The sequence below is a fragment of the Hakea prostrata genome, chromosome 3 (genome assembly GCF_041222555.1).
Source record: "Hakea prostrata isolate BN-2017 chromosome 3, UWA_Hpros_2, whole genome shotgun sequence".
NCBI classification, from domain to species: Eukaryota; Viridiplantae; Streptophyta; class Magnoliopsida; order Proteales; family Proteaceae; genus Hakea; species Hakea prostrata.
This window is the reverse complement of record NC_142602.1, coordinates 2428613-2893854: the sequence shown is the minus strand read 5'-3', so window position 1 is coordinate 2893854 and position 465242 is coordinate 2428613. Positions and strand designations below refer to the sequence as shown.

Here is a 465242-nt window from a genome sequence, read left to right as displayed (position 1 = left end):
TACTAGTTTTTAGTGAAAAAACAAAATGAATGATATTATTGTTACCAAGTAAAATCGAACCAATGACTCAATTGTCGCAAGCTGTATTTCACCAACTAAACAAAGTTGCTTTGATATACTATCATGGTATTAAATAATTTTAGCTAAATTTAACTAATATAGAATTGGGTTGGCCTGAGGGATAAACCCTAATTTGAGTCGACTATGTCAGGCTCATTATTTTATAACCCAATCCCACCTTTTGAGTTGAAAATATTAGGCTAAAATTGGACTAGATCAACAGGATTTTACTGACACCCTTAAACAACCCTAATGTTCCAATGAACAAAACTAGTTAAAAGTGACTTTTGGTTTACAAAACTAACTAAAATAATGATCTTTCACTTCCTTTATACATTTTTACCTTTAAAATTAATTCGACACATCAGGCAACTGAAAGCAAGGAACGCTAGTTCGTTCAGTTCGCCCGGTTCGCTACCCAACTGACCGAGCGAAAGGGCGAAATATCGCCGAGATTTCGGCGATATTTCACCCCAAATAGTAATTAAAAATTTAAAACATATCACATAGGTATGACCGTATGAGTTTTGGTTTTTTTACATTAAATAATAATATGTGAAAAGTGAAAACTGAAAAGTCGATTAGTCAAATCAGATTAATGTTTACGTTGAAGGTTTTTGTTTTTTGTGCCTTTTTAAACAATTTCATGGTCATTGAAGAGCCACGTGACATGAGGCTCAAATGCCAAAAAGGTGAAGACGGTATGATTTACCATGTTTAATACTTTCATAAATGAGTGAGAATGACGGTTGCTTGTAGTCTTGTACATCTTCATTTTCTCATCTTCATCTTCACCATGAACAGTCGGGCGAACTCTTGCCAGCAGTGGCCGGAAGTCACTGCATCTGCATCTGGATGATAAAGCTTGTGGAGGCTTAGGTAGGCACCCTTCGTCGCCTCCATTCTTCTCCTTGAACTGCTTCTCCCACAGCTATCGCTGCTGCTGCTGCCGGTGGTGCCTCTGGGTGCCGGACATACTACCACCACCAACACCAAAGACAACACTGATGAAGACCTAGAGCTCCCTCGGATTGACGGAGAGAAAGAAGAGAAAGACTGAAAGAGGCGAACAGTGTTGATTTTCCGGCGAGATATCACCGGATATTGCTAGTTCGGCAAGATATCGCCGAAAAATCGACAATATCCGGCAAATATCGTTTCGCCCTCTTATTTCGTTTCGCCGGTGAGCGAAACCAGCGAATTCCCCCGAAATTCGCCGAAATTACTTTCCCTGACTGAAAGTATTGAGAGGAAAAAAAAAAAAAAAGTAGAGGTTAGAGTTTTAGGAAGAAAATGATAGTTGTCGGGGGATGAAAATCACTGTTTTGGTTAATTTGATAAAACCAACGCTATTGATGCTATAATTGGGCATGAACTTTCATTGGATTGGGTAGGAGTTAGTCTCTTAGATGTGGTTCTAGAACTCAAGAGAACTTTTAGTTATATTATCTTTAACTTCATTAACAAGTCTGCAAACAGTTTTACATATTTTATTGCTCATGGGGGCTAGACTTTTGTCTCCCTCCAAGGATGTTAATCTGGAGAGCTTACTATAATTAGTTCGTTGGACAAAAAAAAAGAAAAGAGAAAAAAAGAGATAAACTCAAAACTAAATTAACTAATTTTGTCAATTAAAACATTGTGTGGCTATTTTTATAAAATGAAAATTAAGAATAACTAATCATGTGATTTTTCTAAATTTTATTTTATGATAAGAGATAAATTCATTGATTTTACATAAAGTCTTGAGAACTCTATATGTTCTCTAATCTTGTGGACTTATATCATTCTTTGTGAAGTGTGAACCTTAAACTATTCACAAATTTTCATTGGTATTATATGCCACACACATGCATGAACAAAAAAATTATTTATTGTGGATACTTATTTACTCATGGAGCTAAGACTTTGTTTTCCTTATTTAAAAGTGTGGTGGGAAGGCTATGTTAATGCTCCTATGGCTGATATGGGGTGAAGCATAACTATGATTTCGTGTTGCCATACGTCATCTATAGCAAACCCATGTAAAATGTTGAACAACTTACATAACACCCGCTATAAAAGAGATAAAACTCTTGATCACCGGCTATTACCTCTTGAATTATATAGCACCCATACTCAAAATTACAAGTTACTCTTGCTTATACTTAAAAATTATATAACTCCTACACTCACATTTTCACTTAAATAATTGTGTAAAATGATCAAAATACTCTTACTTATATTCAAAGCATTTAAAATGATTCACCAAATCTTTAGGTGGGTGAAAGAACCCTCTCTGTCGAAAAATACTCACCACTCCTCATTCATAGCTTTTTTTGTAAGAATTCTTTTAGGGCTTGTTTGGTTGCTTGAGTCAGAATTTCAAATATCTTGAGATTTCAAATCTATGAAGTCATGATTCACAAAATTAATTGTTTGGTTAACCTGGATATGTGGAATGAAAACTCTAGAGAGCTCTTCGTTCTCGTTTGAAAGCTGAAGTTCGGAGAGTTCCGTTAAAATGTTTAACTCTTTTATAATAAGAATAAAATCTCTGGATTTCACCACATACCTATAAATTTATAGATTCACGTTTTTAGTGTAAAAATATAAGTCTCTATATTTCATGTATAACAGTCAAACATTATAAATCTCGCAGTCATGAATCTAAAAATTTAAAAGCATTGAATTCAAGTAACCAAATAGACCTTCAGTCCTGCATTAGAGCCGAGAATGGAGGTTTTATTCCTTGAGACAAAGTCTTTGTTACAGAGAGACAAGGGCTTTTTTCAGTTCGATCAATGGAATCCACCTTGGCACAAAGCTTCAAAGTCTCACATTCTATGATGATAAAATTTGGTAACTCATAAAAATTCTACATCATTACATTTGTCCTTTATCCACCCTTTTCTCATAAAATGGCATATGACGTCCCAAATTGAACAGAATAAAGATATTTTGGGTAGGATCTTGCTTATATCATGCATATGACTATAAATTAGAATTTTAACATTTTTTTTCTCTCTCAAAGATAGGGTATCAGTTTGTTTTTTTTTTTTAATCAAACACAGAAGAGGAAATTCATTCAGATAAACAAGTCTGGAAAAATTTTATCGCATAAACAGAATTACTCATGACTCATGAGACATATTGCATGATGACTACATTATTTTTATTGCGATTTGTTATACTAGCATGATACATGAATTTTATTAGCATTTAAGATAATTATAACCTACTAAAAATAGTAATAATTATTAAAATTATATAGTTTGAGAATGACTGAAAATTTCACAATATCATGACAAAACCATATGCATGTTTCATTCAGCTCTTCTTGTTTTAACAACGAATTTAGAAGAAAACAATGTTACCGTAATTTTTTTCTTTCTTTCCCATCCTTTAGGCTGCGTTTGTTTGCTGGAATAAAGGTGAGGTGGGAAAAAAGGGGTAGACAAATTCTTGAAAAAAGTGTAGATTTATTATTTTTCCTTTAAATCCCAAAATTGTAGAATGTTTGGATGCTTGTGGTGGGAAAGTAAGAGACAAGCTTTCTTGATTTAAAAGAAACAATGAAGCTTGTCTGGTGAGGTGGCAGTCTAATTTTTTCATACCATTGCTTTTTAAAACCCCACATATTTGATGGGATTTTGTGGGAAAACTTAGAAAAGTAAAAAGTGAGACCCACCACTATTACTTTTTCACAAAACCCTTTCCTTTCATTTCATTTCCTTCTCCTTCACCCCACTACACATGGGGCCCACATGATTTTTTTCTCCACCCCATTTTTTTTACCCCACGTTTGCAAACAAACACAGCCTTATTGGGTAAGACAAATTGGCACAGCAACATCGTTTTAAATTTTGATACAATGCATTTTCCACTTTTTTTGCCACGGTGTCTCTAATTCATGAATGTTAATTTTCACACCACAGAGTCCACGGTGGATGTTGACCACATTATAATTTATTTTTAAAGAAAAAGGTAAAAGGAAAAAAATAAAGAGTAAAAGAAAGAAATGGAGTGGAAAATTAGCTTGGTTTAGTGAATGTTTGGTAAATAAATGGACCACTTGAGTGGTTGGGGGTGGTATTTGGTATTTTTTTTTTCATTGAGATTTGTTCAGGTCAACTTATACACATCTTAATTACACTCCTAGGTTATTTACCAAAAAAAAAAAAAAAAATTACATTCCTAGGTTTTATTCTTGTCCTCCAGGATATTCAAACCCTTGACTTCATAATTATGAGACGTTGAGTTTTTGAGTTTTACCAACTAAAGAACCCCTTGAAATTGAAGAGTAGAAACACATGACATTTCTTTCTTCACTTTTGAAGACTGAAGATTGAGAATACATTTTTCTTGTTTATGATAAAAATTATTTTAGGGTCTGTTTGGTTTCTTAAGTTAGGATATTTAAAATATTTAGAGATTTCAAATCTATGGAGTCATGATTTATAAAATTAACTGTTTGGTTAACCTTAATTTGTGGAATGAAAACCCTAGAGATTTCTTCGTTCTCATTTGAAAGTTGAAATTCGAAGAGTTCCGTTGTAATGTTTAGCCATTTTATAGTAGGAGACTAGGAGTGACGTACCCATAAATCTGTGGATTTACGTTTTTAATGTAAAAAGATAAACTCTAGATTTCATGAATTTTCACAACCAAATAGATATAAATCTTGTATTCATAAATTTTCACAACCATATAGATATAAATCTCGTATTCATTAATCCAGAGATTTCAAATATTTGAATTTATGTAACCAAGCAGGGTTTATGTAACTAATGGTTGCAAGTGAAAATACTAAAAATACTATAGTATATAGAAGTTACAACAACATCATTATTGATGCATTCTCATTTGCAAGCACCATGAAATTAAATGACAATATATCATTCAACATTATATTAAAATGACATTCTAATTAAGTGATTTAGTTGAATATCCTAATATTCCAATCCATTATACAATAATCTGAGAATCACATGCAACATGTGCCAATATGTGCTTGATCATGGGCATAATAACAAAAAATAAGAATAAAAATAAAAATGTGCTTGATCATTTTAAAGAACAATCTATCTGTGTGACACATGGATAAAAAAAGCTTTATTAGTAAGCGTTTTCGAATAATTCTAACATGGATTCTTTATTATTTTTCATGCTTTCTCATCATGAGAGTAATATATGAATAATGCTATTAACCTTCCTTTTTAAAATTTTTCCCCTAATTAAACACGTCGGTTATACGAATCATTGTCTTAAAATCAGTTTTAAAAATATTCAATATTTTTGAATTTTCACTTTATTTCTATTCGTTTAAGATAATTGACCCTTGATGGTTAAGACATGAAACTTGTTTTAATTCAACAGGTTTGGTTATTTAGTCATGATCCGGATCAATATAATGGAGCTAATTAGACTTTAGATTGATTAATTGTTGAATCAACAACATTAGATATCTGGCTTAAATGATAACTCATTTTGAAAGGCCAAAGATCTCCAAGAGTAGCCATTGTCACCAAATTTTTTAAAAGCCATTTTATAGTAGGAGAATTCTAGGATTGACCACACCATAAATTTACAGATTAGAGTAAATGGGTTTAATGTTTAAAAAGATAACACTTATTTTCCCATAATTTGTGATTTTCAAAGCCAAATAGTTAGGAGAAATGATCGTAAGGGTGTCAATTAATCCGAGATTTTAATTTGGTATTTTTTGTAGGACCAATTTAATCAACTAAGCACATAATTTACATAGTACGATACGATTTCGGTATTTGTAAAAACGGTTCGGTATTAAATGTAAGGCAAATGGTTTAAAGTGAAATAGGGTACAATAACCATGCCACTTTAGTTATAGTCATTAAGATCCTAATGAAATTCAACATAAAACATTATTGGTAGCATTCTGATATGTAAGCACCATGAAATTAAATGACAATATATCATTCAACATTATATTAAAATGACATTCTAATTAAGTGATTTAGTTGATTATCCTAATATAAAAATTAATATTAAAAGAGGCAAAGTAAGCAAATATAAGAAGATGAAAAGACGAAACAAAGAACAGTAAAGGTAAAGTGTTTTAATTGTAAAATTATATTTATATCTCTTAATTTAGTATGGTTTTGATACATACTAAATTTAGACAATGTGATTCAATACAATTAAACAGTTTAAGCACGTGCAATTGACACCTTTATTGATCACACACGATAAAATCGATGGAGATGTCTAACAAATTATTATTTTTTGGTAACCATCTAAGAAAATTTCTAGTGTCAAGGATAGCGACTGAATGCGTACTCCGCGACTCGCAAATCTTTAAAAGCTTAACACGTCACCATCACAAAAGTTAGATACCATTGACACAAAGAAGGTCAAGTATGCTGGCCCATTGTTTTTTCTAGAGAAAAAGTATAATTAATTATAAAAATATATATATTCTTTTGTGGTGTTGATGATCCTTTTTATATAGTCTTCTTTATAAAATATAACACATAAAAAAGAAATTTATTGATTGTATTTTATTCATTTTTGTCCTTATCAATTTGGTTATACAAAGAGACACAGTGTAGAAGGAAGGAAGTTCAAATTTAAGACTTCATCTACTACTACTATTTATAAGAAATTACCACTACTGCACCAGTAACGTGTTCAAAACAATTTATAGATTTATCTTGTATCTTCAATTGAGAATAGAATTTTGTCTTCTTTACTTGTCCAAAAAATATGAATTTTCTCCTAATTCAATTATCATTCATTATAAAAATATATTAATCTTAGTTAATATAATAAGAAGATAGTTCATGTCTACAAAAAAAAAAAAAAAAAAAAAAAAAACACCCATTAATTGTGCTTGGAAATAAAATATTTTGATTGGCAAAAGGGTCATTTTAGGGAAGGGACTGGGAAGAAAATTCTTCCCTCCACTCAGTAGTTAAAGACCCAAGTATATATCATCACATATCATAATACATCATTATAAGTTATTGCCACCATTATAGTAGAGTTTTAAGGGTCCGTTTGGCACCATCCAAACTCCCATATCAAATATTTATTCATTTATGTATTTTTTTTTTTCTTTTAGAATGTATAGTTTATATCAGAGGTGAAGATTATTACATATACCACAGGGAGTGTCGAGCTTGTGACCTATTCCCTAAGATACTAGTAGTTGTTGTGTCAGTTGAGTCATCAAATGAACCAAAAATCGACTATATCAGACTTAGAACCATTGATTAAACAACCCTTCAATGTAAATGTGTTTCTAGCATATGATGGTAGTCTATTATACAAGGGTAGTAAATCCAAAGAGGTCATGAGTTCGAACATCTATCTATATCACATCTTTCCTCCTCCCCCAATGAGCCCTACTCGGCATGACTGGTTTGAAAATGACAGAGAAAAAAAAAAAAAAAAAACCACCTTTTCATGGTAACACGCCAAATCTTTTGCCTGGTAACTTATACAAAAAATTGAGACGAAAAAAATAAAAATTATACAAAAAGAAATATAAAATAAATGATAATAATTACTAGATGGTACTTTTCATCCCATTTAAAATTAAAACTTGCCTAACAGAGTTGCCCACTTGATATATATTATACACTGTGGTTGACATCAAAGCATTAGATCCACGCACCATGCCTTGGGTTTGTGTCATTTTTCGGTTATTTATTGAGGGATGTTAACATCTATTCCTTCTCTTTATTAGAGCCATGTGGTAGTTGGTGATCATTTTAAAAGCCTCTTTACCCACTCAACAGTGAAAATCAAGAAAATGGCAAAATCAAGAGAGAGATGGATGATTAAATGAAGTGTTATATAAGATTGATCACAAATTAACATGGAGAAGTTGTCAGTTGTAACTAACCAAAACTATTAATGGTGGATAGAATCCATTTAATGCAAGTAGGAATAAAACCTTATCCGTTTAAAAAGCGACGTTTGACCGTTTGAGTCTCTTCAAAGTTTCCTCTACGAAGCCCAGAACCCCAGACCCAGAAACTGAAACTTTCCAAATTAATGCCAAGCGATTGGAGTTTCCAACTTCTAGGAGTTACGAATTTCACACTAAATTCTTCATTTATCGAATGAGTTTCTGGGTAATGTAGAAGAATAAATTCAAAACCACAGACTCTTAGGATCAAAACCCAATTTAGCTTAATATCATTACTTTTCTTCCAAAGAATACAAAACTGTACCAAGAAACAATTGCAATTGGTCATTCTGACTCATCAACCATTATCAATTGTCATTTCTGAGTAGTTGTTGTCGATAAAGAATAGGGCACAGTAATTAGTATCTCTACTGTTGCTGCAAGACAAGAGATTGAGGGAAGCCCCACAGTACCGACAATCCTTTATTCGAAGAAGATTTTTCGCTGGAAAAGAAAGCTTCCTGTGTGTTTTGTTTTTATTCGAGATCCGTCTCTGAACCGGAAAGCTTACTGTATGGTGTAAAATTCACGATTCTCCAGGTTTATTTCTTCACCTGTCGCTTTGGATCAATTCTAAATTCCATGTAATCGTTCTTGCCAAACTTTGACTAGGAGGAAAAAAAATTATTAGATTTGGTAATTTACAGTGGATACCCAGATGGAGATTCTAGTGGATTTTTCCAGATTTCAGTTTTATTTTTCTTTTTGATTATCAATGCCCACTTGATTTTTCATCGTTTTCAGTCCTCAGAGGAACAGTAGATTAAAACAGGAAAACAAATTTTTTGATTTCATTATCTAATCATCGCCACCTAATTTGAAAAATTTAAAGGTAAAGAGCATATAGATTAACCAAAATAAGGACAAAATCTGGATATTACCTGATAAAGAACTACCCTATATTAAATATTTAAAAAAAATTTCCTCATGGAGCCCACTTCACGGAGTAGCATGGCTTCGTTTTCAAGTCCACTCTTCATAACAAATCCAAAAGGAAAATACTCTCTCCCCTGTTTTTCTTCTGGTCTTACTTCACACTGCGTGTGAGTTCTTCTGTGGAAAGTAACAGAGAGAAGTTTCTGCAGAGAAAGTTTGTGCAGGTCCGATGAGAAAAGGGTATCTATGTTTCAGGATGGGTTCCTGTATTACGATCGAGGAGAAATCAGATTATGACGTGAAACCCAGTTTTCAGATTGCTTCCAAGGCCAATAAGAGACTGATCCCTTTGCCAACCAAGTTCGAAAAATTCGTAAAAGGCGATCGCTGCAACTCTGAACTGGGTTTTAAGGCCATGTCTTCGCCGCAACTCTCCTCTTTGAAGAGTTCTAAGGACTTCGGTATGATTCTGATTATCCTATTCTTCTTTTGTATGGAAGAACTTTGTGTTCTTCGAATTGTTCCTAATGGGTTTCAGTTTGTACTTGTATCATTCTTCATTGATTTTGCTCTGACTTTTCTGAATTCTTATTTTCTTCTGGAGCTTCGATAAGGATCGTATTTTTCTTCCCTGTTAACCTACATATTTATTGGGTTTGTTAATATTTGTTTAGTTTTCACGGATCAAACGTAACTGCAGGGTATTTTTAGCAGTATAATAGTATTGGGGTTTTGACAAGGACGTATGGTTTATCATTAGTAGTTTGTTGTTTGATCTTTGATTAGAGCTTATGGATACATTCTATTGTTGCAGAAAATAATTCACCTTCCTTAGAAATTGATTTTGTTTCCTCTGTTGTTTAGTTTTACTCCTTTTAAGTTAACCTTCCCTTGATTTTTCAAACATTTAGTCTCTTAACCATGATGAATTCCAATCTGTTGAAATTTAACACAACTGTAGAGGTTAATTCCACCAGGGCTACCATGGCAGATAGGTGCCAACCTTGTTTACCTGCTGTTTCTACCACCTCCCTCCCCCCTTCTTCTTTTTCTAATGTTTGTTATCTTTAATATCGAATTAACAAGTGCATCTCAGGGTTCTGATCATATTTCAGGCTCTATCGGTCTCTTCTGATTTTATTATTGAATAGAGTTTTTGATTTCTGCTGCAAAAGCAGGCTTCTTGGATCATTTATTTATTCCTGGGAAAAGGGTATTCTCACTTCTCAGGATTACTTCATTTTAGCTGCATTCCTGCCCATGATATTGGATTTATCTTTGAAAGGTTCTTGGCTGTGTCCATTATCCCAATCAACAACCACAGAACAGGGCTTTCTTTTATCTATTGGAGATTCAATACTTTGTTGGTGATGTCTTAATAGGCAATTGAAGAGCGATTTCCGGGTGAGGTTGAAATGTCTGGTATTCTGTCCTCTGTAAAACACTAAATTTGATCAAGCTCCAATGTCACTGAGGTTTCCTATCATGTAGGCAGTAGCAGTATACAGTTAAATGCCTTGTGGGTATCTACTGCAAAAATGAACGGGGTAACTCTTATCTGTATTTGGTATTGAGACCAATTGACATGCATGCCGGACTTGCAGGCCTCATGTTTGATGGTTCTTGTGTCTTCTGCATGATGAGAGACCAATTTTCCTTACTAGAATTAGAATATCCAGTATCAATCCCTATAGAGTGCTAGCTTAAACTTATATATGTATCTCATATGAATTGATCTATGCCATCAACAACTTGATGTTTTCAGTTTTCTTATTCTTATCTAAGAATACGTGTGTGGTCCCTTCTGTTTGAACTAAACCTTTTTCTGTTGGCAGGTAGTAAAGAGGAGATCTTCTTTGAATCCCAAGCTTGGTTAGATTCAGATTGTGAAGATTTCTATAGTGTAAAGGGTGGTAAGATACTAATGATGATTTGGTTCTTTCTTTTCCTGCATCTCTTGCATGGAGTAATTTTCTTATGGATTTGAGAATTGCTTTCATAGGATCTCTTTTGTTTTTGCAGATTTTACCCCATCTTGTGGCAATACTCCGAAACATCCGAGCTTCTCAGTAGCACCTCAATCTAATAAATCTACTCCTACAGATGGATCTGTTGGCACCAAAACTGAGTCGCCTCCATCTGGCAGGAAAAAGATTTTAGCTGAGCTCTTCCTTGAGAGTTTTAGGCGTGATCAAGATGCTGACAATCAAATATGTGCAGTTTACCAGACTATATCTAAAGAAAAACTAGAGTCTAATAAACCATTCAACCCAAACCTCACTCCTAGTCCTAGATCTTCTTATGAATCCCCCTACATGAATGGGGTGAATTCTATTTGCAGCAAGGATACAGCTTCAAATCAAGATTTTAAACCTGAAAAAGGGAAATTAACCAAGGCTGCACAATGGTGCCTCCCAAGTTTTGTTTGTGGTAGCCCTAGTGATAGGAAGAAGAATTTGGCCCCTGTTCCCATTGAGGGAAGGTTAGCACAAACTTGATTTTCTTTCAAGTATTTACTTCCAAGTCAGGTAACTAGACAAAGTAAATACCTTAGGTCTCCAAATTTGAAATCCGATGTCCTCTTTTCTATCATTTTGGGGGATTTTCATTGTGATCCATGAGAAGCATGGCATTCACTGGAAATCTATCTTGTGCCCTTGAGTATATCTCGAGAGAATTGCAGCATGTATTAACTGAGATAATGGAAAAGGAAATATGGGGTTGAAGAGGGAAGAAGGCTTGCTTTGTGCTGTAATATCCAGAAGTCATTGCCACTTTTTGGTTGAAGTTGTTGTGTATTTTTCCTACAAACATAATTCAGAGGTTATTGTAATGCACACAGATATTATGTACAGCAAGCAAATATATTTGGAAAGTAAATCTAATTATATTAGTCCATGCTTTTCAATATATCATTCTGGATTGAAAATTTTCAATCTTCCCAAAATCTGATTGTTAATAGGATGATCCATGTGGTTCACTATGAGGCCTAAGATCACTATCATGTCTTTGTGATTCTGGTTCCTGAAATCTCTTAATTCAATTCTGGCTTCTTGTATCACCCAGCTTTCACTAGGTTTCTCCCTTCTGCCCCAACAGAATCAGAAATCTGCTCTAGTTAACTAATCTAACCTAAGAGCTCTTCAGGGATTTAAGTTCAGATTCCACTGGGCTGGGTCTAAGGCTTGAAACCAAAGCTAAGTTTATTTTTTTGTCAGTTTAAGAAACCAAATAAATTATACTTTCCTTCCCATTTAGCCTAAGACCAAAGTCTAAACCCTAAATCCTAATTCCAAACCCTAACTCTAAATATAATATCATGTATCATAAATCCAAGCTCTAATTTACCCAAAAAAAGAAAAAAAAAAAAAAAAAAAAAAAAGGAAAAACCAAACTCTAGATCGACACACTAAATTCTATTACCTAAAAAAACATTAAAAAAAGTTAACACTAAATCTTTTACACTTTGACCCACCTACCTAAAAGAATTGGGATCTTCATCTCTTCACCAACCATTAAGAAGGGAATCCACCTTTAAATTCCAATAAGAAAAATCAAAGATGGTCTCTTTAATAGATTTTGTCCTAATGTGTGGTAGAAAAAATGTGCAAAAAACAAAACCTCTCTACCTATTGGATAGAGAATTTGAAGTGTAGGCGAAAATTGTTCTAGGATGCTGGGAATCCGGATCATCTTTCCATCGGAGAGCACAGAGTGCTCCCTGATGGCTTCCTCACCACAAAAACCAGTGGGTCCCACTGGTAGAAAAAAAATTTATTTTAATTTTTTTCAAAAAATGTTTTTTACCATGGGCCCCACTAATCTTTATAGTCAGGAAGCGTCGGGGTCGCTGATCCGGACTCAGATGCTGGTGGGCCTTCATGAAGAACCCGAACTTTTTTTTGGTAAGAGAAGAACCCGAATTATTGCTATTAAATAACGGATAATAAATTAATAATAGCTACCAAAAAAGAAAAGCAGATAATAATAGTAAAGGAATCTAAACAAATAGCTTTAGGTTTCATGTGAACTAATAGGCCAAAATGGGGTATAAAATGCTGTTTTGGTGGGTCCAGCAGCGATGGGAACGAAACATAGAAGTCTGCAAAGCCCATCCGTGCCCAATCCCTCCAAAGCCACAAAAGGCCAACACTCACGGGAGAAAATAAAAAAAAATGAAATTCAGAACTACCAGAGTACTCTGTTCTGCAAGTACTTTATTTGTATGATGCCTCTCAAATGATGATCATGAAGAAGATGTTAAACCCGAATCTGGGAATTCAGTTCCCAAATCAATATTCCATTATTTCTTTCTCTTTCAAAGTGCAGAAGTATTTCCAAGTCAGAAATCAGAAATCAATTACTGTTTGCCAATGGATCTCTATGATTTGCAAGGAGGGTTCTCCATATGGTCCATCGTGGTGACCTTTTTCATGCTTGTCTTCGTGGCCAAGGCCAACGATGCTGTGGGGCTGTGCGGGTCTTCTGTGATCGTACATGGTTACCAATGCGAGGAGTTCTATGTAAGAGAGGCATAGAGAGAGCTTCTTACTTCTTACTCACTTGCAAAACTAGCAGAGTTTCTTCATGTCTACGGTGATGAAATCCAAATTTATTTGTTGATTTGTTGATTCAAGTGTTGTTGATGAGTACGAGATCGTTTCAGGTGAAAACAGAAGATGGGTTTGTTCTTAACATGCAAAGAATCTCAAGAGAACGTTCATCTGGCCATGGAAATGTCAACAGAGAACCAGTCCTGCTGCAGCATGGTGTACTGGTGGTATGTTTATCACAACACGAAAATTAGTTACTCTACAATCTACACTATTGCATCTCTTGCTTCACGATTTTTCCTGGTTTTCATGAAATTTTTAAGATTCATTTAATTTAATATATCCAAAACAAATGAATAATGCCATAAACCCCTGTTCACTCACGGAATTTACAATGAACAGTGAACAGAGACTTGGAACTTGGCTTGCTCTCAACTTTGGATTTTCTCACCATAACTGGTGACAATGATGTGCTTTTCTTTTTTGTTTTCTTGAGTTGATTTGAAGACGATGCTTATACATATAGGATGGGATGTCATGGCTCGTGAATCCTCCTCAAGAATCCCTGCCATTTGTCTTGGTAGATAGTGGGTTTGAAGTATGGATTGCTCACACCAGAGGAACTAGATTTAGCCGTCAACACGCTACTCTTGATGCATACCAACCTGTAAATGTTTATCATTTTCATCACTTCAATCATATTTATAAGTGAAATTTGAGCTCAACATAAAAGCTTTTAAGTACTAATCGTCTAATCAAAACTTAATTAATGTGTACTAACGCAGGAATACTGGAATTGGTCTTGGGACGAGCTAGTTGAGTATGATCTCCCAGCTACTTTCAACCTTGTATACCACCAAACAGGCCAGAAGCTCCATTACGTGGGCCATTCCTTGGTTGTCATCTTTGAATATAATCTTACTTATTATTCTCTAATTTGTGAATCAGTATTATTGTATCTAAACAAATGGAGTTGCTGAATTAAAGCAGGGGACTTTGATTGCTTTGGCATCTTTTTCTGAAGGGAAGTTGGTGGACATGTTGAGATCTGCAGCTTTGCTCAGTCCTGTTGCCTACTTGAGCCATATGACCACTGCTCTCGGTGTCCTCGCTGCCAAAGCTTTCTTAGGAGAGGTAATTAATGATCATTGATCTCGGTGTCTATGCTTTTTTCATATTTCTTCACCACACAATAGAAGTGAGGTTACCGAGGACCCATTGGAGTCCCAACCTTGATTCAAAAAATGAGACCCATGTTTAAGTATCGGCAAATAAATCGAAGGTGGGATTCCTAATGAATCTCACATGGACCCTACCCTTTTTGTGTGGTGAAGAAATGCATACCTCCTCCAGAAGGGAGGTGATCTAACCTTTACCCCTGAAGGGTAATGAATCCTGACTCATATTTGCTCTATATCTTCATAATAATTTCATAGCTTTCCTGTCAAGTGACTAGTTGCTGATGTATGATTACGAATGTCTTTCTGCTTTAGCTGTTTACCTCTCTAGTGGGTGTAGCAGAGTTCAACCCCAAAGCGTAAGATCCCAGTGAAATTGATTAGATGTCATTCTTTTTCTATCTGAAAACATGACAAAAATTTGAAGGTCTGATCATGAGTTTCATGGGTAACTGAGGACAGGGATGGAGTTGCCCAGTTTCTGAACTATCTCTGCAAGAATCCTGGGATCGATTGCTATGATCTGATGACCTCAATCACAGGTTTCTAGCCATACTTGATCTAGATCATCTATTGCCAATATTCCCAATTCATGATTTTTACTTTAATGCAAGCAGGTCAAAATTGCTGTCTGAATGCCTCCACTGTTGATCTCTTCCTGAAGAATGAGCCTCAGTCGACCTCCACCAAGAACTTCATTCATCTTGCTCAGAGTAAGCATTATTAATTAGCACTAATTGTCCTGAGAAGATGAGATTAAGCAAATACATTAATAAACTGTGCAGCTGTGAGAGATGGGGTGTTGTCAAAGTTCGATTATGGGTTCCCAGGGAAGAACAGGGTGCATTACGGTCAAGGAACGCCACCCAGATATAACTTGTCAAACATTCCCAGAAATCTTCCTCTGTTCTTCAGCTATGGAGGAAAGGATGCTCTTTCAGACGTTAAAGATGTGGAGATGTTGCTGCAGGAGCTTAAGTTCCATCAAGGAAAAAATCTTACTACTCTGTTCATCGAGAATTATGCACACCAGGATTTCATCATGGGTGTCAATGTCAAGGAGATGGTCTACAATTCCATTGTCTCCTTCTTCAGAGCTCACTCGTGAATCATGATTCCCACCCGTGATATTTTCACCATCATAATAATTCATTGTCTTCAGTGTCAACAACAGTTCTAAAATAATAATTAATTTTGATTTTTGTTTGTTTTATATTTTTCCTTTTTCGGTACATGAACCGGTTCAGAGACCAAAACAACAAAGCCAACTGCCCATTAAGAACATTAGAAAACTTCTAGGCTGTGTTTATTTGTTGGAATAAAACTGGGGTGGGAAAATTCTTGAAAAAAATGTAGATTTTTTACTTTTTCCTTAAATCTCAAAATGGTAGATTGTTTGGGTGCTTGGGGTGAGAAAGTGAGAGACAAGTTTCCTTAAATCAATAAATGATGTGGCAGCCCAACTTTCCCACCTTAAGTCATTTTAAAACCCCACATATTTGGTGGGATTTGGTAGAAAAGTTGGAAAAAGTAAAAAGTGGAACACTTTTTTACAAAACTCTTTCCTTTCCTTTCCTTCTCCCTCACCCCACTACACATGGGGGGCCCACATGTTTTTTTTTCTTTCTCTTACCCCACCTTTGCAAACAAACGCAGCCCTAGGGAACTAGATTTAACGATCATAGGCTTGATCTCTTTTGTAAGTGAACATTTATTAAAGCACTTTGCAAGAACCCCTTTATAAGCACCTTGTGGTCCCTTAATGGATTTACATCTTATACAATTCGCTCTCCTATTTTCTTGAAGCTCTTTGCCTAATTGACCACTACATCAACATTTATGCACTGTTTGTTTAGTGGAATAAAGGTGAGGTGAGAAAAACTTCAAAAAATTAAAAATTTTTAATGGAAACAATCTTTTACTTAATTAAGAAAGTTTGTCTGCTCAGGTAGCATGATAATTTTTCTATCCTATATATTTCTAAAATCTCATAAAATAAGTAAAATTTTGTAGAAAAATATGAAAAAAAATTAAGTGAAACCTACATTTAACACTTTTCTACAAAATCAAAAAAACAGTTTTGAAGAAAGATATGCTTAGAGCGTGATCAGGATGCCTTGTGTGTTCCTTGTTATTCACTATTTCCTACACGGTGTTGCACATTTATTGACACCGTATTGATTGATTGCATGGTATGGACATGAAGAGAATGACATGCAGAACCAGAACTATTTCACTAAGCTTTTGAATTCCATTGTTGCCCAGCCCGACAGTTTAGGTTAGGTGAGGGAAACATGTTAGAAGCTTTCATCCATTAAGAGTGGACTTCTACCCAAAAAAACATCCATTGAGCGTGAACCAAGTTAATAAAATCCTCCATTTAATACCCTCTTTCTTTTCTCAATGTTTTCTTTATTTTTATATGAACTGTCTATGTTGTTCATATTTTGCCTCGGTTGTCGAAATACCATTAAACTTTGAGATATGAGATATTGGAGAAAACTATGGTCGGTTATTGTTGTTCTCTTTTCTTATGTTTTTTTCAGCAACAGTTTAAATTAAATTCATTCTGTCTTATTGTGTGATTATATATACGATGTTTAATTACAAGAGAATTTTTATTTATTTATTTAATTATGAACAAGTAACTCTAGCTCATTACCTTAAAATCACTCATCATCATGTTGCACAGGTTCCTCATCTTGGTGCTTTGAATCTGACTCATTAATTTGGTGTTTCGGATCTGGCTCATCATCACATTGCATAGACTTCTTATCAAATTGGCACTGGGCTAATCTCAGGCATCTTTGGTTTTGAGTTGAATTCTTTTGCAATTAGGACAAGGACAGGCGTAAGGCCCGCCCGACCGCTTTCATCTGAATATTAGTTATTTCTTTAAAGTTCAGTCACTTAAGTTGTAGATCTATCGGAAATGAAGTGGGATAGTCAGAATTGCTTTAAGATATCAAATTCTGCAAGCTCATATTGTGTGTACAGTTGGGATTCCGTCATCATTAGGTCACACGATTATGCATTGCTACGATATAATGTTATCTCATATGTTGGGATTTCCATTTTTTTCCTTTTTGTTTCAAACATTGGATAACAATTGTTAAAAGTTCAGTTTCCTTGGCTGAAATTTCCTAGTTATTATTAATATTACAAAAATGTTATCCAAGGATTGTATATTACCGGAAATTGAGCTCACACCTGAGAGGATGATTTTAAAGGAGAATGACGATTGATGATTACTTCAGGCTTGACAACTTAGGTTGTAAGCAAAGCTATTGATGGAATGGGAATCAAATGGAGAACCTTACCTTGCATGCTAACCTTTACTTGAAGCTTTGGATGAAGTGGATATGACTCTGAATCCATTGTGGCTTAGCGGACAATGCAGTGCAAGTTTACACTAATTAATGCCTCTCTTTGTAGTTCCATTCGTAAGGGTTCTATGTGGGCAACTTGCAATCTGTAACCTTTATAGAATTGGATCATTATCAGTAGTAATCCTTCCAGTCCAGGGACGCTAGCTAGCGAGCTTCTCTCTGAATAAAATATTTACCTACCCAGATGCCACTATTGTGATGTGATTGTGCCTATTCACCTCCAAGTTTCCTCATAACTTAATGCATTATAAAAGCCCCCAACAAGGAAGTCTCAATCCAGAAACAAGGCAGAGAAAGAGGAAGAAGAAGAATTTGAGAATGGGTAGTGCAGTGAAAGCAGCAGCAGCAGCAGAAGCAGTGTTGGTGGTGATATTAATCCTGTCGGAAGGGATAAGAGAAGGCAATGCTACAAAACATACAGTGGGTGGGAGTCAAGGCTGGGATGTGTCTACAAATCTCAACTCCTGGGCATCATCCCATACTTTCATGGTCGGAGACCAACTCGGTATGTCAAGTCTTCCTCAACTTTTTTTTTCTTTTGTCATTTTATTTTATTTTATTTTGATTCGACACAAATGCACAATCACGAAAAAGAACACAAGCATATATATATATATATATATATATATATATATATATATATATATATATATATATATATATATATATATATATATATATATATATATATATATATATATATATATATATATTGAGTTCTGGATGGATGCACAATATGAAATAAATAAAAAACAAGCAAAAACACATTCATCAAAACCAAGAGATTTACTGTAGTTAGCAAGATTGCCCATACCACCAAAGAGAAAGATTCTAGTACTATATGATCACTTTCGCACCTTAGAAATTACTATCCTTTTTCATTTTTTTAGGTTATCCTCAGAAAATTATTTATAGAAAAGCCTGAAATCTTTTTATCCGTATGATTAAAATTCTACCTTGAACTAATATTGATCTATAATCTGCTCCAATTACAAATACAGCAAAACTTTAGTTATATGTGCAACCAAAAATACAAGACATATACCCAAACCCAACACTTCTTCTTCTTTTTTAAATCTTTTTTCAACTTCTTAACATTTATTTTTGCTCGGCAGAGTTCAAGTACACAGCAGGGCTACATAGTGTGGTGGAACTGGGAAGCGAGAGTGAATACAAAAGTTGCAACATAGGGAATGCAGTGAACACCATGAGTGATGGGAAGGACGTAGTGAAGCTAAGCAAAGTTGGGACTAGGTTTTTCGTTTGTGGGACTTCAGGCCACTGTGCTCAGGGCATGAAGCTCAAGGTCAACATCCTCGCAGCTTCTGCAGCTGCCAATAATACCAGTTCCTCTCCTTCTTCTGCTTCTGCATCTTCCGCTTCTACCCTGCAATCCAATAATGTATACTTGGTTCCAATAACTCTACTGGTATCCATCACCGTCGTTACTCTTCAGATTGCAGCTAAGAAGTAGTCAAAATGTGTGATTCTTGATGAAATGGTCTCTTGAGTTGTGTGTTCGGATTTGAGAAGTGAGAGAGAGCTGTTTTTACATTTATAATTTTAATGCCTAAATTATTATTGTAATTGTGACTCTTGAGAGGAATTGAGTAATTAGAGTTTTTAAATTAACATATTATATGTGTAATTATTGGGTTTTTTTTGAGTGATTCACATTTATCACCCTACATAAGATGTAATTTCACTTTCACCTCAATTTTCGCTACATAGGGATGTTCTCTCCTTTACTTTCAAAACAAAATAGAGTCGGGATCACTTTTCCGTACCCGAAATCTCTGCACCATACAATAGGTGATGAGTTTACAATTGAGAATTGATAAAATAGTTAAGAGGTGAGACGTACACAGGATCTCACATAGGTCCCACATGAGCCCCGCCCTTCTATTGTATGATGAATAAGCATTAGTAGAGCTGTATGAGTAATCTAAGAACAAATATCCTCTCCATCCAGGCTCTTTGTGTGTTCAACCTCTGAATAGATGACATGTGGATGGCTTTAATTGCAACTATTGGATTTATTAAGTAATGATTCAAATTTGATAGTTACGATTAAATTCGTCCATATTTCATCCATCTAATGTTAGATGCACTGGACGCACGAAGGGGCTGGACGGAAAGAATCTGAATCAATGATCAGATTCGAAATAAGCTAGTAGTAGTGAAGAGGTCTTGAGGTTGATTCTGATTAATGGTTTATGTAAATATGTAATATCCCCATCTTTAATATATCAAAAGTTCTCTCCCAAAAAAAATTAATAAAAGAAATTAGAAAGAAAAAAAAAGGAGAAAAAAAACCCTCACTTTGAAAACCCAGAAAGCCCTTTAGATGCTGAAAATACGGAAATTGTAATGGATTACTTCCTCAAAATCATTGCGAACAACGTTCACGTTCTGCGCTCTACCTCTTAAGCTTTGCCTCGGTAGAAGCAAAGAAAATGACGAACCAGCGAGAGTCGAGCTCTCTCTGTTAGAACCAAATTCTGTAGTTGCAGGTTTTCGAGAATAAGATAAAGCTTCTACGAAGAGACTGAGAAGGCAAATGGAATTGGAAAAAAAAAATAGTCGCATAGCAGTGCACCATTAAATTGTGACATTAAATTGTGACATGTGTAAAATACAAATTTAATGGTTGAGATCAAAATAGTAATTTTTAAGTGTAAAATCCCTAAGAAAAACACATTTAACCTATACCTGCTATGAGAAAACCTGAGAAAACCTGATTGATTAACAAATTTGAAAACCCCAACTTCCCCTCTGTTTCTTAGTGATTGTCTTCTTCCTCCTCAATTCTTGGATTGCAAGAACTCCCTTTCGTTCAACCAACTACTTCTACTCACTTTATCCTTTTACCCATTTTGTGCTTGTTTAACCAACTTCCCCTCTGTTAAGCATAACCCCAACAGCGAAAGCCAGAAGTTTAGCAACCATAACACGGTTGGCATATCCTACAGCAAGAATTAACTATTTCCAGATGAGAAAACCAGAGTGACCGTCACATTCCCAGTTCCTGTTATAAGTACAAAATTGACCAAGTAGGGGCACATAATCTTCCCCCCACCTGAATTCTGAAAGGCAATCACTTGCTTATTCATTCATATCACTGGGAAGCACCTCGGTTTGGATCTGACTGTCATCATCGCCACTGTCACCACCGTCTTCCATGGTTGATTCACTCTTTGAATAATCCACCTTGAAATCGTAATCAGCATCCATATCATTACCAGATGACTTAGCTTTCTTCCTTTTCTTCCTCTCTGCTCTCCGCAGCTTTGTATTAAGAATGCCTTCCGCCACATATAGCTGCTCATTCTGCCGACTACTGACAGTCTTGGCCACGGTCTTTTCTGCATTCTCCTCATCATTTCCCATTGGCTGGTCTCCATTATCCTCATTCATTTCCTTCGGTGCTTCATTGTCTTGAGCTATTACTTTGGACTGTACATCAATCAGGGGAAAAAACACACTTTAATTGTTAGACCTCCTGAAAGCAATTTAAAACGAAAGGATTCTTTTTTCCTTTTACTGTTGGCATGTTAGGATGGTTAGTGCCAAACATTAGAGACTTGATGCACAAACCAGTAAGACAGAAAGATGAATTTAGAAGGCACAAACCTCCAGCATCTTCTCATCAAAAGTTAGAGGGCAGCTTGGCGGAACTTCAATATGACTGAAATCCTCAACAGACATTAAGCTACCAATAAATGAAGATTCACCATTGTAAACTTCTTCAACACAGAACTCTTTCCCAAGCTCTGAGACAATTGCTGCCTCCTGCAAGTGCTCATCTTGCTTCCTTGATGGAGGCATTGTGTAATATGGGATCTTACCTAAGATGCATCAATAAGAAAAGACTATCAGCCAAGAACTTTCTAGTTACAAATCCAACAATTTTTAACACCATGAATAAAACATATCAAAAGCCAATTCTGTCTAGCATACATACCCTCATTCCAGTCGTGCAGAATTATTCTTGCTGTGGCTTCAACATCCACAACACCACCCTTTTTGAGCTTACCCCTCACAGTAGCCACCTTATATAGGAAGTCATCAACTGAATCGAAGGCTGGGAGCTTGTACAATGTTATCAATATTTGAGGAGGGCATAGCCTAAGAATCTCTTTCACTGCAACATCCATAAACAAGGGAAGTCAAAAACCAAGAAAAAAATATCAAAAAAATAAAGTTTTTTCTTCCTACCCAGGAACGAAGTTTTTTTTTTTCGGGGGGGGGGGGGGGGGGGAACACATGCTCAAGAATTGAGAAGTGCATATTACAGGCTTACAGCCATACAGCTGTAATGGCACTCCTCCAAATCTTATCGAATAGCTGATAATAAAATATCCTGTCCCTTGTGTATCCAAATTAATGATCAGCTTAACAGGCAAATTCTACAACTTAAGTTGTGAAAATCAGAACAGTGAGGTGGCCCAGCTTGTAAATTTGGATTTTCTGAGAAGAGTTGAAAAGTTTTACAAATTCCTTTAACCATGGAACTCACAGACCCTCCACTGTAGGCCAAGGCACCAACCCAAAATTATTTCACTACCATCATATTTTCATTATTCCATATTTTAATACAACTCTAACCATTACTTGAGGTGTCCTGTAACTAATTCATTAACTCAAAATGGAACTGGATACCATAGGCATTCAAACAGTCAGAATGCAAAATCACGAGCACAAGTAGCAGAAAAAGAATCAATGTTGCAAATGTTTCCCAGTTGGTGCTTTGTCTTTGCCCAAATAGAAAAGGCGGTATGTGAACATTGTTAATAAAAAATAATAATAATAATAATAAAAAAAGGAAAGAAACTGTAACAAGTTTGGCAATAATTGAACAATTCAAGCACACCACTATGTCCACTGTTTCTATTTTTAATAAGATGATGACTTGTAGAAGAGAAAAATGCAAGAATCATGCTATGCCAGAAAGGATGGAAAAGATTGCTTTACCTGGACTAATGGGGTCATCTAGCTTCTCAATTCTTTTGCAATTGCGAAGAGCTATGGATGCATCATTTTCCCCAGACTTTAGCATTACAACTCCAGGACAGTCCAATAGCTTCACATTCTTATCTAGCTGAATTTCTTGCATCGATCTTGTTAATCCTGGAGTAGCCCCAACATTGACGACATGGCATCTCTTCAAACTATTAATCAGACTACTCTTACCAACATTAGGAAGCCCGATGACACCAACTGTTATTGACTTTTTAATCTACAGGATCAAAGAAAACAAATACATGAATCATACAAGCACCAAAGCTCAAGAATTGAGTAGAACACTTGTGTTTTCCTGGTTTACTAAATGCTACAATAACAGACTCTGCAGGCTGAAAGTGAAAATCTACATATGACAATTCCCCCCCCCCCCCAAAAAAAAAATACAGTAAGGCCCCTAGACCACCATATTAGAAACTTTTGTTTTAGGTGGAATTTTTTTTAGAAAGAATAGATACTAGAAATCACAAAATAGAATCTAATAAATTCTACAAAGGACAAGACTGAACAAACTAATTCCTTAAAGACTATTATAACCCCCCCCCCTAATACTGGTTTGGGATACCCACCAAATACATCCTAAATAGACCCTTCCAGCCCAAGTTGGTAGGCCCTGTGGCCCCAATTAAGGGTTTGGTTAACTAGTTGATGAAGTGCATCAGCCCTGGTTTTACAAGCTCTTAACTCATACTTGTAGCAGAGCTTCCTAAAAGTTATTTTGTTTGAGTCAACTATGTAGTCAGCTAGGAATGCTGCTGGCAGCTGCAAGCCTAGGGATTTCACCTGGGCTTCTAGGGAAGGCAACAAGTCTGAGGCTCTAATTAGGGGCTGGATCTGCATTATAAGCCTATAAACAGATGTGAGGTTGCCTCAAAACAGCAATTAGCTCTGAGAATTGGAATCCGACTTAAGGATTTGAAAGAGCTACAGTCGGTTAGATTGTGAAGGAATGCAATTCATAGTTTGGACTTGGTGCCAAATACGACCTCAAATAGAGCCTATTCGAGAACAACTGATCGCCCAAGATTTAAAGTGATCAACTAGGGGGCCAGTTAACAAAGAAAAGTGAAAAAAATGAAAAACTTAAACTAGTTCTCATTACCATGTCACAAATAAATGAACAACAATACTACCTCATGGCTTCTTGAGTAGTTCTTCAGCAACTTTATGAGAGTCTCAGCCCCTAAACAGTCACTAGTTTCCAAACGATTGCTTGGTTTTGCAGATTTCTTCTCAGATTTCCACCCTAAGTTTGCCCTTTGTTGCTGGGTGCTGCATTTGAATGCAATTGCTGGTAGTTCCTCCCTCAGATACTTAAGCCACTTCTCAACAGACTCTCGTGGTACAAGATCTGAGACATAGGTTCCAACCGAAAAAGGAGGAAGGAAGCACACAAAAAAAATAAGAAAATTAAGATTACAATAATTGAAATTAACATGTAATGGCTTACAGAAATAAAAGAATTAAATATAACACCCAAAAAAAAAAGCTGCGTATTCTATCGTAACTCGTTCCTGCCAAGAAAAAAAGCGCAGCACCAATAAATCCATGAGAAATTATTTGTAAAACAGCTCCGTTGAGTCCTGTATTACTTATGGAAGCAATTCCTATAATTGGAAAACCCATATGAGATACAGAGGAATAGGCTATTCTCTTTTTTAAGTTACGTTGACCGAGAGATGTTGAAGCTGCATAAATTATTTGCATTGTGCCTACTATCATCAACCAGGGAGAAAATATAGAATGAGCATGGGGTAATAATTCTAAATACAAGAACCAACCCAAGTCCCCATCATACAATCTTACAAAGAAGACAGGACAAATAAAAAAGCCAAGCATAATCACCTAAAAAATTATAAAGCCATGCAGTTTCCAATATATTATTAAGGGTCTCAAATATGGGGCTAACCAAGTACCAAAATTAGGAACAAGGATTTACATCTTCAAAGGATAAACAAATCAATTAAAGTTATAGTGATGTTAGGTTTCTGAGATTGAAGAGCGCCTACTGGTGCATCTTTATAAGACAGGATGTCATATTGAATGAGCCATTACCAATCTTATTCAGAAGTAAAACAAGACGCTTATTGGGGCCTGACTTCAAAACCATCTTTTCCATATCAACACATCTGGTACCAAGAGGATCCCGAGCATCAAGAACTTCCACGATAACATCTGACGCTTCTATGACTTTGGCTAATTCCTTGTAGAATGCCCTATCTGAGTTATCTGCAAGAAGTTAAGAAGGTAAATCAGGCATGATGGGATAGAGGGGAATATTAAGTCAAGATATTCTCCTATGGAAAAACCTTCCACTCAACTTACCCTGGCTTTTAACCATTCCTGACGAAACTACACCATCAATCTTCTCTCCAAGATTTTGTTCTTCAGAAGCTCCACCATCCTCCAATAATCCTAACTTTCTTTTTTGGGCCTAGAAATACGGGAAGTCCCATTCAATCATGACCATATATGACAAAATGCATATGCTAAGTATGAGCAGAATAGATTAAAGCAACCAAGTCCATAAGTAAGGAACATATGTCTCCACAGGAATTTGAAGTATTAGAATGGCAACATTACAATAGAATGACAAGCAATGTACGACATCATACACCAGTATCTGTTCTCAAACCCTGAAATATTACACATAGCCAAGTCGAAAAGAAAAAGCATTGTGACTTGGTAGGAATCCTAGAGTTCAACAATAGCCAGCAGTCCAGGATGCAAATATTGGATAATTACTTGAAGTGAATTGCAGAATATCCCATGTTTAAACAACAACCACCACCCCCCCCCCCCCCCCCCCCCAAAAAAAAAAAAAATCCCAAAAGAAAGAATGGAAACGGAGTTGGTGAGTAAAGTAATGACAAATGAGCAATACCCTCTCCTTCCGAGCGGCCTTTTTCTGCTCCAACTCTTCAATAGCCCGGGCCCTGCGAGTTTCCAGTGCCTTAAGTTCCTGTTCCTTGAAGGGCCAATCATTAGGGATACCTGGATCCTTCTCAACCTTCCGCTTATTGTTTATGCCAAGCTTCTTCGCTTCTTTGGCCTTCTTCTTGTGGTGCTCTTTCACCTTCTTTATGATCTTGTACTTCTTTTTCAGGGGGACTCTCTTACTCTTACTTTCTACAAAATAAAATTAGGATACAACATTCAGAATCAAATCGATACAAACACTCAATGGACAATAGAAAACTATCGTTTTGCTTACTCTTGCTCCTCTTCACCATCTCTAGTTATTGGTGCAATACAAGCGTCAGTTCAGGTTTGAATTTAGCGTACTTGCTGGGAGAAAAGGAAGGAAAAAAAAAAGTTGCATCAACACAAATTCAGTCCGAAAATAAAATAAAATAAAAAATTCACAACCAAATGAACTTCTGGTCTTGAAAAGGGCAAACAAAAAGCATAGTACAAGAACCATTCAAACCTAAAAGCATAAACCCTAACCAGAGCTAAGCTTAGAGGATAAAACTCCATAGGAGAAGAGATAAGAGGAGACAAGGAAATTGAAAAATCTTACAATGAAAGGAGGTATGGAGGCCGTAATCGAAACACAGAACAAGAGAAATCAGTATCCAAGAGAACCTTTGCAAGGGTTTCATGTATTAAGCAGTAGTGATTACCGCTGGTTGCTGCTACTAGCCGCCGGTTGAATAGCTAGAGTTTGGGCGGTAGGGGTGTCAACGGGGTGTCAACAGTGGGGTTGGGAGGGGTTTTGGGCTGGGCTTGGGCTTAGAAACACCCAACCCAAACACAGCCCATTTGAAAAATAACTGCTTCGATTTGATTTTGATTTGGAATCTTGGATCGCGGTTTGAACTACATTAAATGTCAAACATTCAAATTTACCTTTCTTGTTCTACAACTCTAAATCGTGGTTTCTCAAATACTACAAATATTGGAAGAAAATATACTCTTCAGTCTTCAACGTCTCTTCCTCTCCCAACACCACCCACACCACATGAAACCTTCCTTGATCGCTAAGAGTTCAGTTTCAAGAACTGAACAACCATTAAAGCACTTCGCAAAACCCCCTTTTATAAGCGTCAACTGGTATCTAAAGACCCCTCCAATTTGAGAGAAACTCTTTGCCTTGTTAGGAAGACATGAACCTGAATATATAACATCATGAAACTGCTGCATCAACATTTAAGGAAGATATGAACCTCATATAACCAAAAATTAATATTATGGGCCTAGTAGCCCATTACAGAATATAAAAAAGATGGCCAATTAGCATAATTGTGGACCCAACAATATAGCTTTTTGGCCCAATCGGCCCAAATAAGAATCGAACCACTAGCACCATTTAGACATGTTTTATTTGAAGTATCAGTATCGGTATCGTATATTTGTATTATCCTTTCGTATCATCCGTTACTGGATACGGTGCTGCACATTAATGACACGATACTATTAATTGCATGATACGGATAAGGGAGGGAAAATTGCTTGAGTGCTGCACAATAAGTGCGCAGCGGCTGCAGCAAATGTTCGAGATTGAGATTTCAACCATCCATTTTTAAAAGTGTAAATTATATTTTTGAGAAACGGCCGGTGGACCTGTGTAGCGGAAATGTGTGAAGGTAGTAGGAGAATGACGATTGATGATTACTTCAGGCTTGACAACTTAGGTTGTAAGCGAAGCTATTGATGGAATGGGAATGAAATGGAGAACCTTACCTTGCATGCTAACCTTAATTTGAAGCTTTGGATGAAGTGGATTATATGACTCTGAATCCATTGTGGCTTAGCGGACAATTAATGCAGTGCAAGTTTATGCTAACTTAATGCCTCTCTTTGTAGATCCATTCGTAAGCAGGGTTCATAATGTGGGCAACTTGCAATCTGTAACCTTTACTAGAATTGGATCATTATCAGTAGTAATCCTTCCAGTCCAGGGACGCTAGCTAGGTAGCTTCTCTCTGAATAAAATATTATCCGACCCAGATGCCACTATTGTGATGTGATTGTGCCTATTCACCTCCAAGTTTCCTCATAACTTAATGCATTATAAAAACCCCAACAAGGAAGTCTCAATTCAGAAACAAGGCAGAGAAAGAGGAAGAAGAAGAATTTGAGAATGGGTAGTGAGAGATTTACTGCACTTCAGCAAGATTGTTATAGCACCAAAGAGATTTATTTTTTTTTGGGATTATGGACCGATGTAAAATTACGAAGAAAAACACAAGCAAAACACATTCACCAACACGAATAGATTTACCTTGGTTCAGCAAGATTGCCTATACCACCAAAGAAAAAGATTCCACTATATTCTACGACTGGACAACTCGCACATCTTAGAAAGTACTACCCTTTACTTATCCTTTTTATTTTCCTAGGTTATCCTCACAAAATTATTTATAGGAAAGCCTGAAATCTTATTCCCCCTATGTTAAAAATTCTATCTTGTACTAATAATTAATTTATAATATGCTCTAATTACAAATACGACAAAACTTTAATTATATGAACCTGCAAAATACAAGACATACCAAATCCAACATTTTCTTCTTCTTTTTTATTTTTATCAATTGCTTAACATTTATTTTTGCTTGGCAGAGTTCAAGTACACAGCAGGGTTACACAGTGTAGTGGAACTGGGAAGTGAGAGTGAATATAAAAGTTGCAACATAGGGAATGCAGTGAACACCATGAGTGATGGGAAGGACGTAGTGAAGCTAAGCAAAGTTGGGACTAGGTTTTTCGTTTGTGGGACTTCAGGCCACTGTGCTCAAGGCATGAAGCTCAAGGTCAACATCCTCGCAGTTTCTGCAGCTGCCAATAATACTAGTTCCTCTCCTTCTCCTTCTGCTTCTGCATCTGTATCTTCCGCTTTTGCCCTGCAATCCAATAATGTATACTTGGTTCCCATAACTCTATTGGTATCCATCCCTGTGGTTACTCTTTAGATTGCAGCTAAGAAGTAGTCAAAATGTGTGATTCTCAATGAATTGGTCTCCTGAGTTGTGTGTTCGGATTTGAGAAGTGAGAGAGCTGTTTTTACATTTATAATTTTAATGTCTCCATTATTATTGTAATTGTGACTCATGAGAGGAAATGAGTAATTGAGTTTTTAAATTAATATATTATATGTGTAATTGCAGGTTTTCTGGAATAAGAAGAAGCTTCTACGAGGAGAGTGAGAAAGCACATGGAATTGGGCAAGAAAGAGAATAAACTGGTTTTAAGTCATTTTTCCTGTGTGATGAAGATGTGTCTGAGAGAGGTTGGAAGCTTTCATCCATTAAGAGTGAAGTTCTACCCCAGGGGAAAGAGAAAAAAAAAAGAAAAAGAAAGAAGAATAACATACATAAAGAGTGAACCGTTAATGAACTCCATAAATACCCTTGTTTCACTTTTGAGTTTTCCGTATTGTCATTGTTGGTTCATATCTTACCAACGTTCTCTAACAACCCACCAACTTGAAATATTGTAGAAAACTAAGTTAGTTATTATTTTTTCTATTTTTTAATAATAATGAACTCCTATTTGACTCATTTTTGAGACTCTGAAAAATCACCGTGGATTTCCTGTGAGAATCCCTTAATGATAAGTTGTGAAACTCACTCGCTTGCTGTCATTCAAAAGCCACAAAATTTAAAGATCGATGGACAAGGAGAGGTGTTATTTTATTCAAATGGTCCCATGAAACTAGAAATATCCATTATTTTGAACTACTAGATCGGCTCAAAGTTGGGAAATGGAAGCCGTGGCAACCCGGGATAAAAAAAATAAAAAGCCAATAGTTTCAACTTTCAACTCAAGTTTAGGACACCATTGTCCCGTTTTCACTCCTTTAACGTTATTTTGGTCATACAATGGCCCAAAGAACATCACCATTAGCAACTAATGGAGATAAGTAGTGGATTTACTAACAGTTCAGAGAGTAGGGTAAATAATGAAGTTGATGGATGAAACTGAAATTAGAATTTAGGGAATTTCACAGTGCGATAATGTACTAAATCTTACTATTACGACACCCATAACTCTTTACCCCAGAAAAAAAGAAAAAAAGACACCCATATAACTTCAAAAGGAGAGATGGGTAAGATAAAAAGGTCACATTTGAAACTCCAAAATTGTGCCTACCAATTGGTTGTTGCGGCTTGATGAGTTGGTTTCTCATCTCATCCAACAAGATCCAAGACCATTTCACTTCTGCTATGAGGTATTTGTTATCTGTGCTCAAGGAGTGATATTGTATAATTCCTCAAGCTTGGAGTGGCTCTTAGCTGGTCGGGTTGCCGAGATCTTATGAAACTGATAGACTTAGATCTTCACTATATGCCTCCCCCATAATCAGAACAATAAGTGAGGTCCACCCCGTAAATGGGTGTGCACCTTTCCCCTTTCCGTTCTTCTGGTCATACTGTTCCCATAAGAACCCAGTCTGGAAATAGTTTTTCACAATATTCCTACCAGAAAAGGAGAAGCAAGAAGATTATTAGTTAATTTGATGAGAAAGATTTAAGTACAGCTTCAAATAAGCAGACCTCAGGCTGGCAGTATAAGCTTACCCGATCAAATTTTCCCTTAACTCTTTGTAGACTGTACTGGCTCTAACTCTGTAGGGTCCATCCTCTGCAGTGCATACAAAATAAATATTATCAGACAAGTAATAATTCTAGCTTCCCCAGAAAAGTTACAATATATACCTGAGGAGTAGCGGTGGAGTGCTGAAAGAATCATATAATTCATGTTCATCCAAATGGGCCCTCTCCAATAAGGAGGATCATGCTCTGTGTTACGCTTCATGTACAAGAAACTGCAACACAAAATGGATAAAACACAAGATCAAACATTTTTATTACAAATTTATAAGCATTGGACTAAAACCAGAATGAGCACAATCGTTTGGACATATTTGGTCAGATCTTTGAATATGTAGACCATTTACTCGGGTCAATTCAAAATACATCTTAAAGCTGAATAACAGATAAGCATCACCTAAATGAATAATCATAGCCTATCATACAGAAATGCAAAGATGTAAGATGACCTTGTCTTGGCTAGTGAACGGAGTCCATAATCTGTCCATAAAGTGCTCTGATTGGAAATCAGGTTGAGTTGTTTTTCCAAGATCCATGATTCCTGAATAATTCAAATATCCATGTTGTGACCCCACCACCAAAATAAATAAATAAGGGAAGCTAGAAGCACATACAAAACTAAAAAAATGTATTAACATTCTAAATTATCCAACAAAATAAGAGAGTCCATTATGAAACTTACCGGCGGAATGATCCTCATCATAAATGGGAATAGGCTGACATAACCAATATGAGGAACAAGCCTCAACTGTGGCCTTTCTAAAACCTGACGAACAAGCTCTCGACTTCCATAACTGCCACCTGATGGGTTGGTTTCTTGCCACCTCAAGCGAACCTAAGAATTATTTTAGGCATCAGTATTTTTCATATCCCAAAGGAGATTTTTGGAATATATTATGTCTAATCTATCTCCCATAAATTAGCCTGACAATAAAACAAAAGATGGACTGAAATGACTTAAATCTTAATCAGCAACTGGCAAAGAACTGGAATTTTTTTTATGGGAAATAGAAAATCTATGCAAAATGCATCCAGATATGGAGAAAAGAGAATATAAATACATACACACAGAAGTAAAAATATTCTGTACGGAATACATAAATTCAGTTAATCATACCTTCTCTGTGTGATTGCCAAAATCAAAATATGCCCCATGAACGTCATCAAAGTGCATCTGTGAAAACAGTCTAAGATTTAACCGAATAGAAAACAAAAATAAAGCAGAAACTATAAGGATATCGCCTGCTTCATGTTTTACCTACAAGAATTTTTAACTTATACTACATTTTGAAGAAAGTAGTATGTGAACAAATATTTCTACAACAGTGATATTGAAAACAACTTAACACTAATGTAAAGATGACAAAATTGAATATACCCGATTCAGAATGCCAAAGTCTGAGAGCAGTTGAGCCATTGAATGGTAGCCCTGCATCAAGTGCAATGCTTATTTTCCAACAGATCAATCTTGCAACTTAAAAGATGTGTTGATAATATACCTTCCCAAAATCTTGGTTCTTTTCAAGCAATTCTGTGATGGAACTCATGCAATCAGCTGCTAGAAGCATCCAACATCTTAGATCCAAGTGCCGTTCGTCTTCACTTGGGTGTGATGCACGAGGATAATCATCCAGACCAGATGATAGAGTCTGGAAATGCAATTGTGAAGCAAATATCATAACACGCTTCATATATGTGACATCACATAGGAATTCACTGATTAAATAAATTATGAAAAGAATGGCAGGATGGTCAAATTGCATGCCCCATTAGGTGTTTAATGCTTGCACCAGATGGGTGGTGCTCAGAATACCCAATGGTTCCTTTCCATCCATATACACCACAGGCCATGATCATCCATCATCAGACACACCACAATACAGCAGCAGGGATCATGCATCCAAGCCTTCGGCCTCAGATAGATTAAAACCAATCCACAAAGAACTAGATCTTTAATATAAGGGCACATTAAAAAGTGGGTGACACGCGGGACAGGGCAGATGGAAGGGCTTCAGAAGGCTGCAGTAATAAGAGATCAAAGGAAGAAGAGGGGGAATTAAATACAGCTTATCGAGTGAAAGAAGCCAACAATTCAGGTAAGTTGATTTTATGATAAATATCGTAGCAAACACAATCCAGAGACAATTAGAGCAAGCAATTCCATGAGTTACAATTTTGTCGGCGTCATAGTAGAGGTAAATCTCTGCTCAATATTTCGAATTTAATTTCTTCCATATCCTTATTTCCTAATGAGATTCTGGAATCTAGACTGTAGTCTACCAACAAAAACCAAGATACTTTTTAAGGAACTACATTATACCATACCAAGTGAACCATAAGTTGTTTAATGATTTCAACCAATTTTAGTGAACACGACTAGCCAATTTGTAAAAACCTGAATGACTATAGTGAACAAACCACAAAAAAAAGAAAGAAAGAGAAGAAAGCAAGCGTGGAGGGAAGAGAAGGGAAATCAGTTGACAGTTTCTGGGTATTGAGAAGGTTTCAAGACAGAACCTTTGCATTTAGTTCACGGGTTGTTTGTTTATCTCTTCCATGCCAATAAAAGCTTCCGGTATCCTTTCCTAGCAATTAAAACATTCAGAATGTAAGGGTAAACAATCTTCAGATATCATACTCAATCAACCAGATGACCAGAACTTCAATAGATGGGAAAGAGAATGTCATCAGAGATTCAGAGAACTTGAGACCATAAAGAAGACTCAAAACTAATATTTAATTTTAATTCAATATTAACATACATTCTCTGTCACAAGGATATTCTAATTTCTGCTTTTGTCCATTGCAGATATTCATCGCCAAACTAGGTTCTGGAGAATTGAATAATTTTACTTCACATATTGGATCAGTCTTGGGGGCAACAGTCTCAGGTTCCCTCTCAAATTTCAGAACTCCACCCATCTTGCAGCCACTCAAGAACTGGATTTCTTGTTGCAAGGCCAACAGAGCATGACAGGACCATGGCTCTGGGTCTATATTAGAGGAGGACATATATTCAGAGAAAGGGAGACGGAGCTCACAAGGAGTTGCAGAAGGGTTGATGCAGCAGCAGTGTATTACTGGGTGATGCAGCAATGTTGAATCAGACGAATGAGATGCTTTTCTTCCAATGAGATGGTCAATAATGTGTTTTGAGTATAAGATTCCAATATCCACTACTATTGTGCACATCATCTCCCTTTATTTGGGCCAGCAGATTACGTAGTTCTTTTGGTAGTTTCTTGTTTAAGACAATGCCCAGTTTATGTTACTTTATAGGTTGTTTAGTTTCCATTTTTAGTTGGGAAACTATTGTTATCTCAGAGGTTTTTCTTTATATTCATGTAATACTTTGAAGAACGGAGAATGAAATTTGCCAAGTTTGAGATTAGCAGAGTTGCTGGCAACATGTGAGTTTCCATTGACATGCATCCTTTCTCCCTCTCTATTCCATTCTCTCCCCCCCCCCCCCCCCCCAACAAAAAACCTTCCCTGCAAGACCTTGTCCTTTCTTCTCTTCCTCTTCTCCTACTCTCTTCCAACACCTAATTTTTTTCCCCCTAGAGTTGCCTCACCATTATATCCATGGTACCCTGTTCCAGCAGTACTGTGATACTCCGGTAAATCAATTCTAATCGCTTCTGTTAATTCTCAAGCTAAACCATTTTACTTTAGAGAAACCAGGGAAGAGTTCAACCCCAGGAGGTCATATCGATTCCTGACACTCCTTTATGGAAACCAGATCTGGTTATCCATTGGTATCATTTTACTGTTAGTCCTTCATATCAGAGAAGTGTATCAATCACAACAGATTTTTCGACTTAATTTCTGGCTGAATTCGATAGACTAATGTATTGTGATCTTGTAACAGAAATTCCAGGCTGACCAAACCCTTGGAAGATGATTTCTCTTGCATGCAATGAGGTAGGTTGCCTTAAGTGTGCAGTTATGAACTAGATAAAAAGAAGCATACTGTTCATCATAATGACAAGTACACCCCTGTCCACTCAGAGTGGTCCCATTTAACTGTCACTGAACTCGATTCGCAAAATTGCTCTCTAGTCCTATGTTACTTTATGCCCCCATCCTTGCAATTATTATACTTTAAAAAAAAAACCGTCCTGTAGTCTAGATGTTTTTCCAAGTACTGCCTCAGGATAAAGCCTGTTGGAGAGAAAAAAGCCAAGTACCAGACCCCATTTAGCTGTTTCTCCTGATTCCTAGGCGGTGCCTTGTTCCTCTTCCTTGTGCCTGCCAACTTTCATGTTTAAAGACCCCAGTGTTTCCTACTTTGTTCGTTTGGGTCCATGTAGCCAACCTCATTAAGTTGGGATAAAGCTAAGTTTTTTTTTGTTTTTTTTTATTTTTTATTTTTTATTTTTTTTTTTTTTTTTGTTTATTTTTTTTTTTTTTTGGTACAGAGCCATTTACCTGTTAGTTGGGTTATGCAGTACCCAGGAGGACCCACAATGAATCGACTACAGTTATTTGACCAGGGGTTCCATAGCAATCTTAAGAACCTTCTCAGACCAAAAACTTGTTGATGTCTTTAAAAGCAAACTGACATGCTATATAACTTCTATATAAAGAAAAACAATATCCAACATACCTGATTGCGTGGTATTGAACCACTGGAACCAAGCTTCAAGGCGAACAAAAGCCCTCTCTAAGAAAGAAGAGATTTCATTACTTTCAGCAGAACTGAACTTGTTTCCTTTCATGCCACTAACAAGATCTGCATGGAATAAACTTTAAGTGAGATATTTCTGCATCGTTTTCCAAGGCTGCTGTGCTCCTTTCTTTTTATTATTATTTTTTATATATTGTCACTACAAGAGTACATGTAGCTGAACCCCTTCTGTTGGGATGAGACTGAGTAGTCAATGCTGCTGTAAGGTAGTTTACAAGGCCAAGGAGAAGCCTAGTTTTAACGCTTCAATCTGTACATGAGATTAGGAGCTGGTTTCTTACCAATTTTCTCATGTTTTCCCTGGTTTGCTGTATCACCCGCGTTAAGTATTAACATCTTTTTTTGGTGAAATAGTATCAGCACATATCAAGTGTATTGGAAATTTAGAGCTACCAAAAGGTCCAAAACAATAAAAATACAGTATTGCGGGTGTATACTCACAAGCATAGGAGGGGGAGCAGGGAATCAAATGTATATAAGAAGAAACCCTGGGTCATACCAATCCAATTACTTCTTTTAAATCTGAATAAAAATAAAAACATAAACGGAAAAGAAAAAAGGGATCTTAATATGTCATATAAAAAAAAATCTCTTGAATTGGAGAATCAAAATAAAAAAGAACTGCTGGGACAAGTAGATTTCTGCCAAGGCAAGAAAAAGATCTTGAAGAAGATAATGCGAGATTAGACATTCAAATGGTAGAATGACAAAGCAATTCAAGACAGAAGCGTACTTAGACTCTTTCCTGAAAAGATATTTTCTTTTTCAATTCAGATGGAATGATCCTTTGAGTCAAAGAATTCTAAATAATGTCAAGGCATATTGTTTCCTGCTTAGACCCTTCGACTGACAAACCCAAAAGAAATTATTATATCCTCCATTCAAAGCAGAGAACTGATTTCACTTGCATGAGCATCCTAGCCAGTAACCTAAGGTGACAGGTGGCACTTGTTGATAATGGACAGCCACACCCATGTAATGGAGGGTAGACCAGAATCGAGGCAGAGAATGTTAGAACAGCTGGACCACTAGGAGTGGAGAGGAGAGACTTTGTTAGAGGTGGCATTGTAACATTGGGGAGGGGAAGAAAGAGAAATAGGAAAGAAGAATTTTGTAAATGGCTGTTGCAAGGAAGACATGCAGGGGGAGAGCAAAGTGCTCTCAGGCAGGCCATAGGTGACGTGGTCACCACTGGATAAAATGGAGCTTGAATGGAATATTCTTCCTGAACTTAAGTTGTAATGGTTACTCTGTTTCACTGAAGATTAATGAAGCTTCTCTCTATAAGTTTCCTATCTGTTATTGCTCTGCTGTGTGTTAGTGAAATCTGAACTGAGTAAGTGTGTGCTACTCTGACAGTGCACCATAGTTAGGAACCAGATACCTAACAATGGTAGAATAACTTTTTGTTTCCAGATTATTTAAACTTTTGTGAATTAATTGTCAAAGAGGTATCTTATTACTTCGTGAGTATTTGCTCACAAACCTATGAATCCCCCTCCATTGCTAAAAATAAAAAAAAATATGAGTAAAGAAAAGAGGATTTTTTTTTTCCGGTGGGGGGTGGGGGGTATCTCTAAATGGTTAGAGAGTTAAACAGTTAATAAATATGTTATATGAATCCTGAATCAACATGTTTTAGCGGTTGTCATATGTATCACTGTTTATTGCTTATTATGGGATGTTGTGTAAAACAAAACGTTTTGCATGCATCCATGGATTCTCTAAGGTATCCAGTGTCTCTCTAACACATCTCCTAAAATCAACTTTGCAATATGCAACCTGATACCAATAATCAAACCCTAATATAGCTTGGCTCTTGTATGGCCTTGGATCTATTCAACTCTTTTTGCTTCACGTAAGTCAAGTTTCTACGGCAAATGGAAACAGGCTGCACTTTATGTGCCTTCATTATTACAGAGTCCTCTAACTTTCAGTAGGGTTCCCACCCTCTTCAATCCAGGAGAGGAGAAACTTACGTGGAGGTAATAGGTATAAATCATTTCAAGCGCATGGGAATACAATCTTTGTATAATCAATAGAAAGCAGGAGATCTCCTCAATCCAATAAAGATTTCGTCTTGGTCCGAGCTGCAATCTGGAATCAATAGTGAGTGCATTCCAAGATTTTAAAAATAAGACATAATCTGAGTTCCCCCCCCCCCCCCCTTCTTTTGGGGTCAAGATATAACCTGAGTTTGTAAGAAGATCATCACAAGGACAACAAAATCATTGCTCACTAAATGTGGCTAACTAATAAAACCCCAAATCTTAAACATAAATGCAATAGGAAAGGGGAAAATTTTACCTTGCAAAACCAGAAATAAAGTTGGTGGATTTCCATTTGTCGGGTGTTGAGGAACGAATTCCTTTGGAACTTTACTGTATATAACAGAAGATCAAATAAGTTATTTCATATATAGGAAGTGAAAGTTTTATCCATATGAAACAAACTTATTGAATGAATATTTATTTAGATCACCTTAGAGCTTCAGCGCCCAAAATTTGTTCACGGGGGATCCACCCATCAATATTCATCAGGTCTAGCCAGTGACCGACAATGTCCAAGCAAATTCGAATATCCCAGCGCCTATTGAAGGTTAAAAAAAATTTTAAAAAAATTCACAAAGCACATAAAGTACTTAAACAGATTTACAAGTGACGACATTATCAGTGAACTTCAAAACATCAAGAACCTATATAAATCTGTTCATGAAGTGAAATGCACAATCAAAGCAGTTAAGCCAGAGGTTGCATATGGCAGACAAGACAACTTACCAGATTAGAAGTTGATGAAAACCTTCATCCCACAAAAATCCTCTAGGGAAGAAGGGTCGACTAGGAACAGCAGAGTAAAGCTCCGCGGGCCAATATGGAACAAAATTATCAACATTTTTAAGCTGCAAGAAAGAAACTCTACACATGGTTTTATGGTGCCAAATTCCATTGAAGGTTGATGAATAATTATCACATCAGTTATTTTAGGCACAAGTAGAAATTATATAGACAATTGCTAAAAGGAAAGTAATGGAGCATTCTTAACGATCAAAAGAAAGTCAAAGCTCCAGACTCTTAAACAAATAATACTATGCCAAATTCCATTGAAGGTTGATGAATAATTATCACATCAGGTATTTTAGGCACAAGGAGAAATTATATAGACAATTGCTAAAAGGTGAAGTAATGGAGCATTCTTAACAATCAAAAGAAAGTCAAAGCTACAGACTCTTAAACAAATAACTGCTACTATGTACATATAAACTGACATCTGGGGAGTAATCTGTCCACAACACCAAACCTTCCTTCCCCCCCCCCCCAAAAAAAAAAAAAGAAAAAAAGAGAGTCAAAAGAAAACTCCTACTAAAATAAAAAGACAAATAAAATTTTACTGGGGAGATCTCTTTTTTGGACTCTTGAGTGTTATGTAAGTCTCGTGCTTCTACCTTGGGAGCTCTAGGGCTATGGCTGTTTTTGGTTAATAAAATTTTATTCACCCAAAGAAAAAAATTCTCAATAATGCACGTAGCATTTTATGCATGAAATTTGTTGGATGGATGCCTCTGATACAGTGATATGCAACTTCAAGTTAAACTCAAAATCAAACAGATAAAGTGACCTCATTACTTACACTTAAATCACCTGGAAGAGCAATTATTGACTGACCATAAAAGTAGCCAATGCCACCCAAAAGATTTCCAATAGCAGCCATACCAACAATTACCGATTCAGAATCAACCTGTACATAAAATTTAAAAAAAAAAAACATTTAGAATAATCTCAGAACTATTCACAAATAATAAATACGCAAACAATAGGATATACTGTGTGGTACTCATCTGCGTTTATTTAAGGCATCATAAGTGTAACTCAACCTAGAGGAGGGGGAATAGGTTGAACTAGTAGATAGCCTTTCGAAATTATTCCTAGAATCACCTTTACAAAGGATATTATTATGAGAAACTGATAGACAAAATCAAATCAGTAGGCCATGAAACAAGATTATAACTTTGGCTTCAATAAAAAAGCTTTTTGGGATTATATTTAGCAGATTTCTGAAAATCAAATCCTACTAAAGTTAATGATTTTAATTTTTGCAATACATAGAGATAAGATGCTTGCTGCTGCAAAAATTTATATCAGTCTTTATAAGATTTCACAAAGTGCTAACCAAAAATAACTTACAAGACCCTATAGGTGTAACTAACTCAAATCTTGAGAGTACGCATTAAGTATTCCCACTATTTAGTTGTAGTGATAACCAACTTCCAACTGAAGTAAAGACACCATCTGCAGGAAAATATGTGGCTTCACCAACCAATATGGGCAGATGACCATTACTTGCTGTTGCCAGCAAAACATGAGAGATAGAGCACACGCAAAAACTAGTATGATAAGATCTAAAAATTAAACAAAGCATAGATCATGTTGAAACGTTGCAACAGATGGGTACCTTTTCCGTTATATTAAAGCATCTTCTGTATTTTTCTTCAAAATCTTTTTGTTTTTCTTTGAGTTGACTGCTAAGAAGGGATCCTGAAATTAAGAAGCAGCCATAAGAATCCTAATTTTGAAAATAATAAAAATTGAGGCCATAGTGGTCAAAAGCCATTGGTAATATCCTAAAATGATTAGAACTCAGATGATGAATGGTAAGTAGGTAATAAATAATCAGGAAAGGTATACATATTCTGAATGATCCTCCAAAGCAAAGAAGATTAGAATAATGCATCAGCTGCAGGGATTTATCTTCAAAGATTCACAGTTATATATCTTTTCTTCTTTTTTTCCCTTTTTTGGGGGGGGGGGGGGTGGATCTGGGATAAAGCAAAATATGTTCCACACGTTTTTTTTCTTCCTGTTTTCCCTCTTCAAAACAATAACTTCTTTGGAAAATAAAATATCCAAAGACCAGACCTGTGAAGTTTCTGACACGTTCGTCAACCCTTGAATTATCCAAATCAGTTCCAGATACAAAAGCAATATCTGCTTGAAAAGGAATTTTCCCAGAAATCTGTAATTACAAAGAAAGAGAAATTCCAACTGTAAGAAAAGAGATGATGGAGAAAGACAGAAATTAGTAACACAAGTTTGAGAGGTAGCATAAGGCCGCATGCCTGAAAAACTAAAATGTTAGGAGAATCATCAGATGCATCAGGTAGCTGCAGAAGACCAACCCTTCTTGCCTGGGGTAATTATGAATAGGTAGACCATCATTAGCAACCGAGAGAAACAAATTCTAATTAAAATAAGATTAGAGATCAGTTGTGGAAGCAATGAAAATAAGACACAAGTACTTATTAACCTAGTAAAGGAGTAATCACAATTGTTAAATACATACATGGGCTCCCAGAGATCCCTGCACAAGTTCAGTCAAATTGTGCATGTGAGGAGTCTGGAAACCAGAATAATGGACTTCCGAGTTGCCCTGCGCAAAGAAGAGAAGATCTAATCAGTCTGTCCAAAACTTTGCATTTCGAAAAAAACACAAGTAAACATGTGAATGAGGATGATTACACAGTGGTGCTATGCAGATGTCTTAGTATCACAGAAGGAAGCTGGAGCAAGCCCAGACTAAAATCTGGAACAAGAATCATGGACTATTACAGGAAGCACATAACTACTGCATAGTGCAACTCTAACTCAACCATAACCAGGCTGGTTAGGGGAGCAAGCAAATTCAGTTTTCACTGTTTTATCCAAGACATGGTTCAAACTCTTGGCCATTTCGACCTTTACTAGACAAATCATGGTCCAAAACGAGATTCACTCAGTTGACTTAATCTTGATGAAATCTCGCTGAGATCTTGCCAAAACCACAGAAATTTTGAAATTTTCAAGGGTTTTTATGATATAAATTGTAATTTGTAATTTTTAAATTATAATTAAGATGTGACTACTCAGTATTTATTCTTGCATTTTAATGAAAGTTTTGAATGTTTTCTTGTAAATCCATGCTTAGATTTGTGATGATACATGATCCAATTTCGTCTGTGTACAACTAGGCATGTGTGAATCAACAAGGCCAATTTGTGCTAGGTTTTAGCCAAAAATAACATTGCCTTGTATTTATTGGCCTCAAATTAGGTTGTATACAAAATCAGACAAAGAAACCACTTAAAACCCATCGAAACACTCATTGTACCACGTTTCGCCAAGATTTTGGAAAAATCTCAGTATCTCGATTGTCTCAACCATGTCAAGACACTGAGACGAGACACGATTTTGAACATTGACCCAAGATGGTCCTCAAACCGAGGGTAAAAAAGGATTTTGAGTATGGGAATAAAGTAAAGCAGCGGCCTTCCCCTTTCCACGCAGTGTAAGGACAAGGCATCCTTTAACCAGCAAGTAAAGTTTCCCAAGAATTATCTTCCAACAGTATGGATTGGAGACTTAGAATGGGTTCTATAGGGAATGGGCTTCATACTAAAGAGTATTTGGATAACTTTATTTATACATGTATTTTGAATTTCTCTCATATATCATAATCCACCCATTCAATTGGCTGAAACTTCGAAGAGTTAGTCCTCGAGGTCCTGCATTCCACTGGAAGGATTTCAACATCTGAGGTGGATAATTGCTATTTTGTTGTACTTGTACCATGATAACATCCTATTTTCTGGTTTATGAGTCTCTTCTGTTCTGTGCACAGAAGTGACTAAACTTGATGCGGTTAACTTCTCGTGACAGTACTTCACATACAACCTAGGATACCTAAGGGTCAAGAGACCAAATTCATTAGCCACCCTACTATAGGTCTTTTACATGCCTTTCTGTTATTATGAGTCCAAGTTTAGTCTGTAGCTTGTCAGCATTAGGGATCCTCTAATAGGATAGGTCATTTGTTGGCTGCCAGTGACCTAGACCTACATTACACCCCATGCATATACCCGTACCTCTGAGACTAAATGAAGCTCCCAGCCTCCTACATCCTCGCGTGATCCAAATGTCAGACGGGATCCGTCACGAATGTCCAATCTCTCCCTGTCAATGCTTAGAGCTTTACCTTCTTCATCAGCCAAATAGAAGAACAGATGAGCATCTTTCAACATTTCCTCTTCCTGTTGAGATCTGTAAGGTGCAAAAGGAAAGAATTTGGATAGAACCTTAATACTTACAAAACAATAATCTAAAATACATGACCTAAATCAATATGGATTGCCAATGTGAAGTCGAAGTTAGTTATTAACAAACAACCTGATAAAATTAAATAATGGTAGCCAAAAAAAATGATAACATTGAGAAACCATGACCACAGAATACTGAATGGTGTCTATGGCTTCAACATATCATGTTTTGCTGAAGTAAAGATTTCTAAAGCAAACTTCCTATGCTTTCCCCAACCCCATAAGAAACGAAAAAGGCAAACACATGAATTTCCCAATAAATTTGGTACTCCCACATGATAATTGATATCAGATACAATGGCCAAAAGATTGACCAGTGAACTTTAACTAAAAGTGCCACAAAAACTATACCAGTACGACACCTTAGAGATGCATACTTTTCCCATTGGATTCATGCACCAACTTCTTGATACTGTACATAGATTTGAAACTGTTCAATTTTTGAATTCCACAAAAAATAGTGGTCAACAATCTGGAAATACTCAATAAAATAACACACCGATGGCAGATAGAGGTTTTACTTCTCATTTTCCACATTGATACGAACTGCCCAATCTCCTCCATAGCCACTTCTGCTCCCCTTGGTTTTCAAGAAGCTCGTTGTCAAGGTCATGCCATGGTCAACCAAAACCTGATGTCCATAATCTCGCCCATTATGATGAGTCCATCCATACGTGCTAAGCTCATCAGAATCTTGGCAGACATGCCGCATAACATAGCTTCCATCTTTCACACCAATCCACATCAAACCAGCGATTAATGAATGTGGAGTTCTGCAATTAGCAACTGTGCGTTATCCCAGAGAGTAGATGACAGGGGAAGAGAAATCATCTATCACGACAACTTGAATACAGACTATTATAACGGTTCACTTTAGAATAATCATATTTGAAATTTGAATGGCTAATTGAACAGAAGAAAAAATGTGTAACACATCTTCCATACCTAGCAAAGCTAATTAAAGAAACAGGGGAAGAAGTTGGCAAATTGCAAAAGAATCAAAGATAAAAAGAACTTCACAACATAGTTTTACTATACGATACCATAGAGAGATATAATCCATCAATAAGAAGAAAAAAAGTTGAAGCAAGCAAATATTACTAAATTCAAAAACAACAAAAACCCAGAAGACATTCTAGAACAGTAGAAGATCGTTACCTCGCTCGGATACCTAGATAAACTTGTGGACGGTAAGTTCCCCAGTACAAACTTTCCTTGTGCTCACCTTGGAACTGCATAATTGCATCGTCTTAAAAATTTTGAAATACAGATGAGAACTTGGAAGAGTCAAAGCTTACGAATCTCCTGACCTGTGGAAGATCCATAACCTTGGGAGCTGGAAAAGGTGTAATAACCCGCAGTTTCTGAACTTCCTTGACGGGCTTCATGGAGAAATATATCACGGAAATCACGATCAAGAACCCAAATGAACCAAACAACAATAAGATTTTAGGATTAACATCCATAACACGGATTGCATCATGGCCTCTTCTCCTATCCTTCCGGCTTGTTTGAACCGATTTCCGATCACTAGGAGTGGGATGGTCATCATTGCCAGTGTCAGCCGTAGGTTTGTTCCTGCTCCGAGCAGGTCTTCTGCTACTTCCAGTCATTACTGATGCTGCTGCTTCAGATTTCCATAGAAGAAAATTCACAGCTTAGATCCCAGATTAAAGTTTTAAACCAGCTTCGGAGAATTCTTACGGAAAAAACCCCCTCAGGTTAGTCCATCGAGTACAAAATGAAGGGGGTCAGTTGAAAAAAGCGAGGGGTTTAGAAAGGAATATCTTTTGCCGGAGGCCTGGGATTAAACATTTTTTGATAAATACCACTTTTGTTTTTTTTAGTTGATTAAATAGCATTTGAACCTGAATAACCAAAAAAAAAAAACATTTAAACCCTTACCCTTCTTGGTTGAATAATATCACTTACCTCCCTTCTTATCTAATAAATATATAAAACACTTTTCCTCTATTAATTTGTTTGGTTAAATTTCACTTTTACTATTAAATGTTTTCTAAGACCCCAAACTATAATGTATAATTTAAACCTTCTATTACTCTCAATTAAAACCAAAATCACCTTCAACTAATTTTATTATTAAAATCCTACAATACCTCTATATTATTTGATTTAATAATCATGAATTAATTTCATGTGAACTAAGCTATTCATTTTCTCCATCTTCTCTCCCTTTCTTCTTCCTCTGGTATAATTTATGAAATAAAAATCAACAAACAGAGCTAACAAAGACACATTAAAGACAACATCAAAGCACCAACCCCAAGTCCCATAACGCCCAAACCCATTATAATGTAACCATAGCATCACCAATGAAACTCCAAAACTGAAAACAAGTTGAAGGTGATTTTGGTTTTAATTGAGGGTAATAGGGTTTAAACTAAAACATGTTTTCAGCCAAGGGTAGTTTGGGTTTTTAGAAAAATATTTAACTATAAAAGTGAATTTAATTGAAAAAAAAAATTAATAGAGGAGAAATATTTTAGTACATTTGTCAAGTAAGAGGGGAGTAAGTGATTTCATTCAATTAAAAAGGGGTCCAAGTGCTATTTGGTCAACAAAGAGAGGAGTTAATGATATACATTCACCACATTTTAAAAATTTTCAGTGCCACCCTAAGTTACCCCCTTAAAACTAATCCCATCCCCCAAGTTATCCAGTTAATTAGTAGGGTGAAACCATTAGGAAATTACAGTTGAATGTTGATGTAAGTAAGTTAAATTTGAAAGAGATAAAAATAACCTTGAACGGGAAACCTTACCCTTGTCTCGTGGTTTCTTCGTCTTCCTTTATCGTCTTTAACTTCTTTCTTTTTCAATCTTAAATTCTCACAAATTTAATTTGGTTTTTAAAAAAAAAAATTTTCTCACAACATTTAGGAAATATAATTTATGAGTTGTGAGGACAATATTGAAAATTGATAAATAAAAACTAACTGAAGTTATCAGGGTAAGCAATGGAAGGGCGGACTAATAAATTCAATAATTCAAGGGGTGACACTAGTATTAAGGTGTAGCTGAAGGGGTGGGACTGGAAATTTCATCAACCTTGGATTATGGGAGCTTGAGTGCCTAGAAGCCTATAATTTTGAGTGCCAGGAACTCAGGAAGCCCAAACCACAATACCGAAGGGTGTCCCCTTGAGCTTCTCTGGTTTCTGGGTAAGTAGCAGACTAGAATTTCAAGTTCTACTTTTTCAACACCAGAGATACGACTATGGCAGCACATTGAAATAGAAGAATCCAAAAATGGATTAGCAGATGTTTTGAACTGTTTTCCAGGAAAAATTCTGGCAACGTTCTCTAAGTGGTAACATTTCATTAGATTTCGATTATTCAAATAAAAAAGTAGTTTTTTTTTCTTTTCTTTTCTTTTCGGGATGAATAAATAAATAAATAAAAAGTAGTTATTTCACCTTACTATTAAGATTAGGTATCTTAGGTACCCAAAAGGATCATAGAAATGTTCTCCATTCTGACAATTCTGTTACCAGATGCATTCTATTAAATTATGATGAATTACAATCAAACTTTGTCCATGCTACATTGCCGTGAAAGTCGATGCAATCATCAGCAAAGGAAGCCACTGTTTTAGGATCAATTGGAGATAATAATTTACTTAACTAACTAAAGGAAGGTAAGAGGAACATGGTGAGCAGTGCCAAATCTGGTTGTTTCAGAAAACAGAAACCAGTTGTGGTTAGTCACGCCACGCTATCATGTGGTATATTGAAATCAACCAGGTTCTGAAGCCAATATGAGCAGCAATCGTTTTCAGCATCCAACGTCATCATAAAATCACGCATCAAAATCGTCTACTTTCTCAGTAAAAGGGTGTTTTTATTTGCCAAGTTTGTGCTTTGCTACATCTGGAAATCTTTCTTGCTTCCCTCTTCAGCCATTCCCAAGTCTTCAGCCATGATGATCTCCATGTCTCTGACATCACGCTTCAACACAGTACCAAGCCTTGCAATTGCTTCTGTTTGTTGCTGTAAGACCTGCCACAACCCCAAAAAGGAAAATAAGATGCCAAGGAATTAAACTCATAATGATCTAAAAGAATATTATGTTGCCAGACACTCACCTCCTGCATATCAGCAAGGCTCTGTTCATCTATTTTGGTTGAACCAGGAAGGTAAACAGAACCACCACCATTTGCATTCGCACGGACACGAGATATAGAAAGCAGATTGTGAACCCTCCTAGACAGTTCTGCTCCCGGTCCTTTTAACTGGAAAATTTTCCAGCAAGTTCTTAATATCATCTCTACATTTACTAGTGGTTCAGAAGCAAAAAGTAAAGGAAAACCAACCTGTCTAGCAAGAAGAGCCAACTTCTCAGCTAATTCAGCTTCAGACTTCATTAAAGGCACCCGACAGCCCTTACCCTCCAAGGCCTCCACTATTCTCATAATCTAGCAACACATATATTTTAGCATAAAAAAGTCAAAACAACTAAATCTAGGCAAAGAATGCATATGATTTAAAGGGGAGTGATACGTGCTGCCTGACCATCATCTGATAGGGGACCAGACAGTGTGATCCAGCAGTGAGCTAGAGCATTTACATGACAATATTCTTTTTCTCACCCCCAGTTTCAAACCACAGAGCTGCACCTCACTGCTTGGTCCCCAGCTGATCTTGAGGAGATGGCAGCCAGGTCACAATACGAAGAAGAACTGGATAAATCATCTCTATTTTCCAGTTCCTCGAATACAAAGCAGTAGAAACCCTCCCACCCTTAATAGTCGCCTTTGAAGATCCTGCTCTTTCTGTCTCATTCTCTGTATCCATGGAATAGTATCTGCTTGAAAATGCCGTTGAAGCTACACCAGAAAACAAACATATAAACTAAAAGCATCAAAAAGAGAGAATACACAAAGCATAATGCCTAAATAACATAATGATTGCGAGGACAAACCATCTTCACATTGCTTTGAGTCATCCGCAATCTCTCAGCATCAGAAACCATGACTTCATCCTGGAGCTACATTGAAATAAAATTACAACGTCAGTCAATTCAATGAAATCATACAATGACCTGATAAGAACAGAAGTAACAAATATATTGACAGAAACTTTAAACATTGGAAAGACATAAAAACCTGACAACCAAGTAAAGAATGGTGGGAGGAGAAAGCTGAGAAAACACCCCCCCCCCCAAAAAAAAAAAAAAAAAAAAAGAAGGAAAGGAAAAGAACAGAAAACCTATTCAGGACATTTGAAGGGTTTAATGTACACATATTCAACAGCATCAAATAAAACCTTTTATATCCCCAGCTGATAGTATGACATCTGGCATTCTAGGTGTACACTAATACCTAAGCCTGCAATAACTGGAGTACTGACAGCTTAATTGCAGAACTGGCATACGACTGGGGATGGACTCAAAGCTTGATGTGCCTGACACTCTACCATCTTAGGCACATGAAAGCAAAGAGGCAGTCTGCAACATGGAATCCCAAATTCTCAATTCATAACTTATGTACCTTCAAACATAGAACAGCATAGCGAGCTGAAGAAAGATGAAAAGGGGTCTTTTTATATTCTCTTCTTTTTCTCCCTTTTTTTTTTTGAGGGGCCACACTAAAAGATGGCATTTCATCACAGTCAAGCCGTTTGAAGCTTGAAATAGACTGATGCAGATCTAACAAGAAGCCTACTTTCCCTAAAATAAGCCTACTTCTGGGTTCTATAGGTTAAGGGCATTGGATGCCATGAGATTGAGTTCTTGATTTTTTATTTTTTTTTGCTCAGTGAAATTGAGGCTGCTGCCTCTTCTCCACCATAAAATCTTGTCCAGTGAGTAATATCTACATAAAAGCTTGGTGAGTCATATCCAAACTGCATGCTTGTGCTTCAAACAAAGCCACTGTTTAGAGTTGGCAAGTAATATCCAGCCCTAAATCTGGCTGTGGAAGTGGCCTTTGAATGCAATCTGCCACATAAATTTGCTGCATCAGAAGACAGCCACTTGGTAAAGAGATCCATCTATTCCCATCCCCCATCTGCATGATCCTTAAGAACCTGCATCAAGCCGCAGCTGCAACTCTGCAAAACTTTGAGTTTACCCATTAGATTCTGCCAAGGAATTCAACCAAACCCCCCCCCTCGTGACCCCCACACCCACCGTACTTGCAACCCCATCATCCATTTAAAAAAATCCTGAAAATACCGTTTCCTGAAACCAACTTATTCAAGAATCTAGACCTTTCAACATAGATCTTGCCATGTTGGTAAATCCAACCATAAGATGTTCAAGATTTGGGACACCCTCCTCATACATCATTACCTAAACTTGATCCGAGTGGATCTTTGGTTTTTTTTATAACACAATGCACCAACCTTAAAACCCTAACTTTTCCAAAAAATTAGTTTCCAACCTTCAAAGTTGTTTCAAACTTGAAACCATCCATTGTTACCCTATTCCCCAACACCTATCATTCTTCTCCAAAACTTCCATCCCAAAATCCTTTTTGCTTGACCCTGGCAAAACCCTATTTCCCAAAAATTGACCATTCAAGAGTCAGGACTACCCTAATTTCCAATTTCATGTTGGTTCATTCTGAAGATCTTGGCACTGACCCTCAATCCTGTTGAGGCTACTTCATAACCAGGCTCCCACAGGACCAGATAAACCGCCGCATCATAAGCAAGGTCCCAAAGGACCAGATCGACCATCTCCAAGAAAAAAGGATACTTGGGTCATCTAACTCTTCATCTGCATTGAACCCAAAGCTAAAAAATACATGCTTTAATATACTGCCAACTTTAGACCAAGTACAAGCAGCATATTGCTCATTTAAACATCTCCATACGATTTCAAACCATGACTCAGAATCAGTCTTTGCAATAAACAGCTCTAATTCAAATCCATGTTTTGAAGGATCGGCAATGTATAATTCAGACCTGATGAACGCAGGTACTGGGCAGCAATGTGCTTAAGAGTACATGGCTTGTACTAAAGTGAAGGTCCCATAGAAGGCTTTGGGCATTTACTATGTTTTTAGAGGGTGATTAGCACTATTACAATAGTTTTGAGTGTTTGTGAGACGATTTTAAGTGTTTTGGGTGAAGCGAAGACTCCTTAGAATGGTGGATTTCACAGGTCATTGCACAAACAATTCAAAGAAAGCCTAGAGAACCCTTTTTTTTTGGGTGAATAAATAATATATTAAAGACAGCAAGAAGATACAAAGGAGGAAAGAGAGGGGGGGGGGAACCGATCAAGAAGAAGATCGGAAGGCAAAGGAGAGTCCTCAGGATCTAACAATAAGCCTAGTCCTTGGGGAATCTGCCACAAGGGGGTGGGGAAGAGAAACAATGAAATAGATGGCCTTCCAACTCAAGTCTAAGAGGCAAGATTCGGATGTCCATCTCATGCGGTTGCGCTTCCACCATAAGTGGTGGATAGTGGCTCCAAAGACTAGCTTACCAACTTGGTCGCAAATAGAGCCCGAAAAGATTCTCAAGATCCAATTCCAATCACTAGCAAAACCACGAGGTCGCCTCGACCAAGGCCAAATAGAGGAGATTGCTAAAGACCAAAGCGAGTAGGGGATAGGGCAAGAGAAAAAAAAGATGATCTAAGTTCTCTGAATCTTTCCCACAAAAAATGCAAGTAAGGTCAACCAAATAGAGAACCTATTATTGTATCAGATAAAGCAATTTGGGTTGAGAAAGGACAAAAAAAAAAAAAGACAAATTGCTTGGTAGTTCAAACAGTTTTCAAGGCTCATAGTAGTGAGACACCTTGGATTCTTGACAGTAGGTGTTCCACACATGACAGGTGACAAGAATAAGTTCTCGAGCTTGGATGCAGTTAAAGGTGGTTCGGTGAGATATGACAACAATCATGGGGCCAAGATTGAAGGTAGAGGCTTAATTAAACTGGATGAAGGAAAGTTGAAATCCAATAATGTTTTATATGTGAGTGGACTCAAACACAATCTTCTCAGTGTAAGCCAAATATATGATGGTGGGTATAAAGCTCTTTTCACTAAAGAAGGATGTGAAATCAAGAAGTCAAAGAATGGCAAAACAGTGGTTCAAGGAACTAGGACTACAAGAAACTTATATGTCTTATCAAATGTAGTGAAGACAAGTGTATGGTGAATCAAGAGGATGAAAACTTGTTATGGCACAAGAGGTTGGGGCATATAAATTTCAAGAATCTTGCCAAGCTCAGGAAGAGGGAAGTTGTGAGCGATCTTCCAAAGATTAAGAGGCCTACAAATCATGTATGTGGTCCATGTCAAAAGGGGAAGCAAACTAGAGCCACTTACAAGCCCAAGGAGTATCACATATGTAGCCCTCTTGATTTAATCCACACAGACTTAGGTGGTCCTATGAGAACAGAAGCTATTGGAGGAGAAATGTACTTCATGCTTTTCATTGATGAATGCATAAGAATGACTTGGGTATCCTTTCTAAAAGAGAAGACACAAGCACTAGATAGCTTTCAAATCAAGGTAAGGAACATACATGGAGAAAATTTTGTAGTGAGCAAGGCATAAAGATCCAACATTCATCTGCTAGAACTCCACAACAAAATGTAGTGGTGGAAAGAAAAAATCAATAAAAAACAATGTTCTCTAAAAGAAATGTATCAAAAAGGTTTTGGAGAGGAGTCTACAGTTCAATCCACATCTTAAATAGATGCATGATGAGACCAAATGAATCAAAAACTCCATATGAAATGTGGTATAGAAGGAAGCCAACCGTGAAGTATTTTAGAGTGTTTGGATCCAAATGTTTCATCAAGAGAAAGGAAGAAAATTTGATGACAGGGCTGATGAAACAAGACACCAAATTTAAGTGGTTCAGCCAGATTGCCTACATCCACAGAGTAATGCCCTAAATAAAGCTTCGTATTTACTCAATACTTTCCAACTAAAATCTTGATCAATACAATGATTAGAGAGCACCCACTCTCAATGCATTTAAAACACAAAGCACCCACTCTCAATGCATTTAAAACACAAAGCACCCACTCTCAATGCATTTAAAACACAAAGCACCCACTCCAGTATGAACTCTTACACCCACAAAAGTATAAGGCCACAACCTCAACCAACTCAACCCTAACAAGCAACTACTTGAAAGGTAAAACTTTTCAAATGGGGGAGATTACAATAGTTTACTCACCTTCTTCTTCAACGTTTTCACCAAAATACGCATCCGAGCTTGTTCTTTGTACGAATCTTGCTTCTTGATTTCGCCTCCTTATTTTTCTTAGTCCCTACAAGCCAAAAACCTACTTCTGTTTCACTCGAATTTGGGCTTTTAAAGAGGATGAATGTTGATGTACATGAACTTGGATCTCATATTTTGGATGAGTCCCAAAGAAAATCTAATCACACAACCATTGGATCCACTTTAAAATGGTGGGTGAGATCTGGGCCGTTAGATGTCTTAAGTTATATGAAGACCTCACAAGATTATTTCAAATATAATTTTTTTATTCTATCTTAAAAATGCAACACATTGAATCATTTTAACCACTATACTTCACAATGTACCATATATGCATACTTCCGGCCAACCAAATACCTCGCGATGGAATCTTTTCTGTTATGGACACTTGAAAACCAAGTGCATCGATCTCGTCCCTTAAAATCGGATCTTCATCCATGTCCTTCTAATAACCATTAGATTCACATCATTCAAAATTACATACTCCTTCCTGAGATATAAAACTTCTTTGATAAGGACCCCCAAACTCTTTAAAAATTATTTTCGAACCCCTGAATGTAGATTACATCACAAAGAGCAAATCATCTTATTTTTACAATTCTACACTACCCAGATTTGTTTTTATATCGCACACTCTCATGAGAAACCTCATAACTTCTTTGTTTGATATCGGAATCACAATCCTAAAAGTGCGTTAGAAAGAAGACTTCATGAAGTACGTTTTTGCACTTGAAGTTGAACCCATAAAACAATTGGATGACTACCCAAATATTCATCCGAGATAACCCTTGTGCAGTGACCTGTGAAATCCACCATTCAAAGGAATCTTCACTTCACCCAAAACACTTAAATCTTCTCATGAACACTCAAAACTATTGTAATAGTGTTACTCACACTCTAAAAACATAGAAAATGCCCAAAACCTTCTATGGAACCTTCACTTCAGTATAAGCCATGTACTCTTAAAACACACTGTAGTTTGGTTGCCAACTATGACAACACATGCAATCTTAGCCAATGGAACAATAATCTTCTCCTTTGAAATTGTTGGCAACTCAACTTTCTATTCTCTTTTCTCTCCCCCTTTGACAACAAGTACAAAGGGTGTCTTTGCTCCCCCTTACATAGACTCTACCATAGGAGTGCCCACCGCATCTTCCTATCCTATGGAGAGATGATGTTTTATGTGCTCTCTCACTTGCTTCCCCTTAGAGCCACCACTCCAGGCTTTAATCTTAACCTCTCAAAGTTGTCTTTGGATAGTGGTTTTGTGAAGATATCAGCCGCTTGATCTTTTGAATGAACAAATTCCTAAGATCACTTCACCTTTCATCACCTTTTCTTTCAAGAAATGATATCTTATGTCAATATGCTTGGTCCTAGAATGTTGCACAAGATTCTTGAAGATATTGATAGCACTCTTGTTATCACATTTGATAGCCACAGGTCCATCACATTGGATGCCAAAATAAAAAATGTGTCTCTTCATCCAAATCACTTGAGTACAACTAGTTGCAAATGCTATATATTCAGCTTCAGTTGCAGACAAAGATATAAAATCTTGTTTTTTGCTATGCCAAGCAACCAAACTCTTTCCCAATTAGAATGCACCTCCACTAGTGCTCTTTCAATCATCAATGCTTCCAGCCCAATCTACATCTAAGAAGGCTAAAAGTGTGAAGTATTTAAATTTAAGATACCATAACCCATACAGTAACCTCCAAAGATGATATCATCCATGTACACAACAACTACAAATTTGCTACAATCCTCAGCAATGACATACAAGTTGTTGTCCACAATTCCTTTCCTTATCCCAATTGTAGCAAGTGTCATGTCTTGAGTAATGAGTACCAAGCTCTTGGAGTTTGTTTCAAACCATATAATGTTTTCTTAAGCTTGCATATCATATTTGAATCTTCACCTATTTCAAATCCATCCAACTGCTCTATGTAGACTTCTTCAAAATCAGAAGTGCTGATTTAGCATCCATTTGATAAACTTTAAAACCCTTAAAAGGCTACCAAAAAGCTAGGAACATCTTAATGGATTCCAACCTTGCAACTAGAGCAAAAGTTTCATCAGCCTTGAGCATATCTCTTACAAACTAATCTAGCCTCGTTTCTAAGAGTACAGGTATTGGCAACCAAAATACAGTGTGTTCTAAGAGTACATAGCTTTTATGAAGCGAAGGTCCCATAGAAGGCTTTGGGCATTTGCCATGTTTTAAGAGGGTGATTAACACTACTACAATAGTTGAGTGTTTGTGAGAAGATTTAAGTGTTTAGGGTGAAGCGAAGATTCCTTAGAATGGTGGATTTCACAGGTCACTGCACAAGGGTCATCTCGGATGAATTTCTAGGTAGTCATCCAAATATGGTGGACTCGAGCAAGATCTCACCACTCCAAAATAGCGAGATCTGGTCGAGATCTTCCAAAATTTTGGCGTAATCTCGATGGCCCATCTCGGTGGGTTTTAGGGCCCTGGTTGGGCTGAAATTTGGTATTTAGCCTATTTAAGGCCTTTTGAACACATTGGTGGCCTTAAATTTGTGAGAAAATAACCCTAAGTATGTCTTCTAAGTCAACCCTATGTGTAAAATCAAAGTGCTATGAAATGCAAGGTTAAACAACATGTAATGTAGAGATATCAAGTAATTCATGTTATCAACTATAAAGTATCAAATACATTACACATCAAACTATCAAAGAACTTAAATGTCTTCAAAATTTTTTTACAACCATAAGAAGTTTTAAACTTCTAGTAAGTCATAAATCATAATCCATAAGTTCACAATCACAAGAGTATGTGAGTAATAAGATTACAAGACTACAAGACAGTAAGAGTATCACTCAGCATTCTGCATCAACTGATTCTGAACGATGGCCATATATGACTCCCAAGTCAACTCATCACTGTAGTATGTCACAGATCGGTTTAAATGTCACATTAAATTGGTTTCCATGAAAGTGTAGATCAAAGCTTGTGGATCAACATATATTTACATTAGACTTACACACCCATTGTAGAACATTCTATTTGAAAAAAAATTCAAATTTGGGAAAAATCTTACCATTGTTGAAAATCTAGTTGAAATAAGCTTGAATAATGATAATTTGATGTTGTAGATGTCTTAAAGATGTTTAGAAGTTGAATCCCCAACAAATTCCGGCCAAAAATCAAGTTTCTGGCGAGTTTTTATGGTTGCAGCAAAAGAGAGGCGAGATGTGGCGAGATCTCCCATCTTGCAGACCTCGCCTCTCCTCTCGTCTCGCTATCTTAAAATAGCGAGATATCTCGCGAGATCTCCCACCATGCATCCAATTGCTTTGTGGGTTCAACTTCAACTGCAAAAACGTAGTTCATGAAGTCTTCTTTTTTAACGCACTTTTCAGATTGTGATTCCGACATCAAACAAGGAAGTCATAAGGTTTCTCATGAGAGTGTGCAATATATAAGCAAATCTGGGCAGCGAAGAAATAAGATGAAATTTGCTCTCTGTGATGTAATCTACATTCAGGGGTTCGAAAATAATTTTTAAAGAGTTTGGGGTCTTTGTGAAAGAAGTTTTACATCTCAGGGAGAAGCATGTAATTTTAAAAGATTGGATGGTGCGAATCTAATGGTTATTAGAAGGACATGGATGAAGATCCGATTTTAAGGGATGAGATTGATGCACTTGGTTTTCAAGTGTCCATGACATAAAAGATTCCATTGCGAGGTGTTGGGTTGGCCGGAAGTATGCATATATGGTACATTGCGAAGTATAGTGATTAAAATGATCCAATGTAAATCATGTTTAGGATAGAATAAAAAAGATTATATTCAAAATAATCTAGTGAAATCTTAAATAACTTAAGACATCCAATGGCCCATATCTCACCCGCCATTTTAAAGTGGATATTCAACGGTTACTATACATTAACGTTCATCCACTTTAAAATCCCGAATTTGAGCGAAACAAAAGTAGGTTTTTGGCTTATAGAGACTAAGAAAAATAAGAAGGAGAAATCAAGAAGCAAGATTGGTATGGAGAACAAGCTTGGATGCATATTTTGGTAAATTTAAAGAAGAAGGTGAGTAAACTATTGTAATCTCCCCCATTTGAAAAGTTTCACCTTTCAAATAGTTGCTTGTTAGGGTTGAGTTGTTTGAGGTTGTGGCTTTATACTTTTGTGGGTGCAAGAGTTCATAATGGAGTGGGTGCTCTATGATCATTGTATTGATCAAGATTTTAGTTGGAAAGTATTAAGTAAATACGAAGCTCTATTTAAGTAATCTAGCCGAACCACATAAACTTGGTGTTTTGAGTTTCTAGTTTATTTTTTCAAAATCGCATATATTGGAGTGCTTTGATTGTAGAGTGATGATGCATTATCTAATAGACTTAGCCACATTGTGGTGTGTGGTAGAAGTGCCCTTGTGTAATTGATAACTACATGATTATCTTGACCAACCTTATCTTGAGCTTAAAGAAGCGTCACATCAAAGAGAATTTTAGAATATACTGATTCACCCCCCTCTCAGTGTCAACCTGGAATAACATCATTGCCCCAAATTCAAAGAGGTGGCAAAGGTAATCGTTATATCTGAATGCGACAAGAAAGACATACGTGCAATCTAGAGGAGCTAAAAGAATAAGGAACCAGGCTAAAATGGCGTTGGGCTGTTGGCTACCGTGAGACGAATGCACTCTGTTAGAATTATCAGCAATGATAACCCTAAATACAGTTGAATGAAAAACTAGGGTGTAGCCAAACCCTCTACTTAGCATAAGGCTTAGTTAATACTAAAACATCTGATGCATAAGAGATACAAGCATCCAGTCAAATGAATGGCAATAATGAAATTTTAATGATTCCGGTGTTATGAACACAAATTTTCAAAATAGCAGGTGATAAGTGATGAAATACATCCAAGTATGCAAACACAAATAACCCAACCTCCCTTTGCCTAATGGAATACTAAAATAAAATCTACTCAAAACCTTATATTAGCTAAAAAGTCACAAGAAAAATTCATTTTGGAGTATGGCTCTTTTGTGTGCTTCAATCAACATAAAAGTTTTGCCCGTTTAGAAGTGGGTGGACTCATTGAACTAGTTGTCATCAGCAGTTCACGAAACCAGAATGAGAACGGTCAAATTGTTGAGTGGCAATTCCAGCAGATTTATACCATATTTCTCAGGCCAATTCCATCTGAATTTCCACGCTTGGTTGAGATGTTTTAGCTAGTCTTCTGGTTCCTTAACTATTCTCATGTAGTATTCTGTTAAAGCAACCTGTTCTCTTTCGCAAGCTAGAAACATATCTGTCATTTATTAAAGAGATTCGGGTCATCTCACTCAATCTTATACAAGATTTGGCATCCCAATCGGCTGAGAGTTCAATTCCTCAAACCGCAGTTATCATTTTTTGTTGGAAAGCCACGGAACACTGAACAGGTTAGATGCCTGGTGATAATGTACCATCACTAGTGAGAACTGACATACCAATCACCATGCCATGAAGCTCAGGATAAGATGACTACAGGAAGTATCAAATAATAGATAGGTTGTACACAAAAAACCAAAAAACTGTGAAAGAAATTATCCAGTAAACCAAAGCAATCTCTATGACGCAAAGCTGACACAGAATAGTATAATATTCTCTCCTCAAACCAAAGAGAGCAACTACCTTAAGCCTCTGGGATAGATCTTTGAAGCCCTGAACAAGTTGAGGCCAAAGTTTTTCTCGATCTACACTTTCCATACCTTCCAGCTTCCTCATAGCCTCCGCCCACATGATCTGGCAAACAAATCTATCCACCAAAATCAACAGACTGACCAACATATAGGGTTTTCCATGAAGCTACCTGAATCTGGCGCAGTAATTTGAAGAAGAAAACTCACGTCTGATACGCCAGCGGGTTTGGTTCTGACAGACGGATCAGTGACACTAAACAACAAATGCTGGAGAAAACCAAACAAATTTCTCGTAAGAACCCAACGAATGGAAGGAAGCGGGAAACCTTATTTTCAAAATTGACCACACAGAATATCCACAACGAACCTTGAAAGCGTACTTAGGGTTTCCAGGATCCTCTTTGTAAGCATCAACGATCGCCTAGTTGACAAAGAATTAAGTAAACGCGAGGGTTTTCGTTACATTGCTTCTAGAGAAGAAGTGTTAGAAGTTAGAAACTAAAACCCTACCTGTATATCACGATCCGCAAGGGAAAAAGGGAGAGGGGCGACAGGCGCCATTTGAGTAGTCAATTGAGCATTGGAGAGTGAGAATGGAGTTGATTGTTGAACTGGAGTGGTTTGAGGTGTTGCGAAAGGAGATTGAAACCCAAAACCGGTGTTTGGTTGCTGAAACAATGGCAATTGTTGCTGCTGCTGCGTCTGCGGCTGCTGGGAAAAAGGACTAGGGAACAGAGGGGAGGAGGAGGAAGAGCCAAAAGCGGGAGTAAACGAAGGCGTCGAGGGAGTGCCGAACGCCGGCGATGACGCCGGAGTTGCGAACATGATTGTGAAAAACGAAAGTCGCAGCGTTTAAGCGATGGCCGCCATTACCAATAATCTCTCCAGTGAAGTTGAGTGTTTCGTCTGTAACCGCGCTCTTCACTTTTGTTTCTTTCACGCAAGCTCGCCCGAAACTGGAGAGCTGGACACTCCAGTTCGCTACATTCGCGATTTGACCTTCAGGCTTCAGGGCCGTGTTTGTCCTTTTATCTTTTCCTGGGTATAAAATTAAAAGCAAGCTCTGTGCTCAAGTTCCGCGAATCAGCGATTCCGTTGTGTTCAACTCGGACGCTTCTTATACCTTTTTTTTATTTTTATTTTTTCAATATACGGCCGGACGGGCGGGGCAAGGGAAGGAGACCGGTGGAAGGAGACCGGTGGGAGTAGAGGTTCAAACCCATGACCTCCTTAGACTTATTATCTCTACAATAGAAGCTACTACCATTGCTTATACCGGTTTAGCTCGTAGCTAAATGTCAGTGGAGTAGATGTGTAAATCTCAAATGACGTGAGGCCAATTCTATTGTGTCAGCAAGCTATTGGCATATTTCCTTCCCTTGTAAGTCTAATTCTTCGGCTTTGACTCCTTAATGAAGTGGTTTGTAATAAAAATTACGCAAGATTGCCCTAGGTAGAGGTCCATACTTTTCTAGTTGTCTCGCACCTCCCCACCGCATATAAGGAGGGATTTCATTTGTCATAATTCGAAGGTGAGACCTAGTAAACCCTTTCCCCTCCTAATGTGTGATAAAAAGTACAAAATGAGACAATTAGAGGATACCAATCACACCCTAAGCACCCATGCCTTATTTCATTGCCCATGACCTTTAGAAATCCCTGTCTTCCCATTGATGGAAAAGCCACATTAATTTTTTTAAATTTCATTTAGATTAGAGACTTGGACTATATATTAGCTGGATATGATGAGTCCGGATGATCTCCTTGTATTATAGGGAGGCCCATAGAATTAGGGTGATGAGATTTTTTTTTAAAAATATTTTATTATTTTTACTTGTAGGTCCTACATATTTTGTGGTTATAAAGCTGTAGAGTGTTCTTCTGACGGGGAGATGATCCAAACTTCAGATATAACACCCATAGAATGAAATGGTAAAACTGTCATTACCCACAAAGAGAAATGATAAGACTGTCTTACATGCTACTAGGGACAGCCCCTTTTAAGATAAGGAATGGTTGACGCCAACGATCCTACAAATATTACTACAACACATGGCAAAAACACAATTAGTGAAACGAAACAACTTTCATCTCAGACATTTCATCGAACACTTTTACACTCTCCATAAAACAATATTACTTTCAATCATTTCATTGAACACCCTCTTTCCTAGTTTTTATATAACCAAATTTTTGTTGGGAAGTGTTGGCGATGCTGAATCAAAAGTAGATATAACAATTTGATGAAGCAAGACTAGTCCGAGTTAGGTAAGATGCATTCTTGTTCTAATCAGCTGCACACTTTGAACACATACTTCAGACTGTCAAGGATCAAGAGATGGTAGTGAGTAAAGGGACAAAGCCATTGAGAAACCTCCCCCTACAAAAAAGTACACTCAACTTAGGAACCCTAGATTCACACGATGTTTGGATAAACTTAGACCAAAATTAATCATCTCACAATCCTTTTTTTAACTTTTGTCTCTACTCTGGATGAAAAATATCACTTCTTTCTGATTGTAGAAATGTCTTCCAAACCCCACTTGTTCTCTAGAGAATTGACCTCCCTCCATCCTTCACTCCCTCTTAATCAGAGATAAGCAAAGGATAAACCCCACCTTGCACAGGGTAGTCAGCCAGGTCGGGGTGGCTATATTGGTTTTACTTGAGTTTAGTAGGAGGGAGGTCAAGCCATCAATGAGGATTCACCGTTGGAGAAGAAAGGAAAACATAATCCAAGCGGAAGGAGAACGAAAAAGTTATGGTGGCAAAAAATTGCTACCAAAGAAGTGAAGAAAAGAACTCAACAGAACTCCTGAAAAGAAAACCATCAATGAACATAAAACTCTTCTCTTGTTCACAAAACATCACAGCAACTAAACTTGGCTCTGTAGGGCATTGTATTAAACATTTGCAAGATTAGTTAGAGCTTCAGTTTCACAGACAAGAAACAAAATTCTGTTGATACGGTAGGTTGGAGGATGGGAGCATACAGAGACCAAGACCCCAGGGCACCCTCCAAGCCAACAGCAAGGAATATAAGGGCTAAAGCTCGGTTACAACTAGCATCACTGTATTGGTGAAGAATAATCAAAACAAAGGAGAAAAAAATAATCAATTAAAAACCGCAGGGATATTCACAATGGAAGCTACAAGATATTGTGAAAGGAAAATATGTAAGAAAATTTTTAGCTATTGCGATGGTGTGTTGCCTGAACTCCACATTAGACCTCGACTGCCACTTCTCTCTGAAGGGGCAACTTAACCACAATGGTGTGTGTTGCCTGAATCCCATATTAGAATTTAATTGTCGTTTGTCGGTCCAAAGGGGCAACACACTGCCACAAGGAACGGTATGCTGGAATATCAGCAGCAGCAACACCAATAGCAGCAAGGTTCCGTCCGTATTCCTGTTAAAAATATGATCATAGTTACGAAATAAGAACACACCTTAGCATAAAAAAGACCCATCACATGAACACACAATACAATGCATACCTGAACATCAAGGAATAACTGCATACAGATTTTGTCTGTGTCAGAGACATTCTGATCTGAGACATCAGAGCTTGCTCCTGCTCGTCTCTGGGCACCTTGTCGTATTCTCTGCAGTGACGTTTCCGTTTTCCTCGCCTAATAACAATCCAATGTCATCAGCACAGAAAGCATTCCGAGACACAGATCAATCGAAATATACTTGGAAGAAAAACAGGTGTTGAATACTAACCACATTGACAAGATCAGCAGCCATCTCATGGTATCGACCAGTAATTTCAGTAGCAGCACCTTGAAGCAGATTATTCCTTGCTTCTTTTGTCAAATATGTGGAGGCTCTCTCTCCTTCAAGGAAAGACTGCAGAGAAGAGTTTGATGAAAAATTGATATCATTACCACAATAAACCAGTGTGCATATAGCAGCATTAAATTACAGTAAGATATCAGAATAACATATGGAGGATTTGACATGATAAATCCCAAGCATATCCAATGACATGGATTTATTCAGAAATGTATAACTAAATGGTACCTGGTTTAACTGAGAAATTCAACCCATAATAACATATTGATTAATGGTCACAAGGATACAACTCCCAAAAATAAACAACAAAGACAGCAAAGCAGAACAATGGCTTTCGAAGAGGGATAAGAAAACCAAATACCTTCAAAGGACGCAAGACCCCAGATACATAAGGTGAATGCCTTACAGGAAGAGGTTTATTTGTCATCCTATACGTTGCAGTTATTCCCTTCAGCTGCCTCAAGTCCTATATTTGTCTCCCAAAAGAGAGATGCATTAAGATACAAGCACCAGAAATACAGTACCTATCTAGGAAGAATTTTAATGTGATCCTTGCATGAGTGTAGATTCATTAGCAAAAACAAAGCTTACCTCAACTGATTTCTCGACAAGTGCCTCAATCATGGTATTCATTATTAAGGGTAATAAATCTTTCAAAGACTTCCCACACTGTAAAATGCTTCGCTTTACCAGATCAATTACTTCAGTGGGACATGAAGATAAAAGCTGAAGTACATGATCAAGAAAATCATTACTGAACTGATTCACTAGACAATCAATATCATGCATTACCTGCAAATCAAACAATCACCATTAATATCCAGCAGCATCAATAAGATATAATAACATAACATCCCCCCCCCCCCCCCTTTTTCCTGGGGGTGGATAATCAGAAGATGCATGACAAGGAGATAGAATGACGTTGCAAAAGCTTTGAACTCTTTTACATATTAATTTGTATATGATTGTTGACCACAATCATTTTATATCCCTGTAAGGTCGTCACAACCGAATACACCCCTAGCTGAATCATTGACCTGAAGAATAGGTCCGTGGACACAGGAAATGATACCATAAAGTCATCTCAACAGTTCCAGGGAAAGTTGTCTTCTAGATTCCATTTTAAAGGAATTCAGAGGATTCAGTTGTTTATGGATCCAATGTGCAATGGATAACTTTCCGCCTGACTAGCAATTTTATACCTATTCTGTAGAAGGATCTTTTTTTTTTCCCCTTGTTTTAAACAATAAGCAAAAAGGTACCAATTTTTATATAAACACATCAAGTAGAAGGCCAGAGTATAGTGTCTTAACAAAAATAAAAATTTATTTTAAAAACAAATATCATGCTTCAAACATATTGTGAAGATCATAAATAAGAGAGGTAAAGGACTATGAAAAAAAATATCATGAAGAAGGGCAAATTAATATTAACCCCATCAAGCCTCAAAATAAAACAAAATTCCTGGCAGCAGTCTCCTTAGAGTGGCTATTACGACTTATAGGACCTAAGCAAGAGATAAAACTATAGTTCAAATTATTTAATTACATGAAAGTATAAAGCAACAAGTCCACCTCAGGTGTTGGTGGTCACTTTACTTGGAAACAAACTTCTAAAAGTTATATCCTCAACACCAACTCAAAGGCAGTGCTTACTTATTTCTCTGTCTGAAACACTAGATGTCTGCCTACAAGTAATAAATAGAAAACCTTTTGACACAAACCAGTCAAGTGCAGCTTAAACTCAAGTGCCAGTATATGTAATGAAAATTTACCAAAACAGAAGGGGGGAAAAAAAAAAAAAAAAAAAAAAAAGAAGAAGGAAGACAAAGAAACAAAGAAACAAAGAAACAAAGAAACAAAGAAACAAAGAAAGAAAGACAACACAAATTTGTACATATGTGAAGTCACTTATCTAAAGATTCTAAACAACTAAGGTCATGAAACATGCCCTTCAGTGTTTTTCTGGAATGTAGGCTCGGCAAGAGGCAAGAACAGATCACAAGTAAGTTCCTTTTTTTTTCCTAGTTGGGGGGGGGGGGGGGGGGGGGGAAGAGAGAGAAAGGAGGGGAGCCAGGAGGAAAGCAAGGAAATGGTGCATACAAAAATAAAGTCTTCAGGGATTGCAGAAATAGCCCATTCGGAACCAGGATTGGAGCCTGCATTCCCCGCTTTTCGAGCAGCCAATCCCAAAGACAACCATGTTGAATACCTATTGCACATTCAGAAAAATGCATTAGGAGATAATGTTCTAGAATAATGGTACAGCATACATAAAAAACAAACTAATTGTCCAAATTAAGGCAAACTGACCTTGATAGGAGCTGCAAAGATAAACGAAGAAACTTATCAGAACAGGAAAGAACAAGAACATCTTCTCTCCAGCAAGCTCTCAAGCTCTCCAAGAGGGTAACACTTTGCTTCAATGTTAACTCCTGAGGATTCCCTTCATTAGAGATGGGGATAAGAGAAGTCACCATAAGTGCCGAATCCAAAGCCCCAGCTATCTCCTGAAACCTGACGTAATTGAATTGATGTTTGTTGTCCAAATCATAATACTTCAAAAAGTAAACTCTGATTACAATGATACCCCTGAATTTTATTAGATACCTCAAGGAGAAGTAAACCCCAATATTCCACTGTTTCATGAACTCAATGTAGATGGCCTCTGTTCGAAATTTTGCAATTGCAGATCTGGAGGGACAGGAACCTTGCATGACAATTTGAAGTTACAACCACAATAAATAACATAAAACTCTGGATTCTAATATCTTGATATAAGCCATCTCATTTTTTCATGAAAATGGCTAGTCACAAACACAATAAATAACACAGGATCCTGGATGTCATTTCCTCATATAAACCAACTCATCACTCATAAATGTGTAACCTTGCATTAAGAAAATAGGGACAGTCGGTTGGAAGTGTCCCATAGAATATAAGATTTATCTACACAAAATAAATAAGCCTAACCACACTCCTTGGTCCTTCATGTCCTGATTTCTGTATAAGTATATTTGCTTAAAAATGACAAATGTCACCCGGTTATCCTTACAACAACCCCTCGACAAACTGAGAGAGGGGAAGGGAGGGGACCAGGTCTTTGTCATCCCTATCAGCTATGCATATTTTAGACAAACTCACAATAAAAGCGACTGTTTTTTACCTTCAAGATAAGCTAGAAAGCCAAGGCTCGATTTGTAATTTCTCAGGAACTCTGTTGGTCTTCCAGGTGAGAAAGCCCCAGGTTTTCCCTTCTGAATAGATAAAAGTACCTCTTTAAGTATTGAATTTGCCAAGAAGTCAAAAACATGAAGCCCTGAATTTGCTGAACATCAAACAACAGACAATCACATCAGAACCATTATAACACTAGAAAGCATGGCTAACATATTGAAAGGTCAGAGTCATATAGCTATACCTGAGGATGAAATCTCCAACAAAAATCTGCAATCCTTGTCAATAAATTGTATGATTTGTCGATAATCTTCCTCAAGTTCACTGCCAACTGAACCAACTACACCCTCTGAAGAGCTATGGGGAATTACTTTCTGAACCAGTGGAGAAACAATTGTGGTACGAAAAATTTCTTCTGCACCATTGATGTTATCAATTGCTGCATATGCACGCAAGCAATTGTAAATTGAATTTGAATCTCGATTTTCCAGTGCATCTACAAAACAACGCCCCAAGCTGGCATCTAATAATGAGTTAGCACTTTGAATCCTCTTCTCCATATTCTCAATGAACGGGAGGTTCTGTACTGCCACAAAAATAAAAGAGAAATAAGAATAAAACTCATTAGTTTCAAGAAGGCATATAAAAATTATTAGCTTCAAGAAGGCATCACAGAAATTATTCTATTGACAGGTGACAGCTACAAAATAGATGCCTCTTCGTAATGAACAAGAAAATGGATAAAGAACACCAATCCGAAAGCATGCCAGAAGTAAGAAAAACTAAATGGGTAAAGTACACAAGCCTGAGTATGTAAGTTATTACCCTGTAGGTATTATTGTATTAATATTTCCATTCATCCTATGTTACTGAGGCCAGGAAATTGATCCCACCATATGCCGGAGACCACAGCCTCATGCTACGCCCTCTTGGAATAATCTTTTCAGAATCTATAAATCATCCATTTCCCAATTTTACCACCTGGTGACTTGACATGTGTTGACCAAAAAAAAGAAAAGAGTTGACATGTGGATAATTTTAACTTAAAACTCATATACTACGAAAAAGATGAAAAGAACCATCAAAAAGTGTTACCCAATGAATTGGATGAGCAGATCTTGACTGCTTCCTTCAGGCAGTCATGCTGGGTTGATTTACAATACCCTCAACAAATTTTCTAACCAATGCTTAAATTGTTTACCCACTCTAAATAATTCCACCTAGGGTCAGATCTATCTTTTCATTTAGGATTATTATCAAAACCACAGAAACCTTCATAAGAACTGTTCCTTGGAACAGTATCAGAAATAAATGAGTTTGAGTCGCCAAGCAAAATCATCACTAAGATCTAAACAATATTCAAGAGAAGACGCTGCTCAATTCAAGGGTAAGGTTGGTAAATCCTACAGTCCATCTAAACTCTTGTTTTCCAATTCTTGAAAAAGGCATTTCACTACGGGATGCTGGCGATTCATGAATGCGTCATCCAATACCAAATATAGCCTACTTTAACAAGAGTTCACTCAACCAATAGAACAAAGTTCCTCTTGAACTGATTCATATATTGTTCAAGCACCTTAAGCCCCAAATAATGGCATCCTTCTTCAGGATATCCAGGTTAAACTGAATGGATGTCCAAACAGTGGCGTCCATCTTCATGACATCCATGCTCAACTGAATAAATGTCTGCACTCAACTGAATGGATGTCCAAACGGTGGCATCCATTCTTCATGATATCCATGTTCAACTGCATCAATGTCATGCATTAGTGCATTTAAGTCCAGGAAAAGAAAGAAAAAAAAAAAACTTTCTTTTCGAATTATATCCATTTCTCGGTAGGACCATTTTCAAAAGATCAAAAAACCATGAACTTTTTTTTTGGATGAATAAATAATTAAATTCACGAACAAAGAAAGCACAAGGAAAGGAAAAAGAAAAGAAAAAGGGAGGCAAGGGGGAACATCAAGAGGGTGACCGGAAGGAAGGGTTGAGGCCCCAAGAGCTAACAATTAACCTATTCATAGGGGAATCCTCAACTAGGGGTGGGGAATTGTGAGAAATCTGGAAGAAACATCAAAACAGATGGCATTCCAAATCAAGTCCAATGACCGGGAGCTATTAAGTTAGTTGTCCTAACTAAGAGCAACAATGCGACATACTGCAATAACACACTGTTTTTTGGAAAATTGTGGGGGTTCCTCCTAAGAACTTAAGCTCGAGTTTAGTCTAGTTACAACTTACAATCTAAAAGTTATCTTTACTGGAAAGCATTCACACAAGTCACTAAAATTGAAATCTGAAAAATAAAAAAAATTTGTGATCCATTAATCCCCCCCCCCAAAAAAAAATAATTTATTCTCTAGTTCTTTTTAACTCATCAAATGTGTTGACATCGTAAGCAGTAAATTACTAAATCCCACAGAATTAGACCTTTGTAGAGAATTGATAGAGGGAAATAAGTAAATGATATATTGAGATGATGTTATTTGGTTTCCTTCTGAAACAAACAACGTTTAAGGACATAAACATAATTAGAACTTTCTCATAAAAGTTTAAGGAGCATGTAGCGGACTTTGTTGCTGTTATGATAGGCACAAGATGATGCCATCCTATGCATTGTTGATATAAGGAAGTTTTTGTTTCTCCATTTAATCAAGCAATAAAGATGATGTTGAATGAAGGATAGGTTTGTGGAGGAATTTGTTTCTAGTGAAAGGTAAATGAAGATTATGATCTTAATATTTTTCTAAAAGCAGCAACAAATAATTTTCTGTAGCATTTATGCATCAGGTTCTAACTATGGTCAAAGCACAGCATATGCCTTAAGTCATCGTTATGACTCAAATTCTACATGTTAGAGCCCCATTAATAATTGTTGCCAACTTTACTGCTCAAGTAAGTCCCAAGAATTTTAGACATCTCACAGTGGAAAACTACAGTAATCTAGTGCTGCTCACGCTAACTCTAAAACAGTGTAGCCTATGTAAAGGTTCTTACAACTGATGTCCATTAGTTATCCTGCAAGTTGGTGCTTCCTGATTTTTGAGCTGGGATGATGAAAAGAGTCATTGGTCTCTAGCAGTGAAGTTATGGATATGAGTTTTTAGCATTTCCTCCAGAAATAAACGGAATCCTTTTAGGATTATTACTTGTGGCACATTTCCTCACAATCAAACATTAGGTACTCATTTTTCAGTCAACTATTGCCTTACAAATATGGACAATGTTTCATTCAGAATAAATAGTTCTGAAAGCTCTTAATCTATTTTTATGCAAAGCAGAGAAAATTAATAAAACGTTTAAAGAATTCTATGTAGATTTAGATCCAACAGTCCTGCCAACCAGCTTTATGAATCAAATAACAACATATTCGAGTATCCACTTATCACATGTGGAGCTCCAGCATTGCTAACGGTGGGGCAAAGGCTACTGGCTACCACAAGAGAGTGGCACTTGATTCATCTGTTCAACAGTTTAAGTTCACAGCAGGGTTTGAGGATCTATTAAGCCAATGTCTTTCCATTGGAGCTTGAAGGCTGTATATAAGCAAAGCCTCCGTGAAAATGATTACATACATTTCCATGAATCAGTTCGTTTAATACGGTCTTTGTCAAATTTGGCTGTAATTGAAATTAGATTCGAGTGCTACAATGTGACGAATGAATAGATTAAGTGTCGGAGAGAAAAAGCGACCTGGGCATGAGCCATGTAGAACTTTAGTCGGTTCATCTCACTGGCGATCCTCTCCAGAAGTATGCTTTGAGTCTCCCTTAGATTTGTTCCATTCACGGCATATCCATTGGAGAGAGAACCTTTGTCCGTGGACGTTAAGTCTCCATTTGACAAATCAGTAGGCAGTTCCTTTATAAGTTTCTCAACCTGCAAAGAAACTCCGTATCGTTTAACCCCAATAAAAAACTGAAGCCGGTAAGAGCATCACTTTTCAAATTCTCGAGCTCGGTCAGAGACTCCAAATCAAAGCACGGAGTAACAGAATTTGATGGAATTCCCGACAGGAATTTCAACTTCTTAGTGTGGAGAATGGGAGAAAAAATCGTCACCTTTGACACGACATGGAATGTATCAAGCAGAAGCTCCAGCATCTCTCTAGCAGCCGATGCCTCCGCTCTCTGACGCAAACCATTCTGCAAGGAAGCAAGGGAAGACTCAACACTCGTCCGAAATTGCGAGATCTTCTCACGGAGCTCTGTCAGAGGAGCTCTCATCCGCAAGATTGCGGCATCGACATCGACGAGCTTGGTGCTCAGATTCACGAAATCTCCGTAGTCACGATTGATGAGCTCTACGAGCTCGTGTTTGAGAGATGATAGGTGTGATTGGAGCTCCGATCGAAGATTATCAAAGGGAACGAATGTCCTTAGATCTGCTATGTAATTCTCTGAATCGAAATTCTCCTGCAGAAATGCGTCTTTCTTGAACCAAAGAGGTTGAGAATCGATTGGATCACCGAAGATATCAGTTGGAGATCTCGGAGGGAATGGATCCGCCATCTCCAATCTCGTTCCTGTTACTTCGTCGTTTACAGTCCAATTTTTCTTCAACCGTTGATTCAGAGACGAAAATGGAGTCTCGACAGTTCACCGCTGAGTGCCGTTACGAACAACCAAGCTCATGTCATCGACTTCGTGGGCATATGGAGACGCCTCACGGATTGTAATCCAAATCACAAAAACAAGCAATTCTGCGCTAAGTACAGTTCCATCGAAAACTGAAAATAAAAGAAAGCTGCAGACAAAATGACTGCAAGAATTCCACAGTGAATCGGCCTAAATTGATTTACAAGTTTCTACCCCCCCAAAATAAATGATTTACTATGTGTTGCGGATCGGGTCTGAGCTAGTCCAATTCGACTCGACAAACCCAAATCCATCCAGCTCAACCGGCCCAAAAGGGTTTCGGTTCTATAGCAGGCCCAGTTACGTAGGCCTTTTGCAAGAACCCGAAGTTACGTTACATGGGCTGCCTTGGATCTTTGGGCTTCGATTATCGTGCCCTAATAACTTACAAGGGGAAAATTGGCCCAAGTGAAAGGGGAATTTCAGTGATACCCGCGATAATTGAAAAAAGACATAACCAATTCAGAAATATAAAAACATTAGCAGAGACACCTAACTATTTCTTGAAATTGTATACCGGTACATTCCATTAGCAAATTCCAGTAAGTCATAATTGGATAATTTTATAATTCTCATATTTGCCCTGCCTCTAGAAAAATAGAATCATAAATTTCATTTCTTTCTTCTTCTATCATTCCTCATAAAATATTAATATCATAGGATATATAACAGAAATTTATTAGCATCACTTGCTAAATTATTCAATTTATCAATCAGACCCTTTATTCACTAACATCAATATTATTAAAAAGTTTTTATTTTTTTCACTTTTAATATTAACCCACATTCTAAATAAATAAAATGGGAAATGTGAGGGAGAAAAAAGAGTTTCATGCAATAAAAATCACAAGTATGCAATAATGAGATAAGATGATTGGTTGCGGATAGTGATACGGGAAGGATGTACCAGATCAGATCCCGACCTAACTCGAATATTGGGCCAGCTATCCGGTTGAGACATGAGCCAATCATGCATCACATATGGAAGGCTCCATCCACGCTAAGGTCAATAAGGCAACGCTGTCATAAACGAAAGGTCGACTCCAAAGACAATTAGGCGGGGCAACTGCAAAGGGATCTTGTTGGTTCACAAAAAGGTAATCCGCACACTATTTAACAAAAACTCACCAATTTGGTAAGGCACAAACACTTTATTGGTGAATTATTGTGTAGCACTTCCACGAGATCTTAATATGATCATCAATTAACTTAGTCATCAAAGGCAGTTGACCGGCATCCTAGCCGACCCGCGTCTAACCTCTTTTGCAGATTTCATCATTTTCATATTCAGGAACGCAATAGAGAGTCGGCCGGTTGAGTTGGAACCTTGGTTGAATCTAAAACAGACGGTGTAGGAAGATAAAGATGATCGCATAGGGTAGGGAGTGTCACTGATATATTTTTCTCCTATGGACTCTAGGGGGTTTCATTGATAAATTTGGTAACTTAGGTGGTGACATTAATTTATAGAGCTAACGCGTAAGGAGGTGTTAGAAAATTTCCAATATATATTGTTATATAGGGGTCTAATCGTTAAATGGGAAAACTCAGTGGGCGGCATTAATTTTAAGTGGAAGTCAGGGGGTCATGCTGCAAAATTCCCAAAAAGAAAATAAAAAATGCTGATTGCATTTTACAGTTCAGGATAGCATATCTGCTGCCGCCATGGGCGTGTTCCGATGAACTGAGAAAACCTCGGCTTCGGAATGTCTCTCACGTTATTCTCTGGCGTCTCAACTCGAGCTCAGCTACCTTCACCTTCCTTTGTCATCACATCTCACCTCGGCCGGAGCGCAGTACCTACGGCAGCCACACCTTCAACAAACCACGCTGTTCAGCTTCCTCTTCCTTCCGCTCCTACTTCAGTTTCAGTTGCGACGTCAACACCGCAACCTTCGTTATCTTGCGCTCTTCAATGTCCTCACTTCGAATCGTACACACCACCTCCTCGTTCTGCACTCGCAAAACCATTCCTCATTCAGAGTGTGTAAGTAACTTTCTATTTATTTGAATATGCAGGTGCTCAGGTTGTACTCACGAGTGGGACCTTCACCGTCCGCCTATTCTTGTTGAAGCCACGGATTTCTTTAAGAAACTCGGCGTTTCCGACTTCAACTTCGACAGTTGCAGACTGGTATAGACATCGCTTTGCCGATTTTTTTTCTTCTTCAAGAAACTGGGTTCATTTCTCTTTACTAAGTGAATTTTGATGCTTTCGTACTCATAAGTGGGGTTGGAGATGTCGCGCAAAACTAGCCGTTCGGGGTTCTTCCGTTAGTCCTTTAATTGGACTTTATCAAGAGGGTTCACACAATGTCGTTGATATTCCTCTTTGCAAAGGTCAGAAATATCATCTTTTTACATGAAGATTTTGTGTAATGTTTTGATAAGATTTTGAATGATTGCAAAATTCGAGTTTCTGGCTACGGAATTTACAATCTGGATGCTGTGTACTCTGGGAATACAAGTAATAATCGTGCGGGTTCCGTGTATTCTAGGACCTGTTTTGAAATTTTGAAATGCTAATTTTGCATTTCTTTATTGCTACAGCTCATCATCCTAACATTAACATCGCTGTTGAACTTCTAAGGCAAGGCATGTTCACTACTTTCCTGCCAAAATATTGTTTTTTGTTTGAAAAATTCTTTAATATATCTGTATTGTCGGTTGTTATGCTTATAACCTTCATTATCGGGTTTTTTATTATAAGGTATTAGGACGTTGGGTGTTAATCCATATAATGAGGATGAAGGGACAGGTGAATTGCGATATGTGCAGGTCAGCAATGTGACTTCATTACATTAAGTTAACAAAACAACATGCCACTATAATCTCGAAGCACAATGATAGTAGTATTCATTTCACTAGTATGATTTTGATGGTTGTGTGCAGATGGCTGTGACAACTCACAATACATCACTTCCCATTGGTGAAAGATACCGAAATGGTTTAAATCTGCACCTAAATTCATTTTATATGATAGTTACACTTGAATTTAGTTATTCCATGGAAAGATAATAGGAACATATAAACATTGTTGAACTTTCTTGTTCCTTAGGTAAAGTTCAGGTTAGTTTGGTCTGGAATTCAAGGGATGAGAAGTCACCTGCCGCAGAAAAATTAAATGCATTGGTTAATGTAAGTATATCATTTCATTTACTGTGCCATCTTATATATTGTCTTTGGAATTATAAATGTTCTTGTTCCAATTGTGGCGTGCAGTTTTTATGGAAAAATGGTGGCCCAAGGAGCAATCTTCATCTGATTCACTCTGTTTGGGTTAACTTTCAGACATCAACTAATAATGTAAGATGGCTAAACATTTGTATTTTGCATATATTACTGGCTTCTCTATTTTCCCATCTTAATGCAATGATTTTTTCTTTCTTGCATTTTTTTCCCCCGGGGTGTGTGGGGGTGGGGCGGTCGACTTGAAGCAGGGAAACCTGCAGGAGATTGCTTGCAGACAGGATCAACATAATAAAGAACAAACTGGAAACTTTGTAGGCTCTATTTCCCCCATGTCTACATATGAAAGGACATGAAAAAGAAAAAAAGTGAAGAACAAGGAATATAGATGAAATGGGAATGAGCATAGTAGTCTATCTTAGCCACTGAAACAAACCTTTCAATGCCAAACACTTGCAAGCAAGCAATAGAAATTGCATAGATCATGTCTTGAGTTTTAGTACATCTGATGGAACCTATTTGTAGCTTGGCCTCGGCTTTACAAAATAGAAGTTTTCAGAAATAGAATCCAAACGAAAATAGAAACTAGATCTAACTAAGAGGAAACAAAGAAATAAAATAAAAACTTAAGAAAATAGAACCTTCTAGATAAATGCTACGAGTATTTTTTTTGGGGGGGAATCTAAAATTAGAAATTTGTAACTTGCTAAAAATGAATTATATACTAAACTAATAGCAACTTCTAATAGAATATTCCATCAATGTCCAGAAGCTAATGTTCACACTGGCGGTCCATATCAGCACCCAAATCACTGTTCAAGTGAACATTGACTGATGTGAATAGTAACTCCTCTTGTTCTTTAACTGTTAAATTTCTGCATTGGTCCCATCTCTCGTCACAATGGGGTTGCCTTACGGGATGCTCCATCAAGGCAACAGGAACTCGCCACAACATCAGACCAGGCTGCCACTACAGCAGTTGCAACCCACAACCTTGCTGGGCTGGTTCCAGGGCATGTTTCTGCAGCTACACTTAGACCTTTGATCTACATCAGAGGGAAGGGGATGGGTTGGAGTAGATAGTTGAGGGGTTAATACTTGCTTGGTTAATTTTGTTTTCCACGTCTTATGACTCTTATCTCTTTCAAGTAATAAATTGGGATATCAGAACCAAATAAATAAAAAAACGAAGTGAGTTTAAATGGTTAAGAGCTGCAAGAAGTAACAAAGGAGCTAAAAAGGAACGCAAGCAAGATTGTTTTCCCTTGATAAACAAAATAAAAATTGATCAAATTCCTATCTTAGTGGAGGAGTCATAACTTTAGAGTGACAGTTCAGTTATACAATCATTATATACACTTTTACCAGTAGAAGAATAGGGAAACCATGAATTGCATTACTCCTATAAAAAATCTATATAACAATTGCAGATCTCAATGTACCATTCAAAGTCAGCAAGGCCATATTTGAAGAGAGACATCAATACAATGCATTCATACTTCATAAGAGAAGAAATTGTTCTTTTGATTGCATCATACAGATAAAAAATATATAGAACAATTGTGAATCACATCATACCTTTCAAAATCAGCCAAGCTATACTTCAATACAATGCTTTCTTGCTTCTTCATCTCAGGCTTGTTATTTGATTGAAAGTGGTCTCCAGCCTCCTCAAGGATATGATGGTTGAATGTTCTCAAACTATTCTGCATAAAAACAGAAGCAGATCATTCCACAAAACTGAAACTTGAAGATTTTAATGGCCAGATGCTGGTTAGGTTAGACAGGGTGTTGCATACCCCAAATGACCTAAAACTTCTCTATGAGGAAGTAATGGTAGCACTATACGAAAGAAGAATGCTTCAAGCAGTGACTTGATGATTCAACAAGCACCCTTTTTGTCCACCTACAGGATAATGGGGACTCTTTATATCCAATGAAACGATAACACATGAGCTACTATGGCATTCCTTTGTGTTTTATGTTGTTTTATTTTATTAATTAAGGATGTGCTCACCCTACTGATATTAAAGACAAGTGCACCCATAGACTAACCTTTTTAAATGATGTGAAACCACTTCCTATTCTTGATATTATTGTGTTTAATTTTTTGCTCCTCTCCCCCACTTTCTTCCTTTTTTTTGGGTTAATTTTGTTGGATAATTGAGTTGGCATTCTGTCGAAAGATCTTCTGTTTCCTGCACCACTTCCTTCTGGTTTTGTAGGCATTTAGTGGGAGTAGCTTCTGGGAAATTTGGGTTTTTAGGTCTTCTTTCATGTGATTTGTAGGTTATGGTTAAAAGTTTTTATCATCATGCAGATAATTTTTGGAAATAGGTGGAGACATCTAATAGGAGAGAGAGATTTTTGGGAACAGGTTGGAGGAATTGATATTTCTCTGGATCCCTCAAGCTTTGGCCAGGCAAATACACGGGTATGCCTTAATCTGTCAAACTCTTGGGATTTTCATGTTTGAATTGGAGGTTAGTATTTGCATATTTCTTATATTTGCTATTTTCAAGGTTTAAAATGAAGAAAGTTATTGAGTAAAAAAATGTAGATTTTGAAAATGAATAATGTTTCTGTGACAATTGTGTTATTAAAATTCAATTAATTGAAAACGTTGATTAACAAAATATGCTGCCGTGTTTATGTACATCTTTAACTTAAAGAGCAAATTTCTGTGCACAAGGCTTCCTCTACTGTAGGGTCCGGGAGGGGCAAATGCACACAACCTTGACCCCGCTTCCTGGAGACCTTTTCCATATTTCAAATCTGCAACCTGATGGTTGTAATAGCACAAGTTAACCATTGTCCCAAGGTTCACACACTGTACATTTTTTATGGGTAACCAAAAAATAGTGATATGTGAAATAAAGATACAGTCCTAAGTTGACAGGGTACTGACTGTTATAACAACAGTAGTTTGGGATCTGTAGTGTCCTGTGCTCCTACCTTATGATGGGGTTGTGAGTGCTGCTGAAAGCTTAAAACCACTGATACAAGCTAAAGATATGGCAAACCATGCAAAAAGCTACATTATTAACTTAGATACAATGATTTGACAATGGAAAAATTATTGCTGAGAGATATTTTCCACCTAGAAGCAAACTTTGTGTATCTTTGTTTTTCATTTATTTTCCTTTATATTTTGGTGGACCCTCTTCATACTTATTATAGTCTTTCACTTGATAATTGAAGGTCACATACTAAGTTTATCTTGATTAGATTACAGATTCAGCCTTTGTATTACTTGATTTATCCTTGCAGGCTTTTGATTTGCTACTTAGGAAGTTGCAAAAATATGTACCCTATGGAGCATCTGTTGCTGATTTATATGGAGGAGCAGGTGCAATTGGGTTGTCATTAGCTGTTGCTAGAAAATGCAGGCAAGCAAGTGCCGTAATGGCTTTATTGTGTTCTCTGAATGCTCAAAGGCTTGGCTTCCTTAATTATATACCCCTCATGATAACTATTTTATTTTTGCAGATCTGTGAAATGCATAGAGATCAACAAAGAGTCAAAGGTTTCTTTTGAGAAAACTGTTAGCCGCTTACCAAGTTCTGTAGATAGCAGCATCAGCTGGCACCATGCAGATGCTTCAACCGTTGGTGTTCAACTCTTATTGATCATAGATCTCTTAGATGTGATCTTCTTTAGAGCTTGATGCTTACGTTCATGATTCATTGACAACTGTATCAGGAACCTTTTTCATGGCTTGAAGGATCTGATGTGGTAGTAGTTGATCCTCCTAGAAAAGGGTTGGACCCTTCTGTAGCAAATGCACTGCAGCGTATTGCATCTTCGACACATCAAGCTATGAGATCTGAAAGGTATATTGGTTTCATTAGTCCTTTTGTGCTTTGCTAGAAACAATCTGTGAATCTCTTAGGGCACTGTAAACCTTGTAAGCATGCCTGACAATGTAAAAATGCACCTCCCCCAACCCGCAAAAGTAAAGGAGGAAAGAAAAGAAAAAGATAGTGTATTAAGTAACATTACTTGGTTACTCAGTTCTTCCTTAAAGCCAAAAGATGAGAAGAGGCCTTGGATTTTACGTGCAATGGAAGCTTCTGTCAAGATAGAAAGCAAAACAATCCAGGAGAAAAGTGCAGCATTGCCTCAAACTCTTATTTATATAAGCTGTGGATGGGAAAGCTTTAAGGAGGTATTTCATCTTTTTGGAGTAGCTTAGTACTAATTTAGAACTGATTTTGGTTGAAGTAGCTGATTATCTGTTTCTAAGCTGCTAATGCAGATATCATTGAACAGGACTGCAGAACTTTGATGTCTGGTAAAGCATGGCATTTGGAAAAGGCACATGCGTTCAATTTCTTTCCAGGCACCAATAGGTAATGCTTTCCTTTCTTTGTCTCCACTCATAATGATTTGAACCTTTTTTTTTTTTTTGTGGTATTCTTAACTGTATCACCAAAATGCTGCAGACAGTGTAGGTTAGCTTGATTTGTATGCACTGAAACGAATTACCGGGGCCATTATGTACATGGATTCATTTGGATGTTAAAAAATGAAGAAGGTTATAATCTAAAGAAGTTTGGTATGCCATACTTTTGAACATATGATATTCATTAAGAAAGGTCTAACATGTTGCCCCATTTCGCTATTCTGGATACCCAAGGAACAGCCCAATTTTTGTTATCCGGGGGTCTTAGTCCCACTATTTGCTTACCCCCCCCCCTCTCAACCACCAGAAAGAAAAAGAGAGAACTCCTGTTCCTTTTTGGCCTTTTCGGCTGCCCCCTTCCCCATGTCCGTCTCTCTTGGTCAAGAGGTTAGTATTATTAGTCCATTTTTTTCATCAGTATGCTGCCCAGCTCTTTTTTTTTCAATAATTCATAGACGATAAGAATCTATTTTCGCAGTCACTGAGGAGATGATCTCATGTACTATTTTCTTTTTCTAGTATAATCTTTTGATCTGAGTGGTAATTTGGAAGTCCTCAAAGAATGTGCTCTTGGGACACACATCAACAACAGCAGCAGCAACAACAACAACAACAACAAGAAGCCTTGTCCCAACTAAATGGCGTCGGCTTCAAGGGACACACATCATATGACATTTTCTTTGTTTCATCGAGTTATAGGATAACTGAAGCAGTACATTTTTGCAGCTTTATTCTGAGACAGAGGATGCAAAATATGCCATTTTCTTTGTTTCCTTTTGAGTATTGATTACTTTAATTAACTCTGGATGCAGCATTGAAGTCTTGGCAGTATTCAAACAGGGAGCAACCAGCTTCAAGAAAAAGAAAGCAGGAAAGATGAAGAAGAAGAAGAAATGACTTAAATATATCTGAAATATGAACTTGAAAGACCATGGAAGCTGTCCCTACAGATGAAAATGTAATCCACTTATTCTTGACTTGTGATGTACCGGGAAAAAAAAACCGAAGCAAAAACTGTGGAGAAAGAGGAGGTTGTTTCTTATTGCTTTGGATGGATGATATAATTTATGGAATTGAATATCCAAGTTATAAGAACGAGATAGAGTATGTTGCTTAAAGCTGGTTTATGTCTTTCTTCCTAGTTCTTTGCTTTTTGCAAGGTGAGGAAAGGCACTCAAAATGTTGTGGCTCTTCAAGTCTTGTCTGGTCAAGATCCCCACCACAGGAGACACCTACACACAATTTGACACACAAAAATATTAATCAGCTCTAGTTCTTAAAAATAAATGTTTTTCTTGATTTTGATTTCTCACATGCCAAGCTAAATGTTTGATCTGTGGGATGAATAAAAATTTGTTAAATGGTTATGAAGATTTGGTACTTGAAAGGAGTATGGCTTACCTAAACTCCTATCCTGTACCCTCAAACCATAGGAAATGAAATACTTGCAAAATCATTGTTCAAGTTACGAATTCCAAAAAAATAATTGAAAGAAAATATTTAGTTCTATTTTTCCTCCCATGTGGGGTGGGGAAGTGAACTGTCTGATTTACTCACCCCAGTTACTTGATACTTTGGCACAATTAGCAAATGGCGGAGCCCAACCAGTCGGAAGAGCACCATAGCCTTGGCAACTGACATGTTCTCTACAACCGTGTATGGGGTGGTGTTGGTGAAAGGATGCAAATCTACGTACATCTCCATCTCTTCCTCTGTTATAGTCACCTCAATCTTTGTACTCATCTCTGCCAAGTCAAGTGAGGTAAATTTCTTCCTTGCTTCCCACTCCTCTGTTCTCCTTCTTCCTGTCAGGAACCATTTCTTATTTAGCACTGCAATGAGGTGCCTTCTCAGGGTCAGTCCATGCAGTTCTATTGCTCCATGGAGCAGTCTTTCTGGTGCTTCCGCTACTCCATCAACAACAGGAAAGCCATTGTGTGTTGTGTTTTGCAGGACTTCAATTATGCGGCCCACCTTTTCCACACCATGAAGAGTGACCAGAGGTAGCTTTGCATTAGCTAACTCAGCTACAGTAAGGTTTCTCATCCATGGTTCAGCATGGGCTGGCAAGAAGGCCATACCTTTCATGTCCAGCATGATCTCATAGATGCTTGGGTTGAAGGTGTCTGCAACGGTTTTGGCAATGAGTAGGACAAGCATGGTTATAGGCAACAGGAGGAGATTGTTGGTGAGCTCAAGGAAGATGACGCAAACTGAGACAGTCATCCTCATGGAGCCAGCCATGAAAGCAGCACCACCAAGAACAGCACAGAGCCCCTGGTCTATGCCGGCATAGGGTTCCATGACAAGACCCAACAGACGGCCATAGGCTGAGCCTGTTAGAATGATTGGTAGGAAAAGCCCGGATGGGACAGCAATGCCCAAGGTGATTGTGCCCAAGATGCAGTAAATAGCAAAGAATATGAGGAGGGAGTAGGCATTGAATTCAGTAGGGGTGGATGTGGAGAATATGTTCCTAACAGCATCATCATTAGTAGAATGGAGGAGAGTGGCCAGGTCATTGTAATAGCCAGGAGGGCAGTTGAATTGCTTGAAATTGCCAACTCGGCCAGTGGTTGGGCATACGGCATTAGGAAGGGAAGGATCACAGGGCTTGCAAGTGGCAAGGAAAGGAAGGCAGTAAAGACACACAGAAGTAAAGACTGAGACAGAGAGAGTGAGGAGGAGACTGTGAAATCTACCTTTCCTGCATGAAACCAGAGGATTAACCATATTAACTATCAGTCATGTAAGAAAAGCTTAGAAGAGTAGTTGAGATAGGGGAGAAGGAAGTAGCAGTCTTACCTTTTAATGCAGCCATAGAGCCTGAGGACCTTGTGCAGAAGATAATTATATAGGCTTCCCAATACTCCACCAATAACACCAATTATAGCAACAGGGACCAGGTCTGCTGCTTTGTACCCAACAGTAACAGAGCTAACATCAAACATGATCAGGCCTCCTTCCCCAAACAACCCACATTGCCCTGAGTGGCAGTACTGTATGAATGATCTAAGCACAACCACCACCACAGCTGTGCTAAAGAAAGTTCTCCAGAGTAGGGCACTTCTCCACCATGATGTGATCTCTTCAAGTGCAAACAGGACCCCACCTATGGGGGCCCGAAAAGCAGCAGAGACACCTGAAGCAGTTCCACAGGTGATGAGATCTCTGCGGTCTCTGTCATTGTTGAAGTAGCGCAGCCAGCGGAAGTTGACGTGGCGATTGTTAGGCTTACCTTGGCCAAACAAGTAAGCTATGCAGGAACCAATGTGCACTAGTGGTCCTTCCCTCCCTAGATCCAATCCAGAAGAAACAGCACCAATGGTTCCAATGATCTGAAAAAAAGAAAGGTATCTCTTCAGAACTTCCCAGAGATGAATCCAGTTTTATTAGAAAATTGTCACTTCCATGTTTCTAACTGTCAGTTTATACCATGATTTGAAGGTGTGGATGTGTTCAAGCTTTTCAAATTACAGCATAGTGAACATAATCAAGTAATGCTGACTACAGAAACACTGTGGTACCCAGATTTGGTACAGTTCACTGAGTTAGAGCTATTGAGTAGTTTATGTTTTGGATTCATGGTAGCTTAAAAACGGAATCTGTGTGGTTTATTTGGTTTAGTTAGTTATCCAAATTGGATTGAGAACATAAAGAAGCTTTTATGGTCAAACCCAGAAGACTTTAATTATTTTCCTTTTCAAGACTTGATTCACTGATTGAAAGAGCCAGCCACCTTGACGACCAATGTGGAAGCACCAAACATGTCTGGAGTATCAATTCCATTGAGATAAGCTTTGATCTCAGGTACACCTGGTCCAGCTGCTGTAGGTGCAAACACCAGACACAGAACAGCGGCAACCATGGTGAGAGCCAGATTGGCTCCTGTGAAATAGATGAAACCTGTTATGTATCTGTACAAGAAAAATACAAACTCAAATTGGAGGACCTGAAAGAAAGCTTAAACAGCGATGAACCTCAAATTGTTTATATTGAAATGGGAGTAAGAGAACAGAAAGATTGGCCAACCTCTTTTGCCTAATCAAGTTATCCACCAAAAGAATCTTGAACCCAGCAATGTTCTCGATTGAAACATTGATAAGGGCGGCAAGAATACCAGTCAGAAGTCCAATAAGCAAGGCCAGCATCCATTTCATAAAAGTATACTGCAAGATCTGCACTGTGGATCTGCTTCTCCAGTCATGCTTAAAGAGATCACTCTCATTGATTCTGTATCAGAAAATAAATACCCAGTTAAATTTCCATGCACCAGTGTGTCCACAAACCATAAGAAGAGATAGAGATGCAGTGAGTAGTTCAATTCTTACTCGTAATCCAAGCTCTCCAACTCAATGATCTTGGAGGGGGGTGTTGGGTTTGTTTGGAGTAGTGGTTGTTGGAGAGAATTACTTTCAGTGTCGCGTTCCTGTTGTTCTCCTCCTTCCATTTAGTGAGTAATTGTTGTCTCTTTGTCAGTTATGAGCAGAGAGAAGTTGCAGAATCAAGATTAACAGGAATAAATGGAGCTCTTGCTGGTTCTGGTTGGTCTTTTCTGGACGTGGAATATGGGAAGACGCATCTGTTGTTGAATTATATATACATTATCAATTTGCTGTCCTGGGTCTCACCTTATGAAGGAAATCTTTCAGCTCATCAATAATGGAGAAGTCACATTGTCAGGAGAGAGAATGTTAACACGTCAGCTTTGAAAAAACATTATTAAATGGAATTATCTCCTCTCCAACCCCATCCCCTGTTTTTTGGATACTATTTTATTGGAATCACTTCCACTCTGTAGGTTAACATTTCTCCTTATGAATGCAGCAATTGGAGTATTAGTTTTCACTACATTAAAACTTGACTTCTTTTAATGGCGTTTTGTCTCATCTTCATATGTTCTTTAATGGATAATAAAGTAGAGTTTTTTTTTTCTCTTTTTTAATTGAGATTTAAATCATCTATCAATATGGATATGCTAGTCATGCATTCTTCACCTGAACAAGGGTAACATGTGAAGAAGTAGTGGTTAGATAATTACACACCGTTAGATAATTGACAAGGCAATGATGCTGGTCTTTTCGGATGATTAGCCACACTGAGACTAAGACACGGATGACCGAAAACCCGATCCAATAATATCGCGTGAGTGAAGAAGGGCAATGCCACAAGGAAGCTTCCACATCATTATGATTATTGATGATGTGAATCCTTCTTATTCACGGCTCTTATTTTATAAAAAACTGATAGATTAGATATACTCTTTAATTCTTTCAAAAAAACAATCTTATCATCTCAAATGAGTATTAGAAACATCAAATAATGAAACTGCCTTTTTTTTTTAAGTCATCTTTTCACGTCTTCATAGACACATAAGAACCTCATGACCAGATAGGTTTGTCTATTTTTTTCCTAAAATAAAAAAATTGGAAACAAAACAGACAAAATGCCGTTTATGTAGTTGTCTTAAACATGAATTTATAGGATGAAACAAACGAATGATCGATCGAGTCCATTATTAAATGTGTTCAGCTGAATGATTCAAACCCATTGATTTAAGACAAAAATTGCGATAAGCATATGCTTGATTCTATTTTGCTTTTGATAAACAAAAAGACAAAAATGTCTGTTTTGAAATTGATGATAATTTTATTGTCATAATGTATGTAGGTAGACTATTCAATGATGTTGTGACATGAAGAAAAAAGGCACCACAAGTTGATCTTCTTTTATTTTTTTACACTAAGGATTTTTATTTTATTTTATATAAAAATAAATATTATCTTTTCTCCAAAGGTCATTTGTATGAAAGCTTAAAAAAAGATTAGTGTACAATGAAGCCAAAAAAGATACACCCCTTCCCTATCTTTAGTAGCTACCAATAGTGAAGAGGAATAAAAAAATTCCATTAGTTGCCTAAGAGAGGCTACCTCCTTAGCTGGAGGATCAAATCATCTTCAAGATTGAAAAAATAATGGAAAAATAATCAAAAGGCTTTGTCCGAAGTTTTATGTTTGAATTAATGCCGTTATCCAGAGAAATTTCTAAATCAACGTGACTGTCTTTTGATGCAAGGTTTGCATATAAATTAAATTAAGAAAAAACTGTCTGGTGTTTCTCTCCAAACGTGGATATTTTTCAAAGTACTTATCTCAATCTCTTCTAAATACAATAAGAGACTTCTTTCCGTGGTACTTGCCCTAGTATAGTGTCGCGAGATACAAGAGATATCCTTCCGTGGTCCTTGCCCTAATACAGTGTCGCTAGATACAAGAGATATCCTTCTGTGGTCCTTGCCCTAGTACAGTGTCATACAAGAGATTTCCTTCTGTGGTACTTGCCCAAGTATAGTGTCGCGAGAAACAAGAGATATCATTCTGTGGTCCTTGCCCTAGTACAGTCGAGCTACCTCACCACACAATAGAAGTAGGACCACATAAAATTTAGTAAAAATCTTCTTTTTTTTTTAAATTTATTTTATCAATATTCAGTCACCTCTATTATGTGATAAGAGAAGCATGAAGGAAACACAAACCTCTTCCCTAATAGATTATCCAAATTCTTCATGCTCAAACTTTTGTCGATTCGTAACTGGGGTTATTAATTCCTATTACGGAGATGTCATTTTCTTTATAACGGCAAGAGCTATTCACCCTCTTACCTTATGGTCTTGGCATGTTGTTCTAAGGGTAATGTTCTAAAAAACTCTTTCAATAGCTCTCGAACACTCTCTGCTCCTATATTATTCCCTCCTCTTTTGTAAATGGGTTTTGATTTTGCATATTTGACTATTAACTAGGATGAGTGACAAAAGTCAGCTTTGCACGATTTTGCAGCAAAGGGTGGCTAGCTCTCTCGGTTCATTGCAAAAAAAGGAAAACAAGAAATGAAAAATTCCAGAACCACCAAATATTGGCAATAACAAAACAGGAAATGAAAAAAAATCCAGAACAAGTTGCCAGAGTATTAATATCAAAGTTTGAAACCCAGGATCAGGATACTTAACCAAAAAAGTGGAATGAAATCCAGGCATCTATAGATTCTCTGTACAGAGGATTCGGATCAGAAGGAGTCTGCCAATTCAATTGGCTTCCAAACACCCCAATAATGATACACAAGGATATATAACAAAATTCAAGCGTCCAATAACCCCACTGCAAGCTGCATAGAACAAATTTTGCCAGTAAAAGAACAAGTTATATTAAAGTTTGACAGGACAAATGAAATAGAAAGCATACAGATTATGAATCGAAGATATTATGCTCTTTGATTAAAATCTCATGCAGGCCAATGCCGTGTTTACAGAAACTCTCTCTTTCAACACCGCATGATCAACACAGCAAAACTGCAGTAACCTATACAAATTTCATCAGATTATTGGTAAGAACTAACCAAATGCTTTTATATTACTTACACAACAAAAATTACACGAGCACCTTCCAGTGTTTCTGCCAAGAGTTCGCCTGCAGAGGAAGTAACCCCCCAGGGGCAGTGTAAAAACTAAAGATCTCCAATGAGCCATGCCAAAACTTCAGAAGACACATCCTCTCCATCTCGAAATCACCCGGAACTATTCACAGATATGATAGATAACTAAAACTGAGACTATCTATGCGTTATTGTGTGTATCTACTTGGTTATAATCTTGCATTATACAAACCATTCCCCCCAAGCTTGGACCAGCCAGTCATGCCCACCACAAAACCATCAATCTGCCTGGGTCAGCAGCAGGCTTTTGACAGAGAAGATCAACTGCTTTGTGCTTGATCATCCTTTTGACAGAGAAAACCACCTGACTTTGTGCTTGACGGTATGAACCCAAGATGAAAAACTAATCAGCCTTTGTACATTTGTTAGGCATTCAAATGAAGTAGCTGAGAGCCCTTTTCCTTCTTGAAACCCCTTCGCCAAAGAGTTCTTTCCATTGTAGCAGCGCACTGATGTTCACAGACTCAGATGATACACTTGCACACACCTGTTTTCAACAATGTGACATTTTCTTAATCATCCAATGGCAATGAATTCCCCTCATCTCACTTTGCTGGAATTTACTTCATACTTAAGCTTCATACCTGTTCATGCGCATATTTGAAATCCTCGTAATTTAAAGGCCGAATATCGGCACCCCCACTCAAAGCTGGACGGGATCTGCCTTCTGCCAGAGCCGCAGCCTGCTCCTGTAAGCAACTCGACCAGAGTAAAGAGGGTAGATTTGAGTCATTATTTGAAAACTATTTAAGTGACTGGGGCTGTGAGTTACAGTACACAGAAGGATTAATAGAAGCCCAAAACAATTCGACAGCAACTTGGGGAAGAAAACACAAACTATATCTTAAGGTATATTATAAATATCACCCAAGCCGTATGTCTCAAAGTTAAAAATAATTAGAAATTCTTGCATGTGAGAGAGACACGTCCAATAAAAGTTGAAATCATTATGAAACACAAAGCAAAAATTATCATTAAATAGATTATGAGGACAATGTCAAAGTCGTAAATGGAATATGCCCTTACAAACATTATAATAGTATCATATCATAGAAACATAGAACATGTCTGATATAACCTAACAAGCAACTGAGAACTGCCTCATCTGGTCCCTTGGGATAAGGCATTTTAGCGTCCCTGAACCCACAGTCTAAAGACAACCCCCCCCCCCCCCCAAAAAAAAAAAAAAAAAAAAGAAGAGGGAAAGGAGAGGAAAGCCCACCGCCCACAGGCCCCTCACTCACTAAGTCACAACCTTAAATTAATAAGATAACAAAACCATGTAAGTGACTTTTTTTCCTCCCTCCCTCCTGAATGGAGAGGGAAAGAAAAAAGTTTACGCAGCTAAAAGCTGGTTCATCAAGATAAATTCTCTTTTGTCCTAGCAACTTACTATATTTTACCAATAAATAAAGAAGGTTAAATTGACCTTCAGCAGAATCTTATCATTATGTGTATAGAAGTGACAGTAGAGGTGGCATGAGAACTGAGAATACATCATGTTTCTACTTCCACCCACGAGGTGGGTAATTGGTTATTTGTTCTGAGGATTCAGCAAGGAACGACCACCAAATCTGGTTTGGGAGTAGCTCCCATACGTCATAAGCCACAAAAATTCATTTGAGGGGTCATGGGCATGTGGAACACAGGCCTTTGGATGCTTCAGTTCGCAGTAGTGATTACTTCAGCTTGAAGGAAATAAAAGAGCCAAAGTGGAGCTAAAATGTTCTCAAGAGATGTGTCAAGGAAATACATGCATGGTTAAGTTGTATCAGATAGAACTGATTGAAGGGAAATGATCCATGTCACCGACCCCATTTAGTTGGAATCAGACAGATGAGTTGTTTGAGTAACTGAGGACTCTTTCACCACCCATACTCTATGTCATGGATCATGTATGAGGTAATAGAATCCTAAATAATAAATAGAATTCCCATACATATACATTCAGTTCATCTTCTAAAGAAACTAACCTTCTTTTCTTTCTTTAATATCTCTCTAATTGTACAGTATGCAGCAGTTACACACAGATTCTGCAACAGAAAAGAAAATGAAAAGAATTCTAGATAATAGATATTCCAGAAAGCGATCAGGTCAGAGAATTCCAAAATTATTCCAAAAGAAGAGCAAAGATTTCAGACAACCTTTAGGTCACTTCCAGAATAGCCATCTGTCATATTTGCAATTGCATCCAGATCAACATCTTGAGACAAGTCTTCCTTTGTCAGTATCACTTTTAGGATCTTTGCCCTATTTGGAGCATCAGGCAGATCTACCATCAATCTGCAGAGAAGCAGTTATTGCTAGAGCAACATGATGGTTCTACACAGGGACACAAAACCATGGGAAAATGCAGGGCTAGCATGGAAGGACAATTATGTCCTTGTTACTTAATGTGCTTTTACCTGCGAGGGAGCCTTCTAATAACAGCTTCATCAAGGTCAAAAGGCCTATTTGTGGCAGCAAGCACCAAAACCCGTTCCTTGTCTTTCGTGCGTAATCCATCCCAATTCACCATAAACTCATTCTTCATTTTACGCATGACTTCATGCTCTCCGGGGGTTTCTCTGCTGCCCAGCATGCTATCAACCTAAACAAAGGATCAGAAGAGAGTGGTTAATATATCCCAATATCCATATACCTACCTGCAGCAAGACAGAGGCAAGATATTCACCTCATCAACAAATACAACACAAGGAGCAATTTTACTTGCTAGTGAGAAGACAGCTTTGACATACTTCTCACCCTCACCAAACCACTGCCATATGACGGTTAACATTAGAGTTTATTATTAGAAGTTCCATAAAAGAACAAAAACGCCATCAGTAGCTTCATAGCATTATCAACCTTAGATGTGATGCTAGACATTGAGATATTGATAAAGTTGGCACCAGCTTCTGTGGCCACAGCTTTTGCAAGCATTGTCTTTCCTGTTCCAGGGGGTCCAAATAAAAGAATGCCCTTACAAGGCTACAAATAGACAAAATAACATCAGGAAACCCTTGAGGGAACAAAACCACAAGCAAGAGAGAGAAAAAAAAACATTTGCTAGAATAATTACCTTCTATAAAGCATAGTAGGGTTAGATCTTCATCCAAGTCCCAAGTGATCATAAATATAATAAAACTAGTTTACAAATTCATTCTGGCTTACAAGCACCCTATTACTACTGACCAACTGTTCATATGCATATATATAATTACTCACTGGAGAGAATAACACAACTAGAAGATTGTAAATTCCTGAACCATGGTATACCCCCCCCCCCCGGGTAACCCACTCCCCACCCCCAAAACCCAAAACCCAAAACCCAAAACCCAAAAAAAAATCCAAATCCAAATCCAACTGGAACTCGAACCTGATAAATATCAGACCTGAAAGATTCAGATTTAATATTGAGATAACTTTAATTTGACAACCCTTGGTGATCAATATTCAAAGGTGATCTAGTAACGTAAGAATTACCATCTAGATGTAGGTAGCCGACAAACCATTAAGGTATAATAAAAGGAAAAAAATAAAATGTATGCATGTTTAGAAGTTAATGATAGAGAGCAAAACCTTTGTCAATTGTCCCTTGCAGAATAACTCAGGCCTCTGCAAAGGAAGCATAACCAGCTCCTTCAGAGTGTCCTTTACATTTTCAAGAGCGCCAATGTCATCAAATGTAACGCCAATATCACCAGGTGGAATAACATCAGCCAGGAGCCTTTTCTCAAATTCATTCTCAATTACAACATCCTGAGGATTGCCATGAGATGTATCTGAGGAATTATGGGATGGAGTTCCAAACACGAAAATTTTATCCAAGCAATTCTAGGAACATTCATAAATTGAGTTGTTCCTTGGCTAGACATACATAATTTTCAGGAAAGTATTAAGCAAAATACCTTTAAAGATCTTTTCAAGCTTTTAGATTCATTCTGAATAACTTGAAGGACATTGACCCCGTGCTGCAAACTGCCATAATTGCAGCATCAAAATGTCAATTACATTAGACTACAAGTTTGTAAGGATGGTAACAGCTCACAAAGACAATAATACCTTTCACAGGACAAAACAAGCCTATCTTCCAGATCAGCTTCAGTAGTATGCTGCATTAGATGATCACTTAGAGCCCATCCAACAACTTTCTCTGCCGCTGGAAAAGAAATAGCAATACATGACTATTGACCATTACCCAATCCTAACTCCGAAAGAAATCATCATATAGGGAAAGACGAAAAATTCAATTGTGGAAAAATATTAATATAAGGACATACTCTCAAATGTAAGTTTGTGATCTTTGATGCATAATGTCTCAAGTCCATCACACTCTAACTTACTGCGATTAAGAACCTGTATATAATTAAAAAAAAAAAAAAAAGTGAATGAGATTCTCTCATCACCATGAAAAAGAATTTCTAAGGACAAACGAACAAAAAGATCAGACAATCAAAAACCACAAATAGAGGGGGATGTTTTTTTTTTTCAGGGGCGGGGGTGGGGGGAAAAGAGCATCAACTGACCCAAATTCATCAGCAAATTGGGCTTCTTTCTTGGGAATAAATCCAGGTTTGGGTCCTATACGTGCAGGCATTTGATAATACAGGTTTTCTGCCACTTTTATGGGCCTGTAAAATGGGCCATTATGTAGCTTCTTTACATAGTTTATCTTAAGTTTTTTTGGTTTAATTCAATTGGACTGCCCCAGCAAGGAAGTGTGACCAAATTCAGTTTGATGGTACTAACAGAGGTAGGGGCAGGCCTAAAATGACTATTTAAGAAGTAAGAAAGCACATGCATGCGGTGGGATGATCCTAGTATGACTGCAAATCAAACTGTTTGGAGGACAAAGAGCCAAGTCCCCATGCTCCTAGGATGCCTCTTGACCATTTCTTTGACCCCCTCCCCCTTATTTAACGTCCCTTTACTTGCTTTCTTCTATTCCACTTTATTAATTTACTACTTTCATTTATACTATTGTTTCAGCCCCTTCGGATCAATGCAGCTGATAATTTGTAGTGGTTGTTGTTGAAGTGTTTTAGTGGGCACAGGAATTAGGACTTTATGAATTCAGTCTATTTTGAGCAGCTTGTAGTTTCCTAGACAATTGAGGTCAACTAATAGTTTAAGCATCAGGTTAGTCCTTTCCTATTTAATATAGGAGTTTCTTTTAGCATTTTATAGAAGTCAATGATGTAGCCCTAGATTGAATAGGATCAACTAGGGGCCAGTTATCTAGGATTTCAATTATAAAAGTTAGGATATTAGGGTATTAGGATTTTGGGATAGTTTACTAGGGATAATGGGATATACAAGAACAGAGGTTGTGGCGGTTGAATGGGAATGAAAAGAGAAGTTAGGTAATGATATATGGGGATGAACCCTAAAATTTGGACGGTTCTAATTATTAGATTGATATAGACTGAAGTTTGGGTTTCTTTTTCTTTTCAGGAAGCACGAAGATTAAAGAATGTTAATCCTTCGATCTTGGGTAGTAATTTGAAGTGTCCTCTTGACTGGATGCAAGGAGATGATATGTATAGGCTGTGGGATAGATTTCCAATGGATCCTAATGGTTAAGTGGGCTGGAGATAAGTTATAATGGCTAGGGAATAGAGAAAAAGAGAAAATTATTAGTTTGAGTATTGTGTAGCCTTGTGAGAGCTTTCAGCCTCCGCTTCCCCTCCGATGGATTTGTCATCCATCCCAACTCTACCCAAGTCCTCAAGTTTTCCTTCAACACCAAGATTCAAGCTCCATCAACCAACTGAGCTGCTGCCCAAGAGAACCCATATCAAAAAGTGGGTCGATGATCAAGATTCAAGATTTATTCAAGATCCCCCAGTCAACTGAGCTACTCACCAGGAGGACCCAAATCAACAAGTGAGTCTTTTATATCCCAATCACCTCCACTCAAGAGAACTCAAATCAATAAGTAAGTCTTATACATCCTGTACCAAAACAATCTTTTCCAAAATCTCGAAACACCCAACAATATTCATCCCAAACATCTCATGGCATATCCTCAAACCTCCAAAACCTTAACAGATTCGTCCAACCCTCAAAACCTAAATTCCCAATTATCATCGAGAAACCTTCCCAAGAACTCATCTCCCATATAGCATCAATCAGCCATCGAAACATCAAGACACCTTCACTGATAGCCTTCCCTACACTCATTTGACCAATCCCCACTGTCAAACCAAGGTCTTACCAACTGTCACTCTAGTATTGGTCTAAAATCCCTAATTTGACCTACCAGAGTTTGCCAATTCATCCCAAATCCTAGATATGGGCTCCTAGTGAATCTCCTGTCAATCTGGGGTTATGTCAGATGTTATCTGGTAGAAACAATATGAAGGAATCCAATCTATAAGAAGTCTCTTCTATTTGACATACGCTTCTGATATCAGCAGGAGATGTCTTTTACTAGCATAAAATAAGCATCCAAAAGAATGGTTTCATTTTTCCTTTTCTCGGGTTCATTTACTTACAAGTAATTTTGATCAACAATATCCAAGTTCAAAAAGTTCCATATGCTAGAACAAGGGATGGCAATAAAGTGGGTTACACTAGTCTTCTGGTCAACTACTCAATGGTTTGATCATTCTTGAGTCAGGTCAGATATGGTACTTCAAGAAACTTGGTACATTGTCCATCCTGTTTAATATTATACAAGCAGTAATCCCCATCCAATTTGTTATGTTTGAAATATTTTAAATGGGTTAGCACTAATGCTATTAATGAAACCTTTTCCATTGCAAATCCTAACAGGAGCTAGAATGCCACAAGGAAAACTGGACAGTTGAGGACCTTTTATATCTCAAACAATCTTAAAGAAGTTCAACTGAAGTTGTGAGAACAAAAGTTGGCAATGTTAATGAATAAAGATACGGAGGAAGAAACCGCTTACAGTGCGAATGTGATTCAAATTCCCCTTTCTTTTAAGGGTTTCAGCATCTTGGACTAATTGATTTTGCCAGTCCACAAGTAGGCTCTCATCCTATATTAGATTAAACAGTCGTGAAATGCAACATAGAGTAATCAAAGTGAGAGTAGATGTAAACTAGGAATCTACATTACAAACCTGGGGCATGCTTATTGTGACTTTGTTGGGGAAAAGCTTTATCAACGGCGTTGGTGATTTTGGAGCTAATTTGAGTCTATGACTCCCAAAAAACTCCTAGAAGACCAGCGAATGATATCAGATGTCCAACGATGAAATATAATCAGCTTAGCCACAGTAAAGTTCGATACTTTCTTCATTATAGTAACCATAAAAGACAGGACAGATTCTTAAAATAACATAGGCATAAAGAAACAATAAATTAAGAACATATCAAGAAGACAGGAACAGATGAGACCAATTTTGAACTTCATATTGATGACTGTTCAAATGCTGTGGTAGTTAACCACAGATGAGACCCACGTTTTGTGACAGAGGCATCCTGAGAAAAGAGCAGAGGCCTTTGGTGTCCATCTAAACAAGCTTTCCTATCTTTCACCTTTCTTACTTAAATGAACCTTTCTAAGAAACAGTTGACATGAAAATGGCAAATGAACCTTAATATGGGGTTTGGTCTAGATGCCTCATATGCACAATGGAAAAAAAATATACAGATTCCCTGATGTGTTTTGGATTCTAGAATCTAGTAAAGTACAGCACTGAAGCCCTACTACTTGACTATGATCAAAATTGCAGATCTAGATCTAAAATTAATGTAATTACAGAAACCAAATTAATCATGTACTTACCAAACACTACCATGTAGCTGGATTTATGAGTAAATACTTTCTAAACCGTAGAAAACAACACAAACTGAGGGTAAACTAGAAGAGTGAAACACAGATGGAACTTTGCACAATATTTGTAAAAATGACACAATAGCTTGAATAATAATTTGCCTAACCCTGGCAACCACCTTCAACCCTAAAAATAGCAATTATTAGACTTCAGTTAGTGTAATAGCTCTGCAACTGAGTATTTTCAGGAAACAGAGCAAGGACTTGCAACAGATGGAAGATTATTCTAAAGTTGACGAAAAGAAATCAATAGATAATTGTTGTATTCTGTGCTTTAGGGCTATGTCGGGTATATCTGAAATTTTGTATAGTTCTGGAGGTCTACTTGTAATTAAATCACTGTCATAGTCTGAATAGAACATGGCTGTGCTCTCTTTAGGCATTTTCCCAACTCTTTCTCTTTTATCATGGTATCAGAGCAAACCAACTCCACATTCTTGCCTAAACCTAGAACCTAACCACCTCCACTTCTCTCTCCTCTTGGCATTACCTTTTATGATCTTACCTTTCTTCTTTCTTCAACTCTGATCTTTCTCCTCTAGACGACCAGGGTCGCTCCTCTTCTCACTGGACTCTCAGATCTCCTCAAATAAAAATTAATTTTTTATCAAGGTTTGAGATAGATTTTCTCCAGGGTTTAGGGATAGATTGGCTTTTTCAAGGCTTTGTTTCCTCTTTCAACCTTTTAGTGTCCTCCGTATCGTTTCATTGACCTTCTTAAACCTCCTTCCTAGATCTATACCATTTAACCTGAAACCATGACTTGCAGAAGTAGAACCATCTTGCATCTACCAAGCGGATGAGTCACAAGCTCACAATCAGCAAGGCTATCATTATGTATCATAGCATATCGGCCAAATACATATCGGTAATGGTCAGTAGGTCTGTACTGGTAGATACATCCCAATACATTTCTTTTTACTAATGTGCCATATTAGATATCAATACCATCACTACATTCAATAAAAGGTTCTGTGGAGTATGGGTGCAATAAACTGAATTGACTGATATCGTTTGTTACATCTTGACATATACCTATAAAGTTCATTTTAGAGATAGAGACGAAAGAAGAGAAAGAAAAAAAAAACCCTTATCACTCACAGACTCAGATCAGCTCCTATTTTAACATAAAAATGAAGGAAAACTCTCAACCAACAGATCAAAATCTTGGTTTTACACACCTTTTGAACTAAAAAACAAATCAAGGAAAAGAAATGCTTTTTATGAGTAATGGTGATGGGGGTTTTCCAGATGAAGATGAGAATGATGTACCCTGCCCCACCCAACGCATGGAAAAGAGAAAATTTCCACCACTTCTAGCCACTACTATTACAGAGAACAGCAAGATCAAGACAATCAAAATAAGTAAGAGAAGGTCATAGAAGCACCAGCTTCTTTTGACTAGAATCTGTACTCTGTTGGTCATAAAGGAAAGAGAAACTTGCTGACTAGATCAACAATCAAGGCCTCCACGATTGAACAATCAACAAAAACACAGTTACTGCAAAACCTCCCAGATAGGTACCAAAGAGAGGAACTGCATTGCATATTCTTTCTTTCTTTTCTTTTTTCTTTTTTTGAAAAAAAGAATTCACTGAATACATAGCTTGGAAAGGAAGCTATAACAGGAAGAATTAAAAAGCCAAATTCTAGAAGTCCACTGTGAATTGATGAGACTGAATCAGTCTCTGCAATGCCCTTACTCTTTAGGTTTTGCAAAGTATTCACAATCCAATGGACACAACTTTTTTTTCTTTCTTTTTGATTAATCAATTACCACTAATTTTGGGTGATGTGACCAAAAAGAAGGGATTTATAACATCATGGAACATCTATTCCTTGAATCCCACAGGACAGAAACAAGGCCAACTAATTTCAACCAAAGTTTTTTTGTAGTCTTCAGAGTGAAAGAAACAACAAAACATTTTAGAAATGTATCTCTGCTAGCTTAAATAATAGTGTATAAGGACAAAATGAAGCCACAAACACCCAAGATCTCAGTGAGCTTGTGCACTATTTATTTCTTATTTTTAGTCTTCAGAGTGAAAGAAACAACAAAACATTTTAGAAATGTATCTCTGCTAGCTTACATAATGGTGTATAAGGACAAAATGAAGCCACAAATACCCAAGATCTCAGTGAGCTTGTGCATTTTTCTTTCTTTTCTATTTCTTTTCTATTTTTGGACTCTGGCATTATGTTTCAGCAGAGAAATGGCCCAATTGGTTTAAAATTTCAACGGAAGCTTGTTTCAGACTTGATGAATATACTTGAAACTGGCCTGTTAATATGAACTATGATGTGCTCAACCTGTGTCTGTAGTACGATTTGGCAAAACCCCCAAGTAAATATTGGGTGATGATGCGGCAAAAAGTAAGAACCATGGTTATTCCCCCTTCTCTGACAAGTATGTGTAGACTTCAAGCGAAGACTGGGTTAAGAACCAAGATTCCCCCCCCCTTCTCTGTTCCATTGATTAGAAGACTCAGAGTTAGCTGAATTGGTGCTCTTTATAATGTGGAATGTAGCAGTTTCCCAAAATTCTAGCCAGACAGCACAAAGTACCAAAATCTCGCTGAATTTCACTCAAGATTTCGAGTTTGTGCATATTTAATGTTTTGTACATAAACTTGACTGAAGGAGCTCAGGATATAGGCAAGATTTTGGTGAGTTTTTGAAGAATGAAAAAGGACATCAAACCATGTAAAAGGTCCATCTCAAAATAACAACAATAGTAGTAAGAGTAATATGATAAAACAGTAATAATAGTAAGAGTGACAGTAGCAGTGGTAATAGCAGTAACAGTCTTCCAATTTCAACACTGTTGCCACATTTGTGACTGCTAAAGGAAGAGTGCACTTTAAAAATAATCATGACTCTTGACTCTCATGACTAAAAGTCCCAAAAGCTTTCATGGGGGATTTCGTTACCAGGAATGCAAAATCAGCAAGCATAGTCTGATTGCTTCCAAACTCTGTAAAAGAGAGACCTCCAGGATGTGACTGCATCAGAAACAGCAGACAATCAAAGGAAATAAAATTTCAAATAGCAATTACCCAAACACACCATCAAACAAACAATGGATAGCAACAAGAAGAATTAACTGAATGAATCCAATGCAAGGAAAATATATTTTACCATTTCCTGACGATTATCAGTTTGGGTGTGAGAGCCAATGATGACAACATTATCAGGAAGCTTTTCCAGATGGCTCATAAATTCTGAATATGATTCATAAATTCCTATGATAGACTTCTCAACATCTTTCATAAACAAAATGAAAGGAAAATTCCTGCTTTCACTGGTTACTACCTGGTAAATTGCAAATAATTTTTGTAGTGAAAGTTTTACATAGCAAAAAGAAGCAGCTAGTTCATAAGTAGCTACCTCAAACAATGTATTGATGAGTAACTTGTTCAAATCCTCTGAACCTGCAGTCTTCAGACAAAGATCATTGACTACAACAGAAATAGATATTCAACCAGTCAGTTTATTATATTTGATGCAACATAAGTTGAAAAATGAGTTTGAAATTCATAATCTTCTAAGCTGGTGAAAAAATATGAAGTGACTCAGACATTACCATTGCAAAAAAATCCATGATTTCCCTCACATAAGCCTCCAAGATCAACACCTTGAGAAATAGGTTTGTCGAACCTTACACCAATTTTGGATGACATATTTCCTTCAGAAGGTAACAGAACTGTGCCACAACATCCATATTGAAGACCTCTATACACAATTACGAAGAGCTTAACACATCAAGACTACGAATAACTAATAATTCATGATTAATGAAAAAGAATAATCACCAAGAGATCCAGAGAACCTATGCAAGGCGGAGTCCATTATGTAAAAGATAAAGAGTTTTTCACGTGTACACCCCCAAGTTGGTCATGAAACTCATGACCCCCCCCCCCCAGTGTGCCAAAAACTACTACAGGAGGGGTCCACTCCGGATAACATTGTTTCAAGGGTGTTAATGTCTGAGGCGAAATATGACCATAAGACCCTCAAGTTAAAATAGTAATAATAAGGGGTAATTATTGTTGCCCGCTTATATTATAGCTTAATTACTAAAACAATCCTACTTTTTATGAAATTACTGTTGCCCCCCTCAATTCTAACAATGTTAAGCGACAGTTACGGTTGAATGTTTAATGTTTATTTTGCCCTTATAGAATTATGAACGCCAAAGATAATATTATCCTCATTTATAAAAAAATCATATGAAGTAATTTTACATGTGTATTTTTATCATTTTGAATTATTTAAAAAAAAAGAAGAAGCACCCAGTAGGAACTTCCTGAAATTGTTAACATCAAATTAAATAATAAATAAATAAAAATATATTGGAAGTAAAAACTTCTTAAAATCAATAACATTAAACTTGAAAGTAAATAACAAAAACTAAAAATAACACCAAAAATTAGGAATTACTATGTTTTTTATTACCAAATTGAAAAGTACATATATAAAATTGAAAATGAGTTTCCTTTTCTTTTCTCATTTTATTTTGACTAGAAAAGAAGATTGTTTAATTGGGTTTAAGTTTTCCCTAATTACTTAGGATCGTAATGTAATTCAATATAAAATTTAAATAAGTAACATAAAACTGTAGGGTTAATTTGAGATTTTTAAATAAATAAAATATGTCATGTCATCATTTAACTAACGGAATTTAACAGTAGGGGGCAACAATAATTACATGCAAAGTTGGAGGTCGAATTAGTAATTTCAAAAAGTATAGGAAATAAAGTAGTAATTAAGCTATAGTACAGGGAGGCAATAGTAATTATCCCAAATAATAATAATAAATAAATAAAGACAAATGAAATTACAAGCGTACAGTCACCCATACCATTGAAAATTACAATTATAGCCCACATACCCTATACTCAAAGAACCATACAGGCAGGGGACCCTGCCAGAAACTACCGCCCGCTGCTGGAAACCACCCAGCACAAAATTAAAAAAAAAATAAAAAACCAGCCCAGTCCTCTTTCACCCCCACCCTCTGCAACCACTTTCCCAGTGGCATTTACTGCTGACAGATTCACCCTTGCCGCCTTCATTGGATCTCGTTTCATGGACTGGTTTGGTGTCTGCTTTCTCTTCAAATGGCCATCCAAAAGAGCATTTTATGCATTCCCACGGATGATCATAAGTGCTCCAAGGCGATGAGCTAAGCACCTATGCACTTCTAACAGCCTGCACTGTCGCCTATGGTTTGGATTACTTGCACAATGTATGCATTGGAAATATTTGAAGGAATTCAAATCCATCATTGAGATTTTTCGAGGACGAGTGGAACCGCAACCCTTCTCCAGCAGGATTTCGAGATTGCAAAGAAAGAGAGAAAAGGGAACTTTGAATCCTAACATTTTGTATCAACCCCCCCAAGATTTTAGAACTTCGAATGAGAATCATATCCAATTGGAGATGAGCTCAGCAGTGTGGTGGTTTGTGGTGGTGGTGGTGGTCGGTGTAGTTTCCTTAATATAATTGAGGGTAAAATGGTCATTTTGCCTAAGCCAAAAGTTACAATAATACCCTTATTAACCAATGAAGAAGATGGGTGCTCTATGTGTGACAGTGTGAGGTTCAATTCTGAAAATAGGGTTCAACATGCAAGGGGTAATTTAGCCATATTTTAAATTTGATTTGAATTTCACTAATGGTTTTCAATGCTCATTAACAGAGTGGACCCCCCCTGTAGTTTTTGGCACACCAGGGGGTTTCACGAGTTTAGTTACCAACTCGGGGTTGTGCACATAAGAAACTCAAAAAAATAAAAAGATACTTATGCTTTTAACAGCTACTAAGAAAAAGAAAGCTATGAATAACATCAGGAGAAAATGCATTGCATGCATGCGTGATATGTGTATGAGAGAGAGAGAGAGAGAGAGAGAGAGGGGGGGGGGGGGGGGAGGGAGGGAGGGAGGCATCACTTAAGGTACCTAACATACAGTCAACAGCAAACTTTCTTAGGAATATATATTACAGGTATTTCATCCAAGACAGCAGATACTTTTATATATCCAGCAGTACAGTGCGTTGAACATAGCTCATGTATGTACTGTGATTATGGCAGTTCTGAGAAGCAAATGATTCTAACAAAGCTAGAAGTAAACTAGGTTCTAGAATAGCTTGAAAAATAAGGGACAGTTCTTAGCCATAAAAGCGATCTTAACCAACCATTAGAAATGAAATGTACAGCTGAAACATGAACTGCAGTACCAGTGGAAACATATGTAAATGCATACAGTTCATACCTGGAAGGAATTGAAGCTTTTGGGAACAAAACACTGGGAACTATACCCACAAATCTCACTCGGTCACCTGAATGTCTCATAATCAGAATACATAGCTAAAGGTCAGACCTGGATAAAGTAAGAGCTACAGATATGAAAGGATAGGATCTTCTCCAAAGGGCATCAAAATGGCATCATACCCAACTTGAAAATACGGGATTTTTCTGCTTGTAGTCCATCTCTCAGAAGCTCCACTTCCTTTGAAAATAGAACCCACAACAAGTTGATAATTTGTAACTCTATAACCAGTTAATTGTTAAACTACTAAACACTATAACAACAATAGTAGCATTATCTGACAACAATAACAATGACAAGTACAGAATGATTACAAAATGTAGGCCATGACAAATTACTGAGTTTTAGATCCCAAATTCCCAACAAAAGTACATACGAAATAACTGTTTTCATTATCATAGAATTAGTGAATGGTGGTACATCTTACACTGAGAAAGGATTGTCTATCAAACATAAGCAATTTAGCCCCAAAGTGATTAGCAAGTGCCTTTGACAAAGTCTCCTGGTATATCTCAGAACCTTCAACAATAATAGGAAGAAAAAAAAAAAAAACACAATTTAAGGAGGAAACCAAATGAAATACAACATTTAAGGAGAACGTGAAGGCTATATCAACTCACCTGCAGGACCACATAGCAAAATTCTCGGGCTCACAGTAGGAAGTTTAGAGGTATATTTGGCATACTGTTTTCGTTTCAAGTGTATAAATGCTGCACTAATCAGGACACTTTTGGTGTTCTCACTGTTGAAGTTACAGAACATTGATTACACACATGTAATGAAGCATTAGCAGTAAGGTAATGAAATAAAGACTACAAATTTGAGTGAATATGAATCTTTGATAGTATACTGATGTCATTTTGAGAGGAACAGAGTATTACAATGAATAAAGTGCGTCAACACATAGCAGGCCAATGGCTGCAAGCACATGGTAATATTGCATAAATCAGAGGTTGAAGATATCGCAGTGCTGAATGATTTTCACAAAGTACAACCAAAAAAGTGCCTTAACATAGTAAATATGCAAAAAAATTAAAACTAGAAGGGAAAAAATGGACAGACGAATATCTTAAGGTTGCCTAAAGAAAAATATCTCTTTATTAAGACCTAAACAATTTACTAGTTACGAAGCAAATTTGTAAAGCAGTAGAAACTCTTTGGGGGGGTGGGGGGGGGGGGGGGGGGAGGATGGAGATATGAATATCTTAAGGTTGTGTAACAAAATACATACTCTACCATAAAGAAATATGCACTACCTTCCATTTTCTTCTGAAGCATATTCTGACAAAAATTCCCTTTAAAAATTAAAAAATTATGAGTTATGAAACCTCACATATATCCTTCTCAACCCTCAGTAGTATTCCTCCCAAGATGATCTCTGTAGTAAAATGGTGAAGAATAATGCGGAATGGTTTATTGTACTTGTGACTGAGAGAAAGGGAAAAGAGAGACCAGCTGCGAACAGAATGTATGCTATCAGGCCACACAGGATAGCTCAAACAAAACCCAACCTCATTTGATTCTATCGCTCCAACAAAATCCAAACAAATGTAGAAGGAAATAAAGAGACCTAAAAACATAAAAAACTAAAACTAATATTTTTAAAATAAGAAACTAATGAACCCCTGTGGATCTCCTATTTAGCTACCTGAGCTTCTGTAATCATAGAATGCAATAAAAGATTACACGGAAATAAATCTCTACCACAAGAAACTACAGCTACAAAGACACCCTCAATTATCTAATTAACTGCTACTAGCTGTTCTTAGACCAAAAAGCCAAGCTGGGCCGGTTGCAATCCAGAAGTTGGACATTCCAGTCTAACCAGGCTAAAACAATTTGTCCCACTAACTTCCCTTGCATCTAATGCTTTTTTCTTTTGTTACACTGAGCCCAAAATTCTATCTCCTGTGGTATTAAGTTCCAATATACTAGACTGAATCCAACATCTACTCATTGAAGAAAGGGATATGATGTGAACAAAAAAGCACTGTCTCCTCCTCCCCCCTTCCTCCAGCCAAAAAAGATGGGAGGACCTTATTTCAATTGAGCTCTCTACCACCTCTTTATCTCTCTCTATAACCAAGGTTCCAAGTTGGCTCTATGCATTCCACACAAGGTGGTTAACCGTCCAAATGACAGAAGAGTGACCACATATTACCCAAAATAATAGCGTAATATTTCTCTTAGCATAATTACATTTAACTGATGCTTGCAAAGGAGGTATCTCGTACTGTTTTAACTGAGAGGTGAAGATTTTATTGTAGAAAAGTTCAACATTCATTCACAGAGCAAATTGTTGGTGCAACAAAGGAGAGGGATTGCAGCAAGAAACAATCCAGCGGAGATTCATACCTCAAATAGTAGGGGAAACTGTCAAACGAAACTTGTAAGTTTTTTCCATCAAGAATGGCAAGTTGAATATCTTCTTTGAATGCTGCACATTTGGAAGAAACACCTGATGTTGAGGTTTGCTGAGAATCCAACTCTTCCCTTTCTTCCATTCCCTGTTTAAAGATATTCTTGCTCAATTCAATGACACAACTACATGATCCAGACAACATCTCGAAGAAAAGCCTTATTGAATCCCTCACCCCTGAAAGTCGTAGAATAAATGATTTTACACCAGATAGTTGATTGTTGTCCAGATGGTGGCTTTGACTGGTAGTTCGAACTTCAACAACTTTATCACTCACCACACTTGGATCAGAATTTCCCTTCTTCTCCGGGCCATCAATGTCCATTTCTTGGCCATCTGGAGCAAGAGAACAAACAGGAATCTCAGAACCTTGTCAGCTTCCGTCAGTAATTTTTGCTGGAGGCACTAAATTTTGGTTCGATAAAGATGCCAACATAGAAGCTCCAGCCATAGCAGAAGCCTCCCTGGACCTTCTTTCAAGGTACAATACTTTACCTACAAATTTTACATCCTCTGCAACCGCAGCCATAGAGCTCAACTGAACTACAGCCTCAGATCTGAGTTGCTGGAAAATCTACGGAACTATTAAGGAAGCCATCCGGCAGAGAGAACGGCACAAATAAAAAGATAGACCATTTAAGAAATAACTCTAACCAGAAACAGTCAAAAGGAAGGATACATATGCATGAATTCCTGTTGAACCAAATATCACTTCATCACCAGACATGAGATCAATGCTCCTGTCCTTGGAGATAACCTTCCCATTTATTTGCACAGACCCCTTACTTCCTGTGGTTTCAAGAACGGCTATGACACTGCCCTCACGCTGACCATGTCAGACAAATAATGAGTAATTATACTGCATGCACACATTGAACCAAAGGCACCCACATAGACCACTCTGAGATCTATCTCCCACCCAAGAGAGAGTGACAACCGTAAACTTAAATTACAATAATTTAACTTACAAAGAATACCTGTGTACAATTGATCTTGCACAGAACTGCGCTAATGTTTTGGTCCTTTAAAAGCAAAGTGCAATGTTTGTTTGAACCGATACTGAACACAGGTACACCAATGGAAATATGTGGATTCTGCAGCAGAAAGTATTAGTTCCGCCAAGAAAGGAGAGAACTGACAGAATACATAGCAAATTACAAAAACAAAAACGCATCTGAATCAGCAGATAGGACCACATCCGAACAGAAAAAGATGATTTGAAGTTCTGATCAAATACAGCAAATCATTTTTGGTCCAAAGATTTTGGAAACAACTCGGGAGATTTCGAATGAAGTACAGGGGAAAATGAAAGTCGACTAACTATGATATATGAGCATGCATTACCTGAGAATTCCGTGATAGAAGCTTGCACCAAGGAGTGGAAGTTTTAATAGCCGTATGCTGCTTGTGGATAAAGCTCAATGTCGATAAAGAACTCCGTGCTTTGTCCATCAAATCCGGCAGAGAACCTTCCAATGAAAAACAAAACAAGAAGTTGCTCAAAGAATCCGATTTCCCCAAACAATACACTATAGCAAGCAAAGAAGTGATCTCATCAAGGAAGGAAAATTAAAGATTTCACCTTCTGCGATAGGCGATAACTCAGGAACTGCCGGAGTAGTCCCGTCGTCCCCTTTCTGTCCCCTTTCAGCGTCACCGACACCGCTTCCAGGTTCCGACCACGGCTCCCTTGAATAAGCAGAAGATCCTGACGTCTGCGAAGAATTCTCAGCTGCCGCAACGTTTTCGCCCGAAACATTCCAAGAAATCTAAGATAAAGAACACGAATAGCATTTCAGAATTCAAAACTTCAGAGCTTCACAAACATCAAAATAAAGATAAAAATTATCGTTTGGCGCTTCGCTTCCCTGTTCTCTTCTTTTTCTTCTTCTCCACCGACCGATAATTTTCTTTCGTTCTTTACTTTTTCTTTTTCCTTTTATTTTAAATTTAAATTTTAAGTACAATTATACATATATACATACAATTTATATTTTTGTTTGAATAATAAATGATAACTTTCTTTATCTGGTTGGTCTGAATTTCCAGTTAAGCTCATCAAGTTGTCTACACTTTTATGCTAAATCATTGGCTGAGATTTAAAGCTTGATTTTAAATTTACAATGTTTTTATTTTTACAAAAACACTTTTATATATAAAAAAATTAAGATGACATATGCCTCAAACAAGAGTTGAACTCATGACCTCTCTACTCATCCACTCAAAAATCAAATTTCTAACCATCTTACTAACCGCCATTGACTCAAATTTAGAAAGTTCGAAAAAATATCATATTTCTTTCTTTCTTTCTTTCTTTCTTTCTCAACCTGAGATGATGTTTTGCGATGATGTTTTCCTTCTGTTCTAAACTTTAACGCCCAACGAATCAAACCTGTTTTGTAGTTAGATGGGCTTGGGCTTAACCAAATGCCTTGTGCACAAGCCCATCCACATAGATTGAGTTTTTCATTTTTTTTTCTTCAATAAACAACAATCTTATTCCAAGCAGGAAGGGGGACCATAATTCCACCAACCACACAGTGGAAGACGGCCATTCTTTCAAGCCCGAAACAGAAAGGGCCTTCCAGGTTAAAAAATCTGCTATAACATTAGAACTCCTAGCCTATATGAAGTTATCTATTAAATAATTAATATATGGGATAATTACTGTTGCCCCCCTGTACTTTGATTTTATTACTAATAAAACCCCTGTTTTACAAAATTAATGTGCCCCCTTCCATAACGGGTTAAGTAGCCGTTAAGTTTGAATACGTAATGTCCACTTTGGCCTTCATTAAAATTAAGAAATCAAAAGACGATACTACCCCATTTATAAAAACCAGATTAAATGTCAATTTTACCCTAACTTCATTTATTTTGAATTAAAAAAATATTGGCTTTCCACCTTCACTAAACTTATTTATTTTGAATTAAAGAAATTGGAAAAATTCAAATTCGATTTGGTTTCCCACCTTCTCCTCTACCATACGTAGGGAAGGAAACCACAATTTTTTTTTTTTGGGGGGGGGGACTGGTGCTTTTAATATTGGAAACGAACGAACACCTCCCCATGGGAGTTTAGACTTAACCGCACAACCCACCATTGACGAAACCACAAAATCTGCCGAGAAGGAATTAACGAAGTAGGGATATTCGTCCAAATTTGAGTTGAATTCTATCTCCCTCCTCTTCGGTTTCTATTTTAATTTTATTCAATTATTATTTCTTTATTTTGGTTTTTTTTTTAGAGTAAAACAGATTATGATTATTTTTTTCTCTACAATTAATTAAGGGTATTACTGTAACTTGACAAAAGGGTAAATAAGTAAAGAGATAAGTAAAAGGGTATTTTGGGATTTTTAAAAAATATGGAGATGCCACATCATCAGTGAACTAACGGAACTTAACAGTAGGGGGGCATTAGTAATTATAGACAAAGTTAAAGGTTGGATTAGTAATTTTGCAAAATACAGGGGATACATTAGTAATAAAATCAAAGTACAGGGGGGCAATAGTAATTATCCCTTAATATATTGAATCAGAGGCTCTACTACCATTGGGGGGGTAAATTTCACCTGAAAAAACCTACCTAATTATCTGCTTGCAATCGGACTCAATTAGAATTAACTCGTATCCACATGCAAGCGCCTCCAATAATCCTGCTCTGAAAGCAAGAATTTCTCCTTCTTCAATAAAGTTATAGTTCCCAAGTAAGGATGAAGCACTCAGAGCTTTCCTTCGGTGTCGTGAATAGCAATGCCTGCTCCACTCTTCTTTGTCCTTGCAATCCATGATGCATTTGTATTTACTTTCACAAAACCTCTTGGAGGAGGTTCCCACATCAATCGAACATTTTCCACATTTTCCACACCCTTTCCTTTTGAACTGGTAACTTTATATTAAGGGACTTCATATTATGGGGGTGAGGAACTATGACATACCCGTGACTGTGAGACGTCATTTGCCAACTAAGCACCTTTTGATGGAGAAACAGATCGTGTACATCCAAGAATATGGTGCGTCCAAAGATATGCTAAGTAATGACGCCACAGGGGTTTTCATTAGCCGAGCTGTCAATTTAAGCAAATGTTCTTGTAACAGTCAATTGAAAAAAATCCAAATTTAGATCTTCTGGCGACTGAACAAAATAGACCAACAAAACCACATGAGGCTGAGCAAACACCCCCACGAAAAGGTAAGGGGTTAATGAGATTAGCTATACCATGACGAATGCCACTCAACATTGGATTTCAGTTTTTACTGCCCCAAAAGAATTGCAATCAATTCACGCTTCCATTGCTTGCTGGGATCCCAGTTCAGTACTGGTAATAGAACCAGAATCCTGAATACAGTAGTAGGGAGGTAAGAAGACAACTACATCGATTGATTTTCTTAGTAGGCAGGAGAAAGAGGGGTGAGCAAGGAGAAGGATATGACAAAGGGTTCTCATGAAAGCCCGGGTTAGCACTACACCAACCAAAGACAAGGCATCTCAATAGGCTCCATAGCATTTCGTAGCCGTTTAAATAAAACCCAAGATTTCATCAAAACCTTTCACCTTCCCTCAAAATGCTTGCAGACAGCTCCTTCATAGGAGTCCACGACCCTGACAGCTCAAAGTGCTCCGTGCTCCCCAGACGCTTCCTGACCATGAAACGAATATAAACAGGCCACAGGGTACCACTATGAATCATATCCCATCTGATTTTGTGGTTAAAAGTATAAGGGAAGCACATCCCCCATCAGGGATCCTGAATTCCTCTCATAGTGTAGGAAGGGGGGTCTACACTCCAATAAGGATTTTCTTCTAGGCCATGAGACCATTTGATGAATTGAAGTTTTAATGGACTCATAAAACCATCAAAAGACTGGAGTTCCATTTTTCAAGGACTCTCACAGCCAAGAACGGTCTAGCTTACATTCACAAGGACTAGCACAACCACCAATGAATCAACCTACTAGCTGAAACAATTTAAACACGTCGATTTCTCAACAAGTTTAATTACTTTTAAACCTTCTACTAAAAAGATGGTGATTCTCAAATTCTGCAAACATGCATTAATTAGTTCAGATTCTTCTTTGGCTGGGACTGCGACTGGAACTGGCCCTACTGGGTGAACCAGAGACCTGGGTGGTCTGGCCAAAACTGCCTGCACCTGGTACAGTGGAGCCATATCAGGATCATTATAAAACAGCAAGCCTGGTTCTTCCTCGTGATGCTACTGCACGGAGTATCACACACCATCCATCTAGTTGTTGAAACAAAGATCAAAATACAATGAATAATGACCTTATGACTCACAATAAAACAAAAATCTTGATCTTTAGCCCCCCCCCCCCTCCAAAAAAAAAAAAATGAAGAAAAGTGGTCATGAGTCTAAAGTAATGGGAATCAATCTCATGACAATACTGTGGTTGTGGATTCAAAAAACAATTTAAGCCTTGGTCACCAATTAGAATGAGTAGGCTAATTCAATCTCTTCAACTATGTTTTACTAATGAAATCACATTGCCAGATTACAACTGGACTCTCATGGACACAACTTCAGATAATACTCGGTACATAACCATTTAGAATCATCAACAGCTAACTCACTGTTAAACAAATGGTTAGGCAGCATTTCTTATTCCAAAATTGTATAGCTAGAAGCAGACCCAAGAGGAAATGAGGAAAGGTGGACTCATGGGTAAGAAGATCCAGTATCGTACTAAACACAGAATATGCCTACCACATCAGCTCCATGCATTAGCAGCAACTGTCATGCAAAGCAGTCATGTGAATTAGAGAACTTCAGAAAAGAGAACAGACCTGAACAACATAATTTCCATATTGGTCCTGTGTCAACATGCAAACAGACTGCAAGATCTCAACCATCATGATATGCTGTGTTTTTGGGTCACTGCAATGCTCCAGTACTCTCTGTAACACGAAAGGCATGTGCCATTAAAAAACTTAAAGTTGCAATATAGAGAATAAATAGTTAAGATTTTTTTTTTTTTTTTTTTGATAAAAGCCTCAACCTGTATGAAATGACATCCTTAAGGATGGGTGAAAAGTGTAACAACTTCATCATAGAATGAAGAAATGATGAACTGAATAGCATCCTGAGTACACACTCAATACACTTCTGGATGACACGATTCCCATTCTGGTCACATACACAACACATGATATTACCATCAAGCTCTGCGACCATTTTAGTATGTTGATCCCAATCTACAACTTCTATTGCCTGAAACAGTGGATTAAAATAAATTATAGTATTTCACAATGGTCATGGCAAAAATATGAGAAAGATCTACTCACATCATAATATGTTTGAAGCTGGAACTATCAGCTTTTCGAATTTATCTAAAACATTTTAGTGAGGAGGGGAAAAAGTAAAGAAAGTAATTTTCAAAATTGACTAGAAGATCACTTGCAGAACCCTTCATTTACAAACACAAAATTAAACGTTTGTGTGATTTTTACTTGAGAAGATCAGCACCATATATCTGTGTGGAGAGACCTTTGGCTGTTTAGGGTAAAAAAATTGTGCTTAGGCAGTTGATCTGATACAATTAAATAACCTAACAAGGCTTATTTGGGTTATATATGTTGGACCTTTAATTCAATGTTTTTCTCTGTACCAGCAACTTTATTGGGCCTATAATATATGTTACATGATTACTTGGTTAGGAGTTGTTTGTTCTTTTTTTTAATTGTTATTAATTGATTTAATAGATTGGATTAGGATTCTATAAGCCCAGCATTGTTTCACATCAGTTTCTTTTACCGATTTAGTTTCCTAGTCACTAGTTTTGACTACCTAATTAGTTAAGGATTGACTTGTGCTTTTTTCTTTTTAGTGGTCGAATCTATTTTTGAATTCTCAGTGACGTTGAAAAAGGAAGGGGGGGAGCAAACATTGTATACCCAAAAATAGGCTAAGGAAAAGATTTTGCCACTCTTATATTCAAATCCCATCCTGTGAAGAAATTTCAAGTTAGATCAAGAAAACCCTTAAGTGTGTGAACGAGGTACATTGGTGTTTGATCCAATAGAAGTCCTTGTGGTGTGAAGCCCGGGTGGGTTTCTCTATTACTTCTGTCCTAGTGCTACTGTTCCTATAATTATTGAATCTACCTTCTAAATTCCTGCCATTATTAAGTTGAGACAAAGAAATTTTCCACAAATTCCTGTTCAAAGTAGAATATACAATTTACATGTTTTATAAGACTAAGCTATCCAGCCATTAGATACCTCAAAGATTTTGACCATATTTCATATCCTAAAAGTGAACTCGATGCGTATTGACCATTTGATCTTTGAGAAAATTGTGTTTATAACGTTCGGCCCCTACTCTCCAGTATAGCTACTTTTCTTTTTTTTTCTTTTTAACTTTCCCATGTTAACCATATTCTGAGTTCTAAGCTACTGCTTATGTCATATCCTGTTGTATTGATTGACCATTACAAATCCTAATTTCTGAATTTTGACTTCCTTAGTAAATTAAGGTACCCTACTTCGGTTTATGTTTGTTTTCGCACCAGTGCACTAAGTGTCAAATTTGATCTAAACACTAGTCCATAAAAGATGTCAGTGTGAATTGATTACCTTGCTCCTATTCTTGGTTGCAGATTTATTACCTACAAATACCCTACTTCAAGATCTACCACGATCATCCCACACAGTGTGACATACTGTTTGATTTAATATATTAGGGATCCAATGCATGTTCTCAGGTTAACCATGACGAACATTTTGTAACTTAAAATTAGGGATCAATAGTTCGATCACCAGGTTTGGTTTTAGAAGTAACATTCAACTATCTGGAACTTTGAACTTTATTCACCAAGTCTATGAACTATCATCCAAAAGAATATGATTATTTCGTTCTTGCAACACTAATATTTACCAAACCATATGCAGGATATTGGAAAACAGCCAAAGTAGGCAACTACAAAATGGCTCCAGCTCCAAACCAAGCTGCATAAAAAATAAAATAAAAATGGCATTATTGGTAAGAAGCAAACATGGGGCAGGGCCACCCAAAAAATTACACTCACTGTACTATCATAGAAATGAATATGATTATTTCATTCTTGCAACACTAATATTTATCCAAAAAATATATATTTACCAAATTGCATGCAGAGGCAGCTGGAAGACAGAGAAAGTAGGAACCTATGAAATGGCTCCAGCTCCAACCAAGCTGAATATGAAAAAACATCGCATTATTGGTAAGAAGCAAACATGGGGCAGGGCCTCACACACAAAAAATTACACTAACAAGAACAAGACAAGGTGCAATTCAAATCCCAAGCACATTAAGAATTTCAACTACAATACCTACTGTCTGTCAGATGAGTTCATATGAACTCTGCTACAAAGTGATATCAACCAAGCACTGTGAAAAATTGTCTGCCACAAATTAAAAAAGAAGGCCTAAGTACTGAGTTTTTAAATTAAAAGGCAAGGCAAGACAAGACATACCATCCTATGTTACAAGAAAGTGATGGATTAAATTACCTATCCCCTCCGCTAATGCGTCCAATAGATACCCTGTTCTGGTCATCTCCTTCATCAGTTGCTTATCCAGAAAAGAGTGGATAACAAAGCATAAATCGCAAACAGTAATATGGATACGTTGCTTTACCAGCATATGCTTCACAATCATGTGCTGATGCTAGGAATCAAGGAGCCTTCTCTCCAGGTCTTCAATAATTGTGGTGCACATCATGGTTCTCAAAGCATCCGCCAAGGTGGCGGCCCATTTTTGGGTCAAGGCAACGTGGTGTTGCTTTGTCGCCTGGTTTTCGTTGTCCACTATCGCCACGCCTCGTCGCCTTGACAACAATGGTGCATATTACCCCTCCCAAGTAGATCCTTAACAGATATCCAAGCATGTGATGGATTTTCCTTACAGCATGCCCTAACAAATGACTCCTGGGTAGTAACATTAGGAACTAGTCCCTGCTCTAGCATTCTAACCAGCAGCTGCAGCCCCTCATCAAGCAAATTATTCTTTAGACACCCATCAATTAAAGCGGAATATGCAACAAGATCTAGCAAGAAACCCCTGGTTTCAGCCTCCCCAAAGATATCAATAGCCTCCTTAATTTTTCCAATTTTACATAAAATCCCAATCAGAAGTGTGTATGTGAAAATATCGAGATCAATCTTTTCGATGACTATCATTCTATGATACAATTTATTTACTTTAGATATATTTCCCATCTTCCAATACCCATTCAATAATGTGTTATAAGTCACAGCATCAGCAGCAAATACTTTGCAATTCACCAAATATTCAGCTTTCATAAGCTTTTTAGCTTCACAAAGGCTATGAACCACAATATTATATGTCCTAGTATTTGGACAAAGTCCCTTCTTCAACATGTCAAGTAATAGCATCATAACTCTCTGCCACAGACCTATCTTACATAATGTATTCATCACAATGTTGTAACCTACCACACTGACTTCCTGACCCAAGTGAAAACCAAGGTCCAAAACTTTCTTCGATTCAAAAACCTTTGAAGCAAGGCAGAGAGAATAAATTAGTATGTTCACAGTCACAGCAGTGGGATATAGTCCATTGCCCATCATAAGTTCGAATGCCCTGTAAGCTCCGTCAGCCTTGCCTGCTTTACAAAGTGCATTTATGTAGGCGTTATAACTGATAGCACTAGGTTTCCAACCCTGTGATGTGCCTTCCTTAAACATCAACTCAGCCTCATCAAAACGCCCACTTTTGCAAAGTGCATCAACCCAGACGTTGTTGACTAGAGAATTCTGAAGACAATTGCTGCTAGCCTGCATCATTTCAATCACTGTTTCTGCAGTTTTGAGATCTCCCCTATCACAGTGAAATTTCAAAATAGGAACAGATGTATAGAAATTTGGATCACAATTCCTAACTTGCATCATGGATATCACAGTTTTTATATCTTCAACCCTTCCTGCCCTAGAAAGACCAGTAATCAAGGTCGAATAAGTTATCACATCAGGATCACAACCCCTAGAGGACATCATATCCAGGACTGCAAAAGCTAAATTGAACTGGTGGGAATGACAAGAATACGCCTTGACCAAAATGTTGTAAGTTGATACATTAGGAATTACACCAGACGAGCACATCTCCTCCCAGACCTCGCGAAACTCATGAAAGCGTTTTCCAATAGCTAGGCAATTAAGAACTGTGTTGTAACAGAGAACGTTCGGAGGACATAGACCTTGTTTCATCTGATGAAAGAGTCTAAGAACCTCATCTACCTTGCCAACCCGACTAAAAGACTTCATCAAGCCGTTATAAGCAGCTGGATGAGGAGTCGTAGGGTTAGCACCATCTTTTGGTTCCCTAACAGGTGAGACATGGCAAAATTTCAAAGCTTTCACCGCAAGTTCGCTAATGGTGTCAGTACTAGAATTGTTCGGTTTTTGGAAATCCACCGGAGGTTTAGCCTCATAAACCCTAGCTTCAGGGTCACCAAATTGTTCAATCTCCTTTCGTTGTTCAGCATCTGAATCATCCCAAAAGGGATGAATAACATCGGTTGCCACATTAACTAGTGACCTTCGAAGAGGAGAAGCACCGGCTGTGCCACCATGGCCAAACGAGCTACGCAAGGACATGCGTAGAAATCGATTGAAGGTCGCCAATAGAGATGAATTATAGTTCTAGGGTTAACTAAATGAAAGGGAAGGACGGTGGCGAGGATAAGAGAAGAGATTACCTTCGAGAACATCAGCTTAGGGATGAAGCTTTCAACTTCGAACTTGGAATGACTATAGATCACTACTTTCTGCTAACTCAACGAAAGCATCTTCGTATCTAGATTAACCTAGCCGCCATTGTGCTCAACATCTTCTTCACAGACAAGGCTACTCACGGCCCTCGCTCCATATTTAGTATTTTTGGAAACGTTTCTATTTTTTTCTTCTTTTGGTGAAAGGAACGTTTTTATTTCATTTTACTGTTTCCGGATAAGAAACAGATTTTCATTTCTTTCTATATAATATTTTGAGTTTTTTACGTGTGCTCCACTAAAAAGGGACCACAAAAATTACTATTGGGTCTCTTAAATGCAAGATATTATGTATGGGTTCTAACCAGACTAGCATAGTTAGCGTTATATTCAAATTTCAAATATGAATGACCAAAATGCCCCTCAAGTTATTTAATATGTTGCGTTATATATTTTTTCCTTTTAACACAATGTATTAAATAATCAAATTTCAAATATGAATGACCAAAATGCCCCTCAAGTTATTTAATATGTTGCGTTATATATATATAAAAAATATATATATATATATATATATATATATATATATATATATATATATATATATATATATATATATATATATATATATATATATAAAAATATTTTCCTTTTAACACAATGTATTAAATAATCAAATTTCAAATATGAATGAACAAAATGCCCCTCAAGTTATTTAATATATTGCGTTGTATATTTTTTTTTTCTTTTCCTTTTAACACAATGTATTAAATAACCTGAGGGATATTTTGCTCCTCACGTTTAAAATTTGAATATACTTAACTGTGGCTAACGGTGTTAATCTACTTGGGATCCACATGTAATATATTATATTAAAGGGAACCAACATTAGTTTATGGTATACTAAAGGGACCTATACTTAAACAATTGTTTTAATTGTTTTTATTATAAATACAATTATTATATTATATATATATATTTTTTAATATAAATAACTTCTTTATCTAGTTAGTGTGTTTTTACACTTTAAGAAATAGACGGTCGAGATCGATTAATTGTGCGGCACTGAAGTCAAACTCATTGGTGCATTTGAATTAAAGTCACCTTGTCCACCAACTTCTAAGGTCTCACCTGTTCAGCGGTTAAAATATAAATGGGGATGGGCTTGGGCTTGACCAAATGCCTTGAACACAAGCCCATCCATAGATTGAGGTTACTCTGTCTCAAAAAAACTTGTATAGGATCAAGGATGGAGAGCTTTTTGTTTCTTTCGGTAAAGGAACCGGTTTGTACATGATGTGCTACAACGGCTTTACAGAAAAAAAAAAAAGGAAAAAAGAAATTGCAATATAACGGTTTTCTAATAGTGAAATTTTATGTGGTACCCCCAAAGATGCATCCAAAAATTAATGCCACCTTTTGAGTTATCTAATTTATCAATCAAACCCGGGTAAAAATATATAAAAGACACCCCTGCCATTAAGAAATCACAGTTAAATGTTTTTTGTTTTTTGAAGTAAAGTAGTTTAATGCTTGTATGCCAGTTAATTATTTCAAAAAGACAAGAATAACCTTAACCGAAAAATTTTCCACTCTGACTCATTTCTTCATCTCCCACCATTAACTTATTCATCTCCTAATCATAAATTCTCACAAAGTGTGGGTGATGTGGTTCATATATAGTATTTTTAAACTTAGAATGTGAGGATAGTATTGAAAATGGATAAATAAAAATAAACTAAGACTAAAGAAGGTGTTAATAATAGGGATTTGACTGATAAATTTGGTAACTACAGGCTGACATTAAGATTAGGGTAACTCATGGGATTGCACTGAAATTTTTCAGTTCTAATAATATAGTATATCAAAACACTGCATTTTACATAATTTTCATATATGACTTGTGATAACCAGTTCATGAATACAAAAAATAGAACTTTTACCAAAGAGAGAGCCTTGGTAAAGAGAAGAGAACCAAGACATTGCACAAACTACTCGATGGGCTTTGAAGATAGCAAGGACAGTGTAAATGCAGAAAATCTTCATGCCTTGATTGTAACAGTGAACAGGCATATACCAGTTGGCTTTATTGCAGAGGTCTGCCATTCAGAGCCTGATGATGCTGCTTCTGGATCATACAGCAGTGTTTGGTAACCTTCCTCCTCCTCTAAGGAGAACAGTAGGAGCTTCCCATCTAGTATCCCAAACCGAAACTCGATACTTGAGCTTCCTGTCAATGGAACATGGACCATCTTCCATGAATTGTCAACAGGGTTGAATATGGCTAGCTTACGCTGGTTCTTCCACTCCATGCAGAAAAGTCTCTTGCCTAATACAGAATGTGCTGTGACCATGGCACATCCATTTCTCTTCTCGGACCAAGTGTGGAGATGAGGATCGTAAACATCCACAACTCTTGAGTTGCCAATAGCAAAGCTTGACCGACCACTCATGACATAGAGCTTGCCCTCCAAGCCACAGGCAAAACAACCCCACCTAGGACAACGAAGACTCTCTATTAGGGTCCACTTGTTTTTGTCAGGATCATACACCTCAACACTTGAGAGGACTCTCCATCAGCCCCATAGCCCCCTACCGCATACACCTTGCCATCAACTTCAGCATAAGCAAAGTCATAGCGAGCCACATTCATCTCTGCCAATGTACTCCACCTGTATTTGGGGAGAAACAATTACAACACCTTGGGAAGCTGATAGAAACATAAGTCACTGAATCTTTTTCCTTCTTTCAATATTAAAATTAGGGAGAAAAAATCTATGGTGCAAACTGCATATCATTCCACACTTTTTCTCCTGTGGCTCCTTTTGGTTTCAAGTAAAGGGGAGTGAAATTACTCCTGTAGAAGGGGAGTTCTGTAATCATGATTGTGTGACTTACCCAAACGGCTAGAGCTCTTACAAAATTTTACTTATCAATGGAAAATAATTTTTTACCTTTTATATCGAAGGACTTGATTGCAAAGTGAAACTTTATAACTAAATCTGGTCTGTTTTGGAGTCAATTACACCAAATGAGGAAATGATGTCTTTCCTTTCTGTTTCTGCTGCAACCAAACAGAGCCTACCAGCATATAGAATCATGATAAGCTCAGTTAGACAACTCTCTTACAACGCATGCTGAAGTTCTGCTATTATCCTATTCAAGGCTCTCCACCAAGAATGGGTTGGTGTTATGGCCAATTTAAGTGACAAAATCTCTCTCTAGCTGGCTGTCTGCTCTTCCCATGAATTACTACAGTGAAGTGGGTTGTCACCAGAAACTAAGCTTGACCCCACCCCCCTTCCCTCCAAAAAGGAAAAAGGTAAAACACAAAAGATTATTTTTGGTGGATGAATGATTGAATCACTTGTTTGGACCCTTGGCCGGGGGCTTGCTACACAATCTATAAAAGTACTAGATTCTGTAGAATGGCACAGCAAGAGAACATTTGAACCCCAAAAAAGAAGACACAGCAAGAGAACATTTGTAATGTATATCCTCCAAAAGAAAGATTTTCCAGTCATGATATAAAAACAAAACAATCAAGCATACGGACTATTCTCCATATAAAGGACTCATCAGTCATAAGCCTCTGGATCCTAGCACAAGGAAACAGGAATAGTATAAATCAGAAAACAATGTTATCCGTCTACATTTGGCAAGAACAATGTTTTTTATCACTAGCACCATTCTATTAGGGGAGAATGTCATATATCAACAGTATGAGTTTAGCTAACAGATATCATGCAGAAAACAAACAAAAGAAACAGTGAATCTTCTGCTTCTTGAATCTAAATGAATGCCCTGATCAACTGAGTAAAGGCTAATTGAGCTTTCTCCACCAAACCCCTTTTAACAGGGCAACCCTTTCTTCTCTTCTTCTTCTTCTTCTTCTTCTTTTTGTTTGGTGAGGGGTGGGGGAGGTTGGGGAATAATGGTTTAACTGATCAATTTAGGCCTAGTCAAGGCATGTTCTAGTTATTATTTTAAATACTATGTGCTTATGTACATCAAAAAAGTTATTAATTAATTAAATCACGTGGTAATGAAATCATATAAATTTAATTAGCGAATAATCAAATCAACTAATAAAAATGGAGGAGAGGAATTTCCATTTAGTTGGGACAAGGCTTCTTGTTGTTGTTGTTGTTGTAGTATTGTACAAAATCCCATATGTCCTTGTGACAGGTTGCATATTTATATTTTCCCTCTCCAAAAACTGTGAACTTTGATTGTATATGCGTCATCAGTTGCAAATAACAGGTTAGATCCAATTCATCAAAACAAGTTTCTGTCTAAATTCTTCATCAACAGAGTACTTGTTACAAAATGCAACACAAGTCAACAGCTCAACTCACTAAACCTTAAACCAACCTCAAAGCATGAAACCTGTTCAACCATGTCCCCTATTTAATTCATAAAACATCAAGTTCAATAGAAAGTGGTTTCACAAACGTATATAGAAAATGCAAAGAGATGGAAGCAGCATACCTGTTGAAACGAGAATCATATTGGTAAACATCTGCAGAGACAACTCCAGTCCCTTCGAAAACCAAATAGCCAGCCATAATGAGAAGCTTTCCACCAATGACAACCACTCCAAAACCAGCTTTTGCTGGACCAGGCATAGGAGGAAGATGGTATTGTTCATTTCCAAAGCAACTCAGCACCTCCCAGTGGCTCCCCTTTCCATCTGCATCACCAGTTAAGACATAAAGCCATTCCTGAACCCTCCCAGCCTGTTTCCTCAAAGTACCAAATTCCCTGCTTAGGATAAATGATCTCCACTGCTTGCACACAGCACTCACTGCTGGAAAATTAGTAGGGGGAACAAAAGCAAGGCAGTACTTTGCCACATCATCAGGGAGGCCAGGTAAGATAGGGCTGTAAACCTCTTTAGGTGCTTGAAAAGTGAATTGACGATCTATTTTTGAACGACCTGGCATACCTTCTTGGACTGTGGTGGAAAAACACACCTCCAAATCTGTGAATGGCCTCTTGCTGTTCACAAAACTAGGAATTCTCTAGATTGAGCAGTTGGATTAATTGAAAAACAGTATAAGAACAGGGGTCCGTTATCACTGATCAGCAGAAATATGATTAAAGAAATTCATGGTTAGCATCACGTATGGGGATTTTAAGAGGCCAATGCATGAAATATATCAGAGAGTAGAGAATCTGAATCATAAATGACAAGGATTTTGTGGGCTTTTCCCCTATTTCATGTTCCATGCCAGGGCACCTCTTGCTTGTGGATCTGCTGAAACTAAGACCGATTATGTTGAATGAACTGCACAATGCTCTCCACACTGCCCAAATATCTACAAAATAAAGAACACCACCAAGAAATTAGTAACATATAAGACACGAAAGGAACAGCAAGCAAACAGCATCACTCAATTCTACAAAACTTTAGAATGTTTAGTCCCCTGTAACTTCCATTTTACCAAAATTTACAACCTCCTGAAACAAATCTAATCATATTAGCCATCTCCTTCACCAACCTCTCCATGGAGCTGCAGCTCAAAAGCCTTGACACTATTCATATCCTTCAGCCAATTAAAGTTTCAGGGGAGAAAAATGAGAAGATATCTCTGTAAAGAGATGATTCTAAAATCATACACAATTCATATCAATCATATTATTAAATTGAAAACCGCAACAGACTAACCTTTAGCAGGAGAAAATATTTAACGAAGAATAAATACACTATTGCTTTATCAAGGTACTTTGTAAGGTCTCTAATTGATTGATAGTTTTAACATTTTGATGATACCATAACTAGAGAGATACTGGAAGAACCCTCGAAGACCGAAAGAGAGGTAGAGGGAGGAGGAGAAAAGGTGAGAATTGTGAACCATGATAGTGAAATTCTAAGAAAAATAAAAATCTCGCTGACAACACCTGGTAGCGGAACTATATCAAGGAAGAAACAAAATTCAGATCCACTTTAATTTAACAATAATAAATGATGAATTAAGAGATTTGTGAGGCAGACTAAAACTAGGACACAACCAAACCAGGAAGAGAATAAAAACTAACTGCGGAAAAGATAAACCATCAAAAGTATTTCAAAAGCGCAAACAAACAAACAATATAACTGCAGCAAGAACATGTTAACAACCATTACTAAGTGAAAAGACAACAACTGAAGCTAAAAGCCAAAAGTACCTGAAGGAATCAAGAATGTCTTTGGAGCTTCAGTTACCTTACAGTTCGATAAGGAAATCTTGATTCAAAGTGGAAGGAAACGAATAGATTTAAAGGCCAAGTACTCACCAACAGTGTCAGGAAATCTACACGTCATGGATATTACAGGCAAGACGTCAATAAGAATTCTGGATTTTATGTTCTTAGAAGTTTATCTTTTAAATAAATTTTCTGATTTTTTTTAAAAGGGTAAAAATAGAAGTTCCTGGAGATTTCAAATATTTAGAGATTCCAAATTTATAGAAGTCACAATTTATAAAATTAATTGTTTGGTTAACTAAATATGTGAAATGAAATCAGTGGTTTCATCAGTGATTTTTGTGAAATGTACAAATGTTTAGCATTTTTATAGTAATAATGAAATCTCTAGATTCACCATTGCCTATGAGTCTCTAGATTTCATGAATCTATAAATTTTCACAACCAATCGGGTATAAATATCGTATTTATGAATTCCAAAGATTTCAAAGATTCATCAACCAAACAAGCCCTTATTAACAAATGAAAAATATCTACCACATGTTAATTTTCTTTTCTATTTTTGAGGGCCAAGCATGAATTTTTTGTACACAAAGAGAGAAATGAAACATGCTAAAACATCAAACAAATACATGAATATCACTTTTGAAAATTTAATCTTGACAAGAAATATTATTATTCATTAAGAAACAAAAAATCACAAAAAGACAGGACTCGACATAAAGACAATCTAAATTCTAAAGTCTTCAAATTATTGAATATTATTGAACAAAGTACTCTATAACCTATTTTATACAAAGTTATTTTTTCTTTTGACCCTGAAGGACAAAATATTGTTGCAGGTGTCAGCATTTTTTTATTTAAATTAAACGACGTTAATAGATGTAAAGAGTTTTCTTTTCACCTTAAATTAGGTGCTAAACACTTTTTTGTGATTAATTAAAAATTTATGAGTTATAGTATAATGACTTTTCCTAATAATAATGGTAAAAGATACTTTTGGAACTCATGCCTCATGACATTTGAAGTGTTGACTTTGATTATTATCATTAGGTTAGAATCTTTAATAACATCATATTGTTAATAACATCATATTGTCGGGAGATTCGTATTAACAAGATATTATCATTTAAGAGTTGAACTTTCTTTTAAACTTATCTACAACTATTGAAATATTTTCTTATAAGATTGGGGAATGAAGGTAATACATTTGTCTATGAATTTTCTTATTCTAAATGGTAATAAATTAAAATATTCAATGTACCCAAAAATTAGAATATTCATTGAACATAAGAAAGTGCAATGAAAACTAAGATTTTTTTAAAGTCTTGGGTATTTAATAAATAAATTGCTCACATTCATACAGAAAGGCAGAATCTTCTTAAAAATGGATGATATTTTGGTATGTTTGGTTATTATTTTAAGACCAGAAGATTTTTGACATTAAACAACAATCAACAGATTCATGATCTTTCACAAATAATTAATATTTTCAAATATTGGTGATATTTTGATATGTTTATTTAATGTTTATGTGATTGCTTTGGTATACTTCTTTCATGACATTTTTATATTGGATTCATGGTATACTTCTTTCATGGCATTTTTTATTGGCTACATGTTATGCATTGTTATACTATTTTCTTCTCTATTATGTATCATATTTCTTAGTTTTTATACACCGTTTTCTTCTTTATTTCATATCATTATTAATACATTTTTTTCTTAAGCTTTTATTATTATTATCATAATTATTTTAATTTTGGGTCCACTTCAGATAGAGATTCTCTTATCCAAAAGAGAAAAAAATCCAAGCTAAATATAAGAAAATTAAAAATATATTTTCCATAATTGGAGAAAAAGATAATATCATTTACTTCTGAGTTCGCGACTCTAACGGGGGAGCACTTCTTGACCACAAAATACAAAGAGGGCCACACGATACTATTGTAGGTCCGGCCTCTCTTAAAAAAAAAAAAAATAAAAAAAAAAAAAATAAAAAATAAAAAACTAAAAAACTTGTGAACCCCACTCGATTTTGTGGGTGAGAAATGTAAGGAAAGTTGATCTAAACTCCGTTTACTAGGTGTTATTTCCTTCACGGTCAAGGATTTAGGGTGATCTCACATGAGCTAGGTTTCTACGTCATCCTAAGGTGAGACGGGTTAGTTAGGATCGGCAAAAACGAGAATGACGATGATCCCGAGTCAACTCGGCCATTACTTGCATAACTGAACCAGACTCATATTGGCGAGTTACAGTTTTTTTGTTATAACAAAGGTGCTTTACATATATGAAAATTGGGGATGGGGATATCACAAATGCTGCCGCAAAGGTTGAACCCACAACTTCTCCACTGAGAGGTGAGGTTCTCAACCACTCCACTAACCCTCCATTGGCTGAGTTACAGTTGGTTCTTTGGTAGGTCCAACAAACCAATGAGAAGAAGACACATGGCCGATGAAAATGACAATTTGCCATTAAACTAGATTTCGATGTAAAATCATGAACAGCTCACTTTTTGGACATTACCAACCTGTATCAACATGAAGGGCGTCACTATTTTCTTGCAAGGAGAGAGGAGAAGAATCCTGGAAAATCCCTATATACAATGTGAGATTGATCATAGATGCTACAGAGGGCTTCCTAACTGTTTTCATGTCCAGTGGCTCCTAGAACAGTACCATCCCTAACATTTACCAAGTTGTCGTCATCATCCTCATCTATATCATCCAGTTCCTCAAGTATGGACTGGTTGATCCGCTTCCGAGATTGTCTCCTGTGCTTCTTCATTTCCAGCCTAGGCTCTGCTTGTTGGATGCCCATGTCGCCCACCTTGTACCTGGAAAATGGAAACAATTTCATAATTTCTGATTTCAGCTACTTACAGTAATGCTGAATTGAGTCGGTGCAAACTCTATAATTTCTTTTGAGCACCAATGATGGACAATCTTTCAGGCAATAGGAAAATTTTCAAACAGTGGAACAGAATGATCAAGGCTTGCGCTATTCTCCAAGTTGGACAGCTTAAATGACTTGCATATGACAAGAACCATGGTCTGGGGTTGCTACAGGTTTTTCTCAGATGTAAATGCCATATTATTGAATAAATGCATAAATTGAAGGAATTCATGATTTGGATTATGAGTTTGATTTTCTAAGGGATTACAGGAATCGAATAGCAGTGTATTCAGGAGAATGGTAAGGATTGTGCACAATGCAACCAAGATTTTCTAATTCTTGTGAATAAGATTGGTCTGATCAAGTTCCTTCAGTTTTATTGCAGCTGTAGACTGTCCTAACATAACTTAGATTATATATCTGTTGTTTATTTTCTTTCTATTAGCAGAGACTGATTCATTATGTATCTGTTAGGAACAACTGGTAGAATCCCCATTATCAAAAGAAATAACTGGTGGAATTCCCTACAATGAGACCCTATCCTATGGTTGATTCACCTCTGGTTCACACACGCACATACACTGCATTCAAATGGCACAAACGAGATCTCAAAAAGAAATGAGAATGGCCAATACTACAAACCCAGCAATAGAACTCCATTACAGAATCTCCTAGACCTGAAAACACCATTCAACATGCCCCAACTGAGGGTCCCCTCCCCCCAAGCGAGTTTGCCCTACACAAAACACAAATTCAATCCCCCCCTTGCCTATTCCCTCTTGACTCTAACATAGCCCCAACAAATCCCCACAAATATAACAACTTTCCACATAGGCCAACATAAGAGTGGCTGCTCTTGTCCCACCCCCCAAAAAAAAAAAGGTTATTTTGATACCCTACAACTCCCCTATCCCAACACCCTCAACTTTAGTGTCTTGACAATATCTAATAGAAAATAGGTCATCTTAATATCAGAAAGAAGATAAAACATGATGAAATGGCTTTCTTTTCAAACAATAGCTACACAATTATGTCCAGAGATACTTTAATCTGTCAAACAAGTTTATCTAATTAGAAAACAGTATCCATTATGGAAGATTGAGGACCAAGTACACTTCCATTTTGACAAGGATCCTAGGTATAGTTTCTAGTTCGAGAATTATTTTTCTAATTTGAAGTTTTAACCCTGAACCCTAATCTCTAATTTAACTCTAGTGTGTCCATTTCTTATATTACTCTTTCAAGTCCACTCATCCATTTCAACATTCTCAAATCACATAAAAACATAAGCATAAAAGGTTAACGCAATTTCTACCTATCAAAGCGAGAATTGGCAGAACTCACAGTCCAAACCAACAGCAAACATAAAACCGGGGGGGGGGGGGAGAAAAAAAAGTAACCGAAAGTTAAATTTACCACTTCCATTCACAATGGACATACCTCACGTCACCTTCCCTTTTTGTTCCCAGTGTCCTCAACTGGAATTCTTCTCTGATTTTGATCTCATCAAGCAGTTGAAGATAGTATGGATATCTTTCCCAGTCCCCATTCACCACACAACCACGCTCACCAAGATGTAGGCAATCACTGAATGAACATTTCTCAGGCTCACTGGCACCGAGCCGCCTTCTGATCTGGAGACGTAAAGGAGGGCATTACGGTACCACATAAAGATCACAAACCCTTTGATCAGGAACTCAAATTGGATAAACTATGGGTAGCCTATCATATTCACAGCACCAACCTCTGGGAAAGCTTGTGCTAGCGATTTCTTTGTTACTTTCAGCAGACTAGGCTGATTAAACCCAGGAGTATCGGCAAGATATCCTCCTCCAGAGAGAGGAAGCAAAGAAACATGGCGAGTGGTATGCTTGCCCCTGCCACTTTTTGCGGAAACTTCACCAACTCGCTGATCTGCACACCACTTGCTGCCTTCAATCTGATAAGATGGTGTAAGAATTAGAAGAATATTATAATTCACGATGACTACAGGATGATGGGACCTACACAAACAGATATGACAAACTCACAGTTTCAAACCAGTTATCTGCTTCTGCAGCATAAGGAAATCGCTGGTTGCTTCTCAAAGCATTAATCAGACTGGATTTGCCAACACCACTTGGACCCACAATGACAGTTGTTTGTTCTCTCAAGATGAATTCAAGGGAATCCAAGCCCCTTGTGGACTCTACACTACAAAAGAGAGGTTCATATCCCCATTCTCTCAGCCTTGCTTTCCATGCGAACTGTACCTGCAGCATCAATAAAAGAAACTCAAAGAAATGTATAGAATAAAATTAAGATCCTATGGTATTTTCTTGTTTGATGAAAATCAGAATGGTATAGGTGGACCAGATGAGGTCTCCCAAGAAAATCAGACCAAGAATTTGAGTAACTTGAGTAGGATTTAGTAGAAACGTTACAACTGTTTGAGTCAACTTAGTTGATTTCAGTTCCAGATATTAACAACCAACCAAGCCAAACATCCATTGGAGGAGTAGTTTAGTGGAAACACCATTACTGTGTGACACCTCAGTGGCTTAGTCATCTTATTATTACAACCCAACACCTCCAACATATAAATTTAGTCAGCAAAGTAGCCACAGTTCAGAGATTTTAAGTATCATCTTGGAACTAATAAGCGTAATAAAGCAATGATCAGTGACAGACGTTCTAGTTTTTAGTTCATATTTCTCCTGGTAGTATGCACTATGTGCATGTGAATTCATAATAATCAATTGAAACTAACAGAAGCAGAAAGCAACGCATTCGAAAGAAAGAAAAATTAACAAGAACGACTCCTCAAACGAATGAGAAACAATTATTAACCAAAGCAAGGAACGCAATCCAGCATTCGAACCTCTTCATCGACAAGATCAATCTTGTTCAGAGCGAGCGTAAGAGGAACCCCGACAGATTCAGCCTCAACCAAGAACCTGGTGAGAGAGAAAGGCTCAAGCTTCGGTTGCTCCATTGAGAAAAGCACCAGCAAATGATCCACATTGGCAACGGGAGGATCGAGGATTACCGTACTCCTCTGAAAAACATTCTCGATCATCCCTCTGCGGTCCACCCAATCGATGGACCCTACCAACACCTTATCTCCAACCAAAACCCTCCTCTTGATCTTCTTCAACAGAGCCCTAACCACGCACAGCAACTCAACACCAACTACTGATTCCTCGGGTTTGTCAGGGCTTTCAGGAGTCGTCGACGAACCAGCCGACTCAACTATGACTCTCATGAAATTGGCCTGTGCTGCGGCGACCATTCCGATAGCCTGGTTCGGCATGAGAACAGGTAGGTTCTCTGGAGAGAGAAGGGGAGCGAGAGATGGTAGTTCCCTAACGTTATCCTTTGCTCTGAGGAGGTACTTGTGCGGTGGTTGTTTCCTGTAGCTAGGGTTTTGTCGAGCTGCAATTGACATGAAACCGAAACGGGAGGTGCAAGAAGAGACATGGTTGAAGATTTTTCTGCAATTAGGAAGAACCGTGCGATTGCGAAGGATGGAAAAGGCAGTTACAGACATGTGTGGATGCCTAGATCAGAAGTGAGAATTAGTAGCAGTAGCAGGTAGCAATCCTCTCAAATTCGAGGGATTTGTCCTGAATGAACAAGATTTACGGTATTTTAGGGTTTTACGTTTGAATTGCAGAAAGAAAGACTGGATTCATTTGTTGAATCGATACAACGAAAGCCATAACAATCAGCTTTGAGTTTTCGGTCATGGCGGTTACAGGGCTGGACTGTAGTAGAGCTTTCGAACTTAAATTTCTTGCACCTTCTTCTGACTTCTATGTTCCGCTTTCTCACTCCGGAGTCCGAAAACCCAATTTTAGCCACGTGGCATGATAAAATTTTATCAGCGCCCCCAGGGACCCATCCAAAAAAAAGACACGATAAATTATTTTGCCACGTCAGTTTTATAATTTTTCTGCGTCATTAAACAATTAGATAAGTAGATTTAAATTTCAAAAAAATTAAGTGAAAGAGGGAAAAAGTGGGAATAATGTACCGGTATCGGATCGATTGGATCGTATTAGTATCAGTGAAAGCCGGTACTGATATCTGGATGCTCATAAATGGGATAGAGCTTCAATGCTACGCATGAAACTATGTAAGGTGAGGATGGAATGAGTGGTTAAAGTTGAAATCTCAATCACTCATTTCGTGTGCTTTTTTTTTTTTTTATAATTACTTTTTCAACCATACCTACCTATGATAAAAAATAAAAATAAAAAACAAAAAATGAGTGGTCGAGATTTCTACATCAAGATGGGAATGACATACTAAGGGCTAATGGGGGATGGAATGTGGCTGCTTCCACCGTTCAAACTGGGGATCTTTCACCTCGACTCTCCCCAAGTGATCAAGGTCAAAATCTCGATCACTCATTTTGCATTTTTTTTAATTACAGGCAGATATGGTTAATACAAAATAAAAAAAGCAAATTACATTGTTGAGGTTCATCCCAGACGGAGCGAACGCAGCTTAATTGCAATTAATGCACGGCAGTAAAACTCCATCCCATAAATGATATGGTAACGGATCAAGAGAAAATCCCAAAAATACTTAGGTCAAACCCAGGGGTGAAGCCAGTATTGAACATTGGGGGCTGAATAATAAGTTTAAATCACCTATTTATAGGATGAGCCCTAATGTCTTTTCACCATATATATATTATAGAGGTGGGACCCAAAATTATTATATTCGAATGTGGGGTCCACATTAAGATTTTTGGTAAATGAATATGATGATTAAAATATAGATAACACAATTATATGTAAATTATAAAAAATATATTAAAACAAAGCATCGGGGTTAAAATTGTGGGAGAAAAACTTTTAAAAATCATATTAAGCTGAAATTCTAAACATCCAACTATAAAACTTAAAATTTAAATTGCTATTAGTAGGAATTGAAAGCTTAGAGATTCAAAAATAAAATTAAATGATTACGATTAAATATCATAATTTGATGACTGAAATTTTAAATGAGATCTAAATTTCTATTAATTGGAATAAAATTTTTAGGAGAAAGTTTGGGGATTAAAAAAATCAATGGCTAAATTTTAATGAGATTTAAATTGCTATTAGTAGAATTGAAATTATAGGAGGAAAAAAGAACAACGAAATAAAAGAATACTAGAAAAAATCATGAGTAAGAAAGAGATGAATAATTTGAAAAAAATAGATGATAATTGTGGAGAAGATTTAGGAAGACTCGGTGTCTACTAACTATTCTAATGTTTTGTGAGACGTGTGAGATAAAAAAGAAAGAAAAAAAAATAGGAAATAATAAGAGGAGATTATGAGAGATTAAATAGGAATGAAAATATGAGAGAATACAGGTATTTAAATTCATTCGGGGAGACGGCCCCTCCGTTACTATGTGTTGGTAGGGACAAACTGACACCTAATGAACAACTTGGCTTCCATTTAATTTTATTCAACTGATTAAGAATGACATCTATATCCATCATCTTTATCTTAAACTTTTATTTTTAATTTTTAGAGACCAAATAGAGGTATTTAAATCCAAATTTAAAAAATTTGGGGGGACATCTATATCCATTATCTTTATCTTAAAATTTTTATTTTTAATTTTTAGAGACCAAATAGAGGTATTTAAATCCAAATTAAAAAAAAATTCGGGGGACGGGGGCATGGCCCCTCCGTTACTATCTATTGGCAGGGACAAGCTGACACCTAATGAACAACCTAGCTTCCATTTAATTTTATTCAACTTTTGCCATTTTGCAGTAACCAACATGGCTCCAGCTCATGTCAGCATTTTGTGTCTGTACCAGAGTAGAGATTTGTACTTTCCTCATACTTTTCCACCGTGTGTTAAAGATGGACCGTCAACAAAATCTAATAAAGGATCCTAGTGGGGCCCATGTGAATCCCTCAAAGAGGTGTGAGAGAAGCTCAGACCTCTACCCTCACCAATAGAGGATCTGGACTTGAAAGGAAGGAAGGAAGGAAGAGGATCTCTTGGGATTTGATATTCACTGATTCATGCACGGTCTGTCCTTTTAAGATATCTGGACGAATAAGCGAACTTATTACCATATGCGTTATCAAAGTCTCCAACATCATTGTTCATACAAGGAAGGAGAATAAGAAGAGCTCATAAAGAGATTGAGATTCATAACAAGATAAAGAGAGAGAGAGATGAGACACGAGAAGCGGCTTAGGCCTCTTATGATTCTTCTTCTGTTGTTTGTAGCAAGCTTGCTATTCTATCTATGGGGGAACCCAGCTGGAAGGACATTCAAATCATTGGAAACTCAATCTGTAAGCCCCCTTCTTTCCTTTCTCTAATTTTCTATCATCTGTTTCTTTCAACTCAAAGGGTGGGAAATGGGAACCTCAGTGCTTCTTTGTTGTTCTGTACTTGCCTCTTAAGGATTGTAATGCCATGCGACTAGCTTTCTTGGAGATACTGGCTGTTTCCAATGGAAGTGGTGGATTAAGAGAGAAATAGATAAATACCTAACCCACTGCAATTAGGGTGTTAAATCTCATGAGTCCCTCTTTTTTGGGTTCCAAGTGGGGGAAGGTGAATGACCAATTCTGAAATCCTATTATCTTTTCGAGATTGAAACAGATTTCATCTTAAAATGAATATAACCAGTCCTGCAGAGTTGTTGATTGCTGTTTTCCTCTGTTCCCTGCATCATTTTAGATAATCTTTTCTACAACTCATGGGGGCATGGTTATCCAAGGAAAAGTATACAACCCCATGTTGGCATTGGTGTCCTATATATTGATGGTGGTTGAATTGTTGATCAAAATATCATCTTTAAAACAACATCCATGGAAAATATAATTTGAAGTAGCATAGATTTATAGCCTGATCATTAGCTAATCTCAGGAATGAATGTAATGCAATTTTATGCTATGTTAGATTGTTTCTATTTAGTATCTAACAGGCACTAAAGATATGTCACTATCAACGTCTCCTTTTTCGTGTTATCTACAGATTAGTGAACAAGTAAAGCTGACAAATGTGTTAAGAAGAGCTTCCATGGAAGACAGGACTGTAATTGTGACCATTGTTAACCAAACATATGCAGCTCCTGGTTCTATCCTAGACCTCTTCCTCGAAAGCTTCCAGATTGGTGAAGAGACCAATGGCTTTTTGAATCACTTGCTAATCATAGCCTCAGATCATGAGGCATTTGATAGGTGCAAAGTCATACATCCTTACTGTTACCTCCTTACTACAAACAAAGCTGATTCTAGTGCTGATAAACAGTCAATTTCAATTGATCACCTCAAGCTCGCGTGGAAGAAGATTGAGATCTTGCAAACCATCCTAGAACTGGGTTACAGTTTCATCTTCACGGTCCAAATCTTGCCACAGAATGTTTCCAGTTTTGATCATAGCATCTAGTCTCCATTTTTTCACCACCCAGGAATGACTCACTGTGAACTAATTGCAGGATGCAGATGTGATGTGGTTCAGAGATCCGATGCAACATTTCAGGCGCGACATTGAAATTCACATTGATTCTGACTATTACAGAGGCAATCCGACAGAGGGAAGGAGCAACACTAATGGAGGATTCAGCTATGTAAAATCAAACGCCATAGCAATTGAGTTCTTCAAATACTGGCAAATGTCAAGGGTTTTGTATCCAGGGTACAGTGATCAGTCTGTCTTCCAGATTATAAAAGATGATGTGGTCAGTCAAATGATAGGTTTGCGCATGTTGTATCTAGACACAAGCTACTTTGGAGGATTTTGCGAGCCAAGTGAAGATATGAACGAAGTGTGCACAATGCATGCAAACTGCTGTGTAGGTACTGAAAGGAAGCTCCATGACCTCAAGCTTGTTCTTGAAGACTGGAGGAACTTCACTAAGTTGTCAACTGAGGGGGTGAAATTGAGGGCATCTTCTTCTTTAACTTCTCCCTGGAGAGCTCCCAGTTCATGCAAGAGTTAACAATTTCTCTTCTCAAGTTACACTAATAATTGGTTTGATTAGACCAAGAATAGCTGTGAGCCAGTTGCCATGATCATCCAACAAGACTATTTTGATGGGTTATAATAGGATTCTTCAGCATATAATAGCACCGATGGTTTTAAGCAAGTACCTTTATTCTGTGCTGTAGCAAGGCAACTCTAATCAAGGTCTAAATTGAGATAAAACTACTTAATTACCTTTGGCGATGATGTTTAACAGGAAGATAGGATAGAAAGTTCACAAGGATTGAGATTGATTATCTCAAGATTTTGGATAGAACCATCAAACAATTCATGCTTTCAAATTTAAGAGAAAAATACAGAGCCAACTAAATTGCTTCTTGAAGCAATAGTCTACTGCATCTTTTTTGAAGAAAATTGTTGAATATCATCACTACTAGATCACTTCCTGAAGTAATCGTCTACAGCATCATGTTTGAAGAAAATAGTTTGATCATCATAACAACTAAATTGCTTTTTTATGCAATTATTGCAGCATTTTTTTTTCTAGGTATGCCCTACAGTAGAAGCATCCCAACAAGAAAAATATTCCCCTAATATTGATAAATTCTTCCCATCATTGACAGAAAATGGAAACTAGTTCTTGTCATTTTCCCTATGCTTTCAATAGCTAATTGTATTAGTGCTCAGTGACCATTCTCCTCCTCCCCCCACATTGTGAATTGGAAAGTATTAGCCATAGCGGAAGTTCCACAGCAGTACAGGCAACTTAAAGATCTTGATTTGAGCAGAAATCCAATGAATGGTTTTCTTTGTTTTCTGAATTTTGTTTCTCAACCGATGCTCCCACGACGCAAAAGAAAAAAACCACCGAAGCCCAGAAAGGTTAGTTGTTGAACTGCTAGGAGTTAGTAGTTTCTCATATCTCCCAGAGCATAAAATTCCAGGGAATTAGTTTGATGCAGGAACAGGGTTTTCTTTCCAATCTATTGAGGATACTCTGAAAGGCAGAACCCACTGATATGACTGCATTCACGTACATCGAACAACAATGGGAAATCAAACACTATAATGGAAAAAGATGAGGATATTCTAATGGAAAATCAAACACTAATGTAATCAGGATACTCTGAGGTAAGGAGCAACACTAATGGAGGATTCAACTATGTAAAATCAAACACCATAGCTATCATTTTCTTCAAATACTGGCAAATGTCAAGGGTTTGTATCCGGGGTACAATAATCTGTCCGTTTTCCAAATCATAAAAGATGATATGGCCAGTAAAATGATAGGCTTGCAGATGGCGTATCTAGACAATAGCTACTGTGGGGGATTTTGTGAGCCAAGTGCAGATATGAACAAAGTGTGCACAATGCATGCAAACTGCTGTGTAGGCATTGAAAGGAAGCTCCATGACCTAAAGCTTGTTTGTGGAGACTGGAGGAACTTCCTAAACTTCTCCTTGTAGAGCTCCAAGTTTATGCAAGCGTTAGCAATTCCTCTTCCTAGCATGTCTACATTAAGGAGTTACACTAATAGTTGGTTTAATTAGAACAAAAATAACTCTGAACTGGTTGCCAGGATCCTCCAACCAGAATATTTCCATGGGTTATAATACAAATCTTCTGCATAGAATAGCACTGATGGTTTTTATCAACTACCTTTATTCTTTGCTGTAGCAAGGCAAATTAATCAAGGTCTAAATTTAAATAAAACTTGTTAATTACCTTCAGCGATGATGTTTAACAGGAACATAGGAAAAAGTTCACAAGGATTGAGATTGGTTATCTCAAGATTTTAGATAGAACCCTCAAACAATTCGTTGCTTTCAAATTCAGGAGAAAAACATAGAACCAACTAAATTGCTTCTTGGAGCAATAGTCTACTGCATCTTGTTTGAAGAAAATTGTTGAATATCATCACTACCAGATTGCTTCCTGAAGTGATAGTCTACAGCATCTTGTTTGAAGAAAATAGTTTAAGCATCATAACAACAAATTGCTCTTTGATGCAATACTCGTGGCATTTTTTCTAGGTGTTACCCTACAGCAGAAGCATAACAAGAAAAACATGCCCCTAATATTGATAATTTCTTCCCATCATTTACAGAAAATGGAAACTACCTCTTGTCATTTGCCGTCTGCTTCCCATAACTAATTGTATTGGTCCTTACTGACCACTCTTCTCCCCCATACTGTGAATTGCAAGGTACTAGCCATAAAGGAAGTTCCGCAGCAGCTGAGGCAACTTAAAGATCTTGATTTGGGCAGAAATCCAATGAATGGCTTTCTCTGTTTTTTTATTTTGTTTCTCAACTGATGATACCATCACCCCAAAAAAACACTGAAGTCCAGAAACCTTAGTTGTTGATTTACTAGGAGTTAGTATCTCCCAGAGCATAAAATTCTAGGAATTATTTTCATGTGTGAACTGGGTTTTCTTACAATGTATTGAGGATACTCAGGAAGGCATAACCCAAACTGATATGACTGCATTGACGCATATCTATATTCATATGCAGTTTGAAATCTAGAAAAAAAAAGAAAAACAAGCTCACACAGACTATAATGTTAATCAAATCTCCAACTAATCATTTTTTTAGGTAGAAGTATCACGTAAAGAGTAAGCATCCATTGTTTTAGTATAAGAGACTAACAAAACAAGGTTCCGAACTAAAGCGAAGTAACAGATGAAGAAGTCTCTAGTAGATGCCAATATTTTCTCGCAAAAACCTACTTCTGGTGCTGTTTGGTAGGCTTCTTCTTTGAAATCGCAGGCTGTGGCTTTGGATGGAGCTCAGCTTCGATTGGATCCAACCACTTGAGAGGATGGCGGTTGAAGAAAGGCCAGTTCGGGACAGTGATCAGTGTAGTCAGAACAACACCAGCAGCATAAATGATCAACATCATCTGGAATGAACCCATGGCATAGCCAGTAATGAAAGCTCCAACAGCAAAAACAACGAGCAAAATCTGCATGAGCTGCTCCGCAAGTTTCTGCCCTTGCCAATCCATCTACAGAAAAACGAAAAATTATATAAATTCAAAGAAACCTCGAGAACCAAACACACCAGATCGCAGGTGGAAATGTCCAATCACATTTTCCTTTTTTTTAATGGTATGTTTGATGGGTTCCGAAGAAAAATCAGTTTAAAAAAATTCATCCTGGGAATATTGGATTCGCAACGAACGATCAGATATCTTGATTCAATCTTGAATCCTGTTTTCAGAATGATAATTGAACCTGACGATATTAATCGAAACGGAAGACTAACAGTAATTTGCTTAAAGTACAGAAATTTTGTATATGAGGAATTGAAGTAAAAACCACATCAGACGTTGTATGGTCAGAATCGAAGTGAAATCAAAGAATGGACGAGAGAATCAAAGAGCATAACAACCGATCACGGACAAAATTGCAAATCTAGGTCGCAAGGATATATACATAAATTCCTGCTCTTCCTTTCGTTTGATTCCACGTTTTCTCAATGGAAAATCGAGGTTCAGAGATAGAGAAATTGGTCAGGAAAAGTACCTGAACAGTCACCGGAGAATGTCGCCAACAGAGATGATCACCTTGGAATGACGCGGTTGATGCCCCAGCAGTAGCGGATACCAAAGTGAAAGGGATCTTCGACACCCTAAAATTGATTTTGTGTAATAAATAGAGAAAAATACTATTTTGCCCTTCGCAGAAGTATGTGCTACCGAATGAATTAATGGACAAAAATGCTTGGTTTGGAGCTTTTAATGGAATTCGGTCTCGCTGAAGCTTTTGGGAATTGGACGGTGACGCAGTGAGGACTGGGAGCTACTGAGAAGAAAAAGCATGCCGAAGAGAACGACGCACACGTATTCGAGCGAAGACGCAGCCCCCGATGGCCCAGAATCTGATCTGTTCGTCTATTACTGCAAGCACTGTGGTTCTCATGTTCTCATCACAGGTTCTCTCTCTCGCTTCCCCTTTTGGATGTTCTGACGAGGTTACCAGTTTTTTCCTGGAAAAATATTTGTTTAGGTAGAAAACGAATCAACTGGACAAAGTATGAAGTATCTCTGGCTTAGGGCTTAATTACGAATACAGTTTTGTAAATTCAAGTCCTTCTTTTCTGTCTTTATCAGCTAATGGAATGCTTGTAGCTCTACGTGCCACAGTTGAATCTTTGAACAAGGGGAACAATCTATTATTTGAAATGATATTCCCCTTTGTATTATCTATAACTTCTGGATGTTGGCCGCGAATCTGATCTTGTTTGTTTTGCCATTATAAGGTTGTTGATGGCTCCTCTACAAGGTTTATACTTGTGTTTAGTATTCAGAATCCCCGAAATTATCCTTTTGCTTTTGTGTTTCTTAATGTGTCCACTGTTTTGTTATCGTTATGGCATTATCTAATGATGCAGAGCATATTTTTCTTACTAAAGGTTCACTTTTTGAAGATACCCAGTTGCAGAAAATGCCAAAGCGAAAAACTGACAGAGCATATGTGCTGGACAAGAAGAAACATCTTGCTAGGCTGAATATCAGTGAGGGAGGAAAAGTTCTTTTGAAACGGTATATTTTTCTTTAGTAGTATGTTAATATAATGGAAAATGTTTAAGCTCCTGGGATGGGTTACAGTAACACCTCCCATGTCTATGTCTCTGCACTCATGACTCTGCTGCCCTCCTATGTATAATCATTTCGTCTCACCTCATTGATTCACTTCTGCAAGCCGTACTTCTACTTGTGATGTTCTTCTGATGCTAATCTGAGGATTTTGGAACCAAGGATTGCACCACACTTAGTCCTACAGGTTTCTCTAGATTGTACTAAAAGTTCCTAGTTGAAGCACTTATGCCCATTGTTGTGCATTCACTTGCAGTGGTTTGCTGTTTCTAGGTGATTGTTTTGAATTTTAGAAACAACAACAACGGGCCTTTTTCCAACTAAATGGGGTGGCATGCATGGATCCTTGCCTTCCAATCAGCTCTATTTGAGGTCATTCTAGATATAAGGCCTAAGTTATGCATATCCTTTCACACCACTGCTCTTAAGATTATCGTAGGTCTGCCCCAAAGTTCTTCTAATTCCCTCAATCTGGATTAAAGTGCTTCTTCATACGGGGCCATTTAAAGGCCTCCCTTGAAGGTTGATTGTTTTGAATTTTATGTGTTTTTTTCTTTATTTCCTTATATTAGAGAATGTATTTTCGGAATCTATGCATGTCATTCTTATTATGGATAGCTTGGTTCAGTCAGCACGGAATCCATTTCATTACCTCACTTCCAAAAAACAATGAGAAAGTGTCATTCCACTCTTTTTAACCCCTTCAGGATGAATTGTGTTCCTGTTGCTTATTTAGTTCATGCTAGCTTTCAACCTAAGCACCTATTTGCATTTGGTAACCAGGGTCTCAAGATGTAAGTAAATTATCTTTGCGTTTGGAGCTCATATGTACAAACTTGGATCTTTCTTATCCAGTGGCGAAGGGAAATTGGAAAAACAATTTCGTATGATGTGTTTGGGATGTGGGCTTTTTGTTTGTTACCGCACTGAAGAGGATTCAGAAGGTGCCCCTTTCATTTATGTCGTTGATGGTGCTCTTAGTTCTGTTGCAGCTGAAACAAACCCTCAGGTATAAATATATTGCCTTCCATAATGCATTTCCTGCTGTTGGCAGGTACCGTTGTTTTTGTGTAATTTCAGTCCCCCAGTCTTTCAATCCCCCCCCCCCCTTTCTCTCTCTCTTTCCACACACAAGAATAATAAAAGAAATTATCCACAATCAAAGCATAAATCAGGTATCCTGGAATGACTACAAAAACTGGGTAATGGAACCAATGGTTGATCAGTTGATAGATATGCCATAGAATAGCTATGAAACCTTGGGACTGGACTATTCCACTATGCTGGAGACACTAAAATATGTTTGGGATTGTGCCAAGGATTTTGTTCAAAGCACAATAGCATTTATACCTAAACAACTATCCTATGGAACAGAGCAGAGTCATTCCAGTGGGAAGGGACAAGTCACTCATCCTCTATGTTGACACATTTTAGATGAAGGCAGTCAAGGAGAATAAAAGGAGGGAGGGATGGGGAGTTACACTCTCTTTCTCACATAAGTCCCTTATTTTCATTTGTTCTCTGTCTTGTGCCTTATTCCCCTTCTCTTTCTATCTATTTATGGCATCTATGTCCCTTTAACTTATGGCTCTCTCTGACTCTCAAATTGGATTGCAGAGTTTCTCTTTTTTTATGTGTTAGTCAGACCTAGTGAAGCCCAAGTTTTTATTGACTTCTGTACCATGTTCACTGAATAAGTCTCTCCTCAGCTGAGTTATTTTCCCCCCTTATGGCAAGTGGAAGTCAACGTAATTGTTGCACCTCCACTTAGATCACTGATTTCTGGGGAACAGTTGAAAATGTTGTATATGTTATAAGTGACAGGTAGTGTAAATTTTGTCAGCTGTTGTAACTTGTAACCTTGAATGATCATTTATAAGTATGGGTTGTTGGGGACTTTGATGGCCTATCAGATTTTCAAAACTTCCCTTCTCATTTATGCCTTTGTGATGGTGTGGAGGTATTTTAGATTGAATGTACAAGTAAGATAAATGCTATTTGAAACCTTTTGGTATTAAGATCCACCAAAATTATTATCCAAACCTGTTCCTACTATTTCTGTTTAGGTAACTATTATATAGAAGATTGTTGAAACTGCAAGAGCTAGTACATATTCCTGGAAACTGCAAAAAAGCATATTCCTTAATGACTGTATTTGTTGCCAGGGAAAAGAATGATGCAAACTTGATAGAGTTGATACGACCATATTTCTATAACATTTTCCATGCTTTTGTGGAAGCCAGATTTACTATATTTGATCTGCTTGCTTGCTATTCTATTTCGTGGGTGCGGTCAACAGACATCACCAGATTTTGTGTCATAATCTAATGATATTCTGTATTCATTAGCAAATCTAGCTGTTGTTGATTGAATCCAAGTGCCAATTTATTTTTTAATGATTTGCATCACGATTCTGCAGGATGCTCCTGTCCCGCCTTGCATCTCACAGTTAGAAGGTGGTCTTGTTCAAGTGGCAATAGAAGTAGAAGACCGTGCACAACGGTCTGCAATTACAAGTAAATGTACTACCTTGATTCTTAATTTATTGCTTAAATGTGTAAAATAAAATATATACTTTCATAGCAGTCAAGTCCTTCCCAATATATCAACCCTCTTCCCAACTTTTGCCATTGTCACTACACTAGGGTAGATGGAACATGTGCTTGACAGCAAAGCAGATTCCTTTGCCGATTTGAAACAATCAATCAGTTCTCATTGTAAATTTGTCAAAATCTCTGTATAGTCATTATTTCTGACTTGGCATTTTTTGGTTTAGGGCACTGATGTAGATTCATGGATTGTTACGAAATATGCTTATTCTTAGGAATGAGTCTCGTGTTGGGTTATATACATGTTGAGTTTTTTATATCATGGGGTTTTCAATTTAAAAGGCCACCTTTGCGGGGCCTAAACTATAGATAATAAGGTTGCATAGAGGATCCGGGCCAAGCCCCATACCTCAATCTTATTTTTAATTGGGTGGAAATTTCCACCCAGGATCCTCTGTTAGCAGATTCTTTGGCATTTTCTTTTGTTGTTTCTTTCTAGATGAGTCCTTAGGCCGGACAGAACAGAGATCCGCAGCGGCCCGGGGAAAGCGACAGAGGAAAAGGGCGGGGGGGGCCGGTCAAAAGCCAGCCCAAAACGCGAAATTGGGAACGTTTCCAACCCCAATTGCCAGTGCAGTTTGCGGTGTCCGCTCATGAACCAACGCCCTTAAAGCATAAAGCATTTGGATTGAATCTAGCAACACCCTTCCCCCTCCCCCTCTCTCCAAACCTTGTCCATTTGGTTACTACTCCCTAAAAAAACTCATGGAGTTGTTCTCTGGAGTTGATTGGGGAATTTAGTAAATATGACAAGATGGATGGGATAAGGGATTGAGGTGCATTGGAGGTTCTCTCATGACGTCTAAACCATCAGATCGCTAGCGGCTTGTATGCAAGTTCAATTTCAATTGAAGATTTTTTTGTTGGTGACTACGATAACAACAATCAGTTATGCATTTTCAGTTTGTTATGATTTGGGGATGATGTTCTGATGTAATTATGATTCATATATTTCTTGGGTGGCTCAAGCCTTTTTTTGGAATGATAAAATGACTCTTTATGTTGTTCTATGATACTGTATTTTCATCTTCTGCATCATCAATAGTTAATTTTCCCAAAAATTATTTATAAACTCAGCTGAATTTTTACCTCTTATGGTGGTCCTGATCCAGTACGAAGGAGCAGGAATATGTTAGGTTGCTGTTGATTGAAATAACATGTATCAATGCCATGCAGGAACATTGAATTTTTCTATCAAACTCAGCTAGGAATGATTGTATTGCATTATAATGTGATTCCTGTGACACTGAGGGCTAGTACCTAGGTTTTTTCCTGTAGCAGTTTTTGCTTAAAAGCACACTGTGAGCCATGTCCCCCTAAAATAATAGAATAGCAAGCAAGGATTTTGGTGAATAGTCAGGAATGGAAATAAGGATTGAATTCTTCTCCACAGTATCATAAAATAATCTTTATTTTGTCCAAATTGAATGGATGGGGAAAGTCTTGGTTTTGCAGACTTCAGCCACTGTTGTAATTAAAGGATCATTGTTTTTCTAACTTGATTTCGTGTATGTTCAATTGGAGCATGAAATTACTGTCAACGCCGTCTGCTAAGGAAATGTTTGGACTGTCCATCCCTTTTGTGTGTTTTGTGATCATTTTTGGGCTTGGAGTCCTTGGATTGAGAATTTAATGGCTTTGGAAAGTGATTGTATGAGCCAAGTATCATTTTCTTCAGCTTTTGATTCTTGGAGAAGTGGAAACTCCAAGGTTCACTCTCTCCCTCCCTCCCCCAATAAAGATGCTTATTTCATGGTCTTTAGATTAATTATAATCTTGATATACTAATTATCACTGTCCATGGACCCTTGGAATAATCGTCAACACTACTCTGTTGTTTAGTCACTGAATAATCAATTAAAGCTGCTCCTGTTCTTCATACCTATACTTTAACGAACTTTTTTTATATTCTCAATACAGATTTGGTGTTTGGATTCTTCTTCTGTTTCATTTTAGGCATTTTTAAGGGATTCCCGAAGATTCACTGTTCATTTGTATCAGGAGTAAATGCAGATGATGTTCGTGTGACTGTAGCTGCACCAGCAGCACGAGGGGAAGCTAACAATGAGCTATTGGAATTCATGGGCAAGGTATTTTTTAATGCAATAAGACAATTTGAGGTGTTTTATTCATTATGTTCAATCTATCAAATTTTAGGGTTGCATGTGTGCACATTTGTTTGATGTTCATGGCACAGGTGCTGGGTCTACGGCTGAGCCAGATGACTCTTCAGAGGGGTTGGAATAACAAGTCAAAGCTCCTTGTGGTGAGTATATAAACATGTATAAAAATTTATTTGGTGTTATTAGAAGCTAAGAACTGCAAGCTACAATTTTGTGCGATATTGCTGACCATGAGTAGTCTATCATGTAAGGAAAGGTTCTACATGCACTTTATGCCAATTTCAGGCCACATGAGTTCAGCAGTTTGATATTTAAATCATTCCATCATTTCACACGAAATCATATTGCCACCCGATAACTCGCATTCGGATGGCTTCATGTGATTAACATGTTAGATTATGATTTCCAGGGTTTTCTGTGGTGGCCCAGTGCCAGGGAAATGTCAAACCTTACTTCCTAAATGGTTACAATAAATGAATTCACTTACCTAAGGGCCATTGCCCCAAGGTTAACGCCCTGGTTCGAGTCTTCAGGGTGGCTCACTTCTGCAAAACAAGGCCAAGGCTGGGACCAACTCCCCAACCTTACCCCCAAAAAAAAAAGGCACTGGGACCCGTCCTTGATTCCATCCAGCACGACCTAATTCTTTTCCTGCTGCATTGTAAGCTTTGATCCATTTCTGTGTAAAAGATTTTTATGTTTCTTGAACCAGGTGGAGGACTTATCTGCCAGACAAGTTTATGAGAAACTTCTTGAGGCTGCACAACCTTGATGCTTTATGTATCCAGCGTCACATCCTTCCTCTGGTACATGTGCCGGTCCCAGTGTATATTGCATTCCAGTGCTGGGTATGTTTCATTTGAGGGCTATACGGCAATTAACTTTGGGCTTCATGATCCAGCTTCACATCCCTTTGTATTAACATTACAAGATGAATCCCTCCCTTGTTTTTTCAGGGAGAAAAAAAAATCCTCCTTGGGAGTCTGTTAGTTTCTGTTTTTTGCATGGAATAAAAATTATGTTTTGTTATTGTGCACTTGTGGGATATTTTTTGAAGCATGACACTTAAAGCTTGTGTGTGATATCTTTCTGGTTATTATTGTTCAGTGAATTAAATTTGTGCTTGGGTTGGGTTTGTGTTTGGGGGTTTAGGTCTAGGTTGCTATCGAGTTTAGGCTAGCCCGACAAAACCAGCCCATTGACACCCCAGCTGAGAATGCAACGAGAACCTATCATTCTCCACCAACGCTCTGGTCTCTGTGCCTTTAAGTGCTGCCTTTCTCTCCTTTCTCTATCTCTTCGTATCTGCTTCCTCTCTTATCCTCCAACCCATGGTTCCTTCAACCTTTGAAAAACCTAGCTCCTGAATGTTCATAGCAAAGATTATCGAACTGCTGTGGCTTCTTCAGTATATTTGCACTCTTCCTTCATAGCTTCACCTTTCCATGACTGTGTTGTGGCTTCCTTTGGTACATTTCTGTTTTCTAACTTGGTTGCTGATCTGGGTTCTTCCTTAATGTAAATAGATAGGTTTTGTGGGTTAGGAGACTCAGGAGTCTTCTTTTGATTTTCTACCAAGGACATAGCAGAGGATTTCCATGGCTGTGACGGGGATACTGGTTACAAGACCCTGGGTGGGTTGGATATAAGATTCCTTCAAAATATGTGGTGATGATGGTCCTTCAGACGGAGCCCGGCATGCAGGTTATTTTTGTGTTTCATCGCTAAATAATGAGTCAGCACTCAGCACTTCGTATCTTACCAAGGATAACAATATCTGAACTTGGGAAGTTCTGCTCTGTGAACAAGCATCTAGCTCTGTAGTGAGGATTTCTGCAAGATTAGGAAAGCCTATACAGTCAAGAAGCGTTCGGTTTTCATGTTTGCTTGTGGAGAACCACAGTGGTCTATCTGGAAATTCGGTTCCTGCAGGAAGCTCCCTGATTTGCCAATCGGACGCAATGCTTTGCCTCAGGTGATGAGGAGTTTGGAGTAAAACAGTTCACAATCCAAGATGGCTCTTTTCTTAACGGTGACATGGCGTGTGTTGTGTGTTGTGGGTGGATTTTGCGGTGAGACTTGAGAGCCAGGGGAACAGAGATTTAACACTACTGAGAAATATAACCCTTATGGGTGTCTCCTTCACGGATGCTATCAACTAAGAGAGCTCTGTTCAGATTGCTTTGAGGAGAAGACCGATGAGCTTGGTGGGCAAAATGAAACAGGCGCTGGGTAATCTCACTAGCGGTGAATTCCATGGCGTGGAGATCATTTAGAAATTGGTTCCACACGTGCTGGAGAATGCTCCACCTTTGAATCCTTTTTGAGTTCCAAGAGCGCTATTGTTCAGAACCCTTCTCAAAACATTTGAAGGTGAATTTTGTAAATCTCCGGTTGATTCCCTTCTAAATAATTGGTAAGACAACCAATATGGAGGCAGTGCAATGACCATAATTGACCCCTACTCCCAAAGAATTTGAAATGGAGATTTCTTGGAAAACAATCATAACAGCATTCGTCGCTTCCATTTCAATTGCTCAGCGATGATAGCTTAATGTTTTATTTTCCATGGTGTCTCAAGAGGAATAAAAGCCAGGTTGGCGAGCTCTACACAATGAAAGGATCTCACGATTTTTTCGGGTCAACAATTAAGTTAAGGGTCTTTATAACTGCTTCGTCTAAAATACCTTGTGAGGTATGTCATAATGATACATCCTGTCGACTAAATCAGTAACTGGAAAAAAAACAAGCACTTAACCATTATAATCGTTATAAAGTATCTAAGAACCTCGTCAACAGCGTTTTATCTAATTATGCGTAAGAATGACAAGACACTTGATGTCAAACGCAACAAAAATGTTACTAACGGAGAAAAACTTCAAGAAGAACAAAACAAAACTTGGCCACCATCTCAAAATGGCCACTCAAGAAGATGCACCACTTCTCAATGGAGTCTTGGATTTCCTAGGCGCCAACTGGGTCTCCGCCTGCAGATAAAAAGTCTAGCTCAGAAGACGCAAAAAGCAAAACAAAAACCAAGAAACAATTTGTGGGATAGATCTTTAATGTTAGGCAGCACTGAACTGTGTATTATGAGGATGGAATGGGTGATCAAGGTCGAAATCTCAACCCCTTCAACCACTCGTTTCGTTTTTTTTTTTTTTTTTTTTCAACTTTTTCAACCATACCTACATGTAACAAAAAAAAATGCAAAAAAAGTGGTCGAGATTTCAACCTCGACCACTCATTCGATCATGGCAATACCCAACTCAGTGCTGCGCAATAACTAAAGGTTGAACCCCAATTTGTGACCAAGAGTTTTACCTCTTTCTTCACTGGCTCCTCTTTTTCGGACAAGATCAGCTCGATGTGACATGGGGATGACATATAGGCTGCAAAGAGGTGAAAGTCAATCAGAAAAGCACTACAGCAAATTATGAGAAGGGCAACATATTTGAGGATCAACAATGAGCTTACGGTTAATTCTCCCATGAGCACGGTATGTGCGCCTCCTCTGCTTTTGTGCTTGGTTCACTTGAACGTGGGATATGTATAGTGAGTCCACATCCAAACCTTTCACCTGTACCACAAATTCAGGTAAACATATATAGAATACATAAAAACTGAATATGGATAAAAACTAGAGAAGAACTCACATCAGCATTGCTTTCAGCATTCTTGAGCAAATCCAAAATGAACTTTGCTGATTTCACTGGCCAGCGTCCTTGACCGTTTGGTTGACGGCTCTTGGCCTGTGCTGTTCGACCCACACCACGACAAAATCTCCTGAACGGAATGGCCTGTTTATGGGCCAGAACATCCTCCAAGTATCTTTTTGCCTTGGTCAACGGCAACTTTCTAATGGCATGCGCTGTCTCCCGAGTGTTCTGAAGATAATCACAAATTTTGATGGACAAAGGTAAAATTCATTGAGAAGTCAAAATTCAACAACAACAGGATAACCCATGCTATGAAATCCATTTAAACACCTTCAACAAATTCAGAATGTATATGGCAATGTTTGGTCACAAGAGAAATTAAAGGAGAGGAAGTTAAGTTATTCAAACCAATAAAATTTTCTAGCGATCAAACCTCATGTGGTATAAACTACTAGAATTTCTTATCACACTTGGTAATAATGTGTTTTAGATGTAACAACTAACAACGAAGATCAACCTTGGTACTTTAGTCAAGTTTTCATTTGCTGAATGCCTGATGACGGATCCTAGTCTCAGAGAGATGCTACCTATATGATCACATCAAGACTACAAAAGACTCTTTTCCGAGCATGCAATTTCACTAACTTTACCTTAAAGAAACTCCCGGATGGAAGTCTATGTCAAAAAGCTAAACAACTCATGAGTAGTAATCACTAAGGATCAAAGAAAAGATGCCAATGAATTTCTTATGAGAACGGTTCCTTAGTGAAGACAAATCAACAATGAGAAACACTAATCCTAGGCAACCAACAAGAGTACACCTACTATTAAATTTACATCAGCATTCCTGATCTTGTTTTACCTCAACAAGGACACCAAAGAACACTAAGATGATAAGATAAAACTATCAAGGACACCCACTGAAATGGCAAAATTGTAAAAATATTCTACCATTCACTCAACATTCTGTTCCAAAAAATACCCACGGTTCACCACAATAAAGATGCAAATGATACCCCTCGAGTTTATGGGAGACCCGCTTACAAATGCAACATAGGCATGCCTCATTTATACCATCTGGTTCAACAAACCAGCATGAAACAGATAAGAGACAAAATTTCCCAGCAGCGTTCAATTGAATATATTCACTATCAAAGACAATTAGAAGTTGTAAACAATATCTAACCAATCAAAACAAATAAATAAAGGCTGACCAGCATGTTACACCAATCTTCCTACACATATAACCATTAACAAATTATTAACTACAACCGCGCAAAAAATTGACTGACCACCATATGACAAAAATCTAACCACGAAGACATTGTCAATAAGTAAACAAAAGATATTAACCACAACTTTTAGGCTAAACAAGGAGCTCAACTGAACTAATGTAACACTCCTTTGTGCATTTCCCTTTTGTAATCATCACTTTCTCGTGAGAAGTGAATTCTTCCCTGTATTCATCTTGAACAGGCTATTTAAGTCTTTCCAAATCATCGCTAACCATCAAATTTTATACTCTAGATGCACCTCAAATGCCTATCCAACTACTAATCCACAGTCCCCACAAATACAGCATAGAGACAATTTCTATATTAACTCATCATCACATGAGACTTCGATCAGCATGACTGTCAGCCTCAAAAATGCAACTTGGTTGTGTTTGGACTTTAACTAACGAAATAACCTTTATTTAGTCAAAGTCTTTCCAGTTAATTGCTACTTTGAGATGTCAACCACAATTAAACCACTAGTCCCGACTAAAACCTAAACGGGTTCACCCAGTACTGATGCTAGACTGACCTCAGAAATCTTACAAAGCTTCCTTAAGAAACAAACTCTCTAATTTTCTGAGTCAGGGTAAGAGCCACAAAAAGCACTAAGATGTCCACGAAATCACCATACCCACTTTGCACCACCATAAAAGCATGCATGCAACATATCACTGAAATAACAGAATGGCCGACATGAACCAACACTAACTGGACTTTTCTTTAACCAATGTAACACAGGTTCACTCAATTACAACATAAACAATTTCCACGTAGTTTAAGAATGTCCAGCTGCCAAATACAAGAAGTCCCTGCCTTGTACCATCACATTAAAAAAATCATCATAGATAAAACATGCAGATGAGGGGATCTCCACTAAATGTTTCACTCTGAATAATAATATCACATGAAGAAAATGCTTCAATGGAATGCATTGCAAGCAAAAATTATTTGCTACCTCGAAAAATTCGTGCGCGGAGTTTGCCATTTCTAATGGCAGTAGATAGTTTGTCATAGTTTTTAAACATATACGTCATTTTTTGTAAATATGGGACCATCTCCTTGTGAAAAAATACAGGCACAGCTAGACTTAAGCAAAAACCGTAAAAACGAGCCACCAATGAGAAACAAGAGGCTTCTTCATACAACCATGAAAGACAACAGAACGGTAGAATGCCCTCCCAAGAAAAAATGAATAAACTTCTGAGTTCGGCCGTAACGAACCTTGAAGTGAACCCTCAGATCCGATCCCCTGGCCTTGCAGGCTGCAAAAGATTTCATTATGTGAAACCGATCAAATCATGAAAAATAAAGCATTAATAGTATAAACACGGGCAGATTTTCAACATTAATATACAGGATAATCGAATCGTAGTACTCACACTTTGTGGGGTTTTCAGGCTCCCTTGAATACTTCACCTGAAGCAAGCAAAGAGTAGAACAAGTACCGGCGTAAGCAAGATACAGATGGTTTAAGCAATACTAGAGAAATTAAATGAAGAACTCGTTTAGCTACCATTGGTGCTACTGCTGTCCTGCCGCTGAATCTGCGTTTCTCTCTGGCACAGAGAGGCGAGGAGAGACGATGAAGACGCGCAAGTCACCCTTTTAAATGACCGCAAACCCTAGTGTCTGCTAGGGTTCTCTTTCCAGATTTCTGGATTTTGGTGATAAACTGGACCGCGGGTTTATAAGCCCGCCAGAGTGTGGGCTTCGTAAGTCCATTAATTATTTTAATCAGTAAAAGCCCATTGGCTTAAAAGCCTTTTAGAGTTGGGCTTACGAATCCCATTAATTATTTTAAACCGATGAGACATCCCAGACTTTTTATGTTATTTTAATTTTGTTTTTTTTTTTTTTTTTAGGGGCAACTTGGTAACGCAATGACTTTTTCAGGAATAGTAAATGTAATTAATTACAAAGGATATGTAATTTATACTTTTTTTAATAAATATTTTATCTAATTGGAATCCCGTCACTTTAGCTCTGTGAGTCTCCTATAGTTTATGGTCAACAACTGTCAGGGGAGACAACTCATACTAATTTCATAATATTGAAAAACTAATAAATAATTCTCTTTTTTTGTGTGTAGCAAATGTTAATAAATAACCTGAAGAAGAACAATTGGATAACAATTTCCAACAATCTGAATGAGAACAATTGGATCCCCTAATTAACCTAGTTTTCAAGTTTGACTCGATCCTAGGAAGTCCAATTTTGCTTCAATCCTACGCATAATGGCACGAGACGGTCTTGCCGACTGTCGAATTGGGATTTGGTCAAAATTTCAACCGAAATTTAAACAATAAAAATTGAATCCCTAACTCCTACAACATCGTCAACTTATATGGCATCTCTAGTGGCTATTCCATTAGAAATCCGTTTGTTCAACGCCCTGCATTCCACCCACCTCCACCACTGTATTCACAACCACCACCACTGGAATAGCCATCACAGCCATTGTTTCCCTGTTTGGACTTGAATGACAATAATATTATCACCATTGAGTTGTTTGTTGCTCATCCCTTCTCTAGCATCCCTCATCGACTACTCATTACGACAAAATGTAACAAATCCAAAACCTCTAGATCTCCCAATCGCTAAGTACCACTATATTGACTGAAAGCCCTGTCCAAGGGTTGACCATTATTCGCCCAAGGAAGACCTCCAATGAAGCATCGAACCTCAACACATGCATAAGCCATTGTTGAGGAAAATGAAGATCAATAAACAAAACCCAATTGAAACCAAGAGGATAAAAGAGGATGATCAATCACGAAATACATTGAAGAGATTAAATAATAGTATATATTTTTTGAAAGAAAATTAATAATATTTTGCCAATAAAGGGTTGGTTGAGTGGTAAAATCCATACTTTTCATTTCAAGTATTAAAAAAAAAAACACCCGTAAAAAAAAAAAAAAATTTTTTTTTGTTTTTGTAATAAATAAATCACATGTTTTGATGGGGAAAAAAATAATATAAAATATATATTGGTATTTTAGATACAGTATGTAGAATAACATAAAATCATAATTTTAATTTTGAGTACAAAAATACCATTAAAGATACATTTGTCTTTTCCTTTAATTCAACTTATTATTACAAAAAAAAAAATAAAAAAAAAAAAAAAAAAAAAAAAAAAAAAAAAAAAAAAAAAAAAAAAAAAAAAAAAAAAAAAAAAAAAAAAAAAAAAAAAAAATGGGGTGAATGTAAATTTAAGAGACATATACAAGGGAGTCTCTACCAAATAAATATATTTTTGGATGTATGTTTTTTACTATGTCAATTTTTTTTTGTTTGTCCGAAATCTTGAAACATCCTCCTTTCAATAACAAGGAAAATTTCAGTTCTCACGAGGGTGTCCATTTCGTTGATATTTTGGGCAAAATATTGGCGGTTTCAGTCTGATTTTGACCCTCAATTTCAGGGGGTATTTTAAGTCATTTTGGGCCAAAATTGGTAGATAACATAATTTGATGTAAATGAACACATTGGAATCGTAGCTTTGCCTAAAACCTCACATAAATTGGTGTTCATAAGAAAAAAACTCCACAAAACTTGAAGATCCAAGTGAAATCTTGATTGATCATCGCAAACAATGTTATGTCTGTCGATAATGAAGTTAGATTACTATATACCGAAGATCGAATGAAAATATGACTTTAATGCATAAGTGTAAGAGAGAAGCTATGGAGAAGAGAAGTAAATGCATGAAAAATAGGTTGGAAATTTGTCCAAAATTCGGTATTTTTTGGTTTATATAGCCAAAATTCTCAAAAAATTCGACGATATTTCGCAAATTTGGCAATTTTATGGGTTTCAGTTTAGACAAAATTTTGCTAGTTGCCCAAGCAAAATTTTGGGATATGCATGACCATGGTTCCCACTCCCTGGGTTATGTTGGTAGTCAAAACGCTTTATTACTAACATCATCTCGGTCAGTTTTTATTTGCCTATTTTTAATATTACCAAACATCATCAGTTTAAAAAATATTAACCATGAACCATCCCATATTTTTGAGGATTCAGGGTTCGGAGAAGAAGTAGTAGAGGTTAGAGGGAAATGAATAAGGGCCTGTTTGGTTACATGAATCTAGAGATTTCAAATCTCTGGATTCATGAATCTGAGAATTATACCCGTTTGGTTGTAAAAATCTCTAGATTCATGAAATCTACAGATTCACGTTTTTAGTGTAAAAAGGTGAAATCTAGAGATTTCAAAAAAGCTATACAATTGTACATTCACAAAAATCATGTCGATCAAATAAATTTTTAGGATGAATTCACAGATTTCATTCTACAACCAAACACTTAATTTTATAAATTATAACTCCATAGATTTGAAGTCTATAGATTTGAAATCTCTAGATATTTGAAATCTCCAGACTCGTGTAACCAAACAGGCCCTAAATGAACCCAGTGTAGGGGCTTTTCATTGAAGGTCACTATCATAATTTTGACACATTTAAATTGCTCACATCAACAATTAATTATAGTTTCCTAACATTCGTGCACGACTTTGATTAATTTTTCATCATATAGGAGTCTAATTGATAAATTAGATAATTCAGGAGATTCATGGCTTCTCACTAAAATGGTTTTGCTATTTTTCCTATCTGAGCAAGATTCAGGAGGAAATACTAGATTGTTTAAGGATAAGACCTTTGAGATCTGGTCACTCTTCTAGTGTTGGAATTGCTTGCCTCGCCTAGGATGGAGCCTTGACTTGAGAAGAGAAGCTAAAAAAACCAGCTATATCCGATCTTGATTGGCCTTTTCAAGGTCCTCCGACGCTCAGTCGGATCGATAGAAAGTTAAGATTTTGCCCCCTTAGTTTATTTCATTGAGTCATTAAATATTAGGGGATATTCAAGGAGTAGTATTGAAAACTTCATTCTAAAAGTAAGTTTGCACAATTGAACCATGGCATGTTTCTGCATGTGCATTGGGGAGACGATATTGTCTTGAAATTCCTTGCTTCACCCCACTTGACCGAGAGTTCGGATCACCTCCTTTAATAGGGAACACGATGCTTTATGACTACAAAAATCTAAGAGGCACAGAGAACACTATGGGTCCTATTTCTAGAATTTATTTCTAGATTTTTCAATAGTTTTCTCTTATTTGTGATTATAAAGTGTCAAATAGCACATTGTGGTGGTGCTCTCCTTCAAGGGAGGTCCTGGAGGACTCTTTAACCAAAGGTCGTTGATCTCCAAATGGACCAAATGAGTCTGGTTGGATTAAACCAATCGTGGACCAAAAGGGTTTGAGGGAATATGGATTGAACCAACCGGTTTGGATTGTTCTGTATTATTGACATCGCACTCCCCAAAACTGCAACCCAAGTTACAGAGCCCTACCGTGGGAGAAGCAAAATATTCCGAAACACTCGTACAGTGTGAGCTTCATATTAGGATTTGGTCTCCATCCCTGATCGAGAGTACTCCTTATCTTATTTACGGTAAAGCTCTCCATAGTTGTTTCTCAATCTTCTCCTATTCTCCTGGAGTTATGGATACAGAATTATCTCCCAGCTTCGTTTTATTTCGGTTTTCATATCGACGTTGGGCCTTTTGTGTGCAGTTCCTTTAGCGGTTGGTAAACATCTAAGTTGTGTTGTATTTCTGGATTTTCTAATTGCTTCAGATGGATTTAATTTTTCGATTCGTGTGTTCATCTTGTTGCTATTTACATTTCGATCGGTTTAGGGTTTTGAATGGTTGATTTCTCGCGTGATTCTTTTTAGAAAATTCAGGGCTTCGTTCAGTTTATCAGAATCAGAGACTACGCAGGCCTAATTGTTTTAGGGTTTTGGGTCTTTGCAGGAATTCATGTTGCGCTGCTAGGTAAGAATGTCGTCGAACAATAACATAACGAAGAATGTCGGGAGTGCTTCTTCTCCTTTTGGTAATGCTGGGATGGTTTCGCAGTCCATGCCGATGAACCATACAGCTCAAATTCACTCTCAACCGCAATCTCAAACGCAAGGGGGTTCACATTTTCATGGACAGTTCCAGTCTCCACTCCAGTCCCAAGCCCAAGTCTTGGCGCAAGCTCAAGTACAAGCTTTTGCTCAGGTACAGTCCCAAGCACAAGCACAAGCACAGGCTCATGCAGCTCAAGTTCAAGCAGCTCATGCCCAATTCCAAGCTCAGTTACAAGCTCAAGCACAGTCCCTTGCGCAGAACCAAACCACTGGAATTGGGCATATGGGTACGTCGTCTCCCTCCCTCTCAACACCAGGCATAGCAACTGCGAAGCGGGTTTTGCAAAAGCCTCCAGTGCGTCCTCCTGGACCTGCTACAACTAATACTGTTTCTCCATTTAGAACTATGGAGCTAACCCCTGCGGCTCGCAGGAAAAAGCGAAAGCTACCTGAGAAGCAGATTCCAGATCGAGTTGCAGCCCTCCTGCCCGAGTCTGCTCTATATACCCAATTACTCGAGTTTGAGGCAAGGGTCGATGCTGCTCTCACAAGAAAGAAGGTTGATATTCAGGAATCCCTTAGAAACCCTCCCTGTATTCAGAAGACTCTTCGGATTTATGTTTTCAACTCTTTTGCCAATCAGACCCGCACAATCCCGGAGAAGCAAAACGCTGAGCCGCCATCTTGGTCGCTTAAAATAATTGGGAGGATATTGGAAGACGGGGTTGATCCAGATCCTCCCGGTGCGATACAGAAACCAAACTCGTCGTATCCCAAGTTATCCTCATTTTTCAAGAAAATCACCATCAACTTGGACCCAAGTCTCTATCCCGATAATCCCACTATTATATGGGAAAGTGCTCGATCGCCTGCACCACATGAGGGCTTTGAGGTGAGAAGGAAAGGCGATAAGGAATTTACTGTGAACATACGCCTGGAAATGAATTACATGCCTGAAAAATTTAAACTTTCACCTCCTCTGATGGAACTTCTGGGCATTGAAGTCGAGACACGCCCAAGAATTATAGCTTCAATTTGGCACTATGTCAAGGCTAGAAAACTGCAGAACCCAAACGACCCTTCTATATTTGCTTGTGATCCACCTCTTCGGAAAGTATTTGGTGAGGAGAAGATGAAATTTGCTATGGTTTCACAAAGAATATCCCAGCATCTTTCCCCACCGCAGCCTATTCATCTTGAGCATAAGATCAGGTTATCTGGTCCCAATCCAGCTGGGAATGCTTGCTATGATGTATTAGTTGATGTTCCATTTCCATTACAGAAGGAAATGTCTGCCTTCTTGGCCAACGTAGATAAGCACAAGGAGATTGATGGCTGTGATGAAGCTATTTGTGCTGCTATTAAGAAGATCCATGAGCATCGTAGGAGACGAGCATTCTTTCTAGGGTTCAGTCAATCTCCAGTTGAGTTTATTAATACTTTAATTGCTTCACAAAGCAGAGATTTGAAACTTGTTGCGGGGGAAGCTAATCGCAATGCAGAGAAGGAGCGTCGATCGGACTTCTACAACCAATCATGGTAAGCTTCTTTCCCAATTCTATCATATTACTGTCTATTCTATTCTTAATTGAGAGTTCACACACGTTTAACTGACATTTGGTGCTCTTTGGAAAGTTAAATGCTCTTGAATCAAACTTATTTTGTTGGATAAGTATTTTCTATATACTATAGCCATTCCTAAAACAATCACTTTACATGTCTTCTTGACCATGAGTGTACCTCTTGCATATTGCATTGCAGCTGTGGAGTGACAACCAAATATGTTGTCATATTACTTATCTAACATTGTGGTCAAACAAGCCACAGTTAATTCAATTAGCATAGAGGCCAAGAAACAGTTCAATGTTATTGTGACTGATGGTCTGATGCTATTCTGATGTCGGGTTTTTTTTTTTAATGGACTTTACAGGGTTGAAGATGCTGTTATTCGTTATTTGAACCGCAAGCCAGCTGCTGGAAGTGATGCTCCTGGAAGCACATGAGATGGTAGTGTTTAAATGCTTATTAGTTCTTGCTTGTGCTAGATTTTTGTACATTGATCCTTTTCCGACCATTGTGGCAATAGTTTACTACTTCACCATGTTTGTGTAGGAATTTTGTACATCTGTTGGAAAGGTAGATTTTGTCATCTTTGAGCTTCACTTTCCCCTCTGCATGGTTTATTATTCTAGTTTAACTTAACACTTGAAACATGAGGCGATAAGGTTGTTTGAGCTTCTAAATAAGGTAAAAAGTTTATTTTGTAACAGCGTAGGATTTGAGATCAGTTCCTGTTGTTGAAGAAAGAGATAAGGGAAACTAAGCCAAGAACAGAAATGGCACTAATGAAAGAATAATGGGTCAAGAGCAAAGCACTGTTTAGGGATTCAAAGCAGTCTCTAACAGGACTCTGCCCACACCTTTTGACTTCAAGTTCTTCCACTCCATTCCAATCTCACAAGGGAAAGAACCTTTGCCAAGAATAGCCTGGAAGAAACCATAGAGATCTTTAGCCACGGCTGTCAAGGGTTCAATCTGAGAACAAAGAGACTGGGGCAGAGTAACCACTGGTTGCTGTTGGTTGAAGAGTCAGAGTAGCTAAGTTTTGGGTTTGGCTAAGCTTGAAGAACGACTTTGTTTTGGTAATTCGATTGAGGATTTGTGTGAGTTTTAAGTGTTTGACATAACTAGGGTTTAGGGTGAGTTCAACCTATTAACTAGGGTTAACCGGTTCAGCCTTTAGTGCTTACCCCCAAAAAAAAAAAACTGGTTCAGCCATTAGGCACGTCAAAATGTCACTTGGTGAACCATTTAAAATTTAAATGTACTATATTTTTTCTTAGACCAAAAAAAATCCATTTTACTCATAACCAGATGTTATCCAATCCGATAAGCAATCATTTGAATCCAAATTCAGTTGCATATTGTACAGATATGAATATTTTTCACAATGAAAAATTCCGGATTCAGACACCCTTAAAGGTCTACATACAAGAGTGAAACCAATCATTAAAGAGAAAGAAACTTTGTGAAGTCACAGTTAGGAACAACAATTAATTGGTATAATCAAAAGGCAATCTCTTTAAATTTCTTAAGAATTGAAAATCAACAAACATAAAATTTGGAGAGAACCAAGCTGATTAAATTCTTAATACTGTATCATCAATAATATCTGCTGTTTCACATGTAAGACCAGGTACTAAACTCATAGGAAGGTTCTGTTTGATTCAACATGAAACTTTCTGGAAATTTTTTTGCTTCAATTCAAAAAAGTTAACATGTACTATATTACTTGTTGAAAAATGTTCTTGTGTTTGTTTTACTATGGGAAGAAACACTAAAAAAATTTACATTTACAAAGTGAAATTTACCACAAAAATCTCCAAGTAATATTTATGTTGAAACAAACAGGGCTCTAGGTTCATGCCACAGATATTCTTTAAACAGAACGCTTTTTTCTTTTCTCCCTGAAAATGCATCCCTCTATCTATTTCTTTATCCCTTTTTAGCGCCTCTCCTGTTTCTTTTCTCCTTCCTACTTTTTTTGGGGGAGGGGGTGTGGTTGGGGTGGTTGTTGTTGTTGTTGAAGGTTTTAGTTTGTAATCATTTACCAATCCTGTGAGCATTGTTGTGAAGTGGTTTTTTACAAAATGAGAAAGAAAATTGTTGTGAAGGTCACACTCTTGCAATGCATAACAACTATGCAACGAATGCATGCCCAGGCTAGCTTTACCCTAGTGGTATTGGGCTAAGGATGAGCCAACCTGCACAACCACATGTGCTTGGGCTTTATCTTTGGCTAGGTAAACCACCAGTAGGGAATAATGAATAGAACTGTTAAAGAAAGAATTAGAGCTGAAAACGTCATGAGGATTGAGGACTACTAGTTTATTTTTTTGGACACATATTGCTTCTATGCATTGTGTTCTTTGTATACTCTGGACTGCTTGTATGGGGCATATGAAGTTTTTGATAGAAGTTTTCTTTTGGATGGATTATTGAAAAGAGTGGTGCAGTTAAAATCTCCTATATGAACTAATTTATTAAAAATAAACCTTGTGTTTGGTATTTGATCAAAAGTGTTTTCATTGTAATGGGCATATGATATGGGCACAGGTTAAGATACAATTATGAAGTGTCAGTGTAATTGGCTTTATTTATTTATCTTAATTATTAATCTGTTATTCAATTTCTTAGTTAGGTTGGATTAGGATTCTGTAAGTTTAGTATTGTTTTAAGTTAGTTTACTTCATAATTTTTATTTCCTAGACAGTCTAAATGCCCCTATAGCACGCACCAGATAGCATCAGATCCAGTCTGAGAACCATGGAAGCAATGGGCTGGCTTCAAGGGGGCAAGGGAAGTTTAACTCATGATTTTTTTCTATTGAGGCAGATTTTTGGGTTTATCCTTTTCTTTATTCTGTAAGATTCAGATTTGCTACAAGATGCAGTGCTATGAGGTGGGTTTCTATCAGTGGCTGGTGGGACGCTTAGACATTTCTTCTCCATTCTTCTCCATTCTTCTCCATCAATACTCCGTGAGTAATTCACAAAATCTTAGTCTAACCGTTTGATTCACTTGATGTTTTGATATCTTGTTAGAAAGCCTAAAAACTGCTGTTTACTAGGATCTTATCTCTATCAGTCACTTGTTTGCTTAGTTATTTGAGTTCGTGGTTTTTAAGGTCTTAAATTACTAATTCTGTAACAGTGCTAATTTTTAGATATAACTATTGGATAAAACCCATTTTTGAATAGTTGTCTTGCTCTTTAATCAACTTCATATCAAAATACCACATCTGAGTTTCTGATTTACTGTTGTTGAACATTCTTGAATTTTGATCATTAGCTATAATTTTAAAGCTTAGGCTTGAAGGAAACCATCAAAGAGACGAGAATTTAAAATCGAGATCTATTTAATGATATATTTTGTGGATTTGAATTGTGATGTGAGACTGGATGATTTATTTATTTATTATTATTTTTTAATTTATTTCCCCTAGGGGGAGGATGGGTGGTGTGGTGAGGGTTACTTAGGTTTGGGGTAGAGAGTAGACACAGATTTCTCTTTTGCTCTGTAGGACTTTAACCCACAATCCATATCATGTGGTACGCAAGCCACATGCTCTACCAAACAATTCTTTCATGTAGACTGTTTGTGTCTCTGGTAGGTGTTGATGTGCCATATTTTGATGTTAACAGAAGCAATGAAGATAAATGGACCTAAGCTCGGCCTGTTTAGTCCTGACTTGCTCTGTAGGACTTGAACCCATAACCCATATTAGTGGGGCACAAGTTACATGCTCTGCCAAACATGTTCTTTCTTGTAGACTGTTTCAGTCTCTGGTAGGTATCATGTGCCATGTTTTTATGTAAATGGAAGCAATGAAGATTAATAGGCCAAAGCTTGGCCTGTTTGGTCCTGACAACGAGGATGTTTATCAGCTCATCTTGCTGAGGTGATGTGTAGGATCCCAAGCAGAGGCCTGGTCGAAACCTTTTTGAATGGCACAGTAGCACTCAGTTCGTTAATAAGTGCTTTCCCCATGTTTTGATGAAAGCTTCAAGACCAGCCCATGAGCAAGCTGCAACCTCTGACCCTCCCTGTTTTCTCTTAGCAGATCAAGTTTCCTAAGGCCATCAGACATGCCCTTTGGCCTTTCGATGCTGTAGGGTGCAAAATTTTTTTGAACCATGTTCACTGTCTTCTCGATGGCTTATCTTGCATTGCCTGGAATGAGTGGATTTGTTGCGGAATTGATAGTGTTTTTGGTATACCTATCTAAGTGTCTTTTAATATTAAATACTTGTTACTTCAGCGACGGCAATTGGAATGATCTTAATCCTATTTATTCATTATCTCCACCATGCCAGGTGTTTGATGGATACAAGCAATTAAAAGCTAGCGATAAGGTTGTTTATTGCCTCTGCAAGTGAAGAGTCATCTGCCAGATTCCTGCTTGAAAGCAGCTTGCCTTGCATTACAGACAATTCCTAGGATGTTGCCTTAGAATTTTTATGAAACTATCAGACTAACCAAATGAATATATATAGCCTGCTGGACAGAAATAGGACCAAGTTCGACCTTATTCTCATGATTGGCCCAATTGTCCTCCATTGGTGTTTCCTGAGCAAGTTGGTTTGACAGAAATGCATGCTTCAAAGGTTTTGTTGAATTTGTTTTCTAAACGTAGAGGGTTTCTTGTTGCGTCGCTTGGTTGGAAATTTTCTACGCGTCACTGGCTGCCATGCTTATTTTATCTTCTGTTTGTGTCTGAGTACTGGGTTTTCATCGCGTAGTTTCTTTGCATGGGTTAGTAATGGTGGATGATAGATATGAGAATCTAATTCCCCCCCCACGATATCTGATATTGATAATCAATGTGCTCAAATAACCCTTCAAGTTGGTTCAATTGGTAATAATCAACACTTACATTTGAGTGAAGAAATCAAGATTTGATTCTTTGTAATGGTGTATGTAAGAAGTCTTCTTTTTCAGTAAGTTAATATATAAAGGTGTAAACACCTTTATTTTTTAAAGGCAATGTGCTCGAATTTTTTATGTTTTTGTCTCACAAATTTGCAAACAATTTTCAAATATCAGAACTACCCTTAAAAGATAGTGAACTGTTGAAAAGAAAAATTCCATTAATTAGGTAAAACAGGTACATATGGGTCACATATGGTTACATTGGTCTACAAGGAAAGAATAAACTGCCATATTTTGATTCAACGAGGCCTAAAGCATTTTCAAGTGCCAAAAAGTGTTCTTGTTATTTATTTTTTTTTGGAATGGGGTATTGGACATAATCAAATTGACAAGTTCTTCCCTAACAGGTGTCCGAACAACCTTGCGATGCTAAAAGGAGTTTATTTGTCGTTTGTAAAATATTAACCAAATGATTCTTTAACCCTACTTGCCAAGCTTATGTCCCCAGTTTAGGTAGAAGGTCAAGTACTTTTTGCTTGTTATATCAGATTTTTTTTAATATGATTTGAGAGAAGTTGAGTTTAGTGTGATGTATCAATCTTTCACCATTTGAATAGTGAATTGATGTTATCATTTTTAAAACTAATTAAAAATGCATTGTTGGAGCATCAACACACCAATTTAAGCTTCAACTCCAATTTAAAGAGGGAGTGGAACACATTCGGAGCTGAAGGATGCTTATTTGGGCAAATGTGATGTGGCCTTGTGCCAAATTAATGGCGGTGTTGAAAGGGGTCTTGCATGCAGGAAAAGGAATATAAGAGTGGAGTTTCAATGAAACTCAATTTTCTTTTTACAATAACACATGAGAAATTACATGCGATTGAGTGCCGGGTTTGAGGGTTTGCTATGTTCTTGATCCTTGGACGGAACTCCTGTGTTTTTTCACTTTTCTTAATTCATGTTTTACTGACAAGGAAATAAACCATTTACTTCTTTGTAGATGTGTGACATGTGTCCCAACATCATATTAAGAGGTTGAGATCCATTTATAAATTATATTATTTTTTTATTTTTTTTATAGTTTATTCACAATCTTTAATATGATTTATAAATAAATTTTAATCATTTGATGTGATGTTAGGACGCATGTCATATATCTTATGTAAATTGACCTGATAAATTTCCACTTTGGACCATGCTCATTATCACCTATAAGCCTCATCTATAGAGAAGGTGAAATTACTGGCATAACCTTACTAATGGTGAAGCGTTCGCTTCTCATTGTCCGACCCGTCAATCAGTCTCTGATTGGTCCATTCGGTCCGGCTCACATTACTTTCGGTTTGTGAATTAATGCCACCCGTTCCTTACCTTCGATGCGAGATTGTGAGGTATGAATTTGGACAGCCGTCTTCTCCGGCACTTCAAATCTTAAAAATTCTTCACAATACGCTTGGTTACTCAGGGGAATAAAAGGTGGCATGGAGAAGTAAAGTTGCAGAGGTGATCTCAGAGAGAGAGAGAGAGAGAAGAGAAGGTGTAAAAGGATGGGAAGGGAGAGGAGATAGATAAGCTATTACCATAGCCGAATTCAAAATGCTGGGGAAAGCTTCCTTATCTATCTTCTTCTTTCTCGTCCTTCTCGTTTCCTTCTCTATATATACCGGAAACCTTGATCTGAGATCACAGTTCTCCTCTTTTTCTCAATTGCCTCAACAGCGTCAGTTGTATCCTTGTCGCACCCGTTCACCTCTTCGAGTCTTCATGTACGATCTTCCACGTCGATTCAATGTGGGCATGATCGATCGTCACAACTCCGATCAGACTCCTGTCACTGCTAGCGATTTTCCTCCCTGGCCTTCTCATTCCGGTCTCAAGACGCAACACAGTGTGGAGTACTGGATGATGGTGTCGCTTTTCTATCAAGGAAGAGGAGGAGATGCAGAGGATACGAGAGAGGCGGTTAGGGTTACGGATCCGGAGATGGCCGATGTTTTTTTCGTTCCCTTCTTCTCGTCTTTGAGTTTCAATACCCATGGTCATACCATGACGGATCCGGATACAGAGATTGATCGCCAATTACAGGTAATCTGTTATACTGACATAGCTTCTTAGTTCTGTGATTTGTATCGGTATGATATACATTCCTGTTGAGCTGCTCCCGATTTTTTTATTTTTTTTTTTAAAATTTTTTTATGGATTTGAATTATGCTGAAAATTGAATATTAAAGTTAGTAATTGTGTACGGACGACCTCCCTTAACCGGCCATGATGCTTCCAATACCGTATTTAGCATGACTGGTGGAATTAGTAAAAATGCCACTACCTTGTTCAATCAGTCTTTAAATTTTGATGACTTATGGGGTTAGTAGCATACTAGCATTAAGGTTCTATAGTGGAATCTCGTTCTGTATTGCTGATAAACATCAGTACTTGCTTCCTGTGAGTTACTCATTCATCCTTTGAGTCTAGATTGGCATGTTGCAGAAGCCAATCTGTTGTCTATAACGCTTCTCTTCCCCCTGTGAAGTGGGATCTCTTATCATTTCCCTATTCTTCCTATTGATCACTGTCCTTTAACGGTTAACTGTCCTTTAACGGTTAATCACATCACTCTGAGTGCCTGGCCAAGAGCCCTCTATCTCTCTCACTCAATTGTTGATTGTAGAATCCAGCGATGACATCAATGCAGGGCTCTTCCTTATTCTTTTCATCTATGGGACTGAGTTTTTTTTTTCTTTTTTCGGGGGTGGGGGGCTAAATATGATCATATCTGATTGTCCATCTAGATTAATTGAGGTTTAAATATGATCATATCTGATTGTCCATCTATATTAAGTGAGTTTTAAATATGATCATATCTGATTGTTCATGTATCCTGAATTGTAAACCGGTTTAGCAGATTGTACTCCAAATTAGGTGGCAATGATAACTTTCTGATTGGATAGAAACTGGTCAAAGTTTTGGTGATGTTGCATATGTTAACATAATTAGTGTTTGTCGCTCTTAGAGTTTCTTTTTCCCTTTTTTATTTAATATCTGGACTATTGTGGTTATCTCAACTGAGGAGGTTCGGAAATTAGCCACCATTGAATAGAATTTCTGAAACAACATTCCTCTATCATGGCTTACAAAACCTTCTCTTGCTCTCAATTTGTAATTTGTAAATTACTTGGTTCTTCTTCCAGGTTGACGTGCTGGAGTTTCTTAGGAAATCCAAGCAGTGGCAGAGGTCTGGAGGCCGTGACCATGTAATTCCCATGCATCACCCGAATGCTTTCAGATTTCTTCGAGATCAAGTGAATGCCTCTATACTCATTGTTGCAGATTTTGGACGCTACCCAAAAAGCATGTCTTATCTGAGGAAAGATGTAGTGGCTCCCTATGTTCATGTTGTGGATTCCTTTATGGATGATGATCCTTCTGATCCTTTTGAATCTCGGACCACACTCCTCTTCTTCCGTGGGAGGACAGTTAGAAAAGATGTATGTTAATTTCATTTTATGTGTTTCTAGTTATTCAGTTTATTATATGAAAATTTTGGGAAAATCAGAAATAATTACTGGAGGCCATTGTCATATTGCAGGAAGGAATCATCCGTGCTAAACTGGCCAATATTTTAGCTGGTTATGATGATGTCCACTATGAACAAAGCTTTGCTACTGGAGAAAGCATAAAGGCGGTGAGTGTTGAACTGGGGAATTGGTTTTAGTATATATTTTTTTTGGTAGTGGGGGGGGGTAGGTAATTCATGTGTGGTGGCCATGCTATTCAGTTCCTGCCTGTAGCATACTCCGACCTAATTCATAACTGATATTATGAATTGTTTTATAATTCACTAGTCAACTGATTGTAGAATGTTGCTTGGGAATTCTAGAATAAACAAACTTTGAAATATTATCAGGGTTGGACCCTTCCCCAAAATTTCAGGACAGGTGCCTAGTGTAAAAAATTGGCAACATTAATGATTGGTGGGCCAAAAGAGATGTTGTTATTACACTGAGGTGGGTTCTAGTATACTGAAGACATTGGATGCATTTGTGATCCCTGGAATCCTATAAACATTTGTATCTTCAAAATCTTTCTGTTTTTTCATTATTCAGTATCCTTCAAATAGTTCTGGAATTTGTAATGTCAGATTGAATATCCTTTTCATAAAAGGCTGGTTAGAGAAGGGGAGAAATCTAAGAAGAAATTCGTAGTAGTACAGTTCTAGATTGGTAGGAGACTGACTAGAAGCCTATAACCAGGATCTGCTGTTAGCTGGGTCAGAATAGGAACATTTCCAGCATCTTCCAACCCCTCCCTCCAGGGGCGGTTTCACCCTTTTTGTTTCCCTGTTTTCCTCTCCCTTTTGGAGGCTGTTTTTAATTTAATTTTATTCATCCAACAAAAAGCAAAAGCGATCTTTGGTGAAATTAGGTTAGGTTTTAGTCAGCTCTAGGATTTGATGCTTGGGTTTTGGGAGGTTGATTTAGGGAGGTCTAGTGAGGGTCACATTAAGTTCTGATGATGGGAAGAGGGCTGAAATGAATCAGCAGCGAAGATTAGGGTTGGTGTTTGGGTTTTGGAAGGAGAAGATGGAGTTGTAGGGTTTAGGATGATCAGCAGCAAAGGTAGGAACATTTCCAGCATCTTTCACCTCCTTCCCCCTCCTCCCCTTCTCTTCTTGGGGGGTGATTTCTCCCTTTTTTGTTCACAGTGTTCCTCTCCCTTGGAGATTTATTCATCCAACAAAAAGAAAAAACAATCTTTGGTGAAATTAGGTTAGGGTTTAGTTAGCTCTAGGATTTGATGCTAGGGTTTTGGTAGGTTGATTTAGGGAGGCCTAGTGAAGGTTACATTAAGTCCTGATGATGGGAAGAAGGCTGAAATGAATCAGCAGCAAAAATGAGGGGTAGTGTTTGGGTTTTGGAGGGAGAAGATGGCATTCTAGGGTTTAGGATGATCAGATGGGGACAAAACTTGGATCGAGTTTGTTGTTTAGGCAGGGGTATATATATATAAGGTATTCATGTACATCAAATAAGGTAAATGAGAACACAACTCATTTAAAGCAGATTTAAGCAATTTTGGATTTATTGGAGAGCTGTTTTTTTTTTTTTTTTGATGAATGAATAATTATATTAAAAACAGGGAAAAGGAAATACAAGGTCTTTAAGAGGAAGATTGAAAGGAGGAGCTAAGACCCCAGAAGACAACAATGAATCTATTCCTTGGGGAATCATCAACAGCGGGTGGGGATAAGCTAACAATCTAGAGGAAACATCAAAGTAGATGGCATTTCAAATCATATCTATAGAGCGAGATTTGGAAATCCATTTTCGGAGATTGCGCTCCCACCAAAGATGATGAATGGAGGCACAAAAAACTAGCTTACCAATTCGATCACAAATGGAAGCTCCTGAAAAGTTTTGCACAATCCAAGACCAATCATGAGCAAACCCAAAAGAACTCCTTGAATGGGGCCAAATGGAAGCTAGGGCTTTTCTCCAGATAGTTCCGGAGAAAGGGCAGGAGAAGAAAAGGTGCTCAAGGTTTTCCGTGCCGTTCCAACAAAGGGCGCAGTTGGGGTTCACTGGGATATTGACAGCTAATGAGGAAGGATTGGGTGGGAAGGGCATGGTTGAGGGCTCTCCAAAGGGTAAGGGAATGGCGTGGGATGAAACCTTTGAACTAGGCCAAGGGGATCCAGGGGGTTTAGGGTTGTGGGTACGGAGGAGATTCCAGGCTGAGAGGGTGGAGAAGGAAGCCAAATTATTAGATCATTAGAGGAACTAGCGAGAGGGGGGAGGGAATTCCAGACCTGAGTGAGAAGGGGGAGTGGGGGGGGGGCAGGGTTCCAGGAACCATTGGATATGAAGGCTGACAAGGGGGTGTTTTTGCAGATATGGGAGGAATAAACAGTTCTGGGGGCCAAAATAGGTCTCATGTTTTAATAAAATCATTGTAATAGTCAAAACTTCTCTGAGGAAAACAAATTAAGTTGAGAGCAGTTTCATTAGTTATACATGTTGTACAAAAAAATTAAAATACTTAAAGATCATGTGTGCTCAGAATGCTTAGATTAGATGTGAGACCAGATGTACCAGGACAATGATCAATTCCAAGAACAATATAAACTAAATGGATGTGTCCGTTGTTTTAAACTTCCAATAGCTTGCTTCCTGAGTTGTGCTGTCTTACAATTCTATGCTAATTTTTTATTACTTTATGTAGCTTAATGTGGGCTTTTGATTCTTGACATGGCTTAATCTTGATTTTGATGATATAAGGTATATATTGTAACATACCAATAATTTTAGGAAAGCGGGAAAATAAAAGATAATACCTGGTGCCTTGGTCACCTAAGCACTCAGGCACTGCTCTGCTGCCTTGCTGACTTTACAACTATGTTTGGCAGTACCATAATAATGGAAATTTATTTAGAAGACACTAGATGACAGTAACGTATGGGAGGGGAGGAGCAACTTGGCACAAAAAAGAAAGAAATTAATGGCAAAAGGTAATTAGATGAAGTGGGGTGGCACTTCAGGAATGGGGAGAATTACTTAAATGAAGTGGGGAGGGCATATTTTAGAGAAATGAATAAAATGAGAAGTCTTATTGGCCATTGAGAGGGGAGGAGGAAGGCATTTACAAATTGAGATGGGTTGACCTTTGTCAAAGGGCTTTCGATTCTAGGAAGACAACCACTCTGAAGGGTAGGGAATCAAATTGCGGCGAGGATCTTTCTGGAACCATTTACAGAATGCTGCTCTCTCTCATTTTTCTTTGCTGCTGGAACCCCTAGAGAAGGAAAGGGGCTCAATCAATGGCACTGCTATTTTTTTTTAAGGGGAGGAGGGGTAAAGAGGAAGGGGCAAGGGGCATTATTGCAGTGCTGGAGATGAGATGGGTTGCTGTGGGAAGGGATAATGATCAGCTGATAAAGGAAGTAGAGAGAATGACCGGGAGGAAGAAGAATACATTTCAGCTATGATACCAAATTGGCTGAAGGCCAGTTTGAGAAAGAGAGAAACCAGCAAACTCAGAGTTGCAGAAAGGGAAGAGGAAACACACAATCATGCGGTCATACATAACTCTTTTGAGCAAAACCAGTGCTTATCCTATTCAGTTGTGTGCCCTAACCGTGTGACACTAAGTTTAAATAAATAAAATTCACGGAACCTAAATTGGAATATAAATCTGAAATGGACTTCCTATTTCTTAACCCAATTAAAAACTAATCTAGCATTCTATGTATTAACTTTCAACATGGTAAAAGAGAAAGTCTAACTAAACTATTTCCAACCCTTGTTGAACTGGTTCTGTCTGGGTTTTACAAACCCGGTTATGCTGGGTCAACCAGTTAGGTGCCTACTACATCTTCTTTCTCTCATGCACACACCAACCCTTACTACAAGTCTACATTAGGTGTATATGGATGCAGACTTGCTGTTATCTGCTTTATCTCTAAGGTTTTATGTGTGGTTCTTCAAAAGCTTACACTGATTTTGCGGTTTGTCTCATTTCTGTGCTTTTGTATCAGTCATCACAAGGGATGCGTGCATCAAAATTTTGTCTGAATCCTGCGGGAGATACACCTTCCTCATGCCGCCTTTTTGATGCCATTGTCAGCCATTGTGTCCCTGTGATCGTGAGTGACCGGATTGAGCTTCCATATGAGGATGACATTGACTACACTGAGTTCTCTGTCTTTTTCTCTACTCAAGAGGCACTAAAACCTGGTTACATGGTCCAGCAGCTCCGCCAAATCCCAAAAGAGAGATGGATGAAGATGTGGGAGAGGCTGAAGATCATCTCCCATCACTATGAGTTCCAGTATCCCCCTAAGAAGGAAGATGCTGTCAATATGTTATGGAGACAGGTCAGACACAAACTTCCTGGGGCAAGACTTGCAGAGCACAGGAGCAGGAGGTTGAAAGTACCTGATTGGTGGGATCGAAGGAGGAGATGATCACAGGGCCTGATTTTTCAGTCTGTACATCATATTCTTGTCATTAATTAACTATCCCTTTGAATGGGGATAATCCCTTGGAGGGGAGTTTCACCAAGCTTCGCTGTCAACTTTTGCAGGAAAACTGGCGGTTTCTTCATTATTCATTATTGTTTTCTTTAGGAAGTGATCAGTTAATTGTAGACCTGGTCATCTATAGAGTGATGTATAGTTGTTTGGCGTTCAAATTTTCTGAATTTTGTGTACTAGAATCTAATCTTGTGTTGATACTTCGATTCCAATGTGACATAATTAGTACAGAGATCTTTAATCTTGAGTTCATTTTCGATTCAATTCAAAATCGCCATATGCTACATTGAGACCTCAGAAATTCACTGAAGAATTCAATGTCCATTGTTCTGACACAGTTCGCTAATGTTCAGTGAGAGAGCCTCGTCTCTCGACAAACAAGAATGCATGTTTGCTAATGTTTAGTGGGACCTATGCTTGCGTAGAAGCTGATATCTGTATGAGCCATTGAGCTCCTCAAGGACGGAGCCAGGTTTTAACCACGGGAGATTGAATAATGAAACCGTATGAAACGTGGGTAAGTGCTGGTAATTTCATACACGAAATGGGGTGGGAAGGGTCTTCCAATAAAATTTTATAAAAAAATGTTAGTCACTAATTTGGGTAGTTTGAGGGCCTGTTTAGTTATTTTAGTCTGGAGATTTCAAAAATCTAAAAATTTCAAATCTATATATTTCAAATTTATAGAGTCATGGTTCATAAAATTAACTGCTTGATTAGCCTGAATTTTTTGAATGAAATCTGTAAATGCAGCTTAAAAAAAATCTATAAAGTCATGGTTCAAATATTTAGCATTTTTATAGTATTCACGTTTTTAATGTAAAAAGGTGAATGAAATATAGGGATTCACAAATCCAAATGGATATAAATCTCTTCAGCGATATTGGGGGTGTCAAATTTTCTCATATAAAAAATACCCGGATAATTTGACTTAGAATCCGAACCAATGCATGACTGATACCGATTCCCGATACTTAAAAGGGTTTCGAAAGGGTATTGGCGATTCTGACCTTCTAGGGTTTTAAGACCGATTTTACTCCGATTTGGCGTTTGAACTTCGAAATGATTTATCCCAATTCAAAATAAGGAAACGGAATATTGGGTTCTTGTTTCCCTCCAAATTCCGAAGTGCTCCTATATATAGTTGTGGACCACTTGGCCTGGCCCTTAAGGCCAAACTGGTTAGAAGACCAAAATCCGAATGGCGGGAACAAAGGAATCAGAGATTTCCAGTATGAGAGTAGCGTCGCCATCTTCCTCGCTGGTCTGGGAGAAACGAATGGGGAAGAACGCTTCAGCTTGCTGGAGGGAAGAAGTAGATCAGAACTTGAAGAGGCTTCACTCGCTTCTGTTCGGTATCGATATCGCTCTGGAAAAAGGAGATTTCTCCTCCGCTCAAATACTCGGTCTACGCCTTCTTGGCTTCCTCGATTCACAAACTCGCACCGAAATTGACGAGGCCTTTATCCATCCCATTCGAAGTGAAGTTTCCTCGAAGATCGATACCGCTCGCCGCTCTCTTGCGCTAGAATCCGATCGGTAGGTTTCTCTTCACTTCCACATAAATTTCATCCTTGAATTTGTTAGACTGGTTTTCATATCGCGCTTTCTAGCTGGATGTCCATTTGATGTTTTCCGCAGATTTGTACTTCCATTTTTAGGTTACAAATTGATTCGAAGATATGTCGTTTTTGCACGTTTCTTTTGTCTTTCTGTCTTGCTGATCGTCCATAGATGGTTTTGCTTACGCGAATTTAGAAGAATTGTCTTTCTGTCTAGCTGATCGTCCATAGGTGGTTTTGCGTACTCGAATTTAGAAGAATTGTCTTTCTGTCTAGCTGATCGTCCATAGGTGGTTTTGCTTACGCGAATTTAGAAGAAGACGCAGTTCAGTTCCTATTAGATTGAGGAAACCATGCATCTGATCATGCTAAAACATTTCCTGACTCGTACATATTATGATGTAAATGGTGAATGGTTGGTATTTGAATTAATCCAGTCAGGCATTTGAACAAGCGAAGAGAGGTCCAGGCTGTGTGTTTGTGCAGAAGGGGGATATTGACATGGAGAAGGTCAAGAATTCAAAGTATTTCCGTGCTTTCCTTCAAAAATCTAAAGCGAGAACTGCTGGTCCAGGGGTATGGAGTTTTCTCTCCCTTTGTGTTGTCTATGCTGTTATGGTCCCATTATATCTGTAAAAACTGAGACATTATGACGCTGTTCCACTGTCCGAACTGAAATCTCTGTGACTTTCTGGTGTAATTATGTGTGAATTAAAAGCAAATTGCTTCTTTAATTTCAGGTTCACCGCTCAGGAGTAAGCATCAATTCAGACACTCTTCAAAGTTGCAGCTCTGGGAAAGGTCATTCATTTCAAGCAGATCAACTGAATAGGCAAATCAGGGAGTTAAATTGCAAGCCTCCAAAAACAATGACACAGGCAAAGTTAACGTCTATATATGGCAACAAGGTGAAGGAAAATAATGGTTTATACAAATGTCTGTCAAACTCCAACAGTAACAGCTCAGAGGAATGTACTATAATAGAAAAAGCTCAGTCAGTTAATCAGAGCCATCATAAAGGCCATGGGTTCACCTCATTTCTGCAAGCTGAAGAGGAAACGAAACTTCATGTTGGCTATGGAATAAAACGTACACATATGGAAACTGGTAGCCCCAGGTATGAAAGTATTAAATCCCCTTCAAGCACCGACGAAGCTAATGCTGATGTTTCTGGCAATGGATTTGTCACAGCGAGAACAAAATTGGTACTCACTCTTCTTTTTAACTGTGGTATCTTGTTGAAGTTGCTACTCCAGGTCTTGAAGCCTGATTTTTTTTATTTTTTATTTTATACTATTTTTGCAATAAGATACACTTCTACATATGATTTATGCAATCCGCTGTGAAGAAGATTCAAACAAAAGAATCTGCATTTAATTTGGCATGTGGTTAACAATTATTAACATAATAGACTAAACTTAAAAGAAAACACACAAGTTATAAATGCAAGTGAACAAGTAGTGATATAGTGAGGATTGAGGAAGACCTAAAACTGGCACACATTTTCATACATTTGCGCTTATAGATGTGTAGGTTCATTATGTTATATGTTTTGTTTCTACTTTTTGTTTGTCTATGGACGTGCACATGTTTGTCTTCCGGAGGTTCAGACTTCGTATGTGCTTATATTTTTATTTTTGTGCCCTTGTTGTCTCGTACTTTACTTGAAGCATTGAATTGAATAATGAGGAAATCATTCATCCATATAAACAACTAACAGAAAAATCTGGGAATAAAACCTGTCATCTGTTCACAAGATAGAATCCCCTGTGACTTGCTACTTAAACCACCAACCCCCCCCCCCCGGGGGCGGGGAAAAAAATAAAAATAGAAAACCTTAACAAAACTAACTATGTGCGGACTTGCTGATAGTGCCAAAAATATGGTCTTTGTTTGGTTAATTAAAAACAAGCTTCTTAAATCTTAGACAGCATAAATTAATCAGTTCATGTGTAAAAGCCATGGCTGAACTGCAGATTTAGTTACAAACTTTCATTTAGCATGTTTATATCCTTATCAAAGGATGAAAACGGGAAACAAACTTAGAAAACAAACTGAGGACAGGAGGAATTCTTTGAATGGTCATAATTTGACACAAGAAAGTGATATGGTGTTTAAATCCGAAGTAAGCGGAATTTTATGCTTCCTCAAGAGCTTATTGGCATAGGGATCAAATGTCTTGAAGGATAGGCAGAGATGAAGCATCAGGTGTGCCACTAACTTTTGAGTAGACAGTTGTGAGAATTGAATTTTTTTTTTGGGAGAAAATGTAATGGAATATGTAAGAACTGATGTAGCATTTCCTTCTCATTCTTTTCCCTTTGAACATTATAAGAACTGAGGCAGAAAATCTGGGGCGGCTGGGGTGAATTGCTGAAATGGGTCGTGGTAATTGGATAGGGTCATTTTGCTTGATTCTTAAATACTTCTTTTGTTTTTGTCCACAAATCTCACAGATTAGGTGCTGCAAGTCTCGACATGCATGAGCCTTCCTGCTGCATATTATATTCATTCCCTTCCTCATTTAAAATTTGAACATATAAGGTTCTTAATAATAACCTAATTCTGTTTTGGCAGGAAATGGATGCGAGACAGAAGCGAGGTTTGGCAGGATCACCAAGCACTTCCGTCTCCCCACAAAGTGATAACAGCTCAGTTAGTAGAGGTTATGGTGGTAGATCAGTTGGTTTTCCTCGACGTGGTATTCGACATAATTTTGTTCCTCCTATTAGATCCAATGGAGCCAATAATGGCAATACAACTTCACGAAATTCAGCAAAAGGCGATGATGTGTTAGATGACTCAACCAAGAGATGGTCAGTCAATTTCAAGTTTTTTTTTTTAATATTGTTCTAAAGCTAGAGCTGTTACCCCCTTACCTTTTGCACCTTCTTCTGAACTTCTCTGTTGTTGCCTTTTCATCTCCCTGTAGTTTTGGATAGTTCTGGTCATAAAATTGCATCTTCACCGAGATGAATATCTAACACTCCACCTTGTCGTTCAAATGATTTTAACTTTGGTAGTACAGGATTTCAGATCATGCTCGACCTATCAATATAGGTTGTCCAAGACAGCCTGATCCTGGTTGATATGGGGGCAATGCTTATCAGGGTGGTATCAACTGACCAGTTTCAGGCCATCAGTAGTGATTCAGATGAGCTGATCTAAATATTTTTACTTGAAACTTTGCCTTTCTGCTTCTCATGCCAAAGATAAATCCACAATTATTTGTTTTTTTAGGTCTTGAGGTTTTAAGTGTGTGCAAAGCAATTTTTCTTATTCTTTTTTGTAGGAAAGTTGGTTGTCACCTGTTAGTATTAGGAATGGTTCATTTTAACATTTGTATGTATGTTTGGTTTTAGTTTGGAAATGTTGTGCGGGCCTGACGGTGAGCTTCCTGAGAAGTTAAGGAACTTGGAACCTCGTCTTATTGAACATGTTAGCAATGAGATAATGGATCGCGATCCCAATGTCCGTTGGGAGGATATTGGTAAATCTAACATTTGCTGGCTTCATTATCATCTATATTCAGATTGTGCAGTGTGAGAATTTAGCCAAAATGGCTTTCCCCTCTTAACTTACATTTTTTATTTGTCAATCTTGTAGCTGGCTTGGTTCATGCTAAAAAGTGTGTGACTGAGATGGTTATATGGCCTTTAATGCGACCTGATTTATTTAAAGGTTGCAGGTCTCCTGGAAAGGGCCTTCTTCTTTTTGGTCCTCCAGTAAGTGTTTTGTCCTAACTCTCAAAATAGAAGCTAAATATCTTATTTTCTTTGGTTTGACTTTTGTGATTCCTCACATCTCCCAGGGAACCGGAAAAACAATGATCGGCAAAGCTATTGCTGGAGAGGCTAAAGCTACCTTTTTCTACATATCTGCAAGTTCATTAACAAGCAAGTGGGTATGATTTTGTTAACTTACATTTGTTCTATGGCTATGTTCTAGAGAATTTTTGTGAAGGGTTTTGTCCAAGGAAAGTATACAAGTCTCTAGATTCAGTTTGACGGTAATTAGGACAGAAAAAAATCCATATTCCTTTATTGCTACATATGTTTTTAACATTGTTCAAGGTCTTGAGCTGGGTATAGTTGTGTATGAATATGTATATGGGAACAAGTCCTTTGCATCTATTTGAAGAGGAAGAGGACTTTGGCCCTTACAACATACCAAGTATTTGATGCTCGTGAAGTTTGCCAGGAAAATTGCCTTTACAGCATCTAGTTGAAAATTTTGATGTCTCAGTTTCTCTGTAAACTACCGATTTGATATTTGCCGTGATTGTATCTTTAGCCTTTTACCGTGTGCATTAAACCATTATTGCCAATGATTATTGTCTGTAGTTTGTATCTGATATGTCAGAATATCTAACTTGTTTGGTGATGAAAACAGATTGGTGAGGGTGAAAAGCTAGTGAGGGCACTTTTTGGTGTTGCCTGTTGTCGCCAGCCTGCTGTAATATTTGTGGATGAGATTGATTCACTATTGTCTCAGGTATGTATTGACCAATTCACTGAGAGGTAATCGAAGGTGCTGATAGTTAGACCCTGAGCATATTTGGTAAACATGCACGGAGTAGGACCGTTTGATGGGGACCTCCTGTGAGTTCCACTTTTGAAGTTTATTGGATTAGATGATCAAATGATCAAATCTATTTTTTTTATTCTGGTATAGAGCTGATGCTTGATGGTTATCAAAAAACTTGTAACGTAAAGCTAATTTATGGATGACCAGCCCCAAGTAAATCTATTAAGAAACTAGAAACTAAGTTTTCAGACCAGATCGGTCTCTAGAATGGCTCCCAAGAACAGGTGGTAATGTAAAGCTAAATTAGGGATAACTTTTCCCTAGTAAATCTATAACAGAAATCCAAAAATAAGGCTGACATTAGGAAGTTAAGTTTGTAGAGTGGACCACATTTCTCATTGAATGTAGCTTGTATGGGGTAGAAATTTTGCTGAAGTCTCATCAAATTCTGATGGTCCAATTAGAGATATTGCAGCAACTCCCAAACTAGAAACCAACGTTGTGGAGGCTAAACCAACCATAAATTAGAGCTCAAGTTTGTGATCAATTGAAGGTCTTGGTGGTGAAGATCTGCTGTAAGTTTGGTGTAATTCTCATGGATGGAATGCAAGGTGTGGAAGTGGAAAAAAATCAGAAGGTTTTGAATCATGGAAAAGTCCCACCAATAGAATATGGTGGAAGTGGTGATCAAATGGAGGGGTTGAAGATGTTTTGTGCTTCAAAACCAATCAGGGTTTGATACTTTGATGGAAGGATATGGAGATGTCCAACTTTGAAGTTGCTGCAGCGAGTCGATCCACATAAAGAGCAGCATGTTGCATGAATTTTTATAGCAGTAGCAACAGCAGCCTTTGTTTGCAACAGCTACAGGAATTGGTAAAACAATAGAGAGAAACAATGATGCAGTCAGGTTCCATTGCAAGGGAAGGTAGTGGAATAGAGGATGCTAGGTGGATTTTGGCCCCACTATCTGATTTTGAGACCCTGGTTCCTCAATTAGGAAAACCAGCCCCCCCCTTTTTTTCTTTCTTTAAGGCTCCTTTGACATGTTTTTTGGCCAAGCTGCATCAGGTGGTTGTCATTTCTATTTGAATTTCTTGCCCTGAAGATATGGGCCACAACTCCATGCATATATTCATTCTCAGTTGGAGGGCCACCCTTTGTTAATTTCTATCCAGGTAAGACTAACTTGGCAACTAAGTAGAATATACTGATAATCCCATTTGAATTTCAGCGGAAGTCAGAAGGTGAACATGAGTCAAGCCGGAGACTGAAAACCCAGTTTCTGATTGAGATGGAAGGCTTTGATGGTGGAAACGAGCAAATTCTGCTTATTGGTAATTGTTGAACACTTAAGCCATGCCTGGGTTTGATTAATGTGGTTTCCTATTAATTACTGAAATGCCAAACATCAAGTGGCAAATCTATGGCTGTGACTATGTTATATAGATAAATGTTATATATTTCTTGTGATGATGATGAATTGGTGACTGTTAACTTTTGTTTTGTTTCCATCATGAAGCTACTAATTCATACTTTAAATCTCGATTCATGACTTAGCTTGACTCGCCTGAGTAATTCTTTATCTGAGTTACATGGGCTTGCTGCTTGCTACATAAAAATTGTATACAGTGTTAACCTATTTTGTGTCCTCCCCTTCTTCCCACCATACCTGGATGTTATACATCATATATTGTTGTACATAATAATTTGGCTCCTAAATTGAGGATTCTGCATTGTTCACTCTGTCTACTTGCTTAGATAATTTCAATGATTCATTTTTTTGTTTGTGGTTTTTTTAACCTGATCGTTGCTTGTATTCTTTGGTTTTGACTACTGTTTACTCCTGTTATCATGGGAACCATTCCAGCATGTGGCTTAATTCTCTGGAAAACAGCTCACAATTCATGATGTATGAAATGGAAGTATGAGACTATCTGATTTTTGAATTATAGGATTTCTGCAAGAATCCAATTCAACATTGTTTCTTTCTGTTAATTATTGAATGTGGTGTGGCAATGTCACAGTAAGGTACATGATGGTGTGCTATACATTTTGCAGGAGCGACAAATAGACCCCAGGAGCTTGATGAAGCAGCCCGGAGACGACTTACAAAACGACTCTATATTCCTCTTCCATCCCCAGGTCTGGTTCATAACAGTGTTCTTGTTTTCCTAAATGCACTCGGTGCTTACCGTACAAAACCATATGATTGGCTTTGCAGATGCCAGAGCTTGGATTATCCAGAATCTCTTGGAGAAGGATGGGTTGTTCAAGCTCTCAAAGGAAGAAATTGAAGCTATATGCAAGCTCACTGAAGGTGATAAAAAGATTCAATCTGAACCTGTTGTCATTGTTTTGCAAATATGATCAGTGTCATAAGTTTCCCATTCTCCTCCAGTCTGGTGCTGCATCTTGGCTTGTTCTTTAAATTGACGACATGTCCATTTTCAGGGTATTCAGGATCGGACACAAAGAACTTAGTCAAGGACGCATCCATGGGACCGCTGAGAGAGGCTTTAAGACAAGGTGTGGAAATTACAAAGCTGAAAAAGGAGGATATGAGACCTGTCACTCTTCAGGTAACATTTTCTGCATTTATCTCCATTTTGAACGTAGCCAACATGCTTTTGCTTTGATATCAATAGCTGGGTGAACTTTGTTATTGTTTTATAGGACTTTGAAAATGCACTACAGGAGGTCAGACCTTCCGTTTCCTTGAATGAACTCGGGATATATGAGGAATGGAACAGGCAATTTGGAAGCTTGTCTCTGTGAGTATCAATTTAATAAATGCAAGGAAAAACCATTTCAAAAAATAAAAAAATAAAGTAGAAGATAGAAATCAATAGAGCACGCATTGATTTCTAGTAGCTTTTTATTCGATTGATTACTCAATATTCTCCTACCTCCATGTGTTAGTGTTAGTATTCCCTCTTCCTTTTTTTGGGGGTAAACGTATCCCCTTCTCTATATCCTACTCTATATGAAGTCCTATGTGATGTTTTTCCCTTTTCCAAAACATCAGCTATTGTATATTGTATAGGGTTGTAAAACTCCGCTCTCTGTCGAATCAGATAGACTGATGCTACTGGTGATGGGACTTTGCAGTCACCGTGGGCTAAGGATCATCTAGTGAAGTGACATTTCCCTCCCTCGTTCTAAGTTTTAGCAACGTGCCTAAACAAGCCGATTTTACTTAAATCATGTGCATTTACCGTCAATTGAAATTTTGGTCGAGATTTTTTGATCTTGACCGTTGAATCTCAATGGTCAAGATCAAAATCTTGATCTGACAATCTGAATTGTCTCGCTTGATGGTAAATGCACATGACTGAAGCAAGGTCCTAAACAAGCAGGCTCCGTCAGTTGGTAGTACTTAGGGGTTCCTAATCAGGTGTGCTGGTTTTCTTAGAGTCCAATATTAGCTGTAAGTCTCATAGGTGCATGCTATGCTTTGCTAGATTTCGGACTCAGAAATCCGGAATCTAGTTTGGCCTAAAAAAGAGAAGGGACGAAAAATTTTAGAGTTCCATAAGGACTGGTCTGGTGAGCCATTCAAAAATGGTTTTGGGTGTTTCTTGCTTTGAGAAAAAAAAATTGATCTAAAATTGTTTGATGAAACTAGTTTTATTTTATGTAAATTGTTTAAACATAAATTTTCAAGAAATAATTGACACAAGTTGTTGCATTTTTATCTGTGTGAGTAGGGCTTAAGTGGAAGAGTTTAAAGATGGGCATTCATAGAATTTAATATTTTTGAATATAAAAAACTCTGTTAAAACCTGACAAATAATGTTTTCACTTTTAGAAGTGGGTTTTTTCTTAAAACAATAAAAGTGTTTCTAGTGTTTTTCGTAACAGAAAACTTTGATGTAGTATCAGTTAAGTATAGTCCATGGCCCTAAGAGGCTGTGAAGGGCCAACTCTAACCAAGCCTATAAATAAATTGGAATGGGTTCCTTTGGTTGCCTAGTTGCATCTGTTTTAGGACTCACCCAACTCGATACAAACCGTTCGATACAATTGATGTGATCTTGGTGCAGTTTATAAACGCCATGGGTGGTGGATTCTTGGCGAGGGAGAGAGAGAGAGAGGAAGGGGAGGATGGGAATGGAAACAAAAGGCCAAAATTAGAAAATGCACATTTGTGAATTTTAGGAGTTTCAATTGGAGATCCATGACAGGTATTATTGGACATTTTTTTTTTGGCCAAAACGAAAAAACTTTTATTGGACATTTGGATATAAGGATGGAAGCTAGGGCGTGTAAGTACGGGTATTGAGCAGCACGCTAGTGCGGTTGTGGTTCTCCTCTAAAAATGTGACAAAAGAGAACCTTTCTTTGCTCCTTTCCACCGCATGGTTCTTGAGCAAATAAAACCACTGGCTGAGAGAGAGCCCAAGTCGCAATTATGCTCTGTTGGAAACTCTATTCCGGTACGGCGGATGTCGCTGTTAATTGCTTTATCTTCGCTGCTTTATCCAGCGAGTGAGATAGCATGGTGTATTGACATTGAATTCTGGTGTATTTACCACATGCTTATCGAGCGGAATAGAAGAAAAAAAAAGCGGCGGATGTAGTCGTGCGTGGTTATTCTATCACATGGTATTTGAGCGAAACGAGAGTAGCAAAGTCGGTTGTTACAATTTACAAAAACAGAAAAGAGAGCGGTGGATCTCCTTGTAACCAGAAAGGAAAGAAAGTCCACGGTTTCTGACATAATTCATGACATGCTTGTCGATCGAAAAAGTAAAATGAATAATGATTGACCATGTTTAGAAACTAGGAAAAAAAAACGGTGGATGTGCTAGAGGTTCGCCAGTCGTATATGCCACGCACCTTAGAACTAAAAATTTCAAAAGTATTTGTTACTTTTTTACATTTTATAGGGGTGGAGAATCCTGGAGATGGATCCTCGACTTAATGTAGAGGATTTTTCAATCCACTCATGATTTGGATTTGGACTTTAATTTTAGACTTTTTGTATCATGAATTTAATTATGTGGATCTGAAAGTCTTTTCAGTATGTAAATGATGTAAATGAGGGGCCCATATATGATTTTATAGGTTAGGGTTTTACGGCTTTCTACTAAAAGGAAAAGGTTTCATAACTTCCGGATGAGTTGGGATACCATAAGCCGTTGTCTTTCATAACATGAATTTCGACAATAGGTTTTACTTTGTGGAGCCTCAAGATTTAGTGTGCTTACATGCAAAACCTTGAAATTGAGGTTGTCTTGTGAAGTAAAAAGCCTATTGCTCTGGAGGAGTTTTTCTTTGGGGGAGATTTCTTCAGCTCATTTACTTTTATATTGCATGATTTTGATAATTTGATATATGATATTCTTCAATGGAAAAGTTTAATACATAATATTACTATGTTTTTGAACATGGTATAAGAAATAAGGGCAAATTGCCCTACGGCAGTGAACTGCCAGGTGAGAAAGCACTAGGCTGGAAACTTGTTGATCTTTGTCAAATTAGAACTATGAGGCCTGATTGTACTGAGCAATTACCTAGATGAGGTGGCGAGCTCGGGAAAAATCATTAAGTTGGGTAGACCTCTAACAGTTGTAGAAATAACTAATTGGGCGCCATATCTTCCCTATTTAGATGGAGCATGGCTCTATAGCCCCCAAAAAAGAAAGCCCAAGATCCAATGGTCACTGAGCCAAGGAGATCTTCCATCCGATGGTTTATGCCACACAGCTTATTCTAGGTAAATTTAAGACTTGCTGCGTTGCAAGTATTGGCTAATTTGCAACTTATTCTTCTCAAACTCCGTGGCAAATTAGTTCAGAGTTCTCCATCAATTGTGTTCTTTGATTGACTTGATTGTCGGGAGCAGCTCTTTAACCTTCCAAAATTGGATTGTACTAACAAGTTTATGTGGGCTGATGAACGAAAGAGCTACGAAATGTATTGGCAACACCAGAGATACCATGGTAAAATAGTCAAACAAGATGTCCTCCTTTTCCTCCCTCCTGTGTCGGTGTGGAGGAGCCTGGCGACTCATCAAGAAGGTAAGGCCAAAAACACAAAAGTAGCATTACATTGCAATCCTTTGATCACAACACTTTTTATTTTTGGGTTTAGAATCCTTTTTTCACAACTCACAAAAGAAATTCATGGCGCCTCTTATTTGATACGGTAGCCGGTGGTGGTAGGTTAACAGATATGATTTCGAGCTCAATTATATCGCTTGTCACCATGTCAATAGTAATGAGTCTGACTCTTTCGTACGACACAAAATTAATTGGGCTTTGAAATTCGGATTTGACATCGCCCCTAGGAAACGCTGAGCTTCTCTTATTTGATTTATTCTCCTTTCTCTCCTTTTTCAAATTCCACTTATGACTTATTTTCGTATAATCTACCTTGGGTATCTTCATTTTTCTCATTTCAATTTTATTATCAGTCACACTCACATCCTGGAATCATCACGTGATTATATTTATATTTGTTTCTTTTGGTAAGAAGTGTTTATATTCATATAATTGAAAAAATATCCGCGCTACCACCAATACTCTGTCCGAACTGTCGTATCACATGCCCTTGAAAGTTAATGTCGACGTAAATGATGATATAATGATCCATAAACGCTTCGTTTGTTTAAAAAGTAGGGTGAAAAAAAAAAAACACGTGAAGTCTACATTTAATGGGGGCAGGAAAACAGAAGTAAGACATTGATTTTTTTTTAAGACCCCTCCCCTGTTATCAGGTGTAGACTCTTCAACTGGGAGAAAATAAACTAGGGTCAAAAATAAATTTAAATTTAAATTAAATTGGGTAACCGTTGGATTACTTAAATGCTATATGGCACAATCTTATAAGGGAATTGTAACGAAATGAATTACAGAGGATGTGAATCCCTCAACTAAACATACATTGGCCTAAAAAAAAAAAAATATATTTTATAAAATAGTATTAAATGTGAGTTTCACTTTTTAGTTTTTCATTTTTTTTTTATAAAATTGTATATATATTTTATGAAATTTTAAAAAGGCATAAAGTGAGAAAGTTAACACGTCACTTCATAAGTTTTTTTAAATTAAGGAAAATTGGCTTTAGCTTTTTCTCTCCAAGGAACTAAATAATCCATATTTTTAAGTTTTAGAGAAAAAAATGTTTTTTACTCTTCTTTTACCACCCGATCTTTATCCTAGCAAACAAATGCAGCTTAAATTTTACAAACGCTCATTTCCTAAATATAAATATTCTCTAATTTTTTTTCCATAACTTTTTAATTAAAATATGAGGGATACAGCCAAATGTCAGGGTCATAGCATAAAGGCATGATTTCTAAGCTCTTGTAATGCGGGTTCTTTGATTCGGAAATTTCAACCTCGAGTTTCTTTTATAATATATTTTTTACATAGTATTGTTCTAATATAGATCAACGAAATTACATATGAAAACATTTGATGGTAGTTAGAATTTTTATGTGACAGAGGATGGAATGGAATAATAATGCTTTCATGTCTAGCCATCCAAAAATGATGCCACATTTGTAATGGATGCTCAAATTTAAAAAAATGATTGTAATTGTTAAGGTAAATGTTTGATAACTAAAGTTGTTGACAATTGACATTCTAAAATACTGTAAAGTATTAAGTTCAGTGACTATTCCAATACTAAATGAGTTGGTGATTGGAATTGAGTTTTATTCTAAGATTATTTTAGAATACAAAGTAGAGTGGCCAAATTCCGATATGAACTTTATAAATTTGTCCCCTAAGCATGCTTCAACTACAAATTTATTTATCCCCCCTCAAAAAAAAAAAAATCATAATTTAAATGTGATGTATGGCAAACTATGAAAGTATATAGTAATTTCTTATTTAGAAAAAAAAAAAAAGAAAAGAAAAGAACATAATAATGTGTAAATATTCATGCACTTACATTCACAAATATAAAATATTTGTCAAACAAAATGACATGAGATAGATTTTAAAATCTGATCATGATTATGTAGAGCATGTGCCCTCAATTAAGCAGTCAAAATGATCACTTGAACTTAATAACAAAAATGATTGATTACTCTTTTTCTATGGTGTTTAGGTTGACCAACGATATATTCATGACCCACCCAAAAAAATATAAGTTGACCTACAATATATTCATTACTCACAAAGTTATTATTATTATTATTGCTTTCAAATGTTGCAAGGTTCATTTATTTATTTTCTCTTTTACATTTCCTATGGTGTATTTTTTTTTCCCCGGTAGAATGATGGCTTCTCATAATACAAATGATTTTCATTTTATATTTATATCAATGGTAATAAGTAGAGAAAGTAGCATCCACGAGGAGCATACATGGATAACAGGAGAAAAGATCACTGTTGCCTCAACTCCTCCCCATTACGACCTCCCCCCCCCCCCACCTCAAAAAAATAAAAAACAAAAATCAAAAAACAAAAAGAAATCCGTTGCTTGAGAAAGTGATCTTGTTAGTATTGGTATAAATGATCTTTTCCTCACATTCTACTATAATAGAACCCTCCGAATTTAAAGCCGCATGGTGTTCCAACTCTTTGTTTCACCTAAGCGTCATCTTGGTCATGGATAGATCACTCATGTTCAGGTCCATAAGGAGTCATAGTCGCTCTATAAAGACTTGTTTCCGAAGGAGGCCTTCTTCGCTCTCCACTTAAGTTGCTCAATAAAGGCCCAAAACTAATCCCACGGAACAGTAACACTTCATAGGGTCCTTCTGTCCAAGCGCCATAAACTTTGGGTTTGTGGATGAAATCCCGCAAGAAGAGAGAATGACAATCCCACTCCTTGGGAGGTGCTAAATAAATGACTATTGGACTCGGGGTTTTGAGCATAAAGATTTCATTGACCTATAAAAAGTGGGCCTAATCCCCCATAATTGCAACAACCCAGTTGCAATAGCGACGCTCTACCAACTGAGCTATATCCCCCCAAACCAAGTGGAGCATGCATGAAGGAGTCACATGTTTCTTTTATTATTTTCCGTAGCGCACTTGGGCCATCCTGGACTTGCACAAGAGACCTTGCCCGTGATTGAGGAAAACATTAGAATCCTCCCCCCCCCCCCCCTTTCTCCTTCCTAAAATAAGTAACCAACAAGGGTATGTCCATTCTTTCATACTTATTGAAGAAAAACATTCCCCACCTTCTCATGTCATGTTTGTCATGAAAAATTTCTCATGTTGAAGAAGATGATAATCCCCTAGCCTTTCTTATGTTTATCCGAATTATTTTTAACAAGAAGGTAGATATTTGTACCAGTGAAATGATTCTTTTAATTACCATCTGAATAGAGAATTAACATTAATGAGTTAAATCATGGTAAAAAAATTCAAAGGAAACTCAAATTTCGACCGAGTGAAAATAAAAAACTTAAGTGGAAACTTGAGAAATTTCAAGGAAACTGATTATTTTTTTGCAAGTTTCGACATCAAGTTTTGACAACTTTTAGAGAGTATTTTGGGGTGGGATACTATATTTAAGCTAATTAGAGTATAAAGAATAAATTTGTTAAATACATAGATGCTAGCATAATGATAGAGAAATTTCCCTACCTTTTACTTGTAATTATCTAATCTAACTTCGTCACTTTAAATAAACCAAAAAAAAAACAATAAAATCTCGAATGAAAACATGGGTAGTCAAAGCACAATAATATATTATTTTTGGTAAACAATAATATATTATTCTACTAATTAGCTAGTGTGAACAATTTGTTTACTAGTTCTCGGAATACAAATGGGTCTACTTGTATTAAACTTAACTGTCAACCATTATTATATAGATCAGCATCACCATCCAAGAGAGGACCAATCGATCATAACCATAGAAAGCGAACAATAGTCCAAAGACAGGATCGAAAGTCTATTCAATCGGACGGTTATAATTGAACTCACAATGAGAACACATAATTTTTTATTTTATTGTTTTGAAACAGCAAAACACAGACTTCAATATGACAAACACTTGCATGCAGCTTATTAAAAGAAATAAAAAAGAAAATAATTAAAACAAACTAAAAACTTTCCATGCCCGAATTATAGAATTTCCTTGCTAGCCACTGGTTTTCATTATCTCCCTTTCTTGTCATCATTTATATGGAAAAAGCGAACCCAAAAAGCACAACTCCTCACGGAGACCAGAGAGAGATTCAGGAACACCGACCGACTAGTGAGATACTGATATGATATGTCGTTATTGTGATCTATCTACCAAATAACGGCTATTGGCTATCCAAGTTCTTCAAGAAATAGTTGCAAAGCAGAAGAAGTGGTCGGTGTCCGACAATCACTCTGTAGAATTCCCAATCTACCTGTCCTTCTCAGCAACTATAAAACCCAGTCGCCATTCATCTTCTAACTCACAGCAGCTCATCATCTTCATCATCCTCTCTCTCTCTCTCCTCTCTTTCTCTCTCTCTCTCTGAGATGGATATGGCTTCATCGTTCTTCTTCTTCTTCTTCTTTCCCTACTGGGTTTCCTCTGATGATTTTTCTGTTACTATCAGGATTCATCTTATTTTACCGTTTGTTTTGTCATTATCAGCCTCTAATAAAGTGCTTGATCTCCTTCTCCAAGAACCGAATCCGTCTCTTAGACTGGTTCACTGATCTCCTCACTGATTCTCCCACTCAAACCATCGTGATGCACAGATTTGGAGCTCCACGAACCATTATAACTGCAAACCCAGAAAACGTTGAGTATATTCTTAAGAAAAATTTTGCCAATTTCCCCAAAGGAAAGCCCTTCACTGAAATCCTAGGAGACTTTCTTGGTCATGGCATATTCAACGTCGACGGCGAGCTATGGCAAACCCAACGCAAGCTAGCCAGCCATGAATTCGCAACAAAGTCCTTAAGAGAGTTTCTGTTTTCTACTTTGAAGGAAGAAATGGAGACCAGATTGTTTCCCATTCTCGAATCTGCAATGGAAACTGGTCGAGAAATTGATTTGCAGCATTTGTTAGGAAGGTTTGCTTTCGACACAGTGTGTAAGCTCTCTATGGGTCATGACCCTTGCTTCTTGGGTAAGGAGGAGGAGGAGGAGGAGGCGGTGGCGGTGGCGCCGCCTGTTCTGGCGGAGGCTTTCGATGTTGCGTCTGAGATTAGTGCACGGCGAGGGGCGGAACCGGTGTTCCTCGTGTGGAAAATCAAGCGTGCATTATGCATTGGCTCCGAAAAGAAACTCAGAGAAGCGATTCGAGAGATACACGTGTCGCTCCAAGAGATTATCATGGAGAAGAAGATGAAAGCCCAAGGAGCTGATGATCTCTTGTCACGGTTGATTCAAAGTGGACTTGAAGATGATGTGATCAGAGACATGGCAATTAGCTTCATCATGGCGGGAAAGGACACCACGTCAGCAGCGATGACGTGGCTACTTTGGCTACTCTCCCGCCATCCTGACGTGGAACAAGAGTTGGTCAACGAAATCGATGAGGTGGTCAAAGGCAATGGAGGTTCCTTCCGTTACGAAGGGTTGAAGGAGATGACACTGCTTCATGCGTGTCTGTGCGAGTCCATGAGGCTCTATCCACCCGTGGCGTGGGATTCCAAGCATGCGGCAGTGGAGGATACGCTGCCGGATGGCACGGTAGTTCGCAAGGGCGATCGTGTCACGTACTTCCCTTATGGCATGGGGAGGATGGAAGCTTTATGGGGAAAGGACCGGTTGGAGTTTAGACCAGACCGGTGGTTCGATACGGAAGGTAGTGGTTTAAAGAAAGTGTCTCCTTTCAAATTCCCCGTGTTTCAAGCCGGACCGCGGGTTTGCCTGGGAAAAGAAATGGCATTCATCCAAATGAAATACGTAGTGGCTTCCATATTAAGCCGATACCGGCTAAGAACGGTTCGGTCGGACCAGCCCAAGTTTGTCCCTCTACTGACGGCCCATATGGCCGGTGGTTTCAAGGTTCAGATTTGTAGCAGGGATCCTTCATCACATCCGAGATTCTAAGTCTAATGTTCTGGAGATATACATATATGATATGGTCATTTTATATGTTTTGATGATAAAAATTGTGCCGTATATGTTACTATATAAACTATAATGTAAGATAACTAAGGTTATCATATAAATCAGATCCCACAACTCCAAACAAAAGAGTTGCTACTTGCTACCAACAAAGTCTTTTTCCTTATTTGTCACTTTACAGTATGTTAGGGCACGTTTCGTTATCTGAATCCAGAGATTTCAAATCTTTAGATTCGTGAATTGGAGATTTATACAACTTTTAAGTCGATCCGTTTTTTTATTTATTATTTTAAAGTATAACTAGGGCCTCTTTAATTATCAGAGAATTTAGGGATTTCAAATCCTGGCGGGAGAGGGAGAAAACGAGACAAACAAGACCAAACAGGAGAAAAAAAAAGGGGAGGGAAGAAAGAATCACCAAAAAGAGACAGAGGAAGACAAGAGCAACCGGATTCACCCCCCAAACCGAACCCCAAAACGGAAGATTCGAACGAACACCAACGGGTCGATCAGACCGAGATTTGTCCGTTCAAACAGCCCTAAATTCATGAATCGGAGATTTATACAACCAAAGTCTTTTTCCTTACTTGTCACTTTCAGTGTATTAGGGCTTGTTTGGTTATCTAAATCCAGAGATTTCAAATCCTTAGATTCATGAATCAAACATTTATAGATGTTTGGTAGTCTAACATTCTTGGATTTCATGAATCTAGGGATTTCATTTTTTCTTTCTTAAAAATGTGAATTAAGTCATTCTTGCGTATTGCGTGAAATCCATGAATTCCACCATATGTATAAAATAAATGAAATTTGCAGATTTACGGAAAGTAACCCAACAAAACTTTATGAACTTCGATAGATTTAAGGCTAATCAAACGGTTAACTTTTTGAACCATGAATCCGTATATTTGAAATCCTATTTCATTTCAAATCCCTAGTTTCCTGTAACCCAACAGAGGACTTCATCAATATTAAAATGAAGAAAATTTAGTCAAATCTAAGTAAGGAAATTTGCCCAAATTCAAAGTTCGTGAACTGAGCAAAGTGCCATCAAATGAGATAGGCAATATGTAATAATCTTTTAATTCGTATTATTTTAGTGAAAAAAAAAAAAATGCCCGCAAGAACCCATTAGGGCGGTACAAAAAAGGACCCCGGAAGGAGAGCAGGACATCGACAGGAACGGAAACGGCGCCCACCCCCCCTCTCGACGCGAAATTTCCTAGTTTATCTCATCCAAACCACGGCATTGGGTGGAATATTATCCCTTTCCCGGATGTGGAATCCGGAATCTTGGTGGTGGACGGACGGGATCTGACCCGCGGATCCGTGGGAAACGTCGGTAGGAATCTTTTCCCCCATCAATTAATTGAATTACTTTTGATGTATTACCAACATTTTAATTTCAGTTGAGAGTCATGCGCACTGCATGTCAGTGCCACCTGAACATACCTTTTTACGAATCCAGATCATCACCCCCGATGTGCTTCCCCGACGGTTTTTCCACCACAAAAACGGTGGGGCCCACCTTTGAAAAATATTTTTAAAAAAAAAAAACTCCCATTACCACCCCTCCCCCCCCTTTTTACCATCTAATTACTTTTTATGACTACATCGGTCCGTTAAGGAAGGTTATTATGGCAAGTTTGCTTAAATCCTAAAATTTTCTCCTCCTTTAACAATATCCTAAACCTTAATAGTGAGTATAAATATCTAAGATTAATGTCAAGCAATGGTGTATACTCCAAACTCTAAAAAACTTTTATAAACTTACTACAAGTATATATTTTTCTGGTGATTGCTCAGTGCCTGAATTTACCATCAGAGGCAACCCGCTCTGACTTTTGTTTGTGGATCTTAGCAGGTTCTAGGTCTGATTTCATCTCCATTAATCTGATTCCATTGAAATTCAATTAACTAGACGGTTTGACTGATGATCAAATTGTTCAAGCAATTTCAACAGCAACTGTTGAAATTTTGCCCATAATTTGCTTTCTTAAATCTATGTCATGCAGACTAGGCCATGTATCTTCTGATAGTAAATAACAAAATATTATACTTGTAAACACTATTTTCGAAAAGAGAATCAGTGTTATTGAAAGTTTTCTCTGTTGTTTCTTTTTAAATTTTGGGTGTAAAAAGATGGATGTCAAATATCAAAATCTACCTTTATTGACAAAAAATATATATATAAATTACATACATTTTTAAGGATAATAAAGCATGTCTTAGGTATGTTCTACAAAGACAAAAAGATAATGTAATTTTTATATCACTAATCTTCTCAACATAATGTTTCAATTCTCGAAAGGGAAAAGAAAAATCATATAGATTATTGTATGTCAGCAATGCATTAAACCTTTTTTAACTGTTACCCAGATCCCTTATTTTAGCTGAAATTTGAATATTTGCCTTGTGCTCGGTCATCTAGCACCAAAATCATATTTGTGTTGAAAATTTTATTATGCAAAAAATAAAAATCAAGCCCATTTGATCCATGATTTTCTATAAAGGTGCTATAGGTGCTATACTAGGGGTTCCCCTACATATATTGTAGCTCAAATTAACTAAGAGTCTTCTAATTACTTTACTATTTCATCAATGTTTCCTCAAGTGTGAAATATATGTATATAATATATTATTTATATTTATTTAATTTTGTAGATTCTTCTTCGTCTTATTCTAAACCTACTACTTTGTTTTGTCATCAACTAGTGTGAACAAATTTCAACTTTAAATAATTAATGTGAACAATTTGTTTATTGATACCTATACTAAACATTAAAAATTGGGGAAGGTACTAACTAAGTGTGAACAAAATTTCTTGGTGAATTGGATATAAGAAATGGGATGTGTTTTCATTTTATTGGGTGAAACTTTTGTCTACCTATAACGTTACCATCTTAGGTCATTCTCTGGGAGATCGAGAACCAATCTAGGCTAGCGTAAAAATAGCCTACCTAAGAGTTGCATATTGAGTTTCATAATTAATAAATCCCTCGAAAACAACTAATTCATATGTCATATTTGTTTCACATTACCTGCTATTGTTATCATCCATGATAGGTTAAATGATGTTAAAAGAATCATTTTTATAGACATTATCTGATACATTATGATGAATCATTTGAGATGATATAGACATGTGAAGTGGAGGTATTCAAATGCTCAAATATGAAAAAAATGATTTTATTATAGTATATTTGTTCATATTTGTATGTAACTTATTCATATATCATGCATTTATGATTAAAAAAAAATACATTTGTTCATACTCATATTTGTTTTTATGGAAAAGAAATTTCTTAGACACAACAATATTTTTTTCTCCTTTTTCAAGTCAAGCCACATGGACTATATCAATAATCATTAATAAAAAATAGACATTGTATCAGAAGAAGAAAAAAAAAAAATGTTGAATTAGACACCACGGTCTTACCTGAAGACCATCTTTGCTTCCTGTAGTTGAACTATTTTCATCCATTTACCAAAGAAAATAAAAACAAAGAAAGAAAAGCGACTCTTTAACCTTCATATGGAATTAAAGCTTTTTTCCCCCTTTTTATTGGGTTATGAAGTTCATTTAAGTTTTCATTATTAAGAGGGGAGAAAAAGAAGTTCATCTAGGTCAACTTATTTATGTGCACACATTAGCTACATCTTCAAGATAGTTTTAAGGTATACTTTAAATATACTATTTAGAAGAGGTGAATCCATGACATCTTTATTAAGAGGCATTGTCATTGTTAATTGAGCAACCCATTTGATGGTATGAATCAAAGCCTTTATTATTACAAATGAATCGAACGACAAAAGTTGAAGATATGCAATTTAAAATGAATGCCATAAACATTAAATCCCTCACATTTTGAGAAGTCCTTCACAGTGTGATGATTGATGAAAACTCAAATCGGGTAAGCCGATCGCTGCTGTGACCCACGAAATCATAGAAATAACTTCTCTTGTTTGATTTAAATCAGTTGAAAACCTTCCTTTCTTTCTTTCCTTTTTTTTTTTTTTTTTTATATTTTTATTTACAAAACTTTGTTAAAAGAAGCTTTGTGTCCAGCACCACCTAGAAGCTTTGTGTCCTTAAGAAAATACAGTCACAAACTAAAAAGTTCGAATAATAGAGTAAGAATGTCCTAAAAAAATACTGAGAGTTTCTGCTTAGAGCATTTCCACTTTTGTAACGATATACAGTCTGCAAATGCTTTGTTATTAGATTGAGAAGCTTCAATCAGAAAAGGATTTCTCTATTTCTTAGGCATTACGATATTACCGATACGAAACTGTATGACCGTTTCCATTTCCCTTTCACTTTCATGAGTTCATCCTTAGACCGTTACGAGATGACAGAATCGGAATCTGGATCTCCATCCTGTTTCCTTGTCTCCGATTCGCACATGATTCACGCATCAGCAATCAAGGGAAACGACAGAGTTTCACGGTACCATTTGAGCACATTTTCTACTTCGTCTGATCTGCTGTAATGTGACGCCGAGCAGATAAGCATTTCGCAGCGTAGGTGTTGACTTGCCTTTATGGTCAGAATGTAGGCGTTGACCAGAATTATGGTATAATTAGAATGATGCCAGAGAGTGTAATCGTCTCATTTGTTACTTTTTCAGGGAAGACATTTTAATTCATTTTGCTTGGGTCCTCAGAATCAGATTTTGAACTGTCAAGATTCAAAATTTTGGTCAAAATTAAATCTTGATCGTTGCATTTTCATGGACGAGGTTAAAATTTCGATCCAATGACTCGCTTGACAGTCCAGCGTTGACAAGGACGCAGCAGGGAGTAGGGAACACAGCTATCAAACTAAAATCCCACGTGATGAATTTCATCAAAAAAAATCTGAACGCGCATTTCAAAGACTAAAGATTCGCCCTTTTTCAGTGTCAATAAGGCTCCGGACGTACACAGTACCAGGGACCATGAGGTCCGTTCAAAACAATAAAAGCATCACCAAACTTCTCCATCAGTCACATGGCTCCACTGGTTTCGAGTCTGGATCACCTCTTGTCAGGGAGAATAATGCACTCACTTGAGGCATTTTATGATGCAACAACCCACTTCTAAATACTGAATATTGAAAGAAAAACGAAAAATAAAAATCTAAATAGCTCCACTATATGAACCCTAACATCTACGATTTGGTTCAAAAGTTTCAAGATAACACATTGTTCTCCCCTAACCCTAACCCTAACCCTAACAGGGAACTCGTCCAGACTCACTGGTTTTCTTGCCGCCAAGAACCGTATATCTCTTTTATTCCCTGGTAAGACATTTTGTTGAGAAGAACCACAATGACAATTGACATCCTGTAAGAACAACATGTTGTTGAGAAGAAGCACAATGACAATTGGCATCCTGATAACAAACATCATGAGCCAAGTAGATGAACGCTTGCCCAAGACACGATCTTGCGGGCTAGAGCGATCGAGCGCGTTGAACACGTTCTGTGGAGATTGCAATCGTCGAATGAAGAACTAGGTCGAGATTTCGATTTCAACTACTTGTTTTTTCAACAGTTGAGATAAAAAAATCTCAACTGAGTTCTCAATCGACGACTGCACTTCTCAGGCTGAACAGTCCTACGCAAAATTGTGCAGGACTGAAGCAAAATTCGGGCTAGAACAGCTCCCACATGATTTGGGACTCTACAGATGAACTTGCAAAATTCGGGCTAGAGCACCTCCACCCTGATTTGAGACTCTACAGATGAGCTTTAAAGGGAAAGAATCCGACCCAGAAAAAAGCCTCGATAATGTTGAAAACAAGGATAGGAGATTGTTCTCTTGTGGGTTGAGAAGCAAACAAGTCACAGCCCATTAAAATCCGTCTCAACAGTCACATTAACTGGCCATGAAGAACCGTCAAACTTCACGTACAGGGAGTGTGGGAGCTGATCCCGAACTTGAAGCAATGATCAACCAACTCACTTACGAAGTTACAAACTTAACTACAAGATGAAGATAACCATTTCTAAAACGATGCTTCATTTATTCCTCTGGTTGCTGACATCAAAACAAACTGCCTGGTTTAGCTTTGATACCTATATTATTCATCAAAAAGGAACTACAGTTGCCATGACGGCAACATTAGTTCGTAACCTTCTCAACCATGGGAAGGCATTGCGTGATCTTTGAGCTAAAATTCACTTTGGAGTCTTGATACCATAACAGAAAACATCAGCAGTACAACGCCCTACAGTTCGTATATATATTTCTAGGGCAACAGCAATCTACAACTTGGAGTGACTAACCCGAACCTTGACCCTGTGCCATGATGTATTGAGTATTCCACGTAAGTTCCAGATGACATCCACATCTTCAGGTTGCACATTTGCTGCTACATCAACCTGGCCACCAACACAAGGAAGGGGTTTCACATATACATTCAAAGAGAACAAGAATTGCAGATGCAGAGATTCAAAAGGCTGGTTAGGCCATACCAAGGTAGCTAGGGGATGCCAATGATAGATAATACTGATCGGTTATTTGAATTGAGCATATAGGTCAGCTGGCATCTACTATCTTAATCTATCTTATTACATTTCTAACCAGAAAGACATGACTAGGAAAAGTGGAGCAATAACCATGTATCACATTTGGGGTTCCACGACAAACTAATATTGCAGAATAAATCAGACAGGAAAAACTACAAACCGCTTTGGCAACGATCTCAGCTATCTGTGGGATGTCAACTTCAGCCTTAAAAAATACCCACGCCCATTTCTCTGAGCTTATGTCATCTGGAACATATGGAATATCAGGCTTCTGATACTTGTCCACTTCCACCCAAGTCTTCCCTCCATCAATCGATATATCCACTCTTTCAATTCCACGTCCACCTCCAGATACTGCATAGCCAGCAACTGTTACCTGCATGGGAAAAAAAACAAAAACAAAGAGACCAAAAAATGCAGTCGTCCTGAGTCAAAAGTATGTACAGAAATATGTACACAGAATCTCAAACACCAAAAGCTGTTCGCTGGGTTCAAAGTATAAAAATAAACATACATGCCATATCATGTTAGCACATCAAACATATTGGAAAAACAGAAAATTTTGCAATTGCAGACAGGATAATTTACCTTTCCGGCCTTTACCACATCCACATCCTCCAAGGAACAGATAGCACACTGTGAATCCAGCAAAGTATTAATCAGAAAAGACATTTTCACCCCCACAAGTCATCAGCATCAAGTGGTATTGCACAGATCATAACCTGACTCGCAAGATAACAGTATGAAGTGGCAGCAAGACTACATATAAGAAGATGTGATAGCATCCAACAAGGGAGTACCTGAACAGGAAAATCCATTTGTGGCCTCCGGGTTGCCCAGTTAATGTTGTCCCAGTTGACAGAAGGTGGAAACATCTTGTAGTCCTTTTGCATAAAGAAACCCTGCTTTTGTAGCAATGCAAGATCAAAGTTATGAATTTAAAAAATGTAGAAGAACAGAGATTACCAGAAATAAGTAATTTGCTTGCTTAATTTTTTTTAACCTGGCATACTTCTGCAGATATGTTGATTGAATCCAACCATTTAACAGAACGGGCACCAATAACCCCAGGGACAATTACACGCAGAGGATACCCATGATCCCTGTTGAGAGGCTTAGGCATGGGAAAAAATAGAAATTAAACTTCAAGTAAAACGCCAGGGGCTGCTACATAAAAAGAAAATAGATGTTCAAAAAAGAGAGAAGGGGGGGAGAGAGAGAGAGAGAGAGAGAGAGAGAGAGAGAGAGAGAGAGAGAAGATTACCACTAATAACTTATAGTGGTAAAGGCAAAGAAGCAGCTCAAATGCAAGGGGAAAAGGAAATTATATGTTTTCTGAGAAAATAAAGCTTCAAGTACACTGACCCCCAGAAGAAGAAATAAACATCTCCAATAACAACAAAAAGGTTTCAGAGGAAGCAATAACCAGAAGTTCAAAAAAAAGCAAATACAATAAAAGGAATAAATGTACAATAACATTTAGAACATAACTTTGACTTTTCACACACTAATGATTCGCTCATAGCTTTGCTCTGAAGGAATTAATTTACACTTCACTAAATTTTGACTAAATTTGGAGCACACAACTGTGATGTAAATGGTTTTAACCCTGTGACTCACATTAACCTCTATAAAACCATTCCTTCAGCACACTCTCATCCATGTGTCTTCTGCCTTCACTTTTCATATAGTTCCGTACAATCCACAATTGATCTGAAATGCTCAACTGACAGCCTAACTTTGTTTTGTTGCTTTCATGCCCCTCTTTATCTGCCCATTTATGTAAATGGAGATTTGTCTCCATTTTTCAGATGCAGGACATTCCAGAACAAAACAAAATACAATGGTAAGGTCTGTTAGGAACCCGCGTATTAAAACAGCAGAAATACTAATAAGATTGAGTTACTGGATTAATATCTGAATTACTTGAATATGAATAAAAAAGCAAGAAACTCAAGATAACTCTGGTTTCGATGGTGCCAGTCACCCCTATACACCAAACGGTGCCCTCAGCCAAACCTCAATACAATAACTGATACCCCCTCCTCTCAATTCATCCCCTCTATTTATAACCCACCATGTGTTAGTTATGGTAACTCTCCCCACTCTCTTTCTTCCACTTGTCATTATCCCAGGGCCCTAACAAGATCATACAGCCACAAGAAGTGGGTGCAAAAGTCATTTGACACATACATGGCTACAGATTTATGGGAAGTACAGAACTACAGATCAGAATTAAATATGGATGTTGGAAATATCCCTCTCAGAGAATCCGGTACAGTCACATGCAAGTGTGTGTGTATGTGTGAGAGAGAGGGATTTCTCACATTTTCTTAAGAAAAACTAGAATATGACAGATTGTCTCCTTATATGCACATGCTAGTTAAACACAGACATAATGAAATGATGTCTAGCACAACCCAGGGGCCTTCTTTCTCCATGCAGAATTAGCTCGATCATGCTTTCACCCAACATGGAAAATTCCCTATTGCTACCTACCATAGTGAGTCTCTGCATTGGATCACCATCCTCTTGGACCAGCTAATAATCATCTTCATAAGCTATTGCCTGACCAACTAGCTAATCAGACAACTCATGAGTCCTCTCCTTGAGTGGTAGATAAAAAGTAGGTCTCTACCTATTTATCAAATTTCTACTCTTATTCTTTCCAGAAATAAGAACAGGCCCCAGCAAAACCCACCATTAAATGAAATAGAAATAATTCCAAACCCCCTCCCCTTCAAAAAAATAAAAATAAAAATAAAAATAGTCTTACTTGAGTTGCATTAGTTCCATTAAACAATTGGAAGTGCTTTCACTGAACACCTCTGCAAGCAGCCAAAAGGTATTTCAGGCATTCCATACGGCTAATTTCCAACCATCATGCTTTTAATTTGTGATATTATGATGTGCTACCTCACCTCCATGAAGATGGAGTTGATGTTCGAATTTCAATCATAATTCATTCCAACTTATAGCTGGGAAACCTATCAATACATGATTACGTATACCTTCTGTCACGTGTAATAGGTATTGAAAAATTCATGAAACTAGTAGACACAACTCAACTCGGCCTTATCCCAACTAAATGGGGTCGGCAACATGGATCCAAATCCATTCAAGATTTCAGTCATAAGAGATATTTCTTTCCTGACCACTTCTTCTATCGTTATCTCAGGCCTAACTATAGAGCTTTTTACCTCCTTCAGTTTGAAATAGATCAATTCTGAGCACTGGAGCATTCAAAGGCCTCTATTATACATTGGCCATTCCACCTAAGATGAGTTTCCCAACTTACCATGATTAGGGCCAACACCTAGGTTTTCTATAATTTGCTAATACTGTATTCGAAGGATCGCATGTGGCCATGCCACCTCAGGTGAGTTTCTCGCAACATACATGATTATGCAAACTGTCTTTTCAGGCTTGCAGCTGCAGCTTGATGAGAAAACAAGAAAACCAATTGTAAATGCAGTTTACACACAATTTATACTATGAATAAGAGTGATTAAAAGATAAAGAAGATCCACCCAGCAGATAAAATGTACAGTCCATGTACCTCTCCATTCATCTCATATGCAAGTAAAACATCAGCTTCTGGACTCGTTGCCTGCTTTAAAGGGATGGATGCCTTATATGGACCCCCATTCTCTTCCTACAAATATCCACATTTAAAAAGAAAATTAATAATAGGGGGAACCACTTCTGTGGAAGAAAGTGAAAAACCATGTCATAACAACAATCACCTTACACTTATCGATACTAGTAAATTCAACATGCTTTCCACCAGATGGTGTACTAGCTGTCAGCCTGGGTATTCCAACAAGTTCAAGGACATCCACCAATCTGGCCCCGCCCCAAACCGCTGAAAAGTAAATACACCAAGATAATAAAATTTAGAGTAGAGAGAGAGTAACTAGACAATCCACTTAAAGAACCAAATGTAGAAGTTAGGGACAAGTGGTCATATTGTAAAGCCAATGTTTCATAATATTAATGTGAAAGCCTGTTTTACAAGGGTCCTAAATTCTTGAATGAAAATTTATGTTTGCACTCAAAGTTTCAGTCCCAACACACCCAATAGGTCTTTATACCATTTAGGCACTGTTTGTTTGTTGAATCTGAAGTGGGTGGGACAAAAGGGGTGGGAAAAAGTTTGAAAAAGTAAATTTTTCAATGAAATCCCAAATTGTGGCTTATTTGATTCATCAGAGGGGGAAACTTGCCAGAATTAAGGAAGGTTGTTTGCTGACATGGCATGCTAACTTTCTCACCTCATCCCTTCTCAAAGTTTCACCAAATAGGTGGGATTTTGTGAAAAGTGTGGAAAATAGTAAAAGTGGGACCCACATTTGAAAGTTTTCAACAAAATCATTTTCTTTCATTTCCTGTTCCCCTACTCCATCACATATGGGTCCCACGTGTTTATTTTTCCCATGCCATCTTTGCAAACAAACAGTGCCTTAAGTTCATTGAAGCCCATTAATAGAAAGTGTACAACTCAGGAAATCCTCTTTGTCCATTAGACAAAAACTTATGCTAATATGATGATAGAATGAACCACATGGCCAGCCAGAGGTCCCCTACAGAGAAATAAAAATTGTACAATCAACCAAATCCTAGAACCCAAACCACAAACTATAAAAGAGAAAGCAAAGAGAAAAACCATTATATCACAAGCTATTCAATCAAGCAATTCCAGATGACAGCTTAAAAAACCAACACTGAAACAAACCATTTCCAATTGCAGCAACATCCCAACCAACACCTTTCACTTTTTTTACATTGCTCATTGCGGTCCTCCTGTTGCCTGCACACTGTAATTTGAAATGCATCAAAGGTTAAGGTCTCCTAACATGACTACACTAATCATACCTTGAAGCAGCAGAGTCCACCACCCAACAGAGAATCTCAACCAATAGCATAGGATACCTGTAAAGTAGCAGTAACATTGTATTTTGGTAGTTTCCTGCAATTTACAAAATGAAGAACCTCACTGAAATTTGCTTATACAGGATGAAAAAAAGCAGGAAGATCAAATCTGTATTCTGGACAACTAAAGATCCCATAGTACATCCTACACTCATAGCTCACCTGATATCAGCCATAGATAGGTCCTTGGGACTTTCAATCAAACCAATGAAAGAAACACGATATCTGTTCTGCCCAACAGGTTGTGGTAGTCAATGCAAGCATCCATAGCATCATGACCTTAAAAAATTAAGGGAAAAGTTACAGCATTTCTGTAAAAATGAAAGTATAATGACCTCTCGATGTCATCAACTACAGGGATTGGACCATGGTTTCTCTTGTAGAACAGCTCCACCGGAGTAACAAAGGATGAAATTAAGGCAGAGCGTGGTGGTTCAGCATTGAAAGGCTCCTGCAGCAGGACAAACAGTACAGACAAACTTAAATTAAAATTTCATATAGCTGAACCCTCAAAAATTTCAAGCAGAAAACATGAATATACTTCATATAACAAGGGGTCAAATTTGATAGATTTTCAATCTGAACACGGGAGAACACCCCCCTGAACATCAGAGCTTATAATGCTCCCTGTTAAGACACTAATGTGGAGGGGCACCGTAGGGACAAGGGAGTTGTAGGGGATCCTTTCAGCATGTGGAGGACAGGAGGCAGGGCCCTCTTAGGGAGCACCATTCTCATGCTGACCTACATGGAAAGGTGAGTTAGCTAGGGTCCATTTGGGGTTATATTAGAGGGTAGGAAATAGGATAAAGAGGGGGAGAATCTTAAGTGAGTGGGAGAGCAAAGCTCGTTGGTGAGGGTAAGACTCTCAGATGGGGAAGGTCTTGTGTGGCAGCAGCCATGGTGAAGCTATTGAAAGTCGTTATCATTAATGTTTACATGAGTTGTGTTGAGTCCTCTACTAACAGAGATAGTAATCCATTCCCTTTGTTATTTGCATTCTTGTTATCCTCTGTTTATTTCCCATTGTGGATTGGAAGATTGGTTCGTAGGAGGGGGTAAGCAGTTGCCGGAAAAGCCAGATCCTAATGAGTGTAACCGGAGGTTGCAGGGATTGCCGGGGTCTTATCACTCCCAAATTTTAATCAAGGTGGACATGCTTGCACCAGAAGGATATCCAAATGACCAGATCAAAACTAGAAATCAATAACATGACAGATTTGGATTTTCAACATATTTTTTTTAAAACTATTCTACACTCGTAAGAATTCAATTGGACAGCGGTGCTCTTGTGGGGAAAATAATCAAAATATCAGTCTTCGATTACACAGCAACAAAGACCCACCTTATAGCTCCAGCCTTCACGAGATCATTGACCATCAAATTACTAAATCTGGCTTTCTGATAGAAAGGGATCTCCATGGACCAATCTCACGTTAACAAAACCCAACAAATAACCAACTTCAAGTTTCAGTGGAACTACCCTTGGATCCAATTTGGACCAGACAATCAAGGAGAATAAGTAAAGAATTTTAGTATGTTTTGGTAGATCCTTTACATTGATGCAGTCGAAGGAAACCACTAGCTTAAATTACCTTCATGGTCATAAACCAGGAATGGTGACCAAAGGAGTTCCCGTGGTTTCACAAATGTCAAGCATCATATAGCTCAGCAGAGGAGCAGTGGTGGTAGACGTATAGTTTATAGTCGTTATGTAAAACCTACAGAAAGTTTCTTATTGTGGAAAATTACGATTGTTTTGGTGTCATTTCTGGTTTTCAGACAACTTCCTGCAATAATTCCGTTCAACGCCTCAATCGTTTAAATTACGATTGTTTTGGTGTCATTTTTGGTTTTCAGACATCTTCCTGCAATAATTCCGTTCAACGTCTCAATCGGAAACGATAACAACAGGTAAAATAAAATACCATCATCCATAAATATAATAACAACTAGTATAATTATTATTAAATGGGTTTTCAACGCGAATTCCCGATAACTCCGATCCTCATATCCAAACTCCAAAACACACCCGAACCGGCTCTCACCTTCTCACCTACCCCAAGAGACCCTTCCACAGTCCATTCAAAACTTCAAAATCTCGAGTAATCGAAAATCCAACTTTTCAAAATCAGCCAGGTAAGAACAATAAAAATAACTGGCCTTCAATTACAGAAGACGAGATTTCCGAAACTCGAAAGCAAGAGGATAATAAACTCAATAAAAATATAAGAAGATAATCTTGACACCGTCTACGATCGAACTCATTGATAATCTTATAGCAGGAGGATAAACTCAATATACAAGAGGATAATCTTAACACCATCTAAGATCGAACTCAAGTGATCAAAATGAGATAGATTGAGAGAGAACCCTACCTTGGCATTGATATTCAGGCAAGGGTGACGCGACGGCTCTTGTGAATAGTCACTAGGGCCTCTGACTCCTGGCATTCCTGGATCTTTCCACAAACACAGCAACGAAAAGTTTTTAGCCGCAAATGAAACTTGAAAGAAAGAGCAGTTCGTTCTATGGCAGCTCAGTGAAGAACCCTTTTAATGTATCAAGCAAATGCAAAAAGTGGAGAACGTTGTTGGCACACTGTTTTGGCAGCCAGGATTTTATTTTATTATTATTAGTTTTTTTTTCTTCTTTTAAAATCATAAGACTTTTTATACATAGGCCATCATAGGGGATGAATATGGAGATTTTTTTATTATTTTTTTGAATAAAGTTCATCTGGGTCAACTTACGCGCACCAACGACTACATCCTTAAAGTTATAAACCAAAATAATGACTACATCCTCAAGGCATTTTTTATATAATTAATATAGGCTGCGACTTCCACATTGAGCCACCCCTCATGTTTGAATATAGAGATTTTCGTTCACCGATGACGCGTGGCCAGAGAAAAATCGGGAGGTTTGAATTTTTGGCATATTATTCTTCGTTTTTAAAAGTTTAAGAGTTTTCAAAATTACAATTTACATCCCTATGAAATATTTAATTTACAAAATCAGATCGAGTATTATGAAGAAAAAGAAGAAAAAAAGAAATACGAAATGTCAAAAAAGGTAGAATTTCCAAACCCTGAAAAAAAAGAAAGAAAAAAAACCCAGAAGCCTTAACAAATTTGAATATCTAAGAACACAGCACACATAGTACAAACGGTTTTCCAATTGGCATGGTTTTATTGTTCATTATGTTCTTCAAAGATTTCGAAGTAGTCAGTTAAGCCTTGGTAATTACTTTTTGCATCACTATGTGCTCAGCCATTGAAGTCTTCAACCCTAAATCAGATCGGTGGTGCGATAGTGGTCCTGTTTTGAGTTAGGGTTTACACTCGCAAAATCAAGTTTTTGGCTCCGTTGGGTTTCTTGGGCTCATTAAGTAAATTTGATTAATGTTAGGGATAAGGTTTTGTAGATATGAAAAGTTATTTAACCTAAATCAAACTATCATTATTTCCTGTCGTTGAATAAAAATAATGACATTGACCAAAAAAAATAAATAAATAAATAAATAAAAAGAATGACAATGACAATTTACCAAACGAATATAAAATAAATAAAAAGAATGACATGTGTTTGACTTCCGTGTCTGTGTAGGAGATATACGCACATGTGCAAACAAAAATTGTATAGATTATCTCCCCAAATAGAGAGTGCAAAGACGATATTATTAAAATCACAAATTATATGGGCACTAAAAAGGGATCAAACATTAATAAAAATTATACAAAAATGAATCAAATATATATATATATATATATATATATATATCATCATCCTAACTTGTGGGGCCTGTAATTCATGTCAACAGTCGTCCAGAGAACACACTCTGTGCTCCCCATCGCAGGACGATCCAGACTGGCTGGGAGTATTACATATATTGTTTGCAAATGTCAAACCCATAACCTCAACCCTGCTGTAGGATTCTATGCTTACAAATTTTCCAAACCATATTCTAGAATTCTTGATATTTGACTAATATTTTTTAAGGACATGTGGCCAATCTTACATTGTTGGATTCTTATACTTTACCGATATACGCGGCTGTCTTATACTAAATAATCGTCTTTTAACAATTTATCTCCATGTATTTAGAGGATGGAGACTCACGTTTTCTCTTGACAAAAAAGAGGAGGAAAAAAAAAATCCCCTTTTGGTGCTTATAAACAACAATGAGAACAGTTCACGGCTTCAGGTATATTGAGAAGTTTGCTTGAGATTAAATTGATTTTAGGTGGTTGACTATAGAGTAACAAGTACCTCATTGTATATGTACAATATCCTGATCAATAAAATCTCTCTAGTGTGGATCACCTCTTGCTAGGGGAGGACGAGCGTTTCATTTATTTTTTTCTAGTTACACAATAATGGTAGGGCTCACTTATAGATGTTAATAACATAAATCTTAAGTGGGACTCCAGTAAATCTTACATGAGTCCCACTGCTATTGTGTAGTAGGAAAGTATCTGGGGAATGCATTGTTCACAGTGGCATTACCAGTAGTGATTTCTTATTCTTTCTCCGCATCGCTACTATATACACAGTGACATCTCTTTGAAACAAATACTAAAACTGATAGCAATTGGCACATCTTCACCATTTTTTACTCCTACTCAAAAACATACATATTCCAATGATCAAAATTTGTTATTTTTTCACGAGAGATCCAAAGAGTACTTAACTTGTAGTACATTGATTTTGTAGGACGAAGTTGATGCAGGCAGGAATAGATTCTGATATCTTGAACAGTTGTTGTGTGAAACCGATGGATGAGAACAAAACGTTGGAGAAAGAGGTACAAGAATTTGATTTATTATTATTATTTTTTTAAGGAAACAGAATTACAATAAAACTGAATCCGTCATTAATAATTGAATGATCTAAGTTTCAGCTGGACATAAAGGTATTTCAGATGATATATATTATTAAAAATCCAAAATGGTAATTTAATAAAAAAAATGATAAAACTAATTAAAATTAGTTAGTCGTTAATGTATTATTAATCAAGTAAGTAATTATTTCTTTATATAGCACATAAATATAAAATATCAAAGGTTAACACAGTTGACAACGATTTTTTTTTTTGTAAACAGGTGACAACGATCAACCTTTCAAAATAGAGAGGCCATGTAATTTGATAATAAAAAATGATAAAACTAATTAAATTTAGTTAGTCGTTACTCGTTAATGTATTATTAATTAAGTACTTATTTATTTATATAGCACATAAATATAAAAAAAACCAAGGTTAACACAGTTGACAATGATCAACCTTTCAAAATAGAGGGGCCGAAATTTAATCATCACTGACAGCACATGTAATAATCCCAACATTTACTCCTAATAAATTAATATAAATACTTTAAAAAAACGTAAGATACAATATTTTTCTATTAAAAATGATATGAGTCTCACATTCTCCAAACGAAAATTATAACTTTAACTTTTTTTCAAAAAAAAAAACCAATCTCCTAAATTTACTTTTTATTTATTTATTATTTTATATATCAAATAAAATATCCATAAAATTTATACACTATATAATCAATTTTCCTTTACTAGGGATGCTCTTGGGGTTGGCGAAGTTTACATGATGGTAAAGAAATTCTTAAAAAGGGTCTGATTCGAAGTATAGGTAATGGTCGTCAAACTAAGGTATTTTCTAACCCTTGGATCCCTGATTTACCTTTAAATCGAATTTGGAGAGATTCCCCTTCGGACAGTCCTTTATGGGTTGGTGAATTAATCCACTGGCCTTCACGATCCTGGGACTTTTCTAAACTGCAGTGCTGGTTTTCAGTTTATGAGATAAATACAATTATTAAGATTCCTATTTCATCTGAGGCCTTGCAGGATAGATGGATGTGGAAACATACTCGGACAGGTAATTTTACGGTTAGATCTGCTTATTTTGTGGAGTTAAACAGCTATTTGGGCTCATATTCTCAAGGCACCGCTTCTGCCTCTAAGACTTTTTGGAATACAATTTGGAAAGTAAAGACGTTGCCTAAGATTAAGATGTTTCTTTGGAAAGTAGGACATAATGCTCTTCCTACAAATTTAAATTTGTTTCAAAAAGGTGTTTGCTATACTCCTTTATGTCTTTATTGCAAATGTGCCAATGAATCGATTGTTCATATTTTATTTCATTGTTCTTTTGCAAAACTTTGTTGGAAAGTCTCTCCACTTCGGTTGGATACCGATTTTTTCCATGGCCATCACATTGAGGATTGGTGGAATTTGATTGAATCATTTTTTCGGCCTACTGGTAATTTAGATTGGGTGCATACTATTTGGAGTGTAGTAGCTTGGTTAATTTGGAAAGCAAGGAATGTTTATTTGTTTGAAGGAATTGAGCCTATCTTAAATACTTTTCTTTGGTGCTTCAATGGTTTATTGCAGGATATCAATGGTCTTTATTTTGAAGTTGTTTCTACTTCAGTCACATCTGGAGTGGTTGGTTCTAATATGTTGATTGTTTAATCAGAAGTTGATGATACCTCTTTTTTTCATGTTTTCTCAGATGGGTCATGGGATCCAGCAACTTCTCGTAGTGGTCGTGGAGGGGTTATCAAGACATCCTCTGGGTCTTTTATCGCTGCTCGCATGAAAGCAGGATGGGCTCTATCTGCATCACAGGCGGAGTTGGAAGCGATGTCTGACATCCTTCAAGTTGCACTTACTTTAGGACTAAAGAAGATCAAGCTCTTCTCTGATTGTAAGGCAGTGATTTCTAGTTTACATGGTGATCCCACTGCTATGGATTGGCATTGTTCTAACTTAATTCAGTTTATCAAGAACCTTTTGTTGGGGTTTGATACTTGCATTGTATTTCATATTTCTCGAGCAAACAATGTTTCTGCCGATTTGTTAGCTAGAGGGGCCCGTTGTTTGGGTATGTCTAAAGTTTGGTGGATGCAGCCCCCACGTGGGCTAGTAGATTTGTACAGTGTATCTGTTGGGAGAATATCCCCAGACTTGTTTATTTGAATGAAGTTTAATGTGTTTGGCCAAAAAAAAAAAAATTCCTTTAGCATCAAGAGTCCCAACCTTCTGTGTTCATTATCCAAAATGACAGAAGTGGACACCTTTGTTTTATCGTAAAAATTACATGATTATTATTTCTTAGTTTTTTATTTTTTACAAAAATAGTCACTCAATAGTTTTTCAACAAAATTAACCAAAATTATATTTGGGTTTATAAAACTAACTACAATACTTAATGTTCATTCCCTTTTGATTGGTTTTTTTTTGATTGGTCTGGTAGAAAAAGAGAAATGTAGTAGAAACGATTTTATGCATCCCCCAACACAATGTTTGAACTTTTGAGTTCGATTTATGCAGTAATAGTCCTGCAAATTATCTGTGCAAAGCACTGGCCTCATCAGAGTAGCTTCACAGGAGACTTAGTAAAGTCCACAAAAACCGGTAATGATTTCATGTCTAGATCAAAGAGTACACAATTACTCGATTAGATAAATAAATAATAAAATACAATTTTTTTGGTAGAATAATAGAATAAATTCACACATGTGACATGTACTCCTAAAACTAACACCAACATCACTTTTTTTTGGATTAAAAGCCATACCAATAAGGCAACTACGAAAGCAATGAAGAAAATAAGAATACAGGTTTGAAGAAAAAAATGATGATTGCCTTATTGCCTAGGTTAATTTTAAAGATGAAAATATAGAGTGATGAAAAATTACTGTTATTTAGTTTTATAAATTCAAAATCAGTTTAATAGCTTATTTCGTTTTGGTTGAAAGATTAAATAGCTACTTTTATACCGATCATGCAACTTTCCTTCTTTTCTTCCACTTCCGCGGGCAGATCTGTCTATTCTGATCTGAACTTTGACCAATCCAATTATTGAAGGTGTTACAACGACGATCAATTAATTAACTTTGATGCTAGGTCACTGCAAGCGAGAGAGAGCGAGAGTGAGATCTGGAAATCCGCCATGAAAGAGAGCCCTCGAAGTGGTCTTTCGAGCCCAGAGGCGAAATTGGGACTGAAAGTGGAAGATCTATGGGACATTCAACAACCTCAGCTCAGCCCTTCGGAGAAGCTCAACTCTTGTTTTGAAAGCATCCCTGTGTCTGCGTTTCCTCCAGCCCCTTCCTCACAAGGTCACCTTGAATCTGTATCTCTGTTTTCGTCGAAATAACTCCAGTGTTTTAATTGCTTTTTTTTCGCTATTCTCTTGATATTTACGAGATCCGCTGAAGTAAATTCCAACTCTTACCTTCATGTTTGGATAATCTTTGGAAAGTTTATTATGCAACCCGAGCAGTAAAGACTATATATATAATAAACCTATGGGAGCCATCTTTAGCTATCGACAGATAAATAATCTAGCATAATTTGGTTTCAGTGAATGAACAGTAAAAGTTAACGTGACAATGGAAATCAAGAGAGGTCAATTAACACTGGAAACGGAACAGTAGAACCAGTCAGAATGTGTTGTGAGTGATCAACCGACACTGAAGTAAGCAACTCACAAAATCGAGAACCATGGCTGAAAGCCTTATGAGGGTTCTGGTTTTGGTATTATTTGATGTGATACTACCCTACATATGAATGGACTAGACATTCATCTGGAGAGTTTAGCTGGTTGAAGCTCGCAACTCTGCCAAACGTTTTATATGACGTTTGTTTTTGTTTTGTTTTTTCTATAACCCGGCAAATTTGGCCTCTACAAAAGTTTAATGGTGGCTAGAACCCTGCTGCTGATGCAAAACAGTCGAGAATCAGGCTTGGCTGAGTATTCTTTGACCTTGCCGATGTTGGATTCATTGTCTCTCCATATTCGATCTCCTGTTGGGGTTTGATGTTCGCTTTGCAATATTGATGTGATTTTAGGAATTCTTAAAGGAAAAGCTGGAAAGATGTTAAGATAAAAAGAAAAAACCAAAAAAGGCACTGCATGCATTAGGGTGTTTAGTTATAATAGAGCACTGAAACTTGAAGTGCATTCAGCTGTTTGTGATGGAAAAGGTCTAATCATTATGCAGAACATTCTAGTGATAGTGACAACTTACTACATTAATTATGTTCATGTTGAAGTACTTCTATAGCATTGCTGAAAGGCTTCAGCATTTTGCATAATTTTGGTGTATGTGTTTTGACATCTCCATGTCTTTACATTATTTTGTAAAGAACAAAATACTAAATAATTTTGACATTTGTTCTTATGATTCTGACATCTCTCAGTACTTTTTAAGCCAATTTCTTCCAGAAACAGAGTTGATAATTTTGTTGAATAACAAATTTTGGTTTTGGTGGTGGTTTGGATAAGTATCCAGTGGTCGAGATAAATTCAGATTCCAGTCTGGATGAGGCTGTCCAAATGCTATCCAAACACAAAATTCTGAGTGCACCTGTGCGGAATGTTGAGGCACCAGAAGATGCCAGTTGGATTGATAGATATATTGGCATTGTGGAGTTTGCAGGAATTGCTGTATGGCTGTTGCATCAGGTAGTTACATTTACTTGTGTCAAAGATGTTTGCTTTCTACTTAGAGGGGGGGGGTTGATTTTTGTGGTCTAATGCTTGGTTGGGTGTATATGGAACACCAAGTTGCATGTTATTGTGATTGTTGATGTTTAATTTTCAGCAACTGCAAGTCCAAGGTTGCATAGCTTAATGAGTATTTGTAGAATCTCTTCCTTATGTTTGTGCACATATGCAGTTGAGTCTCTTACCTTATCTGATGATATTTCTAAGTTTCTAACATCAATCAAGAGGGGAATTTTCAAGGAACATTCTCTGAAGCTTATTAAACTGATTCAGTACTTGTCCCTTTCTTCCCTAGTGTGGATGTATTTGTTCCTAAAGCTTTCCACTAACTCATTGAGGTGGCTGCACAAGAAGTCTAGCTAGCTATCTATCTTGAGTGAACTTTCAGCAATAGCCGAGTTCATTGAAGGAGCAGAAGAGGGGAGAGGAGGAATCTGTCGCTACTGTAGTTAGGAAGAGCTGGAAAAGGATGCATCACAACTATCCTCTGAGCCCAAAAGGCGAGAAAGAATCAGGAAAATTTTTAGAACTTCTTTCACAGAAAACAAGGATCGATTTTAATATGTTTTAATTCTTGAGGTCAACTTCCAGGCAAGCTACTTTTTGGAATTAATCTGTTGTTTGCATCGGTTAGGGCTTTACAATGGTTAATAGGAAAAGGAGGTGCTTTAGGATAGAAAGTCCTGTCATCTTTAAACATCTGGTGTGTTTGGTGAAAACAACTTCTGTGCTACATGGTTCAGGCACCTGTGCAAATAGACACAACACATGGCTGTATGGGGTTTTCCCCCAAGGCAGCTCCAATGGTTCTTGCATGAAATCAAAGTCAATTAGACTCTGGAATCATCATGACCTAAAAGTGATGAGGAACCCCATCTTAGGTGTAGTAGTACCTGTAGGAGATGTGGTTAGAATCCAAAAAATGCACTCTCTTCATTAGCTTGCCCCTTTGAGACTTTGAATAGATTCATTAGGACAATACCAAAGCCCAGGTGCCTGAACAACTACTTAGATCCCCCTCATGAACTTAATAATTACTGTTTACAGACTGATGCCTTGAAGATTTGACCACAAAATTTTATCAGAACTTGCTTTTGCACAACTTTCGACCAGAACCAGAAATCATTTTGATGAGGTCCAAGTTTGGATTGAAAAGTTTTCACCTGGGACTTACGGCGTTGGCTAATCCAAACCAAAAAGCCTGACATAGTTCTATAATTCGCTCTGTCATGGTTGCATTAGAGTTCATCCTTGTTGCTCTGGCTTGATGGCTGCTGTAGGGCAACCCTACCAGAATTCAGGTATGATGGCTGAGATGGAATCAACCAGGTGCTAACAAATCATCTAAGAACATTATTTGCACGCTTTTAAGAAGGAGAAAATAAAATTATATTATCTAGTTATATGACTATATCACATAATAACATTCATCTAGTGGAAAAATAAATGGTGATTTCGTTTCTAGAAAAATGAAAAATTGAATCCAGGGGGAGAAACCGTCCTGTCTGTTCAGTGGTCTGGTTTTGGGGGGCATTTTCTCTCTTGAAGGCACAAATCATGTGGTCACTAATAATTTTTTTCCTGCTCCGAATGTATTATTCAACCATCAAAATTTTGTTGTTGTATGCAGAAAACTTGATGTCACTCCAATGCATTAATTACAATATTGTTGTCTTTTCCATTCCACCACTTTGTCTCACTCTAGAGGCTGCTTTATTCTGTCAAAGGTAGCTTTTTGGCTACTACTTAATGAATATCAACAGTCTTGAGGACTTCCAGTGCACACACCAGATCCTAAAAGATAGTGACTTGGTCTTTTCTTCATTAATGAGGGTTCAGGATCGTCTTCTTTCACTTGATCAATTAATTTCTGAACTAGCTTTTATTCCTAATCTCAATATACATACTCCTTTTAGCTGGTTAAGAAGAGAACTGAAGATCCATCACAAAATCCAAGTATCTGAAGTTTTTTTCTAAATCAGTGAGTTTTTCAGTTGCAGAAAACTCAGTCAGCTAGAAGCGAGCCCACAGCAACACCCCCTCCCCATGGCAGAAGAAAATTCGATAGAATTACAATTTCACATCTCAACAAAGACAAGTTTATGAAGTACATATGAACCAGCAAACAAGGATCCTCTTTGTGATATAACTAATGAAATTCGAGAGGAGTTAAAGATAAAACAATAAATGTGGTGGCGATTCCAAAAACAAGCTGCTATCAAATCAGTTAATTCTATGTCAACTGGGAAGCTCTAACTAGGCATCACTCCATTATTATACTTAAAATTTCACTTTGCATATCTTGGTGATCACTTTTTTGAAAAGGAATTAATCTATGTGCTTTATAGGCCGAAACTGCAGCTCTTCAAATGGTGGGTGGATCTGCTAGTTCAGTGACACTGGAAACACCGGCCTATGTAAAAGATGGTACTTCTTTAGCAGAAGCAGCTGGGGCAGGAACAAGTGCTGCTGTTGGACCTGGAAACTTGGACCCTGAAACTGCTGCAACAATGGAGGGGAGCTTTTTTGAGATCCTGACATCTTCTGACTTCTATAAGAAAACAAAGGTTCTAGTTCTTTCTTGCAGGAAATATCAGTTTCCATTTGACTGCTTCATACTCTTCTTCTGTTGATCCTAAGCTAGCTCTTATTTGTTAACTCATAATCTCTCAGGTTGGAGAAATATCAGGGTCATTCCGTTGGGCCCCATTTCTTGCTTTACAGACGTCCGATACCTTTCTGACAATGCTGTTGCTGCTATCAAAGTACAGAATGAAGAGCCTTCCTGTGGTTGACCCTGGTGAAGGAAAGATTGAGAACATAATCACACAATCTTCTGTTGTTCACATGCTAGCTGAATGTGTTGGGCTTCATTGGTTTGAAACATGGGGCACAAAGAAACTCTCTGAACTTGGTCTTCCTGTAATGAAGCCTCATCAATTGTTGAAGGTGCTCCATTGCTCTCATATCATTTTGTTCTTTTGTTGAATTGATGAATAGCTTCACACCTTTAGGTGCCGGGTTTTGGCATTTGTGTTGATTTCTCCTTTCCCAGGAATGCTGCCGAACTGGGCTTCGGTGCCTACAGTACGTATACCCTTGAAGTAACATACAATTTTTGAGCATGCAAGATATGCAATTATGCAAACCTGAGAGGGTAAGCAAGCCAAGATTGAATCTCGAAGAGACTAGGTAGAAATAGAAATAAATAGCCTAGGTTGTAGAGTTGAAGTCCACCTGTTCTAGGAGTCCACCTGGGCCATGCTGTAGGACTCTCACCCTACCACACTTGATATTCTCACATGTAGTTTCACAAGAAAAAAATAAAAATAAAGTTGTAGGTGATGGATATAGCCTCCACAATACTAATTTATCGAGAAAAGGACAAAGTGGCCTCTTGGATTTATGAGCTCAAAATGAAGACTGTTGAAATTCCACTTTGCTAGAAACCAAACCCAAGACAAAATCTATCCCCCAAAAATGGAAAACTATTCCCAAGAGGCCAAGACTGGTTCTACAAGACAAGACTGACTAATGGAAGGCATAAAGCTGCTTAGGAATGTAAAAATGCTACTAAATACCCAAGATACAGAAATCTACCCACAAGAAACGGAAAGTTGTTCCCTAAACTGGGAACTACAAACTAAGATTGAATAATGGAAGCCATTGAGGCTTTTTTGGAATATGGAAAAGCAGCTAACTACCGAGATGCTTAGGAGAAATAGAAATAAGAGACTAAACAAAACAAAAAATTGGGCCATGTGGTGGCCCTTTCAAGAACTCCATGCAGGTTAGGCTTTGCCCAGACGATGCTAGGTCTGCGTTTGGCCTAGTGCTGGTCTTGGGCCAACATGTTGATCAGGTTCTATATGAAACCTTTTGGATCCATCTGTTCATGCAAGCAAGTCAATAAGTGTCTCAATTGAAACAATCTGGAGAGTGAGGCACATCAGAAATGATTTAAATTGGATTTCAGGAGTTCAGAATACTTGCAAAACAGTTTGTATTGAGATTTAACAGTGCTATTGTTTGGCCGTTATCATTTATCTACTGGTGGGAAAAATGCATTTGAGTATTGTCATCAAATGCATTTTTCCACAAGAAACTAGAGATTACATAATCATGTTAATCAAGAGTTGAAGCTAATAATAGCCTTTGTGATAAGAAAGGGAAGGTGTCTGGGGTTTTTGGCAGAGAGATCTTCCTTATCATGGCCATATGATTTCAGTTCTATGATTCGGTGACTCTCAAATATTTTTCTTCTCTTCTGCAGGTGCATGAGAATGAACCAGTTCTTCATGCATTTAAACTAATGAGAGTAAAGCACATTGGAGGAATTCCAGTAGTTGAAGGAGATGGAAGAAAAGTAATTGGTAATATAAGCATCAGAGATGTTCAGTTCCTTCTAACTGCCCCAGAACTATACAAAGATCACAGGTTTGTAGCTGAACCTCTTTAATTTCTCTCCAGAATTTTGCTGATCATAATGTCTTCTTTTTCTTCTTATAATTGATTGGAGTTTCATAGAGCCTGTATGTTCATCCATGGCATTATATTTTGGGTTGCAGTTTCTATCTTTCATCTCCCTTCCATGCCAGATTTTATATTATTAGGGAAGTGGGGGAAAGGAGAGGAGTGAAGGATAGCGTAAATCCAGATTTGTTAGTAACATGCTTTACCATGGTGACTAACGTTTGCACATTACACAGCAGTCCTTCATATATGCTTTTTCTGTTGATATTGCACAGTAGGTGAACGATTTCTCCATTGTGACCAAGTGATTAGTTGATATTGCACAGTAGGTGAACGATTTCTCCATTGTGACTAAGTGATTAGTTGATATTGCACAGTAGGTGAACGATTTCTCCATTGTGACTAAGTGATTAAGGGTTTGAGTCTGGAAAAAGCTTTTTGCAAAAGCAGAGATAAGGATGCATAGATTAGGAATGTTCCCAGAGCCCGCGGTGGTGGGAGCTTCATGCACTGTTTACGCCTTCTTTTTATTAGGACTATCTAGTGTGGCTTATATTTCTGTTGTATAAGTATCTCATATTGATGAAAAGAAAAATAATGGGCAAGGAGAAACATAATAATCTGCATCAAAATTGGAGTTGCTATTACATGAATCTGTGCAGGATGATGGATCTTTTGATCCATTTGGAGATCTAAGTCTATCTTTAGGCTGATGGGGGAAGGTTTTCAGTTTGAGGATATACCTGAGACTTCAATTCGGGATTTAGACCTCTAAATTTTAATGGAAACAGAGAATGAAAATTTTTGAAGTTAGATTGCCGGATAAATGGTTATAGGTATTTATTGCATCCACTTCTTCCCTGGGTATTGTGGCAGTTTACTGCTGGGAACCATAAAAAGGGCAACTTTTTGATGTTATTTGGTGGGGCTTATACATGATGTTACCTGTATGCAGATCTATAACAGCTAAGGACTTCCTGTCAACAGTTAAAAAGTACTTGGAGGAGCACCAAGAGACTTCACCCTTGTTGCGTGGTCCAATTACTTGCAGGAAGGATAACACTCTTGAAGAAGTGATTTTGAGACTTGACAATGAGAAAATACATCGAATTTATGTTGTGGATGAGGATGAGAATCTGGAGGGGGTGATTACACTTAGAGACATCATATCAAAGGTAGTTCATGAGCCTCCTAATTACTTCGGGGACTTCTTTTACGGTGTTGTGCCACTACCTAGGAACAGCAGTGTTTGAGGGAACTCAAAATATTGAACTGCCCATGCTTCCAGCTGTTTGATCACACTGTTGTTTCACTTCAGACCTTAGTTTCTGGCAATTTGTTCTCATGTTGTCTAAATGCACCAGGTAGGCCTGTTCAGTTGTTTCTTCCCCAGCCTTCTCCCATCCCCCCTTCCCTCCAAATTTCCTTTTCCTTTTGCAAGTAATTGTTAGTCTGTTTGATTAAGTTTCAAGAATTCTAGGTGACTTCTCAGCACAGATTTGTACATAGTTGTGTAGAGACAGTCAAATTTCAAAATCCATTTTGTTATCCGTGTTGTAGCGTCAATGTGGAATTGTTTGAATTTTTTACTAACATGACCTGTACAAGCACAACTCTTTTGAGTCTTGGAACGGACAAAGAATGATACCTTATTGGAGTTGTATATAATATAATCCAGTTTAAAAAGCAACATTCCATGCTGAGTTGATACGAGTCTCAGTTACTACATAGTGGTCAGAGGAGGCAGGGGATAACTCACTCACTCTCCTCGTTCACACTGGACCTATATATACGCTATTCATTGCCATTCCTTTCTTTAAGGGTGTTTTTATTACACCAAGTCCAATCCCATTTTGGGGTTCCGAGCAACACAACAACTGATTTTAAGTAGCTTCCCTGTTTTATTACAGTATTACATACAGAGTATAGATAAGAATCCTGAAACCAAGAAAATAAAAAGGCACATCTTTCAGCTAAAATTCACCTTATAAGACTAGAAGGCTCGCTTCCATTACGTCTGGCTACGAACTTGATTTTCTCCTTGGGTTGTGGATTAGCCCAGGAGACCCCTCAAACAGCTCTGAAAGATAGTTCTCTAAGTCTTCTGGAGTGTACTTTATGTATTTTCCAGAATGCCTCCCACTCTCTAGAAGACTTCCATACCTCCCCAGGAATGCTCGGTATGCTGGAATGACTTTCTCTGATAGTGAAAGCCGAAGCTCTTGTCGTAGCTGAGGATCTCGGATCTTCCAAGCTGTTTGTGCCTTATAAATTTCCTCAAAACCCAGGTTGAAAGCCTTGAACCTTTCTCTTAGAGCCACCTTAGATACGTTACTTGAGCTCCCACCACCACCCCCAATCCCTTCATCCTTCAAAGAAGACAACACTTTGGTCCAAGAAGCTCTGAGATAACTAGTCGAATACTGGCGTACCTGGCCACGCCGCCTGCGAACCCATTGATCTCCCAAAAGCTTGCCAAGCTCTGAGTCTCTCACTTTCTGAACTAAATAATGAACATTATTCATCAAGAATACATATTGCAGTGCACTATCCTCGTAGAATTTCGACTTTTCCTCAAGGTTCGATTCTAGAGATGAAATAAGTGAGAGCAACCAATGACCAAGTGGATTTTTCGCATTTTCTCCTTGCTCTCCATTGACACCACATTCTAGAAGTTGATTCAGTGAATCACTATAGTCTACAAGAAATTTGATGTAATTCATCACGTAGCGTGTCAATGGGTGAATCTCACCGCCTTGGACTGGTTGCCGAGAATTCTCACCGTCCACTGCTTTTGCAAACTCCGCAATTGTGCCTTTTGCAGCGTCACCAAGTCTACCCAGTATGTCCTGTGCCTCCCTATAGACAAGATCCCCTGAACCATCAGAAAACAACACTTGCAGTTCTGGCAACACACCAGCTAGAGATTCATACATGTCAAGTATCCGGAACAGTTTCTCAGGCGATCGTCTTCCAATCGCAATTGCCTCTGCAAAATTTAATAGCTGCATCGCACATCCCTTCGAACCCTGCACAAAGCACACCTCACTGATCAACCCCGACTCGCCGAAAACTTCTTCACAGAGTCTCTTCTCTCCAGACAAAAGAACTCCAATCACAATCTTTACAGCTTCAATCCATTTCTTCATTTTCTCATTCAGGGACTTCCACTCGATCTTCAATACTTCTTCAATGCTGAGCTTTTCTATACCAAGAGTAGATAAACAATCTCCCAGAACATCCCTACGGGCGCTACTGTAAACCTGACAACACTCCTTCTCATACCCGGACCTGATCATTCTGTCGGCGATATCCTTGAGATCGGCGATCGCATCTGAATTTACCAAATCAACACACAAATCGTTCCCAAAACTCCAACCCCTACCCTCAGACAAAGTCTCATGTTCATCGTCTACTGAGCTCTCTGTGTCATCGATATCTCCATCGTTTGACGTCAAAGAAAGTGATACCCTACGGATTGAACCATGAAGCCGTTCGGCATCCAGAGGAACTGCCTTCTCTCTAAGGATTTGACTGAAATCGTCTTCCAACCTCGACATCGCCAGTTGCAGAAGGCTCTCAGCGCGGTACAGAATTTCAGTATCAGATGTGATGCTCAGATCTTGAATTAACTGGATAATCTCGTCGACAGCTGATAAGTACTCAACAACCTCATCAGTAGAATCATCCCAAGACGAACTCCGGCGGCGGCACGGAGTACTACAGTTAGAATCCCGACGAATAACGACCTTCTCCGCCGCTTCCAACCGCTTCTCAGTATTGCTCTGGGCCTCGCAGCCACCACCTTTAGAAAGCAATTGGGAGATGGAAGCCAGCCGTTTATCGAAGTTAGAAAGGATCAGTATCATATCCTCAGTAACATTCTCTGAAGTTCCTAAGCTTTTCACAATCTGCTGAGCTGCAGCCATGACTCTCTCATCTCCTTCAATTTTTGCAGCCATGAGAATCCTCTTTCCTTATCGTTCTGAATTTCCTTATCTTTGTACAGTCTAAGCAACTTTAGGATTTCGATTTCATAAATTAGGGTTAGAAGAACAACAGATGCAGAAAAAGAAAATCAAATCAACAAATGAAGCAAGAAATCGACCTACTTTAGCTTTTGTCTCTTCCACTTTTTTTGATTCTTTTTTCAAAACCTAGTTCGCAAATTCCACCATTAAAATAGACTCCCTTACAGAGCTTCTCTAGTAGATTCCATCCTCCTCAAGCTTTTGAAGGCTTCGACAATTAGAACCTCTACTCTAACACCAACCAAATCTTCTTCAATCGAATAATCTGAAAGTAGACATGACGGAAGCCTACAGCCAAGGCGTAGATTTAGGACCTGGTCGATAACTCATCAAATGTTTCTGTTTCGAGAAACACAGAAACAGTTTGATAAAATTTACTTTTGAAAGTAATTTATGAAATTTCTCATTATTATCTACAGTTTAAAATTTGGACTGTCAAATTTTAGAAAACTCGTTCTAGAACTATTTCATTTAAATTCAACTTACATTCAATTTTGCTTTGAAAAAAATAGGCCATTGAAACTTGATAGTGTTTTTTCAAAGAAAATTTCTCTTCAATTTCAATTTATGTAGCAAAAATTGTGCAAAACAAAAAGGTTTTCGACCAATTTTTCTGCTTCTCGAAACAAGAAACACCATAAATTATGTTTTTGACAGTTTACTTTGTAGTTTTTTTCTTTTTTTGAAAAGCTTTCAGTAGTACCATCCATTGAGTTATTCTTAATATTTATTTATCCATTACCTTCAATATTTTCTATATTCTAAATGATGAAGATGACAAGAAGAATAAAATAAAAAACATATAAAAATTATGAAAATACAAGAATATAAAAAGAAGAATAGTTGTACACATTAGAAGAAACCAAACAAGAATCGACATAAGTTTTTTATTGGAGGGTATTTTTATCTTTTTAAAAAGTTTGATTTTATGATGCTATTTGATAAATTTATTAGGCAACTCAAAGGATAACATTAATTTTAGAGGCTACCCAGTAGGTGGTGCCGAAAATTTTCCTTTTACCTTTTTCTTTTTGGGTGAAGATATACTTTCTAGCTTAACTTTGCTTAGGGTTGGGCATAATGCATTCTCCAGACAACCATCTTTTTCTTTACCAGAGAACAGGGCGGGGAAAAGGAAAAAAGGAAAAAAAAGGGGGGGGGGGCAGGCGGGGCCCCCCAGGGGGGGAAGAGGGGCCCCTCAGGGCTTTCCCCCCCCCCCGCACGAGCCTAAGGGACGAGCATTATTTGAGCCGCTAAAACCGGTTTGAGAATTGAATCAAATCTTCAGATTCTCTAACTGTTGTCGTCAAAATGAAAGTCATAACGGTATATATATTTTCCTCTTTAGGTAATACGGTTTACATATATATATATATATAGACGCAATATCCGTTGGTTTATTCCGTACTTACCTAATTAAGGCCTTTGAATACTTTGGTGAGAATTTGTTGGTGGCTAATGAAATCAATAATTTTTTGTGGATTAAATCTCAACCGTTAAATATCTTTTACTTAATTACTCCTAGCTCACTTTACCTTACATACTTTTACGACTACAAGAAAATATTCTTCTAACATCTTCCGCATTTTTTCCTCCAAAATGATTTTAAACTTCAATATGATGTGAAAGGGGGTGGGTGGGTGAACAGTCACAATAAGTGATCGAGTAGTCACTACTTTTACTCGGATGCTATGTAATTAATGCACAATGCCGTGTGGTTTACGGTTGAGATCGAAACAAGAGTCGAGATTTCGATCTCTAGCGCTTGTTTGCACAAGTGTAGAAAATAACTTTTGTATAATAAATGGTCGAGATCAAAATCTAAATCATAGTTTTCATCTCCACCATAACCACTGCCATATGTTTGAAATGAGCAAAACCGGTTTAATGTAGAACTAGACTAAGGTTTAGGATTGCTATTATAAATAGTTATGATGGATCCCTCAAATCTCTCAAGTTTTTTTGTTATCTTCTCTCTCCACAATAAAGAGGTACGGTAGAAAGATCAATGAGATTGGAGAAGGCTTTGTCACTCAGCAGATTTGGCATTCAAGGTTTACATTAATTTTTTTCAATATATGTCTAATATAAGGTATGCCCAATACTTTCTAGATTTAATATCGTATTCTAGTTCTTGCATAGTTTTATTATTTATTAGAGTTTTGAGGAAAACTTAAGAAGGTCAAACACATGATATTGTACATAAAAAGCATAGCACCCAAGCAATTTCCTTCAATATTTCCATCAAGAAGTACGTGTGTGATAAAAGAAGCACACAACCACCAACTATATAAAACAAATATTTATTGGATTTAAAATGAAATAACCAATTGCCCAACTACTATTTATTTATTCTGCTAAAGCCTCTTGAAACATCAATGGCTTCAAAGGAGTTGGGACTTGTCAATCTAGACCTTGGTGGAACTTTATTGTAGCAATATGTTCGACCAATTATGGCATATTTATTGAGACTATAAAACATAGAGGTGACCCAAAACATCTCTTAAAAGACCGAGTTTAAACGAATTCGAAAGTTTTTAGGTTGCTTGCATGCTCGTGACTATTTTAGAGTTACGAGTCTATTACCATTTGTGTTAAAAACACATCATAATATGTTAGAATATTAATTAAATATTTCACATAAGATGGACTTTGCCGATTGTGTTACATATTGATTTGATTTTTTATTGGTCTGATATGGGTAATATATGGTTACTAAAATTCTTATATGGACTGGCTGGTGTGAGCTAATAGGGACCGTTAGATCTTGATGGACAATTTAACGGATTTGCTTATATAAAAAATGTTAGGTCCCTCTTCTAAACCCTAATCATTATCACATTATTCTCTAAGTTAGCTCATAGAGGTTATACCATCAAGCCAGCGAATAGGGAGGAGTCTAGAAGAAAAGATCTAACATCAAATTTGATCATAAAATTGACTTCCACCTCAAATTCGTTCCTAGTGGAGACAAAAAAAGATATTCCTCTGCATTTTATCTCCAATGGATCCTAAAAAAAGTATGTTCATCATCATCATGTGTCATTATCATACTAATTTATTTTTAGTCGATCTATGCGATCTTGGATAGAAATATTCATAAATAATATTCTTGGTAAAATGAGAGAGTTGATTCCATACGTTATCTTGTCTAATATCCTTTTAATAGTAACCAAAATTGTCAAATATTGAGCATGATATGACTAAAACATGTCGTCCTTGGAGATGAACCAAGCATTTATAATAAACGAAAAAAGACCATTCGTTGTTTGTTAAACTAAATTTTAAATTGGCATTGATAGATTTATGTCAAAATATTTTACATAAGGTAGGCATGATTGATTATATACGATTTTAATTTAATTTTTTAATTCAATATGATACGAGAGATAGACAATTACTAAAATTTTAGTATGAATTGTCTAGTACACCAGGATTTATGACTTTTATCTATATAAGGAAATGTTATGTCTACCATCTAACCTTAATTAATCACATATTATTCTCAAATGAGTATTTGTTTGAGCTAGTTGATCTTAAAAAGCTGAAAAAAAGATTTCACGTCTCTAAGAATGTATACTTGTTGATTACCAAAAAAAAAAAAAAAAAAAAAAAACAGAAAAATTAAATTAAATTAAGTATATATATATATACTTGATAACCTACATCACTATTTCGGTATAAATTTTAATCTTCTAAATTAAAGTGGTCCTTGTGGGCCTCAATGCCCTATTGTATGGAGCATTGACACTTGTACTGTGAAGCTCTGCAACTCCTCCACCAGATCGAGAAGCTTGAGGCGGAGAGGTTCCCCTGAGTAGTCTCTCCGCCTCCCCTGTTCCTTTCCGTCTCCGTCACCGTCTCCGGTTTGCTTCTCCTCTTCCGCCGCTCTCTCTCCCATCTCTTCTCTCTGTTTGTTCTCTCACCTCCTCTAGTTCTCTCTCTTTCCCTTCATCTTTGTTCTCTCTCCTGTTTCTCTCTCCCGCCCTTTATGTTCTCTCTCCCGTTTCTCACCTCCTCTGTTTCTTTTGTTTCTCTCTCATGTCCTCTCTATTTCTCTCTCCCGTCGGCCCTGTTATTTCTCACCCCCCTCCCTCCGCCTTCCCTACTCCTCTTTTCCGTCCTCTTTCCCGCCTCCATTTCATTTTCTCCGTTAATAATTAGATCTAGGGTTTCCCCTTAGATCTGCGGTTGCAGTTTTTTTTTTTTCTTTCTTCTTCATAACAGCTCCTTTGCTTGCAGCGTTTCCTTGGTGCACACCACAAAACAACTCTAGTTTTGGGTACAAGTTCTTCTGCGTCGAGCTTGAGAGGTACGCCTATACGGCAGAGTCGGATGGCAGATCCGATCAGCATTTTCGTTGCTACCATCGCTACAATTATAGGAGTTAAGTGTCTGCCCTTGAGGCGTGTTGTTTGTCCCCCCTATGTGGGTGTTGTATGTATGTCCCTCTATATGGGTGTTGGTGCTTTATTGGTGTTTCTGTTCTAAGGGTTTTGTGGACGTGATCCATTTTGGGCGTGACCCAACCCTTACCCTGGTTCGTTTCGAACCTTGTGTTCTCATGCAATTATGTTTGTACTTCTTTTAGTTATACGATTGAAATACTATTTACCAAAAAAAAAATGTAATATGGTAGGTTTGATTAATTTCTAGTTTCTCATTGTAAATTGAACCGGTTTATCAGAACCGATCCGATTTACACCCATATGAACCGAAACTCGGACCGTCTATAAAATCTTTTGCAAGCTCTCTCCTTATTCGTGCCTCGCCTGCCGGTCGACGGCAGTGCTTGGATTAGTTTCATTATTCGAGGTGTTGAAAAAACACGAGATTTGGTTTGGGGAGCGGAAGACTTAGTCAAGCGTGGTGGACGCAGACGAAGATATGAGCGTCATAGGGAGACCACAGTGCGGCTGCGTAACTGTTCGTGCCTTCCCTTCCTCATCTCTCTCCAGATGCGCTCATGGTTCCGCTTCTTCAGGTATTCATTCTCTCTTTTTTCTTCCTTTTCTTTGAATTTTGTTGCTCTTTTGTCTCCGATTTCGACAAGGTTTTTGTTGCGATCTCAATCGAATCTCTTCCGCCGGCGGCTGAAATAATCCATGATCTATCCGTTTTCCCTCGAGTTTGAAACGATGTTAATTTATCCTCGATCACTTACTTCCTGCGTTTCTTATGGTAAGGTCCGTTTTGATTTTTCTCGGATTAACATTGATTTGCGTCGGTTATTGTTCGGAGATGTTTCATTTTATCGACGGGAAACAATGTATGATGTTTATTTTGTTCCCTTGATTTCTGATTCCTGCTTGACGAATGAGATTTGACTCTATTTTTGAGGAATCGCCGGGGATTGGGAGTGGTGTAGTAGATATTTCTGCTTTTCTATTCAACTTCTGGTAAAGTCGAGACATCGTGGCTTCTAATTTCAGGTTCCGTTGGAATTTCTATGAATGTTTCCAAGCTTAACCTATAGATTCGGAAGCTTTCACTATTTCCTGCGTTTTCTCCGAGGATTTGGGATAGTAACCTTTTCAGTCTGCAATCACAAGTCCCCAGTGGATTTTCTTTTTGGTGCTTGGACCAAAATCCTTTTTGTGATCGATTACTCTAAAAGGATAGCAGAAAAGAGTTTGAAGAAGATAATGGCACACATGACTCACTATGTGGGACATTGAAACTACAAAATCCGGCATAACTGTTGGAATCTAGATTAAGGTTCTTCAATAAAGGCAAACACATTGCAATTTTTACCCCTCATTTTTCCTGTGATGTTCGGACTTCGGAGAATCTAGGGTTCTTAATGTTGGGAATTGGGATCTACGAGTATTGACCAGTTGGTCGGACCGTTGATCCGATGACGCCGTGCCGGTCAAATTTGGTTTTTACTTGTATTCTAAGGGGGAATCTCTGCATGATAGCCACGTGGCTAGATATGAAATCGTAAAACATCAGTTCTTTTTGTCTTTAACTGGGTCGTGTCCTTTCGTGTTCGTCAGTGTCGGGGAAACTCCCTCAGGAGACTGAACAGAAAGACCAACTCCATGTTATGATGGTGGCGCTGTGGGGACCGCGTCAGAGCTCAAACCCCATGCTTTAAAATTGCTTTGGTCATGGGAAAAACAAAATTTTAAACCATCGGATCTGAAATTTTTGTCAAGATTTCAATCTCGAGTGTTGAAATTTTGACAAGATCTCGATCTAATGGACTTAGATGTACCGCATGACAGCAAGGTCCCATACCTTGTCTCTCATACTGAAACTTCTAGTCGGATATATCCTAGTGGAGTGGCTTTATTTGTGTCTCACATTAATGCGAGTGTAACAGAATAAGTACGAGGGCTTATTAGGTGGAGAGGATCTGATTTTTGTATTTCTTACCAGAATAAGTAGTCATTTTTGGAGTTTTGCATTTTGAAGTCAATATCTTCTACCCATGTAGAGAGAAAAATTTCAATTGATTGTGTTAAAATTAGAAACAAAATTCTTTCCAAGTAAGGAAGAAAGAAATTTTAGATTCCTATATTTTTGGATTTTTACTAAAAATTAATTTTGTTTTTAGATTGAATATGTGCTATGAATCTAACAATGTGGATTGAACTTTTTTCTTCGCAGATTGAATATCTGAATTTTTTAATTTTCTTTTGGCATTGAACCTAGATTATCGAGTCTGAATCCTTCGTAGGAACATGGGAGAGGACCATGTTCCTTCATTTCTTTCACCATATATTTCTGAGTACGAATGAGGTTAACCGGAGGCAGATCTTTTTTCTTAAACACGTAGTGAAAGGTTATGAGAGGTGTATAATCATCTACTTGCGAGGGTGGAAGATTACAACTCATGCCGAACTATTCGTACATGAAGTTAGCTGTCTTCATTATTATTTTCACAAGTGTCTACATGAACAAATGGATAAAGTCAATCCAAGAAATGTAGGTGAGGCATACACGTACAGGGAGATGTTCTTAAATCTTAACCATTGGTATTTTGGTTGGGCCACGGTCTTAGTAGATTGGTTTGGGTCAACTGGAAAGGACCACTCTTCTGGTTAGATCGTCAAAATCTCAACGTTGGTTCAGCTTGATACTGGATAGAATGACCTATGAGTTGGTGGAGCGAGGAACCGGAATAAAATCACGCTACAGATGCCAGGATAATGTGGTACCCGATATCAATAACATAAAACTGTAAGTGTCGGCCCATTAAAAATCAGGGTACCGGTTTGGGATCAATTCCTTGGGAAACTGATATGATATCGGTACTTTAATTCTGATTTCTTTTCAAGTATTTTCCGTTACACCGATATGTGATCGGCTAGGAATAACTGACGATTCCAAAAGTGGACAAGATTCCTAGGGTCTTTCCACACGGTAACGCTGGAAAGTTGAAGGTTGAAAGTTGAAAGCTTAGGAGTGGTCTGTTGACCCCACGGCCGTCCACTCTTCGTTTCAGTTTTAAGCCAAATTCTGATGATAAGAGTGGCAACGTCAAATTATTTCTCTCTACTAATTCTAATGTCATGTTGAGTTGAAATTCTGTTGATGAGTCAGTTAGAAATCGTTAGTTCCATACTTCCATTTGCCTTTGGTGTCGATTGTTGTTGAATTACTATATGTCAGTTGTCAGAGCCATCTGCTTTGTTTTGACGTTTTCAGCTTCTTGCTATGAAATTATTTGACGTAGTTCTTACGCTAAGGCGAGGTACTTGTACAGTTGTACTTGTGGTGTTCTCCATATACATGCAACTTCTTCCCCTGTAGTAGTGTTTCTTTGGAATGTTTGTTTATATAAGGTCCCATATGTGGCGTAGTGTCAGTCCGTTGAACTATTTTGAAGGTTATTTATGAAACACAAGTTCCTTGTTCTTTGTATGCAGATGACGCAACTTGTGGGACTCCTACATGGATTGGAAGAGGCTTCACCTGCGTTTGCTTCAAGAAAAAAGGAGCTTATGAACGCATTTGCATGAATTTAACTCCCCTGCAGGTACAATGGAAGAGCCATTTTGAAGTTTTGAAATTTCTTTTCCATGTTCATGCCCTGCCTGAACTGTCGAAGTGGGTTCACGTCCAGCCGCTTCTTTTGTTCCTACCTCAATAATTAATGTGCTGATAATTTTCTGGTCGGCAACTAGTGAAATGTTCATTTCCCCAGTCCCCTAAACCTTCACACCTCTCCGCCAAGCACCAACCGTCCCCTCCAACCCCAAATAAGCACACCCAAAACACACACACACAAAAACCCTGAGGAATGTTTCTTCAACAACATCAATAAGAATCGTTCAAGGAGATAACTGTTGGAGTTGGCATCAATTCTATATTCCACAACTTAAAGCATACTTCTTCACATGGTTCTACCTAATTTATGCTCCAAAACGCCTAATGATTTGCTTGAGTTTTTGCACCAATGCCTCCTGACCTCCAGATGGAAAATAAATCATCCTGGAACTAGTTCCCAAAAAATAATCTTCTTCTTAATGCATATGCCTCCTCTCCCCACCCAACACAAACACACACACAAAAGGTGATTAGTTATTCAACTAAGAGGGTGAACCAGTGAGAAATGAAAACGGAAGTGCTGTTCCCTAATTGCAGAGTCTGAACTTTAGTTACATTAGTGCTTCTGGACTGGCAAAGAAGCCTATAACTATATTGAGTCTTTTCCCTAGTAAATATGCACATCACATGAATCCTGTTTTGCATTTCATCTCCAGCAAACCCTAGGCCAAATGGCCCCAAATAAGAAGCTATCTCAGACAGGACTAACAAACAGAAAGTGAACGATAGGGTTCAATGAAGATCAATAGAAGAGTAAGGAAACTCATTCCAGATACACTACTGCAGTATGTATATTGACCTGAAAACTTGTATCTGTGGTGATATGGAGTGAACAATAGAGATTCCATCTTATTTTCATGCCATTCCGTTCAATGTGGCATATTCTACCCCAGTTTCCGGATTTTTTTATTTCAGAAAAAACAAAGAACATCCATAGGTATATCTGTACATCAAAATTACAGTTAAAAGGGAGCCCTGCACTGGGGTTCAATGTTCATTTGGAAATTTTACTTGCAACTGATCTTGAAGTCTCTTCTATGTTGGAGCTGCATTCTTACTGAAAGCATTTGGCTGTTTGAACCACTTTAGATCCCTTTAGGAAAAATGGTGGTGTCAAGGAGGGACATTGACGACTAGGAGAGATGATCACCAAGGAGTTTCTTGTATGAGTCTTAAGAGGTTTTCTTTCCATCTGTCAGTAATGATAATGAGTTTACAGTGTTTAAAGCACTCCACTCCAACTTGATAGTTTAGTTTGGTTCAAGTGCAACCAGGATTCTGGAGAGGTTTCCCGATCCCTTAGATGGTGTCAATTAATTTTACAGCCCTCAGTGCAAAATTCTACATTGGCGCTATATTCATGTGAGAAAGTGGAAAACATAGAAAGCTTCTATAGGCCACCTTTTGATTTTTTTGACAATTCTCAAACAGTTTTTGAAGGTCGTGCATGGTGCATTGGTCAAGTGCTTGTTTGCTAAATGCTAGGTCATAGTTTCAAGTTTTGGAAGCAACCTCTCCAGAAACAGGGGTAAGGCTGTGAGCAGTATTTGAGTTTCCCAGAAACCTTCCATAAATGGGTACTGCATATTTTAATTGGCATTGCATTTGTGTAATGGTTAAACAGGTTATGCAGTCCTTCTGTACCAATGTATTAAGACTCCATTTACGATCTGTAATTGTAAAATCACAGGAACAGAGGCTGCAGAGATTGAAGCATAGGATGAAGATTTACTTTGATGCTGCAAGGCCAGATCACCAGGTGCATTTCAGATCACTAATTTTAACATAAACATGCATGAATTTTGGAAATTTATAAATTATCACAAGCTAAACTTTTTATTCCGCTAGAGTTTTAAGATTGGGAGTATCTAGAAAATAATACAGTTCCCTACTGAGGTTCTCATTAAATATTTAAATTTGTTAGTTTGTCTGATGCTGTCTTGTTAATTTCAACAAATGATTTAGCCACTTTATTGATGCAGGATGCTTTAAGAGCCCTTTGGTCTGCCACATATCCTGGACAAGAACTTCAAGGTTTGATATCTGACCAATGGAAGGCAATGGGTTGGCAAGGGAGGGATCCATCAACTGATTTCAGGTTTCTCATCCAATAACTTTTTTCTGTTTACTCACTAAGGTTGTTTTCTAATTCTATTCCTTCTTTGATATGGGAAATTTTGTATGACAAACAGGGGAGCTGGCTTCATTTCTTTGGAGAACTTGTTGTTCTTTGCCATTACTTTTTCTGTAAGATCCCAAGTTAATTGGCAAGACTAAAATCTTCACATGTGAATTTGACATCCATCACTGTAGAAAATTATTCTCTGCTTCTCCCTGTATTGATCTCAGAACATCAAGTATTTGGAAAATAAAATAAAATTCAATTATTTGAATAAGCAGTTGTTTTGATTTTCTTTGACCAACCTTCTATATGTTTTGGCCCATTCCAACTAACTGGTGAATGTAGTCTTGTTGAATTACTTCATATTCTTGTCCCAGACATCCTTCCAGCGTCTACTGAACAAACAAGGAGGAAAGCGAGCCACTTGGGAGTACCCATTTGCTGTCGCTGGTGTAAATATCACATTCATGATAAAGCAAATGCTAGACCTAGATTCATGTAAGAGTCAAGTAACTCAAACCTACATGGACTTCAGGAATTGTTATGTACTTTATGTGAACATTTATAAGAACTGTAAAGCAATATGTCATGAAAACCATAATAGCAATGCAGATGTGGCTTAGCCCGAGCTACCCAACTTCTTAACTTGATTCTGTTACAACACTTGTTTACATGTGATTCTATTGGGATGTGAGTTATGTGTGGTTCCTTATGTCTTTGCAGCAAAACCAAGGACGTTCGTGGGGACAGTTTTCATACAGATGCTGTCAGGTGAAATCTTGTGATGCATCCAGTATTTTTTTTCCGTTTTACTTTTAACTTCAATAAATTCAAGAGACATATTTGTGTATCTCTTGTTGTGAACTGTTGGTTTAGATATGGGGGGATCCATGCCTACAAATTGGCAGATGGGGTTGCATATGCACAGTACTCTTGACAGATTACTTCAAATTACTTTACAGAAAGTCTAAAAGAGCATACAGTATTCTGCTTTTCTAACTGCAGGGATAATTACAGTGGGATAAATGAGATTTTAGTTTTGCAATTTTTATGCAGAATATTTAAAACTCACAGTTCCACAATTTGGGATTTTAATTTGAGATTCTCTAAATTTGTTTTCAGAGAATGAATGGGCATTTGACTTGCTTTACTGTGTTGCTTTTGTGGTCATGGACAAACAATGGCTCGAGAGAAATGCCACGTACATGGAATTCAATGTAAGATACATAGCCAAGCCATCTTCATGTTAAATTTTAGCCGACTAACATATGGCCATATGGGCTTGACATAGTTCATTCAAGTAGGGAACACTTTGAACTAATAAATGAATGTGCAATCATGCCATGAGTCCAATGCTCAACATTTATTTACTCAAAAAAAGTGTTCCAACATTCTCAATTATATTCTTATTTCTATATTATAAATCTTATAATATCATGGTCTAGATGGTTAGTTGATTAGACTGTTGATTTGAGAACAGAACGACCCAGTTTCAAATGCATTTCTGAAAACTTCGGGATTAGGTCAATATGACTAAGTCTTCATTGAGCAGTTGTTTGGTAAAAATATTTCCCTTTTGTCTGTTATGTTTCTGGTGGATCTGAATGCAGTTGAATGTTGTTCGACATGTTTTTAGGACATCTTGAAATCCACTCGAGCACAGCTAGAGAAAGAACTACTATCGGATGATGTCCTACAGATAGAAGACATGCCATCTTATAGTCTTCTGTGTTAGCTATAGCCAGAAGGATGGCCAGACTTGATGCATTTTTCTTCAGATACACTTCTGGGTGCTTTCTTTCTCTATTTGCATCCAGAAATGGGTGTATGCCATCACGTGGTATCAAGATTGAATCTATACCCAGAGATTGTGAATTGTTATAAGCGCTACAAGATTGAATAATTTACCACTTCTTGCTCAGTGTTTATTATCTTGTTAAAGTTGTAGGTGGTCGCAAAAGTGAGTTGATAAGAAATGACTATATTTCTTTTGGTAATTAGATAATTGTATTTCATAGCTTAGTTTTGGTAGATCTGATTTGTAAAATAAGATTTTAGGTTTGACTAAGGAGACCCACATGTAAATTTCTCTTAATTTTAAAGAAATTCTAAAAAATCATAAATTCGCCCTTCAATCCTTCATACCCAATATCAGGAGTTTTTTTAAACGTCATCTACTATAATGGGGTGAAACTCTAGTTTTTCACTATAGTGGTTTAAATTACATGCCACCCACTTGCTAAAACAGATAGTTAGGTTTTAAAGTAAGACTTTATTAAGTAAATTAAAAAATGACCATAATGCCTTTGGACAGTAAAATGTTGCAATTATCCCATTTAAACCCTCCCATTATTTAACTTTTAAGTGGGTGAAGGGATCCATCTCTTTCCTACACCTTACCTGCCGGAAACCACATGCAACCACTGGCCTCCTTTGCTAGAAATCATCCACCACCATCTTCTGATGGAAATCTCTCCCCTTGCTCCCTCTCCAGAAACCACTGCCCCCCCCCCCCCCCCCCCAAACCCCAGGTTGCTACTGTAATTGTTCTTCCTCGATAGGCTCATACTTTGCAACTCAAACCTCATTACAACTTCTTCAATAGGAAGATACTCTCATATGATCAGAAATCCTAGCAGCCATTTATCCATGCCCTCTGTCGATTGCCTTTATACTTAGAGCTAGATCTGGAGTTCCTCTCTAAAACCCTCCCTCTACTAGGGTTTTTGAAGCCATAATTTCTACCTTGAGGAGAAGTTGAAAAATGAACTCTTGAAAGAGAGTTTACCTCATATAAGAAATCGTTGTCAATAGGTAGTTGAAAAAAAAAACCTAAAAAACCCATCCATATGAAAACTGCCATCATGATTTTGCAATATCATATGAATATACCGTATGGATCCGAGTGAGGAGGCATGTGAGAGGTCTTCTGCAGAGCAGATGTCTGTGGTTCCATGGGGCAATGCGGCTTCCTAACAGGTTTTCAGAACCAATTTTGGGGTGGGGGCGGTGGTTTTCACCGAGGGAAGGGAGATATTTCTGGTAGGGGATGGTGGTGGGTGATTTGGCAAAGTTGATGGGGAATCCCTTCATCCACCTAAGAGTAAGGTAAGGGTGTCAATCGGTACAGTTTCAGTAATTCAGTTCGGTTTTTGTACAATACCAACTTTGAATATCGAAAACAAGAACCGTACCGTGCCGAATTTACACAGTTTTTGGTATTTGCAAAAATGGTTCGGTATGGTTTCGGTGTTAAATCGATGTGGGAAAACGGTTTAAACACGGTATTTAGTGCGATACAATTTTGGTACAAACAAACTCATATCACTTTTGTTTTGAATTTGATATTAAAATAGACAAAACAAGTAAATCTAAGAAGGGGAGTGAATGACAAAACAAAAAACAAAAACAGAGAATTAGGGATAGAGTAAAGGTAAAGTGTTTCAATTATAAAATTATAATTATATATCTTAATTTGGTATGGTACCAATTTGGTATGGTTTCAAAGTACATAAAGTTTGTTTCGCTACATACCTTACCGAGTTTGTTTCGCTACATACCTTACCGAATTTTGAACGGTGCGAGTTCGGTACGATTAAATGGGTTCGATATGCTATTGACACCCTACCTAAGGGTTGGCTCCGTGAGATTTTAAATGGGGTAATTGTGTCATTTTACTATCGGGGCATAATGATCATTTCTCAACCACAAAATATCTTTGTCAACATATATCCGGGACAACTATAATTTAGAATGTAGGGCGATTTAAATCCTAAAATAGGGCCAGATTTTCACCCCACCATGGGGCAGAACTCCAATTGATGAATATTTTAGAAGCTGATCTAAGACATTAATAATCATTTCTCAACTCACTTAAAAATATATTGGTTCAAAATATAACGGTACATCAATTATAATTTAGAATAGTCAGGTGACGTGACTACGCTGCTGATTGGATCCAAGGACCCTTAAAATAGGGAATCTTCAAGATTTTCACCCCCCCAAGGGGGAACCATAGTGGTGACTTGATAGTTTTTCAATAAACCTCCAATAAAAAATATAAAGATCAAATCCTCGTAAAGACATAAACCCTAAACCCAGTTAGTCACTCCAAAATATCCGGATTCAGAATCAGGCATGACCAGCCGAACTGAAGTCCGAGTTTTTATTGAACGGGTCCCTGGGATATGGGAATGGTCTCTGCTCATTGGACACAATCAATCGATTAGGTTTTCCAGAATTGGATAAATAGGGAAAGAGCCCAAACAGCTAAGAGAAGATAATCAAGAAAAAACCCCGTTGGAGCTTGGACTGAAATTATTCTTGGACGGCGGATGCTTAAAGTTCTATTCTTTCATGGCTTATCTCAAAGATCTAGTCCAGCAATCCACAATTCTAGATGTTCCTACGAAAGTCATTCTTGTTCAACTTGAAGCGCTCTCTCTGCTACTTCCACTCCCTCCCGTCCCATTCCTAGCGCTCAACCTGCGCTTTCCCCACCCAAACCAACAAAACAACCGCAGCAGCTCTCCTTGCTTGCAGACAAATGTACATCCATGGATCAACTCAAACAGGTTCATGCTCAGATGATCGTCTTTGCTCGTATCCACGATAACTATGCCGCTAGTCGAATCATCTCCTTCTGTGCTCTCTCTCCTTCGGGCGATCTCCAATACGCTCTAAAGCTCTTTCACAGCACCAGTGAACCCAATTCTTTTATGTGGAACACCCTCATCAGGGCCTTAGCTGATAGTCCCAATCCTTCCCAAGCTATTTTGCTTTACGCCAGGATGAGAAAACTGGAAATTGTTCCTGGTAAGCACACCTTCCCGTTTGTCCTCAAGGCTTGTACTAACTGCAACTCACTGTTGTCAGGTAAACAAATCCATGCCCAGGTTACTAGATTTGGATTGGATTTAGATGTGTATGTCGTCAATGGCTTGATGAGATGCTACGCTGTATCATCTCATATTGATGACGCCCGGCAACTATTTGAAGAAGCTCCTGAGAAAAATTTGGTAGTTTGGACAACGATGGTTAGTGGGTATGCGCAGAATTTTTGCTCAAACGAGGCGTTGATTCTGTTTGATCGAATGATCTCAGAAGGGACTGAACCGAATGATGCAACTCTGGCTTCAGTATTGTCTGCCTGTGCCAGATCGGGCCGTCTGGACTTGGGAGAACAGATTCACAGATTTGTAAAAGCCAAAGGCATGGAGATGGGAGTGATCCTTGGTACAGCATTGGTACATATGTACGCCAAAAATGGAGCGATTCTGGTAGCCCAAAGATTGTTTGATGATATGCCTGAGAAAAACACGGCTACTTGGAATGCCATGATATGTGGGTTAGCTGTTCATGGGCATGCCCAGAGGGCCCTAGAGCTCTTCTTGGAGTTTAAGAAAGAAAAAGTTGCTCCAAATAACATCACTTTTGTGGGAGTTTTATCTGCTTGTTGCCATGCTGGACTGATTGATATCGGTTACGATATTTTTCACTCCATGAAGAGAGAATATGGGATTGAACCTAAGATCGAACATTATGGTTGCATGGTTGATCTTCTTGGACGAGGTGGGAGATTACTTGAAGCTGAGGAGTTAATAAAAGGGATGTTGTGGAAACCTGATGTAGTGGTTTTGGGTGCACTTTTAGGGGCCTGCAAGAACCATAGGAACATTGAGATTGCTGAGAGGGTGGTGAAGCAGATTCTTGATCTGGAACCTAACAATCATGGGGTTTATGTTATTTTGTCCAATATGTATGCAGAGGCAGGAAGGTGGGAAGATGTTCTGAAGCTGAGAAAAGTGATGAAAGATGGGGGTTTAAAAAAGACCCCAGGTTGGAGCTTTGTTGATGGTGATAACTAAAATTGTTCCGAAGGCAGAGATAAGAAGGACCAGTCACCAAAGCAATGCAAATTACTAATGTACTAGCTTAAATATCTAAATTTTTTTGAATCAATTCGGTGCAGTTCAGGCAAAAGTAAAATCCGAACCCATTGACAACACTTTTTATGAATTTTGCAAGCATCTAGTCTATTTTTTTGTATTTTCACATGCCCTTGAGCTATGTTCAGGCTCTGAAACCCTTTATTATTATTTTTTTTTTGGGGGGATCTGTAGCTTGTATATATAAAGAAGGAGCGTTGGCCCTAAGGAAATTTAAACTCTAGACGTGTTATGAGATACTAGTTTTTACTAACTAAGCCAACCTTAAGGTTCTGAAATCCACTTCAAATACGCATAAATTTTGAACCGCAGGAAGTCTGGTTGGTTATTGGAACATTAAAATTGCCTACTGCTGGGCCTGGGGAATAGCTATTCTTTTAACAGTCCAATTATTAACCACTTGGTCCTTGGGAGGTTGTTAATTGACCAGGGAGTTCAAGCAGAACACCATTGTCCAAGGGGTTTCAGCTACATTGAACATCGTCCAAGGAGTCAACCAATAACTTGTCAGACAACGGCCCTCACTGGAGCCACATGCTCCTTTTGTCACACAATGATCTTGCTGTCCAAAGATTGAGAGTTTAAGTAAGAGATGTTAACTTGAAAGTATCCATAAAAAAATCAAAGCCGACTTTACTCAGGTTATACCTAGTGTAATAGGCTCCTATGTTTGGCAAGATCCGGAGAAGACTAGATGTAATAACCTTAAACTGTTTCTAGAGAAGCTACTTCCAGCACTTTGAACCCATGACCAAGTACTCAGCAACTGAGCATTAGGCAAAAAACTTGCCAAGCACTACATTTGAAAGTTGAATTGCCTTCTGCAACAATAGGAATAGGTCTGATACACCAATTGATCAGAAAGACCCTAATACTCGAGGGCTCCAGGTCTCAAGGTACGCAAATAATATTCCTACAAAGGTTAACATTAATATGCCCTGGGCTTATTCAAATTATTGGGTAAAGACACCTAAATCTGTTTCCGTGTTAAGTTTAGCTACCTTCCAACTAAAATTTCCCCTTTGTACCCTAATAATTTCTTCAGTCCTTACAGAATATTCCTCAGCAAGAACTATTTCCATTTTATACATATTAAAAGTTTGCTAGTTCCAGTTCTTTCAGTTATAATATCCACATTAGGCATCTAATTATAATATCATTAATTATTAATAACGATTAGTAAATCTCAAACAGAAAACATCAAAACTTATTTAAGTCTTAAAAAAATAAATTAAATGACAACCAAATCAACCTGACTAAATTCAGCTCAATAGAACAGAAATGAAAGCAATATGGGAAGTAAGAAAATGGGAAAGGCCATCTATTACATGACAGCTGGTGGAGGTATATGGCATAAACAACACAACAGGTACATCTATCAGGTATAATTAGAAAATGAGTGAAATACTTTAGAAGAATTACAGCATATGCCTAATTATCAGCAACTTTACTGAATTTGCAAGACATCAAAAATAGACTTTGTGATCCTTACACCAAATTAGTGAATAGGCAAACTACCTTTCCAAGTTGAAAAATCTGGATGAATTATGTCATATTCATTTCCTGGGGCTGACAATGTCCATTTGAACCATCCCCCTGGCAAAGATCATTCAAATTGGTTGATGATATTAACAACAGTAGGTCAGGTATAACATATTGACAAGTGTTCTATCCCAAGAAGCAAAAACTACCCTTACCATGTCTGACAACTGGTCTCTTATATAGTACATAGACTTCAGCATTGTATCCAGAGCATCTTTTGCTAACTGAAACTTGACATCTGATTCTCCTGATAAAGAATGTGTGTCATCTTGAAGCTGCAAAAGGTTGAGCAGAATGGATCACAGAAGTTCTAACTGAAATGCCAACAACCTTCTCATACAAGGTCATTTTGATTTTCAAGCCACCATCATAGAAGATAAAAAGTGTGGGGACCTTATACATATGCCTCCATTAAGTAGTAAAACATGAATGTACTTGAATACCTTTAAACTAATAACAGCCACTGGATCTGTCGATTCAGCATTTTGATTAGCCATATTCCATGTCATTGCCTTTAACCGAGGCAAGGTAACCTGGATAAGATATTCAGAGAAGTTAGAATAGCTCGGTCTTCTGAATAATGTAATTAAAATGACATAACTGAAAGGCAAGGTTGAGCAAGCTCTTTCCTATTACATTAACGATGCCACTCTGAGGATCATTTCAGAATAGTATCTGCTATCCATGACACCAATCGGTCGGTGAATAATATGCTCAGTTTATTTTTCGATCAAAACCTATAGTTAAAGTTGTCAATTAAACGATAAAAGCATCCATTGAATTATAGAGTCCATGTCACACAAAACAGCATTGGGACCAAATCACTAGGAGTCATCTAGATGAGGCAGATCACTTAAATGCTAGGCCAGGAAAATCCATCAGGTATAAACTAATGCCTAAAGTTTCATAAATGGGCACCCCTACCCGGTGAATTCTTCAAAAAATAGATTAGATTATATGACTTTCTAACATTCTATTTACTCAACCTGATCATTAAGAGCATCAGCCCTCCACTCCCTTTGGAACTTTTGTAGCAAGAGGACCAGTAGTCTTTGTAGTTCAGGCAAAACCTCATCAGGAAATAGCTTTTGAATCTCATCCTTGCTAATATTCTCATAAACGCACCTACGGATCAGCATACGGAGGCATACCAGAAGCTGCAATAAGTGCCAAAGCAATCAGCAAGACTGAACAGATGAAGTCATCACCACTTGGAGTTTACAGTAATTCTAACACAAAAGCTATTAATAAATGAATAGGTGAAGATAATCCTCTACACATATATGATGTCTCAAGTGCTCCCTGATAATATTGCAAGCAAGCATCACTTAGACACTAGTAATGAACTCAACCGACAAATTGAATCAAAGGCCTAGTGGTTTGTCAAATCGACTCCAAACTCAACAAAGAGAACCAGACCAAAATCAAATGGTACAACTACAATGGCTATCCATCTTCATGTAAGCACTTCAAAATTCTGTAGGTGACCAAAAAGAACCTGATGTTTTTTATTTACATCAACAATTCTACATGTTTCCACTTCTAACGACACATCTTAATATCTTATCAGTCACCAAAAATAAAAGGAAAAGCAGAGCACGCCTCTTCTCAGCAGTATACAGAAAATATGTTGGGAATCACAAAGAAACGAATACAAAATAAAATACAATATATATAAAGCAAATTAGATGCTATAGGCATTAAATAACAGCTTATGACATCCAACCAAGCAATTATGAGTGAATTATCTCTGCAGCTCATATCTCTCTAACATCTAAACACAAAATTAGATAAAAAGAGTTCCTATAATAAATAAAACAAAAACAATTTTTATCTAAACGATTCATGTAGAAGCACTCAGAAATTAAACTTTCTTTCGAGTCAAAACAGTGGACCAGATAGCTAACACACGAAACGAACGAGTTTAGGCGATTACGGGATCGAGATCGGTGTCATTCTCGAGTTGAAGCATTTCTCTGATGATATCACGGTCGGCAACATCCAGACCAGTTTTCCGAGTCCTCCACAGGGCTTGGAGAATATACTCGACTGATTCTTTAGAGTTGGACCTCACCAGGAGAGGCAAATGGCTCCAAAGTGAATGCTCCATTTTGCAGGAACGATCGTGCTGCGATAACGCTGTTTGGTACTGATTGATGCCCTAATAAAGTAGTTTTCTACATCGATTCCTCCTTTTCCCTAGTTTTCCCCCAAACCGAGGTGTTCAAAACTGAAGTGGAATAGGAAAAGAACATGAACTTTCTAAATCTAAAAATGAAAACGGAGAAACCTAACTTTTAATGCCCTTTACGTCGTTCGCGCTTCTTCTCTTCTTCAGTTCTCCCGCCTGGATTCTGCGCTTAAAACGTTCACTTTTTGTTTTTCTTTTTCTGTTTTCCCCCCTTTATTCGTGAAATACTCACCGATTTGTCGTCGAAAGAATCCCTTTGCTATTTCTTGGGTTTTATTTCCAAGTAGACACCTTACTATTTTTAAAATTACAAATTCGTCCCTCATTTTTTGAACCTTTGTTTTTGGTATGCATTTTCGAACTTATATTTTGATAATAAATTTAGTGCTAGCAACTCTATGCTACGAAAGGGGGAATCTATGTATTTTTAAAATATATGCATCTTACGAAAGGAAAAAGAAAGGAAATTTTCAATGCAATCACATGATTACCTCTTAAAATTAATGTCATTCGCTAAATTATTTAATTTATGCAATTAAACCCCCTTATAGAAGACCCTCATTGCCCTTAGAAAATCACAATTACCAATGATATAAACAAGTTAAATATTTCAAAAAGACAAGCATAAACTGTTTGACTCATTTTTCGTCTCCTCTCTGTCCACAACTTCTTCCTCTCTTAACCATAAACCCTCACATTTACCAAAAAAAAAAAAAAAAATCATAAACCCTCACAAAAATTTAGGAAATATACATCATGAAAAGTGTTTTTTTTTTTTTTTTTTTGGTAAATAAAAAGTGTTTTTATAATTAGGACATGGGTGTAATGCTGGAAATAATAAATAGCTAAAAACTAAGACTAATAGTGTTGGTAAGAGGGGGGTCTATCTGATAAATTGACTAACTCAGGGGTTGGCAATAATATTAAGAGATAACTCGAGGGTTGAGCCCATTGTGAGCTTTGATGAGCGAAGCACAGGATTTGTTGAATAATATGTTCATAGAGCAACATGGCCTCAATGCCTCATTGATATTAAAGCAAGAATTACTAACTTACTATATCATCAGAAGAATAAAAAATGCAACTGTTACTTGCAATTAGGACGAGGAATAGGAACTTATTTATTAGGGATTGCACATATGGCTTCAATGTTACATGACAAGAACAAAGATAATTCACATTTGCTGAATTTCAGCAAACTCTGAAAGATTGAAGAGCCAATTCAAGTGGCCAAGGTTGTAGGTTCACAACTATCATGAACACAGGCCAAGACATCCCTGTAATCCCTTGAGATGGTGAAAGAATCATAAACATTTCCATCTCTGCTTTTTTTGTATTCAAAGAGTAGTGAAGAATGGTTGAATGCAGTCAGTTTGACAAATCCAAAGTCAAAGTCTTGGTAGAGACTCCACTGGGTCTTTACTTGACCAAATGTTGATAGATGGCTGCCTCCCCCACCAACCACCACATGAATGGTGCCATTTACAGTTCCAGAGTAATGAGATTTTTCGTCGTTCACGCATTGGTTCTGCACAAAAAGAAAAACACAAACATAAATATAGTGGAAGGTCCAAAAAGACAACCATATCATTAATATACAATGAAGGTGATACAACAGAGTGAGACCACAAGGAGCTGTGGTCACAAATTCAACATTCTTGTTGGTGAACAGTCAACCACGACAAAGACATCCATTTCAAGCATATCATACTCTAGGCCTAATTTGGTAACAAGGTAGATGCATTTCATGGGTAGAGTGCTCAACAGCGAAAGTGTAACTATATCCAGAATATGTCAGTTGTTAAACATATGCATGTTATATCTGTAATCAATCAATACCTGGTAAATGGGGCATGTCCTTTCATAGTTATGGACATGACCATAAAATGCAATATCAACCTTGTACTTCTGCCAAAGCTTTTGAAGGCTCTCTCTTCCCATGGGCTCTTCGAAGGAGCCTTCCACTCCATACCAGTAGTCAGATGAATAACCAAGCACACGATGAGCAGCAAAAATTAGCCAAGGCTGCTTCTTCCTATCTACTGATGCAAGGCAACTATCGATGAACTTGTACTGTTCAGAACCCTCCCTCCAATCATGTTCAGTGTCAGCAATACAGAAGTGAAACATACCATAGTCCACTGAATACCTAAAAAAAGCAAATATCAATCATTAATGTATTATTCAATAAACTCATGTAAAAGATGTCAAACTAGTGTGTTCCAAGTTGGAAAATAGGACATTCCAGATGATTATGATTAGCTTTACAACATAGTAAATGCATTTAAAGGACAACTAATATTCCTAAATTTGCAGCAACCCATATTCAGTAGTATTTTTTCTAAAAAAAGGCTTAGAATCACTTGAGAAGAAAATTGCCATTACCAGAACTTTGCCCTGTTCTCAGCAGGAACATAAAACATGGTCTCCGCCAACACACCACATTCCCCACCAGAATCTGTAGTGTCATAGAAGGAACCAGTTCCAGGCCAGTCACGTTCGTGATTGCCACTGCAGCATAGTAAATTAACAATTGTTACCAGAGGCAACAATATTAATCCATCAAGCTCTAAATGACCCTACTCAAATGTGGAAAAACATGATTTAGCATAGCAGACCTTCCAATCATGTACGGCACAGTTGATGTAATGGATTCAACCTGTGCTGTGAACTGATCCCACTGTGAGATGTATCCATTTGCATATGATATGTCTCCAATGTGGAAGACTATGTCGTAATTATTCAAGTCCCTGATGAGTTGGTCAGTGGTATTAAGAGAGCCTGGCTGGTAGTTGCTATACTCATTAGAACCATCACGCTCAGCCTATAAAATGAGGGAGCTGTGAGTGTCAGTCCCTCATAGGAACCAAGCTACAGTTGCAAAAACTCAACTCATAAAGGATAGGAAATTAGTTGATACAACAAACAGTGCAGAAAGAAGGAAAAAAATAGGTCAATACCCCCCCCCCCATTGTAACTTACATGTTTATCCGCATTTTAGGAGCAAGCAAACATCTCTGAAGTATTATAAATTTTTATGCACATGACAGAAAACATTGAATATATAAAGGATACTGGATGGATGTGCTCATTTCTGGCCAAAGAGGAGACCATGAGAGCTAGAGAAGTCACAAAGCTGGACTCCTCTGCAGCTTATGCTGAATTTTCCAGAAAAAAAGGCCAAAGCAAATGGGATCACATAAAGAGAACTGAGAATCAGGAGACTCAAAAAGCTGTCCTGTTTCTGCCTGTTATTATTTTAGTTTTTTTGTTAGACAAACAAACACAGTGAGTCCATAGACAGGAACCACAGGATACTACTGGTCACCTGTCTGAACAGGCGATTCCACCATTTTATTGGCCCTATAGTTGGATAAAAGCCACAATATAACCAATCAGCATTTTCAACCTACCCATGCCATTAGTTCTTTACTGGATTTTGTCATGCTGTCTCTTAAGTGCCCAGAAGGATAGATTCTCCTAGGGCACTAGTGGAACACACCCCTTGAGACTGGAGGTTCACAACCCCTTACCATGTGCAACGTGAAATAGTATCTGTCAGCACCAAAATTCCTGTGCTGTAAGAAATGCACTTCATTTTTTAACAACACAAGCCTTATCCAAAATTCCCAACTACGTGTATTGGTTACATGGATCCATACCTTCCAATCTGACCTATTTGAGGCAATATTGGATACAAGGCCCAAGGCATGCATATCTTTTCTCATCACTTTTCCTGAGGTTATCTTAGGTCTGGCCTAGCTCTTTTAGTTCCTTCAACCAGATTAAATTTCTCCTCATACAGGGGCAATATAAATGCCTCTGTTGAACATGGCCATGCCACCTCAAACGACTTTCTCATAGCTTATAATTGATCAGGGATACTTACATAGCTTCTCTAATATAATTAGTCCTCAACTTATCCTTCCTAGTTTTGCCACTTTTCCATCCTCATTTCTGGTTACACTGATTTATCCATATGATGATTCTTTTCTGTCCAACAATCTGCACTAAAAACCATTGCTGGTAGTAGAATGGTCCTATATAACTTTCCTTTTTGAGTTTTAAAGGAATGGGTGGGTCATTACTTACACAACACTCTGCATATTAATTCTTCTTTTGCAAAAATTAACTCTTATTTTCTATGGTCCTCTTGGTACTACCTTTCCCATGTCACCAAAGATGATTACACGCTGTAACGAATCCTGGCCAGGATAAGGAGATGACTTGAAAGAGTAAAGCTTGCTCCAAACATATGAGCCATTGGATAACCGATGACCAAGTTTGTAATTGTACCTGAATGAATCATCCTCACTTTCTTAGGAACAACAGTATTGCTGATTTTCAATGTATAAAAAAGTATGCATTATTAAGATACATACACTGTGTTTGGCCATAAATCTTTCAAGAAACTTGTGTGTATGAAACCAGGATCACGCCATCCGACAGTTCGTGCAGGTGAACCTGCAAAACAGCAGAAAAAGAACTTAATCATGCCAGAGTCCCAGGAGTTCATAAATCCTGTGAGGGAATTCTGCAACATACATTAGTTCAGTAATAAACCACAAAGAAAATATCGTGAAGAGAGCTTGTATTCTTCTTTGTTATAGCACTCTCAAGCTATATAATCACTTGAGATCAACATGGAAACAAATGGTTTTTAAGATAAACATACACAGTATAAACTAATTGTATAACACAAACAATCCCTGTCAACCTACTAGATCTGTCTAGCACCACCAGATTCCTACAAAGTATGATAATGGCAGTAAGAAGTAGTTCCTGGATCCAAAGTTTGTGCAAGGGAGAACCTTAGAACTTTCTGGGCAAAGTGTTACATGTTATGGGAGTTATGCCATCAATGTAAAGCTGCATTCTTCGAGCAGATTACAGAGGAAGTGGACTCCAGAAATGACTTCATTATCTTCAAGATGTTGAACAAGTGAAATATTTTGGAGATTCTTCACACTGAACTTTTGAAAGGCCAAAGGACATACTAGCTTCGCAATCTGATGCGACACTGTTGCTCAAATCATTAGTAAATCAACTCTATTGCATAAGTTGATTCCTAGCTTTTCCATAGCATGACATAAAGGAAGCAGCTCTTATTTTTTTCAGCTCAATGCAGTTGCTAAATAGTTTATTTTACTCCAATTGTTTTAATCCAAAGTAGAGAAAGAAGATAACTAGTTCCAACCTAAGAGACCCAACTCTATTTGAGCTCTCAGATGACATTCTGCTGTCATTGACTAATTGGTGATCATAAGAATCAAGAACAATTGAGTAGATTCCGTATTTAAAGATGCAGATGACATTCGATTTTTCCTTTAGCAGGATGGGGGGGAAGAGGAACCATGCAGAATAGGAATTGTTAACAGCAGAGGACAGTCACAGCCGATCTGATGATTGGATGGGATCCACTCACCCCTCCGACTTAAAGAGTTTCCAATGGAGGAAGCTAAATCTCCCTTCCATGAGTGGCAGTGGAAAAGCTCATGGCACGTTTTCATCCTTAAGCATGTTGTACCTACATCGGTAATCGCCAAGACAGAGACCTCTCTCTCTTTTGGCATGCACTGCTTATGAAACGTGATGCAATCATATCACATCTTACTGGACATGTATTGGCTTCTACAATTTTGGTTTGGGGGATTGGACTTTTCCTTTAGTAGAACAGATTTTACAAATGAACCATGCCAAGGAATTGGTAACAAGAGAGGACAATCAGAGTCTGTCTGATGATTGAACCAGTATCTCCACCCTTCCAATATGAGTTTCCAACGGGAGCAAGATAAAGCTACTTTCCATGCTGAAACACTCAGAGCTCAAGGCATGCAGTCATCCTAAAGCATGGTAAGCCTATACTGGGACTAGCCTGAACCAACTTAACCTTCTCTTTTTGCATACATTGATTAGAAAATGTAATGCAAACATTTCACATCTCAAAGCATGTATATTTCTAGGCTTTAGCAGTTTTGATTTGGCCTCGGAGTTATTGGATCTCTTCCCTTCTAATATATTTTATAATAAAAAGGAAATTACTTTTAAGTATGTAAATAGTCAAGTCAATTTATTTTTTTTTAATTAAGTATCTAAATTGTTTAAAGATGAAAGAATGGAAACTCAAAATTTTATTCATGCCTCAGATATCATCAAACTAGAATTCTGATCATATATTTTAACTTCATCAAGAAAGATAATCAACAACCAAACGGCCAAATGAGGGGGAGCCTGATGATGGAAGGGAACAATCAATCACATACCACACATGCTATTTTGTTGAAATGTCAATGTTCCAGCTGGTGACCTTAATTGAGATTCTCCTTTCAGGCCCCACTCAACGAAAGGAACAGCCTCATTTATATTATAGCCACTTGTCCATGTTACTGTCATCTTTGAAAAAGAAAGAAAGTAAAATAATCAGTGAATGTCTAAGAATGTCCAGCAAATGTTTGAAAACAAAAATCCAATGCAAATGCTGCAATGACTGGGTTTTCTAACCATGACTGCCAGCTATCCAGTTAATGTGCCAAGAAACAGAAGATACAATCAAAAGACACAACTTAAGTTTATTAATCAGGACTGTCAGAAAATAAACTGGCATTCGAGTTCCAAAAGAAACTTCAAAGGTCATCCGAGAAGCTGCAGTAAAAACTGATCAAACTTCCTGAGTGAAAAAAGAAACCATACAAGAGTAAATCATCCACTGAAAAACTGTCCATATTATCCAAGCATTACATAAAACAGGAAACCCATTCCCATAAGAAGAAAGAAGATTAATCCCACATAGCATGTCTTTATATATAATAAAGACTGGAGCTTAAGAGACTAAAATTAGATTTGGTTGCCAATAACAACATGTTAAACAATGATGATTGATGAATGAGGCGCACCAAAAATAATATTAATGATTCAAAGAACATTTTCATGATTAAACCAGAAACAGAGAAAGATTGGTAATGGTAATTGCTAAATGGAAAGAGATAGAGAAAGAAACACCAAAGAGCTTGAGAAAGATTCCCAGTGTTCAATTTGACCAGAAAACAAATTTTGATGCCACAAAATGAAAGAGACTTACTTCATTCCAAGATTTCCCTAGAGCAAGACGTGGATAAACAGGAGCCTTTGGATTTAAAAAGGATATGATGTTTGAAACAGCAACAAGTTTTGGCTGCAAGCATGAAGTATAAGTTAGTCCATGCTTGTAGGGCATCTATACTCTTTAATATGTCACTTATAGCAGAAATACAGTGGTTGTACACAAGAACCTTATATAGAGTCTTCAATGTCTAAATTCCAAGGCTAAACATTAAGCAAAGGAAACAAAGTTTGGCTCATACATTTGACAGTCCACCAGAAAATAATGCAAAGGAGAAATCTGCTCGCTGATTGATCAATTGAAAGCTCAAAGAAGTCTTTCCTGTCTTTGTATAATCATTGCTGGAGGAATTTGCATACTTGTACTGACAATGTACAACCACGAAACCATCACATTGGGACAAATATCACAGAGATGTATAACTACTTTCTAATTTCAGTCTTGCAAGTGACATTAGACTAAATACCTTTATTGGTGCAGAGCATATGTATGGAGTCTGATCTTTCTGGTCGGTGGCTCCTGGTGAACAGGTTGAAGAACTGCAAGAACATAATGGCTCCTCTTATTGTTGGAACAATAGAAGAAAAGCGAACAACTGGCACCAACAATGAGTCCTAGCAGTGAAGATGATGTCTGAAACTTTAGATGAATAGAGTAGTGAACAAAAATCATACTTATAAAGCATCACTTAGGGGGCGCCTCAGCATCCAAGTGCTTTTATGGGGTCTTATTGCAAGGCGACTTGCACAAGTTTTTATTGCTATAGAGTCTGGTATTGGCTGTTATACCAGGTATTATTCAGTGGTACTTGAGAAATTATTCATAAATAAACAAGTATCCCCTTTTCGAATCCAAAAGAAATCGTTATAAAATCAAATTCCAACAGAATAAAAAGTCAACCACTCAGTTCAAAAGTAGGTGAAACTTTAACTTCCTAATGTTGAGGCTTTTCTTAAAATCTTCCTTAAACCTCAATATGGGGAAAGATTGGTAAAATCCAAAAGAGCGCCTAGGAAGACCCTTAAAATCATATATAGATTATAACAGAATTGTTAGTGAAGAAAGTTAAAAATGGTCAGATACAGCGCATTACTTGAAATTTGCTGGAGAAAAAACTCCAACCCAATCGTCCATAGAAGGGTTGGGATAGTTAATTTCCACAGTCACCCACTGAGTGTCTTCTCCCTGCAGATGGTAAACCATTTTGATCATTACACGAGTAGCCTCTATAAGCAAGCATCAAGAACATCAGGTCTCTGAATCTATCACAATTAAAAACCACATCTACGGATTACGACCACTACATAGCTAAAGCTAGTAACAAAAAAAAAAATAAAAATGATAGGAACAATAAAACATTAGAATGAGACGATTCCAAGTAGCTTACATACCTTCAAGCCAAGAAGGACCGGATTTGCCTCAACAGATGCGGAATCGTGAAGGTGGACGGTGGTCTTGAGGATATCGATTTTGGAAAGTGGGTGAACTCCGGCTTCTCCTCCATTAGGGTGAGCTACTACTACAGCATCGAAGCTCACAATATAAGTCACGAAGAAGAGTATTAGCACAGGCCTCGATAGCGCCATCATCTTGAGAACGCAGGAACTCCGAATTGAAGGATTCAGCTCCCAATGTCCAGCTTCTGGGCAGCTAACTCTAGAACTTAAATAGGAAAACTCTACACAGGATACCGAACTACTTCTAGAAGGATTATTTTATATTCAGATTGTCAAATAAATCATTCTTCTTTAAGAGATAATCTGGAAAAAAATGAAGAAAAAAGAAATAAAACTCTGATAGAGAAGAAAACGTGAGAGAAGTAGCGGGCAAGTAGATGGAGAAAGCCCGACTGTTCTTCCTCTCTCACTGTTCGTGAAAAAACTCAACTTAAGACTTCGAAGTTGAACTTGTAGATTTAAACATACATCTGAAAAGAAAACAAAGAAAAAAAAAAAAGGCAAAAAAGATAAAAGAACGAGAATCTACCAATATTTTATTGTATATACAAAGTTTAATTGAAAATTATACCCAAAAAAAAAAGTTTAATTGAAATCAACATGTATAGTTTTTTTTAGGGTAAAAGCTTTTAGCTTACGTTGAAAAGTTGCTACTGACCCATATATAAAAGGTCTTATAATCAGAATCGTTCAGTCACAGAATTATTCCAGAATCGTTCTAATATTATTCCGAAATCGGCTCAAAACCATGGATATTTATTTTTTTGGTTGAAAAGTATATATATAATTAGGGTAGATCTTATGGTCTATTTGATTACATGAGTCTGAAGATTTCAAATTTTTTGAATCATAATTCATAAAGTTAACTATTTGGTTAACTCAATCTATGGAATGAAATATGTTGAATCATTTGTGATTTTTGTAAATGTGCAAATGTTTATCATTTTTTTAGTAAATGTTAAATTTATGGATTACAACCATAAAACTATAGATTTACGTTTTTAGAGTAAAAAGATGAATCCAGAGATTTTCACAACCAAACGAGTATAAATCTCTTATTAATGAATCTAAAGATTTGAAATCTCTCGATTCATGTAACCAAACAAACTCTTAAAATAACCTTAAGAGAAGTGGTGATAAAGAATATATATAGTTTAAGTCTTTTATCTAGTATGACCTTGAACAGAACACGATTGGAATGTAAGAATCCATGTTTTTGACTCCATTTAGTTGGGACAAGACTTATTGTTGTTGTTGTTGTTGATTAATATAAAACAAAATCATGAGAAAACTTATAACAAAAGGCTTAAAAAGAGCTTTTAATACACGTATCTAACAATAGAAAGCACCTTGAAAAGTCATGTGTTGGGATTTGAATTGCATTTTAGTGAGAATAGTCAACCACAAAATATGTGGGGCCTACAAATAAAAAAAATAAAAATATATATATAAATTTCATCACCATAAATATGTGGTCCGTAATTCGTGATCAACAACTGGTCTCAGAGAGAGAGAGAGACAATCCAAACTCGAAAAAGCACCCCTAAAATCTAGTTTTCCGAATTTTATATGTAGATTCTATCCGATTTTTAAACATTTCTGTTCGGTTGAAGAAGATATTCAAGGTATATTCCATTCCTGGTGTTATTGCGATCATTGGGCATTCAATATACAGGCTTGCCTTTTTTTTTAATGAGTCCAAAATTCAACCTTCCACTTGTTATAGGTTTATTTGCAGCTTCAAACCGACTCTATTAGCTCGTGAAGCAAATCTTTCCGCTCTCTTTAGGTTTACGTGGTTGGTTCCACCTTGTTATATGTCTAAATAATACTTTCGTTAATTACCGGGGAAATATTAATATAATGTTGTATTCTCAGGTAAATTTTTTTTCTAAATTGTTAAAACCAGGTGATCGTGGGTCTCCCATCTTGATCGAATTCTTAATCATGTTAGAGCATACAGTTTTGATTGAAATCTTCATACAACCCATCAAATTAATTGTTTAACCGTGATCGTGGGTTCCATGATCAATTCTTATCATGTGAGCATACAATGCCTGGTCACACTGCACACAGCCCATCAAAATTGACTTCAAACATTTATGCAGTTCAGATGTCAATGTTTGTACAGTCAAGATTTCTTAATGAATACATATTTTTTATCGGAAGAAAAGAATGAAACTGACTTGAAACATTTGTCCAGTAATAGATAAATAAAGCTGCTTAAAAAATATTAAGTGGGAAAAAAACGTGGGAGAATAAATGAAGCTGCGTAAAAAAATTAAGTGGTAAAAAAACGTGGGAGAATAAATGATTAGATAAATGGAAAAAAAATTAAGGGAAAAAAAAACGTGGGAGAATAAATGATTAAATAAATGAAACTGCGTAAAAAAATTAATTGGGAAAAAAACGTGGGAGAATAATGATATATTTTTATAGAATATCATGAGTGATTGTATGATATGTGATGTTGGAAATGTAATATAAATATGAAAAAATAAAATTTTATCTATTTGATATTTTTTTGATAGAAGATTCATATTTTCAATATTTTCCATAATATTTTTCTTTATTTACAGAAACTTGGATGAGACCTAAAAAACAAACTACTCAATTCAAACGAAACTAGAGGCATCAAACCTTGATTAACACTGGCATGTAGGAACTCTTCTAAATATTTTCTTTTATTTTTATTTTCCCACTTATTTTACTCTTTTATTTTTTTCACTCATTTTTTTTTCTTACCAACTTCAATCCAATTACTGTTTTTAAATGTATTCAATCCTTGCAAATGTGTCCAATGGATAGAGAATGGAAGCAAAATCCTAAAAATATTTGATGAGAAGGTAGGTGAAAATTTGGTGGAAACCATATCATTTCTCACTCTACCTCCCATCCAATATTCCAATCCTTACGGAAATGGAAAATATTTCCTATTTTCTCGTCACAGAAGTAAGCTAGCTTCAGTAAAGCACGTGGTTTGCATGGTCCTCTCTTTTGTCTCCCATGGGTTAATTAATTAGCAAGTCCTATATTTGGATCGAAATTGTACCATGTGTGACTCATCTCGTAAATGTGAAGATTATGCTCACTTCACATTCCTTTGCCTCACAATTAAAATGACTTATCTCTAAACTGACAAGATGGATCAAAAATATATTCATTTCTTAAATATGTGATGAAAACACGTGAAAAGATCAGAGGTAGCCCCAATCTTCTCCATTCAACTCACCCACCACGAGAGTAGAATTGGAGTCGGAAGCTACAAACTTACGGTTCATGGTATAGCTGATAGCTGTTAAGGCAATATATCCCGTTTGTTGCAAGAAATTGTTTCCTCTAAGGTTTAAAGTATCAGTATTGAATATCGTGTAAGTCAGGTGATTTTAAGAGATAAATCGTCTTATATCGAGTATTGTATCGCTCTAGTTAATGTAATTTAGTGTAATTTAATAGAAACACATATCTAGATATATCGTATCAGTTGGTCAAATATGGATATATATCGGCATTATCATATGGTATTGTAAGATCCCACCATAAACCTTGGTTTCCTCACTCTTTGCACCCAAAAAAAGGCACCCATGCAACCAGTTCTTCCTACGGTGAGATTATCAAATCCTGTGCAGAAATAGATGTTCTGCCGTGGAGGGCTTGCTCAGCACGTACACTGTCATCTACTTATTTTTCATCTACCACAAACATGTAAGGCTAATGGCATGGGACTGCCCTCCTAGAATATTAGAAGCCAACATACCAACTTGGTATGAGACAAACTCGTACAATACAGTTGTTTAATTACAAGGACCACTCTTAACAAATCCCTGTGATGGCATCATATTCACATCTCATAAAATGGAGCATTTAAACTGATGACAAGATAAGACCAGCATACTCAATGAGTCAATGCTTACAATTTACATGCTGTTGCAAAATACACAGGTAATGATTTTACAAACCCAACAAAAGGAGAATGTTGTACTATTACACATTTGCTATTCCAACTTCAACATTGATGAGATATCTCCCATGGTGGTTCTAATCAGCTGAAAATCAAGAGGAGATTATATGATGGACTATTAACATAATGAAGCCTTCCCCCAACCACTAAAAATGATTGTTACAGGGGTGGTATCTGCATTGTATTTGTATTGAATTCAGACCTGGAATGAAGAAAAACATGAGTTCATATCATCATTCAAATTGTCAAGGAAACTGAACAATAAATTAGCCATCAGATGGTTAGAGGAAAGATGCAAATTGCAAAGGATCTACCAACACATGCGTTGGATGCTTAGGGTCAGGATCAGATTTTGATAGTTCATGGATAGTACATATCCTAAGCAAGAAATTGGCAGCTCTATAGACCCTAACAGCGTAAAGTTATATACTTCATGGATATAATTGCATCCCATTCAATCATGCCAACGGTAGTCCTTTTTTTTCTTGAAGGGAAAAATTAATTGGCTAGCTTCAAAGAGGACTTTATAATTTCCCATGGCAAAACATTTACACAAAAAGGTTTCTGGAAAAAAAAAAAAAAAAAAAAGCAAAAATCTTAAATTAATTTCAACAGAGTGGTAAAAAATCCCAGCTACCTGGGCTGATTCATGCTGCAAGATTTGCCAACTTTATGAGTCCTGTACAGTCTTGACCGGTGTAGCACGACTTAGAAGTGATATGTATTCCTGACTTCTTGACCATTCATCAATCTCACGAGCTCTTAAAACAGGCAAAGGATGAGATAGCTGTCGAGTCTGAGCATTTCTGAAATGAGTTGAATTTATTAGTTTCAGACCTGGTTTATCCAATTATCAACCATGGTGAGTTTGATATTTCATTTACACACCTTACATACCACCCTACTGGGCTTGAAGAAGCTCTGTCATATGATCGAGCTTGCTCTAGGAAGGCATCCACATTGAGTTGATCAGCAAGTGATGGGCAGCCCCCAGCTAATTTCATCAGAACAGAAACAACTACCTCTTGTGGGAACATGACACGAGACCAGCAGGTTAGTAAACCAGTGAAAACAGGAGTATATCAATGACAGCATAGCTAATATTTTTTAGATTAAATATACGCATACCTTGGGATCCTGAACAACAAGAAGAGCTGCACGGTCACAAGTTAGTTCTGCAGATCGAAGCCAGCGAAAGAGTTGTTCTTCCAAACTCTGAGCAATTAAGCCACCAAGACCTGAGAGTAGCATACTATTTAATAGGTTGTTGAGTTAACAAAATTAAAGAAACCAAAGTTGGAAACATTTTGTCAGGGAAGTAGCTTCTCCAAATATTATCAGAAAAATGCCAAGACACCCTGAAATAAGCCAATAGAGTCCGAATTGAATTGTAACTAATTGAAGAGAGAGTTTCTTCAAAGGATACAATGTAGGGAGTGCAATCAGGATTTCTACACAATATGAGCCCAAGGTCTTCCTAGAATTACATATTATCATATATTATGAGTAACATCTGCAATGGAATAAGACAAAGGAACACAGGCAAGTAAGTTCAGATCTCATTGTGATCATTCTCCATTATGAGATTATCTACTGAGAAATAGCAAGTCTAAACAAGTGACCAAAATCTATAAAATCTGAGAACCATTTACATGGGTCTTCTGTGCTTAATTGGGGACGTCCATTTGAAAATGGTTATTAAATCTGATCCAATATATTTTTGACTGAGTAGGTCTCATGTGTCTGAGCAATTATAGGTGGTAAAGACCCCACATGCATTTTTTTGAGATACAAATGTGAATTATCATCTGTAGTACTTAAGTAAACAGCCTTCCTACTTCTCTTTTGGATTGAATACAATACCCGACAAATTTGAGATCTCTATTTTGAATGAAAGCAACACTTACCAGGAATTGTGTATGCTCCAAGTGTAAGAATATTTGCAAAAGTGAGCCACACACCATGATCGCATTTCAAATGCCCCATTTCATGGGCCAAAACAGCCTACATAGGAGTTAGGAAAACCAAAAAAATTCAGTAACATATTGTTGACCACTTCTCTTTTCTTCTGTTCTTCCAGTTGAGAAAGTACAGTTAACCAAAACTGCTATTCAGAAAGAAAATCACTGAAGTAGATAACTTAATTATGTTATCATTTAAAATATTGAAATTCTTTTAGGATGCTTAAAAGGATTGTTGAAAAATAACATCACAAGTAAAATGAAAAATTTTACAACCATTTTTTTTGGGGTGGAGGACTGTTATGTTATGATTTATGGGACAATAGAAAAGATGGGCACCTGTAGCTCTCTTCTAGTCAGAAGCTCCACAAGGCTAGTATGCACAACAACAAATGGCTTTCTACCACTGACAGCAAGAGTGTATGCATTTGGTACAGGATTTTGGCGAACATATAGGTTTGGAGCCTCAACATTAAGTACTTCTGCAGCTTCAACCACTAACTGATGGAGCTCAGGGAGCTAAAAATAATAATAAATTTGATATCAGTAAAATACACAAGAAAATACAATGACCTAAGAAATAATTCACATCAAATTGCATGCTGCTGCTTGATATTTTTGGTATAGTGAAGACTAGTGAAACTAATGGTCATCAATGGGCCTGAAAAGCCTTTTGATGAGTGTGATGTGTGTGTTTGGAAAGGGGGGGGGGGTTAGGGTGTTGAGGAGAAAATACAAAGTAGCACATGCAAATAAACAGGAGGATATTTGAAGACCAGCCATGACTTTCCTAATAATTGTGCTGATAATAACTTTTATCTGATTCAGCTCTTGTAAGCAACAAGTTTTGAGGCGTTTTTAGAGAATCTTTTTGTCCCAAATGTGTTTTCCTTGATTGGTTACTGATGCAAAGGTTCGTTAAAGGATTATACACTCTCTTATTGTTATGCTCTTTTTTGGGTGCTCTGCTATCTGGGGTTCATGAGTGCCAGCAAATCCAACTACAGTTATAAACAAATAAGATTGTTATTGCTACGGAATATAAAGTTTGCATAACATACACAGCATTTCCAAGGTATATCACCTTTATGTCACATCAAAAGGAAAAAAACAATGCATCATTATTCACAGCCAAATCAGTTCAGTTTTTGGCATCTGAATCAGGGTACACCTACTCACAGCTTCATGGACAAAGATAAATTTATGAAATAGAGTAAAGACATTAGTTCTGACATGGCCATTGCTTTCTAAATCATATTAGATGGAAAAATTAGGCATTACTATACACCTTTTTAATTAGAATTGAGATATCATGTTATGAACCTTAATCATTGAAACAGGTGGGGCAAGACTGAATTTTTGCAGGAGTCACAATCTTAAGATAACTGCAGTTTGAGTGCTTCAGAAACTCATAGATGACAGGAAAATATGTAAGAAATCCCTTTGCTTTCTTTTTATAATGAAAAATTCTTGCTAAGAGCTACTAGGGTACATCTGACAAAAAATTGTACATCCAATATTCCAGCTTGTGGTACTTGAACAGTTCAATGAGTTGCAGCAGAATTTAGAATAATTTTTTTTATTTGAGACAGCTATATTTTTGAACATCTTTATCTGATAGAAAAGTGAATAACCTGATTTTTAGCAACAAGAACAGATGTTCCTATATTCTCCAGAAGCATGACTTGCTCTGCAACAGTTCCTGCAATGACATGCAGATACGAACGGCTTTAGTGAAAATTTTCACCGAAAACTCAAGTTATGTTCCCCTATAAGCGGCACACAATTCAATTCAACTATAACAGAAAATATTACATGTTCTTCAAGAAATAGTGGACTTTTTTTTTTTTTTTTTTTTTTTTTTTGGGGGGGGGGGGGGGGGGAGGGGGGATGAATAATCTATCATTACCAATGCCCCAACAGGGGGTGAAAACGGGGAGAATGCACACAGGGGAAGAAGCAGAAAGGGGGACAACCAGCCTTCAAGAGGAAGAGTGGAAGGTAGAGCCTAGACCCCAGGTAACAAACAACGAGTCTGTTCCTTAGGGTGTCCACAAGAGGGGGTGGGGCACTAACTGAAGTCTAGTGGAAACATCAAAGTAGATGGCTTTCCAAATCATGTACAATGACCTATAGTTGAAAGTCCATCTCATAAGGTTAGCACCGGAAACCATCTTGCGTTATTTTATATCTCCCAAAAAAAAATGAAAAAAGGAACAACACGGAACCCTTAAAGAGGGCATGCGTAGATACTCATAATAGTGAACTAAACTTGATATATTACCTAACATAGCTTTGATAAGGTCATCCAAGCCAGGAATCACCCTCAAAAGCATCGTATTCTGGAAGGGAGAAAAGCTTGAATAAGAAGAGTTCTTTGGCACTAAAAGAAACCAAGAACTAATACAATGCTTAATAACTAACTGAAAAATAAACTGATATACCGCAAGAAGAAGGTTAGGAAAACAAAAAGAGGAAAATAAATAAGGTACATCCATGGAAACAAACATATATAACGAAGCATCAACAATTGTTAATTGACTACACAAACTATCACTAACGAAAATAATAAGAAAGGATGAAGCAACTCGATTACCTGTTTATCAAGAGGATGGCGAAAATCATCGGCATCAAGATTGCGGAAGATAACAGGACCTGCCCTACAGACAGAAGTCCTAATCGGAAGTTTCTTTGTCGACCTGAATTGGGGAGATTGAGAAACGAATAGAGATCGATCTGTTGAGGAAAGGAATGGTGAAGACGGTTTTAGGGTTAAGCACAAGGACGACAGAGAAAGAGAGGCCATGGAAGCGTAGGTTGAGAGGAATAGAAAGAGAGAAAGAAACAGTCATTTACTGCACCAGAGACTTGCATTTCCTAGTGGAATGTTCATGTAGCTGTTTGGTGTCCACACTTACATGAACGGTAAAGCACTGGCGCCATTTCGTTTTCGTTTTGACTAAAAGAAGATCGTAAGAAGGATTTTGTCTGACGCAGCTGATTTTTTTTTTCGAAACAAGTCGCAGCGAGGTTTTCAGTTTTCAGTTTTCACACCCATAAAAACATGAAATAAAAATGAAAAAAGAAAAACAAAAGTTGCAGCGTAGCTGGTTCGAGCCCACCATTGCTGCATTAAGCGGCATGATCCAGAGTCTGGACCACATCATTTTGGTTCAGTGGGTTGCTATCCGGTTCGAACGCCGGTTCAAATTCTGCCCATCTCATTTCTTCAACCCCAAATTATTATTGTTTTCTTTGATAAATGACGCTTTCAATAAATAAGAGGGATAACCTTTTCTAATATCCTAATGAGGGTCGAAACGGGTTACCAAAAAAAATGAGGCTGGGAACGTTTAATTATCATTAAGAGGCGTTGGTGAAAGTCAACTAAATAAATTCTTAAAAACCTATCATAAAGTATTATATTATTAAATTTTATTAAAAAAAAAAATCTATACTGAGGACCAACATCTTTACATAAGATGTCAGAATTCAAATCTCTTCAAGGCCAAGACGAAACTTCATCTTGTATTTAAATTATAAGTATCTCATGAGGAGTAATCAAAGTGTGCATAAATTGACGTGGACCACCTTCAATTCTTTTAAAAAAAAAAATTAATAAAAATAAAAAATTAAAGAAAAAGAAAGAAAGATGAAACCTCAAAAATATCCACCGAAAGCATGGGAACAAAATAAGATTAACTTTTTAATTGTTTGATATTTTCAGTTCAACACCCCCTCAAAAAAAAAAAAAAAGAAGAAGTGAGAGTAGTGAGAATCAAGAGAGAAGATAAAGACAGAATTTCTATTTCACTGATAAATCAGTGAGGCATCAAGTCACTTTACCACCCAAGAATGACCCACCTCTCATCTCTTCCTTTTTCTTTCTCTTTCGAGAGTTGGGAGGTTTCCTTCAATCTTTTTTCAGTAAAAGTAAATTTTTACTATTAAAATTACTGTTCTCCTCTGAACATGAATCTATTATTAATCAAGCATCACACAAATCTTATTTCCTAATCTGTGGATAGATGATGTGGTCTTTCCAGTGTTATTATAGACTTTAGAAGTTAACAGTGATAATTTATCATAGGTCAGATTTTCAATCTTAATTTAGTCACAAACCTGCCTCGTATTCTATCAATACTAACAGTATTACATACTCATCCGATTCTACACAAATAAACAACCAGTAGTTCGATTCTTACATTTCCACACTACTTTTTGCCCATGATACTCCAGGTATCTTGGTAGAAGGTTCTTTCCTTTATTATCCCCACTGGGATGGACATTTCATCTAATCTCTAGTTTAAAATCGATCTCAGTAATCATAAACAAAGAGCTTTGGGGCATATGAATGTATCTTTTATCTCAGAAAATAAAATTTGAAAGTGGAGCAAGGTGGGGCGTTGTGTTGATAGTTGAGACAATATTCATTTCCTAATCAGTGAGGTTTGAAGATTGTGAAATTTTAGCTAAAAAATTGACCCTTGTTGGCACCATCGAGCTCCCTGTAGGATAGCTCAATGTTGTCCTGCAAAAGCGATTATTGTATCAACCTTATCCATCAGTATTGCAGATACGGAATGTCAATATAGGTAGCTGATCAAGAGTAACGGCTAAAAAAATATTGTCATACCTCGCAAAACCAGCCAATTTGTATTCAATATGGACAATCGAAATTGGCTTTTCAGACATAAAAACCTACAGCGATTTCCAGGTATGCATCGGGCATATTGAATAGGTCAAAATGGATATTCAATCACCAGTGGTTGAAAATAGCAGTGACTGACATGGCAACAATACCTAGAACAATGCTTGTAACGCATGTCACCTGTTTTTTTCTTTCTTTTTTGTTGCATTAAGCTTTTCAACAAAAGAAAAACCCGCGTAAATGGCTAATTTATTTCATACCGCAAAAATGTCTACCGTTTCTTTATTGGGCTTTTTTTCTTTCTTTCAAAACTAAAGGGAAAGGAAAAGAGAGGCCCGGGGAATGAACTGAAAGTACTAAGCCTTGAAACCAAAGCTTCGACCTCACCCACCCACCCTTGTCAGTCTTGCCTTTTAAGGTAAACTCACTCCAGAACAGAAGTCCCACAGTTCATGGTTTTCTCCTCTGCCAAGACACTTGAACTCAGTCTCTCATGCCTGGGTCCAAAAAAATTCGCTCCTGATCTTAAGAATCAATATACAGCAATTACTGTCTTATGGGGTCAATTCAAATGGCGGCAAACCTGCGGAGCTCCAGCTTATTGGAAACGTCTTGTGGATATCTTCTTCAGGAATTGCAGGTTCCTTCTCTCCTTTCTATCCATAGCAAGTCCAATAATTGTTTTCCACGATTTCCATATTATTTACATGTTCACTTGCCAGGGTTTTAGGCTTCTAACTTCAATTATTCATCTTGTAACAGCTAATATGGGATGAAATTGGGCAACATGAATATGAAAGGGAGAAGGCCCTCCTGGAACTGGAGCAAGAATGTCTGGATGTTTATAGGAAGAAAGTTGATAGTGCAAATAATTCAAGAGCACGCCTGCATCAGGCACTGGCAGATGCTGAAGCAGAATTTACTCATCTCCTCGTATCCCTTGATGAGCGATGCCTTCCTGTACGGGTAAGTAGTCTATAACTATTGTTTACACTGAACAGCAAATATGAAAGCAAGTGTTCAGTTTTTGCGATTTTTCTTCTTTGGTTGTGGTATGGAATTCAATTGATGGACCTGGACCTCGGTCTATAAAATGGCCTGGGGAACCACAGAGAACATTATGCAACAAATGGTCTCTTGAGAAGTTTAAAACTTCAAATGTCAACTGAATCCTGAAGTACTTCTCTCATGCAGCCAGAGAAAATGGTGGGCACACTCAAGGAGCAGCTGGATTCAATCACTCCAGCCCTACGGGAGATGCAACAGAGGAAGGAAGATAGGGTCAAGCAATTCCAAGAAGTCCAGATGCAAATCAAGAAAATATCAGCAGAAATAGCAGGTCAGGCAGAAAAGGATATTTTCCTGTCAGATGTCATGGTGAATGAGAATGATTTGTCACTGAAAAAACTAGAGGAATACCGGATGGAGCTTCAACAACTCCATAACAAAAAGGTATCTTAGCAAAAACCCTGGCACAAATCCTGTATTCTGATTATGAAAAAAATTTGTGGACTCGTGTATTGATTCCTTCTGCGTTTCAGAGTGAGAGACTCCAAAAAATGGAAGCGTATATAAGTTCCATCCACAATCTTTCAGCAACCCTAGGCATGGATTCCTCAAAGATCATCACAGAGGTGCATCCAAGCTTGGACATATCATGTGGGCAACAATCCAAAAACATAAGTGATGCCATACTAGCTAGACTCAACAGTACGGTGAAATCACTTGAAGAAGAAAAGGAAAAGCGTCTTGAGAAGGTGAGAATTACCTTTACTTGTAACTGCTCAATCTGATTAATGCTATAAATGGACACCCGATCTGTGGAAAAACAGGCGAGGTCACCATGCTATGTTCACCATGTAAGAAAAATAATCGGAATGCAAGCCTCCAATCCTGTTCATGGTGAAACTGAAGATGAACCTTGGCAACCATAAATTGCCATATCCCAGTTCAGATATTGCCTGGGAAAAATTTTAGCACAAAATAGAAGAATCACAATTAAGTTTACCATACCCATACTTTACCCCCAAAAATTATCACCCATAGCTTTTTTATTTATTTTGAATTCAACTTGCTTTTTTAAGCAACATAATTCATACAATTGATTCATTCCTCGAAAGAAGAAAAAGGGGGGGGGGTGTTAAAAGCCTACAACCATACATCAAGCTCATTTAGGTAGAAAACTCCAGATAGAGACTAGTCAAATGGTGCGCCCTTAGATGTGTCTTGAAGGAGTCAACTATTTGTGAAGCACAAATTGCAGTGCATCTGCAGTGCCAACAAACATGTTACACTGAGAACAGTAGACAACCTTTGGCAATGACTTCATAAGTGCACCCTCTGACCCACTTTCAGAGAACTTCCTAACCATAGTATCTGGCACCTTACCTGATGTGCAAATTTAATGATCATGCCCATGGGACAAGTACAATCTGAACTCAACACCGCACAAGCCTCTGAAAAGCTTCAAAAAAAATGGTTGAAATTCAACTTTGAACATTTCATGTAAGCCCATACAACATCTGGCATTACCAGGAAGCAAGCTCATCCTCCAGGATTGGCCAGGGTTTATGTATCTTGGATGATGGGACCAACCTCCAGTGTTAATATGTTTAAATGCCAAACAAGCTAAATTTCTCATCTCTATTAGCCTTACCACTTATAACAGCTTAAGAGCAAGTAGGAAAGGACAAAAATTCTTACATAACGCATGATTATAGGCATAGTTTACACACTGTGACTCTGCATTTAATCAGAGTAATGGTTTCACTAATGCATAAAACTAATTTCAGGACACCTCTAACAATGTTAAACACTAAACACCCTTAAAATAGGAAAATGCTAGTCTGGACACAATTAGGAGGCCAGAAACATCCAAATTCCCAATCAAAGCAGGGCCCATCATGTATGGAGAAGGGAATATAGTAATGGAAGACCAGCATAGAATAGAATAGGTTTGAACCTCACAGACCAATCACTTTCTCCATCTCGTTAGTTTTTTCTGTCCAGTCCCAAGCACTTTATCTATACTTTTAGCCTAAAACTTACTAGAAATAAAATTCCCCCATTAAGTTACAAGATAAAATCCAAATAAAATAGGAACTAGTCCTAGATGGCTTCTAATTCTGATCAGGTGAAAGTAAACCCATTAAGTAACATAAATCCCCTACATAAGTAGCAAGCCTTTCTAAAGATGTAGGACTAATGGAACTGTCAAACACTCCTCTATGCAGTAATTAATCTTCAAGGCACCCCCCCCCCCCAAAAAAAAAAAAAAAAAAAGCCCAAACAAATGAAATCTGGAACCAATTTTCCCCAAAAAATATAGTCCACGCAAGCTGTGCAGCAACAAGTCCATATTGGCTTCTAAGGTCCCATTTGAAGCTATTTCTTCCAACAGATCTCACACAGCTGGACCTGAATAAACCCAGAATATGGCCCAAAATTTTCAAACTATACAGACCAAAACTCAGCAGCTATATGTCACTCAGCACTCTTTTTAAGTAATCAGGAAACCACTGCCCAACATTCTTTCACAATCTGGACTAGTTTGGCAGTGGCATTAAAATTATCCATGAGAGATCTAATACCAAATTCAATGTCAATCTATTTTCGGTTTTTCCAACTGATAAATATCACAAGATGGAGATATAGGTAACAAATCATTCCATGTGTACAAATAGTTTATGATCAACAGCAGCTTCACGAGAAGTGCTTACTATTTTCTACACAATTGTTATATGTATGCAGCTACACAAACTTGGGAAAGCATTGACAAACTTGTGGAGCCTCATGGACACCTCATACAAGGATCGTCGATTATTTTCACATGTCACTAATTTCATAACAGTCTCAGCCGATGAAATATCTAGTCCAGGAAGCCTCACCCTTGACATAGTCCAGCAGGTCAACATCAACTATCAACACTCAAGGCATCCAGTAATCATAACCAGTACCCTGATTTTATGTCTCTACTTTTCTAGGCTGAGGCTGAAGTTGCGAGATTGGATCAGCTCAAAGCAAGCAAGATGAAAGAGCTTTTCCTTAAGAAACAGATTGAACTGGAGGAGATATGCAAGAGAACACACATGGAGATACCTTCGCAGTCCGAAATGGATAACATACTGAAACTCTTAAATTCAGGTGGGATTGAGTAAGTTGCCTTTGAGTAGTGAAACAAATTCATGCTTGTGCAACAAAAAATTCATGCACTGACATATAAAAAACAAAGGGGAGATTGACCACGCCAATCTCCTCACTAGCATGGATGAACAGATATCAAGGGCAAAAGAAGAATCTACTAGCAGGAAGGCTATCATGGAGAAGGTGGAAAAGTGGATGCTAGCATGCGATGAGGAACGCTGGTTAGAAGAATATAGCATGGTTGGCTCTCTTCTCATTCGCTAATATAAAGGCTACTTCACATTAACTTTTCCTGAGCCCCCCCCCCCAAAAAAAAATGCTACAAGTATTTATTTATTTAACTATTTTTCTGTTCTATGCATGTTTGCAGGATGATAGTCGGTATTCTGTGAGCAGAGGCGCTCACAAAAACCTCAAACGTGCAGAGCGTGCCCGAATAACAGTTAGCAAGATTCCAGGTTAGTAGAAGATAAGTCGTTGTGTATTATATTTAGTAACTCAGACAGTAGGAAGTTGGCTTATATAGGTTGACTATGTTAGTATCAGCAATGGAGGAAAAATGCATTAGATCATTGAATAAGAGTATAAAAGAAAACTTAATAAAAGAAAAGTGACAAAACTTAATAAAAGAAAAGCCTAATATCAATGTGGATAGCCTCAAATAAGCTGGTTGATGATAACTTGTGATTCAACTTGAAACATTTGATGGAATTCCTGCAGCTTTGATTGATCTGCTGATAGCAAAGACAAAGAGCTGGGAGGAGGAACGGAAGAAAGTTTTCTTGTATGATGAGGTGAGATACTCTATTTATTCACAGCTAGATTTAAGAAAATATAGAACAGTATGCATTTATCAACTGCATGGGAAAATACAAAATGCACATGGCACATGCAAATAAGGAAAATCCTGATACCAGATTTCCAACCAACGGCTTTCTTTTTTTGGTAACTATACCAATCCGATATTTTGCTCTTCTTTTTGGTAACTTATACCAGTCCGATATTTTGCTCAAAATTATGTTGGAAATCAAACTTTCAACTACAAAAGCAAAATGTGCACGAATCCAGGAGAATTTAGAGGTCTGCAATCAATTAGTCACCTGCAGCAGAAGGCGAGAAAAATTCCACTGTAATCATTGTATAATAAGGAAATTAGAAACTTGTACAGTTGCAGTCCACTAGTAATCAAGAAACATCAAACCTCAGTTATCAGAGCAATCAATCAGAAAAATAAATAATAATAATACCAAAAAATAATGACTACAACCAATTTATTCTTTTCAAGGTGAAAATTCAAGTGAATATAATATCCAAATTGCTATGTAAGATGCAACTATTACAATCCAATTTTAAAGAGAAGGGGTAGGCGCATCTTGGTGTCACCAAGTAGATGATAGACTAAGAAGCTACATCATTTTCCCCCCTTTTCTCATTCCCAAAACTTATTCAATGCAACGGTAATCTTGTCATTCTGCACGTATAATGACAGCTCTGGAAACAGCATCATGATAAATGACATAGAACCTATTCAGAAAATCATTTTTCACCCCATGAGATAATAACTTTTCAGTATAAGACAAGGGGCCGACATCAAGGTGATAATCTTGTTGTAACCAACCTTGGTGACAATAAGATTTCCCCAATATAAAATATGGATCAACTTCTTCTATCAACTGAAGATTCCAAGCAAGGTCATACTAGAAGTATCCGATAAACCTGAAAACGATAATATTTACACTCCAGCAGAACTTGTCTATTTGAGACTACCTAACTTCCTTGTTATATCTATAAAGGTACAAGACAAGATTTGAGTATATCGCTTTGAGTCAGTTTTTGATTCGTAGATTACCATCTCAAGAAAGAAAATAAAAAATTGATCATTAAGTACCCTCTGTATGACTAGGTACCCCTACTTGCAATGTTGGAAGAGTACACCATGGCAACGAAAGAAAGAGAAGAGGAGAAGCAAAGACAAAGGGTAAGTATCACACAGAAGTACAAAAAGATCGGAATCTACTATATTTACTACAGTTGGTGTTGGCTTTCCAAGGGAACAGAGTCATTTTCATGTAAACCATATGCTGTTCTCCTAGTCCATTTTTTGGCATCTTAGAAGATTTCTTCTTTTCAGGAGATAAAGCGAATGCAAATGCAGGTAAAGGTGGTCGTTGAACAAGAGAATTTGTTCATGTCTAGGCCAAACACAAGTAACCGGCGTCTTTCAAACAGAAGCTTAAATGGAAGTCTGGGTAGTGCAACCCCTATAAATAGGAGGGTTTCCATGGGAATCCAGCAGCTAGGATCAAACAGAATCAACTCCACAATTCAAAGTGTATCCATTGTTAAAGAAGGTAAGAAGGCACAGATACAGAAGTTAGCTCAACAAGGCCATGCTTCACATCCTATAGAAGAGGCTTCAATTATCACAGCATCACAGTCGGACTTGTTATGTCCATGAGATTTCAGCTAGTTGAGAGATCCAAAAGACTCTTATCAATTTATCTTATATGACCAAAAAAAACTGTAAGGTGAGGTAGAAGCTTGTAATCTAAAATTATAGAGAGAGAATCTATAAAGAAAATGTTTGCTATTTTATATTATCTTTTTTGGCCTGAAAAGTTTATCCATGTACTTACAATATAACCCTGCAACATGAAGTTGGACGTCCAGCAACTATCTAAGAAGATTCACGATTGCCAAAGTATTCAAGTATGTTTCTTGGCTAGTTCCAAATACAGCACAAGCTATACAAATCAAAATTCCAGGTACTAAATCATTCATTGTTTTAGAGTTTTTTCTAAACAATAGGTACAAAATCTTTCTGTATCAACATATGGATTAAACATCATTGCTTGTTAAATGACCTTATTTAGTTCAACTGATGCAAATCCTAAACAATGTGAAAGCACTCAAACAATCCAAGAATGTGGCTGCAAACATGACAATGTTAAGAAGAATATAAGCAGTCACAACTTTATGAAGACTAGATAACAAGATATGTCTATTTAATGCCAGGAAGATGCACCACAAACTCTACCACATGAGGACAGATGCCTACCATATGATGCTTCAGAATAAACCCGTGCTGGAATAAGATGGCTATCGGAGCCTAAACACTGCTGCCTGACATTGTCTCCCTGTTTCATATTACCACCAGTTCCCTGCCTAAGCAAGGATTGGGAATCAGACTCTTTCCTGTCTACGCATTTTTGTTTAGAAATGATGCTGGACAGATGGTTCTCCAGATCCTTCAGACTGAAACATACTGAATACTAAGTGAATAGGAAAACACAATAATTTATTCTGAAAGAGAGGAAGTGCAAGGAGATAGTAATTTACTAACAGTTCATATTTACGAAATGCTTCCTTTCTCCTAGCTAAAAATCTGTCATTATCTTTCAATTGTTTGCTTGGAGAGCTGCCTGAAAAACATTAAAACATAATATATGTTAAGCAAGCCAAAAGAACATGCTCAGAGCAGCAAATACTTGCATATGAAACCGGAAAATATAGAACATTTATCCAAACTAAGTGCAACGATCCTCAAACAAACATTGTAACTCCATTGAGATAGTACGAGTGATCATGAACTATTGTAGTAGCTATTCTTCAAGAACCCAACAGTGCTTCTGAACCATAACCATGACCCCGAATAAGAAAGGAATAAACATTACCAAAGCATAAAACAGAACCTACAATAATGCTCCTGTCAAGGATGTACTTGGACAACAATGACCAAAATAACCATGGTCATCAATAAAAAATTAGAACTAAACCCTGCAATGTCAAGGCCTCAATTCCCCCTCCAGTAATGTCTTGATCTCCATCAAATAAAACCACTAGAAAGACTACAAAACAGTATCATAGCATCGCCTACACGGCTTACCAGACTTGGGGTGTCATGCCTCTTTTTCTTCAACACATCATTTAAATTTTAATTGCAATACAAAATTAGTGTCTGAGATCACTGTAAAAACGTGCAAGAAACTTCAATATGTACATGTGTGTGCATTACTCATTAGCATGGTATATTAATGTACATATCTGTGTTTGTATACAGTATATGTATGAACTTCCTCTTACAAAAAAAAAAATGTATGAACTTCCTAATGCTTAAATACTGGAACTCAGTTGGAATATGGACACCAAAAAATTACATATAGCACACACAAGAAACCATACATAAAGAAGGAACAGTTGCTGCTGTCATCATATTGTGCTGAATCTTTGCTTGAGATGATGCACCTGAAGATTGGATTCCCTATTTGATGAAAGAAGCGTCATCAAAAGATAAATGTGTGAATAATAAAAGATTAGCACTCTTATCCAATATAGTGGTTGCATAAGTTAATACTTAATAAAGTCCAGGTAAAAGTTTCAGCAACAACAAAATCCCCAGCATTCAAGGAGACAAGGCAAGCAGGTTTGCCCAGATTTCCTCAACACATGCCCATAAATCATATCTAGAACCGAGTGCATTGATATAAGGTGGAAATTACGGGTAATAATCAAAATCGAACTGCTACAAAATCAACAATAACTCCAGAAATTAAAGAATTCCGTCAAAGCAATTATGAAATGGACATCAATCAGGAGGAGATGTTTGGATTTATTACTATAAAGTCCTGAGGTACTCAGCAGACCTTTTCATCTTATAATAGCCCTTATCCATGTTTCAGCAGAAGCAAAATGATTTTGAAGCAACCTAGTTTATTCATACCACAATATATTATGTGACTGCCTAGACTGAGCTACTTCTTGTTTTATAAGAAGTGTATTATTATACATTATTTTGCACTGGCATCCATGGTTTGGAGAATGCTCAGTATATTTTTCAGCTCTTCTTCCCTCTTGTTTATTCAAAAGGTCCAATAATGTGACAAGGAGGTATTTGTGATATTTTGGCTTAGGATGCATTTTATATAGCAGTTTTATAACTGTAAAATATTATTGGACGGGTTACTTTTTAGATTTATGGACATTAAGAGTACATTACATTATGGCATGCATTCAGAAATTATTGATATAACCATTCCAAGCAATCAATATGAAGGATTCGCTTTAACATAATACATCATTTCCTGCTATGGATCCAGCAACCAGGTTATTACAAATATTAAAACTACAGTAACCAAAAATGATGCAGCTTCATAAATCACTACAATGGAGAATAGGTCTACAGTGTACAAGGACTCTATTATAAAACGACATCAGATGAAAGCTATTTCAATTGAACTCCGAAAGTCTAAAATCAGTTGATCTGAAGAGTCAACTCTCAACCCAATTACTAAGGATCGGGTCCCCACAAATTATTTTAAAAAAAAATACAAATAACCAGGCCAGACCTAAACTGAAATACATTCATAACCATAGAAGTACACTCTCACAGCCTAGAACAATTGATATATTAAATAGAACAAAAATAAAACTAAACCACCAAGCTCATATAGACCATAGTCATAACAGAACAAGTTCTCTGGAATAATGAGGCTGGATGCACCTGATACTGGTCCCCACTTAAGAAATCCATAGAATTTGTGAGCAACATTCACCAGGCTGCATAATTTATTCACTACAAGTTACATTGTTCACCAATGATAAGTAACTGTTTCACAAAATAGCTTGATTTGATTGTTGTCCAGAATTAAGTAACAACCTAACAAAGTGGTGCAATGGCTTTCTGTATGTCATAAGATTGATTATTGCAATATGGTAGAAGTATGATTAACCAACAAAGAAAAATATGCCTTCTTGAAGGGCAAGCTAATGTCCCCTGCTGAATGAAATAAGGACTGAATCCAAGCAAAGCAAAAGACACCAAGTACTAATGATAAACAAGTCTGTTGACAGTTTTCAATAGTGTAAACAAAGTTATGCAGATAGAAGGTGGTGTGTGGTGCGTTAGTCAAGCGCTCACTTTGTGAACACTTGGTCATAAGTTCAACCCCCAGCAACTTTTAACCATTGCCAGACCTGCCAAACAAAGGAGCCTTTATGCACTGGTATGGCCTTTAGACAAATTTATCTAGATAGTACAGCTGCTACACAAAGTCATTAGACATTAACCAGTATATATTACTTAATTTTACTTTCAAAAGAGCTTCCTCTCAGATTGTACGACTTAGGTTCTCTAAATTTCCATAGGTTAAAAATTAAGCAGCATGAGAACCTCAACTACAAATATATGAAGTCAAGTGAGAGATTCTATACTTCCAAAATTTTGACATGCCGTATCCCAAATTTGGACTTATTCATGTCAAAAGTGCTGTGACTTTATTCTCCTTCACATTGTATGACATATTGCAACAATTTAAGGATTTCGTTTCGATCAAACTACATTTGAGCTTTGCTTCATAATCTTCCTGGGCTGAAACAATTAGTTCTACATGGAGAGTATCCAAATCTCATTTCCCAAGTGAAAAATATGGCACTCACTAGGTCATGGTTTACACAAACAAGAAAATTTCAACATCATAACTTTTATATCCAGCATATAAGAATATAGCGATCAAAGAGATGGAACCAGGTAAAAAAAAATGACACCTGCTTCTCCCGTCTCCTCAACATCTTCAAATGGCATTTCTTAATATAGTGCATCAAATGATAGCGGGAATGTCTTGCACACAACTGCTCCTTGACCTTTGGATTCTTTGATAGCCATTCATCAATTTCTTTAGATTTAACTACCTCCTTTTTTTCCAATGCCTCTAACCAGAAATAGACTGGAATCCATTGATCAGTGCGTTGAAACCGACTTGCCAGAGGCTCAACCTGATTAGCTTCCATTGCCTGCAATAAGAGGGGGGGGGGAGAATTCAAGATAATTAAAGTATATTTTTGAAAGTGAAATTGAGAGTGTATCAATTTTCACACCTGAAACAATAATATGGTACATGCATCCTGAGAAATCAAAAATAAAAGACAAAAATGTGTCAGTAGTACAGAATATCAGTAAAAAGTTACACACGGGAAATGCAGACATGGTATCGATATCAACTTCAATAATTTTCCCCTTCCAAATCTGAAGTAATGGTCCTATGCGAATTCCTTCTTTATTAATCTTAATTAAACAACTTCTCTGTCTTTCATCCTAAATTCTAATCCATTTGCTTGCATCATGATATTTATGATATAGAGTTCCAGTGTAGCATGTCATCCTATGAGCTTAATTTGGCCATTTCAAGAGTCTCCTCTCAATTTTTCTCCAAGATAGCCACTAGCACTGGAATTAGAAAGAGAGACAACGAAGATCAGAGGATTTAACTGTTTAGAACTCGGTGAAACCCTCAATCAACTATTCAAGTGTTGCTAAAATTCAAATGTCTTCAATAAAATCAACTTTAAGCTGATGTATAGATGGCCACCTTCTTATCCCAAGAAAAACTTCTATAATTTTCGGGTATTAAGAATTATATTTCTCTGATTGAAAACTTTGGATTACTTCTTACAATTAAGAAAGGTCAATACCATTATCACAGTATTCAAACAAGAACACTTAAGCACTAGCAATTTGCTTCCATTGTGGTTGTTTGCCAGAGGTTCTCACATATTAGCAAACCAGATACTAATGCTATAAGCATTTGAGCTTAGAAACAGGGACACGAACATAATATTATAATCTGGTGATTTTCATTCTGAACTCAGGCCACGCTCTCAAATCTTAGATTACTGCCAACAAAGTGGACATTAAAGTAAGATTGCAGAACTCAAACCAGGACTCAGAATCCACAATTTGGCAAACACATACAAAAGCATGAGGAAACAATCTCCAGAATTCCAGAGGGGGATCTCAATGCGTTAAGAACTAGCAACCCGAAATAATCAATGAAATACTCGAAATAAGCATCCGGAATTTCTCCAACAAAAACTAATGCATAGTATGGAAAAGGATCGGATACGTTAAACCTGTTCAAGATGAAATAATGATAAAAACGAGCAAGCATATATATACGAAGAGCAATGGCCAAAAAACTAATTGGCTTGCATGAGCTTGCGGATGATGGAACACGATAGAGCTGTCTTCGCGGAAAAGGTAGACTGACCTGGTTAGAATCGACAGAAGCATCCATCTGTTAGCCTTCCACTTCAATAAGTATAGAAACAAGCACTTCTGGTCTCCTAATGATCAAATGAGCCAACAGATGTACTATCGTCTGGCTTTCTAGGGTTTGGCTTTAAACATGCCCGGGATTCGACTAGAGGAGCAACAGTCGCTTGGCGCGCGACAGGCAACGCGAAGAAGAAACAAAGCACGCCTTCGACTTCGTTGATTATTTTTAGTTGACAGATTTGCCCATTGCAGAAATCGTCCAGATCGAGATCACACGTCGAAATCGAACGGGAACCCAAATTCCGGTCCGGTTTACAGAAGAAAAATAAATAAACAAATCTTTGAACAATCCATAATGGAAAATATAAAGGGAAAACTAATCTCACCTCTTATGTTGTTCAATTTATCAAATAAACCCTAACATTAATAAAAATGTATCATTTACCAAACAAAAAAAGAAAAATGTATCAAAGATATTTCTATACTACATCCTCTACCATCAACAATTTCTTCCAGGGCAAAATTACAATGTCTTATTTACAATAATTATCTCAAGCTAATGGTTAAAATGTCCATGCTGGGAAAGAAAAAAAAAGAAAAAAAATATATAAGCTTAAAAGTTAAAACTATAGTTTGTATGTCTTTTTCGTATCAATTATCATTTTCCAATATGGTTATCAATAATTCAATTTTGGTAAAAGAAAATGAGAAATAATTTGATAATTTTGTTCATAATAAATTATAAAATGAAATAAATATGACACGTCAAAAGGAAAATTTGATACAAAAATTAATAATAGAATTTGGTGAGAAATCGTTAGGGTTTTTGAATAATAAAAAAAAATATTAACCAACTTAAATAAGATTTTCATGAAATAATATACAGTTATTATTATATCCTCAATTTGCATGTGAAGTTTAAGTGACTTGTCTATAAATGAATTGAATGAAATTTGCACTCGTAATTCATAATAGACAATACTATTATGAAATATGGCTATCAATAATTCAATAATACAAACTAGCAAAATTCTACGAGCTTTTGCACGTGATTATAATGTAATCAAGGTACACATGAATTGATCTAGGACTATGACTACGACTACGTAATTTAGGTCGACTGAACTATGAGGTTAGGATCTACCAAAAAAAAAAAAACCTATGAGGTTAGGATGCTGAAAAATAATAAATCATATCCATACATGCCCAATAAAGCTTCAAGCCTATTGGAGAGATGACATTGATAGTAAGCTGTCTAGGCTATTTCACCCACCCATTCATTGTACAATTTAAAGCATGTTTTATATGTTAGCTTTGTTTTAAACTCAAATCATACATATGATACTTAACAAATACTTTTATTTAAGAAAATATTGTCATGATTAAGAAAATTAAACCTAATGGGAAATATAATAAGGGGTCAATAATCCTAGATTGACTTTGAGTTGTTGATTGCTTTTTCTTTAAGAAAACCCAGACAAAGGTGAAGCAAAAGGACCACAATTCTTCATTTCTATCACAGTGAGCCTTAGGGCCTTTTTGTAATCAATTATCAATTTCAAATTTTGATAGTTTTCATTTTTCTGATGCATTAAGTTTTGAATTATACGTTAATTTAAAATTAATAAAATTTATTCAAAACTCAAAATCTATTGTAAATTATAGGTCAAATTTTCATTATGATGTTTTCTAGAGGAGATCTTCAAATTCAAATGTCCAATTTAGGGTAAAATAGTAAAGCTACATCTAAAACATAAATCCGTTGGTATTGGGGTCGTTTTTGTTTTTTCACAACCCTAACCAGTAAAGGGAAAAAAAAAAAAGTGAATTGAAGACATTGCTAGGAGCTTTGCAAGGATGAGGACTCTTTCTCTTATTTTAAATCTTAACAAATGTATTAAATTAAAAATAATAAAGAAATCGAATAATAAGAATAAAAATTAATTAAAAAAAAGCCCTAAGTTAAGGGTCATTTGAAAAAAAATTGAATTTTAATTATTAATTAAAAAGCGATAATTTTTTTTTTACACAAAGGGATTTTATTAAGCCGGAGATGGAGATATTAATATGTCTCAGCAAGAGTTGAACCCGATGATCTATTCACTAAGAAGTCTCTGATGGTGCCTAACGATGTGGACTTATTGGTAAAGTTTGCAAACTCAAGGAGGTGTCATGAGTTTCATTGCAAAAGTTAGGGGTGCATGTGAAAAAATATTTTCAAAGGGTATTATCGTATTTTCGACAAGCGGGGGTTTAAATGTTTAATTTAAAACAGGGGATTCGTAAATCGTAACCATATGTTCCATGTTCATGGGGTGGGGAAAGGTCGCAATATATATAGAAAGAAAATCAGGTATCCGCTTTCCGCAAGGTGTTCGGATTCATTTGACAAGAAGGCTCACGGCGCGATAACCGTAGAGTCAAGCAACAAGCCCTAGCGAGACCGAGGATTCTCGAGTGGGGCTGCAATTGTTCTGTAGATATGGATATGCCTCAGAACGATTTCGACCGGCTTCTGTTCTTTGAACATGCTCGCAAGACAGCTGAGGCGACCTATGCCAAAAATCCTCTCGATGCAGATGTTCGTATACTGCTTCTCTTGTCAATTAGTTCTTAGTTCATTCACTTTGTTTAGGGTTTTTAACCTTCATTATGTGATCCAGACAAAATAACAGTTTGTTTACAAGTCAATGTCGAAGTTTACTAGTAGTTTAGCGATGATAGGTTGATTTTACTGTAATCTCTAAAGCTCAATGGTATTTCTTGAATTTGTTTGTTTCGTATAGTGTGTGCATTGTGATACAGTGGATTTTATATCTTCACCGGTGTAAATCTTATTAGCTTCTTGATTGATTCACGCAGAACCTCACGAGATGGGGAGGGGCGCTTCTTGAGTTGTCACAGTTTCAAAGTGTCCCCGAATCAAAGCAGATGATAAATGGTACTATTTCTGGTCAGATAAAGGTTGCCATGTAACATATTCAGTGCAATTGTATGACAAACTCCCCTTCTTATTGCAGAAGCGATTTCTAAGTTGGAGGATGCAATGGAAGTCGATCCAAAGAAGCACGACGCCCTTTGGTGCTTAGGAAATGCACACACTTCTATTGCTTTTTTGACTTCTGATAATGACGTTGCAAAGATTTCATTTGATAAGGCGTCTCAGTATTTCCAGCAAGCAATAGATGAAGTACTTGCGCTCTCTTACGTTTTCCTATTTATGGGTCTATTTTGCAATGTATAGTTTTTGTTCTTGCACTAGAGGGGTTCGATGATATTTTCTATCTTGTAGGATCCAGGGAACGAGCTTTACGTCAAGTCACTAGAAATGTCTGCGAAGGTACGCTACTTATCTTATTCTTTTCATTGATATATATTTTGAGCCATGTCAGGGATGTCCTCGCACTCTTACAGATGAAAAAAAAAGAAAAGAAGAAGAATGTCCTAACACCCCCATAATAAACCTTCCGTTAGTCTTATGCCACCCAACTCCCCCCCCCCCCCCCCAAAAAAAAAAAAAAAAATCTTTGGAACTGAAGTTCAACGATCTTTTGAAACCCCATGGCACGATATGTTCAGGAATTTCAACTTCCAGGAAGAAGATTTTCGACCCCTTTATTTTCTGAACATGATTGTGTTAATGTTAATATTAGTCCCATGTGTAGATATACGTTTTATGAGGTTGCCAACCCCCTTGGCCATTTTTAGTTGGGTTTAAGGTGGCTGGCTTCTTGTTAAGTTTCAGTCTTTAAAGATTTCCAAACTCCAACATAATGCAGGGGCATGTTTGGATTTAATGGAACACTTCTGATATTCATAGGGAAAACAAGCTTTGATGGGGTCATTTCAAAGACTAGAAAGTGTTTCAGGGATGTTATCAAGCATAAACAGGTACATGTGCAGTGCATGTGGCTCATGCCACTGCAGGGTCCAGTGTGGATCTTAATGTACTCAGTCTTACCCTTGCTTCATGTGAGTCTGTTTCCCAAGTTGAACTTGCAACAACTAGGTTTCAGTAGAGCAATCCTACTGTTGTATCAAGCTCCTCTCCTTGGAATAAATTTGGGCAGAATGAAAGTGCACAATTTCCATTAGTGCCTTAGGTTTTGGGCATAAGGTGATCATGTAAACCTGGGTCTCCCTTCATCAGTCAAAGGTGTCAATTTTAAGCCCTTTAGTATACTGACTGTATTGCTGCCTGCTTTTATGTACTGATATTTCCTATCCTGCCCCCCCCCCAATGCACTTCTGCACAAATAAATGTACACAATGAACATGCATCAGCATGATCCTTTGTAAAATAACAAGTTTGGAATTTCTTCTGGTTGTCTGGCTGCACGTTAAGTGAAGGGAAGTAAAATGAAAGTGAAAAATTGAAGTTGAAAATTTTCTTTATCACTACCTGCAGTTTCTTTGTATGGATTTCACTTTCAACCCAACACTTTCTCTATCATATTCAACTGTCATTTTATGACGGACATCACTTTCAACCCAGCTCCTTTGATTTGAGTATAAATCAATACAGAAATTTGATTATTTACCTTATAACTAGATGGAGTCTATACTTTTCTACTTCTGTCTGTTTTTGTATGAGGGAGTGATGGTCATAGTTTTGATGTGCTCCGTTTCCTCATGTTAGTTCCCCATGCATATTTGAATTAATATTTGGTTGCTGCCACTGTAGTCATTGTTTACCTTGCATCTTTAGGCCCCAGAATTGCATATGGAGCTCCATAAGCACGGGCTTGCTCAGCAGTCTATGGGGGGAGGATCTTCAACTTCTTCAAATGCGAAGGTAAACTCTAGAGTAATCCTTTGTATAGGTTGGTATGTTATTGATATCAGGTCTAAGGGTTCCTTGCCTTTTCTCAATAACTTTGATACTAGTAAGATTTATGCTGTTGGATGCTGCTTCCCCTATCTATGGATTGTCATCAGTGAGGCCCTGAGGCTCTTACATTTCAGCCCCAATCCGTCCGCATTTCTATATGAAATTTGAAAGGATTTGGTAATAACCTGGGTTAGCACTTCCCTTCCTGTGTATATAATGGAGTGCTGATAAGTGAATTAAATGAAGCTCAGGTTGGAAACCAGCTATATCACCTCATTATCCTTATTGGTAAGGCCCCACTCTTACTGTGGGCACCCTATAATGTAAGTGAGGAGAGTGAAATTTCAGCTTTTCTTTTCTTTTTTCTTGGCAATTATATTAAGAGGCAAGGCAGATGGTCCTATCCACATATATGCTCCTCTGTTATGGAGATCCAAAGCCACTATATCCTCTGGGACAGGTGGTAGCCGGTAGATTCTTCAATGCTGCATATTATCCTCTGGATTTAGGTCATTCTTCCTCTCAAAATTTGGGATTTCTGACCTAGTGGCAGAATGAAGTTGGTGAAACTGCAATCCCATAGGAAAGTAATCTTCAGATAATGCTTCATCTTATGATTTCTTGTCTAGTGGCAGATTGGAATAGTAATAGTTTTTGTCCTTGTGGGAACTTGAGAAATGCTAGTTGCTGAGGAAATAAACTTACTTCTAAGATTATTGTATTGACTTTTGTCCGGAGTTGCCCTTGTTTTATAGGCTTTTAGCTTCTGATTCTGAGAAGGTAAAAATCTGGGTTCCATTTTCTTTAAAGTAAGGGAATGTGATGGGGGTGGCTGGTATTGTTATGTTTGCATTGGGATAACTTTATTAGCGGGTTGTAATTCTTAACCCCATTAGTTATGAGCCATACTGGGCTTTATACAATCTGGATGGTTGTTATTTGCACCTCTGAGTTATTTGCCTTTCTTATTGTAAGTATATTAACCATTAATGATGGAGCAAGCTCAGTCTCTTTATAATATGAAATACTTTAAATAAACGGTTGGGTAATTTTCATTTGCACCCCCTAAGGTTTGACCCGGAAAAAAAATGACATTTTGCATTTGCCTTCCTTGTGATGTTTAAAAAAGACCAACTAAGGATACACCATAAATGACTAGATGGTTTTCGTTAGTTTAATCATTTTTATGACCAAAATGTCTGTCTGCCCTTTTGACCAACAGGACAGATGAAGAGAAAGGGGTTTTGGCCTTGTTGTGTGAAGTATTTGGGTAGGAGTGTTGTGTGAAGTATTTGGGTAGGAGGGTAGTAGGGAATTGTTGGGAATCCCAAGAGTTGAAGCTGTTTCAATCTGCTCCATGAGATGATGGAGTCAGAAGAGAGGTCCTCCACCATTTTGAAGTTCTTGGTTAGGAAAGGAGGGATACCATAGTTTTGTAAGCCTTCCATCGGCTGCGGTAGCAATGTCCGAGATGAAGAAGACGAAGATGACAACATTAAGGAGTTGTTGCTGCCGCTGTTGCTGAGAACCGCCACTTCTTCTGCCCTGTCCCGTTTCATGATTTTCTATAAACTTTTTCCCCCTCTGCTCAAGTGATTCTAAGTCCACCTGTTTGATGAAATGCAAATCCAAACAAACACAAGGTTGTCGATCCACATAACAAGCAACAAGGGCAATGAGTTTATATAGCTGATGGAATCGAAAAAATTGGACTCTCTGGGAAAAAAAGGTATGCGTGTAAGCTGTCAGTTCTTGAAATTGAAAATATATATATATATATTTATCTCCTTTGCTAAACCTTTGATCTGTGTCTACTGCACATAATGAGATTATAGAAGAAAGAATCAAAAGGTATGACGGATGAACAAAAATATCTATGAAATGGATCAAAATCCAAGCAAAATCCCAATGACAACAAGGCCAAAACCCTGAAGGGGCAGAAGGACATTTGACTAAACTAACGGAAACTGTTTCTCATCGTTTGTTTGCTAGATAAAAAGGGGTGGGAAAAAAAAAACTTGTCGGACCCACATGTAGTGGGGTGGAGAATAGAAAAGGAAATGAAATAATTTTGTGTAAAAGTTCTAGTTGTTTCCACTTTTATTATATTTAAATACTTTCCCACAAAGTCCCATAAAAAATGGGTGGGGTGGGATGGGAAAAATTGACATGTTACATCAACAGATAGGCTTCCTTAAATTAAGTAAGCTTGCTTGCCACTTTCCCATCCCAATAAACCAAACAAACCATACTTTGGGATTTCATGAAAAAATTTACTTTTTTCGACCCCTTTTCCTCACCCCACTTCAGATTCAGCAAACAAGCGATGCCTTCCGTTTTTTGAGATCAGAAGTGACTTGTATCAAACCTGAAGGAGTCCAAATGAAAATTACCCTAAATGTTTAAAGCAATTAAGATGTGTTGTACTGAGTGTGTTGAGCATTGAGTTAACATTGCTTTTTGATGAGGGAGGTGCTTTATTAATGTGGAACTGAAGTGTGAATGTGGTACCTTCTGTTTCTTTTGGAAGGCTTCCTAAAACAATAATATGATGTTCTATAAGAAGATGTGATGCTGCACAGCTTGATTCAGTTGATTGTGGGGATGGGTTCAGGATTTCTCAGTTGGTTTTTAACTTCTTATTCTGTAAACATGTGATGTGTCGGGGTGGGTATGAGTCTTGGGAAAAAGTACATATCAGAGTAGGGTGTGGCAAAACCTGTCTGGCTGTGTGAAGCTTGCTTGTTTGTGTCGCATGTCGTTCTTCAAATTGCTGAGCACATGGTTGTTCATGTCATATGTTTGCCATATAGGCGAACCACTTATCCTTGTTTATCTTTCTTTTATTCACTTTTAAAATCTTCTTAATGATTTGTTGAATTTATCAGAAGACTAAGAAAGAGTGTGGCATATGCGGAATGTGTACCAACTTATTATTTGTGAATAGGTTGACGTAGTTCAAAAAGGGTCCTGTTGTGTACATTTTAGCATGGGAAGTTGTAGATTGCAATCTGACAGTAGCATTGCATATTGGGAATGCATACCTGTTCATTTGTGAATGCTATGGGTTCTGTTTGTGCATCACCCAAGTATGGAAAGTTGGATATTACAATTTGACAGTAGCATTTACCCGTGAAGCACTAGAGGTACCCAATACAACATAGTGGGGCTAGTACTAGTATGAAGCCTCTGTGTAACCTTATGCTACCCTTGTGTTGGTTAACAAGCTCCTCTCTGAGAAACACGAGTGATCAACACCCCCCGAGTGATCAACACCCCCTTTCTTTCACTGCAAGGAATGTCCACTAACCCTCGTCATTGTGTTTCAGGGGTCTAAGAACAAGAAAAGCAGTGACCTCAAGTATGACATATTCGGATGGATAATCCTTGCTGTTGGCATTGTTACTTGGATAGGAATGGCAAAGTCCCATGTACCGCCTCCACCTCCCAGATAAGATCATCCAATTATTTATCCTTGAGCCTTATTTGAATTTTCTGAAGATTCTGAGATATGTAGAAAAAAAAGCCACACATGGTCCCATGTACGTTTGTTGGTTTTTTTGATGAATTTATGTTTTAGCAGTTTGAGAGCTCGTTGTCAATATTGATCAGGTACAACCGTAACTATTCGGAGAAACATATTTTTGCATCGATTTCTGATTCTCTTTGAATATTAGTTACAGAGTAAGTTATTCAACAGTGGTTTCAAATTTGAATTTCCAGCGACAATACACAAGCAGGTTTCCAGCATAACAGTTTTCTTTTGTATGTTGATTTATTTGACTCATTGTTTCCTTGGTTCACTTCGATTTGTGCAGTAAACGTTATTAATGAAACAAAATTAGATTCACTTTTGATTTTCTGGGGCTTGGTGGAGTCAGTTACAAGGGGTTGGGGCAGGGATGAACGGGGTGATAGGCTGGGGAAGGGCATGGTGGTTGAGGTGAGATTACTTGCACTCGGCGGGCCATCACTACTTGCAGTTGGGGCAGGGTTCAAATAATCAAATGTGATTTCGCAGGGGAGGCAGGGGAAGGGCATGTTCCGCTCCGCCCCTTAGAGTAAATTTCCGGAGGAGTGCCTAGTTAATAAAGTTTGTCTTTTCCTTTTTCTACTCTTATTGAATCAAACAATTTAAAATTTGAAATTTGGTAATTTACCAATCTTTTTTTCACCCATTCGCATTCTTCAGATTTTACTATTTACTAATTTCAAAACCTCGTTTGGGATTTCTTAAATAATTTAATTTGAGTGTTTCAAGGTTAAATCATTACAATCTGAGATCTAAAGATACTCCACACACTGCAGACCAATGTGTATATGAAATGAAATCTTCCTCAGTTTGCAGTTTAACTAAGGGTCTCAAGTGAATTAATAAATCTTGATCAAACCGCCATCGGTCTATCATCATATATAAAACCTCAAAGATCACTTTGTTTGTTCCTACGATATTCATACACATTATTACATTATACATTACTAATTTCAAATTTTACCATGTGAATTAAGGGTTTTATGTTTTTTAATAATTTGATACCTTTATAATTTGTTTGGTTGTAAGGAGAACTAAGGGGAAGAGAAGTGGTCAGGTAAAGCCTTGGAAATCGGGGTTGGCAACCAAAAAAAAAAAGGGAAGATAAGTGATTATATAACTACATATATTTTATATTATGTTTAGTAGTAATATATTTTACATGTGATATTTATTTTACTTGTAAAAGTCAAAGGAAAATTAATATAAATAAGTGAATTTTTGTGACCAGATATAGAATGATATAGAGTTAGTTGTGTGTATTTATATAATATAATAACTACATTGTTATAAAATAAATAAATATTAAATACAAAGAAGAAAAACAAGATGAGTTCAACTCTTCTATTGAGTTAGTCATTACATATTTATAATGGAACTAGCATATTCTCTGATATGGTAATACCATAGTCTACAGATAAATACAATATATGATTATTACATACAATAAAATGATCTTCATATATAATGATAAATTGTCGTCTAAGATAGAAAGTGCATAGAATTTAAATATTGATTGTCAACATTGTGTGTTGAGATCGTTGAGATCACTGTAATATTCAATTAAGATGGGAATATGAATTACTATGATTGCATGTCGAGGTAGTTGAGATCTTCAATTGGAAATATTGTATATTTGGGGATGATGGATATCTACAATCAATATTATTTATAACATACATATAATTTTTAAAGTGACTATTTTAAGTATGAGGAATTTTCTTATCAATGACTAAATGAGGTATAATACTAGTTCCCGGGCAAATTCAGGTTGTGATTAATAAGCATTTTATTTGTTGTTGATGGAGAGTTGGTGCGATTAATAGTTCACCAAAATGTAAATGTCAACATATAAATGTGGAGGGTTTTTTGAACTTATTATTTATTTATTTTTGTTCCAATTGTGATATATCATTTTCAATAGGTTTAAATGCACTAATAGAGATATTGATTAATTTTGGTGGTAACCATTTTTTCCGTTAATTTTCTTTCCCTTTTTATTCTGACTTTTTATCCTTGGGTGGTGGAGTCCAAAGGTAACCAACGGCTATTTTGTATGAGGGGAACTATTGCATCGTTTTTGTTGTTGTTGTGTAGGGGTTAAAAAGCTATCACATCCTTACTGTAGTGACTCAAATAACCAAAAATATTAAGGAAAATAAACAAAAAGACTCAAATAACCAAGAATTGTTGTGTGATGGGACGGGTTTTATTATATATGGGAGGGTAATGAGGTCATTTAATGTGGTTAGGAAAAGATAATTGAGAGAATGGTAGAACATGGCGTTGACCAAATTTAAATCCACCATCTTCCCCCATCGCAGGCGGGCTCTCACTTTTTCGTTGTTTTCAAAATTTGAAAATTTCTGAAGGGTTCAGTATTTTACACGATAGGACTTGAACGGTAAAAACAATAGAAAAGTTGGACTCATCTGTAAAAAGAAGAAACCCTCCAACGGGCAAGTACCCCGATAGCCGCAGGGTTCATTTACGGGAAAAAGAGAAGAAGATCAAATAAAGCACTGAAAATGAAGGAATTGAAACCGTTGGATGTGTGCATAGTGATGTCACAGAAACCGAGCTTTAAGATCCAACGGTAGATAAAATCGTAAGACTCGTTTGGTTATCGGTGGAAAAATATTTATATTTATATAGTGTTTATCTGTAGTACTGTCAAAGTTTCTCTTTCTCTCTCCTCTATCCCCGACAAGAAGAAAGTGTAGGAGCCTTCAGTTTCCCTCTCTTTCTGTCTTTGGAGGGAAAATATACACCACTTCCTTCTTCCGTTCCGTCCGTCTTTATCCAATCAATGTTTTAGAAGTTTAGGGTTTCGTTCGGTCCCGAGGCTGCAGATCTGCTGCATTTCTCTTTATTTATCTGTTAATTTTCATTCTGATCGATCGGAGCAGCTGCTACAATAGTTCATCTTCTACATCTTCCATCGTTTCTGAAGGATTTTGTTTTCCAGGTATGAGTTTATGAAGTTGCTTTTAACGTAAAGTTTGTCTTCTATTTTTTTCTTCTTCTGTTGGTGAAGTTGTTAGGGTTTTAGTTATTGCAGTACTTCAAGCCGGTTAATCGCCCGTATTTTGATAGTTTGCTGGTCGAAGTGGGCCACTGTAATGGTCAGCGAGATCAGTATTGTTTGAGGAGCGATTAGATTTTATGTTAATTCCAAATGGTAGTTAATGTTTTCAGCGGTTTTGCATGATTTCCTACTTGGATTTAAGTGGCCCTTTCAGTAATTAGGGTTTGGTCAATTGATTTACAATTGTGGTCGTTAATTCATTAATCTGAGTAGTTAATCTTACATGAATTACGAAGTCCATTATTTCATTTTTTGGATTTGAATCATGGTATCGTTGCTAAAACTTTGGCATTTGAACTTAGTTAATTAAGGTCTCACGTTTGAACTTAGCAACGCGCTCATGGCTCATGCAGAAAAATGCACTTTTACTATATATTTATTTATTTATTGATCTTGGTTAGTTTGATTTTTGGTGCTTACTAGTCCAGTTTCATTTTCAAATTGCTGTACCATAGTTAATCTTCACTAATAGTTCTTTCATCTCCAGTAAATCATTATGCGGATATGGAAGACCTTTCTCACCCACTATAAATTTCCGAGGACATGCGAAAAATGATAGTAAATCTCGTTAATTAAAATGGAAAAAAAAATCTTCATTTTAATATTAATAGAAATATCAATTTACCAAAGTGAATATAGGTCTGCATTGATTGCATGGGATTTAAAACTCCATATATTAGCCAGGTTAGATCGTTCCTTGCATTTGTGGCCTCTAAATATATTCCATCGACAAACAATAGAAAGCCTGATAGTTACTCACTTATTAGCCTGGAATCTTCCTTGAGGACCTGCTTTTAATTCTGTTTGAATCTTGGGAATTTGAACGCCTCTACATTTTACTACATCTTGCAGTGTTTTGTTTCTGCTTTGGCTTGTCTTCGGAATTCTGACAGCAACTTTTTCTTTCCCCTGTGTGCACATACAAATGTATAATTTCTGATATCTTATGTGTTTCTCGGACTGTCTGTCATACAGATCCCAGCTTTGCATATGTTTTCCTGTGAATTTTGGTGGGATATTTATAATTTCAATATCTGCAAGTTATTGATTAATGATGTGGTATTTCTTAAATTTTATTTTTTAAGATTTACATGGTAGAGGTTATTCCTTGGTCGTGTTTGAGCAATGGAGGAATACTTCTGGTCATTTTCTATCAAATGGAAAAATCATCTTGTCAGTATAGATGCTCAGATTTCCTGCTTCATCATTGTCATATGTTTTTGTATTCTGTTGGGCAGATGCTTGAGAATGGGGGAAACATGTTGATTTCAACATTGCTCTTTAGGAGTAAAGGTTAGTCATCATCTGGATAGAGATTGCTTTTTTATTTAACGATGCAAACCAAGAAGAAATTATCTAGTCGAAATGCTGCTCGAGAACATGCCAGTCCAAGATTGTCAAGACAACAGAAGAAAGTAGCTGAGAGTGTGCATGTTGTTGAAAACAAAGTCACAGAGCTTATTACATCTTCGGTTAGAAAGCAGAGAGTTGGTAACCTATCATCTTTTTCTTGATTCTTTAATTGTTGCATTGATGTTTCACTTTCTGAAGGAAATTCTGCTCATGTTTGAACACTGATCGAAAAACCTCCCGGTGTACCCTTTATCCTTGCTAACTTCTAAGTTCAGAATTGTTACTTGTTTCCATTTATGTTCTTTGTCAGCTTTATGAAGTGTTTTCTGGGAACTTAATGGTATGGTTGTGTGTTGTTATTGTTATTCAAGTTTAACTTAGGGCGACACCCTCATTTGGGGACTTTTTTCTTTTCAATTTTTGTTGTTAACTTTGTTTTTGGGGACATAGAACTGGAGAGTTATTTGATACTTAGAAGGTAGGCCTAGGTCTTTTTTGAATCAAGGGTTTGTTGGTATTCAATAGCACAATCAAGTCTTAAGTTTTTTTTTTTTTAAATGTTGCAAAAACTAAACTCATTAAATTGCTTAGTGGGTATTTCTTCTTCGTTATTTGCAAATGAATCTTATATGCCATCGTTGTTTTTGGTGTAATTTTCAATAGGTCATGTGCCAAAGAAAAGTAAAGAGGCAGTAGCAGCTAAAAATTTGAATCCTAGCCAGAAACATACATGTGATGGGGATCGCAGTAGATGCTTGGATAATGATTCAACTAATGGTGTTCCTATTGAACAAAAGGTGAAAGCTTACTGGACTTCATTACTCGATCACTGTGTTTATATTATTATTTTTTATTGTCCTGAATCGTCTCCCTTTGCCATATGCTAAGTGCTTGCATGTGTATTTTCGTTTTATATGATGATATGTTGAACATATTTTATTTTTGGGCATATTTAGGTAAATAATTATGCTGTAATATTGAAAAATAAATGAAACTCCATCAGGAATAAGTAAACCATTATTTACAATATACTGGTGCCACTTCGAAGGAAAACTAAAAGAATGTCTTCACAGACAAGGGTATGGTTTTGTATTTAACAGGTTGGCAAGATCATGAAGACATGGTTTTCTCAGTAGAATATCTATTAATAGAAACTTTCTGCAACTTGCATCGTTGGAGAGAACACCACACTGGTTTTGTAGTAGAATCTCTCTTAATAAAAACTTTCTATAACATTGTTGAGTTTATGTCATTATGGTTAGCCTTTTAGTCAGCTCAACCTTATACCAATGATACACTTTTTAACCTTGTGCACTTGACTTTAAAGAACATGTACTTTGCAACTGCTTGACACAGAAGAGAATGGCTGTCATTTTGACAGGTCAGCAAACTAGGTTTAGCCTACATGTTGAAGTTTTCAATGTCAATTGATTGGGTTGGTTTTTTTTAGCATTTATGGTTTTTGGACTAACTTGAGCTGACAAAGCATTGATTTTGTTTAGGTTTGACTGGCAATCTGTTTGTTTCCCCTTGTCTCTTGTATATCCTTATTGACATCTATTTAGGTTTAGGGCATCTTTAACTTATTATTTTGAAGTATGTATCCAGTCCACTTGCTCATGCAAGCACCAAAGCGATGTGAGGCATTTCCATTTTGTTATTAGGGATGCCTTTTTATGTCGGAAGGCATATTTTGGTATTCAGTTTATCACAATCTTTAATTTCAAGTATGTTGTTTTTATAATTAAATGGGCAGTTGATAAAAAGCTAGACACATAATTCTGTCCTTTTCTTTTTCTGGTAAACCATATTTCAGGTGCCAATTTTAGTCATTTTGTGAATAGGGATACTGCTGATTACTCCCCCCCCCCCCCCCCAAAAAAAAAAAAAAGAATAAAAAATCCAACAACCAAAAGAATTAATAATTAAATATATATAAATGAAAGAAATCATTTATTTATTGTGGTTGGGTTATGTGAGATTTTATTGATTATACTGTGTATTAAAGCTGACTCATCCAACCCTTCCTGTGTTGAGTTTCATTGTGCTTGCACTTCTATAGTTCGCTCATCTGTTGTTATTTTACTTACCAAGTCCCACCAGTGCAGGTTTTGGTAACTTTTTGCATTTTTAAATCAGACTACTGTTCTCTGTTTGGCTCTTCATTGCTAGTCACCTAGGCCTGCTTTCCCCATTTTGACAGAAGGTATTAAATGTTCTTATGACCTTGTAGGGATTTCATGAAGGGACTGATGAATGCACATTGGATACCTTATTTTCGCCAGCCTTTCATGTTTCAAAAGATGCAGGAACCCTTCCTAACGGAGGTAGATAATTTTGAATGCCTCTGGACCTTTTGCTTCAGATGTCTGCACAAATAGATTTATCTATCATTATGTGTTTATTTCTAGGGTGACACACACATTCTTTTCCTCAGATCTTTTATCCCACTTCATTCCAGTTTAGAAATGCATTTTTTAAATGTTGGATGTGTCAATATGTGTTTATACATATCTATTTAATGCTTTCAGTTAATTTCATTAAGTTTTTCCGGAGCGAAGACCACAAAATCAATCAGAACTCTGGAATTATTGAACCTGTTGCTACATTAAGAAGTGTTGTATCTATGCAAACTTCTAATCCAACTAGAACGGATGAGCAGAAGAATGCTGGCCAGAACGTTGAAACAGATACTAATTCTGTATTTCCTGTTGATATGGACGTGGATTCAGATATTTCCTCGGAGCACTTGACTATTCAGAATGGTGGTCATTGGAAGCCTTCATTGGAGCCGAATGGAGTGTCACACTGTGATAAGGATTTAGTCACGGCCAGTCTGTCATCTGAGGTTTCAGCCATATACCTCGCCATGCAGCAGTCGAAATTGGAGTGTGTTGATGAGCTCAGTCAAGATTCAATTTCGACTGAGATGTGTGTTGAGACTGATGACATTGAAGAAACCGATGATTTTGATCCGTACTTTTTTATAAAAAATTTACCGGACTTGTCTTCAGTGGTTCCTGCTTTCCGACCCATGCTACTCCCAAAGCAAACACGGAGTTGCCCTCGTACTACGCTTGTTTTGGACTTGGACGGTAAGAATTTCATCATCATTTCATATTTCGCCTTTTATGGTTCAGTCTCTCTTTGGGTACTAAATATGACTGGTCATTTTTTTTCCTGTGAGAATTATACTTTTTGCTTGCTCTTTTTTATGTTAAATAATTCCAAGTATTTTTAATTTCTCATCATTCATGCATGTTTGCTGAACTTTGCATGTTACAGCAATACAGCTTATACACGCTTGTGAGGTTAATGTTTTCTCTGAGATTATTTTTTTTTGGGGTGGCAGAGACACTTGTGCACTCCACTCTTGAATACTGCAATGATGCGGATTTTACGTTTTCCGTGAATTTTAACTTTAAGGAGCATACTGTTTATGTCCGTTGTCGCCCTCATCTTAAGGACTTTCTCGAAAGGGTTGCCAGCCTTTTTGAGATCATCATCTTTACTGCGAGTCAAGCAATCTATGCAGAGCAGCTTCTGAATGTACTGGATCCCAAAAGGAGAATATTTCGCCATCGTGTTTATCGTGAATCCTGTGTTTTTGTGGATGGTAATTACCTCAAAGATCTCTCTGTTTTGGGCCGTGATTTGGCTCGTGTGATCATAGTTGACAACTCTCCACAGGTACTATACTTTTCCCTTACAAGATTTTGATACACTAAAAGTTGAAATGATTTTAAGACTAAAATTAAGTTTATGTTGAATCTTTATTTAAGAAATAAAGAGCTATAAATCTTATGATGAGAAAATTTCTAAACCCTGTTTACTAGTCACGCCTGCTGGATTCCCAAGTGTTTACTTTTTTCTAAACTTTGAAGAAATCATGATTGATTCATTATATGTCCATATAGGCGTGCTTATATCATATTTTCTATCTATAGAATTAGTGTCATACAGGTAGACAGTGGTGTCTCTCAGATCTCTAATTGACCGATATTATGAAATTCTGTTGAAATGTTAATGAATAAAAAGCAAAAGGTAAATTCTTTCGTCAAAAAGTTGTTGAACAAAAGTTAGCTTATTTTGCCTGCTTCTATCAAATAAGCAGTAGTTCAGATGGTCTGTTTCTTTAACCCCTTAATGATTTTTTAAAAAAATATTTAAATTCTTATTATATTATGCAAAATGCCTGCTGAGCGGAAAATAACTATACTTTTGATTTGATTGGTACTAGAGAAATCTCGCTAGAACTATATGCCCCAACCCTGTTAGTAGGGATTGCTGATACAAGAATAGCAGGGAAAAGGTTTCCCTCATTTACTGGATGAATTGCTAGATGGTTTTCATCCCTGTCATAAAGACATTATATTTGGAGCTCCAGTGGACCACCAAAACGAAAATTACTAGTTTGGTGTTGTCCATATTTTTTTCCAGAGAAAAGAAGTCTATTCAAACATTCAAGTAGGGACAAGACAAGAATCTGGATTATTCACACCTCATTATCCTGTATTGTTTTCATGTGCCCTGTAGTTAATAAATAATATTATCACTGTGCATGGTATATGTAAAAATCAGAAAACAGTATTTAATAGACACTACCAAATGTGATGCATAGGTGTTTGGCCATAGAACAAACCATTGACAATTGATGCCACGGAATTAATACTTGTCAAGAGAATGTCAATGAATGCTCTCTAAAAAATAAATGAATAAAACAGCCTCTCTGAAAATAAGAGGTACCTATCCACATGTGGGCAGAGATAAATATTCAGTTATGAAGCTAAAATACGTTAGTCTGTTCAAGTAAATTTCAAATATTGAGGGGAATGCCTTGCCTAGCCAAACTAGCCTTCCAATACCAAAGATAATTTACAATTAGCTAAGCTATTCATATATGAGCCCACGGTATAGAGGAGGTCCATGGACACCCATGGATCCATCCTCAAACTGAGATAATGCAACAGGCTGCACTTGGCATGGACCTGGAGTAGGTACTGTACTCCCTTTTACGTTATCCTTAGACTGTTCATTTTGCATTTGTGCTTGCTCAACCTTTCAATCCCATCTGTATGCCTTGTTTAACGTTGTTTTTTGATAATATAAAATTAAGCTGAGTTGTCATTATGTAGTCTTATTTGTTGCATGTGGACCCTTGCTTATGCCTGATTATAAATGCACTTGGCTTGAGCATGCTTATCCTGCATATTGACAAAGAAAGTGATGCAATTCTGGCTGGGTACGTTCCATAAACATCGGAACCCACCAATTGCCTCCTATATAGGATTGTTACAGACTTATGGTGAAGACCTCATCTCTAAAATGCTATCTTCCGGTTTTTGTTGTGAATGTCTGGGTAGTGCATGCTCCAACGGGTGTAGCATTCATTACATGTGTTTGCCCATGTTTTTTTTGCTTTGTAATGTAATGAATGACATTAATGCATGTAATTTCTATAAACCTAAGGCTTGTTTCATGCCAGGCTTTTGGGTTTCAAGTGGACAATGGGATCCCAATTGAGAGTTGGTTTGATGATCGGCTGGATCAAGAATTACCTTCCTTACTTCCTTTCCTGGAGACTTTGGTTGGAGTTGAAGATGTTCGGCCATTGATTGCAAAGAGATTCAATCTTCAGGAGAAGATAGCTGCAGCTGCTTATCCGTCATTGAACTTGAATAAAGGAGATCCTTTTGAAAGGTGAGGTCGTATTGTGCGATTGGCATATTTTGTATCCATATGAAATGCCCATCCCCTCAAAATGCAGAGGAAAAATGCTGAAAATTCAATAAAATATTGCCAGAATGCTCGCTCTTATTCAATGGGTTTAAGTTTTGGGGACTAGATATATTTCATGTAGATGTGTTTTCTTTGATTTTAACTATGCACATTGGATACTACATAGCTGTTGATGGTGATGGAACATTGTCTCGATATAAACCCTCAAAATATGTAGGCTTGTACAAGATCGGTCACTTGGTGATGCAACAAGATGCTGTACTAGACATTTGTTTGATCAGATGGTATACTAGTACGTACCACTCCTCATGGCAGAGCGGTTGTTTGTAATGTGAGTATTTTCGCTTTAGAATGGGGTGTTTGCATGACATTAAGTAGATTCTGATGCCTGCCATGGCAATTCACACACGGACATAATTGCTCAACTCCCATGGCTCTTATATGGAAAGAGGAGAGATTGACTCCCTCACTTGGTGGTGATGATAGATCACCAACAAACGGATTATAAAGACTGGAATTGGTTGACAATTCAACTTTGGAAGTTTAAATGTTGAAAGTCCAATAGTGCAAAGTCTTAACATGGGGGGCCCAAACTAATGTGGAAATGGTAAGATCCAATGGTGATGATGGACATACCAGACAAAGTTAACAAATGATGACTTTGTCAGAGCCTGAAGCCATACAGTAAGCTTAATCCATTGAACAGAAACAACCTACTTCAAAGTCTATCTTATCAAATGATCTTATACGTTCCACACGCCACGGCAGCCACTAAAGACTGGGAGTTGGTTTTTCAAAAGGCGTCTACTTCTGGAAGAAGCGTACTCTGGATTCTCCTATTCCTACCCTGAAAGAACGAGACAAAATTATTTGTCATCTCTTATGGTATTGCTTTTGTAGGGTTTACATTTTAGCCTGGCGAACATGGACCCATATCAGTGTCATCAATTGATGAGAAGGGTAAAAAGTCCTTGTCTATAGCTTATTTTTCAAATTTCTAAGACCATAGCAACTGTTTTTATGTGTACTGAGACACAGAAAGAGAGAGAGAGAAAAGAAAGAGGAACATGGTGTCACCATGTTTACAGAGAATGAGTTATGTCTCTTATACTCATAACCTAGTTTTTGCCTATGCTTTTTTCTTTTGCGGATGAAACTCATTCTTTGATGCTTTTGGTTTCTCAGTTTCAGAAGTGCACTAGCACATTTGGTTTTTTAGTTTCAGAATTGCCTATGATGAGGATTTAGTTCGGGCATCATTTCTTTCAGTCCTATTACACTCCTTTCCTATGTTCCTTTGTAGTGGATGACAGAGTATAAAGCGGCTCACACTATCTCCCACTTGCATTTCACCTGCTTTCGTTTTGCTTCCCCTTTTCGCTTGGTCAATCTCTCTTTCCCTCTTATCTCTTTTTGACCACCACAAAATCCCAAAAGAAAGGCCAAATAGCAGGGAGCAGGATTCACCACCACACAACCTTGGATTCCTTATGTAGCCCACTCAAGCATTTTTATGGGTGTTGATGATGAAGCTTTCAGCAAATTTTCAAATAAGCTTTGAAGGAAATTTTGGATTTTGAACACTTCCTCTTATCTGTTTTCATGTTAAAACTTGACTGACTTCACTCCGAAGCAAAGGCAAAGCCAAAATCAACGCAGAATCCCATTAACTCAGAGGCAGCTAGTGTGTTTGGTGGAATAAGAAGATTAGAAAAGAAGAAATGAGTTACTGAATTGAAATAAATAACATTGGGAAAACTAAAGAAGAGAAAAAGGAAAAAAAAGGAAATTTCTCTTTTTCCAATTGAAGCCGATGATCTATTTATGGTACAAAGAAGAAAAAAAAAGGAGTACGTTCTCTCTTCTCCTATACAAAATCAAAGAGAAATACTCTGAACCATAAGAAACCATTTTTCCCATGAGAAGAAGTGGAAGAAGAAAAACAACAGAGAAAACTAATTTACCGTTAACTCCCAATAATGGCTTGGCCATCATCTCCTTCAACGCCGATCATTCTATCTTCGGCCTCACCATCAGCATCTCCGGCGGCGGCATCTCCGGCGAGCCATTGCTGCATGGGTGCACATTCTAACTTATGACGCAACTTCCAATCAAGCGCCTGACACGCGCGAGAGCAGTAATTCACTGCTCCACAGACGGAGCATCGCCGGAATTCATGGCGTCTAGTTTCCGGCCGTCCACAACCAGAGTGAGAACAAAGCCTCAACTCATTCCCAGGCACACCCCCTTGAATTCCAAACCAATCTGCCAGAAACCGATTCGCCGGGTGCGCCTCCGGTGCCGGAACGTTACAACCGAAATCGCTAAGTAACGGACACCCACCAGAACCACCACCACCACCGCTAATGGCTTGCCGGAACTGGTGAAATCGGTGGTTCTGGTTACGATGCCACGTTAACCATGGCGTGGAGGAGGTAGAACAGAGGACGGAAGCGAGTTCACGAGCGTTTGCTTGAACGAGAAATCGGCGTCCCTCGGCGATGTTTTGCCGGATTCCATAACCATCCTGAAGACAGTGGCCAAGCTCACGAAGAGCATCGATGTGGCCGAGAAAGGCAGCTCTGGCGCAGAGAGCTACACCAGCTCTTAAATCCTTATCGTTCTTGGAACCACCACTTCCGTTGAACTGAATCACTGCAAGTGAGTAAAGTGCTGAAGCATGAGAATTTATAGCTGCTTTTGCCATTAGAGCTGCTCCGCTTCCTCTGCTCTGTAAAGAGTAAAACCGGATCTGCAACCATCAAGAAGCAAAATTCCCGTTAATTCGTTAAACCCAGATAGAAATAGAATCTTTTTTGATTACCTCTATTGATAGAAAGAAAATAAAAACTAACCATGCCAAGTGTATAGCATGCTTCAACGTTCCCTGCATCAGCACATTGCTTCAAGAATCGATGGGCTGATTCAGACCAGTTTTTCGCCTTAACGGCAAAGGCCTTAGGAGAAGCTTTAGATAACACCAGAGGATGTAGAGCTAAACCGTTGAGTCTCTTGCATCTGTTACCCAAAAATCACGTTTTTTTTAGGGAATAAATTTCACCAATTTAAAATCGAAAAGAAGCCCAAATCCAAGCAGGGGATAGCCAGAGAAAGAGAGGAAACTTACGTAATAAGAAGGTTGATGAAATCAGTAGGAGAAGCAACGGAAGAACTAAGTTTGCAGAGTATAGAAACAATAAGATCATCTGGTAACCCATCGAAAAAATCAGATTTCCCAGAAGCATCAAACGTCTTCGTTGTCTTGGTCTTCTTCTTGTGAAGAATCATAACATCTCCATCAGACAAACATCGTTTCCTCTTGGCTCTCCCTTTCTTGCAAGGTTGGGTTCTATCTCTCTGAGAAGTAAATCCTCTTCTGGTGGTTGTTCTCATTATCTTTTCAGAGGATCAGAAGTAAAGCAAAGCCACAGGCCACAGCTTAAGAGTCTCTCTCCTTATACATATATATATAATATATATATATGTATTTAAAATAAAATAAAAAATATATATATATAGAAAAACAAAAAGGCAAAAGAAAAAACTCGTCTCTCAAAGTCTCAAAGAGCCCAATTGAGCTTATTTATACTTTCAGCAACCCATTTCGCCATTGGTACTCTCAGCGATTTCCTGTGGAGTTGTCGTATTTACGAAGCAGAACCACTCGGTCAAACGTGGTTGACCGAACCAACACGAATTCCTTTCTTTTCTCTCTCTGGCTTTTTATTGATCTCTCTATTCTGTAATAATCTCTACTGCAATTTTTTTTCTTTCTTTCTCTGAGCAAGGAAAAATCATTCCCCTCTGCACGCACGCACGCCCCCTTCTCCTGCTTTTTAAAAATTTCAACTTTGCTGTTGTCTTCACACCAATTCCTCTCTTGCTTGATCCCTATCTTTTTTCTTCTTTTCTCTCTGGATTATCTGATCTCTTCAACTTATAGCAGATGGGGAAGGTTAGTAATTTTGTTTCTAACCTTGTCTTTCTGATCTCATCTTTGGAAGCAGTTAATTTTGTTGTAAGGAAAGTAACAAATTTCAGTTATTTCTTTAAGGGGTTTTTTCCAGGTTAAGGTGTTAAGATTTAAGCAAATAGAAACAATATTAACAAACAAAACCAGGTAGCTCGGATTCTAATGGTCACCATCAAAGACTTTTAACTTTGGCGGTCAAACCGGACCACTCAGTTACTTCAAATGTTTCCTTCTCCATTTTCTTTGTTTCCCTGTACTTGCAAGATTACTTTTTTACCCTTCGAACTTGTACTAAATTACTTAAGGAAGAAGACCTACCACTCCCCAGTTAGATGATGACTTGCTTATATTATATATGTGTGAGGTGTGACATCTATCACGCGTGATACGCGAGGCCACGGAGACACCTAGTTGTCCGGATCATTTTTTCGTCGGCGGTGCACTCTGTGCTCTTTGACGGTTTTACAACCACACACTACTGTGGGGCCCACATGATTAGATGGTGAGATTATTTTTTTAAAATGTCTTATTGTTTTTTACATGTGGGCCCACTGTAGTGTGTGGTTGTAAAGCCGTCCGGGAGCACAAAGTGCATCATCGACGGGGAGATGATTTGAACTCGACACCTAGATGATGGATAACCGCATAACCAGGAATTGTTTCCTACATCGGTTCTAGTTGATGAAATCAAAGGATTTGTTTTGATAACACTCCGAAAAAATAGTGTCTGGCGTTTTTTGTTTCGAAGAGCAGAAAAATCGGTTGAAAACTGTTTGATAAAACTGCATTGTTTTGCATGATTTTTACAACAAATATTTGTTGTTGTGTCTGTTTTTCGAAACAAAAATTGGGTGCATATTAGGTTTAAGTGAAACAGTTTTTAAAGGGTTATTTATAGAATTTGACACTCTAAACATGACATTGTCAGTTTTTGTAAATTTTATTATAATTTTCAGATTTGATTTTAGAAACAAAATTTATCAAATGCCTAAAATTATGTTTCTGCTTCTAAGACATTCACTAAGTATTTTGGTGTTCTTCAAAATAGAAACACTAGATGAATTATCAAACAAATCCAAATCTTATGCTAGATTGATTCTATTATTCTAGCTTCTTACCCAAAAAAAGGGGAAAAAAGATTCTATACTTTTAGCTAACCAGATTTAAACCACCCACAATGATCCTAGGCTTTTAGTTTAATGTAAGGGAAAACAATTACAACTTTAAAACTGGAGATACATAAACCAACCCATTTGTTTTTTTCTATTTGAGGAGTGGTTGTTCAAGAAGTTGATATTGTTAAGTTTGGGTGCAAGATTATTGTTGGTTTTGTTGATTTTCAACCAATTTGAAACACATCAAGAATACCTAATATGAGAAAGTATGAAGAGAGCATAGAACTCTCTACTCTAGAGAATTTTTAATTGGTATCCTATCAGTAGTGAACTCTCTACTTTTCATCTAAAAATAGAAAAAAAATAAAAACATTATAAAAGCTAAGATAATAATGCATGAAAGAAGGCTCCTAAATTAAAATGCTACAGAGTGAGTGTTTTAGTTAGAAACAAAAATTCCATGCATTTAATTGCTAATGGTGACCACAAACCCAACTCCCCAAGTAGTGTTAGCCATTGGTAGGGTTGTGACCATTCAGGAACCACGTCTCATATTGTGGTCACCTACTGCCTTTTGGAACACTAAAACTAGATAATTGTCGTCATTTCAGATAATTTTATTTGGATACTGTTAAAAAAATACGCAACACTATAAAGTTAGTTCAGATCAAAACTTGTAGTCGAGATTTCTCATTTTGTAAGTAAAATTTGCCCCAAGTTGAAGATCTAAACTCTTATAGAAGAGTTGAGTCTGATTCCAACACTTTTTCATTATTTTGTGAATCCTCAAGTTTAGATCTTATAAAAATCTTCATATTCCTCTTCACTGAGTAAAATTATAATTAACCGTCTGCCACTTTCATGTTCTTGGGATAAAAGAGCAAACATGATAAGTTTTTACCGCATGATTTTTGTTAATGGTGAAATCTAGATATTTTATTTGTTAAAGTATAGATCTATGTTTTTCTTTACATTTTTTCACCATACATTATGAAAAGATTTTACAGATAACTACTCATTGGAGTTTCACCTCTCATTCATTTTATCAAAAATTTACCACTTTAGCTTTGTCATCCTTCAATCAACTTGCCATATACCTTCCCTCCGTTGACCGCATCCGCTGGCAATTAAAGACTTTTTGAGGTGTTTTCCGTCAAATAAAAGTTTGTTCTGAAAGAAAAAGCAAATAATCCAGGCAGGCAACGTGTCACGTTGTGGTTAATTTAAAATAAGACAAGCCAAAAAAAAAAAATAAATAAATAAAATAAAATGGTGGAGGGCCGTTAGAGAGTTGAGAGCATGAAAACTTAATATTTAAATTTTATAACTAATTATATTATATAGGAACTGAAAGATAAACGAGACATTCCCTATTTTAACTTAATATATACATTTGCTTGTATTTTTGGACTAATCCTCTTCACATTGGATCCAGAATCAAATCCACGTAGACAGAAGAAAAAGCCAAAACAAAATTTGTATAAAGTTGGAATAACGCGGATCTTTGGGTCCGATGTTGGCCACTCATAACCTTCAACATTTGCATTCTGTCTTAGAGTTTGAGATCGTCTCCTTCAATGCGAAGTACTCTGACGAGGGTTGACCCATAGGGTTAGGATGATGAATTATTTTTTACTTGTGGGCTCCATATAATTTGTGATTGTAACACCGTTTGGGGAGCACAGATCATCATGAGATATGATCCACACTCATTACCAACTGGCTTTGCAATTGACTCGCTAAGCTCTTCTTTCCTAATACAAATCAAGTCAGGTTTAACCATTAACCACCCTTTACACGCGTGAGTTCTTACTCCATCAAGAAGGAATCTAACGTAAAATCTTTTGGTCAAATATGCATCATGAGTGAAGAGATTATCCTACATGGGAATTCCTTCTCCCACTTAAGTTGGCATTCTTAATTTGGTTAGTTGCCTTATTTATCCGCCATGCACCTTTCAATTACAAATTCATTGTCTCATGTCAACTGTGGAGATGTTTCTGGCACAATGTTGACAGTCTCTTGTATAGTTATAGTCAGAAGTCTTATATTCGAATTTCGGTTTTTCTTCTACATCTTTTTCTCTTTGGTTTCGTAAACCTATGGGCCCCACTCCTTATGATGCTATAATTGTTGTGCCAAAAATCTCCCTTTGCCATGGATTAAAATGTGATCTTGGGTGCAATATTATAATTGACCAGGTCAACATGAACAGTAGAACTAGAAGTATCTGAATTGTGAATCTAATAAAATGAATGTGGGTAGTTGTTGGTTGCTTAACTTAGAGGAAGGGGCGATGGCTTTTTATAATTAAATAGATAGGTAAAGTTAGTTACTTTCGTATTTGTGACTCTGTGAAGGGTCAAACACGTACCACAAACAACGTTCTAATATCTCATTTTCAAACATTTTTCTCTGAAATGGTGTTCTTGTTTGTTTTCTTTCCATCAGATGGGACGGCCATTTAGGGTCTTTCATTATTTCTTCACTTCTTCTACAATCTTTCTCCTCAATTATTATCTCATTCGGTTCCTAATTTTCTTACTTAAGCCGACAAACACCAATTTTTTTTCTATCTTAATTATCTCTCAAGTTTCAAAGTCTGATTAACCCCGGCGCCACCCAACTCAGATTTTTCTATAAAGGACTACTTAGTAAACAAACAAAATAAATCAATTTTACGCCAGTTCAACGATTTTTCTTCTAAACACGAAACAGGTTTGGATCAAACCGATGGCTCACCAATTATGATTTTTGAAATGGTACCAATCCCCACTTGATCGATCGAGAGAGGTAGGTAGTTCAATTATGGTTTACATCAAATTCTGGCTGATTGAGTAATTGAGTTGAAGCTGATCTTGAAGCTTTTATTATATTGATTGATTTGAAGAAAGTATACAGAAATAGGATCAAATCAGCTGTAACTAGTCAATCCATATACAGTTCATCCTTAATTCCATCGAATTTGAATTTTTTTATCAATCCTTGTTTACATCTAGACTTTGATTAATTCCAAGTCAATATAGACCGATCTACAAATGGTCCTTCAAATTCAGAAATATGCAAGACAATCTTCCTTTATAGGTGGATGTGAATTTTTTGCAAGTTAAAGACTAATAAAGAGAGACACTGAAGGATTTCATTAGTCTGTATCTTTTACCTGTCAGCAGTTAGAGGTTTGTGCTTTCTTCATACTTCTTTGCCACACATTAGGTATAAACCCACTTTAAAATGCTGATAAAATTTATCAAAGGTGAGACACCAATGGTCCTCACCCTTAATATGTGGTGTATGAATATGGGGGGAGTCATAGAGTTTGGATCACCCTCTGATCGAGGGGAGCACATTATTCTCACCTAACATTTTCTACCAGACGATAGGGGCGGATCAATGTAGAATCCACTGGGGTCTCGTCTTTGAATGATTTCACTAATTCATATTTTTTATCCATCAGGTTAGAGGTTTGTGTTTTCTTTATACTTCTGCACCACACGTTAAGTATAAGACCCACGTCGAAAGGTTGATAAAATTAATCAGAGCCAGGTCACCAATAGACCTCACCTCTAATATGTGGTGTAGATATATGAGAGGGCTGATGTTGGTGAAGTGATGGGGATAAGACAAGGACTATGGTTAGCAGCTGAGGAAGGTTGGTTTCATGTAATCCTTGAGACTGACTGTCTCTCAGTGGTATGGCTCCTTTTAAATCCAGCTCTTCCAATCCCAATTCAGCTATAAAATGTATTATCTGATATCAGACATCTGACAAGGGCTACCTTGTCATGTGTTTTTTTCTTTTACTCCAAGAGAAGGTTGGCAACTCTGTGGCTCATTCCTTGGCTCAGGAAGCCCTAGTGCTTGAGACGATACTAACTTGGCATAAATCCACTGTCTGGCTGAAGGATAATGTTCCTAAACTAGAACTTGTGTCTCCTTCTACTTAATCTAGTTTTCTACAAAAAAGAAAGAAAGTAGATATATGAGATGGCATAGAGTTTGGATCACCTTCTTGTTGAGGGGAGCACATTATTCTCTCCTAGCATTTTTCTACCACACGATAAGGATGAATCAATATATAATCTATTAAGGTTTTCATATTTGAATGATAATTGATAAAGCAGACATTTTTCTACCGGTGCCTGGATTTGGGCGGCGCAGCGTCCCATAAAATTTTCTTGTTCTAAAGTTGATTTGGATTTTTCTCTAAAGAGGCTTAAATTAATTATTGGGTAGTTCTCATATTTCGTAATGTTGTCTTGGGGAACACTTGGGTTTTTAAAACAAACGAGTGGTTAAGAACGCACTAGCGGTAGCGTAGGTGCAGTTGGGATAAGAAAGTTGGGTTGCGTGAGTAGGAACATCGTGCGATTTCAGTTGGATTCGGATCTGACGGCTGCTGTTTCGATAACGTCACCCAAATCGGATTTTTTCAGATTAGAAAAATATCAATCATTATTTTTGTTCCGACTTTATTAGATTACTTGTTCATCGAAATCGTTGGTCTATACATCTCTAACGTTGACACGTGGACAACAATACAAAAAGTGACCCTATCCGGCTAAGATAATGTGGCACCACTTAGCCTTGTCTCTAATGGTGGCAAGTTAGCCACTTGGCTTATTCGGATGAGATCTTTTCTGATTTATTAATTAAAAACTTAAAAAAAAAAATGCTATTTGTTCATTTTATTTTTAAGTTGATTAGAAATGTGTGTATCATATCTTGTAGGGAAAGAGAGGATGTCAATGTGAATCGTATCTACAGCTTACTTCGTAATTGATGGAATCCACACTTAATGATGTATGAAACTTTAGTTGGTTGTAACAACAAAGTTAGTGAGTCATTGAACAATCCTCATCGAATCAACATCACATACATATCGACGTTTTCAATATCACTGTATTGTTAGTAAGAATCTATACGATATTGACACTTATGGTTGAGGAATGTTTCCCAGCTGATCAACACCATATGGATGGATTTTTTTGGGTAGAGCAGGATAAATGAATGGAAAAATAAAGCAACAAATGTGGTCCTTATTGTGTCTGGGCTAGGGAAACCTATGGTGATGGTGATAGTACTCTTGTTAGCGGTTTTAGTATGATTAGATCGAAATTCAGTTGGTTTGCATTATTGAAATGATAAAAGACCAAAAAAGAAAAAAAGTCCACAATTTCCAGTCAGAACCAAATCAATTTGATTTATTCTTGAAGTGAACAGTCAAACCCAATTGATTTGAGGTGGAATTTGGGAATTTGACATAACAAATTACTGATCTAGAGACCCACTTCCACATGCGTTTGCGTGATTATTTGGTTCACAATGTGTACCTGGGTGGTAGCAGTAGTTGTAGTGTTCGATAAACACAGAAATTGTTAGATTACTTCTGACGTTAAAGCAGGGCAGATCCCCCACATCACGTGAGTTTGTGATTTGTGAATCTATCTAATCTATCTATCTACACCCAGAAAAGACCAACACACCTGCTCGGCCCCCTGCTTCCTTTCTAACATGCATAAACCTAACGCATGTGACCGTGCATTCCTTTGTTGCGCAACTAAAACCTGAGAACACATGCCCTTTTGCTGGAAATTTTATCAAACACCATACATGCATTCTGAGCCGACTGTAAAGTTTGCTTATCTATAATGAAGGAGACATGCAACCAAAGCCCCAACAGTCGGAACGAGAAAACTCAAAAAGTTAGAAAGGCCCCACGAGTGCATGTGAATTGATTGACATGGGCAGTGCAAGCGTGTCAGCAGCCCAGTGGCGAGTCTCAATTGCGCCACGCGAGGAGAAGAAAAAGAAGAAGTGGTCAATGGATTTGACGGCACGGTATGTCTAAGTTGGCTTCCTGAATCGGTTAGCCCGGAAACCGAGCCACGCAACGTTTCTATCAAAAATGGCAAGACCGCGCTGCCAAGGCTCCTCCGCTCATGCTCATGCCAGTAGTGAGTGGTGGCATGGCATGGCATGGAATGGCCCACTTGTCTTCCCACGCCGTGATCCCCGTCTCAATCTCTCTAATCTCTTCTTCTTCTTCTTCTTCTTCTTCATTCCTTTCGTTTGAAGAAAACTGGGTTAAAGTAAATATTCTTCAATTCCTATAGTCATCTTTTTACTTTATTCTTTTGTTTTTAATGGCGTTGAGAAGCGGTAAACGAGGGTGATCTATAGTTATTAACGCCACACTAGTAGCTGTAGCAGTGCTTAGCTTCATGGTGAAGGAATCTGCAGCAAGGTGGGGTTAACGTAGGAATAATGATTACTACTGGGTGATATGATAGATTCTCATTCCACATTCACATTCTCATTCTTATTCACCTGAAATAGTGTTATTAATGATAAAGATATGATTCGGGATTTGTGAAAGGCAATGAAGAATGATAATATCCTAGCTCTTCGTCCTTCGTCTTCGTCTTCGTCTTCGTCGTCGAAGAAGGATGTTGCTTAACGCATTTGGCCATTGTTGGCCGCCTCGATTCTCGCCTAACACCTCTTGCTTCAACCCTGGCGTGCACACGTGACGCCCCCAAGGATGAGTGTTGCCAAAGCCATGTAAAGTTATAAATCAACCCCTGCTGCAACCTCTCCTTCACTCCACCCTTCACACAACTTCCTTTGCTATTTTTTATTGTTAATCTTTCTCAATATCAAAAGAAAAGAATTGGAGTCTTTCATGTCTTTTCTCATTCTATCCTAGATTCACTCAGTATCGTCTACATCTACTGTATATGTGCTCATTCATGCTTCTTCACCCCCATAATAAAGATATGGTTATATGGTCTCTTTCATTGTTGATAAAATGATTCACAGATGTAACTTTCAATACGTTTAATATGAATCTCATTCTTATTGTTTCGTGGACAAGTTTCAAGGGAAGCACACAGACTGAGAGGTGATCCGGACTTGGATTTAAAACAGCTCAGATAAAAAAAATTGTCTCAAATAACTAAGCAAATTATTTTTTATTTTTGACTAAGAATAGATTCTTGTATTTATTTTCTTCAAATAAGCAAATAGAGAATGAGAATAAATACCAGAAAAACGATAATTTGATACAAAATATACTCATGCATTTTCTTTTGTATAAAAAAGAACTAAAAAGTGCATGAATTGCATCGTTAAATATTAAAAAATATATATTTATTTTATTGTTTTATGCTTACGCTGATTAAGATGCTCTCAAACATAGAATATAATTAAATGAATACTTATTAAAATTATTCTTTCATTCAACTACTAGTTTAAACAATATTTCTGTTTTAGGTTAAAACTAAATATTCAATTTTGGAGTCCATATTATCTTATTTTGATTTTTGTCAATGCCTTTCCAATTAATATATATTAAATAATTAATTTTTTATTTATCACCTATGCCCAATTATGTATTTCAAATATTTGAATATTGGTAGTCTTCTGAAAAGCGTAAACAAGCTGACAAATACCTACTTCAACATTAAAAACATATTATGAAGTCTTATTTAAAAAAAAAAAAACATTATTCCATTGACCAAATGTTTAAAGTGATCAGAAATTATTTTTCCAAACAAAGTTGTAATATCTTCACTTGGCTTAAGTCTAAATTTATTCTTAAGTTAGAACATTATAAGCGAATGTTTAAACATTTATTTTGTACATTGTCCATAGTTTTGACTTCCTTATAGTATTTTTTATATACAAAAGTAAGAAAGTGATCTCCACGATGTAGAAGTGGGGTTCTCTTCTCATGCTTTTTCATGACCATCATGATCCCCATAAACGAAATGTCGTACAAATTGGTCTATCATTTTTTCGCTAGAACAATTTCTCACTCTTTGTCGTCTCAAAAAATTCTACATATAAATTAAGCATAACTTGAAATCGATTGCTCTCTCATGGTGTGAATATATCTCTTGTACCTGGATGAGATTAAACATATTGCTTTCTATTAGAATATAAATTGAAATGCAGTGTGATGGCGTATAAGAACATACTATCCTCCTTATTTATTTATTTATTTTTGATAGAAATCTTCATTAATGATTTGGTATAGTGGAAAAAGCAACAAGCAAGGCACTAAAAATGACATTGATTATAATGTCTCAACTCTCAAATACAAGTATCAAACAAGTGGGGAAAATGATGCAAAGAATAGTATTATTCAAATGGGATTTAAGGTTAGGAAAGTATCACAATAAGATAGAACTAAAATAACTAAAAACCTACGTGTTTGGATGATACATTGACAGTGTGGAAAATTTAAATTATGATAGTTCATAAAAAAAATTGAAATATAAGATTTCCTTGACAGCCACCCTCCATGAGGCTACCTAAGTGAAATCCAAACTTTAAAGAAAGTAAATCATGAGTGCATTTCAACAATCGCTTCTCACGTAGCTTTTGACATACCTAGCTGGTGTTATAAGATATGTTAGGAAGGACAATGGACACCAATTTGAGCTCTCTAAAATGGTGTTGAAGCCCTGAACGAAAATAAAATACAACCCAGAATAGATTTGTGTTGCTGAAAATACCCAGAAGAATATGCGAAACAATGTCAACTTAGAATTGAATAAAAGCCTTAATTTTGACACCTAATCATATAACATTCTGAGTGAATTGACATATATTTCAGGGACGTGCTGCGAAGTCTTACAGGTTGGTATAGGGTTTTGACTTGTATGATGACTTCGTGCTTCCCTCTTACATTACTAACTACTAACCAAGGAGACAAATTTTCCAACACTTTGGGAGTTTGGTTAATTGACCCTAAATCTTAGGGTCATTAGTGAACTCTACCTAATTCCTGAAGCTCCATTGGGGACAACTATGAAGATCGGTGAAGAAATTGATTCCTGTTGAAGTACAGCATTTCTCTAAAACTGCGAATTGTTTCTGGGTTTTATTTTTTTCTCCCTTTCTTTTAACCTAATTGTGATCAAGGTCTAAAGGTATCTTGTTCATCATCATCATCATCACTTGTTCTTCCTTTTTCTTCACTTGACAGGTGACGAAACAAGTTGTGAGACGGCGGAGTGCAAAAGTTTGCTTCAAATAAAGTCAAGACCTTCTGCATATGTGGGACATTACCGGCCAAGCCAAAGCTCAGCTCTCAATTTCAATTTCTGTATTTATAATAAAGAAAGATGATGTGATGATAGAAATTGGATAAGTTCAAAGACGTGGAGCTGGTGGAATCCAAATCCATTCCTTCATGCCTCAACAAAAGAGAAAGGTGCATGGGAGGTGTAGGTGTAAATGTAATGGTTTGGTAGAGAAAAGCATGAGGAATCCTTAAAAAGGTTTTCATTTTTCAATCTTGGATCATCATTAGATTGGGTCATTAGTCATCACATAAGTAACTTTATAATGCCCATTTAATTTAAAGAATTTATAAAGCTATTAAAATAGCTTCAAACATAGATAGGTAAAAAATATAAAATAACATCGATCCTTCATAGTTTTAACTTGTTCCTTACTCATTTAAGATGAAATTATATAAGTTAGATATTTGTTTGATTTTGTATCATATGGATTACCGATCTGTATACTATGATACTTACGTTAAGTGGTAAAGTGTCGACATATATATTGTAGTGCACATACTATATAGTGATTGAAAAGAAACCTACAATTAAGATTAACTTATGAACAACTCCCAGATGAGACACAACAACTTGAAGAAATAAAATAAAATAAGAATCTTCTTATAATTAGTTTTGTTACATAGAAAATAAAATAAAATAAAAATGACCAGCATGAATCTAATTAAGTGTTTTTTTCTTTGATAATTTAATTAAGTGCTTTTCAAGTTAAAGAAAAGGAAGAGAACTTATAGATGATATATCTTCCTTTTAAGGACATTATTAATAATAGTTCTTTTTTTTTTAAAGCAAGTTGTCTCTTACATTGCTTAACATCTAGTAGTTTGAATCACGACACGACACAAATTGGAAAAACTTTTTCAATAGACTTCATATTTTTGGGTGTAATCAAAATCATTAACTTAAGAACAAAATTATACTAAGGGGAAATGTTTTCTATCGATAAATAGTATCTGATCTAGTTCAGGGCTCATGAAAGCACATAAAAGTAGCAATATAAACAAGATTTCCACATTTCGCAAGGATAGGGTGGTCATTTCATATAGTCTGGTGTCTGAATGTGAGAGTCACATCACAAACAGAGTTCTTTGTTTTCGCTTACACTAATTATAAGTCAAGATCACCATTGTCCATACTCCGCAAGATCAAAGTCAATTCAACTCTTACAATCTACTTCAAACATAATAGTCTACAAATTTGTCGAATAAAATACCGACTGAAGACTCCGTCATTTGTACAAGTTGCAATTAATATTTTGTAAAGACATGATTAGCTCCTTTGGTTATTCAATGACATTAGATTTCAAGAGGAAGATTGATCAAAGTTAAATGAATAAGTCATAGTCTTGCCAACCTATTTGATGTATATGGTTGATGATCTTACATAAGTGGTAGATGAACTTTGACCGATAAAATCTGGATTCAGTGATTTGGAAACAAAAAGAAGTACCAGTTGTTGCAATCTCCACCAATTTGTAGTTATTAATCTTCATGAAGAAGCAGCCTTAATTAACAACTTCATACTTCAATAGGGTGAGCCCTACTAGTACTGGTAGTAACAGTATAGTGTGATCTAACTCAATATTAATAATAGTGAATTAATCCAATAACAAAGCTTGCTTGTTTCCCATTACTATAAACAACATATGATGATGAAATTGTGCCCCTTGAGAGACAGACATACCAATCTTTGTTTTCTGGGATTCTGAAGAGTCAGATTAAGATGATAAAAATTAACAAGCAAAGGTTTACATCACAATAATTATTTCATGCCGCCCTTTTAATGTTATTTGTCTTCATGGATTCCATTTGAGAAAGAAATTAGTTAATCCTTGATTATCAATAATTATGCATTTCATCTCATACAATACAAGTTAATGATGTGAAGCTTCTCAACTTTTCTTGTTGACTTAGCAACTGATCAGTAACCATGAAAATGACTCTCTTGCATTAATTATTTTTAGATGAAAATGAAGATTGATGTCACCTTAGTAACAACTGTTGTCTTGTTGTTCATGTAATTATTCTGTTTAACACATAATTACAGTACTAATAATAGCTTAAACATGCTTGCACGAAAAAAGGAAGAAAATATCATAAGGAATCTGAGTCATTAATGTGTATAAGTAATCCAAAACCATGCTGTTCCAAAAATTGAAAAACTATAGGCTCTCCCCAGAAGACCATAACATTGCAACTACATAATTAGGTTCCTTGACAAGCAACTTAGATTCACCGAACATACCCAAAAAACAAAGAACACCTCAATAGCTTCTTTAACCGAAAGGATTTCAATAAAGACAGATTAAGGAATTTTAATCCAACACGCATCAGGATTAATTAGCTACATTTTATGCAAATTAATAAGTAGCATATCGCGGATGATCATGGGATTTGCTTTTTATTATTTTAGTGTAATTAACTCATCTAAGTAAACCAACAAGAATTAGACAAAACAAAACAAAGTTGGTTAATTTGTTTTGGTAGAAAGAAATTTAGAAAACCTCATATCAGCGTGGATCATGTAGAGATAGTAGTTGCCTTGTAAAGTGAATTAGGGTTAGTTTCAAGCATGTATTGTGCAGTTAAAATCAATTAGTTTCATAGAAGAAACAAACTTGACTTATAAAAGATTATAAAAATTATTGGGTTTATTAGGCATGCTTCCATTTTTCATATCTATATGAACAAACGTGCACGCAGGATTGGCGTAGAACCCAAAGGAAGCTTTGTTGGATTGTTGTCTTCATTTTCAAAAATATTGAATTTTTATATTGAAAAATTACTTTTATTTTGAAAAAAAATTGGCTTAGGTAAATTGATACACAAAGAGGCATTGCAAAATGATTGTTTATAAATTACTAGGGTTTATAGATGTTTCATAAATATTTGAAGTGGGTAGATGAAGTAGAGAGTTGCGTTAGAATATAGTAGGGTTGCTCGATTGATAATGACCGATACTTCTTACTGAAGAGGTTATATGGGTTCGACTCTCAATGATGCTGCATGTGATATCTCTATCTCCTATATAAAAAGCGCATTTGTACAAAAAAAAATATCATCTGACTAGTTATGATATACGGGGTGCGAATATTGTACAATTCAGAAATACCACATGGTTAATCTCTGTGTTGAGAAACAATGATATTGACATGGATGCATGGAAAAATTAAGAAAGACATAATCATAACTACACATATACTAATTAACATGAAAATGGTTTCAATGAATGATGAGCTTAAAGATTATTGTCTAGTTGTTTGGCGAGCCTAAACAGCCATAACCGAGTGTTTCGCAATTCTCCTACATGAAGATCTACACTATTTGCAACGTGTAGTTATTTTTTTATTGATTTTTAAACTCAATTTCTTCTTCATTTCATCCTTTTGTTTTCATATTTCATTGCTCATTTTCTATGTATCATATTTTTTCATTGTGCCAAAACGATCTTTATAGCTGATCCCATTTAACTTTTTTAATTAAGTTTTTTTTTTAAAGTAATGTAATTAAGGTTGAGTAGCCCCTTTTTTTTTTTTTTTTTTTTGTAATTCTTTCTCTTTTTTGATAATAAAAGGAGGTTGAGTAGCCGTTGAAATGTATAAAAGACACAAGAAGTTAAGGAAATTCAAAGGGTTCAAAATTTGTAAGTTCAACCATGCCAAATTTGGGTTGTTCCAACCCGTTGTCCCCTTAACCCAGCTTTTAAGGCCCATCCGGGCCCAAGGTCAGGTTGGATATCTCAGCCAGCCCTAGGCCTGTTGGAGTCAGCTCAGCCCAGACTAACGCTGATTGGGTGGGCTGGGCTTGGGTCTTCACCAACCCCCACGTCTCATGAGTCAGTCATGCTTATACATGGTGTCATGAGAATTAATTCGGTTAACCGTGTTCATAGTCGTTATAGGAAATGTCCAAGCAGAAGTCTTAGTAAGGAAGGCATTTTTGATTTCGAGCCCAAAAATTTGGCCGTTTTTCGATTCGTGGTTATTAGAGCTTTGCTTGGCCACCTTCCCGACTCTATTTGAATAAATGGACATTTTACGAAGAATGAAAAAATGTTCAAACTAGTACACTTCTTGCAATAGATTGGGTTAGGCTGGGCTTCTCATTACCCTAAATGCCTCTACTAGGTCTAGGGCAAGGCCCAACCCAGCCCTAAATTTGGGCGTAGCTGATCTCAAATTAACCCTAACCAAGGGGAGCAGGAAGAAGGCGCAAGGTATAAATAATAAATTTGGGTAGAAACGTTTTGGTCCTTTTGGAATGCCAGATCAATCGAAATAATGGAATCAATAAATGCCGATCATGTTTCCGGCCAATTAGAAATGGTCGACCCGCTCATATTATAGGGTTAGCCGGTTAGGGCACAGTAAGGCTCCAATTTGTACCCGGTTCATCCGGTTGGACCCTATATGCGGTTGCATATTCCGGTTTTCTAACACGACAACCTGGAACGCATGTGTCCGTTCTTCTTCCCCACCGGTGGTTTTGCATAAACGCGTGCGGGGTGGGAAACGAATAAAACAGACAATCGCACAATATCTGAGCTATAACCTCAAAATTCGTCACAGGACTGGTACTGTGATACAGGGGAGCTCTTCAAAACTGAAAACCTAGTTCTGATAAGAGCAAATCAGCGATGGAGGTCGAACTGAAAGGAATGCTACAAGATCTTGAAGCTCTCAGCGGAGTTTTGTCGGATCCATCGCATCGTGAATCTGTCGCCAAGGTTCTTTTCCAGACTATTACCTTTCCCTCTTTGCATGTCTTCCATTAGAATTTTGTTTTTGGTGATCGTGGTTTCATTTGAAGTTTTGATATTCAAATTCGAGGCGAGGCCAAGTAATTGCAGAATTTTGATGTTTTGGTTTGTCTGTTTTATTTTTGACCTATGATTTATATGATCTACGGATTTTTGCAAATCGTTTATCGATATACACTCTAGTATGTTAGCAGAACAAGAAGAGCATTAGCTTTTCGTCTGGCATTTTACCTTTGCTACTTTATTTTGCTACATTGTGATTATGTGCGGCTGATTAGTGAATGCTAAACAACTGCAGGGAATGGATTTTGTGTTTGGATAGATTAGAATACAGTTTATCTTATGATACAAATTTATCTTTCGATGGACTTAAGCATAGATGTTTCAATGAATGCCGTAAACGAAGTAGTTTCCACATATCATTTGAACCTTATTCATATGTTGACATTGATTAGGTGTTGGTTACGTGGTTGTTTTCTGATGTCTTGCAGATGCGACAGCGTGTGGAACATCTCTCTGATCTTGCAAAATCTGCTTCTACTCAAAGATCTAAAGTCAAGGTTCATATGCACTGGAATTTCAATTTGTTTCCTTCTTATTTTATTTATTTCTTTAAGGTTTCGTCTGCATTATGTTCTTTTGTTGATCAGTGAATGCTTACTCTTTGTGCTTGAATCACTTGGAAGCAGGATATGAGTGCTGAGGTGGTGGATAGCAATCCTTATAGTAGGCTTATGGCACTTCAAAGGATGGGCATTGTGAATAATTATGAAAGGATACGTGAATTTTCCGTTGCCATAGTTGTATGTGTTATGTTCTGCCCCCCGTTTCTTTCTATATAGTTTGTTTAATTGCCTTGTACTGAGATTGAATATACAAGAATGTGAATAGAACATGATATCCCTTAAATATGTAGCTTGTGAGAAATTGTCCATCGAAAACAAGAGGATGAAACAATGACATTATTCTTTGAGACTTCCGTTGTCAAATAACGACATTACTCTTTTTAGACTTTCATCGTCTGTTTCCTGTCATGTGCCATTTTAGAATAACCTAAATGTCATACTTCAATAGGCCCTTTTTTGTTCATGAAAAGTCAGTTGGAGCATATTAATGAATTTGGATCTTGTTGCTTCTCCCATTTCCTCCTATTTGATGGGCTTCTGATTTTCTTATGATTCACAGGGTATAGGTGGTGTAGGCAGTGTTGCAGCTGAGATGCTAACAAGGTGTGGCATAGGTCGTCTTTTGTTGTACGATTATGACAAAGTGGAGTTAGCTAACATGAATAGGCTATTTTTCCGTCCAGAGCAGGCACGGTTCTTCATCATCATGCTTGTGTGTCAGTCCTTATTGTTCGGCATTTTTTCTTAACTATCCTATAATGTTTTCTTATCTTCTACAAAAGCCAGGGCAGTTTTTGGGTGAATGATTATTGTCACAAAGGTCTATCTCTCTTTTGTATTTTTTATTTTTTAAATGTCATAGGTTGTCTGTCTATTCTTCTATGTCAATAGATGATATGTCCATTCTGACTATGGGATATAGAGGATACAGAGGACGTGTAACAAGCCATGAGTCAAATTTGAGAGCATATGTCAATTGAATATGTTTGCTTTGGCTCATCTGATTTTCGGCAATGCACCTTCCATTATTTCATGGATATCAACCATTTCTTTCCACTTACATCCCCCAACTCATGTGTTGGTTTGAGCATTGAATTTTGAGCAAACTCAGGATATTATGTATTACAGCATTTGGATTCTAAAGTGAATTTTCAAAGAAAGAAGTCACTGATACCATTTTACCTATGTGACTTATCCCTTTTTCCTCTTCAGGTTGGCATGACTAAGACTGATGCCGCTCGTCAGACACTCTCAGATATCAATCCTGATGTTGTGCTTGAGGTCAGTGGTCAATCAGAATAAAATCTCACATTGTTTAGATAGTTGAATGATGAGCTGATAATTTATGTGTCAGTTATACTGTTAGTTTCATGCGTATCTCCAAAGATCTAAAGCTTGTGGAACTTAAGGAATTTCAATGTTTTGTCCAAGGTATTTCGAGATTATACAGTTTGAATGATAACAACACATTGTCATGATAGTGAAACATGTATAATTTATAATTTTCCGGTCATATGTTTTCCCCTAGTGACTGCACAATTTTGTCTAGGGTATTTAGGTATTATGGCTGCAATTATCTTACTAAATGTTCTATCCTCTCTCAAGGAGACTTTTGGGCCTACAAAAAAGCTGAGTTATATGCCCTGGTAGTATGGTGCTCATTTAGCATATGCCAGATTTCCGACTAGGCATGTTTTCATGAGTTTCTTTTATGAATATTTGTCTTTTGAGCAGGATTCTTGTGTTCTTAGTGCTATTTCTATCCTGTGACCAATCGTGATTGTTTTGTTTTGTGTTTAGAGCTACACGTTAAACATCACTACAGTTAAAGGTTTTGAAAGCTTCATGGCAAGCCTGAGAAACCAAAATTTCAGGCCCAGGAATCATGATAGTGGAGTGGATCTTGTGCTGAGCTGCGTTGATAATTATGAAGCACGGATGGTTGTGAATCAGGTAATGGCAAGTGCTGTAACAGGACACAGTTTATTTTCTTTTCCAGCATTTTCTATTGTTAGATTATGAGATTTAAGTGCAACTTGTTGTCAAGTTTTCATTTTCTTCTAGTATTAAGATTCAACTTTGGTAATTTCCTTGTTGAATTTTTAAGTATTTTCATCTTGTATCTGATGCAGTTGTGGTTATCCAGGCTTGCAATGAACTGAACCAGATTTGGATGGAGTCTGGTAAGCGAACTAACTCTTTGTATCTTCCATCATTCATTGAAACCAGACTTGGCCATTATGTTTGATACTTTATATGCTGCTTGATCAAATGGTGTCTTTATACATGTCGTGTTTAATAACAGAAATATTGTTGTACCTTTTTTTGGTGAAAATAGAAAGTGCCTAATCTTTTGTTTCCCAATATGATTAAAGTAAAATATTATGATTTAAGGACAAAGACAAGCATCATTTCTGGAAATGATTAAGAGGTTGGTCAGATGCCATAAGATTGCCACAAACCATACACATCTCATTCAATGCATATTCTATGGTGCTTGTACAACTCATGTTGGCCTATACATGCTCATAAACCAAATCTATTTCAAGAGCATTTCAAGTATAGGTGCATCACAGGGAATTTTCCTTTCCTCTGAGAAGAATCCGTTATTGGTTTTTGTAACTCCTATTTTTATGAAGAGAATGAACCTCTTTATCTAAGGATCATGACGTAGCCCTGAATTTGGTCAAACTATGACCCAAACCTGGACCTTCTACCGAAAGGTGAATTAGTTTTTGGGTAAAGCAGGGCAAAAATGGTAATTTAGGGTAAATTTTCTTCTTCCAATTCTGAAGTTCTAACCAATGCCTTATTCTCTTTAAAACAATATCTTGAAAATGGATGAAGGATCCAACATCACTTTTGTGATCACTTATCTCTCTTTGGCCAGTATCTTGACCATTTATTAAATTAGACATTTACTTTGTACTTGATTGTATATGCATTCCAGGTCAAATGAATATGTATGGTGTTGAATTCTAAAAACAGTAAAGAATCTATTGTCTTTTTTTTTGGTTACTATTTTAACTATATGTGAAAAATATTAGTGGCGTGTCTTTTACTTTTTAACAATTAGATTTAGATTAATGACTCGGAATTCACATGGAAGAAATACTTGGGCAGGTGTATCTGAAGATGCTGTCTCAGGTCATATACAACTGCTGATCCCTGGAGAAACTGCTTGTTTTGCTTGTGTTCCTCCATTGGTAGGTTCAGTTATTTGGCTGAATTTTGATGAGTAAGGAAGATTAACTAAAATGTGGAAAATATTGACTGTTGAAGCTCATTTAGCCTATATAAATGTTAACAATGAGAATCCATTTTAGGAATTTTGTCATGTTAGATACCCTCTGGTGCCCTCAGGTGTAGTGAGGAATCCCTACACTAGTACTAAAAATTGTCAGCACTGTTTAGGATGTTTTAATTTTGAATTAGTCCTTAATTCATGTTTGAAATTGTAATTCCAATATGACTTCTAAAGTTACTTTCACATTCACAATATTTGACTTCCCGATTTGCTGTTTTCAATCGACAGTAGGTTGTATCATTCCCAATACCTTATCATCATCTTCCTCTAATCTTCTACATTTCCAAACCCTATTTCCCCCTTTTGTTTTGTGGTTCCCAATCAATGTTTTGCATGGCCCATATGATGAAGTTTCCGAGAAAAAAAGAGGCTTTCATTGTTTGTCAAATGAATTATTTTCATTCGTAAGTATGATTCTGTTGGATAATGCCTCAGGGTGGGTATTTTAAGAAATGCTAAAAATAATAGGAATTTACGATCTTTTTATTTACATAAAAAAGGATCATGTGACAACGTCTACAGGGGATGATAGTTGCCTTTTCATTCTACTATATGTTGATTCTTCAGATTGTTCTGAAGTCTCGAAATGTATTTGTAATAAATGAGCTTGTTATATGAAAAGCCCTAGTATGATCAATATAACTGCCCTGCAGTTTGAACGGTGATAAGCTGTTGGTTTTTTCTATGCTTTTGGGTCACTATGAATCCAACTGTACTGACTGAAACTACCTGTATTACTGAAATTCAAATATCGAGAAATCCTGACTTTTTGACAACTTTTAAATCAATGAATTGCCAATTTATCATTCCATTTTCCAGTTCCAACTTGATCGATCCATAAAAACCGAGTCCTCTAAATAAGTCGAAGCCTTCCAAATCAGCATTGCTATTCCTCTTACCGGACAACCCGACTTGTGATCAAGTTTCCGAGAAAGGATTGGCGTCTCCCAAGTGATACATCTCTGCCTTTACTTACTCTAAACTAAAGAGCACGCCCTGGTTTTGTAAGTAAGGGCAAATCTGTCCTTAACAACCCCCAAATTAGGAGGCAGGGATAGGAAGGTAGTGGACAGATGGGGCAAGCCACAAATGTTCTGCCCAGGTTTAGAAAAAAAAAAAAGTAAAAATGTGCGATCATAAATTCATAGTGGATGGAGGCATTGGAGCGTTTGGAGCTAGCCATTCCCAACCCCGAGCTCCCTTCTTTTTGTATGCTTCCTTAAATCACTCTACAGAACTTGACAACCAAATATTGATTAATATTGATTATAAGAGATTAGATACTGGGAGAATGATAAGTGGTGATATTGGGTGGAGAGTGCTGTTTTCCCATCTTCATCATTGTGAGGCTTATTCTGTTGGTTTATAACAATCACAGCCGGCCTGAACCTTTAGTGGCTTGGTTTCCATAGAACAAAATTTTGTGTATCCCACAGTCCCACCTCAATGAGTTGTCAGGGAAAATGACCCTTTTGATTGTAACCTTTCTCATTGATGTTCCTACTTACCCTTCTGAACAAAATGAAATCGGGACAAGAAGAGTCTCCAACAATGGAACACTCAAACCATTTTTATGATCAAATTTATCACATCTTATGGTTGGTGGATTCTTATTGGGGTGTTGAGGGTTCTAATATCTCATGATAGACATACCTCAACATTTTTGTGAAAAGTTGGATACGTGTGATAAAAATCCAGTTCTGTTTTGGAGGTCTCAATTTCCGTTGCATTTTTTGGACTATGCGGCTGAAGATAAGGTTTCATCTTATTAGGTTGTGGCATCTGGAGTGGATGAACGCACTCTTAAGCGTGAAGGTGTATGTGCTGCATCTCTACCAACTACCATGGTAAGAAAATTAATTATATATTCGTTTAGTTGTTCTCTTTGGAGGAGTTTTAACTTTATCCTTTGCCAAGAGTTTATGCTTTCCATTAGGCATTTTTACTTTATGTTGATTGGTTAAGTGATTCCTAAAGTATCTATGGTATTTAATATTACTCTTTCTTTATTGTTAAGATCCATGTTTTCAGTTCTTCCTGTGTTTGATATTTGGTTCAATATTTGGGATATATATTTTCTCTCTCTCGTCCTAATTTTTATCATGGTTTGGATTGATTGGAAGGGGGTTGTGGCTGGTCTTCTGGTTCAAAATGCACTTAAGTTCTTGCTGAAGTTTGGACAAGTCTCCCCATACTTGGTATGCCATCTTCACCTGCTTGTTTCTGAGTCTATTGCATCCTGAAAGTTAGGTTACTGTTTCAATCAATTGTGAAAAAAAATATATCCTTAAAAGGATAGATGATCTTGTTTCACATTTCATGCATAAAAGATGAGCTATTTTCAAGTGTCTGAAGGGGCTATAATGAGCCAAGACTAGAAAAGCCTATTTGCCACATTCTCATGTGGGAGTTGGGACGTCAATGATTATATACTGACCACCCTGACTGAATTTTCAAAATGATTCTGACATATGACTAGATTACAGGGATACAATGCTCTTAAAGATTTCTTCCCAACCATGGAAATGAAGCCAAACACTCAATGCTCAAATTCTGCTTGTTTGGAGCGGCAGGTAATGAATTCCAAGCATTCATTGGATGCCCAGCAATTTATAGTATGGAACTTCCCTGTTTCCAGTTATGTCATCTAAGTGTCTACTCTGCAGAAGGAATACATTCTCACGAAGCCAGCACGGGATGCTGCTGCCAAGGCAAAAATGGAGGCTGAAACAGTTATAGAGTGCCCAATTCATGCTGATAATGAATGGAACATAAGGTACTATGTTTTACTAAATGCAATGTTCCCACCTTGACTATATTCACTTGAGAATTTGGGTAGCTTAGATGAGAGAGATAGAAGGGTGTAGGTGGAGTTTGATCCCTAGTCTTGGCTATGACAAACCAAATAACTTACCTGCCAAGGTAGCTGGTACCTTCTCTCAGTTGCAATAAAAATGGGTCCTTGGCATTCTACTCCAGTTTTATGTAGTCCTGTTTAGTAGTCTGTTTATTAGAGCTGTGGATTGCAGATGACTCCATTTATTGTCTTGGTGGTATTGAATTTATTTGCTGATTTGCTTGCATTTTGGAGTTCTTCCATACATCAACAAGGCTTCATATTTACAATGTTTGCTTTTAAGGTTAAATTAGTATGTCACCATACAGAATGTTGTAGCCTATCATGTTAGAACAGGACTTGGGCAACCGAGCATAATTGTTGTGACGTGGTGCTGTTGCATTGAATTGTAAAAAGATGTAACCAGCTTTGGTGAAAAGGCTAGAGTTTCGTAAATCTGTTTCTTGTTTTTAATTCAGGGAACAAAGACTTGAGGTTCCTAAGGTTAGGAAAGGATGGGGAGAGAAAATTAACTAACATGGAAATAGTAAATTTATTCCTTGCTTCTCTTAATTGAGGAAGACCAAGAAGTGGGGATACTGCGTAATTTTTTTTGAGATCCAGAGCTTGTCAATGAGGTAGCTGACTGATCCCACCAGAATAAGAAATACAAGTTTTGACCCAAAAACCAGGGTTAGCTGAAAGAAAGAAAAAAAATAGAAGTATGACTAGCATTTCTAATAGTTTTGTGACTATGTATGTTCTACCCAGAATCATCACTTAAACAAGTGGTTAGGTGGGGATGTCCATTGGATGTTTCCTTTTTGCGAATGGGTTTGTATTGTATTAGCATGTCTGAGTGAGCTGAAGTAGGTTTCTGATTGTGGATTAGGTTGATGTTCATGATACGAGGGTTTCAGGAGGGGAAGGGTTTGCTGGTTTGGGGTACAGTTCTTTGTTTAACAGAAGCCAGAATCATAGGAGAGGAACAGAAATCATGGTTGACTGAGAAGAGACACTGCACTATTGAGAAAACTAGTGGAAGGTTCATAGAAAGAATAAAAGAAGGAAGAAAGTAAACTGCGGGAACAAGCACAAAGAGGAGTGGATAATTTTTTGGGTCTTACTAATGGTTCTTGTGGATTTCTCACTTCAAATGTAGCCTATTGCTACAGATGGTGTTGGGATGGGCCAAAGTAGGGCACTCTAATGCAAATCTTTTTGTGTTAGGGGCGGGTTTTGAAACAACATATGGAGCTTTCAATCTGAGATACCTAATCCTTGCAATGCTTGTCTTGTTCACTGGCAAAAAATCAAATCAATCTTCCCATAGGAGTAAAGCTTCCTCCGTTGCCCAATGAGGATTTCACCCCAAAAAATAAAATACAATGGGAATGAGGATTTGGGTCTTATGTGATTAACCTCTAAAAAGTGATCTAGATCCACAAAGGCCCACCTTCCTCTCCTCTTCTAAAAGAAGCATAAAAGTAGAGACATCCCAGGGGTGGGGTTTGGGAGGTGATAAGGGATGAGAAAATTCTGGATGGGGAAAGAAGTTGGATATTTCTCTGAAGGTTGAGCTATTAGAGAGAAAAAGCTGTAGTTTGAGAGTTAGGTTTAAGTTCTCAGATTGCTTTGTGTGTTCCATTTGAGAAGCAATGATTGATAGATGTTTAGAAGTTTAAGATTAGTTATCTGTGAAATAAAAAAGACACTGTTTAATTTACTGATTCTCTTGTTGCTATGCAGACCTACAGTCTGAAAATTTTGTTAATTTGTAATTCAATGGTTGGTTATTAATATTTGAGGATGGTGCTCTTTGCAGCGTTGTTGATGATAGCCCGATTGAGACGACTGATTTTCCCAGCAGTTCAGGTGGCCCTCTTGTTCCTTTGCGTAATTTGATTTGGTTGATTTACACTATATATTAGCATCCATGAATGTTGACTGGCTTGACTTTTTACAGTATAATTGGTTGATGTCTGTTCTAGAATACAGTTTACTGTCCTTACATTTGTTAGGATTTCTCTCTTACTGTCTCTTTCCTTGATGGTTTGCATAAGTAAGATTGTGCATTATTGCATTTGTTCCAGAAAAGTTATGATGGTTCAACAGCTGATCTGAATCCGTTATTTCTACGAATTTGCAATAAACTAATTTTCCTTCTCCCAGTGTACAACTGGACATTTAATCATTTATTTCCATATCACAGTGAAACAAACTATTTGTTTTCAATTTTTTGTATTGGTATTGCTGAAACAATTTGCAATAAACTAAATTTCCTTCTCCTTGTTTACGTTAGTCTAAATGTTCCTTTCCTCGAAGACGTCTAGACATGGTATGGAATTTCATTTGGGAATCCATATCCATTGTCTAGTCACAGGATATCTCAGTAAGGTCTTCAGGTATCGTCTTTGGTGCTGGATTTAGGAAAGTTGGAATTTGGATCTATTAAAAGGAATGCCTGAGTCATGAAGTAGTGGAAATTAAGAATGAGAAGTATGGTTTCTCAGGATTGTGTATGGAAAGTAATACATCATTGAACAAGTGAATAGAACTTATGGAAGAGGTTGGTAGAACATTTAGATGTCTTGAGACAATGTGAAGAGATTGTTATTTAAGTGAACTAGAAAATACCTGCCAATAACCAAGCATGTCTGAGACCTTTCATTTTACAGCCTTTTATGTCAGATTATGGCCACTAAACATGCAGTGGCATTCATAGTTTCTTTGGAACTCATTGTACATGTTCATCTGTAAATCTGGAACTCTTCTTCCCCCCCCCCCCCCCTTCTTTTTTTGAGTAAAGGAGCATATGTTCTATTTTCATTTGTCATATTCTAGCAATATTATTAGACCCCCTTCCTAATCCCTTTCTTTTTCAGATATATTGCCTGAAGGTCTTACTCGGGAGCTCCCCAGTGCAGATGAGTTCCAAAGACTACCAGTCCTAGAAGAGACAAACACCTCCAGTGATGACCTTGAAGAGCTCCGGAAGCAACTTGAGGCTCTTAATGCAGATTGACCAACTACTACAGGATAATTTATTTGTTTTAGTTGTCCTTTGTAACTTTGAAGTAATTAATGTTAGGGATCACAAATTCTTGGATGAGTTCATATAACATATATATCTTGTTGATTTTAAAGTAGGATATAATTGAGATGCAACCAAGTGTGTCATTAAACTGCATTCCTCACAAAAAGGTGTTTGTACTTGCATTATTATCCCAGGCTAGTATCATTGCAACTAACTAGTCGCTGTTAATAGTTTTTTAAGTTTTTTGGTTTGGAGTTCAACTGTTCCAGTTCGTCATATCTTTACGCCAGGTGAAAAGTTGCATCCCATACAGTAAATAAGAATGAAGGATGATATGCCAAAAATCCCATTTGTGCTGAAGCTTTTACGTGCATTGTATCGGATCGATCTGGTACTGGATCCAGTAGAACCCTCACATAAAAGTATGACACAGATAGCTACTGTAATCAGCAACAAGAGAAGCCCAAAGTCGTGGTACCAGCGCGCCTGAGACTACCGTTTGCCCAAGTCCAACCCGCACTGCTTAAGTGACCATAGAGCTACGATTACTGGGATTTTGGCAGATTGGCCCAGGCCGGACTGATTGGCCTTCACCAAAAGTCACAAGCGTTTATTATTAGCCACTAGCTTAGAATTGAAAATTTTAGGCCACATATCAACCGAAAAAAATCTAGAGGCGGAATTGACACCTAGATTCTGTCTGCCACGTGCGATGGCAGCAGCCAATAAGAAAGCCATGTCTTCTATCCCTTGTGATAAGCTTGTCCCACAGTCATTTGAATCCGACCCTTGAAACCGGATTTCTTTGCGGTTCATGTCCTCTTCTATAACTTGACACTCTCCACTTCCACTCCAATTAAACAATCAATCTCATTGGCACCGCTGATCAGGTAAAGGGTGTGCCTTCCCAGAAATGGCTTCCGTGTGTGCTTCTTCTGCTATCGCTACTGTAGCTGTCTCCTCTTCCAGGTGAGTTCTCATCATCACCAAACCGATGTTGAATTACCAGAGTTGAGAGTTGTGTAGAGGAGTTTTTTCTTAAGCTGTTGATTTTATTATTACACACTTTGTTTTACTTGTTGATGTGCATGAATCTCTCTTCAGCTCTCAGAAGAATGGGTTTGTGGTGGGAGCAACGAAGGCTTCTTTCCTTAGTGGGAGAAAACTAAGAGAGAAGAGGTCAACTACTGCAACAGTAGCAGGACCAAGATCTTTTTCCGTTTCTGCAGCAGCAGCTGATGCTGATAGACCCCTCTGGTTCCCAGGCAGCACTCCTCCTCCATGGCTTGATGGCAGGTCAGCTCTGGACATCCATATTATACTCTCTCTCTTTTGTTCGTTCTCTTGTATTTTTCTCGACTAGATTAGTAACAACTTCCATTTGAATCCCATTGACGGAGGCAGTCTTCCGGGAGATTTTGGCTTCGACCCACTTGGTCTTGGTAAGTAAATGATCAGATCTTTCACATTTTATGTAAAAAATTTGAAGGATCGAGTTTCTCTTCGACCACATCATCAAAGAGAAATCTTAGGTAGAGCATTTGACCTTTGTAATTTGAGTCTAGATCACCTCTTCTTTAGGGGAGCCTTCGATGATTTTTCACCATACATTTTGTGTGGGGCTTATGTCTAAATATAGATAAAATAACTCGAAGATGAGACTCTAATATTTAGACATGAGTTCCACACAAAATGTGTGGTGAAAAAGCATTGGGGGAGCACTATGGAGGTGATCTGACTCATAATTTGAATTAGAGAAGGGTAATCTAGACTTCTATTACTATAGGAAAGAGTTAATGAACAAACCATTTGTCTAAAAGTCCAATCATGAGGTCACATCACGGTAAATAAATTGAGAAAGGTATTCTATTAGTCGGGTAGAAGATTGTGCTCCTCTCACACTTTTCCACCACACAATTAGGGGAGAGATTTATCTTGAGTATTAATAAAATGAACTTTCAATACTCAAAGATGGAACCCACTCCTAAATGTGTGGTGGAAATGTGTGAGGGGAGCACAATCCTAGGATTCAAAATCCTCTATCTGTTGAGATTTCCAGATTCATACCTTGAATAATGAAAATCTTTCTTTACAAGATTTATGCAGTGATTTGGCATTATGATTGGACTCTTGGAAGAATGAGTCTCACCATTAACTTTTTTTACTTTTTACTGATAGAAGTATAGGTACCCTTGTCAATTAATTCAGATTTCATAAGAAGAGATTCTCTTTCAACAATGGATGAAAGACAACCTGGTCCTAAGGAAAAGGAATGAAACTATATATCTCACTTTACATGTTTCATCAAATGTTATCATTGATATGTTTTAGAAATATTGTCACGGTGGGATAGTCCAAGAAATTCCTACTTCTTGGAGTTAAACCTCAATAGGGGTCATTAAGACACACATCCATTTTTCATTTTGGAGCAATGCTTGCATGGATGATTGTTTATTACGATGGGATCTTTAACAGGATCTGACCCAGAAAGCCTGAGATGGAATCAGCAAGCAGAGCTTGTGCATTGCAGATGGGCAATGTTAGGTGCTGCAGGCATCTTCATTCCCGAATTGCTGACTAAGATTGGGATCCTCAACACCCCTTCATGGTACACTGCTGGAGAACAGCAGTATTTCACAGATACAACTACCCTCTTCATTGTAGAGCTCATCTTCATTGGTTGGGCTGAGGGCAGACGATGGGCTGACATTATTAAGCCTGGATGTGTGAACACGGATCCAATCTTTGGCTACAAACTCACCGGTACCGAAGTTGGTTATCCTGGGGGACTCTGGTTTGATCCACTTGGTTGGGGGAGTGGTTCACCTGAGAAGGTCAAGGAGTTGAGGACGAAGGAGATAAAGAATGGACGGTTAGCTATGTTGGCCGTAATGGGCGCATGGTTCCAACACATCTACACAGGCACTGGACCCATTGACAACCTCTTTGCTCATCTTGCTGACCCAGGCCATGCCACCGTTTTCGCTGTAAGTACACATCTCAGACTTCTAATAGGTGCACATATCTAGAGTACGGATCTGCTTAATTACCAGGAATTAACACTGGTTGTGGTCTTCCTTTCAGGCTTTCACTCCCAAATAAAGAAACAAAAGAAGATGGATCGATTCACATGGGAAGAAATCCAATATCTTAGCGTAAATCTTACTGAGGATAATTTTGTGTGGAATCTGATTATGTCTAAGCATGGATTCGCAATGTACAAATACTTTGCAACCCAATCTGGTTCCCGTCTGAAGTAGAATGCCAGAGTTCTGGAGTAGTTTAGGTCCACAAATTTGTTACCATGTGTATTGGTGTGAGCTACGGTTTGATCTAGTGTTCTTCAACCTCCCAAAAAAAACTGAAAAAAATATTGAAGTTGCATAGCAGCAGCTTGAAGTAATGCACTATGAGAAACAATGTTCAACAGCAACCAGTTTCTGTAAATTTTGTCTACTCAAGCCTATGCATTTTCTGTTTTACAAAAATTTAGTTCTTAAAAGGCAGGTTGGGGTATCTTTGAATTCTGGTTGTTGGGTTGATAGAAGCCAGCTTCTCTGGTAGCCAGAAGGTGTTTTCAAACTAAATTTGCCCGCTTGAAATCTACCTTCTCCAGCGCTAAATGTCCGTATGCTTGCCTCTCCTCTGCTTCTTGGGTTTATGTCTGTTTAGGTAGGTGAGACAACACACTCAAAAAATTCAATTGGATTTATAAGCTTTAGCTCCTCCAATTGCTGTGGGTCAACTGTGCTGGTGCCTCCTGAGCTACAAGTAGAATAGGGAAATTATCTCAGATTGGAAGGCAAGATCCAGATAGCTGACTCCATTTAGTGTATAAGGCTTGTGTTGTTCTTATATCTCGCATTGGAGGTTAGAAATTGCAGAATTGAATATATGTAGTTAGAACTTCTGCTGCTCAAACTTTAGAAAAATCTGGGTCATTGGTGGTTGATGCTTCCGGACCAGAAATGAGAGAGAGAATTGTTAAGGTCCTCTCTCAAACTAGAGCAAATCTGGGTAATCTGTGGCCAATGCTTCCTGACCAGAAACGAGGGAAAAGGAATGGTAATGTTCTCCGTGGCTACTTCTCAAACCTTAGCAAAACGTAGGTTATCTGTGGCTGATGCTTCTTGACCAGAAATGAAAGAAAAGGAAATCATAAGGCTTCTTTAACACCAACCACGGATGACAAGCAGTATCTGAGCGTTTAGCCTCTTCTCTATGAAATATATATCACTTTCTAAGACAGCAGACTACAGAAAGGAAACCATATTGTTGCATCTGCCAAGCCATTAGAGTGCATTGTTAATGAAACTAGGTTACAAGATCTGAACGTTATTACTGTAGTCTAAAACCACCATGTACCTTAATGAGAATGATACTAATACTTTCAACTACTTAAAACACTCAAATGAATCGACACCCAAATGCTGAAACTAGCTAAAAAGATATACACTTTTTTTCTTTTAGCAGCAGTGCTGTCAAGATTGGTCTGATTGGTCGATTCTGATGGACTCCAATCCAGTTCTAAAAGATTTGATTCAAATTAGCCGGGGCTGGTCTTGATTCCAATTGATATAAAATGACTCAATCGGTAGGTTTAGGAATCTGCAGACCAAGTTCAAGATTTTAAGACCTCGCTGACTTCTGTGCTGTGTAGGTTCACCTATTTATGCCTGGCCAACCATTTCTTTCTCAGTGGCCACCATTGTGCTGGGATGGTAAGATATTTGAGAACCTCTACCCTCAGTGGGGCCAAGAGGTACAGATCTCCACCATACAAGCCAAGAACCACTTGAGCAAGCAAAAGCATCTGTTTGACTGTAGAGGCCTCAAACTATGCTAATCGCAGGAAAAATGCAATTGCACAATTTACTTGACCTTCATCCTTTTTAGGTCATGTTATTGTGAATTTCAGCTAAGCCTACCATTATTCTTTGTTGGGTTGTGCTTCTTTAGCCCTTTGGGTTACCAACAGAACATTTTGGTCTAAGCTTCTGAGTTCTGAAATCCCCAACAGAAACAGCTCAGCTCTCTAGTTCACACTGTCAAGAACTTCATACAAGAAGATCAAGGTTAAGAATGTCTAATATACATTCTCAGCGTAGATTCTAGAAATTCTGGAATTCTCAATCAAGAGCTACAACCATACATCATACATGCTCAATCATCCAAATAGACTTAGAAAACCCATTAAAATATAACGCAAAGATTTCTTGGGAAAGACAGATCTTCATAAACCAATTTCTTCATTAAAACTGGAGTATAGGCATCAAAGCCGAATAATTCTTACAACCCGAATAACAGGCTACAATAATTTCTCAGGAATACAAGCTAATCAAGTTATAGTTAAGAAATTTTAATTTGAGAAGGTATGAAGGAAACATAAATACAAGGAAAAACTATAATAGGAATCCCAATTTAAACTGAAAGAGTTATGAGGGACCATTGGAACGACGAACTGAGAGTTGTGCAGGGATGGGTCGACCGGTGCCAGTTCCGCCGCAGCTACTACAGGCCATTCGGCCGGAACCAGAACAAGTCCGGCAACCAGCGTCGCCGTCCGACCAGCGAGAACACATGCAGGCAACTCGTCCGGTACCGTTGCAACTCGGGCACCTGGGCAACTGACTCGCCATCGGCTTCTCCATCACTGATTTCACCAGTACAGCACCTGCCAACACACCGAGCCCTGTAGCGATTTGAGACGCCATGATCGGACTCATATTCTCTGATTCGCTTTTCGTTCAATCCAGAGGGAGAATTCCTATTTCTGAAGATGAGAGAATAAATATTCTTTTCTTCGGTAGATTTTGTTGAATTATTCTCCTCAATTTTATACGGCGAGAGACCAACCAAGTGGTTAGTGAGCTGAACACGTAATCGTTTTGGATTGTAGCGAAGATGTTTTCTGGGTTTCTTCTTCTTCTCTCCTTTCTTTCTTGGCCTTTTCGGGTTGGGTGTTTCTTCTCTCCTTCATCTTCATCTCCTGTGGAGGTAATCAGGAGTTGGATGGGTATCTAGGTTTTCATCATCTGATTCTCATCTGGCGGTTGAAAAAAAAAACCAGTAAAATTCAAAATAAAAAAAATATTTTGTTGAGAGTGGGATTTGAACCCACGCCCTTTCGGACCAGAACCTTAATCTGGCGCCTTAGACCAACTCGGCCATCTCAACTTTTTGTTTAATAATTTAAAATAATTTTATAATAAAATAATAATCTGAGATTTAACTTTGTCCAACACATTCGACCTTCAACGGTAAGAAGGAATTAAATGCAGTTTATCTTTTCAAGCACCTGAACAATACCTTCTCTTATCGCAATTTATCGTATAAAAAAATTAATGCTCATTGTCTATGATAATCCATTTTTAACTCGTCTTAAACATGAATCATTCGTTAATAATTAGTACGGCCATTTTCGTGAAACCATGAAGAAGACAAAATCCGTCCATTAATAGATCTCTCATCTTCATCTTCTATCTCCGGTGATCACGTCATCTCTTTTCATTTCTTTGTCTGGGTGAATCAACATCTGCTGCTGGTGGAATTGCCAAAAACAACGCATTCAAGGTCAAGGAGTAATCAATTTTGTTCTTAGGTTCGGCTAGGGTCAGTATATTGAATCTTTCTATGGATCACTTGATCTAGAACTGTTGAGCCTTCAACCCTTTCTACGACCATCTGAAGAAGCATTGGCCTAGGCCTCTTTTGTCAAAATAAACTTAACACAGTCACCAATTTCAGTTGTGTTTAGGCTTTCTGATGGGGCTGCTGAGCAAATTCGATTAGCTGCCATGGAAAAAACTTATGCAGACCTAGTGACGAAGCAAACCTGGTGCAATGGACTTGGCACAATCAGGAGTTTGCATGGGCAAGGTAGATGCACAAGACAACTTGCTTGATAAGCAATATGAGTATGCGAATCACCTGCCATGCTCGCCGGCAGCAGTTCCAAGTTTCCAACCTTGACAAAACATGGCCGCAAGGAGCAAGTCTTGTCCGTAAACATCTGAGAATGACGGCATTTACTATCATCATATTGGCTTTGCCTGAGATGCCTTGCCAAAGCCCTTGCAAAGCTGAGCCAGAAGGTTTCAAGACATCAAGTCTACAGAATGAGCATTCAATCCTGCATCTCATTGCTAAGGAAAAGAAAACAGTAATCTGACAATACCATTTCAGCAGAACCTAATATGAAGAGTTAAAAATTAGTTGAGGCTTTTATTTTCTATTCTCTTTTTCTTTAACCCGACAGGCGTCAGTTCAACAGAATAAATTCTCAATTTGAAAATAAAATTTCAAAATTTTCTTGAAGGACTAAAACTTAGAAGACTTGTCTGATATTGATATTGATTCTTGAACTTAGGATATATTCCCTAAGATAACTATCTTCTTGGTTTGAAAAATGCATTGCAAGGGGAGCAACTTCAGCACTTTCTGTGTCTGTGAAGATACGAGGAACCCCTGCAAAACAAGACCAAGGAGAGGTAAGCAATCCAGACAAAGAATATACCGGTTGATGAAAATCAAATAAAAACATACTTCAAATTGACAATTCTAAGCATAAGCTACAAATTGCAGTGCAAATGACAGTGGGCCAGAGATTTTGGCTTCATTGAGTCGTGCATATGTGGGTGTTATTCAGGCATCCCTCCTAATTGCAGATTGAACTACAGTCAAATGGAAGGATATTTGTTTCTCAGTGGTGCTCTAATCAGTTTGGGAACCCTAAAATGTCCATTGAAGAAAACATATCACAAAATAGGCCACAGAACGTCTAGAATGTGTCCTTCCAAGAAACTCTACACATACTCCAAAGGATCTATTTTCCAAAACCACATCTGGCCTCCTGATCTTCAGGAAAATCCAATTCATATTGGACATTGAGAGGAAATGGAAACTGTCTATGAAAAAAAAGTTTCAAGGAACAGGTGGTCCATAGCTTCAAAGAAAATTATTAGACCTAAAAGTTTCTACCATTACAATCTTGACAAACCTATTGTCAAAGGGCAAAAAAATTGGGAAAGGGATCTTCAGCTTAGAAATCCGTCAAGTACAGGCAGTACATATATATAGAAATGAAATGGAAAAACACTTAAACTACATCAAGCCATTGCATTGCTAATTTCTTTTTTGGTTGATCACAAAATAGAAGCAAGAAATTGGATACATGAGACTTTAACTCATAAGGTAAACTCAGTCTAACATTCAAAGGTTACTAAAGGAGGATCAAAAGAAGGGTAGCCTTAAGTCAAATCAGCCTATGCATTAAGAGCTTGTGAATCTACATGAATGTTGATCCCATATTGAACCTGATACACAATATTAACTTCAAGAGAGAAATTATAGAATATACTGGGTTTCAGAAAAGAGAGCATTTTCTCCTGTTCGCCAACATAACTATCATGTTCTAAAGAGCAGAAAGGTAGTACTAACCATGGAAGCATTCCCTTGCTTCTCCAGCCATGAGTACAATATCACCACTTCGAAGAAACATTGGTATTGGAGGATCCTCCCTAGACTTTCCCCCCAGTAGAAAAATAGCCTTGCAGCCCAAACTGAGAACAAAAAAAGTAAAGAATACATAAATATATACAGACCCTAAAACAAAATTTGGGAATGGAAAAAAAAACCCTCTTATACAACAAAATACCTGATGCTTACTATAGGTTTACTCCAATCTGCTTCCATGTCATCCAGGTGGCCTCCAAGCATGTCTCCTGATGAAACATGAATATCAGATGGAATTCTTACAACTAAGACTAAGAAAGCTCTTTTCATTCATGGGAGCCAAACTCTTGAAAAGAATCAATAGCAATATTCTATCATAAAAAATACAACATTAGACACATAATCATTGCTTCTATAAGCTAACTAGGCTTGAAAATGTATGGACCATATCATGCATACCTAAACCAAAGTAATTAACAATTGCAGCTTCAGGCTGGAAATCTTCCCCTGTTGGCATAGCAGGTACTGCCATTCTACTAGCAAGTTCGCAAAGTGCCTCTGGGATCTTGTTATGTGGGAGAGAAACATCGTAGTTCCGCTGCACCATGAACATGATAAAGAAAAGACAAATCATGAGCAGCATCCATTACTGAATTACATACATGCACAAATTCATAAACGTACTCTTAGGGACATGGGGTGATTTTGTGGTTCCATGATGCAGGGTATAAGATATAAATGACAGGGTCTGGTTCCTCATTGAAGCAATTTTACTAAACCAGGCCACGCATGTGATTGGAGTTATTTTGTAACCTTCAATTACTTTTCATATTTGGGAGTTTTGGATAGAGTTAGAAACCTAGGAGAGTATATACTTAGTTTCTTTGTTTGAATAATCCTCCAGTTCCCTTGTTTCCTTAAGAGTCGGTGTCAGTTGGTAGCACCTATTTGTACATTGTAATAGATATTCTCATGAAATGCAATGAATGAAAGTTTGAGTTTGAGATTCCCCACAGGTCAATAGTCCAAGAATGATCCACTAAAATCAAAGCACGGATCTGTCTTGCATTTCACATCAATGGTTTTACATTTATGATCCTAAGAGCACTTTATGCCAAGATCCAAAACCCCTGATACAACTTTGTATCCATTGTAGACAGCTAAATCCATGAAGTCATGTTAGATTTCTTGGTCATTGTCTTGGCTAAAATCTTGGAAGTGTACTTTTTTGGTGGGGGTGGGGGTGTGGGGTGGGGTGGGAAATATCAGCTTGAACATTATGCCTTCGCTGTTTACTGAACAAAGTACATGGTTCCACACATCCAGATATGACCAACCACATTTATGCCCTAAAAGAGTCAGGATATGATTAAAATTATCTAAATGGAAACTTCGTCCTCTAAGAATAGGACCATGATTGAGGCAAATCCATAATTTCATATAGCTTCATCAAAAAATCCACTATCTTATGGTAGACGAAAGAGACTGATAAGAAAGATCATAGAAGAAGTTCGACTATTGTAAAGATTATCGAAGGTAAGTAGACTGATTAGTCTGGCTCAAACAGCCATTCTTGTCCAATATTAGGACAGATGATCCATGAGATGTTTCAGGGTTTCGACAAACCAATTTGATGGGTCCAGTCGGTCTCTCTATCTCAAGTTACTTAAACATCAACATAATTTGGGAGCAACAAAGATTCCATTTCTTGCATTCTTATTGGCCATGAGTACAATTTAATTTGAAATTCCAAGCAACATTGTTCTTCAATAATAGTGATCGAACATTGGACTCAGCATTTTACCCTCCATATTTCTCCATGTTGCCCAAACTCATAATAATCCATAAGTCTCAACTATGCCTAGTGTAAATCCACATTCAACTCTCATAAAAGTCAACAAGAAAAATAGTTTTTCCTTATTAACATAATCATCCATAAGCCTCAGGCTGCTATATCCTACAAGCTAGCTTATGGGAACAAAGAATTATATATGCAAATCTGAATACTGACCTTTGACCAGTCAAATTGCAGTCCAAGAGTACTCCACCTCAACTTCCGCAAAAGAACAGAAGCCGCAATTGATCTGCTTGAATCCCCCCGTGGTATTCCAACAGTTTCATCACAAAATTGCCACTTCGACTCCAAACTTCTGTCAACATAATCAGGTTCAGATGCCCCATCACTGGCTAAACTCCCAACCTCAGCAAATACCTTCTTATTCTGAGCTGCAGTGAACAAATCAGGGATAGGCCCATAAATTGCATTGTGGTTCGTTCTGTTGGGAGGCTGTGGGAAACTTTTCAAGCTATCCCTAATCCAAAGGCATTGTTCTTCAATACTCAATGCTTTAGGAATAAAATAAAATCCTGAAAATTTTTGATTAAGTACAAATCATCATAGATGCTATAAAAAAAAGATCTGCACTAAAATACAGAAATTACAGAATAGCAGAACATATCACCAATCTATAGGAGCAAAAAATACAGTTGACAATATGAGTGACTAGTGTTGCAGAATATTAGAACCAAAAGCTTCATCTAGTCAGCAGTCAGAGTTAAGAATTCAACAGAATTCTGAATTATGAGCAGTGGTAGAGTTTCTAATTGACACTTTACGCCTGCTAAATGGGGAGGCCTAGTATACTGGGTATGGCCTTTTTCAGTCCCAGCCCTCAGAAAGGCCAAGATCAAAACTCCACCCTAGACAAAAATCCATGCCAGCTTATACAGTCCGTAGTTTGAAACATATCTACCAATGTTTTACTGTCTACAGAGAGAAGACTCAGGCAGTGTCTGTGCCCAGTGGACCATCTTTCTAACACAGCCAGCCAAGGAGATGGCTGGTGAATAGGCGGAACTTACATCTGTAAGCATCCAGATCCTCTATAGTCATCATCCTTCTAGCCACTTCTCGTGGCATTTTCTATCAGTCCATCTCAGAACCTGAAGGTCCTACAACAAATGATAGTAGTGTAGCTTTCTACTAGCATATTTAAAATATAAGGAGGGGTGGACAACAAAATGAAGAAATAATAGCAAAACATTTCTTATTTTCTATCCTAGATTCCCCTCATCTTCTGTTTCTCTTCGGTTCAGCTTTCAACCTTGAACAAAAATTGATTTATTGGGCGACTTTAGATCAACCCAGCAATGATGAATGGTCAATAGACATACAGTGGGAGAGGATGTTGTACTTGGGCATGTCTTTCGAAGACAAACCTTGTGGCTGTCTTGGCCTCCGCTGTATAGGAAAAGGTTTCTCTCATTGCTCTAACAGATTTGTGAAACAATACCAATTTACGTTTTCTCTTCGTCTTGGATTCCACAATTCTGTTTTGGGGGGTTTGGTGGGGGGCGGTTTTTGTTACCATGTCCAACTGAGCAAAACTCTGAAGTGTCCCAACATTGGTCAATAAACAAGTACAATGACAACTCCAGAGGCTCGTAGGGTTCTTTTAACTCAAACACTGTTCCACAAGAACCCAATTTGCACTATTTGGGGAGCTTACAGTCTTAAGAAATGTTGGAACATACATCCAAACCATAGATGTTAATAGATTTAACAAGGGAACATAATACTTACTGCATATGGTAGACAAACCATGGCTGATGACAACAAATTCATGGCGTCGAGGAAATCTGAGGCATTAGAGAAGGGGGACAAAAAAAAAAAAAAAAGTTTATATTATTTTTACCAGGACGGTTTTCGATACAGAACACTGGATAATTGAAGTCGGACTGAAGTTTGAAGATTCCAGGAGCTGTCAATGCATTGTGGTTGAATGAATCAAGTACGGACTTGAAATCGATGACATCCGACAAATCCACTTGTTTAGGTTTTTTTCCTCTGAGATGAGAAAATTGAATTGAAGTTTAATATGGTTGTAAAACTGAAGAAATAACATAAGCAGGGAAGCTGAGAGCTTGAGAGTGAAAACCTCTTAGAAGACTTGGAGCCGTTATCGTAGTATAGCTTGTATTTTTTCTCAGCTCTCCTGAAAGCGGTTCGCTCCGAATCGTCGGAGACTCGGTTGGCTTCATACATTCTTTTTTCTACGGTCACGCCAACACAAGAGTTAGCCCCCCTTATTGCCTTCTCCTTTTGCCCATGTCGGCCATCGTGATCGTTTAACGGCCGACGGATCCCAGAGTCGGACGACTCAGGAGCCAGGAAGCAAATAACCAATGTAGCCTTCACTGATCGTTAAAATCCGAAACGCATCCATTTCATTCAAACGTAAGAAATAAGGTTTCAAATATTGAAACCGTTTAACCATACCGAACCGTGTCATCTAAAACTCAAAATTACGCGGTATGATTTCGGTTTTAGGTACGGTATGTATTGAAACCGTATCGAATTGATACCGTACCAAATTAAATAATATAAATGTAATTTTACAATTAAAACACTTTACCTTACCCTATTATTTTTAATTCATTGTTTTAGTTTTTTCGTTCCGTCCTTCACTCCTCTTTTTATATTTACTTGTTTTGACTCCATTAATATCATATTCTATCGATTGTTTGATCGCAATTTCATTAGGATCTTAATGAACTAATAACAAAAGTGGCATGGGTTCGTTCGTACTAAAATTGTACCACACTAGATACCGCATTTAAACCGTTTTCAAACACCGATTTAATACCTAACCGTTTTTGCAAATATTGAAACTTTACCGTACCGTGTAAATTCGGTACGGTATAGTTTGGTTTCCAGTATTCAAAGTTTGTATCATATCAAATTACCGAAACTGTAATAATTGACATCCTTAGTCACAACTATGGATCAACCAAATCATATTTGAGCTTGGTTGATGTTGGATTCAATTGATTTAGGGTCAATTCATCCAAATCGAGTTTAAACCGTGTTGTATACAAGGAACCAAGGCTGCAACAAGATCGGGCTGGGGTCGAATTTTTGCAATCCCAAGTTCAGCCCTATATATTTTAATATAAATTCATTCTTGCCCTAACCCAAATTCAGGGCCAAATATTGTTGTCACTGACCTTAAGCCTTGCAGGCCAAGCCAAGCTCATTCCCTCGCCCTGATTTGCTCTGTCCTTAGCTCGTTGACCCTATCCTTGGCCTTGATTGATCCTATATTTGGCCTTGATTGGCTATATCATTGTATTTGTTCCTAATTCATTGAATCAAGTATCATAGACAAAATTAAGGCTATGATTATGATTATAATTAAAATTAGGACGGGTCAAGACAGGTCCATTGAACCAAAGAGTAATCCCAAGCCATCTCTTAGCCTTAGTTAGGGTCAAAATATCTAACATGTCTTTAGGGCTAAAATCTAACTAAAGCCCGCTCAGAGAGGGCTCAGTGCTGGTCAGGGCTGTTAACGTGAAACTTGCACTCTAATTAGAAACGTTGGTCCAATTGCCATGAGACCCATGACAAGGGAATAGATCCCAGCCGTACGTGTTAAGACTCTGGACTCCGAAGGAACGCATCTAAAAGAGAGTGGTATTGCCCCCATCCATCTTGAGTTCGTCTCCAAATTGGCGGGGATATTTGTGAAAGAGAGAGAGAGGAAAACTGAAGGTCACAGAACGACCTGAAACCTGCAATTTCCAGGGTTCGTGATCAATTACTAACAGAGGACGTCGGAAAGTGGTCAGTGATGATGGCCGGCCGGATTGTCTTCCGTTCCGTGACGGAGATGTGGTTCCCGCTGCATCCCAGATCCACCTCAGCGCCTTCTTCGTCGTCGTTTGCGCTTTCCTGTGCACCTTTAACGCCAATTTCAATTTATGGAGCTAGGGCTGGGTGCCGGGGATTTCACAAGTTACCAGTGGCTCACGTGAATTGCTCCAGTGGCGAAAGCTCTTCGTCCTCCCATTGGCAAGACGAGCAAGGTCCCCCTCAGGAAGCTGTCCTCAAAGCCATTTCAGGTTAGAGTTCCGCTCTGCTCTGCGTTTGTGTGTGTGTATCTATATATATATATTTTATCGTTGTTCACTTCGCCCCTCTTTCAGCTCTTAACGTGTTGTCATGTATCAAAGGTTCCGTCATTTATTATCCTGAATTGATAGTTGTTTCAACAGTAGATGTTGTTAATATGATGTTTGGCAGTTCAGCGGTAGTTCAATCACAAGACTCATCAAGGATTTTAGAAGGGGAAAAAAAAACAATTGGTGCGGAAATTTTAGGTTTAATTTTATAGGACGCAGGTCCAGCGATAAGCATGTTATTTTTAAGCAGTTCATGCTAATTGCCACCCATTTACGCCTAACCGCAAAACTCCCCACCCCCAAAAGGGAAAAAAGAAGGAAGAACGTCTTTCTTCAGCATGGTAGATTCAGTGATTCAGATTATTGTTCTCTTAGAATATTGAGTCTCCTTGCTCTCACATTCCTACTCCCCTTCCCCACTTCACTTGGGATGGAAATGTCTTGCACGTCATTGATTAATTGCTAACATTTTACTTAATTTTATTGGCTTGTTCACTTAAAATTCAACCTTTTGAATTCAGAAGTTTCAAAGACAGAAGGAAGGGTGGGACAAACCACAAATGTTGTTATTGGAGGTACAGTCTCTGATGATTCGACAAAAGAATGGCTCGATCTAGATCAGAAGGTTATATGTTCACCTTTAGCCTCATACTCTATGATCTTCCTGTTTTAATAGTACTTATTTTTAATACTCTTGTTTATTTAGGTCTTCTCAATGCTTAAAATTGGAACTTCACTGTTAAATGATTTATACTAGCCTCATCATGTGTTGTGCATGATATAAATTCTTGTACAGTTGTACCCAGTTTCAAATATTGTCCCGCACCCACATATTTTGGTGGACAGCCCTCTATGACCCGTTTTATGAGATTCATGGTGGAAGTAGAGGGCTAATTCAGTTGACTTGACCCAGTGTGTCGACTTGTTTACCCGATTAGGACTCTGTCATCGTTGCAAAATTTGGAGATTTTTACCTTAGATTTTGGTTGAGAGTTTGTAGCACCATTTAGGGTGTTTTTTGAGAGATCTCCGTTGAAATCTTCTTTTGTGCATAGTGAAAGTTATTCTTCTTTGCCTGTGGATGTACTACATCACATTGGTGTTTGAAGTATGAAAATATGTGGGTTCTTTCATTGGGATATCATTGTACGGATGGTCTATCTTTAAATATTCATTCTGGAAGGACTTATGGTGCACCTAATTTCCCACCAATGGGACTAAAGTGGGAACGTAGTGAATTGAGGTTCCTGAATAATTGGTAGATGATGCTTCTCCTCTGCTGATGTCCTATATGAATGCTCCTTGACTTTTGAAATATCAATCTTTTGTAGACCCTATGACCACTTTGGTTAGAAGACAAACATGGTATGGGGAAGTGGTATGAGGGTATATAGAATGTTAAGTTCAATCTTCTTTCAGGCTCCTCCTGGATGCTGTGGTAAACCATCTTAAATCCACAAGTCCGTCTGGCACTGTTCCTTAAGAGTCCAGTTTTCCCTTCGTGCTGCATCAGTGGATGGGAATCTCTCGTTGATAGCCTATCCCAGGAGAGCGTAATATACTCAATTTTTCCAAGCTTAGGAAGTTCAGACACTGACTGTGCATGCTCTTACATTGCCTATACAGTTATAAGGTTTGGCCCGAGATCCTTATGGGTGTGAGCTTTTTGGGCAGTCTTTAGACTGAAACTGTGAAAGGTTGGGTAGCCTTAGCCTAGCAGTTGCACTTCACAAATACCAAACTGGACCATTTATATGGTGGCTGACAGCTAATGATTTGGTATTTTTAGGCTGAACAACTAAAAAGAATTTTTAGATATGAATGTTAAATATTCATGGATGTGTGACTTTATCTGCTTTGGGTTTCTCAGTATCTCCTGCCATCACCTTTAAGTGTGTAATTCAACGTCTATGATATGGATATCATAATTAGTCCTCATGTCATGCATAGTCCACCCACTATATGTACACTTCCTTACGCTAATATGTTGTTATTATACTTAACAGGTAAACTCATACCCAACAGTTAGGGGGTTTACCGCTATTGGAACCGGAGGTGATGATTTTGTGCAAGCTATGGTCATTGCCGTTGAATCTGTACTTCAACAAACAATTCCTGAGGTACATGGTGTTTCTGATATTCATAATAATTCTAATTCTAAAAGGAGAAAGGGTGATAAAATTTTAGGGGACAACTCTGTGCAATAAAGTCATTTGAGGTTAAGATGTTGATCAGTAGTGTGTTGTTGCTTTATGTTTTCTTTGTCAGATGACATGCTTTCTGGGGACAAAGCTGCACTACATCATATAACATTTGAAGTGAGTGCAGATCCCCTCCTGATGTGGTAAGCTCCCCATCCTTGATCCCACTTTCCATGGTGGGTCTGACTTGTAACACCAAATGGACAGTGGGACCCAGGGTGGAGAAGTTTCACACAGGGACAGTGTACCCACTGATGTAGAAATAATGAAATAGATGTATCAGTATGCATGTCTTTCAAAGGGCTGTTCCCGGTAATATTGATTAGCCTCCCTCCCTCCCTGACTCCCTCATTATTTTTATTTTATTTTATTTCTTCCTGGAAGTTGATATATGTACTTATTTGGGGGAATTGTTTTGGCATGTGTATCTATAAATGCACCCTCAATGTATTGTCTGTGTCTGAACTCTGTTGTTTAAGTTCAATGCCTTCTAATTAACACTGGCTTATGTCTCATGCGACAGGGCCATGTAACGCAGAAATTATCTTCAAGGGGCAAATATGTTTCTGTGAACATTGGACCTGTTAAAGTTGTCTCTAGTGAGCAGGTCTCTCTCTCTCTCTCTCTCACACACACACACACACACACACACACACAGATCCCTGCAGTCACTCACACACACCCACACCTCTTATGGGTTCATTTGGTGTAAAACAACATAGGGCTATGCCTCCGAACTTACAGTGATTGGTCTAGTTCCACAGTAAATCAGGTGAAAGTGATAAGCATCATGGATCTTTCATGAATTGATCCCCCAGATCCTACTCTTGAGATAATTTGAGTTAAAACTATTGTAGAATGCCAAATGAGCTATCAAGTTTTAGCATGGTATCCCATAGCATGAGTCTTTCATGGTATACCCAATGCATGAGCTCCCGTCACTGTTGAGTCTGGGGAGAGTAATAACATATGCAGCCTTTATCCTGCGTAATTTCCAGACATGAACTTGTGACACTTGGTCAAATTGGAGCAAGCTTACTGTTGCACCAAAGCCTTCCCTCTAGCATTAGGCAAAAGAACCTACATAATTAGATGCCTGATTTACATAATTTTGTTTTTCCTGTATGCTCATTTTGGAACTTGGGAACTCAAACCATAATGTAAGGGAAGATATTAAATTTAGATATGATTGGCTTTGGGTTGCAGTGATTCCTATTTGTAATAGATAATCTCATGTATCATTTCTGTAGAAAGTCCACATGTTCATTTGATGGAAGTGGAACCCAACCCAAAGAAGGGGATTTGCCGATTTGGTACATATGTTTCTTTGCAGTGTGCCATGATATCTAATTTTAAGAGAATGTATGTTTAGCTAATTACATATGCTTAGGTATAGTAACTGATAATTATCCCAGTAAAGTGGTTGTACTGGTCTGTGAGTTATGTTCACGGCATATTTTCCAAGTGAAAATAAAGAGTGGTTAATCATCTATCCAAATAATTCTTTGGCTGTTGATCCAAAGAGTTATATATTGGGTTAGCAGATTAAGGCTAAATAGAAAGAGATGGGGTTCTTGTTGGCTTGAAGATTTCAACCTTATTTGGTTTGAGTTTGATAAATATTAATCTACTTCAGGTTGGGTTCATGGATCTCTACATTTAATTAGATCTGTTGTTTTTCAGAGTGTAGTTCTCTAGGAAAGCGCCAGGAAAATAGAATTGGATTTCATCAATAGGCTAATCGAATATGTTCCACTACTATCATGGAAATGCATGAAAATGAATATGACATGATTTAAGTATTTTGTTTGAAGGTAATCACTCATTCGGTGTAAAGCTTAGATGTTTAAGATATCATGCAGCACAATGAAATCCTAAATTCCGTGTATATGATGGAAGAGTGGACCTCCGTGGATATTGAAGGATATTTTAGTGATAAAATGTTGATACTGTGTTTTTCCAGGTCCAAGCTGTATACAATGCCATGAGAAGAGATGTTCGGATGAAATATTTTTTGTAGGTGGCTTATGCTTTTTATATCATTTGTATATAAAACAAATGAATTGGGGCAGTGTTCAATTGCCATTCTTGGTCATATGTCTTCTTCTAAGATGTTTGTATTGGAAAGTCAGATTTCTCATTCTTTTAATAGTAAGGAACTTCATAGTCTAAATTTTATTTATCTGACAAACATCTGTGAAAAGGGAAAAATCCGATCTTGGTCACTTCTAAGCTCTTTCTTGCTATCTGCAGGGGATGCAAGTTGCATCCTATTGCTGAGTTATCCACCATGAAGCTTCTTTAGGTTGCTTCCCATCCAAAAATTAGCTTTGGAATCACTTTCTAACGAATTCCAAGACCAAGTTCATGCCCTATACTGAAATCCACCTGCTGCAGCCCAGTTGAGCCACTATTCACACTCAGGATCTTCTAACCCAAACCCTGCTGTAAGCTTGATGCGGGGAATCTTTCCTGTCTCTGTTACCTATATTGCATTTTGATGATTTTGAATTAAATTTTTTAAGTAGAAACTATTGCATACTCTTCTTACATGCAGCATGAGGATGCAGCTGAAAGTTATATAGCTTCTGATGAGGTATCTTGATATACTTTTGAATACCTCATGACATTCACAATGACAAAATCCTGTAGCCTGTGCATTTAGTTGATTTTTTTCATTTGTTAGATATTGTTTGGCTATTGTACATTGCAAGGATCACTAAACATAGGGTTTGTGCTACATCATGAGAACATGCTTGTCACAGTTGGGCCTACACTTTTCAGCACGGCATGAGAATGACCAACAGAGAGAGAAAAGTAATTGGATTTGAACTCTTGAATTGAATCCAAAACCGTAGAATTCAAGTCTCCCTTGATCCTAAAATGCCACTACTTCCTTTTTGTGAGACCAGATTTTCATCACAAAGGAGCTCCCATGAAAACCACTTCTCAGTCGTCTGATCTACATCATGGACCAGGTCATCCGTCGCATTCCCAAACGGTGCCTAGCTGTGTAGATTACAGCCATCTTCCCTGGTGCCTCTGGGCTGTTCCTCTTGGTCTATTGATCAGCACCACATCCCTCTTGCTTCCATATACTTCATTTGGCAGTTTGGCAGTGCCAATTTGCAGGTTGAGGCTTGGAGTGTCTGACAGAGACAGTGATTTCTATTTTGAAATTCATTTTTTGTCCATAGTTTGAGTAATCTTTGAAAAATAGACGATGAATAACTAAGGCTTTGTTGGTTGCAAGTGGAATTTAAGGGGAGGGAAGAGAAATTTCATATTTAAAATAGCAACTTAGTAATCATTTGTATTTGTTACTTTAAATAATTACGTATCTTTATATCATTCCATATTTAGTCATCAGATTTCACTTTACTCTGCATCCATTTTCCTTTGAGATCACTTTTTGAGCTTATCTCACCAATGAATCAATACATGGTATAAGAGGGTGATTTTGGTGATTCCATGGAATATAGGTGCAAACTGTGCAATTGAGTTTTTTTCACAACCTAAGAGGATGATTTACGTGATACCATTGCTGCCAATTCTATGGAATGGCACAACTAAACACTTCCTAATCAAATTTGAATTGGAGTTGGATTGATTTGCCTGTCAGCTGCTTCTTGTTTTCCAGTTTTCAAAACCTTGTCTAGAATTTCCTTGGTGCAAGAGAGTGAGAGTACGTATTATTTTTGCAAATAGCTGGAGAACTTTTCTTATTGCCTAAGATACTCTGTAAGAGTATTCACATCAAATGAATTTGTCTTGTGGAAAAGGCATAGATTACTGGATTTGAACTACTGAATTGGAGCAAAAACTAGTAGAATTCCAGTTGCCCTTGATCCTAAAATGCCAAAACTTCCCTTTAGATGAAACCAGGTTCTCATCACAGAGGTACTCCCAAGAAAACCACTTCTCAATTATCTGATCTACATCATGAACCAGAACATCCGTCATATTCCCTGCCCTTGCCATAACGCTGACTGTGTAGATTGCAGCCATCCTCCCAGGTGCTTCTGGGCTATCTCCTCTTGGTCCATCGATCACTACTACATCCCAGTTGCACTCATATATCTCCCTGGGTAGCTTTGTCAATGCCAATTTGCAGGTTGAAGCTTGGAGCGGCCTCGATTGAGGTGTGCAGGCAGAGTCTGTCCTGGCTTGTTTGAGGAGCTTGTATGCTTCTCCTGCAACAGTTGAATAGTCAACTTTGTAGATACGAGTGCTTTCAGAATTTGCTGAGAAAGCTCTGATCTTTTCTTGGTTATCTTCAAGAAAAACTGTAGTTCCACCTGCATTAAGAGAGGACAGTTGGAGGAACTGTGGTTGAAACCCAAATATTAGAAGGTTGCACGGTGCACTAGAGGAGAGAATTTTAGATAGAAGTCTGAGTTCTTTTGCCGAAAGGATGGCAGCAGTAGCAGGATCACGGTGTGCTGGAGTGTGCTGCGTATTGTTTATAGGGAGATCTGTGCATATGGGGGATGGAGATGAGCATTTGTTCAGGGTAATTTGAGGCAGAGTAAGATTTGCAGGAGAAGATGAAGTACGGATTGTGATTTTAAGCATCCTTAGTATAGTGATGGTAGAAAACATGAAGAAGAGGATGAGAATCGGCTTGATTAGACGGACTCTCATGCTTTTTGGTCGCTTTTCCTCCTCTATTTTGTTCTTCTCGTTGAGGTAATCTTTGTAACAGTTGAGGTACGCATCAACTGGTCGTTGCATTGGGAGGGAAGGCATCAACTTCTCTTTTTCTTTCATGTTTTACTACACGGTTGCTCTCTTTCATGGCGATTGGTGGTGTAGGTTATGGCGTTTACCAATCATTGACACTTGTTTTCTGCATATTGAGGTTTTGTAAAGATGAAGAAAATAATTTGCTTCTTTTTCAAGGAAGACCATTTTTTTAGGTTTAAGGCTATCATCTTCACCCACCGGATTCGGAAAAGGTCATCCCATATTTTGGCACTTGGTGTGGTTCTGGTAGTTCCTGCTGGGTCCTCTTGATAGTATTGAGTGAATTGCAAGACTGATACAAGTAGTAGTTGCCAAGGCGCTTTCTGATTTCCATTGAAATTCTTCCTTCTCTTTTGGAGTTCTCTCCTTTTTAGGCATTGTGATCTTAGAGGAAACCATCCAAGTGGGTAGAGTAAAATGTGAATTCCAAGTCATGCTTCTTGAAGCAGATTCGTCGGATAAAGTGGGAGTTTAAGAAGAAAAATCTGATTCGTCGGCATTGGTTGGGCGTACTAAGTTGACTGGAATTGGGATCAATCATGTTCTATTCGGATCTGAATCCTTGAATTTAAACCCAAATTGATCGATTTGATAATCTAATTCTGCAGGTAGATCATCTGCATGAGGCCATGTGTCTGCGGTCAAATGCATGGACACACACCCTGCTTGGACACAAAGTATATAGATCCTCTAATTCCCCATTTTGAACCTTGGTCCAGCCCGTAGGGTTATAGACATCATGTCAAATTTAAATCTCCTCATGTTCATAGAGGAATCGCTGGTTCTAGTCTCATCTCTTTTAGTTTCAGGATCTAGGTATTTTGCTGGATAATTTGACATGGCGGGGTGAAGGTGTCTTGGCTGGAAGAAAAGGGAAGGAACTGGGAAAAGAAACAAAACAAGGAGGCAGTGCTGATCAGGACATTTCATTTCTAATTTTTTAATTGATACCCATTATTGAAAGTGTGGATCATCTCCCCTGATGGGGATGTGCTCCCCCGATGGAGTTACCACCACAAATTATATGGGATTTGCAAATAAAAAATAATAAAATATCTTAAATAAATAAATTCCATCACCCTAACCTTGTGAGCTCCCCTATAATTCATGGTCAACAGGGCAAACGATTTGGACTCCCCATTGAAATGTTTTGGGGGTTCATGAATGCATCATAACTATACCCCATAAATGATCAAAAAATGTTGTCAGCTTGTGATTTCTCCATTATTTTGATTAAGTTTGAATAAAAAATAATGAATGATAATACAAAAATTAAGAACCTAAAACCTTCGTGAGTCCGATTTTTAGGGTCATTTGTAGGCTTCAACCGTATGTCATTTCATGATCTCTTAGCAAGGGATTTGATACAAGATTATAATGTTGGGTTTGTTCACTTGATAAGTCACTTTTAAGAGTTTTAATGAAATGAGTTTTGGGGGTGGGGAACTATTATATCTACTATAGGAAGCGTTGAACTTGTGACATTTTTTTAAAGATGTGCCGGTCATTACTAATAACTTAGAATCATTATTCAATTATTTTGTCCAAAACTTTTCAAAATTGTTCCAATTGATGCCTTATGCTTCAATCATCTGCTCATCCATTTCAAGTCCAGATGGTGATGTTGTCATGCATAGACACAAAACATCATTTAGATCGAAGAATCATCGAGATTGATCGGAACTAACATAAATTACCACCAAACAACTTCAAATTTTAACACCAATAAATCAATGACAAACTCAAAACCCTTTGCTTCCCCAAAAAACAAAAGACAAACTCAAAACCCTTTTGCATGGTGAGCTAAGGTTTGTCTTTAAAAAAAATAAAAATCTTGATAACACATGCACCCGACTAAAAAAATAAAAATCTTGAAAATACATTCATCGTGCACCCAAGTAGCCAACTACAAAGTCTTCATGTCGTTGTTTCTCAACAGTCTAGTCATGTCAAATGCACGACTTATTTGTCCCCACAACATTTATTTTCTCGAAGGATTATGAAATGCAAATTTACAGAGTTTAAAAATAATTTCAACCATCATCTGAGAAATCTCAGTGAATATTAAATTTGATGGGGAGGATAAATTTCTTTTATTTTATTTTATTTTTAAGAGAGCCGGAAGATAAAATGATTAGATATTATTGAGGTCCATTGGTATTTTTATGGTATCGGCATTGATTGATATGCTCCCTATGATATATCTTTAAATACCGGCTTTTCTGGGCAATGTATCTTCTTTTCTTTTTTTCGAAATACGTGAAGTCTTAATTTCTTTTGAAATTAGAAAGATTCTACATTGAATAAAATTCAAAAGCAATAAAGTACGGGATGATCTGATATTATTATTAAATGCGTTCCGATCACTATCAGCACCTTCCATGTAAGAAGCGAGCAACAAGGAAAATCTCCATCACTGGCATTAGACACAAGGAAGAAAGGCAGCACTATCTAAAATCTAAAATCAAAATCCAAAGCAGAGAAAATAAAAAAAAAAAAAAAAAAAGACTGAAACTTTGTAATCTTCCCAAAAGCGATTATTATCCCCAAAAATGACAATTCTAATTTCTAACAAAAGCGGTCGGAGGCGTTGGATTTTGTTGGGGGAATTTCAAAATGCCAAAGCCTTCCAACTTGGTTAACCCGATACTTGAAACAGAGAAATTCCTCCGCAAACTCCTTCTCCACCTTCCGATCGACATCATGAAGAAAAACGTGGGTGACCCCTGACCCCACCCTAGCTCTTGCCATCACTGCTGCAGAGAAGATTGCTCCCATCCTACCTGGTGCCTCAGCAAAGTAACCCCTGGGTGCGTCTATCATTATCAAATCCCATTCTGTCTCGTAAACCTCTTCAGGGAGACCCGTGAGAGCCAATTTGCACCGGTAGTTATCCTGGAGATAAGCTTTTCCCGGCCGGCAGTAGGGTTCGGTCCGGGAGGATTTGAGGAGGTCGTCGGCCTGAGAGAGTTGGGTTCGGTAACGGACGCCGTGAGCGTGGAGGGTAGGGAAGTCTTTGAGCACTGCTTGGACCCACTTGGGATCTTCTTCAAGGAATATTGTGTTGCCACGTGGATTGAAAGCGGACCACATGAGCGAGTCGTGCCCTAACCCGAAGACCAGGAAGTTGCAGGGAGAGAGCGAACGTAGCACGTCGAAGGTGACCTTGACCTCTTGCAGCGATTGTTGTGGAACCACCTTTGACGTGGCGTAGTGAAGCACCGCCAGAAGTTGCGTTGGGGTTGTCAGGTAATGGCTATCGACGCTGTTGAAGTCGGAGGCGCCACCTTTGAGGGAGCAGAGGATTGACTCTTGAAATGAGATTTTTCCGATCAGCGCAGAGAGAAGAAGCGCTGTGGCTATAAGGACCACCAGAGCCAATGCTAAGACGAGGAAGAAGCAGAATCTGGGTTTGTTCTTGTCTAAGGCCACGTATTTGTCCAAGTACCAGCGACCCTTCGACATTGAAGCAACACTACCAGCTCTCTCTTTCTCCATCTCCTTCTCTCTTTCCCTTTCTTCTCTTTGATTCGCCTGCAATTGCATTGGCATGTCGACCAAGCGATCGGAAATGGAACCTTATATATATATATATATAAATATATAAAAAAAATAATTTATGAGAAGAATAGAATTAAGAGAGTAATAATAGGGCAACAAAGAGATGGATCTTCGTTCACTCGGTCCAACCCACTTCGTTCTTTCAAGTTTTCTTGTGGACCGTTCGCTTATCTCTTATCTCTTATCTTATCTTATCTTTGCGTCTCTCTTTCGATAGACAAATATATATGTTCCCTGCTGCACAGAGGGATGCGAGAGATGTGATTCCTAGGGTAACCGTCGGGAGAGGGAGAAGTGTCATTTCCATTGGGCGTTGGTGGTTATATTGACCAGAATGCCCTTACCTGGGGTGGGAGGATGAAAGGCGTTTAGCTTCGGTGCTACGCATACCGAGCTGTTTACGGGTTGGAATCAATCTCGACCACCCGTTTTATTTTTTTACTTTTTGAAATACTCAGATACTTGGAAAAAAAAAAAAAAAAAAAAAAATCTCAGCCATCACTTTAAATCGAGACCGTAGGCAACTCAATGCGGCTTAATATTGCGCAACATTACAACCCGAATGAAAAAGAGAAAATAACGGGAAAATATTTGCTGGTACATTAGAACAGAAATTTCCACTAGCTAAGGCGGTAATCAAGGAAATAGAATATTTCATTATTTTCCCTCATTTTTTGGTAAAATCATTTTCCCTTGGATTCATAAATATCATTCCTTAGCGTTCAATTTTCCAAAGTTGCTTGGGGGCTAACGTCCGTTTCACAAAAATATAAAAGATTTAAATCTTGACCATTTGCAGCATTGAAGTCAAGCCTTCAGTTCCTTTGACCGCCAATTGCCAGTGGTATAACAGCAAAAATAATTCCAAAATTACTTCCAAATATTCTTATGCCTGAAAGTATGAAACCATCCTTCAACATCCCATTTGATATGTTAAATCTCAAAATGTAAGCATTCAAAAATTGTGCGTAGGGTCAATCAAAGTTCCCTAATATCTATTTTTAGGTGGGCATTCAACCTAAGTTTAGGATTTTTTCAGTAGAGCTATATATTCCCCTTAGACCTCTTCATCACATATAATAAGGGAGTTCATCCCTAAATTCTCGAGTTATGATTTTCTAGGTTGAGGTCTATGTTTCCTTTACATCTCACCACCGCATATAAGAAGAGAAGTTGCCTCAAAATTCGGACAAGATGAATCAAAAGTGGAACCCTCAGGCGTAGCAGCCCCCTTCTTAATGTATGATAAAAAAAAATGAGGAAAATAAAATTCCTATCCTAATGAGTAGAGGATCTAGACTCATTGATCTCCTTCCTACCTTCAAGTCTTGAGTCCTTATCGATGTTATTGCAATGTGAATATTTCCCTTTATAATCACATAAATGGATATTATTTATAACAGCCATGCCACATCATATATTGTGACCCTGTCCAATCATGAGTTACAATTTTTGGATGCCCTAGTCCTTGAAGACAACTCAATGTGTAATCTCTGTTTGTGTATCGTGTGTGTATCAAAACTAGAGTCTATCTACATTATAGCTTAAAGGGTTATTGTTAATTAATAAATTTCAAAATCAAACTCATGTTATGGAGACAAATTAGATTATTAATGAGTTAACAAAACCATGTAGAGACATTGTCATAATTTTTTCTCAGTTAGCCTTGCTGCACCAATAAGGATTTTAATTATTAATATTCAGACAATGTTCATGCAATATTAACTCTTAGCATAAACATTGTGCACCATGGTAAAAAAGATCATGTACTTTGAATTTTTCTAAATCATTCAAATCTGATATCGTTTGGTTATTCTCATCTGATGAACTAATTTATCTTCAAGAACATGGGGATCAACGGAAATTGGAAATCCAAATAATCTTATTTCAAGGCAAATATAATACTCACCTTAATAAATATCTGAACAAGTTTTAATATGTGGAATTAACTAACCAAACACACCCTAGACATCAAGCTTGGAATTTGGAAACCTTTGCCAACCTTTCGAATTGAAGCTAATAGTTCTATACTTCTATTACCAAAATTAGAAAAAATAAATAAGTAAATAAAGAAGCTAATTGTTCAGACTTCAGAAAACCTGGAAACACCCCCAATTTCGGCTCGGCATGTCAATGGGCTGTATCAGCTGGGTGGCTGGGCCTACAGCCCACGGATGGTCCGTCAAAATAACCCTTTTATCATGAGGCAAAAAAAAAAAAAAAAGAAGACATTGGCTTCGCCCGGGCTCGAACCGGAGACCTTCAGTGTGTTAGACTGACGTGATAACCAACTACACCACGAAACCATTTGGTATAAAGAATATAACTTTGTTTCTATTTATTAATTCACAAAGAAGAAATTAATAAAAATATGCTCGTATAAATTATCTGAAAAAGGCACACAGGTGGAATGGATACGTGAATAAAAACGTAAGATTTGCACCTGAAGAAAAAAATATTTACTTTTTTCTAATTGTGGTTTAAAGAAAGAATGCTATTGAGTTGTGGTTACATGCTTAGATACAAAAGTTATCCAAATTGGTTACCCAAAAAAAAAAGAATTATAATTTTTTTTTGTGCGAAAAGAAATCGAAAATTACCATTAAGTAAGGGTGTTGCAGTTACATCCATCATGGTCCATAGTTTCCACATAAGGTGGTGTATGTGTTGCCTAGTTAAGCTAATAAACCATAGTTTTGTTGATTTCCTACTTAAATTACATCCCTTGAGTTTGGTGGTTATAGGTAAAATTTTTGCCACTATAAGGAATAAAGAGGGGAATAGATTTGGATTTGTTTTAGTTTTGTACACTGTGTTGCTTTCCAAATTGCTTGTAGTTGATCTTCCACTAGTTGTCCTTTGAGGGTTGTATTTTAATGATCCCTTGAATCTTTCCTTCCCATAGCACTCTTACACTCCACTTTTCTCCTTCTAGTTCATCAAATAAGTTTGCACACATAAGTATTGGTGAGTAACCAAAATTATATGATGTTCTGAAGCATTTAAGAGATGGTGTTTGTTGTGTTTCTTTTTCATTATTAATCTTGTTTTGAGACCTGAGCTCTAGTTCTCCTATCCATTTATTGGTACTAGCTAGTACCTTCAAGGGGTTTGGGTTCTTATTGTTATGTACTTTAGAATTCCTTTCAATCCAAATGTAGTAACATGTGATACTAAAAATGGAAGGAAACAAAAAATCCAATTTTTTGTGTCTCTATCTATGTCTTGCCAGGCTTGAAAGGAAATGCATAAGTTGATGAGAGAATTATTGTGTATGAATTCCATTCTCAATCCCAATGTCTTGCTGCCCAAGTTCTTTTCGTCCAACTATAAGATAAAAAGATATGCCACATAGTTTCTTCATTAGTATTGCATAGTTCACAAGTTGAATATCCTCCTGTCCATTTGGATACTATAGCCTTTGTTGATAGTCCTGCATTCACAAGGCACTAAAGAAAAATCTTAAATTTTGGATGAATGGGTAGTTTTCAGTAGAATTTCCACCATCTATAAAGATGTATTGGTGATTCATGGTTATTTAGCTTTGACATGACTTTTCCGGCTAGCTTAGATGTGAATTCGCCTATTGTCAATAGTAGTGATAACCATGAATTCAGTGTTGGTGATAGATTGAGTGATTGAATTGAGTGAGATAAAGATGTTGGGATGGGGGAATTTGGATTCCGAGTATGTGGCTCCCTTATTCTTTGTAAGTGAGAATCGTATACTTCTTGTACTGTGGATTCTCTTCTCCAGAGATCAAAATTTTGGTCAGCTATCATGTGGTTCGCCAAGGTTTTGTTTCATGGATCCATCCAGAAGTAGGTGTTCCTTCCATTTCCGATTTTTCTTAGCACCATCGTTTGCAACATTGGTAGAATTGAGATTATGCTCTGCCATATCCAGGATCCTTTTTTCTTTTTCTCCTTTTGGGGTAGAAAGTGAAGAGTTTGCAAAGTACTTGGTTTTAAGGATCTGTCCCCATAGTGAGTGTTGGTTATTAAGGAGTCGTCATCCTTGTTTAAGGAGTAGAGCACAGTTAATGTGTTCTATTTTTTTGAAGCCCAGTCCTCCTTGTTGTTTAGGCCTGCAACATTTATCCCATGAGATAAGTGTTAACTGTTTTTTTCTGGTTTGGCTTCGCAACTAAAATCTTGGCAGACCGCATCCAAGTTCCTACAAACATTTTTCAGAAAACGAAAGCATTGCATTAAGTGAATAGATTGAGATTGCAGGTCGGATTTCATCAGAACCTCTCTTCCTGCGTATGGCAATGGCAATGACAATGCTCTCCAAGTCACCAATTTGTTTCCCATTCTTGTTAGGAGAGAATCAAAATGTTTCGCTTTCTTCCTCTCATGGAAAAATTGGTTCCTAGGTATATTGCATTTTTCTTTATTTCTTTGATCCCTAGGATCTCTAGAACCTCTTGTTTCTTGGTTGGGTCCACATTTCTTGAGAAGAAAACGTCACTTTTGTCGAGATGGATAGTTTGTCCTGTGAGATTAGTGAATAGATCAATCGTAGCTTTTAGAGCCAATACATATTCCCTTCCGCTCTGCAAAAGAGAGAGGTGTCATTTGCAAAGAAAAGGTGTGAGGTTTTAAGTGCTGTCCGAAAAATTTTAATGCCTTATAAGAGGTTGAGGTTCCTGTATTCCATTAGGAGTCTCAAGAGAATCTCCATAACAATTAGGAAAATGTAGAGGCTCAAGGGACAACCTTGTCTTAGGCCTCTTGTACCTGTGAACCATAGGTAGGGGCTTCCGATTAGTTTCATTGAGAAAGAGGTTGAGGAAATGAGGGTTTTGATTGTGCACTCCAGTGATTTAAAAGCCCCACAGATGGAAAAGTTTAGTGATTATACTTCATTCCATTCTCATAGGCCTTAGACATATCTAATTTTAAAGCCACAAACTCTTTTTTTGCCCAGATTTTGTTCATAAAATGGAAGATTTCATGGGTATTGATGATATTACCATTAATTTGACGCGGTTGTTTTTTTTAATGCAAATGAAATTCCAACCAAGGCATAATAACCACATAATGCTTATAATTGGCAGAATATATTTTTATTATTATTTTGGAATAATTACTATTGCCCCTTTGTTTTCTGATTTTATTACTACTTTATTCCATGTACTTTTTTAAATTGTTAATCCAACCTTTAACTTTGTCTAAAATTATTAATGCCCCCTACCGTTAAGTTTCGTTAATTTACTAATGATGTGGCATCTATATATTTTTTCAAAATCTCAAAAATAATCCTGCAATTATTTCTTTACTTATTTACTATTTTGTCAAGTTATAATAGTACCCTTAATTAACTATAGGAAAAAAATTAATTTTAAATTAAAATTTCTTTCTAAAAAGAAACCATGGAATAAAGGAATATATTTGATTTTTCTTCCTTACAAAGAAATTTCCGAATAAAAGAAATTTTTGATTAAATAAAACTTAAAATATAAACTAAAATATTAAGAAAAATGAAATGTAATTCAAAGTTAGAAATTGAAAATCATCTAATATATGCTGACCATTATACATGTTACCAAATTTCCTATCAATTAGCATCTTATATGCTAATTTGTTTGTAAAACTTTCATTATTGTGATTGTGAAAAATTTAAGTAGAATATGAAAATTTCAACAACCATAAGTGTGTTGTGTCATCAAAACCAAAAATTATTCTAAAATATAAGATTTTAAAGATATAATTAACATTCAATATAGTTTCTATAAATGAGGGCATTATCATATTTTTAACTTCTTAAGTTAAATGAAGGGAAAAATAAACATTATATATTAAATATTAATCTATTATTTTTATTTATTTTTTTTAGTATTGGTGGTTTTTCAGTATTGGAAATGAAATGTTAGTTGCAAGGATTGAACCCAAGACCTTTCCACTTAGAATTATAAATCTTTACCACTCAACTAACCTTGCATTTGCTCATTGGCACAATATTTCTATATAAGGATATAGAGTATAAGTTAGATAACGTTATTTTACTCAAAAAAAAAAAAATATATATATATATATATATATATTAACATTAGTTCTTTTTGTATCCTATACGGATGATCCAATCCGCAAGGACCATGATTGGGAGTTGTTTGATCGTCTTTCTCCGAGGAATAAGCGAAACATAATCAACTTGAATTCGAGACAGCTATTCGAAATTTTAGCGAAACACTGAATTTGTTATCTCATGTCTGCTTTTCGTGTGCATCATATGATTATAATTATAAGTTGACCACCTTAAATAGATGCTAATATAATGGTCAATAACCAACTTCCAACTTCAAATCTATAAGTTTTAACATCCGACCGTTATGGTGTGTGTTACGGGTGTAAATAGCCCAATAACAACTGTATCCATTAACTCATCTAATCTACCAGTTTGGGGAAAGAAAAAAAAATATATCCATTAATTGTAGTAACCCATTAATGGACTGGTTGAGCCAGTAATGGTTTGATGTGACGGTTTTGGGGTCCATACGCAAGTTTCAGAAGAATGAGGAACTAACAGATCATCATTTAGTTGGTTGGTGCATGCATGACAATTAATTACTTCATTTTTTTTTCTTTCTTGACACGGTAAGCACTCTATCAGACGTTTCAGATGATAAAGAAACTCATTAAGAAGTTTCCAAGAAACCATGTCTGATCTGCTGTGGTTTCAGGCTTTCAGCTTACCTAAAAATCAATTTCTTTTTCTCTCTCTCAAGTCTGAAGTCTGAAGTCTAAAGTGAAGACTCTGAACCTCATTTCTTGTTTTTTCCGTCATCATAACTGCACTACCCATCTACCCAGTACCCACCACGAGTGATCAGTACTGCTATTTAAAGTTCCATCTTATGGGTGCCTGGCATTTAACTGACCCCATTAAATGCTATCTCTTGTAGTTCATCTAAAAGAGTAATGCTACAGCTGAACCGAACATCTCTTTCACTTCATAGCCTTGTATCCCAGCCTACTTCATTGTTGAAGTTCAAACAGAAAAAGGAAGGTGGTTCAGGAAGAGGATCACTGCTTAGTCAAATATGAAGATGAAGATGAAGATGAAGACGAGTTTGAGCACTCTTCACCTAACAATTCTTCTTGTCCTTTTTGTTTTTCAAATTGAACCAAGCAGCTCTGCAACAGTGGCAGAAGAGTGTAACGATGAATTCACAAAGGTGAGCCCATGCTTAAACTATGCCACTGGTAAATCGGTTTCTCCCTCAGCCGAGTGTTGCACTGCTGTGAGCGAAATCAAGGGCAAAAACCCGGTTTGTCTGTGTTACATCATTGAACAGACCCACGACGGTCAGGCCACTCTCAAACAGATGGGGGTTCAGGAGTCCAGGTTGATTCAGCTCCCATCGATTTGCAAGTTGACTAATGCTAGTCTCAGTGAATGTCCAAGTAATGCCCTTTGTCACTCAAACTTAATTTCTCTCCTTTTTCTGCAATTTTTTCTCTTATTTTTTTATTCTTTCTTGTTCGGAGAACTTTTTTTTAGGGTTTCTGGGTTCCATTAACCTTGCATTTATGTTGGATAATGCCAGTATCAGTGACCACACAAGTATGAAACTCTGCATGCACGAACTTGAAAGTAGCTATAGAATCGGTATATGAATAGATGGTTGAGTTAAATCAGTAGTGCCCTTCTTTCCAAAGCAATTTTTTTTTTAAATTTTTTTAATTTTTTATTTATTAATGTTGAGTATGACTCATGCTTGCCATTGTGTTATGACGTCCGGGAAGGTAACCCGGCAAAGTATTGGGGAAGTGCCCTTAGAGCCGGTAGAGGATCCATGTTTCTTTGGGCATTGAAGTTTCTAAGCCCATGAATAATTTTAGCTTAAGGTTTTTAAGTTCATATATATATCATCTTGTAATAAAACATGGAGTTGTTTTAAGAAGAATATAGTGAAAAACCTAATGATGGAGGTAGCTCAGTGTGAGGTGAATCAGATTTTTACCAAGATAAAATCTGTCTCTTTCTTTCTTGTTTTCTAGTCGATTGCATGTGATTGATTGCTCTAATCTAACAAGTAATCTGCTTTACCCAATAGTCTCTATTAAAAGTAATATTTCTCACTGCATATTTGTTTGGACAGAACTCTTAAAGTTAACACCCACCTCTCCTGATGCAGCAATTTTTACAAACACTTCATCCGCAGGTTTGAGCTTCAGCTTCCTTTTCAATTCCCACTAACTTTGATTCTATTAGTTTACATTCATTGATTACCCTTCACAAGTTCACTTGATGGGTTTCTTCTTAGTAGTCCTTGTACTTAATTGTGATCCATGACATTAAGGCTTAAGGCCCTTGTTAATGACGATCCTGGTATGTTGCAGTGGCTTCCAATTCAACGGAAGCTATGTCTCCACCCTCAACCGCCGACTTAAAATCCAACGGATTTAAGAACGGTTTTCAAGTTGCAGGACCCGCCATTATCACCGCCATGGCTATCTCCATCGCAATGTTTCCAGCTGGATACATATTCTCCATGGTGTGAGAAGGACCATCAAGGCCTTGAAGTTAAATATTCCTTCAGAAAGTCCCCAATTTTTAGAGCTAATGGTAGGCAAGGCAAGTGATTTTAAGGACTGTACGTTTTTTCAGACATAATGATGAAACTCTGGAGTTTGGGAGGTACCGTAATGAATTTTGTTATAATTCCAGAAAATAAAAATGGCACTAGAGTCTGTTAATTATATGCAATATTGTGGTACTTGCAATTGTATGAAATTTAAGGACAAAATTGGGAAAAGATCCAGAAATCTCATCTCTAATGGTGCAGATGTGATTTTAACACTAGGGTGTTCTGAGTTAGTTACTATAAAAAATTTCTATAAAAAATTTCTTATATGAGGAGGTCACAAGTTTAATTTTTTATAATACTATATGTAATAGTTCTCATCCCAGATTGGGTGAAGGTGAGATCCACATGATTGAGGCCTTGGGCTGCCTTACCTGGGCCGGAATATATATGTTCGGTCGATTCCATTTGTGGACTCTTGTATAATAGCCTTTAATATTCCTCTAGAGAATATTCCATTATATGAGGGCTGGGCTGCTTGGTAATGTATACCCCATGAAACGAGCTGTGCCTGGGCTGATTTGCAAGACATAACGGTTGATTAGGTTAGTAGGTCCAGGCAAGTCAAGCTCATTGATGTCTCTATTAGGTATCGTAACTGTGTGGTGCGTCTGACATGGTAGTGTCGTTTGTTGGGTATGTGTCATGTGAATTTTGTTAAATTCAACTATTCAATGTGTACATTTAATCAACAAAACTAAAACATAGTTGATTTTTTTTTTTAAATGAACCAAACTATATTTTGAGCTGTTGATAATTAATAGAATTACCAGGTGTATATCCAATGGGGTAACCATAGATTTTTTTTTTTGGGTACAAATGTGCTTTTATATAGTATAGGGAAATTGGGGATAGGGACATTACATATTTTGTAGAAAATGGTCGAATCTACGACTCTCTACTGAAAAGTGAGGTTCTCAACTATTCCACTAACTTTCTATTAGTAAGTAAAACTATAGATGCCAAACAAGTAAGAGTCCTCTATTAAAATCTCTAGCCCTTTGTTGTCAGAAGTCCATTATGGTGCTCCTAATGATCTTTTATCAAAAATGAAATGAATTAAATAATATAAATAGAATGAAATGGTAAAAAAAAATTTGGGAGAAGAAATGTGGAACTTTACTTCCTGGTTCCATGGTTTAGATAAATTTGGCACATAAGTGAGCAGAAGAGGAAAAATTATCTAAAGTGAGTGCATCACTTAACGTACCAATGGCCTCGTAAGTAATACAACCTACATTGTTTACCCAAAAACCAGAAGCCTACCTTTGATATTCTATTTGGTGAAACAAAAATAGTACTATTCAGGGCAGAGCTGTCTCACAGCCAAGAGCCCTTAGATTTTATTTTTTTTTAATTTTAACACAAGCCCTCTTAACATCTTGTTTTTTTCTTTGGCAAATTATTTCAGTGTGCTACAATTATTGTGTGGCATCCTATAGTCTACGGTCTAGATCGAAATTATAATTGAGATGAAATCTTAACCACTCGGTTTGTGTCATATTCTTGTAATTTTTCTTTTTTTGTAAAGTTTAAATGCTAAACGAGCACAAGTTTCGATGTATGGTATACCATTTAATGCACCACATGGTGAACCAAACTAGAGAGGATAAGAATTCAAAAAAATGATTTCCAAGTCTTTGGACAAGCCAAAGTCATCGGACTCATCACTGAAAGAGATGTCAACCGGAAAAGGGAGATTAAGAATGGGAAGGAAACCTCTACGTACACTGATGGAGAATCGAAATTGACGTATCACTCCTCCATCGTACACATGGTATATTCATTGCAAAGTAGATATACTAACACAATAAGCTTCTCTTGCCAAACTCAAATAAATGCCCACCTCCTCTCAACTAACCCAGTTCTGGATGATGGCATAGGAAAACAGATCTTGAATCATCAGATCGAACATGATATATATAATTAGTTTAGTGGCAAGAGAAAGCTTGGGTTCGGGAAGAAGCAGCTGTGATCTGTGTTACTGTGTATAATCTATTATTATAATCAAATGGAGATGGTGATGATGATGATGATGAAGAAGAAGAATGCTACTTTTCTCACGGCCGTGATCTTTTGTGTGTTTCGAATTGGACTGAGCATCTCACCATCAGTGGAACAAGAGTGCAGCAACGAATTCGCTAAGGTGAGCCCCTGCATAAGCTATGCCACCGGAGCCATGGCTGTCCCCCCGGCCGACTGTTGCAGCGCCGTCAGTGATATCAAAAAGAAGGACCCAGTTTGCCTCTGTTACATCATTCAACAGGCCCATGATGGTCAGGCCACCATTAAGCAGCTGGGAATCCAAGAGGCCAAGTTGCTTCAACTCCCCACCGCTTGCAAGTTGGCTAATGCCAGTATTAGCATCTGCCCAAGTAATGATCGATCTCACCCGACCCCTCTTCAATTTTCTGCAATTTTCTTTTTGGGTTTCTGAGTTCCAATCATATATGGGTGTTGAGAGTCTGGATCAACTGAGTATATATAGCATGCAAGTATGGGTTTGTGCATGCATGCATGTACTTGATCTGTCATGATTAGCCATTAACTTTTCTCACTGCCTATTTGTTTGAACAGAGCTCCTAGACCTACCACCCAACTCTCCTGATGCTGCAGTCTTTGCAAACTCTTCATCATCACCAGGTAGAGCTTCAGCTAGCTTCCCTTCTACTGCTTATAACTTTGTTTTCCTTTTCTTAGCTTTCATTGAATTGACCTTCATTTTATTGGTTTCTCTCTTGACATCTGTTGAAGTATTTATTTATATATGATCATTGATCCTTATAATAGAACACCCATGTGAATGATGTTAATTCCTGCTGGAATGTTGCAGCAACATCCAATTCACCGACAGTTGCGTCTCCAGCCTCAACCAACAAGTTAAAATCCGATGGATTTAAGCATGGACCTGAAGCTGCAGGTTCCACTGCCATCATCACTGCTGCGGCTGGGCTCTTCTTCCTGGCGTGAGGAGGAGCATGAAGTCATGAAGTTGCCGAACTGAATTATCAATAAATATGGAATTCATTGTTGTATTAACTTTCATTTTTCATTAAAATCTCTGTAGAGAAACCGTCTCAAACTCACACTTCCCTTCAACTTCAGTGTTGCGTATGGCCACGATCGAATCGAGTGGTCGAGGTCGAAATCTCGACCAGTCATTTTGCATTTCGTTTCCAAGTTACTCATGGGTGTGAAAAAATACAAAACAAATGGTTGAGATGTCAACCTCACCATACGCAGCTGCACATTAATTGAGCAACACTGAAGCTGTATCCCTGGGGACACTCTGTAGCACGTTATAACTGTAGCTAGCTGGAATTTAAAATAAAATGGTTCAATGTAATTTGATGAGAAAATATTCCCACATCAAATATTATATTGCTTAATTGGAAGTAAACATAAGAGGTCTAGTTTTATAGTCCGTGGGATTCATCGAAGGTAGCTTGCACTTATTTTGATTACATCTTCATTCTCAAAAGGCAGTTTTTACATATAATTTAAATATAAAAAAGGTTTCGGTTGGCCTTGAGAGAATTCAAACTCGACTTCGTACCTCATGGTACTGGTCTTCTTGGGCAACCCTTCAAGGTTGGGTTTTTTTTTTTTTTTTTTTTTTAATTTTTTTATTTTATTTTAAATTATTTATTATTTATTTTTTAATATATATTATAGATTATACGCTTTCTCTTGTAACTTTCAAATGTATAAGATAAGAATAGAAACCCTCATTCAGTCGACAAAAAAATTATTCAAATGAAGGAGCATTTACAGCCTTCGTTGACAATGTTACACAATAGATTTTCTTTATTTTTTCCTAGAGGAGAATTGCTTAAGTGCATTCTTTCACTGCCTTTGGTGCACATGCTTGTTATGATTCTCCAACATCTGTGGGTGAGATCGTTTTCTATACGCAAGGCACATGAATGCTTGAAACCATGAACATGTTTAGCGGCAGAACTGAGATCAATAAAGTACTGAACTCATTTTTCTGTTAGCAACTGAAATGCAGAGGACAAGCATTTACCATTACATTGTAGGTATAATCACTTTTTTTTATTTTTTAGAAATGGCTTTATTAAGTTGGGAAACCGCCACCAAAACCTTGGATTTCTACTCAACCCTTCTATCGCCCAAATGGAGCCCGTGTTTTTTACTAATTAGTGGCGGTTTATTGAAAATCGCCACTAAATATCCATTATTAATGTCGGTTTATGATAAACCGCCACTAATTAAACGTCACTAATTCTACTTTTTCTTGTAGTGGATGGATATTAATATGCCTCAACGAGGGTCGAACCTACGACTTCTTCACTAAGAGGTGATGGTTTTAACCACTAGAACAACTCTGCGTTGGCGGGTATAATCACTATTAATGCCATCCTTTCCAGCAACAGGCAGATGAGCACTCTGACTTGAAATGGTATTCTGAGGTATCCATCACCAACATTTTCTAGGGTTCCATCTGATCACTGATTGCTTCCAACCCTTTCCACGTTAACGCTGGACACAGATCAAAATTAGCTGGAACTGATTCTGGGACACGATTATGAACTAGGGCCTTCAAAACCTTGCCCAAAATGGTGAAATTCTTTACCCAAAAAATATAAAAAATGGTGAGATTGAGTTTCAAACATGACAATACCAATTACTAAGCCATTAATTACTCAGACCTTCTATGGGTGCGTGCTTTGAATGATCCACGTTGTCGGGACAGAGATGTTTGTCTCTGAACTTATTACAAGATTCACACTATATGACTGCAAATCTCTTTAAAAAACCTAGGGAGTAAGACATCTCCATCCAACAGCCAACAACATTGTTGTCTTATTGATTGCAAAGGCATTTTCCATTCAATAATTGGTCAAGGATATTTGTCATTACCCTGGATTAATTTGAATGGTAACAGTACAAAATATGGTAATAATCATAGATAGTTTTATATGAATATGTTGGAAATTGATTGGCAAAATTCTCTTCTTGAGGATTTTGGTGCAACATAAACTATGTTAATCATGAAAACCTCATATATCATACCACTTGTGTATAAGATGTACTAATTGTTTAAGTTCAAGCACTCAACTTCTTTTGTCTTAATGGATAAGGGTTAATTTGAAGTAGGCTTCATGCAAATTTGTCTGCCCTTTTTATTTTGAGGGATCCCGCATATTGATGATTCTAGGCTTCCCAGACTAGTAACAGACGGCTAGAAACATGAAGAGGGTCAGTAGTCTCTGTCATTTCCTTCCTCAAAGGGGGCATCCCAGATTGCCAAATCAGGATTTCTATTCTTCTTACTAAATGACCAACTTGTGATCAAGTCGCCAAGAAAGTATTGGCATCTCCCAAATAATACGTCTCTGTGCGCCTTTACTTACTCTAAACTAAAGAGCCCGCCCTAGCCGAGTAAGTAAATGCATGTGGAAAGAAATGATGTTGCCAAAGCTGCTACAAAGGATGTAAAACTCGCAGTTAGGAAGAAAAAAGAGAAGAACCACCATTGTTACCGAAGCTGCCCAATGACGAATTCATGCTCTTTCGACCTCCAACCACCATTATAATGCAGCTGCCACCTCTTTCTGGTGTTTAGATATGTCTTCATCTGGGACCATTAGATCAAAGAATCATTTATGGAACCAAAAAGTGTGATTGTGTAAACATACATGTAGGTAAGATAGGTATTAGGCCTCACCATGGGAATTTTTTGGGACTACAAGAAATTTGTAAATAATAATAATAAATAAACAAGAGAGAGAAAGATAAGGTTAAGTGTGTTATGTCAGTCTAGTGCGAAGCCCATGAGTCAGCCCAAATGAAATACAGGCCCATCTCATAGGTTAATTCGCTAAAGTCAGGTCAGATTAGGGTATAGGTTAATATCACTTAAATTTCTATAACTCTAATCTCATAGCGTTTGCTGCAAAGTCCGGGCCGATATGGGCTGGATCTGGGCTTGAATTAGCCCGGCTGGAGCCAACTAATTAAGCAGGTTGGGTCAGTTTACCTAACAAAACATATAATTACATAAGATAACCCATCATTAAGGTGATCATCATCATAGATCATGATCATAATTAATGATGATCATCGAAGATAATAACCCATTTTCCCTTTGCCACCTAGTCTTCACCAAGGGGGAAATGATTACGCACCGCGTCTCCTTGGTTTTGACAAAAACCTAATCATTATAGCCTTACCCTCTCTGCCTTCTTCTTCTTCTTCTTCTTTTCCACCTTCAACTTTATCTCCTTCTTCACATCATTACTTGTCTTCAGACTCCCATATTCCCAAAATGCCATTTACCTTCTTTCTAAAATTAATATTTTTCTTTTTTCTATAATTATAATTTTCAGTATTTTCTTTCATCTTAAATCCAAATTTCTGATTATCCTATGTGAACGTTGTTCTATTCTGCATCGGTTTCATACTTTCATGTCCGCTTTGATCAATGAGGCTAATTCAATTACAAATTGATGCTCCTATTTACATACAGAATAATTTGCATTGATACCTCAAAATATAAGCTTTAAAGCACTGACACTTCACTTTTTGTTTGAAAAAATAACACTTCAATTCATTAAATACATAAGTCCATTTTATTAATAAAACAGTTAATCCATCGTTTATTTTTCTTTAATTTAAAAAATATCTTTACCAAAATCTGAGGGGAAAAAATCTAACAACAATGTCTTCATCAAATAATCTTCGTAGAGAGAATAATGTCTTTCTGTTTTAGTAAATGAGAATAAGATTTCTTGAAAATATATTATAATCTTTTTAATAATATAACTAACCATTAAATAATATAATTAGAATTCATGTTTTTTTTTTCAAATAAAAAGTGAAGCGTCAGTTCTATAAAGTTTCCATTTTGGATTATTAGTACACTTAACTCTTACATATAATATATGTATGTGAAAAATCTATATGTCACCAATCTATGTAAACATCATCACATCAACCTTATAAACCTTATGAAGAAAAGTATCACTACTTATATAGAGGGAGCCCATGCATGTTGTCAGATAGAATGGTTTGCCCCCCCCCCAAAAAAAAAAACCCCCCCCCCCCACCCCCCCCCCCCCCCCCCCCCCCCCCCCCCCCCCCTTTTTTTTTTTTTTTTCCCATATAAAATTTATTAGTAGTTGTGAAGAACTTGTGAAAAGAAATATAAATATGTATATTAGGTTGCTTAACATGCAAGAATACAATTATTAAAGTTGCTTACCAGAAATATATTATGAAAGTTTAGCAATTTGTGAAGCTTATTAGCTAGGAAAGAACCAACCGAGCTCATACCAGAAACTATTTAAGCTGAAGCAAAAGCAAAGTTGGCATTCGTTTTGTTGGTGCTAACTAGTAGCAGTTTTCATATACAAAATGAGAAAGCAAACATTATTACACTTGCCACCAACAGATTGTGATGCTACGTAGAGGTATGGTACGCCACTAGTAGTTATTATATTACACCAATAAGGCAAGCAATGGTGGTTGCAACATTTGATCTTCAATCAACATGTCTCCCTTAAATGGCGAGGCTGGTAGTGGAATGATATATAGATGATGATCATGGTGATAATCATAGGCTCTTGGCTCGCATGGTCTTCTAGTTGATCATGAGGTGCTAAACACTTGATTCAAAATGGATGTGTGTAGAAGATACGCTTTACTTAGGAATTACAAATGGTTCTTGTGGGATATGGTTAGGATTTTCTTTTCTTTGGTTAGTTTATGATTTAAAAAAGAAAAACAGTAATAAAGTATAAATTTCGGTTTGTTTTGCCTTAATAAGTTAATATCTTTTTCTTTTTTGATTAAGAATTTATCAACTCTCCAGTAACAAAACAAGAACTCAAATCTCTATTATATTTGTTGATTTTTATGTTAACATAATGATTGTGTTTTTATTTTATTGTAAAAAAAGAATGTTTAAAGAGAAACTCATGACTCCTTAGGTTAGGGGTTCTTTTGGCGAGTTGAACATAAAGCGGCTAGTTATCGTGGTTATCAAAAATATATTTGTGCTTTTATAGAATTTTTTGCTAGTAATTTAGTAGTTATTACACACAAATCATATTATATATATCATCGTGTTAGATTGATGGCCATAGTAAATTCAAAATAGGTGAATATATCCAGAGGGTGTTGGTAACCATACAGAATTAGTGCAAGATTACATTCACCTGCAGATAGCAAAGGGCTTTGTCGTCATTTTAGTGCGCTGATGAGACCTCAAACCGTTAGACCGTGTGAGAAAAAGGAGAATGAGTAGAAAGGAAGTGGATCAATCAAATCGGAACCGTCCATCTAAAAAGTAGTTTGACTGGACTTGCAGTAACACGTGCAAAGAAAATTCCACACTTTTTTGGCTTTTTCTACTGAATCAATTGCTCAAACGTGCACTTGAGTTTCCGTTACCCAAAGTGCCCTCCTATTCATTTCCATCGCGCCTACAAGTATTTGTAATTGAACCGGGCACACGATTAGGATCTTTATTGGTTCGATTTGATTCTGATGAGAGGAGTAAACTGAACGCACCAGGCGGTTCGACAAGACATGAACCGCTCTCTAGTGGCCCTGGTCAGATCCACACTAAGACCACAACAAAGCATGTATTACAAGGAACCTAACCCTAAGGGTCAAGGATACCAACACGGGAGTTTCAGTCCTGAAACATTAGGGAAACACAAAGACATCCAACTCTAGATCAAACGGCCAACTAGGGAACCAGCAGACCAAATCCAATGGATGCCATCAAAGGGTAAAATCTATATAGACCTAGGCTCTCATCAAGGCCAAGGCCAAGGTAATTAGATAACTTTATACTTTATGTAATTTCATATTCAAGTTCTACAATTTAGCAAAGTCAATTAAGTGGTGCATTCATTGACTTGATAGTCGGAAGAGATTTTTAGACCACACCGATCTGCGATGCATCAGGTTCTCTTACGAAGTAAAAAGATATGGATTGAAACCAATAAAATTGCCGCACAAGGGTCAAACTCAAATTCAAACCGTGAAGGTCCAAGATGACCCTACCGGTTCCCAAAACTTTGGTTGATCCATCGGTCCAGTGATGGGCCAACCGAAAATTGTCACGGTGACGCAAGCAATGAGAACCTTGACGGGAGCGGTAGAAAATCTTCCACACTTTCAAGCCACGTCACTACCACCGCGAGGAAAGGAAAGCAAAGCACTACGGTCCTGACGGATAGCACAATTTGCTGAAAAATGTGTTTTCAAAAAAAAATTTGGTGAAAATACCTCTACGTTTGGAAGGGGATTTGATACAAGGCATCGGAACCCATGGGAACTACCATGAGTCTCTCCAATTTCTAGGGAAATGAGCGATAAACAGCTTCTTCTTTTTTTTTTTCTGATCGAATGTTAGGGTATTTCAGTACATCCACGTGCGGGATAGCCAGAAAGATGGACACGTGTTTACTTGCCTTCGTCCCAAATTAAAGGGAAAATAGGGGTATTTAGGTAAAGTCACAAATAACAGACCCATTTTGAGGATTTATTACTTATGACTATTATTACAAAGGTCGTACTGACGTGGTAAAAGGCAAGTGGACAGACGAAGGGGGAGGAAGAAGAAGAAGACGACGGAAGAGGTTGAGAGAGAAATAGCAGTGTAGGAGCGAGAGGGGTTTGGAGCTTGGGGAAGACCAAGCGGGGCATGGAGGAACTGGCCATGCTGAGGCAGCTAATCGGAGAGGTTCAGGAGCTCTGCGAAGTGTATACTTCTCCTTCTTCTGATCGTCGTCATCGCATTCTCCTCCCTGCACAACAGCATCAACTACAACTGCAGAGGTTTCTTTTCTCTCTCAGCATTCTTTCTTCAACGCTCTCTTCGCGCATGTTTCTTTGAGCCCTAGGATTTGTTTAATCGCTGGTTGCGAGTGACAGAGAATTGTTTTCTTCAAGAACAAGTATACATTTCATTCTTCAGATTTTAAAATTGGTTGGCTTGGATTATCTGTTTCCCTCTCTTTTTTAGCTAATCGGTTGCTGTCCTGTTCGTCGTTTTTGATTACTCCTATCTTCCCGTGCGCGCTTCCCTTTTGGTGTTTTGGATCAGAATTTTCATCATTCCTTTCATACTCTTTACCAATCCTCAATGTTTGATGCGAAAAAAGGCGAATTTTTAGCATTGCGTTGCATTATCATATTTTCTTCGTATTGCCTTCTAGTTGCTGAGTTCTGAGAGTAGACTTTCTACTGACGTATCACTTGGATATTTTCATCATTATCTGTGCGTTTCTTTTTCCTCTGTTGCCTCCTCATGTTTTGTAGTTTGGGGTAGTTTGACCAGTATTTGGATTTTTGTTCTTCATTTCCTGTTAAAATCTACGTGAGCATTTCAATCGGTCAGAATTCTCATCTTGTTTCTCTGATTTTGAAACTGCAAACGGGATGTATTTCTCTAGTGCATATCTTAAAAGGCGTTTGTTTTCAGATTTACGTTGGTCCTTGCTTTCAATCTCATTCTTTTTCGCTCTCTCATTCTTCCTTTTTTAAGTTTTTCAATGCGGGTGCGGGTGTGGGGTGCGGTGGGTGGGGTTCGGGATGCTGGATGAGTACTCAAAATTCTGTTGCTATATACTTGTATTTGTTCTAGTCGTCGCATAAAAAAAATCCATAAGCCTATTGTGATTTTGCGTTACAAAATTCATCGGAACCTAGGTTGTGATTTTATAGTTACAACATTCATCTCGACCAGTATTCATGCTCAAAAGTTTTCACCTTATCTCTCCTTTTTGTTGTGCCTATAACATATCGATTTCTGTTGCTGTAACATCCTTAGCACTGGGGCAAGGTTTACGGGCTCAAATATCTGACTAGTAATAGATTGAAAGTCTTTTTATATTTAAGTATTGGTCAGATAATGGAACGAAATGGATTGAAATTCTGAGTGATTGGACATGTGCAACTTGGGTAAGAGAAGTATGAACAGATACTTTTAATAATTAACTGTTTCGTCTTCACCTCACTTGACCCTAAATGTCAACATCCACTGAATTGTGCTCTGCTGTTTAGCCTTAGCAGTGACTAAGTTGAACAGTGTAGGATGATTTACTGGAGTTGTACAGAAAATTCTCTGTTACCTGCTAATTGTTGATTCGTTGGTTATGGGTTTAGGTTTGTTGTTTAATGTACAATCCTTAGAAAACCTGCCTTCCTTTGGTTTGCCTTTCTTAGTTATAGTCCACAAAATGGATTCCAGCTAGACTGCTTCCAGCCTTCAACCCAAATCGCAATATCTGTATAGATGACTAACTCTCGTGAAGGAGGCTGCAGAAATTGCCTTCACTTTATTGAAGGTAAAGAATTACTAGAGTTCATGGGCCAGTTATCATTTGCCTCTTACGTATTTCACTTAGTGTTTCCACACCTCCATCTGTTGAAGGTGTACAGAGGTCAACATTGTAGACAAGAACATATACAACTGGAGAACTTAAAGAAGATGCTTGCTTGAATACAAGGGTATAAGGTTTCCATTATACAGATGGAGAACAAAATTATCAGGTCATTTCTTATTCAAGAACTATATCACATGTTCTAGCCTGGAGGGAATATATATATATATATATATATATATATATATATATAGAAGTCAAGCTAGTTAAAAAGTTTTCTGGATCATTGTTCTCCACTCTAGATTTTTCTTGGTACCTTCACTTATACTTACAGTCCAGCACCATCATTAAGGAGTGCAGTCATCTTCCTTAAGTCGTATTCAATTTCTACCTGCAACAGAAGACTTGAGATGCACTGGTGCTGCGTGAAGATTCTAAAAGCAGAAGCTGAACGAGGATGGTGTGCGTGGTCTGGCAGTTCCCCCCCCCCCCCCCAAAAAAAAAAAAATCTCAAACTACCACCACCAAATATATCTTCCATGCAGTACAGATTCTAATACTGCAAATAATGCAAACAATAAAGGCAAGCACTCCCAAGCAAATATTATAAGCTGGAATTGTTTTGAAAAAAAAAGACAAAAGAAAGAAAGAAATAGGAAGGCAGCCAATGGAGGTAAAAACGCTATAACACTTCTTTTGATTGATATGCTTTAGGTTGAAATTTGTATGCCTATGTTGAACTTAGTAGCTGAAAACGTTTAGCAAGAAACGAAGATTAGTAACCCACCAAAAGGTTTGTCTAGTCTAGATTATCTGAGCTGTAATTAGCAAATTGTGAGTTGTAACATCCATTTCTTAGACGATACGCAATATTATGTGTGTTGATCTAGAGTGGTTGTGGTACCTTTTATGTTTTTATTCAAATGAGGGTGGTTCGATCCATTCAGTTTTTAAGAGGCCAGTTTCATACTTGGAGGACTTCAACTTTCTAATTCTAAATTGTCCAAGTTAGGCATGTACTCCAGCCAGTGTGTCTATGTATTCTTCCTTTTGCCCCATAACCTTGTTTAGTAATCATTTTATTTACTTTTATATGTCCATACCCTGATTGTGAGCCTTGATCGACTGGACACCATTTAGGAACTTTTCCAAGTGCTTCATCTTCCTCATAATGACTTGTTGTGAACATCATGAAGTAAATGGCTTGTTACCTTCCAGTGCTGCCATAATATGTTCACTCAAGCCACTGACTGCCTTGCTCAAAATTTTTAGTTTGCACCCAATTGTTTTCTTTTTGACTGCCTCTAATTTGCCCTTACAAGAAACTGCTTTTCAAGCCCCCGTTATCTTCAAAGCCTTTGCAAGCAATGCTGGTGACCTCCCATCAGTGAAGTTCTATGTGGTCAACTATCGGATTGTAGGACTTGAACTTAAAAGGATAGCTTACACCCACAGCATAGGCTAGGTTAAGCTATGGTGAACAACCCAATTATGACACTAAGTAGAAACAAGACCAAATGTGCACCTTAGCCCACCGGGGAATTAAAGACCCAAACTAATCACAACTATAAGCTTTAGGACAATATAAGTCACAAACTGAGAAAAGTGTCTGATTGAATTAAATAATTCTAAATAGTCATATTCATCCCCCCCCCCCCCCCCCAAAAAAAAAAAAAAAAAAAAAAATTCTCGATAGTCATAACTGTGTAGACTGTATAGCCTGTATAGCCCTTTCAATGCTACTTCAGTCCAATATATCACTTTTGTCACATGGCTACCCTTTCCATCTTATAGAACTTGAGTTGGTAACACATCCAAGAACAAAATACCTGAAGTCTTAATTATTTTGAGTATTGAGGTAGAGTCAGCTTCCTTGTTAATTATGGGATTTTGCAGAGCATGTTCTACAATAACAGTGCTGGTTTAACTAGACCTTGATAGAGCTTATTTTTGGAGCTTCTCCAAACTGATAGTTGGTCATCCAGAAACTGTGTTGCTTCATTTCCATTTCCTTTCAAGGTTTTTGTGTACAGTGCAACTTTGGTTGAGCTTCATCTTTGGCCTGCCTAATGGTCAGAAAATCCTTATATGAAAAGGCAGCTGAAGTGCCTGGATCCACAATTATATATAAATCTGATGTTTTACCTCCTCTTAAGCTGTTCACAAGCCTAAAGTTTTTTAAAGCCTTGATGAAAATAGTGTGGTTATGCTTTGCTGCAGCTGTCTTTTGCAAATGTTTACTTCTGTAGCTAATGTCCAATTAATTCTTTCCTTTTTTGGATGAATAAGTTATCATTACCAAAAACCTAAACGGGAAGAATAGAGAATATACATAGGAGGGTGGGGGACAAATATTGGACTAAAGGGAAGAGCCTAAACCCTAGGTAACAACAATGAGCTTGTTCTTTGAGGTGCCTCTACATGGGGATGGGCAAGCAACTGCAACTTAGAGGAGACATTAAAGTAGATGGCTTCCGAATTGCGTCTTAGAAATTGGAGTTGGAGGTCCATCTCCTAAGGTTCCTTTCCCACTATAAGTGATGAATGGTAGCCCCAAAAACCAAGTTACCCACAAGGTCACAAGTAGACAACCCATAGAAGGATTTCAGATTCCATGACCAGTCCCAAGCAAACCATAGGATCAGGGGAGCATGGCTAAATGGAGGTTAAGGCTTTTCCCCGGGGGGGGGGGGGGGCAGAAGAAAGGACCGGTGAAGAAAAAATTGTCTAGGTCTTGAGCTCAATTCAAGCAAAGAGTACAACTGAATGGGAAAGTAATGGTTGAGACATCTCCAAACTGTGAGCAAATGGCGAGGGATGTGACCTTTGGACCAAACCAAGGAGGACTAAGGGGCTGTTAGACTAGGGGTATGGGTGAGATTCCCAACAGGAGAGGTGGAGAAGGTCCCAAAGGAGGTTGGAAGCCTAATGGTCCTATGATGGGGGAGGCTGTGAAGGGGGAAGCAGGGTGAGGTGGTCCAAACCTGTGTGAGACTCTTAAGTGGGTTTGGGATGGGGGGAGGGGGCACAATCCATTAGATATGAAAGCAGAGAGGGTGGTGAATTTGGGGATGTGAGACTTAAAGACAATGTGAGGACCAAAGAGGTTGTAGAGGATGCCCATCAAATGCCAGTTGAGCCAAAAAGAGACAAAGATACCAGGGTGGAGGTAGTAGAGAGGGCAAGGGGTCTCAACAGAAGGAGCTTCTTCCAAACCTAGGAGGGGTTAGAGGGGAGAGTGGCAGTCCAAATGGCGTCAGATTTTAAAAGATGAGAGTAGACCCAATTAACCCAAATTGGGTCATGCTTGGAGGAGATTTTCCAGATGAGTGTCAATAAACTGGTTGAATTGTAATCCTGAATTCGCTATATTCCCAGCCCTCCTTTTGCTTTAGGGTGACAGATGACCTTCTAACTGATGGGGTGGAGGAAACAGTTAGTCAAAGGGAACCACAAAAGAGTGCCTCTATGGCTCAGGTAGGGGCGTTAGGGATGGAGAAGATGCCCCACCAATAGATGTAGGATGACTGGAAGACCAGGCGGATGAAAACTACCCTACTAGCAAAGGATAGCGGATGAAAACTACCCTACTAGCAAAGGATAGAAGCTTGCCCTTCCAGAGTTGGAAAACTGTTGATAATATATGATGGCTGTCCAAATACTTATTTATTTTTAGTTTAATGCACTATTACTTTAATGTGACTAAAGTTTCTTTTCTTATTCTAGGTTTTTCTGCCAAAACAACAATTACATACATTGTCTTGGAAATAACAAATAAGTAGTCCAACAGTTGGATGGGAGACACACTTGTTCCTTCTTCCAGAAAAGTATAAGCTTTCTTATGAAAAAACACGATATGGCTCCTGGTATTATTGTCAGACTATTCATTTCCTGGTGAAACTGGATTTGGTCAATATGTGCCTTAACTGGAATATCATTCTACAGTTACTGTTACTCGTGTCTTTGGGGGCAGAATTCCATGTCTGGTGGGTTATTTAGTATTGAACTATTCAGTCAAACTGGACAATGTGGATAAAGAGATTGCTTACTTCTTCTTCCATCTTACAGGCCTATAACTCTACCGTTTTTCAAAGTATTATCCTCCCATGTATTTGGGGCGTAATGTTTTATCACAGAGTGTCTTCTTACAGGTTATATCTAAATGTTGTCCCTCCTGTGCAGGTGGTGTTTCCTTGATCTCGACAATAGTTCCACTGATGATGGTTGTTATGGTGTTATCATGAGGGGAGGGAAATCTCGCAGTTTCAAGATGGTGGAGAATTACAAGTGTCCATCCACCAAGAAGCCTAGAAGAGAGCATAACTGTGAAAAATTGTCAGGTACTGCTCGTCCAGGTGAGGAAATGGAAGACCAGATTTGGAAAGAATTCCCAGAGGATCTTTTTGAAGCTGTGATTGCAAGACTTCCCATTGCCACATTCTTTCGATTTCGTTCTGTTTGTCGAAAATGGAACTCCTTGCTGTCTTCTCATAGTTTCGCTCAACATTGTGCTGAAGTTCCTCAACGCCGCCCCTGGTTCTACACCATAACTCATGAGCATGAATATGCCAATAGTGGAGCAGTATTTGACCCATCCTCAAATAAATGGTACCATCCATTGATTCCATCACTACGCACAAAGATGATCATTTTTCCAGTGGCTTCGGTGGGTGGTCTTGTCTGTTTTATTGATATCGGTCACAGGAACTTCTATGTGTGCAACCCTTTGACTCGATCTTTCAAAGAACTACCAGCAAGATCTGTTAGGGTCTGGTCCCGCGTGGCTGTGGGAATGACTCTGAATGGAAATTCAACTGAAATGGGGTATCAAGTCCTATGGTTAGGATGTGATGGGGAATATGAGGTCTATGATTCTGTGAAGAACACTTGGACCCGTCCTGGAAGCATGCCTCCCAACATCAAGTTACCCCTGTCATTGAACTTTCAGTCACAAGTAGTTTCAATTGATGGTACTTTGTATTTCATGCGTGGTGAGCCAGAAGGAATTGTGTCCTATGATACAGCCACTGGGGTTTGGAAACAGTTTACCATACCATCCCCACAACATCTGACAGACCATGCACTTGCAGAGTGCGAGGGTCGGATCATGCTAGTGGGATTATTGACAAAAAATGCAGCCACATGTGTGTGTATATGGGAGCTGCAGAAGATGACACTCTTGTGGAAGGAGGTTGACAGAATGCCAAATTTATGGTGCTTGGAGTTCTATGGAAAGCACGTGAGGATGGCTTGCCTGGGTAACAAAGGATTACTCATGCTGTCATTAAGACTAGGTCAGATGAATCGCTTGGTTACTTACGATGTCTCTACCAGGGAGTGGAAGAGCCCTGGGTGCGTGTTTCCTCGTGGAAGGAAGAGGCAGTGGATTGCAAGTGGCACAGCGTTCTACCCATGTCCAACAGCAGTGGTGTAGGTTTGGTATGGGTTTTATACACTATTTATTTGCAAGTATTTGCTGCAAATTGTCTTAGTGAAGTTATCATTTTAATCAAAGGTGTTAAAAGTCTGTCATCCAGACCAGAACAGTGTCGATGTCAGCTTCAATCTTGTTGGGTGCTTGCTGGTCTCAGTTTTTTAAGTGGCAGTAGGGACCGTTGTATGATAAATCTAAGTTTCCTTTGTTAATGTACCTTCGTTTTGATACCCATGTTTCGACGTGGACAAGCCTGTGTATTTTGCCGATGGCAAAGCCAGATTTCAAGTAGACAGAAAATTACTTGTTTTTTTTTCCTTTCGGGTGGGGGTAGGAAAAACTTGTTGGCTCTTTTTTTTCTTTCTTCCCCCCTTCCTGGCTCCAAATGCTGTTGAAAGGGTTCTTTCGGGTTATTTTTCTCGATTCGTGGGATCTAATCCTCTGATTTGAGTGAAAAGAATCTATAGCACCACCGCGAAGAGGGGCGAGAGTTGGAAGTTTATACTCACTAATCAGCGTTGGATATCATCAATTCGAGGTTACGATCAGTTCGCCCTTTCAGCTGGGAAATGTCACACAACCAAGACAAACTAGGACCATCATCTAGAATTCAAGAAAGCAAGTCAGTCCAATTAATGGATGGATGACTTGAACTGATATCATAATTGCCACATCGAGAAACCCAGTAACGGAAGCTCCAAATTGGAACTTCCGATTCAACATAAACTAAGAAATGCGTTCAGATTTGACCAAAAGATACACGGCTGATCCCTAACAAATTTGTGTTGATGGTTATGCTGAGACTATTACCAGATGGAAGCGCTGAGCCATTGAAAGACAAACCACCTGAGAAGACAGCAAGAGCAATGCTGACAACATTGAAGATCTATAGGTTGCAAAAATTTTGTAGCAAGAGCAATGCTGACAACATTGAAGATCTATAAGGCTGCAAAAATTTTGCAACTCCATGCTGATCATAATTCACTCCCAAATGGTTGCTAATCAAAAACAGCATTAGATGGATCACCAAGGTGCCCCATCCCCCGCCTCCCTGCCCAAAGAAAAGTTTCAAGAAGTTGAACTCGAAGTTGGAAGGGGGACATGAGGATCCAAAGACAAATCAAACCAACAGTAAAATGGAAATTTAGGAAAATATAACTTAATATTATTGGAGTACTACAAAACATGTGAAATGCAAATTCATCATTCACAGTCTCTATAATTAGGTATTTTTAATCTCTCACTGTCTACAAAATTCCTTAGATCCGCTGCCTCCTTAATTCTTGGAACAATGCAAACCAATGGGACCTGCAACCAATAAATATTTCTTCAGATACAGTCAAACCGTTCATTACTTTAGACAAAAGCTTATACTTATTGCAAAGGCCTGTGTTACCCCATGATAATATATGGAAGTTCCACAGCCAGAATTCAAAAAAAAAAAAAGGGGGGGGGCATTAGAATGAACAATCTAATCCTTTTATTTATTTTTTTGAATTATTGATTGTCTTTGCATGGGTTTAATCCTCTTATGGAGAAAGTAACAAGTGCACATTCCAAATCTTCCTTGATCATTATGAAATTTCTCAACTCTAAAGGCTTTTCAAGTTACATCCTAGCATGAAGTCCTCATACGACTCCCTGTTTTTTCAGATTCTATAGGAATATTTGCTAATGTTTCATAGGAAGTCAGCAATTTCATCCCAACAAACATTAGCTAAATTTTTCTTCATTTTTCCAATACTCTAATTATCCATCAGTTTCCAGATAAAGGCATGCCAAGTGGAATAGGCTACTGCAGCTGCAGGGTCTGGGGAATGCCATCATGTGAGCAGCCTTAACCCAGCTTTCACACAAAGGCTGCAATAAAATCAACTGAGAAAGACCAAATTTTCATATTTCACTTCCCACCATTTATTAACTGGAGGAGTTAATTCCCCTGCTCCTCTTCCATTCCATCACATACAGACTTCATAAACTCTTTCCTATGTTCTGTCGCTAGGCCTTCTCCTAAGATAACCTCACACCTTTTACAAAACAAACATGTAACCTTTTGTCCAAAAAAAAACAATCATGTAACCTTCAGTGAACCAAACAGAATGTTCTTTACCAAATACTCTTTACTACCGGCTTATGTATACTAACATAGACTATACAACTCAAAAAAAAATTCAAAGATTACAATCTTCTGCTTCATTTCACTCTCCAAATGAACTTCTTAAAAATCATAACTGTCCCCACATTATTTTCATCTTCTCAAATTCCAGGGGAAGGAAGCAATTCACAAATGAAAATGACAAAATATGTAGTCAGTATTCATAAACTCCCACCATCTTCCTTCAGATAAATACGCATCAATGTCAGCTCATCTCTGAAATTTAATAGGATAGCTTAGCTAATCGAGACCCCAGATCCCAGTTATAGCATCTATACATTTAAGAAAATTTTCGTTTTAAATTAAAAAGAATCATAAAACATGTGATCTACTTGATTCTCAACTATGACTCTTTGTATTCTTTCGTCACGATCGCGCGAAGAAATAAATAAGTAAATCACCAACATAAAGGAGCAGACCTATTGCATGATCGAGATCAGATTATTCAGGGATAGAAGAAAGAAAGAATTTGATCACAAAAATTGTTCAGGAAATTTACCTTCTCAGACAGATCCGACGATAATGTTGTTGATAGGGATGAAGATGAGCTTCACGAAGAACCCCACAAATCCCATCACGACAAAACCGATGGCCGTACGCAATGCAACCTTCGAAAACTCTAACAAAGCAGCACGACGAATGTCAAAGAAATCCAATTTCTAGTATCAAAAAAAAAAAAAAAAAAACGAATGTCGAAGATACTTGCTTTGAATCTAAAACCAAACAAGAAATATAAAAGATAAAAGAATGAAAGAGACGAAGAACATTTGAATACCTTTACGATCGGGTTTGTGGCACCTCTTCACCAAGCGATAACTGTCCTTAGCGAAATCTCTCAACGGATCCACAACCGAATCCATTCTCTCTCAGCTGAATTCTCACAACTCTCGAAAACTCACGACAGGCAAACAGAGACCGAATTTACCTCTAACCTAATATTCTAATTGAACCCTCTCTCCCTTTCCCTCTCGACTTGAGGAAACACAATCGTGATGCGTCGTCGCGACTTCTTCTCCGCTCGTAACGCGGGTAGCGATGGGTAATGACTCGGATCGGTGGTCTAAAATCACCCTGAAGTTTTCCTTTTTCTCTTTTCACCCTTTTTTTCATACAGGTGTATCCATTCGATACGAATTCTGGAACCATCCTCACAACTCACAAGTCAACAAAGCATGGGGAAGCCGGGAAAAAATTATCTGCATCGACAGCCATGCATTTTTTGTACCAAACGATCGGCTGAGATTAAAAGTTTAATTTTAAATTCTCAATAATCTTGTAATTACTTTGTTTTTTCAGCCCATCATTTAGTATATACGGCAATGCACGGAGCATAATGAGTTAGGTTCTTTTTTTCGTCAACTCACATAATTTGTGGTGTAACATGGTGAGAGGATCATGAGTGTTCTCCTTCAGAAGAGATAATCCACACTTAGATTACCATATCCTATCTTGTTGATGATACCTAATATTGTACTGGAGAGATGGTCCACACTCGAACTACTATATCATATACTAACTTTATATTAAGAAGTGATAACAATTAGATATAAGCGAACCCATAATCTTTTCACTAAGAGATGTGATGCAGAATATTACCGCCTTAACTTTATATTAAGAAGTGATAACAATTAAATATAAGTGAACCCATAATCTTTTCACTAAGAGATGTGACGCAGAATATTACCGCCTGAACAATGTTTTGATGGTGGTTTAAGTCAAATATCTAACTGAGGATGAGCTTTGAAGTCCTATGGAACTGGCCCTTGATTTACAAGTCTACATCCAATTTTTTCCAATTCTTCTTTTTAATTTCCCAATGATTTATGAGGACCCATCGGGAAGCAAGTTTGGCCTTCTGTCAGGTTGCACCTCTCCTAACTCCAAAACCCAACAAGGCTTGGGTTAGATTCTTGAAACTTACGGGAGAGTTGGGGTTGAAACATTTAGGTCTCAGGTCCTAAAAATCCGCCAACTTGTTATCTCAATGAGAATGCATAAATCAGTTAAGAGTCTTATTTTCCTTGTGTGGTTACTCTGGATGGCATTAGTAGATAATCTGAGAGCAGATTTCTGACCAATTAAATTACAAAGACACTTTTCCCTCAGCGGCTCAGCCACAGGGCTTACGAAATGGTTATTTTACTTATAAGCGATGGGCAGGCATTTACACTCTTGGTTGCTGTATTGTGCAACAAAAATCTTCTCCTCAATGTAGTTGAGCACATCTTTCATTTAACAATTCAAGTTTGTCCAATTGACATCCCCACATAGAGTTGCTTGTCCAATGGTTCCTTCCCTCCACCGGGACAGGTTATGTTCAAAATTCCAATGGAATTACCCAACTGAGACGTGTTCACCTCTTAGGCGTGATTATTTGTGCTGCTTAAAATGATGCAAATCATTCAGGAGAGGATAACAATTAACAAGTATCACAACCAAAGGATCTTACTTATATAAGAAAACCAAAGATCCACTGATACAAGTTCATTAAATTCGTAAACATTTCCTATCATTAAGCTAGCGGAAAAACCATACGAACCATAACACCTAGCATTTCAATTAAGAATCCCGCAGCCAGAACTTCTCTCCAATATAAGCCTACCCCATTCCACCACTGGTTGCTGTCCGGATTATCTGAAATAAAGCTGGTAACAGAAGGGGAAAAAAATTAAAACCAAAACAAATAAGAGAAGCTAAGAAGAGTAGTGAAAAAAGAAAAAGAAAAAAAATCCAGGTTTAAATGTGGCTTTGTTCATCAAAGATTTGCTGGTCCTTCAGAAAGACAGCATCTAACGAACCAATGTGCCCTGAAATTGGTTTCTTGATGGTATCGAAAAGATAATGACCCGTTCCAGTTTCTTTTGAGCAAGTAAATTGAAATAAAAAGTAGAACACCTTAGGGGTCCTAGCAAGATAAGTCAACAGAAGAAATCAGGAGTTGTTTCAATGGAAATTTTCTAGCCAATCATTTAGGGTGTTTCCAATGTTTCACTTCATTGGCATCGTTGGACATCAGTGCCCAAAACCACTTTCCATTTGGCTGGCATGAGAAGAATCCTCTACCACATGGACTCAGCCAGCCATCCATATTTGCCACATAGCTAGTAGGGACAAACAAAATCATCAATGGCACTGGTGACATTTAGATTTTCTCACTAACAACCGTTACTGTTGAGCTGTTGGGGTACCACAATAACAGAGGTCAAATTTAACATAAGGGATGTTGAAGAAACTTACAAGAACCAATGACGACAAAGACAAAGAACCCCAGCATTATTGGTCCAACTGGGTAGCCATTTCCTTTCTTCGTAGTCGTTTCAGGCACTGCTCCTCTCTTTGTAATGTTCTTCTCAAACTTCTCCACCTTCCGATGTGCAAGGCGCCTTGAAGTTGTCTGCAAATATCAAAATAACTCAGTGGTAGTTTAAGTTTTGAAAGATAAAAGAGGAGCAAAGATTAAAGCTATACCAAATTATTCAGAGGTAATCAGTCAAGTACAAGAATGAAATATCAGATCATCCATAAACACTCAACTGAGTGCACTAACATCCTTTTAAACACATACAAACCAGAGTCAGTCCCAGAAACTCTCTCTTTGTTTATGTAATGATGGCTACCTTGCATATAATGATTTATTTAATAATATTTATTAACAGAGATAGGAATCAAGGCAAAGGCAACTACCAAACAATATAAAATAAACTAACATGGATTGAGCTTTGTTAGCTTGCTTGGATGTCATTGGTAATATTGATAATCTTGTTCTTGATTTGGTGATTGGTATATATCTAATGTTGTACCCATTTGTCAGATGTCAATTGGTTATTGTTTTACATGAATGGTACACCACTGGACCCCTCTCACAGGTGATTGATATGCATTCAATCAGCAACAAAACAAATATAGGAAACTTTAGAATCCACTCCTCAAATGCCTAACAAATGGTGTCAAATCAAATTCTACTCTGTCTGAACAATGAGTCCTCATCCTTGGACTGACTATCAGAACTATCTTGTACATTTCCAATCAATTGTATATAATTTTTTAACCTTGAGCTTCTAATTTCATACCCAGCTCAGGAGAGAGGACATCCTTGAGGGAGGTGAGTAGTGTTGTGGTGTTGGTGGTGGCGGATGGTTGCCTGTGCCAAGAATGGATTATTTGGGATTTAGGACTTTTCCCATCTCCCTGAAGACAGTGAACAAAATTTCTTCATAGCAGTAATGTGACCTACATGTGACATTAATCTAGTTTCCCTTAAGCGGATGCATGTAAAGTCTCTCCTTTTTACATGTAAACTCACACCAATGTGAAATGTACTTTGTTCAAAAACTAAAAGAAATGTTAACAGAAACAATCAATATGTAAGAATCCAGCCAGGAAACTACCAATTTAAAAATCTAGATGATGAAATCGTCCAAATGGGAGCTTATTTGATAGACAGCCTAAAAGTGGCTGCAGATATAGGTCGGTTCAATCTAATAAGAAGGTATTGCCCAGCCAAAGCGCATGTCCCATGGCAAAGTAAACTCCTCTTTTGGATTTTAATTTTAAAAGAATGAAATAAAATTGACAGATCAATTACAAGGCAAAAAGATACAGCACATAGTAGATCAAAGAATAAAGGTGGAACACAAATTAACACAAACTGCTGATTAATATGCCAGTCGTATCATCTTTCAAACAAATGGAAATTTCTCTACAACTAATCTAAACATTTAACATGTTCGTGTAAATTTTGCAGCAAACCAGAGAAGAATGACAAAACTAAAAAGAATTGAAATCAAATAGATTCATTTTCCCCATCCATTAAAAATAAGCGATCACAGCCCCAGCAATAACTTCCTAACCCTTCTCGAGTAAATATATCCGAGATCGATCAATAGAATTATGAACTATTAGCCGGAAAAATAAATAATGATGGAATTTCTACAAAATCCGTTAATGAAGAGAAGAAACCGAAAGAAATAAGCAGATCCAAGATGAAGCAAAAGAAAGTTATGGCCAGAGACATGTAATTGAAAGTAATTTTCAGAGTGAAATTGCGAGGGTTTGATAATTTACCATTTTGTAGATGAGATCCGCGGATGGGGAACGGAGATTACTTTATTCGAGGAGGCTTCTAGCTCCGGCCGTTTCCTCACCTTCTGTTCGCGTTAGCGAAGGAAAACGCGGTGATTGCCAAAATATAACAGGGAAGGATGATGATTGATGTCTTCATTAAGTAACGATGTGTTTACTATTTTACCCTTCATGAATAAAACCGTTTTATTATTTTTTTTCTTCTATTTTTTGGGTAAAAGAATAAAACTCCTCTATTATCGTAGCCTTTTTTACAAAAAAAAAAAATAAATAATAATAATAAAAAGAAAAAAAAAAAAAGAAAAAAAAAAAAGAAAGAGAGGAGGGGGAACCGAAAAGGAGAAGGGAAGTATCATATTTTTCATGATATGTGCAGGGGTACACAATTCAGTACTAAACAGTGTCGGCTGGAGTGTTGGCCTTTTTGGAAAATAAAGGTTAAACTATGTCAAGACTGGATGAATACGGAATGAAAACCAAATGGAGGCCTTACTTGTTGGGATGAAAGATGGTCTAGACCAAGCACAACAAAAGAACATCAAACTAGATGAAGTATGGTGCAACGACAAGAAAGTGCTATCTCTAATTTCAATAAGAAACCATCACAAATGGCCAATAAACTATGTCCCAATTTTGGTAGAAATAATATGTAATATTAAAGACCTGAACCTAAAGGATCTTGACCATCCAACACTCCAAATTTGGTTTAATCATTTTGCATTAATGTCCTCTATAGACTACCAGCATACTAATGCTATTGTAGATTTTAACAAACTATGTAATTGCTTCTCTAATTAATATAAGTTTTTATTCAGTATCAAAAAATAAAACTAAATCGAAATAGTAGAAGAAACCGGCTTTTTAAAACATAACTGAATTTAATCAAATAAAATTTTTGGGTTTCAAATCTTCTATGCTTTGCTTGGAGACGGGGATGCTTGAGTTCCTACTTATGGGATATTGGTATTTATCAATTGAATCAGTCTCTTAAATTTTATTTTAATTTAAATTACTTGAAACTAATACATTTTTCTAGAGCAAATTGTACTAACATCCCAAAATAGAGACTTTAACCTAATTTATTAAATACTAGTTCATTCGGTTAGTGAAGCACCCACTCGGCTAATAGAACCTTCTTCAAAAAGGTATGAGGGCTCTATCGAGCGCCTGCCTACTGGTCCGTTAACTCTCTAATTATTTTTCTTTAATTTTAAAAATATCCTTATCAAAATCTTTGAAGAAGAAAAAAAAATCTAAAATCAATGGAAGCGGAAAAATGTCGTTTTTTTTTCTTTTTTTCGGTAAATAAGAATAAATTTTCTTGAAAATGTATAATAGTCCATAATTAACCATCCTAACAGAATATGATAATAAATTAATAAATTAAATCATGCATTTTTTAGATAATGATAAGAAGAAAAGAGTAAAATTAATCTGCATGTGTCATAGACTCATAAGCATGGAAGATTGGTTACCCAAAAAACAAAAAGGGGAAATGCAGGATATTCATTACAAGTTGAAGATTTATTATTTTTTTTCTCCCGTTATATTGATGTAACATGTAACAATTTTATTACACAAAATTTGCAAATATTTATGAATATACAGGAAGACTGGCTGTACCAGAACTTGATATTTACTCACGTTGGTATGGTATTTTCACTGGAAATTTAAGATATGTGCAAAGGCTCCTAATTAGCTTCATCAAAATTTCGCCTAAGAAAATTCCTCAGAACTCAACATACATTGCATAACAATTGGGACTAGAGAACAATGGCAACTGTACCACCAGCATCTCCTATTCTCATGGCGTTCAGATTCAGTCCCATTTATTCAAAAGCATCATCATTGATTCTGTTCAACAACATGATTATTTGAAGATGAGGTCCAAAAAATAACACAAAGAATAACAGGAATATTCTGAATGATATGTAGAATACTTCAATTAGTCTGCAGAACTAGACTGCATGCAACAATGGATCAGTTCTTCTCCTTGGACCAAAACAACAGGCTGGATGATTCAGAGAACCTGATCCACCCAGTTTTCTTTGTGCCTGCATCCATCTGGGGTAATACAAGTCACTTTTAGTAATTATATATGAAATAAGAACAGGACCAGGGTTCTGACCAAACTCATATCAATCCTAATGAAATTTCTGTTCACAGACAGATCAGCCAATTCACTGTAGATCAGCATGAAATTACTAAAGCCAATTTCACTGTCATATAAGGCCAGATCAACCTTTCTTTGAACCTCCTTATGAGATATGACAGTAACATTGAGGAGTCCTGCACCATGATACATTAAAGACAGTAACTTCAATTTGCTCCTGAATGCCAAGCATAGAAAAACATTCAGCAATCTGCATCAATGATTTTCAAGTGTCACACTATTCCTCAATAGAGCAAGAAAAAAAGGAATAATGTGGTGGAGCCATCACATGATAGTCCCATTGTTCCTGAACTTGTGTGTGTGGACATGCTCATCATTCTAGCTTGGATTGCATGTCAAACATACCCGAGATAAAAATGACAATCCATAACAGTTAATTGATTCTAGAATTAAATAGAGAAAAAAGGAAAAAGGAACAAAAGTATCCATTTAAGATTGGAAACGATTACATAAACCTTATTGGAGAAAGAAAGGCAGAATCAGTATCATTGGGCAGTAAACTATGTTTACAGGCAGAATGACCATATATACCATCATACTCTTCCTCATGAACAACTCATTCATACTTGAAGGTAAAGCACTACATGTCACATTACCAATTTTTCAAGAGGGAGAAAAACTTACGAGAAAAAAGAGGGGATGAGAACTGACATTCCACGTAGAACCTCACATAAGAAAGGGTGCAACATTTAAGCAGTTTACAAGCAAGACAATGAAACACGCAAAATTACCATTCTGTTGTACAATCTGAGAGTCCCCAAGAAAAAATAGTTTTTTTGAGAACAAAAAACAGTAGTACCAATAAAGAAGAGTGAACAGAGGAATAAATTGAAATCAGATTATATTCTACACTATTTCTTTTGGATCTGAAATCAGAACCAACAAAAATATCAGACTACAAACAGAAGAAAAAGCTGCACTTTCCTCATTCTACTATAAGAATACGAAACAAATAGAGCAATTAAACCATGGTTAAGAGGACGGAAAAAAAATTGGCAGCTGAGATTGTGCTGTGTCTGTATGCTGCAACTACTAAATGAATTGCTCTTTTGGGTTAAAACCAGCTTTTGCAGGAAGAAACTTCAGAATCCACGCAGATCCTCAAAAGAACCTCCAGCTGGCAGAGAGAACACTTAATTAGCATTAACTTCCCCAAAAAAAAATTTTGAATTATGCCTCTTCTAAACAGTTTTTAAATTGAAGATAAAACTGAGGTTAGATTCAGTGCTTACAGTGTTTACATGCGACTGGAGATGAAATTCTCCAACCCCAACAGCAAACAGCCACAGAAACCCACAAAATGTTGGATTGATTTGGTCTAAATTTACATCAAAAAAGTCAATTTCCACTAATTAGGTCAGATCCACGTATTCGAAAATTCAACAAGAAAGCTGTTATTCAGCCTTCTCCACTGTCTTTTCTGTCTCAACTTCATTGACAATCTTCACAATCTCTTCCTCAGCTCTTTGGGGATTCCCATTTACCACCATACGTTCTCCCACAGCTTTTTCAACAACAATCTCTTCTTCCTCAGCTTTCTTGGCATTCTCCAAAATATCTTCTTCCTTGACATCTGTTATCACCTGAAGAAGTTCCAATGGAGTAGCTGCAGGGTCCAGTTCACGGCAACCCTTAGGAGCAGTCGGACCTTCTTGTCCTGTAAGCATGTAAGAAGGAACCTGATGGGAGAACCGAAACATCTCCTCTCTTGGGATCCTCTTGGCTTCCCTTGTATCCAAATGTGTGTGGAAAACTGTCTTGAATCCCGCAACCTTAACTAGAGGAGTAACAGTTACACCTAGCTCCTCATTATAATCATCCAGCACCTCGACCATGTCATACTTGTGTATCACTTCATCTGGGGTGAGCTCGTCCCAGTCAGAAGACCAGTTCCTATAGAGGGCCCAAACTTCACCCTTCTTGGGAAATATTCTGATGGCCCCTCGTGCACCTTTGGTCCACCTCACCCTGTGTGAGAAAGAATTAAGTGACTTGTTGACTTCATATTTTCCTACTCTAAAATCCCCACAGGTTTTAGCAAAACCTGAACCAACCCAGTTCAGTTGACCCAGCTCACTATTACTTTTGGAATTCAGCCAACTGATACGCATCTTGAATGGGTTCAATGATATCACATTATGAATCATGGCATAATAACGAGGCATCCCATCATCATCATCATATGCAGCCCAGACTTGGTTATCTCCAAATGATCTTTCCGATCTGTCTTTGTCAAAATCATGGAAATCCGGATCTGGAACATTGATCGACAAGGGTTCAACGTCTTCTGTGTCCAAATCAGCATCAGAGTTTCCAGACAAAATCTTTTCAGAATGTATCTTCTTCTTGGCATCCACAGACCCATCACCTAACTCATTTTTACCTGGTGTCCCACCATTAGCAGTATCTTTTTCCTTGTCCCTTTCTTTCTCTTTCTTCTTGACTTCCCTTTCTTTCTCTTTCTTTGCAGCTGATTTCCATTCATCTAACTTCTTGCGAATTTCTGACCGTGCCTTCTCCATCAGCATAGTTTTGATTTCTTGCTGTGACAACTCCCTCAGACCATTAGGCTTACCAGTACTAGATAAACCACTAACCTTTTCAATTTCAGAATTACCCTGTTTAAAACCAACTCCACTTCCCAAACCCGCAATTCCAGTTCCTGTGGAAGTCTGAGATGTTCCCTCACATCCGTAAGTGCTTCCTCCTTCACCATCCGTGCCTCTTCGTTTTTTCACTGGTCTCTCTCCTTTGAGAACCGAGCTAGAATCAGAATTAGGAAATCCTGTAGATACACCACTACTCATCCTCTTCGAGACATGGTTCTTCTTCCGAAGCGCCTCCTCTCTTTTTGCTGCTGCCTGAGTCTCTTCACGCTCTCTTTTAACTTTCTCATAGGTCTGCTGAACCACACTTGCAGCTTGAGCAGCAGCAGAAGCTGAGGCAGCTGTGCTACCAACACCAGCTGTTCTAGAGAATGGACCCCACTGGAAGTTCGTGTGATTGAATGAATGAAGACCTGAGACCCCCGCTGGTCCCACGTTGGAAGAAGCAGCGGTGTTCTTTCCAGAAGTATAGGCATTCTTGCTGTCCATATGATGGCTTGAATTCTGACGCTGCTGAGAGAAATTCCACGATGTAGGAGCACTAGAACCATTTGAAGCTGGGGGAGCTGTCTCCACTGCATAAAAGGGCTCATGACAGTTAGGGCAAAGCAGATTGTGATTGAGATAAACCCTGAAATACTCGTATTGCATTTTGCAGCGATTGCATGCAGTCCAAAACGTGGATTTTGATGTATGTGAGGGAGGCACTAATGTTGGTCCCCGAGCAGTACTTTTCTGAGTTTTGGCCTTTGAGGTGGTTGTGTTGGTAAAATTATAAAAACCATTCGCAGCAGTTGTTGCTGACGTTCCTGCAGTCGGAGGCGGAGCTTTCTGCTGGTATCCTTTAACATTGCATTTCTGGTCATACGCTGTTCTTTTGTTCTTATCAGACAACAAACTCCAGGCCTCTGAAATAAGCTTAAATGCTCCATCTGCTCCCACTGATTTGTTCTTATCAGGGTGAAGCATTAGTGCCAGCTTTCTATACTGTTTCTTAACTGTTTCATCATCAGCCAGAGGATTCACACCTAGGATCCCATACCAATCTGCATCCCCAAGTATCTTGCGCTCTGCAGAAATATAAACGTCAAGAGTTGCCAACATCTGGGGAAGACCCTCAAGCCCAGGATACAAATTCTGGGCCTTTAAAGCAAATTTCTTTGCACCCAAAAAGTCTTTGGCTGAAAACTTCTTTTCAGCGATTTCTTTTGCCCTGCTGGCCTCATCTTTATTGCACTCCATTTTACTTCTCTTAACTCTATCTCTTTCCACACACACACACACACCCTTCTCTGCTGTCTTTTCACAATACTACTCTTTTCTTTCAGCTTGCTACTTACAACAAATAGCCTACAAATGATGATTCAACTGCCACTTTTTGCTTCTACAAACCATATGTCTTTCCATTCTTCCAGAAAAAGCAATAACTCCCATGGTCAGAAACCTAGTTCACAGGATAATCAACCAGAACGACCATTAAGTAACCGACCCAACGAGAAAGACTATTTAAGTAACAAATATTGATCTCCCAAACAATATCATAACTTAAGATACATGCAATTTTTAAAAGACTGAATTTTTGGTTATCGACTTCTCAAACAGAAGAATTACATTAACAGGATAAGTAAAATCAAATAGAAAACAACAATTTATCTAATAATTGCATTTCTTGCACAAAACATTTCGACTAGTTGGCAGAACCACATTACAATCAACCTAACAACCATAACTGCGTTCCCACTTTTCTGCACAATAGTTGCCCAATCAACGACATACTTCAAAAGAATAAGAGAACACAAACAGGAAAAAGTTCGACAGAAAAATAAGAAAACCGAAAAGCTCAAGGAATCAACTTCAAGTATGACTATTTGAGACCCAAACCGATTAACAGCATGACGGGTGGATCTAGAGAACTCAACTTTCCAAATGACCTCCATCTAAATTCTCCGAAACCTTTTGGAGTTTCCTAGTCTAAGTAGTTTGGACTGAAACCCTAGGACGTCCGATCTCGATCGACTGTCCACGATGAGCAGTAAAAACATATTCCACGTAAAGCTCAACAAGAGAGTAAAGAAACGAGGAAATTACCCATTTAGAGAGGCTTTCTGCGAGTTGAAGAATTTGAATCACAGAGCTGCCATGGGAGAACCTCCATCACCAAAAAAAATTGCACTTTTTTCCCACCCAAATCCAAAAAAATAAAATCCAGAACAGGACCTTTTGTCAAAACCCCTCAAAACTTACAGAATTCTCTATAACTCTCAATGTGATGAAAAAAAGAAAATAAAAGGTAGTATGGGCTTCCTCGTTTTTAAAAGAATTTTGTTAGCCCTAACCCACCTTTTGCAATTGGTGGATACTCTAACTATGGTTAATTTTTAACCCTTGGGTTGGGATATGGAGGTTGCCTAAATATAGAAAATTTATGAGGATGGAAAGTCTAAAAAGGAAATTAATGTTGATGAGAATGGAAATATTTTTGTCTTCTTAAAATTTTAAATATTTAATGGACAGAAAAATCACTTGAAATTTTAGTGTCTTTAGCATTTTCTTTTATTTTTTTAGACTATCTTTTTCTATTTTAATAAATATAAATTCCAAAAAAATTATTCAAATGGGACCCACGCTGAGGTGTTGAAATAACATGCTTGGAGAATTTTATATTAAAAAATGTGAATCTTATGCTTTGTGGATGTCAATATTGAAACATTAATAAAGATAGTATTTATACATCTTATGAAGGGCATAACAGTCATTTTACCTAATTTTGTGTGAATATGAGAACCACACGTAGTCGAATAGAATCTTTTTACCATGATATGTGGAGAATATAACTTATAGAATATGATTAATAGAGTCCGATGAAAACAAACGTAAATAACGTGCAGACAGTTATTTTTTCCTTTCTTAAGAATGACAGAATTGTTTTCGACCTTGCCACGTCAAAACATTACTATATGAGCGACACTCTTAAATTGAATCACTTTTTCAAATAAATAGTTGTATATTTCCCATAAGTACAGGGTTATTAAATCATGATGTTATTACCAACTCTTCTTATTATTTTCTTTTAATGATGATTGAATGACATAATTTTTTTTTATTACATAAACTTAGTTTAAACTCTGTAGAGAGTGAGTACAACAAGGTTTGCCAAGTGTTACCGGAAAAAACCAGGGTTCTCATAGTCACATCTATAGTCACATCTGTAATTGCATTTAAGTGAGTATAAAGTTGATATTTACCATAGGTTACCAAATGGCAATAGTGACTTGCATGTTTCCAACTGTGAGAATAATATTCTTATTTGCTTCTAGAACCCTCCATTTCTCCGCATCATCTTTCACTGTTAGGCTTGCTGCAAGATGGAAGATATCAGCCATAAGTAAGTGTAGATTCCATGTGAGGCCCTTGATATGATTTGAGGCATCTTTGACACATCTTTGTATTTATAAAATTAAAGATATGTGTATCCATCTGTTTTAAGATTTAAATATCATCCACAAATCAAAAAGGAAATGTCAAAAAGTTCTACTCTTCTTTACAGGTGAATGAAAAACTATTTTGAAGATTCCTTCACCTGCTAATGATGCCCTTAATCTCTCTCCTTTTGTTGTGTAATCAAAGCTTATCATTCTTAGATTTCTTGTGCAGAGAGCAATTAGTATTCTTTTTCTTCTTCGGAATTTGGTGGGAGGTGTGGAAGGTGTTTGATAGGATTCTAGTTGATCTTGTTTCCAACATGATAGAAAGCATATATTCAAAAAAAATTAAATGTGGTGTTTGACATATATTACTGGGCAATTATAATTAAAAAGTGCAGTTTGTATACCAACAATTACAAAAATTGTCACAAAACATAATTAAATAAAACAAGGATAACAAGAGCAAAGCGAGAAGAGATGAAAAGTGGGTTGTGAAGAGTTTGGAAGACAATGTAGAGTGGTTGTGGTAAAGGTGAATCTAAAAAGAATACTAGACAGGATCGATGAATAAAAAAAGAGTCTAGAGAAGGTTTTGGTAGGGCAAAGGTTGAAGATGAAGTAGATGGAGGGTATTTTGGGTTCTCAATTAAAGTGTGATCTTAAGAGACCACGTCTTAGGGTTTCAACTAAAAAATTTAGGTTTTCGAGAACAAAAGCATTTTCTTGCATTTAATGTACAAAATTTACGGCAAAGTTATGCTCAAATTAAAAGACAAGATAGATACTACGTTTTGTGTAAGACTGGAGTTACTTCTCAGTAGTCTAATGAGGAGGAGAGGTGTTTGTCGTTTACTTTATTCGATCTGCAATTAGTCATCTTCTCAGTGTCCGTATTTTCTTAGTGATGGGTACCTTACCCTTCGAATATCCTCCTTTATGAATCCTAATTAAAAGAAAAATGAACCATACAATCACATTTGGAAGCAATTGAGATTCTCTAATAAACTTAATTAAAGCTACATTTCAAAAGACCAACATTTCCACGTAGTAGATCGAGTTTTAATTTCCTCAAGCCCAGGGGGTAAAGTCCCACTTATATTAACTATATAAAAACTTTCCTAAGAATGTAGTAAAGGTGTGCATAAACTGGTATGATGAACTTCATATCCAAAAAATGAATAAGAAGCTACATTTGGTATGATTTTTTGGAATTATCACAAGTAGAATGGGTAACGTCCACTAAATCTACATGTATGTTAATGGATATGACACATTTAGATAATTTTGGTATCATGGAATCCACTTATAGTGAAATATATCTAGATGTCTAAGGTGCATTTATGTAAAAATAGCACTGTCACGTGGGCCAATTGGAATGGATCACATGGAAAATGTCATCTATGCACTTGCAGCTGGTTATTTGGAGGATCTTATATGTGAGCTGCAGTGGTGAAAACAGGGTTGCTAGAGACCTTGACGTGTGGTTTTAGCATGGTGGAGCTTCAGCTTCGGTGTGATTCTCTCAACACCGTCCAAATCCTGAATGGAGAGATCGACTTCCCTGGAATGTGATGAGAATTGTGGAGGATATCTAGAGGTTGAGGGACAGTTTGGTCCATCTTCGGGTAGTTCATCAGATTTGTAAGACCAATCATTATGCTAATTATTTAACGAGCTTGATCTTGGTTCTTTTGGAAATTCAGTTGGATACGAATGGTCTTCTCAACAAATTTCACAAAATGGTCTGTGAACAGACGGCAGATAGATAATTCTTCCGTTATTAGTCATGTATTAGCTTATTAGTTATAATAATATAATATTCTTGCCTTAGCCCTGTCAACAAATTGACCTGTATAAATTGTACTACTCTTAGGGTTAACACACAGTCCCCTCCTTTTCTATAGAAATTTGTTAGGTATGGATTGTAGACCTAGATTTATTGAAACTGAATTCAACCAAACCCATTAATTAACTAGTCTAGCACACTAGCTATTGTTTTTCTTACCAAAAAGAAAGACTATATTGTTTTCAAAATAAAACCATATATTAAAGAACAATTTATGTGTATCAATCCCTACACTAGTAGCTAATTACATTTTCTACCCGTAAAATTTTAAGATTTATATCTTTACACTCCTAGTTCAATTTTTTTTGCTAAATAATAATGTCATCTGAAAATGCCTATATTCCCATTTCCAATTCCGACGATTTTAGATACCAAAAAAAATACGCTCACTCGAAATATTTCTTTTACCAAAATGAATATTTTTGAAATTCCTGAAACACCCTTATTCTAAATATTTTGAAAACCGAGAGATATCCTCAATGAACCCCGAAATCCCAATTCATATCCCTCGTTCGTTTTCCCAATTTTACCCCACCACCGGCGATCACCTGACGCTAAAGGGCTTGGGGACTCTCGACCGCTCGACGGCTCGACGACAGCAACGGCGATCGAGTGAGAAAATAGCAGTGTCAGCCCAGTAGTGATATTATTCGTATTTTTCTGTTTAGACCATTTGATTCCACAAATTGGATCGAGGGAAGTTAGGAGATTTCACATCAAACGCAACAGAGCAAAGACGTGACCGGAGATTCCTATTGTATTTCAGAATTCAGGTAAGCATTGGCATTATCGGTTTTGGATTTATCAGAGCTCTTATCTATTTCTCCCACAGAATAATCTGTTTTTGGAAATTCCATCAAGAATCGAATACTGCAACTACTTTGAATCTATTAAGCAGATCCATCAGAAATTTTAGGTATTGTTGCCCTCATATAATATAGCAAGCGATAAGCTTGAGTAGATGAAAGGCCCCAGGAAAACATGTTCTCCGTCATACTACGGAACAAGCTGAGATGTTCAAAAGGGTGGTTCAAAATCAGCTGATAATTAATTTCTCGAATGTCAAACATCAAATTCACCCTTTAGAACCCAATAGGTTAAAGTGTCCCAGTTCTAAACATTCACTACAGCCGGAAATTCGTATAATTTTGAGGCGTACTTGAGAGAAGATGACATCTCTTCTTGTAACAAATCAGTCACCCTTTCACTCGCATAACAACGGATTCAAATTCAAAATTGTCACGAAAGCAAAGCGGAAATGAAATTAAATTGCGATAACAAATACCAACAGTGAAAGTCAACCTAGATACACTGGGAAGCATGAGGATTTAAGTTATGAGTCCCAAAAGAAATCTTTTTAAGGAGATTATCAACGATCCGATAGTTGTAATGCAGAGATATATGACTTTGGGTTTCAAGTTTCACCTGAAGATCTCTGGGAGGAAATCCTGAAATGGGCTTCTGTCCTTGGACGCTGGAGATAGCTGTGGTAGGACGGGTGGGTGGTGGGGTTGCAGGAGGGAGAGGAAGAAGAAGCAGAAAGGAGTGGTGGTGAAGAAGAATAAAAACATAGGAGAAGAGGAGGAGGCTGCTACTACCTAGACCAGTAGGAGAAGTCACCGGAACATCAGCTGGAGCAGGTGATCATGGGAGTCTCTGACTTGAGCAGGTTGGAATCAGTGATGGATCCAATACCATATGGATCTTTTTTTGCGTATGGCAGTGTAGGTCGGATTCTAACTTCAATGGATCCCCAAGTACACAACTCAAAACAACGAGCCAGTTGAAACTAAAAACAAACCGTAGAACAGCAATAAACCACCAAAGAACGAATCAAGAAACACACAGAGTAATTTGTACCAGGTACTAATCCACTAGGGAAATCAACATCAGTTACAAGCATGGTGCTTTATTTTCTTCCTCTAGTCATGAGATGTATTGTCCAGAGCTCCACAGCATTTAACCGATATGGGTCAAGCCTATTGAGGTGTCACTGAATGGATCTGGAAGTAGACCGAGATGACTCCACAGTCCAAACTACAGTACTGCACACTCATTGTTTCAGGCTTTCAGCACTTTCTACCGGAAAAGAAAAAGAAAAAATAAAAAAAAAAAAAAAAAAAAAAAAAAAAGTAGTTTCAGCACTTGTCAATTAATCCAGTTGGTCAAACCTCAGATGGATAACTCGGTTTACATAAACAAACCGCTGGCTAATGACACAATGAATGGGACCCAAAGATTTAATAATTCTCATGAGTCACAAAGCTGAACCTTACAAGCAGAGATTTCCCGAAATAGCAGAGGATAACAAGTCAATCTTTTCACCATTTACCTGGGTTGGCCTTACAAAATTAATCTCAAGACCTAAACCCCTTTTCCAGCCTATGCTTGTCATTTTGGGGATGAAGCAGAAAAACAGTTGTTTCTTTCCCTTGACAAAGACAAGATTTCTTTCGAGCAATGGAGGAAGCTCTGCAACCATATTCAAACACTGACAGGGCCACCAAAGGGGAACAGATCAAGTTGCATTTTCCAACTGGTCTAAATTATGGGATGATCCGTAGAGTCTCTCGTAGACAATCTTGGTGCGACAGGTAAGAATCGAACTCAAGATCACCGCAATGATGCACATTCCAGACATTATCAGGTAAGTATGGTAAAAACATATGGTACCCTTGCACTTCAGTGTATTTTCCACTCCGACTGCTACATCAAACATCCTATGGAGAGAATGTGAATTGTGGTGTGGCTGATGACGCATCTGAGATTGCTTCTCTGCTTCGTAATCATATATGCTGCTAGCAATGAGACCAGAGAAGACCAGTGACCCAGCAGGGTTTGCCAATGTGAGGAAATTGTACAGAGCTGCAAACTTTTTCAAGCCAAACAACTCGGAGGCTGTTGAAGGAACAATTGCCCAATGAGCTCCATAACCTAATCCAACCAACGGGGTGCCGACATACATTACACCAGGCCATCCCATAGCAAAGTAAAGGTGCCCAAATGCCATGACGCCTTGAGCTATAGCCATGGCAACTGACCTTGGATATGCATAATTCCTAGTGATGAAATATCATACTATTAGGCAGACAGCTTTTAAGAATCAATCAAGAATAAAATCAGAAGTTCATATTTTGGAAGGAGTGGAAATTTATGGTGCACCTTACGATGATTTCAGAGACGTATCCACCAGCAACGCGGCCAAGAAAGTTCCATATGCTGATCATGGATACAAAAACATGCGTCTTGTCATACCCTAAAGATTCACTCATCTGACCGAGATTATCAATGACAGTCAAACCAGAACCTGAGCCCAATAGAAGGGAGAAAAAAATAAGCCAAAAGTCTGTCTTTTCCAATGCCTGCTTCAATGTAAAATCCTCCCCTATACGTGGACCTCTCCTCTCGACTCTCACTGCCTCTCCTGCAGCTGCTCCGACCAATTCTGGTAGGTCTGATACAGGAAGCGAGTCTACTTCCTCCTGCTCGCTTCGAATAGTCTCATTTACATCGAGGCCAGCTGTGCTAGTTTCTGCTGTATGAGGCGGATGGAGAAGGCTCTCTTCAATGGGTCTCTGCTCTGAAGAAAAGTTCGATATGATGGGCAGTACGATAGGAAGCAATAGGAGAATAAACAACAAAATTGTGAACGAGGTGATCACAGTGTAGTTTAGGTCAACAATGTCTTCAACAATCATGACTACCATCAAATAAGCACCTAAAATGACGCAGACACCGTAAATAAGTTTGAAATTTAGACCATCGGATGGCCGGCTCTGTCTGTGACCTTCAACAGGTCTAACGAAGAACATCATCGCTGTAACCACTGTAACCACCATGGAAGGCCCAACAGCAAACATGAAGATAAGCGCTGCTTCTTTAGGGGCTTTTATCGTAGCATATATCTGGGTGAAAATTGCACCACTCAACCCAGAAAAACCCTTCAGAATCCCCACCACAGAACCCCTGTCATTTGGGAAGTTCTGCACGCCTGATACTAGAGCTGCTGTATTGAAATAGGTCTCCCCATTTGTTCCCACAAATATAAGAATGCACATCTGCACACCCAAAACTTGGTTAATAATTGAATTAGGCAAAATAGAGTTTAGCAGGCGAGTTGTGTAGCTCTTATGCAGTGACTAGCAACCATGCAAAACCTTTCGCAAAAGTGAGCCAGATGAAGGGTTTCATTTATATATATACAAGAAAACTAAGCTGAATGCAGGAGAGTCTTTACCAAAAAAAATTCAGGAGAGTATGTAAATTCTTCTGGAATATCCCATACAGGAAATAATAATATGTTTCTTGTATTTCAAACATTAAAATCCTCAATAATTCCACATCTTGAACCAGTGAGAATTCAAATGTAATGGTAAGGGAAAACATTGCTTTAAAGATTGTAGTTTCTCATGTTTGTGTCCTCGAGAAATTAGAATTGATTCACAACTGTTCCATGACAGTATACGAATTAAAATGAACACATATATAGGAATGAACATATATGCAGAAATGAGATCAAATGCTCCTGCAATCCAGTTAACTGGTGAATCTACAAAATACTTTTTCATGCTTTTAGTTGAAAAAGGACACATGAGGTTACTCTAATTAAAGGATGAGACAGGGAACATTTATTCCGCTTGAAATATTAAAAGATTATGTCGTTACTTAATTTGTTTCATCCATATTAAAATGATGTGATACTTTAAAAGTCTCTTTACCAAAAAAAAAAAAAAAGAAGATACTTTAAAAGTCCCACCAATAAGAAAAAGAAAACAATGCGAAAGCTAGATATTAGCTTTCCAAGAAACCGGCAAGAACTCCAAGAAATAATTACGTGGACATGGATCAAATGAAAGCGAGATGAAATTTGTTACAGATATTAGAGGTGCTAGCTGCTTTCATAGATATACTGATTTAAACTCCAAATGATTGTAGTAATGAAGAAAAGAATCAAAGCTCGATCTACAGGGTAGAGAAAGAAACGCCTGATGAATTTAGAAGACAATTAATCAGCTTATTCATGAATCTTTAATCATTTGAACACAACCTGGAAGGAGGAACTGGTAGCCAAATCAGGAGATCAAAAATGCAGTTGATAAAAAGATAAAATGAACAAGCAGAGAAATCCGTCGGATGAAAAGGAAATATCAGAAACCAAATACTCACCACCCATAATGGCATGGTAGGAAGTCTACCAGTTATGATCAGCCAAACCCATCCATATCCAACAAGATTCTGAAGAACACCGACGAAAAGAACACCCCAGAGCGGCAACACCTCACTTAAAATGCCTGCAATGAATCCAACATTATCTCCCAGATCTTTCGCCACTCCCAACCTCGCAAGCTGCTTCTGGTTGTAACCCAGAGAGGTCTTTATCACTGGCGAAATACTCCCAAACAAGTACCCAATTCCAGCACAGGATTGAACCCACAATGCCGCCGCAAACACAAACCATCGGCTACTGATAAACACCCTAAATCTATCACCTAATAGAGGCATTAATAGAGGCATTAATGGACGCATTTTCAGGCAATCTTCTGAGTTCAAGAACAATGAAAAGAACCCAAAAGCTAAAATGGCTTTCTTCTCCTTATTTTCCCAGGCAGATGGAACGACTTGAAATGGAATACCAAATCAGAGCAATATATAATGATCTTTATCCTTTTCTTTTTCGGCCTTTTTTCATCAGATGTTTGTGGGTTAGGGACTTTTGTATGAGCTGAATCAGACGTAAAGAAAAAGATTACATGGGAAATTGGATTCCCGATCGTAGGTTGGATTGAAGTTACGTTGGGGAAGATGGTTCTCTGGAAACTCAACAAAATTGCTGAAAATGCCACCAAATCCAATAATAAGAGATTAGAGAATCTAGGAACAGCTAGCTAATTAAGAAATCACTGGCAGAAGAGGACGGTTGACTCTTTTTGGATGCTCAGACAAATCCAAGTTCAAATGGTGATCATCATTGACTGTGTAAAGCTACAAAGAAGCAGTAACAGAACGCTTCCTTTCTTGTTTGGTTTAACAAAACTGTCTGCAACTTGGTCGTCCACTTGTTTGTAAAATATCACCTTATAAATAAATCTTTTTGCTCGTTATCAAATGATAATAATTTTTGGCCCAAAAAATTGATGAATTTAGTTAAATAGATTTTTTTTTCCAGTAAAAGCTGAATTGTTATCACTAATTATAATGTTCCTCCATTAGTTTCTTCTTTCGATTAATACAATTTTTTTCTGAGTCAGAATTTATACAAAAGCTTTACAAAGTAGTTTTAATGTGATCAAGTATAGTACACTAGATGGTTACCAAAAAAAAAAAATTAATATATATATATATATTATCCAACAAAGCCATACTCTAGTAATAAAGATAAGGATTTTCACTATGAAAAAAAAAAAAAAGTATTAAACCAGATACATATTGAGGTTTTCGAAAACGAAAGCATTTTCTTTCATTTAATGTACAAAACTAACGGTAAAGCTATGCTCAAACTAAAAGACAAGATACTTACTACATTTTGAGTAACACTGGAGTTACTTCTCAGTAGTTTAACTAGGAGGAGATGTGCTTGTCATTTAATTTATTTGATCTGTAGTTAGCGTAATGTCCACTAAATCTACATGTATGTTAATGGATGTGAGACATTTAGATAGTTTTGGTATCATGGAATCCACCTCCAGTGAAATATATCTAAGGCACATTTATGTAAAAATAGCCTTGTCACGTGGGGCAATTGAAAGGGATTACCTGGGGAAGGTCATCTTTGCACTTGCAACTGGTTATTTGGAAGACAATATTCTTATATATGAGCTGCAAAGGATGGGAGTAGGGTTGCTAGAGGCCGTGAGGTGTGGTTTTAACATGGTGGAGCTTCGGTGTGACTCTCTCAACGCTATTCAAATCTTGAATGGAGAGACTGACCTTCCCTAGTATGTGATGAGAATTGCAGAGGATATCTAGAGGTTGAGGGATGGTTTGGCCCATATTCGGGTGGTTCATCGGATTTGTGAGACCAATCGTTGTGCTAATTATTTACCAAGCTTGATCTTGGTTCCTTTAGAGATTTCGTTGGATATGAACGGTCTTTCCAACAAATTTCACACAATGGCCTGTGAAGAGACGACAAGTAGACGATTCTTTCATTAATAGTCTTGTATTAGCTTATTGGTTATAATAATATAATATTCTCACCTTAGCCCAGTATTCTTAGGGTTAGTGCCCCTTAGAAATTTGTTATGTGTGGATTGTAGACCTAGGTTTATTGAAACTGAATTCGACTGAACTGAATTCATTTAAATTCATAAAACCTGTTAATTAACTAGTCTGGTACACTGGCTATTGTTTTTCTTACCCAAAAAAAAAGGCTATTGTTTTCAAAATAAAACCATATATTAAAGAACAAATTATGTGTATGAATCCCTACACTAGTAGCTAATTACATTTTCTACCCGTAAAATTTTAAGATTTATATCTTACATTCCTAGTTCAATTTTTTTTGCTAAATAATAATGTTATCTGAAAATAATTTGTTTTCTTCCTTTACTCATGAAATGTATTGTCCAGAGCTCCAGCATTTAACCGATATGGGTCAAGCCTATTGAGGTGTCACTGAATGGATCCGGAGGTAGACCGAGATGACTCCACAGTCCAAACTACAGTCCTGCACACAATACACTCTTCATTGTTTCAGCACTTTCTACCGGAAAAGAAAGAAGAAAAAAAAGTAGTTCAGCACTTGTCAATCAATCCAGTTGATCAAACCTCAGATTGATAACTCGGTTACATAAACAAGCTGCTGGCTTATGACACAATGAATGGAACCCAAAGATTTAATAAATTCTCGTGAGTCACAAAACTGAACCTTACAAGCAGACATTTCCGAAATAGCGGAGGATAACAGTTCAACATTTATACCATTTACCTGGGTTGGCCTTACAAAATAAATCTCAAGACCTAAACCCCTTTTCTGGTCCATGCTTGTCATTTTGGGGACAAAGCAGAAAACAATTGTTTCTTCCCCTTGACAAAGACAACATTTCTTTCCAGGCCACCATAGGGAACATATCAAGCTGCATTTTCATCACAGAAAAAACATCTAGAACAACACTATTATATCTTTCCAACTAGTTCAAATTACGGGATGATCCATAGAGATTCATGTAGACAATCTTGGTGCGACGGATAAGAATCAAACTCAAGATCACGGCAATGATGCAAAGTCCAGACATTATCAGGGAAGTATAGTAAAAACATATGGTACCCTTGCACTTCAATGTATTTTCCACTCCAAGTGCTACATCAAACATCCTATGGAGAGAATATGAATTGTGGTGTGGCTGATGACGCATCTGAGCTTGCTTCTCTGCTTCGTAATCATATATGCTGCTAGCAATGAGACCAGAGAAGACCAGTGACCCAGCAGGGTTTGCCAATGTGAGGAAATTGTACAGAGCTGCAAACTTTTTCAAGCCAAACAACTCAGAGGCTGTTGCAGGAACAATTGCCCAATGAGCTCCATAACCTAGTCCAATCAACAGGGTGCTGACATACATTACACCAGGCCATCCCATAGCAAAAAAAAAGTGCCCAACTGCCATGACGCCTTGAGCTACAGCCATGGCCACTGGCCTTGGATATGCGTAATCCCTAGTGATGAAATATCATACTATTAGGTAGACAGCTTTCAAGAAATAAAATCAGAAGTTCATATTTTGGAAGGAGTGGAAATTTATGGTGCACCTTACGATGATTTCAGAGAAGTAACCACCAGCAATGCGGCCAAGAAAGTTCCATATGCTGATCATGGATACAAAAACATGCGTATTGTCATACCCTAAAGATTCACTCATCTGACCGAGATTATCAATGACAGTCAAACCAGAACCTGAGCCCAATAGAAGGGAGAAAAAAATAAGCCAGAAGTCTGCCTTTATCAATGCCTGCATCAATGTAAAATCCTCCCCTCTTCGTGGACCTCTCCTTCTCTTGATTCTCACTGCCCCTACTGCAGCTGCTTGGAACAATTCTGCTTGCAAATGTGCAATTCGCTTTTGTCTCTCTGATGCAGGAAGCAAGTCTACTTCCTTTGGTTTCTCATCCTCCACCTCACTTAGAATAATCTCATCTACATCAAGGCCAGCTGTGCTAGTTTCTGCTTTATGAGGGAGAAGGAGAGGGCTCTCTTCAATGGGTCTCTGCTCTGAAGAAAAGCTCGATAAGATGGGAAGTATGATAGGAAGCAGTAGGAGAACAAACAACAAAATTGTGAATAAGGTGATCACAGTGTAGTTTAGGTCAACAATATCTTCAACAATCATGACTCCCATCAAATAAGCAGCTAAAATGAGGCAGACACTGTAAATAAATGTGAAATTCAGACCATCGGATGGCCGGCTCTGTCTGTGACCTCCAACAGGTCTAACGAGGAACATCACCGCTGTAACCACCATGGTAGGCCCAACAGCAACCATGAAGATAATCGCTGCTGCTTCAGGGGCTTTTATCGTCGCATATATCTGGGTCAAAATTGCACCACTCAACCCAGCAAAACCCTTCAGAATCCCCACCACAGGACCCCTGTTTTTGGGGAAGTTCTGCACGCATGATACTAGAGCTGCTGTATTGAAATAGGTCTCCCCATTTGTTCCCACAAATATAAGAATGCACATCTGCACACCCAAAACTTGGTTAGTAATTGAATTAGGCAAAACAGAGTTTAGCAGGCGAGTTGTGTAGCTCTTATGCAGTGACTAGCAACCATGCAAAGACCTTTCGCATAAGTGAGCCAGATGAACAGTCGGGTTTCATTTATATATATACAAGAAAACTAAGCTGAATGAAGGAGGGTATGTAAAATTTTCAGGAATATCCCATACATCCATTGCCTGGAATTCATCACAAAACCAGTAACCAAAAAAAATAAACTGCTTTGAAAAGAAACTAACAACACAAAGGGCAAAAATCATATAACTGATGAAACAATCGATTCTGGTCATTTTAAAACAAATACAGGAAATAGTAATATGTTCCATGTATTTCAAACATTAAAATCCTCACTAATTCCACGTCTTGAATCAGTGAGAATTCAAATGTAATGGTAAGGGGAAAACATTGCTTTAAAGATTGTAGTTTCTCATGTTTGTGTCCTCGAAGAAATTAGAACTGATTCACAACTGTTCAATAACAGTAAACGAATTAAAATGAACACATATAACATATACGCAGAAATGAGATCAAATGCTCCTGCAATCCAGTTAAATGGTGAATCTGCAAATTACTTTTCTATGCTTTTAGTTGAAAAAGGACACCTGAGGTTACTCTAATTGAAGGATAAGACAGGGAACATTTATTCCGCTTGAACTATTAAAAGATGATGTCGTTACTCAATTTATTTCACCTGTATTAAAATGATGTGATACATTAAAAGGTGCTGCTTTCATGGATATACTGATTTAAACTCCAAATGATTGCAGTAATGAAGAAAAGAATAAAAGCTCGATCTACAGGGTAGAGAAAGAAACGCCTGATGAATTTAGAGGACAAGTAATCAGGTTATTCATGAACCTTTAAGCACTTAAACACAACCTGGAAGGAGGAACTGGTAGTCAAATCAGGAGATCAAAATTGCCGTTGATAAAAAGGAAAAATGAACAAGCAGAGAAATCCGTCGGATGAAAAGAAAAAAATCAGAAACCATATACTCACCACCCATAACGGCATGGTAGGAAGTCTACCAGTTATGATCAGCCAAACCCATCCATATCCAACAAAATTCTGAAAAGCACCGACGAGAAGAACACCCCAGAGCGGCAACACCTCACTTAAACTGCCTGCAATGAATCCAACACTATCTCCGAGATCCTTCGCCACTCCCAACCTCGCAAGCTGCTTCTGGTTGTAACCCAGAGAGGTCTTTATCACTGGCGAAATACTCCCAAACAAGTACCCAATTCCAGCACAAGATTGAACCCACATTGCCGCCACAAACACAAGCCATCGGTTATTGATAAACACCCTAAATCTATCACCTAATTGAAGCATTTTCTCAGGCAATCTTCTGAGTTCAGAAGAAAAATGAAAAAAAAAACCCAAAAACTAAATGGCTTTCTTCTTCTTATTTTCCCAGGCAGATGGATCGACTTGAAATGGAATACCAAATCAGAGCAATATATAATGATATTTTTCCTTTTCTTTTTCGGTCTTTTTTCATCAGATGTTTGTGGGTTTTGGTTTGGACTTTTGTGTGAGCTGAATCAGACGTAAAGAAAAAGATTACATGGGAAATTGGATTCCCGATCGTAGGTTGGATTGAAGTTACATTGGGGAAGATGGTTCTCTGGAAACTCAACAAAATTGCTGAAAATGCCACCAAATCCAATATGAGGGATTTGAGAATTTAGGAACAGCTAGCTAATTAAGAAATCACTGGCAGTAACATCAATGGAGAAGAGGACGATTGACTCTTTTTTGATGCTCGGACAAGTCCAAGTTCAAATGGTGATCATTATTGAATGTTTAAAGCTACAAAGAAGCAGTAACAGAACGCTCCCTTTCTTGTCTGGTTTAACAAAACTGTCTGCCACTTGGTCGTGCACTTGTCTGTAAAATATCACCTTATAAATAGATTTTTTTTGTTCGTTATCAAATGATAATAATTTTTTGCCCAAAAAATGATAAATTTGGTTAGATAGATTTTTTTTCTTTTTCTTTTTCTTTCAGTAAAAGCTGAATAGTAATCACTAACTGTAATGTTCCTCCATTAGTTTCTTCCTTCGATTATTCCAAAAGCCTTTTTATTATTATTATTAATGAGTCAGAATATACAAAAACTTTATAAAGTAATTTTAATGTGATCAAGTGTATTACACTAGATACATATTATCCAATAAAGCCACACTCTGTAGTAATAAAGATAAAGATTTTCACTAGCAGTTAGGATTACAGACATTGAAAGCTATTCAAATATTAAAGATGCAGTTTTATAATTTTAATTGGTGATTATGAAAGTTATTTAATATTTTATTACAGAAAATATTTTATAATTTTCTGGTTGACGTAAATAGTCATATTACACTTGTATAGTAAATGACCCAATTGTTTATTTTCCATGTTTATCAGATAGATATTAAATTATACATACAACTTATCCACTTGGCTTATTGAATTTTTGAAATTATCTTTTATAGTTGAAAGTTGAAATTCCATTAATATACACTATTATATTCATCTGGTTGTTAAGAGTATTTGCCAAAACCATAAAGATGTAGCGTGTAAGAGTCAATTAACTATAGTATAAACATATATATTTTTAGAAAAACATAGACTTGATGAATGAAAGAGACTTGTTGAAGTTACACTTTCCATGTCCAAGAAAATTTATTTTTTTTTTCCCAGTAGATTCATAATTTTTTTTTTGGATATGAAGAAATCCATTCTTTCACATCTCTTTCTACACATCTATCTAGAAAGCAATCAAAATGTAAAAGAATAAATAAAGGAAACAAATATGTTGATTATATAAGAGGGGATCATATGATTCCTTGTCACATTAATAATATTTATCATGACTAAGAGATCCAAAATCTTTCACCCACATAAAGTTGATGTCCTTGTGCATTTGAAGATATGATTAATGTTCTTTATTGAATAATTAACTTTTTTTTTCATCTATGGCCGGAGAAGGAAATATCCTTCACTTATGTTGAATGAGCTCTTATCAAAATCAATGTCTTACGTCTCAACATTGATGATACTTAAATATTAATCTTTGGATCATCTTACTCACTTGTGCTGATACCAAAACTATATGGAATCGATGTTAAGTAGCAACAATAGTAACGTATATCATGTATACCGTATGTTCATATGTATGAAAATTTCGTGTATTAATTATTGATATTGTGCAATTAGAGAAGTAATAATGATTCATCATGAGTGAGTAAATTTGTTTTTTGAGGGTTTAAATCATGAATGAAATAGTTCGTCTTTATTCTTTTTACTTTTCAATTTTGGGTGGGGGAAGGGGAGCAATTTTGCTCAAGTCTGTCTTAGATGGGTGGGAAACATCCAAAAGGAAGAATATATATATGACATACTTTTTATGTATATGGGATCCATGGATCCTCTAAAAAAGTATAATTTCCTTATTTCTGAATGGTAATGCGTTTCTTTCCATCTGTCAATATTTTGGGGACTATCTTCTTCTCATCTGTATGAGAAAGCTAATGGCGATATCATTGTGCTTCTGAAAGATGCAAGTGGTGCAGAACTGGATTACAAAATTAACAATCTTGTTGAATTGTCCAGAAAAGAAAGCGAGTAGAGAATGTAACATTTTCAACTCAACTTCTTTTATCTGCTCTGTATCCTCTGCAAGATGGTAGATGGAGTTGAGGAGATGGACATCAACCTGGCACAGCACACGTACAGCATGGAGATCCAACACGTTGCCTGTGGCCTGCATGAGGTACACACAGAATTGAGTCCCATGCACGTTGCTAGTTTCTTCTTCATTCTTATCAACTAAACAACACTAACAGTTCAATATTTGTTTCAATTAGGGGCCATGCCAAGAGCTAACAACCAAATCAGAATCAGCCAGACACAGTAGGCTGAAACGTGACAAATATCAACTTTGTTGCCAATGGAATAAATCAATGGATATATGGATTTACATCCTCAAAATCTTTTTTGATGCTTTATTCAAGTTTCGCACTACTTGGTGGTGTTTGTTCTTGCTTTCCCTGTGAAATAACGTATAAAGTTAAAACTTAGGGGCCCATGGAAGAGGTACTCACAAAGAACATTATCTTAAACTTTCCGACAGATGAACTTCAAAAGTTTCAGATTTGTAGATTGTTAGTTTTAAATGAGGTTCTTTCATTTCAAATAGTTAATTAAATACAATATAATTAGTTTATACTTTATAGCACTTTTCTTCTTCTTCTTTCTTCTTTCAAAAGTTTCAGATATGTAGATTGTACCATTGTAAAGATTTTGTTTGAATTGAAGAAACCCAAGTAGGCAGTGTTCTTGACTTCTTGTAGTTGTTATGATGGTAAGACTTTTTGCAATAAATGCCATAAAAAAACCTCTTCAAAGGCTCTTCCATTAATTGAAGTATCAAATTTGGATTTTACGTTTACTATTGGTCTTATTAATGGGCTTGCCCGGGAGGTATTGGGCCTTTATATGGGTTTCACAGGTCAATTACCTCAGCTTGGATTGGACTTGCTCAAAACTTTCTGTAGGAATCAATTTCTTGTAGATCGGTAAGCTACAAGAAGCCCTAAATCTTCGAACCAGGGGTCGATGCTGGTACTTTTGTTTTGGTTCTTGGCGCATTTGCCAGTGTCGATCCCATTCCATAGGGCTTGATTGGAAGACATAGTTGTTACAATGAAGGATCCATAGAGGAAGCTCTCGAAGCGGTTGAATCGATGCATCTCTGCGGAATGTTTAGGGTTTCTGCGAGAGATAAGAATGTTTGCAGGATTTCAAGGTCTTGATGGATTCTTTGACGTTGCGAAGACCTGATTGGCAGAGCAGAAGAGTTGCTGGAGATTATAGTTGCGTCCAAATTTCTCCTTCTCAGCTCATCTTGAATGGACTGAATTTACTCTCTAAAATCAATGTCACCTTCAGTGAAGTTAGGAGCTCGCCTTATTTTTTTCATATCATAATTTTCTCAAAGTAGCTCTGCTCAGCATCTCCTTTACACTAGCTTTACCTTTCAAATCTGTACCTTATTTTGATTCCTCGTCACTGAAATTAAACCTAGGCCATCTCGATTTCTTTCTTAACAACTTTCATCTGGACTCCTTTAGTCTCAGTAGTAACAGTCTTTACGAAACCGTTCTGCAAACCAATTCCTTGTCATCATCACTAGATCGCTTTTCCCGATTGACGGAGTTGGTGGAAGAAGGTTCGAAGGGACATGAAATGGGAGGGAGGGCATTTTAGTAATTTTAATCTGACGATATTTTGGACCTTTGGTATTGTCCAACAACGAGGGACAAAATGGTCATTTTAATTTTAAAGTTAACAGAAAAGTAACTATGGATAACGTGGGATAATGTGTATTTTTTTGTCAGTTAAGTAAGTTGGAATTTTATCAAATTCATTACTTTGTCAGAGATAGACTGTACATTTTTCTCTGAATAAAGAACTCTATCTCTACATTTTTCCCTGAATAAAGAACGAACTTTGCTTCAGTCATGCACATTTAATGCGCTGACAGTCATGCTAAACATTAAACAATTCGTGCCGTCAGATCAAGATCTTGACCGAATTTTGAATCTGACGGTCCGAAATTCTGCATGACAATCCATAATGCGCAGGACTGAAGCAATTTAAATGAATAACACGTTCATTAGTCACGTCCAAAGGCTCAGATTAAATTAAAAATATATATGCATATTTTTAAAATATTATCTTAACCTTTGAATGTAATTGGTGGACATGAATTATCTCCGGTCTCCACTTCCTGCCTCTCCGTCACCACTCGTCCCCGTTCTCCGCTCCCGCTTCTCCGGTCTTCTCCTCCTGCCTCTCCGTCACCACTCGTCCCCGTTCTCCGCTCCCGCTTCTCCGGTCTTCTCCTCCTGCCTCTCCGTCACCACTCGTCCCCGTTCTCCGCTCCCGCTTCTCCGGTCTTCTCCTCCTGCCTCTCCGTCACCACTCGTCCCCATTCTCCGCTCCTGCCTCTCCGGTCTCTTCCACCACTCGTCTCCATCTCCGCCTCCCGCCTCTGCTCTCTGTCTCCTCTTTCACCTCTTGCTTTTTGCTCTAACAATCAAATCTGTAGTTTTTGACTTTGATCTGTTTTGTTTTTCCGGCCATTCTCTCTCCCTAGTTGCAGTACTTTTTTTTTTCTCCCCTTTCTTCAGTTTTAAATAACAAAAAATTTCTTTGGTTGCAACAATCGTTGGTGAACACCGCTGAGAAACTCCAAATCTGAATACAAGTCTTTCTGCGGCAAGCTTGAACGCCTTTACGCCAGAGCCGGATGGCAGGTCTGACCCTCCTCCACACTTTTGATGTTACCGCTACAACAACCGAACGATTTTTGTGTCCGCCCTTGAGGTGTGTTGTCTGTCCGCCCTTGAGGCTTGTTATGTGTCCGCCTTTGAGGCGTGTATTTTGTTCCTCTATGTAGGTGCCGGTGCTTATTTGGTGATGTATCTGTTGCAGCGTTATTTCTAAAGGTATATTGGGCTTGACCCATCCCTTACTCAGGTTGGCCCTATCTATTGCATGTATACAGTTTGGTCACTTTCCGCTCCTTGGTTCGGTGTGAACCTTGTGTTTTCATGCAGCTGTGTGTCTGTACTTTTCTTTCTTTAATAAATGAAGTATTGCTTACCAAAAAAAAAAAATTACTCGCTGCCTTATTTGACTTGTTTGTGCATGTGGTTTTCCACCAATTGCCTCTTTCATGTTTTTGGTTTCCCTTTTGGCTTAGCAAGTTAGCATATCAAGTTTTATTGGTAAGTTTTAAGCTTTTCTTCACCCCTTTTCTGCACTATAATAAGTAAAAAGGAAAGAAAACGTAGAAAAACATTGGAGCCGCTCTTGGGCTTCTAGCGGTAAACTGGGCCCACACCATATGTGACGGATAATTTGTGCTATTTGCCACCAAAGGGCCAGGGCCAAGATCAGATGGATCTCTTACTTATACGGTGGAAAGCGATGCCACGTAGGCAATAGAGAATGTGATAACAGTGATGTCTTCGCTTTCAAGCGCATCTTCGACAAGGATATTGGAAGGCAGCTGTGAAAACGACAAAGAAGAATGAGGAAAGTCTAGATAATTTTATTTATATACTTAATTAATTAATTCTTAAGAAATAGAGATGTGTATCACTTGGCTATAAAACGTAAGACAAGCACTAACTTGTGTATTAAAAACTAATCCTTCCTTATTTATGTCTAAACCTTTTAGGTCCTAAACCACCTTTATTCCACTAGGTTTTGATCGCAAGAATCTTTCATGACTTCTAATTCGTTGCTTTGATTATCTTCTGTTTTTTCTTTACGTATAAATTAATTAATTAATAATTAGAAAAAAAATAGATATCTGCTTCCTTTCTGAAATTCTCTTTCGTTTTTGTCACATTTGTCTTCTTATAATTGTCAGTTTATTAATTAAAAAATTTAGAAGTTATCTAGAATTTTTTTTCTTTTTTTTGAGAAAGACGAGAATATTATATGTATATTAATATATGAGGAAAAGCGTTGGTAGTTTTGCCACGTGGGTGTGGTTTGGTGATTTTATTACCAAAAAAAAAAAGTGTGGTTTGGTGAATTTAATGGTTATAGATAAAAATTATGGATTTAATTAATTATTTTACTACTTGATAAACCCTAATTAGGCTGGAATTTTTTATTTCTAGGGCTCATAAAGTATACAAATCTTTTCTGTAACATTTAGTATAACTTCTTATCATAAGATTTCCTTTCTGTGAGTTCAAATAGTTTTATTTTATTTTATTTTCCTGTATAAGAGAGTTTTGTGGAAAAAACTATTTATATATATGATTCACTCGAATAATCTCTCATTTTCGTATTAGTTAACTTCATTAAACACATGTGTCTCTCCTTTCAAGTTATATTAAATATGAAATGAGAGTAACTTCCATATGACTAATTATACCATATATGATATGATTGAGAGTAACTTTCCCACGTGATTCAATTATAACATCATTTGAGATGATATAAGAGCTACTTGAACATTTTGCCTTTTGAGATGACATATGTATATTGAGTGAATGGCTTTAAAATCTCTAATGAGAATCATTAAAGAAATTGAATGAGTTACAATTTTAAAATGAGCTGAGAAGAGGGGAGAAGAAAATCATATATGTTGCTCCAAAATCTTTTGGTTTTGGTTGGAAACATATTGAACCAAAGATCTATAAGCAAAGAAACATATGAGACCGGGGCTGCCTTAATTGGCAGGAAGCTATCTCCAATGATTAAGTTAGATTTAGGAAAACATAGTTCCTCTCGAAGAGGAGTAAATGCTTGAAGAGATGAAGCTCTTTGGCAAGTGCATGAGTTAATTATGTCTTACAAAACGAGAGTCTAAGTGACCGTTTTTATAGTTGGAGAAAGTCATGGAGGCGACTGATATTAGCCGTAGGTGACCAAATACAATTATCAACAAACCTCATTGAAGGGACCAAACATATGCTTCATTGAGGACACGTTTGACAAGTTCCATACATATTTTTGCAAAAGCTGATACCATAAGTGACATGTCTTGACATAAGTTGACAAAAAGCAATACCTAAAGGGATTTAAGGATGTTAGCATATTTCTTGATAAACACAAATCATTTAATGCATATGTAGGGTACATTAAATGTTGAATTTAATGTTCTGGCATGCTCACAATTGTATAAGGAGTGTCTCATATCCAACAACAATCTATGTCGACAACTGATGGTCAAGAAGTCCACTAAGCATCTGTCCTGGCAAGTGCCTACCGACAAGTGGATGGCTGATAGCTATATTCCAATAAGTGCCATAGTATGACTGTGAAACAAGTCTTCGAAATAAGTAACTGGACAAACAAACTGAACTCAGCCAACTCCGATTCATACGATTCATATGGGTCCAGGAGTCTCAAGAACTAATTGGCATAACCATGTATAACCTATGCCTTTTAAGATATAATACTTAACACAATTGATTGGAGAATGAGGATCAGTAAACTAGCTACTCATTGAATTAAAATAAGGTTAAATTGCTAATGTTGTCTCTCATAACATGACTACATGAATTATACTACTTTCTAAGTTATAGTATGTCAACCTAAACACCACGGAGGTTTGAGCTTTCAAGATTTTTATTTTCTCAACAAAGCATTGCTAGCCAAACAAGGGTGGAAACTCTTGACAAACCCTGAATCATTATGGGTGAGAACAGTTAAAGCCAAGTATCTCAAAGACTCCTCTTTTCTAGAGGCTTCAGCTCCCAATAGAGCCTCCTAGGGTGAAAAGCATCTTAGCTGGGAGGGAAATTCTTCAACACCGGTTCATTAGAAATATAGGAAATGGTTTATCTACCAGATTTTTTTTTCTTCTGATCCATGGATTCCTCTTACTCCCTCTCCTTCCCTTCTAGGACTCCACCCCATGGAGGCCGTACTCTTGTAAATGAGTTGCTTGTTCTACAAAACCATTGCTGGAGAGTCCCATTACTTACTACATGGTTCTCTCTTGCAGAACAAGAAGCAATTCTTTTCCTACCTGTTTTATCTATTGAGGTTGAGGACACTTGCATTGGGCATGGAAACCCTCTCATAATGGTTGTTTCCAAGTCAAAACTACTTACCATCTTGCTAAAACTTTGTCTTCACAGCTGCAAGGGTCGTCCTCTTCAAGTATATGTCTTCTATAGGCTAGAATTTGGACGATCAAAACACTTCCTAAAATCCACATTTTTTTTTGGAAAGCTGCACATTGACGGCTCACGTGCCTGTTTTTGCTTGCAACAACTACTCTCCTATATGTTTATTATGTACATCACATATTAAAAGATCTCTCCCATACTTTATTTCGTGTGATTTTGCTAGAGAAGGTTGGTGTCCTTCCCCTTCGAGACTCAATACTCTTGATTTTTTGGGCGCCACTATTCATGAATGGTTACATTTTTTAGCTGCACGTTTCAGCTCTTCAAGTATGTTTGATCATTTGGGTCTCCAGGAATAATTTCCTCTTTGGTGGTCTGTCGCTTTTCCTATTTATTGCAATGTCTTTGTTGTATAGGTTGCAATCTAAACTTCACCGGAGCACACATTCTCCTCATTCATTGGAGCATCATTTGGAGATTTCCACGATATTTTCTCCCTCCCAACGTACCAGCGCTAGGGTCTATTCTAATGCTGCTTGGGACAGCTGCTCAAAGCACGCAAGTCACAATTATGTTATCTGGAGTCCTACATGATGCTTTGTCATGGTATTGTGCTGTTTTGGTTTTGGTTTGTCAGCTCTTAAGACAGAGCTTTATGCGATGTGGGATAGTATTTTGACCGTAGTTGATCTCCGTATAACTCAAGCTGTTTTCTATTCTGATTGCCTCTCTGCCATTCAGGTTTTAAATGGCCGGTGCTCTAGATTGGTCAAGCCAAGACATATTGAAGCTCTCTAGCTCTTTTTCTTATGCATCTTTCTGTTATGTTATTAGGGATAGGTCATGCTGACCTCTTAGCTCGTGCTGTAAAGAAGTTTAAGCTTCACCGAATCTGGAGGCAGTAGTCCCCTCCAGCTTGCTTTGTAAATTCATCAAGCTTTTCCTCCGGTGTTTCTCATGGTGACCTAATATAAATTCCCTTTTCGTAAAAAAATAAAATATTATATAGATTTCCTCCGCATTCTGAATAAATCTCATATTTATTAAAAAAAAAAAAAAAAAAAAAGAAAAGAAAGAGTTTGGTGTGCAACCAACGACACAGCCAAACAGGCCCAAGGAAAATTCAGGGCCACACAGGGCAGCCCAACGAAAAACACAAGGGCACACACCCACACAGAGGAGGGAGACAGAGGAACACACCAAAAGACTGCTCAGAAATACCCGAAATACAGACCCACAGAAATTCCCAACCAAGACAGACACGACAAATCACAACCACAGATCCACCCACCATAAAAGAGGAGGGATTCATTTGACAAAGCACAAGAAGGAGCAAACAAGCTCTCAAGGCCTTGAGCCAAGCCCACCCTCAGGCGGGAGGGACTAGGCAGAAAGGCTAAGGCGCGCACGGGGCAGCAAAACAAGGCCGGACATTTGTGGTATCGAGCCGGTTGGGGGCAGCGTGTGGGAAAACACGATGACGAGCGAGCCGAGACGCAATGGGCACAAGAGGAGCAAACCGTGGGAGGGAGACCCACACCACCAAGGATAGGCGCAAGGGCAAGGAGAAGCGAAGAGGCAACAGGAGCCACGCAACGAGGGTGGAGTTGGCGATGGCCGAGGCAAGGGAACGCCGACGTGGGGAGCAAAGGACCGATGAGCTCGATGGCCGGATGGACGAGCCAAGGAGTTCCATTGGGTGCCTCAACACCAGGAGCACAAACAACAACAACGCGATGCTCTTCAAACCCAAGTGGTGGAAAGGATCGCCGCGGTGGAAGCCGTGTGAATGAGTTGAGTAGAGAGGTAGCAACGGCGGGAGAACCACGATTGGAGGGGGGGCGGAGGCACCAAGGGTGGAAGTGCCAAAGCCTAAGGCATCGAGGGAACAAGAGATGCCGGGAGGTTGACAACCCATGGCACATGGAGCGGATTGAGGCTACGCGATGGAGGACGAGTCACCAAGATCAAGACCGGCAACCACCCACCGAAACCGCAGCCATGGTGGAGACGAAGGTACAACGACATGCAAAGAGGACGGCACCAAGACACATGGGAAGACTTTAGAAAGAGCTAAGAAACAATTTATCCGGAGAAGCCGCATTCTTGGCCCGAAAGAACATCAAGAGGCTAAAGCACACGGGGCGATTCGAGACTACGGAAGGAGTTCTCAACACTCATGTTGGAGGTCCGAGTATGACCGAAGAGGAACTCTCTTCGACTTCATGGATGGGCTCCAAAATTGGGCCCGCAAGAGCTACAACGCGAGGTGTACAAGATCTTGCTACGGCTATAGCGGCGGCGGAGTCCTTAATAGAGTCGAAGGGACGAGTCTAAGGCCAAGAAGAGCAATAATGGCAAAGGTGGGGGAGAGAAGGGGTCGAAGACCGACCACACAAGGGAAGGTACAAACAAGTCTCTTCGAACAAGGAGGGTGGCAAGCAAGAAAAGAAGAAGAAATTTCAACCCAAAGACAAATGCCCTTGGATGGACCGCATTGGGCAGGGATTGCCCAAAACGGAAGGCCCTAAGTGCACTCCTCGAAGACACGGATGAAGAGGAGGTGCACATGGGATCAGCAGCGGCTGGGCATCAAGGCCAAGGAAGACAAAGCCCCACACAACAAAGGGGTTGATGACGAGAGGTGCGATCAACGGCAAAATGGCAAGGGCCATGGTTGATACGGGGCAACACACAACTGCTCAACGGAGGAGGCAAGCGTTGGGGCCAAAACGAGCAAGGAAAGAGGGAGCCTAAAGCGGCCAACTCGAAGGCACGCCCATCGAGGGAGTGCCAAGGGAGCGAGATGACAATTGGGGCTTGGAAAGGCACAGTGGACTGCGGCGGACAATGGACGACCGACTTGGGCTTGGCATGGAATCTGACACGGGCAAGGCGACCATGCCATTCTTAAACAAGGTGTGCATATGGAGGAAGGAGCACCTGATGGTCCCAACGAACAAGGGACAAGGAGGGGCCGAAGCTCTTCGGCCATGCAATTGAAGAAGGGAGCCGAAGAGGGGCAAGCACACATTGGCGGCACTCTTGGAAGACAAGGAGGATGTCCCCAAGGACCGGACCGAAGGAGGCAGAGAACCTAAAGGAGTTCAAGGACGGATGCCCCCCGAGTGCCCAAAAGCCTACAACCAAGGCGAAAAGGTGGACGTGGCTAAGTCATACAGACAAAGCCACAAGAAGATGAAGAAGTGGGCCGACAAGGATAGACGACCCGCAAACGAGCGGGGAATGGCATGGTGAAGTTACTACCCCAAAATTCAAGTCCGCGAAAGGGCACAAAGGACGGTCGCGGATGAAGGCCCGCAAAATCGTGAAGAAAGTAGGACGGCCACCAACAGACCTCCCACCAAGCTCAAGATCCACCCGCCCAGCAAGATGTTGAAGCCACCAAGGAGATGCGGAGGATCCTAGTCGGGGACCTACAAGGGCACCACAAGCATAACAACACCATGACAAGGAGGCGGAACAAAAGGCGGACGAGAATGCGCAACGGGGGGCCCCGAGCGAGAGATTTGGTGAAGTGGAAGGGATTGCCGAGAGCGAAGCAAGTGGGACGAACGCAGGGCGCCAAGAACAATAAGGAGGCCACGAGAAACACGCGAGGACGCGACGGAATAGGGGGGAGAAGACACAGCCAATACAAGGCCCAAGGATAATATCAGGGACACAGGAAGCCAACAGAAATAACACAAGGGCAACGCACACGAAGGGAGGAGAGGGAACACAAAAAGATCGCTCGAAATATCCGAAAACGACACGAATATCAACAAGAGACACGACAACCACCAAGATCCACCACATAAATAGAGGAGGGATTAGACAAGCGCGAAGGAGCCGTCGGTCCGAGCCAAGCCACCCCGGGTTTGGGACTAGTGCAGAAAGTCTAAGTGCCGGCACGGTTGGCAGTCAATAACTAAGGCCGTGACAAAACGCTACCTTAGATTCCGAACGACAAGAAGACACAATGGCACCTCGAGGAGGTGGAGTTCCTATCGTGGGGCCTCATTCTTACCTACCCTTTGGTTCCTTTTTGGTAATTCTAGAAAAGAGCATGGGCATCTTATGCCAAACCCACCAAAAAGGCTGGAAGCTGGATGTCGTTTTCGGATATTTGACACTGTATTTGAGGGTATTTACGTCAAATAATGAAAATGCACGGCCACATAAAACCACGAGGTAGCGTGTTGAGCTTGTCCACTGGACATGGATGGCGATGTGAAATTGTGAAATGAACATTATTTATTATTATTTTTCTTCTTTTCAAAGAAGATAAAATAATAATAAGTAATGATAAATGTAAAAGCAGCCATTGCTGCTCAGTGGAACTATACCTTTTCTGGCCTATTATGTTATGAGTTTAGAACTTTAGATTGATAATTACCCCTTTTTTAATCCATTACTGTTTGCTTCGTTTATATCTTGTTCTGGGTTCTTCAATTTTTGGGTGGATAGCTGGGGATAATGCTCTCTGCTTCTAGGCATAACTCCTACCATACTCTTCTCATCTCTGTTTACCAGAAAAAAAACTCTCTTTCCCAATTATTGCTTTTACGGTGTACATGAAACGGAAACTAAACTTCTTCCCTTCCGTTCCCTTTTCTTCTTTTTCTTCTTCGTAATTCCCAGCCTGCTTTACTGTTACTATCTCGGTTGTCTTCCTCGATCAAACCACCCATATCCATGAATAGCTAGGAGTCGACTCCAAACGCTGATTTACAACCCACTTGCTGGCAACTACATCTTCTGATATATTCTTTTTGCAGTTGTTTCTCTCTTCTTATATTGAGCTTCTGATTTGATAACTAATCCGAATCTTGCCGATGCTTTTGAGTCCTTTTCTTTGCAGCTTGCATCGAAGTGACTATAAGTGAATAACTCTAGAAAGCTAGATATCAGTTTTTGGGATTACAATTTTTTTGGGATTCTGGGTTTAACGGGATGGTTTGGAGCAGTATATATTGATGTTGGATGTTTTTCATTTTGCCCACAACTCTTCCCGAAGTGATTTAAGAAGTGGAAGACCCATTTCTCATTTCACAGTTTATGGTTAAGTTGGTTTGGTTCCTGTCGTGGATGAGCTATCTCTATGTACTTGGGTTTGGTTTGAAGACATCGCATCTCTTTTGGACGCTATGCTGTTGCATTCTTTTTGAGATCCCCATGAACTGGTTCATTAATGGTGGATTTATGGAGAAGAGAGCTGGTTTTCTCTGTTACAGAGAGAAAGTATGGCTCAAGTTGTGGGAGATCCCCACAAGCCGTTCGAAGCTCCACCATTACTACCAGTATATTTGGTCGAAGATGTTCCCTAGGAAATGGTGGAAATACTTTTTGATTGCCTGGGTGATTGGTTGGTTCGTGACGTCGTCATGGCTCTTCTTGTACATGAGCTCTCTGACCACAGAGAGGAGGAAGGAGACCCTGGCAGGCATGTGTGATGAGCGCGCACGGATGCTACAAGACCAGTTTAATGTCAGTATGAACCATGTTCAAGCCTTGTCTATTCTGATATCAACCTTTCACCATGGAAAGAATCCATCTTCCATTGATCAGGTACTTCAAATTACTTCTTTTATTTGTCCAGCTTGCAATTTTAGATTTCTAGTTCATTTTTTATTTTTATGTTTTGGTTACTTCATTTCAGTGCTACTGCCTTGATTAAAGATCCGTTTCATTGCATAGTTCCGTTCTAGAGTATTTGTTTGTTTCATTTTTAAAGTCAGAAGCAGAAACTAGTTTTCCACATACCCAACTAGTAACGAGAATCTTTCTTGACCAACAGGCCACTTTTGCGAGGTATACAGAGAGAACCACTTTTGAGAGGCCACTAACCAGTGGTGTGGCTTATGCTGTTAGGGTGCTCCACGCAGAAAGGGAAAAATTTGAGAAACAACAAGGCTGGACTATTAAGAGAATGGATACGATGGAACAGACCCAGGTCCAGGAGGATGACTATGCCACTGAAACCCTGGATCCATCTCCTGCTGAAGAAGAATATGCCCCGGTTATCTTTGCACAGGAGACTATTTCACATGTGATTTCTATTGATTTGCTTTCGGGGAAGGTGATTCTCCTCTTCCCTCCCCTGGATATTTTGATTATGCATTAGTTTTTTACCTTATAGATCGTTGTAGGAGACACTCTTAATTGAGGTACACTCTTCTATGAAATAGTAACCATGGCTGTGGTCTGTCGAGTCTATTTTGGGAGCAGCCCATTGTTGCTGTTGTTATTCTTGTCCTTTCTGAATCTGAATAAAGGCAAATCTGTTTCAGACAATTTTTATCATGAATTGTGTTTGAGGTGATTAAGCAAATGCTGGTAAACTGTTTTATCTTCAAACATTGAACTGAAAAGGAAAAAAAAAAATTGCATATCTACAGGAAGATCGTGAGAATATATTACGTGCTAGAGCATCAGGAAAAGGGGTCCTTACTGCTCCATTTAGGTTGCTCAAATCAAACCGTCTAGGAGTCATACTGACGTTTGCTGTTTATAAGTCAGAGCTCCCATCAAATGCAACCCCGATGGAGAGAATCCTAGCTACTGATGGGTATGGTTTCTCTATCCATCACTTCTCTTAATTGTTGAAATGGCTCAGAAAGGGTGATGTGGGACTAATCTGGTATGTTTTTGAGAATCTTGAGTTTTGTTAACGGACACTTCCTGAAATGTTTTTGAGAATCTTGAGTTTTGTTAACGGACACTTCCTTAAGACCATGGATGCCCCCTATGGTGCATTTGAGTTCTCAAGATCAGCCTCCAAGATAAAACAACCTTGGAACCCCTCTAGTTGTCATCATTTACTGGCCGATCCCCGTCAAGATATGCTTGGGTTCTGCTCTGTCAATAGCTAGAATTTTATTAATGAGACTTCTCAAAACAATAAATCTAGAAAGAAGACCTGAGAAATTGTGTGCAAGAGAGTTGGATATAGCATCACTTATAAATCACTTACAGTTGTCCAAAGACATCCCTTATCAGGGGATGTTACCCTCCAAGAAAGGATGGTGAAATAACACCAAGGAACTTTGAAACATTACTTTTTTTTGAAAATACAACACCAACATATGAATGTGGAATCCCAGATTCGGATATTTGTGCATCTTCACCTTTTCAGTCACCTTCTGATTTTAAATGTTCATTTGAAAATTTTCTGATGGTGAACAGAATGTTACTGTTTTGGGTCAATAGGATCACCCTATGAGAATTAGATTTGAGGTCACTCAACACGCTATTCCAAGAGTTTGTTAATCAATGACCAACCTAATGCAACGTGCCAGCCGGGGGAGTGGGAATAGGATTTTCCTTGTAGTAATGAGTTTGTAGTTATGAAAACTGCACCCACACACACTGGACAGTTGCATCATATCCAAGTTCATCCCTTATTTTTGAATGGTTGTTGGTTAATGGAGCTTATTGACAACAAGCTCATGTCAGATGACTGAGAACCACACAATTCTCCTGGTGTTGGGTTTGTGCTGTATTTAATTTGTTTATTAATTGGTCAGACTGGAATTGTGAAACCAACGCCAACTTTTATTGGTAATATTGAGTTCTATAATATCTGAGACGATTTTGTTGTTAATATTGAGTTGTACAATAATCTGACGCACACACGTACCCACACACTGATGCACACTCACAGGCACATACACTGATGCACACTCACAGGCACATACACTGAAGCGCACCCCCCCCCCCCCCAAAAAAAAAAAAAAAAAAAAAAAAAAAAGAAAAAAAAAGAAAGAAAAAGAAAAGAAAAGGATGAAACAAACACAAAGGAACAGTCAAACACCCTAATTTAGACAATTTGATATGATGTAAAAAGGCAAGGCTAATTTATAAACCAGACACAACTCTGTTAAGAGAATGGCCAGCAGTATTGCGAATGGTAATGGAAAGTGACACGATAAAACAACCAAGATTTAGATTTGCTTAATTATAAATAGGTTCTTGCATTGAAGGGTAATGTAAAGAAGTATCAACTTGTATACTATTTTTCTTTCTTTCTTAATATAATTTTACTTTTATTGGGAAAAAAAGGAAAGAAAGGAACCAGACAGCCTGATGTGGCATCTTAGACGAAGGAGAGAAGACCTAAATGATGTGACTGTTTTTTTTACCTCTCCCCTTTTGGGGGTAAAAAATGATGTGACTGCTGGCAAGCAGGTACTTAGGTGGAGTCTTTGATGTAGAATCACTTGTGGAGAAGTTGCTACACCAGCTTGCAAGCAAGCAATCCATCATTGTTAATGTCTACGACACCACTAATCTCTCGCATTCTATTAGTATGTACGGTCCGGATGAAGAAGGTGATGATACAATGTATCATATAAGTTCCCTTAGTTTTGGTGATCCAATCAGGAGACATGAGATGCGTTGCAGGTAATTTATCAGATCTCTCTTAGGCACAATATTTTTGTCGTTTAGGTGAATGTGGTTGAAATTGAAGGTCAGATGTTGCTTCTGGTTGGAACAGATTCAAGCAGAAGGCATCATGGCCTTGGTTGGCAATAACAACATCAATTGGTGTCCTTGTGATAGCATTGCTTTTGGGTCATATATTTCATGCAACAATAAATCGTATTGCCAAAGTTGTGGATGATTTTGACAAAATGATGGAGCTAAAAAGAAGGGCTGAGGCAGCAGATGTTGCAAAATCTCAGGTGAATGATAATTTTGTTTCCTTAATCAATCTTCTCCTATCCATCATCTTGTTTATCATGATCTAAACATAGTGTCTTATCCTTTGTAGTTTCTTGCCACTGTTTCCCATGAGATCAGAACCCCAATGAATGGTGTCCTAGGTGAGGATGGATGGTCTTTTAAATTGCTAAGCTGTCCGTTTGGTTTCTTTCTAAGTTAGTTTTACTTCTCTTCTGTTAACTGTGGAAATTAATTATTTTCATTGTCCAGGAATGTTGCAAATGCTTATGGACACAAATCTAGATGTAACACAGCAAGATTTTGTGAGAACTGCTCAGGCCAGTGGCAAAGCTCTGGTTTCATTGATAAATGAGGTTTTAGACCAGGCTAAGATTGAATCTGGTAAGCTTGAACTAGAGGCCGTCCGGTTTGATTTACGGGCTATTTTAGATGATGTTCTATCACTTTTCTCTGGGAAGTCCCAAGACAAGGGGATAGAGGTAACAAAAAAGTTCCAGCTTTTCATGGTTTCTTTCTGAACTAATGATCTATTTGAGACCTAATTTATTCTCTTTGATTCTTCAACTTGTGGAATTTCCTCTTCAACTTAAACCGGAGTAGTTGGCGGTGTATATCTCTGATCGAGTTCCTGAAATTCTAATTGGAGATCCAGGGAGATTTAGGCAGATAATAACAAATCTCATGGGGAATTCAATCAAAGTAAGTGTAAAATGTATTTTATTTCCCAAGCACAACTGAATACCTGATATGGACAGATATATAGGGCTTTAGAGTCTGTTGGGTTTTAAGTGCCTCTTTGTTGAGCGGTGAGAAATGTGATTGGTGATCAGATAGATTTTCTTGTACTCATTTTTTCCTGATAGAAGGAATTTCATTTAACCATAACACTATAATTACTATTGTTTCTCCTGAAGCATGCGAGTTGCTTACTATACAGGACCAAGTAGAAATGGAGCCTCATTGTTCTCTATTTTGCAGTTCACTGATAAAGGCCACATCTTTGTAACAATCCATCTGGTTGAGGAGGTGATAAATTCAATTGAAGTTGAGACAGATTTATCTTCAAAGAACACCTTAAGTGGGTTGCCTGTTCCTGACAGACGCTGCAGCTGGGAAAAGTTTGACAAATTCAGTCCAGAGGGACATATGTGTCCACAGATTTTCTTGTCAACTTCCTCGGAGCTTATCAGTTTAATTATATCGGTTGAAGATACAGGTGTTGGCATCCCTCTTGAAGCCCAATCTCGTGTTTTCACCCCTTTCATGCAGGTTGGACCATCCATTTATCGTATCCATGGGGGAACAGGTATTGGTCTGAGTATAAGCAAGTGTTTGGTAGGAATGATGAATGGGGAGATTGGATTCGTTAGTGAACCCAAGATTGGGTCCACCTTTACCTTCACGGCTGTCTTCACCAATGGCGACTCCAGTTCAGATGAGTACAAGAACCAGCAGAATAATCAGGCCAAGTCTTTGTCCACAGAATTTAATGGGATGTCAGCATTGGTTGTTGACCCCAGACCTGTGAGGGCAAAAGTTACAAAATATCACCTCCAGCGTCTCGGGATTCACGTTGAAGTAACTTCTGATCTAAGTGAAGATTTTGCTAACACAGTCTCTGGGACTGCAGTTATCAGCATGATCCTTGTTGAAAAAGAAGTTTGGGATTCGGATTTGGATTTCTCAAATCTCTTTGTTCACAAGTTGAGGAAGATTGACCAAATGAATCCACCAAAACTGTTTCTTCTGGTTAATTCCATCAGTTCTACCAAATCCAGCTCTATAAAATGTGGTCGGTTTAACCCAATTATTATCTCAAAGCCCTTTAGGGCTAGCATGCTGGCAGCATCTCTGCAACGAGCAATGGGCGTTGGAAACAAGGTCAATTGCCATGACAGAGGGCTTCCCAGTCTCTCTCTCTGCAATCTTCTGAAGGGCAAGTGTATACTTGTAGTAGATGATAATAATGTAAACCTCAGGGTTGCTGCTGGTGCTTTGAAGAAGTATGGAGCAGATGTGGAGTGTGCAACTAGTGGAAAAAAGGCAATTGAAATGCTTAGACCACCACACACCTTTGATGCCTGCTTCATGGATATTCAGATGCCAGAAATGGATGGGTATGTGTCTCTCCTTTATTCTAGAGCTCCAGGTGTGTCGTACAAAGTCAAATGTTTGCTTCCTTAATGAACTTTTTGAGAATGAACAAATTTGTGATGCAGCGTCCTCTGGTAATAATATGTATACAGTGCCACATGACCAATTGGTCATGGGTTCTGGTTCGAAAACAGCCTCTCTGCAAAAGCTGCGAAAGGCTTCATACATTATGGCCTTACCCAGACCACACAGCAGCAGGAGCCTTGTGCTCTGGGTGGTCTATCATACAGTGCCATGTGGACTAGTAATAGAGTAAAGCTAGTTACTTGGATTTTCTTCTAATGTGGTAATTCTTGAAATCATCAACTATTGCAATAGTGACTAAAACAAGTATCTGTTCATATTACTTGGCCCAATTTGGAGTTTGGATGTTAGATGATCCTTGAAAATTTTGGGACTATGCTTCTCCTATAAAAATATGGCTCCAAAGTTAATGTCTTCAAACCATGGAATTGATGGAGCATAGTCAAATCAATGGACAGCATAGTTCAATAACAGCTTTCTGTGTCACATCATGTCGTAGCCTAGATTTTGTGCTTCCTTTAGTCATGATACTAATGAAGATACAGCTTTCTGGGTCTTCCTTTTTTGATTGGTCATACTTTTTCTAGTTATTGGAGTGCTTTGTTATGACCCATGGCTATGACATAGCCCCAAATTTGTCTTCTATTTTTGAAGTGCCTGATCCACAATACCCCTGTTTATTCAGATGTGTAATTAAACTTTTATTTCCTAAATTCTTCTAGGTTTGAAGCCACAAGAAGGATTCGAGAAATGGAGCATGATATCAACAGTCATATTCGACATGGGGAAGTATCTGTGGATACCAATGGAAACATTTTGAACTGGCATGTACCCATTTTGGCGATGACGGCAGATGTCATTCAGGCTACGCATGTAGAGTGCTTGCGGTGCGGTATGGATGGCTATGTGTCAAAACCATTTGAGGGAGAACAATTGTACCGTGAAGTGACACGCTTTTTCAAGTCAACTGAATCCCAAATCCAGTAGTAGGCGCTTGACAGGCTTGGTGGAGAGACGGGCCCAAACAGCTATTCTCTGAGACACGGTGAAATGCTTAAATGTGCATCTGTTTCTGAAGTAGTAAGTTCGCCACTGCTTTTATGATTTTTATTATGGATAACTTATGAATGTGCCATCACTGGCATTATTTGGTCTTATGAACCCAACAAGTATGTTGAGTGTTCTGCTCTAGCCTCTAATTCAAATGAGCCGAGGCATTTGACTTGGAATTTCCACTTGACATTTTTTGAAAATTTTATCACTTGTTGACTGCTATTGCTGTGTTTGGGATTTTTCCAGGTTTGGAAGGGGGAAAAATACAAAAGAAACGAACCCTGGTTGTTTGGGTTCTCTCTCATGCGCATGCCATACTCAAGTTGTGATCGGTGGCCTTTCATTGTCTGTCTTCCACGTGAAATAGCTGAACTATAGCGTATCAGTCCCACTGGATTCAGTGCCTTGGCATTCAAATGGACGGGTGGAAGATCACAAAGACCAAACTATATACTGGGGGCCTGCAGGCCCCGGGGAGGGGGGAAGGTGTGTTGGGGCTGAAGGTTTGAACCCATGATCTCCTTGGATTTACAGCCTCAACATAGGAGGCTGCCACCACTATGCTGGAAGCACAGCCATGACATGATGTGCTTGGATGAACCATGAAAACTTCTGGGTTTATCAGAATGTATGATATCCATTGAAGTTGAGATCTTCAGCGAGGTGCTTTTTGGACCCCTCCGGAAATTGGTGGTGTATTGTAGATGTTTATTTTGCACGGTTTTGATAGGCAACGCTTTTGTTCAGATAAAAGAACAAAAAGAAAACGAATTGATTAATGTATATTAGCCACAACCAATAAAGATGATTGAGGTCTATTAGCTGTAACCCGTTTTGTATACTTCCCTTTCACAGTAGTTTTTTATTATCCGAAGGGGAAAAAAAGCCAGAAGCTTGTATCAAGCAACAAAATGTTGCATCCATCCGTTGGTTGAATTGATGTATTCTCCTTACAAGGTGCAAATGCTGTTGTTTAATAAGCATCTTGCTTTGCTGACAAATCTTTGAGGGGTTCCTTTGGTAGAATTCCTGTGACAAATCATGAGATACTTCCATGTGCGAAAATATGTATATCCACAAGACATGCAGGTTCTGAGGAAATCCCAGTTGAATGCGTGTGTCTAAATCTCTTAGCTACTTTGATTCCTTAACTGCATTGCTAACAGTTAGAGAGACTCTTTCTGTGGAGCCAAGGGTAGCACCTTCCCGGTACCTATGTGGGGTCAAAAAGATTAAAATTGAAGTTTAAAGTTTTAGTGAACCTTGCATCTGCTTGTCGATATGTCCGAGTGGTTAAGGAGACAGACTTGAAATCTGTTGGGCTTCGCCCGCGCAGGTTCGAACCCTGCTGTCGACGTTTCAATTTTTAATTTCTCTTGCCTTTTCTTGAAAGCTTCAAGCCTCAACTCTTTGATAATGTAGTTAAAAGTTAAAACTATTGTACCCTTTTGGAGTTCAGGTCGTTTTTCTTTCTCCTCCCCTTTATAAGTTTTTCGATGCTTTTGAAATGAAAATAGACGCGGCTTTTTTTCTGTTTCCGTTGATGAGCAGCCAAGCGGCAGAGACGACGGTCAATTCGCCCAGGTCTCCAGTCTCCCGCTTTATCTTGCGTCGGAAGCGGGGTTAGTAAATTAACGCTAAAAGTTCTCAAGTGTTACTTGCGATTTTATTGATAATTGTAGAACAGGAAGATCAGTTGTTGCTTCGCTCAAGTTTTGATGTTCAAATTACTTTTTCTTTTAGGGATAAACTTTCCTCTTTCATCATATATTGAAGTTTAGATTCGTATTTTTAATCTTAGAATCTTAATATATTCTTTTGTCTATTTGTCATTTTTTGAAATTGATGGTACTAATACTATTGGCGGCTAAGATAGTTACTTCCTCCGAGTTCAAATAGTTGCTTCCGCTAATTAATGCTTGCCTGTTCGCACAAGCTTTCTTTACCTAGCTACAAATGAAATAAAATGAATCTCAACGAGAAGATAGTAGGGAACGGTGGTTTGGAACTAATTACTTGTAAATCTGCAATAACGATTGCAAAATAAGAATTATTGGCCAAATTTAGAAGAGTGCGTCTTTTAAAGCTGGATCAAACGGGAAATCCTTCTCTATGAGCATCCATGGAACTTTTGGTTAAAGCACTGAGTATCATGGGTTTCAAAATTAAATTTGGTGATAAGACACAAATATAGTTCATCGTTAATATATTTAACTTTCATATGTTCAGATTATGGAAGAGAAAAGCATGATTCTAAGTACGACAAGCACTCAGGAATTTGCAGTTGAGGGGCTGAAGCATTTAGAGGATACCATCGAGGCAGCATATCAGATCATCTCTTCCATGAACGAGGAGCTCTGCAATCCAGCGTTATGGTCTACAACTGCTGTTGCTCACTCTTCCAATGGAATCAGTGCTGATGCTTCTGACTCATCACATCACCTTGAAACAGGTGGTGGAGCTCTTGAAGAGGCTCGTCTCCGTTACAAGTCTTCTGTGGCTTCTCTTCGTGCTGTTCTTTTTGCCATTCCTAGCACTCGGAAGGTAGATTAAAACACTAGGTTTAATTAATACTCAAATTTCCCCCTCCCCCCCCCTCCCCCCCTTTTTGTAGGGCATTGATTGTAGGACGGATCAGTAAAGATTTGTTTGATTATTATTCATGAACCTGTCCCAGGCTTGTATGGTGTATTTATTGATTATGATATCTTAGCTATATCTTTCACCTTAAGATTTCTCAGATTTCTCTTACCATGGTTTATTCTAATTCTCAAAATAGTCAAACACATATGAGGTGGGCTCTGCCACTGCTGGTTCAGAACTCCATACGGATCAAGCTGAAGTTGAGAAACTAGAAGAGAAAGTCATCAAGCTACGAAAGGTACTTATCAATGATCTAAAACTTTGTATTTCTAAACTCTGCAGGTCTTGAAGTTCAGTTTGAATTGTTGACAATCATCTCTTGGTTACACTATTCTACATGTTCTCTCCTGTGAAGGTTTGTGTGCTTTCACTAGTGATTGGTGGAATAAATGCATTGAATGTAAAAGGTTGGGTCATAGTTGTATTGAAAGCATTTCCTTTGTCAACTTCATCTGCAGCTCAGTTGCTAACTTGCCATGACTCAAGTAACTGTTGATGCTACTCTTTTCAATATTATTATTAGTATTACTATTATTTATTATTATTATTTTTTGGGGAAAACTTTTAGTTACAACTGCAATGAAGTTTTCACCACCCCTGGTGCAACCCTGAATTGTCTTTCAGGGCTTGATGTTTCCACTTACTGTTAAGTGTTAATGCTCATATGTTTGGTCTTAAAAATCAGGCATGCTGAAGAACCTGTTACTGTTATCTTGGACTTAATCACTTCCCTTTTGTATCTGGGTGAATAAGTCAGGATAAGTCCTGTATCGGCACTCTTTACGATAACTTATCAGCTATTTGTTGGTAATTGTAATGGAGTAAAATTTACTTAATTGAATATGTACAAGGAGATGTAACTGTACCAATCTTGCATTTGCTATCCAATATAAACTGAGATGAGTTGTGTGGATTAGAAATAGGTTCATGCTGAATGCTTATTTTGTTTTTAAACTTTCTTTTGGGAGGTGGGGATTCCTGTATGTGGTAGCCCGTTATATTCTCCTTTAAGTTTGAGACTCTGAGTCCATACAGTATCGGGGTTGAAGGGCAAGTGAGCTCGTCTCTGTGTTGTACGAATATGTGTGGGAATTTTGATAGAAAATATACTAGATTTTCTCCTTAGTTATAGAATTTGGAAATGAATAAATTTTCTATATCTTGACAACATAGAAATGTTTCTTTAATGATTTTTCATTAATAATATATTGAATTTCAACACATGTATAAGATTCTGAATGCTCAAACTGGTGCTGATTGTAACATTCAATTGAGCCTTCTCTTATTAGTAGAAGTCATTGTTCAATCATAATTTTTATTCACAGGCTGAAGTGTCTGTCTGCTTTAACCAGATGTTCCTTTCCCTTGTTTTCCTTTTGCAGATGTATATCTGAATATGTTTATGTTCAGATGCATTTTGCCTTTACCTAATATCAACTACCAATTCTTGAGATTGATCTATTTATGGGTTTGTGTGTTGAGTTTGCTAATTTCTCTTTGTATCTATTTATGAATGATCATTTCCCATTCTGAAAACAGGAGCTCAAAGATAAGAACATGCATCTCAAGGTTCTTATTGATCAGCTTCGAGATCTTATCACCGACATATCCACATGGCAGAGTCCTTGTCCCATTTGACACTTAGAAAACATGTATAACATGAACTGCAGCTTCTGCATTTAGTTCATCACCTGTTCACAGTATTTCTAAGGTGATGCAATTTCTCTTATGATATTAAATATGTACTAGAATCTCTGTGAGGTGAGTATACTTTTGTAATGTATGTTTTGTCAAATATGTGAATTCTTCTATGGAAGCATTCTTAATAATATTGTTGGTGTATGAGTAAGTTTCTCTCTCTGTCTAATAAATTTAATAAATCTGAATTTGATCCAATTTAAGTAGTTAACTTTCTTCTGAATGTACATGGGATGTAACAAAACTAAATGGTGAAGCAGAGGGCTCTGGGTGAGTTCTTTTTGCATCTCTCAGGAGAACAATGGAATGATAGAAATCTCACATGTATGTAGATTGTTAATATAAACAAACCTTTACTTTTACCCTTATGGTAGAACATGGATGAGAAAACCATATTTGTCAAGATGAACTCAGTGATGTGGGGTCAACCATGAACTCAGCGAGGGGTCGACTTAACTCCTCCGGTGACAAGGTTTCACCAAAGTGACCAAGGCAACTAAGTATTTTTATCGCTTTGGGTATCTGGTGGGCTTCACAAGGTTGCAAAAACATGATGCTCTCCAATTAATAGAACTATACAAATATTTTATCTTATCAGATATGATTTATGAATAATTTAACTTCCCATTAAATGTAGTAAGCTACACAAACATACATATTAACAACTTACTACAGAATTGTAATCTCAATTAATATGTGGAAGAACTTATAAAGTTTCACGTGTCAACAATAAGAACAAAGAACTGAGAATATAAAAGAATTTGGTCTCTGACCAAATCCTCATAAATTACGCAACTATAGCTAACCATATAAAAAAAAAGAAAATGAATTGGTGAGGACATGTGGCAGGAGAGCAGAGCTGGGGGAACAATATCACATTGTGACATACAGGCAATTTTCCATTGTGACAGATTGTATGGCAAGTACTATGCTAGCCCCAAGCATTACTAGGGGGCTGATCCATTTCATCATTGGTGGACCAACACAAAGTGTCAACCATCCAAACAGGGCCTGCCCACCTTGGGTGGAGAATTGAGTCTCTCAAACCCTGTCATAGGGTGGGAATTTTGTTGTTCATTGTTCTTCAGCTGGCTGGTGGATGTGCTTAAAAAGTGGGATCCATAAGCTTATATAGACCGGCTGGTGCTCTTGAAGAATCTAGAAGACTGAAGATGAATTAGTTTCCTTATTGGTGGAGAATTAGTTTCTGTCGTGTTTATTTGTTTTTAAGTTGGAATTTCTATTTTGGTTTCCTCCTAATTCTGTTGAATTACTTGCAATTCAAGTCTTCGCTCTTAATAGGAGACTTTCAAATTTATTGCTTCTGTTTTTAGCTCAACACTTGTATCTATATAATGTAGTCCGCTTAGAGGATCCTGGCTCCCCTGCCACACAATTTATTGGTTAATGAAAACTTTTAGTTTAGCAACTTAATGTCCTAGGAGAGATGACCTGTTCTCCCTATCTATCTTTTCTATCTGCATCTTCAACCTATTGATCTACTCTGCTGCTGCTATTGTGAGACTGCAACCCCTCTTTGGAAGGTCTAAAACAGCTCATTAGTCACCACCAAGCTTGCTTCTGTTGCACACTACCATTGTCATAGTTCAATAACTCAGTGAGATTCCGGAAATATCGACCTTCTCAAGACAAAAAAATGTGTAGTTTCAAGTAACTTGATCGAAATTTTAAGTGTTTCGAGAATCTAGGCAGAAACATCTCAAATATTTCAAAAATCTCAACCTCCTTAGCAGGCAGTTACAAAGTCAAAACATAATATTGTTGGTCTTGGGAGTCAAGATGTGGGAGACTAGGGTGGTAAGGTGTCAATGTATTATTCACCATATTTGTCTATCTTTTTATTAATGTGCATTGAGAACACTTCACTGTATCTACTGGTTTGCAGTAAAAATATTCAAGTAGTTAACTGTCTCTTTAAGTAATTTCAAACCTAATTTTAAGTCTTTTAACTTTTTCTTTAGTAATTGCAGACCTCAACAGTGCTGCAACTACAGCGACGAAAAGCTAAATCTTGGAGGTTTATTTCCTTGTGATTGAGACCTACCTTCTATCTACCTTGGAGCGATTCCTGCTGCTGGTTTGCTATTTAGAGTAAACCGTCTCATTTCAGTATTTACATTTTAGTTCTATAACCACACTTGATCTCCTTGCTTGACTATCAGAAAAGGCCCAAATTTGGGGGGCTGATCCCTCAAAAATAGACCTAGGATTGGTCAGGATCTCTGGTCCATCTGTTGGTGACATATTGGTTCTTATTCAGCCTACAGGGTCGGCAGCTTGAAAATTGGTCAATGATGGAATTTTTTTGTTTTATGGGTAATTCTGGGGTTAGTTGTAAGTTAGCCTGCCCCCATATTAATACAAGCCTACTCCCGATTCTGTGATTATTTTTTTGAGCAATTCTTGAGTTGCTAATATAGTCTGACCTTTACCAGAAAATCCAATAGGAGATTAGCTCAACAGGATTCCAGTCAGATGCAGTTAGAGTGAAATCTTATAACTCAAATGAAAAGGTACATTGTCCAAAAAATTAGGTGTGGTCTATTCTGGTGAGACAACGGTCTTGCAAAAAAAATGAAGAAATTCTTATTTCAGGATTCTGAATATCAGGAGTGACCTTGTTCTTCAGAAAGTCAACCAAACCAAAGCTGTACCTATCGATTGGTTAATCAGAGGTTTCCAGATTTGAAAATTGCTTGGCATGTTGGAATGCTCACTTTCTGAACACTTGGGCATGGTTGTAAGTCCTGGAAACAGCTTCTCTGGAAACAGGTTGTGCCTTTGCTTAAATCTGACCCTCCCCAAATGCAGAAGCTTTGTGCACCGTTAACGCCCTTTTTATAGAAATTTATGTATCAATTTGGAAGCTGAAGTGCAAAATAGATCAGTAGATATGGAAATATGAAATCATGTCAAAACAGAACCAGGTTTGTGAAACAGAGATAACACAAGCTATGGAGTTGATCAAAACCTCACCTGTTGAGAAGAACGGAGAGGACCATGGTGCAATTGTAAGGTAAGGTTGATTGCTTAGGGCCTAAATCTGATCCTGATGTAACCCAATAGTAATTGAAAATTTATTCACTTGACACCTTATGGTTCTTACACTTCATGCACCATCGTACGTATCTTGAGTTATGTTCCATACTTATTTGCTTGAAACACTATGTTCTCTAGTACTTATCTTGAGTTACATTATCTCTCTAGGGACTGTCACATGCTTTCCTAAGTCAATAATTGACCATATGAAAATCTTTCTTGCAATCTCTAAATCTTTCAATTAGTTTCCTTTCCTAAGTAGATAATAATTTCTATCATGGATCTTCTTGGTATAAATCATAAAACCAAATTGGTTTTTTGTAATGGTAGTTTCTTTTCTCAACGGGGTTTCAATAACTGTCACCCATAATTTTTATGGAATTACTCATTGGTCCTATACATTTGTGGTTGTTGCAATTCTAAGTATCATTTTTTTTAATAAATCAAAACCATGATGATTCTCCTACATTAGTTTGTGTTTTCTTGTGCTCATAATTTTATTAGACAATTTTGTTAGCCGAGACAAACCGTAGATTATGTAAGAGAGTAGAGAGAGTAGTTTTACTCTTAGCATATGTTAGTCAGTTGCTTATGTATTACATTTACATGTGAATCTAGCTGTATATAAACAGTTGTACTCTCAGTATATTTTAATATAACACATTATATCATTTTCTCTGTCAGGTTCTAACTTTTTCCATGCTTCCGTTGGGATTTTATTTCAGCCTTGCCTACTTTATTCTCCTTAAAGCTTCTTTTACTTGAGACACCCTAATTTATTTACTTTTGCATAATACACAGTATGGTGTCTTGCGATCTTCTAGAATACTAATACTCAAAGTGTCCCCATCTAGCAGACTGCACAAATAGCCTTCACATCTATTTTCTCTTCCTTTCCTCCTCTTCGCTTCTCCTCATCCCTTGTTGGTAATTCACTGTCTTCACTTTTAATACGTCCAACACTGGAATCGATTTAGAAGCAATATGCTATGGGAGTGAATACAAATCCTTGTATTTAAGCATAGGAGCACTTTAAGGTTGAAATACAGTAAAAATAAACTTGTTATTGATGCTGGAGGCCTTGTGCAGTTGTGCTATTTAGCTTAGAGGCAGCCTTGGGTTCAGATCTTCTCAACACAGAAGATCTTCCCTGCCCATATCCCTAGGAGATCTAATGTAATAGCTGATCAATTAGCCAGGAAGGCCCTTTCGGTTTCGGGCCCGAAAGAATGGCCGTCTTCCACTTTGTGGTTGGTGGAACTTTGTTCCTCCCCACTCCCTGCCCGGTTGGAATAAATCTGTTGTTTACCAAAAAAAAAAAAAAAAACACAGAAGATTGACCTGATTTAACTCGATTTATTTATGAAAGCTGTTGGACTGTGTGTCTGTGGCATCTTACTCAAAACTAGGTCATATTCATCTTCTTTCTCTTCTTTCAGAATTAAGATGTATCAATCTCTGTGAACTGATCTCAAGATTTGTATTCCATAATAGTTTGTACCTGTTATATACTTTCCCAGATTTAGATAGAAAGGCCTCCAGATCAAAAAAGGGAAGTTCTTTTTTTTGTTGTTGTTGTTGTTGTTGTGGGTGGGTGGGGTGGGGTATGTGTTGGAGAGAGAAGAGACCCATGAAAACCACTGTCCATTAGATTATATCTGGTGAAATAGAGGTCTTTACCTTATGGAAATATTATGACAGGAATCTTGGTTAATAAATCCTTGGCACTGCCTGGAGGTTAATTAACCTGTGGTGTGTATCTCATAACTGGTTTAATGCCGTTGCTCAACGTATCATCAATTCATTGCATCTTAAACTGTGAACCCTAAATCATGAAATTCTTAATAAGAGTTCCGTGGATCTTAAACTGTGAACCCTCATCAACCAATAATAGATTTAAAAACCTTAAGCCACCCAGCACGTGAACCCCATTGTGAATATCAAACCATTCTTAACAAGAAGAGTGACAAAAGAGTGTGGGAATGACAGGCTCAGATTGCCGTGGCTAAAAAATTGGATCGAATCAATAGGCAAATCGATCAGAATCGGAGATTTTCTTTACACAAACGGTGATAGGAAGTAGATTTTCTCTCTAAGGTTTAAATATCCTTATCGAATAGAGTATTGATCATGTAATTTGAAGGGATTTGTCGTTTTTGTATCAAGTATTGTATTGTACTAGTTAATATATTTTAATACAATCTAATAGAAAAATGTCTCGGCATATACCGTATAAATTGTGTATAGTTACGTATCAATTGGTATCATATTATATCGTTTTAGAAAATATTTGAACTTCATTTTTATAGAAAAATGTTATGTTGACTCGAATTCTTGTATCCGATTTGGAAGATAGACCCGCACAACATGTTTTGGTGGGATAACATGTTTATCCGATTATAGTTTATATATACATGTATTTTCATTATTGAGAGATTTGAGATTTTCGATTAAGGTTCTAGCCTTCTAAGTGAGAGTTTTGTAAGCCATTCTTGAAGATTAGTTGTAAATTTCATTTTGTTCTTTTTTTAAATAGTGAAATTTTTTTTCTATGCACATAAACAGAGCATAATAGTGTCCTTTTACGTTCAGTATCTTATAACAACAAAGTACTTAAAAAGAAAAAAAGAAAAAAAAAGGAAAAGACAATTGTGATACTCTATATTAAAAATATTTTTTTTTTGGTAAAGAAGTATTAAAAATAATTCAAGCCTACAAAAGGAGTAAAAGGAAATGATTCTTAGAGTTAGACATTTGTAGTAATCTAAAATAAACAAAGTTTAAAGTATCCAATACTAGTAGATACATATCCATATTTGACCCAACTGATACGATACATCTCAATGTGTCTCTCCATTAAATTACACTAAAATATATTAGTTAGAGTGATACAATACTCAATACAAGACGATACGTCTCTTAAAATCACCTGACCGATATAATACTCGATACCAATAGTTTAAATCGTTTTGTATCGAGTATTGTATCCTTTGGCTAATGTATTTTAGTATAATTCAATGGAGAGACATATCGAATTGTAGAAATGTATTGTATCGGTTGGGTCAAATATGAATACGTATGGTATGGTATTTTGAGATACTTTAAACCTTTGATAATAAATAACCCGGCCGATGCATTGCAAGACGTTTCGCGTTCTCTTTACGAACTAAAATCTCCGTTCGTCTCCTCCTCCGTCTTCCTAATTGGTTTCCGTTTCTTATTCTTCTTCTTCTGCTTCGAGAGTTGCGAAGGGAGACAGAGAAAGAGAGTATTACCTACGCGATGGATCCCGACGCAGTAGCAAAGGCTTTTGTGGAGCACTATTATACGACATTTGATGCAAATCGTGGGGGTCTCGCCAACTTGTATCAGGAAGATTCGATGCTTACCTTCGAGGGTCAGAAGATCCAGGGTTCTCAGAACATCGTCGCTAAGCTCACCAGTCTACCCTTTCAGCAGTGTCAGCATAGTATCACCACAGTTGATTGTCAACCTTCAGGGCCTGCCGGCGGCATGCTCGTTTTCGTCAGCGGCAACCTTCAGCTTGCCGGCGAACAGCACGCCCTAAAGTTTAGTCAGGTATACCTTCCAACTAACTCGCACTCGACCGATGACCTTTATATTCGTTACTATTCTAGTGGAGTTTTAGGGTTTCATTGGTTTTCTAAGTCGATCTGTTTATCGTTGAATCGACTGTTGAGTCTGATTGGTATATCCATATATGCTACTCCGTTTTGTTTCTTTACTTCTTGTTTATATGCGTGGTCTGGGATTTAGATTAAATGGATTCTGTAGATTATTCACTAATTAGGTCATCAAGATCTAATCGCGTCTTACTGTTGACAGTGAATTGGAAAAAAATTTCTCTATACCTACTGTTTTTTATTTATTTATGGGATTCGCGGTTTTTGGTAGGTCTCTTCCGTTTGATCTACCTATGTCGCAGGAACTTGGATGTTGGACATCTTTGGTTTCTTTAGCAATTCCTAGTTTCTGTTGGTTGATCCATTCATGGAACTTAGTTGGATTATTGAGTTATGACTCTTGAATATACTCAAAGTTGAATTTGAATTCATGCATTAGGCGCACACGTTTATGATTATCTCGTTGTTCGGGCTTATTCTTGATCTATTTTTGTTGCCCGGCCTTGTTTATTTATGTACCTTCTTCGTTGTATATTTGTTTCGACCACCAGCAATGCTGATGCTGTTTGTTCAGCTTCTGTTCTCGGATATATTATTTTCCCCCTCTCGTTTTGGTTTCTATGCTTTTCTATTTGCTTTTCATGTGGATAATTATTTTTCATTTTGACCCCAAATTACTTATTGGATTCACCTATGATTTTCTAGAGAGTTAAATCTCTGCTTGTGTTTGTCTGCATTTTTGTGGATTATGTAGTGTGTTGACAAATTATTTCATATAATCCAGTTGTTAGTTCTAAACACTGCTTGATGTTGCATTAATGTATGGCTATGATTGACTTGATGTACCAGTTATTCAGACCGAATCTCTGAATTGTAGTTCTCATCTTTTCATCATGCTTTTTGAGAATACTCATTGTCAACAGTTACCATCAAAATTTTATCCCTATGTGTGTGAGCGCAGCAGCATATTTCATAACATGTTGGGGAAAGGTGGTTTGGAAGCATGAGGATCTTGCAAGTTTCAGATCTTTAATTCATTGTTCATATTGGAAAATTCAATTTCACTTTTTGAAAGTTTTCATGTTTGTTTCAAAAGTCTAATTAGTTCCATATTTTAAGAACTCAACTCGACTTGTGTGTCTCATTCTGGTGCAGCTGACTTAGATCTTGGTAATTCTGTTTATTGCTTTTTCCATTCTTGTTTTTTTTTTTTTTTTACTTTATTTTGGGTGTTTTGGTGCTTGGAAAGTGAATGCGATTAGCTGCCAAACTTTTTGGGAACTTGTTTCAGCCCTTAATAAACATTTTCAAATCTTCCAATTTTTTTTAAAGAAAAGAAAAAACTAAAAATAAAAGAGACCATCCAATTTGGTGTTTTGGATTTATATCCTTCAACTGAAAGGTTGAGTTGAACCGTTCATTCAAATTTAACTGTTATGCACATTGTTTGAGTGCTGTGAGACATTGTTGGCAAGTAAAACAAGTAAGTTATGCAATAATGGATATCTACATAATATTCAGTAGTAGAATCCTAACCAGCTAATGGAATTGGCTTAAATTTTCAGAATGCTATACCGTCATTGATGAAGGTTGGTTAATTTCTACAAGCTGGTTTGCCTAGAAACCCTAACCTTCTATTTTCAGTCCTTCGCAAATTATTCTTATTTTTTTTTCTTCTCTTTTCTAGTGGAAAAAGCCTTCTTTCTGTTGAATTTCAGGCATCAAGTACATGAGATGGTACAGTAGTACCAAACTCTTGCTGGAGTTCTGCTCGAGTTTTTTGGGCCACTGCATTTTGATATTTCAGTTCTAGTCTTGATATCAAGTATGTTGAGTGTTTGGAGAGGAGAGAAGTATGATTGGTGTCAATACTCATCAATTGTGCATCCATTCCAGCTGTTTTTCCTTCTGTTGTTCTTTCTGTGTTGCTTCTTGATTATGTGAGGCTGCTTTATGAATGCCTACTATAATATACGTAAATAATGTTGCAAGTGTTGTGCACATCAGCAGATGGACTGTGTAATACAATGCCAGAAGAAAACGACATTCGGATGTTGAATTTCTTGGCAGGTTATTGACTGTCAAAAGCACATTTAAATCCATATAATCCTGATCAATCCTGAGTTCTGATCCATTAATTTGTGTTGTTTATGACTAGCTTTTTGCTTGCTTAGCAAGTCCATTGTTCAAATATGCTTGTCCATAATCAGTTTCAAGGGCTGAAAATGTTTTAGTCTGACACTTTGTAATTGGTAAACAAATATGCATTTGAAAATGAGCCAAGTAGATTGAAGCACCAGTTGCGCTGTTTTATGTAGGCAATCAATCAAAAGAAACCCTAAAATTTGGAAATATGGATCAGAATCTAGGTAGTCTTTTTGAATTAACATTAAATACGTGGGAAAAGAAGAGAAAAGGTGGTGGGGGTGTTTATAAAATTCATAATAGATTTCAATAGGCAGCTTATATGAAAATTTAAAAGAACAAAATAAGCTGATTCAATTAACAGCTAACTGAATTCTGGTCCGAACTAAATGGGGAAATGGATATGCTAAATAAGAAGGCTGGGTAGGATTTATGATAATAAAACAAAGAATTTGGATTAGAGCAGAATTTTGATAGCTAGCAGAAAATAGATCAGATCAGCATGAAAGTTCAATTATTCTCAGTGACCTGAACAAAGATATATAGATAAGTACAGAGAAAAGGTCCTTTCAGGCGCCTTCCCCCCCTCTTCCTTCCTTCTTCCCCCAACTGTATTCTTACAAAAGAAACCATTTCATTTCACCTTATTGGTTCACTTGCCTATGCTGTTTCTTCAGAGAACCTTATCCTATAAGGAAAAGCAGATTTTTCCCGGAAGAAGAGAACTGGGCACGTGTTTGATAGATGTGAGTGATCAACTAAAACTGTAGACAAAAATTTGAGGTTAAAATAATAACTAGAAGGCCATATACAGAAGAAACTTATTGGACAAATCAGAGATGGAAAGAAAAGTATTCTAAACTGTAGAAGAGAACATTTTTATAAACTGACGTGGAAAGTGGGAGTTAACTGAATTTAGAAAACAGAAGTGGATGCTAGGAGAGGGAACCAAGGAGAGAAGTATGGAAATGCATGTTGGGTTGCCCCCAAAGCAATCACTGCTGCTCCTCTCAAACCCCACCTCTCTCTCTCCTTCCTCAACACCAAAACAAAGTAGGAAGGAAACCTATCCAGACGCTTTTACAAACCAAAACACCCCCTCCCAAAACAGCCGCTCGCATGCACGCACACATTTTTACAATCATTTATTTATGTCTTTTTTTCTTTGTATGGTTTTCTGGTATTTTGTTTAACTTTGGTTCCTTTCCACCCTGCCACTGTCATCTCATTTTTGTCTTCCATCTTTTACCTGTAGATGTTTCACTTGATGCCTACCCCGCAAGCAAGCTTCTATGTGCTGAATGACATTTTCCGGTTGAATTATGCATGATTATGGAAATGTTCAACGGGGAACTCAACAGAGAGCAAGAGTAGGTGCCACAATTATTGGAACATCTGGAACAAAATTGAGTTTGCTTAATTCTGTTGCCTCTTTAACTTTTTAAATGGAATCATGGGTCTTTTTCGGTTTGTTGGTTTTCTTGTGTTCTCAAATAGTCGACTTTGGAAGCACCAGACTCGTTTGTTGTTTTGTTTGGATGAATTGGTGAAAGATAGTTGTTATACATGTGCTAAATCTGAAGGATGGAAATAGATCTTGAGGTTGGAAGGCCTGATATCCTTCTGTTTGTGTAAAATCTCGAAGAATGGAATTGGTTTTGACTTTAGAAGGCTTGAAATTCTTGTGTTGTTTTGTATTTGAGACATTTAAGAAAGTAGAGCTTATGGCTAATGTACAGGAGTGGGCGCTGGAACCGTCTTGAGGTTTTATATCCAGGATAAAATGATGCGCTCGAAGATTCAGTAATGGCACATTTTGGGCACCTGGTTGGTGGAGCCTATTATGATTTGTGGATTTTAATGCGTTTCGTATAAGATAATGTCTCGGTACCCCACCTCCCACAGCATTTGTATGGTAAATAATCGCTTCGCGTAACTTGTACTATTTCCCCTTAAGTTCCTCCCCCTCCCACTCCCACTCCCAACTTCAGGGTGGAATTGTGGAATCCTCGATGCATTTCTTTTTCTTTCGTCCAGAATCGTTCATGCATTGTTTTGTTTGTGTCCCGACTTCAAAGTGTTCAGGAAGCGAGGAGAGAAGTGTTCCATGCTCAAATGAAGTTTTTTGTTTTTTAAAATTTATAGCAAATTACAGTTACACCTCCTGTCTTTGCAAATAATTATATTTTTACTTTCTGAAATTGATTTTATTACAAATATTTTCCTGTGAAATGTTACAAATCAAAACATAAGGAGTATAAGGAGTGTAAATATAAAAGAATTAAGTTTAGAAGATGTAAACGTAATTATCTGTAAAAGAGGATTTCATTCTGTAGTTTCATTCCCTACATATTTGGTCCTACCCACACCCGGAGCCAATCCTCCAGGGTTCCTTTTCTTTCTGGCGTAACAGTGGTGGAGGTAGGGGGAAGTGGGGCAAAATATGAGACGTAAATGTAATTTTTTTCTTCTAAGCTAATGATAGCAACGAATAGCAGAAGTAGTCTGTATTTTGTTTGAATTGCCTTGGTAGGCCACACTTTAGCATCGGGTTCTACTTCTACCTCTATCAACGCAAAAGTATCGGGTTTTACTTCATGCGTTGATCCCAAATGGTGTTGCTGGGTTGATATTTTGAATTCTGGCGTGACATCCTACGTGCTAAATGTTGGCTTTTTTATTCAAAGACGCAGTCCAACTCTCCCCCCTTCCCCTTCAAGCTCATCATTGGATCCTGTGATTCAACTGTGAGTTGTATAACGGAATTGAAAGATTTCGTTTCAGTACATTTTCAAAATAAGATTTTGACCACTGGAAGCATATTATAACACACCGACAATAATAACTTAGGGGTGGAACAAGGGTCTGGTGGTGAGGGAGGACCTCATATCGACTATGGCAGATTCGTCTGCTCCTAACTTAATGGCCTCTTTACTTGCTCTGACGAATCTGGAGACAGCACCTTTAACATACTCATGAGCCTCTTTGATACTCATCTTCTTAGTCATCTCATTTGGGAAACTGCTCAAGAAGTGATCACCGTTGAGGACTGCAGCTAACTGCACTAACTCCCCCTGAAACTCCGATAGCTTTCCATCTTCTTTTGCTTCCGTTTTCCTGAGGGAAGCCACGTCTGGTAACACCTCTGCAACAAATCAAAACCCCACAAATTAAACACAATTGGTAATCTTTCCCATTGTTGTCCTCCACGGCAGGACCACTTGTGGATAAAGATGGAAGACAAAACGCAAAGGTTCTTGCGGGAAATACCTGGACAATCAGTTCTAGGCGACGTTAATTCTCCCACTAGCTGTTCAAACGTACCGGCCCAGGCATCTCTGTGAGTCAGGAAGTTGGAGGAGAGGTTGAACATCTTCTTTATGGTTGCAGGTATTGAAGAATGCTCAAACTCAGAGCTCGGAGTTGGACCTTTTGGGGCACTTATCACTACAGGAACATAAAAACACAACACAGGCTGATCAAACATGAGTTATCATTCACAAGAAAAGAAAACGATAAAATCAAACTGAAGATTACCAGTGCCTTTCTTGATCCAAGGAGAGACCATGATTGTCGGCACACGAACTCCCAATCTATCAAACTTGAAAAAGTCAGGAGCAGGGCCCGTGTTCCCATCTGGGTTTGGTACATTCACATATGGAGTAGTAACATGATCGAAGAACCCACCATGCTCATCATAAGTAATTACCAAAAGGGTCTCATTCCATTGAGGGCTCGATCTTAAAGCCTCGTAAACCTCCTTCACGATCTTCTGCCCAGCGGCAACATCATGTGAAGGGTGATCATCGTTTGCAGGTAAACCTTTGAGATCGAAGTACCTTGGCTCGATCACTGTCAAGCTAGGCAATTTCCCTTCTCTGGCGTCCCTCTTGAACTTCAAATTGTATTGGTGGAACTTAGATATATATTTTAATTTCCGTAAATTCCTGTAAAACAGAGTGGCAGGGATGCTCTGGAAGTAAATACCAAAATCAATCCCATTCTCATGGAGAGAATCGAAGATGGTTTTCTGTGGGTATCCATGCGCAAGCTGTTTCTTCACATGGCTGATCGACCCATGAGAAGTTGCAGAGTAGACAAACAGCCTATTAGGCTGGGTAGGTCCAGGAATCGAAGAGAACCATCGGTCGAAGACGGCGAACTCACGAACCAGAGATTCGTAGATAGGTATCGATTTAGGATTGAAGCCGTTCATCACTGCATCGGAGAGGTTAGGAGAGATGGCTAGAGCTTGTTCGACGAATCCAGACATGGAAGGAACGAGACTGGAGCCAAAGACCTGCTGCTTAACAGCCTCAAAAGAGTGGCCTGGATCAGGGTCGACGAATTCGGCGCCGTCAGTGAAGCAGATGGATTGGGAACCTGGGGTTTTTGTAGAAACAGGGTTGCATTCCTTGCCTGTGACCCCATTAATACTTGGGTTGCCAGATTTCTTCATCCATCCTAGCATGTGATCGAAGGATCGATTCTCCATCACAAGGACTACAATGGTTTTAATGGGTTGCTGAACGGAAGAAACATGAGTAGAGGAGACCAGGAAAACAAGAAGAGCAGATAGAAGAATGGATGGTTTGGATTTAAATCTTTCCATGTTCTTCTTTGCTGCAACAAAAACAAGTTGTTTTTTTGGAACGAAGAAGCAAAGAAACAAGAGAGTGAGAAAGAGAGATCAAGTAGAAATAAAGAAAATAACGAGTCTTTGAGTGCTCAGCGCTAACTGTGGAGCGTGGAACGAGGGTGAAAGTTGGGGGAAGGTGAGCGTTGCACTCTTTCGGTGGAGAGTTCCAAAATTGTTCCAAGTGAAGTTGTTGCAGCAGATTCCCACTAGAGTTTGTGTGAACAGATCTACATGCTTTAGGAAGTTATGTGTGATGGGTTGGGTCCACACATGCACTAATTGTGACATAGACTGATAGACGGTCTTTTTTCCTTTTTTACTTTAATAATTTTCCTTTCTTCTTTTTCTGATACTAGTACTTAGCAGTGAGACTTCAGTGACTCAGATAGCCAGCTTTTCTGTTCTGGTAGTAGCAAAGCAAACACCTGCAAATACCGTGTGAAGTGATATATACCATTATGACATCTCAATACTTTTGCAGTCGGTGTCTAAGGTTGAAGGTGGTGGTCAGAATTTCTTCATTCCCTGGTCCCGCTGTTCGCAATCTGCAAGTCTAAGTCCCCTGCCTTCATGTTCCTCTTGTCGGTACACGTACGGTTCCACTTTTGTTTAATTCTTCCTTCTTCTAGCCAAGCATGGTTATAGCCTTATAGCCTTATCGGAATAAGATTGGATTAGAGGTGTTGCTCTTCTTTGACACTATTTCATTATCCTTCATATAAATACGCCTCACGCATAAAAATAACTTTTCGTCCTTACTAGATGAGACGAATAAAGAGAGAGCTTGTAAGGAGGCATGTACAAAGTAATTTCTTGAACTCATGTACCAAACTCCATCCTAAGCTGACCTTGCATTAGAAAAACTCTTAGTTCTACCAAAATCAAATTCTATTAGTTCTACAATGACCTTCGCCAACAGATAAATTAAAAATGTAAACAAATTACGGTTGCATCAGAAATGCCCCTGGTTTCAACGGAATGAAGGGCATATGAGTTCCTGATCCTTCCTTCAGAAAAGAGTTCAGAAGTTCTCTCAAGCTTTCCCTTGAAAACCAAAAGAAGACAAGGTCCGGTCATCTTTTATCATTTAAACCCATAACTGGCAAGCCTACAGGTAGATGCTCTGGCATTTTGAGACCATCGAGTGAAGGAGCTTCAATCTGAAGGAGATTTGATGACCCATTAGTCTCATCTTTCCCTCCACCTGTTAGCATTTCCTTGACTGCATTTCCAAGAGTACTAAAAGGGTGAGTCAACTTCTTCTTCACATTCATCATGACTGAGAGTTCAGAGAGCTGCCACGCAGCAGTAAGAAGTATCATGATGGAAAGAAGCCAATGGGTAATAGAATTCTGCCTCTTCACCTTCTGAAGCTCTCCTAGGATCTCTTCTTTTGTTATTTCTCTGCTTCCACGTTCTGAACCGCCCAAATTCTCATCTTTTGCGTCCTCTTTGGAAACCACATCCATTTCTAATGCCGGTTTCAGTGGCTCAGTTTCTGCGTCTTCCCTTAACGATTCTAACTATCACAAGAATAATCCAGAGGTTCAAAATGAAAATTTAGTTAACTGGGTGCCCCTCTATTACAGAGCAAAAACAGTCAGAAAAGGATGAGCGGGTTTGGGGAGAAAGAAAAACAGAGACCCAGCAAGGAGAAAATAGTAGAAGCCATGGAAAGATGAGGAAAATCGTTTTCCTATTTCTAACAGCTTCAATCAAAGTATAACCCTAATTATCTCCCTTCTGAGAAAAAAATTACCTGTAAAAGAAATCTGGAAAGCAGTAACCCATCATCATCCTCGACATAACAATCTCCGGAGGCTTTGTTTCTCTGAGCTCTCTTTTCCTCGATGACCTGTTTGATTGCTCGCTGTATGTGACTCACATCATACTTAGATATCATTTGCAGTTGCATCTTCTTCTTCCCCTTTTCCTGCTCCTCCTCCTCTACCTTGTCCATCTTTCTTGATTCGATTCGATTCGATCGTTCTCAACCCTAATGATCAAACCCACACGACACGCACCCATCCTCTAGTAAATCGTAATGCACGCATCAATGCTACATACCATTAAATTTAGAGATAACACGTGGACAACACGAACCAGCTAACCGACTAAATCGGAAATCTACTAAATTTATCAAAGGAGACAAAATGAATATTCCATAATGGGTAAGGATCTAAAAGTCAGGCAAGGCCGATCCTGATTCTGGGCTATTTGAAATGGTCTTGGTCCAAAACCCTGCAATTTGCTTATCTTCGCCTGTGATAGCCAACAACTATTCATGACATACTCACATATTTCTCCACAAAATTTAAAAAGATGAAAAAGATCTCCATCGAATCAAACACAAGCCTTTGGGCAGCGACACTGACCCACTTAATCCGGTAGTCTCTCACTTTCCAATCTGACCTGAATCACACCTTTGGGTTTTTTCCCGGACTTCCTGACTCAATTTGGGAATGGGGTTCTCCTACCTTCGATACCACTATCCTGATCCCCATTCCCCACCACCATAGATACAGGGGTCTAACATAAATTAGACCAGTAATTTTTTTGCAGTCCATGAACACAAAGATGAGAAGATGGCTGGAGCTGAGATGGTTAGGAAGATCGAGGACGCCGATTATCAAATTTACGGGAACGAAGAGGAAAGTCATTGTAATTACATTTTTCTCCTGGAGTAATATACTTCATGGGAGATGAAGAAATAATAATGAAACAAGTAGTAATGTCAGAAGCTGCCCAGGTACACGAGGTAAAACATCATAAATTTGGATTACTTTGCAATAAAAACATTGCCAAATTAACAATGTCTACCATCATTGGTGTAACCAAAATGGGGGGGGGGGGGGGGGGGGAGAATAAAATTGATGCAACTGTCATAGACAGAACGCCCTTTCAATGATCTTACAACAACAAGCTTATAGCCAATCCAAATTTGACATTCTTCTGTGTACAAATTTTTCTCTCCCTTAATTTCAGGAGACGCCGCACGAATCACAAATTTGCCTTGAATTAACAGATGCATGCCCTGGAACGTAGAGGATGCGTTCTTTCCATTCCAATAGCTGCTTCTCCCAACTACTCGTGTGCTCTCAGAGTGATAGCAGATCTGACACTAATCAGGCACTAGATCTCTTCAGATATGCCATTACACCGAGTCCAGCAACAAGTGCAGCCCCAGCTGCAACAGTACTATATGCAGCAGACCATGCATCCCTTTGTACATATTCCAAAGAACCACCATCTCTATGACCTTCCAACCCTGAATAATCTAGATGCAGCCTCAAACTCTGTTTTGAATTGCCGTCAGTGTCACAGTATGTAAAGGAAAGACATATTTTACTAATAAATGGATAGAATTCAACAGTTGGTTATCAATCATTGGAACAAGTCCAAAGCCCAAAGGTGCCATTTTCAACCATTAAAGGTGTAATTCCATAGCAAATCAACCACATATTGAAGAGCTCTCATAGATCAACGAATTAAAACAGAAGTGTGGAGGTAGGATCCAGGAGTATGAATTTGGATTTATTTTCATCATGAATACCATGCATATCTAAAAAGCCCAAGGACAGTAACAATTAAACAACCCCTACAATATAAAAGTAACTTTCATTCAAAAATAGGAAAGGGGACAGCAACCATCATAGTATAATCATACCTTCAAACCAACCAGCTTTGCATGGTCCACAGCCGCTACAAGGTCACTATCTGACGAAATCACAACTTTATCATGATCTTCGTCTTCATACTGCAAGATTCAGTACCAATGAACTCTCGGCAGATATCAAACCCCACATATATATACATACTACAAACAGTAACAAATTTTAAAGTATTATTGATGTGTTTCAAGTACCAAAATCTGTGGCAGGTGGTTCGGGTCAATGTCGCTGCCCACCCTCTGAATGATGGAAGTTAAAAGATCTGTCAAACTACGGGCATCTGAGAAATAGCAACAGGAAAGGAAACTAAATGAGCAGCAACAATTAAAGATACAAGGAAACTAGTGAAGTTAATCAAGTTTCTAGGGTCTGTCCGCAGCAATACATTGACCCAGTAGATTATCTCCTAGGCCAGGAAACAACAGTTGTAGCCATCCAATTATTTCAATCCATAGGTTATGAGACCATTTGCCATATCAATGCCCCACTGGGGTTGGAAAACGGCCTCACCCTGCCTCTTTGTAAGCAGGGGTAAGGTGGCATATATTCTGACGCTCTCCACATCCTGCAATGGCAAGAGCCTTGTGCACTGCATACTCCCTTATTTCAAATAAATTGTATGACAATGGAGTCAAGGATCACCCAAGTGTGTTGACTTCCCCAAGATGGTGGCTATCCTATAAGACCCATTGAACCCAACCTATTGCTTGCTAGTTCACTACATGAGAAACTCTGTAAAGTATCCTTCATATCATCTGAAGCACCTTATATTTTTAGCAGACATCACAAACTTGGTTTACAGGATGAAAGTAGAAACATACCACAGTTAAATCTATGCATCCGGCCCTTCTTATCTTCAATTTTGAAGCCAAAGATGCCAGGCATGCCAAACTGACTAAAAGGTACAGACCTTCCCGTCTCTGCTCCCTCAGAAGCCAGTTTTAATGATCCGTCACTGCAAACATTAAAACTGTAAGGAAAAAGCAGTAAATCATCGATTATCATTTTAGTTATAAGAGTGAATACCTCCGTGTATCTTCTTCGTCATCCAAAGGTCCCAATGCTATGGCTGAATCCCAAAACTTTTGCATCATGGCATTTGTTGTCTCATTTCCAGATGCTGTGGCACCTCCAACCTTAGTGAATAACAGATATCATTAGAACAAATCATTTAGGGCAATAGCAACATTCACAGTTGACACAGAAAACAAGAATGAAACATAAGTACACATTTGAACGGAAGATTTATTTCATCCTAAGTCTGCAGCCATAGTGTATTTAGAATATACAGATGTCTCACTGATCATTAACACGTGTAAATAATTTATGTCAAAATGAATATGTTACACCCAAACATGATGTGTCAAAGACTTAACTACTTCAAAAGGATTATATAATTTTCAGCCTTTGTTGTAACTGCCATTCGTTTTCCATCCTCTCTGAGAGTTCAATGAACCAATGGTCTGCCCTACATAAAGAGGATTCTCAAAATAATAGAATGCCACCTAAAATTTATTTGAAGTTTTTCCTCCCCCCCCCCCCCCCCCCCATTTTTCTTTAATTTTATATAATCCTTTTGTTAATTCTCCACTGAGTCACGCTGATGCACAACATAGGCAATCCAGGCTGCCCATAAGAAACTTCCATTTCCTGACCCAGCCATGTCTGTGCTTCCTGAAATTCCCTGAGAGTTGAACTTTGGACTTTTCTTCTAGTCATAGCAGTCACCAATGATTCAAGTCATTAACTAAAAACATGTATAAAAGAGGTGTGGTGTCAAGATGTTAACCAATGAAGCATCCAACCTGAGCAAAATGGGACGTGGAATACCAGATAGCAAGCACAGAGCCAGGAACTTGCCTCACGAAGGGAGAAACAAAACATAATTTAGCCCCCGCACCCCACCAAAAAAAGGAGCCTCGATGATATCAAGTTTGTGAAGTTACCAATCACTCTATGATCCTCGTATTCAAAAAGTGCAGGTAAAAACAAATGTAGGAATGAAAGCCATAAGATGACCACAACATGGCAACACAACTTACTGTGGCTATTGCTGCGTGAGTAATATGGATTACATCAATAACAGCAGAAATGCTTCCATCTGTAGAAAGTCATCCAAACTTAAAAGAACTTAGTACTAAAAAAATCAAAGACACTAAAATAGAAGTTTTCTTCTACATTTGACGGCAAAAATACCTCGATCCACAACAGGAAGATGTAAAAACTTCCCATCATGCATTTTATGCAGAGCATCAACTATTGGTGTATCAACTGTTGCACATTCAGGATTTGGGGTCATGACCTGGATAACAGAGTACAATACACAACCCTCACATATCAAGAGGAAGCACAAATCATTAACCAAAAGAGCAAAAATAGTGCATGCTCCTTGGATAACTCTTCTTAGTGAGTGGAAATAGAATTCAATTCACTGTTACCAGACGTAAAAGAATAAGCAGTTTCACTTCAGCTAGGAAAAATTATGTTTGATGACTATACCTGATCCACAGGTGTTGACTCTGGTGGAAGATTTTGGGCAATGACACGCATCAGAATATCCTTTGAACTAAGCAAGAGAATGAGAAGCAGATATTACTATCTAATGCCCTTTCTTTAAATTAAAAAAGAAGAAGTTATTTTTCCTTTTTTTCTGGGTGGGATGGCAGGCGAGAGGCCGACAGGTATTTGCTACCATATATAGTAACACAACAAGTTCACTACAAGTTTGATATGAATCAGAATTTTGAAGGTGTGAGAGTTTTGCTCATCTGACAAAGCATGTTAGGGATATAACTGGACTGATCCATATGATATCAGGTATACATATATTTGATTTGATGCATTCAGTTGCAAATTAGATTTTTAGACCACAGTTGTCACAAAGTCTAAATGACCCCCAGCAGTGGAGGGAGCCAGGACACAAGGCAACAAGAAGGTGCCTAGGAAACCAAGAGCCCTTGAATCCTTGACAAGTATGCCTCTTAAAAACACATTAGAATTGACACAAAGTTACAACATGGAAGCATGTCTATGTAACAAATGAAATAGAAATAAGCATAGTGTGAGAACAAGCCATACTCACGTAAGGATTCCTTGAGGTTTATTTCCAACAGTTATAATTGCAGAGCTTAAACGAAATTCAAGCATCTTCTTTGTTGCCATTAACACTGAGTCAGTGGGTGACACTGTTACTATCCTGAAAATTGTAAACATCAATAAAAGAGACATAAAGACACTTCCTTACAAAACAAAAACCCCAAAGAAATGGTTTTGTAAGATAACAAATATAAATCCCAAATAAGGATATTACCTACTTTGAATTCTCTGGAATGATAGTTGACAAAGAAGGCTTAAACATTCGCTCCCGAAGTGTTTCAATGAATGTGTTAGGACCTGCAAAAGAACCAAAATAAACTTCTCAAAAGTACTAAACTTACAATATGACAAGTTAACAGTGAGTAATCCCTAAGACATCCCCTTCTTTCTTTATTTATATTTTATTATTTTTTATTTTGGGCTGGGGGGGAGGGGAACGATAAGAGAGAGAAACAACACGGCAAACACTTTCCACCTACCAGAGATTGAGGTACCCCAATGCCTTTCAACTCCTTCAACAGCTGCAGCAATGGCCTTTCCCTTCTCAGCAGCTCTTTCTAAGCGTGCAATGGCATCATACAGACACTTTGCTATATCAAGTAAAGCAATGACCTCTCCATTCTCCACAACAGGCAAATGCCTAAATTTCCCTGCACATATAAATATTTTGGGACTTCAATTTCAAAGAGCCAAAAAGAGTGCACATGTTTAACAAAGAAGTTGTTACGATTCAAAGACTAGCAACCTTGCACCATTTTCTGCAGTGCTTCCACAGCCAGTGTGTCTGAAAGAACAAAAACTGGGTTCCTTGTCATGACTTTGGAGACAGGTGTTTCTTCAAGGTTTAGCTCACGAGCAATGACTCTTATTGCCAGATCCTTCAAACCAAATTGAATAGATAACCATCAAAACTTTAAAACTGTTGATATGTGAAAAAAAACATAGTAGGTGAAGTAATACTTTGTCTGTAAGAATTCCACAAAGTAAAGCATTTGAGTCTGTGAGCAATAACGCGTCAACTCTTCGGGCAGCCATCCGACGACAAGCCTCAGTTATGGTAGTACTTTCAGGAATTGTCAAAGCTTTTGACAGCCGCAAGCGCTTTACAGTTCGCTCACCAGATACCCTGTCAACAGGACAACAGGATTAGTAACGACTAAAAAATGTGTGATTATAATTCCAGCACTTTTGGTTTACATAGTCAGTTGAATTCTTATAACTAAGTAGGCGAAGGAGCAATTCTATGGGTCATTCAAAGTTAGGTTTAGTTTTTGGCATAACCTATCATGCCAGGAAGAATGGAAGAAAGTGCGGAGGGGCTCCTAATTCACCAACTGATTTGGTAGACGCACTACATATGACCCATATGAGGATTCCAAACATCTTGAACTTGCAATACTAAGTAAAACAGTACCAACTGAAGCAGCTAAGCATATTCAGAACAAAAGTTCCAAAGAGTGACAGCACCAATGAATCACTTTCTCAGTTTAGAATAGGAACAGTGTATATTGAGTTAGATTCTTTAACATAGACAATTGTTGCGTTGTAAATGATGCCTAATTTTGGGAGGGAATGTCAATCCGTCATCCAGATAAAACGTTTCCTCCTTCCTGTATGGCATCCGATTACCCCCCCAATAATACATTTGTGAGAACTAAATTACATAGATTAGTAAATTTAATATATTTTCTTTAACCAGAGCAATTCAATTTGGAAATACAAGCAAGAAATGAAAGAGGTGATAAACGATTTGGTATTCAAGGAATTCATGGTAACAACATAATGTAAAGCAAGATGGAGCTCATCAACTTCATTGTAATTTGCATAGATAGTCCAACGATCAAATTCAAAATAGTCAGAGGTCGTTTCCTCCCAATTAAACCGACCGAAATTATGCTCACCGAGAAACAAGATTAGAGAAGACAAAAAAAAAAAAAAAAAAAAAAAAAAAAATCTGATGAGAGAATACTCCAATGAAACATACATGGAACGAGATGAAGTCATCGATTTACGGCCAACATCGGTGCCTCCATTCTCAATAGATTTCTTCTTTCCATGTGACAGAGTTATACTCTTCCTGGAAGAACCCCCTTGGTCATTCATCTTCTCCGCAAAACGAAAAGGCAAGAATCCTCTTGAACACAAATAACGGATCCTCCTCGACTGAGAGAACAAAGATGAACGAAAAAGACTGGGCAGCTAAGAAGAAAATTCCATCAATTGCATCTTAGCTTTCGAACCAAATTCCAAGTGTTGTGGAACCCGATGAATTGCATAGCTCATCTATCGGAATTTCAAGTTAAGAGGTGAAAAGTTTGAGCAGACTGGCAAGAGAACGATCGCCGCCGGTAATCTTATCGTAATTGAATATACATCGGAGAAAAACCGACCGGCGAGTCGCTTGTGGGAACGAAGACGAAGAAGAACCCTAACGAGTGGACGACATTAGATTGTTTTCGTTGCAGCTACGACTCCAACTTATAAGGGTCGAGCAGCAGAGATCTCGCATGTCAACGATTCTAAGTTTCTAACCGAACTGCTCCAATCCCACATGGTCGGAGCTCTTCTGTTGATGCGTTAAATCTAGGCAAAAAAGCACTCACCATCGTTGGTTCAGAATAGTTTGGCATCGTGTCAGAATGAACGATATTAAATCGACACACGTGTATATCTCATAACCCAGCTCGATGCGAACCGGCGGCACTGTGACATGTTATTGATTATGTTCTGAATTAATACAGAGCGTTACATTTACATTTAATCCAGGTGGTCTAGCCTCTTTAGTTCAAGTGGTCTCGAGACTCTGGACTCTGGTGTCAATGTCATAACTCATAAGGCTTATCTGGTTGACCATACCACATGAAACGTGGCACTTCATGGGTGGTTGAAAAATATCGGATGATGTGATAAGGCCAAGAAAAAAGACTAAGGAGGTACACCAGTTATATGTGTCAATAAACAAATATTCTGTGGGTCCACTCTCCACAGGAACACCATGTTTGAGTAGATCATGTTAATTTTTGGATAAATTCAACATTATGCAACGATTGGAAAAAAAAAAAATTTTAAAGATAACTAAAAAAAATATTTATTATTATGTACTATGAAAAATATCATTATCTTGCATATTTTTTGAAAAATATATTTACAGATAATGAAATAGATATTTTAAAAAATAAAAATAAAATTATAAACGGTTTGTTAACTTAAAATATGTGAAAAATTGCCGGTTGGGAGGGCATATGCACGAGACTTCCCCATTAGTTATAGTTAATGTGCTTGGAAAGAAGTGACATCCACAAACCTACAGAATAGCTTATCCATCACATTTACAAAGTGTATTAAGGATGAGAATCTTAACAAGCAATCTCCTTGTGATATTCTATTAAAAAAAAAATTTCTTGTAGTCTTTTATTTATGCTAGTTGATGTGATAAATTGCAATTCTATTTGTTTGCTTTAAACGATATTTAAAATTTATCAATGCAGAATTGATAGAGTGGTAAGAATTCGTATTTCTCAGTGAAGAGGTTATGGAATTAACCCTTGTAGATGACTTAAGTAATACTTACGTCTTATTTACTAAGAGATATAGTGATTACGAATCCAACAATCCTATAGGAATGATAAATACTTATACCTTTTCAGATCTTATGTTCACATATATCATCCATCAGTAAGGAATTGGATAGAATTGGAGTGATAAAAATTATGATCAACCCGTGAACTGGAGGTAGAGGGTATGTATGAAATTTGTTTACTTGATTATAAATTAAAAAAAATTAAAAATAAACAAAACCTAAGTTATTTACATCCTTTGCAAAACAACACCACCACCAATTGTTCATGGTGTGTGTGGCAGGCTTCTTTGTTTGAGTTTCCACGGGTCTTCTTCTATTGATATGGCTGGTAAGCATCAACCGCTCTCCAATTTAACTTCCAGTTTTATTATTAATTTAGGAAAAGGAACGCCCTCGGCCCTCCCTCATCTCTACTTTTGGATGGTCTTGCTTGTGTTTCCACTGCTTTTTAAGTAGCTTGGCAACCTTAAATCATCTCAGATGAAGAGACATACTCATACTGTCTGGTGTCTTCGCCATAAAAGTATAAAACACATGAAATGCCATTCTTCCCTTCAGGCTTCAACTTCAACTGTATGAGAATTTCCGTATCCACCACGGTTCATCAGATTGTGCAAATGGGTCGGCGGGAATCCGAGTTACTTGATACCCTAAGCTTCACTTTTCCAGTAGGAGTTACGTAGCCATTGGCCTTCCTCTTTGAATTCCGAATAAGACCAACAAATGTCACCTCTTTAAAATGCATCTCCTTGACTTCGAGGATTTATCGGTAATCGATCGATCCATCCATCCATCCATCCATCTTTCGAGATAGTGAGAGAAATCCCACCCAAGGAAGGAAGAAAACAGAGATGTCGGATTGGGCACCAGTGTTCGTGGCTGTTTTGCTTTTCGTTCTGCTAACGCCTGGTGTGATATGCCAGGTGCCGGGTCGAAGCCGATTCATTGAGTTCGGCAACTTCGAGACAAGTGGGGCATCAATTCTGGTTCACTCCATCCTCTACTTCGCTTTCATCTCCATCCTCTTGATTGCTATTCACATTCACGTCTACCTTGGTTGATCATCGTCATCAATGTCATGTCAACATACGTGGTGGAATTCCTTAATTTCTTCTATCCTCTCGTCCAATGTCTCTGAGTTTTCTTCACTTAGCTTAATTGACATCTACTTCACTTGTTGTTTTTAGTTTCTCTGTTCTCTGTGATATTTACGGAATTCTAACCCGAATGACTGACTAGTCATCGCAAGTGATTGATGTATTTTGTGTTGATTTCATAAGCTATTTCTTCTTTTTCTTCCGCAATTCTGTTTCAGATTGGGGGTTAATTGTGCTTGCATTTCTATTGTATCATTACATCTAAGAGGCCATGATTTTATCTTACTGAAATTTCATGCTAAGGAAGACCACGAAATTTGAAAGTTTGAACCAAAAAATTAAAAAATTAAAAATTTTAACCTCCTCGCATATTGTTTCGTAGCTGTACTTAACCAGCTTCTTCAAAGGACGATTTTACATTCGCTTAAATGAATACAAATTCATCTTTGGTCCTTGCCCTGATTAGTTAGCTAGCTAGAGAGGTAACAAATCTTCTATCAGCATACTTATTTCAACTAAGCATTGTGCCTCGTACCATCTCTTGATTTCACAATTTTCTTTTCCTGTTCTTTCTGTTTTGTTATCATATCATTTTTGAGTCCTAAAAGTGTTCCTCTTTCGCGGTCAAAGATTAAGGATCCTATAATTTAAGCATATCCAAGGTGTAGAGTGTTGAATTTGAATGAAATTGCTTCAATGATCTGTGGAACCATTACATAATGAAAACAGAGAAGCACAGAGCAATAGTGATGGAACAATGGTAATAGACACCTTAACCCTGTGCCTAAGGAGCAATAATTGAAGAGACATCAGAGCTCCTTCTGCAAACGTTGTTGTTTTCCCTAAAAGCATCAGAAATGGATAGAGACTTGAGAGACCTAGACACCATACTGAAACAGCTTAGACCCACAGACAGGGTTGTGGAAAAATGAAATGTAATACCCCTTTTCACATTTGGTTCTTTTCCAAATCGGATTGAACCTTCCGAACCACAATTGAATTTGGTCTGTGTAGATTAGTTAACCTCCCTTCAGGGGAAGTAAAATATTTGTATGATGGGAATAGTACCCAGATAACCAAAAAAACAATTTATATATGTGAGGGCACAACCATGCATTTTTTACCAAGTAAATCCTAGAAAGAAGACACAAGAAATAAATATAGAAGAGATAAAAAGGAAGAAACATTTGAACCCCTTTCCTGGTCATTACTGTTAAGTATGAGAAGGAACGGAATTCTAATAGAGGGAGATAATATCAGTGGGACTCTCAGTTTTCTTAAAATTAAGCATAGAGATGTACATGAAGAATGACAAGGAATAGAATAAGAAGCAAACCGTAGATGACGGCATGCACTAAAATGGAGGGAAGGCTGGTCTTCATATTCACGAAATCAATGGGACGATGCTTCCCAGGCATTTGGAAGATCACTCCTGGTGTGAGAAACGCAAATAGTGCCACTGCTATGATCACAGCTGCCCAATCTTTCATTCTATTTGCACTTGGCTTTGAAACCCACTGTACCGAGCTACTGTTCTAGCCCTAGCAGTGAGGGAACTGAACAAGGATGGGTTGGGTTTCTTCTTGTTTTTCTTCGTCAGTACACCAGAGAAGCTTAAACATCTTTTCCTCTCGTTGTCTGTGTATTAAAGGGCTTTGGGTTCCATAATAATCTTGTTGACTCTTTTTCCACTTTAAGATTTTTTGGATGGCTAAAGCAGAATAAGAATCTCTAAAGCGAGAATATCAATCGTCCACCATCTCCATGAGACTAATCCACTTGTTCTTGTCCCTTATCTCCCATATGGAAATGCTAGTTTATTAATTGTGTAATTGTTCTATACATGTCCGTCGAAGCTCATCCATCCTTTACACAAATGCGTTCATGAGTGGGTTTTGGTTGGTAAACCGCTGTCATCACTCGCCAGTCAATGGAGTCTAGATGACACTTGTTAAGGGGGAAAAAAGATGTACTCTCCTAAACCTTCTACACCCTATAATAGTATAAAATTATTTAGGTCCTGTAGCGAATGGTCGAGATCAAGATCTACCGTCCATTAATTGCACAATACTGAAGTTGAGCTCACAACAGTGATGGGACTACTGTTGGTCTTATTTTTAATCATTTTATCAATATTGATAAATTAGTATCACACTCAAGGTCCGACATGTCGTCGTGTCGAACCCTGGCGACACGGCGACATGTCGCCAAAAGTCGGTCAACTTTTGGCAGGGGTTCGATGAAAAATCGAACCCTGTTTTGAAAGGCATTTCAGGTCATTTTGACCTGAAATTTGACGTGTAACCTAATATGAAGTCAATAAACACATTGGGAGTGTTATTTTGACTTAAAACATCACATAACCTAAAGTTTATAATTAGCACATGTCCGGCCATATGCGGGCAAAACTGGAAGTTTGGAAAATTCATTTAAACTAATGTAAATATGCAAAGAGAACACAAATACACAATTAGTAAAGAGATGTACTAAAGTTTATAATTCATTATACAATTATGTTGAGTATGACTCATGCTTCACATATTGTTGCCGACAGACAGGGGTCCCGGGGGGGGTGTGGGGGCAGCGCCCCCAGAGCTTTTAGAGGCCCTATGTCACTTTGGCAAAAAGCGAACGAAAAATCGGCAAAAAACAAACGAAAGGCTGTTATATATGGCGAATGTATCGACTTGTTGGCGACATATCGCCGACACAAGGCGATATGTCGCCGATATTTGGTATATATCGTGTCGCTGGGGGGAGTCGTGTCGCCCCCCAGCAACATGGCGACATATCGCCCTGTGTCGGCGATATGTCACCGACACAATGAACCATGATCACACTAAAGCGTCTAGAAAACATATTGGGGAACCCTGAAAGGAAAGTGATCTAGATTCGAAATTTTACCAGTACTTTAGTAACATGAACACTTTGCTAGAAGCATGGAAAGAAATTTCGGCGAAATTCGCCAGTTTTGCCCCCTGGCGAAACGAAACCAGGGGGGCGAAACGATATTTACCAAAAATCCATTTTTTTTTATTTTTTTTGTGTGATTTTTATACTATTTCTTGCATTTTTTAGGCGATTTCTCTTGCGATTCTATCACAATCTTACCAATTTTATCACAATGATTCAAGACTCAAAAGTTAATGTGCTAAATGTAATTGGGAGGAGAATCTACATAGAATAACTTATAAATAGAAAAACTTTTTATAGCAAAATCTTCAAGATTAATGAGCAATCTTACCAACTATATTCTAGTGATCTAGTCCTCAAAAGTCAACATGCCAAATGTGGTTAGAGAGGAGTATATACATGAAATAATTTATGGAAACAATTTAAATTATGAAGAGATTTTGTAATAGAATCGTCGGTTAATCATTCCAACTATGTCCGAATGATTTAGGCCTAGAAGGTAACACGTAAATGGGCTAGGCGGGGAGATTTAAATGGAAATATTTATTAAGAAATAATTTAAATTATCAAAGTCAACATACCAAATGTGATTAGGGAAGAGTGTATACATGAAATAATTTATGGAAATAATTTAAATTATTAATGAATCTTATAAAAGAATCTTTAGAGTGATTTGATAATCGTTCCAATTATGTCCTAATGATGTAGACTTCATAAGGTAACATATTAAATGTGAGTAGATAAGAGAATTTAAATGGAATAATTTTTAGGAAATAATTCAACTTTACTACATATTTGCATCAGATTAGGATAGATATCAAATTTACCAAAATTATTGAGTAAAAATACTCAAAAAAAAATAGGGGGCGAAAATTTCTATATGGGGGCTAAATATCGCCGAGATATTGGCGATATTTCACCAGTTCGCCCGGTTCGCTACCCAGCAAACCGGGCGAATTTACCGAAACTTCGTTTCATGACTAGAAGGCTCTGCTGCCAAGAAGGGATCTTCACTAAAGAGTATTTAAGGAAATAAAAAATTTACGTGTGCTGCTGTTGTTACACCAAAATTGTTGGCCTTACTTCTTAAGTTGTCTCAGATTCCTTTGCATCAGTCCATCCTTTTTTCCACACGAGCTTTGTCCTTAATCAAACTTCGCATCTAACCTTGCTTCATCAACACTTGAATTTTTTTCTCTTAATGCCTTTATTCCCTATAGGGAAGATGAAAATTTCATACTACCAGCGTTATATAAACACCCTCTGCCGTTGAGTCTCCATACCTCGACGGCCGTTTGGCACCCCAAGCATCCAAAGTCACTGTGGAGTATAAGCGAACAAAAGATCGTCGCTGTATCATCGTCTTCGCATAGATCAGTGTATCTGGAAGAAAGACAATTTCTGGAGATTTCTCGTGTGATCTATTTTTTTAAGTTACAGAGGAAATGGCGGATTGGGCACCGGTTTTGGTAGGGGTTCTGCTATTTGTGTTACTTTCACCTGGGCTTCTGTTTCAACTTCCTGGGCACAGCCGCCATGTTGAGCTTGGGGGCTTCAAGACCAACGGCAAAGCCGTCGTCGTCCACACTATCCTTTTCTTCGCTATCTTCACCATCCTCATCCTTGCGGTCCACGTTCACATCTACACGGGCTGATCCGATCCGATCCGATCCGGTAATACCTGTCTGTTTTGAAATGTAACCTGATCTTTTGTTTTTTATTTGTAATTGGTTGAAGACAGTTTGAAATAGGGTTAGGGTTCTTCAGTTCGTCCGTTGCAGCTCTCTGTACTCTGGTATTTTGGCCATTATTCTGTGTTTTAAGAAACGATTCTAAACCCTAATCCTAATCGCTTACTCCCCTTTTTCTCCCTCGTCCGATCAATGAACATTCATCACATAAGATGCCCTTGAGTAAAAAAAGAAAAGAAAAGAAATGGTGCTCTGTGAAAGTGGGTAACTGGGAACGCCATTGTCTCCTCTCCAACCCAACTACTGGGGAAAGAATCTTGAATTCACATTAGCGCCGGCTGATTATTAAGATAAGATTACAACAAGTCGCTTTTTCCTTTATTTATCTTGGGTTTCAAGTAAGTTCCAGATCGGGAATAGATGGAAATGTAGTGGGTATGAAAAGAGTGTAAGTGAGGAAAAACGAAGTAAAGGAGGAAACTTCCTGAAGGAAGTAAAATCAAACTGGTTAATGAAGGCAAATTTATGTGAATTGTGGGGAGTCAAGTATCCATTGTCAAACGAAACGGTTTTTCTTTCTTTTCTGTTTCCCTTAGATGATGAGAGTACATAACATTATCTTGGATTACAACCGGTCTTGAGTGTTCCTGTTTGTATTGCTAAGATGGCAAGCATTTCCAGAAAATTCATATAGATCTTAGCAGAGGGGTTACAAAATGTCAGATTAATCGATACAGTAAATTAGCTATTCCCAAGCCTAGCTGTTGGATAGGCCACAAAAATTATACATTCAGAGTGAGAGGGGCAGATTGCTTCCTTGTACCATCCTATATATTTTTGCCGTTGCAAATTACATCAAATCTTTCGATTTAACAAAGATAATGAAACCGTCATAGGGCATTCCTCGATTGGCAATGATCAACATTTCTTAATGAAGAAGTTGTGGGTTAAACTCTTATTGATGGTACAAGTAATATTCACATTTCCTATACATACAAAAAGTGGCTCTGTATGGAAAAAAGATTAAAAAAATAATAAGATGAATCTTCGAAAGGGGAAAGATAATATTCCCTAATGATAGAAAAGAACCCTGGCTCGTAATGTGGCCGCTGTACCAAGCAGAGGAAAACCTCAGGTGCCTTCTGATTCTGAACCCGTAAAATAAAAAATTTCATCTATTTGAGCATTTTCATGTGACTATTGAGTATATCAAATAAAATGTCAAACTTGTAATCTCTTCACCAAAAGGTGTCGATCATTATCGATTAAGCAACATTTTTATGATATATTAATCCAATATTAGTATAAAGGTGATGTGTCTATAGACAAATTTTTTGTCTTTACCAAATGCTATAAGAATGTTACATATTGGCTTCCCTGTTATTAAAGTAGATAGAGGAAAAACTCTCCTTGTCTTAGACTTGCAATTGTGAGAGCTGGTAGAGCTTATTCCCCAACTCAAGTGTAAGTTGAGACAATTCGAGACATTCTACATGTGGCTGTTATTGTGGGAATCAAAAAAGGCGGTAATGCACTCGGAGTTGTCTCCCTATGGTGCAATGTTTATTGGATCGGGAGAATTCTTTAGATTAGGGCTATTTTCTCTTGATTGAATTCATTAAATCTTTGTTTCTAATGTTTGATAACATCTCCGTGCTTTGGCCAAAAAAAAGATAACATCTCCGTGCAGTATGTCCCTAATATCCACAATATAGTTGCTGATAAACTAGCTAAACTGTCCAAGTCACAAGAACTTTTTACTGTTTGGTGGTTAATTCTACCTAAGATTTTATCCTCTTAAGTTTATATTTCTGGGGTTTTTTCCCCATATGATAGCTAGCATAAATGGGATTATCAGATGGGAAATAAGGTATAACACACCCTAGGCAATGACGCATCAAATCCAAAACGCTTGTGTGCAAGCATATATAAAAGTAACTTGGTTTGAATTTTGCAACTCATTTCGATGAAATATACATCAGATGGACTGAATACTGGCTGATAACCTGTTTTAGAATTTTCACTTCATTTGATTTCATTCTTGCTCTAGAATGAGAACAAAGGGGGAGAGACAGATAACAACAAAACACACGTTTTCTGCAATATTGCCTTGGCATCTAAGCCACTGCCCCTACTTCAAACCCCACCCCGGTTCAGCTAAGGATAACTCTCAAGCAGAATGACAACTTTACAAACTATTAAACCTGTGAAATTTTTTTAAGAAATTTCTTACTCCACTCATTCTTAAAAGATTACTTGACGCCTAAAATTTCTACATGAAGAGTTACCTTGTTAATTCCTATCCCTCTGGAAGTAATCAGATGAACTTGCCAATTCTTTAAACCACAAGAAACTTTTTTTTTTTCTTTTTTATTTTTATTTCCTGTATTTTTGAAGTTTGAACAACTAAGGGAGTCAATCAAAGATTACAGAACAATTGAACAAAAAAGAAAACCATCTCACAACAAGAGGATTTTCTTTACATAATGTAGTGAGGAGGGAGAAACCTAGGGAATTACAAGAAAAAAGATAAAGGGTTGTTGATCAACCGGAAAATATATGAACATGAAACGCAATGACTATGATAGTATATATACAGAAGTAGATGATGGCATGAACTAGAATTGAAATCCCACTGGTGTACATGTTTCCAAACTCCACCACCCTTGTCCTTGCTGGTAGCTGAAAGAGTAATCCCGGTGACAATATTATGAACAAACCCACCGCCACCACCGCTGGTCCCCAATCTGTAGTCATCTCTCGGCAGCAATCTGCAGCCTCTCTCTCAACTCAAGGGAAGAAGACACCAACAAGCAAGGCTTGTGCTGGGTTTTGTAATCTGCAGCCTCGATCTCTCAACTCAAGGGAAGAAGACGACAAGAAGCAAGGCTTGTGCTGGGTTTTGTAGGGAAGTGCGAGATGTTTTGATTTCCTTAATGGAGGAGGAGAAGAGGATACTAAACTTCGAGACTAAGAACTCAAATTTGAAGGGTGTAAGATGGGTTTAACCCTTTATGAGAATGAGGATTGAAAGCAATACCTTGTTCACCCTTCCCGCATTTAGTTTCCTCTTTATCTTTGCTTTTGGTACATATGAATTTGGAGCTTCAAGCTTTTCCATGCGTGCCTAGCTTGTTATTAATTGAAAAAGAAAGATGATGGAGAAACAGATCGAAAAGATTAAGAAAAGAAAAAGATGGCATGTGAAAAAGTGGACTAGCGAGGAACAGGTTGGTTTCCATTGCTTTCTTGTATGGTTTTCTTTCGTAGTGCAAAGATGAAAGTCACTGTAACCTTTTTTGGGTTAATTGAATGAAAATCTCACATTGCTTTACGGAGATGAATACGTTTGTTGATTGCTTAACAAATTTAGCAATGAAGCGTCAAAGTTGATTACTTGACCAGCTCTAATGGTCCTAAAGATTGAAAGAGTTATAGCTAAACAGCTGAGGTTTCTTTTTCACTAAATTTTTGGGCCGCTCATTCACTAGGGCTTCGTTATTGTATCTATATTTATATATTCATGTGACATGTTTTTTTATATATATATATATATATATATTTTTTTTTATCAAATTTAACTTCTACTTTTTTACATTTTTTTTATGAGGTTCATCCGGATCAGCTTGCGCGCACCACGATTACATTCTCAAATTAATGCCGCCAAATGGGTGCGAACCCAATACCTCCCCGTGGACGGTAGAGTCTTTAACCACTTTACTAACCCTCATTGCGGCATTATCGTGTACATTAATGTTAGATGTCAACATTGTTGATAGGTACACATACTTAATTAGATGCGGCATCCTCTTAAAATTTGAAATTACCATTCCATCTTTGACGTTTGTTATATATTTCTTTTTTCCCTTAAATAAAGGAAAAATAATTTAATTCTCTTTATATTTGGAATGAGAAAGAATCTGGACACTTTGACTTATTAATTATGTGATTTTTCAGCTATTTTGACCACAGTATATAGAGAATTATCATTTACATATTATGATATATATGCACCAATAATTGTTCCACCACATGATTGCCATGATAGTACTTGTTAGAAATTCCTTTGGTATTACCATTTTCTCATAACGTGATATTAAAGATGAATAGAAACATATTCAATGAGAGTCAGGTGTCTTTCAACTCAACTCAATCGTTTTTCATCATATGAAAATACTATATCCTTGTTTGGTTACGCGAATCCAAAGATTTCAAATCTCTGGATTCACAAATGAGAGATTTTTACCTGTTTGGTTGTGTGAATCCCTAGATTCATGAAATCTAGAGATTCACATTTTTATACTAAAAACGTGAATCTATAGATTTATGGGTATGAGGTGAAATCTCTGGATTTCACCCATACTATCAAAGCGTTAAAGATTTGAACCATAATTCAATAAATATTTTTTTAGGATAAATCTAGAAATTTCATTCAAAAAATTCAAACTAACCAAACAGTTAATTTTACGAACCATGACTCTAGAGATTTGAAGTCTATAGATTTGAAATCTCTAAATTTTTGAAATCTACAGACTCAAGTAACCAAACAGGCCCTTATAGGTAACAATGAACAATAAAAGAAAGATATAAAACATAGAAATACAATACATGTAAATGTTTGTATGTAAATATAATACATGGAAATGTTTGTATGGAAATGATTTAATAGAGAAATCTAATCAAGCCAAAGCTAAATTAAGATATTGATGAAATGGAAAGATGAGATGATATGGAATGAATTCAAATATAAAGAATGATGAATGGAAAGAATTTAAATGAGAAGAGTGATGAATGGAAAGAATTCAAATGAGAGAATGAAATGATATGGAAAGAATTCAAATGAGAGGATAAAATGATATGGAAAGAATTCAAATGAAAGGATAAAATGATATGGAAAGAATTCAAATGAGAGGATATCAAGAGAGGATAAAATGATATGGAAAAAATTCAAATGAGAGGATAAAATGATATGGAAAGAATTCAAATTAAAGTAAATTAGAGAAATGATGAAAAAATCAGATTGATTTTTTTTTTTTTTTCTCTTGTGCTTTTTAAATCAGATTGAATTTTTTTCTTTCTCTTGTGCTTTTTTATGATAATGATGCAAATTGACATCAATAATAAAATTAAGTTAGTATGCCTTTTCATTCGTGTAATGAGTTGAGGATTAGAGGGGCAACCTCATGCCATAGTCACTTACCAAATAAGAAATGTAATTTTTATTTAGGCCCTCAAAAAGAATGACATTTTTACAGAAAAATTATCGTTTTTACAACTAAAATACCCTTGTATTTTTGCGACCATAACGTATTAAGATTACGTTATGTAGGAGAACTTCAATCCGACAATTCTAATAAAAAATAAAAAATATTTATATTATAATTTTAATAATTTAACATTCTAAGTATTTTAGAATTTTTAATTTTCAAAATTTAAACTAACGGGTCCGTTGTTCTCCAAGTTCGTTTTTCTGGGAGGAAGTAAAAAGAAAAACCTTTGTGAACTTGAAAATTGAAAGAGTGTTGCTGAGTCTTTCCTTATGTGAGGGCTTAGATTGAAACGCACACGCAACTACTTTATTTTTTACATACGCGCATACGCCACTACTTTACCTTATTATTTGTCGGGCAACGGGGCAAGTCGGTGAATTATTATATTTTATTTACAGAATCATGAAGACTCCAAAATCCGGATATCAGGCCCACGCGTGGAGAGTCGTTAAATAAGTATTTCTTCTTTTTCTCGGTAAACTGGAGGCTTTAGGTATGATTTCTGGCTAAAATATAATTTTCATTTTCATCAGAAAAGGAAAAACGAAAGCATATATAATTTATTCTATCGAAAAAGCGAAAATATATATATATATATATATATAATTTAGGTAAAAAGCCCTACACAGCTATACTATGTGTTATGAAAATGGGCCCAGTAAAATATGAAATCAAACCCATGACATGTCCAACGGCCCAACTCATTTCTCAAGTAGTTGTAAATGTAATCATGGTTTACCTGGATCGAAATCGAATTGGCTGCGACGTGGGGCCATGTAGGTGGATCAGCATAGATAACGGCAGATTTAAAAGTGCTCTGTTTTTTTTTCTTTCTTTCTTTCTTTCTTTCTTTATAAAATAGTAGATCTACAACACCTGGGCGACCAGAGTCAAAACAACAGTCCAATGGACAAGACGAATCAGCGACACCTTGAAATAGCTGGCCGAGGGGTGGGGTTTGAACTTTGAAACAAGAAGAAGAAGAAGAAGAAGCCCAACCATAAACCATCCATCATCGATATTTCATCCACACAAGCTTAAAACCTCAAAAGCCAAAGCAAAACAGGGTAACGTCCATTGCTTTGGAACTAGAACAACCCAGAAAACGAGGGAATCGAGGAATAACATGCGTAAGATGGGGGAGAAACTCCAATCTCCAACCTACTAATAAGAGATCTCGAGAAGTCATCGATCATAGGAAGTGAAAGTGGGAGTAACAGAGAATATCTCCACCGTCCAACCACTGGGTGGAATCGATGCTTACTGTTTCGTAAGCTGTCCCGCACGTGTCTGTTATCTGCGGTGTTGATATCCACGCCGCTTGTTGTCTTCCGTTCGTCTCTTCTACTTCTTTTCTTTGCGTAATTTAGTCGAACCTATCATCTGCTGATCTGCACTTACTTAAATTACAATTTCAATTTTCAATTTTGGTGCTTGGGTCTCTTCTGTCTTGAGATTTGAGATACACTGGTCGAAGGGTTTTCGTAAGGTCTATCCAAGAAAAATGGCGGATTGGGGGCCGGTGCTGATAGCGGTGGTGCTGTTCGTGCTGTTGACGCCAGGGCTTCTGTTCCAGATACCGGGCAGGAACAGAGTGGTGGAGTTTGGAAACATGCAGACCAGTGGGATCTCCATCCTCGTTCACGCCATCATCTACTTTGGTCTCGTCACCATCTTCCTCATCGCCATCGGTGTTCACATTTACGCCGGCTGATTCTTCTTTTGATTTCTTTTCTTGTCTTATCCTTTCTTTTTCTGTTGTTCTAGCCTTCTAGGGTTTTAACTGATTCTGAGTGTGAGCGTACTGTGTATGTTTGAATGATTTGATGAATTCAATTGGGTTTGTTTAACCGATTGATATTTTAGTGCTTTCGGTCGATCAATTATTGTCCTGTTTCCTTTTCTTTCTTTTTTTCTGCTAAATGTTTTGCCATTACTACCATGGTTCTCCACTTGCGATCTGCAGACGATTATTTTACTTCTTCTAGATGCCTCAAAAGACAAAAATCTGACCTGCTTAGACTTTGACAGTTAGGCAGGAACTCCAACAGAGGACCATTTTGAAATGCTAAGATCCTTTTTCTAGTTCGCTAAGATCTGAATTTAAGCCGCAACCGATGGATTGAGGAATTAGTATCGGTTGAGTCTTGTAAAGATTTCTTAAGATTTAGATAGGTTGATGATATTGATTCCTAAATTCCTGCTTCAATTCAGAGGTTTTGAACAAATAGAATCCTTAATAACGCCGCTTGTTTATATCTCAGAGACTGGCTGTTGGTTTACCCAGCCATGTCTGCGTTGCCTGAAGAAAATTTTACTTCATGACAAAATCAAACAGGAAAACACCATTGTACCTTGAACCAGTAAACTCCTCCCTCTTCAAAACTCCACATGTATCTCACAGAAAGACCATTTGTTTTCAATTTGACAAAAGCGCGATTGAAGAAACCAGCAAATTAAACCAACAAGATATGAAATGAGAACAGAAAGTAACTGTTCTTCACTAGTTTGATACTATCAAAGATCTCAAGTTTAGTAGTACACTGTTATTCACAATGTAGAACACACGTCTAAAACCCTCAGTACAGGCTACCCAAAAGCATACAATGATGCTGGCTGGCTGCATTGGTGGCCGCAGACTGGCAAAGACTGGCTTTTGTATTGGTAGAAGCAGGGCAGCACGACCCACAAAATGTTGCTCATCTCCTTAGTCATTATGCAAACTCACTTCGGTACTGAATTACCTTCTGATGTATCTTCATCTAGCAGTGCTTCGCCCTCACCAAAAGTTCCATGCTATAACAACGAAAAGAGAACGGTTAATGTTGCCATACACCGGAAGCCAATCATAAACAAGAATATTCAGAGAGGACAGAAGATGGCTGAAGAATCTACATATGCCATCATATAATCATCTACCTCCTCTAGCATAAACTCTAACCACCACAACGTTGATAACACACAAGCAATAGAATGGGCATAGAGGCATAAAGAGACCTTAATTTTGAGATAGTTCATTACATTACAGTAGCTTCATATTTGGGCCTAATTTAGATCATTATAAATATTACCCATTCAAATCAATCAAGGATAATGAAATAGCATCTTCTGTTTGCAAGAAAGAAGAACGGAGGCAAATCAGAAAGGAAAAACAAATTACTCGGTCACATTCATAAGAACTTCTTGAAGAGTACATGAGAATTTAAATTATTCACTTGTATATGAACAAGATCTATTCAGAAAGATGTAAACATAAAAAAACATACTTGTATGATCCCACCACCAAATTCGTTCTACCTGAATAAACGAATACATGCAGTTTGCTAGGATCAAGCAACTATTTGCAAAATTATAGAACTGATCTTTTGTCAAAGTTGATTCGGTTAGCATGATATGCAACAATCATAGATATACAGATGCACCAGGCTGCCAGCATGTTGAACACTTTGTGGTATAGGAAGTATATAGCATGGGAATGGAATGTTAGATATAAGCAGAAGAAGCTAGAATGATAAAATATTGACCAAGTTGATCAGATGTCAATCTTAGAGTCAACTGAAAAAAAGAAGGTCGAGATTGAAAAAGAAAGGCAGGGAATTTCATTGTCGGAGCTATATCGAATGAACCAAGGTTTACACAAAGTGAACAGAACTTCCAAATACAAATAAATTGCCCCATGAAGGTCTGCTCTTCGCTAGGAATTGATTAAATTTTCAGGAATAATTGCGCAAGAATGAAGCTAAGATGAATAACAACCTATTTACTATCGTTAGGGCTGAACTAAAGTCGTCTTCCAATGCATCCCCTGGCTAGAAAGCAATAACAGCAGCAAAGTGATATAAAATTATTCCATCAACACAATTCTACACTAAGATCTTCAAATTATTCAAATTTGCATCTAAGATTAGATTGAAAAATCATGTGGGGACTGGACTGTTCATAGCAAAAGCAAACGAAATAAAGGAACAGGCACAACATATATAATAGAAATTTCAAGTTTTAAAAGAGGAAAAGAAAGAAGAAAAAAAATTGAATTTCAGAAAGGAACAATAATAAACCGACAAAAAAACAAAGATAAAGATAAAAATTGAAAAAAAAAATCCTTACCAGGGATCTCCTTCCGGGAGAAGGCAGACGGAGCAGTAGGGCAAAGAATCGAGCGACCCAACAGGGAGAGATTGGATACGATCCCAACAAAGTGGAAAAACATAAACAATCCGAGAACCCAAGGCATTAAAATAAATCCAATCACGAAGGTAACGGAACCACAAAGCATCAAGGAGAGCGAAATCCCAAGAAGAAGTGAAGCGAAGGCAGCTGGGGACACCCGCGAAATAGACTCTCGCCTTGACGGAGGGGACGAAGAAGGGGTCGATTGGGGAATCGAGAAAGGCGGAGAACGAAGGAAGCTGAATATAAGAGAGCAGAGCTCGTAGAAAACCCGTGATTCCTCATCTTGGCTTCTCCTCATATCTGTCGTTGAAACCGATAAAGAAACCCTAACCCTAAACAACCAACAACCAGACGAGGCGACTAATAGAAAAAGGAGAGAGAATAGGAAGAAGAAGAAGAAGAAGAATACACTGCCCGTCTTTCCGTCTCTCTTATTTGTTATGAAGATGATGTTGATGATGCAGCAGCTACAGTTAATGGTGGTTGGAAAAGAGAAGGCTCTGAGATCTGCAAGAAATAAATGTATAATTTACTGCGACTGAGTTTCCTGATAATCAATTCTTATTCGTTGCGGCGGAGGCAAGTTTTTCCGTTTTACACCATCAAAGGGAGGGAGGGAGGCGTGAAATGAAATAGAGAATGAAGTCGTCGTGTCAGTAGAACCTTCATTCATTCATTTACTGTTAATTATCTTTATCTTATATGAGAGGCTTAGAGTAATTCTACACAAAAAAGGGAACGTGGCGGCCTACCAAACGTAGTTTTTGCATTTTTGGATGGGCTGATGCCATACGCGTTTGAGAAATTTATCAGGTCCATTTCTTTGTCATGTTCTTTGTTCTATTTTATTAGATGTGTGCCATGTGTCTTAACATCACATTATATGGTTGAAACCTATTTAAAAGTTACATCAAAAAGTTGATTAATGTTACTGATAAATGAATTTTAACCATTCGATATAATATTGAAACACTTAACACACACAAATCTATAAGAAAATAAATAGTCCATTCCCTTGTCAGAAATTGACCTAATATTTTATCCAAGCGTTTTGCCCATTTTTTCAAGCATCCTCCAGTCGAATAAGTTATGGGTGAGTTTTTTCTTCACATAAAAAGAAATCATGACGGATTCAAGAAACCATAGACCCATTATTGGGAAGTTGGTAACCCTTGCGTAAATCCAATACTCTCTTCTCCTATCCTATATAAAATTATGGTGTGGAGCCCAAAAAAATAAAAAATAAATAGAGTTGATATAAAGGGATGACAATTGAGTGTGAGAAAAAATTAAAAAAATGTCGGGATTGTTTTCGCGTGCGAAAAGACTGATTTGACCGAAGGAAAATCTCACATTTATTATATTACAAACAAAATCTTTTTGTAGAAAATAAAAGTCGCATATAACAAATGCGTGAGTGACGTCAATATATACTTTTTATTGTGTAAACACTACGCAACTTGAAAATAGGTTGGGCTGGTTTGGGCTCAACATGAGGCTTCCACCTCTTAGGCCTAGCCCATCTTATTTTTGACCGAGGAACCCACAAATTTGTGCAAAGACACAGTTGCGTCAGTGACTCAGTGGTAGACCAAATTGTGTCATTAGGTTTCAGATTTTATAAATTCACCGCTTGACTTGGGCTCCAAGAAAATTCCAACTCCTAATCTCATAATATAAGGAATTAATCTTTTGTTAATTAAATCAACTTTTTAAAAAATCTATTCATATTTTTGTGTAATAAAATAAAAATTACAGAATAAACGGCAAGGAAGATTAATGCCATAACAGACTGATAAATGAAACAAAAAAAAAAAACAAGAAGAAGAAGACGAAGATATAATATGACAAGAAATATTAATGACATGACAAATGGATCAACATGCCCATTTTTTTTTAATTTTTTTATAAATACGATATAATGTATTCAGGACACCAAAAAGATAAAATATTTTCTAAACAAATTAAGCTACTACGTATCCTATTTATGACTAAAACCCCTATTTAGTGAGATTTAATATTAATAGATTACATAAAACGTCAAAAGCCAAATTAGAAAAGAGGAAAACGCGACTATAAAAACAAATGCATGCATGGAGGATAAAAATGAGAAGAGAAGCAAAAAAAAAAGTTTAGAGCCTGTTTGGTTACTTGAATCCACATATTTGAAATCGTTGCATTCATGAATCTAGCTTTTACACCTGTTTGGTTACTTCAAATCATAGGGTTCATGAATCCAAGGATTTCATTTTTCGGCCTAAAATGAGAATCTTTGGATTCGTGGGGGTTGGGTGGAATCGATGGATTCTAACAATTTCACCCTAAGTATAAAAAAGGTTGAAATCTCTGGATGCTTACTCACGGATTTGAGCATTCTCATTTCGCACTCTTCACGGACTTCGAAATTCGAACGAGAGGCTTCCTATTTATATTCAAACTTCAAACTCTAATGTTTCCAACATCGTCTTAATTCTAGGGCAAATCAAAGGTAGTTTCTTCTCTTCTTCCTCATCATCAACTTCTTCTTCGTCTCCGTCTTCTTCTTCAACATCTTCATCTTCTTCACCTAGGGTTTCCGACTCTGTAGTGATTTTTTATTATTTATAGATTACTCATCAGCTGTTAACCAATCATGTCACATAATCAGCTGCAGAGGTAAAAGAAAGGCAGAATCAAAGTTTCAAAGACACTAAATCCCTTCTTAGTTCAAGTATTTAATTTCTTACCTTATCATTCTCATCTTCTTCATTTTTTCCTTCTCTATTTGCTTATAAATTTATACATTTCTATCTTTCTCAAGAATCCTTAGGTCAAACCTAAGTTTCTGGGCTACTTTATTTGATAAAATAAATTCTCTTCCAGATTCACCATTGGAGTATTAGAGTTGATCTTCTATTTTGCAGAGAAATCAACGAAGATTTGGGTATGTATCGCTACTTGTTCTCTCGCATGTCTTCTACCTGTTCTCTATATTTCCTCATTCTCGATGCATGGTACATGACTTCTCTTTCTTAATTTCCTTTGGGTTTCAATTGGACAATCGTCAATCTATACTTAGATTTGTTTGTTTTGAATTTGAAAAGCGTTATATGTTGATCTCCTTATAATTTCTTTTTCCATGCTTCATTTCTTATCTTGTTTTGAGTCTAATTTAATTGGAAATCCTTTTGTGTTCCTTCGATTCACTTTTGTTAACCTTGGACTTTGAATGCTTACAGTTATCATCTTGTTACATTGTACAATTCTTACTAGCTTTTGTATTTTGTAATGTCGAGTGGACTTTGAGATCGTGTATTGTTGCTTGTTAAGCTATTATTAAAGCATTACATACAAAGGACCTCAGTTTGCTGATAGAGTGAACATGGGGTTTAGTGTTTGTATTTAAACACCTAACTGGAGCATTAACAAGTAATTGTTAATGAGATATAGTGTTAGTGTTAGGAAATGAGATTATGTTAATAATTTAACATCGCTCAGTTTAGTGAAACTTGTGTCAACCAGATTCTAAGTAGCCAAATAGTTAATTTTTTAACCATGAATCCATAAGTTTCAAATCCTTGGAATCATGTAACCAAATAGACCCTTAGAGTTTAATAGAAAATTAACAAAATTAATATACAAAGAGAATCAAGAGATAATGAAGATGGTGAAGAGCAATTCCCAATCCTCTGTTATTCTCTCGAAAGTGATGATGGTTGTCTCCCTTGTGGTTCCTTCGATGGCCATCGGGGAACCAACAACGCTGGTGGTTGGAGTCCAATCAAAGACATTAATGAAACTGATGTCCAAAAGATGGCTAAGTTCGTTGTGGATGAAAACAAGAAAGAATCCAAAACACACATACTTGGTGTATGAACGTGTTGTTAGAGGAGAACACCAATCAGTTGTCACCGGTACGAAATGTCACCTCATCATCGTTGCAAAAAACGATAACGCCTCCCACAATTATGTAGTTGTAGTGTACGAGGGTATATAGAGAGATATCAAGGAGCTCACTGTCTTATGCCACTTATCCATTATTTGTGAGAAAGATACCTTCTTGTTCTATCTCTTCCATGGCTCACAATCGATTTGTTTATCATAATGTATATAATGTGTCAATGGTAGACCTAAATCGAAATTGTGCAGACATAGAGTGCAAAATCATTCGTTAATTAAATCAATTTTTAAAAAAGTCTCTTACATATTTAATTTTATCAAATTTAATAGTAAGATTTCTAAGATCGTTCAGCCAACTAAGCAATTTACACGGCTGTTTAGCCATCACCCTCCCCTAATAAGATATTAAAAAATACTTGAAGAATCAACTCCACCGAAATCAAACAAAAGACACAATATATTAGATTTCATGTGTTAGTTTGCCATATATACGACACCAGGCAACACTAAGAGCCGATATGGCCGGGTGCGGTTGCAAACTTTCATCACACGAATTTTCTTTTCGGGTACAAACTTAGATGGTAATTAGGATTTAGGAAAACCTCCCAACTCTGTCTCTAATAATACATAAAATATCCAAAGCAATACGAATATACGATGATGATGATTTCTGGAGTCTGGAAATCCGAGCTATGAGATTTGAAATGGATCCGCCTTTTTTCTCTTTTTCTCTTTTTCAAAACACAGAGGTTATCGTATCATACCCGATTTGTAATGTGGGCTCGCACTCCAAGGGATGGAAGAAATCATCTCCTCCATGAGTTTGAAGTGATGGTTTCGCGTAACCCGCACCATGAAGGCTGGGATCCCAGCAGTGGCGTGCATTGTCTTGCATTCCTTCCTCCAGCTGAAACCAGATCAACTCAGAAACTTATTTTACTGCTTCGTCTACAATCAATTAATCACTCTATTAAGGAGAAACTAGCTATATACTAGATACTAGATAATGCTAAAAATGAAATATATCTGAGGAGCAGGAGCTGCAGCTAGCTAGCTGTGTACGTACACATACATACCCTTCTTGTCAATGTCCTGTTAGCTTCAGTAAGCATTTGTTCCTGCAACACAGAATTGAAGTGGATAATTAAGTAAGACAAGAAAACAAGATCAATGGACTATATATATCCCAGCTTAAGCTTTGCCGTAATACCTTTTTCTGAAGATCAGAGAGTTGGTCAAGCATGTATTGAGTCTGTAGAATCAGAAAAACCAAAGATTTTTGAGACTTGTTAGATCATGGCATGGATTTTTTGGTTTTGGAATTCCGTCAATTTTTAATGAGATCGATCGATCGATCGAATATATGGGTTTCTGATCGAACGAACACAGACAAGAAAGTATGTACGTAGTGACGACATGCATACCCGGGTTGATCTAATAACCTTCAACGACATATTCAGCTGCCTTTCAAGTGATTCAAGCTCCTTGCTCGTAAGTGGGCCCAGATCTTCTCCCAGGAGATTCCTAGGCGCGCGATATAGAATTAAAAGAGTTTTAACAGTAATCATCAAGAAAAACTTTGGATAACTTGAATATCTTTGAAGAATCTCTGACAAGGTAATTTATTTAGATTAGTGATGAAAAGGGGGAAAATTAAGAACCTTTGGGATCGTTGGAGGGCCTCCACTCTTGCTTTAAGTCTCAAGTACTCCTGATAGCTTTGTTGTTCCTTGACCAACGCATCGGAAATTAACGCAGTAATAATATGATTTGCACTAAATTAATCATGCATTGAAAACTTAATTTATACATCTTACACAAACACATTCATCCTATATATGATGCATGGGTGCACGCATACACAGACAATAGATCATAATTAGCTCAACATACAGTCGCATAATAATACTAAAGAGACATGGATTTATTATATCAATTTCTAAGTAATTTGGTTTTGTGGTGATTCTGATAAACGCGTTAGCTTTATAATTAATGATCCTATTGATTTATTGACTAGTAGTATATACAATAGTTATTCTACAAGTTTTAATTAATTATCATGCCAATCCATCGACATGTGTAACTAATTAATAAACATACCAATATGTAAGCCCTATCCTAGCTAATTTGGTACGTTCTTGATGGCCAAAATTAAAGAATTTTTGGTATGTTTTTAGTTTCAATTTCATGAGTGATTTTAATTTCAGAAATAATTGAGAAACTGCTTTGAAATTTTCATCTTTTGAAGCTTTTATATATATATATATATGGTTTAGTATGATGATCAATGCAGCAGTAATTTTCTTGTAAAAAAACATAAAACAACACATTCTGCTTCTCTTAAAGGTTTCACCAATAATCCCATCACTAACATCACTGCCATTCTAACCCAAAAAAAAAACGTCACTGCCATGGCCATTGGCCACCTCTTGGATATCTGCCATTGTCGCCTTCTCACCACCTTTCAGAAAATTTACACAGAGACAGACTTTTTTACTATCTTTTTTTAATATCCAATATTTCACTAACACCAATCTGGAAAGTTGACTTTATATCTCACAAGTCAGAATACCAAAAACGAAAAGTTGACTTTTTATTTTTTTGAATATTTCATGATGCCAATCAAGAATTGCAAAAGTTTACATAGGCATATCCGGTCCTAAAACCCTGGGTATTTGTTCTCCGAAATTTCCTCATTAAATAGAGTTATCAATCAGCTATTAATAATCATATTTGGTCGAAACATTACCTAAACATTTATATTAATTGTCTCTCTAGCATGCAAATTACAACATGGAAAACAACTAAACAAGAATCGAATAATGGTGCTCATCTAACAATTCCTAAAATAGCATAAATACAGGCAAATATCAGACCGAAAAAACCAGAGAAATATATAAACAAAACAATTAAAAATAAAATACCCAGCGAAAAGCTCTGAATCAATCGTGTAATTTGCATGCAAGAGAGGTGTATACGGTTTCAGGTAACAAATAATCTAAGATGGCGGCCTTGCATGCACAATCGTGACAAGGGTTTCTCTTCTGGAAAACTAAACTAACCTTTCGACCTATTTTGAGACAGAGACACAGGGCAAATGTCTTGACGAAAGTTGTCAAAGCTCCACCTAATCTTTGTCTCGCTTTCCTAAACGTCCTCATTTCGAATATAAAACTTCCATGTTTTATGCTGTATCAATATCTCACTTTCTTTTTCTGGATCATTTCCAGATTCACTCCGGCAGATTTGATGCCCTGTTCTTCGCTCCATTCCCTATCCCTGCAGATTCTCCAAAAATAATTCTTATTTGGGCCATGCGCTATGCTCTCCTTCTACTGGTTGACATAATGATATGTTGAACACAAGCTCCTTTATCATACTTGACATTGTTATTTCAATTCTGTCTCTCAAGTTCTCGAATGTTGTCCACTACGTAATTACCAGAGGATGTTAACCCCTCCTTTCTCCTTGCCCGGCTTCTTCAATATTTGTTACAGAAATCCCATGGAAGGGCATATGATAAGAATGATTTCTGCCTGCGCAGAAGGATCTGAGTCGAATAGTAGCAGCAACAACCAGCCATCTCTGCCAAATAATAAGCGTATGAGGAACGAAGGTGCGAATTCTTCAATGAGATTCAAAGGTGTGGTCTTGCAGCAAAACGGGCATTGGGGTGCACAAATATACGCCAACCAACAGCGGATCTGGCTTGGGACATTCAAGTCAGAGAAAGAAGCAGCAATGGCATATGATAGTGCTGCGATCAAACTCCGAAGTGGAGATTCACACCGAAACTTTCCCTGGACCAATCTCACCGTTCAAGAACCAAAATTTCAACTTCTTCACTCTACAGATTCGATCTTGAATATGATAAAGGACGGATCTTACCAGTCCAAATTTACAGAGTACTTAAGAACTCGGTCTTCTGAAATGGGAAATCAACCTGGCCTCGACATGGTCAGGGGAGGACCTGTACAAGGAGGGATCATGTGTCACCAACTCTTTCAGAAGGAATTGACACCCAGCGATGTGGGAAAGCTAAACAGGCTCGTTATTCCGAAGAAACACGCCGTCAAATACTTCCCGTCGGTCTCTGAAGTAAGCTCTGAGAATGATGAGGAAGGAAGTGCAGTTGAAGATGTACAGCTAGTGTTTTTTGACAGGTGGATGAGGTCATGGAAGTTCAGATACTGCTATTGGAAGAGTAGCCAGAGCTTCGTGTTTACGAGGGGTTGGAATCGTTTTGTCAAGGAGAAAGAATTGAAACCAAAGGACGTCATCACCTTCTACAGGTGTGAACGTAGTAGGGATGACTCCAGAGGGGAGAAAACCTTTTGTCTGATTGATGCAAGTCACAATCAGGGCAACAACAATGAGGGTTCGGTTGATGGATTTGATGGGCACGTCAATATGGAGAGGAGGCTAAGACTCTGTTTAGGGCACAATTTCGAATGCAGTACTGATCAGGAAAACAGATGGGAACCAAAAGTTGCGACTGAAGTGCCACAATCACCACCACCACCGCCGCCGCCGCCGCCTCCTTCTCCACAGAGATCTGATGGTAAGGGTCTTAGACTATTTGGTGTACAAATTCGTTGAGGAGATGGGTATTTTCAGGAATGTTGTCAATAATGAACAAGTTTTGGGGTTTTAGATTTTAGAGCGAACTAACAGCTTAATTAGTTGTGAGAATGATCTTGTGAGCTATTGAGTCATTGTATACAGAGTATCTTCCTTATCTGCGTTATCTTCGTTTGAGATGTGAGGTACTGAGAGAATGTTATAAAACCTGCAGTTAGTAATGCTGTTTGTATAAAGAGTGTCTTCCATGAACGTCATGCATTAAACTAAAATACTGTTTTCATAAAGTGTGTTTTCCCTCCCACAAATCCTAGAGTTTAACCTACAAAGAAATACAAAGCTCTCTTCTCTAAAAGTATTTTCCCCCCCCCTTCTGGTACACTCTAGTCTATAAATATTGTTTGTATAACTTGTTTGGCTCTCCAGTGTCCATCTTTGTTGACTGGTTTTTCTTTTTGGTTTGTTTTGCTTTAGGCTTTGTCGGCTATAGTTTTGACTTATTTAGGGCTTTCTTGGTTTTGATAAGACTTGCTCTCGGCCTTTTGTATTCCTCCACCCATATGAATTTTTTGCTCATCTGAAAAAAAAAGAAAAGAAAAAGCCAGATTCAAAGCCATTGCCATCAGAGTTCTACACTAACATTGATGAAGTATAGGAATCCCAAGAAATAGGCTCATTGTGGTTACTTGAGGTCTTTATAATTCTTTGTTAGTTTCTTCCTGACCTTCTTAGCTTGGTTGCCCCCTGTATCCTTACTCCCTTGTGCTTTCTTTTTTCTATCGGGACATTTATATTATATTCATATATTCATCCAAAGAAAAGAAAAGCTATCCCACAAGATGTGGCACATCCAACATCCAACCCTTGTTATAGTTGCTAATCAGCAGATACTATCAACTAGACATCGTCATTTATAACAACACAGCGCATCTTGCCTAATCAGCTCGTATTAATGTTTAACTTGTACATCCCTTGAAAACGTAGAAATTTTCTTATTTAATAAGACCACAGTAAGTACATTAGTAAAGGCCAGCAAACAAGTGGGCATAACAAGACGGTTAAGAAGAATAATACTGGGGATTTTGGGGGTAGGGGGTACTTGGGGGTAGAGGACCAAATTATATTATCTGTCATAGTGACAATTAGTAGGACTGCAACAAATTCTTCTGCATCACAAAGAGAAAACTGTATATACAAAAACTAAAAGAATCCCCTGGTATTAAGCAAAAAACTTAGGAGCTCTATTAGAAAAGCACCTTAGGAAGAGCCATTGTCGTATGTTTTTGCCCCTGATCGTGGGTTTTGCTTCGACAGTTCTCTCATCATAGTTGAGTTTATTTCCATTCCTGCAATATTTCTTTCTTCCCAAAGGTTTTTTGCGCCTTGCTCTGGGTTGCTGGTGTTCATCATCATGCTTAACATTACTTGAACCAGTAAAATGCTTTGCAAAGTCAAGAGTCAGAACTTGAACCAGCAAGGTTGTTTTTCGTCTTCTTTCATTTTTCTCCCAAAGGAATGCAAGATGCACACAGATTCATTTTCCTATTTCTAGTGGCCATGGGAAAATTCAAATCATCACTAATTTTAAGACTTTTAAGTGACTTCATATACCAGTTGAGCATGTCCACTTAATAGTTCAAGCTTTTTCGTTAGACACTTAAAAATAATTTATGTTGTCTTTTCTTTTTCATTATAATTGACTTGGAAGTATTATTGTATGCAGTCATAGAGAAGTATCATATATTAAAATAGTTATTTTCTACTATTGACCTCTGATATTCTCATTATACGTGAACACTGCTAGATGTCTAGGTTCACATATAGAGGGCATGCCCAATCAAAGATTTGCCAAAAATGAACACAGCAATGTGTGAATGCATAAAACTAAAGAAAAGCTGCGTATGAGTGGAAGTATAATTGAAAGTAAAGAAAAATTCTTTAGAGATGATATACATAATGTGAAATACCTGTATTTCCCTTGTGGAGACATTTATCTCCGAAACTCCATAGCTGCACTTCTGATGCCTCTCAAGTGTTTTGAACATGCTGTAAAAATATAATAATAAAAAATAAAATAAAATAATAATAATAATAATAATCATTAAAAAAGAAAAAGAAAAAAAAACATGCTATAAAAATAAAGGGTTAAAATATAAAACAAGATGGATAGAGGAACGTAAGCATAAATGTCATTAAGTAACTTGATATTCGTCTAAACACCTCGATCACAAGGTTCTCTCAAGAGCTCACTTTCCATCGTTAGCTCCTCATGTTCAAATCTCTTACTTCTTTCGAAAAAAGTCTTCCAATGGAAACCAGGAGATCAAAAACAAGTACCCTTTATGGTTTACCCAAAGGGATGCAGTCTTGTTAAAAACTTTGCCAAGTTTATAAAGGTCCGCAACATCCCCATTTTTTTTCCCAGCTTATTTTCCAGTCCACCGATGGTGATCAGAGACTTTTTAATTAATTATATATATGAACAAGATTATCTTACTCGCTTAGGTGTCTAGATATCTGTAAGCTTGTTTTATGAACAAGATTATGGATCTTAAATCTTATTACAACATTAAAAGAATCTTCTCAAGAAGATCTAGTGGGAGAAAAGCCAAATATATCAAAATCGAAGCAGGCATGGACAGATTTAATACCTTTCAACACAAGAACAAGGAGAAGAGGAAAAGTTTTGGGTAGCAATCAACTTTAGACTTTTTGGAAAAACATAAAACCCGAAACTAGAAGACTATGTGCAGGTATAAAATTATAGATCTGGTTTTGTATACTTTGTATACTATACTAGTTTCAATTACAGATCTACAACGGCACAATAGTAGATCACTCTATATAACTGCTGACAGCCTCGAAAAAACAAGACAGAAAGCTTTACAGAGAAATCATGAGAAGGAAAAAGGAAACAGGGAGAAGGGGTTTTTGTTAGCACAAGGAACAGTACTTAAAACAATAGAAGAATTAAAAAGAGAAGTGCAGATAATAAGAATCGGAAACTAACTAAAAACATAGAAAACAAAGAGCATATTTAGATTAGGGTTGGTGATTGTTTTTCTTTTTAATTTTTATACCTGGAACTGCTGCAGAACTCGTACAGTTTTCCTCTGTTGGAGAAGATGATCAAAGCAACCTCGGCATCGCAAAGGACAGAAAGTTCGTAAGCTTTCTTCAAAAGGCCATTCCTTCGTTTGGCGAAGGTAACTTGGCGATTGATCTTGTTCTCGATCCTCTTCAACTCAACCCTTCCTCTTCCCATCTCAGGAGATGATGAATCTCTTTCTCAGTCACTCACAAGTCACAAGAGTCACAACTACACCAAAATAAGAAAGCCAAATTGCGGAGAAAGAGAAGAAGTGTGAGGTTTAATTTTCCAGACTGGGTTTGGTATTTCTGGAAAGAAGTTGGGAGAGATGGGAGACGTACGTAAAGATCAGAAGAGCTTAAAACGGTTCTCTTCATTTAATGCAGTGGGGTCCCAAGCTTGCTTACGTGTCCCCTCATCAAGTCATGGAAGTCCCCCCGACCCAGGCCCAGGTCCAGGTCCAGGTCCAGGTCCGGCCCTAGGGTAATCATGTGGTGTGACTCAACAATCAACATAGCAGCTTCCAGCCCCAGGTTCGTATTACGAAATTGCCCCTATCACTCCTAATGCCTACCGACACGTGAGAGGACAGAATTGGAATGAGAAGCTGTGAGCACTTTTCACTTTTTCAGTAGTAGAAGAGGTACCGGTTTATTTTGTTCAAAAGTTTGGTTCGGCCGGTTTCGCATTAGTATTGTACTGGGTTGATACCAGTGTGACACAGGAACAGACTGGTGTGAAAACTCGGATCACACGCCAAGATGCGGATTAAAGACAAATAGTATGCATTTGATAACGTTTATATTCTGAACAGACTAGTTCTTATGTAAAATTATTTTTTAGTGTTTACGTGCTAAAAGACTGTTCTTTGCTTGAAAATGGGGTGTTTGATAATTCCATTTTGAAAATAATTTCATAATACTATTGAAATAAGTGGGTGTTTGATAAATTTGTTTTAAGGTTTCAATTGGAACCAATTTTCTCACTTTTGTTTATGTTCTTTGGTAAAAACATATTTTTTATGTTCTGTAAAATCCGTTCTTTCGATTACTTTTCTAACCGGTCCATCTTAAAGAATAGAAGAACGAATCGTTTTAACAAACGCCTCTAACCCAAATGAGATCTAAAAGTAAAAGAACACCAAAAATGTTTTTGCCAAATATACTCTAAAATAGCGATAAGAATAAGGCAATCGATATTATTTCCATGCCAAACCCTCTGTTTTTTCTGGTGAGATCATGTAAAACCAATTTAAAACTAGGCTCAGGTTCCAGGCTTCCAGCAAGGGCAACTTAAAAGCATTCTAGATAAAGTATATTTTTTTTTCTTTTTATTTTTCTGGGGATACTCAAATTTGGGTGAAGTTTTACTTTGACAGTCGCATCTCTTCAAGTACAACCACGGCTGGTCCTCAAATTAATTGACTGGCCCTCAACTACATCTTGGTAGAAAGAAAAAGTACATAATACTCTTCTTGTTATTTTCGTCTTGACTTCTGTTCTGAGTTTCTTGACCAGCCCACATCGTTTTTGAAAATTAATTGTGCATTATAATTTTTTCTTTTGCATAAATACAAATAGCGTTTCAAAAATTCTCGCACACTATACTTGTTGAAAATTATTATGTGATTGATGGGGCACAACTTTTATGTAAGGCATTAATTTGATGTGACAATATTCTTATTTATGAGTTAAAAGTTAAAAGTTAAAACCACTCCATACAATTTCGTTGCTTCGCAAAAAGAAGAACATAGAACATAGACTTGACTCGACTAAATGGCTTATTAGGAAACATTTTGTGCTTTCTTCCTAAAAGTAGATGACAAAAGGTGATCATGAATGGTCTAGTTTTTGGCGAATAACAATCCAAAGATCTATCATATCATCATATGTAACAATCTAAATTCTCCTTAATATAAATTCCTAATTCTTAAAAAAAAAGAAAAAAAAATTCAAATCAAGCCAGGAGAGCTATTGCCTCGCAATACTAGGACTTGTGTTTGAAAATTATTGTGTGATTGATGGGGCACTTTTTTTTTTTTTTTTCTTTCGGTGAAGGACTCACTCTAATGCATTAGATTGGTTTAACTAAATATTCCTTGCCCCTCTTTTCTTCCATGGACAAAATAAAACTGACATTAAATTGTAAAGAGTGATGTAAGGCATCAATTTGATGCGAGAAATATTCTTATTGATGAATTGAAACCACTCCATACAGATTCATTGCTCCGCAAAGCAGAACATAAAAAACATAGATGGCTGGCTTATTAGGAAACATTACGTGCTTTCTTTCTAAAAGTAGATGACAAAGGTGATCACGATCAGTCTAGTTTTGGGTGAATAACAATCTGAAGATCTATTAGAAAATGTACTAGTCCCCATTTCTCTAATATAGAGTTACTAATTCGAAAGAAAGAAAGAAAAAATCAAATCAAGTGAGGAGAGGTGAGGTGGTCTTGATAATCAATAATCCTGCAATTAATCCATCATGTCATGTTCTTTCCTAAAGCGTTCATGAACATAAGAG

General features: G+C 37.5%; 59 protein-coding genes, 3 non-coding genes and 3 pseudogenes across 94 annotated transcripts; 30 read left to right on the top strand and 35 right to left on the bottom strand.

The window, feature by feature from the left end:
- The first annotated feature begins 8992 nt into the window (after positions 1–8992).
- Positions 8993–12378, top strand: LOC149020022 (uncharacterized protein At3g27210-like). The gene is made up of 3 exons (XM_089148032.1): positions 8993–9330; positions 10705–10782; positions 10892–12378. The coding sequence occupies exons 1-3, from the start codon at positions 9099–9101 to the stop codon at positions 11365–11367; spliced, it is 786 nt and encodes a 261-aa protein (XP_089004158.1). The 5' UTR covers positions 8993–9098; the 3' UTR covers positions 11368–12378.
- Positions 12379–13030: 652 nt separating this feature from the next.
- LOC149020021 (triacylglycerol lipase 2-like) lies at positions 13031–15896 on the top strand. The gene is made up of 9 exons (XM_089148031.1): positions 13031–13392; positions 13536–13649; positions 13949–14089; positions 14208–14318; positions 14413–14556; positions 14916–14959; positions 15063–15142; positions 15218–15313; positions 15386–15896. Exons 1-9 carry the CDS (start codon positions 13243–13245, stop codon positions 15706–15708), a joined length of 1203 nt encoding a protein of 400 aa, XP_089004157.1. The 5' UTR covers positions 13031–13242; the 3' UTR covers positions 15709–15896.
- Positions 15897–18103: 2207 nt separating this feature from the next.
- Positions 18104–19691, top strand: LOC149020020 (Cupredoxin superfamily protein). The gene is made up of 2 exons (XM_089146860.1): positions 18104–18494; positions 19105–19691. Exons 1-2 carry the CDS (start codon positions 18230–18232, stop codon positions 19461–19463), a joined length of 624 nt encoding a protein of 207 aa, XP_089002986.1. The 5' UTR covers positions 18104–18229; the 3' UTR covers positions 19464–19691.
- A 1022-nt stretch (positions 19692–20713) lies between these two features.
- LOC149020019 (guanine nucleotide-binding protein-like NSN1) lies at positions 20714–26689 on the bottom strand. Its single transcript, XM_089148030.1, has 10 exons — positions 26535–26689; positions 26226–26299; positions 25896–26140; positions 25337–25445; positions 25067–25240; positions 24145–24362; positions 22964–23228; positions 21954–22133; positions 21623–21837; positions 20714–21445 (listed from the first exon to the last, which is right to left on the bottom strand). Exons 2-10 carry the CDS (start codon positions 26242–26244, stop codon positions 21095–21097), a joined length of 1776 nt encoding a protein of 591 aa, XP_089004156.1. The 5' UTR covers positions 26245–26299; positions 26535–26689; the 3' UTR covers positions 20714–21094.
- Positions 26690–29696: 3007 nt separating this feature from the next.
- LOC149020018 (mannosyl-oligosaccharide glucosidase GCS1-like) lies at positions 29697–44140 on the bottom strand. Of its 3 annotated transcripts, XM_089148027.1 has the most exons (22): positions 43694–44140; positions 43542–43615; positions 42905–43156; positions 42153–42327; positions 40595–40681; positions 40371–40439; positions 40171–40267; positions 39707–39789; positions 38885–38992; positions 38035–38156; positions 37739–37846; positions 37565–37638; positions 35177–35302; positions 33085–33152; positions 32067–32216; positions 31946–31996; positions 31685–31741; positions 31250–31402; positions 31017–31108; positions 30673–30782; positions 30535–30598; positions 29701–30432 (listed from the first exon to the last, which is right to left on the bottom strand). In XM_089148027.1, exons 1-22 carry the CDS (start codon positions 43994–43996, stop codon positions 30270–30272), a joined length of 2586 nt encoding a protein of 861 aa, XP_089004153.1. In that variant the 5' UTR covers positions 43997–44140; the 3' UTR covers positions 29701–30269. The 3 variants fall into 3 exon arrangements, with proteins under 3 accessions (XP_089004154.1, XP_089004155.1, XP_089004153.1); XM_089148028.1 differs by lacking the exons at positions 43542–43615; positions 43694–44140 and having other exon boundaries at positions 29697–30432; positions 42883–43040; XM_089148029.1 differs by lacking the exons at positions 42905–43156; positions 43542–43615; positions 43694–44140 and adding an exon at positions 42735–42870 and having other exon boundaries at positions 29699–30432.
- Positions 44141–45648: 1508 nt separating this feature from the next.
- LOC149020017 (nuclear pore complex protein) lies at positions 45649–58314 on the bottom strand. Its single transcript, XM_089148026.1, has 9 exons — positions 57791–58314; positions 57648–57701; positions 57488–57547; positions 57273–57383; positions 47323–47388; positions 47141–47227; positions 46715–46816; positions 46487–46633; positions 45649–46400 (listed from the first exon to the last, which is right to left on the bottom strand). The coding sequence occupies exons 1-9, from the start codon at positions 58103–58105 to the stop codon at positions 46266–46268; spliced, it is 1077 nt and encodes a 358-aa protein (XP_089004152.1). The 5' UTR covers positions 58106–58314; the 3' UTR covers positions 45649–46265.
- Positions 58315–59474: 1160 nt separating this feature from the next.
- LOC149020016 (oligomeric golgi complex subunit-like protein) lies at positions 59475–69030 on the bottom strand. The gene is made up of 12 exons (XM_089148025.1): positions 68318–69030; positions 67950–68135; positions 64500–64836; positions 64245–64406; positions 63689–63788; positions 63392–63595; positions 63182–63290; positions 61671–61871; positions 61441–61545; positions 61008–61133; positions 60779–60913; positions 59475–60690 (listed from the first exon to the last, which is right to left on the bottom strand). The coding sequence occupies exons 1-12, from the start codon at positions 68765–68767 to the stop codon at positions 60577–60579; spliced, it is 2229 nt and encodes a 742-aa protein (XP_089004151.1). The 5' UTR covers positions 68768–69030; the 3' UTR covers positions 59475–60576.
- Positions 69031–70475: 1445 nt separating this feature from the next.
- Positions 70476–80799, top strand: LOC149020015 (S-adenosyl-L-methionine-dependent methyltransferases superfamily protein). 2 transcript variants are annotated; one of them, XR_016172137.1, is made up of 15 exons: positions 70476–70826; positions 70913–71027; positions 71122–71233; positions 71444–71488; positions 71604–71671; positions 71786–71840; positions 71952–72031; positions 72116–72199; positions 74403–74516; positions 75353–75471; positions 75572–75689; positions 75785–75915; positions 76097–76250; positions 76341–76434; positions 77300–77387. XR_016172137.1 is itself a non-coding variant. In XM_089148024.1 (15 exons), the coding sequence occupies exons 1-15, from the start codon at positions 70600–70602 to the stop codon at positions 77382–77384; spliced, it is 1587 nt and encodes a 528-aa protein (XP_089004150.1). In that variant the 5' UTR covers positions 70478–70599; the 3' UTR covers positions 77385–80799. The 2 variants fall into 2 exon arrangements, 1 of the variants encoding a protein (XP_089004150.1); XM_089148024.1 differs by having other exon boundaries at positions 70478–70826; positions 76355–76434; positions 77300–80799.
- On the bottom strand, positions 77612–80990 carry LOC149020014 (chloride channel protein CLC-b-like). The gene is made up of 6 exons (XM_089150977.1): positions 80819–80990; positions 80520–80720; positions 80227–80404; positions 79293–79825; positions 78045–79194; positions 77612–77719 (listed from the first exon to the last, which is right to left on the bottom strand). Exons 1-6 carry the CDS (start codon positions 80935–80937, stop codon positions 77612–77614), a joined length of 2289 nt encoding a protein of 762 aa, XP_089007103.1. The 5' UTR covers positions 80938–80990.
- Positions 80991–83096: 2106 nt separating this feature from the next.
- LOC149020013 (uncharacterized) lies at positions 83097–102464 on the bottom strand. 4 transcript variants are annotated; one of them, XM_089148019.1, is made up of 28 exons: positions 102097–102464; positions 101859–101983; positions 101492–101608; positions 101194–101340; positions 101010–101088; positions 100690–100850; positions 100451–100602; positions 98716–98837; positions 98523–98614; positions 98218–98275; positions 98039–98105; positions 95347–95495; positions 95151–95221; positions 94902–95075; positions 94694–94765; positions 91048–91143; positions 90874–90963; positions 88238–88313; positions 88020–88116; positions 87866–87935; positions 87537–87716; positions 86823–86945; positions 86650–86733; positions 86381–86565; positions 86120–86258; positions 85949–86008; positions 84560–84664; positions 83099–84462 (listed from the first exon to the last, which is right to left on the bottom strand). In XM_089148019.1, the coding sequence occupies exons 2-28, from the start codon at positions 101964–101966 to the stop codon at positions 84349–84351; spliced, it is 2988 nt and encodes a 995-aa protein (XP_089004145.1). In that variant the 5' UTR covers positions 101967–101983; positions 102097–102464; the 3' UTR covers positions 83099–84348. The 4 variants fall into 4 exon arrangements, with proteins under 4 accessions (XP_089004149.1, XP_089004146.1, XP_089004145.1 ...); XM_089148020.1 differs by lacking the exon at positions 85949–86008 and having other exon boundaries at positions 83098–84462; XM_089148021.1 differs by lacking the exon at positions 94902–95075.
- A 1770-nt stretch (positions 102465–104234) lies between these two features.
- On the bottom strand, positions 104235–111416 carry LOC149020012 (uncharacterized). 8 transcript variants are annotated; one of them, XM_089148013.1, is made up of 6 exons: positions 109027–111416; positions 108847–108918; positions 108638–108709; positions 106536–108483; positions 106324–106434; positions 104235–105763 (listed from the first exon to the last, which is right to left on the bottom strand). In XM_089148013.1, the coding sequence occupies exon 1, from the start codon at positions 111130–111132 to the stop codon at positions 109324–109326; it is 1809 nt and encodes a 602-aa protein (XP_089004139.1). In that variant the 5' UTR covers positions 111133–111416; the 3' UTR covers positions 104235–105763; positions 106324–106434; positions 106536–108483; positions 108638–108709; positions 108847–108918; positions 109027–109323. The 8 variants fall into 8 exon arrangements, with proteins under 8 accessions (XP_089004139.1, XP_089004140.1, XP_089004138.1 ...); XM_089148014.1 differs by having other exon boundaries at positions 104236–105670; XM_089148012.1 differs by lacking the exon at positions 104235–105763 and having other exon boundaries at positions 105866–106434; positions 106536–106747; positions 108413–108483.
- A 1735-nt stretch (positions 111417–113151) lies between these two features.
- LOC149020011 (F-box/kelch-repeat protein At1g67480-like) lies at positions 113152–117464 on the bottom strand. The gene is given in 4 exon segments (XM_089146859.1): positions 113152–113814; positions 113817–113917; positions 115737–116566; positions 117417–117464. Coding segments are annotated over 3 exon segments (1083 nt in total). The 5' UTR covers positions 116192–116566; positions 117417–117464; the 3' UTR covers positions 113152–113287.
- Positions 117465–119542: 2078 nt separating this feature from the next.
- On the bottom strand, positions 119543–124142 carry EMB1688 (Minichromosome maintenance (MCM2/3/5) family protein). Its single transcript, XM_089148010.1, has 5 exons — positions 123196–124142; positions 122366–122587; positions 122080–122274; positions 121776–121969; positions 119543–120276 (listed from the first exon to the last, which is right to left on the bottom strand). The coding sequence occupies exons 1-5, from the start codon at positions 123862–123864 to the stop codon at positions 120081–120083; spliced, it is 1476 nt and encodes a 491-aa protein (XP_089004136.1). The 5' UTR covers positions 123865–124142; the 3' UTR covers positions 119543–120080.
- Positions 124143–126299: 2157 nt separating this feature from the next.
- Positions 126300–128436, top strand: LOC149020009 (uncharacterized protein At4g15970-like). The gene is made up of 3 exons (XM_089146858.1): positions 126300–126634; positions 127323–127688; positions 127786–128436. The coding sequence occupies exons 1-3, from the start codon at positions 126512–126514 to the stop codon at positions 128287–128289; spliced, it is 993 nt and encodes a 330-aa protein (XP_089002984.1). The 5' UTR covers positions 126300–126511; the 3' UTR covers positions 128290–128436.
- A 2181-nt stretch (positions 128437–130617) lies between these two features.
- Positions 130618–131911, bottom strand: LOC149020008 (Microsomal signal peptidase 12 kDa subunit (SPC12)). Its single transcript, XM_089148009.1, has 2 exons — positions 131806–131911; positions 130618–131285 (listed from the first exon to the last, which is right to left on the bottom strand). The coding sequence occupies exon 2, from the start codon at positions 131283–131285 to the stop codon at positions 131004–131006; it is 282 nt and encodes a 93-aa protein (XP_089004135.1). The 5' UTR covers positions 131806–131911; the 3' UTR covers positions 130618–131003.
- Positions 131912–132004: 93 nt separating this feature from the next.
- LOC149020007 (UPF0235 protein At5g63440) lies at positions 132005–138639 on the top strand. Its single transcript, XM_089148007.1, has 7 exons — positions 132005–132214; positions 132710–132824; positions 133734–133887; positions 135298–135394; positions 137489–137577; positions 137685–137753; positions 138323–138639. The coding sequence occupies exons 1-7, from the start codon at positions 132100–132102 to the stop codon at positions 138380–138382; spliced, it is 699 nt and encodes a 232-aa protein (XP_089004133.1). The 5' UTR covers positions 132005–132099; the 3' UTR covers positions 138383–138639.
- Positions 138640–140341: 1702 nt separating this feature from the next.
- On the bottom strand, positions 140342–144177 carry LOC149020006 (large ribosomal subunit protein uL22). The gene is made up of 7 exons (XM_089148006.1): positions 144060–144177; positions 143926–143962; positions 143768–143808; positions 141267–141497; positions 141088–141190; positions 140935–141002; positions 140342–140597 (listed from the first exon to the last, which is right to left on the bottom strand). Exons 1-7 carry the CDS (start codon positions 144060–144062, stop codon positions 140535–140537), a joined length of 546 nt encoding a protein of 181 aa, XP_089004132.1. The 5' UTR covers positions 144063–144177; the 3' UTR covers positions 140342–140534.
- Positions 144178–147876: 3699 nt separating this feature from the next.
- Positions 147877–154702, top strand: CHC1 (SWIB/MDM2 domain superfamily protein). 8 transcript variants are annotated; one of them, XR_016172135.1, is made up of 4 exons: positions 148381–150014; positions 150406–150482; positions 154099–154249; positions 154352–154702. XR_016172135.1 is itself a non-coding variant. In XM_089148003.1 (3 exons), the coding sequence occupies exons 2-3, from the start codon at positions 148402–148404 to the stop codon at positions 150476–150478; spliced, it is 1686 nt and encodes a 561-aa protein (XP_089004129.1). In that variant the 5' UTR covers positions 147877–148010; positions 148375–148401; the 3' UTR covers positions 150479–150744. The 8 variants fall into 8 exon arrangements, 6 of the variants coding, with proteins under 6 accessions (XP_089004129.1, XP_089004130.1, XP_089004131.1 ...); XR_016172136.1 differs by having other exon boundaries at positions 154096–154249; XM_089148003.1 differs by lacking the exons at positions 154099–154249; positions 154352–154702 and adding an exon at positions 147877–148010 and having other exon boundaries at positions 148375–150014; positions 150406–150744.
- A 1586-nt stretch (positions 154703–156288) lies between these two features.
- LOC149020004 (putative arabinosyltransferase ARAD1) lies at positions 156289–163356 on the top strand. Its single transcript, XM_089147999.1, has 4 exons — positions 156289–156995; positions 158099–158395; positions 158497–158592; positions 162442–163356. The coding sequence occupies exons 1-4, from the start codon at positions 156507–156509 to the stop codon at positions 162868–162870; spliced, it is 1311 nt and encodes a 436-aa protein (XP_089004125.1). The 5' UTR covers positions 156289–156506; the 3' UTR covers positions 162871–163356.
- Positions 163357–164010: 654 nt separating this feature from the next.
- LOC149020003 (P-loop containing nucleoside triphosphate hydrolases superfamily protein) lies at positions 164011–174292 on the top strand. 2 transcript variants are annotated; one of them, XM_089147998.1, is made up of 13 exons: positions 164011–164478; positions 164939–165077; positions 165242–165706; positions 167079–167317; positions 167864–167991; positions 168108–168226; positions 168313–168405; positions 168894–168995; positions 170263–170365; positions 171090–171173; positions 171253–171348; positions 171483–171610; positions 171726–174292. In XM_089147998.1, the coding sequence occupies exons 1-13, from the start codon at positions 164141–164143 to the stop codon at positions 171804–171806; spliced, it is 2115 nt and encodes a 704-aa protein (XP_089004124.1). In that variant the 5' UTR covers positions 164011–164140; the 3' UTR covers positions 171807–174292. The 2 variants fall into 2 exon arrangements, with proteins under 2 accessions (XP_089004124.1, XP_089004123.1); XM_089147997.1 differs by having other exon boundaries at positions 171705–174292.
- Positions 174293–174948: 656 nt separating this feature from the next.
- On the top strand, positions 174949–181111 carry LOC149020002 (cytochrome P450 94B3-like). Its single transcript, XM_089150976.1, has 3 exons — positions 174949–175054; positions 178162–178184; positions 179577–181111. The coding sequence occupies exons 1-3, from the start codon at positions 174949–174951 to the stop codon at positions 180984–180986; spliced, it is 1539 nt and encodes a 512-aa protein (XP_089007102.1). The 3' UTR covers positions 180987–181111.
- A 5622-nt stretch (positions 181112–186733) lies between these two features.
- On the bottom strand, positions 186734–195034 carry LOC149020001 (sulfite oxidase-like). Its single transcript, XM_089147996.1, has 12 exons — positions 194829–195034; positions 192786–192901; positions 192613–192675; positions 192451–192487; positions 192254–192335; positions 191265–191383; positions 191078–191173; positions 188522–188632; positions 188319–188420; positions 188107–188154; positions 187679–187894; positions 186734–187371 (listed from the first exon to the last, which is right to left on the bottom strand). Exons 1-12 carry the CDS (start codon positions 194901–194903, stop codon positions 187255–187257), a joined length of 1182 nt encoding a protein of 393 aa, XP_089004122.1. The 5' UTR covers positions 194904–195034; the 3' UTR covers positions 186734–187254.
- Positions 195035–200179: 5145 nt separating this feature from the next.
- On the top strand, positions 200180–208111 carry KING1 (SNF1-related protein kinase regulatory subunit gamma 1). The gene is made up of 6 exons (XM_089147995.1): positions 200180–200597; positions 201774–201946; positions 204337–204555; positions 204662–204937; positions 206262–206425; positions 207417–208111. Exons 1-6 carry the CDS (start codon positions 200429–200431, stop codon positions 207712–207714), a joined length of 1299 nt encoding a protein of 432 aa, XP_089004121.1. The 5' UTR covers positions 200180–200428; the 3' UTR covers positions 207715–208111.
- Positions 208112–208253: 142 nt separating this feature from the next.
- On the bottom strand, positions 208254–210817 carry LOC149019999 (exocyst complex component EXO70B1 pseudogene; annotated as a pseudogene). Its single transcript, XR_016172134.1, has 2 exons — positions 210574–210817; positions 208254–210479 (listed from the first exon to the last, which is right to left on the bottom strand). The product of XR_016172134.1 is annotated as an exocyst complex component EXO70B1 pseudogene (transcript).
- Positions 210818–215276: 4459 nt separating this feature from the next.
- LOC149019998 (ELMO/CED-12 family protein) lies at positions 215277–222795 on the top strand. Its single transcript, XM_089147994.1, has 9 exons — positions 215277–215476; positions 218370–218479; positions 220241–220309; positions 220533–220648; positions 220743–220797; positions 221050–221170; positions 221396–221443; positions 221795–221889; positions 222309–222795. The coding sequence occupies exons 1-9, from the start codon at positions 215380–215382 to the stop codon at positions 222405–222407; spliced, it is 810 nt and encodes a 269-aa protein (XP_089004120.1). The 5' UTR covers positions 215277–215379; the 3' UTR covers positions 222408–222795.
- Positions 222796–224782: 1987 nt separating this feature from the next.
- LOC149019997 (pentatricopeptide repeat-containing protein At5g56310 pseudogene) lies at positions 224783–226780 on the top strand (annotated as a pseudogene).
- Positions 226781–226808: 28 nt separating this feature from the next.
- On the bottom strand, positions 226809–230579 carry LOC149019996 (uncharacterized). Its single transcript, XM_089147993.1, has 5 exons — positions 230099–230579; positions 229149–229319; positions 228606–228695; positions 228318–228437; positions 226809–228216 (listed from the first exon to the last, which is right to left on the bottom strand). The coding sequence occupies exons 1-5, from the start codon at positions 230270–230272 to the stop codon at positions 228166–228168; spliced, it is 606 nt and encodes a 201-aa protein (XP_089004119.1). The 5' UTR covers positions 230273–230579; the 3' UTR covers positions 226809–228165.
- An 871-nt stretch (positions 230580–231450) lies between these two features.
- LOC149019995 (putative inactive purple acid phosphatase 27) lies at positions 231451–239337 on the bottom strand. Its single transcript, XM_089147992.1, has 12 exons — positions 238844–239337; positions 238546–238637; positions 237919–237991; positions 237694–237816; positions 237432–237524; positions 236617–236746; positions 234736–234817; positions 234517–234649; positions 232972–233177; positions 232739–232864; positions 232193–232502; positions 231451–231881 (listed from the first exon to the last, which is right to left on the bottom strand). Exons 1-12 carry the CDS (start codon positions 239039–239041, stop codon positions 231576–231578), a joined length of 1872 nt encoding a protein of 623 aa, XP_089004118.1. The 5' UTR covers positions 239042–239337; the 3' UTR covers positions 231451–231575.
- A 3288-nt stretch (positions 239338–242625) lies between these two features.
- On the bottom strand, positions 242626–247870 carry LOC149019994 (Peptidase family M48 family protein). The gene is made up of 9 exons (XM_089147991.1): positions 247428–247870; positions 247116–247173; positions 246466–246533; positions 245171–245350; positions 244778–244874; positions 243999–244108; positions 243759–243892; positions 243508–243676; positions 242626–243072 (listed from the first exon to the last, which is right to left on the bottom strand). Exons 1-8 carry the CDS (start codon positions 247635–247637, stop codon positions 243541–243543), a joined length of 993 nt encoding a protein of 330 aa, XP_089004117.1. The 5' UTR covers positions 247638–247870; the 3' UTR covers positions 242626–243072; positions 243508–243540.
- Positions 247871–249832: 1962 nt separating this feature from the next.
- MAP65-8 (microtubule-associated protein 65-8) lies at positions 249833–256776 on the top strand. Its single transcript, XM_089147989.1, has 12 exons — positions 249833–250122; positions 250245–250448; positions 250677–250934; positions 251024–251239; positions 253233–253388; positions 253466–253625; positions 253714–253865; positions 253996–254083; positions 254346–254419; positions 255529–255603; positions 255757–256390; positions 256641–256776. Exons 1-11 carry the CDS (start codon positions 250039–250041, stop codon positions 256081–256083), a joined length of 1794 nt encoding a protein of 597 aa, XP_089004115.1. The 5' UTR covers positions 249833–250038; the 3' UTR covers positions 256084–256390; positions 256641–256776.
- On the bottom strand, positions 254393–261967 carry LOC149019992 (uncharacterized). Its single transcript, XM_089147990.1, has 6 exons — positions 261668–261967; positions 260169–260414; positions 257808–257886; positions 256969–257047; positions 256684–256880; positions 254393–254725 (listed from the first exon to the last, which is right to left on the bottom strand). The coding sequence occupies exons 1-6, from the start codon at positions 261692–261694 to the stop codon at positions 254718–254720; spliced, it is 636 nt and encodes a 211-aa protein (XP_089004116.1). The 5' UTR covers positions 261695–261967; the 3' UTR covers positions 254393–254717.
- Positions 261968–263993: 2026 nt separating this feature from the next.
- LOC149019991 (mitochondrial import receptor subunit TOM20-like) lies at positions 263994–270336 on the top strand. The gene is made up of 6 exons (XM_089147988.1): positions 263994–264256; positions 264538–264616; positions 264696–264865; positions 264968–265015; positions 266384–266470; positions 269836–270336. The coding sequence occupies exons 1-6, from the start codon at positions 264158–264160 to the stop codon at positions 269959–269961; spliced, it is 609 nt and encodes a 202-aa protein (XP_089004114.1). The 5' UTR covers positions 263994–264157; the 3' UTR covers positions 269962–270336.
- Positions 270337–272706: 2370 nt separating this feature from the next.
- Positions 272707–281209, top strand: LOC149019990 (uncharacterized). 2 transcript variants are annotated; one of them, XM_089147986.1, is made up of 7 exons: positions 272707–273006; positions 274365–274617; positions 275143–275276; positions 276713–276806; positions 277212–277574; positions 277832–278169; positions 279965–281209. In XM_089147986.1, exons 2-7 carry the CDS (start codon positions 274461–274463, stop codon positions 280181–280183), a joined length of 1305 nt encoding a protein of 434 aa, XP_089004112.1. In that variant the 5' UTR covers positions 272707–273006; positions 274365–274460; the 3' UTR covers positions 280184–281209. The 2 variants fall into 2 exon arrangements, with proteins under 2 accessions (XP_089004112.1, XP_089004111.1); XM_089147985.1 differs by having other exon boundaries at positions 277011–277574; positions 279965–281208.
- Positions 281210–281859: 650 nt separating this feature from the next.
- Positions 281860–284120, bottom strand: LOC149019989 (F-box protein At1g67340-like). The gene is made up of 3 exons (XM_089147987.1): positions 283346–284120; positions 283074–283236; positions 281860–282970 (listed from the first exon to the last, which is right to left on the bottom strand). The coding sequence occupies exons 1-3, from the start codon at positions 283609–283611 to the stop codon at positions 282185–282187; spliced, it is 1215 nt and encodes a 404-aa protein (XP_089004113.1). The 5' UTR covers positions 283612–284120; the 3' UTR covers positions 281860–282184.
- A 14728-nt stretch (positions 284121–298848) lies between these two features.
- Positions 298849–309640, top strand: LOC149019988 (NAD(P)-binding Rossmann-fold superfamily protein). Its single transcript, XM_089147982.1, has 14 exons — positions 298849–299120; positions 299645–299713; positions 299843–299956; positions 300339–300467; positions 300992–301060; positions 301580–301732; positions 301926–301962; positions 302903–302985; positions 304859–304933; positions 305210–305284; positions 305573–305659; positions 305753–305862; positions 307748–307797; positions 308808–309640. Exons 1-14 carry the CDS (start codon positions 299031–299033, stop codon positions 308945–308947), a joined length of 1281 nt encoding a protein of 426 aa, XP_089004108.1. The 5' UTR covers positions 298849–299030; the 3' UTR covers positions 308948–309640.
- A 159-nt stretch (positions 309641–309799) lies between these two features.
- On the top strand, positions 309800–312406 carry LOC149019987 (chlorophyll a-b binding protein 7, chloroplastic). The gene is made up of 5 exons (XM_089147983.1): positions 309800–309928; positions 310064–310255; positions 310364–310401; positions 311435–311946; positions 312044–312406. Exons 1-5 carry the CDS (start codon positions 309873–309875, stop codon positions 312059–312061), a joined length of 816 nt encoding a protein of 271 aa, XP_089004109.1. The 5' UTR covers positions 309800–309872; the 3' UTR covers positions 312062–312406.
- A 1785-nt stretch (positions 312407–314191) lies between these two features.
- Positions 314192–314789, bottom strand: LOC149019986 (chaperone protein dnaJ-like protein). Its single transcript, XM_089147984.1, has one exon. It carries the CDS (start codon positions 314683–314685, stop codon positions 314395–314397), a length of 291 nt encoding a protein of 96 aa, XP_089004110.1. The 5' UTR covers positions 314686–314789; the 3' UTR covers positions 314192–314394.
- A 266-nt stretch (positions 314790–315055) lies between these two features.
- On the bottom strand, positions 315056–315136 carry TRNAL-AAG (transfer RNA leucine (anticodon AAG)). Its single transcript has one exon. It is a non-coding gene; the product is annotated as a tRNA-Leu (tRNA).
- A 225-nt stretch (positions 315137–315361) lies between these two features.
- Positions 315362–321621, bottom strand: LOC149019984 (oxidoreductase, 2OG-Fe(II) oxygenase family protein). 2 transcript variants are annotated; one of them, XM_089147981.1, is made up of 7 exons: positions 321352–321621; positions 321109–321260; positions 319425–319639; positions 317873–318011; positions 317616–317682; positions 317399–317520; positions 315362–316426 (listed from the first exon to the last, which is right to left on the bottom strand). In XM_089147981.1, the coding sequence occupies exons 1-7, from the start codon at positions 321456–321458 to the stop codon at positions 316287–316289; spliced, it is 942 nt and encodes a 313-aa protein (XP_089004107.1). In that variant the 5' UTR covers positions 321459–321621; the 3' UTR covers positions 315362–316286. The 2 variants fall into 2 exon arrangements, with proteins under 2 accessions (XP_089004107.1, XP_089004106.1); XM_089147980.1 differs by having other exon boundaries at positions 315364–316426; positions 319425–319780.
- Positions 321622–322853: 1232 nt separating this feature from the next.
- LOC149019983 (uncharacterized) lies at positions 322854–329028 on the top strand. Of its 8 annotated transcripts, none has more exons than XR_016172133.1 (6): positions 322863–323317; positions 323899–324002; positions 325384–325497; positions 326102–326185; positions 326829–327392; positions 327542–329028. XR_016172133.1 is itself a non-coding variant. In XM_089147978.1 (5 exons), the coding sequence occupies exons 1-5, from the start codon at positions 323047–323049 to the stop codon at positions 327596–327598; spliced, it is 627 nt and encodes a 208-aa protein (XP_089004104.1). In that variant the 5' UTR covers positions 322862–323046; the 3' UTR covers positions 327599–329028. The 8 variants fall into 8 exon arrangements, 5 of the variants coding, with proteins under 5 accessions (XP_089004102.1, XP_089004101.1, XP_089004104.1 ...); XR_016172131.1 differs by lacking the exon at positions 326829–327392 and having other exon boundaries at positions 322868–323317; positions 327542–328174; positions 328265–329028; XR_016172132.1 differs by lacking the exon at positions 326829–327392 and having other exon boundaries at positions 322868–323317; positions 327542–328395; positions 328491–329028.
- Positions 329029–329064: 36 nt separating this feature from the next.
- On the bottom strand, positions 329065–330394 carry LOC149019982 (glucuronoxylan 4-O-methyltransferase-like protein (DUF579)). The gene has a single exon (XM_089147974.1). It carries the CDS (start codon positions 330346–330348, stop codon positions 329368–329370), a length of 981 nt encoding a protein of 326 aa, XP_089004100.1. The 5' UTR covers positions 330349–330394; the 3' UTR covers positions 329065–329367.
- A 2255-nt stretch (positions 330395–332649) lies between these two features.
- On the bottom strand, positions 332650–333986 carry LOC149019981 (glucuronoxylan 4-O-methyltransferase-like protein (DUF579)). Its single transcript, XM_089147973.1, has one exon. It carries the CDS (start codon positions 333874–333876, stop codon positions 332893–332895), a length of 984 nt encoding a protein of 327 aa, XP_089004099.1. The 5' UTR covers positions 333877–333986; the 3' UTR covers positions 332650–332892.
- Positions 333987–336117: 2131 nt separating this feature from the next.
- Positions 336118–336191, bottom strand: TRNAV-AAC (transfer RNA valine (anticodon AAC)). Its single transcript has one exon. It is a non-coding gene; the product is annotated as a tRNA-Val (tRNA).
- A 4472-nt stretch (positions 336192–340663) lies between these two features.
- On the top strand, positions 340664–342716 carry LOC149019979 (non-specific lipid transfer protein GPI-anchored 1-like). Its single transcript, XM_089147971.1, has 3 exons — positions 340664–341294; positions 341993–342055; positions 342234–342716. Exons 1-3 carry the CDS (start codon positions 340931–340933, stop codon positions 342392–342394), a joined length of 588 nt encoding a protein of 195 aa, XP_089004097.1. The 5' UTR covers positions 340664–340930; the 3' UTR covers positions 342395–342716.
- Positions 342717–344033: 1317 nt separating this feature from the next.
- On the top strand, positions 344034–345906 carry LOC149019978 (non-specific lipid transfer protein GPI-anchored 1-like). The gene is made up of 3 exons (XM_089147972.1): positions 344034–344853; positions 345056–345121; positions 345312–345906. The coding sequence occupies exons 1-3, from the start codon at positions 344490–344492 to the stop codon at positions 345446–345448; spliced, it is 567 nt and encodes a 188-aa protein (XP_089004098.1). The 5' UTR covers positions 344034–344489; the 3' UTR covers positions 345449–345906.
- Positions 345907–352045: 6139 nt separating this feature from the next.
- On the top strand, positions 352046–359850 carry LOC149019977 (F-box only protein 6-like). Its single transcript, XM_089147969.1, has 2 exons — positions 352046–352294; positions 358024–359850. The coding sequence occupies exons 1-2, from the start codon at positions 352161–352163 to the stop codon at positions 359273–359275; spliced, it is 1386 nt and encodes a 461-aa protein (XP_089004095.1). The 5' UTR covers positions 352046–352160; the 3' UTR covers positions 359276–359850.
- Positions 359851–360407: 557 nt separating this feature from the next.
- LOC149019976 (protein transport protein Sec61 subunit gamma-1) lies at positions 360408–362537 on the bottom strand. The gene is made up of 3 exons (XM_089147970.1): positions 362206–362537; positions 361930–362049; positions 360408–360583 (listed from the first exon to the last, which is right to left on the bottom strand). The coding sequence occupies exons 1-2, from the start codon at positions 362288–362290 to the stop codon at positions 361934–361936; spliced, it is 201 nt and encodes a 66-aa protein (XP_089004096.1). The 5' UTR covers positions 362291–362537; the 3' UTR covers positions 360408–360583; positions 361930–361933.
- Positions 362538–363857: 1320 nt separating this feature from the next.
- LOC149019975 (uncharacterized) lies at positions 363858–366615 on the bottom strand. The gene is made up of 3 exons (XM_089147968.1): positions 366495–366615; positions 364668–364824; positions 363858–364075 (listed from the first exon to the last, which is right to left on the bottom strand). The coding sequence occupies exons 1-3, from the start codon at positions 366495–366497 to the stop codon at positions 364029–364031; spliced, it is 207 nt and encodes a 68-aa protein (XP_089004094.1). The 5' UTR covers positions 366498–366615; the 3' UTR covers positions 363858–364028.
- A 3087-nt stretch (positions 366616–369702) lies between these two features.
- Positions 369703–373552, bottom strand: LOC149019974 (uncharacterized). The gene is made up of 3 exons (XM_089147967.1): positions 373380–373552; positions 369918–372735; positions 369703–369802 (listed from the first exon to the last, which is right to left on the bottom strand). The coding sequence occupies exon 2, from the start codon at positions 372531–372533 to the stop codon at positions 370080–370082; it is 2454 nt and encodes an 817-aa protein (XP_089004093.1). The 5' UTR covers positions 372534–372735; positions 373380–373552; the 3' UTR covers positions 369703–369802; positions 369918–370079.
- A 5528-nt stretch (positions 373553–379080) lies between these two features.
- LOC149019973 (protein NUCLEAR FUSION DEFECTIVE 4-like) lies at positions 379081–382064 on the bottom strand. The gene is made up of 3 exons (XM_089150975.1): positions 381729–382064; positions 379725–380620; positions 379081–379621 (listed from the first exon to the last, which is right to left on the bottom strand). The coding sequence occupies exons 1-3, from the start codon at positions 382062–382064 to the stop codon at positions 379081–379083; spliced, it is 1773 nt and encodes a 590-aa protein (XP_089007101.1).
- A 2286-nt stretch (positions 382065–384350) lies between these two features.
- LOC149019972 (protein NUCLEAR FUSION DEFECTIVE 4-like) lies at positions 384351–388134 on the bottom strand. The gene is made up of 3 exons (XM_089146857.1): positions 387273–388134; positions 385308–386236; positions 384351–385214 (listed from the first exon to the last, which is right to left on the bottom strand). Exons 1-3 carry the CDS (start codon positions 387606–387608, stop codon positions 384692–384694), a joined length of 1788 nt encoding a protein of 595 aa, XP_089002983.1. The 5' UTR covers positions 387609–388134; the 3' UTR covers positions 384351–384691.
- A 12116-nt stretch (positions 388135–400250) lies between these two features.
- Positions 400251–409046, top strand: LOC149019971 (histidine kinase 3-like). Its single transcript, XM_089147966.1, has 11 exons — positions 400251–401497; positions 401727–402008; positions 402328–402497; positions 404117–404332; positions 404427–404613; positions 404703–404754; positions 404864–405093; positions 405215–405313; positions 405593–406731; positions 407515–407872; positions 408092–409046. The coding sequence occupies exons 1-10, from the start codon at positions 400988–400990 to the stop codon at positions 407777–407779; spliced, it is 3150 nt and encodes a 1049-aa protein (XP_089004092.1). The 5' UTR covers positions 400251–400987; the 3' UTR covers positions 407780–407872; positions 408092–409046.
- A 74-nt stretch (positions 409047–409120) lies between these two features.
- On the top strand, positions 409121–409202 carry TRNAS-UGA (transfer RNA serine (anticodon UGA)). Its single transcript has one exon. It is a non-coding gene; the product is annotated as a tRNA-Ser (tRNA).
- A 78-nt stretch (positions 409203–409280) lies between these two features.
- LOC149019969 (mediator of RNA polymerase II transcription subunit 30-like) lies at positions 409281–416563 on the top strand. 2 transcript variants are annotated; one of them, XR_016172130.1, is made up of 5 exons: positions 409281–409467; positions 410075–410389; positions 410625–410726; positions 412028–412199; positions 414178–416563. XR_016172130.1 is itself a non-coding variant. In XM_089147964.1 (4 exons), the coding sequence occupies exons 2-4, from the start codon at positions 410078–410080 to the stop codon at positions 412124–412126; spliced, it is 513 nt and encodes a 170-aa protein (XP_089004090.1). In that variant the 5' UTR covers positions 409281–409467; positions 410075–410077; the 3' UTR covers positions 412127–414149. The 2 variants fall into 2 exon arrangements, 1 of the variants encoding a protein (XP_089004090.1); XM_089147964.1 differs by lacking the exon at positions 414178–416563 and having other exon boundaries at positions 412028–414149.
- A 1812-nt stretch (positions 416564–418375) lies between these two features.
- Positions 418376–423103, top strand: LOC149019968 (nuclear transport factor 2B-like). The gene is made up of 2 exons (XM_089147965.1): positions 418376–418825; positions 422291–423103. Exons 1-2 carry the CDS (start codon positions 418529–418531, stop codon positions 422363–422365), a joined length of 372 nt encoding a protein of 123 aa, XP_089004091.1. The 5' UTR covers positions 418376–418528; the 3' UTR covers positions 422366–423103.
- Positions 423104–423507: 404 nt separating this feature from the next.
- Positions 423508–425719, bottom strand: NPC6 (non-specific phospholipase C6). Its single transcript, XM_089147963.1, has 3 exons — positions 424573–425719; positions 424306–424482; positions 423508–424180 (listed from the first exon to the last, which is right to left on the bottom strand). The coding sequence occupies exons 1-3, from the start codon at positions 425645–425647 to the stop codon at positions 423882–423884; spliced, it is 1551 nt and encodes a 516-aa protein (XP_089004089.1). The 5' UTR covers positions 425648–425719; the 3' UTR covers positions 423508–423881.
- A 265-nt stretch (positions 425720–425984) lies between these two features.
- On the bottom strand, positions 425985–428525 carry LOC149019966 (uncharacterized). Its single transcript, XM_089147962.1, has 2 exons — positions 427434–428525; positions 425985–427197 (listed from the first exon to the last, which is right to left on the bottom strand). The coding sequence occupies exons 1-2, from the start codon at positions 427632–427634 to the stop codon at positions 426748–426750; spliced, it is 651 nt and encodes a 216-aa protein (XP_089004088.1). The 5' UTR covers positions 427635–428525; the 3' UTR covers positions 425985–426747.
- LOC149019965 (CBS / octicosapeptide/Phox/Bemp1 (PB1) domains-containing protein) lies at positions 428522–435011 on the bottom strand. The gene is made up of 14 exons (XM_089147961.1): positions 434426–435011; positions 433402–433567; positions 433187–433319; positions 432921–433091; positions 432660–432738; positions 432428–432541; positions 431845–431911; positions 431542–431647; positions 431388–431446; positions 430372–430481; positions 430167–430300; positions 429540–429625; positions 429342–429431; positions 428522–428970 (listed from the first exon to the last, which is right to left on the bottom strand). Exons 1-14 carry the CDS (start codon positions 434542–434544, stop codon positions 428800–428802), a joined length of 1605 nt encoding a protein of 534 aa, XP_089004087.1. The 5' UTR covers positions 434545–435011; the 3' UTR covers positions 428522–428799.
- Positions 435012–436419: 1408 nt separating this feature from the next.
- LOC149019964 (uncharacterized) lies at positions 436420–437458 on the top strand. Its single transcript, XM_089147959.1, has one exon. The coding sequence runs from the start codon at positions 436873–436875 to the stop codon at positions 437080–437082; it is 210 nt and encodes a 69-aa protein (XP_089004085.1). The 5' UTR covers positions 436420–436872; the 3' UTR covers positions 437083–437458.
- Positions 437459–437476: 18 nt separating this feature from the next.
- Positions 437477–438741, bottom strand: LOC149019963 (DUF3339-domain containing protein). The gene has a single exon (XM_089147960.1). It carries the CDS (start codon positions 438606–438608, stop codon positions 438402–438404), a length of 207 nt encoding a protein of 68 aa, XP_089004086.1. The 5' UTR covers positions 438609–438741; the 3' UTR covers positions 437477–438401.
- A 2404-nt stretch (positions 438742–441145) lies between these two features.
- On the top strand, positions 441146–442722 carry LOC149019962 (uncharacterized). Its single transcript, XM_089147958.1, has one exon. The coding sequence runs from the start codon at positions 441477–441479 to the stop codon at positions 441684–441686; it is 210 nt and encodes a 69-aa protein (XP_089004084.1). The 5' UTR covers positions 441146–441476; the 3' UTR covers positions 441687–442722.
- A 1352-nt stretch (positions 442723–444074) lies between these two features.
- LOC149019961 (uncharacterized) lies at positions 444075–444800 on the bottom strand. Its single transcript, XM_089146855.1, has one exon. The coding sequence runs from the start codon at positions 444477–444479 to the stop codon at positions 444267–444269; it is 213 nt and encodes a 70-aa protein (XP_089002981.1). The 5' UTR covers positions 444480–444800; the 3' UTR covers positions 444075–444266.
- Positions 444801–447906: 3106 nt separating this feature from the next.
- On the top strand, positions 447907–448897 carry LOC149019960 (uncharacterized). Its single transcript, XM_089147957.1, has one exon. It carries the CDS (start codon positions 448497–448499, stop codon positions 448704–448706), a length of 210 nt encoding a protein of 69 aa, XP_089004083.1. The 5' UTR covers positions 447907–448496; the 3' UTR covers positions 448707–448897.
- Positions 448898–455403: 6506 nt separating this feature from the next.
- Positions 455404–463041, bottom strand: LOC149019958 (agamous-like MADS-box protein MADS4). Its single transcript, XM_089147956.1, has 7 exons — positions 462706–463041; positions 461593–461671; positions 456706–456773; positions 456469–456568; positions 456255–456296; positions 456121–456162; positions 455404–455951 (listed from the first exon to the last, which is right to left on the bottom strand). Exons 1-7 carry the CDS (start codon positions 462888–462890, stop codon positions 455781–455783), a joined length of 687 nt encoding a protein of 228 aa, XP_089004082.1. The 5' UTR covers positions 462891–463041; the 3' UTR covers positions 455404–455780.
- Positions 458549–459643, top strand: LOC149019959 (AP2/ERF and B3 domain-containing transcription factor At1g50680 pseudogene; annotated as a pseudogene).
- Positions 463042–465242: the final 2201 nt, after the last annotated feature.

Bases quoted from the DNA above. Each gene is read 5' to 3' on its own strand.
- LOC149020021 (XM_089148031.1), top strand. From the start codon at position 13,243: ATGGATCTCTATGATTTGCAAGGAGGGTTCTCCATATGGTCCATCGTG. The intron at 13,393-13,535 runs GTAAGAGAGGCA...AGATCGTTTCAG, and splicing joins ACCAATGCGAGGAGTTCTAT to GTGAAAACAGAAGATGGGTT. The intron at 14,090-14,207 runs GTAAATGTTTAT...GTACTAACGCAG, and splicing joins CTCTTGATGCATACCAACCT to GAATACTGGAATTGGTCTTG.
- LOC149020012 (XM_089148013.1), bottom strand. From the start codon at position 111,132: ATGTCCTTGCGTAGCTCGTTTGGCCATGGTGGCACAGCCGGTGCTTCT.
- LOC149019982 (XM_089147974.1), bottom strand. From the start codon at position 330,348: ATGAAAGAAAAAGAGAAGTTGATGCCTTCCCTCCCAATGCAACGACCA.
- LOC149020017 (XM_089148026.1), bottom strand. From the start codon at position 58,105: ATGTTCGCAACTCCGGCGTCATCGCCGGCGTTCGGCACTCCCTCGACG. The intron at 57,702-57,790 runs GTAGGGTTTTAG...TTTGTCAACTAG, and splicing joins TTGCGGATCGTGATATACAG to GCGATCGTTGATGCTTACAA. The intron at 46,817-47,140 runs GTGGGAGGGTTT...ATGTGTTGCTAG, and splicing joins TTCAAAGGCGACTATTAAGG to ATTATGAGAATAGTGGAGGC.
- LOC149019978 (XM_089147972.1), top strand. From the start codon at position 344,490: ATGGAGATGGTGATGATGATGATGATGAAGAAGAAGAATGCTACTTTT. The intron at 344,854-345,055 runs GTAATGATCGAT...TTGTTTGAACAG, and splicing joins CAGTATTAGCATCTGCCCAA to AGCTCCTAGACCTACCACCC. The intron at 345,122-345,311 runs GTAGAGCTTCAG...GGAATGTTGCAG, and splicing joins AAACTCTTCATCATCACCAG to CAACATCCAATTCACCGACA.
- LOC149020013 (XM_089148019.1), bottom strand. From the start codon at position 101,966: ATGGACAAAGCACGGAGTTCTTTATCGACATTGAGCTTTATCCACAAG. The intron at 101,609-101,858 runs GTAATGCATGCT...TTTCTGCTGCAG, and splicing joins TTCTATCACGGAATTCTCAG to AATCCACATATTTCCATTGG. The intron at 95,076-95,150 runs GTAGCTACTTAT...GCAATTTACCAG, and splicing joins TCATCAATACATTGTTTGAG to GTAGTAACCAGTGAAAGCAG.
- LOC149019968 (XM_089147965.1), top strand. From the start codon at position 418,529: ATGGATCCCGACGCAGTAGCAAAGGCTTTTGTGGAGCACTATTATACG. The intron at 418,826-422,290 runs GTATACCTTCCA...TTTTACCTGTAG, and splicing joins ACGCCCTAAAGTTTAGTCAG to ATGTTTCACTTGATGCCTAC.
- CHC1 (XM_089148000.1), top strand. From the start codon at position 148,402: ATGTCGTCGAACAATAACATAACGAAGAATGTCGGGAGTGCTTCTTCT. The intron at 150,015-150,405 runs GTAAGCTTCTTT...TGGACTTTACAG, and splicing joins GACTTCTACAACCAATCATG to GGTTGAAGATGCTGTTATTC.
- LOC149019995 (XM_089147992.1), bottom strand. From the start codon at position 239,041: ATGATGGCGCTATCGAGGCCTGTGCTAATACTCTTCTTCGTGACTTAT. The intron at 236,747-237,431 runs GTAAGTCTCTTT...TCTTTTTCAAAG, and splicing joins TAGGGAAATCTTGGAATGAA to ATGACAGTAACATGGACAAG. The intron at 234,818-236,616 runs GTATGTGATTGA...GCTGTTTTGCAG, and splicing joins TCAACAAAATAGCATGTGTG to GTTCACCTGCACGAACTGTC.
- LOC149019973 (XM_089150975.1), bottom strand. From the start codon at position 382,064: ATGCCTCTATTAGGTGATAGATTTAGGGTGTTTATCAGTAGCCGATGG. The intron at 380,621-381,728 runs GTGAGTATTTGG...TTGGGTGTGCAG, and splicing joins CTACCATGCCATTATGGGTG to ATGTGCATTCTTATATTTGT. The intron at 379,622-379,724 runs GTGCACCATAAA...TTTCATCACTAG, and splicing joins GTCTCTGAAATCATCGTAAG to GAATTATGCATATCCAAGGT.
- LOC149019972 (XM_089146857.1), bottom strand. From the start codon at position 387,608: ATGCTTCAATTAGGTGATAGATTTAGGGTGTTTATCAATAACCGATGG. The intron at 386,237-387,272 runs GTGAGTATATGG...TTGGGTGTGCAG, and splicing joins CTACCATGCCGTTATGGGTG to ATGTGCATTCTTATATTTGT. The intron at 385,215-385,307 runs GTGCACCATAAA...TTTCATCACTAG, and splicing joins TTCTCTGAAATCATCGTAAG to GGATTACGCATATCCAAGGC.
- LOC149019984 (XM_089147980.1), bottom strand. From the start codon at position 321,458: ATGTATGAAGCCAACCGAGTCTCCGACGATTCGGAGCGAACCGCTTTC. The intron at 321,261-321,351 runs GTTTTCACTCTC...TTCTCATCTCAG, and splicing joins GGCTCCAAGTCTTCTAAGAG to AGGAAAAAAACCTAAACAAG. The intron at 318,012-319,424 runs GTCAGTATTCAG...TTCATGGTGCAG, and splicing joins TGCAATTTGACTGGTCAAAG to CGGAACTACGATGTTTCTCT.
- LOC149020020 (XM_089146860.1), top strand. From the start codon at position 18,230: ATGCATTATAAAAGCCCCCAACAAGGAAGTCTCAATCCAGAAACAAGG. The intron at 18,495-19,104 runs GTATGTCAAGTC...TTTGCTCGGCAG, and splicing joins CATGGTCGGAGACCAACTCG to AGTTCAAGTACACAGCAGGG.
- LOC149020016 (XM_089148025.1), bottom strand. From the start codon at position 68,767: ATGGCGGATCCATTCCCTCCGAGATCTCCAACTGATATCTTCGGTGAT. The intron at 68,136-68,317 runs GTGACGATTTTT...GTTTCTTTGCAG, and splicing joins CATTCCATGTCGTGTCAAAG to GTTGAGAAACTTATAAAGGA. The intron at 60,914-61,007 runs GTTAGTATTCAA...GATTGTTATTAG, and splicing joins CTGCTGATCTTGTCAATGTG to GCGAGGAAAACGGAAACGTC.
- LOC149020014 (XM_089150977.1), bottom strand. From the start codon at position 80,937: ATGGAAGGAGGAGAACAACAGGAACGCGACACTGAAAGTAATTCTCTC. The intron at 79,826-80,226 runs GTGGCTGGCTCT...TCTTTTTTTCAG, and splicing joins CTTCCACATTGGTCGTCAAG to ATCATTGGAACCATTGGTGC. The intron at 79,195-79,292 runs GTAAGACTGCTA...GGTTTCATGCAG, and splicing joins CTCTATGGCTGCATTAAAAG to GAAAGGTAGATTTCACAGTC.
- LOC149020002 (XM_089150976.1), top strand. From the start codon at position 174,949: ATGTATTGGCAACACCAGAGATACCATGGTAAAATAGTCAAACAAGAT. The intron at 175,055-178,161 runs GTAAGGCCAAAA...TACTTATTGAAG, and splicing joins CCTGGCGACTCATCAAGAAG to AAAAACATTCCCCACCTTCT. The intron at 178,185-179,576 runs GTCATGTTTGTC...TGTCATTATCAG, and splicing joins AACATTCCCCACCTTCTCAT to CCTCTAATAAAGTGCTTGAT.
- KING1 (XM_089147995.1), top strand. From the start codon at position 200,429: ATGAAAGAGAGCCCTCGAAGTGGTCTTTCGAGCCCAGAGGCGAAATTG. The intron at 200,598-201,773 runs GTCACCTTGAAT...ATAAGTATCCAG, and splicing joins TCCAGCCCCTTCCTCACAAG to TGGTCGAGATAAATTCAGAT. The intron at 206,426-207,416 runs GTTTGTAGCTGA...ACCTGTATGCAG, and splicing joins GAACTATACAAAGATCACAG to ATCTATAACAGCTAAGGACT.
- LOC149020018 (XM_089148027.1), bottom strand. From the start codon at position 43,996: ATGACTGGAAGTAGCAGAAGACCTGCTCGGAGCAGGAACAAACCTACG. The intron at 37,639-37,738 runs GTGATCTAAATA...TGTTATATACAG, and splicing joins TTGGGCGCTGAAGCTCTAAG to TAAAGTTCCAAAGGAATTCG. The intron at 31,997-32,066 runs GTATATTATCAA...CACTTGATGCAG, and splicing joins AGAACCAAGATTTTGGGAAG to GGCTACCATTCAATGGCTCA.
- LOC149019966 (XM_089147962.1), bottom strand. From the start codon at position 427,634: ATGGACAAGGTAGAGGAGGAGGAGCAGGAAAAGGGGAAGAAGAAGATG. The intron at 427,198-427,433 runs GTAATTTTTTTC...TTCTTGTGATAG, and splicing joins TTTCCAGATTTCTTTTACAG to TTAGAATCGTTAAGGGAAGA.
- LOC149020008 (XM_089148009.1), bottom strand. From the start codon at position 131,285: ATGGATTGGCAAGGGCAGAAACTTGCGGAGCAGCTCATGCAGATTTTG.
- EMB1688 (XM_089148010.1), bottom strand. From the start codon at position 123,864: ATGTCTGTAACTGCCTTTTCCATCCTTCGCAATCGCACGGTTCTTCCT. The intron at 122,588-123,195 runs GTTCGAATGCTG...TTGATGCTGCAG, and splicing joins TTGATCTTGTCGATGAAGAG to GTACAGTTCGCATGGAAAGC. The intron at 121,970-122,079 runs GTTGGTGCTGTG...TTACGTCTCCAG, and splicing joins TAGCACAAGCTTTCCCAGAG to ATCAGAAGGCGGCTCGGTGC.
- LOC149019976 (XM_089147970.1), bottom strand. From the start codon at position 362,290: ATGGATTCGGTTGTGGATCCGTTGAGAGATTTCGCTAAGGACAGTTAT. The intron at 362,050-362,205 runs GTATTCAAATGT...CTGCTTTGTTAG, and splicing joins CCACAAACCCGATCGTAAAG to AGTTTTCGAAGGTTGCATTG.
- LOC149020022 (XM_089148032.1), top strand. From the start codon at position 9,099: ATGAGAAAAGGGTATCTATGTTTCAGGATGGGTTCCTGTATTACGATC. The intron at 9,331-10,704 runs GTATGATTCTGA...TTCTGTTGGCAG, and splicing joins GAAGAGTTCTAAGGACTTCG to GTAGTAAAGAGGAGATCTTC. The intron at 10,783-10,891 runs GTAAGATACTAA...TTGTTTTTGCAG, and splicing joins TTTCTATAGTGTAAAGGGTG to ATTTTACCCCATCTTGTGGC.
- LOC149020006 (XM_089148006.1), bottom strand. The intron at 141,498-143,767 runs GTTCGTTACGGC...GATTATCTTCAG, and splicing joins ATCTGAGGGTTCACTTCAAG to AACACTCGGGAGACAGCGCA. The intron at 140,598-140,934 runs GTAAAACTCTTG...TTTTATCTGCAG, and splicing joins AGGAGCCAGTGAAGAAAGAG to GCGGAGACCCAGTTGGCGCC.
- LOC149019965 (XM_089147961.1), bottom strand. From the start codon at position 434,544: ATGAATGACCAAGGGGGTTCTTCCAGGAAGAGTATAACTCTGTCACAT. The intron at 433,320-433,401 runs GTATTACTTCAC...TTTGGTTTGAAG, and splicing joins GTGGAATTCTTACAGACAAA to GATCTGGCAATAAGAGTCAT. The intron at 428,971-429,341 runs GTATGATTATAC...AATTCAAAACAG, and splicing joins CAAAGCTGGTTGGTTTGAAG to AGTTTGAGGCTGCATCTAGA.
- LOC149019992 (XM_089147990.1), bottom strand. From the start codon at position 261,694: ATGGATGCTTCTGTCGATTCTAACCAG. The intron at 257,887-260,168 runs GTGTCATTTTTT...TTCATCAAATAG, and splicing joins TGAGGAGACGGGAGAAGCAG to GGAATCCAATCTTCAGGTGC. The intron at 256,881-256,968 runs GTTAGTAAATTA...AGTATGTTTCAG, and splicing joins GCATTTCGTAAATATGAACT to TCTGAAGGATCTGGAGAACC.
- LOC149019962 (XM_089147958.1), top strand. From the start codon at position 441,477: ATGGCGGATTGGGCACCGGTTTTGGTAGGGGTTCTGCTATTTGTGTTA.
- LOC149019969 (XM_089147964.1), top strand. From the start codon at position 410,078: ATGGAAGAGAAAAGCATGATTCTAAGTACGACAAGCACTCAGGAATTT. The intron at 410,390-410,624 runs GTAGATTAAAAC...TTCTCAAAATAG, and splicing joins CCATTCCTAGCACTCGGAAG to TCAAACACATATGAGGTGGG. The intron at 410,727-412,027 runs GTACTTATCAAT...TTCTGAAAACAG, and splicing joins AAGTCATCAAGCTACGAAAG to GAGCTCAAAGATAAGAACAT.
- LOC149020003 (XM_089147997.1), top strand. From the start codon at position 164,141: ATGGCGGGAACAAAGGAATCAGAGATTTCCAGTATGAGAGTAGCGTCG. The intron at 168,227-168,312 runs GTAAGTGTTTTG...CACATCTCCCAG, and splicing joins TTCTTCTTTTTGGTCCTCCA to GGAACCGGAAAAACAATGAT. The intron at 171,611-171,704 runs GTAACATTTTCT...ATTGTTTTATAG, and splicing joins TGAGACCTGTCACTCTTCAG to GACTTTGAAAATGCACTACA.
- MAP65-8 (XM_089147989.1), top strand. From the start codon at position 250,039: ATGGGGTCAATTCAAATGGCGGCAAACCTGCGGAGCTCCAGCTTATTG. The intron at 250,449-250,676 runs GTAAGTAGTCTA...TCTCTCATGCAG, and splicing joins AGCGATGCCTTCCTGTACGG to CCAGAGAAAATGGTGGGCAC. The intron at 251,240-253,232 runs GTGAGAATTACC...ATATGTATGCAG, and splicing joins AGGAAAAGCGTCTTGAGAAG to CTACACAAACTTGGGAAAGC.
- LOC149019996 (XM_089147993.1), bottom strand. From the start codon at position 230,272: ATGGAGCATTCACTTTGGAGCCATTTGCCTCTCCTGGTGAGGTCCAAC. The intron at 228,696-229,148 runs GTTGAGTAAATA...TATCTTATCCAG, and splicing joins CTGATGCTCTTAATGATCAG to GTTACCTTGCCTCGGTTAAA. The intron at 228,438-228,605 runs GTATTCAAGTAC...AACCTTTTGCAG, and splicing joins TGGCTGTTATTAGTTTAAAG to CTTCAAGATGACACACATTC.
- LOC149019990 (XM_089147985.1), top strand. From the start codon at position 274,461: ATGCAAACCAAGAAGAAATTATCTAGTCGAAATGCTGCTCGAGAACAT. The intron at 274,618-275,142 runs GTAACCTATCAT...AATTTTCAATAG, and splicing joins GGTTAGAAAGCAGAGAGTTG to GTCATGTGCCAAAGAAAAGT. The intron at 278,170-279,964 runs GTACTATACTTT...GTTTCATGCCAG, and splicing joins TAGTTGACAACTCTCCACAG to GCTTTTGGGTTTCAAGTGGA.
- LOC149019991 (XM_089147988.1), top strand. From the start codon at position 264,158: ATGGATATGCCTCAGAACGATTTCGACCGGCTTCTGTTCTTTGAACAT. The intron at 264,617-264,695 runs GTACTATTTCTG...TTCTTATTGCAG, and splicing joins ATCAAAGCAGATGATAAATG to AAGCGATTTCTAAGTTGGAG. The intron at 266,471-269,835 runs GTAAACTCTAGA...ATTGTGTTTCAG, and splicing joins CAACTTCTTCAAATGCGAAG to GGGTCTAAGAACAAGAAAAG.
- LOC149019958 (XM_089147956.1), bottom strand. From the start codon at position 462,890: ATGGGAAGAGGAAGGGTTGAGTTGAAGAGGATCGAGAACAAGATCAAT. The intron at 456,569-456,705 runs GTTCTTAATTTT...TCGCGCGCCTAG, and splicing joins GCCCTCCAACGATCCCAAAG to GAATCTCCTGGGAGAAGATC. The intron at 456,163-456,254 runs GTATTACGGCAA...TCTGTGTTGCAG, and splicing joins TCTCTGATCTTCAGAAAAAG to GAACAAATGCTTACTGAAGC.
- LOC149020004 (XM_089147999.1), top strand. From the start codon at position 156,507: ATGCTGGGGAAAGCTTCCTTATCTATCTTCTTCTTTCTCGTCCTTCTC. The intron at 158,396-158,496 runs GTATGTTAATTT...GTCATATTGCAG, and splicing joins GGAGGACAGTTAGAAAAGAT to GAAGGAATCATCCGTGCTAA. The intron at 158,593-162,441 runs GTGAGTGTTGAA...CTTTTGTATCAG, and splicing joins CTGGAGAAAGCATAAAGGCG to TCATCACAAGGGATGCGTGC.
- LOC149019986 (XM_089147984.1), bottom strand. From the start codon at position 314,685: ATGAGTCCGATCATGGCGTCTCAAATCGCTACAGGGCTCGGTGTGTTG.
- LOC149019961 (XM_089146855.1), bottom strand. From the start codon at position 444,479: ATGACTACAGATTGGGGACCAGCGGTGGTGGCGGTGGGTTTGTTCATA.
- LOC149020019 (XM_089148030.1), bottom strand. The intron at 25,241-25,336 runs GTAAGTTGAGTG...AACTTCTTGCAG, and splicing joins AGGAATGGTTAAAAGCCAGG to ATAACTCAGATAGGGCATTC. The intron at 21,838-21,953 runs GTATGTATGCTA...GATGCATCTTAG, and splicing joins TCTGCACGACTGGAATGAGG to GTAAGATCCCATATTACACA.
- LOC149019963 (XM_089147960.1), bottom strand. From the start codon at position 438,608: ATGAAAGATTGGGCAGCTGTGATCATAGCAGTGGCACTATTTGCGTTT.
- LOC149019989 (XM_089147987.1), bottom strand. From the start codon at position 283,611: ATGAGAACAACCACCAGAAGAGGATTTACTTCTCAGAGAGATAGAACC. The intron at 283,237-283,345 runs GTAAGTTTCCTC...TTTGGGTAACAG, and splicing joins TTCATCAACCTTCTTATTAC to ATGCAAGAGACTCAACGGTT. The intron at 282,971-283,073 runs GTTAGTTTTTAT...TGATGGTTGCAG, and splicing joins CATGCTATACACTTGGCATG to ATCCGGTTTTACTCTTTACA.
- LOC149019977 (XM_089147969.1), top strand. From the start codon at position 352,161: ATGGAGGAACTGGCCATGCTGAGGCAGCTAATCGGAGAGGTTCAGGAG. The intron at 352,295-358,023 runs GTTTCTTTTCTC...CCTCCTGTGCAG, and splicing joins CATCAACTACAACTGCAGAG to GTGGTGTTTCCTTGATCTCG.
- LOC149019975 (XM_089147968.1), bottom strand. The intron at 364,076-364,667 runs GTAAGTTTCTTC...TTCTGTTACCAG, and splicing joins CTTTGTCGTCATTGGTTCTT to CTTTATTTCAGATAATCCGG.
- LOC149019988 (XM_089147982.1), top strand. From the start codon at position 299,031: ATGGAGGTCGAACTGAAAGGAATGCTACAAGATCTTGAAGCTCTCAGC. The intron at 299,714-299,842 runs GTTCATATGCAC...ACTTGGAAGCAG, and splicing joins CTCAAAGATCTAAAGTCAAG to GATATGAGTGCTGAGGTGGT. The intron at 302,986-304,858 runs GTAGGTTCAGTT...TCATCTTATTAG, and splicing joins TTGCTTGTGTTCCTCCATTG to GTTGTGGCATCTGGAGTGGA.
- LOC149020015 (XM_089148024.1), top strand. From the start codon at position 70,600: ATGTCTCTCACGTTATTCTCTGGCGTCTCAACTCGAGCTCAGCTACCT. The intron at 74,517-75,352 runs GTATGCCTTAAT...TTATCCTTGCAG, and splicing joins TTGGCCAGGCAAATACACGG to GCTTTTGATTTGCTACTTAG. The intron at 75,916-76,096 runs GTATATTGGTTT...TTGGTTACTCAG, and splicing joins CAAGCTATGAGATCTGAAAG to TTCTTCCTTAAAGCCAAAAG.
- LOC149019960 (XM_089147957.1), top strand. From the start codon at position 448,497: ATGGCGGATTGGGGGCCGGTGCTGATAGCGGTGGTGCTGTTCGTGCTG.
- LOC149019974 (XM_089147967.1), bottom strand. From the start codon at position 372,533: ATGGAGTGCAATAAAGATGAGGCCAGCAGGGCAAAAGAAATCGCTGAA.
- LOC149020009 (XM_089146858.1), top strand. From the start codon at position 126,512: ATGAGACACGAGAAGCGGCTTAGGCCTCTTATGATTCTTCTTCTGTTG. The intron at 126,635-127,322 runs GTAAGCCCCCTT...TGTTATCTACAG, and splicing joins AATCATTGGAAACTCAATCT to ATTAGTGAACAAGTAAAGCT. The intron at 127,689-127,785 runs GTCCAAATCTTG...AACTAATTGCAG, and splicing joins GTTACAGTTTCATCTTCACG to GATGCAGATGTGATGTGGTT.
- LOC149019964 (XM_089147959.1), top strand. From the start codon at position 436,873: ATGTCGGATTGGGCACCAGTGTTCGTGGCTGTTTTGCTTTTCGTTCTG.
- LOC149020001 (XM_089147996.1), bottom strand. From the start codon at position 194,903: ATGCCAGGAGTCAGAGGCCCTAGTGACTATTCACAAGAGCCGTCGCGT. The intron at 192,336-192,450 runs GTATCCTATGCT...TTCAAATTACAG, and splicing joins ATGTTACTGCTACTTTACAG to TGTGCAGGCAACAGGAGGAC. The intron at 191,174-191,264 runs GTGATTGTTGTT...GGATATTTGTAG, and splicing joins CTAGTATCGATAAGTGTAAG to GAAGAGAATGGGGGTCCATA.
- LOC149019971 (XM_089147966.1), top strand. From the start codon at position 400,988: ATGGTTAAGTTGGTTTGGTTCCTGTCGTGGATGAGCTATCTCTATGTA. The intron at 401,498-401,726 runs GTACTTCAAATT...CTTGACCAACAG, and splicing joins ATCCATCTTCCATTGATCAG to GCCACTTTTGCGAGGTATAC. The intron at 406,732-407,514 runs GTATGTGTCTCT...AAATTCTTCTAG, and splicing joins CAGATGCCAGAAATGGATGG to GTTTGAAGCCACAAGAAGGA.
- LOC149019987 (XM_089147983.1), top strand. From the start codon at position 309,873: ATGGCTTCCGTGTGTGCTTCTTCTGCTATCGCTACTGTAGCTGTCTCC. The intron at 310,256-310,363 runs GTCAGCTCTGGA...TGACGGAGGCAG, and splicing joins CCTCCATGGCTTGATGGCAG to TCTTCCGGGAGATTTTGGCT. The intron at 310,402-311,434 runs GTAAGTAAATGA...GATCTTTAACAG, and splicing joins CTTCGACCCACTTGGTCTTG to GATCTGACCCAGAAAGCCTG.
- LOC149019983 (XM_089147975.1), top strand. From the start codon at position 323,047: ATGATGGCCGGCCGGATTGTCTTCCGTTCCGTGACGGAGATGTGGTTC. The intron at 323,318-323,898 runs GTTAGAGTTCCG...TTTTGAATTCAG, and splicing joins TGTCCTCAAAGCCATTTCAG to AAGTTTCAAAGACAGAAGGA. The intron at 325,498-326,101 runs GTACATGGTGTT...CTCATGCGACAG, and splicing joins TTCAACAAACAATTCCTGAG to GGCCATGTAACGCAGAAATT.
- LOC149019998 (XM_089147994.1), top strand. From the start codon at position 215,380: ATGAGCGTCATAGGGAGACCACAGTGCGGCTGCGTAACTGTTCGTGCC. The intron at 221,444-221,794 runs GTGAAATCTTGT...ATTTGTTTTCAG, and splicing joins TTTCATACAGATGCTGTCAG to AGAATGAATGGGCATTTGAC. The intron at 221,890-222,308 runs GTAAGATACATA...ACATGTTTTTAG, and splicing joins CCACGTACATGGAATTCAAT to GACATCTTGAAATCCACTCG.
- LOC149020007 (XM_089148007.1), top strand. From the start codon at position 132,100: ATGCCGAAGAGAACGACGCACACGTATTCGAGCGAAGACGCAGCCCCC. The intron at 132,825-133,733 runs GTATATTTTTCT...TTTCTTATCCAG, and splicing joins GGAAAAGTTCTTTTGAAACG to TGGCGAAGGGAAATTGGAAA. The intron at 137,578-137,684 runs GTATTTTTTAAT...TTCATGGCACAG, and splicing joins TATTGGAATTCATGGGCAAG to GTGCTGGGTCTACGGCTGAG.
- LOC149019981 (XM_089147973.1), bottom strand. From the start codon at position 333,876: ATGCCAATGCAATTGCAGGCGAATCAAAGAGAAGAAAGGGAAAGAGAG.
- NPC6 (XM_089147963.1), bottom strand. From the start codon at position 425,647: ATGGAAAGATTTAAATCCAAACCATCCATTCTTCTATCTGCTCTTCTT. The intron at 424,483-424,572 runs GTAATCTTCAGT...ATGTTCCTGTAG, and splicing joins TTGGATCAAGAAAGGCACTG to TGATAAGTGCCCCAAAAGGT. The intron at 424,181-424,305 runs GTATTTCCCGCA...GATTTGTTGCAG, and splicing joins GCCTAGAACTGATTGTCCAG to AGGTGTTACCAGACGTGGCT.
- LOC149019994 (XM_089147991.1), bottom strand. From the start codon at position 247,637: ATGGCCTCTCTTTCTCTGTCGTCCTTGTGCTTAACCCTAAAACCGTCT. The intron at 244,875-245,170 runs GTGCCCATCTTT...ACTCCTATGTAG, and splicing joins TGACTAGAAGAGAGCTACAG to GCTGTTTTGGCCCATGAAAT. The intron at 243,677-243,758 runs GTGTGTAAATGA...AACTCATTTCAG, and splicing joins CCAGTAGGGTGGTATGTAAG to AAATGCTCAGACTCGACAGC.
- LOC149019979 (XM_089147971.1), top strand. From the start codon at position 340,931: ATGAAGATGAAGATGAAGATGAAGACGAGTTTGAGCACTCTTCACCTA. The intron at 341,295-341,992 runs GTAATGCCCTTT...TTGTTTGGACAG, and splicing joins TAGTCTCAGTGAATGTCCAA to AACTCTTAAAGTTAACACCC. The intron at 342,056-342,233 runs GTTTGAGCTTCA...GGTATGTTGCAG, and splicing joins TACAAACACTTCATCCGCAG to TGGCTTCCAATTCAACGGAA.